Below are 576,716 nucleotides of genomic sequence, written 5' to 3' on the forward strand. Positions count from 1 at the left end.
AGCATGAAGACTAATTGCTTGAAAGAAAAAAAATTGCAAAACACTTTACTCAAGGTTGGCCTAGACACATGTAGGTTTGAGCTGTTTTAGAAAAAGAAGTTTATCAGGGTTGCTCAAATTTGCACCGTAAGATGAATTCCTTTGGGTTAAGGCAAAGATTTCTGATAGAGAGCGAATATATCACGAAAAAGGAAAAGATAGTAAAAATGTCAGATTAGGCTCCATAAACCACAGCTCTGATCTCATCCCTTCCCTGTTTATCAACTCCCAGTGGCTTTCCATTCTCCAAAGCATGACTTCAGCTATCTTAGCCTGACATTCAAAACTCTACTGTTTTGCATCTTCTATTTTCAACATTTGTCACCTGCCACCTTCCTGCCCACATCTTTATAACACAATCTAACTGAACCTCTGCAATTCCTGGAGCCTCCTTTTATTTTCCTGACTTCATTAAAAAAAAATCTTTTTGTTGAAATTATTACATATGCCCCCTTTCCCCTCATTGACCCCTTCTAGCCTGCCCCTGCCCTAGGCCTTCATTTCCTTATTGTCTGTGTCCATGGGTTATGCATATATGCATACAAGTTCTTTGGTTGATCTCTTCCCACCCACCCACCCTCCCCTGCCTTTCCTCTGAGATTTCTCAGTCTGTTCTATGTTTCTGTGTCTCTGGATCTATTTTGTTCATCAGTTTATTTAGTTCATTAAATTCCACATATGAGTGAGATCATGTGATACTTGTCTTTCTCTGACTGGCTTATTTCACTTAGCACAATACTCTCCAGATCCCAGAGACATAGAAGCAATGAACAGATTGTCGAATCTCAGAGAGAAGGTGGGGTGGGTGGGTGGGTGGGTAGGAAGAGATCAGCCAAAGAATTTGTATGCATATATGCATAACCAGTGGACACAATAGGGTGGTGAAGGCCTGGGGTGGGGGTGGCCTAAGAAGGAGTCAATGGGGGGAAAAGGGGAACATATGCAATACCTTCAATGATAAAGATTTTTTAAAAAAATATATACCTTGCCCTTAATTGGTGCTGCTGGACAGAATAATTGTGTAGTTAAGTTTAAAGGAAACAGTAAAATGTTTTCCAAAGTAGCTGTACCATTTTGTCTTCCCACCAGCGTTTTGGAGGCTGCTCTTTGCCATCTGTGCTGGCGAGCTGAGAGGAATTGTAGCAGGTGCCATGTCTGGCCCCCACCTTGATGAAGACTGTGACAGATGTGGGCATTTGAGCAGCCAGTAATTTCCTGACTTGGTGAGGAACAGATGTTTTATTGGTGGCCTGATTCTGATGAGGCTTTGGGAGGTGTTCCTGGAAACTCAGCCTAGATTCTGTTTTGTTCACTTTCCAGTGAATCTGGTATAGTACTTAATATCTAGAATGACTCTCCTGTGCTAGGCAGATGGGTTTTGTTTCCCGAAAATGAGCCCTGACACAATATATCTGCCATCGTATTTATTCTTTACTGGTTGGGAGGTAGTGGTGGAAGAAAGACAATTAACGTATGCTCTTTTGTCTTTTCTGTCTTCTGTACCAACATATATACCGGTAGTACCTATTCTAATAGTGATGATGTTGGTGGTGATGGTGGTGGTGGTAGTCATAAGAAAATCCAGGTCCACAAAGCATTGGTGAGTGATGCAAACGTTATCGTAGATTTTGTAGGGAGATGGATTCGACTAGTATTTGCATTCCTCTTGGTAAAACTTAAGACAAATCTTTCATAGAGGCTTCATTTCTCCTCCCAAAGTTCTTGTCACTTGTCATTTCCCAATTCTTTCTCCACAGGCCTCTTTTACCTTCTGAATCCCTCACTTTCTTCTCCTCTCCCCATGTCATTCTAGTAAATTTACTGTAATATTAAAACTCTTCAGAATAAACAAACTCATAGAGAGATGCTTCCTTGGAAAAAATAAAGGAAAGCATACAGGTGCACGCTGTTTTGAGTAGTTGGTGTTTTGCGATAGGAGGTTTAGAATTCTAAGCAGTATTCGGTAAGTGATCTTCCCAAATTTGCACAGGAAGACTAAGGCCCACTAACCTTGCCAAGTGATTGGCTTCCTGGGGATGTATTTATGTTAGTTGTTAAGATACTGTCTTTAAGATCCAGACCTACCCTTGATACTTTGCTTTGTGATGTTGAGGCTGGAATTGCAAACTGCCTTTCTGCTTTGCTAGCTGGATCTTGGTTAGACTCTGTCAATAGGGGGCGCTTACCGTTGGAGGAGCGGGGAGGACTTGCTTCCGATGTGCCTTCGATTCCGTGTCATCCCAGGAATGGTCTCAACAGTAGTTCATTTCTCTAATACCAGTTGAGTCCAGTTGGCAGTTTTTCTAACACATGTAAAAGCAGCTTCATTGTGTGTCCCGTCAGGGCTACCAGCTCCTGCTGGATGACGCCCCAGGGTATCGTCCATCCAGTTCACTATTGTATCTCTAGCATCTAGAACAATGTTTGGCTATAGAAGGTGCCTAATAAATATTTTTTGAATGAATGAATGAAATTCACACAGGCCAGAAATATGGTGGATTTCAAATGCCAAAAGGAATTCTCTCCTCAACACTGCCTCTGCCCTCCTGCCCCCCAAATCCAGACACTATATCAGGGGCTCTGCATTAATCTTAATAAAGTAGGCATTAATTGTTCTATTTTAGATGAGGAAATTGGGGCTCAAATCCTTTAGTACCGTGGTCGGCAAACTGCGGCTCGCGAGCCACATGCGGCTCTTTGGCCCCTTGAGTGTGGCTCTTCCACAAAATACCACGGCCTGGGCGAGTCTATTTTGAAGAAGTGGCATTAGAAGAAGTTTAAGTTTAAAAAACTTGGCTCTCAAAAGAAATTTCAATCGTTGTACTGTTGATATTTGGCTCTGTTGACTAATGAGTTTGCTGACCACTGCTTTAGTAGATTAAATAACCAACTTCACTATCTTTATTCACAACAGACTGGATTCAAATTCTATTCCATCTGAGTCCTAAACCTGAACTCTTTTCCCCACTGCTTTGCAAAAACTGTGATATTTTAAGGGCCAATGAGGAGAATCATTAACAAAACATAAATATTCTGATGCTACACATGCAGACACTAAGAGAGTGTAACTTAGGAGCAAGCATTTATTAGAAATAGTACTATTATAATTTTCATTTATCTAATAAAACTTGGAAATTGGTGTTAAAAGATGCTTTATAAACTTTGTGAGTCATCAGCAGCATACATTCTGGGGAGTCAAGAGACATAGATTCTATTTCTGGCTCTGACGCTAATTAGCTCTATGACCTTGACCTCCCTGCATCTCACTTTTCTCATCAGCATACCATTTAGCCTTGTAATTTGACAATTTCATATATGATATAAAAATCTATATATGAATAAAAATGAACCAGCTCATCCCATGCAGACAATAGGAACCATCCAAATGTAATTCAGATAATAAACTAATGGAAGCATAGATCCATTGTTCTTCCATTAAAATGTTTGCATTGCCACACATGAAAATCTGTTCTTACAATTTATGATTTGTGCATTAAAGGAACTTGCAAAAGCATTAAATTATCTTTTTCTCTTTAAAGCTAGCTTTAGGCTACAATGATTTCTTAAGGTCTGTTTTGTTTAGAAACTGTTTATTCTTCCCACTGAAAATTAAATAGAGGATTCTGTTTTCTGTTACTGGGATAATGGAAGAATTTATTGAGAGGTTTATCCAATTAGGGAACTGAAGTAAGACTTCCTATTTATTTGTCCTTGAATTATTTCTAAAAGGAGGCACTAAAATATTTTGATTAGATTCTCTCTTTCTTGTGGCTTTGTGTTCAGTTATCATTTGGGGGATGCATCAGAAAGATTTTTAGAAATGACTCAGCCAATGAAATAGAATAGTTGCATCATAAATTAAATTCATTGAAATCTCTGTCCATTAGTTGAATGCCTGGGGATTCTCTCGGACTTAGGGATCCATGAGTGCTGTGACCACTGTAGTGTACAGGTAAAAAGGATGCTGCCCTTTTCCCCCCAAGGTTGCCACTTCTCTCCCCACCCTCCAAGGGAGACAGTGAAAGAGGGACGGGCAGAATGTCAGTATAAAGAACCCTGGACTGGCACGTGGCAGCCTCGGGTTCTAATTCTCCCTGGGCCAGTGCTTTGCTGTTACTTTGGGCAAGTAACCCTCTTTCTCTGGGCTTCACCTATAAAAGAAAGATTGAAGCAAAATATCCCTGAGACTCTTTCTGGATTTACTAGTCTACGACTTTAGAGCTGAACTTTTGGGGGCATTTGTGGTCCAGAGGAGACTAGTTGAAGAAATTGCCTTAACAGAGGGCTGTGATGAGTAAGCACTGCTGGAAACTGAAAGACCGAGACACTGCACCCCCCCACCCCCCCGCCCCCCCCATGACGGAATCCTCCCAGGGGCTGTTTTTATAGCCCCTGGCAGACAGGCCCACCACATGGAGTTACCTTCAGTTAGTGTGGCAGATAGACAAGGCTGACTGGGGGATTCTAAGGAGGCCTAACGAGGCATTTACACAGGAGTCAAGAGAGGGTTTTACTCTGGCCCAGGCTGTTTGACTAATAGGCTTTGTGTAGGCTGGCCTGGGAGTAGCGGAGCAAGAACCAGTTCCACAGAAGTACTATTTGTTCGAGCAGTTATATTTAATAACCCAAGACCTCCTGGGACAGAGACTGAAACAAGAAAATGTTATTTATTTTTCCTTCACAACCCAAAGAGTCACATTCTTCTAGGTCAAAGCTGTATCTTGCTTTTCCACCTGGTTTTAATATAGATAATGTCTATTTTAGTGAGCTCCAAGAATCCTACCTACCAAGGAGAGAAAGACAAAAAAAATAAAAAAAATAAATAAATAGGATTATAGAAAAAAAAGTTCCTTAGGCTACGTGTTTCCAATTTACATTTTTATTTGGGTGTTGATGCAATAAAACTAAGTGACTAGATAATGGTCCCATTCATTTTCGACTTTTAATCTATTTGCTGTATCATAGTTAGTCATGTTGAAGAGTCCTGGGCCTAGGGGGCCTTCAGAGACAGTCTAGTCTGTTTAATGCTGATAAACTGCCTCTCTGAAAACAAGGGTCCAGAGGTGTGGCTTTTGCTGGTTTCTGTGGTATAAATTCTCTCACTGTGGTCAATTTCAAAGTATCCATGTGACATCACTCAATGCGGAGACCGGAAGAGATACATATATCGGCTCTCTTAATCTGTAAGAGCCGTTTCAGCACATCCCTGAACATTCCCAACGAATAGCTATGTTGAGGAATGCAGAGGTGACATTGTGTATTATTGGAGGGAGCTAAAGGACGAATATGATTTAAGGGGTGGGCAGCTTCCTAGGAGAGGACGGCAGGAAAATAAATGATCTGAATACAATTGAAATGAAAGCTGCAAATCTAAGCATGAGTTCCTGGGCCCAACTCTTATATATCATCTTAGGCTAGAAAGCAGGTGAATGGAACCAAACTGTCCAGAAACAGATGTCAGTACACATAATATGTGTATATGGATATATCATATGATGAAGGCGGTATTTCAATGAGTGAGAAAGGAGATATCCTATTTAATAAAAGGTTAATATGCAAATTGTCTCCTTGACTGGGAGTTCGACCAGGAGTTCAACCAGGAATTCGACCACGGGGTGGGGCCAGCCGGCCAACCACCCGCGTCTCCTACCCACGGCTGGCCCTGCCCTTGATCTGCTCTGATGGGGGCGGGCTGGCCGGACCCCACCCATGCACGAATTTGTGCACCGGGTCTCTAGTATCTATCTATCTATCTATCTATCTATCTATCTATCTATCATCTATCTATCTTTACATATTACATATATTTATAATATATATCTATTTTTTTCTGCTTAATTGTTGTCTATCCTGAAAAATGTTCCATGTGCACTATTCTGCTGCTTTTGGGTAAAATGTCCTAAAAATATCAATTAAGTCCATCTGGTTTAATGTGTCATTTAAGGTCACCGTTTCTGCATTGATTTTTTTGTCTCAATGATCTATCCATTGATGTCAATCGGGTAGGTTCAAAATGATCACATATTGAGTTTATAATTAGGGGGAAAAGGGATTCTTAGAATAAATGCAGGCAATCACACTTTCCTTTGGGTAATCTTGAAAAAGGTTTCTATAAAGTGCCATTTTCTTTCAACATCCCAGCCATCTGGCTATTTGCTTAGTCCCCTGTTTGTAAGAGAAGCATAAAATAATATAGCATATAAGCAGCAGCATTTAAAATTACATGGATGAGAAGATTCTCAAAAATGTTAAAAATGGACACCTTTTAGAAGACAGATGTCTTTGACATTTCAAAAATAAAGCTAACATTTTCTGTAAACTATCAAGTGACAGACGCTATTTGTCAAATGAAGCGGCATTTGTGTTGTGCTTTACCCTTTACAACGCACAGTCATTGTCTCACTTTTTTGTCAGTCCTCACAACACTCCAGGGCAGGAATCCTTATGAGCATCTCTAATTTACCACCTCGGGGCTAAATAGAGCCAACTCAGGGCCCTTGGGTGGTAGAAACATGTTTCACACTTAGATCTTGTCTTGAGAACTCCCAAGCTCTGCACACCACTGCACCACACAGTTTCTCCACAGTTTTCAAATAAGCCAGTGGAATCCTGACAACAAGGATACATTTTTTTTTTTTTTGGTCACAAGGCTTTTGAGATTTGAAGCTGTTTTAATTTTTGAGAATGGGACGCCATCTGGAAGTGGGATCCCATTTTGAAGCTGAGACTGTGACTCATCATTTCCTGACCATACATACTGTTTACTAGTTTTAGCCTTTTTCCTTCCTTAGATTCTCTGTACCAGACAGGAGGTAGGTGGCTGAAACATTGTGATATCCAGGGCCCATGCATCGCACAACTCCCGGAAGCACCGTCCACATCATCGTCTATGTGAATGGCATCTTCTGGAACTGTGCTGTGCCCCTGGGCAGTGGTACCTGGCCAAACCCAGTGGTTCCAGAGTTTTCCTGGAAGGATCCTGCCTCTCACTGTGGTTCTCAGTTCAGGTAATGTTAGCTCTGAGGTTCAAAAACCAAGTGTCCAGCAGAGGTGTCTAAATCCTTGCATCCTGAATTTGGCCCCACCTACTATGGCCATAGCACCTCCCCCCGCCGGCCCATCCTGAGTCCTAGGTGGTATATGAAGCACAGAGGCTGCTACAAGAAAACAAGTGTTCTGCTATTAGTTAAGCTAACGTTCCTTTATCCCAACTCAGTGGTTCTTAACCCTGGGCATATTGGCAACATCTGGAGACATTTTTGGTTGTGACAACTGGGTATCTGGTTCTATGGGTATCTAGTGGGTGGAGTCCAGGGATATACATCCCAAGAGTGCCCTCACAACAAAGACTTGACTACTCAAATGTCAACAGTGCAGATCCCTAAATGTATATTCTTGATGAGTTGGGCTAATGAATTTGTAAACCATGAGTATTTTCTTGGTTTGTTCTTGGCTCTTTTCAGGCCTCTAATGAAAGAAGGCAAGGGGGCTCCTTTCCCCTAAATCCACACCCTGTGGCTTCCTCCTGGGAATTTTATATTTTCTCTGTGTGTGAGAGAAACACAAGTCTTTCCTGTGGGGAGTTTTCCTGAGCCATTCACCCAATGTCCTTTTCCCCCTATAAATTTTGGTGCAGCAAGTGGTGTGAAATATTTCTTAGGGCAGGAGGAAGTGCACGGATGGAATTCCCCAGAGTACAAGAGGGCATGAGAAGCATTTACATGTATGGATATTACCATTTTATGACATTGCTGCCCACCTAAGCATATCAGAAAGGCTTCTTAATCTATAAAAATATAGAAAAATAAAAAATATACTATAGGGATGGAGAGAGATTTTGTTCACAAACTTAGAGCAGATCTGATTCAGCTAAAAAGCTGTTGCCCACAGAAAGACAAATACTGTGTGATATCACTTACATGTGGAACCTAAAAAGTCAAACTCAGGGAAGCAGAGATTAGAGTGATGGTAGCCAGGGGTAGGGGCAGGGAAAATGGGGAATGTTAGTCAAAGGTTGCAAAGTTTTAATTATGCAGGAGGAATAAGTTATGCAGCATGGTGGCTATAGTTAACAATCCTGTATTGTATACTAGACATGTGCTGAGAGTAGATCTTTAGTGTTCTCAACACACACACAGTAACTATGTAAGAAGATGGATATATTGATTAGCTTGATTGAGGGATTCATTTCACAATGTATACACATATCAAAACATCACCTTAAACATATACAATTTTAATTCGTCAATTATACCTCAATAAAACTAGAATAAAATAAAAAAAAACATTAAAAAAAGCTTTGCATAGAGGAACTGGGTCTTCCCAGTATACCGGAGTCTGTGTAAAGGTGCCCCTCCCCTCGCAGAGCTATGCCACCCTGTTGTCCTCATTGTGGGTATGTGAGCTGAGAAGTAGCTTAAAAAACCAAGTAGTTTCTGAATCACATGAACCACAAACTCTGCAATCTGCCCAGCCCTGCAACTTTCTAGGATGTAAAGTGATTCTTAAGACATCTCTCCCTATGATTTGGGAGTAATGCTTCTCAGATCTTCTCTTGGACATCTCACTTGGAGACCAACATTTTGATGATGTATGTTGGGTAGGCCCACTGCTGTCATTTAAGAAAATGCCTCTCTTTGAATCCAGATGACTAGATCTGTTTTCCCAAAACATCTGCTTGGCTTATGTAAAGGGGGTTGCATGGTGTTCATAATGAAAGCTCAACCACCAAACCATGCTGTGTGGAGCCCCACCAGCATGGTTTGGTGGTTGAGCATCGATCTGTGAGCTGGGAGGTTGTGGTTCGATTCCTGATCGGGGCACATACCTGGGTTGTGGGCTCGATCCCCAGTGTGGGGTGTGGGGGAGGTGGCCGATCGATGGTTCTCTCTCATCATTGATGTTTCTATCTCTCTCTCCCTCGCCCTTCCCCTCTGAAATCAATTTAATATATATATAATCTGTATGGACCGGCAGGCTTCTTTCTTCCTGTAAGAGTTAAAGAGGAAATGAATTCAGACTTGTGTTAAATTTTAAATCAATCTGTTCTCATTATAGTGTTGGGTTATAGGTGAGTCATGGCTTTCCAACAGATCACCAAGCAATTACTTGTCTGTAAACTTCCCCATTGTTCTTACAAATGGACAAGCTCTTCTGTTTGAACACCTATCTCTCTTCTAAATACTCAGGATACAGGCTATCTTACATCCTTTAATCAGTAACATGTTCTCTGAGGTTAGTGGTTATATAGAATGATGTTTCATTGTACCAGGTGTCAAACCTGGAACAGAGATCATGAAGTCAATACAAAGTCACATCAGCATTCGATTTAGTTCTTTTCACTAAAATTAAGTTTTAGAATGAACAAAAGGAGCTTATCTGAAATTATAAATGACTATGAATACATGAAAGGGGTAAAACCAGCCAGTTCTGGAAAAGAGCAAAAGATAAATTAGTCAAGAATTATATTAAAATATCAATGAAGAGATTAAAAAATTATTATGCTTCTCATTTCCTTTGCTCTTTTTTCAAGTTTTGTGATCTTTAATGTCTTCTTACTTTAGATGCTCATGCTTAAAAAAATAATTTCCTTTGACAATTTTTAAAAATATGTTTTTATTGATTTTTTTTTTTTTTAGAGAGGGATAGAAACATCAGAGATGAGAGAGAATCATCTATTGGCTGCCTCCTGAACACTTCCTACTGGGGATCGAGCCCCAAACCTGGGCATGTACCCTGACTCAGAATTGAACTGGTGACCTTCTGGTTGATAGGTGGATGCTAAACCACTGAGCCATACTGGTAGAGCTTCTCTGATTTTTTCTATAGGTCTTTAAATACTCAGCTTAGTATTTTTCTAAACATAATCTTTCTCTAAAGATAACCTTCTGTTAAATTGGGCCTCCAAAATCTAATACTAGTCTAGGAAATATTAAGCTTATAAGAATTGTGTAAACTTCACATGTATAGACATTTTGTTTTAAGAGTCTTTTCTCTGGAAAGGATCCACATCAACTTTCCAAGAGTAGCCAGCAGCAGTTACTCAGCTGCTAGAGCACCATCGAGGCCAGCTTATTATCACCTTCCTTCTTCATTTCCAAGTTCTTCCTTCTCTTTCTTTAGACCTGTCTAAGCCATCACTGTCTGCCCCATGTTTTAGGCTTTCAACCCTGTAATTGGAAACTTAGGCTTCTCTTTCTTCTCTCTCCATCCAATCCAGTTAGTCCCATCTCAATTCGCTTCCTATTTCTTCTTTTTACAGCAGACCCTTTAGCATTTCTTGCATTGCTGGTTTGGTGGTGATAAACTCCCTTAGTCCTTTTTTTGTCTGTGAAGCTCCGGATTTCACCCTCAATTTTAATTGATAGCATTGCTGGGTACAGTATTCTTGGATTCAGACCCTTCCTTTTCATGACTTTGTATATTTTATTCCATTCCCTTCTTGCCTGATGTGTTTTTGTTGAGAAATCAGTTGCTAGTCTGATGGGGGATCCTTTGTAGGTAACTTTCTGTCTCTCTCTGGTTGCTTTTAAGAATCTTACTTTGTCGTTGGTGTTTGCCAATTAAATTATAATGTGCCTTGGCATTGGTCTTTTGAAGTTCATTTTGTTTGGTACTCTGTGAGCTTCTTGGACTTGTGTGAGTTTTTTCTTCCCTATATCAGGGAAATTTCCTGTCATTATTTCTTCAAACAGGTTTCCTCTCCTTCTGGCACCCCTATTATGCAGCTGTTATTTTGTTTCATGTTGTCCCCAAATTCCCTTAGGCTCTCATCCTGTTTTTTAAGTTTTTTTTTCTAGATGCTGTTCTGCTTGGGTATTTTTTCCTACCTTGTCTTCTGTCTCACTGATGTGGTCCTCTGCTTCTTCTAGTATACAGTTGATGCTTTCTATTGAGTTCTTTATTTCAGTGATGTCATTTGTCATTTCTTCTTGGTTCTTCTTCATTTGGTTCTTACACATATTGTCGAATTTGTCTTCCAACCTTTTCAGTGACCTTCTGACCATTTTGCTGAATTCTTTCTCTGACATATTGCTTGCTTCCATTTCATTTACTTCCTTTTTTCCCCGTATGTGGGCTGTTTCTTTGTCTCCCGATGATCGCTCCTCTCTGGGTGTCTGGTTATATAACTCCTGTGTTGACTTAAAGGCACAAAATACAACACAACAAGGCACAATGCACAAGGCACTGAACACAAATGTATTCATGATACTAATAACCCCAAATAAAGGTGACCACCAGAAAAAAGAGAATTAGGTGATAAAAAAAAAAGAGTGCAAAAATGATATTGAGAAAAGGAACAAAAGTAAGAGAGAAAAGAAGGAGAATAAAAAAGAAGAGGAATAAAACTATTTATATGGGGAGAAAACTTCAATAGAAAACAACTAATCCAAAAACATGCAAACAACTAACACCCAGATATGAATGCAAACTACAAACAGCAACTAATAACAAGTGAGGAGAGAAAAAACAGAAGCAAAAAAAATAAAAAAGAGAAACAATCACACAAACAAAACCAATCTAATCAACAATCAATCAATCAACAACAATAGGACAGAGAGAAAGAAGGGCAAAACAAAACAAAATAAAACAAAAAACATAAAACAACAACAAAGAAGAAACCAAAAAAAAAAAAAGAGAGAGAAAAAATTTGGATAGTGAAGAAAGAGAAGAGAGAAGTGTGTATGGACCTGGAACAGGGGATCTGAAATTAGATATATAAGTAGGATGAATTTTTAACACGGAGTAAAAAGAAGGAATAGAGAAAATATAAAGCATGAATAGGGTAAGAGAAATAGGACACCAAAAGGGGAAAAATGAGGAAGAGAATGTTGGCATAAAGGTAAAGTTGAGATAGAGTAAAATGATGCTAGAGGAAAAATGAAAATAGAATGTAGAACACTAATCCAAAAATAAAATAAAATAAAGACAAAATAAAATGAAACTTTATAAAAAGGTAAAATAGTAGTAGTAATACTGATTAAAAATAAAAATATAATAATTAAAAAGGTAAAATCAAGTGAGAAAAAAATATAGTTTCTTAAGTAAAAGATAAAAAATAAAAATGTACAGTAGTGAAGGTCATTCACTTCCTCTACTGCTCTGTTTGGCATTCCTGTTTCCTGTCAGGTAGTCAGGACTGAATTGAAGTTTCCTGCGTTCCACTGCTCCTCTGTGTCATAAACCACGATCCTGTTTTAAGCAGGCAGTTTTCTTTGTTTCTCAGCCTGCCTGTAGTTGTATTTACACAAGAGTCAATTTGTGATTCAACCCCTGGGTGGCAGTGTTTCTGTATTGACATCCAGAGCTATAAGTCCTCCCTACCCAGTATTTAGATTTTGTTTTCCCTGTCACACTTAATACTGATTTGGAGGAGTGGGCTGCCCCAAAGCTAGTTTTCTGATCGTTAAGTTGCACAAAAACAACTTTACCCTGCAGTCGCTGAGAGTGTTTTTAATTGGGTAATCCTATGTACTGGGCTTAGTAATCAAAAGCAAGGATTTAAAGAGAAAAAAGAGCCAGAGTAAGTGTGCGAACTTGTGACTTTTTTGTCCAAGTACTGCGGGCAACTCTGCACGTCTTTTCCCCCTGGCACAGCGCAGCTGGTGTACTGGTAAAACTTCAGGCTGCCTTTCTGTGCCCAGCCCAGCTATAGGTTGATTTATAGAGTTCCCTTCTGTCAGCAGCCCTGTGGACCCCCTTCCACATTCGTGGACTATGCTGGTCCCAACAGCCTCAGATTTTGTGGGGCGTATACTTCCTTTAAACCTCTAGAACCTGCTGCATGTATTTCTCCCTCCAGCCTGGATCGCAGACCGCACCTTTCTCTGGGCGATATCTGACCTTTCTGTGAGAAGGTGCAGAGCTTGTCTGAGTCCACATATTCGCGTTGCTTGGGACCCGGTGATTGTGGGTTCAAAGCTGTTCCTTGGGTGTTGTGGTTGTAGGGTCCCAGTAGGTATCCAATTCTTCCCAGTTGAAGATAACCCTAGGCTTCCAATCACAGCCACTCTCCCCTTCAAGATAGCATGGTCTCTGCGTATGCTAACTATTGATAATAATGATAGAAAAGGGAGCATTCAAATGTCTAGGGCAGGGGGTCCTCAAACTTTTTAAACAGGGGGCCAGTTCACTGTTCCTCAGACCGTTGGAGGGCTAGACTATAGTTTAAAAAAAAACTGTGAACAAATTCCTATGCACACTGCACATATCTTATTTTGAAGTAAAAATCCAAAACGGCAAAAACACCCGCATGTGGCCCGCGGGCCGTAGTTTGAGGACGCCTGGTCTAGGGTGTTGGCATCAGAGGAACGCTGAGCACTGTGCCTGTTTGTCATGGTCTCTGGACCTGGCACACCCTTTGAAGCTGAGCTGGAGAAGGCTGAGGACCTAGAGGAAGGCCTGGAGGCCCCAGGAGCAAATTGGGGCCATTTGAGTCATCGTATTTTATTTACTCTGCATGCTACACAGCTCTTGCCAAGGAGATGGCAGGATCTTCTTTCAAATAAAACTGAATTTTGCACAGTCCTCAGAAGAAGGTTTATTTTCCTCTGTTGCTGAATTAGTTTCCAATGGGCTTCTTGCCAGCATGAAGAGAATGAAATGCTTGACTTTTCGACAACAGCCTCTGGCTTAATAATTAGAGATTCCAGGAATAACTGCTTTGGCAGGAGTCAGCTACATTTTATTTTGACAGTGAAGGAATCTTAAAAAAAATTTTTTTCTTCCTATTCCATTGTAATGATGGGAGGAGCTATTTGGAAGCCTGGAGTTTTTGTAACACATTTTACTGTTTAAGGCCATGATGTGTGTTAAGATTTTCCCTGAAGGTCACAAGTAGAAATATTTTATGGTTGAGAGATCATGGGGAAGGCCAATCTCCTATATATCCCGGCCAATATCTACTTGAGAAGTGTTCTAATTAAAGCTATAGTACAACTTCTTTCCGATTTTATTCTCTCTTTGCAATAGGAAGTTGGCACTGTGGGATTTAAAGAAGACTGGGAGGTTTGGGGCAGAGAGACCAAAGCATGGTACTAGGTGACTTATATAGAGTTTTGACCATGGGAAGGGGGTTTGCTGTGGGACCATCCTTGGTCCTCATTGGCTTCAGGGCTGCTTGTCTACCTGACACGAGATTTCCTACTTTCACAATAAGGTCCACATCAGGGACTTGGCAGCTCCTTTGTCTTGACCCCAGCGTTCATGACTGCTGGTGCCTTCCTATAGTTCCTCTTTTGATGGGAGGGGCCGCTGCTATAGAAACGTTTTGGATGCTGTTCTACATCAGGCTTAGGGGTATGCGTAGAATGAATACACCTTTTGGTGTGGGGGATGTTGCCAGTTTTCACCTATTGTTTCTCTGTAATTTTTAAAAATTAATTAATTTTTGTCTATTTCATGTAGAGGAAAGGAGAGGGAGAGATAGAAACATCAATGATGAGACTCACTGATCGGCTGCCCCTGGCACGCCCCCTACTGGGGATCGAGCCTGCAACCTGGGAATGTTGCCTGACCAGGAATCAAACCGTGTCCTCCTGGTTCATGGGTCAATGCTCAACCACTAAACTACACCGGCCGGGATGTCATTATTATTAATAGCACACACTTCCCTCTTGAAAGTGTCCCCGTTTCACAATACATTCTGTAGCCACCTTGGTGCGCAGGGAGGCCCTCTCAGGCCCATTGCTTCCCTCCCACTGATGCCCTCTTGGATTCAGAGTAGATGGGGCCCAGGAGCATCTCAACCCGAATCAAGTCCACTCCAAGCCCTCTCATCTTGCTTCAAGTTTCTTTTTTCCCCGAGGGATGGGAGAGGAGGAAAATAATACTGATGTGATCAAATATCCTCCTCCACTTCATGTGTTTATGCTGTAAGCTTTCTCTCTTACTATTTAAACAGAAGAAGTTTCTAGAAATAAAGAAACACAAAACGTTTCTTTTTCAGGTTCCTGGCCCTGTCATTGACCTTCAAGAACCTATACTGGCGGTGAAGGGGAGACTCAGTGAGTAGGATGATGAAGGTGTGTATAAAAGGGAACACCTCAAAAGGGATTGCAAAGGAGAGGGACTAAGGGCAGGTGGAAGAGGACAGGACATACCCTGAAATAGTCCAAGACAGCCCTAACTGGTTTGGCTCAGTGGATAGAGCGTCGGCTTGCAGACTGAAGGGTCCCAGGTTCCATTCTGGTCAAGGGCAGATACCTTGGTTACAGGCACATACCCAGTGAGAGTGTGCAGGAGGCAGCTGATTGATGTTTCTCATCAATGTTTCTTACTCTCTATCCCTCTCCCTTCCTCTCTGTAAAAAATCAATTAAATATATTTAAAACAAAATAGTCCAAGACAGCAGTAAAGAAGTTGTCACAAAGCTGTGTGTAATCCAGGTACCCTAATTAGTTCAGACAGTAAGTGTGAGAAGGGCAGTGGCCCCTTCAGGCGGTAAGGAGTCAGAGGAGGCCTACGACAGCCTGGAATTTCAATGAGGAAACTGGAAAATGTGTAGGTAGAAGCATACGGAGTAGGGGGTGGGGATGAGGGGAAGGTGTGATAAAAATGTGGTGGTGTGAAACAGCAGGCACTTTAGGGGAACAGTGAGCAACCAGGGGTAAAGCAATTTAGTCAGAACACACTTTGTGCAAAGAGGCAGCAGGATAGAAGCTGAATGAGTAGACTGCAGACAGGTAGCAATTGGCCTTTAAAAGCAATTTGATGAGTTTCAACATTATTCTCTGGTATAAAGGAAACATTGGATAATTTTGAGCCAAGGAGAGATATAATTAGAGCAGTTTTTTTTCTCCCTTCTCCCTCCATTTTTTTTTGTTTGTTTGTTTGTTCAAGAGAAATTTATCTGTCAAGGATGTTGACTGTATAAAACTTTGGAATGGTTAGAAAGAGAAAGATCAGATAAGGATTTAAATCCTTAAAATCAGCTATTATAGCTATGATCACTGAGATAAAGAAGATGCTTACAGTGAAAGAAAATATAAGAAATATTGGAGTAATAAAAATATAGAAAATAACTAAATGAAAATTCTAAAACTGAATAAAAAAATTACTGGATGCACTTAGCAGAAGAGAGATGACAAAGTGAGCTTCAAGAGAGATCAATACAATTATCCAGTCTAAAGAAGAGAGAAATTAGAATTAAAAAAAGAATGAACAAAGCCTCAAGGACATGAATAACATCAAAAGATCTAATATATGTGTTATCAGGGTCCCAGAGGAGAAAGAGTCTGTAAAAGTAATAAATAAAACTTATCAAAATCTGGTGAAAGACAGTACTTTACAGATTCAAGAAGTTCAGCAAACTCTGAGCAGGATAAATACATAAAGAGAAAAGGTTGAACACATCCAGCAACATCTAACACATTGCATACAAGGGAAAACGACTCAACTGATCACCAACTTCTCATCAGAAAATATGGAGGCCAAAAGACAATGAAAACACATCTTGAAGGTGATGGGGAAAAAAAAAACAAACCCGGGGGGGGGCGGGGGGGAGGGAACTCTTTAAGGATGAAGGTGAAATAAAGTTATATTCAGGTAAAAGAGAATTTGTTGCTAGTAGACCTACGTAAATATTCAGCTAAGTTCTTCAGACTACAGCAAATGATAATGGATGAAACCATGGGTTAGGAAGATAGCAAGAGCATCAGCAATGGTGAGTATGTGAGTAAGTACAAAGGCAATCCTCTGGGTACATCTTCGCCCCCCCAGCAAACTTCATCTTTCTGCATCTTCCCAGTCTCAACAAATGGCTCAGGCCAAAATTCTTTGGGTCATTTTTAACACCTGTCATTCTTTTATACTGCTTTCCTGGTACCAATCCACCAGGAATTCTGTCCTTTCTTTCAAAATATGTACACAAAGTTTGACTACTTTATTTATTTTTTTTACCTCCCTTGGTCTAAGTACCAATATCTCTCCTAGGTTATTGTTGCAGCCTCCAGGCTGCCCTCCCCTCTGCTTCCTTGACCCTTACAGGTTGTTCCAGCCCAGTAGCCAGAGTGACCTTTTTAAACATAAACCTGATCATATCACTCCCCTGTCACCACCTTCTAAAAGCTCCCCATCTCAGAGTTGTGGGTAGATAAATTATTACATTTTTAATGACACATCATTGCGACTTTTTATACCTATCTGTGTAGACAGTTAAAGAACTGAATAATTTTACTATGATAAAAAAGACTTCCTCTTCCATGAACTTATCTATATGAACAAGGTTTCTCAGAACATGTATCTGTAAAAATGTAAAAAACACAAAAGGGAATACAATTGATGCCGAATCTTGTCTCAGTCTATTAATAAATATCACTCTATGGATACGTAACTTAATTCAGGAAAAAGAAATCCCAGCTCCATCCATGTCATTAAGAGATACATTTTTAATAATATTTTACTTATCATGTTAAGCAATAATTTTTCCAAATTTAGAAAATCTAATTTTGATCAATTATGTCCAATAATAATTGTCATGGTAACCCAATTCCTGAGATGTTTTATAACATTTCGAGTTTTGTGGGCATAGAAAATAAAAATTTAGCATTTTTTTATGTTCATATTTTTGTTGCAGAGAATTATTTGATAGGGTCATCTGTAAAATATTTTCAAACATACAAATATTTAATATCAGTATAAAATTCTGGCTGTAAAATGGACTGGAAAAACAAGTTCAGGGAGAAAAAGGAAGAATGTAAAATTTCCAACTGCTAAAAGGCATGCTCATGAATTTTTTAAATGGATGATGATAGATATCAAATAGCTATGGGATTTAAATTCCATTGGATACATTTAAGATAGTGATGTAACAACTTTATTTTAAAAACACTAACACTTAAATATGCTGGGCCTGGCATCTTTTGTGATTTTTAAAAATGTATGATGAAAATATTTTATATTTTAAAAATGTTTAAGTTGATACTTAGTTTACCAATTTTTTAAAAAGGAAAACGTAAGCAGAAAGTTTGAATGCTAGTGCTGCAACAGTATCTAACCTGGAGGATAAGTATTAATACTTATTAAATGTTAATATATGCTAGACACTGTTCTAAGTATTTCTCACATCTTCTGTTAAATATTTATAATAACGATATGAGTAGTGTTCTGGTTACTACTGCTGCAAAACAACCCCCAAACTTAATGGTGGTCATAAGGCAACCATTTTATTTGGCTCAAAATTTTGTGGGGTAGGAATTTGGGAGGGGCCGTTCTAACTTGGGCTGTCTCATGCAGTTACCATCAGAGGTTGGCTGGGACTTCTGCCATCTGAAGGATAGACCGTGCCCAGATGCTCACGCTGGCTTCCTCACAGAGTTGGCAGTTGCCTGGGAACTCAGCTGGGGCTACTGATCAGAGCGATTACATGTGACTCCCAACCATGGCAATCCCAAGGTAGTGAGATTCCTTACATAGCAGCTGTCTTCCCCCAGAATGCACATCCCAAGAGCAGCAGGTGAAAGGTAGATGGCCTTCCTTCCACCACAGAACAGCTTCACTTCCACCAGATTTTACTGACCAGGAGCCCAGCTGCCGGGGAAGGGAAGTACACCTCAACCGTCAATGAAAGGCGTGTCAAGGAATTTGGGAGCCATGTTTTAAAACTGCCACAGGTAGACGATTATCCCTATTTTTATAGCTGAGGAAACTAAAGCTTAGTGGGGTAAAGTAATTTGCCTAAGATCACAGAGCAGGTACATGATGGAGTTAGGATTCTAACCCAAGGAGTCTGACTCCAGAGCAAAGCTCTCAAACACAACAACACTGCCTCCTGAGGAAGGCAGCCCAAAGGGAATGTGAAGGCCCCTGGGCTGAATGAGCATAGACCCCCCCCCAACTCCCCAGTTCCTCTGCAAAGTCCTCCATTGACACATCCCCAAGAATATCAAACTGGGAAACTGTTTCCAGAGTCTATACTTTGGGGAGCCTATTGCTATTGGATACCATGTTGCTGAAGCTCTTTGACTCAAGGGGTGGTGGGTAGAGAGGAGTTGGAGAGGCTGCTGGTGATGTTAACGATTCCTAAGACCACACAGCTTCAGGTGGGGCAGACCTGGTGCTTGGTAGCAGCTGCCTTCTTGCCCACGGATAAACGTCTCAGATTGCACATTGTTTGGTGGTCCTGGTTCAAGTCCTAGACTACCCTGGAAGCTAATATGAAACAGCTTTTACCTGAATATGGACGAGTCCACATAGTGTGACTTGCTGTCCTCTCATTCTTGGCTTGGACTAATTAGCAGCCATAGGGATTTGCGAAGTCATTTAGATACTTTCCAAAAGGGCCACCTCTTTAACCAGAGCCTCCTTTTTTCCTCTTTTCTCTCCTGCCCTTCTCAGAGTCTATAGGACCTCACTATACTTCTATGATTTTTAATTTATGGGTTTGAATGGACAAGGAAATTCACACACCGTCCCAAGTCCTTCACATGCAGCCGACACAGAGCAGTTGATACCGGAGGCACTGGGGTTGATTAGGGGGACCCCTGGGGCTTAGAGGGTCACCAAACACTTAGGTGGGCACTGACATTAATGTGTCCTGAGCTAAGACAGAGGTCACATGTCACATGGGTGGGCATGTGTGTGGGTCAATCCAATTCATCTTAACTGAACGTTCTTTCCATCTTCGGAGCTAGTTGTCATGTTGCAGTCGGCATACCTGCCTCATTCATATCCACACACACTCAGGCTCTTACCACTTCCTCTCATTCTACTTGCCCCCTGCTCCAACGTCAGCCTCAGCCCCCTGGATTATAAGATGATTCTCATGCTTCCAACCATCAGAATCATCAAGAGGGTCAGTTATGGTGGGCTTATCATGTTTTCATTCAGAATGAAAGACTGTTTGACATAGTGGGTCGCTGACATTCAAAAAGCTCCCCCCCCCTCCCAAAGGATTATAAAATCAATTAAAAATTTCATTTTAAAGCTTACACAAAAGGACTATTACCCTCCCCTTTGCATTGATGTTAGACTTATTTGAGGAAATTCACATTAAAACTTTTAAAACTCTAAAGGGGCTCTAATAAAGAATGGCTAACGAGCCTCTACATGTCCCTTGTTAAAAATAACTCTAACGAGATGATCAAATATAATTTACCACGCCTAATGAGCTAAGGTTGAGAGTTGTTGTTAGATGAAGCCGAGGTCCACACTTTGCAGAAGCAAGAGCACAGCAACACTTGCGTCTTACCAAGTTGTCGGAGGTTGTTTAGACAATTTCCACGTTCCGTGCTATCACCGGTGCCTAGCTCTTCCTCAGGAAAATTAGAGATACCCTTTCATGCCCAGTCACAGACCCGGCTCAGTTACAGCTTCGTGGCAGGATAAGGTTAAAGGGATGGGCAAAGAGAGTGAAGACGAGAGGGAGGCAGAGCAGAAAAACCCATTCCAACTGCTTCGATGACAGGCACTTGGAGTCTTTCCTGACAGACAGACAGGCCGCTCCAGGATGCTGTCAGCCCGGGTCGTAGAAGAGAGCAGCACCGCCAAGGTAAGGAAACAGTCGGGGCCCTCCGGAGGGGGCAAGGACAAGCCTCCCAAGAAAGCCTCGGAGAATGGGAAGGACGGCAGCCTCAGCCCCGCGGGGCAAAGCCAGCTCAGGGCGCAGCAACTGGCGCTGGTGCGCGAAGTGGAGATGAACTGGTACCTAAAACTCTGCGGCCTGTCCAGCGAGGGCACCACCGCCTGCATCACCGGCATGCCCCACAGGTAAGCCTCCTCCCAGGGCGCTTTGATTTCTTGCCTCCGGGCTGCTGGAGACCTGAAGGGCTCTCATTGCCTTACGGATGGATGATTGACACCAGAATGTGTAGCCGCCAAGAGGAGGGACTTGGTGAAAATGGCACATGATGGTCCCTGGGTAGTTATTCAGAAACCGCCCCTTGGAAGGAGGCAGTAGACACTCACGAGCTGACAGGAAAAAGGAGGATGGCATGAAGATTTGTCGTTCAGTAACAACCAGTTCCCAAGATTGCAGGAAAGTGCCCCCCTCCTAAAACAACAACAAGAAAGGCCCTGTGGTCTTCCTGCACGTCTGTTACCCTGAGAACTTGGGGATGAGGGAGGGCAGTGCACTTTGCCTGTTGGAAAATATCCTGATTACCTGGTGTGAACTTGCTGAATGGGGCTTAGGTCTGACAATGGGTGCAGAGTAGAACACGCTGTCCACCAAGATGAGGGTCTGAGCATCCCTCTAAGACAGTCAACATCAGGAAAAAAAGGCACTTAAAAAAAAGAGGTAATATAAAGACAAATTTCTATAGATTTTTGTCTCTTGCTCTTTCTTGTTTCCCCAGCGTCAGATTCAAATAATGCAGAGGAGGAAACATCTCACAAATCTCTTTGTTGTAAGGCAAAATGTACTGAGCAAAAGTGTCTGTAGTCCTGAAATTTAAGAATGCCTATTCCCTGTAATTGCCATAAAAATCTCGTAGGCGCTGTTCAATCCAGTATATATTCTGTTCCGGATTGGCTTATGCCCAGATGCAAGAAAAATTATTATGAAAATAAAGCCTAAAATAACTATTTTTATTAAACCATTAATAAAAACCATGAGAAATGAAAAATGGTTTCAATGAAACGGCTGAAGTATGGAAAAGTAATTCCGTAGAGACTGTGTGGAAGTATAGAAATCCTGGCTGTATTCCATTCATCAAAGCGTCCCCGTGTGCTCTGAGCTGCCCTGCTTTTATATTTCTGATTCCAAAAGGGCACGATAGAGAAACTTATCTAGCAATTGAGTTAACTGATGTCTAGGTACTGAAAACTTGTTGTTGCACTATGAACCTCAGAATGCCTGAGCTTCTCTTTTTCCTTTTCCAAAGCAGGAATAAAAGAGGTATTTCCAAATCTAAGCCACTGTTTAAAAATCAACATGTAAAAGATAGAACGAGATAAAAGTGTCTGGAAATGTTTTGCGAAATACATTGACTATTTATGGCCAGAGAGATTTGTCTGAAGCTCTTGTAAATTGTTATTTAATGTACATGGAGGAAGGGCCAAAGCAGAATGGTCTCAGTCAAAAAGAACTTGAATGAGCTGTCAGTGTTGGGAATGTACCTCCTATCTGTACATCTTAAAGCTACCATTAATGAGCTCCTGGACAAAGAATTAAGTGGCACAGAAAGCCTCTATAATGATTTCCTTCCATAACGTATTCTTTTAGTACTGTAGGCCAGAAACTGTCCTTAAAGGAGTCTAACACAGGACCATACAATTCCTGCTCTATTATCTGACATTGGAATGACATCTTTCAAGTTAGAGGGGGATATTCATTAAGGTAACCAGGTTTAGCCAGCAACTTTTGGAAAAAAACCAGATGCTACTCTTTTCTGCTTTACTCAAACAATAACAACATGTCCAGTAACCAGAATGAATGGTTTCCATGGTAATCTACAGGGTAATGTTATTAATCATTGCTTTGCAGTAGCCTTGTGAATCCCTTGTTTAATGAGTGTGCTAAAGAACAGTGAAAGTCATGTCTATCTTACATGATCCAAAATTAAAAATGTCTCTCCCCTTTATTTTTATAGCATGGTTGTTTCAGGAGGAGACTAGTGTGTGCAGTTGAAACGAAGTCCATTTACAAATTAGATTTACTGCAGAGCTCCATGTGCATATCTCAGAAAAAAGGCAATTTTTCTCATCGCCTGCTCCTTTCCTTTTTTCACCTAGTACTGGAATTACCTACCTCAGTTGAATCATTGAATTTACTGGAACAATGACAAGGATGAATGGTGCAATTCCTTCAAATTATAATGTAAGCAATAGACCGAGCATCCTCATGCCACAGCCTTTCTTTCATTTGTAGATGTTGTCTGTGAAGAAGTTACAGAAAGTTTTTCCAGACTTCCAATTGTCCTTTCTTCCAACAACATGGCCAAGAGGGAGATCTTTATTAGAGACCTGTATGTAGAAGATAGATATGATTGATACAAAATAGGGACATACGTATCCATCTGTGAAACCTTACTTCCAGAACAGAATATAAACCAGATTGAACAGGCCTTGAAGACATTACACATTTGCTATGGGAAAGAATTCTATGGGTCCTTGCTTTATGGCCATAAATAGGGAATTGCTAGAGGACTCTAATTCCAAATTCCAATGAAAACATTTCACATTAGGTTAATTCCAGATTTTGAGGGATTTGAGGATTGGCTTATGCCCAATGATAATCTATATTTGAAATGAAGGGTATTCTTAACTGATTGGAAGAAGGTATTAGAGCTGGAGAGGGGTCCAGCAGTCCTGGTATATCTACACTAATAAAAAAGAAAGATGCAAATTGACCGTAACTTCACGACGCCCACCAGCTAATCAGGAGTGAGTATGCAAATTAACCTAACAAAGATGGTGGGTTAATTTGCATATGCAGGCACCAAGCAGCCGGGGGCGACAACGCAGGCATTCCGCACCACCCCAGCTGCTCCGGGCCTCTGGGTAGCATGGGAAGGCAGAAAAGTGGCTCTGGGCTGGAGCAAAGGCAGAAAGGTGGCTCCAGTCCAGAGTGAAGTTGGTGCTGGCAGCCAGGGGAAGGAAGGCCCATTCTTGCATGAATCTTCGTGCGTTGGGCCTCTAGTTTAAGAAATAAAATTGCAGGAAGAGGGAAGAGAATGCACATCAGTCTTGTGATAAGTGGTTCTGACCTTCTTTATGGGTCTATGTTTGCATAGGTCTACATGTGAAAACATCTGATTGGCTTTATACTGATTGGCTGGCCATTTCACAGAGTTGTCTGATGAATCTGTGAGGCTGATGCATTTTACAGGATGGCTCATTCCCCTGCACAGCAAGGGAGGGTGGTGCAGGGGCCAGAGTCCTGGAGTTGGAGGCAATGGGTTGGCTTTTAGTTCCTGTGTAACTGTGGATATGATTTTAAAACATTATTTGTTGTTTTAAATAACTATTTTTTTAAGGTTAAAAAAGTGGCATCTGAACTTGGTAGAAAAATTTAAAAATAGACATACATATAAAGAAGAAAAGGTGACTACTGCTAATATCTTGGGGTGCTTCCCCCAGCCTTGTGAATTTGAATTATACTAGATATTTTGTTTTTTACCTTATTTTTATGGCAGTCTATACTATTATTTTTGAAAACCACTTTAAAAATGTAAAGGACTGCATCTTATAAGTATACTAGAGGCCTGGTGCATGAAATTCGTGCACTTGGGGGGTCCCTCAGCCTGGCCTGTGCCCTCTCGCAGTCTGGGAGGCCTTGGGGGATGTCTGACTGATGGCTTAGGCCCGCTGCCCTCACCAGCCATGAGCCTGGCTTCTGGCTGAGTGGCGCTCCCCCTGTGGGAATGCACTGACCACCAGGGGGCAGCTCCTGTGTTAAGTGTCTGCCCCCTGGTGGTCAGTGCACGTCATAGTGACCAGTTGTTTCGTTGTTGGGCCAAAACCAGCTCTCTGACATCCCCTGAGGAGTCCTGGATTGCAAGAGGGTGCAGGCCAGGCCGAGGGACCCCACCAGTGCATGATCAGGGCCTGGGAGGGTTCTGGGAGGTTGGTCAGCTGGGGAGGGACCGCAGGAGGGCTCCAGGGTGTGTCTGGCCCATCTTGCTCAGTCCTGATCAGTCAGATCCCAGCAGCAAGCTAACCTACTATTTGGAGCATCTGCCCCCTGGTGGTCAGTGCACATCATAGCAACTGGTTGACTGCCCTCTGGTGGTCAGTGTACCTTATAGCGAGTGATTGAGCTGCCTTAGCATATCATTAGCATACTAGAGGCCCAGTGCATGAAATTCATGCACAGGGATGTGTGTGTCCCTCAATCCCAGCCTGCACCTTCTCCAATCTGGGACATCCCTCTCCCAATCCAGGATTGCTGGCTCCCAACTGCTCGCCTGCCTGCCTGCCTGATTGCCCCTAACAGCTTCTGCCTGCCAGTCTGATCACCCCCTAACCACTCCCCTGCCAGCCTGATTGGCACCTAACTGCTCCCCTGCCAGCCCGATTGCCTCTAACTGCCCTCCCCTGCAGGCCTTGTCTCCCCCCAACTGCCCTCCCCTACAGGCCTGGTCACCCCTAACTGCCCTCCCTTGCTAGCCCGGTTGTCCCTAACTGCCCTCCTCTGCTATCCTGATTGCCCCTAACTGCCCTCCCCTGCTGGCCTGGTCACCCCCAACTTCTCTCCCCTCCAGGCATCGTTTCCCCCAACTGTTCTCCCCTGCAGGCCTGGTGCCCCCCAACTGTCCTCCCTTGCAGGCCTGGTCCTTCCTAACTGCCCTCCCCTGCTGGCCTGATTGCCCACAACTGCCCTCCCCTGCTGGCCATCTTGTGGCAGCCATATTGTGTCCACATGGGGACGGCCATCTTGTGTGTTGGAGTGACAGTCCATTTGCATATTACCTCTTTATTAGATAGGATTATGCTTTGATTGGTTGAACAGCTGATTGTATGACTGGACACTTAGCATATTAGGCTTTTATTATATATGATTATTGCTTAGCTGGTCTTGTCTTGTTTACTATTTATCATGATTATAAATAACTAGAGTCCCAGTGCACGAAATTTGTGCATAGGGGGTGGGGGTGTCCCTCAGCCCAGCCTGCACCCTCTCCAATCTGGGACCCCTCGAGAGATGTCTGACTGCCCGTTTAGGCCTGATCCCTCTTACAATCCAGGACTGCTGGCTTCCAACTGCTTGCCTGCCTGCCTTCCTTCCTGATTGCCCCTAACTGCTTCTGCCTGTCAGCCTGATAACCTCCTAACCACTCCCCTGCCAGCCTGATTGATGCCTAACTGCTCCCCTGTCAGCCTGGTCACCCCTAGCTGCTCTCCCCTGCAGGCCTGGTCACCCCCAACTACTCTCCCCTGCAGGCCTGGTCCCTCCCAATTGCTCTCCCCTGCAGGCCTGGTCCCTCCCAACTGCCCTTCCCTGCAGGCCCGGTCACCCCCAACTTCCCTCCTCTGCCAGCATGGTCACCCCTAACTGCCCTACACTGTAGGCCTGATTGCTCACAACTGCCCTCCCTTGCAGGCCTGGTCCCTCCCAACTGTCCTCCCCTGTTGGCCATCTTATGGTGGCCAGCTTGTGTATGGGGGCAGCCATCTTTGACCACATGGGGGCAGCCATCTTGTGTGTTGGAGTGATGGTCAACTTGCATATTACCCTTTTATTAGATAGGCTAGAGGCCTGGTGCATGGGTGGGGGCCAGCTGGTTTGCCCTGAAGGGTGTCCTGGATCAGGGTGGGAGTTCCCTTGGGGCATGGGGTGGTCTGGGCGAGGGGCCTGTGGTGGTTTGCAGGCCAGCCATGCCCCCTGGCGACCCAAGCAGAGGCCCTGGTATCTGGGACTTATTTATCTTCTATAATTGAAACTTTGTAGCCTTGAGCGGAGGCCAGGGCAGGCTAGAGCAGGCAGAAAGCTTGGCTTCCTTCATCACCAGGGACAACCCAAGCCTCTGGGTAGCTCCAGCTCTGTGGCTGCTGCCATTTTTGTTGGGATTTATTTATCTTCTATAATTGAAACTTTGTAGCCTTGAGTGGAGGCCAGGACAGGCTAGAGCGGGCAGAAAGCTTGGCTTCCTCCATCGCTGGGGGCAACCCAAGCCTCTTGCTCTCTCCAGCTCTGTGGCCACCACCATATTTGTTGGGTTAATTTGCATACTCGCTCCTGATTGGCTAGTGGGCATGGCTTGTGGGCATAGTGAAGGTACGGTCAATTTGCATGTTTCTCTTTTATTAGATAGGATTCTAGAGGCCCGGTGCATGAAATTCGTGCACTGGGGCGGGGGGTGGTCCCTCAGCCTGGCCTGCACCCTCTCGCAATCCGGGACTTATCGGGGGACATCCCTCTCACAATCCGGGACCACTGGCTCCTAACTGCTCACCTGCTTGCCTGATTGCCCCTAACCGCTCTGCCATCCTGCCTGATCATCCCTAACCACTCACCTGCCTGCTTGATTTCGCCCTTAATACTCAAGCTTCTTCTTTTTTTATTTTTAATATCTATATTTCTTCTTTATTTTTTATTTTAAAAGTCAAGCTTCTTGAGAACATGAGGTGTTTAACATTATTCCATATTCCTTAGAGAGCTAAGCATGGTAAACACAGCAGATACTAAATACTTATGGGCTTCTATATAAACACTTTCCAACCAGTAATGTTTTATTAGGCAGTCTCCAAAAACTTGAACTGGAAAACCTAAAAGTAGAGTGCTCAGATTTCAGGCATCAGGTGCTATTAGCAGGATTTCCATCCCAATTGAACTCTAATTCATAGCTCTCAAAAGTCTGGACAAACTGCCCTTCACTATCCCCAACGTGTCTTATTCATCACTATCCCATTTTCCTTTTTTTTTTTTTTTTTTGAGTTTAGTGTTTTATATCCACATCAGTGTCAATGTACTATACAAAACCCCCCTGCCAAGCTTAGCTGGGCAGGCAGGAGGGCGTCCATGGGAGCATAGAAAACCAGGGTTCTTGTCTCAAAAGAGGAGAAAATGGGTTTACAGTCAAGGAAACAAAATCAGAACCCAACATGATCAAGGAGAAGCCTTGAAACTGCATGGAGCGGAGGTGCTGCAGACAGCGGTGCATCTCGGCTGGCCCAGCAGTACCTGCAGCAGCCTCAGTTCCTGGGAAGCCTGGGGTCAGATAGGGACCAACTCTGGAGGTTATTTTTAATAATTTTGATTTTGGGGGAGGAGGACTTCTGGGCAGCAGCTCCATGTGGGGGTAACCGGTACGGGTTTCACTTCAGGGTTTGGACGGGAAGTTGGGTCTGTGGGTGGGACCCGGCCACGCCTGATCCCAAATGTCACAGCTGAGGTTCTTGGAAGTGGCCCAGAAAAGTTCCTTCTTGCCTTCTTCCTGCCCTGACCCCAGGTCTATGGCTTGAAAATCAGGGCATCAGGCTTGGGGTGAGCCCCAAGGGCCTTTGTAAACATGGCAGGTACAGGCAGGGGGAGCTTGGGGGAACTGTAGGAACTGGTGGGGGCAGCCAGAGCCAGGGGAGGGCAGTGCCCATGGGGGAAGGGGCATGGGTTGGAGGAGGTATGCTCCTCAAACAGAGACTTAGAGGCACAGAGACTAAGAGAGACAGAGGGGACAGAAATGGGGATAGAAAGAGTGACAGGAAGAGAAAGACTCAGAGAAAGCAAGAGAGAGATTGAGACAAAGATTCACAAAGAAGAGAGACAGACAGACAGAAAGATGGAGTCCTGCTCTGTATGAGTCAGTGGGCTTGGGGCAGGAGGGTTCGCACAGGATGTGCCAGTGTGATTGTAAGTGCATCGTTGTGTTGCACAAGGGAAGTGTGCTGGTCATGCAGCACCAGCTCCTTCAGAGACCCGGGCAGGTTGTAGGGCTCCCCAATACCCAAGCCAGTGGCCATGCGGTAGATGACACAGTGTTTGGTATCGTCGTCCACCACCACAGAGCAGGCATTGCAGCCCTGCTGGCTGCTCTCACGGATGAGGAAGGTACCATCCCGCTTGCCGTTCAGCATTTCCTCAGCCTGTGTGCGGCTGATCTTGCCCACATACCAGGTTCGTTCCTCATGGTGGGGGAGGTCACCCGCATCCTCCATCAGTGCAGACTGGTCTTCAGTCTCATTTTTGATTCCCAACCACTCATTGATTTTCTTCTGCCGGGCGCCTTTCTGGGTGAGCCATACCAGGTGCTGGTCTCAGATCTTGCGCAGCTGCATGAGGTCTGGCTTCAGGCTGTTCATGCGCTTATTGATCTCCCGGTTGTCCAAGGCCTGTGTCCGCAGCTCCTGTTCCAGCTTCATGTGGCTCTCTTGGATCTCTGCGATGCGAGACTTAGTTCCGCAGGATCCTCTGCATCTCCTTTTCATCGCCCTCACGCCGGAAGCGCTCCAGATACTCCTTGCTGCACTTCTCTTGAGTCTGGCCCTGCTCTTCTAAGATCTTGATGGTTTCATTGAAGGCTTCGATTGCGGTGCACTTCACCTGCAGTTCCTGGGAGGTGCATGTGTACTCCTCCTAGAGCTGGTCATACTCGCGGCTTTTGTCCTCCGCTTCAAACCAAGGTAACAAACGAAACCTTTAATTCTGATCTTCCTCCCACAAGGGAACAGCAAACCTCAACAGAAATAATTTCCCGCCAGAAGTCAGGTCCAAATACTGCGAGAGGGAGGACTATAGGGCGGACTATGTACATGCACAATAACAGGCTCACGGTCAAGCCGTAGGCGCCCAGGCGTCCTCCACAATCCCACAATCCTCTGGTCGCCTACTTCCGGTTTTTCTAGCTCCGCCTTAAGTGGTGTTTCCTTCAGTCGGGTTGCAAGTCCAGGGCCTCTCGTTGGAGAGGATTTTTCTGTTTTGGCGTTGGTAGCTGTTTGCTATTTGGAATCAGTGAAGTTTCGGGAGTACTGCTGCTGCCATGAACATGTCGGTCCCAAGCGCACTCATGAAACAACTGCCCATTCAGTCCTCGGCTGGCGCTATCCCGGTTCGCAATGAGAAAGGTACTGTGCTGAGCCTTTTCCAATCGGATCTTCCTCTTCCTTCCCCAGCACACTCCAAACCTACTCGGGGCTGACCACCCCAACCCCGCAGACCCTTAAGACCTTCCCCTCTATTTCTTCGACTTTCCCCAATCAAACTTGCACCCTATCGCATTGCCTAGGGGAGTCCCTAACTGCTCCCTGGGGGGCAGGGCCAGCCTGGGCGAGGGACTGTGATGTTCTGGTCTCTGGTCGTTATGGTAGCTGGCTTTTTATATATATAGATATATATATATATTGCATAGTTACAGAGCAATTTGGCACATTCATTCTAAGGTACTATTCTGGTTGGAATATAATTCCACAAAAGAGAAAAGAGAAGCCATTGCATTCAGTGTTTTTCATCTCTACATTTAGACTCTTCCCATGTTGCATTTTATTGCTACTAGGATCTCAATTTGAACCCCACACTTTTAGAAGCATCAGACAGGGCCCGGGATGACAAGAATTAAAGACACATGCTGGCTCTAGCACGTGATATGATTTGGCACTTAGGACAAACTCTCTTGCATTGTTTCTCATTTGTTTCCCAACTCTTGTTTAACTAAAGACATTAAAAACTTTATGAACCTGACTCATGAGTTAATTTCTTTAGTAGTTTCTAGAACAGGACTAGTTAGGCACAAAGTAGATACCCCCCAAATACTTATATTGAACATGACTTCCAAGAACATCAGTGCAACAGAAATAATATACTTTCCCCTAGTTCTAGCTTAAGGAGAGGATGCCTGGCACCTTCATAAGGGAAAAATACTTGAATGTCCTTTTTTTTGGTATTTTATAATAAGGAACTAGGCTGAATGAATATTTTCATGTATTAGCAGCTTTAACTGACAAAGAGAGTTCTTCCCTTGTTACAGGAATTTGAGTCATTACTATGATTATATGAGAACATTTATATAAGTAGCAATGTATGTATGTGATTATAAGTAAAATTCAAAGAGGTTGAGAATCACTGAGCAACATATAAAGTTTCTGAATTAGTGGCCCTCACCTTAAAATGATATGTATGTATGTTTATGTGCAAATTACATAAAAACATATATGTGTAAAGAAGTTTTCATAACACCCTTCAAATGACTGGAGATGGCTAGGCTTGGGAACAATAAAATTAGGTTGATAACTATAGAAATGCATGTTAAAGGCAATATGTTCTGAGGAATATTGCAGAATGGTGGTTCTGTGGGTTATTATTTGTGTGTATATGAAAAAGGGTTCTGGGATCAAATAGGTTTGCAAATCACTGAGCCAACAAAGGTGCTTTTTCTGCCATTACTGAAAGACCTGTCAGAGCTTCTCATATGCTGATGTACACTGTGAATTTAGAGAAGGGAAACAGCAGGCAGGGATTCCCAAACTTATTTGTGGAATATCTTAGAACTAAGTGTTCTATGACACACACTTAGGGACATCATAATTAAAGAATGAGTAACATTTAAAAAGCACTGAGCTGGTGTGCTCAGTGGTTGAGCGTCGACCTATGAACCAGGAGATCACGGTTTGATTCCTGGTCAGGGCACATGCCTGGATTGTGGGTTCGATCCCCTGTGTGGGGCTTGCAGGAAGCAGCCGATCAATGATTCTCTCTCATCATTGATGTTTCCATCTCTCTCTCCCTCTCCCTTCCTCTCAGAAATCAATACAAATATTTTTTTTAAAAAGCACTGAGATACATATGGTTGAATACCAAAGGAGAGTAAAAAGTAATGGACTCCTCAGTCAATCTAAATGAATTAGATTCTACTTATATGACTTCAACTGTCAAGTGGATTCTTCCACATGGGGTTTATTCATTATGAACAAAATAAATTATTAAATTAACAACTCTAAACAGCATCACCCCAGATGGCCAAATAAGCAGACTGGCAAACTCTCTGGTTATTTTCTTAGACTCTATTTGTAGAAGTGGAATGAAAGGGTAAATATTATGTACTAATATTACATATGCATGTATGCAATCATATTTATTATTAATGCATTTGCTGTCAGGAAATATTTTCTCACTTTACCTTCCCACTGGCAATATTTGAGAATGCCTATTTCATTGCTTTCTCTATACTACACAGTGTTATATGGAATATATGGCATTGAGTTATATAGTTAAACAAATCATTGGGTAAGTTGATTAACTTTTCTGAGTCTCAATTTCTTTGGCTGCAAAGAAGACTAATAGCATTAGAAAGGACCACTGTAAAAAAATAAATGAGGTACTACTGTACAAGTGATTTGAAAGAGCAATGCACTTTGTTTTCAAACTCTCTGAAATAAGGGTTGAGGTGTGACCCCTGACTGTGCATGGTGCATTTAAGTGTTATGAAGATAATTAAGGATAGGGTGACTCTTAAAATATCTGGGGGAAATGTGCACTTCACCTAATACCTGACTGCTGAGCTCAAGTAGTACTTACGGGAGATCTTTATGTTCTTACAGAGGCTTTTAAGGGATTTATACAATCACCAACCTCCCGGGAAAAAGTGACTTTCGGATAGAATACAAAGGGCTTTTAAAACCATCAGTGTCAACATTCCAAACCATAGCTGCCTGAACCTATTAATTTGAAATGACTGGGTACATTTAGTAGAACAAATCAACACATGAATAAACATTTAGCTATAGTCCTTTAAGAGTGATTTCTACCATCTTAATAAATGTTTCTTTTTAACTAGAGAGTAGGTACACTGAGCATCGTTGCTGATATTTCCTCTCTGCTATTAAAACTCCCTGACTTCCTAGAATCATTTACTTCAGCCACTTCCAGAGGATCAGCTGTGGTCCTGTGTGTGGACAGGCAGTTCTCCACATACAGTGAGTTTTGTTGCACTCGGTTCCTGCCAGCAGGGCAGCAGGTAATCCATGAGCTTAGCAACCTGGCTTGAGTTCCTGCAGGAAGATCTAGTGTTGAGAATCAACCTGAGGTGAGTGCAAGAACATTCAACAACCGTTGAGTGAGCAGCCGGAGATGAATTAGAGAAGAATCCTGCTCTGAGAGGATGTAAAGGTTCCATAGCAACAGCTGCCCTGGCCTTTCCGGTTTTAGCTTGTGGTTGTCACTAAATGGCCCGTGGTTGTATTATGTGCATTTGCTCAGTGGGAGGAGGAAACAGCATGGTTCCGAGGAGTACTGACTCACATCTCTCTGGAGCTGACAGTTGAGACCATGCTTCCCTTCCCCACGGCCTCCCGGGCGATGAGAAATGTCACCTTTCCAAGTCAAGAGAAATGGAGGTCTTGTGTGCATTGGTACACATATTGCAAACTAGTTACAGACAAAAACCTGCCAAATATTTCTTCAGTCACCAGGAAATTAAACTGGGCTCCAGACCAGATATCTAGTTCTGCCTCCCAATCCAGGAAGGGCTACTGAATGATCATTATGGGTAGGCGGTAGGCAAATGCCCTTTGCAACATAAAGGCCATGATTTCATGAAAGGTAACCCTTGCTGCTAAATCCTGAAACCTCAATGACTTGACATTATTTTCTACTCATGTAAGTCCATTCAAGGGGTAGGAAGCTCCAATCAGGTGAAAGGTGGGATCAGCCTATGTTTCCTAAGGTGGATAGTGGCTGAGTATTGATTGGCATTGATCAAACAGACAGGACAGAGACTGGGGAGGATTATGTGGAGGGTACTTTGTGGACCAGGCCTGAAAGTGGCACCTGTGGGCAGAAGTGACATTGGCTGGAATTCAATCACATGACACACTGAACTGCAAGGGAGACTGGGAGTTGTAGGCCAAATGTGTGCCTAGGAAGAGAGAGAAATGGGCATGGTGAACGGCTGGTAGGTCTCTGCCCCGGGGTGTGGTCAGAGCATGCAAAGGAACTGCCCAGGGAGAGTCCAGCTGTTTACTACAACAGGAAAGAAGTCAAGGCACAGCTTTCCCTTCAATTCTACTCTCCTCGTCCCAGGCCGGATGCAACAACCTAACCCACAGGATGGGCCAATCACTTTTTGCTTCTCTAGTTGGGATTCACTTTCCTGTTTCACTGAGAAAGCTGATGGCCTTTCAGGAACCTGTAGATAGTGATCTGACATTTACAGATGGCAGGGACTTGGAACACAGTCTGGCTTATGACACTCCATGAGGGCTCTCAGCTCTCGTTTTGAACAGCTCAGCATTTGTTTTTATTCCCTAAGAATCACTTAGGGGTGGGTGAGCCAGGAGTCCCCCTGCAGCTCGTTTTATTCCACCTGCATTTGGTTGTGGGATGTCATCCCTCCCCAAGGTAAGAGCCACAGGCTCTGGCGCCACGGACACAGGCTGATAGCGCATGAGGCAGGATCTGGCACATGGTCAGAGAGCACTTGTTGAGCCAACAGAGTTCACTACGGCAGCCTGATCTTCCAGAAATGGCCAGCTGTGTGTTTTTCAGAGGAACTTCCAGGACAGTGTGTTGATTCAGACAGTGTAATCATTACACGTTTCTCTAGAATGCACCTATGGGATTCTAGAAGCCAGAGAAGCCTTGCTCCCAGCAGCAGGATACAGCATGGTTTTGAATGTAATATTATTAAATAAAACTGCTGATCATGGATGATATCTTGGCATTCCTCCCCTGGCTCACTGTCCTCAAACAAAATACATGCATTGTGTGTGTGTGTGTGTGTGTGTGTGTGTGTGTGTGTGTGTGTGTAAAATGGTGAAACATTTGAGGAAAAATTAGTTAAGAAAATATGGGCTTGATTCAAGAGACCTTTTTAATGACAATACCTCCCATTTGATATACTTCACTAATAAAAGATGAAAGCCCAAGGTGCATTTTATAGCTTAATCTTCATATTTAATTGGATCAGAGCAATGAACATCAAGCATGAAACAAGCTGTCCTAAAGGGCTGTTGCGTTATTTAGTTTCCTCTGAGGTTAAGGGGGTGAAAGCATAATCAATTCCACAAGTGGGCACATTGGATAGATCAGCTCTTCCTGTCCAAGTTCAGTAATTTGAATGAGGTGACTATCCAAACACCAGTTGCTTGTTGAACAAAATATTAAACACTTAAATCTGCTTATATTATTTTAGGTTCCAAATGGTCATTTATTCAAAATAAATGACAAAGCAGTATTATGTTTAAATGTGTTTTTAAGGTACTTTCAGTTAAATGAATTCCCAATAATGCCAATATTCAGAATTCAAGGACACTCAGTATTGAATGTGTAATATTAAAAAAAGTTAAAGTCAAACTAGAAAATGGAATAGAAATCCATTCAAGAGGTTTGATCATCTCTTATGTCCCAGTTCCAGAGATATGAGGATACATAAAGACAAGCTTCTTGCCGTGAATAATCTTGGAGTTTTTTTTCCGGGAATACAAGACTACAGTATTGTTTTATTGGTGTAATGTAAGAAGTGTGAAATTCTCTGGAAATAGAGGTAAAGGACAGGATCAGACAGGGATGTGTCAGAAAAAAAAAAAAAAACAACGCACAAAATACACCATTTCTGCTGGAGTTTTACAAGGATGCGAGGAAGTTTGTGGGAATGAGAACCAGCAGGGAGGCAGGGAGGAAAGCGCAGGGAAGACATGTGTGGTCTGTGACTCAAGAACAAAGTTGACCTTTTTTAGGCTGGGAATCCACTAAACCACCAAGTTCCTAGGAATGGGAAAAAAGTGCGTGACATGAGCAAGTAGTATAACTAAATGCAGAAATTCGTCACAGTTAGGCCTTGTTCATCTGATATTGTCAGAGAATGAAACTCTGACTCAAGTGATTTTCCCCTGAAACTTTGTAATTGTGTCAAGGATTTTTTTAAAAAACTTTTTAAACCTGAAGAAACAACTTGACAATCCTACTTTATCTTTTTAAAAAAGATATATGTTTTTATTGATTTCTAGAGAGCGAAGAAGGGAGAGGGGGAGAGAGAAACATTACGTGAGAAAGAAATGTGGATTGGTTGCCTCCTGTCAACCAGGGATCGAACCCACAACCTGGATATGTGCCCTGACAGGGAATCAACCTGCAACCTTCTGGTGCATGGGACAACACTCAACCAATTGAGCCACACTGGCCAGGGCTCTAGTTTATCTTAATAAATGTCAACTGTTGTGCTGTGTTAAAATGTCCTCAGGGACTTATGGCATGTAGGACTATTTGCCTTGAAAATTAGAGGCCTTCTTTTGGTATTTTATTTTTAAAGTTTGGCTTCTGTATTTTTTCTCCCTCCATTACTTTTTCTGTATCCTTACCTTGCTGTAAATTTTTCTTGCTGCTGTCAGTAGATCTGCCTCTAATGGGCTCTTTCATCTAATTTGCTGTCTTTACTCTGCTGAGGAATGGGGAGCAAGAACATCCACCTTGCTTGAATTATGTGCACGAAAGAGTAAATGGTTTATGAATTGAGGTCCTTTTCCAGGAAGCCTAAAATTTTTTGTTTATTCTTGCTTGTGTTCCATTGAGCAAGGTTGCAAAAAAGGTGACCTCTAAAAAAAATCAGTTGTGACTTTATTTGAACTAACATTTTAATCTGTTTGGGAAAATGGCAAATCTTGAAATGGCTTCAAGTTAAAGTTTATCTTGGAATAGTCCTTAGAGATGTTAGAAAAGCAAAGCCTGTAGAACACTATTTCTCAAAATGTTGATGGGACACTTGTGCTTCAGGTTTTATAATTTTCCCAGCTGAAAAGAACATTCTAGCACAAAGTAAGGGAAGTGAGTTTGTCTTCCATGGCAGAAACATACTTTTTCAATAATATTGAACTTTAGTCAATGATTAAACATATACAATGATTATACAGAGGAATGGCATTTCAAGAGGCAGTGTGGTATGTTTGGGGATTTAAAATATACAACCTGACTTTGCTTCTCTAACTCTGAGGAGGTAGTATTGTTTTACTCATTTTTCTGAGGAAGAAACTAACAACTCAGAGAGTACTCACATCACACAGTACTGTACTGATGGGCAAGGATTTAAAACCCTGTCAGTCTGACCTCTAAGCCCAAGCTCTTGGGAATTTGTACTTTATCCCAGTCCTCCCAATAACTGAATCTTTAACAATTATTTTCAATCATGAGTATTTTTATTTGAAAATTTAAATTGCCTTTTAAAAATTAAATGTATTGGGATAACTTTGGTTAATAAAATTATATAGGTTTCAAGTGTACAATTCTATGGTTCCTCATATAACCGATAGCATTGATGTCCCCTGAAAATTGTTGCTTGCTAAGTCTGTCAAGGTTTGCCCATCCAGCTATGCCAGCCAGGTATTGCAACACTAGGGGGCGCCATCCACATGGACTGCAATGTCATGGCAGTCCTTAGAGTTGTGCCATGCAGGAGATATTGTAACGATAACCATCACGTAGAGGGCTATTTATTCTGTGCCAGGTACATCAAATACCATATTTCCTTTATTCTTTAAACAGTACTGTAAGGAAATATGATGAGGTATATTTTCCAGAGGAGGAAATTGGGACTCAAAAAGTGCCCCCAGTCAATTCATTAGTGTGTTGTAGGGGTAGAATTCAAACCCAAGTCTTCCTGATTTCACAGCCCATGCTAAGTTATTTCCACCTTACTTCATCCACCCCCATTCCATGGAATTTCTTATCAGCCAGATAAGTGCAGACTGGGATAAAGGGGAATGTGTTCTCAACATCCTGGAAGCATTACTTCAGTGATGACTCATCAGCACATGACCACAATACTATCCTGATCTCAAACCTTCCATGGCCCAACATTACTTAAGAAGAGAGGGCAAAGCCTATATAAGAGGATCAAAGCCCCATCGCCAACCTTCCTTCCTCCTCATCTACCCCTTCTCCAAGGCACTCTGTGCCCACAACAGCCACCTTTCAAGGCATTTTTGGCCACAGAGTGCACATTTGCATATTGGAGTCCCATTGGTCATTTCCTTTGCTTTAGCTTTAGACTGAAGGCCACATGTTGTTTCCCTATCCAGAGAGCAGAAAAAAACAGTGATGCATTGAAAGCCAGTGATGCATGGAAGAAGGCTCCTGTCTCATTCTTCATTATTGCTTTCCCAGCTCACCTCTGTTTCTTCTTGGCTATTACCAATTAACCTGCTATGAACATTTGTATGTAGATATTTGTGTGAACATAGATTTAATTTCTCTGGGATAAATACCCAAGAGTACAATTGCTGTGTCATGTGATAAGTTTGGTATATGTAGTTTTAGAAGAAACTGCCATACTTTTCTGGGGAGAGGCTGTACCTTTATACTATATGCCCACCAGCAATTTATGAGTGATCCAGTTTCTCTGAATCCTTGCCAGCATTTGGTGTCAATGCCATGTTTATTTTAGCTATTCTGATGGGTGTGTGGAGATATCTCAATGTGGATTTAATTTGCATTCCCCTAGTGGCTAGTGATGTTGACCACCTTTTCACATGTTTGTTTGCCATCTGTATCTCCTCTTCAGTAAAATGTTTGTCCATATCTTTTGTCCATTTGCTAACTGGATGGTTTATATGTTTTTTATTGTTGAGTCTTGAGACTTCTTTATATGTTCTAGTTATAAGTTTTTTGTTGGATGTGTGACTCGCAAATAGTTTTTCTCGGTCTGTAATTTGTTTTTTTCATCCTATTTACAGGGTCTTTCACAGAGCAGAAGTGTTGAATGTTTATGAGATCCAATTTATAATCTTTCCTTTTACGAACCTTATTTTTGGTGTCAAGTCTAAGAACTCTTTATTTAGCCCCAGATCCTGAAGATTTTCTCTTAAGTTTTTACCTAAGAGTTGTATCATTTTACATTGAAGTCTGTGATCCATTTTGAGTTAATTTTTGTACAAATATGAGGTGTCAAAGGTCATTTATTTTTGTTTGTTTGTCTTTGCTTATCAGTGTCCAGCTGTTCCAGCACCAATTGTGGAAAGGCCTGTCCTTCTGTTGAATAGCTCTTGCACCTTCATCAAAAATCAGTGGGGCATATTGGTGGGGCCCTTTGCTTTTTACAACCTTATTGATATGTCCTATCATTTGACAGCAGCATCTGAAGAAGAAAAGGATTCGTGGGCCTATTGCCCACATGAATCATGCCACTAGCTTAGTAAATTTTGAAGTATTTGAAAATTTAGAGAGGTCTCATTACACACTCCTGAATCATGCTCAAGGCCTTATGGTCCTTATGAGAACAGAACACTTGGCCCATATCCCACCAAAATATTCCCTTTACCTAAATAGAAAGACATGGGAAAGAATGCCTGTATTTTTCTTCCCAGGGTCAATACTTGGTTGCTTACGTTTGACTTTGTGAACTTCACGGGGACGGGAAAAGTGATTGGCCTCTGTCAGGCTTCTTTTTGTTGAGCCAAAGCCATTCAGCCGAGACATGTAGCCAGCAGCTCTGCCAGGTCCTCAGGAGCCCGCTCACAGACAGAAACCATAAGGGGCATCTGAGGAAAACAATCCGATCCCTTTTAGGGACACACCAAAGCCGGGTAACTCAAGTTAAACGTAGCAAGATACAGCCAGTCTTAGAGCTGAGTCCCGCGCCATTAGCACTGCTTCCCTGCGTTTTTGAAACATGCATCTGTATAAACCTGCCTGTGCAGACATCCCCAGCCCCACGCTGGGTCTGCCCAAATCCAGCGACTCTGCTCTGAAATGTAGGCGGCACATCGTGGTGACCAAGCCTCCGCCTGGGGAAGCCTGCTGGCCGGCCAGGCCCAGTGGAGCAGCGGAACGGAAACACCTGGAGAAGTTTTTACGTGTCCATGGAATTTCGTTGCGGGAAACCACCAGGGCAGAGACGGGCATGGCTTACAGGTACTTGCTGGTTGTAATGTCATCCAACCAGGGCACTGCACTGAAGTCAGAGGCTGCTGTTATCAGAAGAAATAAGGATTTCAATAGCAAAACAAACAGAGAGAAAAAGGAGTAGGACTGGGAATGCAATGAACCCTCTTCTTGGGCTCCTTTTTTTTCCAAGCTTTAAATTGTCTATTTCCTCTCTGCTCAAAAGGTAACGTAAAATATAGGCAAGCTCATCTGGGAAGCTCCTAACCATGAGCTGCCAGTAGAAGTATTTTTGACATTGAGCAGGCAGGTGGTTTTGTGGGTCATAATGAAGAATGGGACCCTGTTCTTCTTAAGGGAATTTATAAATTAAGAGAAGGATTTTTTCGCTGCCTGGGCTTTAGGACTGTTATTTCCTTCTAAGCCTGAATCATGTGGTCTGTGCTAATGGCTAATAAAGTAGTTCATGAAACTGAGGTAGTTATTGAAATGACAGGACTTTTTATCAATGTAGCCCAAGATAAATTACTGGTTATTCTCTCAACTTCCAATCTCATCATTTATTCTGTGAAAGATTAACAAAAGGGAGAAATTTTTTTTCCCCCTGGTGTGGGGTGGGATGTGTAATATTTATAAATTGCTCTGAGATGGGAGGCAGCCTTCTTTTTCAGAACAATTATTAGTCAAACCTCTATAAGAGGTGCTTGTGCTTAGCTAAACCGCACAGCAGAAATGCTTTCTTGACCAACGCCTGGAGTTCTAAACATCTGGGAAGCTGAGCCAAAGCCATTCAGAAGGACAAGGGTGCTTGCTGAATGCTTTAAAAAAGAAAAAGGAAAAGGAAATATACTGTTTTTAGAGACCAGTTGTTGTAGCTCAGCTCAAAACTTCTGCTTCACAGAATAAGATTGTTTTGCATGGACAGGCTGTCCCCAGTGATTTCAATTTTCTATAACCTAAAGGTCAGTTTTAATGTAGTAGCTAGTACTCTTGTTTATCAGCTAATGTGATTAATAAAGCAATTTGCAATGAGATAGCTTCTCTCTGGAGAACAGAGTGCAGACTTTTTATGCAACAAAGGGCTCATGCAGAAGGGGAATGAACTTTTCTAGGTTTCTAGGACATAGAAACGTAGGACAGCCCACCCCATCATGCTTTAGAAGTGGAGCCTAAGAAGAATCTAATCACCCTTTCAAGAGAACCTGTGTCTCCCTATACCCCCTGTCCTGAATCCGCCCCCCACAAAAAGGAGCTGCCTTCTCTCTCTGCCTCTCCACAGTCTCTCACCATCTTCTCCATGTTTTCCTTGCCCCTCGGTGATAGAATATAGACCAGTGAGGAGGGACAGTCTCTCTTTCCACCTTTATCATAGGAAGCGTGGTGCTGGCATGAACTCGGACAAACCTTCGGAGGGCAGGCCTCTTTCCCTCAGAAGTCCTGGTGTGAATATCAGTTACACATCTTGTGATGTTTTCCAACATTCAAATATATGTTCTAGGACAGTGTTTTTCTAACAGTTATGAAGCAGAGGAATACTTTCTCCAAACTGCAAAGGTGCCCTAGTTGACACTGGGGGCCAGGAGCCCACCTGCTTGAGGGGAGCAGTCAGTCATCCCCAGCCTGGTCTCTGAGGCACCATACTATTCATGGAGTGAGAGTCCAGTTGTGATGTGACTCTTCATAATGACCTGGAGAGCAGGGCTCTGTGACCTTGAGGATACCAGGTCCTACACAGAGGGACAAACTCTTGGGCAAGCGTGCATACCACTAGATCATCCTCTAATAAGAAATGGGCGTAGGAGATTGTTGGCCCCCGATCAGAAATTCAGGAAAGAAAAGTGCAGTTAAATTGGGCCTGGGAAAGCCAAGGCTGTGAATTATGATGACCTTCCTGTGCTCTGCCACTTCTCCCTGATGCATTCCTCCATCCCCGTCCTCTCCACCCCCCCAACTTGAAGCACGTCTCCTTTCTTTAAATTCCATAGTACTTTGTCTGTTCTTCTTTCAAGGCACTTATTAATGAACACTATTTAAAACATCCTCCTTTAAGCATTAGGAAGGGATTGTTGGGGAAGAGAATCCTGGTTCTTTTGGTTCCTTCATAACTTAGCGTTTGACCTTGACTTCTCATAAACATAGTTGGGATTTAGGAGAGAAAGTAACTTTCATAGTCTAACATCTTTATGTTTATTTACATCTTCCCTCAGGACCATTGGTTTGGTTCAAAGACCTGGTTCAAACTGTATGTCCCATATGCTGCTTCTTTGCAAGGGTATTATCCCACGTGTAGTGGAAAGAGAGTGGACGTTGGCAAGACCAGGGTTCAAATCCCAGCTTTTCTGGTTTCCCAACTTTGTGACATTGGGCCAGCTGCAACATCTAAGGGCCTAACACACAGTAGGTGCTCACTGAATGTAGGTTCCCTTTCTACTTATTCTGTAGACTCTGTCACTCATTCTAGGAGCAGGGGCTGAACACCCCCTATAGATGAAACATAGAAATAGACAGGAGAATATTCACAGAAGGAAAAAGAAAGAATAAAAAAACTCCCAGCAGTTCACAATCTGTGTAGGTTTCCATGCTGAGCGTTAGAATTCTGAGAGGCCTGGGAGAGCTGGGTAAGCTGCTTTCTCTTCCTAATTTGGTCCGAAGCCATTGCAGCCTTCAGCCCAATACCAGCTGCTCAGGTCCTTCGATCATCTGTGATAGAGCATTATGCTGTGTTTCCATGGAGACGTGGTTATATTTCTAACTGAGGGTGACCAGGAGAGGAAAAAAAATCAGTAAATATGCAAACACATGTATCAACTGAAAAGAAACTGGAGGAAATTGTTTGAACGTGTTGTGAAAAGTGCCAAGTTGCTGTGTAGATTCTTCTGTTGGCTTAGAATTTTCAGCAAAAATAGAAGTTTTTGTGGACTCATTTTATTAGTGTCTATAAAATAGTCACTGAAGAGGGTCCTTCAGTTATTTCTAAGTGGCTGCAAGTTAATTGTCTTTATTACATCGTACCGAACTCTGAGCCAGACAGTATGCTGGTGCTTGGGTCAAGGTTAAAGTGCACTGAGAAGTAAATTTATAGACAAAGCACACAAAATAAAATAGCTACGCTGAGTAAGGAAGGATGCATCTGAAGCAATTTCATAAAACTAACATGAGCCAAGAGGAACTCAAACATGTGTAAAATGAAGGTCTCATCCAGGAGTCAGCAAGCTCTTCTTGTAAAAGGCCAGAGAGTAAATATTTTAGGCTCATGGGCCACCTCCGCCTTTGTGAGAACTACTGAACTCTGCTGTGGCAGGGTGAGAGCAGCATTGACAATGAGGAAACGAGTGGGCACAGCTGTGTGCCAATAAACTTTATTTACAGATAAGGAAATTTGAGATTTATATAATTTTCTCATATCACAAATATTCCTTTCCCCCCCCTCCCAAACCATTAAAAAATATAAAAGCCAATCTTATCTTGGGCACCATACAGAAATAAGTGGCAGGCTGGATTTGGCCAGCATGCTGAAGTATGCTCACTCCTGGTATAAAAACAAAGCTTTCGGTTGTATAGGTCCGTGGTCCGCAAACTGCGGCTCGCGAGCCACATGCTGCTCTTTGGCCCCTTGAGTGTGGCTCTTCCACAAAATACCAGGGCCTGGGCGAGTCTATTTTGAAGAAGTGGCGTTAGAAGAAGTTTAAGTTTAAAAAATTTGGGTCTCAAAAGAAATTTCAATCGTTGTACTGTTGATATTTGGCTCTGTTGACTAATGAGTTTGCCGACCACTGGTATAGGTTATTTCTTTATTTGATTGTTTATTTTCTTACACCTCCTTGTGTCTAGAGGTATTTAAGGGGCCCAAGTGCATATAATTCAGAAAAGATAAAAATAAATGTAGAAGAAGGAAAAAAAATGAAGAATATATTATTAGGATCTATAAGAATATATTATTAGGATCTATAAGAAAGATTAGGAGCAGGAAGGGAAGACTGCCCAGGTGAGGGAGCATGCCAGGTTCGGGCCATGCACTCGGGCCTGGATTTGGCTCTGTACTTTCCAGCAGCACCAAACTGAGTAAAGGGAAATGGATCTCCTTACAGCAGTCACGGAGTTCTTGAGGTAGAGGCGAGCCAGGTGTGCTCAGTAATATGCTCTGCTCTGGAGATCAGAGAGAAATTTCTCTCTTGATTCTTCTTCTTGGTGTAATCAACAACATCCTCAAAAATATCCTTATACTGTAGTAAACACAGCAGTGGGGTTCCTAGAGCTCTTTCCTATGGAGTCTCTAATATTATCCAATGGCAGGACATCAAATAGCAATTCATCAAAAGCAAGTGGGTGGATGACAGATGAAATGACACTAGTTGATAGAAACCACATCAATCAGTTTGAGGTTATTTATGCTTAAAACATTTCCCAGTAATGATGGCACAGATATTGTTATATATTATAGTGACAGGATTTGTCCAGGTTCACGGAATAAAACAATCGTTTCTCAAAAGTTAAAACAAAAAATAGCCAGTTATGCTATTTGCCAACCAAAAAGAAATTTTTTATAGCCTTGAGTTGAAGGTGGAGAGGGAATAATAAAAGAAGGAAAGGAGAGGCGGGGGAAGTATCAGAATTATTATATGGGAGAGACCTCAGAGAAAATCTGCTCCAATTTCTGGTTTAATACCTGAGGGAAATTGAAGCTCAGAGATGTTGGGTGACTAACCTGAAGGTGCAAAGCAGGGAACCCCTGTCTCTTGGGTCCCAGCTCATTGCTTTCTGTAGACTCTCCATTTTTATTCCCAGTCCCCCAATCATTCCATCCCATCCCATCCCACACAACACACACACACACACACACACACACACACACACACACACACACACTCACTCACCCTCCTCCTGGGGATGCTGTCGCATTCACCATCCTGCTCTGATCCACTTTTCCAGGTGCTGCTCTTTGTGCTCTGGTCTGGAGCCTGCTTCAGTCTTGTGCTCTACACACTGACCCTCCATCCCTGCCCCAAACATCGAGTCTCACTCATTATCACTGTCCCTATCTAGAATATTTTTTCACAGCCCCCTTGCCTAGGAAAATCCAACCCAGAGTCTTTCCCTTCTCTCTTACAGCATGACCTGTATTTGCTCTAGATAGAATTTGGATTATTAGTTGTATGTGTGTGTGTCTTATTCTCAAAATTATGCCATTGTCACCTTGAGGATAAGGAGTAGAGTTTATAATATTTTGTAATCCTTCCATGCTTTGCTCTTAGAAAGTGCTCAATGCATGTGTATTGCTTGATTGGGGTACATCCATTCACATGTTGGGGAACAGAAAGAAAGACACCGAAGTGCAAATAGGAACCTCCCTTTCCCCATTTAATAGTGCTCTAGCCTCATATTTTCTTCTGTTAGTTGACCTTGGCTGAACCTTAGTTTCTTCTCTGTAAAATGGTCCTAATTCAACTGACCTCACCAGGGTGTTGTAAGAATTAAATGAAGCCACACATGTGAAAGTCCTTAGCTCGCTGCCTACCAGAGTGGGAGCCTAACAAACTGAGTTCCCTTGCTTCAAACTCCGTCTTAACCCTAGGAATCCATCATTTTGTCCTCTTTCAGAGGGTGAAAGGAAATGTATAATGATTTAGAAAGAGGGGCAGATTGAATCTTGCATAATTCTGAGCATATCACCTTTCCTTACTTTCTTTTAGAATTTTTTTTGCTTTTCCTATCAGAATATATTATTAGGAACTATAGAGAAAAAGTTTTTTCTTCTTTTTACCTTGTACATGTCCTTCTATTTAATTAAAATGGCCTCATGAAGCATTGTTATAAATTACTCTCTATATGCGGTAATATGAAGATGAATTCATGTATTTCTAGTGGCTAGCTTTGGGTCTAGAACATAAATATCTGAAACAGAATGAAATGAAAGGGCTAAGACTCCCACTTGCATCTGCAATACTTCTCCCATAGGCTGGCTGGTCACTGTGTCTGAGAATTTCTTTGACTAGAGGCATCAGTTCTCCTGTTAAAACGGAATCTAAGCTCTGGCCAGTTGTTCAGTGGTTAGAGCATTGGCCTGTGGACAGAGGGTCTCAGGTTCGATTCCTGGTCAAAGAAACATGCTTTGGTTGTAAGAATTCCCAGCCCCTATAGGGGTGCTTGCAGGAGGCAACCAATCGATGTGTCTCTCTCATGTCGATGTTTCTTCCCCGCCCCCACCTCACTCCACTTCCATTCTTTCTAGAAATCAATGGGGAAAACAAGGGAATCTAAGCTAATCAGCGGCCTGACCTGAAAACAGAGAGGGTGGGAGAAGATTCTAGACTAAATCAACGGGAAAGCTTGGGTGTCAGAGCCAGCTCAGAGCTGCAGGCTAATTGTGCAGGACCACAGGAGGGATGGAGTGAAGAAGAGGACAGGAAAGCTAGAGAGAGACCTCACTCATCCACCAGCTTTTCTCAAAGATGGCCATGCAAGCATTAGGATGCATTCACGGACTAATGGAGTTTTCACTGGTCTCCAAGTGAAGATTCTAAAGATAAACAGAAACTTTTTCATGCTGAAAACCGTTCCCTGAGTTCTGTCACAGTGAGAATGTGGAGTCCTGGCTGGAGGATTGGAAGGTCAGCTTCCTCCCTCCCTCTTTCCCTGACCCTCCACTCCCTTTCCGATAAAATGAAAGTAAAGCGCCCTTCCTCCCAGGATGAAACTGTTCCTGCAAAGGGGCCTGGAGCGACTCAGGAGAGACGCCCCTCCTCTGCCCTTTCTGCTTTTCACCTTTCCCGTGCTATAGCGTGGAAGTTGCAACTTATTTTTGTTCCTAAGTTCAATATATGCTCCTCCTCGAAGTATCCCCTCCCCAAAACCTCTCCCCCCAAATCTTTTTTCACTGCCTTCCCATGACCTACTTTTATCATGGAACACTTGGCGCACTCAGACCCGCTTGAAAAGTAGCTATGGCCGTGACCATGAAAATCAAAGCCTAGAACAAAATGCTACCCGTGCAGGGAGTTGTATTTTCTACATTAAAGAGAAAAGCCTACATGGTTTATTTTAGACTGGCCTCATTTTGGTCAGTCTCAGGGCCTGTGCTAATTTGCTCTGAGCCCTCTGGCTGTGGCTCTCCCGGCATGGACATTTCTGGGGGAACATGGGTGACACCCAGATGGTTCAGGCTCAAAACCCATGTGATCGATCACTTGAAACCTGAATAGGCTGAAGGTGAAGGGCCCAGGAGGCTTAGGGAAAGAGGCCCATTCAGAACAGGGCAGAATGCTTTTTCCTGTTGACTGGAACAGAAGTTTTAAAACAAGTACATTTAAAAAATGTCAGTTTAGATAGAAAGTGCTCTGAAATCTAAGTGGAGGTGAGAGATGAGTGCCACTTGGAATTGAAATATTATTTCGTTTAGTTTTGAAATTTCCACTTGTGATTTTTCCAGAGGGAAAGTTGCTTTGTTTACATGGCATAATAAAAACACTGAAAATTCAAGGTCCGAAAACAACACTGGATTAAATGAATCTGCATTTTCTCATGTGAAAATTGTGGATAGCAGTTTCATATGAAAAAATAGGCATTTTGAGACCTGTGTTTTTCTGACTAAGGAGCATAGGTCAAATATATCTTTACTCAAGAAAAAAAACAACCCACACCTCTTCCTGCATTTCCCTGCAGTGCCTGTGAGTGCCACTAGAATGCGCTATTTCATAAAGAACATGAAACGCTTCAGTACCCTAAACCCAAGAAATCTACCCAGGCAATGCTAGAGCAGAACTTAAATTTGAATATATATATTTACCTTGATTATGAAAATTAAGAAGTGTCTCTTTTGATACCTCATGGAATATTTTCTATAGTGAGAATAAAAAAAGAAATTATGGCCAGTATACTCAGGATTCTGAGAAGCCCTGGCCCTATAGCAGGCATCTATCTATATAAAAGCCTAAGTGACCGTCTGACCGTTTGACTGTTCGCCTGGTAGCTATGACATGCAATGACTACTAGGGGGCAGATGCTTAGACCAGTAAAGGAGGGAGCCTGATTACTCGTGGAATTGGCTGTGGGTTAGGTTGCTGCTGGGGCACTGTCGGCCCCGAATCTGCTTCACCCGCACCCTGGACCCAGAGAGGAGGGAGCCCGATTCTGAGTGCATCACCCGAGAACTGCCCTCTTGCAATCCAGGACCCCTTGGGGGATGTCGGAGAGCTGGTTTCGGCCCGATCCCCACAGACCAGGCCGAGGGATTCCCATTGGTGCACAAATCTGTGCACCGGGCCCTTAGTGCTATTATAACCTAATCTAGTTAGATATTTGGTAGAGAAAAGTTTCTATGTCCCTGAGTTTCTGAGCACGGGATTCTGAACCACATTGCAGACCTCTGGCGATGGCTGGTGGAGAAAGGAAAGGCAGATGTGTCCCACACGTGGTCTTCCTTGAGGGAATGTCTGTTAATGCCTTTGCACAGTTAAGATGGAGCAGATTTGGTGAATCTGGAAGGTGTGTGTTGTCAGGATGGCCTTGCAGAAAGCCGACTCAGAATCCAGGAATGTTCTTAGGACCATCATCTTGCCGGTCTGGCTCAGCACCAAATTAGGAGGTGGACGATTGACGGTGCCCTTCCTCCTCTGTACCCAGGGCTGATTTTCACTTCTCATGGGACATCTCTCCACACCTAGCACTTCAGCCTCTCATCCAGCGGTTCCTTTGCCAGACCTTAGCTAGTTATCAACTAATGTTCCCTAAGATACCAATTACACATCTTGTGATGTGTCAGTGTTCAGATAAAATATGTTCTTTCAAACAACTATGAAGCAGAAGAACACTTCCTTCAAACAGATGAAAGCAAAGCTGTCCCAGTTGAAGTTGGGGCCTGAGGGTATCTTCAAACTCTGTCATGTCCAAAGAAATGAACCTCTAATGGTGGGAGTCCAGGTTAGAGAAGAGCTATTTTTAGACAACATATGTGCCTCCCAGTACAATTACCAACTTCAGTTAAATTTACATAATATACTTTCATCTCATCTACCGTCTGTATTCCAATTTAATCAGCCAACACAATAATGCCCTTTATAGAAAATTTCTTACTCCACTAATACTGGAACCAGTTTAGAATCATGTATTTTGTTGTTGTAGTCATGTCTTTTAGTTTTCTTCAATCTTGAACAGTTCAGGCCAGAGTGTTATCCTGGGAGGGTGGTGGGAAAGAGGGCTGTGACTAATTGCAATGTCAGCTTTGAGTTGGGAGGTGGCGCTGTAGTGCCGCACAATTGCAATGCTTGTCCTGAGGTCTCCCAGTTCCAGTTACCAATTCTGTGTCAAAGACTGCGTTATCCAGCAAGGACCATCACGTTTTCATCCTGTACTTTAGGTCCAAAGCTGAAGTGTACCTCAAAGAATTACTGAGAAAATTGACCTGCATAAATTCATCATCTGTGGGCTGTTGAGAATCACCAGGAACTGGAGTAAAGCATTGACAGGCAGGGCCAAGCACGCAGTTTCCTCAGACTGTCCAGCCTCAAAGTGAGGTACCCATGGAGCTGGGCCAGGGAACCATCCCAAGAGGCTGGAGCAGCAACCAAAGGAAGAGGCCTATTCCAAACAGGTGTCAGCACAGAAGAGGGTGGATTCCGGCAGTGGGTTTTGGTGAGCCCACTGTGTGAGCGGTGGGAGTAGCTGAGCTGCCCCAGGAGTCAGGGAAACACAGGTTCTGAGCGGGTTAGATGTAATATTTTTAGACCCAGCTGCCTTTAATCTATTTTTTCTTCCATGATATTCCTTTTAACTTGTTAAGGCAGGATGAGATAGAAGCTCTGAAAGTTGTGGAGAATGGGTGTAGAATGTGCAACTCATTAGGTGTCTGAGCTCCTGCTTTAGCATCGGAAGGATCTGTAACAGGTCACTGATTCACCCTCCTTTTGAAATTTTACAGCACTCTTTAACTCAGCACATGGTGACAACACATACGTTTAGAAGCCTGTTATGGCTTATAAAGGAGCTATGATTGCTTCCTGAGAGGATCATTGTGTAAGATGGCACCTCTATGAATGATTTCTGAAAAGGTTAATACTCACTGGAACTTCTTTGTAAGATTCAGCAAACTAGCACCTCTCTCCTTTACCCCTATTTTTCTTCTTAGCACTCTTGTTTATTCCTGTATTGTCTGTCCCTCCCCCTGGAGTGAACTCCAGGAGGGCAATGATTTTTATCTGTAGGGTTAATTGCTGAATCCCCAGAACCTGATGTCTAGTGCAGGACTCAACAAACATTTGCTGAATAAGTGAATTATTAAGCAGGGGTAGGACAAGTAAGCCTTCACGGTTCCCTGGCTGACAGCATGCTGGGTTATCAGACACAGGGAGGGAGTGTTCAACCAGGCTCTCCATCCAGAGTTTCTCTGCCATGTCCTTCTAACTTTCTCTGTTTACTAAAAGCATCCAAAGTGTCCTTATTTGCGACAGTGATACTTAGAGACAGCATTGTTCCCACAGGACACAGGTCCTTAAATCTTGGATATTAAGATCCCTTGTAAGTGCCATCATACTTATCATATTGTCATGTGCTCAGTTTATTTTTGTTTCTCTGCAGACATTCATCTTGTTCGCTTCTCATTCACTCATGTGCTTCACTCTAATCCCAGAGTTTTCACTGTACTTTCCTCCATAGTGGGGTCCTGAGTTACAATGACCAGTACAAGACACTCGGGGCTTTCACTCATATTCTCACTTCTTGGAGATGGTGCTTATATACCCACATATGGAGCCATGGGCCTCTCCTTCCCCACCTCTTCCCACCACAAGCTCTTCCCCTCCGACCCTTTGTGCTTCAATCCCATTGGCCAGCCCTCTTTAGTTTACTCTTTCCCTGATCATCTTCTATTTCCATTTCATTACAGGAGGAGCACCATCTCATTATATCACCTAGGTGTCATTCTGGGACAAGTCTGGAGAGTCAGCCCTCCTGTTGGGATTCCTGGATGACCCATCATCCTAAATACACTAGAAGATTTTTCTGTTTACTCAGTAATTATAAATGGTTATGATTGGAGCTTCTTGTTCTTAGTGTGATCAGACTGTTCCGGGAACAATCTGGCCGACAACAAAGGATCTCTAGCTGGTGATGAGCAGTTGCAGGATGGTACCTTGCTGGTATCATTAGGTCATTGTGGGGCTTCTCACTTGAGTCTGGCTCCACTCTACTTCCTGGGAAAGATGCTGACTTGTTCAACTCAGTGTTAGTGGAATTGGGCAATGGCAATAGTAGGTTTTCCTACTCAGTGGGTTTAATTGCCTAAAGGAGCCTGAGTGAGACTCAATGACAGTGGACAGAGTCCAACTATCTGCTTTATGATCCTTCCTCACAACCATTTCCTCTCCAAAGACCTTCCATTTCTGACTTCACGTTCACCAATTCTTGGTTTCTGGATGTCCTGTATGGGTTATTTAACTAATTATTTCCATAATTAGTCCCATGCCCCCTTTAAACTGTTGGGTGATCCAAAACACATTCTCTTAGAAGTTGGAAAATCAGGTCCATGTGGCCAAATCTACTAACTCACATTTTATAATGGAACTCTTTTTATGAAGTTATTTTGTATGCCTACTAATCAGTCTTTGTTGTTAGGGTAAAGTATCTATTTTTATTGTTGTTCTTGAACCACTTAGCTTATTTCTTCCCTGACATACACAGATTTTATCTTTCATTCAAGAGCTATTACTGGAGGTTAACCTGTGTTATACACTAGTCCAAGAATTTGGGACATAGCAGTGAACAGAACAGACTAAGTTCCCTGCTTTGTTGAAGATTTCATTCTAGTTGGGGTAAGGTAGACAATAAATTCACTAACTAAATAAAGTTTGTAGCATCTCAGAACGAGTAAGTTCTTTATAGAAACAAAAAGTATGGAAGGAGGATGAGGATACGTGTCAGAGGATAGTTGCAATTTTAAGTATTATAACCAGAGAATATGGCTATAATACTTCTCACTGAGAAGGTGACATTTGCATAAACATCTGAAGGAAATGAAAAGGACAATAAGTTTTCCTGGGGTGGGAGGAGCATACTGCAGACAGAGGATACAGCATGTGTAAAGGCTTAGAGTGAGAGTATATAAGGGAGAAACATCACAGAAGCCAAGAGGAAAGGATGAGTGGAAGAGTAGCAAGAAATAATGTCATGAAGGTAAAGGAGAATACTGCAAGTTCAGATGTTTCCCAAGACCTCCCTCAGGTTCAGTGATTCATTAGAACTCAGCAAAGCCATTATACTCACAGTTAAGGTTTATTACAAGAAAAAAAAAAAGACACAGATTAAAATCAGCATCAGGAAGAAGTGCCTAGAGGTACAGTCCAGGAGAACCAGAACTTCTGGTTGTCCTCTCCAATGGAATCATGTGGAAAGCAGTTTTAGCTCAGCAAAAATGTGGGACAATATGCATGGAATGTTGCCAACCAGGGAAGCTTATCAGAGATTTGGTATTCATTGCTTTCATTGGAGATTGGCTACATAGACACATGAACCACCTCTATGGTTGACCTTGGTCTCCAGCCTGTGTGGAGGTTGAGTTGGTTCTGTGTAGCCCAAGGCCTCCAGGTAAACATAGACACTCCTGTTGGGTAGAATAATTCCAAGGGCTTAGAGTTTACCTCCCAGGAGCTGGGGCAAAGGGCCAAACCTTTCTTTGGTCACCCCCTACCCAGCTACTTGGCTGAGAATGGAGAGGCAGAATATTGTTGGTATGAGAAGAGGGGAGTAGATTATGGTGAGGCAACCTGCATATGTCAACCACATTCTCTAATGATCACATCTGGAGGAGACAGATGTATCATAAGCTGGTATGACAATAAACTCACGGAAATAAGATTCCAGTTGGTCAATCATCTGGAAATTGGGAATGAGGCTACCCTGCCATTAACCAGCAGTGTGCTATCTCCATTGCTGGAGCTTTGTTCTCCTATTGCTCTAAAATCCTCTGACTTTTTATGTGTAGAGGGATATTTTCCTCTATCTACATCCCCAACAGCTTATGCTACTTAATCACATGACTAAAATAAGCATAAATCTCATTTAACTAAAGGTAAGAAGGAAAACACTGGCTTTAAATGATATTTAATTTAGCATGGAAAGTAATGCATTTTTAATAAGAAGCACATTAAAAACTCATAAAGTGGTTTATTTATAAGGTGATTATTCCCCCCCCCCCCATTACCCCAATAACTACAGTTAAGTTCCAGCAACTATTCAGGAAGTGCAATTACACAAATGCCATGTTTCATTTTGCATCTGATTATAGTAGTTCTCCCTCTGCATACAGACTGTGTGTGTAGAGTAAATGCTTAACATTTTAGACTCTGTGAGGACACGTGGATAATCAGATATCTCTTCCCCACCTCCCAATAATGTTACAAATACATTTCCTGAGGCTTGAAGAGTTTAAGCAATCCGCTAACAGTCACATAGATGGTTTGCTAAGTTCTAGTTAAAAACTTAACCAAAGACTTTTGATCTACTAGTTTACTCGTTGCACAACAGAATTGTTCAAATCAACGAAGATTAACAGTTATGCCTGGGCATTATGCCAATCACTGACTCATAACAAGGGAGTACACGGTTCCTGGATTTAAGCAACTTCAAGAGCAGTCCAATTAGTGAGAGAACCATGTCAACCAGATAATTAGAGTCTAGTTAGATACATGCAATATTGCTGTTCTAAACACAGTCATAATAGCAGAGCAAGTGATGAATGCTTACTTGAGAGTCAGAGATGACTTTGAAGAATTGTCAATTTCATGCACAAGGTTTTGAAGGATGAATAAGAGTTTTACAATTGTTCCAAAACTGGGAGAGCATTTGGTGTAGAGACAATAGTATGTTTGAAGGCCTAGGGGTGATGATTATATAAACAAGTTTTGGAGACAGCCAGATCTGGATTGAATGCTGTTTCTAAGGCTCACTAAGTGAGTGACTTTCACAATTTATTTATCCCTTCTGCACATTCACTTTTGTTCATCAGTAAAATGAAAATAATACCTACCCCATAGAATAATGGAAAAAATTAAATAAAGTTACAACAATAAAGCACATACATAGTAGGAACTCAGGAGCAGGTAGCTACTCTTCTTTTCTTCCTTCTTACTTCCCTGCGACGTTCTTGATGAGGATAGTGCTGGAAGAGGAGATTAAGAGGCAGGGAAGAAATATGTTGATCATTGGAAAAGCTTGCAATGAGAAACTGTTGCTGGATACTTAGGTAAGAAAGGACAAGATCAAATTTGCATCCTAAAGAGGTAGTTTTGGAAGAGCTGTGCATAGAAACGGATAGAAGGCCATTTCATGATCTAGGTGAGAGGGTTTGAAGACACGAGTAAGGGTAGTGGAATGGAAGGGAGAAGAGAGCACAGACTCAACGATTTGGGGAGGTACAAGGAGCAGGATGTATTCTGGTGCAGCTCTGTGCACTGCATTTTGGTTTTCATTTCCACATGTACTTGAGAGATTGTGTAGAAGGGAAAATGCTAACTGGGCCCTAAGGTATGGCACTCTGGCATCAGGAAGGAGGCAGAGGGGCAGAACTCTGCAGCAGCTGCTGTTGCTTTAGGCTCTTGTGTCCCTAAAGTGCTTGCACAGAATAACTTAAATCGTCCACATTCCCATTCACATGAAAATAAACCTCAGAGAGAGCCACTGCACAGTCAAATCTTTTCTCCCTTGTCTGACTTTAAAGCAACTCCTAAACTGCTACATTCCTGAGGCAATGATCTCTTCACTATAATTTGTTAACTCTGAGTAACCTCACATACATCACTTTTAAGCAGCTCAAGACTTTTCTCTGAGGCTGCCTGTGTCTCCTCTTTAACAGACTTCGAACGGCCCAGTTGGGCATAGGGCTGGCTCCCCGGGGAGTGCTCACCAAATCCCTTGGGTTGACTGCACAATCTCAATCACCTCCATCACTTACCTTATACTTTCCTTTAAAAGCCATGCAACCTTTACTACCTTTGACTTTTTGTTTCAAATTAGTCTTTTTTAAAAAATTTCTTTATTGATTAAGTTATTACATAGGTGTCCTTATCCCCCCTTTACTCCCTATCCCCCCACTCATGCCCTCACCCTCCTGTTGTCTGTGTCCATTGGTTAGGCCTATATGCATGCATACAAGTCCTTTGGTTGATCTCTCCCCATTACCCCCTCCCTCCCCTGCCTTCCCTCTGAGGTTTGATGGTCTGATCGATGTTTCTCTGTCTCTGGATCTGTTTTTGTCCATCAGTTTATGTTGTTCATTATATTACATAAATGAGTGAGAGCATGTGATATTTATCTTTCTCTGACTGGCTTATTTCACTTAGCATAATGCTCTCCAGTTCCATCCATGCTGTTGCAAATAGTAAGAACTCCTTCTTTTTTACCACAGCGTAGTATTCCATTGTGTAGATGTACCAGAGTTTTCTAATCCACTCATCTGCTGATGGGCACTTAGGCTGTTTCCAAATCTTAGCTATGGTGAATTGTGCTGCTATGAATATAGGGGTGCATATATCCTTTCTGATTGGTATTTCTAGTTTCTTGGGATATTTTCCTAGAAGTGGGATCACTGGGTCAAATGGGAGTTCTATTTTTAGTTTTTTGAGGAAACTCCATACTGTTCTCCACAGTGGCTGCACCAGTCTGCATTCCCACCAGCTGTGCACCAGGGTTCCTTTTTCTCCGCATCCTCGCCAGCACTTGTCCTTTGTTGATTTGTTGATGATAGCCATTTTGACAGCTGTGAGATGATACCAAATTAGTCTTAACAGCCCTTTTACTGATGGCAAAACTGAAAGTTAACATAACACACACGCACACACCACCACCACCACCACCACCACCACCAACAACAACAACAACAACTTCCCCCTGACCTCCCAGAGGACTGATATAAAAAAAAGAATATCTGACTTCCAACCTCCTAACATGGGTGTGCTAGGATCCAGTCAGAGAGAGGATTTTTCCATTTCATGCCTCTTTTAGCTCTAACCAGCATTTTGGTATTTATTCATATTTTCGTTTTGAATATAAATAGCCATCTATACACTTTGACAATGTTTTAATTCTACCCACTTAGGGGTTTCTGCACCATCTATGAAAGCTGGTTCACATACAAAAGCATCATGGCTCCACACTGTTCATAAAATGATTGGTCTTTGACTTCATTATCTACAAAAGATCTATACGTGGGAGCCCAGATTAAATTACGTACAAAATTATTGGCAAGGTATTTCTACATTTATCTGTAAAAATAACCATGACTGCCTATTTTAAAAAAGAACTACTCACAGAATTTTCTTAGATCAGACATAATTTAGGTATTGAAATCATTCTAAGAATTTACAAAAGCTCAGGGCACACAGTTAGAACACTGTTTGGGCGAAGCTGACTTTCAGGATTGGGCACATAAAAGAAGCCTTTGAAAAACTCACATCTGAAGTGCTTTCATTACTTGAAATCATAAAGTGGTTTTCTAAACATTGCTTGAAGCCAAATGAATAGATCGCATACTTAGCATGTATTTATACTGGATGTTGTTAAGCAAGAAAGACGGAACAAATAGTAGCAATAGTACTATACCTATTTACTTTTTGCTTTAGGTAAATTTGCTATTTATTCCAATTTTAGAACTAGCAATTATGCAGCCAATCTCCTAATAATTTTGACCACCTGCTACATGCAACACATTATGCTGGACACTAACAAGGCTCTAACGACTCTCAAACCAAAACATCCCGGCAGCTGCCTTTAATCTCCTCCCTCCTGACTGTCTGGAGAAGATAGTTATCTTGTTTTCATTGGGCATTCATCTGCCTTCAGCCTTCAGTCAGGTTGGAGAGGACCACACATGATAAGACGTGGAGTCTCTCACTTGAATAGGTGGCCACTACCATCTTTTATTGATGTGTGGTGTCTAAAATTCTTTCAGATCATTCCTGCTGGGGACTCTAAGTGAGGCCATTTGCCAGCCATCATTTTGACATCTTCAGTAACTATTACCCCTACGTTAAAAAAACAAAACAAAACAAAACAAAAAACTCACCAAACAGCTTGACCTTGGATCAGCCGAGGCTTCTGCCCATTCTGTGGCTCCAAATGAATAAAAACTCCTCATCTCATTCATGTGATTGGCTGCTTCAAGCTTAAGCCGAAGGAAGCTAAAGTCCCCACTGACACCTGTTCAAGACAACAACAAGATCCACAAAACAAGGAAAAACATTCTATAAGGTCAATTATGGAATTCACAAAATTTGGGTGCTCTGAAGTTAGCAACACATTGCAGAAGAATTACACTTAGTTAGTTTATAAAACTGTTTTTAATACTGAAATCTAGCTGTATTTGAAAACAGGACTCATACTCTGCTATCTTCTATGGTAGCCACTAGTAATATGTGGTTAAGTGAAAGTTAACGTTAAATTAAAATAAAATTTAGATCCTCAGTAGCATTAACATATTGCAAGTACTCAATATCCGCATGAGGCCGGTGGCTACTGTGTTAGATAGTGAAGCTATAGATCATCTCCATCATCAATGGAGTAGTCCTGTATTAAGATATCAGCTCAAGGCAAGAATTTCAGACTCAGCAGCCATAGGATTGTCTTTGCTTTCATGTATTTTTTTCCGGGTTTTCAAATGAATTATGGCACTTAAAAATTTCTACATAGTCCCCTTATCTTGAGACAAGTCAAATAGTGGGAAGGTCTGACCACCCACCATGCTGTCCTCATGGTGAAAGTGTAGGAATAATAATCGTTAAGTATCCAATTACTACCTGCCAGTGGTGTTGATTTAGTAACTTGTAAATAAAACTCTGTTATGGAGAAGGTGTCAAAATGAACCTCACCGAAGAGCGTTTTGATGTATGCTATTCTGCATGCCCACTTATTTTTTAAGGCAGTGAGAACCATTATTTGGTCTCAGTGATGAAATTACCACAATGAACAGATTCCTGGCACCAGCTGAACCCTGTGATTCGGGAAAGAGAAATATGAATTTTGTCTTTATTCACGTTGGTTCAAATCCATCCATAACTTTTGATGGGTGTAGACATTTAGATGAAAAAGCACTTATAAATTAAACTTTATCTTGTTATTTCATTGCCCTTTTGCAATAATGGCAAACTTTGTACAGAATTATAAATCAAGGCCAAATGTTTCCTGGATGCCATAGTACAAAGATTCATTTAGTGTGCATACAACCTTATGATCTACAAGGTGATTCATCACTTATTATCCTGTCTTCTGACGGAGGAGTTGGATGCTGATGCATACTAATGTGCAAAGTCAATGCTGGGTGTCGATCCTTCTCAGATCTAACTGTTTCTTAACCCATTGGCTGCAGGAAGGGTTGCCTTTCAGAATCAATGACCTAAATACAGTGAATTAATCTGGGAAAGTGGTGAAATATGAAGCATGGCTTACCCTACCTCTGCTGGGCTGTTGACAGTTTGCTGAACATTACAGTTTAGATGTGACCAGATAAGAAAGACAGGAGATGAGTGCCCCAGAAGAGAACTGTGTACTTTTCAAAGTGCTTTGCCATATAATATCCCATTTGATCCTCACGTCATTCTGTACCCAAGCAGGGAAGGTTTAGGTGCCACGAATGAGGCAGCTCTCTGGAGAAGAATTGATCACGTCCCCACCTGTGTCCCATTGGCTCTGTTCCCCCGAATATGCCTCTGTTGTAATTATCTGTATGCCTGGCCACCTCTTTCACTAGACTTGAAGGCGGGGATGGGACAAACATGTTCCTATTTATCTCGTTTTCATGGCATCTAGCATGATGCCTCAGATATAAGTTGTTTATCTGCCCAGAAAAAGAAGGGTGAATGTAACACAAAAGATCTGTAAAGGAGGTAGGATTTTTTTTTTTTTTAAGGGAGGAAAACATTATGCTGGGTTTTGTTTGCTCTACTGAAATTCAGGAAGATGATGTTTAGCATGATCTGGGTCACTCAGTCCCCAGTGTTGGAGTTAGATCTAAGACTTGGGTCTCCTTTCACAATACATTTCCCACTAAAACATTCTATTCTTTTCATACCGCTGAATATTTATTTTAAGACATTCTATTTCTCTTTGTAGCTAGTTCAGCAAAAGGGAACATGAATTTTACCTGAATTTTGAGTAGTAAGAGATTACAAATGCTTAAGTAGGAAGAATTGAAAAGCTGCACTGCTGTTTATACTTTTGTTCCTGGATATGATGTCTAAAACCTCTTTGATGTGAAAGGAGATCGCAATGAAAGCAAACATGTGACTACAGTGTTTTATTGTAGCCCGGGCTCTAAGCACAGACAGAGGAATGGATTTTCTGGTCACGGACGAACACAGGTACATGATACTGTGAGTGGTCAGTGGTATGTGTAGGTCGTGGGCCTGCTCCAGAAGTCTAGTTCTGTGCTCAGGCTAGAGATTCAAGAGGAGAGACAGAGTTCGGATGAGCAGAATGACAGAAAATTGGAGAGGTAGCAATCTCCGCAATCAGAGGACTCCATGTTTCACCTAATGAGTGGACACTCCTAACTAACAAAACCGAGCACTAGCTTTACTCTATTGACAAACATCGTAACTCCTTTACTGATCTTTTATGTTGCATTTGCTTTTTCTCTTCTGAGCAAATGTTTTGTTATATTGAATACTTTTACTTATACTTGTCTTTAGCATTACTTTTTATATCTATGGTTTAACTCCCTTTTATATCCCTGAACTCTCCCTGTTTTAGTTTTCAAACGTAAATGATTGGCACTTGCCTTTGACTACAGTAGTTTCCCCTTTATCTTTGCATGTTTCAGTTACCATTGGTCAATCGTGGTCTGAAAATGTTGAATGGAAAATTCCAGAAATAAATAATTCATAAGTTTTAAATTGCACATCATTCTGAGTAGTGTGATAAAATCTCATTCCACTCCATTCTGTCCTTTTTGGACATGAATCATCCCTTTGTATAGCCTGTACATACAATGCAGTAAGGTATTTTGAGAGAGAAAGACCACATTTACTAGTATATAACTTTTATTACCGTATATTGTTTTAACTTTATATTTTATATTAGTTATTATTCCACTGGAATAAAAAGTGTATAATTTTCAAAGGTGCTTACTTTGAAGAAAATTCATTGAAATGTATAAGATCTGATATGTATGGTAAAAACAACAGTCAAATTGAAACCAAATAGCTTTTTAACCAAAAGAAAAAAATGTCAGTGCCTATTGGTGTTACTCATGGAATTTTTATGGTGTAACGTGATGTGTGAAATATTCAGCCAAAAGTCAGGAAAATGGCACTCTAGTTCTAGCATTTCTGTGGAACAGCTGAATTATTTGGGTCTTGACCTCTTAGGATCTCAGATTTTATGTCTATTAAATGAGGAAGAATAGACAAGATGCCCTCTAAGGTTTCTTCTATATTCGAAAGTCCAGGAGTTTTGTATAAGCCATGTTCTCTTGGTTAGATATGTGACATAAAAGATATTCATCAAATCAAAGATACCTTCAGTTGTAAGATACACCATTAATTTGTGTACTATTAAGAATGAGACACACTGCCTTTCATAATTTTAAAACTATTGACTCTAAGAAGCATTCCAGTTTTGAGATGTGAAAAATATTTTTAAAAGTGTATCTTAGAGTCTCTAATAAATGGTGATTCTTTTCTTATTCATCCTAACATCCTTCAAAGAGTCTTGCAAAGTACCTACTATATCTAGTTATTCATTTATTCATTCAATAAATAAATATAAACTTAGTGCCTACTGTATTTCAGGCAAAACAACATGCATATGTCAAAACATATTGAATAATGGAATTTTAGAAGTATGCCCGCCTTCCATAGCATCAACATGTACACCAAGCTAGTGATGCGGATGAGAATTCAGTTCAAGAAAACAGCAAGATCTTCTCTTTTGAGGACAGCAGAATCACCAGAAACTTGACCTCTAATGTGGACATTGCTCCATAGAAATTTGTGCTGAGAAATGGAAGGCAGGTAAACAAGAATCCCCAGACCCGTCTCTTAGTAATCAAGGGAGCCTGGTTACTTTTCCAGATTTCTATGAAAATCTTGTTGAAACAAGCACCACCTAATTCCATGACTCCCATGTAGGTGCTCCTTTATCTGTCATTTCTTTTCCCGTAGAAACAAGGCAAGAAGTGAGTGTTCTATGAAACATTTTTATACTATACCACATGAAGCAATTTTAGATGATGTATTATTATTCTACATTATTAAAGTTATTCATATACATGTAAATCTTCATATTATCCATTTGTGTCACATAGTACCCCAAGACTAAGTAAGTCCTTAAAGCAACACTCTGTAGGGAATGATACTTCCCCTAGTGAGCTCATTCTCAGAGTCAGTGTCTTGAGTGCATCAGGCAAGTAACAAAGTTCATTCAGCCCCAATATCTTCATCTATGGGGGTTGTGCTGGGACCTTAGGAAGATGGCAAAAGAATTAGCTAAAAATGCTCAAACCCACTATAATAAAAACCATGTGCAGTGATTTTTAAGCCTAATTCTATACAACAAACAATGATCTGCCCCTCTTCAAGAAGGAACTGTCAAAACCCCTAAGTCAAGGATGACTAAGAGAACAGTTTATGTTCTTGTTTGGCTTGGATTTTCCTTCTTGACTGTTTGGGTCACATGGAATATTTGAATATTTCGAATTGGCCTTTTCTGCCTTTCTCTGTTCAAAGTTGGTTTAAGGCACAGGGTCCTGATCAGTCACATTTCCCTCTGCTACTGAAGGCTGCTCATCCTGAGAGCAGCTTCCTTCTGGGTCCCCAGGTCCCAGCGTCCTGTTCCTCTGGGATCTGAGCACACTAGGCTTTCTGATCAGCTAAATCTCTTCTCCAAATTGGGATGAAGAGAGGAGTTCCACACACTGCTCTCTGGGGATGAATTGGGCAAAACATGGCGACCAGGATACTTTGAATCATGGTTCAAAGTTTTATGGCAGGTTATCTGCATGAGTTTCGATACTACCTAATTATGTTTTCTTTGCTGTTGCATAATCTACATTAGGAAAAAATTTATAGCTGTTTAAATATGTTACTTAGGGCCATATCATAATCAAAAATTTAATACGAACACACACAGACACTTAAATCAGTTTCCACTTACATCATTTTGACCTATGATACCCCTTCCAGGAGCATTATTGTAAGAGTAAGAATGGTTCATACTGATTTCTTTCTCTTATAAATGTCATTGAAGAGTAGCTTTCCAGAAGAATCCTAATCCTTATGAGTACGTTTTAAATTTAAATGTCTCCCCAGTGGTCCTTTGGCTATGGAGAAATTAGCACAGACTATAAAGCAGAGTGCTTGGAGGACTCTCCTTGAGGGAAATGGGAGAGCAAGAGGGAGATTTATGCCTTTCATTTAGTGGTAATACTTATTGTATGCAATTTTATACCATTAGAATCATTAGAGGACAAGAATATTAAATATGTCCTCCCTGTAGGCAGTCTTTCGTAACATTTTCCTCTGAACAATCCAATCACAAGGAAGAGTCCAATGTGGATGTATTCTGCTGCTCTGTTTATTTCGAGGGCTCTCCAACCCCCCTTTCCACTCCCTCCCCCACCCCCACTCCCCAGAGCTGGAACACCACAGAGCCTGCAGTCCTTAAGGGCATAATAAACTGTCTTCTCTGACCATCTGTTTCTGAAAACACCTTTTGAAATCAACAGCAAAAATGCCCAGTCTATTGGTGGGTTCCAGTTTGTAAGCTTCTCTTACAAACCACAGCCTGCTCAGGGATCTATGAATGTATTCATTCTGACTAAGTCACAGATTTCTGGGAGTAGAATGTATTTGAGAATGTGAATGCATGCCAGGCAAGGTTTTTTTTCCCCCCGTAAGACATCTTATCACAGACACTTTTCAAATGCATTTCAGCAAAACCTGGACACGGTAGACTGGATTTCCCATTTCCTGGCAATGTCTGGCACATGTAATTTAAAAAAGTATATACAAAATTCAAATACATTTTGAGATAATCCTTGAACTTGAAACAAGATGAGCAATTGATGCCCAGTAGATTCACACCTAAACCTGGCAATTTTCTTCATATCTTCACTCATCAGAAAGTGTTACTAAACCAGACCCTGTGAGCAAACACACCATAATTCCCTTTGATTGCTCTGTTTCATAATTCAAATGCCATTTTAAAAAAAAAGGAATTAAAAGTGGTGACATGGCTGGTCACTTATATCTAGCCCAGTGGCAAGTGGTACTAAGGAAAGATAGAGGCCTTTCTAGGCAAACTGAGGCAGTCATTGTGAAAGTCATAGGAAGATGAGACAAGGAGATAAGACCTTTAGGCCAAAGGACTGAGGTAGGGTATGGAAAGTCCTCAGGATGGTATCAGAGACTGGATTTTACCAGCCATGGGAGGAACTGATACCTTTTAAGGTGGAGTGGTTCCATACTACCTTTGTAGCCCCACATTTTCCTTGCTGCAACTCCACACCAACTTTGCTGTCATTGGGCAAATTCTTTCAGAGACTGGTTTGGGCATTTTATGCACTGATGGGCCTTAAACATTTTGCTGCTGGGGAAAGCCATGTAAGGTTCATCAAAAGCACCTGACGGGTGTTGTCTAGCAAAGGCTTCTTCTCTGAAGTGGGGAAATAGCCTGGAAGAAACTCTGAATGTCAGATGCCTCAACCCACGCCGTCAACTTCTAAGAGAAGTAGTAACCTGGTTATAAGATCCTGCCCAAAAAACCTGTCTGTTCAGTAGAAACGGACTCAGCACTTTTCTTATAGCACATCTACTATATCTTAAGAAGTGCACTGCTGATTCCTCAGTAGGAGCAATAGGACTTTTATCAAGATGGCCGATGAGCTGACCACAGTGTTTCTGAGGTGAAAGAATGATGGGGGACATAGTAAGTTATGAGAAGAATAGGAGAAAAAATAAGTAGAAAATTTATCCTCTGAATGTGGGGCTCTTTCTAGTTTTAACCAGTTATTAACCAGAAGTGAGTGATGAACTATTTGGATAATAAGAACAATTATTATCCACTTGTTGATAAGAAAGAAAATGGCATTGTCCATCTGGGCTTGATTCCCAACTATATTATCACTGTCTCTGAGTCAAATCCCTTAACCTCTCGAGGGACCTCAGCTTCTCCATCTTTAAATGAGAACATTAATTGAAGTCTCTTCCAGCATTAATGCTCTAGGTAACAAGAAAAAGTGCAACAAGTTGTACGTGAAGGTTAATTTTATGTGTCATCTTCACAGAGTCCAGGCATGCCCAGATATTTGGTTAAACATTATTTCTGGGCGTGTCTCTGTGTTTCCAGAAGAGTTTAGCATTTGGTTGGTAGACTGAGAATGCAAACTGTCCTCCCCAAAGTTAGTGGACATATCTAATCAGTTGAGGTCTTGCATCAAATAAAAAGGCACAAGAAGGGAGAATTTGCTGTCTGTCTAACTGCTTGAAATGAGACATCACGCTTCTGTCCTCAGGCTGGGGACTAGCTCTCCTGGTTCTCAGGCCTTCAGCCTTGGACTAGAACTGTACCACCAACTCTCCTGGGTCCCCAGCTTTCAAATGATACATTGTGGAACTTCTCAGCCTCCATAATCACATGAATCAATTCCTTATAAGTATCTCTCTCCCTCTTTCTATATATATCTATCCTGTTTTGTTTCTCTGGAGAATCCTAACTAACAACACATTGTCCACTTGGGTATGAAAATACTGCTCAAGTCTAAGAGCCTTCTTGTCTCCAGTTTCACGAAAAGTAGTTTTAGAAACTAAACACTTGCTCCCTTTAAGTAATAATTGATTTTTATTAGTTTGTTCCCAGGTAGGAATTAGAAACATTATGTGGCCGACAGTGCACTGCATGCAGGCCTTATAAGAAGATGCTTTTTTGCAGCTGGTTCCTTGATGAGAATTCAGCAGGAGGAGCTCTTTAGCTGTGCCAACAGCTGTCAGAGGGTAACTAGTCAATAGGATCTATGGTACTCAAGAAAAGAAATTTCTCCCAGCACAGAGTGGCCTGCTTCATAAGAAATGTGATGGGCTCATTCCCGACACCCTGATTGTTTCAGTGTATAGTCAAGGTATCACCATTGTACAGTATCAGTATATGGTAAAAGAAAACCAGGAATCCCCATATATGCCAAGTCCTTCTTTAGGTCTATGCCTTTAAGGAGGTGAGCTGCCCCTAAATGTCAGGTGCAGGTGAGGTCCAGAAGGGCTGAAAGAGCTGGTATTTAGCAAATATGGTTGCTTCCACTGGCTTTCTGAGCCTCACAGCAGCCCAGTGACAGCAGAAGGCAGGGAGCCACCGATGCAAGGGTGTAAAGAGGAAGTAGGAAGCCACATGGCTTGGGCTTCCAATGAGGGGGGCATCTGTCAGTGAACTCTCATTTCTAGAAAACGTACCAGCTTTCAGCTAACTCTACCAGATGCTAGTTGTCCAAGTGTCCTCAAACTGTGGGTAGAATTCTTTAGGGCAGCATGATGCTTCTCTGGCTTTCATGAGATTTATTATTACTTTTAAATTACCTATTTATTTATTTGATGGAGGATGCTGCAGAGCTTAGACTGGTCTCAGCCAAAAGATCAGCCTGCTCATGAGACTTCTGATTTGCTGCAGTGGGTTTGGATTTAAACCCTTCAGGACTGTGGTTAAAAGAAAATGAGATGGTTTGGGTTTTGAGGGGGTTTTCATACCCCCTTTTCTGTGGAGCTGTCCCCATTCCTTGGTGTTTGGGGTCCCTGCGGTCCTGCTGCCTTCACTCTTGCAGCTCCTCCACAGCACTTTGGAAGCAAGATGATGACTCTGTCTCCTTTGTGTGAGATGATGACTTCTTTTGTTTCTCCAAGGGCATCTGTACTTGAATAGGGCAAAATCCATGAACACTCAAGTGATTTGAGGCAAACATCCAGCAGCACTTGAAGGGCTATTATAGAAAGAGGCTTGTACTGCTGTCTTCACTCATATGATGTGAGAGTCTAAACATGAGTCAAACGTGGCTGGTTCTGCCTCACACCCAGGCATTTTGTAGAATTGCCTGAAAAAATAGCTAATGCAAGTTTGAACTTATGATTCTTAATTTGGTGGTGATGGTGGTGGTGATGAATCCTTTTGAGAATATGTTAAGAGCTATGGATCACCTCCACATAGTTAAATATATATCCAAGCATACCCACATTTATTTACCAGTCTAAGAGGGTCACCAGACTTCCCACAGCTCATCTTGGGATTTCAGGGTTAGAGAAAGCCTGATATTTGGAGTAAAGAGACCTGGAATTTAGGTCCCATTGTGATCTTAGGCAAGGTCTGTGTGTTCCTATAGCCTATATCAAAACCTTGGACTAATCAGTGGTTTTCAAGTAAGGACAGCCCTGCAGGCATATTTTACTCCTCACACCCATCCAGAATATATCTAATCTGGGGGACAGGCAAATGTTGTTTTGAAAAACATACTCAGGTGAGCTCATATGCCTCCAATGAGGTTGAGAAACTCGAGGCAAGGGAACCTCTAAGATGACCTCTGGCTCCAGGGTTCTATGACTCAGGTTTTGCTCCAGAAATTCTACTCCACAAAGTTGAGAGGCTGCTCTACCCAGCACTAGTGGGAGAGTAGGGGATGTGTAGCATGACAGAGAAGGCTGGAGGCCTGGTTTTCCTCTCCTCACAACTCTGTCCCATTGTTTAATGGGGGTGGGGGAAATGGTGGGAAGAGAGTAGAACCCTTCTAGAATTCTCTTTCCTTGAGAGCCTACTGAATTGGAGAGAATTTATTTATTCAGTCTTGAGAGGATATACAAACTAATTTATCTTTATTTTTTGAAAACCTATATACTTTCATATTATAGCTACAGAATAAATGTTTTTTGACTAAATACATTTTTTTCTCATTAGTTGCTTTTTAAAACCAAATTATGTGATGAACTGCTATTCCATTCTGGTTGAGCATCACCAATATTGTGTAAGGTTTTGTTTTACTCAAGTCATTAAATAGATATTAATTTATTGATTAATTGAAATTCAAGGAATATTTACTAAGCTCTTATTATGTGCTTGACACAGTAGAGTTTTATATTTAAGAAGAGAGTTCATAGTCCTATGCTAATAACAAATCCATATGTAAATACTAAGTACTGAAAAACATTACAGTCTATTTATGCTTTCCCCCATTTCAGAAAGGGGGATACAAACCTTTATAAAATAAAAGACAGTTGAAAAATGTCCTTTATTATTCCCTGGTTTGGACCCCCTTGGAGTTTTCTTCTGGCTGACTGCTCTTGTGGCTTCTTGTCGAAGGGCTCAGACACATACATGGGCTTCAGGCTGGGAAAGCAGCCCATTTTGGGTTCCCTCAGAAAGTGTGTGTCAGGTAGCTGAGCCAGTCTCACCAAGAGCTTTATTTCTCTGCCCACCATTGCATGAAATAATCAATCATGTAGCGTTCTGGAGGCTTAAACAGGGCAGTAGCCACAGACACCAAAGACATGAATACAATGGATAAAAACTGATGAGGTTACATACCTCTTTGTTAATGGTCCAGCTCAAAATTAGTTTCATTCAGGAGAGGATTAAATTGCTTCAAATTCTGCGTGTAATAAAAGACTACTCTTCCCTCATGACAGTAGTTCTAGCTTTGATGTCAATCTTCCTGGAACAAGTAATAATAATAAAAATACTGCATACTGGATAGTCTCTATGTGGGAGGCTCTGCATTAGGCACTTTATTATTATACTACTTAACATATTCTGAACATTTACTGTTTCCGATACCCAAGCAATCAGCCTCATTAGCTTAAAGCTATCATTATTACCCTCCTTCCATAGCTCCTAACATATTCTCAAATTCAGACTTAGAGTGATTAAGTAACTTATCAGAGGTCACTCAGCTGATAAATGGTGGAAAGCTGGGATTCCAATGTTGATTCTTGAATCTTATTTCTAATGCAATCCTCACAGCTGAGTGACCTCTGATAAGTTACTTAATCACTCTAAGTCTGAATTTGAGAATATGTTAGGAGCTCTGGAAGTTATGGGCATTTCTGTTGTACAGATAAGGAGACAGAGTTGGGGAGGTGGCTACTCTGATAACAGTCCCATAGCCAATAAATGGCAGAGCCAGGTGTGGAACCAGGTTAGTCTGATTCATAAACTGGTGATTGTTTCATTATGCCACACCAACGAGCCCTGGGCCTAAAGCATGCTGCAGTGTGAAAAGGGGGGTATTTACCTATTTAAACTTTCAAAACAATAGGCATTTATTTTGGTTTGCCTCATAACTTTCTTTCCTTGGATTTTCAGTGTCAGAGGAAAATGCTGAATTAACCATTGAAAACTGGCGGGTCATTTGTGTTTACCAGCAGAAAATCCCTTAGCATTGAACTCCACTTGGCTGAGCTTGGTTGGGCTCAGCTGCTCTGGGGGCCTCATCTAATAGCCAGTCTGACTTTGTGCCCTTCCTGGATCCTGCTGTTTGCCCATCACAGCCTCAGATGCCAGCTTCTCTCACCTCCTCTCTGTTTGCCCTGTGGCAGAGATTTGGAGTAGAGAATCTGGCTCCTGACTCTACCATCTCCTAACCGTGATTATCTCCAGACTCAGTTTTCTTATCTGTTAAGTGATAATGAACAGAATTAGACATGCACTTGGACCTTTCAGGGTTTATATGAGGTTAAAATGAGAAAAATGAGAAAAAGTATAGGTTTAAATGCTCTATAATATGCTATTGACCCAGACTCCCTGGGTTTGGCTACCATATCCATCTCTTACTTACTTACTAACTAGAGGCCCGGTGCATGAAAATTCCTGCACTGGAAGGGGGGGTCCCTCATCCCGGCCTGCCCCCTCTCACAGTCTGGGGGCCCTTAGGGGCGGGAGGTGACCCGGTGATCAGGGGAAGGCAACTCCCCATTACATCTCTGCTGTTGCCACTGCCAGCAGCACAAGCCTCAGCTGGCCCTGGTTACCTGAACCTCAGGTGGCCCTGGGTGGCTGGGCAGCCACCATCCAAGGCTTGCCTGTGCCTCAGGCTGGCCCTGGCCAGCTGGGGGGCTGAGGGGACTGGGGGACTCTGGAGGCAGGCACACAAATCAGCCGGGCCTGCCTTGCAGGTGGGCTGGGCCTTGCTTCGTGCCTGCCACCCTGGTAGGGCTGAGGGGACTTGGCGCTGCCATCTTGTGGCTGGGGGTGCTGCCATCTTTGAGGGTGGGGCAGCCAGTTAGCATATTCCCTCCTTATTGGCTGTGGGCGCCGCCATCTTTGCGACGGCATCTTTGTGATGGCGTGAGGGTCAATTAGCATATTCCCTCTTTATTAGATAGGATTATATGACTTCGAGCAAGTTACTTAACTTTTGTGCCCTTCAGTTTCCTCATAGTAACATGGGGACAATGATTATACCTACTTTATGGGATAGTTATGTGCTTTAAAGAAGGTAGTATATGTAATGAACATAGAACAAATCATGGTGCTTAGTGAATGCTATGTATGTGTTAGCTATTATACAGGTGGTAGTGAGTTCATTTATATATAACATGTCTTGTCACCCAAAGAAATCAAGTCAATTGAAGGTTTATACAATACAGACAGATGACTTAAATTGGAAGTAGGTGAGATAGATAGTTATTTCTTCTGCCTTCTCCCTGAAATCTCCCATTCTGACTTCCTTTCCTGACAGTTTGATTCTACTCCTGCCGGACCCAGCTGGGATCAGTTTGTGCTTCTTCTACCCAGAAAGAATCTTATGTTCTGCCCAGCTCTGTTCTAGTCCCGAGTGTGGTTCATGGAGAGAGATACTCTAGAACTGCAGTGTGTTTGGAGACCAGAGAGAAGTGGCCAGTGGAGGAGAGATGGGAGGTGCTGGCAGGAAGCGATGATTAATGGAATGAGTGCCTGGAGCGGGCAGGCGGGGGAGGGTTCAAGAACATGGGTCTCTGAGAACAAAGTTGGCTGGGCTTTTAAAAAAAGTCTTCATCTATCAAGTGAAATAAAAGCTGTCTGCCTTTGCAGACTAGCATGACAAAAGTATTTCTCAGGGCAGTGCCTTTTAGCCTTCACCTGAAGGTACTAAGGTCAGCCTGAAGCAAAACTGGGAAGTCTGTCAAAACGTCTTTGCTCTCCAAGCCCACTTCTCCTCTCCTTTCTCATACTGGTCAGGCCATCCTCCCTCATGTCACTGGCTCTGATGCCCGCCTTCCTGCTCATGCCTGACACACCAGCCTCCAGATGCAATCAATACTGAAGGAGGCCGGCCATGTGCCAGGAGCTCTCATGCACGTTATTTAATATTTATGGTGCCTCATAAGAGGAAACAAAAACTCAGGGAGTGTGAGGGTAAAGCTCAAGGTCACACAGACAGACAGTGGCAGGGATCAAATGGAATCCCAAGACTCCTAGCTACAGGTCTGTGGGTCTTCATACTGTCACTCCCCAAACAGTCCCCACTGATTATCTTCAGGGACCTTCCTTGACACTCCACCCACTTTGACAGGTCTTTTCCTTGACTCGCATGACATTCCCAGCTCTCAGGGCTCAGTGCCTTCTGATCTTCTAGGGCTCTGAGGTGCTTTCCCCCTCACAGCCTCCTTTCTCATTAGTATTATAGGTTCATGGTAGGCCCGTGCCCCTACCACCTCCACAACCACCCTGCCCCCTCACCACCTCCATCTAGCAACAATGTCTTAAGCATCTTTCTCCCCTAGTCATCCAAGCACATCTGGAAATCTGTGGGCTGATAATCTTCTCTATTTCCCTAGCCTGTGGTCTGACCTTGCAAATCCTAAGTTCTAGATTCCCAGTAATATCTAAATAGTCTCTTCTGAGCATCCACACACACAGCAGTTGAACATCATGGTGGAAAAAATCATGTCATCGTGCCAATCGCAGGCCTCAAGTTTCCAATGACCAGCCACTACTTGGTGAACTTTCCCTCGACCCTGCCAGTTCAGTTTCACTTGCTACCTCAGTGTTTCAGTCCACATTTCAAGCTTCCTTCTTGTGCACAACTCCCTGACTTCTATCTGATGATCTTGCCTTTTTCTCCATAAAGAAATTGGAGACTATCTGTCAATAGCTCCCTTAAAATCTAGCCTTTTTAATCCATCACATTATCTGTATCAATTCCTACCTCAACTCTTCTCTCTCCCCTATCCCCAATGTATTAGTAGTGTCTCTCCCTGTTCCTGTGAATGCCCCTCTCCCAGGCTGTGCTGTGGACCAATCCCTGGTGCCATTGCCACCTATTATATTCTTTGTTCCACGTTCCTTTCCTCTATCTCTGCCCCCCTCAGAATACAAACCTGTTAAAAAACAAAATGAAAACCCTCTCCTCTGCACTATAGTCCTTCTAACTGCTGCCCTGCCTCATTCCCACCTGTCCTACCTGCTTTCACCTTCTCATGGCCATTCGGCCTCTCACCTCCTTGCCCTCTGGCTTCCAACCTCCATCAATCCAGCAACACTGCCCTGGACAAGGTGATGGGCACTTTCCCTAAGGCCCAAAGGGAGGTCTTAGGCCTTGTATTTCTTGGCCTTTAAACTCTCCCTCCATTTTGTACACCTCTCTTGATTTTGGATATTGCTTTCCTGACTCGTCTCAGTATCTTTGACTCCATCTGTGTACAATTTAGAAAAGCCCTTCATAATCTGGTCATAATTTTAAAATAGTTCGTGGTATATTCTCTCAAACTTTCCCTCATGCGTCTATTACCTTAAACTTTTAAGTTTGCTTTCACACTGTTCTGAAACTTTCTTTAAAAATATTTAATAATGTATGCTTGAAAATGTATAAACAAACTTTAATGATGTCTCAATTGTAATTATCATTTTGTGTTTTTCTCTTCTACTACACCCCGAGGCCCTGGAAGCCAAGCTGTTTCCCTGCAGGCGAACTTGATTTCTTATTTTCCAAGTGATTTGAGAGAATAGCAGACAGGCAGATGTGACCACTTCTCTCCAGAAAACTCCCTGCCCACTAGGGGAGGATGAGTCCTCATGAGCACCAGGAACTGGCTGAGCTTTGGCAGGTGGAGGCATATTTACTCTCAAATTCAGCAATTTTTGTTTTTAATCTGAAAGTATTTTTCTAACCCAGATTCTTTATTTTTATTAACTAAAATACTTTTTAAAGGCTACTGTAATTTTAAATGAAAGATTTCTCAAGTTTGCCCTCTGAGTTTTAAGTATGTCTCTTTCATAGGAAAACATTAGCTTTAATTCTTCAGATCCTCTCTTTTTAAATTTCTCTAATTCCTCATATATGCAGTGATTGTTTTCTACTTAGGCTTTCAGGGGGATCTTTTTTCACTCATTGCTGGGATTGCAAATAGGTCCAAACTGAGCTTATGTGGGTCTTTCTCTAATATATAGGGTCAAGGCAAATGGTGAAAAGAAGAATTTAGAGCAGAAACCAAGATGTCAGTGGGACCGCCAGTGTTGCTGAGTTCAGCTTTAAAGCTGAAAGCTTCACCCTTCCAAACAAGTTCATTTTCTATGATTATTGTTGCATTCATGTGTTAGCTGAGCACTGTCCTCTTTCCAACCACCACATCTATTGTATTATTAGGAGCCACACATGCCTGGCCAGTATAGGACTGAAATTTGCTCTCCTACTGGTTGCTGTGTGGCTTCTCCTCTTCTCTAAGACCTGCCACTTGTAGAGATGGTTCAGGGTACCATCCACTTACTTTCCAGGTGGGCAATTCCTTTTTAGCTCGTGGCTAGGGGTTTTGCAAATTCTTTTTAAAGTCTGCTCTTCTATGTATTATATCTTATGGATATTCTCAACATTATTGACATACAGAAGACACACTTCCTCCGAAACTGATGTAAATTCTCCACTCTTCCACTTGAGTAGAAATAATTGGACAGCTAGGTTGCTAACCTTGAAACAGATGTCAATTGATGTTTTTAGGTTTTTAAATTGTGTATTTATATAAAAGAGAAAACATTTCAATGAAATAATATGTATAAACCAAAATTAGATGTCTCTTATATGCCCAGGAAATTGATAATTACATGTTTAATGATTTTTGTAAATCACTTGAAAAGGTAATTTTTAAAGACTTCTTATTCTTCTCTTTGCTGACTCTTGGGTTGACAAGGAATTCTTAGAACATTTTCAAGAAGGCAAAATTACAAAGCTTATTTCTTGAGCTTTATTGATTTTACATCTGCATCCATCATTCAGTTACTCAGATGATAAAAAAAAAATACATCTAAAATTGATCATGTTCTGAATTTTTTGTTATTTTCATTTTAAGCCAAGGTATTTTGTAAATGGAATTTCACCTGTGATTTATTCCACTTTAGTACTTTGCTTTGCATGTTAAACCACTGGAAGCTTCAACTGTAATAGAAGTTGATGGTGTTAATAAATATAAAAATGAATTTGCATGAAACATATGAGAGTGAATAATAAGAACACCTGGAATGGGATAAAGCATCCTTGTCAGTACCCAGGTAAACTCAAAGAGTCATTCTCATTTTCTCTCCCCCTTATTTGTTGTCAAGTCCAATTGGTCATCAAGTCTAATTGATTCTAATACCCAACTTTCTCTCCAAACTACCCTCTCATTCCTCTCCACTTAGACACCATCTCTTGCCTCTGAATTCAATGGCTCCTGACTTGGCTCCCCTCTAAGCTCCACCTCCTTCGTAGCCTGTTATATATTGTCTTTCTAAAATATGAATCTGACTGTCATTCCCCTGACTAAATGTGTTAATGCCTTAAGGACAAGGCTGAGAAACCTTACCATTACATAAACTGGTGCCAAACACCTCTGCGGTCTAGAACTGTTGCGAGGCCCTGTGACCCAGCCACACTGGGTGTCCCATTGCTTCTAGTACCTACCATACTTTTTCATGCCTCTGTGCATTTGCACAGGTTGTTTTATTTCCAGGATCACCTCTCCCTTCAGTGCATTACCACGTGCCATCCCATCCTATTCCTCTTTCAAGAATCAGATAAAATGTTAACCAGCCCATTTGGGGAGTTTGTTACTCCCCCCTCCCCTTTTTGGTTAGCTTCTGGAACATTTTTGCATGTGTCTTTATTTTGTGGTGGTTGCTTCCCTGGCATTCATTCCCCCTTTCATTCACCAATAGCACTCAGATTGTTCCTTGGGGATCTACCCCTCCTCCATTGTCAGGATGTTGGGTTGGATTGATTGGTTCCACACTCAACCTAAATGATGGGCTGTCCTTGACTTAAGTGAATCAGAGTATTCCTTTTCCGGCCCCAGTGATTGGTTTCAGGGGGATTTAAGCCTGTCCATTCAAAGCAAACCCAGAACTTGACTGTGTTTATGACACATGGATATTGCTTCTTTTCTGGGTGTCATGGTGCAAAAGTACAAGGTTTGGATTTCTACCACAAAGAGAATCCTCCTGAGGATCTAAATAAACACTATGAGGAGGAAGAGAAGACAGAAGGAGCCTGGAAACATCAGTGAATCCCAAATCAGACCAACATTGAAGCCAATCCTGTCTTCTGAACTACTCTTTATATGTGAGTCCAGACAAACAAAGAAACAAAGAAACAACAATAACAAAAAAAAAACAGTACCGACCTATGTACCTGCCATTTTTTTATTATTAAACTAACATAGATAAGGTTTATTAACATTTATCTTTGCATCTCAGTGTATTTCAGGGCACTTGGGGCATGGTAGTTGCTCAATAAATGTTTGTGAAAAGAGGAGAAGGAAGGAGAATTATAATTTTATCTAAGTATTTTCTGCTTAGTTATGTGAACAGCAAAGCTGATAGCCTTAGATTTCAATCCTTTATATTTTTTTCTTGGTCAAAGAATGTGAATAAAAACAAAGTACGTACACAAGGAAAATCCTCAGGGATTTCTATTTCTCGTTGATTTTTCAAGGAGCATATTAAAAGAAGTTTGCAGGAAATGATATTGTCCCTAGAAGGGGTTGGAAATTAAGAAATTCAAACATCTAAATTTATAGATGTTTTAGTTGAAAGAAAATATTAAATTTTAATATTTAAAAAGAAAGCTTCTATTTTGTGCCTTTTTATCTTCTGTTTGCTTCTTTGGGTCCACACTCTCCACTTTTCCACCCAGCTTGCTGCCCCCGGAAGCACACTTACATGGCTTATGTGTGACCCTCTACCGTCTGGTTTGGCCAATGAAGGCCCCAGCTGCAGGGAGAGAAGTGAGGTTGGGTATGAATCTTTGAGGAAAGCCTTAGGCTGACTGCATCCCTTGACTAGAGGCTGTGAATCCTTGACAATGAACTCATGACAGCCTTCTCTACATGACTTTCTCCAACCAGATTCTGGCAACCATGCCCTTCTCTGTGGCTGTTCACCCCGGGTTACTGCAGTGTCCCTTGTGATTCTTCTACACCCATGCAAATAAACCTGGTTTAAACCAACTAATCTGAGTGTGCCATCTGTGTTCTGTTGGGACCCCAAGTGATACATATTCATTTCAGAAATAAAAATATTAAACATAACAGTGCAAATCTAATGCATTCCGATGCTGCCACATGAAACACTATCTTTTAAGACTGGTGGAAGAATAGAGCATGTGTTAGCTGGGCCCATGTGAAATGGCTAAAAGACAAAATCAGGGAAATGAATTACTTAGAGGGTTTTCTTGATTTTATTCAAGTAAGCCTTCCCATCACACAACCTCAAGGATGCCATTCACAAGATGATTTGGGGTAACTTTAGGAATGTTTGATAACCAGAATCATTTCTGCTTTGAAAAAGAGAATGAGAGCAGGCCAAACAATTTTTTTGAGGGTGAAATGAGGTTGAAACTGGTACCAAGAAGAGCCACAAAGAGAAAAGAAATCACCAAACTTGTTAACTTCTTTTGGCCTTGAAAATTGCTCCTTTAGTTCTGAGGGTTTGAAATAACACAAATCGAGATTTATGTATCTAAGTAAGGAGGGATTGTTAGCTTTGCATTGGAGGTTTGATTTAGTTTAGAATACATTTAACTCCAGGTGGCAAATTTCCCAGTTTCCTTAGACCTGACATCCTAAATCCTTGCCCAGTTCTTTGTCAAGCTGGAGTGTCCCCAAGTTTGGGAAGTGGGATCACGATGTCCCATTCCTTAGGGTTGCCTCTGGTCCTGATACAGTTGTAATTAGCTAGTTATTAATAACAGGAAAGGAGCAAAAGGAAAGCATGTCATTTGGGCAGGTTCGCCAGGAAGCTACAACTTTACACTGCCTTGGGATCCAACAAAGGAGAGAGAAAATTGGGATGACATAGGGAAAATAGTTGCTTGCCAGTCACACCTGGGGACAGAGATGATTGGCCAGAATGGGCATGGCTACTGCAAGAGCATGGAAATTTGGAATATATAATCTCTTATACAAAGATGCTCACTCTCTTTTGCTCTTGGGACTCTGGTTGTTCTGGGTGTGCTCTCTTGGTTCTCTTGTTTTATCTGCATGGCCCATGGCCATGGTGACCCCACACACAATGGACTGCAGTGGGAAACAGAAGCTAAGCTGACCTGATGCTGGACTGGGCCCGGCTCCACCGTGGAAAAGAAACTCTGGACGTTGGCTCTGATTTTAGCTCTACCAGCTCTACTGAAATCCCAAGTACACTTCTTCTATGACTGGACTAAGGGAAATGGGACTTTGGACATCCAGGGGTGTCATTCCATGGAAATAAAGCTTTCTACCATATCACACCCTCCTCTAAGTCTCAGAAAATTCCTTTTCTTGAGATACCGCAAAAACTCCATCCACAGCAGCAACCGCAACCGCTCTTCTTGGGTAACTGTCTCACTTGACCTTTGTAACAGCTCTGTTTCGATGGGGGTGTGGGGGGGACTCTAGCTCATCCCTCCATGCCTACCCTTTGGATGTTCTCTCTTTTCCGCAGCCTTGTTTCTCATGACTTGCTTCCCAATCCTGTGACAGGGCTGCGCCTCTGTCACAGCCTGGCTTTCTCTGAAGTGCAGCTGTAGCAGTGTGGAGTTAAAAATAACAACGTCTTGAGAGACTAGCAGTGGGGCGGGGGTGGGTGTGCGGAGCAGAAAGCAGGTTCATTAAGAGCTTTTAAATTTCCAAATGCCCCTTCTGAGTCATTAACTTGCTTGATTAAGAAAATCTCTGACAACTGAGAGAGAGAGGTATCCCTGTGTTGTACTCTGAGTATGTTTTGAGTGTTTATGCTCAGAAGGAGGGGAAGAATACTTACCCATGCTGACAATGAGCTGAATTCCATGCTGTGAGCAAACAGAACAAAATGTTAATTCTGGGTAAGTAAGCTGTCCTAGGAGTCTCATCTTGACCACCTGCCCTCTTACCACAATGGGCACTAATTAGCCAGCGCTCTTACTACTTAGGAACATGCTATATACACAAGGCAAGCCAAAGGTTCTATAGTGAAACCTCACTATTTATATTGATTGGAAGGACAACTAATGAGACAACAAGAATTATAAGCTTTGGAATGTTTATTTCAGGTGTATAGTTTTCAAAAATATACAGTGACAAAAATGCTTGACAGGCAGGTATTCTTCTGGCCCTGCCTTCATGAACAAGTATCCACTGTCATTCATCTGGTATTTGGTACTAAAAAAGGAATAGATTCTATGTTCTGTATACTTTAAGAAAGTCAAGCAGAGAAATAAATTGGCATATAATTACATTTAGAAGTGGTGTGTCATAATCAAAGTGTAAGGTATTAATGGTACATGGAGAAGACATATTTTAGCTTGTAGAAAGAGAGGCAAGAGCCAAGGAAGGTGTCTGGAGGGAATGTGGAAGCTTAATTAGAGTTGGATTGGGATGGGCATTCTAGGCAGAGCAAATAGCATATGCAAAGGTACTGTAGCAGGGGAATAGATTGCAGTTATGTTAATGGACATCTTGTTTAGAGTTTATTCAGAATGATGAAGAATGCTCTCCTTTGGGGAGCAGATACTGTGGGGCTACTGCATATGTCAATGTTTATACTAATTAATAAGCCAACATCCATATTGACAAACCTTAGTATAAGAGCAGACCTGTTGAGGATTAAAAGGATTGTGCAAATATTCTCTAAATATCAATGATAGATTTTATGATTTTGATATTTTAGACAAAATAGAGCTGCATGCATTTCAGTTCACGCTGCCACAGATGCTTTTGGGAATGTGGGTGTACAGACATTCCATACCAGGTCACATATGCAAACAGAACACAAAAGCTCTGGAAAATTCCATCACAACACAAAGGCATAAGGAAGCACATTGTGCGGGAAACTGACAAACATGCTCGTTATCAATGTGTCAGCAAGCCTGCCAAATTCATTCCCAAGAGTTTATTCTCTTGTCAAGGTTAAATGCATCCAGCATCTTGTCATGCCATTTGTTTCCTGGTAAACCTATTCAAAATGGCAGAAAAGAAGATAAGTTGTCATTTAGAGCAGGTGATGGAAATAAAAAGGAGCTAGTTTCACACCAGTGGACTCTGTATTCCACATTATAGAAAATGTCTTGAGGAAGGATCTTAAAAACGTTATCTCGCTCTTATTTCTTGAAAACTACCAATGCATCAGGAGACTGTGCCGATTTCCCCTTCCCCCCCGCAGGACGTCTGCAATGGTCTGAACTCATTGCTGACGCTCACTAAGCAACTGTCAGGTCGTATTGGATTATTGACTTGGAAGGCAACAGCACGCTGAGCCCTGTTGGTGAGCTGAGGGCTGCTGCTCAGGAGAGCAGCTCGCTGACCAGCAATGCCTGTGCTTTGTTACAGAACTTGGTCCTGCTCTACGAAGCCAGCAGTTCTTACACTTTACTTTGTGTACATTTCATTTTGTTTGCATGGATGCAGATTGGATGTTAAGTTTTCCTACTGTCCTGGGATATAACCCTCCTTCCCCTCCCTCTCCTAGGCAATGAGCTTTGCATTTGTAGTACAGAAAATTTGTACAATTCCCCCCCAGTTTCTGTGTTTCCTGGAGGTTGGAGGGCTAGGGGAGTTGGAAGTTGTTTCTCCAGCCTATACTAGACAAACAAGAAGCTCTAATATTCATTGTTTACTAAACACTTACATCACTTATTCATCCACTCGTCTGACAGTTATGGATCGCATTATGTACCAGGCACCATCCTAGAAGCGCCAGGCATCCCACCCACTACTAGCCCAGAGACCATCCCAAAATTGCTGAAGTAAGTGTCAGTACTCAGACCCAAAGCCATGTCTTTAGAGCCCAGACCCTGTGCTTTCTCTACTCCCCACTGTGCCCCAGGGCCAGGTGCCTGCCTCTCTTGGCTGTCTGCTGCCCTTCTGGAAACTTCCCTTCCATTTTCAAGTCCCCTTTATTTTTCACCTGCTTAAAGAGGAATGGGGTGGAGAATGAGTGGGTAGGTGCCTCAAAGTGAAACTTCCCATAAGATTTGGCCCAGGAAGCAGGGTTGAACAATGCAAAGCTGAGATTTCAACTAATTTTTAAAAAGAAAATAAAAATCCCCCTGTGACGATAATGGAATCTGAGCTGTCAGGCTGTTTTTGATGTCAAACAAGGGAAGAGTTAAGACAGTCTTCAGTGTGAATGTGGGAAGGGGGTGCCATCAGGGGCTGAGGACAATAGTGTAAATTAGTTAGGGATAAGAATAAAATGACAGTGACTGAAGTGTACTTTTAAACACCTTATTCTGAGGATTACAAATCCAAGGGAAGAATGATGAGAAGAGTCACAAGATGAATCACTGATTAGAAATTGTCTTCAAGGTTTGCTTACTGTCCTATACTTTCCAGAAATTTATTCCTTTCTGATATATTGAGTAATTATCTGCAGTGATTATAATTTGGAATATACAAACATGCATTATCTGTAGACATATGGTCAATGCAATGGGTCAGATTTCTGGGTAATCAGCAATTGATTCTTTTTGATATTGTCAGAAGGTGCAAATAGATGTTTTTCAGGCCTAATGTAATTGACTCACTTCTGCAATCACCCCTTCAGCTTTATTACCTCAGGTCCCTGTACACATACAGGGTGATCACTTGAACACTACTGTGGAAAAAGCATTCAAAGGACAGTTTCTCTCTGCTATCATCTTATCCCCCATGAAGATCACAACAGATGATGCAGTAATGGAAAAATAAGTTAGTTTACTTACTCAGGCCAACAGACTTGCTTACCTCAGTGCTTCTCATAATTCTATGGTAATTCTTCAAAGGAAATGAATGACTCCAGAAAACTCAGGGATACATTTGTGGCCGTGTGACAATCCCAGATGGTGTCCCAGCACCTGGCAGGCTGCCCAGTGGAGTAACAGAGGAGATGTAGCAGGCTCAGCGAAAGACGCTCACAGGAAGATGCCCTCAGGAGGGGCTGGGCTGGAACCTGAGGGAGAGACTGGGCTCTCGGGAGGAAATCTGTGTGGGCGAGGGAAACCAGACCTGAGAGGGGTACAGATGAGTGTAGCCACACAGCGAGCTCTGCCCTCCAGATTCCCAGGATCCAGCAATACTGTGGGGGCTTTTTTCAGGGGTGAAAGGACAACTTGTAAGGAAACTTCTTACCCCCAACCAACCATGTAAGTTTTGAAGGAGAATGAAGTATCTTCCTGGTTCTAAATCCTGAAGATAATTTATCCCACAAATGCAAATATAGGAGAAGGAGTGATGGAAAGAGCAGAATAGAAGCCATTACAGTGCCATGGAAGAGGTGAAACATTCTTCACCTGGACCACTGCCGTGTGAGCAGGGGAAAATGTTCTCTTTCCCAGGGATAATTTAATTTTGTTGATTGCTCTGGAAGACTTGAAAATGAAAGACGGTGGGGTAGAATATTTTTATGAATAAAAAAGAAAATTCTTTTTCGCCTTCAGGCATTCAACAATCAACAGCTAATTATGAAGCCCCTACTATGCTCAGATCAAGCTTTAGATATAGCTACAGTGCAGCAGAAATAGACCACTATCTAGTTGCCGGGGGAAGTCGGGGAGCAGGGGGTGTCAATGAGAGACAGAATAAGACAAATGATGGTAAATTTGCACCCACCACCAGGTGGCCAAGGATGATCCTCATTACTCACAGAGTTTATTGCAAAGCGGTTTGAGCTCATCAGGAAGGACCTGGACGCACTGATTGGGCTGAGATCCAAAGGGTTTTCACAGAGGGAGGGGAGCACTCCAGGCTGAGGGAACAGTAGGGGTGCAGGCCTGGGATGGAGTTTGGGGATGGCAAGGCTCTGAAAGAGTAGGTCACATGGAGAGGGCAGAGGGAAGGTGATGAGAGGTGCCCCGCAGAGGTAGACAGGAGCTAGACCACGGGGCCTTGCAGAGTTGTGCCTGTGTTAGAGCAGTGGGGAAGCCACGGAAGGCTTTTAGGAAATGGCCTATGATGTTTCAAAATTAAAACCACTCTGACTGCCATTTGGAGAATGGGTTTCGTGGGTAAGTGATGAAGCAGGGAGATTAGGGCCAGATTTCAAAGTTACTTAGCAACTAAAACCAGTGGGATTTGGTGATGGGCTCACAGTATGGGGTAAGGAAGAGGGAACTCTCTTCCTGCAATCCTGTGCCTGTGTTCTGTTAGCACCCCAATACAACAGCTTGGCGGCATATAAGCCTCATAGACATGAGGCTCGGTAGACCCTGCCAAGGTTACCACATCCCCACATCCCTGCACAGTCTCTGGGGGGATTGGGAGGCTGGGGCACATTGGGGAAAATTCTTGCCATCTGTGTCATTTGCCTTTGTCGTGGGGGAATCTGGCAAGAGGTAATAAGCAACATCCCTTGTCTATTCCCACCAAAGAAAAAAAATGAAAGCCTAATGAAAACTCAAAGTTCCCCAACTCCCTATCTTTCCTCCCATTGTTAGAAGATAAGAGATTTTTGTCAACTCAAAGTCAGTGGCTACCTGATGCAGTGGCCTCAGGTCAGGGCATTCATCCATCTAGCAGATACCAGGCTCACCTAACCACAGGCAGAAGAGACTCAGGGAACCACCCTGCCCTATGGGGAATGGCAGCACAATGGAATGATTTAATAAGCACTCACAGCTCCATTGAAGCCAAACTCTAATTTCTCAAAAGCTCAGATCTAGTCATATCATCCCAGTGGATGTGAAAAATAAAGGCTGAAACATTTATTCTTGTCACGTGGGGAGAGGGATTGGTGTGCTCGTACCAAACATACAGGCTGTTGCCCATCATTAGCAGGAGCTCAAGGCTCCAGTCTTTCAGGGTGTAAAGGCTTCTTTGAAAATGTCTATTTCTCTACCTGCCTCTGACATTACTCTTTATTTAAATCCATCACCTGTCAGTTAATTGTTTAAGAAGCAATTGTAAAAGTGACGAAATCATACTTGTTCTCATTTCGGAGGGCTTACTCTATGACAGGCACTACACTAAGCATGCTTCATACATTACCTGATTTAATCTTTATAACAATTCTGAGAAGTAGGGGTGGTTAGCCTGTCCTTGAGATGAGAAAAGGGAGGCTGTAGAAGTTAGGTAACTTGAAGAATGTAGCTCAGATATTAAATGACAGAAGTAAGGGTTTTAAAAAAACCATGTCCTTGACCTTGATACGGAGCAAGGCATACCCTGTGGAAAGTTGGGCTGTGGCCCACAATCCACACTCAATCAACATTTAATGACCACCTGCTATGTGCCAGGTACTGTGCTTAGTAAAGGAATACAAAATGGATAAATTAAGTTTCTTCTTTGATAGGGCTTAAAGTCTTTTGGGAAAATTAAACCTAGATATCCACATAACACAAGACACTATATTAAGTGCTAAAGTAGAGGTTAGGTAGAGGTTATGGGAACACCGAGGTGACAGATAAATTCTGATGGGGTATAGGTGGTGGGGTGGGAAGTAACTAGGAACAATTTAGGAGACGTGCTGTCTTTTCAGTTTCATATTGAAAGACCAGCATTTGACAGGTAGTAGAGTCTGTTGTTGGAGTTCATATAGAACACCTGACCGCCCATTTAGCTGTGAACTTGACTGGGGCAATTGGAACTTCCTCATTCCTCCCCTGTTCTTAGAATACTAGTATAGGTTTTGCCCAGCACTCCTACACTAGAAGCTGTTTCAAGGATGCAGCCCTGAGAGACTAATATATTGTTAAGACCATCTGGACGTGACAGAACCCAGTTAAGTCCTCTACATAGACTTTTAAGATTCTAGCAGATGGGTGTAGAGAGCTACTCATCTTGTAGCTGCCCAAGATAAGCCTTGTACGTAAATTCCCTTGCTGTTTTTTTTTCCTTTTTAAAAATTCTTTATTGTTTAAAGTATTATATATGAATCCTTTTCCCTTGCTTCTTTGTGAGGGCAAAACACTCATGGTTTGTTTGCTGGTGCTCAATGAAGTACTAGATTAAACTATATTAAAATGCTGATATTTGACCATTTTGACCTACAAAGATGATAATTTCATATGATAAAACTTAAAACATTTTGAGATTTTGATTCTGGTTCTGGAAAAGCTTTTGCATATAGCGTGTGGCTATAAATTTGGGGACATCCTGTCCGTTGAATGTCCCCAGAAATACCTCTGGGGTCTAATGATTCTTTGGAGCAGCTTAGCTTAGCCAATAAGGCAGTGAAATAAAATTTTATTTATTTTAGGCTGAAACTTGATTAACTCAGGATGATTGCATGTCTACTGGATGGAGATCACAGGCTCTGATGGGTTGTTGAAACAATCAAAGAAATTTCTAGTATTTATGGGGAAGAGGGTGGATAGAGCATGAAGAACAAAGAAGGTTATTGATGGTAAGCACTCCTGGCTGATGTAGACTGCTACTGAGAGCCAGCATAGACAAACAGACCATGTTTCTAAGCAACCTTGGGTGTCCTGGGGCTGTGCTTACTTTTCTTCATCCACCAAATGTTTTCTGAGTGTCTAAATATTTCCTGAACGGTTCTAGGCACTGGGGATATGGTTGGTTTAAACCGGATATATTTGTGTAATCTGGTTCTTGGGTTTGAGGGTAAAACTAGACTGAATAACAGACTATTAAACTTGTTCAGAAAGATTAATTTGTGCCGAGCCTGTTGGTGAATATGGCAGCGTAGTCTCTCTGTGTGCAGAAGGGGCAGCATGTGTGAGAGAGAAACATTTGATGTGATATACCTAGTACCAGACACTGGGCTTTTGTCTGATTGTCTCCTTTTCATCTTCCTCATCTTTGGACAAATTGGACAGATGAGGGAATGGACTCTCAGAGAACCTGAGAACGTTGCTGGGGGTCACCCATCTGGGAGGTGGTGGGACAGGGGTTTAAGCCCAGATCTGTGTATGTTCAAAGCCTGAGCTCTTTCCATCAGCATCCCCTACACAAAACAATTTTAGGTTTTGCATGACAAACCTTGAGGTTCACATGCTTATTTGATTAGGGGCTTATTTTCTTTTCATCCAGAATGGAACCAGAGTAGTGTAATCATAACCATTTGTTGACAATGACAATGCAGGCTATAGGGATAGAATTAGAATTCAGTGTCAAGGCCAGGTGGTTGATATCTGCCAAAGGCATGAAAAGGCATTTCAAACCCAAGGTAATGATGCAGCAGCATCCTTGCAAGTTAAACAGATTCCACAGCGATTTCTATGTTAAGTAACCCCAATGCAAAGATAAATCTTAGAGTCAGCAAGCATAACAAGAATTCGGTTCCAATTTTGATAAATTTGTAGATGTTGCAACCCAGAGGTTGTGCTATTCATTTGGGTGACGTGATCATCATTACCTTGGCTTTTCTATCCCTAATATGTTAATACAACAACAACAACAACAGAAAGTCTGTAAGCCTTAAAGCTTCATGTTGCATTATGTTTGGAGATATGCAATCAGGAAACAGGAATAAAATAGGCAACGGATTCCATTTTCTTAGTTTAAAAAATGACTTTCTGCAGACTTGAAAACAAACTTGCCTCGATGTGTCCATTCATCCTGAAAAGATTTTTGTTCTTTTTAAAAATCACTTGAATTACTGGGGGAATCACTTCATAAATTATATAATTATCTAACCACTATGTTGTACACCTGAAACTAATACCAAATGTCAGCTGCAATCAAAGAATAAAAATTTTAAAAAGTCATTGAATTTCCACCATAGTTGGGTGTGAACAAAGAAAAATAGCAACTCTTTCCTAAGTTGGGTGCCAGGGATGTAGAGCGTATAGAGCTGATATTCTTATCATTTAAAAAAAATGCACTGAGTCCCAGAGCTGCTTTAGTACTTATTATTGACACAAAAAGGGGGCTGCTCATTGACTATGCCTGCTCCTCCCTCCAGGGGATGACAAGTCCCTGTTAGTGGTCATAATGTCCCAGGGACTGTGTGCCAACACAGTTGCCTGGAACAGGGAATCCAGGGCCGCCTGGTGGGAGGCATTATCTTCAAAGCTTGCAAACAACTTGCATGTTTTGGGGGTGATTCTTTTCATCCCAGAATCAGAAAACACCCTGACTCCTGGTGCCCTTGCTCCCTCTCATGTGAGTGATAAGCACCAATAACAGTCATGTTCATCTTGATTAATTCTGTGCACAGTGATCAAGAGAGCATTTTGACTTAGGGGCAAATCAAACCGTCATGGACGTTGTGACACAGACATAGGGTTAAACATTTATTAGAAGAGAAAAAACCAGAGCCTGAAGCTGGCAGGCTCTGAATAAAAATAAAGGCACATAAATAATGAATTCCAACTATAGATAAAAACAGCTATAGGAATGATCAAAAACTTTTGGGTTATTCTGGTCTGTAAATTTTTTTTTAAAATATATTTTATTGATTTTTTACAGAGTGGAAGGGAGAGGGATAGAGAGTTAGAAACATTGATGAGAGAGAAACATGGATCAGCTGCCTCCTGCACACCCCCTACTGGGGATGTGCCCGCAACCAAGGTACATGCCCTTGACCGGAATTGAACCCGGGACCCTTCAGTCCCCAGGCCGACGCTCTATCCGCTGAGCCAAACCAGTTAGGGCTGTAAATTTTAATGGTTTCCAAAATCTGAGTGCTGCTTGGTAACAATGTTGTTTCAAAAATTATTCAGTCTTTGTGTGAACAAGTATAGACCCTTAATCCACTACTCAGCAGCTCTAGCAAAAAGAAAAGGTCTTTTTTATTACTTTTTACAACATAAGTTGCTTTGATTTAATGCTGAAATGACTGATCATTTACAAAAATATAACAAATTCTAAGAAAAATGGCAAAGTACATTACTCTCAAGGGTATTTACTAGGTCCTACAAGTCTGATGTAGAGCGGGGGAATCGGTACTTGGAATATAGCCATACCAAGCATGCAGTAAACTGTGACAATTCTGAGAGAGTGGAAAAGACTTTCTGATTTCAGAAAGAATTACCTTTTCTCATGATACTCTTGGCCAGGAATACATATTCCATACCACTTAGCACATGGTTTTTGTTTCATTTGACAATAGGTGATATAGGTAAGATGGGCGTTATCATCCAATTTTAGGAAAGGAGGAAAATTGGGACCCAGAGAAATTAGGAGGTTTGTTCCTGGTCATGCAGTTGGTACACAGAAATGCTTGAACATGAAGCTTGGTCACTCTGACACCAAATGAGTCTTCTCTCTATGTCATGAGAGCAGGGCCCCCATTAGCAGGCATGAGGCCAGTTCCCACCTCGAACCCCTTTCAGGCTGCCATCCCCTTTTGGAGCTTTTCCAGAAAGTTGTGCTGAAAGAGGGACCTCCTTGAATAGAGCCTTTGGCCCAGACATGGAGTATCCCTCCAGCCCCTTCTGTCATGCCCATGGTTCAAGGTCTGAAAGAGACACCAAGTCACCAACTGGTGTGGAAACCAACTACACACCTAGCATTGGCAACATGGAGACATCTGAGAGGGGGCAGGTAACTGGCAGGACACAATTTTAAACATATCTTCTTGTAACATAAATGGAAACCCAACATCATAAATGTCCTCTCTCTTAGGACTTTTGCACAGTTTCCAGTACCAAAGTGATTTGATTCTGCTCCTCTGTTCACTTTTTTTTTTTCTATCCCTCACATCTTTATTGAGCACCAGCCCCATGGCAGTCTCTGTGTTGGTGAGAAGGTAGACACTACACAGGCCTCAGGGTACAAGGGATGGGGCAAAAGGAAGGCAGTGCTGGATGGGAGGTGGTAGGTAGCTAAAACTTTGAACCTTGTGAATCACAGAAAGCTACACATAGCTTTTTCCACAGTCCTACCATGTGCTTTGAAAATGACAGATGCATCTCATGGTTTTGCCTCCATTGGTCTCCAGCCTCGGTGATATTCTCCTTAAGCATTTCTAGAAGCCCCTGGATGTGTGTCATGTGCGGTCATAAACATGCCTTCACACAGCGTCTGCTGTTTCTTCCCTCTCTCTCTAGCCTGCCTCTACTAGGTTCTATTTTGTCCCACTGGAAACCAGTGCTGATGTGCAGGAATTGGGACAGCACCTGTCTCCTCTTGTTGTTGCCCTCTGCTGGAGGGCCTCCCATGGCTTATCAGATCTTTAGTGGAAGATGTGGTTGGGTGCCAGGCCTTTCTTCCCCCAGACCCAGGCAGGAATCCATGTGGGATGGGTCAGAGAAGAATCTCGGTGACTTCATTCATGCAGCCAGCATAGTCACACCCTTGGACTTGTCCTCCACTTCTGACCACCACCCTTTCTCCTTCCACTTGGACAAGTTGTATGTATTCTTTATTCAACCTCAAATACTCCTCCAGTTGTCCAAAGATCCATTCACATCAGGTGTGCCTTCAATTTCATATTCCTGAAGAAGGCTGTCTTGGATTCTTCCCACCTGGTCCATCCAGGGCCAGCCTCTATGCCTACAGCCTGGCTGCCATCCTTTACCTCACTCCCCGTGGGACTAATGTCCTTGATCCCATGTCTTCCCTATTGTTGGTTTAATCCCTCATGTTGAAGATATTGACACATTACCCCTTAGTTTCCTGAGAAGGGGTTCATGGGAGGTTAAGTTATTGAAAAATTACCTGTCCAAATATATCTTCACGCCCACTGCTCTTAATAAATGCTGCTGTTACTGTTTTTCGCCAGGTAATGCCGTGTATTACAATAAGATTTGAGTTTTAATGTAGGAGCTAATCTAAGAAGTCACAGCATCTAAAGATATTCTTTCTGGCTTTAGGAGTCTTAAAAATCCTTAATTATGCGTTTAACATTCTCACAACAGTTTTTAATATCATTTGACTTGACTTTATTTCTTTTATTGACTTAAGAGCAAAAGAACTTGCTTATTTAATCCAACAAATAACCAATATTATGAAAAATTAATTAAAGTGGTTATATTCATTTGATATTCAAAGTAGGTAATTTGGTAATAATTCTGTAATCTATGAGCTAACTTATTTTTTGGAATTAGGTAGTGATATATAAATAGTTATACAGATCAACACATAAGCCAGTCAGGGAAAGACAAGTATCACATGATCTCACTTTTATGTGGAATCTAATGAACAAAATAAACTGACAAAATAGATCCAAAGACATGGAAGCATGGAACAGACTGACGAATCTCAGAAGGAAGGAGGGAATGTGGGAAGAGATTAACCAAAGAATTTATATGCATATATGCATAACCTGTGGGCACAGACAATAGTGTGGTGAAGGCCTGGGGGTAGGAGAGGGAGGGGAGTCAATGGGTGCAAAAAAGGGAACATGTGTAATATTTTTAACAATAAAGATACATTTTTTTAAAAAGAAAAGAACATCCAAACCTGTGTTCTTTACCTATTTGTCTTATTATAGTGGCAATCTTAATGAACTCTTTGATTCAAAGTTCAGTTCAGCAAATCACTTAAGGAGCTAGTTAAACGTTATTATGTGTCCATTGGCTGTTTCATTGGGTTATATACTTATACAGAAGTAGAGAAATTACATATTGAAAGCTCTGTTCTGAAGAATTCAGAAGCAATTTTCCTGCTGGAATCTGGTAAGCTTATGACCACTATAGTCATGTATAGGTTGTTTAGAAGATGTGTTCCTTATTAAGGAAAATATTTTTTTCCCTACAATTAACTAATGAAGAGAATTTGTCCCTAAGATGGAATACGAATATGAAAAGCCATTTGCTGAAGAAGGGAGTAAAAAAGAAAGGAAGTGCAGGATATCCAACATAAGATCATAGCTATTTACTTGTGCTATCATGTGGGGGAAAAAAGAAAAGGAAAAAAGGCAAGGAAGGAAATGATTTCTAACCAATAGTTATAAGTACTAGGTTACAGCATGTTGAACCCTGTCAATGGTATTATTTAAACATTAATAGTAAATAAAAGTTATCTGCAACTGTGACATTAGATGGATAATTTACCCCCTAGCTCCTCTCCTTGTCCAAACTCTCACCCCCATTGGTTACATGCAAATATAAATTTGATTTACATGGGTGATGAACTATTCTCAATTCTGGTAAAAATTAATTTACCTTTCCACAAAGAAATACTGAATACTTACTAGTGCTTCTACTTTGGATCTCAAAGTCCAGGGAAGCTAGACCTTGAGACTGGCTTTTAGACACCTCTGTCCTGATGCTTTTGTGCAAGGAGGCCAATGGTTTCTTGTTTCTTATTCTACAAAAATAAACACAACTTCCCAATAGGGCCTGTACTCCTCCTAGGCCTCAGGCTTGGTTAAGAGGGCAAGGACATGGCCAAGAACTTCTACAACCAACTAACAAACAGAAGCCCACCTGGGGAAAAGGCATAAAATTATTCCTCCTGTCTTTGTGAGTGCCCCAGGAGGCAGAAATGCAAAGCTGATTTTTCATTTTGAAGTGAGACTGTAATGGCTTTCCAAAGTGTATAGAGATTTTAATCTGAAACTATGATTTAAAAAAATAAAATCTAACAATTACCAAACTTTTATAAACCATTTGGGGAGAAAGAAGGGCAGGTAAGAATAAAGAAGTGCTGAAATATTTAAGTCATGGTTCAAAAAATAATATCACATTATAAAAGTACTTGATTTTCAGAAAATATTTACTTTCTGAATACATACACTGAAATCTACACAGTAGAGAAAATATTTTCTTTCACTCCCCCCTACCACCCTCCGGCTTACTTCCTGTCTGACTCCGTTCCTTGAGCTAAGATCCTCATGGGCTGTTAAACCTGGGAGGATCATTCATCGCTTTGAGCTCTGCAGAGTCTGAAATCTCAAGGTTCAACTCTTAACATTCATTCAAACAATAATGGTTCTGCACTAAAATCTGTCAGGTAATTTTTTAGGCACCATTTGGGGCACAGACAGAAGTGAACAAAACAGATTTTTGCATCTGTGGAGCTTATGTGGGTGGCAAAGAGTACAGGTAACAACAACAACAATCTATAATAATAAAAGGGTAATATGCTAATTAGACCGGACATCTTGTGGACGTCATTCCGGATGTCCTTCCTGACAAAGCCAGGGCTGGAGGGAAACCGGCCCTGGTCCTGGGTGCCTGCGGGTGGGCCGAAGGAAGCCAGCCTGGGTCCTGGGTGCCTGCGGGCAGCTGGAAGAGGGAAGCAGCCTGGATCCTGGAGGGAAGGAAGGCCTACTCTTGCATGAATTTTCATGCATCGGGCCTCTAGTAATAATAATAATAATAATAAATAATAATAACCTAAACATATAATATATTACATAATGGTGAGTGCTAAGGAGGAAACTGAGACCAGGGCGGAAGGTATGGAAAACCAGGGGCTGCAGTAGTCACAAGGGTGTCAGGGAAGGTCTCACTGAGAAAATGCTACCTAAATCAAGACCTGAAGAAGACAGGGAGCTTGCCACACCAAGATCTGGGCAGAGAGAACAGCAAGCACAGAGCCCTAAGCAGGAATGGGACTGATGAACTGAAAGACTAAGAAATAAGCAGGAGAGGCTAAAAGGAGAAGGCAGGTAGGGAGAAACACTAAGTGGTGGTAGAGATGAAATTGTGTAGGGCCCCTTGTAGATCATTATAAGGACTTTTGCTTTCTCTCAGAGTGAGATGGAAAGGCATGCATAGAGAGAGGATTGTCTTAGGGTTCTGGGCTAAATATCAAATGAGGACTGGTAAGGGCAAAAGCAAGGAAAGTCAGAAGCTTTTTCTGTAATCCAGGTAAAGAAATAGCCCTAACTGGTTTGGCTCAGTGGATAGAGCATCAGCCTATGGACTGAAGGGTCCCGTGTTTGATTCAGATCAAGAGCACATACCCGGCTCCATCCCTAGTAGGGGGCATGCAGGAGGCAGCTGACTAATAAGTCTCGTCATTGATGTTTCTCTCTCTCTTCCTCTCCCTTCCTCTCTGAAATCAGTATATATTAGAAACAAGAAAAGAAAGAGGTGGCCTGGGCAGGAAAAGTAGAGGTGGTTAGGAGTGGGCAGACTCATATCTCCTTTGAAGAAAGAGTTGGAGGATTTGCTGATTGAAAGGATGTGAGGAATGAGCAAAAGAGAGGCCTCGAGGATGACTATGGTTTCAAGCCTGCGACGCTGGAAGAGTAGCATTATTTTTCCCTGAGAAAGGAAGGCTGAGAAGGAGCAGGAGCTCAATTTGGACTTGTAATATGGGAAATGACTATTTGACATCCAAGCAGAGATGCCAATTAGCACTGGGTATGTAAGTCTGGAGTTTAGGGGAGAAAACTGGACTAGAGATATAAGTTAGGGAGGTGTCAGTTTACAGGTAATATTGACAATCACTAGAGAGTGAGTGTGAACAGAGAAGCAAATTGATATAAGCATGAGACCTGGGGTTGGGGGGAGGAGGAAGAATCAGCAAAGGAGAATGAGAAGGAACAGTCAGTGAGGTAGGAGGAAAACCAGAAGAGGGGGGTGTTCTGGAAGCCAGATGAGAAACGTGCTTGAAGAAGGAGAGCATGATCAACTCTGGCAAAATGTTTAGGCATGCTTATGGGAAAGATCCAGCAGAGAAGGGAAAAATTGACACTGAAGGGGAGAGAAGGGAGAACTGTTGGGGTGATCTCTTTAAGTACACAAGAGGAAGCGGGATGCAGAATGTAAGTGGAGAGATGACCTTAACCAGGAGCAGGACAGTTCATCGACAGTAAGAGGGAAAAGGGAGAGGAAATGGGCACCTGTGCAGGATATAAGGCTATATGGCACATGAAGCCTCCTGTGCCTTCTGTTTCTTGGTGAAATAAGAAATGAGGTCAATGGCTAAGAGTGGGATGAGTTGAGGAGTATCTTGAAGGTTTGAAGAGAGAAGACAAGGTGGGGAGAAAGGAAGAGTTAAAGGACTAGGGAAGCAGACTAGGGTGCCATTTCTGGGCTCATTAAAGGCCCCTTAAGGTCTGTGTCATGAACTTAAAGTAAGACTAGTCAACATGGTTGTGTTTTGCTTCAGTCCCATTTCGCTACATGGGTGCAAGTGTAGAGTAGGATTCAGATTCAAAGATGATGCTTTTCTTGGGAAGTAGACTCACAATATCCAGACTCACACGAGATGCCAACATCTACCAGACTTTGCTAACATATAAGGAGAAACGTAACTAGTACTGTCTTTGGTCTCTTTCTCACCCTGTATGTCAGCACCACTGGATATTGCTTTTCTAGTTTTTAATTTCTTCATGTGAATACTTGCCATGTCAGCAATGAGTAAGAACAGCAACCGTATATTCCAATGTGTCTGTCTGCAGGTAACTGGGCTCACGCTAGCTAAGTGCCTCCCTCTGACCCACCAGCCTTGAATGCAGGATTTGAAGTCACGCCTCAGAAAAGCCCATTTGCTGATGGGAAGTGAAGCTGCTAAGTTCATAAGTACCACCATTCTGTCTACTCTGATTCATCTTTGTCATTCGCCTTCTTTAGCCAGGCTGCTTGGCCTGTATGCCACTTGGCCTGGTTACATCAGCAGCCCAGTTTGTTCACATGTATCCGGTGTCCACAATGGTAGCTCTTCAGCCCCCCTCATAGTTTGCATCCTGCCTTCTTCTGTTCTCAAATCCTCAACCTAATCTTTGTTTCGTGCCTACAGTCTATGTTGTTCTAATAAGTGGTACCTGACACAGTGCCCTAACCTTGGCTCACGTATTTCATCTTTTTGAAAGGTCTGCCTGAAGCCTGTGAAAAGCAGTAAGGCCATAGCAAATGCCTACCAGGACATACACAAAAAATATTTGTAAAGTTTTTTACTTCTCTACTTTTGGATGAAAGGTTCCTGAAAAGTACAGATCATCATCAGCTTGGTGGCAGGAGGCAGAGGAGATGGGGAGCCCGGTCGTTCAGTATTGGGGTTTCTGAAAGGGTGGAACTTGGATTCTCTGCAGGATAGTTGCTTGTCAAAACTAGCAATTCCTGGGTCCCAGACTGCTGAATTGGAATCTCTGGCAGTGGGGCCAGGATGTTGCTTATTTAATTAGTGCATAAGAGGTACACATGCGCTAAAGCTTTAGGACTACTAGCTGAGAGCAATGGTTCCTAAACCACTCTCTCAGGATGGTTAATATACAGATTTGTGAACTTCATCCCAGACATGTTGAATAAGACTCTGGTTGGGTCCTGGTGCTCTGAATTAAAATAATAATGATGATAAACAACAACAATAATGAAAACAACACTTCTGAAGTGATTCTGGTGATCAGCCAGGTTGAAAATGTCAAGTGTTCCTTATTCCAAGTCCTTTAGAGCTCATCTGAAAAGAATGCAGTGTGCTGGAGAAGGTTCTCACTCGGTAAGAGAGCAGCAGCTCTGGGCGCTGGCTGCCCTTCAGCTCCTACAAAGTCCTTCCTCTGGGGTGCATCTCGAAACGGAGGGTCTGCCAGCTCTGCTCTTCTAAAGCTCAGGCTACCAAACCTGGTGTGTCACTGCAGGGGGTTTGGGAGAACAGATTCTGAAGCTCCAACCCAGACCTGCTGAGTCATGGTCTCTGGGAGCAGAGCACAGGAATCCTTATTTTTCAGAAACACCCCAGCTGACTGCAAGGACAAGGCAAGTTGGGAGCCACAAGTCTGTGACCAAGGTGGGACCATTCCAACATGTAGGCATCATAACAGCCCTTTAGAGGTGCTCCAGGAACTGCCAGGTTGATTAAAATGTAAACACGCCTTCTAGCTGCACATTTCCTGATCCCATCCCACTTTTTCTGCCTCTTACCTAAAATTCTCTGCATGAAAATGTGTTTCAGACTTCCTATTCTCTTACTTCAGGTCCCAGCACCTATCTAATTTGTTTGTCCACCCATTGCTGCCACTGCCTGCCTTCTCATGTGGCCACTCCAGGACTCCTCTGGTTACTGACACAGACCTGTTTGAAACAGCAATCGTTTATTTGCTGGAATTACATATGTAGTCTATGACTGTATGAATGTAGATTAAAAAAATATATTTTTTTATTGATTTCAGAGAGGAAGGGACAGGGAGACAGAGAGAGAAACATCAATGATGAGAGAATCATAGATAGGCTGCCTCCTGCACGCTCCCTACAGGGATCAAGCCCGCAACCTGGACATGTGCCCTTGACTGGAATCAAACCTGGGACCCTTCAGTCCACAGGCCAACACTCTATCCACTAAGCCAAACTGGCTAGGGCTGAATGTAGCGTTTACAATAAGGCATGCATGATTTCTTAGTTGTTTCCATATTAAATTTACTAAACGCAGCACAACTCCTCCAGGCCCCTTACTGGGGGGAAGACTGAAATAGGACCTGGTAAAAGGCTGAGTTAGAAGATCGTTTTTATGGAATTACACTGCCATTGTTCTTGAATGTAGGTGATGATTTGCACAGCGACTGAGCCGGGCTATTTGTAAGGAATAAATGTAGACAGCTATTTGTTGTCAGTGCAAATGGTGTTTGAATAAGAAGCCTAGAAGAGAAAAGGTTGAAAACAGTTTAGTGATGTTAGACCTTCATTGGAGTAATCATTTATTTGGATTGCTTCCAAATAATTCATTTTCATAGATGATTTATTTCACAGGAATCCTTATTTTTTCAGAAACACCCCAGCTGACTGCAAGGACAAGGCAAGTTGGGAGCCCAATTTCAGTCCAATGTGACTGGAATTATCCCAGATTTTAAATTTAAAAAGTCTAAGTAAGCCAGGTTTAATAAATGAATAAAAATGAAACTTGTCAGAATAGTTGCTTTTTTATTACACAGGTAATTATTGCTAATTGTAGAATAATTAGAAGTGGTAAGAAATACAAAGAAGAGAATAAACATTACCCATATTTTTACCAGCCACAAAATGACTGTTGAAATTTTGGGGAACAGTTTTCCAGACTTCACACACACACACACACGCACGCACGCACGCACACACACACACACACACATCATGTTGTTTTGTAAAAACAGTGAGTTTGGAGATTTTGCATTTAGCTCTGCCTGCAATGCTTTGCCTACCTTCTCTACATGGATATTTTTTTCTCATCAGTGTCTCAGATCAAATGTCACCTCAGCAAGGCCTTCCATGACTACTTGATCTAAAGATGCAACCCATTCTTCAGTTATTCCAGCCCCATTACCTCTTCTGGCACCTTCTGCAGTTAGTTTTCCTGCCTGTCTTCTCCACTACAGTGTGAGCACTGACTGAGCCAGGACACTTTCTGTGCTAGTCCACTGTGTTTCCATTTCCTAAAGCAATGCCTAGCCCAGGGTAGGTGAGCTGAAGATCCCAGATGGGCAAACAAAGGCAGGATTTGGGAGGCTGTTCTGAGGACAACGGACCACTTGTCCATAGTTCCAGAAGGATCTTAAATGGCACTACCTGGCCCCTAACAAATGGCAAATAACAAACTGTGAAGTTTTTTAAGTTTGAGACCCTGACTGAGAGTTTGGTAGAATTCAAACAATTCTATAGTAACTTTAGACCTTTCAGAGGAATAACTTCATTTCTAGTTACACCTTGCCTCTTTCAGATTGTTTAGACAGAAAATTTGAGGTTACTCATCATTTACCAGTGGTTGACTCTAGAAAAACATGGGTAATTTTTCCAAGTGGCATTGCTTTTTGTGTCATCGATTTGGCTCACTGGTACATCCTTGCCTGGGATCTAGAATTATGAAATATGAGTAATATTTTGAGATATAAAATAACATACGAATGCTCAAGCTATAAACTAGCTAGTTGACAAAGGGATTACTGTGAAAAATGTCTACAATAATATTAATATTCAGCTCTCTCTAGCCAGCAAAGGTACACACTGTAGTGTAATGTATGTGAAATGCATAATGAGTTTATACATCAATATGCAGCCATTCTGCTCATTTCATGGGTATTTTGTGCTTGTTGAGAAAATGCTTCTTTTTCTTGCCTTTTCTTTTAAGCTTAATGTAAAGATAAAAGGATGACTTTAAAGGTAGTAGTTTGCACTTCTAAGTGAATATTTAAAAAATTCTGTTGCTTTTGTTATCAGGGGCTTCTCAGCAGTCAGCTAGCAGTCAGTCAGTCCTTAGTGAAACTGAAAAGCCAGTTAACCTTGCCCCCATCCCTTTCCTTCCCAGGTTGCTTTTCTCTCCCCCTCACCTGGGTTTCCTTCCCCGACCACCTTTCCTCCTCTGGAATGTTCTCCACAGGCATTGGCAATGCTCAGAGAGGCCTGGCTCAGCACCCTATTTAAGAGTTCTTTTGCATTTTCTCTCAGTCATCCCATTATTTATCCCTTTTATGGCATTTATCATAGTTAGTAAGTACATATCTTTATAAAAGTTTGTTCATTTACCAGTTTACTCCATACAATGTAGGTTTTATAAAAACAAAGAGTGTGCCTTGTTCACCTTCGTATCCTTTGCACTTACATCTGTCCCCTTATGTTGGGTGTTGGTTTAGAAAGGGGATAAAAATGCCTTTGAAGGGATGGGAGAAAACAAAGCTCTCTCCCTTGAGGATGGCAAGTTCTTATCCCAACCTCTTCATTCACAAGAAACATCGATGATGTAAGATCAAAACATCAATCAGCTGCCTCCCTGCATGCTCCCTACCCGACTGAGCCCACAACCCAGGCATGTGTCCTGACCTGGAATAGAGCCGGCACCCTTTTGGTGCCCAGGACAACACCCAACCAACTGAACCAAACTGTCCAGGGCATCAGAGGTACTTTTTAAATCCCAATAGCTGCAGGGAAAATGAGTTGGAGGAAGGGGGAGAGAGAATGAGAAACACACAGACTAATGAGGTCATTTATAACTTAAGTGAGTAATGGCCGACGTATTTTATTGTCTAAAAATATTTCCTACAATAGGCATGTTTTATGACTTCATGGTTCTCGAAAATAAATTTGCCCAGCTTTGGATTTAACACAAGCCTTGGGGTTAAGGAGTTAGAGTCCAGCTGACAAAAGGCAGTTTTAATTGTAAAACATGTTGACATTTCTGAGAGAGCTAGCCTCTATATTTCTCCTTTTAAACTTCCTCTTTTTAGCTCTCCTTTTTCTTTCTTTCCTTTTTTACTTTCTTTTCTTCTATTTCCCTTTTCTTAATTATATTATATAAAAACAGTGCATGCTAGTACTAATGCTATTAAAATAGTAAGTACTATTAAAAAGTCAAATACTATTAAAGGGTTTAGGTATCAAAAGATGGCAAGTTCTTGTCCTTTTCATTCTCCTGGCTCCCTCTTCCCAGAAACAGACACTTTGGACTTTCAGCTGTTCCTCTGGCATTTATGGATCTTCATGCTAAATAATATTTGAATACTGTTCTCTTTTGATTCATCCATTTGAGAAATATTTTTGGGTTTCTTCTATGACAGATGAATGCGTCACTCTCTGTGATTCTCATGTAATTATACTACAATATTGGTTAAATATATATTCAATGTTAACATTTTTATGCCTGTGCAAATTTTATTCCCTGAAATTTGTGATATCTGGGTTCCCCAGAAGCAGACACTAAGACAAAGATTCTGATACAAGGAGTTTACTTGAAGGGTACAGGAAACACTAATAGGGAAGTAGGCAGTGATCAAAGGAAGGGGAGGCAGTAATAAAGGGTGCATTGCCAAGTGGTTACCACGGTGGGTAATTAGAGCTTACCCAGTGAGAGGCACTCTGGGAAATGGTGCAGAACACACTACTCATGTGGTCCACAGGGAGGGTGAGGGAGCTGGGGTATTTATTTACCAGCTCCTATCAGAAATTTGTTGAAAGCTGCTCTCAAGGACTGTTAATTCCTCAACACCTGCAGCCTGCTGTGTGCAAATGCTGGCAGTTAGAAGCTGGCCAAGAACACCAACGATTAGTGCATTATGGTTATGCTTTCATATTTTTTGTGTTTTTCCTAAAATTAATAAGAGCCTCTTAAAAGTTGCTTAGTTTTCCTGATACCTATTGCAAATTCTTCCCATGCCTTCCAACAGTTTCTCAATATATTATTTTATAAAATTAATCACATCGGTTAATCTGTCAGCTCCATTGTTTTCCTTGGAGACATGCCATGCTCTCAGGGTCTTGTACACAGAAGTTGACTTTCTGGAACTGCCTGTGCTTCCATCCTAGGAAGATGCTTTGCCTTCTGAGGTGGATTTCCTTGCTTCCTGGTTCGCATGTGTTTCTCTTTCTTGGTTTACTTCTTGGTGGAACACACTGTTCAGAGCATAGTTGGAAGAGTATTTGAGAGAGAATGTGTGTCTCCTGAGTCATGCTGCTCCCATCGGGCTGGGTGTCCCCCTTGCCTCTTCTTTACCACCATCCAGCATCTCCTTCGATACACTCCATTCCCTTCGGTAGCTCCCAGTGTCTTAGAAAAGGTCCCTGGGGGAATTAATGTTTGAAACCTTTTGTGTCTGAAAATGTCTTTATTTTCTTCTTGATTGATGGCTTGTCTGGATAAAGAGTTATATGTTGGAAATAATTTACCTTCAAAATTGTGAAGACATTCTTCTCTAGTCTTCTACCTTCCAATGTTGCCATGAAGTACGAGGCAATTCTGCTATATAAACCCTTGCATTTGGCCTGTTGTTGATGTGAACTCTAAAGCTCTGGATGCTTATAGAATCTTTTCTTTAGCTCCAATATTCTGAAAGTTTGATGAAGTCACTTGGTGTGGTTTGAATTGTATATTGTGTGCTCCATGGTCTTTCAATTTGGAAACTCATGTCCTCAGTTCTGGGAAATGTTCTTAAATTACTTTATTCCCCCCCCAGCCCGCCCCCCATGTTTTCTCTGTTCTCTAACAGGTGCTCCTGTTATTCTGATGATGGGCTGTCTACTCTGGTTCTCTCATCACCTTATGATTTCTCTCCTACTTTCCATTTTAATCTGTTCTTTCTGAAAAGTTTCCCCAAACTTACCCTTCAATTATTTCATTATTTTTTTCACTAATGTTTTAACTTTCTAAGATTTCTTTTTAGTTTTCTGGATGTTTATTTTTTAAAGCATCCTATCAATACTTTTTCATGTATGCACTTTTTTTTTCTAAACCCTCCAAATAAACCAGTGATTTTTTTTTTTAGATTTTCTTTTCTGTTTCCTTGAGGTTGACTTTTTCTTTTTTGATATCGATTTTCATGTTTTAATTATGTCTTTTATGTTCAAGGCTTTCCCAGATGTTTGATAATCCTTGATTGTTTGCATATTTTTAAGAGTGAGAAACTAAAACTTTGATTGGAAGCTCCAAACATATGGGTGGGGCTTGGAGACTTTAAATTTTGCTGAGGGATGAGCTATCTGGACCCTTTGTAAGGAAAACTACACTTGGGGTGTTTTTTGTCAGTTGCATGACTGCTCCTATTTAAGACTAGGAATTACCTTTTCCAGATTCTACTTTCTTTACTTGGCTAAGAGGAAAACTTGCATATGATCTGGAAAGTGGAGGTGAAGTAGGAGCCTTACTCTCAGATGTCATAGTGATCAGAGACAATGACATAGACACAAACAGACAGACAGTCCATGGGCTCCAGCCTCTCATCCCAACTATTGACCCCACTGACTAAGAGTGGCCCCAAGTCACCAACTACTTGACTGCAGTTCCATTAGAGGTCATAGAGTCTACAGACCTGCCATGGGCTCCCCATTCATTGTTCCATTTGGGTGGCCAAACATGTACTCTTCCTGAAAATTTCCTATGTGCTCTGCTTATATCTATTCCTTAAGCTGTAGTTAGTGTATTCATTTCCTGTGGCTACTGTAACAAATTACAACAAATGTAATGGTTTAAAATAATGCAAATTTATTCTGTCACAGTTCTAGATGTCAGAAGTCTACCATAAAGGTGTCTTTTTCTGGAGGCTTGAGGGGAGAAATCTATTTCCTTGCCTTTTCCAGCTTCTGAGGCCAACTACATTCCTTGGCTCTGATCCATCCCCAAAGCACACCATTACAATCTCTGTCTTCAAATCTCCTTTTGATCCTCCTGACTCCCTCTTATAAGGACTGTTATGATAACATTGGGCCCATCCAGATAATCCATCTCAAGACCCTTTGCTTAATAAACTCTATAAACTTCCCATTGCCATGTATGGTAAAATTCTGGGGAGTAGGATGTGGATGTCTTTGGGGGTTACTGTTTTGTCTAACACAATGGGTAGTGACTGTCTCTGATCTTCTGACTTCCATTTTTTTTCACAGCTCCTCCAGATTTGTATAAGCTCAAATTTCTAGAGTAAACCCCATGGTTCCCCAATACTTTTAGTGGCTCTGATTTCCTGACTGAACTCTAATGGATACATTCCCAATGTCATTATCTCTGTCTATGTCCTCTAGGGCTAATCGGATTTCCCTAACTTATTCTTCTAGCTTCCAGCTTGGAGAATAAATACTTGTCTGCCAACAGTCTAGGAGTCAAGAAGGTGAAAATGGTAGAGGACTCTTCTCTGGTTATATCCATTCATTCATTGACTGTTTTGCTATTTTTCAGTTTGGTTCTCCCTCACTCACCTGCTGTAGGAGTCCCAGTACAGAGGTTCTTTGCCTTCCAGTCTCTGGCCATGTGTATGAGGAGGAGCAGAATTTCAGGGGCAGGGAAGGGGAGGAGCTCTAGCAAACTAGCTGTTTTTAAAAGGTCTTTTTAAAAAAATCCTGCTTTCATTCATCTTTACCCCTCCACTCCATTTTTGGGCTGGGGGTGGAAGGAGAGGGCTGTTGCCACCAGTTCCCAAAACTTTTGGAGATTCTGTTGAAGGTTGCTTCTCAACTTTCTTCACTGCTGTTTTAGGATTTAGCTTCTGGAGTCAGCTAAGACAGTTATTTCATATCCATCTGCTTAACTGCTTCCAAATTTTTATTGATGTTATTTATTCTTTTTCTTAGTATTTTGGCAGGTTTAAATGACACATTATATTGAGACCATTCTAGATTCCCATGTAATTATAAGAAATGCAGAAAAATCCCATATACCCTTCACCTGTCTTTCCCAAAATATAACACCTTGCATAACTATGGTACAATATCAGAATCAGGGAATTGACATTGATATTATCCATTGACCTTATTCAGATTTCACCAGTTTTACATGCGCTTGCATTTGGTTCTATGCAACATTATAATTAAAAAAACAATTTAAAAATAAAAGTACACTTAATATAGTTTAGTGAAGTTTTGGAGGAAGCAAAATTAGATGCTGTGCCCCATGTACCATCTTTATCTGGAAGTTGAATGACAGGAACAATAGCAGAAGGTATTTTGAGCTTGTGAACAAGAGCAGAGTATGGTCAAATTTTATCTTCTTTATAACCTTGTCCACAGACTGACAGGTCAGCTAACAAGGCTCTCCACTTAGCTGGCTGGGTTGTAAATATTCTTTGTTTACCTTCACCTAGAGAACTTAACACTTTTTAGGATCATGAAGTTATATTCTCTCTTTGTTGGGCTCCTTGTCAATACTAAATTATAACTGATGGAGTATATTAATCAAGCTTGGGCAAAAAGAGATTTACAATATTATTTTTTACATTTTACATTCTCTTCTTAAAGATGAAAATGGTATTTTCTGATTTGTACAGGAACAAAAGAATTAGAAAAAAGAATTAAGGATCCAATAGGATGCATAAATAGAGACCGTGGTGCTCTATCTTTGAATACGTAGCTGTACCTGAATCCCCTAAAATCACCCTTAGTATTTGGGCATTCAAATGATTAAATTGTCTCAATGGGCCATTTGGACTCAGTTTAATGCAGTCATGGAAAACTTATAATGTGTATTTGTACTCAAAGTCAGAAAATAGAAATGGAGGCTGTATGAGACCATCAAACCTGGCCATATCTAAACTACAAGTCAACGTAGACAGTTAAATACACCCAACAATTTATGTTTAGTCTTAGGTATTATGCCTTATTACAGATGTATTTAGATAAGAAAAAGGAATGCTATTTTTCTACATTTTCTTATCAGGCTCTTCTGGCAGGTTGCATTTCTTAGATAACTGTTGTTTTATTCCTTGTGTTTTATCAGGCAGAGGAGGTAATGAACCTGGTAGGCATTGATGAACAGAAGTGATAACAAGAAAATTTTTTTTTAAACTCTGCAGTCTTTTGTTTCAGCCTCTCTGTGATGCTGATTTAGGGCATGAGAACTGCATTATGTGAAACTGTTATGGTTTAGAAGAATTAATGAAAACTGTAGGAGGAGGATTACTACATTAAGTTAGAACTTAATTCACTTTTTCTTAACCCTGTTTAATAAAATTGTAAACTCAAGTTGGAAGTAAAATGGACACAAATCGGGTCCGGGCCGCCTATCACTACTTGAGCCAAATTAAGCAGAGACAAGGTTAAATCATATATAAGCGTTTATTCCAATAATGCCAGCAGTATAAAGGGAGCAGCAGGTCATCCCGTAGATTCTGCTCTAGTATCCTCTACTAGCTGGCTGATTATAATGAATAAGGAAGAAAGGCTACATGCAGTGGGTCAGGGGGGAGCATGATAAGGGCTGCAGGATCTGTGATCTGTGTGTCTCCTTTCAAGATCTTGATGCCCTATAACAAGGTATTTATTTTTTTTATGGTGTTAAAAACAGCTTGGTCAGCATTTGTGAGGCAAACTCCCAGAGGGGGGTCAGGGTCCAGACACAGCAACCAAATCAAAGTGTGTTCTACCCTTTGTCTGTTCTCAAAATTCGTTTTCTTTTCTGAGTAATGGACCCATCCAGGCTCTGAGGTACCTCTTATCTTTTCACAGCCCAGTTTTTCTCTTTGCAACACATCCCCCAGTTTCCCAGGGTCTGTAAGAAAACCTCTTATGTATAGTTAGTAAAGTGAATGATTATTAAACCATGGTCGTCCTATTCTTACTGTGTGTCCTTCCCCTCTCAAAAGGAGCTTTTCCGGTTACACATAGATGCATAAGAAACCATTTGAAAATGTAGCAGCTTAACCACCATTTATTAATGAGACTATAGTTGACCAAGAGGAAAACTAGTGATCTTGACCAAGCCACTCTGATTCTTGGCTGCACTCGGTTTTGCATCTGTGGTCAGTTGGCAGATTGGCTGAGGCTGGCTGGTTTAGGATGATTCTCTTCCACGTGGTTGTTTGTCCTTCAGAAAGCTAGCCTGGATTTGTTCACATGGTCGTCCCAGGGGTCTGAGATAGTGATGAAAGTGTGCAAAGACTCATGAGGGCTAAGCTTGGGACTGACACACCATCACTTCTCTTGCATTCTATTGACCAAAGGAAGTCATAAAGCCAGTCCGTATTTAGGGCTGATCTCAATGGCTAAGAGAAAAATGCTAATATAGTAACATGATTAATATTTTCCTGTGTTATGTTCTACACCTGGTAGGTATTTTTTTCTCTTCTACTCCTGACTCACTTTTACTCATTATTCAAGGTCTAGTTCAAGCACCACCTCCTCTGGGAAGCTGCTGTTGCCCTACCCCAGTAGACTGGACTGCGGGGTGGGGGGTGGGGGGGCTCCCTTGTGTCACCACTAACTGGATTGCTATTGTCTGTCTACAGTTCTCAGTGCCTTGAGGCCAGAAACTATTTGTCTAACCATCCTTGTATCCCCAGTTCCTAGCACAGTACTTAGCCCAACAAATATTTTCTGGTTAGGTGAGGTAATGGCCATTCCTCAGTTCTTTTATTTTGCCCACTCACATCATCATGACCCTATCATCTTGAGGAGACTCTTTCTCTCCTCCTGTTAATTTCTCTCCCTCAAATGCCTTAACAAAAAATTGCACTATTTGACAAGTTGTAGTCAAAGGAACAATGCTGTCAGTTCCTCTGTGCTTTGCAGCTAGAGTTCTGAGCATTAGTGAAGCTTACTAGTTGCAAGACAGCATTTTGACTTTAAGTCTTCGGTTGGGAATGCCCTCTTCCGTATCCTTTTAGTGGTGCAGTTGCAAGTGCCCAGGTCTTAGCACTTGCAAGTCCAGAAATGTCTATGGTCAAATGTTCAGAACTCCCTGGCAGTTGTGCAAGACACCTCTTGAAAGTACTTTTCTTTAACTGTCAGTTTCATTCCATGGGAAGTTGTTACAGAGTCCTTGGGGCCTGTAATGGCATTTTCCTTTTGTAACAAACCCCTCTGTTCTCAGCATTTGCCTCTTACTGCATGCTATTGCTTAAGGGCATAAGCACCATAGAATGAACACCTATAGTTAAGACTCCCTGGGCCTGAGAGGGATAAAAGAGAACACTTAGTTCAATACAATCTTACTTTATAAAAGTGACAACAGAGGCCGGGAGAGGTAAAGTGACATACTCAAAGCTACACAGTGACTTTAGGGTTTAGGCTAGGATTTGTGCAGTTAGAATACTTCAGAGACGTTCTGGAGCAATAAGCTGCCCAGCCAGATGGCTCTTTTCCTCTAGATAAGCCAGGCAAGTCCCTCGTAATAAGAATTACCTATCTGTGGATCAGAGTCACCTGTTTAAATGCAAATTACCAGGCACCTTCCCAGACCTCTTGGATTTCTGGGGATTTGGGACAGAAATCTGCATTTTTAGCAAGTGCCCAGGTGATTCTGAGGTACTTTGAAGTCTGAGAACAAGTGAATATGATATAATGTCAGGCAATAACTAAGTGCTTTGGGGAAAAATAAATTAGAGAAAGGGTTGATGGAAGGGATGCTATATGAATGAGTAAGTTAGTGGAGATTTTTTTTTTTTTTTTTGACCAGAGACCTAGAAAGATAAGTAGCTGGCCATGCACTGATTTACGGTAAGAGGAAATAAGTAAGAGTAAATGCAGAGGACCTGCCCAGGAATGAGCTTTGCAGGCTCAAGCAGAAAGAAGACCTTGCTGAAAATGGTCCAATGATTTCCTATCAATCTTAGAATAAAATCCAAACTCCTTACGATGCTCTATAAGACCTTATTGATCTGGTCCCTGCCCATTGACAAGAATGGTTCCATGGCTTCATGTGATTGTGGGGCCAGTAAGGGTCTCTGGGCAATGTAATCTCTAGTTCAGCAGGCACCCCTCACCTCTGGCTCCATGCTCTGGAATGGGTAGCACAAAACTTAAGATGCTCTGAAAATTGACCACTGGATTTGGCAAGGTGAAGATCATATGATTCTGATAGAAGCTGCTTGAGTGGAGCCAGGGGGAATTTTTATCAGGAACGATTGCCAACTTTTAGAGGAGTTATATACCAGAGGCCCGGTGCATGACATTCGTGCACTGGGGTGGGTCCCTCAGCCCAGCCTGCACACTCTCGCAGTCTGGGACCCCTTGGGGAGTGGGCCTAAGCCAGCAGTAGGACATCACCTGAGGGGTCCTTAGCACTGCTGCGGAGGTGGGAGCTGCCACCGCTGCTACACTTGCCAGCCATGAGCCCAGCTTCTGGCTGAGCAGTGCTCCCGCTGTGGTAGCGCACTGACCACCAGGGGTCAGCTCCTGCACTGAGCGTCTGCCCCCTGGTGGTCAGTGTGCATTGTAACGACCATTTGTTCTACTGTTTGGTCGATTTGCATATTAGCCTTTTATTATATACTCGAGGCCTGGTGCATGAAATTTGTGCACTGGGGGTGGTACCTCAGCTTGGCCTGCACCCTCTCGCAGTTTGGGATCCCTTGTTCCTTACTGCCTGCCTGCTCACTCCTTGCTGCTTGGCTCGCTGTGCCTTAGCACTACCGCGGAGGCGGGAGAGGCTCCCGCCACTGCCATTGTGCTCACCAGCCATGAGCTTGGCTTCTGGCTGAGCGGTGCTCCCCCTGTGGAAGCTCACTGACCATGAGGGGGAAGCTCCTACATGGAGCGTCTGCCCCCTGGTGGTCAGTGTGCATCATAGTGACTGGTCATTTCGGTTGTTTTGCCGTAATGGTCGCTTAGGCTTTTATTATATAGATGGAACTACCTGACAGTCAATGTGCCCCCCTAAGGGGTCCCGGATTGTGAGAGGGCGCAGGCCAGGCCGAGGGACCCCACTGGTGTATGATCGGGGCCGGGGAGGTATGCAGGAGGTTGATCAGCTGGAGAGAGACCACAGGAAGGCTCCAGGGCGTGTCCGGCCGGTATCACTCAGTCCTCATTGGCAGTCAGAGCGTCTGCCCCCTGGTGGTCAGTGCACATCATAGTGACTGGTTGGACAGTCGACTGTCTATCCCCTGGTGGTCAGTGTACATCATAGCGCGTGGTTGAGCGGCCTTAGTATATCATTAGCATATTACTCTTTGATTGGTTGAACAGACGACCAGATGACCAGAAACTTAGCATATTAGGCTTTTATTATATAGGAGGATAGTGACTAGCATGATGGCTAGAGGAATGTGGGGTCTGGAAGGATCTTTCTTAAGGTTGGAGGTTCTATAGCATCTCTTTTTTTTAATTTTTATTTTATTGTTTAAAGTATTATAAATAGTAGTACATATGTCTCCTTTTTTTTTCCCCATTGACCTTCCCCGGCCTCCCCTACATGCCCTCACACCCCCCGACCCCTAGTGTCTTACGTCCATTGGTTATGCTTATATGCATGCATATAAGTCCTTCGTTGATCTCTTACCTCCCCTCTCACCCCTCCCCAGCCTTCCCACTGTAATTTGACAGTCTGTTCGATGTTTCTCTGCCTCTGTATCTATCTTTTTGTTGATCAGGTTATAATGTTCTTTATTATCCATAAATAAGTGAGATCATGTGGTATTTTTCTTTCACTGACTGGCTTATTTCACTTAGCATAATGCTCTCCAGTTCCATCCATGCTGCTGCAAATGGTAAGAATTCCTTCTCTCTTTCTCTCTCTTTTTTTATAGCAGCATAGTATTCCATTGTGTAGATGTACCATAGTTTTCTAATCCACTCATCTGCTGATGGGCACTTAGGCTGTTTCCAAATCTTAGCTATTGTAAATTGTGCTGCTATGAACATAGGGGTGCATTTACCCTTTCTGATTGGTGTTTCTGTTTTCTTGGGATATATTCCTAGAAGTGGGATCACTGGGTCAAATGGGTGTTCCATTTTTAAATTTTTGAGGAAATGCCATACTGTTTTCCACAATGGCTGCACCAGTCTTCATTCCCACCAACAGTGAAGGAGGGTTCCTTTTCTCCAGCACTTGTCGTTTGTTGATTTGTTAATGATAGCCATTCTGACAGGTGTGAGGTGGTACCTCATTGTTTTGATTTGCATCTCTCGAATGATTAGTGACTTTGAGCATGTTTTCATATGTCTCTTGGCTTTTGGAATGTCCTCTTTCAAAAAGTGTCTATTTTAGGTCCTTTGCCCATTTTTTGATTGGTTGTTTATCTTCCTTTTGTTAAGTTGTATGAGTTCCCTATAAATGTTGGAGATTAAACCCTTATGGGAGATAACATTGGCAAATATGTTCTCCCATGCAGTGGGCTTTCTTGTTGTTTTGTTAATGGTTTCTTTTGCTGTGCAGAAATTTTTATTTTGATGCAGTCCCATTTGTTTATTTTCTCCTTAGTATCTCTTGCCCTAGGATCTGTGTCTGTAAAAATATTGCTATGACATATATCTGCAATTTTGCTGCCTATTGAGTCTTGTAGTATTTTTATGGTTTCCCGTCTTACATTAAAGTCCTTTAGCCATTTTGAGTTTGTTTTTGTGTAGGTGTAAGTTGGTGATCTAGTTTCATTTTTTTTGCATGTATCTCACCAAATTTCCCAGCATCATTTATTAAAGAGACTGTTTTGACTCCATTGTATGCTCTTGCCTCCTCTGTCAAATATTAATTGAGTATAATGGCTTGGGTCAACTTCTGGGTTCTCTATTCTGTTCCTTTGTCTATATGTCTGTTCTTGTGCCAGTACCAGGCAGTTTTGAGAACAGTGGCTTGGTAATATAGCTTGATGTCTGGTGTTGTGATCCCTCCAACTTTGTTCTTTTTTCTCAGAATAGCTGTGGCTATCAGGGTCTTTTTTAAATTCCAGATGAATTTTTGGAGAGTTTGTTCTAGATCTTTGAAATATGTCATTGGTATTTTAATGGGGATTGCATTGAATCTATAGATTGCTTTAGGTAGTATGGACATTTTAATGATGTAGATTCTACCAATTCATGAACATGGTATGTTCTTCCATTTGTTTATGTCTTCCTCTCTCTCTTTTTTCAATGTCCTGCAGTTTTCCAAGTACAGGTATTTTATGTCCTTAGTTAAGTTTATTCCGAGGTATCTTAATTTTTTTAGTGCAATGGTAAATGGGGTTTTTTTTTTCATTTCTCTTTCTGTGAGTTCATTATTGGTGTATAAAAAGGTCATCGATTTCTGGATGTTAATTTTGTATCCTGCTACATTGCCAAATTCATTTATTAGGTCTAGTAGTTTTTTTGATGGAGTCTTTGGGGTTTTCTATGTATAATATAGGACAGTTTTACTTCTTCTTTTCCAATTTGCGAATAAGGACAGTTTTACTTCTTCTTTTCCAATTTGGATGCCTTTTATTTCTTCTTCTTGTCTGATCGCTATGGCTTCTAGTACTATGTCAGACAGGAGTGGTGAAAGTGGGCATCCTTGTCTTGTTCCTGTTCTTAGGGGAAATGGGTTTAGTTTTTGCCCATTGAGTATGATGTTGGCTGCGGGTTTATTATACAGGCTTTTTATTATGTTGAGGTATGATCCCTCTATTATCACTTTGCTGAAAGTTTTTATCAAGAAAGGGTGTTGGATATTGTCAAATGCTTTTTCTGCATCAATTGGTACGATTATATAATTTTTGTCTCTCAGTTTATTTACATGATGTTGATGCTTTCTATTGAGTTCTTTATTGCAGTGATGTCATTTTTTATTTCTTCTTTGTTCTTCTTCATTTCCTCTTTGTTCTTACACATATTGTTGAATTTGTCTTCCAACCTTTTCAGCGACCTTATGACCATTTCTCTGAATTCTTTCTCTGACATTTTACTTGCCTCCATTTCATTTACTTCCTTTTCTGGTGATGCCTCATTTTCTTTCGTATGTGGGCTGTTTCTTTGTCTCCCCATGATCTCTCCTCTTCAGGTGTCTGGTTATGTAGCTCTCTCTCTCCTGCATTGACTTAAAGGCACAAAATACAACACAACAAGGCACAACGCACAAGGCACTGAACACAAATGTATTCCTAATACTAATAACCCCAAATAAAGGTGACCATCAGAGAAAAGAGAATTAGGGGATTAAAAAAAAAGAGTGCAAAAATGATATTGAGAAAAGGAAAAAGAGTAAGAGAGAAAAGAAAGAGAATAAAAACAAAGGGGGAAAAACTATTTATATGGGGAGAAAACTCCAATATAACAACAACTAATCCAAAAAAATGCACACAACTAACACCCAGATATGAATGCAAACTACAAACAACAACTAATAACAAGTGAGGAGTGGAAAAAGAGAAGCAAAACAAAACAAAACAAAACAAAAGAGAAACAATCACACAAACAAAAAACCAATCTAATCAACAATCAACTAACAACATTAGGACAGAGAGAAAGAAGGGCAAAAAAAATCAAAACAAAAAGCAAATAAAAACAACCAACAACAACACCAACAAAAAAAAAAAGGAAGAGAGAAAAAAATTTGGATAGTGAAGAAAGAGAAGAGGAAGTGTGTATGGACTTGGAGCAGGGGATTGGAAATTAGATATATAAGTAGGATGAATTTTTAACGGGGTTAAAAGAAGGAATAGGGAAAATCTAAAGCAGGAATAGGATAAGAGAAATAGGACAACAAAAGGGAAAAGTGAGGAAGAGAGTGTTGGCATAAAGGTAAAGTTGAGATAGAGTAAAATGATGCTAAAGGAAAAATGAAAATAGAATGTAGAACACTAATTCCAAAATAAAATAATATAAAATAAAAGAATGAGAAAATAAAATGAAACTTTAAAAAGGTAAAATAATAGTAATTATAATACTGATTAAAAATAAAAATAAATAATTAAAAAGGTAAAATCATGTGAGAGGAAAAAAGAAAAAATTTAGTTTCTTAAGTAAATGATAAAAAATAAAAATGTGCAGTAGTGAAGGTCATTCACTTCCTCTACTATTCTGTTTGGCATGCCTGTTTCCTGTCAGGTAGAAAGGACAGTATTGAAGTTCCCAGCGTTCCACAGCTCCTCTGTGTCATAAGCCACAATCTTGTTTTCAAGCAGGCATTATTTCTTTGTTTCTCAGCCTGCCTGTGGTTGTATTTACAGAAGAGTCAATTTGTGATTCAATCACTGGGCGGCAGTGTTTCTGTATTGACATCCAGGGCTATAAGTCCACTTACCCAGTATTTAGATTTTGTTTTCCCTGCTGCACTTAATACTGGTTTGGGGTTATAGACTGTCCCAGAACTGGTTTTCTGATAGTTTCTTCCCGCTCTGATCCCCAGGTACCACAAAAACAATTTTCCCCTGCAGTCGCTGAGAATGTTTTTAATTGGATGATCCTATGTACTGGGATTAGTAATCAAAAGTAAGGATTTAAAGAGAAAAAAGAGCCAGAGTAAGTGCACGAACTCGAGACTTTTTTGCCCTGACTCTGCTCAAATCCCAGCTATGGGTTGATTTCTAGAGTTCCCTTCTGTCAGCAGCCTTGTGGACCATCTTCCACATTCGAGGACTCTGCTGGCCCCAACGGTCATGGATTTTTTGGGGTGCAGATTTGCTCTGAACCTCTAGATCCTGCTGCGCACGTTTCTCCCTCCAGCCTGGATTGCAGACCTCACCTTTCTCTGGGTGAAATCTGACCTTTCTGTGAGAAGGTGCAGAACTCCTCTGAGTCCATGTATTCGCGCTGCTTGAGACCTGGTGATTGTGGGTGGCAGCTGGTCCCTGGGTTTTGTGGTTGTAGGGTCCCGGGAGGTATCAGATTCTTCCAGATTGAAAGTAAGGCTAGGCTTCTGATCACAGTCACTCTCCCCTTCAAGATGGTGTGGTCTCTGCGGCAGAGCCAGTTGCTCCGGGAGATATTTCAGCAGCAGTGGAGGCTGCCTGGTCAGATGAGCCCAGTCTGGCAGTCCCCAATAGTCCCTTGGAACATAGCTGTCCCTCACTCACGAATAGACACTCCCTGTACATCCACACACTCTCCTTTCGTTCTTCCACTCACACACTATCTTGCAGCCTGCCTTCTCATCGGCAGCCATCTTTGATCTCTCTCTATAGCATCTTTGAATGCTGTCAGGAATAATCCAGTTTTGAGGGAGAGACTGACAATGTAGGGGAGAAGCAAGATCAAAACCTTTGAGAAGGAGTGGAAGGAATCCAGTGTACCAAGGAAGTCATTGGCCCTAGAATGAAACAGGGACAATTCTCCTTTTTAACAGGGAAAAAAGCAACTTCAAAGAGCCGGGAAGGAATGGCATCAGGATCCAAATCAGTGCTGTCCCATTCTATAAGTTTGCCCATGGCCAGCTTGTGTTGGAGGGTGTGGGGGAGATTTCATTGTTTTTCTTCTGCTCCTTTTTTTCTTGCTCCTCCTCCTCGTCCTCGTCCTCCTCCTCCTCTTCTTTTTCTTCTCTTCCTCCTCCTTCTTCTCTTGTGTGCCATATGGTCATTTGCTCCAGATCCCATAGCTCCAACTGATAACATTTATTCTTGCAACAAGCTTTTTGTGCACCACCCTGCAACATGTAGTGCCCCTGAGTGCATGCTGGGATACTTACCATCGGTGAGAAGCCAATCTCTTTTTCACCCCTTGGTAGAGTAGCTGTCACCTTTCAGGAGAACTGATGCCTTTGACTATCTGGCCACATTTCTGGGTCTGCACCTGGGAAGGTACCTTCTCAGTGAATGGGTGGTCTTAGGGGATAATGTCAAAAGGGAATTTCAATCTTCTCAGCTAGATCAGCCAAAATACCTTACAGATGAATTGGTGATAAATGTCACAATCAGACCCTTAATATCTGAGCCATCTTTAGGTTAATACCTTCGTGCCATTTAACTAGACTGTGCTATAAGCATGAGTATCTTGTTAGAAATTGACAAGTGATATTTCGAATGCATGAGAAGCTCTGTTTACTTTAATCTATTTTTTTAATCTGCACACGTTTTTTTCTTGAGTCTGCTGCGTTTCACATCATTCTTTGATGCATAACTAAGAAGTTGGAAGCCACGCAGAGGGGGATCTTCACAAAAAATGAAAATTCAGAATTAGATGTCTAGCTCATTGAAGAGTTTGACTTACTGATGAATAACTTACTAGGCACCAGGTCAAAACCCGATGCTAGGAGACATGCTCAGCAAAGAGAATACTTGAGTGTGTTTGCAATATAAATTTAAAAGGCTGTGTAAGACAGAGGCTTTAGGTAATTTTTACTGTAAAATATGTTCTGAGTTCCAAACAATGGACTGAAGCCAAAGTTCTGAAATACAAATCACTTGCAAGTAGGTATGCTTAATTGCCTAATTGTCCTTATTACTAACATTTAAGGCAATCAGAAAAAATAGATTAGGGATTCTGAGTGGGATGAAGATAATAAGATTTGGACAGATTAACACCAGAGAAATGTATGGTAAGAAGTTCTTTGTATTCGCAAGGGGGCCGTGAGCCTTGAGCTTCTTAGTGACCAAAGGAAAGTGAGAAAGACAATTAATTCTAAGATTCACAGTGTCTATAAAATGCAACCTCTTTGTAAATTAGGGCTTTAAGTCATGTTAGGGGAGGAACTTCTGCTCTTGAGATAGGCCGAAGCAGCCTGGGTAGAGGCACAGGACGATCCATACAGGCCCCAGGGCCACTCTGGACACTGTCTGTGCCTCCCTGTTTCTTGGCTCACATTTCTCTGCTCTGATTGGCTTCCTGGTGCTCTGTTCTCTGTCTCTTTTTGGAGGCACAGCAGCTGCCTCTTGGTTTTAATCTGTGTGGTTCTGGGCTTTCTCTTCAACACCTACACACAGCTGCTGTCTTGTTCTGACTCCCCGACATCACGCAGCCTTTTGACCTGCTCAAAGCTGAGGCTTGTCTCTCCCTTCAAACCCAGTCTCATTCGTTAGGCTCAAGCCTCCCACGTGGGCAGGTGCACACAGGGAACTGTAGCCAGCTCTAAAATGGAGGCACCTAAAATAAACATTACTCAACCTTTTCCTTCTGGATGTATTTGAATAAACTATTCTTAATGAAAAGTGATGCATTTCCTAATGTTTTCTTTGATAATGTTTGTGCATGTTTGTATGTTTGTCATTTCTGCCTCCCAACTATAAGTTATTAAATTTATGTGCTGGAAAACAATAGAGTGAAGGCTGGGCAGGGAGATGGCAGACCCTCTAATTTGCATTTGTGATTTGCCATATCTAAGTTAAGGTGGTGATATGTTCTGCTCCACCCTTACATGTCTTAGAAGAGAAAGGAAAGAAGGAAGGAGGTTCTAAAAGTATAGCAATTGTATTGAATATTTAGACACATATTCTAATACTAGCAGAAATATGGAAACATATTTACCCCTGGGTAGAATAATCCTCTGCCTTCCCAGGACAGCTAGTGGCTTTTGCCTATCTGACCACATTCCTGAGTCTGCTCCTAGGATGGGTGTCCTCTCCCATGAATGGGTGGTCTCAGAGGATGATGTAGTAAAGGGAATTCCCACCCACTCAGTGGGTGGATTTATATGTACAGAAAAAAAAATCCATTCATATGTTCTAAAACATCAAAGTATAGTCAGACAGCAAGAAGCTTTTTTCTATAGGTGTGCTCCTCAAGATTAGATAGTCTATGAAATTTAAATTTAGGCTGCTAACTTTTAAATCTGTCTGCAAAGATTTATAAAATTTGCCTAATGTAATATATTGTAGGTAAAAACCTGTTGAGTGTCTGTCAAAATCCTTGTTAGTCCAAACTGTGTTGGAGACAGAGAGCTTGTATTTTTCATGCAGCCCCTACAAAGGAAGCTGTAATTTCTGGTCTCAATTGCTCCAGGTACCAGTGCCCTGGCCCACTCTGGTGACAGCTCTAGCTTCTTCATTGCTGGTGAGTAGAGCCTTTTTCCTGGGCTGGGATGACCGCCGTCCTCCCCCACCTCCCCAGGACATGAGAAGATCTTACATTCTGGGCATGGCAGATGAGAAGGACCTAGTTCCCCCTGTGGAGGGCATCATTGAGCCATGTAGCCAAGGACACTGACCTTGGGACATTGCCTCAGCATCCTCTATGCAGGAAATGTGTCCACGCATGAAACAGCACACATGTGAATTTATCCCTTGGCAAAATGCTTCATATTATTCAGACCAAAACTGACTGAAAGCGGTATCTTTTCTTTTACCTCTTATCAGTATGTTTCCACCTATTTTCCCGCTGACTGGGAAGTAGAGCAGTACTGTGTATGGTTGACAAGCCAATACGTTGTTTATTCTTTTGTTGTTTCAAATTCTGCCCAAATTGACAAAAGAAAGGCATGGCTAATGGATTGTCTTTGACAGCACTCTATTTCAAGTAGCTGATGTGCTTCTGTGGGTAGACAGTACTGAATGATATGGAATATATTTTCTCTTCCTTCAAAACCTGGTGTGACTGAGGCTGTCTTCAAAGTAACTGTTCTCCAGAATTGGCACATGGATTAGAAGTGCTTCTTGGTTTACCAGGGCCTGGAAAATACCCAGGGCCCTGATGATAAGATGGCTGTGGACGGCTGAGTGCCCACGATGTATAGTATAACTTAAAACGCTCCCCATCCTCACCCCCAAAGTACTCAGGAAAGGCTCCTGTTTCAGTGTGGGAGCTTGGATGGGGACTTATGGTAGGAGAGAATAAACAGTTTTCTACAAACATTGTTTTATAAGCTTTTATGTCCTTCCTATTGGGTTATCTGAATAAGAAAACTCACCCATCAGTCACTTCACTCTGAACTCTCTCAAATCCCTATGTCTCAATTCCTAACACCCTAAAGTTAATGAAAATCAAAACTGTGCAGGGAGCAGAGCTTATCCAGGGAGTAGCCAAGGCAAGGCCAAATTAACAGATTATTGAATGGCTCATATTCTCACAGAGCACTGATGGAGCACTAATATTTGGCCCAGCTCATAGCATAATTATAACTAAATTAGAGGCCCAGTGCACAAAATTCGTGCACTGGCGGTGGGGGGGGGGGTCCCTCAGCCCAGCCTGCTCCCTCTCACAGTCTGGGAGTCCTCAGGGGATGTCCTACTAAGCTGCAGTCTGGCCTCTCTCTGCGGGAGGTGACCAGGCTGATCAGGGGAAGGCACCACCCCCATCACCCCGCTGCTGCTGCCACTGCCACACCCGCCACAGCCACCAAGGTGTTTTCATCAACATGGACTACAGTCCCTTCACCACAAAAAATGACAACTTTCTTTAGGCATTTTCAAGATGTCTCTTTCATAGGATATGACATTTCTTTCTTTTTTTTTTTTTTTTTTATCCTCACCTGAGGATATTTTTCCATTGATTTTTAGAGAGTGTGGAAGAGAGAGGGAAAGACAGAGAGAAACATCAATGTGAGAGGCACACTTCAATTGGTTGCCTCCTGCATGAGCCCTGACCTGGACCCCGGCCAGGGAGGAGCCTGCAACCTAGATACATGCCCTTGATCAGAATCGAACCCGGACCCTGTGGTAGGCAGGCCGAGGCTCTATCCACTGAGCCAAACCAGCTAGGGCAGGATATGACATTTCTTAGCCCCTCCAGCAGCAGGCTTTGGTTTTTTCCTCCAGGAGTGAGGTGGAAAAACCCTAGATCACCTTCTTGGATTCTTATTACCCACGTTACCAAGAACACTGACAGTGGTGTACAGGGAGCTTAGCCAATGAGCGATCAGAAAAGGTGTTTCCTCTGCAGCTCCCGCAGAGAGGTGGGATTGCTGGCGTGCTGCAGCCATGGGTCTGCTGGGGGCCGGCCCCCCTGCAGATTTGTGTCTGTCTCTGCTCTGGCCCCCAGCAGCTCAGTGCCACGGCCGCCCCTCTGCATGTTGTTCTCTTAGGCTCCAGACTGCGCCTGTGTGTTGTTCTCTCAGGCTCTGGGCTGTGCCCAGCCCCTCCTCATGAGCTGGTTATGACCATTACAGTGTCCCGGCCTAATTTGCGTTACACACACACACACACACACACACACACACACACACACACACACATACTTGGGATATTGCACACACAGGAGACACATAAAAGGCAGGTTGCTGCACCAGACTTGTATTTAAAAAGTCTGGATTATTTCATTTTAAAGGGGCAGTTCAAGATCATGGATTGATTGTTGTGTGTTTCATAATTTATCTCAGAAAACAGAGATACTTCCCCCAGGACATTGCACTGAAGTGGGATGCATAGCTGGTGCTTCTTGCTGGAGTGCATTGGCAACTATGCCTTCCCACGGGGTCTTCTATGCCTTCCCACAGGGTCTTCTATGCTTCCCCACAGGGTCTTCTCTGCCTTCCTAACGGGTCTGCTGATGGCCACTGACCATCTCCAACATAAGTTCATCTTAGAGCTCATGCTGGGCTTGTTGGGAGCAGCAGAGTTGAGTGCTGTTAACCAAGTGAGCAAGAAGCCAGAAGCAATACAGACCACAAAAGATGGCCTTTTTTGTGAAGAAGTTCAGGTTTTAGTGGCTTCCAACCCAGAAGACTTTGGTGTTTGCCATTCAAGAGCCACACACCTACCCTTTCTCTCACCAAGAGATTCTTGATTTGGTTCCCTTTCCTCCAAGCAGCCACGTGTTTAAGGGATGTTAGCTTCTTCCCTGTACCTAAGGGTGAACCTTGATTTGTCTAAGCCATGTTCTCAATGTGAGGACCCACAGCATCAACCCAGGAACTTGTTAGAAATGTGAATTCTTAGGCCCCACTCCAGACCTACTAAATCAGAGTTTCTGGGAGAGAGGGCCTCAATCTGTTTTAACAAGCCTTCTAGGTGAGAACCATGGTGTAAGCCAGCCTTGGAGGCTCACGCCCCTGGCTTGGTGACAGTTTAGGGGTGGGTGTGTGATCCAGTCCCAGTGAAAGAGATGTGAGGGGAAACTGAGGCTTCTTAAGGAGATGGGAAAGGCATATATATTCCCCTTTTTCTTTGCCTCTAGGTGTTTATAAAGAGGTTTGACAAATAACTGTCATTTCTTTGAAAAGCATAAAATGTAAAACATAACAAGCAAGGTGGAGCTAAATGTAGTTTATGTGAAGGATTTATTTGAAATATACTGGCCATGAGACCTTATTCTGCTGCCTCCCCAGCAGGACCACACCTCATCCAGCCCAGAACTGGACACAATGATGTCACCTCAAGGTCAGGCTGTTAGGCACTGAATGGGCGGGAGGTGGGGGGGGGGTGAGAAGCCCTAGGGTGGCAGAGGATGGCTGTTTGGATGTCACTGGGCTCACCCACACTAAGAGAAGCAGAGAGGGTCTCCAGACGTGTCTTTGCAGCTGCTCAGTGGCCGCTGCTCAGGCCAAGAGCAGTGTTTGCACAGCTCAACCACCTCTCATCAAGGACTGTTTGCAGTTCTTCCCAGGCTTACGTGAAGTCTCCGTGTGAACTCCGCACAAGGCTGTCCCAATATTTGATATTTAATTACAAAGGCTCACTGCTGACAATGCGACTCACTGGGCTCTATTTTCCTAACTGAGCCCTAAAGCAGATGAAGTATTAGTTGCTAAGGGCTGGGCTGGAGACTTTCACTTCCTTTCCATGTCAGTTAGAGAGTGAACTTCGCAACCATAGATGTGATTTCCCACAACCTCCTTGCCATCTTCCAGTCTTCTTTAACATCAAAATCTAAAAGCATTTGGCCTTTGTTAGGTAATAAACACTATAAAGGGAGCAGAATTATTTTTTTCTTTTCATTGTTAACACCAATTGCCCTGATGGAAAGGAAAACTGCAGTGAATTACAATGGCAGAACTGGAGATTAATTAGCAGGCTCCCTCTCTTCTCCTCCCCCCTCCCCAGTGGACTGTGTGGGAGACACACCAGCCCCTCTCGGTAGTCACACTGATTTATGGAACATTCAGCTGATTAGTGGGAGGGCCTTTTAGCAACGCAGCCTACCTGTCCCAGCGTGACTATTTATAGGCTACTTTGTTCCAACAAACCACTTTCATTCCAAGCTCCTTCGTCCGGTTGGTATTGAACTATTTCTATCATCCATGAGGGAGCTGTGAGCCAGATCTTACTTACAGTTTGAAACCATTAATATCATTTAGTTGAAGTGATTTAATGTGGAACATTAGGGATGACTGCACTACAGATTTTACTGTCACAAAAACGAATTGGGCACAGACATGAGGCAGTAAGATAGAGCGGCTATAAACCACGTGCTCAAAATTAAACCGCGAAGAATATATGTAACATACATCCCAACAAGACACGCTACTCATCAGTCTCTATTGCCTCCTGAATAAGGTTAAGTAGGCTGATATTTAAATCCTTCATGATAGGATTCAACACCTTTTTCCTGCTCCATCTCCCTCTAACATCCTCTTTCACAACCTCATCCAACTGTACCACTTGACTCCTTTGGTCTGCATTTGCCCAGCACTTCTTGCATCCATGTCTCTGTGCATACTCGACCCTGACTTGAGGTGTCCTTGTCTATCTGTCTAACAATGGGCTCCTATGACCTAAAACAAAATCCTGTTCATTTTTTAAAGCCCAAAGCAAACATCACCTCCTCCATGCAGCCTTCTCTGATTGTCACAGAGTCCAAATGAATGTCTGCTTGGCTCTCCCCACCACCCCAAAATTACCTGAGCTGCTGATGTTTCTCCTCCTCCTCCTCCTCTTCCTCCTTCTCCTTCTCCTCCTTCTCTGATTTATTATTTATTTATTTTAATTTTTAAATTACAGTTGACATTCAATATGTACAGCATAGTGATTAGACATATACATAACTTACAAAGTGATCCCCCCTTATAAGTCTAGTCCCCACCTGGCACCATACATAGTTATTACAATATAATTGACTGTATTCCCTATGCTGTTCTTCACATCTCCATGACAATTTGGTAACTGCCAATCTGTACTCCTTAATCCCTTCACCTTTTTTTCACACAGACCCCCAACACCCTTCCCATCTGGCAACCATCAGTTTGTTTTCTGTATCTATGGGTTTGTTTCTGTTCTACTTGTTCGTTTATTTTGTTTTTCAGATTCCACATCTAAGTGAAATCATATGGCATTTGTCCTTCTCTGTCTGACTTAGTTCTTTAGCATGTACTTCATTCTGTTCTGTATTGGTCTTAGCCATTTTAATGTCTGTCTCTTTTATTAGACTAAGATGCTTGAGAAAAGATGGGTCTTGTTTATCTTGGAATGTTCCTTCCCAGCACCCAGAACACTGCCCACTGTGTGGAAAATATTTATTTAATAAATGGAAGAGCAATGTGATTTCTCTGCAATATTAGCTTCTCCCTAGAAAAAGGCAGGAAAAAAAACAACAGCTTTTGTTGGACTGCTGAGTTTGAATAATTTTAGTAAATTTGTTTGTGTCATAGGCTTTAGTGGATTAATTTTAAACTAAAAAAATGAAAAACATTATGTTTCCAAATTATCTTCCTCTTTTAATCTTAAATGCAAAGCAGTGCTCCCCAAAACCCACTTTTCTTCTCTGTAATATTTTTCACTTCCTGCATTTCAAACATAATACTTCTTCACAGTTTGATTAAAATTAGGCATTTTACTAAAAAATTGAAAGTATTGGGTTCAATGATCTCTTTGGAGATGCCTGAAGGATGTGGCCCAGCATTTATGGCTAGTGCCACTTTAAACGGATCACTCCAGATCATCTCTAAAGGTCACTGCGCATTTCATAAAGGCAGCAGCTTCTCATTTTATGATATCCTCAGGCAGGGCAAACTAGCCCCACCAATATGAGTGGATGCTTACTGTCTGGGTGGGTGTCATCTTCTGTTTTCAATGTCCCAAAAGCTGCACTGGATCAGCCTGTTACAGCAAAGGTTTATCAGTCAGCTGTGTTGTACTGAGCTATTCTTGCCTATTTGAAGAAAAATGTAGCTTAAGTATTCCCCTCCCAATGTATGTTGAATCATTCCCATTTACCTGCCCAGACCCATGCCCTACCCTTTCTACTCTGCTTTATACCCCATGTGGCTGCTGTATGCTCCTGTGACTTTTGGCTTCTTGTTGGGTTAAGCCAGTTGGCAGGATAGAAGAGTAATTGGGATATTTATTTCTTGAACTCTTTCCCTGTGGGCTGGTCCTATCCCTCCATTAAGGGTCACAATTTCTATCAGATGGTCCTCACTACTCACCCCCATCTACCTTCCAATTGTCCTTCAGGCTTAGGGCTGGTAATAGATCCAGCTATTACTAGGCCTGAGGCTCTGTGGCCTCAGGGACAGTCCCTTGTCAGTGGTCTCTGTATCACTCTCCTCAGATGTCCCATGAGTATACCATCCTTTTCCTGTCATGGCCTTACTGAACTACCATATCATATCAGACAAGTCTCAGGTATCCCAGATTTGGTTTTGTTTTTAAATCTCGTTCCCCTTGTGAAAAACTGGTGACCAAGTCCTTAGTGGGACAGGTGTTGGGTAGTGGGTGAGAGAAGAAAAATGAATGAAGTTGTCTCCTTGGCAACTTCCTTTATTAATATTTGTGGGAAACATCTCAACACTAATAAAAATCTAAACAAAACAATTAAAAGAGAATTAAAAAGGAAAAAGGGAATTGTAGAAACTTAAACTTGGAAATGACCTTGGAAATTGTTTGGGAAGGGATCTAGTCCATGCCCAGGGCCACAATCTGAGGACAGCTTCTATGTTTACAACATCCTTACCTAAAAAGAAAAATTTGAAAGTCTAGTCTCTTTCTCTTCTTGTAAGGACACTAATACCATCATGGGGGCCCCACTCTCAGGACCTCATCTAAACCTAATTACCTCCCAAAGGCCCTGCCTCCAAATACCATCACATTGGCAGTTAGTGCTTCAATATATGAATTTGGGGGAGACAAAAATATTCAGTCCATAACAGTGCCTGACATAAAGATAGCCTCCTAGGGTGGCCAGCATGAGCTCCAGAGTTTACTTGTGTGTATCACATGAATGGTGACTGGATGGTGTGGTCAGGTTCTTTCTCTTGGGGATTTAAATAGGAAGTTTGCAATTAGGCAATCTATAGTCCAGGAAGCCATGGAAGCAGAGACCAAGTAGCTGAGTCACAGTGACACGGTGAATAAAACACCAGAGTAGGAAAGAGCAGACACCACCTGCTGAGGGAGGCCAGGAGAAGATGGGAACACTAGAGAATATGGTCTCCTAATGACCTTCCAGTTCACTCTCAAGCAGGTCCTTTCCTAGGCTTACCTAGCTAATAGTTAAAAAATAAAAACTTTTCTAATAAAAGTCCTCTTTTCTAATAAAACTTTTCTAATAAAAGCCCCAGGATTTAGTATTATTGAATTGAATTGAGTCATATGACCTAACATTTTGTCAAATCACTGTGACCCATACCAGGAGCTTGAGAGTAGGGGTCTGAAACTTTAAATATCACTTATGAGATAAACGTAGGATGCTCTTATTAGAAGAAGGGAGAAGAGATGTTGGATATGCAAAAGAACAAACCCATTTCAGTTTCTTAACACCTGAAAGAGTCCATCGAACACAACTACCATCCAGACAAGTAAATCCTCTCTTTCTCTGTCATGTACTGCATCTGGTCCTGTGGCCACAATTTGAGGATTCCAGCAGCAACAAGCTTACCAGATCTCCAGCAGTGTGCAGAACGGCCCCCATTGCCAGCAGGTCCTGCTGCCAGCTCCCCTTGGTCCTGTTTCTATCCTCTGTAGCAACACTCCCAAATGTCCTCCCTCCTCCACATGACTGCCTTTTGAATTTCAGAAGACAGTTAACAATTAAGAATGATTACGGGGAAATTAAAAGCAGGCAATCATTTGTTGGAAGGAACATATTTTCTCATCTACCTACATGTAACATTAAATAACTCATTTCTAATCAATTAAAAGGTAAAGCCCCAAGCCAAAAATGCTAGGTGTCCAAAAATTCTCTCTCCTCTTCCCCCACATGAAAGCTTTTATAATCAACAGCCATATTCCTATAAATGCTGTGCAGTGCTGTTGAGTGAGTGAGCACTGAGCCTAAATAACGATGTTAGCTACCCCCTCCCCCACCAGATGTGGAACATAACAGCGGTTTGTACAGAAAATGCATTCTGACTAGCAGGGAAATGGGATGACTCTGCTTCCTACTGGCTTTTGTTTAATGAAACCTCCATTTAAAATGTCACTTAATGAGTTATAAATGGGCGAATTGATCTGTAAATGAACCTAGAAACAACTGGGGTATAAGCCAAAGGAAGCTCTTGGGACCTAGAGACTCAGTGAGCTCACTGCAGCAGCAAATCCTGGGAGGGCCTCCTGCATCTAGGGGTTTTGCCCGAGACTCAAAGTGAGATCAGTGACAGGAAGAAAGTTCCCCAGTCATAATCTTTGTGCATCTTGTCTGTCTGCTCAAACCCCTTAAGAAGACCTGAGTCATCCTCTGATAGAGGCAAGCAGACATAATCTGATAAAGTGAGGCCCCTTAAACCCAGAATTGGCTATTGGGGGACATAGAAGGTTCTTCCTGGAAAATCAACCTGGAGGTCTGAGGTCAAAAGTGACAGCATTAGACCCTCAGATCACTGGGAGCCTTCCACATCAACAGGTTTTACCTAATGGCCAGCTGATTCTAGCAGTTTCCAACTGTTCTTCCTGCATCGAATCTCTTACACCTCCAGGCCATCCTATTGGCTTCCAAATGGGTCTTCCAAAAATACCGCTTACATTCCTCCAGTCCAGTCCAGAATCCTTGCTGAACTTTCTTACTTCAACCCCCTCCCCACAACTGCCCAGGAGGGGAGTCTTAACTGCTCCCCTGCCAGCCTGATTACCCCTAACTGCCTTCCCCTGCGGGCCTGGTCACCCCAACTGCCCTCCCCTGCTGGCCTGGTCGCCCCAACTGCCCTCCCCTGCTGGCCTGGTTGCCCCCAACTGTCCTCCCCTGCAGGCCTGGTCACCCCCAACTGCCCTCCCCTGCTGGCCTGGTCGCCCCCAACTGTCCTCCCCTGCAGGCCTGGTCGCCCCCAACTGCCCTCCTCTGCAGGCCCGGTCACCCCTAACTGCCCTTCCTTGCAGGCCTGATTGCTCACAACTGCCCTCCCCTACAGGCCTGGTTCCCCCCAACTGCCCTCCACTGCTGGCCTGATCACCCACAACTGCCCTCCCCTACTGGCCATCTTGTGGCAGCCATCTTGTGTCCACAGACTTTTATTCCAGGCTGCACACAATAGATTCCAGTTGATGTATGTACATTTGTTTTGCATTATTTGTTAGCTACACTCTTTTTCAAATAAGGTTCCATCTAAAGTGTTTTGCTCATTATTTCCCAATAGGCCTCTCAACCTCCCTGCCTCGGCTAAAGCTGCTTCCTTTGCTGGTGTCTCCTCCTTCCCATGTTCTCTTTCCTTGCCTGGGTTCTTCTCTGTCCCTAATGCTCAGATCTTTTCTGATGCCACCATAGTTTCTCCATCTGCCCCAACCCTCAGTGAGCTCTCCCTCTTTCTCCATATTGTGTATCAGCTATACCACTTGTCCTGACATTTAGAGTAGGCAACTAGTTATCAGGGAAGGTCTGCGCCGTTCCCAGCCAGGAAGAAAACCCTTTGAGGAGGGGCTGAGTTTCCTATCTCTTTGCCACATTAGGGTATAGAACTTGTCAACTCAACAATGAAAAGTGCAGATTGATGTGGTGATCAATGAATGGTGAAAACAAATAATTGAGTTAAGGATATATAATATGCAAAAATGAAAAGACAAATGAACAAGTGCAAAATGATAGTATGTGGCAACTGATTCACGCCTTGAAAAATATTCAATTGCATAAGACAACAACAGCAATATCAACAACAACCTCTATATTATGCACAGAAAATGAAAAATATAAAAACCAAGAAGATCAGTTGTTTCCGTAGTGTAGTGGTTAAAAACCAAGAAGATATTGACAACAATGTTAAACATTGAAAGTCTGGATCGGTGAATACTTGACATTTTTTTTTTTTTTTTTTGGTCTTGCTTCCATGTATCCTGTTTCTTCTTAGATAAATCTGTGGTAAGTTTATAATAAGAAAAATAACTTTAAAAAGTATTTTATTTTATTTTACTTCTAAGAGTAATACATGTGCATTATAAAAAAACTTTAGACAATACAGTACTTGACAGGGCATAGGTGAGAGCTTGATCCTTCTATCTCCCAAGTGAGTTTTGCTTTAAAGGAGATGAAAGTCTAGGGGTCTCCTATGTTAACTTCCTGTGATGTGCCAAAGGAAAGAAATTAAATAGAAGAAATCTCATAGGATCTGAGATATGTTCTTTTTATAACACCTTTCCTTTGAAAATGAATGGAATAAAGAGAGAATACATCTTTTAGAAAAATATGTTAGATAGTATGAGGTAAAGTGACATGTATAATACAGCTTCTCTTACCCTAAGATGACCAATAAATTTGAACTCAAATAAGTAAATATTAATCCATTAATATAGTTTTGGAAAGATCTTCAGTTGCTTTATTTTTCTCAACCTGACCAGGCAAGGGTGACTTTGTGCAGAAAGCAATTCCAGAGTCTGATTCATTTCTCAGTTTTTCAAGGGTGAAGATGAAGGCTTATGAAACTCCACCTGTAGATTACTTAGTTGAGATCCCAATTAATTTAGATGTTTAACAAAGGCAGATTTTTTCTGCCTCCTTTTCCTCAGTAATGATATAATGTTGTAGAAGACTTTGACACAATGCCCAGTACACAGTGGGTGCTCAAAAATCTTTCTTTCCTTCCCTCCCTCCCTTTCTTCCTTCCCTCCTTCCACAATATTTTAGTTGGCATGAAATAAGAGCTTATAATATACTATCTTAGAAATCATCGTAGTTCATCAATTCCTTGAAGCAAATATTTTTCCTTTGCTGAAATTGTGACATAATTCCTAGTTGCTTCTGGCTCATGCATCACAACTTTCAGAGGGGATGTCAGCTGCTTGGAAAACATCCCAGAGACATCAGTAGAGCTTTTTTTTTTTTTCAGAGATGCATTACCAACACAAAGAATGATAGTGTGGACATTGATGACTCTTAGTAAAACATCCAGAAGCTTCAACTTCTAAATGAGAACACACTTGGGGAATACTTTAACCAATTTATTCCCCTTATATTTTCCTTTTTAAATATGTACAAGAGTGAAAATTTGGACTGAAAAGTCTACCTAAGTCTAAAAAGACTCAATAATTTTTAAATAAAAAGTTTAAGGTAGAAAAAAAACATTGTGTCATAATTAATTGGCCATAATTTTTTATTTTGGTGGTATACAAAATATTGATATGTCTTATGGCTTATGGAATCTTAAGTTGGATGAAATATAATATTTCTAATTACCTTGGAAAACAAATTCTCTGTGATATTAGTTATTTAGAAAAATCTTTTGTCTGAAGACATGGCAAATGTTTCTGACCAGCTTTTTCCATTAGAAGCAACAGCAGAAATTATATTAATGGCTAATAATTTAGGAAGAACTAATAAAATTTATAAAAAATACACAGCCCACATGTCCCTGTTTTCTCCCAGTTTTATAACCAGGTTCCTGACAAGTTTATGAGAAATTACCAACCATGAAGAGGCCTGAACAAAATAATGAATTGTGAATTTCCTACTTTCCACAATATAGCATTATGAAACTTTTCCTTGAATCTATAAAATAATGCACAAATATTGGAGATCTGGCTGATACATATGATTTGTCAGAAGTTTTGAATTAAGGACGTGTTTATCAGTGGCTGTGGATATATTTTCAATGTTAATTGAAAAGCTTAACTATCCTTTAATTATGTTTTGGTTTTTGAACATGTGGCTGATACTGTGCGAATCCTTGTATTGGCTTGATCTCAGAGAATCCAGGTAAGGATTCTCTGGTGACACTTTTCTTCCAGGGAAGCAGAAGAGTATACATTTGGAAGTCTCTTTAATTCAGTAGAGTCTTGGATATTTCCAATTTTTCCTCTCAATTTTACTTTCTCTGTTATTTCAAACCTATATTCATGCAAATCTAAGCCCAGGCTAATTTTCATGACTGATTCAATTTGTCAGAGTATAATCAATTGTTCTCCAAACCGACATGTTAAGAATTTCTAATAAATAGCAAGCTCCCACCCTCATAATTCCTCTTCTAATAGCAAATAATAGGCACACAAACTGGCTTGCCATCTGTACACTTTCATGTTTAAAATTCTTTGGATATTAGCAGATCTTTTCTGTGTTGAATGAGTCCAATTTTTCCTGGCTGCATAATTGAATGTTTCCTGGCCCTGGCTGGCTGTGGCTTCCAATGGAAATAAACCATAAATTCTAAGTAGACTCACCAAAAGCATTTGACTTTACTTGTAAGAAACTGAATCAATCAAAAATTTTCCAGGTAATAGGAAAACATTTTTTTTTCTTGAGTAATGGGAATAAAGTATTATGAAGTATTTAAAAGGTTGATAAAAGGCATACTCAAAAAGCTACCAAGAATGAATGATTTAATTGTTCTGAAATTTTTAGACTTTTAATATTGAATTTCCCCCCCTCATTCATAATAAGAATATGATTTTTCTTAAATGATATTAATGAAATGACACTATTCAAAGCCCTTCTCACAAGGAAATTCTTGCAGTGAGGAGCAGCATGTGCAATGTTGAGAAGGCAGGCTACCCCCAGGGAAATCCCAGATTTGCAGCTTCCTGGCTGTGTCACCTTGGGCAACTTATTTACTTCTCTGTGTTCCATGTTTTCTAAACTATAGAATGGCGTTGATAACATAGCACCTCCACATGGGGTTTTATAAAGAGTAAATGAGTTAATACATGTGAAGTGTTCTTAAGAGTTCCTAGGCTATAGGAAGTGCTGTGTAAGGGTTACTGTTACTAGTAATTGCTGAAGTCTCCTGGTGTGCTTGTTTGAGAGATTAAAGAGTTCCCAATAGCTCCACATTTAATAAATTGAGTTGGATACTTAACAGTTATTAAGTGCCTTCTATGAGCCAAGCACTATTTTCATGCAATTCCCACTATTATCCAGAGAGGTATGTTCTTTTTTTTAATTTTTAAATTATCTTTATTGATTAAGGTATTACATGTGTCTTTATCTCCCCATTGCCTCTTCCTCCCCACCCCCCCGTTCAGGCCGTCAATCCCCTGGTGTCTGTGTTCATTGGTTATGCTTATAAGCATGCATACAAGTCATTTGGTTGATCTCTCCCCCATACCCTCATACCCTCATACCCCCACCCTCCCCTACCTTTCCTCTGAGGTTTGACGGTCTGATCAATGCTTCTCAGTCTCTGGATTTGTTTTTGTTCATCAGTTTATGTTGTTCATTATATTCCACAAATGAGTGAGATCATGTGATATTTATCTTTCCCTGGCTGACTTATTTCACTTAGCATAATGCTCTCCAGGTCCATCCATGCTGATGCAAATGGTAGGAGTTTCTTCCTTTTTACAGCCATTTAGTATTCCATTGTATAGAGGTACCACAGTTTTTTAATGCACTCATCTGCTGATGGGCACTTAGGCTGTTTCCAAATCTTAGCTATTGTAAAGTGTGCTGCTCTGAACATAGTGGTGCATATATTCTTTCTGACCGGTGTTTTAGTTTCTTGGGATATATTCCTAGAAGTGGGATCACTGGGTCAAACAGGAGTTCCATTTTTAGTTTTTTGGGAAACTCCATACTGTTCTCCACAGTGGCTGCACCAGTCTGCATTCCCACCAGCAATGCACAAGGGTTTCTTTTTCTCCGCATCCTCGCCAGCACTTGTCGTTTGTTGATTTGTTGATGATAGCCATTATGACAGGTGTGAGATGGTACCTCATTGTCGTTTTGATTTGCATCTCTCAAATGATTAGTGACTTTGAGCATGTTTTCATATGTCTCTTGGCCTTCTTTATGTCCTCTTTAGAAAAGTATCTATTTAGGTCCATTGCTCATTTTTTGATTGGATTGTTTATCTTCCTTTTGTTAAGTTGTATGAGTTCCCTGTAAATGTTGGAGATTAAACCCTTATCAGAGATAACATTGGCAAATATGTTCTTCCATGCAGTGGGCTTTCTTGTTGTTTTGTTGATGGTGTTTTTTTTTTGTTTTTTTTTTTTTGTTTTTTTGCTGTACAGAAGCTTTTAATTTTGATGTAGCCCCATTTATTTATTTTCTCCTTAGTTTCCATTTCCCCAGGAGCTGTATTGGTGAAGATATTTCTTCGGCATATGACTGAGATTTTGCTGCCTGTGGATTCCTCTAGTGAACTTACAAAAAGAGAGATTAAAGAAACAATCCCATTTACCATTGCACAAAAAATAGAATTAAGATACCTAGGAATAAACTTAACTAAGGAGGTAAAAGACCTGTCCTCGAAAAACTACAGGACACTGAAAAAAGAGATAGAGGAAGACATAAACAGATGGAAGAACATACGGTGTTCATGGATTGGTAGAATCAACATCATTAAAATGTCCATACTACCTAAAGCAATCTATAGATTCAATGCACTCCCCATTAAAATACCAATGGCATATTTCACAGACCTAGAACGAACTCTCCAAAAATTCATCTGGAATGAAAAAAGACCCTGAATAGCTGCAGCAATCCTGAGAAAGAAGAACAAAGTAGGAGGGATCTCAATACCAGATATCAAGCTGTATTGCAAAATCACTGTTCTCAAAACTGCCTGGTACTGGCACAAGAACAGACATATAGACCAATGGAATAGAATAGAGAACCCAAAAATCGACCCAAACCACTATGCTCAATTAATATTTGACAAAGGAGGCAAGAACATTCAATGGAGTCAGACAGTCTCTTCAAAAAATGGTGTTGGGAAAATTGGACAGATACATGCAAAAAAAATGAAACTAGACCACCAACTTATACCATACACAAAAATAAACTCAAAATGGCTAAAGGACTTAAACGTAAGACAGAAAAACCATAAAAATCTTAAAGGAATCCACAGGCAGCAGAGAGGTATGTTCTTACACCATTTTTCCTCAGAGGATGCTGAGGTGCAGGGAGGTTGAGAATACTGTTCAGTGGCTCATGGGAAGGTAGGGGAGAGCAGAGCTGGGATTCACATCAGCACCAACTGAACCCACACCCCAGAGCCCTCCCAGGTTACCATGAAGACTCCATGATGAGAAGGAGAAGACTGGGTGCTCGTTAAGTAGGCTGTGGTCTGTTCCTTATCAGCTCTGTCTCCATGACCCAATGATGACCCTTTGACATTATTTCCAAAGAATTTCAAATATCAGGTAATAAATAGAGACCAGCTCAGACCATGATGAAATTGCAGTTAGTGGTAATGAGGCTTTACTAGTATGTAATCCTGTACTCCATATCTCTCTGAAGCACTTCATGGGATCTGTAGAAAAAGAGGGTCTTAGAAATAAAAATGTGTCACCCTCATATTTCAAGTGAGAGAGAAGGGGCAGAGAGAACTATAATGACACCCGAGGTCACAAGAAAGTGACATCGCTGGGTTGGGAACCCAGGCCTTTGGCTGCTGTTGCAGGTCTCTCTCCACAGCGTTTTTCTCCCTCTGTATATGTCTTTGTCCTAATCTCCTCTTCTGATATGGATGCCAGTAATGTGGGATCTAGGGCCCACCCTAATGACCTCATTTTACCTCAATTACCTTTTTAAAGATCTAATCTCCAATACAGTCACATTCTGAGATACTTACTGGGAGTCAGGACTTCAACATATGAATTGGGGAAGACCCATAGCTATATATCTATTTCTGTCTATATATCTATGTCTGTGTCTATGTCCCTGTCTATATCTATGCATATATACAAATTATCATTTGTGGGGCTAATTTGAACCTGAAATAATAATAGTGAGAACTCCTCCAAATCCTATTGTGTGACAGTGAAAGCATACATATTCCAAATCCAATTTCCCCAGCTTAATTAGCACGTGGCCTGTTAGCACAAACCCATTAGGGATGAGCATTCTCACAGTCAACTAATATCTAATTTCCGGGCTCCTGAGACTTACTGCTCCATTAATGTTGGAAGAGTGAGCACAGCTGGGGTAAGTCACCACGCTGCTGGCTGGCTGTCAGAAAGCCCATGTGGAGTCAGATCTGAAAAGGTGCACTGTGGGCAGCAAGAAAGGGGCATGCGCTGCGAGCATTCCTCGGGCCTCCATTACTGGACTCTCTTTGAGACACATCCTAGAGGCTGGAACACTTGTCTGTACACAAGAGGCGCGGACGTGAATGTGGGACAGTTACTCCTTTTAAGTGTTCAGGCTGTGTGAAACTAGAAAGGGCAGGCTTTTCTTTTTTTTTTAAGGAATCACATTTATCCAAGAATTTGGCATATTCCCACACTCTTCCCTCCTTCCTTCCTTTCTTTTTTCCCCTTATCTCCCTTTCTCAATTATTTATTGAGTGAGGGCCTGCTGTGCACTAGGCACTCCGCTAGGTCCTGTGGGAGATAAAGAGATGACTCAGTAGGGCTGCGCCATGCATGTTTTTATTCTGATAACCTGTTCCCTGTTCTGCTTTTGGTTATGTGTCCAGCCCTTGCTCTGCTAATTCTTGGCAAACCTGAAAGCCACTTCGGTGAACAGTGTCAGATCTTCCGTACCCTCGACATTCCCCTCCTCCCTGCAGAATTGGTAGCACCTCCTGTCCCCCAGCCACGGGCTCCTGACCCCTCTGCTCCTGTGATGATCATTGTGCTCAACTTGCCTCCCAGGATGCTTTATTTTTTCCCTTTTTATGAGCTGTTCCTTCTGATTCCTCCCACTTCTTCCTCTTCTCACTGTGACTCTTTTCCTGATTCACACTGATCATTTCCGACGAGCCAGCTTAGTGTGAAAAAAGAAAGGATCTAGTGACCTGCTTCCTCTTTGCCCACTGTTACTTATTCTAGGGAACAAAGATACTGCTTGAAGAACTCCTTCCTTAGAGTTGAGGGTAAAAACCAGGCCTCCTAGGTTCACTTGTCCCTTGCTACAGCCCTCACCCCATCCTAAGGTTACTTCCCGGCCACTGGACATGGGGCAGTTGTTTCATTTTTTTTCAAAGTAAGGAGTGGGAAGGGCATGGAGTGTAAAGAATGAGATTTCACAATGAGATTTAAACCTTATCTGCAGGTTATAAAATGTTAAAATTCATACCTGAAATAGAATTCAAAGCAGGCACAGGTTCCACTTGAAAATTCAATTCTTGCAACTTAATTTGGCTGGGAAGAACTGGTCAGGCTTGCTGTTTTTTATCATATAGACACTGCCAGAGTGTGTGTTCTCCCTACAGCTGCCAACCCCTGGGAGACAGCCTCCCTCCTCCCCTGCTAGTCAAATTCACGCCCCAGGCAAAGTCCTACCCGTCTCTGAGGGCTGCCTGGGCATCCATGAACTCCCTGAGGTCCAGCCTCTGTAAATCATCTTTGCACCTCAGTAGCAAAGTCAGATACTTGCTAGATTCCCAATAGACGTGTGGGAAATCAAGAAATGAGACTTTCTCCAGCTCCCTATAACCATTCCCCTGCTAAACCCCAGGGTGTTTAGTGCCTGCACAACTCATTCAAAAACTAACCTGCCTCCGACATCGTTAATGAGCCCCTTTGAGAGGTCAAGGGGGAAAAGGGGGAAATATGTAATACTTCAAACAATAAAGAATTTAAATTTTTAAAAAGATGGAATGCTTTGTCCTTCCCACCCAGATTGCCAGTTCCTTGGGGAGAAGGGCAGTGTTTCATTTTTCTCTCCATATTTCTCTTGTCCGCCTAGTGCAGAGATGGGGCTCACAAATATTGTTGATGTGAACCCTGTTCCCTTTTGCGTGACAGCAGTGTCTGTTGGGAACCATGCTTAGAAAACCGATTTTGCAGAAGCCACAATTTTGTTGTAAATACATCTACACAAGGAGCCTGGCTTCCATGCACTTTGAATGGAGAGACAAACGGTTATTGGCCCGTTGGTGCTTAGTTTGATGCAACCGCATTTATTGAGCAGTTGCTCTGCACCTGACACTGCCCCAGGCGATGCTCCTGCCTCACCTCTCGCTGCTCACCCCTGATTTGGGGATAGTGCTGGTTCAGCTGGCCACAGATGACCAGGGGGTAGTGCACGTGCTTCCAGACACCAGGCCTGGGCCCTTCTGGGTGGTCATGTGGACCTGCTGCTTGCCCAGTGCAGGCCCCTTGGGGGGAGGGGGGAGGGGGGAGGAGGTGCCAGCTTGCTGCCTCCTCCCCCATCGTTGGCCCTCCCTTGGGAGCCAGAATAGATTTTGCAGCGAGTTCGATGTCTTGACTCCAAAAAGTCTGCACTGTGGCTTTTCAGGAAACTTCAAACTTACCTGCTTAAGAAATAATGCAAAGGGGAAATGAATGCTGGCAAGGCTAATAGGGATTTTCAGCTGTGTTTTCCCAAGCCAGCCAGCCAGCCAGCCGGTCAGAGTATTCCCGTGTTAATTCACTGGCATGATCTTGGCGGAAGCACCCCCCCCACTCTGCCTTCCCCCAGTTCCAACTGTTGTGCGGCAGCAGGATTTGGGTTGAATCTGGGCAGAGTCCCCCTTCCCCCCTTGTAGGAGCAGCCCTCGGGATTCTGTTACCGCACGAGCCTGTGAAAGTGATCCTCGCCTTCCCGTGGCACACAAAGGCAGGAGCTCTTTAAGGGAGCCAACTGCCTGCTCCTCCGCACAGCTGCAAACCAGGGCTCCTGTGGGCTCAGCCACCCAAGCTTTTGCCCGAACATGAGTGGGGAGGGGTCTTGAGGAGCCCCCAGGACATCCCGGAGCGGGACAGGGAGGGAGCAGACCGTCTGCGTGGATGGAGACCACCGGCCCCCGGGGATCGGATTAGGATTAGCTGCTGCTCGGGGATGCTCAGCGCGCCGCTCGAGCATCCTGCCTGTGGTCCAGGGAGTGCGGGCAGCGCACGCTGCGGAATGCCTGCGTGGATCTGACCCAGCGCCCAGAGGCGAGCCCGCATTCGGACACGGCGGATGGGCTTCCGGCCGGGCTGCGTGCAGGCAGCAGGAACGCTCAGCTCCAGGCGGCTGCGAAAGCCTCCCGGCTGCATGGATTTGGCCGTTTAAGCAGCGGAGATTCCTCCCCGGGAGGATCCCAGAGCTCGATCCGCGCTCCAGCTGTGACAACTTCGGGGCTGGCTGTTTACTTCTGTGGGCTCCGGGCTCCGTCCTGCACTGCAGCCGCTCCCGCCGCTCCCGGCTCCCAAGTCTGCCGCCAGGACTCCCCAGACGGCATCCCCAGGAAGGGGGCCAAGGAGGGGTTAAAAGACGAGCAGAAACCCTCCCAACTACTCAACCTCTCGTGACTGCCTGGGTTCGGGGGTTCTGAGAGGGACCGTGCGCTGCCCGGGGGAGCGATGCAAGTCTCCATAGCCTGCACAGAGCACAATCTGAAGAGCCGGAATGGTGAGGACCGACTTCTGAGCAAGCAGAGCTCCAACGCCCCCAATGTGAACGCAGCCCGGGCCAAATTCCGCACGGTCGCTATCATCGCGCGCAGCCTGGGGACCTTCACCCCTCAGCATCACATTTCTCTCAAAGAGTCCACCGCCAAGCAGACTGGCATGAAATATAGGTATGGATGTGAGCTTTCCTCTTCCCGGGGGGGGGGGGTGGGGGGGGTGCCGTGGTCTGTACAGGTGCAGTGGAGACAGTTCATCAGGTTTGCAAAGTGACTTCCTTATTGGTGGGTCACCTAATTTAGAACTCTCAGGTGTCCCTGATATAGCTCCGTAGGAGGGTAGAAAACCCAAATTGTGGTGTGTGTGCGCATAGGATTTTTTTAAAAAATGCAGCCCATTTTGTATATTCTGAAGTGTTAGGTACACCTTAGGAGCTGTATGCAACCTAGTCTTCAGAGAATAACACAGCTGCTGGGAACTGGTTTTGAGATCAGGGTAGCTTTTCAGCAGCATGTGGTTGTCCTAGTTTAGGCTACAGACTGTGGTTTCTGTGATTATACGATTAAAAATAGTTTCCCATCTAGTACTCATTTATCTCTGGAAGGATCCCGGTAACAAATGCTACACAAGCTTTTGAGGAAGTTTTGTTGCAAATTAGATTGAACACTGACATTTAAATCTAAATTACTGCTTGAAGTAAAATGTAGACGCTATTGTGAAGTCTGGAGAAAAAGTCAGTTGTTGTAATACTGGTTTCCTCATAAAATTTTAAGGTCACTCTTCCTCTGTAGTTTTCCGTAGTTGAAAATCGTCATGGTGATAGTTGATGCTCTCTTAAAAAGGGAATGACTTAAATTTGAGAAGTAGAAAATTGCATTATTCAATTATATATGTCTCCTGCCTCTGATTTGCACTGAACTTTCCTGACTTTATTGCTCTAAAACTACTGAGTTTCTAATCTCGAAGGATGTTTGCAAACGTTGAGGAGGAAAGCTAATTGATGCATGTTCCAAAGGCTTTGGTTACCCTCACATGCAAATATGATTTTGTCGATGATTTACGTTTAACTGTCCACCCTCTTTCTTAGGAACCAGGTTTTAGGATAGAAGGAATGTGATGCAAGTAAAATAGTGCACACCCAAGATTGTTTCCCAGGTGGGATTTTTGAAATAAACACTTATACCAATTTCTATAAAACTTGTCCTTGAAAAAGTTTCTTTGCAGAGTTACAGGAAAGCTTCTTATTGCAAAACAACAACAACAACAAAACTTCAGGTGCTGTTGGTTTTTATATTTTTGAGGCATTAAGGAAGCAAGCTGTGGGTGGGGGTAGGGGTCAGGGCACTATAAACCATGGCTAAAACCGGACCTCAGCGTAATGCAAGCAGCCTGACTCCAGGCAGCTCCTTATGTGTCAGCAGTGTATCTCTGCTTTCCTGATATTCCATGATGGAGCGTGGAGCCCACAGGGACGGTCTGCTAACGGAGACTGCAGTCTTGAGTGCACTGGCACTTTCTATTGCTGCTTCTGTGGCACACACCCAACCCCTGCCACGAGGACACAGCGCTGCTCTGCACCGGATTCAGCGGCTGAGATGAGGATGGGCTGCTTGCTGCTTCCCTCTGCAGGGCCCCTAGGACGGGACACTCAGGGTTAAGGCAGATCAGAGAGGTGATTTGAATTGTGGTCTCCAGCATGTCAGCAGCACTGTGAGCTTCCTTTTTGTAAACCAGAAGAAATAAAAACCCTTCCTTTCTGGTGGCAGAATGTCCAAGTTGCTTGGGGATCACTGTATTGGAAGAGGTTGGTCTTATGATGGCTTTCAGACACAGGAGATTTCTATTAAGGGTTTTCTGGTACTAGTTGCTCAGCTCAGATGGGATGATAATTGCCTCTCTTTACCAGAAGGTGTGCAAGTAAGATTCACGTGGGCATCTCTCATTACTGGTAACTAAAACCTGCTCTTTTCTGACACAAAGGTAGCCACCTGTGGTCTTCAGTATACTCTGAATTCAATATGCTATTTGTTGTTTATGGTGACTGAATAAGATACCTGGTCTCCACGCCCCCTCTTATTCTGAACCTTCCTATCTATGACAGGCAGGTGGTTTTGTGTGTGAGTATGACTTAACCCCTCTCTTTTTCAAATTCTACTCAGAGTGACCTTAGGGAAAGAATCATGAGATTGTGCCAAATGTACACTAAGATTTTCTTAGTGTTGGAGAGACAGAGGTGCGAGGAGAAAGAGGCTAACTGTACACTTTAAAAACAATGAAAGGAATCGTTTTGTTAGCCCAGTTAACTTTTTACTTTGACATTGATGTCACTAAAATATAATATCCATGTGTGGACTATTGATTGATGATAACAAATAGCAAAACATAAAATATAATGCCATAGATTTGGGGAGGGAATTGGCTTACGTAAGTGATCAGGAAAATGTCTGAAGGAACTAGAATGGAAAGTCAGTGTCTAATTGTGTTTATAATAATACTTTTATCCTTGCCCTGGCCAGGTGACTCAATTGGTTGGAGTGTCATCCCGTACACCAAAAGGTCTAAGGTTCGATTCCTGATCAGGGCACATACCCAGGATGCAAGTTCGATTGATTCTCTTTTGGGGCACACATGAAGGAAACTGATCAATGTTTCTCCTTCTCTTTCTTTCTCTCTCTCTAAACATATCCTTGGGTGAGGATTAAATAACAATAATAATATTTTTATCCTTGAAAATTATTGCATTAGGCATAGTTTAATCTGGATCCACAAACCCTAGAAGATAAAAACTATTATCTTTTTGTGTATTTTTTGAGGAGAACGTTCTTAGCTTTCATCAGAAGTTAAAAAATGCCTACCACTCAAAAATTATCAAAAAGCAGTGTTATAGAGTAAAGAGATATTCATTTAGTCAACAAATATTTAATGCGCACCTATTCTTCACCAGGAACCTTACTGGAACTGGATGCACAAAGGAATAGAAACCAGGCAAGGTTTGGGGCTTACATTCATTGGGAAAACAAACGAACAATAATAATCTATTGTAAGACATTCCCATGAAGGATATGTTTTGGAGGGTGATAGTCATGCCTGGGCCAACTTAGTTTATCCATTTTGAGGCTATCAGCTCTGCTTTAGTTTCAGGACTATGACTCCATCTTGGGGCACAGGTAATTGTGTCCATATCTGCCACCTGTTTTTGCCACCCCAGGGACTTCTTTTAGGTTCCCATCATGCTGTAAGGTGCTGCCTGGCCATTGAGGACTTATCTATAACCCTGATAAAGAAATAGAATGCCTTCTGCTCATATAATGCATTAGGATTTTTAAAGCCCAACTCATATCATTGTCTGTGATTACCACTCATTAATCAAGAACTCATGAACTTGGATTTTAGAAATAATATACACTTGTGTGAAGCATCTGAATTCTGAAGGAATAAAATGCTCAAAGCCACTATTAGACCCCACACTACCCTTGTGCAAGAATCTTGCATAAAATTAGCTATTGTTTCAAGGATAAGGATGGAAAAATAATCCATGAGAACAATTTGCTACTCAAATAGTACTGTCAGCCCAAAGAACAAGATTCCACATAATGTTTATCCTGGGGACTATCCTATATGCAAATAACAGAACTATTTATTACATTACTTAGAGTGTTTACACTTGTGCTTTGTTAATGCATGAGCATTTCTTTATGTTAATTTTGTGTGTTTTTAATCTCAGACTTCATTAGACCATGCTAGAGTTTGATGTACAATCTGCAACCATATGTGATAGATGTAGACACACACATGAGCCTTTCATCCTAAGAAAGCCAAATCACTCAGAACCGAAGTTAAGCCAGATTGGTTTGATTATTTTTGCTTGTTTGGTTGTTGGTATCATTTCTGTAAGATTTTAGAATGATTCAGCTACTAGATTTGACATCGTCTCAGTGCTTTTGTCATTCAGAATTGAGCACATTTGTACTGATGAGCTAGCTCCAATTCTATCATTTCTATCATTGTTACTTTAGCTCTAGAGCAATTTGAATATTGATGGATGCATTTTCATTGAGAAAAATTTTCTCTGTAACACATGCATTCACGTCAATATAGTCTTGTGCTGTATAGTTACATAAGACATGTTAAAATTCTTAAGAGGATTCTTTACCAGAAGAAGTATTGCCTGAGCAATAATCTAAATTCCACTAAAAAACTTCTGTTACCAGTTTTTTAGGTCAATCACATGACCACTTTAGTCATTTAAAAGTTTTTAAAATAATTATAGATTCATAGGAATTCTCTCTCTCTCTCTCACACACACACACACGCACACACACACACACACGCACAATTTCCTTGTACCTTTAATCCAGTTTTTTCTAGGGGTCATATCTTATGTAACTACAGTACAACATCAAAACTAGTAAGTTGACATTAGTACAGTCCACAGAATTTGTTCAGATTATACCAGTTACATATATACTCATGTGTGAGTGTGTTTATATGTCTACAGTTTCATCACCTGTGGAAGTTGTGTAACTACGACCACCATGAAGAAGCAGAATTGTTCCATTATCACAAGGCTCCTTCAAACTACCCCTTTATAGCCATAGCCATGTACTCCTCCCCAGTCCCTAATCCTTGGCAACCACTAATTCGTGATCCATCTCTATAATTTTGTTGTTTCAAAAACATTATATAAATGGAATCATACAGTTTTTTAATATTTTGGAATTAGCTTTTTTCCCCACTTAGCATAACACTTTTGAGACCCATCCAAATTGTTCTGTGTATCAATAATTCATGTCTTTTCATTGCTAAGTGGTCTTCTATGGTGTGGATGTTCCACAGTGTTTTTTAAAAATTCATCCACTGAGGGACAATCAGGTTGGTGTCATTGTTACTTTGAGGATGCATTAGAAACCATGAGATTATAACATTATTTCCAAATTCTTTCCATGTCATTTAGTAGCTCAGAAGATAACTTCAAACTACTTAACAGGCACCTGAGGTCCTTCATGGTCTGATTTCCATCATGCTTTCCAGTTGCTATTCTTTGTTTTCTCATTTTACCTCCAACTTCATGCTTGAGGTAAAGACTGCTCACGGTACCCTGAACCTTCTTGTGTGTGTGTGTTTATGTGTCTGTATAATTTTTCACACTAGTCCTTCTGTCCTGGAATGCTCCTACCCCTATTGACAAGTCAGGCAAACTCCCATGCATCCTTCAAGACCCAACTCTAGCATAATCTTCTATGTGAAACCCTTGGCTCCCTCCCATATAGCATTACTCTTTACTGCCTTCACTGCATTTGGTTCTTACTTCTGTTATTGAAGTGATGGATTGCATGGTGCTGGTATCATATATCTGCATCTGTGTCTTCCCCATTAGTCCGTGAGCAGCATGAGGTCTGGATTTTATTCACCTCTGTAACCTGGCACCTAGCACATAGTAGCTACTTGGAAAATGACTACACATGTGGGACACTCTGCTAAGTGCTGAAGATACAGAGAATCAGAGTCCTTTCTGGAATATTTATAGTTTAGCCTGACTAGTTTTCTACACAAAGGGCTGCTGATGTTAAGTGATACAAAGAATAAATCTTGCTGTAGTTTGAGGAGACCTCATTCACCAGGGCTACTGGAGTCAGGGAGAGTAAAAGGTGAATAATGGAGCTTGGTATTGAGGAAGGAGAAATACCAAGATGAACAGAGAGGAGGAGGACAACAGATTTCATCAGGGGAAACAGCATGTCCCAAAGACGGCATGGAGCGGTGAGAAGTCATGGAATAGGGTAGAGCGTTTGTGCAGGCAAGTGGTGATAGAGCATATTGTAGAGTGAAAGAGGGATTAGATGATGGTGCCTTGGAGATCAGGGTAAGCAATTTAGACAGAAGGTAAAGATCAGCAATGGTGGAACCTCTTATCGATTTTTGATCAGGGTGTCTGGTTATACAATTCTGTTAAGAGAGGCTTAAACTGGCAGTTGCTCCCAAAAGGAAATTCATGGTCTCACCTCCTACTCCATATTTCACATTTGAAATAAGAGAATTTATGTTGAATTCTGTAGCACTCCCTATATTTCTATATAGAATCAAGACCACCTAGAAAAGACACAGAACAGGTGCCTTTCCCATGCCATTCCTTCCCCTGCCTCTTTATTAAAGCACACGTCTCATCCACTGTTCTTTACCTCCCACGAATGGTGGGCAGACTTTGAATCAAAGCAATTGAAGTGAGATCAGTCTTGCCAGCCCATTACGTAAAAGGCACCGTGTGTGTGTGTGTGTGTGTGTGTGTGTGTGTGTGCATGCGAGCCTCCGTATAGGGAAAAGTGGGAGGATATAGGTGGGCTGAAGTGGAAGAAGAGAAGAGCCAGCTCTGTGGCTGTGTTTCAAATAGAAATATTTGATTTTAGTCCAGAGAAGAGAGCAGCTTGGTTACTTAAAATGCCATTTTTTTTCTCTTTTTTGGTAAAGAGTACAGTTGTCATTCCTACTGACTCCCATCATGGGTGTGGGCTTTCCTCTCTTCCTCAAAGCAAAATGCTGAGAATGGGGAGGAACCTTCCTGAAAATTAGTTGCTGACTCAATCTCGTGGAGTTTATTCCACCTCTGCAAAGCACCAGTCAGAAGTCTGGCATCCATGGGATGGTGAGAAAATGGTAGGAGGGAGGGAGCCTCCTGGAAGTTGTCAGGCAAAAGCAGTTCCAGTTCCATGGCTGCATGTGTGCGTGTGTGTGTGTGTGTATACATGTGCAAGGGAAGGCATCCATCCAGTGTTTACAGAAGCAGTGCCTCTTCTAGCTGCAATCTTTAATTGGGTTGTTTCAGATAGAGTCCTTGATCCCAAATCTACCTAATAACCCCCTTTAGAAGTGCCCTCATTTTAATGGGTGTCCTTCTTAAAAATTTTCTGCAAACATTTCAACTTAAGGTAATTTGAGAAATGTTCTGCGAGGAGAAGAAAATAGCATTAGATTCAAAAGGAAAATCAGATGAATAAATTTGACTGATTTTTCAAATTCATTTTATCAAATTCGTTATCTATTATTAGTATATTAATTCATGAATAGTATGAGGTTTGAGACCAGCAAATCTGATTAAAATATATGACTCTTGGTTTCCTTGAGTATTACTCAAAACTCCTTTTAGGAGAGAAACCCCTTTGTGAGAAGAATTGAATTCACAAGCATCAATTCATACTTTTCCTACAAGAATTTCACAGTCATTACGATAGTTATAGACATAAAAAAAATGGTTTGATGTTGCAAATTAATCATGTGTGCTTAATAAACATCACTGTCACCAGTTTTCCACTCTTTTCAGTATTAGGAAATAGAGTGATAGAGACTGAGGAATTTAAGGCAAAAGTCTTCAAAATTTCCATTTCAGTATTGAGAATGATTGACTAATTCTGTGCAATCACTAGTAATGAATGAGTTAGCAGTGGTGTCCACAGGGAGGGAACTCCAGTTCAGTCACCTTGGTTTACAGAGAATGGCCAGTTCCTTGGCCAGAGCTACTCAGGGAGCAGATGGGAGGGTCAATGCCAAACTCAGTTCTCCTGATATCATGAGCAGGATTCGCTGTACTCCTTTAGTTTCTACATTGCAACTTCTTGGTTATGCCTTATTTTTTAACACAGGAAAGAAGCACTGTGTGTTAATGCTTCTAGAAGGGACAATTCCCATCCGATACATATGCACAGTTTGCAATTTAGCTTTTATCTCTAGAAGCAGCAAAGCCATGCTGTGCACTGAGAGAGCCAGACCAGTTTTCTTCACCTCCTGCAGAGCTGTGAGGACCCCGAAGTATCCCCCCGATAGCTTTTTACTTGTACACGTTCTGAAGCTGGCCGTAAATTAATTTCCAGATGATGGTGTGCTTAGCATCACAATTGGTAAGGAGGGGGTTGATGACAAATATGTGATACCTTAATCAATAAAGTAATTTAAAAAAAACAACAAAAAAAACTGGTTTCTCAGAAAGAGATCTATGAAACCATGGGCACAGTGATCGGAGAGTGCAACACGTCAATCCTGGATCAGAAATGCTCATTTGGGCATTCAGCACCGAGCATGTTTTACTCTCCTTCATGCTTTCAGAGATTACTTGGAAACCTTGCTCCTGAGACTCAGAATCAAAGTACATTTAAAAATCCTCCTTGCAGGTTGATTTTCAGTTACTCAGATTGGAAACCAAAACAGAAGCCCAGCAGTGATTTTTCTGTTTCCCTTAGAATCGACAGCGAGGGAGGTCTCTGAGAGCGCTCGCACGGGCCATCTGGTCCAGCCCTCATGAGAAATCTGCACAGTTTTTCCAATTTACACTGTGCAGCAAGTACTTGTAAAGGCCCCTGAAGAAATATTGTGTAATCTCCTTTCACAGCAGTCATGAAAAAATTTGGCTCTTCTTTCTAAGAATCGGAATCATTCATTAAGCTCTGAAATGCTCAGAGGAAGCAATAAGGTGAGGGTGTTTAGATGTCTCGTCTGTTGTCTGGATCCTAACAGTTTAGAAAGTGGAAATAGAAGATTGAGGGGCAAGAAAGCAAGGACACAGCAGTGGGGCAAGGGGGGAACTCAGTGGCATGTGGAGGACCCCCCACCCCGGGGACACCAGGGAGGGGACTCCTTCCCATTCTGATTCCAGCACCCGCTCACCTGGCCCGACTGTTCTGCTGCTGAACCATCCAAGAGTGAAAAAAAAAAAAAAAAGCATTTCACGAGGTCAAAGTCCTTCTTGCAATTGACTCAGCTCGTTCCGAGCTGTATGGGAAGCTTCTTGGTCTGTCCTTGATTGAAATAGAAAATGAGCTAGCTATAATTTCCTGCCTCGTAAGGCTTCTGGTACTTGAAAACCATCACCACGACTCAGCCTCCTAATTCCAGGATGGTTCTCATCCTTTCCTCCTAGTTTTCGTTTTCTGATTCCCAATTGTAATTATGGCTGGCATTTAAACCCTCTACAGCATGACTACATCTCCTTGAAGCCCTCCAGAGGGCTTCGATATAGTTCGAAGTAAAAGTCTAGACTTTTTGTACAGAACAGCAGGATTGCCTAATAATAGAAGCCAACTCTGTCTCCTTGTTTGCATTTCATGGTCACGCTTACTGTATTTGGAGAAAAATCCTTTTTAATATTTTGAGTCAATCTTTGAGAAATTTGCTGTGAAACATTTTTTTAAAAATTCTAACCTATTTACTAGAATCGTAAAGGATGACTGTGCTGATACATAGTAATTCTTGTAGGATCGTCAGCTCTAAATATTATAGTGGTGACAACTGATGTCTCTTGAGTTGAAGAAGCATGAAAAGGTCAACTTTAATCTGTAAGTTTCAATGCTGGTTGAGTATCCACATAAAAACTAACAAGGTATAGTACAGTTAATTGGACTTTTTATGGACTCTTATGGAGAAGTGTTTTTCAATCTAACAGGTTTAAATGTAAAGGCAAGTGTGCATGGCTAGTCTTATTAACAAGAGAAGTTTTTTGCATTTGTAATTACCACCTTCCAGGAGAGTATCCCAGAAGGGACTCCGTTGCAGTGTTCTTCATGATGAGTTTGTACTAGTATGTACTGGAAGGACCATTTGGTTTAAAAGAGCTCTTATGTAAGAAAAGCAAGCTTTTCCCTGAAGAACATATGCTAATAAAATACCCTCTTTCCCATTTCTTTGAAATTAGTTTCCACTTTAAAGTTGGTTTTTATGCCACTGGGTTTTGTTGGTAGTGTCTTTGGCCTGAGACCAGAGCAGCAAGCTTATTATAAAAATCAATCATGTAAATAATCTGACTTTAATGCATGTGCCTTCTCTCTCTCAACTCAAGAACCAGCAATGCATTCTCCTGAGGCATTTGATGAACATAAACCTTTTGACTCGCCATTACTCCGTTTCCTACCTCTTCATGCACCAGCGCTTCTGTATCACCTTGTATTTACTGAAAAGGCTGAAAATCCAGAAGTCTTAGTCCAATTCCAGAGGGTGTTCATCTTGATGGAAAGCATATAGGATTAGTTTTAATGAGGAGAAAATAAATGAAGTGTAAAGGGACTCAAACAGAAAGTGGGTGTTGGAGAATTCATGGTCTCACTTCCCACTCAATAATGGCTTATCTTTTGTTTCCAAGGAAGAAGGTTAAGGTTTCGATTTCACTCAAATATAATTTCTCCAAAAGGTCTAAACTTTTCAATACAGAATAGCAAGTTTCATGAATTAGGACATGAACAATTCTGCAAATCAGGAGGCCTGGGTCTCTCAGTCCAGAAAAGCACAGGATTATTCCTAACCACAAAAACCAGCGCACACTTGCCTGGGACTCCAGCCTCCACCAGATGTTTCCTGTGGGCTTCAGCAGGACCTTCTGTGGTCCTATTTCAAAACAAGAGGTGATTTAAAAGGGGTCCAGCAAGAACCCTTAGTTTCTTATCTTGCAACAAACTGCCATGAAATTAGTGACTTAAAAACAACACGAATTTATTCTCTTACAGTTCCCGAGTCTGAAGCCTAAAATCAATGTATTGGCAGGGCCGTGTTCCCCCTGAAGGCTGCAGGATAGGAATTAATTTCCCTCCCTTTTCCCAGTTCCAGAGGCCACTTACATTCCTTAGCTCCTGGCTCCTTCCTCCACTTTCAAAGCGCATCTCTTCAACTTCTGATTTTGTTTTCACCTTTTTTTCTCGGTTTGATCCCCTGGTCTTCCCTTGACAAGGCCTGCTGTGATAGCCCTGGGCCCAATGGGTAATCCAGGATGACCTCTCCATCTTGAAACCTTTAACTTAATCACCCCTGCAATGTCCCATTTACTATGTAAGGTAATATTCTTCACAAGTTCCACGAATTAGGACATGAACAACTTTCAGGGGCTATTATACAGGCTACCCAACATATCCAGCAAATATGTGACAAATGAGAGGAGAGAGTGAAAGGAACCCCCAAAGTATCAGACATTACATCCTCATCACTTTCTGTAGCATCCAAGACTTACTCAGGTGAGGTGAGACAGCTAAAGGAATAATGAGGTCCTTGAAAAAGCAGGGCACTGGGACTTCAGTGTGTCAGGCTGCAGCCTAGGTTTTGAATCAGAATAAGAATTCCCCTTTCCAGTGTGTAGCTCCAGTGTGAAAAGTTTAAACAGTTTTATCTTGGCCTTGGCAACTACTACAACGGCGGCTACGTATCGCCTGAATCTGCTCGGCTCCTTAGCTCTCCTCAATGCAGCACCTACTAGAATTACCCCTTTTTCCTTTTCCTGTTTTCCTTTCAAGACCAAAGAACAAATGAGAAGATTTGACATGAGTAGAAAAATCAGTAAGTAACCATAAAGATCAGCTGTAATTAAAATTCTGGTGGTTCAACAAGTCATACCCACCTCCCACCTCAGAGCGATGACCAGTGAGATATGGACTCACCCACCTTCCCAGCACCTGGGATGGTGGGAGCCGCAGCGGCAGCACACTTTTCATCCTGATGGGATGCATCTGTGAGGCTCTGTGCACATCTCATAACAGAATTCTACCTTTCTGCCTACTTCCTACTGTCCCTGCCTCATAGCAGTTGTCATGGCAGTATTGTGGGGGAGGAAATAAGGTGTTTTTTGCAAGGATGTAAAAAGTTTTTTCTGAACTCTTTATTAAATATTATTCACTTGAAGCCATTAGGTTGGCTCATCATTTTATTTTAATCACAAAAGGTTTTATTCTTAGTCATAAAATCTGTACATATCCTGACACAGATTTTCAGATGTTTTAAATCTCATGCAGTTTTCCTCTGTGGAGCTTGGTCTCACCTACCAATAGAGGAAGCTGGTTGTTGCTCAGTTTTTCCATCTCCTTCCAAAGACCCACAGCTCCTCAACCACCGCTTAGACTAGTGGGCTTTGAAGATTACATGTTCTTGATGCCAAATCGTTTAAATCTACACCCTCGCTTGGCATGCAAGCAATAAGTACCAGATTGCATCAAATTTGGGGCAAAATAGTGGATCAAAGTAAGTTAGAAAAGAGACTCACTGGAGATTCATAAATCAGAGGAGTTGAGAGTTAAAACTCAACCTTGGCCTATAATTCATTTTCTTGTGGCCAGATACTGTTTCCTGGAGGCTGTAAGGAAGGCAGTGCTTGAAGGAACCGAGGAAATGATGCCCTGGGGACCCTGCTGACTGTGGACTGTGCTACCGCCCTCAACGATGAAGTTGGGTGCAATGCATGGGCTGGGATGCAATGGTGCGGGAAGTCATTGTAAAGCAGAAATGGGCAGGTGCTGGGGTAGAATCCTGCACAGGGCCAGGCAGCTCCACATGCATTTTCAGCTCAGTGTCATCTTTGTATGGACAGGGCAGTGAATTTAGAGCCAACAGGAAGCACTAAGCCTCTCATGTAGGGCAGGAGGTGGAAGAGCCGGACCTACCCTTGCTGCCCACCGAAGTATTACCAACCGGGTCTGCATTCTAACTCAGAGAAGACGGTTTCCTTAGGCCTACTGCAAATCCAGCAAGGACAACACTGGTTAATGTTGACAGCAGAACAGAAAAATGAGCAAATTGAAGTCGGTATGTTTATTCTGCTAATGAACTCTGCCTGATTACAGGTTGTTGGTAGCCACTAATGAAGCAAATATGTGAACTTCAATTTCACTTCTTAGCAGGAAGGCAGTGCTGTCACGTGACAATAGCCTTGGTCAAAATATTTGACCTTACTTTAGCAGTGATTCATTTTAGGAATGGAAACATTCATAAAATGTTAGTGTATAATTTTTCTTGTTGATTATTCCTGAGATGGAGATACCTTGGGGACAGTGTTTTTTGACGAGACAAATGCTAATTATCAGCATGTGTGAATAACATACTGTGCCACTAAAAAGCATACTTTATGTTGATTGCCTATGTAAACATTTAAAGCAAGGGATTAAAAGAGCTTAATATTATTTTTATCCTTGAGAAAAACTCTGTAAGGAGGTAGCAAGTAGTGTTAATGCCCATTTTCAGCTACAGCAAATGAGACACAAAACAGAACCTAATGGCATATTGTACAATCTAAAATATCAAACTTTTGGTTTCGATTTTAAATTCTGACAGCTTCTAGCTTGGTTTTTCTTATAGTGATCAGCATATTGTTTATGCCAATAGTGAATCAGGGTGAAAACAAATCTAACTTTGGCAAATGACATTTTTGGGCAAGGTGCTATTTTCTCCTGTTGGAGTGAGGCAGTGGAATGGTCCAGGTGCTCAGTGCCCAGAAAATCAGGGTAGAGATAGGACCAGAGCAGCATAATGTGCGTTCAGGAGCTCAGAGCTGATCCCAGAATCCACAGGCTGATGTAATGTTAAGGAATCATATGTTTATTTTTGGTAGTTTAAGCTACTAGAAATCTGTATTGTGGGGGGAGGTTAGTGCATCTTCATGGGGTTGATAGGTAAATTAATATGTAGCTTAAGGAGCTAACATATTTTGAAGGTGAATATTTTGGACAAGTATTTGTCATACATATTATGTAAGGTTGTGTGTGTGTGTGTGTGTGTGTGTGTGTGTGTGTGTGTTTAAGGTACAAACACAAAACATGGAGTGATAGTGGTGAATGGCTCTGTGGGAGCATGGCATAGTAGCCAAGGGAACTATAGTGTTTGTTTACCCCACTTTATCTTCACTGGCAAATATCTCTGTGCCCCAGTATCTGTAGGATGGACCTAGTAATCAATCCTTTATGGGGTGACTTGGAAGATTGCATGAGATAATTTATGTCAAGTACCAGTTGTTATCTATTATACTTGTCATTAGCGTCAATACCAAGGGCAAGAATAAATGAGGCTCTGTGAGCATATGGTATGGTCATTGAAATAAGTCTTTTTGCAGGAGGCAGCCGATCCATGATTCTCTCATCATGGAAGTTTCTCTCCCTCTCCCTCTCTGAAATCAGTAAAAAATATTTTTTTTAAAAAAAAAGAAGAAATAAGTCTTTTTGTAAACTGTTTGTTTGTTTGTTTAGAATATTCATATTTTAATCATCCCTAGTCCTAGCACAAGTCTGGCATGTTGTAGGTAATCAGTAAAGGTTTGTTGGATGGATGAATGGGTCCATGAAGGTCTGTTTTTCATACTTTCAAAGGCTACCACAAAAATTTTTTACACTATAACTCTCACAGCTTCAGTGCAGGCTTCATTCTCTACCAGACTTGTCTGGTTCACATTCATGATGGGTCCTCTTTCCTTTGGAAGCAGGAATCCTGTCTGCTTTTGACCTTGGCTGCTGAAGAGCCTGACCTATCTTTGCTGTCTCCCATGGTTTCTGTTGTATCTACTTACCCCCAGCTTTGTACCAGAAAAGAATGTGAGGAGGTTCCCAAAGTCGAATGGATTACAGAAAAAAGGGGAAACTCAAACAACAGGGTAAAGACAGAGATCAGGATGCTTGTGACATTTGTCTCATTCAGACTGTAAAGCACACACACATTCTTGGAAACCATATGCTGGCCACACACTGTGTGCAGGGTCTGGGGGCAATGATGGGGGGCGGGGACTGCTCGGGTCCTTGTTTTTGTTGGTTTTCTGCTAAGAATGAGGGTCTGCATGAGATGGTGATTCCCAAGTTACCATTTACAAAAAACAACAACAATAAAAGCAAGGTGGTTTATAAAACTATATTTATATATATAGATACCTATATTACTATATATAATAAACAGATTAGTCTTACAAAGAGAATACATTATGAAAAATATACTTTGGAGGCAAATTATTTATACTGATAAACAATATTCACATGTTCTTATTGGTCAATTAAAAATGATATAATAATTCCGAGGCTCCTTCAGTGACTTGGATTTTGAACAGAATGTGATGTGCAGATAGAGCTGGCTGAGTCTTCTCCCTATGGCACCTCCAGTCACCCTGGCCTTCTCTCAGTGGCTGCAGCAGATGGGGGTCTGAATTCCCCAAGGGTAAGGCAGCAGGGCCACTTTAGACACCAAGTCCAGGCCTACTCTCTCCAGCCCACACTGAACTACAACATTTTCTTCTGAGATCCATGAACAGAAACTGATTTGTTTGTACTGGGGGCGAGGTGTGGTGGGACCAGTTAAAGATACATATTGACATGTATGGCCTCTCACTCCATCTCTCCAGGTTTTTTGTTTGTTTGTTTGCTTTTTTCATTCAAACAAGTAGCTGATGCTTTCTTATTTGCAGAAAATGTGTTTTTGCGTTTCCAAAATTCTAAATCCATTGAAGAGGGTCAGGTTTGGGAGAAGAGGCACTTTCCAGATTCTATTGAGATTCTTCTTAGAAGATCCCATGAGCCTTGCTCTCTGGCAGCACCTGAAGAACATAATAGAATCTCAGAGGCAATGGCCCTGTGCTACTGGGGAGACTGGGTCCCCAGCCTGGGGTGTCCAAACCCTCCCAAGATCTATGAAGCTCCCTGAGTGTCTTCAAAGAAGCAGAGCTGAGGACCATGTGGTCTGGGACAAAGGCCAAGTGGACAGATGACTGGTGATGGGAGGGATTTTCTAAAACCCTGGACCCTCAGACCTTGGCCCAATGCCAGCAGCATGGAGGGAGCCATTATTGTTTGAAAGTTAAATTTCCTGTCAGCTTGGCGGGGGGTAGGGGAAGGGAGCTGAGTTAAAATTAAGTTAATTTTGTAGAAATATTTTAACATGCTTTATTTTTGCACACCTGAGTTTGTGGCCTGAGATTCTCACTTGATTCATATGCATTTGGAAGGTGGACAAGGCAGGTAGGAAGGACAATCCAGGCATCGTTTCAAGAAAGAAAGTAAGAAAGAAAGAGCGATGAGGAAGAGAAAAAGCGCTGTATGCTGCAGACACACGAGTCCCCAGGCTTAGCCATGCAGAGACTCTAGGGATTTGTTTTAAGAACAGCAGAAGTTATTTTTATGGAAATAGGGAACATTTTTATTTGAAATGTTTTCAACATTTTTTTATTCTGCCTTTACAAAAATAGCAATTATTTATTTGGTTAAAAAGTTCCTTCTACTGGCATGCTTATTTCTCAAAAGAACAATTCAACCGTCTCCAGTTTAGAAGAAGAGAATGTTATTAAAATCGCAGCAGAGCTGAGGACACAGAGAAAATGAAAGACTCTGAAGTTGTCCTGGTGCTGTGATGGCCCCTCTGAGGGAGAAGAGCCAGGAAAGTGCAGACGTGTCAATAAGGCAGAGCAATACCATCTCATGGAGGCCACTGATGGACCACATCATTACTAAAATATCATGCACTGTTCTAACCATGATATAGCAGGAGTTAGAGGACAGATGTCTGTTATTACTAAACGATGATTCTTAAAGCTTTTAAATATTTAATTGTGATTATTCGGAATGGAGTAGGATTGTACAGAGTAAATAGCGCCTAGTAGAGCATCCTGCTCATATAGTATATGGATTCTTAATGATTAGGGCCGATACGATTTTGATTGGATGGATTTACTCAACAAACACTGCCTTGAGCTCCACTCTGTGCCAGGCTCTGTTCTGGGTGTTGAGAATAAGGGAATGAGCAAAATAGTCTTTGCCTTTTAAAAGATTACATTTTAGATCAGGGAGAAAGAGAAGCAAACAAATACTTGGCACATCAGGAGGTAAGGCCTGCTATGAAGTAAGCAGAGTCCTGAAGTACACTATTTAAGAGGGTAGACAGGGATTTTTTCCATAACTTTTGATCATGAGCTGGAGGAAGGTGAGAGAAGGAGAGCCATTTGAGTATCTGGGGGAAGATCAATTCCAGGAGATGAAATAGCAAGTGCAAAGGCCCTGAGGGCACTTGCCACACACGAGAACAGTTAAGAGTCCAGTGAGGTTGGAGTGGGACAGGGAGAGAGAGGGGAGGCCAAGAGTCAGATCAGGTGGGCCTCGTGGACCACGGTGAAGACTTTGGATTTGCTTCGGAGTAGGATGGAGCCATTGCAAGGTTTTGAGCTGAGGAGTGACAAGGCTTTGTAAGGATTGCTCAGGGATCTCAGTGGACAGTGGACTATAGGGGTGCAAGTGCAAGTCACAAGGCCAATCATAAGGATGCTACAGTCATCTTCATGAAAATAACTTGAAATAGGAGATAGGGATGGAAGTGATGAGAAATGGTCAGAACTCAGGTAGACCATCCACGATGATAATGATGAGGTCCTCTTACATATGGAGCTTCTGATCTGGGGCTGTTTACTGTAGTGGTTAGACTTGAGCTTGAATTCAACTCTGTCACATATACTGCCTTTGATGCTGAGCTAGCTTTTCTTCAGTTAAATGTAGATGGTGACAGTATCTGTCTTACAGGTTGTTAGGAGGGTTAAATAAAGGGCTTACTTAGCACAGCATTGGTCTTAACATTTCTAGTTTTAATTCTGCCATGTTAATGTTAGAAAGTATCTGATGATGAACATCAAGAATTATTGTAGTCATGTTTCTTTGTTTTGAATAGCTATTATTAAATGGATGGTACATTTGCAATTGCTGGAACAGTAGAATTTAGGAAATACAGGGTTAAAATGGGAATACAACTGTCATGAGGACTTTTTAGCATTAGCTTTCATATTTTTACTAAGAGTTGTTTTTCTCTTTTTATTAGGAATCCTTCCTTATTTTTCTTAGTTTTTCCCTCCTAAAAAGAAGAGAGAAAAAATCCACCTCTCCTCTGTCAAACTTCAAACCTGGAAAACAAACATTTCTTCAGGACAGCTAACAATGTCCTTTTTTCTTGCCTTACTTGACTTTCTCTGCCACTATACTGAGTTTAAAATGATAAGCATTTTTTAAAAATAAAATGCAAGCACTCATTCATATAGATGTTTATTTCCCTGATACTGGGAATCTGGATTTTAACTCTGTATTGTTGGAGTATTTGATGAACAAAATTTATCTTGAGTATCATGTAGACACAGCCTTACAGGCAGAATGAGGCTGCAGACCTCTTTACCACAGAGGCCTTAGCCCTCTCCAGTTCCATGTGGCCGTCCTCCTCAGCACCGAATCCTGGATCTGTAGCTCCTGTTGTACCCCAGCCAAGTCAACATATCGTTATCTAGTCCTTATGTATTATGTGCATAGCTCTCCGGGAGGGTCTTGCATAAAACAAAAGAAATACTAAATTCTACTTATCAAGGAGCATCTCAGTTTTTACCTTATAGGGGGGACAAGATTCACCTGCTTAAAAGACTTGAGAATACTGTAAGTAATATAAAATAGGTTGCACAGTAGAATTATAACAGTATATCAAGTTGAGTGTTATAAACCATGGATCCCAACTCACCCCATCCTTGTGACCCCAGAGAAAGAGGAGATAGTGGACCTGTGATCACAGAAGGAGGAGCAGGAAGAAGGCTGCAGCCCCCAGTCTTCCTGCGATCTTTGTGACCATCCTGACTGTCAAGTGTCAAAAGCCAGAGAATACAGGGGCAGAAGACTAGGGCTTCACAATTCTAGGATCTAGACAGAAAGCTAGGTGCCTAGTACAGTGTGTCCCCACTGCTCAGGGAATGAGACTAGTCCTGTACAGATAGCGGCCAGATACAGTGGCAACCATCTCCCACAGGGCTTGCTGAGAGGTGGGATTTCAGCAGAGCCAGCCCTGGCACCATCTCTACCACCCACTCCCCAAAGTAATGTAGAGAGGCTGACTGGGGAAAGAATAAGAGGTCTCCTTATGGAGTAGTGCAATGTTCTTCCTCCTCTCACTAAGCCCCTAAAGGGAAATAGGGTCTTTCTCCTCCCACCCAGAGCCAAGAAGGAGACTCCGGAAGAATCACTCATAAATCTTTCATAACCACCCACCATCCTCAAAATGAGAGATGATAGATGCCATCCTGAGAGTTATCAAGCCCCTGGGGCATGGAGGAGGGGTCAGGAGGGAGATGGCTGGTGTGATACGGGGTAAGGGCATGAAGAAGTATAAAAAGGTATGAAGGCATGATCCCTGTGGGCCCTGGAAACTGAGGCCAAAGAGAGGAGATTACAGCTTCAGATTCCTGGGTGTTGCAGGGGAGTACACATCAGAGGAGTTGGTAAGAAGCCATCGGCTGAGCATTCATAGGCTAATCTCATGAAGACCCCCTAAGAGCTCCAAAAAACAAAGCAGGGAAGCAGTTAGGCCCTGGACATGGAGAGAACCGAACTCTCCACACACAGAGCAGCAAGGAGATCTCTCTCTCTCTCTCTCTCTCTCTCTCTCTCTCTCTCTCTCTCTCTCTCCCCCCTCCCCCTCCTTTGTTGTCCTGGAGCAACACCAGAAACAGCATGCAAGGAAAAGAGGGGAGAGGTGTCGGTAAGAGCAAAAGGCTCCATTCTTCCCCACTCTCATGTGCCAATGCATCTTGACTAAAGTAGGGTCAGGAATGGGAAGAGAAGAGAGATGTGGATTAAATTCAAGGTTGACATTTTAAAACGAGCAGGGCTGAGTCTTTGAAAGTGTTTTAAGAGAAGTGACTGAAAGGGATGGAATTGAGCCAGCATGCCTCAGTGAAAGCCATTACCCAGCGGAAAAGGGGTGGGGAGTGTTCAAGGAGTAGAGTTGAAAACAGTGAGAAAAATAAAATGGACTGATGTTTATAATCCAATGAGTTAAGGCAGTAGTATGTGCTGTGAGAAGGTTGGGGAGGCAGAGGTCAGTTTTGACTAGAGGGTTATCAGGAAGGCTTCAAGGAGAAGGTGGGGCTTGAGTCCTCCTATTGAAAGATAGGCAGTGAATGAGCAGAGCTGGGAGAACAGGTGAGCCACGCGGGTCAGTGAGGGGCCCAGACTGGATGGAGTACAGCCACAAGGACTGACAAGGCTGCACACACCAGAGGTGCCCAGATGAGGAATTGGGGCTTAGCCAGAAAGATGCAAGCATATCCTTCAGAGCCAAGTGATGTGACAGGAAGGGTGCTACGAAGAGGACTGGTCTGTGAAAGAGAGAAAGGAAAAGATGCTTCTTAAGAAGCTATTCCATCCCTGTGCGGGCATGGGGTTCAGAAGCACCACTGTGACTTGTTAAACCCACACCTTCGCTCAACCCCATTTATTGACTATAAATAGTGTATGTGTGCTCTTGAGTCCCATCCTTTTAGGCATTTAAAGGGCTCATTGAGTAGAGATATGGGGACCGGAAGCTCTGCAGCCTGGTCATAGTTATCCTTTCAGGAGCCAAGGCGCCCTGTCCTCACATATGCAGCAATCAACTTCGGAGCACCCCACCCATCGCACATTTTGCTTTTGCTACTTGCTTGCTCCTGTTATCTGTAATTTCAGATTTCTCTATGCTTCCCCCGACCCCTTGCAGTGCATTAGTAACTATGGAGACCTGTTAGAATGGCCAGAGCTCAGTGACATGCACAGCCGCAGTATTAGGCGGTTTTGTGTGACAGCTGGCAGGCACTGTGAGTGTCTTCACTGAGTAAAGTAGGTGACAGGTGTTGTGACCACATTTATGGTACAGGAGATGTGGATATTAAACTTAAAACAGAAAATAAGGCTACATCTTTGCTTTGAAGACAAGTTTCCAGAGGCTTTAAATAGCATGAAAAGTGAACTATGGGGAGTACCAGAAAGGAGACTTTTCATGTGTTAAAAAAAAAAAAATCAAATTTCCCAAAGTATGTGCTTACAAAAACCAGTTGTGGAAAGGTCAAATGTTTCATAATAATGAGCATAGCTCTTGTTTTTTAATAGCCCAAACTCCACTGGGAAGAAATAGGATTATTATTGCAGTTCCAAAGGTGCGGGTTGACTGCTCACTCGGCCGTCTCCGCATGGTTTATGGAAAGTTCTCTCAGGGAAGTGGGGGTGTCAGCTGCTTTTGTCAGAAGTGGCCACAAGCCTGGCTCAGCCAGAATGAGCCCTGAAGCCTTCGATCACTTACTGAGCGTTGCTCTCCTGACCCCTGTGTCTCCTTAACCCCTCACCCCACCCAACATCTCCGACTGTGTCTTTTCTGCTTCACGCTTCTGTTTCTTTTGGAAATATTGATGATTTTGTACTTTCACAGCATCAGTAGCAAACATTAGTTCAGACCTGTACATTCAAATGATACTCATTGGAAGAACTTAAGCAAAATCTGATTAATGGTAGACACAGAATGACAAGGGTATGTGTCTTAATTCACTGACACATTTGCTGGATTCGGTATTAAGATGGACTAGAAAAAATAAGTGTTTGGTAGGCACTTCTTCAGTCCCCTGTTTTATTGGCTACTGAGGTAGGCCGAATAATGGCCCCAGAGATATCCAAGTCTGTATTCCTAGAGCTGTGAATGTTACCTGACATGGCAAACAGGACTTTGTAGATGTGACTATGGTAAGGATCTGAAGATGGAGAGATTATCTTTGATTATCAAGTGGGCCTTTTAAAAAAATATATTTTTATTGATTTCAGAGAGGGAGAGGGAGAGAGAGAGATAGAAACACCAATGATGAGAGAGAATCATTGATTGGCTGCCTCCTCCACACCCCCTACTGAGGATTGAGCCTGCAACCTGGGCATGTGCCCTTGACAGGAATTGAACCTGAGACCTTTCAGTCCACAGGCCGATGCTCTATCCACTGAGCCAAACCGGCTAGGGCTCAAGTGGGTCTTAAATGTAATCACAAGTATCCTTGCAAGAGGGCAGCAGGAAGATTTGACCACCAAAGAGCCAGGCAGGGCAAAGTGATGACAAGGAATGAGAGATTTGAAGATGTTATGCACGTTGCTGGCTTTGGAGATGAAGAATGAGGCCAAAAGCCAAAGAATGAAAAAGCTATAGAGATTGAAAATGGTGACGACTTGGCTTCTCTCCTGGGGCCTCCAGAGGAACCAGCCCTGTATGTGTCTTGACTTTAGTTCAGTGAAACTGATTGGGGACTCCCGACCTCCAGAACTAAAAGAAAATGAGTTTGTGTTGTTTTAAGGCACTAAGTTTGTGGAAACTTGTTCCAGCACCAGTAGAAAATTAATACAGCTACTTACTAAGCTAAAACCAGGAAAATGGAAGAGAAACATTCAGCGCATGAGTGACCAGAGTGTGGAGTGACATTTTTATTTTTCAATTACAGTTTATTTTGTATTAGTTTCAGGTGTACAGTATAGTGGTTAGATAACCATGTACTTTACAAATTGTTCCTCCCAATATTTTTTCAGTACTCATCTGACACCATACATAGTTATCACAATATTGTTGACTGTTCTCTGTGCTGTTCTTTAGATCCCATGACTATTTTGAAACTAACAATTTGTACTTTTTACTCCCTTCACCGTTTGCAGCCAGTCCTCCAGCCCCTCTCCCCTCAGGCTACCATCACATCAGTCTATTCTCTGTGTCTATGAATCTGTTTCAATTTTGTTTGTTTGTTTATTTTATTCTTCAGATTTCACATATAAGTGAAATCATTTGGTATTTGCCTTTCTCTGACTGACTTATTTCATGTGGCATAATATCCTCTAGGTCCATCCATGCTGTTGCAAGTGGTAAGATTTCATTCTTTTTTATGGCCAAGTAATACTCTATTGTATATATGTACCACTTGGATTGTGTCCATAGATTGGCTATTGTAAATAATGCTGCAATGAACACAGGAGTGAATATATTCTTTTGAATTAGGGTTTTGGGTTTCTACAGACATATACCAGAAGTGGAATTGTGGGTCATAAGGCAGTTCCATTTTAATTTTTTGAGGAACCTCCATACTGTTCTCCACATTGACTATACCAATCTGCATTCCCACCACAGTGCACAAGGGTTCCCTTTTCTCCACATCCTTACCAATACTTGATTGCTGATTTATTGTTGATAGCCATTCTGATAGGTATAAGGTGATATCTCATTGTGGTTTTAATCTTCATTTCTCTAACACTTAGTGACATTGAGCATCTTTTCATATGTCTTATTGGCCATTTGTATGTCCTCTTTGAAGAAATGTCTATTCAGGTCCTCTTCCCATTTTTTTTAATCCTCACCTGAGGATATTTTTCCAAGAGAGAATGGAAGAGAGAGAGAGAGAGAGAGAGAGAGAGAGAGAGAGACAGACAGAGAGACAGAGACAGACATCAATGTGAGAGAGACACGTTGATTGGTTGTCTTCACACACACCCTGATCAGGGCCGGGGATGGAGCCTGCAACTGAGGTACATGCCCTTGACCGAAATCGAACCTGGGACCCTTCAGTCCACAAACCAACACTCTCTCCACTAAGCCAAACTGGCTAGGGCCCTCTGCCCATTTTTTAAATTGGTTTGTTTGTGTTTTGGGTATTGAGTTATATGACTTCTTTATAAATTTTGGATATTAATCTTTCATAGGATGTAACATTGGCAAATATCTTCTCCCATTCAGTAAGTTGTCTTATCTTTTGTCGATGGGTTTTTTTAGTTGTACAAAAACTTTTTGGTTTGATGTAATCCTATTTGTTTTTTTCTTTTGTTTCCCTTGTCTGAGGAAATATATCAGGAAAAAATTGGAGTGGCATTCTTTTTCAGCATTGCCCAACTGGAGGGATAATGATTTAAGGTCCAAGCTCCTTTCTGCATGTAGCCTTTCTTGCCAATCTGGTCAGAAGGGTTCTCTCTTTCTCTCTTACCTCCATATATATAACTCACATGTCACTTCGTTTCTGCCAGACATAATTACTAATTATCTGGTGGGTAAATGCCTTATCTATCAACTTGATAGCAAACTTCTGGAGGGCAGGGACCCCATGTTATACTTTTCATTGATTCATTCATTCAACGTTTACTGAACACCTGCTATTTACTAGGCACAGTTCAGAGCACTGGAGAGGCAGAGTGAGGGAGGGGGATTAAAAAAGCAAAAAATGTAAGTGAATTTATATAATATGCTAAGTGTGTAAAAAATTTACAGTGGGGAGTTAACATTCATTGGGTTCTTACTATGTACAGGCACATTGCTAAGTGCTTATATTTATTCTGTTTAAAACTCTCAGCATCTCTTTGAAGTTGGTATCTTCATTTTACTCAATGAGTAAACTGAGTCTTAGAGAGGAAATCAATCCAAGGTCACACAACCTTCCTGACTCTTGAGGCCAGCTTCTTAACCTTTTGCTTTATTGCCTCAGTGGGCCTGCCTAGCCATATAGCAATGTTAGCAGGGTCTTCAAGAAGGAGCAGCCCCAGGGCCCTGAGCCAGAATCTTGCATATCAAGGACATTAAATGACAAATGCCTATTATCTAAGGAGACCTGGTCATTTATTAAGAGCATGTGACAAGCACATAGATAACACCAACCCAAGATGCAAAGAATTAGTTATCTTTCTCTCTCTATGGCAGCATTTTCTTGGGTCTCTTAAAAAATCTTCAGGAATCTTTTGAGCAAGAGGCAGGAAGCTGGTACATACTTTGTTGATGGCACAATTGAGTCATCAAGCAACTAAATGGTATTCCCAATATCAGAGAATAAGACAGAATGACGGTGCAAGGAAGTGAGGCTTATCTCAGTGGTGCTGTATGAATGCTCATTTTTACCTCCCAGTGCTGTGGCCAGCCAGCCTGTCAATGGGGAGGAGGTCACCATCAACATATCTATAGGCAGAGTGGGCTGGGGACCAGGGCGCACCAGACAGTGCCACATCAGCCAAATTACCGAGGTTCTCATGGAGCCTACCTGGCCACCACTTCCAGGTCAGGGAACACCTTGCTCCCTGAGGTGTCCTGGAACTCCTCACAACTTGAGGCTTTATGGATTCCAAGCTAGTGTCCCAGAATATGGTCAAATATCTACCCACCTCCCAGCTGATGTAAAGGAGTGGGATCCATCTTTTCACTACTTCTTACAGAAGGTTTTATTTTATTTTATCTCAACCACAATATGTGTCTTGTATCTCAAATATAGCATAAATGGACCCAATTGAAGAAAAAAGTTTCTCTTTACCTATTTATGTGGGGAAAAAAGCCATTTTTTAATATATATATATTTTATTGATTTTTTACAGAGAGGAAGGGAGAGAGATAGAGAGTTAGAAACATCGATGAGAGAGACATCGATTCAGCTGCCTCCTGCACACCCCCCCCTTGGGGATGTGCCCGCAACCAAGGTACGTGCCCTTGACCGGAATCGAACCTGGGACCTTTCAGTCTGCAGGCGGACGCTCTATCCACTGAGCCAAATCGGTTTCGGTGAAAAAAGCCATTTTGAAAAAATGTATCTTCATGTCTATATTATCCTTTTCCCTAAGGATTTAGATATGTCTTGTTACATAATGAATTATCCATAGTGAATGAAATTTTCTTACTTTTTAAAATGGTAAAATATAAATGTGGGATCCTAATAGGACATATGCAAGTAGTAGTAGATACCTTAACAAAGGTTTTTTATCATGGAAGAATAGTGACATTTATAGAATAAATAGGATGTACTATTCCACATGTGCATGCATGTGTGCACACACACATACACACACACACACACACACACACACACATAAATACATACAGAGATCTACATTTTATACTGTTACCAGTTGTATAACCCAAGGAAAAAATAGCTTACATTTTCATAGCACTTACATCCTAAGGTCCTTTCACACCTACCATGTCACTTTTGTTCTTACAAGAATCTTGAGCAATAAAGGGAATAAGTGTATTTCTCTCACTTTATAGATGTTGAAATCGAGGCTCAGAGAAGCCACGTGGCTTTAGAAAAACCAGCTCAACAGTGGTAGAGTGAACCCAGCTCCTCCTCTTGGGCTGGAAATCCCAATCCTTTTCTTGATGTCTTTGTAGGAAACCAGCACAATGGGGACTCTGTTAGAGACCATGTACTGGATTGGGTAGGAGCCTGGGCTGAGAGCTCAGTTCAAAACTTGACTCTAGTATTTACTCACTGTGCTATCTTGGACAAGTCACATGACATGTCAAAGACTCCATTTGTTTTTTCAACCTATAAAAGGAAAATGATAGCACTGTTCTATTCAGAGTCCATAAAGGTCAGCACCCAGGGCATAGACCAGGGTAAAGGGAGATGGAGAGTGGTCCTGAAGGGGCAAATGAAGGTTAACCTGCAGAAGGACTATGACATAGGTGAGTCATGGTGATTATATGAGACAACACGCTTAACACAGGACCATCACGAGTCCTCAATAACTGTTAGTTGTTGGAATTATTTCTATTATTATTCCCATTAATATTTATTTTTCACCTTCAGGGAGATATTTCTAGAAACTAGACTGAAAAGAAACTACTTTGATATGGAACCTAGAATCATTATTCTACTCAGAGATGGAATAGGTATGTCAGACATTCAAAATGTAATTCTAGACACATCTATAGGACTAATTCATAAGATGAAAAAGGAACATTTACATGTACATTTTACACTGTCATCGGGTCTGGTGACAGTATAATTAAGATTGTGTTAGAGTTACCATGTGTCTTGCTGTTTTCAAGCTTTTATAACTTGATTGTAAAATGTTGCTCTGGCAGAAACTCAGCGTACTACATCTCAGCCTTTAGATAAAAATTTTTACAGAGAAAAATTACCTTTTAATTGTCTTTCATCTGGGTAACGGAATATATATGTGTGCACCGTGGGTATGGTTAAGTGTTTATCTACCCATTAATACGTGAGGTAATAGCTCTGGTGTTCTGTGTTACCTCTTCTCTATCGTGATACTATTAACCCTGCTACTTAACAAGAAAATGACTCAAAAAGATGACTCATCTACAATCTCACCTAACAAACAGAGAAGAAAGAGCAAAAGATCAAGAAAAGAAAGGCTAAAGGACAAAGGGCTTACAATAACCTTGCAAGTAATTTTTCAGTATCTTAACAACCCACATATTTTTCACAAAGCCCGTTCCCCTTGGAGCTGAAACATATCACTTGGCACCCACGTGCTTTCTTGGATTCACTGCAAAGGAGAACAATGATGCAGTTAGTAACTAACATTGCAGAGTGAGCAGAGGACTTTCCAGAATGTTGTTAGAGTGAAATGCTCATTTCCATCCAACTGCAGCACTAAAATTTTAGACAAGTAGTTAAATATTGAAGATGCCTAAGGTATCTGCACCCCTGCTTATTTCCAAAGCAAACCTGCATCTCCACAATGAAGGGCCTACAGGAGAGCAGCAACGGGAGGAGGGAGCTGGGTGGAAGGTGCGTGCTGGGTGTACACTCTTCCTGGGAGAGGTCAGTCAAGTGAGACATAGTGGGGCTAAGAGGGTCAGAGGGCAGAGGGTAAGAGGGTCAGAGGGCAGAGGCCATGTCATTTTTTTTTTAACCTATTTTACCTATATGCCCAGCTCAGCTTATACAATTTGTCACAGTATTAAGATGTTGATTTACTGTAACAGTTGAAAATACTCAGTTTCATTTTATATTGCTTATACTTTTAGAATCATGACTGTTAGGAATGAAGGTCTCTGAGAGGTCACTTAGTCCAAGCATCTCAATCATAGGTGCCCATAGGGGCCAGGCGGGAACAGCGAGCACCTGGCTGGGCCTTGTTCAACCCTGCAGAGGCGGGACCCAATGCCCAGTCCAAAGGTATCGGTGCTGCTCAGCTTCCCAGGAACCCTTGCTATGTTGAAATATGGGCCCTGTGCTGCCAAAAGTATGTCAATTCCAGGAGGGCACGAGTTTTTTGCTTGTTTTGTGTATAACTTTAAACCCAGTGCTCAGTATCGATGGCGCACAGTAAGCACTCAATAAATGTTTGTGGAATGAATGCTTGTAGAAAAGCAAACATGCAAGTAGCAAGTGGTATTTTTACGTGAATTCTTTATTCAATTTCCTAATGTTGACAGATTTTTATGTTGTCGTGGTTTCATTAAAAGGGGGAAAACCCACCCCTTTGTGGACTGCACAAAACTTATCAGGGCTAGATATAATTCATCACGGGTGCTCCTTTGCCTCCCGGCGTCTAATCCAAGTTCTCTTTGCTACAGGCAAGGAGTCTGAGGCCCCAAAACATTATTGCCTTGTTCGAGGGTCACACAGATGATTGATGACAGAGCCAGTGAATCAGTAAAACAATTGCCCATCTAGAGCTTTCTCCTCCTTTGTATCTCGCTGGGGCTTCAAAAACAAATACAACAGCAGCAAAAACAAAATATTGAGAACTGTTTCTTTATGAAAGGTCAAAGGATGGGCAAGAGCTTTGAAATTAAAAGATAAATTGCAAGGGGGCAGTGGAGCGATTTAGAAAGATACAAGGGCAACCTGCACAGCCAGCCAGGCCATGGAAAACGCTCTCCAGTCCCACATTTGTCTGTCCGAACCCAAAGTCCATGTTAAGCTGCAGCAGCCCAGTCTTCAGATCTCAGTGGCCTCCAGCACAGGGCTTATTTCTCACTCACACTGCATTTCCTCATGGGTCAGCTGGGGGCTCTTACTCGGGACCCATGCTGACAAGCGGCCTCCTCCGGGACATTGCCCATTGCTATGTCAGACTAACTAAGAGAGGGTGGCAAGTGGTACACAGGCCGTAGAGCTACGGCCCAGAAGTGAGGCCTGTCACCGCTGCTCACAGGACATTGGCCTTGGAAGTCAGGTGGCCACCCCTGTCTTAGGACAACAAGAGCAATTCTGCCGCGTGCTTGGAATGCAGGGGCCAGAACTGCGGGTGGACAGACACACAACTCGGTTCAGCAAGTTCAAGGGCCCAGAAGAAAAGACGTGCCCTTGAGCAGCACCGACTTACGTCTACACATTTAATTCTTAGACTTAGGCTAGTAAAGGAAAACTAAATATTCCTCTTGTCAACATTTCCTATTGAAGATTCTCTCTGGTGCTCTCTCTTTTTTCAAATTGTTCCAAATACCCTGCTAATGAAGTGCTTAACCAGATGGAAGGAAACCAAGAGCTCAGAAATACGGCTTGTTAGTACCATGGGAATACTCTGGGTTTCCAGACAGATAAGTGTGCATTCTTTGATGAAGTCTATGTTTAATGTTGATCATAGTTCTCCCCGCCTCCATGAGTGTCCTGCACACACACATGACCAGCATTCTCACTCTGGGCAGGGCAGAGTGGGGTCTGCTCCAGAAAATAAAAAGTGTGTTCAGAGATGCTGCATGTCCTTTCTCTACACCCTGAGGATCTCCAGGCCCCACACGGTGCTGCGCACAGAGGGCCGGGAGCACTGCAAACACAGGCGTAGCTGCTGTGCCCCAGTGCACTGAAAAGCAAAGCTCTGGTTTGTGAATAACTGAAGATAAATAGGCCTGCCCTAAGCAAAGCTGGCCATTTCCTCTCCCTGCTCCACCCTGAAAGCTTTCCAAAGGCAGAAAAGTTTCCTTAAACAAAGACAACAAACAAAAAGTTTATCTCTTTTTTGGAATATTAGAAACTATAACAGCCTTATGATGACCTTGACTTCACATATAACATTAGAATAGAGATTCTACTTACGATGAACTCCTTAAACTGGTTAAATATAATATTATAGATAGGCACGGTCTGAAATTCCAGAAGGTATCCTCAGAATCTAACAAAAGATTGATTGAGTAAATGAATGAATGCATGTTGCAAGCAATTGGTATGTGCTTAATTGCATTGAAAGAGGCCAGGAACTAGGGTTTTCTTACCCTGAATATGCTTAATTTGAGGATTCCTTTCTTGAGATTGAGAAAACAGTGAGGGCTCACCGAGGATTCTGGGTATTATCACTTGGGTACAATCCGCAATCTTCTGCCACTGTCCACTGAGCACATTTGGGAGATCACGAAGAAGGTCTAGCAGGTGAAAGGGCATCCAGTGGTGAACAGCTGGATGCCCGGAGGCAGGGCCGGGGAGGAACACCAGAGAGGCTCTAAGTTGTCCTACTGTCCCTCCTGCTCAGGGCTGCTCTATAAGGACACCTCCAAGAGCTTTGCTCCCCATCACCACCTCATGTCCTTATCTCCCTTTTGCTGTAGACACCCCCAGACTGGAGGGGAGCATAATAGGGTCAGCAGTGATCAGTCAAGGAAAGAAGCAGGTGTAGGAGCACAGTGAGAGGGACTGTTCCCAGCTCCCTTCCCTTCAATACTCATCTCTCCTTTCCTTCCTTTGAAATTAGATCAGATACTCATTAGAGAGAATGTTTTTGGACTAGGCGTGGATTCCCCCTCTCAAGGATGGTTGGTGTTTGCAGAAGCACAGGTGATGGAAATGCTGTCGTGTCTGAGCAGTTCACACCACAGGAACAATTGTCAGAGCAAACACAGAGCCCTTCCTATGTGCAACGTGCATTGTAGAGGCTGGTTGTATCCTCACACACACTCCTGAGGAAAATACTCTTTTAGCCCCATTTTACTGATGAGCAAACTGAGACAGGAAGAGTAACTTAGTCAAGGCCCAAAGCTAGTGATTGGTGGTATTTGAACAAAGAGAGCCTAGCTTGAGCACTCTTAGTCACTATACTTCCTTCTCTGTACCCATTTTCCCCCTTTTAAAAAAATGTATTTGCAAATGTATAAATTTCAGAACAAAGATGTATGTGGGCTATACATACATTTCACATCCTTTAAAACATTGTTTTTGTAGCACAATGGGAACCCACATACATTTCACATCCTTTAAAACATTGTTTTTATAGCAAAATGCATTCTGAGTTCCAAACAGCCAACTTTTAAGCCTCACTCTATTTATAAGCTGGATATATATTTTTAATTTTATGTTAAAGTTCAGGTAGAAAACAGCATTTTAGAGAAACCAGAAATTCTGGTTCCAGAAAGCCAAAGTCCTCAGAAATATCCTAGAATTAAAAATAGTGGAGACATATCTTATATGTCAGTTATGTTCCAAAGTCAGTGATAAGGAAAAAACCAGGTGTAGGCAAAATTAGCCTTGAAAATCCTTTTGGAAGGCTCCCCCGGGGAGGCCAGTGTACCAGCTCCCAGCCTGCTGTTTCCCCCAGTGCTGCTGAACACCAGGTGCTGTAGGACCATGAACTTCAGGATCACTTCAGCACAGTAAGGTGCGCACTCGTGTGGGCCAGGAGGCACGGGGCTTCACTGAGGAAATGGCAGGTTCTCTCACCTCTGGTTATCCCAAATAGTCCTTAGATGAAAGAAATCCCCAGCAGAATGTCTTGAATTATTTCTTCTCTCGCTTTTCTGACACTGTGCTTTTTGTTGAATTTGAGTATGTTGAATGAGTGTTTGAAGTGACTGAACTCAAAGTACATCTACAGTGAGGCAGAACGCTGAAAACTTAGGGCCTCCGAATGGTCTCAAAAGATGTGCACGAGCATTCTCTTCCTCACTCCTGCACCCGCCTCTATAGAGCACTTTAATATGTAACAGATCCACAGATTTCCAGGAGAATTTCCAGTAGGGACATGACCTTAAGGAGCAGAGGAATTATGTGCCTGCTCGAATGGCTTACTGAGCTTGCTTTCTTAGCTCACATCTGGCCTCAGGTTTTTTTTAAAGTTGACATCTCTGAGGAGACTTTATGCTGTAAACTGCATGGATTATGAGATACAACTCTCTTTTTATTAAAAGACTAGAGGCCTGGTGCATGGATTCGTGCACTGGTGGGGTCCCTCGGCCTGGCCTGCGTCCTCTTGCAATCCGGGACCCATTGGGGGATGTCGGAGAGCCGGGTTCAGTCTGATCCCTGCAGACCAGGTCGAGGGACCTTCTAGTACAGCGGTTGCCAACCGGTGGTCTGTGGACCACTGGTGGTCTGTGAGGTCCAAAAAGTTGACAACTGCTGCTCTAGTATGCATATAAGATCTTTGGTTAATCTCTTCCTGCCCTCCCCCCTCCCCTCTTTCCTCTGAGATTCATCAGTCTGTTCCATGTTTCCATGTCTGTGGTTTCCGCTCCTGTGTTGAGAGTCTGTCCCCTGGTGGTCAGTGCATGTCATAGCTACCAGCTGGCCAGGTGGCCAGACACTTAGGCTTTTATATATATAGATGATGCCACTGATGTGCCAAGAGGAAGCCCACATGTTTTGTTATTTTTCTGAGGGGTTGAATCTGACCAGCCAGTCTCACCTTTTCACCAGCCTGGATTTGGTGCTGGAATATCAACAGGGCCCTCTACTCTTTGGAGGATTTACCCTCCATTGTTTGACTCCTAAATCCTTCTTAATTTTTCAGGATTTGGGACTCACATAGGAAATGAATTCTCCACCTGCCCCCCACCCTCCACATTGCTGTATACATATTAGTGACTGGTCCATAAAAAGAGTCTTTAGGTAAAATGACTAGAGCAGGTAGGAAGTGCTTTTCAAAGCAGCATGGACTCGAATCACTTCTATTCCATTGGTATTGGGTTGAGGCGTGGAGAAATGACCTCTGCATTCATTAAACTTCTCTAACCAAGGCACACAAATTTCTTATTTATTTACATCATTACAGTAGAACGCCAAGCCTTTTTAAACTATAAAAATAGGTAACAATCATTTGTGTACTTGGCTCATCATCAATCTGTCTGTACATTGCCCATCCACACCCCAATTCCTAAATCTATCTTTCAGCCATTAAAAATAATCTTGGAGAAGTATTTTTTAAACAAATCCCTTAATCCTGTGTAAGATCGGTGTCACTCTGAAGAAAGGGTTTGAGGTGTTTCTTCTGTGTGCTTGAAGGTTAAGTTGCCATGGTAATGGCTTATTGAGAAATATTGGGAAAAGTGCATGAGGAACATTACATGTGGCAACTCCACATTGGGTTCTTGTTATGATAGCCTGGGCAGAACTTGACTTTCCTTGGTCCCAAACAATCTTTCCATACTTTTTAAATAACAGGAATTTGTATTTCTAGCACAAGGCTGCCTTTTTCCTACCTCATGCTGCTTTTAAAACAACCAAAAAGAGAATCATTATGGAAATGGCTTTGTATTGGGTATGACAGAGAAACAAAGTTCTCATAATTTTTACAGCAATTCAAACATGTAGAGTGCTTTCTTCTTCTTCTTCTTTTTTTTTTTTTACTCTGCATTATTACTACGTCTTAAAGCCAAGAAACATCACATAGAGCAACTGGCAAGAACTGAAACCATTTATTTTGCATTTTATAACATTTGCTTTCATTTCCTTGGGACAACACATATATTTATGAATATATATATATATATATATATATATATATATATATAGTCTGCTTTCAGGGCCTGATCAGAAATGTAACTTAGAAATAATAATTAAAAAATAGAAACCATAATCTAGATGCTGCCGTGTCAGCATTTTTTTGAGCTGAATGGATAGACAAGTATTTTCATTTAAATAATTCAAGTTCATCCTGTCCTTGGCAATGGTTTAACTCACTCAAGCTCTTGGTAGGCCAAGATGTATTTTCTAAACTGGTCTATATTGCAATGCATTTTAATTAGGAAACCTAATAGATAAGTACAGAGTGATTTCGTGAAGACCTTGTTGTATAATTTCCATTTCCAAGAAAATGTTGCCCATATGTTTCCCATGAATCAGTGACATTCTAATGATTTTGGTGAGCAGGTTTTTCAGAGGATGCTTCATTTATTCATTCAATGTATAATATTGAGCACCTACTTTGTGTCAAGGATGATACCTCGGTGACACACCCTGACCTGGCTGACAGAGTTCCCAAGTTCAGAACTGGTTCCTAGGGGGAGCCAGTGGTCAGAGGCCACCCCTGTTTCCTAGGACTTTGCTAATTTTGGTACTTTCTTTTTTTTTTTTTTAATATATTTTATTGATTTTTTACAGAGAGGAAGGGAGAGGGATAGAGAGTTAGAAACATCGATGAGAGAGAAACACTGATCAGCTGCCTCCTGCACACCCCCCACTGGGGATGTGCCCGCAACCAAGGTACATGCCCTTGACCGGAATCGAACCCGGGACCCTTCAGTCCGCAGGCCGACGCTCCATCCACTGAGCCAAACCGGTTTCGGCTAATTTTGGTACTTTCTCCCAAACCATCATAGTCATAGCCATTTTGCAATGGGTCTTCATCTCAATATCATTCATTCATTCATTCATTCATTCAACTGGCCTTTATTGGGCCAGGCTCTCTACCACGCTCAAAGAATATAAAGGCAACCCTAAGAGGATTGGTCCCGACCTTTCTGGAATCCTGCCCTTGAGAGTGTGAACCCAGAGGAGCTTGTTTTCTTCCTGACCCCACTGCAATCATATGTAGGCTTTCTTCAAACTCTTACATCTCTTCATTTCTTCTTTCCCTTTTCTCCTCCAAGCAAGGGTTTATAAAGGTGCAATTCCTAAAATAATGGCACTGAGCTTCATTTCCTGGGTGTTCCCAATAGCACAGGAGACAACAACTTTCATTTATTGAGAATTTGTCATGTGCTAGATGTGATGTGAAGCACTTGACATATATTATTTCATTTCATCCTCACAAAAACTATATAAGATAGATAGTATTATTATTCCTGTCTTACAAATGAGGAAACAGAGGCTCAGAGTAACTGTCTTGATACTCTTAAGTGGTTAAGTGCAAAATCAGTTTTATCTAACTCTAGTGCCCAAGCTCTTAAACATTGCAGTGCAACCATAATTATTCAATAGAAACTTATGGGTCTAGTTGTAGTTAGTGTCCATTCTCATTTATGAACTACTAGTGGCCTGGTGCACAAATTCATGCACATTGAAAGGAAATTTATTAGAAGAAGTATTTTAATATCTCTATTCACCCTTTCTCTATAATAGAAGTGTCAACCAAATTCACAATCGACAATGACAGATTGAAGCACACATGTGCAATTGGTGCTAGCAATATATATATTTGCTTAATTAGACTTGCTTTCTGATTTAGCTAAACTTTTTCCAGCCCAGTGAAGCACTCCAACTTCTCTTTCAGGTAATTGTCAGCAGCACAGCAGTAAATATCAACATGAAGCAGATTATTATTGTAGATCATGCAGGGAGAACAAAGGGTAAAATATTTAACTGTAACAGTGTTTGACTATATTCTGTGCAGTGAGAAAACCTGAAGTCATTTTCAAGGTCCACCATTTCTTACTTCTTTTCAGTTGGGTCAATTTTCTAAGCTTTCTAAATCTCTGTTTTCTGGCTAATGAAAAGAAAATAGGATTCTACCGAGTCTCCTATCTACCTACTCCAGGACTTCTGTGAGGATCAAATGAGATGAGGCATGGGAAAATGCTTCACATCAAATGTGGTTAAAGTGTAAAATATTTCCACCTGGCTATAAAGCAAGTCGTGTTCCTGGGCTGAAGAAACTGCAAGGAGGCTAATCGCTAGGGAGAGGAAGCTGGGTGTTGCTACGTGACATCATTACCCAGCGCCTACAGGTACTGTTCCATGGAGTCTCAACAGCATTGGTTGCGATTTGGTGGGGTGTCGCTCTGGAGTGGTTCTGGGGCCTGTGTTCCACTTGGGGGGAGCTGAGTGTTGCTTTGTCAGAGCCAGGTTTGGGGTGCCGTTTCTCTGTAAATGGCCAGTGCACATCATGGCAGCTTCTGAATTGAGCGTCTGCCTCCTGTGGTCAGTGTGTGTCATAGCAACCAGTTGGATGGTCAGACACTTAGCATATTAGCCTTTTATAAATATAGATGACATCCATATCTCTATTTTTATCATTATACTTTATTGATAAACCTATGTATCTTATAAGTATCTTTCAAAATAAATGTAACTCATAGACCTAGAAAAAGTAGATACTATTATTTAGTGCATTTCAGAAAGATTTAAGAGTTAAATAAAGAAAATAACTTATCTTGCTTTCCTTTGAATACTTATTCCACATTTAAAAAATAAATTTTTTAAATTTCTTTATTGATTAAGGTATCACATATTTGTCCTCATCCCCCCATTCCCATCCCACCCCCCTCCCCACACATGTTCCCACCCCCCTATTATCCTTAACCGCTGGTTAGGCTCATATGCTTGCACACAAGTCCTTTGGTTGATCTCTCCCAATTTTATATATTAAGAAATGCAAAGGTTGTTTTTTTTAAAATGTGATGTTTCCACATTAAGGAATGTAAGGTTTACGTATAACATGAAAGTCTAAAATACATGTTATATATCTGTAGCTCATTCAAAATTTTCTCTATACTACATTTGGTTTTTAGCAGTTTGATATAATGTGTGCATGGATGGCTTCCTTCTTATTTATCATGCTTGGGTTTGCTTCTTGAATCTGTAAATTAAGGTTTTTACCAAATTAAAATTACAACACCAACCACTAAAGCTGGTAAGCACCAAGCAGAGCCTGATTTTTATTAATAACATTTGCCCAATTAGCTTTTTCCACTTTTTAAATATTTTATTTTTCAATTACAGTTTACATTCAGTGTTATTTTGTATTAGTTTCAGGTGTGCAGTATAGTGGTAGACAGTCATCTTCACAATGTGATCTCCCTGATATTTCAAGGCAATAACATTGTAATAACTATGTATGGTGCTGGGTAGGTGCTAATTAAGTTTTTTAATTGCACAAAACAAAGCCCCTCCCCGCCCCCTTCAAGTAAGATGGAGTTTACTAAAGGTTCCCGTAATGTAATAGACCTTGAATGATAAGAATCTCATGGGACGCCAAGGAAAATGATTATCGAACAGCCACTTCTTTCCTGAGCTGGATACCAGGTTTTTAATGGATTTTTTTTTTTTGTCTCATTGTTCTATTAGTTACTGAAAGTGGAATTGTTTATTTCTCTCTTTGATGTCTTCAATTGTTCTTTCATACATTTTGGAGCTCTATTATTAAGATGTATATATTCATGATTGTTCTATCATCCTGATTAATTAACCTTTATATCATTATGAAATGTGTCACTTTATTCTGAAATGCTCTGTCTTAAAGTCTGCTTTATCTGATATTAACATAGCCACTCCCGCCTTCTTTTTATTGCTGGCATGGTATAACTTTTCCCATCCACTTACTTTCAACCTACCTTTATATATAAAGTGTATCTCTTGAAGACAGCATATATTTTGATCTTGCTTTTCTATCCATTCGTTAGAGCCAGGTTTGACATTATATCTCTGGCTTTTAGTTGCAGTGTTTAGTCTATTGACATTGAATGTAATTGTTGACAATGTTGGATTTATGTTTGGGTTATATTTTGTTTGCCTTTCTGTTTTTTTAAATCTTTTTTCTTCCTCACTATCTTATTTTGGCATTTAAAAATTGCATTTAAAATGCATTTTGGTTTATCTGTTGCCTTTTTAGCTAGACCATTTTGCATTATTTTTTAAGTGGTTGCTCTAGTCTAGGGAGTACAATATACATTCTTACCTTTTTCAGTCTACTTTGAGTTGGTATTTTAACACTGTATATACAATGTAAAAATTTGCAAACATAGAAATCTGTTTACAGATGCCCCTCACCCTTTAGATTATAGATTTTTTTAAACCCTCAAGACAGTGTTATAATTTTTACTGTATAGATTCAAGGTATTTTTAAGAAACTAAGGGAAAAATCATCTTTTGTATTTACTCAAATATTTATCTTTTTCAATGCTCTTTATTCCTTTCTAAAGGTTTTCTAGCTGGTATTATTTTCTCTCTACCTGCAGACCCTCCTTTAGTATTTCTTATACAAGAAAATCTACTAGTGGCAAATTTTCTTAGTTTTCTTAATCTGAAAAAAAAGTTGTTTTTTGTTTTTGTTTTTGCAGGATATAGAATTCTAGATTGAATCTACCACCCCTGTAATTTGCAAATTTTGTTCTACATCTGGCCTCTACAGTTTCTACTAAAAATTAGCTGATTTAAATCATTGTTACCAGGTCGATAATGTGTCAGTGTCTTTAGCTATATTTAAGTTTTTCTCTACAACTTTGGTTGTTTTTTTTTCAGTTTGACTATAATATGCCTAGAGATGGTTTTCTTTTTATTTATCCTGCTTAGGGTTTGCTGACCTCCTTGGATCTATAAATGAATGTCTTCATCAAATTTGGAAAAATTTTCGTCATTACATTTTAAAGTATATTTTTTCTCATCTTCAATTACATATATATATATATATATATATATATATATATATATATATATATGTTAGACCTTTGAATATTATCCCTAAGTTCTCGAGGATCTGATAATTTCTTAAATTTTTTTTCTCTCTAATTGTAATTTGGTAATTTTTATTCATCTAGCTCCAAGTTTGAGTTGTTCCTCTATTATCTCCATTCTGATGTTAAGTCCCTCTAGTGAATGTTTTCCCAAACATTGTATTATTTAATTTGGCAACTTGCATCTTTTAAAATATACCTAGTTTCTATTTATTGGCTAAAATTTCCTTTTATTCATTACGAGACTATTTTCCTTTCCATCCTTGAGCAGAGTTATAATTACCACTTTAAATTTTTTTTGTCTGCAAATTTCAATATCTTGGTTATCTCAGCAATATTCTCTGTTGGTTGTATTTTTATCTTGAGAATGGGTCATATTTTCCTGTTTCTTGGTATGCTGAGTAATTTTGGATTATATTCTGGACCTTGTACTAGTAAATGTTGTGTTCTAAAGATTTTGAATGCTATTATATTCTCCGAAGAGTTTTTGTTATCACAGGCAATTAAATCAATTGAACTCAGAGTGCAAATTCTGTCTCTTAGGCAACAAGTGCAATCTCACTTTGGAAATTTTAGTCTCTTCTTGGCCATTTAGGGTCCTGCCTTGTAACTTTGGTTCAGAGGTCAGCTCGAGAGTTGGACAGAATTTATAGTTCCTTCCTCTGGCTCTCTCATTTCTGTGATTTATTTCTCACTTTGCAGTGGCTGTGCTAGTCCCGAACTCTGCCCTCTAATCCTTTAAGCCAGAAAGACTGAATGCTTTCTATCAGAGCCTTAGCTACTCCACAGGACATACTGTAGACTGAGAATTGCTGTCAGACCAGAAGTCATGAAAATGGGAAATCCATCCAGCACCATTCCCTTCATTCACATGTCAGTTCCCCTCTATCAGGTCTGGAATTTGATTGTACCCTACTTACAAGCCAATAAATAAATCTGTCAATATTTCATGGGTCATAAACATGGGCTCTACTATTCATGGCACAGCAAGCATCATGAATATAAACATGCTAACATTCATTTATCTTGTGTCCAAGTCCCACAAGGATTGTTCCATGGCCCAGATGGATACCCATGTACACAATGGATTGCACTACAGGAGAGGGGCACTGAGCTTAGGGAATCTACCTCTCTCTTACATTAAGCAGTTAACCACACTGCTCCTTGTTCTTTATGGAAACCTTATATGATCCCGAAAGATTGTTTACTGCAAATTGAACCCTGAGTAACGGCCCAGCTTATAAGCAGTCAGGTTCTCACATCCTAAGCATACCCAGAAAGAACATGCAGGGACATGCAGCAGATTGCTTCTCCCAGCACTCTCTAGAATGTATCTTCTTTTGATGGCTCTTCATTGCCTTTAGGTAGTTGTTTTTTATATATTATCCATCAATTATCGTTGTTGTCCTCAGGAGGATCACTCTGATAGAAGCTTATTTAGCCATTATAGGAAGTAAAATTGACCACTTCACCAGTATAGACCACATTGTGAATGATTTGGGAAGAGCCCTACCCAGCACTGATCAGAGACATACTGCCTTGTGGGGGACAGCACCCTAACCATGCAGTCAGTGGATCTTGTTTATGCATAAAGTCAGTCATGTGTGAAAGGTCAGATAGGGGACAGGGCCCTGAAGTCCACAGACACGGCCTTTCTGGCCCCTTCCTTTCACGATGCAGTGCAATCAGCAGATCTGACACTCTCATTTTAGATTTTGGTTTAATAAACTGAAAATGTTAGACAACTAAGGTTCTCATAAGTTATATGAACAGGAAAGCTCTGGGCCTGTATTGACTCAAGTCGATACAACAGAAGTGTCAGCTCCTCGAGGAAATCCCAGACCAGAACGCAAAGTGAGAGAAGACAGATGGATCTGGGTCTGCCTTATTTGCTGACACCAGCAGATGAGGACTTGCTGTCATCATGGGGCTGCTCACAGGGCAGCCCTTCCAGAGGGCAGGAACTTGGGCTGGCACATTTTCTGACCAAGAGTCTCTTTCTACTGCAAACAATGTGAAGAAAGAATCAGATGCCTATTGGATTCATCATTCCTACCATATTTTTTACCATCTACAAGCATTGGGCTTTACACTGCTCTCCCTTCCTTACTTTGTTCATTTGTTTCTTTTAGTTTTGCACTTGCTATTTCCTCTACCAGGAATGCTCTCAACCCAGCAATTAACATGCCTCCCTCCCTCACTTCATTCAGTTCTCTACTCATATACTGCCTCCTCCAGGTGGTCTTGTCTGGGATCACTATCTCAAATAGTAGTCTTTGTCATTCTCCAGTCCCTGCCCCCCTTCATTTTTCTTTGTAGCATTTGTCACTACTTGGTATATTATATGTTTATTTCATTGTTTGTTTTTCTCTCCTTCCACTGGAACATAAGGCTCTTAAAGGCAGGATGTTGTCCGTTCCGTTACTTGATGCCTAACACATAGTGGGCACTTGACGATAAGTACATGTAGAATAAATGAATGACTAAAGCTTATTAGCTTTAAAAGTAGAAAGAACATTTATAATGTTGCAGCTCAGACTCCATGCTCTGAAAAGCAAAGTAGATAAGAAACCATTGACAACAATGCTGGCCCATGAACATCTCTGTATCTAAGTTAGCTCTAACACTTTTCAAAGCTTACTCTACTCATATTTTTAAAAATCTGGTAAAGGCAAATGTAAGAGCAATAATAAAATAGCATGTTTCCATGGTAGGGATTCAGCCCACTCACATATTCAAGACTTGAAAGGCAGTGGAAGGGTTTTGTGTTAAAATCAGGTCTTTTATTTCCTTCTCAGTAGAAGACATACAGTTCACCCACAGCAGCTCTCAGTAGGCAGGAGTGCACATGGTGACACCATATGATCCAAATTCCTTTTCTTTGGGCAGATACAACTAACTCAGACTATGGATTGAAAAGCATTTTCCACTTAATAATGTATTTTTTAAATGATTTTCTCAAAATGAGATCGATAAGGAATCATTGATTCCTATATGTTAATATTAGCATGATACCTTGAGAAATAAAATTTTCACTAAGATTTAACGAGTTAGAAACACCATTAATTTATTAACATATACACACATGTGTGTATGTATATAAGTATATATGTACTCTGTATTATGTAGAGACTGTGGTACTGACACAGATGCCGTACTATGAACCAGACCCTGGGATTACACAGGTAAATCATGACCGCATCATCAAGCAAGTATTCAGTCTAGTATGAGAATTGAAAATATAAACAAATAATTGAAAATCGGGGCCATATGGAATCTAGTAGAGAAATATTCAGGGTAGAGTTGCATAGAGAAGAGAGTGCTGAGGCTCTATCTAAGAGTCATGAGAGACAGAGAAAACGAAGATCAAAAAGGTTTGGGGAGATGATTACAATAAAGAAGGCAAGCATCTCAGGTAGGTGGCTTCTTCTTTCCCACTTAACCTCTCTTGCTTCAAATTTTTGACTATCATAGCTTTGATGTCTGCCTTCGGCACCCTCCCAACATTTGGGCTTCCTCAATTCTGCACACTTCTTATCTTTGCCTGTCACTTTCATCTGTGTTCTCATGCTGTCTAGCTCCTGACTCCATGGAATTCTTTTGCCTACACCTAACACCACCCCAAATCCTTCCCATCCACACTTTCCCAGACCTCATAGCAGAGTTGAAAATTTAGACAAGGATGACCTGTACAAAGAAACAAAGGCACAACAGAGCATGTAGAGGAAATAGGCTGTGGTTTGGAATGGGCCATTGGGCAGGAAACACAAGCAGTGGTAAATGAGGCTGGGTAGTTGGAGTAGATCATGAAGGGCATAGTACACTGTAAAAAAGGAGTTAGTTTGAGCTTTGTTCTGGAGGCAGTGAAGAGCTATGACATGCTTTTAAAGAGGAGCTTTAACACTTGAAAGTTGAATAGAAGGAAGATGAGTTTTCTAGGACAAACTATAATACGATAAATACTTCTTATGGATGCTGATCTTCTATCAACACAGTCTCAAAGCCACTAGATTTCCCAACTCTCATCTCTCATTCTTGGTATACTACATTACTAGTATGGTTAAATATTCAAGGATATGAATTTTAGTATTTAGCTGGGTCACCTCTACCTTGTAGTTATGACATTGTTATATTACATGACTGCAAGATATAATTATTATTGAGTTGAGTTTCAAGTTAGTCTCTGCCCATTGTTACAGCCAGTGTGTCCTTCCTAGCTATGGGCCAACTACAAATTCAGTACGCCCATCTTCTGTTCTTAGCAACAATCATTGATGGAGTTGTTGAACAGAATGCAGTACGGTATGAAACTGTGTCACACAGCATTAAAAATCTCCTCCCAGGGAGAAATCGATCTATAATTCAATAAGCTTGCAGCAAGTTGTTTAGTCACCTACAAAATCACTAGACGCCACAGTCCATCTGGTGAGTTTTTGCCTCATTGGAATGGAAGTGTTTGATATTTTTGTCATTTCTCTAATCTACCAATTTAGTCCTAAGTAAACTGAGAATATAGCTGAGAAAGTGAAAGAGAGCTGAAGGGTGAAGCAATCCGACCTTTGCAAATGGGGGGACACAGGAGAAGAGAGTGCATGGACCATCCAGGCCCAGACCAGAGACTCTTAGTAGATAAGGTTAGAGAGGCAACTCTCTTTTGATTATCTTCTGCCACATTTCCATAATAAAACAATGGAAAGTGAGAAACTAGAAGTAGTTTTGTATGGCTTGTTCATGCTGGTGGCTAATTATGAATTATCACCTTTTTCTCTGCTAGGCCCATTTCATTGGTCTAGGAGTCAGCATCTGACTTATCAATGGAAAGTTTCCAGGGCCCATTTTTTCCCCATTTAAAAAAGACAGGGCAGCATTTGCCTGTGTCTGCCCCTCAGGCACTTCCGTTCACCAAGATTTCTCCCAGACCTTTGACAGGTTCTAGAGTCTGGATCTCTAAGCTTGCAGATGATGACTCAGAAGTCCTCCAACAGAGCTTTCACATACAGCCCCAAGGGCTGTTTTATTCCTGCACCCAATGCTGGGTCTCAGTTCTATGCTGATCCATTGCCTCTGACATTTGCTCCTTGAGAACAATGTCCTTAATGGAGAAAGATGGGGCTCAAAAGGAGAGCTGAGAAGTTTTACTCCTGGTTGTCACCTGCCACATTATATCACCTGCCCCAAGCAGAGGCCATTCTTTTATCTCTCCCCTAAGACTATGCCCGACAGGGAGAAAATCTCTGCTGAGTGAATGAGTGTTCACAGTATCATCTGTGGTTCCAGAGCCTTTTTATTGGTCCTTTATCACTTTTGGTAAACCTCAGCTCACCTACTTTTATTTTCCCAGGACATACTGCAAGCCTCCTCAAAGCTTCCAGGCCTGTCAGGTTGGGGAGCAAATCCCCTGACATCCCTGCCTCTAGCTTACTGTTTCAGTGACCCTCCTTTAGAGTGTGTCCCTTATCTCCTATTAAGCTGTTTTTAAAGAAAAGACCCAGGAGACTGAACCTCCTTCTCCTTTTCCTGAGTACAGCCATCACCTTAGTCCAGGAAGCGTTCTTGCTGGTGACATGTGGCTCTGGCCCCAGGGTGCTGCTGGAGAGGGGTTCTTCATGCACGAAGACTCGGCACTGGAGACCTGTTCCTAGGAGCCCTGAGGTGATTGACTTGGCTTTGCAAGCAAGTATTTCCCAGCCTGTTCTTTAAAACTATCCTGAGACTTTTTCTGAACACATAGCCCCATTTGTCCACTAGACAGTCTATTAATGGGAATGCAGTGCTATGTGGGTGTGGTATTCAGAGGTAGCTTGAGAAAAGTCAAGGACAGGGAAGAGACGGGGAGTCTACTGTGCAGATTAGTGGGGACCTAACCATCCAACAGAGGTCCCTACTGGTGCAGGAAGACGCCTTCAGCAGCACATGGCAGAATGAGAAAAATTAGAACAACAAAGTTAGTGTTTTAGAATTCAGTGTAAAAGAATACTCCTTTATCCTTCTTAGGATAATGTTTTTAAATGTTTTCACATACAGACACACACCCAATTTTACATAAATGAGAGCATATCGTTTCTAAAATAAAAATTTGAGACTATTTTCTTTCACCATTTTGTAGCATTAAAAAGATTTTTTAAATTTATGAAACCCTGGTGATAGCAGATGGTGGTGGGCATTTTGTTTGCATGTTTGTCATGTCCTAACATGACAAAATGAAAGTTAGCAACTTTATGTCCAGTCCTCAAATTCTTTTAGAATATTTACTTGCACTTAAAATCTCAACATCTGGAAACCCCTAGTGTTGGTAAATTCCCCGTGAACCAAGTTTTGGCAGCAGATGGCCAAATTTTCTGGGTCTTATATTCTGAGCCCTGCTGAGATAAGCCAGACAATCGCCAAAAGAAAGGGGATCAATAGTATCTACACAGAAGTCAGCAGTGATCTGGAATTTCCCCTGCTCCTGTTAAAATGTGCCTGAGCTCAGGGGTTGAGGCTGAACGCAAGAGGACTTCCTACAGCCTTTCTCTAATTCACCACATGTAAATATGCACTCTAACTCGACATAATCCAGATCTGTTGTATCTCATAACAAATTTTATTGTTTTTAAAAGCTATAAAGAGTATATGGGTCTTGTAATGAAAATTAGATGGTTTTAAAAAGGCTGTTCTGGGGGCTTTATGTGTTTGTATTCTTAATTAGAGATTGTGGATATTCATTTCTTTGAATGGTATATTTTAAAATATGAAATACTAATGGGACTTGTTGTATATGAGTAAAAAGGTCAAGCATAGTTTGATGCCAAGTTTTTCTTGCTCTCACATAAGGATCCCACTCCTTCACCAGTTTTCCCCAAGTTTAGTCATCCAATTTCTTTTTAGTAAGTGGAATCGTTTCTATCCTGTCCTTTTAATTAGCTCAATTGTACCTTATTAATCCATGTAACTGTGCCCTACATTTACTATTGGGAACTGGTCTGTGGTAGGATAGTGCGCCCCCTAGTGTGTGGGTTAGTTCCAACCAGTAGTGTCTGCGATGGTCCACTGAGAATGTCCCTGCATCTCCACTGGAGAATGTGGCTGGGGCCTTTAGGCTCAGTAAGCTTCTACACACACATACCCTGGAATTGCAGTGATTTCCATCTGGCACTCAGACCATGGTCAGAGCAAAAGGCTTGATTTTTCTTTTGGAAAATATGACCATTGTGATACCAACCCATTTAGTAAGATTCAAAAGCGATAATGAATTTGAGTTTGATTATTCTGAAAACTGCTTTAACCTTAGGTTAAGGCAAGTAACAGCACAATAGTGCATGTGATTTATGACTTCCCCTTGAAAGACCAGTTTTGCCCCTGGATTTTATAATTAATTGTTCATTTCCAAGTTTCCAGAACCAAGTTTGGTCAGAATCCTAAGTGTAAAATAGTTCTCAAATTTTCTTCTTATCTTTTCCTTGGTCCCCTAGCCAACCTTTTGTGGGGTTGATCTTATCAGTGTAAAGCCTCCAGGAGCCTTGATGCAGGCCTGAAATAAAATGGAAACAGATCCGAAAGCTGTTTGGGTCGTGTTCCTGAACTCCTACCCCTCAATGCATCACTTCTCACTCCCTTTGCCCTTCTTTACCCTACTCCTTTTCTTCTGGGAGAGAAAATAAATGTATGCAGTGAAAAGAATTTCAAACAGTGAAGAAGGGTACAGAGTGACAAGTGAATCTCACTCCCTTACCTGTCTTTAGTTCTTTCACTTTGGACAGTTAGCAGTTTTCTGTGCATATACAAGTATACCCATAAGGGTGTATTACCTTTTACCCTTATAAATAGTAATATATATGTGCTCTTCATATTGCTTTTCCTCTTTAAAAATATATCTTGGAAATCAGGTCCCATCAGTCTGCATCTGCCTCATTCATTTTAGTAGAAGAATCTTTGTTTGCCTATATTGGACTCTCGTTGACTTAGGGGGTCCCTATCAATGAATATTTAAATTGGACCTGGTTCTTTTCTGCACACATACACATGCACACACAATAGCTGCACTGAACACCATGATATACACAGTTTTATATGTTGGGACCCTCAGCACTACTCACCAGAACTCACTGTGATCATATGCAATTGCACGTGAGCTTAGCAGGAACCTCCATTCTGTCTGCATTCTCCCCACTTCTAGACTTTTTATCTCTGGGAGCATACGCTTTTCTCCTGATCATTTCCCCGACTCCAGCCTTGCCCTTCCTCAAACCATACGAGAGACTGCTGCTAAATTGCAGAATTGCTAAATCCTGCTTCCAGAAAAAAATTCCAATCACGTTACTTCCCTACTTAAAGGACAAAACCCCAGTGGCTCTGTGCGGCAGACAAAGCACTGCGCAGCTCACCGCTGCTGCTGTCTGGAGCCTCTGCTGCAGGTGCGGTAGATTCCTCGACACACACTTCTTTCCCACAGCGCTGTGGCTTTTCCTTCGCTGCTCCTTCATCTCATCCCAGAACACCCTCTCCCTTATGCTTTCCCCCCAAAGAAAACTCTGCCCTATACCTTGAGACCCTGTTCCTGCTTCCTCCTTCTCTCTGTGAGTTTACACACCTCTCCTTCTTACCTCCGTCATGATTTGCCTTTACCTCTGCCTCTATCCAAGGTCAGTGGCTTTGAATCACTGTTTTATTTTATACACACATCAATTACAACACTTACTGCCTCCATTATCCTCCCACTGTGTTTAATTATTCACATACGTGTCTGGTTTTCCCTCGACTGTGAGTTCCTTGAAGTTGAGGCTACAGCTCTATTTACTTCTAGCACATTGCCTAGTACATAGCACAGCCTCAAAATTATTTGTTAAATATCCAGACATTTTCTGGGCCTCCAGGGAAGGGATAATTGAGTTAGGATTTCCAGGCTTTGGAACATGTCACTTTCAACTAATACCAAGATACCTCAAGGAAGAGCCACTGTTTCTTTTTTATTTGTTTGTTTGTTTTCCACTGTCAGCATTTCATCTGTTATTTGAAATTTTATAACCTGAACCTTTCATGAAACACTAGGGGCCCAGTGCATGAATTCATGCACCTTGAAAGGAACTGTGGGCCGGGAGGCTGTGGTGAGCACAGGGGTAGGTCTTGGCCCATCCTGCACACCTCTCCCTGACCCCTCCCACTGTGGCCCCCTGTCCCCTGTCTGCTGGCAGACTGGCTCCCACCACCGCCACTCCCACAGGCTGAAGGCGTGGAGCTATTGGGACCGGCACCAGCAGCAGGTGCCAGTGGTTGCTGCTGCCCTGATCGCCCCTTAGGAGCAAGGGTAGGTGGAGAAGCCCTCAGGGGCGTTCGGGGCTAGCAGCTGCTGCTCGCACCCACTGATGGCGCCGAGCGATCGGGGCCAGCACCTGGTGCCCAGCAGCGGGTGCGAGTGCCAGCAGCAGGTGCGAGCGCTGGGTGGGACCGTGGCGCATGGGAGCAAAAAAATTTCAGTAACCACCAGAGGCTTGCCCCAACGACAGCGACCAGTGCCCTGCCTTGGTCTGGCACCCCCCACTCACCTGAACCTTTCATGAAACACCATCCCACCACAGCTGACACCCTCCATGTTCCATGCGTGCCCCTTGGTGGTCAGTGCACATCATAGCGACCAGTTGTTTGGTTGTTCTGCCATTCGGTCTATTTGCATATTAGGGTTATATATAGTAGCCTTGCGCACGAATTCGTGCGCCAGTAGCTCTCTGCGGGGCCTGGCTGCTCTGCGCCTGCTGCCCAGAGGCTCTCTGCAGCACAGAGGCCCATCCGTGACTGGGTGCGGAATGCTTGCCTTGTCACCGCAATGACAAAGCAAGCATTTCGCCAGGCTGCTCATGCTGCCCACTCTCAGCCCCCCCCCCCCCCGGGACTGGGGGACTCCAGCAGGGCTGAGAGTCGCCATCTTGTGGCTATGGGTGCCACCATCTTTGTGACGGAGTGACAGTTCATTTGCATATTACCCTTTTATTAGATAGGGTATAGATTAGCTAATGAATCAGAATTATACTTAGATAAGAGCACAAATGCTTTAAAAAAAACAGTATAGATTCTTTCTGATTGGTCTTTCAGGATTCTTAAGGTATATTCCTAAAAGTGTGATCACTGGGTATTGGAGTTTTTGAGAGCTCCCAGGTGTTTCTGATGAATAGCCAGGGCTGGGCTGATGCTACTGGGGACTTTAAGAGGGAAGTCCAGAGCTCTGGGTTCAGTTTTCTTCCAGATGTTCCTGAGGTGCACATGGAGAATTCTCCCTGATCACATGGATGGCCACCATGAGACACAGAGAGACTTCTCCCAAAGACAAACCATGAGTTATCAGAGTTGGTGCAGTTTGCATGCACATTAAGGAAGAAAACTCATACCTGCAACATAATCTGCACAGACCCCTTCATTATGATAAAGAATTGTATTAGCCTCCATACCTCCACTCCCTCACTCAACTCTCCCTTCGAGGCTGTGAACTTAGATCTTCCTGCATAACGTGAGCTTCAAATGCAGAGCTCCCAGCTGGCACAGCTTTGAAACATCTTCTTTAAACTTTAACATGCACACAAATCACCTGAGGATTTTATTAAAATGCAGGTGGATCTGGAAAGAGGCCCAGATTCTGAATTTCTAACTAACTCCCAGATGATGTAGATGCTGCTAGCCTATCATCTATAGGTCTTAGATCAGACTAGCTTCTGGCCACAGATCCCCTATGTGATGGCTAAAAGCAGCCGAGGAGCCACGTGGGAGTTTAAGATGACCCCATGAAGTCTACCCAGAGACCTGGGGTCAGAGGAGAGGGTGCAGCCAGCTTTCCTCAAAGAGAAGCTTCGTCCAGCACATTGGCCTCCCAGGGCAGGGTCCTTTTGGCATCCTCAGTTTGCAGTAGGGCGTGGGGCTTGCTCGGCAGGCACCAGTTGGTTTTTGCTCTAGTTGAGAACTTCCCTTCTTGGTTCCCTGTGGCTGATTGACTTTGATGCTGGTTCTTTTTTTAAAAAATTTCTTTATTGATTAAGGTATCACATATTTGTCCTCATCCCCCCATTCCCATCCCACACCCCTCCCCACGGATGCCCCCACCCCCCTGTTGTCCTTAACCATTGGTTAGGCTCGTATGCATGCACACAAGTCCTTTGGTTGATCTCTCCACCCTACCCCCACCTTCACCTACCCTCCCTCTGAGGCCTGACAGTCCGATCGATGCCTCCTTGTTTCTGGGTCTGTTCTTGTTCATCAGTCTATGTTGTTCATCATTTCCCCTAGATGAGTGAGATCATGTGTTACTAGAAATATACTTATAAAAACCGAATGTGAGAAGAACAATAATAGTTATGCTGACAGGCAAATGAATCAGTCTGTAGTGAGTTTCTTTCTGGACCAACAGTTCTTTTGAGACCCAATTTTAATGTCCACCAGTTCCTTATGTGTACATCTCGGCACTGACTTTTCAGTTCTGGATGGTGGACTCGATGCTGGTTCTGATGGCATCAAAAGCACTGTGGTTTTGGCACAAGCATCTTTAGAATAGGAGGATTTAATAAGCTCAGGAAACTATCACCAGGGAACATACAAAAAGGCTACTTATTTGTAGTAACATGATAACAGCTAATTTACTTAAATATATGAATCAAGAAATACCAAGAAGTCAAAGAAAACAAATAACTTCTAAGTGGAAAAATGTACACTGCCACTTCTTCCTGGAGTATAAAGATCTGTTTTGATATATTCAGCTTCTTCTTGATTTTTTTTAAACAGTTGATGCCCTTGCTGTGATACTACATTATTACTTTCCTACTCAATAATTTGCTAGCACTGTTATGTCTTGAATCCATCTGATCTTTGATAGACAATCAGACTCCTATTCCTAGAATGGCCTGAAGATACCCATCTAAAACTCCTGTTTATTAAAGAGATCTATATCATTGTTACTTGAGTTTAGCTCTTTCTGGTTAACTTCTTAAAGGGGCTATTTATTTGAACCACAAATAACATTAGGATTGTAAAGAAAAGGGCCCTTTCCCTTGATCACATCAAACTCTGTACTCTAAGGTTGGAAAAGGAGGGGAATTTCACCTTGTAGAAAAGGACTGCTTGACTTCCCAGCCCTAATTCTTCTCTGTTCTCTACTTCCCTGCCAAGACAAGACCCACTTTCTCTTTCTGGAAGCTATCACTAGCTGCCATTGAGTGCTTAGCCCTACAGGCAGGTCTTTGATACTAGGTTCTCCCTCTTAACATTCTTGCCTTGTAAAGAACCACAGGTATACCTACAAATGGCTTAGCAGCATAATTAAGAAGATGGGAATATTTAAGCAAACCTTTACTAAGACTGGGACCGTGAATCTAAACTGGAGGGCCCATTTAATACTAGATAATAGGGTCCTAATCCCAAAGATTTTGCTTTAGTACATGTGGGATGATTCTGGGTGATTCTAAGCTGTTCATGGACTATACTTTGAGAAATACTAGCTTACAGATAAAAATAAAGATAAAAGAGGCCCAGTTGGTTAGAGTGTTGTCCCGATACTACAAGATTGCAGATTCAATCACTGGTCAGAGCACATACAAGAAGCAACCAATGAATGCATAAATAAGTGGAACAGCAAATCAATGTATCTCTCTCTTCCTCTCTCCCCTCTTCCTCTCTAAAAATCAATCAGTAAATAAAAATTAAAGATAAAGATAAAAGAAATAAATTGAGAGAATAGTATAAAAAAACAGTATCAGGTTGCACATTCATGCTCTGAGGCTTTGAGAGCCCATCACATCCTATTTCCAGGTCGGGCTCTCTATTCTCTTCTAATTCTAGACTCAGATGGTGAGACTCAGGAACAGAAAGGTGTGCTATAGGTCATTAAATGATAAATAAAACTTACAAGTTCACACAACTATTGGATATTAAACAAGAAGTTTTTTTGGTCTGAATTTTTGCTTTTCCTGCCTTATTTTGCTGGTTACCACCAAATATTCTCCATTCTCCATGATGAAATGGAAACTCTACCTCTTGAGCATGCACTAGAACCGTGGTTGGCAAACTGCGGCTCGCAAGCCACATGCGGCTCTTTGGCCCCTTGAGTGTGGCTCTTCCACAAAATACCACAGCCTGGGCAAGTCTGTTTTGAAGAAGTGGTGTTAGAAGAAGTTTAAGTTTAAAAAATTTGGCTCTCGAAAGAAATTTCAATCGTTGTACTGTTGATATTTGGCTCTGTTGACTAATGAGTTTCCGACCACTGCCCTAGTGTATGCATGGTTCCCCAGAAGTATTAATATGGCCCCTTCTTCCTAGAGGTCACATTCTAAGCAGGCTAGACCAACTAAAATTAAGTTGTTTCTAGGCATTCTCCCCCCTAATAAAAAACAAACTACCTAAAATATTTTCTGGAATGAGAAGTATAAATAAATAAATAAATAAACCCTATATAATACAGAGGTGATATGCAAATTGACCTTCACACCCTCGTAAAGATGGCTTCCTTCGACCATGCTGGCAGGGGGGTTAGTTTGGGACAACCAAACGACTGAACAGCAGGCATGTTGGGCAACCAGGCCGGCAGGGGGGTTAGTGAGGGACAACCAAACGACTGAACAAGCAAGCTGTGTGGGGCGACTAGGTCAGCAGGGGAGGGCAGTTAGGGGCTACCAGGCCGGCAAGGGGGACAGTAAGAGGCGACCAGGCTGGTGGGGGGGGGGCATTTAGGGGCAACAAGGCTGGCATGGGGGTGCAGTTGGGGGCAACCAGGCCAGCAGAGGGGGCAGTTGGGGTGACCAGGCTATCGGGGGGGGCAGTAAGGGGTGACCAGGCTGGCGAGGGGGCAGTTAGGAGTGACCAGGCCAGCAGGGAGGGGGCTGTTGGGGGTGACCTGGCCGGCAGCTGGGGGCAGTAAGGGGTGACCAGGCTGGCCGGGGGGGGGCAGTTAGGGGCAACCAGGCAGGCAGGCAGGTGAGCGATTAGGAGCCAGTGGTCCCAGATTGTGAGAGGGATGTCCAACTGCCGGTATAAGGATTGGGCCTAAACCCACAGTCGGACATCCCCCAAGGGGTTGGACATTCTCCAAGGGGTCAGACATCCCCCAAGGGGTCCCAGATTGGAGAGGGTGTAGGCTGGGCTGAGGGAACCCCCCCTCCCAATGGGCATGAATTTCGTGCACCGTGCCTCTAGTAGGTAGGTAGGTAGGTAAGTAGGTAGATAGATAGTTAGATAGCAGAATGTATTTTATCCATTTGTACTTGAATTGCATGCTGTGTTCAGTGGACAGTGGATCAGATACTGAAGGCTTTGCAATTCTTTTCCTAGTGACAAAAGGGAAAAACAGTTTAATTGCTACACTAATGAAGTTTGTTTGGAAGGTAAAGAAATAGATTGATGTTTTAAAAATAAGTGTACCAGTTTTAAAGTCACTTTCTAATTTGATTACTTTTTTAAGTTTATCATATTATTTGAAATGAAATATTCTTTTTTCAAGTGTAATCTTAACACAAGGGAAAAAATGCAAGTTTACTAAAACTAAGGAATCCTGGGACTTGAAATTATGAAACTTGAATCGAAAGCAGGATTTGTGGCATGGTGTTGCTTTTGCTCAAACATTTATCATGACTTAACAAATAAAAATATTTTAGTCTGAGCATGTTCTGTTTGAGATCCCTGGACTCAGGTGATGGGAATGTGAAAAGTTGTATTGTGACATATTGCTGGAACAAACTCACAACAGCGTTGAGAAGCTGGCTCTCCTGAATCAAGGCTTTAACTGTTAATTGCTGAATAGTGGGAACAGATAGAGGGACAGGTTAGTGTTTGGGACTGTGGTGGTTGGGGCACTTGGGGAGAGCTGGAGGCAGGAACTCTTTACTAACTGATTTATAAGTACATTGTAGGAATATTCTTTACCAACCCTAATTTGAACTAGAAACAAAGAGAAGAATAATGATCAATTCCAGCCGCTACATGAAAGAATTAAAGGAAAAAAGACAGAGGAAGGAAAATAAATTTATGAGGATATATGCTCCTCTGCATCTGAACAGAATCTCTCCGTAGTGCTACCTCAATTTAAACAAATCAAATTGGGTTAAGCTTAATTTTTGGAGCCATCTAATTGTTCTGAAGGAACAAATGGCTGGGTGTGATCTTAAATTAAATGAACGATAAGCACTTAGCCTACCTGAAATAACAGCAATGAATTTGGACCTGTCATGGTCTGGTACATTCATTTTCCACGTTGATGTAGTTAATTATATGCTCTGGAGGAGTTCCTAGCAAAAAGCTCTGAAAGCAGAAGGGAAATAACAGATCAACTACAGTTTAAGCTCTAATTTCGTTATTTTTGAACTGGTAGGAAAGAGACTTGGAGGAAGTAATTTAATAGGTAGTGTATGAAGCACTGATATATATGGTCCATGATGAGTTATGGTCACATGAAAGTCCATGAAGAAATCAATGAGCAGGAACATCACCTCTCCAAACAAACGCAGAACAGCTACACTTCACTAAGAAGAGTGGGCCTGGTGTAAAAAGGCAAAGAATTTGTCCTTGACCAAGATTTCACTCCCAATCATGACATTGTCTCTTCAATGCTTTATAATGAGGAAAAATCTCACTAAGCATCAATTTTTCTTTCTAAAAAACAGATACAATAAGCCTCAGGGTTGGTGTGAGGATTCAATGAAATGTGTACAAGTTATCTTATTTATAAGTGATCATTCAATGCTAGCAATGATGATCACCAAAAAGTAAGTAGTCAAATATGAAGATGTATAGGAAAATTACAGAAGTTGATCAATGTTATGAAATGTTATTTTTTCAGTTATATACCTTATATTAATTCAGATGGTGATTTTCAGACATTTTGCCTACCCAGTTCTGTTCTTGTCATCATGCCACTGTCTAAAAACTTATGAGTGATAGAATAAACTAAGCCCTCTTACTAAGATATTCAAAGGACAGAAGGAGGGAGGGAGGAAAGAAGGGACAGAGAGAGAGAGAACCTAAATCAGTGATGGACAACCTTTTGAGCTTGGTGTGTCAAACTTCGCCAAAAAACTGAGCATAACTCGGGTAGTGTGTCACTTTGAGGAAAAAACTAACTCCAAGACTCAAGTCGCAAATGTTTCATCCTCAGGAGCAGCAAATGTTTCATCCTCGGCATGCGGCCGCGTGTCATCAGAAATGGCTACGCGTGTCAGTGGTGACACACGTGTCATAGGTTCGCCATCACTGACCTAAATGGTATTTTCTTTTCAGAGTCTATGTGGCATAAATATTTAAAGAAAAATAATCCTGAAGTAGGAAACATGTATTAGTTAATGTTTAACTCATAAGGTTAAAAAAAAAAGTAACACAAATTTTGTTAAGTTTAAAAGACAAAGAAAATTATTTTATAGTTTAGCTTCAAGTACCAGGTAAAATGTATGACTTAATATTTCGAATGCAACAAAGGAAATGGTAGCTACAAGAAGACCAGGGCACCCAGCACTGAAATAGTCCCCGGGGAAATGAGATCACAGGTCACACTGAACTCAGCTGCAAATGCAGTTTTCCGCCCCTGGGAGTCAGCTCTGACAGGTGCATGGGGCACTGTGGCTTGCTGTTTGAAGAAAAGGTCACAGTTCTGGGCCTGAGCTCTCTGCAGGCTTCTTAAGACTCTGAAAAGACACCTCTGTCTTCCACTGATCTGTCATCAATGAGAACCTGATTCGTTGGAAGGAGCTAGAGAATCAGTAGGATTGGGCTTGTTGGGTTTTCTTATTATAAGAAACTCATTCACCAGTGAACTCATTATATATAGAAATGTATCCATTACAGCATTTTATTGCCTCAGTAAGGTTAGTCAAAACAAACCTTAAAGAATCTGGATTCACATAACAACTAATGAGAGAGCTTCTCCATCATTTCTGAGTGGTATTTTTCTTCCAAACACAATTTTCTAGCTCTTCAAAATTGTGACCTTTAAGTTTTCTCACAAGTCACATCTTTGTTACTTTAAACTACCTTGGTACTTCTGTGAGATTTCCATGGGAAATTCTCAAAAAGTGTGCGGCATGGATCAAACAGGGCAGAGTCATTGAAATAGGAAACAGACGGATCAGTTAGGAGAATTCTGTCCCTTCTTCATTCATTTTTTATTTAAGTAGCATATATGGACTTTTCACCTACCAAGCATCAGACATTGTTCTAGACATTGGGGAGACAGGGAGAGTGGGACATTAAAAAAAGAATGTAAGAATTGATAAGAGCTATAAAAGAAAAAAACAGGTGTCAAGATAAAAAGTCACAAGAGGAGACCTGTTTTATAAGATAGAGTGATCAGGGTGGGCTCTTTGAAGTTGTGACATTTCAGCTGAGAAATAAAACTGAGGAGATAGTTAAGGGTGGGTAGAAAAGCATTGAGAGAGAGGGAACAGCATTTGCAAAGGCCATGAGTTGGAAAAGAACTTAGCTTGGGAGAATGGCTTAGAGGGGTGCAGGCCAAGAATCATAAGGTGTTATTGTGGCAGTCCAGTGGTCAGATTAGGGTGGCGGCAGCAGAGATTCGGGGCAGTTAGACTTCAGATATACATTAGAGATGGAACTAATATTTCTTGCTCGTGAATTGGGCATAGGAAACTGAGAAACAATCTCTCTGCTTTCTGGTTTGAGTCATTGGAGGGATGGTGGTATCATTTACTGAGTTGAGGAACAGGTTTTTTGGGGGAAATTAACACTTCCATTTTGGATGTGTAAGGTTTGCAAAATCTCCAAAGACAGTTATATACTTGTGTCTGAACTCCGAGGAGTGCTCTGATCACCCAGAAGAAATAACGTTGGGAGCCATTAACATGCTTTCGGTATTACGACTGAATCCATGGAAGTGGACGTGATTCCCTACGATGCCTGTATCTAGGATGGAGCCTCCTCTGAGGCTTAAAAATTAGTATTTATGAAGAGTCTTGCCATATTCTGGATCTTCCAAACTCTCCTCTGGACTAAGCCAGGACTCTGACTCTATTATGATGTCCTGACCTGAAGGCAGAATGGCTCTTATTAGATGATACCATCAGTCTACAGTGAAGCACATTATGAAAAACCATCCAAGGAACTCATCCTGGTGTTTACAATAAAGATGTTGTTGAGGATATTGTCAATTATATCACACCACAGGTCATAAACTGGCATCTGATAAAAAGGAACCCAGACTTAAGATCTGATTTGTTTTGGGGCCAGCATAGTGATTTTGAATTTTTTAATTATATTATTTATACTACACAAGCCTGCATTTTGTAAATAGCCCCAATCTCCATCACTCTTTATTGCATACCTGGCTGCCTTTCTCATTTCTGTTACCTTCCTGGCCCCATGAAGGCAGCATTGAGTTTTCAGCCCCTACATAAGCACGGTATTGTGATAATGATAATGATGGCAATAGTGATGACAGTATGGTGAAAAATGATGGTGATAATGACACTGCTGACATGTATTAAGCACTCTGTAGGTCAGACATTGCTCTGAGCACTTATCTACTTACTCATTTAAACCTCACAATAACCCAGCAACTCTATGAGGTAGATGATACTTTCCCCATTCACAGATGAGGAAACTGAGGCACAGAAAGGTAAGAAGCTACTGCTTGGTCATGCAACTCCTGAACTCTTTATTTCATTACTAGAGGCCCGATGCATGAAATTCCTGCAAGAGTAGGCCTTCTTTCCCCTGGCTGCCAGCACCGGCTTCCCTCAGGAACCCAAGACCCAAGCTTCCCTTGCAGCCCCAGCTTAGTCCGGAAGGTGGTCCAGAAGGACATCTGGTCTAATTAGCATATTACGCTTTTATTATTATAGATACTACATTGACTAATGGAAATGGTAATCAGTTCTAGCGGCTCTAATTTGTTTTTGTGAGGCTATTTGGGGGCAAGTAGAAGGAAGACCAAAGTAGAGAAACTTTGAGTGAGCACATTCATGTCATGTCCCAGCCACTGGCAGGACTGCAATAGAAAGGACCCATCCTGCCGAAGCCAGTTTGGCTCAGTGGATAGAGCATCGGTCTGCGGACTGAAAGGTCCCAGGTTCGATTCCGGTCAAGGGCATGTACATTGGTTGTGGGCACATCCCCAGTAGGGGGTGTGCAGGAGGCAGCTGGTCGATGTTTCTCTCTCATTGATGTTTCTAGCTCTCTATCCCTCTCCCTTCCTCTCTGTAAAAAATCAATAAGATATATTAAAAAAAAAGAAAGAAAGAAAGAAAGAAAGAAAGAAAGAAAGAAAGAAGAAAGAAAGAAAGAAAGAAAGAAAGGACCCATCCTATACCTGGTCCAGCACTATATTAGAGGCCAACCCATTAAAAGTCCTATTACAATTCCACTGGAGGTCAGAGCCAAGTTCCCTGTTTGAACACTTGTTTGTTTCGTTCTAATGAAGAAAAGATAGTAGCATTGAGGCAATTATTGGTGACCTTGTACGCCACGACACCCACTTCAAATTCTTCAGCTTTTTGTCTTTGCTTTTCTTCAATTTTCATTTTCCACGAAGTTATTTTCTCCTCTCTGTAATTTCTTTGTCTCCCTGTTATAGACGGAGGCCTATTGGTGTTGGCTGAAACAATTTCTAAATATTTTTCTTAGCTCAAGACCGGGATCATTTGGAATTTTGTTCATCTTTTTCAATTTTTTTTTCAAAATGCCAAGCTCAATGTTCTGTTTTACATGTACTGGCATTTGGATGCTTATCTTGTTATTTTTATGTCATTGTTACCTGTGTCTGCCATCATTTTATTCTGAAAACCCTTAGTGGACAATAATTAAACTTTGGATCAGTGCTGAGCACACCTGAGTACAAGTGGTTTTGTTTTATTTTAATTTCTAAATAAGTGAGGTCAAAAGCTGAATTCATCAAATAAGTCAGTTAGGAAAGGTGATTTTCTTCATGGGAAAAATTCTTCTTGGGAAAGAAGTGTTCTTAATGCATTTAGATTTTTGTTTATAGAGCATTTACGTGAGAAGGTGGAATGAGGAAAACTGGAATTCTGAATTGCATTGTAGTCATTGCCTCCTGAAGAAGAACAGGAAATGAAAATAAAGCCTTTCAGAAGTTAAGATGCCCATGAAGATATATGTTTATCAAAATTTCCAGGAAAACATTATGTATGTAGTACTAGAGCCCTTATATGACAAATTCCACTAAAAAATACCATGAGGGAGGCTGGGGGAAGGTCAGTGGCGGGGGGGGGGGGGGGGGGCGAAGGAGATATATGTACTACTACATGTAATACTAAAAAAATTTTTTTAAAATTCCATGAGACCTGGTTGGATGAGAGAATTCCTCGTGCTTGCCTGTCCCTGGCCCTGGGGGAGGCGCAGCGGGAGGTGTTGACAGAGGAGCCTCTGCCCTCCGGAGCTGGGGAGCCGGGGCAGGGACTCCGCAGCTGGGATGCTGTGTGTTGAAGGTTCTGCGAGAGATATGCCCAGGTGCCAAAGAAGGCTCGGAGTGAATGCACGGGATCCGATAAACAGGTCAACAGGTCTTGGGTAGGGGGAATACCATACTTTTAATCATCCAGAATGGAAAGGAAATAAAAACCGGAGCTAATCTGGAAGCTCTCATAGGAAAAGTCTCCGACGTTCTTCACGAGATCTCAGAGCAGACACAACCATGCTCTTGTTATTCTCCGAGTTGGCAACACTGAGCTTACCTTGTGAGTTGGGGAAGGTAAGCCAAGAAAGAAACAGAATCCTTCCAAAAAGAAGAGTCAGGGCTATGCAGACAGCTCTGCGATAAAGGAAGGCTCTACATCACGGGAGTGCGTGGGCTTCTGAGGAAGAGGCAGGTGATGGGGACGCAGGAGCAGATGCCGGCTTTCCCTGCCGCCTGCCTGTGCTGGGCGCGATCCAATCTCTCAGCAGCCACCTGACGTTAATCAAACCCCAGTTTATCTCCAATTTAGCCCTTAATGTGTCCTATTGTTCACTGCCACCTGGTTTCCTCTTACTTTTTAATCCTCATTTGGGGTTCAGCTGGTAGGACAAACATCTGGACTCACAGAGTTTCTTCCAGGCGGTTTTAGCCGGGGGGGGGGGGGGGGGGGGGGGGCGGGTCAGTGGGTTGTGGCAGGGCTCCCCTTACTCCGTAACTCCTCTAATCTGCCCTGCTGACCTGGGAGGCTCTGAGGTGGGTAAGACTGTCCCCCCATCTCCCGAGCTGTACATAATCTGATCCATTCTTTTCCTCTCTGGATCTGAGATTAATTGTATTTGTTTTGCTCTTCATTCCCGTGGGTGTGGAAAAAAATCTCAAACAATTCAGTGTCTCTCCCTGCACTTCTTCTGGTCCCGGGCTTCTGTCCTGGGGGACTGGCTCAGTGCCAGGGCCGTGTGGGCTGGGCTGTCCCCCTCCCCTTCAGCCTAGAGTCCCCATCCATGCAGGTCCCCCCGCAGCCTGACCCACCACAGGGTCCTGCTTAGGCTGCCTGCTGCTCTCTGCAGCCCAGGGCAAGTCGTGCGGCTCCTTGCACTGCACCAGGCCCCAAGGAACTCTGTGAAGCTGGCTCGGGCTCATCTGCACAGGCGTCCTACTCAGCCACTTCAGCTCAAACCCACAGTGAGGCTCAGGGAACTGGGGCTGGGAGCTGGGGGGACATTGCTGCCCCCCTGGGCCACCTTCTGCCCTCAGACTCACTGTCCCCCGACCTAGCCAGGGTATCTGCCATCAACGCCTCTCGGGGGACTCCCATCCGTGTCTGGCTCTCCTCCTTCCCTTTCAGAGGCTGTGGTTGTCCGCAGGCTGGGAGGATGTGGGCTATGCCTGATCACAGACTCTTCCAGAGCTGTCACTTATGCTCAGACTCCTTTCTCTTCTCCTCTGAAGTTGAGCATCTGCATTTCATGGTGTCACAGTCACTCCGAGACGATGAATACTGCGGCTTCTCAAAGGGATGGCCATGGGGGGCGGGAGGGGTTGAGGGAACAGGGAATATGAGAGAAAGATGCTTCCCTGAATATGTCATAATCTCGTGTCCACGCAGAGTTCATCCACCCCGAGTCCTCACCCGGCTCAGACCTTTCTACAGCATCAGACACTTTAGTGGCAGGAGCCGCCCAGACCCTGGTACACGCCTTTATTTGCTGGCAGTCTCCCCTCTACCAAGTTTCCCGGTGGTAATATCCACGAGTCAGTCAGGTTCTGCCCTCCGGGTCACACTCAACAGGTCAGTTTATTCCATGTTCCTTTGACGCTCCTGGCTGCCAGGCCCCAGGTGAGCAGCCTGAAAAGGGGGGAAAAAACACCCTGAGGAGTAAGACTTTGGCCAGTCCTGAGCAGGGAGAGGCGCAGCCCCCAGGGCTCCCACTGGCCCCTTCCTGCTGCTGCTGGGTCTCTGCTTCTGTCCAGGGCTTCCCCACAGGCACCTCACAGCCGTGGCAGTGGGTTTGGCTACAGGCCATCAAGCCCGGCTGTGGACCGCCTTTGTGCCAATGGTCAGGCCAGGCTGCTCAGCCAGGGCAGCACAGATGCCTGGGCTCGGCCCCCAGGGCTGAGATGTAGTGGGTCTGGCATCCCACACTCACATGTTTGACAGAAGCTCCTGAGACGATTTCAGTGCATCCCCCAGGGGAGAACTCTGCTGGGAGCAGGTAAGCTGTTCACCAAATATAAAGCTCATTAGAGATGGAGGTAGAATTTATCAAATGAGTGACTATTCTTCAGGCAGTCAGCTGTCGATCCTCAGCTTTCCGTCAGTTTGAGTTGCTCTTCTTTCACAGATGCCTACTTTTCTCCCTTCCCCTTTCCCGTTCTCTGTCCCTTTCTCTTCTTTTCTTTCTCAAACATTTTTTGAGCTTCTGCTATATGCCAGGCACCAGGCTGGGTGCCTATCATACAAGGATGAATCAGACCCAGACCCTGGTTATTATTATCATGTGTTATAGGCTATCTTAGTGTCTATTGCTGTGTAGCAAATTACTACAACATTTAGTGGCTTACAACCATATTTATTTTCTCAAAGTTTCTGGGGATCTTACAACTACCAAGTTTCCCGGTGGTAATATCCACGAGTCAGTCAGGTTCTGCCCTCCGGGTCACACTCAACAGGTCAGTTTATTCCATGTTCCTTTGACGCTCCTGGCTGCCAGGCCCCAGGTGAGCAGCCTGAAAAGGGGGGGAAAAACACCCTGAGGAGTAAGACTTTGGCCAGTCCTGAGCAGGAAGAGGCGCAGCCCCCAGGGCTCCCACTGGCCCCTTCCTGCTGCTGCTGGGTCTCTGCTTCTGTGGCTCATCTGGGTCCTCTGGCTCAGGGCGTCTTGTGAGCTGACTGACAAGTGTTGGGCTGGGCAGCAGTCATCTGAAGGCTCAACTGGGGGAAGTTTCACTTCCAAACTCACTCATCTTACTCCTGGCAGGCTCCAGCACATGATGGCTTCTTCCTGGCTGTGGCCGGAGACCTCCCTCGGCTCCCTGCCACATGGGCCTCTCGGTGAGCAGCTCAGTATGGAGGCTGGCTCCCATTAGAAACAGCAAGCAAGAGAGGGAAGAAGGAGGCCATGGTTGTTTTGTAGCCTAAGCTTGGAAGTGATATCCCATCACTTTTGTCATATTCTATTTGTTAGAAGTGAGCCGCTGAGTCCAGCCCACAAAGGTAGGAGATTATACAAGGTGTAAATACTGGGAAGTAGGGATCACTGGGGGATATGAGAGGATGCCTACCATGGAGATGTTGCCATCATAGCTTTTTTTTTTTAAATATATATTTTATTGAGTTTTTTACAGAGAGGAAGGGATAGGGACAGAGAGCCAGAAACATCGATGAGAGAGAAACATCCATCAGCTGCCTCCTGCTCACCCCCCACCGGGGATGTGCCGCAGCCAAGGCACATGCCCTTGACCGGAATCGAACCCGGGGCCCTCCAGTCCACAGGCCGACGCTCTATCCACTGAGCCACACCGGCCGGGGCACCATCATAGCTTTTAAAACATTTAAGCCTCAAATCACCTGGCCCAAGCACAGTAAGTTTTTAAAAAACAATTACTCTTAAGATGCAGTGAAGAAGGCAGGGGAGGAAACTTAAGGAACATTGGAATGAAATCCCAAAGATAGAATAAAGATGGTCCATTATTCCTACTCCCTGACTTTGCCAAATGTTACATCTCAGTTTCTGTCTCCGTGGGAGAGTTGAGATAACCTCACCAATTCTGTTTGACTAAGCATATCCTTCCCACGTACCATCCAAAAATGACCACTGTCAGTGAGGCACGTAGAGATTATTCAACCGAATATTTAATATTTGGTTCAATATCCATCTTATTTAGCTCCAGAAAAATAAAAGCACTACAACTTGTGATGTGCCTACTTTGACTCAACATCATTTTTAAGTTTATCTTTATTGTTGAAAGTATTACAGATGCCCCCTTCCCCAACCCCACCTTAGGCCTTCACCACACTATTATTGTCTGCGTCCATGAGTTATGCATATATGTTCTTTGGTTAATCTCTACCCCACCACCCCCCCCCACCTTCCCTCTGAGATTCATCAGTCTGTTCCATGCTTCTATATCTCTTGATCTGTTTTGTTCATCAGTTTATTTTATTAATTAGATTCCACATATAAGTGAGATCATGGGATACTTGTCCTTCTCTGACTGGCTTATTTCACTTTGTATAATACTCTCCAGGTCCCTCCATGCTATCTCAAAGGGTAAGCGATCCTTCTTTTTTTACAGCTGCATAGTATTCCATGGTGTAAATGTACTACATCTTTTTAATGAACTCATCTACTGGTGGGCACTTGGGCTATTTACAGATTTTAGCTATTATAAATAGTGCTGCTATGAACATAGGGGTGCATGTATTCTTTCTGATTGGTGTTTCAAGATTCTTAGAATATATTCCTAGAAGTGAGATCATTGGGTCAAGTCGCAGTTCCATATTTAATTTTTTAGGAAACTCCATACTGTTTTCCACAGTGGCTGCACCAGTCTGCATTCCCACCAGCAGTGTACTAGGGTTCGCTTTTCTCCACATACCTTGCCAGCACTTGTCAGTTGTTGATGGTAGCCAAAGAGGTGATACCTCATTATTGTTTTAACTTGCATCTCTCTAATGATTAGTGACTTTGAGCATTTTTTTTCATCTGTCTCTTGGCCATCTGTATGTCCACTTTGGAGAAGTATCTATTTAGGTCCTCTGCCCATTTTTTAATGGGATTGTTTGTCTTTCTTCTGTTAAGGTGTATGAGTTCTTTATAGATTTTGGAAATTAACCCCTTATCAGATGTATCATTGGCAAATACGTTCTCCTATACGGTTTCATTTTGTTGATGGTTGGTTTTTTTTTGACTCGACATCTTTTGTATTCAAATTTCCAACCAGCAAAATCTGAGAGAGACCTGAAGAAGAATATTAGCTCACACACAATTTCCAAATGAAAGATTTCTATTCAAGAACCTAGCCTAGCCGAAACCGGTTTGGCTCAGTGGATAGAGCGTCGGTCTGCGGACTGAAAGGTCCCAGGTTCGATTCCAGTCAAGGGCATGTACATTGGTTGCGGGCACATCCCCGGTGGTGGGTGTGCAGGAGGCAGCTGTTCGATGTTTCTCTCTCATCGATGTTTCTAGCTCACTATCCCTCTCCCTTCCTCTCTGTGGAAAATCAATAAAATATATTTAAGAAAAAAAAGAACCTAGCCTATAAGTCTGGTTATTATCCATTTATAGTGTCAGAGGAAGGGAGGATTGAAAGCATTCCTAATTGGCTGCCTTGTAATAACGCATTTGAAAGGAAATCAATTGCTATCTCAGTGTCAGTTAGATGTTAGACCTATTTATAGGGGACTTATGTTTCATTCTAAAAGATTAAAAATGGATCACATAAATGGATTCTGCAGTACAATTTAAGATTTTTAAGAGTAGAGTCCCACTTGTTTTAAAGAAACACATGCAGAATGGAAAAACTAAATATTTTATACAGAAAGCATTATTTATCACAGAGGAATCTAGTATTTTTATTCGTATAAGTTGCCAGCATTGAAATGAGTTCTTAGATTCTAACTCAGTCTCACAGCAATAATGCAGTGTCCCTTGAAAACCCTCTGTGAGGTAAAGGAGATGTCCACCCTGCCTCGCCAGCCTCCTCCTTCACGGCCAATGCCTCACTTGCCTTCTTGCAAAACAATTAGCCCTGCATATGTTGACCTCCCTTAAAGCTCCTTGTTCATTGAAATGCTATAGCAAACTAGATTTTTTTTTAGTACAAATATAAAATCAAATCAGATTCACTCTATAACTCAAAACTTAGAATATCATTGAGTAAATTTATGTCCATAATCAAAATTTTGTTTGGGAATATTCCATGTGTCTTTTGATATTCGCCTACAGTCGTATTTGGGGGATTTGGTTTTGAACCCTCAGAGCCTCAATTATTATATTTAAAATGAGATAGTATTTAGAGCACCTCTCAGGGAATCTGGTAGGTGAAAAGACCTCAAAAAAGAGTAGAATTTATTATTGTTTAGAGTACAGATTCAAAGTTTATCAACAAAAAACTACACACCCCGATGCATGACATGTGAGTATTTAAGGGCAGCACATCCTGCAATGCTCAAAAGAGAAAATGTCTTGTATAATTTGTCAAAAAATATTTATTTTGAAATACATAAATCTTGGACTCATTTCATATGAATGTGCCTAGCAGCAGTACCATTCCAGTTATTCTGAAGAGGAATGAATATATATTTCCTGCCGATCTCCTTTCAAATTGGATTGTTTGAATCATGGGGCATTAAAAATGAATGCCCCATCTCCCACCCACTGCAGAAGAAAAATATAAATTCTGCCAGTGGTCACTCAACCTGCTTTTCTTTATGATCTCATGACTTTTTCCATAGTCTTTGCTTGTTTCTCCTCTCCTCAGCTCCCTCGCCAACACCCTATAGTATCGCAGGCCTCAGGCTATGGCTTAGAAAGGACATCAGAAGCCAAGCTTCCTTACTCTAAGAGAATTTTTAATAACCTTGCACTTTGTCCACCCTCTCCCATAACCTATTGCCATTGGTTTTTAAGGGATTTCAAAAGGTGAGTCCCCATGAATAAGCAATGATTTTCTTCCAGCTCATCAATTTAGATCAGTGGGCTCTTATTGCTTCGGATACGACAGGTCAGTGACCTTCAACCAGGATCCAAGAGAACAAAAATAGCAAGGACACCAGAAAAAGAACAAATGATTTTCTTATGTGACACTGAGGAAATGATCACCATGGTGTGTATACATCATTCTATAAATTTGTGTTATCTGCAAATTATCAGATTAGATAGAAATTGCACATCACCATGTTATGCAATACACAGATTGGGTCATAGATTCTATTTTTGTGCAACATCCTGAGATATTTAAACAATATTTTACTGTAATAAATGTTCCATAGATTTGTCACAGTTCGAGAAAATTGAAAATGGAAATGTTACCTTAGAGGAAATGGTGGTGCGATACCAAAAGCTCTGAGAAATCCAAGTTTGTATCCTATCGTCCCATGAGCTGGTGGTGACCTTGGATCTCAAACTATGCATATCCTAAACTGAATTCCTGATATCCCCCACCTCCACCCAACCAGCCCCTCTCCAGCATCCCCCGTCTCCTCAATTAATAACTGTTAACTTCCTCCATCCTTCAGGTCATGAAGGCAAAACTTTGGAGTCATTATTGACTCTTATTTTTCTCTCCTGCCCGACATCTAATCTGTCAGCAAATCCTATTGGCTCTTCCTTTAAATCAAACCCAAATTTCAACTGTTTCTCACCTCCTCCCCTGCTACCATCCAACCGAGGCCTTCTTTCCTCTCCTAGTCATTGCCATGGCCTCCTACCTGGTCTCACTGCTGCCTGCTGCCCTTGAATAGCCTACAGGCAACCCAGCAGCCAGAGGAATCCTTTGAAACCCTAAGCCATTTCATGTCACTGCTCTGTGCAGAACCTTCCAGTGACTCTGACTCTCCATCCACTCAGAGTCAAAACCAAAGCCCTCACAATGGTCCAACAAAGTCCTACATGATCTGGCCCTCATCATTCTTGCCACCTCTATTCACTCTGTTCTTGCCACAGGGGGCTCCTGGATGTTCCTCAAACAGACCAAGCCCACTGATGCTCCAGAGCCTTTGCACTTGAATCTTCCTGCCTGCTCCTCCCCAGACATCCACTTGGCTCCCCTTTGACCAATTTCAGGTCTCATCTCAAATGGCACCTTCTCAGTGATACCCTCACTAGCTCCCTATTTCACATAGCCCCCCACCCCACCCCACACTCCTCATCCCCCTCTCCTGCTTTATTTTCCTTTGTGAAGCTTATCAGCATCTAACATTACCACTATTTGATATGTATGTTTGTATGTATGAGTATGCATGATATGTATACATGTAAACACAAATATATATAATTTGCTTGTTTGTTGTCAGCCACTCACTACTGGCATATAAACTCCATGAGAACAGGGATCTCTATTTATCCCTGTTATAGCTCCACTGCCCAGAGCAGTGGCTGGCACAGAGGAGCCTCTCAATAAATACTTTTTGGAGTAAGTAAGTGAATTATTTACCTATGTTCATTCAACAAATATTATTGAGGCCCCTCCCTGTGCTAAGCATTGTACTAGGACCTTGAAATACCACAGTAAATAAACTAGACAAAGATACTATTCTTATAGAGCCTTGTTTATACCTCTATTGATTTATCTCTGTATCTCTAGTGTATTTACATATATCTCTCTATTTACCTATCTATCTACCTACCTATCTGAAACTGAAATAGTGATGGATGAATGGGTGATTTTCCATGTTTGTGTTCTTCTGTACTTTCTAAGTTGACCTGTGATTGCTATTGTAATCAGAAACAACTAGGTAGTAGAAAAGAAGAATGAAGGAACAGTTAATTGCAAAGGGAAACTTTATCATCTATCCTGTGCTCATGTGAATTCAAACATCTGATTAAGTATCAAACCATTATATTTCTGCGGTTATTGAGGCAGTGTGGCACTGAATTTAAGAGCAAGATTTCTGGAGACAGATTGCCTGGTTTTAATCTTTACTAGTTACATGACCTTAATTAAGCCTTCTCTGTAGCCAAGTGTCTTCATCTAAACACCGGAGATAATAATAGTATCTACTTCAAAGATTGATGTGAGGATTGAGTTAATATATATAAAGTGCTTGGAACGGTGCAGGATACAACTAATACTCAGTGATAAGTACTATTATTGTTTTTGTTGGCATTATAGTTATTTTTCTTATTATTTAATGAAAGGGGGATTTATTCTCCAGAACATTGCATTTAACTATGTATCTACTGGCTCCTAGAAAAAAAAAATACTCTTTAGAATTTTACTCTCACACACAAATTTTAATACCTTTATAGTAAGGTCTTCTGTTGTCAATTTATCATGAATTAAAGCACAATTCTGCAAATAGCAGCAGATTTCCCTGACAGCCCAGCTCAGTTCTCAGAATTGTCTCAGATGTGGTCTGTGGAAGCTGACTTCCTGGCCACATGAGTAGGGAGTCCAGATATTGCTTCCTGGGCTGCCACAGAAAGAGCAGTGAAAATGAAGTTGTGTAATTGGTTCTCCAATGTGAATGCCTGGATGCCTGATGTGAAGTTAATTGTATTAACTAGAGAAGCAATTACATTGTCTCAGAAGAAATAATTAATTTAGCCCCAGATCACATTTAAAATTAATAACACTCTTGTGTATCAGGTAAATATACATAATTCTTTTAAAACGTATTTAAGTGTCATTGTTTGACAAGTGGTTATGCTTTATGAAGTTCAACCTAAAAGGTTTTAGTACTTTGGCTTGGTTATTTATTTGTTCAGTTATTTTTGCTTCTCCATATGTCCATCCAAAACCAACTACATTATTAATTTAAAATGTTTTCATTTAGCATTTTATCATATCCATTGACAAATAGTCCAATTAAATCCAAGTAAGCTTATTTCTTAATACTGGAATGTATTAAGACATCTGTGAATTCTATACTTCAGCAGTCATATTTATTATAATTAGGAACTTTTACAAGGTATTTGCATAGAATGGTGCAGAATCTCAACATTAACCCATGTTCTCCAAGACTGAAGACTAGAATGCTCAAAGGCAAGGCTCCACAGCTCCATTTCCATTTCAATAGCTAAATAGAAGTGACAAAACACAAATCTGGTGTGGTAGCTTAGGAGCTCTTTGCTTATATATTTAACATTTGAATACTTCTAATTTTCTCTCTGTTCCACACAATGCATAGCATTCTCTCAAATTCTTTCAATTCTGTCATTCCAAGAGAGATACCAGGGTACCATGCCAAAGAGGCCACAGAGTTATCAACCTGAAGGAAGTATCAGAGTCAGTCCACTCTATTTATCTGTCTTCTGGCTAAATCACACAATTAAAGAGTCCAAACGTGCACAGTCTCTCCCCGCTCTGAGCAGTTGAGATGTATGTGTGATAAATGAGGCGGATTTGAACACTGGGGTGAAGTGCTTAGTTCTAGTTAAATCAGTCCATTTTCCATGTCAGGAACTCTCCCCTCAGACGTCAGTTTAGAATGAAACCAAGTCCTTTGATGAATATAAAATGATCCTCAGCTCATGACAACACATAGGAGGAATTAGTCTGGAACTGGTGCCCCTCAGCACAGCAACGAGATGCCTCTCTGTGGGTTAAAGCTGTGGCACAAATGAATACAGCCATCTGAATGGAGAGAGGCAATATTCAAAAATCTATTTCATTGAAAACACCTTTATACTTATGGTCAGGGACGGGGTGTCCAAGGAGAGATCTTAGGAGAGATGGTGTCCAGGAAGGAAGTAGAATCAAAGCTAAATATTAAACACACTCTATAAGTGGTGAAGATGGGATCGTCCTCTCCTAAAACAGTTACAGAGGAAGTTCAAGAGTTTTCTGTTGTTGTTGTCCCAGAGACAGAAAGCTTGTCCCAAACCTAGGCTGCATAGTAGAAGAGTTAAGAGCAGGGCTTTGACTAACACGACGTGGGTTCCAATCTGGCCACAGCACTTATTTATTGTGTGGCCCCAGGCAGTGTGCAGAACCTCTTGGTTTCCCATTTATAAAATGGTCATTGAGACAGACCGTGTGTTGCCTGGTACTAGGTAGTGTCAATATAACTATTAGTGTCTATTCTTTGTAGAGAGTAGGAGACCAATGAGTGCAAGAGACTCATCTCCTGACCCAAGGAAAATGCTAATTGCCACTAAATTTCCCTTAACCCTGCATAATATTAGCAACATTATTGAAGCACTAGAGGCCCGATGCACGAAAATTCATGCAAGAGCAAGCCTTCCTTCCCCCAGCTGCCTGCACCGGCTTCCCTACGGCACCCGGGACCCGGGCTTCCCTCCTCCAGCTGCTGGCAGGCACCCAGGACCAGGCTGCTTTCTTTTGGCCTCCCACAGGCACCCGGGACCCAGGCTGGCTTCCTTCGGGCCCGGCTTCATCAGGAAGGATGTCCGGAAGATGTCCCGTCTAATTAGCATATCACCCTTTTATTTTATAGATTTTTACAGCCCCACCTCCTGTTTTCCCTTTGCAATAATACGCAACACAGCTTTGTACCCATTTCCAGTCTTCTCTCTCTCATGCAACTGTATTTTTCATAGTTATAACCACAGTGACTACATGCTTTCATATCTCAATATTTTCATTTTCCTTTGAGTCTAGGCTTCTGGAGGGCCATACACTGTGCTCTTTTGTCTGCTCTGATTTGGGGAGGGCCTTGGACAAGGGACAATCAAATCATTTGGACCAGGACAAATCAAGCCATTTTTGTCAGGAAGGGCTTGAGACTTTTCATCTTGAATTTTCACTCCAATCACTCATTTTGTTGTAAAGCAGTTGGTCCCAGCTTCACTCTTTCCAAAATGAATGAAAATAGACAAGGTCTCAACCTCCAAGGGTTCACAATCTCATACAATCAAAATGGACGCAGACAAGACATAACCTAGGCAAACAAGTTTTGAAAATTGCAGAAATTAAATTGTGCAGACTGGGAAAGCATAAGGGGTGAACACTCTTTATGGTTTGGCAGGGTGGGTTCACTGTTCATAAATGCAAGGATCAGAGGGAAAAAAAATGTTCCTTATCTCAGCTTTTCTCTTGTTTCTCTATTGAACATTTAGTATTTTATTCTATACTTGACCCTCAGACATAAAAGGTAATAAAAGCCCTAAGGGTTTGGCTCAGTGGATAGAGCGTCGGCCTGCAGACTGAAAGGTCCCAGGTTCGATTCCGGTCAAGGGCATGTACCTTGGTTGCGGGCACATCCCCAGTAGGAGGTGTGCAGGAAGCAGCTGATCGATGTTTCTAACTCTCTATCCCTCTCCCTTCCTCTCTGTAAAAAAAAATCAATAAAAAAAATATATTTTTAAAAAGGTAATAAAAGAAAGTAGAAGTTCTTGGCCCTCAAACAGTTGATAAAAATTATTATAACTGATGCACAGTATGTGAAATATGTATGCAATATGACATTTTTATGAGTGCTGAAGATGGAAGAGAATAAACATTTGTGGTTTACCATTTCTATTTTGAGATAATATGTCCCTTGTCTCCCATCATGTTTAAAACAAATGACAGACAAAAAGAGAACAAACTTTGAATAACAGAGCAGAAACTGAAAGTGTGGGACGATACTGGAGGAAGGTGAAGGGAGAAGATCTGAAATCGTGTACTTAGTAACTGATTTGGTTTCTGTCTCCTTTGCTGAAACATGAGCTTCCTTAACCATAGGAATGCTGGTGACATTGTTCACATTTACTGCAGTACCCCTAAGTATCTATAAAAGGGTTGGTCCACAGAAGGTGCTCAATAGACATCTGTTAAAAAATAAGAAAATAGAGAACAGAATTTCAACCTCCTGAGGTTGCAGGGTCGGTAAAGCTGGGCATGACGGCCCCCACTGGAATAGCAACCAAAGCCATGGAGCATTCCGGCTCTCAGCAGCTGTGATGTCCTCTCAGGTCATTTTAGGGAGAACTCCAACTGAGGAATTGAGATTTCCCAGCATCTCATTTCTTAAATTCACAAAGACTGCTGCATTGCCACCCGATTCCACCGTTAGAGCTACAATTTGGAGTCATAACCTGGTTAGAAGGGGAATCCAGTACCAATGCATCTTAATTTTGTTTTAATAACATTCAAATAGGAAAACGACTTTGCCCACTGTGACCTCTCATGCGGTGTATGCTATATCTCATTTTAAAGTCTTGTGCATTTACATTTAAACCACATAGCTCACAAAAATAATGTATTTTAGCTCCTGAGAATAAGCACATAGTTGCAGAAGGAAAGGACCTTGTCGCTGGAGTATTGCAGGAAACCTGCAAGAGAAGCAGAAAGTCATAACTGTGTTGTGGGTCATCCCATACCTGGGCAGGTTGGTTGTATTCTTGAAATTAAATGGAAAATTTTCAGAAATCTCTGTGGTTAATAAAAGCCTTTGGCTTTAGTGATTAGTGACTTTAACAACTCCCGCCTCCAGTAAGTGGCATCTTAGAGTCATCTGACTACCTTAATGCAAATCCTTTATAGAAGAAGCTGGTTGGAGAATATGAAAGAACAATTCCACCCTCAAAAATCAATAATTCAAAAATTGTAGCTGGTGCTATTTTAGTGGCCGATGATTTTGAGCAGATTTTCCTTTTTTTTTTTAACAAATTGCCTAGTGGAAATGGCCATAGCAACGACATTGGGAAGGCACCAGAGATGCTCACTGTTTAATCCCTTCTCCTCCCAGCCTCACACGCTGCAGGCGGTTAAACCAGAAATGCAAAAGAGCCCTGTTGTAATTCATTTACAGAGTTGAAATCTTTTTTTACCCCTGTTCTTGACAGTGGAAGATCTTTTAGCAAAAAGAAATGAGACAAAATTTTTGGTGGCAGATTTTCCCTACAGGGTCCCGTTTCCTACCCCGAACCCCAAGCCCAATGGTTCTCCCTTCCTCGTCAAAGCTCCTCCCAGGGTTGTGTTTGCATGTGTTTGCCTTTTTGCAGTTACACCTGAGCCCTGGTTGTGACATGAAAGGCTCTAGGACTTGCAAGTTTCATGAAAAAGATGGCATGGGAGACGGGGAGAGTTGCCGAATTTAAAACACAATTGCCCAGTTAAACTTGAACCTCAGATAAATAATGGATAATTTTTTCAGTGTAAGTATCTTCTGTGCAGTATTCTAGACATAATTTATATTAAAATATGTATTCATTGCTTGTCTGAAATTCAAATTTAACTGGCATCCTGTATTTTACCCTGCAATCCTGGGAGGGATTTCCTGGGTACAGAGCAGTTCCCTAGAACAGTGGTAGGCAAACTCATTAGTCAACAGAGCCAAATATCAATAGTACAATGATTGAAATTTCTTTCGAGAGCCAAATTTTTTAAACTTAAACTTCTTCTAACGTCACTTCTTCAAAATAGACTCACCCAGGTCGTGGTATTTTGTGGAAGAGCCACACTCAAGGAGCCAAAGAGTCGCATGTGGCTCACGAGCCGTGGTTTGCCGACCACTGCCCTAGAAGGTTCCCTCCTACCTCTTCCCATCAATACCAACGCTCCAGAAGTAGCCATTATTCTGACTTCTATTACCATCAATTAGTTTTTCCTGTTCTTAAAGTTCATATAAATGAAATCATACAGAGTGTTTACTTCTGGGTCTGGCTTCTTTCACATACTATTGTATGTCTTAGATTCATCCATACTACTGTGTGTATCAATAGTTTAATTTTTTTTCATTCCAGTATAATCCATTGAGTGAATAGACTGCAGTTTATTTATCCATTTTGTTGTTGAAGGGCACTGGGGTTGTTTCCAGTTTTGAGTTATTCTAGTACCTATCTTTTTGTAATGATTATAGTTATTCCTCTTAGATGTGTAGGAGTAGAATGGCTGGGTCATGGGATGTCCATGTTCTCACTCTCTCTAACTCCAGGTGCATAGCTTGCATTGCAAATTTGAAAATATGTGGGGTTTTTTTTTTTGTTTTTTGAAGACGGAATGAGGAACAAAGTATATAAGAAAGGAAAAAAGGAAGAAACTGTTAGACTGGTTCCTTCACCAGACTTCACCAGACTTAGATGCATGCTCTAAATTTACATTTCTCTGTAGGAGAGGGCCCTGAGTTTAAGGGAGAGCTCCTTTTACACAGCTCAGGAAACAGAATTCACAGAAAATCTTAGGCCATGAGTGATACAGTTAATTTTTTAAACAAATGTCATTTAATTTAAGGGAAAAGTGGTTGTTTCATCTTACATAAAATGTATGCTTAAACCTTCAATTCATTTGTCTTATATCAATCATAATATTTTTGTCAATTCTCGAGTTGCTCCAACTGTCACATCATCGCAGATTAACACTTAGACCTTAAGCCTAACGTGTAAGCTTTACAAACAAGTCGTGTTGTAAAGGTCAAAGACATACTAAATGTCAATAAAATTGTTTCCATTTTGCAAAGAAATAAAATATATTGAATCTTATGAAAAATAAAGTTCTCATAAACAAGGACAATATAATGCAAACTTCAACTCCCATGGGAAGTTTGTGCCTCTTGCTGCAGTTTCCCAGAATAGGGTTCAAATCCTCCCTCCTGTTTTAGGACGGTGAGTGTTGCTGCACTGCGGCACTAGCAAAAGGGGACTTGACCTTGAGCTGGATCACTACTGCACTCATCCTCCCTTGATTTTAGTGCTATCCCACACATTCTGGGGTTCCCACTGTTGAAGCTACTCAGGGAAGGATACCTATGGGACAAGGTCAGGGAGCAGTAGAGGCCACCAAAACCAGAGGTTTTTAAATGAAACCCCAAGAAGTTAAGGATGCAGTTGCAAAGTACAGTTATATGTAAATTGTTGTGAAATGAGTTATTCTGCCTGAAAATATTTTTTGTACTGAAATAATAATAATACCAAAAGCCCAGTGCCAGGATTATAAGATTAAGCACTCGGAGGGCATATTTATAATGCCACAGGGCATCGAAGAGATGAGGGCTCTGGTATGGTACTTGTTCATTCAAAACCCATGTAGTGGCAACTGGCATACAGGACTGAACCAGGTCACTAGAAAGGGAGGGAGACGCGATACAAAAGAAATCAAAGGGTTGGTCTGGACTCTAGAACTGAGGAATTAAAGCCCTTCCTGAATTGTGCCTCTCCCACCGCCCCCTCTCAAGGGGTCACAGAAATTAGTTAGAGGACAGCATGGACTTGGAAGGCAGCAGGCTTGGGTTCAAGTCCCAGACTTGCCACTTACCAGCTCTGTGACTTTGCAAATATTAACCTCCTGAGCCGTAGCTTCCTTCTCTGAAAAAAAGGGGGATCAACAGCGGCCACCACAGGATCATTGTGAGGGAAGTTCAACGAGCATTGACGGCCTCCTCCCCCACCACTGCCCTCCCCCAGTCTGTTTTTCTGCTCAGATACCCTGAGCAGGTCAGTACATCATTTCTTTCTCTCCAAATCATCTTGCATGCTGACTGATGTTTCACTTCCTGAGACATGATTCTATTTAGAGAAAAATGGGATACTTCAGAATAGGGTCTACAACAGTTTTGAAATATTATAGAAATACAATTTGAAAGGGGATTTCTCAAGGTAGATTTTTCCCATGTGAAAAAGAAACCAGGTAAATTGGGGCTTAAATTAATTACAATGTTGATCAATTTTAGTAAAAAAAAACAAAACCCAAACAATTAAATCTGCCCCCCAGTTTTCACACTATTTTGCAGAAAAATACTCCGTATAGCCAATAGGTGTTGAAATCAATTATAATGGTCAGTCTAACTCTGAATGCAGTATAAGAGCCCAAGCCCCTTTTTCTGCACAGAAGCTATCCTTAACAACCAGAAGGCAATAAAACAAGGATGGTGAATCTATAAATCTTTGCTCCTTGGAGAATGCTGAAAATGGTTTCAAACTGATTTGAGTGCAGCAAAGTGTTGATAAAACCCTGTGATTTATTTTTTTCATTCTCTAAACAAATGTCCATTGATCATCTACCCCAGACCAGGCATGAAGTTTAGCATAAATTACTTGCAGCGTCCCTGTCCTGGAGGACCTCACTGGTCTCCAGAAAACCAGAGACTCACAGTTATTTATTATAATAATAGAATGTGAAAAGAGAGATTACGGATTTGATACAAGACACTGGGGAACACCGAAACGAGGGCATTTTGGAGGAAAGGACTTTCTCCATAGAGGAAATAAATGTCTGAAAAAGTAACACACTGAATACATAGTAGGCTATTTGGGTGGGTAAGAGTGTGGCCTTCGCTAAGTTATTTAACTTCCCTATGCCTCAATGGACTCAGCTGTAAAATGAGAATAAAATTATTTAACCTCAAGATTGTTAGCAGGATTAAATGAGTTAAAACAGTGGTTCTCAGACTTGAGCGCACATCAGAATAACCTGCCGTTAAAGCTTAGGACAGGGTTTCTGATTTAGTAGTTCCAGGGTGAGAATCTGGAATTTACCTTTCTAACAAACTTCCAGGTGAAGCTGAGGATGGCAGACAGGATGCAACACTTTGAGAACCAGAGTGAATACAATCGAGGGCCTGGCACATGGCAGACACTCAATCCATGTGAACCCCTATTTATGGGCTTTGAGCAGGGTTTAAAAGCATGAGCAAGAGTTTGCCAGGTGGAGAAAGACACTCCAAGAACAGGGACTCTGTAATCTAGGAACATTCTAGCCCAGTGGTCGGCAAACTCATTAGTCAACAGAGCCAAATATCAACAGCACAACGATTGAAATTTCTTTGGAGAGCCGAAAACCGACTTCTGCGCATGGGCCACGAAGTTTCAATCGCACTGTACGTGTGCGCGCCTGCACGTGGTATTTTGTGGAAGAGCCACACTCAAGGGGCCAAAGAGCCGCATGTGGCTCTCGAGCCACAGTTTGCCGACCCCTGCTCTAGCCAAAAGAAACTGCACGATGTTTCAGGGATAGAGATTTGATGTAGCTGGAATGTGGGTTAGGGAGTGCCAAGATGAGACTGTGAAAGGATATTCGAGAACAATTGTGAATGCCTGGGAGTGCCACAGAGACTAAATCGTGACTTGATAAGCCCCTTTCATTATAAAATTTTCTCTCTCAGATCTTATGTCTTTTACAAGACTTCGGCTGCTGGAGGGCAGGCACGAGACCATACAGTGAGCTTTTAACAAATGCTTATGGCTGGATGCATATTAGCAGAAAAGATAAAATTTGTGCCAATTATAAAGAGCAATAGCCGAGCAGTTAGCAACTTTCTAACTTGAAAAACACAAGCAGCCCCGAGCTGCTTAGGTCAAACACAAGATTTCAAGACAGCTGAGCAGCTGAACACTGTCTCCTTTCATTACTTCATCCCAACAGAACAGGGAAAATCCACAAAGCAATTATATCTACTGAAAAACAATTATAGCTGGATGGGGGAAGAACACAAAAGCCTTGGAAATTTCCCGAGAGCCAGGGTATATGAAATCCAGACAGAATAAATCGCCTTTGTTGCAGGTGACCCTTAAACGAAGAGCTTAATCTCATTTCATTTTCCATAAAGAATAATTTGGAGAGGCTTTGGGAAGCGGGAGTCAAAGCCTCTTGGAGTTTGAGGGAAATCGTACAAGGCTACCAAAGTTAACGTGCTTTTAAATGTTTAATTCTTATAAATTCACCCTTTAACATAAAATGTAAAGTGTAAAACGTTTTCACGGAACAATAGAAGAATTTGTGTTTAGAAAACACACACTAAGTTTTGAAGATATGTTGCCAGGCTGTGTGATGAAAATAGGTTATTTCCATCTCCTCTGTCTCCCAGAGACTATGTGTATGGCCTCAGAAGAGGGGGTCTTAAGGGCTTCTGTCTGCTCTGTACAGGCCAGACAAGGAAGGGCTTCCCGGCTGTGTCTGTCCTGTGTGAAAACAGAGTGGGTTATTGAAGATGCTGAAGTTAAGAGGAGCCAAATGTCTTGGGTTAGACTCTTGGCTCTGCCATCACTGGGCAAGTCACCCAACCTCTTTATATCTCAGTGTCTTCATCTGTAAAATGGGTGTGATGATAATAGCTACCTAATATAGTTGTTGAACATTAGATGGGTTAGGTCTTAGTTGTCACCACCCAACCAGCAGTAATCAGATGCCTACCAGCTGTGTGGCCTTAGAAAACTCACTTAACCTCTCTGAGCCTCAGTTTTCTCAGGAAATGAGGGGGCAAGATGAGTTTATTGTCAAGAACCTTCTGGGTCTTACACTTTTTGATTCCTTCAAGCAGGCAAAGAAATAAAGGAATGGGCAGGAGCAAGAGACTAACTTTTGTCTCCTTCTCACACTAATTCTGGTCACAAACTCCTCAGCTACTTCAGAGTTTGAACGACATTCAACTGTTTATGTGCCTTGGGAAACTTGATTGTTCATAACAATTTGCACATAGTGAGTATTTGTCAAACAACATTTTTTAGAAGGTACACCAATATTGAAGTTTAATTCTTAGCACTAGATAGTTCCAGTCCAAAAGCTTTACGTAGAAGAAATTGCAGAGAAATAACAGCTTTTATGGTCAAGTAGGCAGAGAATTTAAAGGCAGGATCCATCCTCAGCAAGCCCTTCGCAGAGATGTCAGTGTCCTTTGCCCTCCCCACTGAAGACAGGCAGTAGGCAGAGTGCAGGGGTGGATGGCATGAATGTTGGTCCCATTGAGATAGATATGGGTGTCATGCCCATCTCTGCAACTTATGGCTTTTTGGCCTTGGCCATGTTACTCAACTTTTTAAAGCCCCACTTTTCTTATGTAAAAAGTAGGAGTATTAACAACAACACCTACTTCTAAGTTGTAAAGGTATATATATATATATATATATATATGTATTATATATATATATATATATACATATATACATACATACACATATATATGTATATATACATACATATATACACACATACATATACATATACATATACATATACATATATATATATATATTGTTGTTGATTTCAGAGAGGAAGGTAGAAGGAGAGAGAGAGAGATAGAAACACCAATAATGAGAGAGAATCATTGATTGACTGCCTCCTGCATGCTCCACACTGGGGATTGAGCCCACAACCTGTGCATATATGCATAACCTATGGACACAGATAGTAAGGTGGTGGCCTGAGGGGGGATTCACGGGAGGAGAGGTCAATGGGGGGAAAGGGGACATATGTAATACTTTCAACAATAAAGATTTTTTTAAAAAGCAAAGGTCAAAGACTTCAGAGGACAATCCCAAAAGAGAGGACGAAAATGAGTGTGAGGCCAACACTATAACATCTCATAGAGGAGTTAAAAAAGATGGAGACTGAAAGACAACCACAGGGGAAAACTGTTGAAAGGCCACCTTTGGTTTCAGTGAACAAGTCTTAATGGCTCGCAGGGGAAAGAAGCTAGACAGTTGTTAGTTGAAGAGAAATGAGAGGTAAAGAAGGAAACCCTCTGAGAGCAGATGACCTCAGTAAGCTTGGATGGGAAGGAAAGGGAGACTCTGGGGGGTAGCCAAGGGCAGTCAGAGAGCTGAGGATATAACTGAGGAAGGGATTTTTACTTTTTTTTAAGAATGTAAGAGGCTTGAGGGAAACACCAGGCACTGATAATAGAATAAGGGCCCAAGAAGACAGGAGGAGATGTGATCAAGGACGTTGGTGGATAGAAGAAAGGACTCATTTTCTTCAGGTGGGGGTAGGAATCTTATTCTGTTGCAGATAACAACAGGAGTTAATCACTGGTTTGCAGAATGAAGCAACCTGCTGAAATAAATAAGAGAAGTTAATTGGCTCAGAAAAGGTTAAGACTGGAGCTAGTTTTAAGAACAGCTGGATCCAGGGAACTAGGACTTAATCTCCCTTCATTTCTTAGCTCTGCATTTTTTTTTCAGTTTAGCTTTAACCTCTGGCACAGCCACTCTCAGGAGGCATTCTCTTCTCATTGGAGTAAAATTTTCAGAACAAGTTCTTGTTGGCCAAACTGAGTCACGTGCCCATTTCTGCCCAATGATTCCAGTTAGATGGAAAGAAGATTTGATTGGCTCGGGCAAGGTCACATGCCCATGTCTTGATTTAGAGGTGGGATGAGCCCCTCCTAAGCCATGTGAACTGAGAATGAGGGACTTTTCCAGAAAAACCAGGATGCTGTTAGGAGAAAAGTGGGGAAGGATGCTGGGTCAGCTTAAGTAGATAGATAGATAGATAGATAGATAGATAGATAGATAGATAGATATTAAAATAAACAAATCAGATGTCCACTACCACTTGTGACCGGAAGATGAGGACACTGTGGAGGAGGCACACTGGAAGTCCAGGCTCAGGCTGGTGGCCTGTGTTTTGTGTATGAGGAAGGAGGCCTGACTTAGCAGTGCTGTGCAAGCTTAGCAGCAGCCTCCACACACCTCGCCACCTAACCACCCCTAACTCCCCTTTCTCTATCCCTTCAGAAGCAAGGGAGAATGAAAGTTGATAAGGTGAATTGAAAGGAGATGGAAAGAGGTCCCATGCAGAGGTGGAAATACCTGCAAGTGGTAGGAAGGAAAGAAGCAAAGAAAACTCAAACCATGTCAATCTGGGAAAATAGCTCTTCAAGTTTACTACTGATGGAAAGAAAGGCCCAATAAAGATTCAAGAAGAACAAGCTAAGCTCAGAGAAAGTGCTGAGAACAGCTGGTTTATTCTCAGTGTGTCTTCCTATTTTTATAACTTACCTCAATTCTTCTTCAGACAAGAGTGACTGGTCCCAGCAGTGTTGCATGGAGAGAGACACTGTCAGGATAAATATTGATGACAACGTGTCCAGGGAGGTGCTACAGGCAGTGCTGGTAAGCAAAGGAAGGTGGACTCCTTGTCCAGGGAGGTGCTACAGACAGTGCTGATAAGCAAGGGAAGGTGGACTCCTTGTCCAGGGAGGTGCTACAGACAGTGCTGATAAGCAAGGGAAGGTGGACTCCCTGGCTTCCTGAACTAAGATGATTAATGTGCATGTGGACATTCAGAAAGGCTTTGTCCTCAGAGCACATTTCAGAAATGAAAAAGCAAGCAAAGCTGATTATGAGGAAAATGAGTTTGCTGGAACCAAACTGTAGGAACAAACCCTCGGCAGAAGTAAAGGCTATGAGCTCTTCAGAATCCAAATGCCCCAGAGCTCAGAAGTGGATTCTGCGTATGTTTATGTCAGCCAGCTAGGGCACCCGCATGGCTCCCGAGCAAAGGGCTGAGGAGGTGGGAGTGGGAGCCACTGTCCTGGGGAGCTGCTCCCAACTTTTGAGTCTACACAGAGAGAAGGCAGATACCTCCAGCTCAGAGTCTGGAGGAGGGCCCTGACCTCACTCACCCAGAATTTTGCCCCTTAAATTTGGGCATTGAACCATGGATGTCTGGATGTTTCCAGAAAAACTGCATCTTCAAGTTGACATGCCTATCTTCTCTCAGCCCTTCTGGGTTAGTTTAAACCCAACCCTCTCCATGAACCCTTGCCCCTCCTCTGAACTCTAGTGGTGCATCATCCATTTAACATTTAAATCGGGTCCTGCTTCACTGTTTTCCATGTGCATCCACTTCTTCTCTGGGGCAGAGGCAGGGTTTAGGTCCTAGAGGGCACCATCCTTGACTGGTTCATTTTGGGGACCCTAGAACCCAGTACAGTGCCTAGCAGATAGTTGATGGTCAAAACCTGTTTATTGGTTAAATACTCGCTTGCCTTAAGGTGGCTCCAAGCCCAGGAACCAGGAGGGCCAAGAGCTAAGGCAGTCTCAACCGAAGCCAGGAGTAGAGGGCCAGGAGAGAAAGCAGACTATCTCCAACCCCTTGAGCGAGCTGCCGTGGGAGCCATCCAAAAGTCATAGGCTGTCTCTTCGAAAGTTTCTGCTGAAAATCCCAGAACTATGGGAGCTCCTGTTTGCAGGGATCATGTTTCCTGTGGGATTTCTAGCCACACACTCATTAGAAAGGGTTTGAGGGCACTTGCTGAATTACTTCTTTAAACCCCACCTGAGAAGATCACATAAGCATTCCATGGCAGTGTTGAGGAGGTGACACCCCCTCTGGGAGGTCAGGTCTTGTTTACTTCTGAGTTGGGTTCTAGAGGCCCCTGTCAATTCTGTGAGCTGTCCTCTAGCCATTCATTCATTTGTTCATTCATTCAACAAATATTTACTGGGCCCCTATTACACCTGCCAGCTCTGCTCTAGGCACTGGGGATGTAGCAAAAAACAAATCCAACAAAAATCCCTGCCCTCATAGGGCTTGCATTTTAGTTGGGAGAGGACAGATAATAAACAAGATGAGGAAAATGTATACTATATTATGTGTTAGTTAAGTGCATAAAAATAAAGGAAGGTAGATGGGGGTGTTGGTGTGGGAACTGTATTTTAATCAGGGAAATCAGGAAAGACAGCCTCGAGAAGGTGACATATGAGCTGAAGGAGGTGAGGGAGTCAGCCTGTGATGATCTGGGAAGAGCACCTCTATAGAAAATGGCCTGTGAAGGTGCTCACAGCAGGAGTGTGCCCATCATGTTAAAGAAAAGCAAGGAGGTCGGGGAGGTGGCAGGCAGCGGGGAGGGCCAGATCCTGGAGAGCTCTGTAGGCTTTTGCGTGGGCATGGGAATTCTCAGAGTCCTGAGCAGAGCAGTGATAGGATCTGACTTGTGTTTTAACAATATCCCTCTGGCCTCTAAGGAAGGGACAAGGTTAGAGGCAGGGAAACTCTCATGAGGCTATTGTAATGATTGAGGAGATGGGTGGTGGCAGTGGAGGTACTGAGAAACAAGACAGCCCTGGGTGTATTTTGAAGGTAAGCAGGCAAGATTTACTTCCTGATGGGTTGGGTGTGAGGTGTGAGATGAAAAGATGAGTCAGGACTGGCACTGCCTTAGTCAGCTCAGTCTGTTATAACAAAATACCACAGACTGGGTGGCTTGTAAACAACAAAAATGTACTTTTCATAGATCTGGAGGCTGGAGGTTCAAAATCATGGCACCGGCATGGTGAGGTGAGAGCTCTCCTCTGAGTCTCAGTCTTTACATTTTGTTCTGACGTAGAAGGGGCAAGGAGATCTCTGGGGTTTGTTTTATAAGAGCACTAATTTCATTAGGCCATGAGAACACTCATAAACTAATCACCTCCCAAAGGTCCACCTAGCAATGCCATCGCATGGAGGGGACACAAACACTCAGACCATAGCAGATGCCAAGGTGTTAGCTTGAGCACATGGAAAGGTTTGATTTCTCCAGGTCATCTTTCCAGTTCCCTTTCTATGCTTCGTGATTCTAGATATGGGGGTTGCCACTGCAAGCATGTCAGCCACCAAACAGTCACATTGCAACAAGGTGACTTTCTGCTTCCTGACACCTTCCCATCAGCTGAGGTCTCTAAACACGTGTAGTTCTTCTCCAGCATCTTCTGTCTCCTCCATCGCCAGGGAAGACAGCAGGAAACCAAGGCAACCAACGTGGAGCAGGTTCGCTTTGTTGGCTGGTTTGGATTACAGAGAAATGCCATCCTTCTCCTTCAGAGTGCCTTGATTTGGCTTGTGAATCATGTATTCTCCACGTGGCCAATATTTATATTTAGAGCTGATAGGCATTCCTTTTGGTACTGAGCATTCATTTGGGAAGCCCTGAATGATACTTGAATCTTTTGATTTAGATTTAAGAAAAATAAGACCTGAGTTTCAAAATGACACAACTGGTTCACTGAAAACCAGATTTTAATCCCAGTCTCCAGGTCAAACAAAATCCTAAAGCGTTTATATGAAATCATTGGTAAATTGAGTGGGATTGGGGATAAGGTATAAATTCAAAGATAAATACAATATAGCCTTAGAGTTATTGGAATCAGGGAGAACAGTGAAATAACCTCTATTCTTTCCTTCTTTTTCTTCTCCTTTTCTTTCTTTCCTTCCTTCCTTCCTTCCTTCCTTCCTTCCTTCCTTCCTTCCTTCCTTCCTTCCTTCTTTCCTTCCTTCCAGAAACATGCATTCAACCTCAAATATTACAGGAATTTTGCAAGATGCTAGGAATACAAACATACAAAATAGATCTGATCCCTGCTCTTAAGGGACATAGTCTACTGAGGGACACATTGACCTCCAAGTTAACTTATACGAGGTGGGGGAAAAATCAATTTTAGAAAAGAACCAAAAATGAAGAGCCATTAGCCCCTAGGAGAAAGGAGTATTTAATACTGAGTTTAGGGACTGGGGAATTTTGCAGTGAGGTGGTGATACCTGAGCTGGTTGCTTAAAGATTGGAAATTTCAGCCAAAGGGGGAAGAACACTTTAGACTGAGGGGACAGGGTAAGATCTACTAAAGTGCATGGTAGTTTTAGAGAACAGCTCTGGTAGCCTACACGGAGGGGGTTTTAGTGACACTGAGGAGAGGCAGAGGTGGGCCAGGATCCTGTGTTGAAAGGTGTGACACCTCTAGCATCCGAGAGAACAAGAGTATTCACTGGCTCCCACAGCTGTGGTCCCGTCTCTCACACACAGGCGTTCTGAGTAGGTGCCCTCCAAGGAGAGATACGTGCAGGGAGAGATTTGTGGCAGGGTTCCCTAATTAGGCTCCTCAGGGGAATTTACAGACTGTCTCATCTAACTCGATCAGTACACACTGAGAGATAGAAGGCAATTACCAGCGTGGCCAGAAACACAAAGTGAGGGAAGGACCTAGAGGGGGAATGTGGAGCAGCTTCAGCAGGCAGGAAGCGCAGGGAAGTGGCCTGGACAGATTCTCCCACCCTGTTCCTTCCCTGCTCACCCCCGTACCCTTTTGCTTCTGGAAAAGATGGGGCCTAGGCAAAATTGGGAAGGCCCATTCACTCATTTGACATGTGAAGAGGTCCGAGGAATCGCCCCATTAGCCTCAAACAGATGTTTACTATTTTATTAAACATTCACTCTTTTAGCCCAGCCAGTGTGGCTCAGTGATTGAGCTTCAACCCAAGAACCAAGAGGTCATTGGTTCGATTCCCGGTTAGGGCACATGCTTGGATTGCAGGCTCCATATCCAGTTGAGGCTGTGCAAGAGGCAGCTAGCTGATCAATGATATTTCTCTATCAGTGTTTCTATATCTCTATCCCTCTCCCTTCTTCTCTCTCTAAAAATCAATAATAATATATATATTTTTTAAAAGATTCACTTTTTGCCCAAACGATTTTCCTTTGGCTTGTTTTGACACCATGTATGTTTTACATGGGTGTCTTGCTGTTAGCATTACAAATGAAAGTTAATTTGCTAAAGTAAAAATTTTCTAGATGTAATTTACTTACAGGATATTTTTCCTTACATGATATTCTTCTACTATCCCCCCTTTTTTTATTTAAATATTAGGAGGCTTTTGGAAATTTTATAATGTAGTCTTGATAGCTTTTAAATTTTAATTTTTTGCACTAAAATATGACTGCTTTAGGTTCATTACACATTACCACCATTTGTCCACCATCCAGAACTGAAATATCATTGCTGACATGTACACATAAGGAACTGTTTGACATTGAAATTGGGACTCAAAAGAACTGTTGGCCCAGAAAGAAACTCACTACAGACTGATTCATTTGCCTCTCAGCATAACCATTATTGCTTGTCTCATTTTCGGTTCTTATAAGTGTATTTCTAATAGCACATGATCTCACTCATCTAGGGGAAATCATGAACAACATAGACTGATGAACAAGAACAGACCAGCAGACAAGGAAGCATATAGATCAGACTGTCGAACCAGAGAGGGAAGGTAGGGGAGGGTGGGGATAAGGGGGAGAGATCAACCAAAGGACTTGTGTGCATGCATGTGAGCCTAACCAGTGGTCACGGACAACAGGGGGGTGGGGACATGTGTGGGGAGGGGTTTGGGATGGGAATGGGGGGATGAGGACAAATATGTGATACCTTAATCAATAAAGAAATTTTTTTAAAGAAGATTCACTCCTTTAGCTGAAGAAAAACAAAAGATAAAATACAAACTCTTTTGAGGAAGCAGGATCGCCATGTTGAAAGAGCATTGGGTCAAAAGTCAAGAGACCTGACCTCATTTGACTCTGCACCCGAGAGGCTGTGTGACCTCATCTGCAGTTTGCTAACATGCTGCCCGTTCCAAAATTCTGGAGAGCTTTTAAATCTCTTGATTTCCAGGTTCCACCCAGATTCACTGAATTGGGAACTCCAGAAGCTGGACCCCAAACCTGGAATGTATAGGTGTTTGTGTGTGCTTGTGTGTATCTGTGGTACTCATTGGTGCTATTCACCAACTACTTCCTGTTCAGTTCACTCCTGGGAACCAGGTCAGGTTGCATTTTGTGGTCCTCTTATGGTTGGGTGGGGCTGTGGGACTAGTTCCAGCCCCTGAGTTGTGAGTGGAAGGGGCCAGGGTCTGCTCCTGGCTGGAGCATTGAATGGCCAGAGTGAGACAGTCCCCGTTTCTCTTTTCCTTCTGGCACTGTGATCAGCCCTTTGGGATCCCTGAGTGACCCCAGTGAGCAGAGCATCCTGCCTACCTGCCGTGGACATGGAGCCTGAGTGAGAAGTAACCTTTGTCCTTATAAGCCACAAAGATGGGAAGCTTGTTAGTTAGCGTGGCATAACATAGCTGAGACCAACTTAGATCATCCTCGGGGGATTCTCACACAGCCAGCCCGATGCTGGCCAGGCAGGCCTCTGAGAACCCTTGGCTAGGTGACCTTTCGGGTTGGTGAAAGGGGTACCTAGGGTGGGGGCAGTAGAGCTCTCAGAGGGAGCAGCCATACGTGGGAGCAAGGGGATGACACATTCCCAATTTTCATATCATCATTAGGCTTAGAGCCAACCCAGCAGCTGGAATTTCTACTTTATCATTTCAATTTTTCCTTGGACTAGCCTTTTTAAACGAATGGATGGATAGTCTTTTGGGGGGTTTTCCTCATGGATGAAGATGGTCCCTTAAAATTCTGCTGCCTGGAAACTCTCGTGATTTGGAGGCCTAAGCTCCTTAGCACCACAATTTGGGTCACCTTGACCCATTTTTAGGGTGAAGAACCATCCTGGAACTGTCCTGCTGTTAGCACTGGGAGTCCCAACTTTGGGAAATTTCTCCATCCTGGGCAGACAGACAGTTGGTCACCCGACGGGCCACTTTGTTTCTTTCCCATAACGTCACCATGACGATAAGCTCTCACCACCCCACCGGATGGTTGGCAAAGTTAGATTTCAAGCTCTTTCCGTGTGCTCTAGCTCAAGTCAGGAAAAAAATAAACCCCCAACAGCTTCTGTTCTACAGAAAGAGTTTACAGATTTCAATATGCCAGCCAAAAAGAAAAAAAAAAGTCTCAGCAGGATTCCTTTGCCAGCTTGATAGGCAATGGCGGAGCTGGGTGTCTTCCAGCAGAGTTTTCTGTCCCTGAGCTGGTTCTGAACCTCACAGCTCTGCCACTTGACGGCATCCAGGTTTCCAGACGCTGGCAGGGCTGCCACAGTCTGTCACCATCAGGCTGCTTTTGATTTTCCTGTTCTAACTATTAGACAAGATGTCTTTGGGAGGATGTTTAGTGCTTGGGTGGCTTGTTTTCCAGGCAGTTGGGCCCCAGAGTAGATTTGCTTCAGAAAATATTATTAAATGTTGGAGACTCGTCTGTCCTCTACTTGAAGAGTCTGATTAAAGAGTTATAAGGTTAGACTCTGTGCTGTAATTAAATAAATTCATTGACCTTTTGTTGAAAATGGTAATCAGGAACTGGGTGATGAAGAACTGAACGGGAACTTGTTGGGGAATGGCTGAAACCCTGAGCAATTAAAGCTGGTACCGCATTTTCTTCTCCTCTGGCTTATACAAGGTATTATGAAGTGGCTAAGACACTTATATTTAACTTTAAGAAAAAACCTCTGAAGTGAGCTATTTGCCTGAATGTCCTTCTACTCTGCAGCCCAATAGAAAGGATTTGAGGAAAGGCCAGATTGCCTCTAACTCGATCACCCTTCTCTGTCCTCTTTCTTTCTTTCTTTCTCTCTTTCTTTCTTTCTCTCTCTCTTTCTTTCTTTCTTTCTTTCTTTCTTTCTTTCTTTCTTTCTTTCTTTCTTTCTCTTTCTTTCTTTCTTTCTTTCTTTCTTTCTTTCTTTCTTTCTTTCTTTCTTTCTTTCTTTCTCTCTCTCTCTTTCCTTCCTTCCTTCCTTCCTTCCTTCCTTCCTTCCTTCCTTCCTTCCTTCCTTCCTTCCTTCCTTCTTTCTTTCTTTCTTTCCTTCTTTCTTTCCTTCCTTCCTTCCTTCCTTCCTTCCTTCCTTCCTTCCTTCCTTCCTTCCTCCCTCCCTCCCTCCCTCCCTCCCTCCCTCCCTCCCTCCCTCCTTCCCTCCCTTCCTCCCTTCCTTCCTTCTGTCCTTCTTTCCTTCTTTCCTTCCTTCCTTCTTTCCTTCCTTCCTTCCTTCCTTCCTTATTGATTTTCAGAGAGAGAAGAAGGGAGAGGGAGAGAGAGAAGAAACATCAATGTGAGAGCAGAACATTGATCGGCTGCCTCCAAGGACCAAACCCACAACCAGGCATGTGCCCTAGCTAGGAATCAAACCAGCAACCTCTCAGTGCATGGGATGATGCTCAACCAACTGAGCCACACCAGCCAGGGGATCCTCCCTCTTTTAACTCCCAGTGTGCATGGGTCCCAAAGCAAAGGTTGTTGTTGAAACAATTTGCCCTTAGAGCCGTGGTCGGCAAACTGCGGCTCGCGAGCCACATGCGGCTCTTTGGCCCCTTGAGTGTGGCTCTTTCACAAAATACCTCGGCCTGGGCAAGTCTATTTTGAAGAAGTGGCGTTAGAAGAAGTTTAAGTTTAAAAAATTTGGCTCTCAAAAGAAATTTCAATCGTTGTACTGTTGATATTTGGCTCTGTTGACTAATGAGTTTGCCAACCACTGCCTTAGAGCAATGCACAAAAGGAAAAGAGGGTTGCAAAAGTCAAAATCCACTTCCAGGGAAACAGAATTAGGAAGAAAGGAGAAAATGAGATGTCAAATACAATGAGTGGAAAGGGAGGTCATTTCTGAAGACTGGGATGGCCCAGGTGGGAGGCAGAGTCCTGGGTGCCAGGGAATAAGGCTTGAGCAATGCTGGGAAAAGCTTCTTGTTTCATATATTCACTCTGGCATAGGAACCACAACATAAGAAATTCTACTATTTCTTCTTTTAGATTAAGTTTGGTTCTTCCCACAAAACTTTGATTATATTGAAATCTCCCTTGGAATGGGATAACATGTACATATGAGTAGATTTATCACCTAGATTTTATTCTGCCAGCAGCAAAGCATGGCATCTGAGGGGTAGGAGCACCTAGAGGCGAAAAGGTATAGAAAAGAGTGTGACATGCAACAAACACTGTTTGACTTCCTAGCCTCATCCCAACAAGGAGTAGATTAGAGGAACAGGCAGGTCTGAATCTCCCAGCTATTCCTGTCGCTCTAGCCCTGGCCACCACTGCATTCTTATGACCACATGCCTTTGTCCCCAGATCCCATGTATAGGAAGACATGTATTTATCACAGTGGGTTCTCAAAGTGTGACCTTGGACCTGGATCATCCATACCTTCTGGGAACTTCTGAGAAAAGCAAATTCTCAGGCCCCACCAAAGACCTTCTGAATCCGAAATACTGGGATTGGAGCCTGACATTCTGTGTAGAAAGCCTACTAGATGATTTTGTTAAAAAGTTTGATCATTTGTATTCCTAACAGGGGATAAGATGATACAGTTGATCTGAGGGCCACAAATTGAGAACCAGTTTATAAGCTTGGGGAAATTATCATTCCCTACCAGAGTTTAGCAAACTATAGCCAGTGGTCTAAAACCAGGCCATCATCCCCTTTGCAAATGAAGTTTTATTGGAACATAGCCATGCCCATCGATTTACATATTGTCTATGGTTGCTTTCATGCTACAAGGACAGAGTTAAATAGTTGTGACAGAGACCATATGGCCCTCAGAGCCTAAAACATTTATAGAAAAAGATTGTTGACTCCTGGTCTACACAGACAAATCCTCTTTGGGACCAACTACATGGCTCCTGGCCAAATCAAATGTAAGCAAAGACAACAATAATAACACAATGGGGAGTGGGCATTTGCATTTTTTTTTTCTGCCTAAAAATGAAAGGGCTTTCTCCACCGCTGTGAAAGCAGCTCTGGTTGAGATCAGAAGTCTCTGGTAGAGGCTGTTGCTGGCACTGTGCCCCAGGCCACCCTAAGACTGATGGCTAGACCAGTGGCGGGATTGCAGGTGCACAAAAATGGAGAGGCAGGAATGCTGGGCTGTCAGCTGTGTACAGAAGAGGCCACATTTTAGCAGTCCAAGCATCTCTTGACTTAAAAAAGAAACAAACAACGGCAGATTTTTTTAAGGCAGCATGCTCATGATTCTTTCAGATGAACATGTCTATAAAATGAAAGCTTTTATATCAGGGACTATTTGATTATCTTGGACTCTTTAAAAAAGGGGGGTGGTGTTTGAACTCTTTCCCTTAGCAGATAAGAAACTCCATTTTTCTTTCTATGGTATCAAAAATGCTTTCTCCACACTCCGCAGTTGCCAGGTTTTCCAGAACAAGAGCAATCTGTAAATGTCTGACACTGGAGAATGGCATTAGGTCAGACCTCCAATTTGGATTTGTGGTTCAGTCTCCAATACTCATGGGAGGGGCCTTGGAGGCTCTGTCTTGAAAATAAGATATTTTCACCTTTTCTTAAGAAATACAGAAAATGGGAATAGCCATTTGGAGACAGCAATTACGGAAGGTCAAAAAGACAATGTAGTAGAGTGGTAAGAAATAACCACCCAAATTCGACTAGAACCTGAGTACCCACTTTGAAATCTCGGTCCTGTAATTTTCTTCTGCTGCTGCCTTGGGCAGGTTACTTAACCTTCACCTCTCTGGACCCATTTCCTAATTATATATATATATATATCATATCCACATCATGTCTACATGATATCATATCTACATCATATCTACATCAAAGATTCAATTAAATTTGATGTGATCATTCCTAACCCAGTATAGGGATAATTAATGTTACCTTCATTCACTTCCCTAGCCAGTTGATAGAATTTTTCCTTTTATATTTTATAATTTCTTTGTTCTATAATTTTGGAAAATTTAACAGAACTGAGAAAAGAGAAGCTTTTGGGGAACAAATTTTGTTGCTTTAAGAAAACTAACAGAACAGTACTGGGTTAATAGCTTTACAAGATGCTGGAGAAGAATTGCCAGCCAAAGAACAAGGATTCTAGGCACATCCTAACACCTTTGGAGTGGGGAGGGGATGGAGGGTGGAACTAAGTATAAAGATGATTCATTCTAATAGAACAGGGTTCTAGCCCTGCCTAGGATATTGACCAACCAAGTCACTTTTACTCCTGAGCTCCTCAAGAGTGAAGTAGCTCCAACAGCATTTTCCTTTTTCTAAAAGGCATGTGACTGAGATGGGAGGATGGCACATGGAAAAAAAGAAAGAGCTCCACATCCTATATAATAAAAGCCTAATATGCAAATCGACCAAACAGGGAAACGATGGATCGGTGGGGAGCAGGGCTGGTGAGTGGGTGGCGCCAAACCAGCCAAGGCGGGTGCCAGTGGGCAGAGGGAGGGGATGATGATTGGGAGAGCAGCAGCAACCAGTGGCTGCTGAGGGGCGATGGGGGGGTGGGGCCAGGGCTGGTGCTGTCCCCCCATCAGCCCACCATCCCCCCATTAGCCCGCCTGTCGCCTCCCACAGAGGGAGGCCAGACTGCGGCTTAGGCATCAGTTGGACATCCCCCGAAGGCTCCCGGACAACGAGAGGGCACTGGGCTGAGGGGCCCCCCCTGAGGGCACAAATTTTCGTGCACTAGGCCTCTAGTTGATAATAATTATTAATAGTATCTCAGCCTTTGTAGGTGGCATGTGCGCAATAACTTACAAATCATTAGAAGGAGAATCTTTGTGATCTTCATAAATAAATATAGCTTGTCAACGTGTGTTTTGTTATTAAAGGCCGTTCACATTAATCTTATAAGGAATAAATTAACTAGTTTAGAGGAAAGGCCTGTAGTGTTCTTGCTATTCAATGTGAATTCCCATTCAGGTCACTGCTCATTTTTACCTCCTCAGAGAGGATTGCCCATCCACCAGTCCATCTAGCCTCTCTCCTGCCCCTAGCCCACTTCACTGTCTTGTTATTTGAAACTAGAGGCCCAGTGCATGATTAAATCATGCACGTGTAGGGTCCCCTAGGCCTAACCTGCCATCCAGGCCATATCCACTGCCCCGCAAAGCCTAGCACGCTCCGCGGACACTGCTAGCAGCCTGCTCCCCGCTTTTGATGGCAGGGGGTCCGCTGGTGCTGGAGTGGACACACAGCTCCCCGCTTTCGATCGCAGGGGAGCTGGCTGGCTGTCCGCTGGTGCACCAGGCCTTTCGAAAGCCTCCGGTGCGGTGGAGGCTTTCGAAAGGCCTGGTGCCAGATAATATAAACACAGAATTATGAAGGGGATGGTAAAGTATAGGAAAAACAGACCGCATTATTTTTAGCTTCCTATTTAAAAAAATAAATAAAACTCTGTTGGAAATATTCGGAGATTTATGTCAGGGTTGGAAAGACATGGAAAGGAATTGGAAGAACCCTCCCCACCCCTCTGTCACACATACACAAACACAAAAGAGTTCTGGGACCAGCCCACAACAGGCAGGATTGTGGGAATTAGTGTTTTAGACTCCCAAGGAGACTGCTTCAAAATAGATGGCACTCATCTGAATGGACAAGACTGAACTTTTTAAAAAAATTTTTAATAAAATGTTTTATGTAACCCAGTATATCCAAAACAGCATTTCAACATGGAAACTGTATAAAATTATTAAGAATATATATATATTTTATATGCGGCCTTTGAAATTTGATACATATTTTATCATTTTGGAGTAGCCACATGGTAAGTGGTCGATAGCCACATGTGGCTGGTGGCTGTTGTATTGAACTATGCAGATCTTGGACATATTGCCTATGTTCCAGTCAACCTACTTAACATTGTCCCACTACTCTTAAGCTCAAGTGATGATTAAAGGATAAGCCTGGGTTGCACATAGCATTCTGTAGGCCACATGATGACATCTTTTCCCCCATGTAACCAGCGTGGGCGAGTCGTGGCGATTGTTAATAGTGGTTCTCTTGGGGGGCCCCACAGTTACCTCAGAATAGTTCATCTGCCAAAACTACTTGAACTTGTTTTGAATAAGACGTAACTCTGTAGTCTCTCTGGAGTATCTGTCCCTTAGGTACATCCCATTCCTCAGACAACCCCACGCCCTGTTCATCTTCACTTCCACACCTTTGCTGCCTCATCCTCTCTCCAGGGATGCCCTCCTTCTCGCCCCATAGCAGCTCAAATCGCACCTTACTGCCAGGTCCCTTCTCTTCTGTGGACCTTCCTCTTCCTAATCCAGCCTCCACTACTTTCCTCGTTGTCCCCGGCAATCACACAGCACCCCTAAGCATTTCATCCCCTCCTTTTCTGTAATAATTAATTGCTTTTCTGTAATAATCATTCCAAGTCCCTATGCATGTCTGCCCCTTCGGGGCCACCTTTTAAATGTAAGGAGTAAGCTTCCTAACCTCTCGTGGTACAGCAGAGGACACTAACTCCCTCAATAAATACTCATGAGTTAAATAATAACAACCAATGTGGGACAATAAGTGGTGAGGTCTTATTTCTCCCTCCATTTGCCTCATTCTAGGGAGGGTTGAAGGGATGTTCAAAAGAAGATAGCTTGATCTAGTTAAGGAATATGTGGTTAATCTATTCATCTGCACAAACTGGAACCTTCAGTTGCCAAGCTGAACGTGGTTACCACAGTAGCACCGGGAAGAGGATGCTAACGAGAAAAGGCTTTTTCGTACCTTTAATACCTTTCTGTCACCAGCTGAGAGTGAGTGACACCAAAGCTTAGGGAGAGAACACAAGCCCAGGAACTGGATGACTCGTGCTGGAGGCCGGATCCATCCCTCGTAGTAGTGAGGGAGCTAGAATAAGACAAATGCTGACTTTGCCGTGTTCTAAAAATGAGCCCACAGCAGTGCAGTCTATTTTCAAAGGGAAGGACCAGAAGTGGCGGAGGAAGTTGGACTGAGGAACAGAAAGCTGCGGAGGAGTTTGGCCCTCCGGGATATCACACCGTGTTGATTCCGGGCAGAGGAGGGGTGAAGAGAAACTTCTTTCTCCGCTGACTTGTGCAAGGGAGGAAGCTGCCTCCACAACCATTTGTCACCTTCTCTCCTTTTCTGAACATGGTGAAGGCAAGCCCTGTGAGGCTAGAAAGGAAAGAAAAACAATGTTTGTTGCCAGACCTCAAAGGGATTCCACACGTTTGCCTCATGTAGATACCATGAAGCTGTTCAGCACCGCCTTTGCACTAATCCTTGCAACTACCAATTAATTTCCAGTTTTGCATATTTTTGTGTACCAGCTTTATTCTGTTCTCTTCAAGTCCCAGAAAGAACGCAGTGGGAGCTCCTGTTCCAGGGTTCAGTGAAACTTGGAAATGGCCCAGGATATAAATGAACTTAATAATTATATGTCAGACACCGAGTGTTATTGAGTGCTGCTCACTGCAGACGTTGAAATACTCTTAAATAAGCGAAGACAACAATTTGTGAGCTGTTTTACATGCAAGCTCTTGTTAGTATTCTGCCATTCTGTTCATATGATATAAAGTAAAACTTCCCTGAATTAGTCTTCTTAAGCTTCTTTGTTCAAAATGTTGCAGTAATGGGCTTGCACTCTTTAATCCTGAGAGCGCTAATTCTTTCTGGATACAAATGCTCGCCCAGCCCAGTTTTCATTTATCAAGACAAATGCCTGGTGTTTCTCTCTGTGTCTTTAATCGATAGGTTTCCAGACGCACTTGACTTGTAGTTGCAAAGCTGGGCATTTTCATTTGTGAAGGCCAAGGGTTTCAAGCATTTGCAAAAGGAAGCTGGTGTTGCAATTCTTTTTTCTTTTGCCTAAGAAAACAATAGGTTGTGGATTTAAGGTAAACGTTCCCAAAGCAGAATGTATCATTTTAGGAAGCTCTCTCTTTCCAGGTTTGAATACATAGGTATACTGCCAATGGTGTGCATGGGCGTCTGCGAGAGCAGGCAGACTAGTGACTGTGAAAAGACTGAGACCTCACATCCTCCTTCCTTCCTACTTTATACCTTGTTACCATATATGGAAAACACCTGCTCAGTCCTGCCCAAGGTTGGTGCTTTTAAAGGATGGTCAAACTCAGCCAACGGAAAGGCTGAAATACTGCCATTTGTGACAACGTGGATGGATCTTAGGAGTATTATGCTAAATGAAATAAGTCAGATGGAAAAGGGCAAGAACCATCGGATTTTGCTCATGTATGGGACATAAAATAGCAACAAATGAACAAAACAAACAGACAAACTCAAAGACACAACAGAAGGGTGGTTACCAGAGGGGAAAGGGATTAGGAGAAGAATGAAGAGGGGAAAGGGAGTCCAATTTATGGTGAAGGGGTGAGATTAGACTCTGGGTGGTAAACACAAAATGCAGTGTCCAGATGATGTGTTATAGAATTGTACACTTGAAACTTAATTACATAATGTCATTAACCATTGTCGCCCCAATAAACTTACTAAATAGAGAAGTTTTTTTAAAAAAAAGATAGTGAAACCAAGCTAAAATATTATTACCTCAAAAATTAGGGGCAGTGTGCTGATGACTAGTATTGAGAAGGTTTAACAACACAGTGAGCCCAGAAGGTTCTGGTGAAACTACCTGGCTAGGTAAACCTTGTTTTAATGACTTTGAAGGGCTGAGGAACATTTCCCATTTGAACAGGGCTTGTTTTGTGTTTCTCTAAAGAGAGAGCTAATCATTCTAATGCATATATTGGCCCGATGTAATTTTTCATGCCTAGTTAGCACTAACCTTGCTGTTTGCAGGCAGGTGGAGCTAACTCAGATGGACCTATTTCAACATGTAGATTATGCAAGTTGTAAAAAGAAGTTAGAAATGTTCTTTTGCTTAATTTTGTTTAAAAACCACAAAACTGGAAAATTAAAATTCAAAATATAGATATTGAGAGCAGGACAGCCACTCTCATTCTTTGATACTTAAAATGCATCTTTTCCATCAGAGCGAGACAGACATTTCTCACCAATATTTGCTTAGATGTGGCCCCAAAGAGCTCAGTCCACGACACATCTAAATCAATCAACCAGATACAGTATTCAATATTTCTACTTATTCCTCTCTGCAACCCTGACCCCCAAACCCTCCCAACAGCTACAGGACCAAAAGAACATTATAGGGGGGTCTAAAGCTTTCTGGCAAATACTCAATTTAATAAAACATACGATTTCTACTGCCCCAGGTTTTCTGGGTAAGCCTTATCTGCCTGGGTATATATTTAATAGCAATATTCATTTTCCAACATTTTCAGTGACAATTATTCTAAACGTGGGGATGGACAGTAGCCATGTAATCACTCAGGAAATTTATATGAGCAGCACTGGGGCTGGGAAGCCTGAGGTCCCTGGGGATTCTATTTTAGTGGCTCTGGCATTCACATAACCAGTTACTTCAATTCAGATTTCTTTCATCTTAATTAGGACAGGCGACGTAATGACACAGTCAAACACATATGGTAGAATTAACAAACATTTGGGATGACTCCTGGATGCTGATCTGGTGGTATTTACTAGAATATATTGATTTGCACATGTAAAAATATTGGGCTTCGGAGTAGGACTTGACACTGTGCCTTGAGGCAAGAGAATTAATATACTTTGGCTACCAGAACCCCGTGGATAATCAGAAGCTAGGCCTTGTTTTACAAAGCACTGGAAAGCTGTGTGGCCTGGCAGAGTGGAGCAGGGTTAGCTGGAACTCCCACTTGAACACTGCTAGCTGAGAGACCATGCATTAGTCACCGAAACTCTCTGTGACTCAGTGTACTCCTCTGATAAATGGGAAAGAGACCAACTCACACTTGTTATTTATGGGAAGTAAATGAAATAGAGTATGCAAAGAGTTGGGCACAAATTCTCTGTAGAGAGAACCATGAGTACCTGGAGACCTACTGGACATATTTGACTTTCTCTACTCTGCACACTCCTGAGTTGTCTATGTGTTTTAGATTACACTAACTTCAAGAAAGTTCTGGCAACAGTTCACATGGGAAGCCAAGCTGCCTTTGTGAAAAAATGAAATTATAAATACTCCTGCTTTAGAATGATGCTCCCCACCTCCTGGGGAGCAGTAATGGCTTGGCTCCTGGCAGCCTGTGTGAAGATGTCTGTGTGTCCTTCCCATTTCCTTCCATAGGAACGTTAGAAACTCCTTTTCTCTGGTATATTAAGAACCCCATATTCACGAGAATAACAGTCTCAACCCCCAAAGACCATCTGGGGAAGAGGGTTGCTCTTTGTTCTTTACTTCCATTCTACTCACTCTTTCTTCTACGTCTGATCTTGAGAACCGTTACCCTGTGTGTGTGTGTGTGTGTGTGTGTGTGTGTGTGTGTGTACGTGTACCTGGGGAAAAACAGCTACTGAGTGTATGTTTATGTATAGATGTATTTTCAGCTCCCTAACTAGAATGTAAGCCTTTGAAAACAAGACCTTTAATGTAAAGCTGGTTTTTTTCCATAGCTTTCATTGAGTGCCTACCTCCAATAAACAAGTATTTATTTTTAAAGCATGCACTGCTGTGCTAATATCATCCTACCTAATAATAGACAAATATGCAAATTGACCGCACCTTTGCTATGCCCAAGCCATGCCCACCAGCCAAGCCATGCCCACCAACCAATCAGGACGAGTATGCAAATTACCCCAACAAAGATGACAGCTAATTTGCATATCAAGACAGCGTAGAAAGAAGCCAAGAGCTGCAGAAGGGAGCAAAGCTGCGGAGAAGCAAGCAAGCGGGGGGGGGGGGGGGGGGGGAGAGGAGAAGGGAGGAGCAGAGGCGGGGCCGGGGGAGAAGGGAGAAAAGCAGGCGGGCTGGCGGAGAAGGCGGGCCAGGGGACAAGGGAGGAGCAGAGGCGGGGCCGGGGGAGAAGGGAAAAGCAGGAAACCCTATTGCAGGATTTTTCCTGCAACGGGAACACTAGTAGTAATTATAAAATATACAAAAAGTAGACACTTTCAAAAGAAAGGAATTAAAAATGCAAATATAAATACTTCTAATGTTTCATCCCACACCGCCGTGGGCTGTCTTATGGGCACAAACACGCATTTTGGAGACTACTGCCCCACAACACTGAGGAAGCCACCCTGGCCACCCATGACCCACATGTGTGTTCAGGGTTGCTTTTTTTTTTTAATTTAGCATAGATTCTTTTTTTAAAAATTGTTGACAGTATTATAGATGTTCACCACCCCTCTTTCCCCCTGCCACTCAGCCCCCACCCCACCCAAGGCCCTTTTATTTCCCACCAGCCTCCTGCCCACCATGCTGTCTCTCTTCAGTGCCTCTCTCCCCGTGCACGTTGACTCTGTAGGGATCTAAGGGGACACCTGGGAGATGAATTTCTTACTTCACTTACACTCATGCCCTCCATAATTATTTTCTTGGATGTAAAGAGGGCACTAGAGTCCCGAATTTCCCCTCTTGCTAATAAATGCAAGAAGCCCTCAGAGGCTGCTGGCTTACAAGGAGCTCACAGTCTGCCCTGCCAGGGTTCTTGTTCCGACATTAAGAAGGGTTCAGCAATCTGGAGAAAGGCTGTGTGTAACTTAAGTAGGAGTCCAGAGACGAAAGATAATTTTGAAAGGCACTGGGGGTCAGAGGAGCCTAGCTAAAGGAGCTAAGTTCTCCTTGCCTCAGGACCCCTTGCTTTTTATTAACACAAATTGTCATAAGGCAAGGTGGAGATATACACTTCAAAGGGTAGGGTTTTGTCTACAGAGTCCATTGTCAGATTGGGGAATAGCCTACGGCTGTACAGGTGTTTGGCCAGTAGGAGGCAATAACATGTAGATTAAGATGCCCTGAGCTGTCTGGCAGTAAACAATCATCCTTTTCAGGTTTGGGGAAATGCCTTTCAGCCATTCCAGCAGGCGATAACAAGTGACTCAGCCCTTATTGAGTCCCCAAGTTCCATCAACCTTTCGATGAAACTCTTGCAATTATGACATGCTGGAATTGGCTTCCGGCACTGCCCAGTGTTTAATGTTAGGTGTCCTATATGGAATGGCTGCCCATGAAAGTCATGGGAAAAGTTCTTTGCAGAACCAATCTGGCTTTTCATTCCAGGATGCAGCTGAAGGTTTGGTAAAGAGGTGGTGGGGATAGGATGAGGTATGTGGAACCTGGCCTATCTTGAGGATTTTCAGGGAGCCTACACAACAGTTCTCTCACCAAACATGTGGGGAGGCCCTACTAGTTTAGAACTCTAAGATAGGATTGTTCTTTTCAGGGAGTTTTCAGTCTTCCTATGAGGACAAAATATGGACTGGAGAAACTAAATTACACTACAAGCAGCTAATAATGATAGGACACAGCAACGTCATGCAGAGGAAGATCTGTCTCTGCTATCTGAGTCCTGCCAACCCACATATGAGTCCATGGCTGCCCCAAAGAAATGCCTGGATTGCCTAGAGTTGGTCATGCATACTGAACAGGGTGCTGGGCACAACCGTGGCAGGGGGCCAGAGCCACTCTCAGTGAATAGGATCTACCTGGAAAGGGCAGACCACAGAGCAAAATTTAGCAAGTGGGCAGGTCTTATCAATGGAAGATTTTTCATCACAAAAAGCTAAAACATAAAAATCATTCAATTGTAAAACAGTCTGCAACCATCCATTTCAGCAGCCATATCATATTACTGCACCACGTTCTCAACCATAACTCTTCCTTCAGGCTCTTGGCCTCCATCATCCTGCCCCATTACCGGCACTGTTACTCTCTATACCCCACAGAGGCCACACCACACTCCTCAGGAGCCTACGTCATAAGGAGAGCCCCTCTGTGGCAGCCACAGTTCCAAGCACCTGAGAGTCAAGGCCAGCCATAATTAATTCTTCACATGGTTCCCAAATGTGATCTTTTCATTTGCTTCCAATGCCCCCTAGGGAGGAAAATATGTTAACTGTCAGTGACCTAGAAAGAAGGAGAAAAGATTTATAAAGGTTTGATGTGAATGCTGAAAAATGTTTAAATTTCCTGAGGTTGTTTCCTGGTCTGGTCTCCCTTCATTCGCAAAGAACACCAGCAATGCATTTAGAGACTATAAAACTGCCATCTGCAAAGTTAACAGCTGTTGTACCCCAGGTCCCTTATAAGCCTCTTGTCAATCAAAGACAGCTGCTCTAATTTAGACTGATACGTTTTTCTTTAGACTACTGAAATCCCCTCCTGATTGATCTCCCCGCCTCCAATCACTGCCTCCTCAATCCATCCTCCACACTGCTGCCAGTATCTTTCTGCAATGCAGATTGGATGATATTTTATCCTTGCTTAAATACTCCGATAGCTTTACATTACACACAGGTTACATTTCAAATTCATGAAACGTGGCGTTCAAGTCTTTCTTACACTAGTCCCAATCGATCTTTCTGTCTCAAGATCCCTAGCTGTAAATTGACCCACTGTCCATCTGTTAACCATACCATGTGCCTTCTTGTTTAGGTGTGTCTCCTCACTCAAACTGGTTCCTCTGTTTGGAACACCTTCCCCCACTTTTTTACCTGATGAACACCTCCTCTCCCTTCAAGTCTTAGCTCAGATCCTTCTTTCCTGGGAAGCCTCTTTCAAACACAAGCAAGCAGAGGTCCTCACTCACCTCTCTGCTCCCACGCACCTCCTACTTAGTCTTGTTGTGCACTCACCATTGGTATAGACGGATCCTTGTCTAATTATTGTCATTCCTCCCTCTGTTCCTCTAGACACAGTGATACCCCAGGGCTACTCAATAGACCCTCCATGAATGACTGGACAGGAGGAACTTATTGATCTTCAAGGTTTCCTAATACGGATATTCCCTTTCTGTGGGGTTTATATAATTCTTCTTTGCAGGTGGCCCAATCCCCAGGTCTGAACACGGAGGACTCCAGATTCATTCACCACTTCTCTAAAAATATCTTGCATTAAATTACAGGACATCCTGTAAATAAATGGAAAACCTCAAGCTGAAATAGAATGTCAAACAGAGTGTCCTTCATTGCTAACTCTTCTTTCCTACTACATATATTGGCCACTATTTAGATGTTAATTCTACTTTCTATTTGCCACTTTTTAGATGTAAGTTCTACTTTATGAATACATGTATGTGCCAACCAGATAAATCCTGGGTGAACCAGCTGCAAATTGGATTTACCAGCAGCACTGCATCTGATGTTCTATGATTGAACCAGCCTTAGACATTGAAAATGCACTTAATGAGTCACTGAATTGGGTCTTGATTGCCTACCCACCCCCCTATTTTTATAGGGACACAGTGAAATCCAAGTTAAGGGTACTTAGCTGAAGGATGCATCTTGGAATTGAAATGAGGCTGTTTTAACCCATCTATGTCCAAGTTTATTCGTTTAATCCACAGAAAGCTACCAGGAAGGTCTGAGTCCAGATTTCCATGATTTAATTATTAGAACTCACTTTCCCTTCAGCTAATAATTCATCATACCAGGGCCACATACACCCAATGGCATCGGCCTGTTTTACAGAATAGCAACAAAGGCATACAGCCAGTTTTTTAAAATACTCTCTCCAAAATGAGCCAAATTACATTTGAAGCTCATTCCAAAACATGTTCCTTTCGACGTTTGTAAAATAATGACTACTTGGCAAGGCACTATTAAGAGAAAAGGGCAAAGTCTCCCCAAAGATTTTCAACTTTATTCTTTACATTAGTTAGAAAAGTGTTTGGCAAAGCAAATTGCAGTTTGACTTTAAAAAAGAAAAGAAAAAGTATTGTGGGTGGGAACAGCTAAAGAAATGTAATAATCATAGTGTCTCATAATCCCTTGAGACCAATATTAAATACTACCAGACTTTAATATCTCTAAAAATAGAAATAATGTATTTACAAGTTAATCTAAGAGATATATTTTTCTGTTTACTTAGAAAAAAAAAAACTTCACACAAGCTCTCTACATAAACATATACTTTTGGCTTACCAGTATTTTCATTGAAAATATTTATTTTAGGGATTTTTATGTAATTATCAAACTGCCCCGAGTTAAATAGGGTCTCAATAGTTGAATTTGCATTCCTTCAACATCTGCTATTTTAATGATAAATCTAGAGTTTATTTTTCTCTCCCTTTGCAGACAAAAGAGGCAATGATCCATAATTATTCAAAATGTGTTCAGTTCAACTGGTAAAGGTTGGGACACTGGAGATTCCTTAACTGAGTTAGATCAATGGAGGCTATGATCCTTTAGCTTGCTTCTGGCAATTGCCCATATGGAGTGCCATAAAGGAAGGCTAAATCCTTGTAATATTAGAGACTGGATTATAGTATGTTACCATGGGGAGATGCAACACTATCTAAGACACAGTAGTTGACAGAGATTACTTTCTAAATTCCTTGGTTTTATTCCCTTCCTGTTGTGGTAATTATAGCTATGAATATTATTTCAGAAAGTGTTTTAATATTTCTTCAGGATTATACTACACTAGTCCATGTTTGATTACAATTTTTCATGATTTGAAGTTAAAGTCTTCATTTAACAAATGTTTGTTGAGGATCTACCCTGCCCCTGGCCCTGTGCTGAGCTCTGAGGATATGAGTATAGATGGAATGATATTAAGCCCCTACTACTTACATGTGGATGGAGGGGAAGACATTTCTTGGTTTCCTATAACTGATCTTATTTTTCTCTAAAGTCTCCATTATTGCTGATGGCAGGTGAGGGGGGCACCTAAAACATCCCATTCAAAGCAAATTCTATCTCTTCTGATTTCAAGGATCAAACTCGCCTCGGGGAATCTCTCTCCCTTTTCCTTCTTTCTTCCCCGAATGGTGTCAGTGACTGGCAGGAAGCTTAGGAAACTTCCAGGCCACCACCAGCCACATGAGGTTAGTGTGAAGCTTCTCCTTGGAGCTTGGAATCCTCCTGGGTACCCTGGGCCTAAGGAGTGAGTGTTTGTCCTGAGAGTCCCGCAGACATCTCTGGTTACTGCTAATCTCTCCTTATCCTCTGGACAGTTTTACCACAGTGGGCAGGTTGGGGGGAAAGTGGAAATGGGTGAGCCTAGACACTCACTTCTGACTTATTTTTTTCCTCTCTTCCTGTCTCCTGCAGAAAGGGAATCTATTTTCCCTCCAGTCTAAGGCTCAAGGTCACACTGGATTAGATTAGGGAGACCACATAATTTATCATCCCAAATAGGATACTTTTGAAAGTAAAAAGGACAGATGGTCCCATGAATAATTAATTGTGCACCAAGCAACAGGTATAATCAGGCTCCAACCTGGGAAACCAACACGTGTGATCTCAAGAAGGATCGAAATTCACCTATCCCACTTCCAGATTTAGGATTTTTTTTTTCTTTGCTCTGTGCTACAATGGTTCTTCCTAAGTAACCATGCACAGTGAGATAGCAAGAGATCCCTCAGGAAAATCTTTGTGTATCCTGGAGTTCTTAAAAGAATGACTACCTGGCCCTGACCAGTGTTGCTCAGTTGGTTGAGTAGCATCCCATGCACTGAAAGGTTGCTGGCTTCATTCTTTTCAGGGCACATGCCCAGGTTGTGGGCTCAGTCCCTGGTACGGGGCATGCAGAAGGCAGCCAATCGATGTTCCATTCTCACTTCAGTGTTTCTCTCTCTCCAGCTCCTTTCTTCTCTCTCTAAAAATTCAATTAGAAGTCAAGAGAGAGATTGAGAGAGAGAGAGAGAGAGAGAGAAAGAGAGAGAGAGAGAGAGAGAGAGAGAGAGAGAGAGAGAGAGAGAGAGAGAGAGAGAAAGGAAGGAAGGAAGGAAGAAGGGAAGAAAGAAAAAAGAAAGAAAGGAAAGAAAGAAAAGAAAAAAGAAAAGACAAGGAAAGAAAAGGAAAGGAAAGGAAAGGAAAGGAAAGGAAAGGAAAGGAAAGGAAAGGAAAGGAAAGGGAAAAGAAAGAAAGAAAGAGAGAAAGAAAGAAAGAAAGAAAGAAAGAAAGAAAGAAAGAAAGAAAGAAAGAAAGAAAGAAAGAAGAAAGAAAGAAAGAAAGAAAGAAAGACTTCTTGTGTGTACTAATATGTATACACAAGAGTCTGGTAATATCAGTAGCCATTGGCTGAACCCAATAATGCAATCAGTGGAAGAAGTAAGTAGCTCTTTGCGGGGGCGCTTCCGGGTCTTGAGTAAAATGTGTAAGAAAAACATTCCCAGCAGATGCACACGCAAAGAGCCATTCTCCTTAATCCCTGGGAGTCATAGCATGCTAATCCCTCCTCCACCTCAGACAACACTTGGTCATGTTGGCCATCTCCACCTTAGTGAGAATGAGTTGTTCTGACTTTCCTGAGAACAGAATTTGATTAAGGGAAAAGAGATGGAGCCTGAACACTAGAGCCACTTGAGACCAGAGGGAGCAAGAGAGAATACCATTAGAAAAGGAAAGGCATACAGAAAGGGAAAACAGGAACACTGAGACAGTTGGGAAAGAGACTTTTGTGCCCCCCAGGTTGTACAACTCTGCCTAGGAAAAGAGCAGTTGAGCTGGTTGTCAGCAGCCTTGTAAATCCTGGCTCCCATCTCTCTGTCTCACCTCATCTTGTACTGTTCCCCTCCTCACAGTGGCCTCCAGCACACTCACCTTTCTGCTCCTCAAGCTTGTCTCACCTCCAGGCCTTGCTTACCTCTCTGCCTAAAGCTTTCTTCCGAAAGATCTTTCCAAGGCTGCTCCTTCCCACCTTCAGGTCCCTGCTCAGATGTCACCTCTTCGGAGGGGCTGTTGCTGATCACCTCATCTGTACCATCTTCCAGCTTCATACTTTCAGAGCACCTCGCATTGGTTGAAGCTATTTCTGTGCCTACTTGTTTACTGTGAGCCAGCCCACTACAATGTAAGCTTTCCGAGGTCAGGAATTTGATGTAGTCCTAGAATCTAAAACAGTGCCTGCCTCAACAGTTGGTGCTCAATAAACATGAACTGAGTGAATCTGTAATCCACTTTGTAGAATGATTTATTTATGTCCTTAGCTCCTTGCCCACAGTAGCGCCAAAGTGTTTGTTGGATTGAATTACTCCAAAAATCCCTCTTGACCCAACCTTCTTTTCCAGGGAAGGCTACCTAAGCTCTTTCAAACTTTCCTTTCCATTCCCCTTTCCAAACCCTTAGCCCCACACCCCTGTGGCATGCAGTGAACATGGTCCGTCAAGGCCCCATTGGTCATTCAATCAGCAGATCACACAAATTACTTCATTTTTTTCCCTTTTCTCAAAAGAGCAAAAAACGATGAAATCAGTTCTGTGTATTTTAAACAATGTGAACTGTACATTTCCTTCTGCCTGCTTTCCCCCCTGTGGTTTCTGTAAGAAGGCTGCTTGGGAGAGGAGTGAGATGAGTGGCAGTTCACCACCTCCCACTGCTGCCATGGCATCAATCACAGAGAGACTGTGGAAAGCTACAGCTAGGGGTGGGCGTGGAGGGGGAAGTCCATAAAAGACATCTAGAGGATTTGGATGCCTAGCAAGAGCCACAGAAACTCGTTTTCTTTCATCTCTAGGCCTCCAAAGTGTGCCCAAGCCAGGCAGAGACCCTCTCCCTGCCCGTTTCTCTTGAAATAGCTAACCATTGGCTCATTTCAGATAGGCAGGACGCGTGAAGGCAGCATGGGACAGTGGAAGGAGCACATACTTCCACAGCAGAAAGAATTCCACTTCTGCCTGCCATGTGCTAGATGAGTGGGATCTTGGCCTGTTATTTAACCTCTCTCAGCCTCCACTTTCTCATGAATAAAATGAGCACAAAAGTGTCTACTTCGAAAGACTGTTGGCCTTTATATGCATGAATTACGTTTGAAAGCACCTAGAATAATGCGGGCATCTAGGTGGTTTCCAGTTTTTTGGTGATTACAAGTAAAGCTGCCTATAATGGTATGTGTGAACATAACTTTTCAGTTCACTTGGGTAAATACCTAGAAGTGGAATTGTTGAGTCATGTGGTATGGGTATGTTTAACTTTACAAGAAATTGTCAAAATGTTTTCTAAAGTGGGCTGTACCATTTTGCATTTCCACCAGCAATATATGAAATCTCATTTGCTCTTCATCTTTGCCAGGACTTGGCATTGTGTTTGGTTGTGGTTTTGTCTTTAATCTTATCCATTCTAATAAGTGTGTAGTGCTATCTCATTATAGTTTTAATTTGTTTTTCCCTATTGTCTAATGATGTTGAGCATTTTTTCATATGGCTCATTTGCCCTCCAACTATTTTCTTTGGTGAAGTGTCTGTTCAGTACCTTGGCCATCTTTTACTGTTTTGTTTTGTTTTTTTTTGCAGGTATTTTCTTCCAATCTGTAGCTTGTCTTTTCATTCTCCTAACAGTATCTTTCACGGAACAAAGTTTTAAATTTTTATGAAGTCCAATTTTTTAATTTTTTATGGATCAGCTTTTTGGTACTATTTCTAAAGCTTCCTGTTAAACCTAAAGTCTCACAGATTTTCTCCTATTTTTTCCCATAAGTTTTAAAGTTTAAAATTTTACATTTAGATCTATGATCCATTTGAGTTAATTTACATATGAAGTAGGAGATTTTTAATCAAGGTTTATTTTTTATATAGAGAGAGACAATTGTCCCATTTGTTCCAGCATCATTTCTTAAAAAGACTATTTTTTTCTTGATTGGATTGTCTTTGCACCTTTATAAAAAATGGGTTGACTACACTTGTGTGGGGGCATTATTTCTGGCTTGTCTGTTTTGTTCCACTTAGTGTCTATTCTGTTCCACTTAGTTTCTAGTCTGTTCTATTTATATGCGATTCATTCCTTTTGACAACACCACACTGACTTGATTACTTCAACTTTATATTAAATCTTGAAATCAGGTAGTGGGATTCATCAGGTAGGGTCATTCTAATTTTGTTCTTCTTTCTGAAATTGTTTTGGATATTCCAGTTCCTACATCTTGCCATGTAAATTTGAGAATCACCCTGATATTTATGAAACGTTGCTAGGATTTGAATTGGGATTATATTTACTCCACAGATCAAATCGAAAGGAATTGACATCTTAACAATGTTGAGTCTTACAATCCATAAACACGGTATGTCTCTCCATTTATTAGGTCCTCTTTCATTTTTTTCTTCAATGTTTTGTAACTTCTAGCATACAAACAGTGCCCAGATTTGGATAAAATTTTAAATAAACATTTTATTGTTAGGGTGCTACTATAAATAACATTATTCTTTTGAATTCCAAATGCCAGTTGTTCATTGCTAGAAATACAATTAACTTATATATCTTGACCTTATATCATTCAACTGGACTTAAATTAGCTTATTAGTTCTAGGAGCTTTTTCATAAATCTTTGGAATTTTTCTATATACACAATCATGCTGTCTGCAGTAAGAGACCGTTTTATTTGTTCCTTTTTAAAATCTGCATGCCTTTGATTTTTTAATGCCTTATTGTACTATGATATTGAATAGGAGAGTTGAATCTTAATAGTCAATCTAAACACAAAAGAATTAAGAGTAAAATAATATCTAACTCTGGAAGTTTACATCAAGAAGGTAAGAAAGGCTTTTAGACTTACTCATTTGAGCATTTATTTAGTCAATGAAATGTTTATTTGTACCTCATGGTGCAGATTGTTATGCGGAAGTCAAATATAAACCAGGCTTGGATCCTACCATCAAGTACTTTGCAGTTGTGGAAAGGCAGTAAAACATGAACAATAGTTATTACATACAATTAAGAAGGTGATAAGGTGGGTTAGATCAACAGAGAAAGAACAGGAGATAATCTAGAAGCAGAAGAACAGGTAAAAAGCCATTCGTCATAAAAGTATGACCTGGTAATGGCTGTGAAGAAGCCAGGATGGGGGTCAGGGATGTACAGAAGTAGGCTCTTCAGGATTTGCTGATTGTAGAGACCAAAGAAGAGGGGGAAACAAAGAAATCTTTGGGAATTAAAATGTATTTTTGGAGGGAGAGGAGGGGGGAGCCACATATTGGTATTCCAAATTTGAGGGGTGTGTGCACTGAAGATTCAGATGGGGTGACCTGAAGGTGGGCTGGCTGGAACTAAAGGGTAAGATCTAAACATAGAAGTAGACCTTGGTCATGATTCCCCCTCTCACCCCTGCCCAAGGCTCTGAGTCTGTAAATACTAGAGGGCTGGCATTGGCCCTCCCATTGAAACAGGAACACAGTTAGCTGGAAAGGCAGGGACGAAGAGGAAGGGTATGAGTAGGGTTAGGATGCATCCTGCCAAGCAGGTTCCCAAGTCCCAGTCCCTTGTAAAATTAGAAGAAGGAGCCGTCCTAACACCTCCATTGTTTGAGAGAAGAGTGAAAGGCCACAATGTTTCCTGTGTTCCTTCTCTCAGGGGGAGTGTAGAAACTCATTTTGCAGAAGAGGGAACCTGTATGCGGTGAATGAGATTCCCACGGCAACCAGGAGCTCGCAAAGCTTGGATCCAAACCTGTGTCTGTCTGATAACAGCTTGCGCTTAGAGAGTATTTACCATGTGCCAAGTACTATCTTACATGCATTTTTCCTCACAATCACCCTCTGAGGTAGTTGCTATTATTACCCCAGTAACAGATGGGGCACAGAGAGGTTTGTTAACTTTCCCCAGGTTTCACTGATAGTGAGGGAGAGAGGCATTTCTGCACTATTTGTACTTCAGCACTGCACTGTGCTGGCCTGTGATTTCCAACAAACCATACAGCCTTCCGAGCCACAGGAGGGGAACAAGTGAGGGGCAATGTGGTCTTGATCCACAGCAAGATGATAGCATTAGAGCACCCACTGTGAGCGTCATGGAACACCTACTATGCACCTCACACTGTGCTAAGCAGACATCTCAGTCCCTGCCCTCGCAGATCTCAGTCTGAAAGGAGAAAACCTCGTACACAATGTGTGTAACCTGCACCATGATGTATGGCACTCTGACAGCAGATCTAAAGGCTATGGACACACAGAGGAAATAGGCATGAATTTTCTGCTCCTCTGTCAAGGAAAGTGGAAGGCAAACTAATGTATTACGGCTGAAAGCATTTGCTTTTGATTAAGTGGCTACGTAAATACCAACCTGCCTTTCACTCAGGCTCATGCCTCAGTCTGCATTGCGCTGCTGACTTTGCTTTCTAAAGAGAAAGAAACTCCCCCACAGTAAGTGGAATTGAAAAGATGTGGAGCATGGAACTCCTCCTTCCAATGCTTTTTTGTTTGTTTAGATTGCCTTTGAAAACTGCACATCTCATTACAGTGGAAACTAATCATAGTTCTCATTACAGTGTGGATGCCAGGGAAGGCTCGACCTTTGCTTCAGCAGGTGTGTGTATGATATTTGTGTAGGAAGGTGATCATTCTGTTGTGAAGAGAGAGGTGACCCTGAGCAAAATTAGGAAGGGGACAAAGTGTATTCTTTCCTTTGGGGACTTGCTTCCTCTACCCCATCTTTATTCCCCCATCCATTTCTATGTTTCAGTGCTTTCTCTCTTGATTATACCTTCAAATCCCTCCAAACTGATGTAAGAATAAAGGTCTGAAATGCTTTCCCACTAAGGTGTAAATGACAGGTAATCAATGATAGGCAGGCCTCTCAAATGGGGGCACTAGAGGGTGCCCAGGGGCACCCGGTTAAGCCATGGAGCCAAATGGCACTTCTCTAAGATAACAAACCTGCTTGAAGATTTAAGAAGGAAACATTATTTTCTATTCAAACAAACACAAATATATTCCATGGAATATGAAATGGTTGAATGGATGAATTACATTAAAGTGAAATGTTATAAAATATTGTACATGAGGCCAGCCACTTCTTGCTAAGACCCCAGGGCCTTGGGGTGGGCAAATGCTGTGCTCTCGCCTCTGCCCCAGAGGGCAAGCAGGCAGCCCCCGCTGCAGGTGGGTGGATGAGGCCCTGTAATGGGTGAACTTAGAGTCAAGGGCTTATATACAAGAAGAGATAACACAAGCACTGGGCCTAAGTTTGGAATTAAATCCAGCAGGGCTTAAGAAATATTTTTTATTTACTAAAATTAAATAAATAAGTTGGGGATATTAAGCACCAACACTATAATTTACATTATACACATTTTAAATAGTAGGAATGGGGGATTGCATATTTAATATTGCTTTCAAATATGTTTTAGGATCGTCTCCCCTCCCATTTGAAAAAGATCTTGTAAACTCACGTTGCTTTGTGGCAGATGGATGCCCCAAGAGGCATTTTAAAAACAACCTTTATCTTTCATCTGCATCCGAGATTCTTCATGCATAGATCCCTCTAGCAGTTCATTGAAGCCTACAGACTAGTCAGAAAAAGAGCTTTTAAATACACAACAAAATACACAGGAGTCCATTCAATTGAAATACAGTTCAAAGTATTTATAATCCAAATTTGCAACCCCATAAAACATGCACTTTTTATTAATATATTAAATAATAAGCTCTAGGAGCAAGTAGAATACCATGGCTTCCAAATGGTAATGAGGCTGAATGGTGAGTGCTAATAACTTTCTGATTTCTGAAGCAACTGGGACAGAAAACTATCTGTAATTGATTGGTAGCAAAATCATGGGTAATGTAAATACTTCTTGCCTATGGTCATACTTGAAGGAAATGCTAAATTTTAGTTAAGTTGGTGAAAAATAAAAATGTATTTTTTTTCTATCCCAAGTTCATGACCCATCCCCCCCAAATTATATGCCCCTGAGTTAGAGGTTCTAGATTCTTCTGATTTAAGACTGAGTTATTGATTTCCAGCTATTCTGATGCTTTGGATACTTGAGACAGAAAAAGCAGAATCAATAACTAGACCTGGACGAGTATTTCTCAATCCCCACCTCACCCATGCAGAACTCACAAGTTTGGATAACGCCACCCACACAGCATCATGTCCCATCTCCATTTCCCCCTCCTGGTGACTCCGAAAGAACTATTCTAAATTCCTCAAACCCACACGACTTCTCCGAACTTTGCCAACAAATTGCCACCTTCTCCTTTACCTCTCTTACCTATCTTTATCTCCTAGCTCCCACTTTTCTAATGATTCCCGCAAAATGACTCACAGTGCGCATTTAATAGATTCAGGACGGTTGCGATGTCTAAGCACGAATCCACAAAGTAAAAGGATCATGAGATCGGGGAGTGTGGGCCTCCTATCAGCTTCCGTACCTGAATTCAATGTTTGAGATATTACTTTTCGTAGGAAATAAGAAAGGCCAAAAGCAAGGAGCATTTATTGAACAGTGAAATGTGCTGGGACTGGTGCTGCATTTATATTTTCTCAATCTCAAAAAAAAAAATGTGGGCTATTAATATTTCCATTTATGAATGAGTAAAGAGGCTTACCAAAGTTAAGTAACTTGCCCAAGGTCACACACAGGCATTGTTTCTGTACCTCCGCTCTCCTCAGTCAACCCAGCTGCACTCCCATCCACAGCTGGGTTGACTGAGGAGAGTGACTGCCACAGAAGTGACTGCCACAGAAGTCGACAGCAGGCCCATGCTGCTGAACAGTAAGGGCATTTCTCTGCCCTCCCAGTACTGTACCTCTCCACCCTGTTGAAACCATCTCCACCTTGGCTTCTACACTGACACTTTCCTGGTGTCCTTCTGCATCTCTACCACTCCTTCCTTTGCAGCTGCCCGCTGCCACCTAGGATGTTGGAGCTCCTCAAGGCTAGGTTTGTGACTTTCTTCTCCAGCTGAGCATGGTCTCCTTTGGCAGTTGACCCCAGCCCATGGCACCTGTTACCCTAGATACCTAGAAAATGCCTCTCCCCACTCTGAGCTCAATGCATGTTTGCCCACGTGCCCAAAGATGAGTCAAAACCCTCTGTTTCACAAATGAACCCTAATCTAGTGAAATGTACCCCTCTTCATCCAGCTGCCCAAGTCAAAAATCTGAGAATGACCCCATTACTCCACCTTCTTTTTCAGCCTCATTTTCAACCAAACACAAAGTCTTATAGATTTTACTGGGATGTTGGGGAAGCTGACATTGGCTGGATGGTTATAAAAAGCTTCTCTAGCAGCATGTAATCTGAGAACCAATGAAGGAGTAGGAGGTTACTTAATGAAAGGAGTAGGGATCAGCATGATGAGCCGAGCGGACAGCATGTGCAAAGGCTCAGAGTTTGGAAGAAGCATGAGTAATTGAAGAAGTGAAAGAGTATAGGGCAGTGGAAGAGAAGAGTGCAGAGTGACTCCAAATGAATCTGGGGGAGTGACAGGAAGTGAATCAAACAGGGCCTTACTGATTAGTTTATGCTCCCAATTTTGGTCTTACTATGAAGGAGTAATGGAAAACCACTGGAAAAAAACCCACAGCAAAAATAGGTTAAAGGGATGCAAGAAGAGGAGATAGGAGGTTGCTTTGGAAATCCTGATGAGAAATAATGGTACCCTAAAATCAGATTTAGTGGACATAGAAGATTGGGGAAGATTCCAGATATTCTGACCCCCAATTTTACACTTAGGGGCTCATTGTCCTTTTAATTAGGATTACAATGTAACGTGATGTCATTCCCCTTTCTTTGGTGTAAGCTCCATGAGAGCAGCAACTATCTGCTACTTAGCCCACTCCAATACCCTAATACGAGGCTTTGTATGTAGTTGAAACTTGGTACATCTCTACTGAATTAATTAATTAAGTGGAAGTCTCTTTTTTGCCATACTTCTCCAGACTTTTCTAGAATGATACAGATCAACAGGTGATTTTATATGTTCAAAAAAATAAGAATTTACATCATTTGTTGGAATATACAACTGACAAATGACTTAAACCTATAACTCAAAGAATCTAAAAGAATCACATTCTACTGTGTTCCTACTTCAATAAAAGTTAAGAATGAAATAAAGATCCATTGTGCTATTTGTCAGTGCCTGTCATCAAAATGCTTGGCTTTTTGGTTTCCAAATGAGTCATTATTCACTTATCAACGGTGATGAATGGTGCCTTCATAAGAAAGCATATTACAGGTTGAAATCACCTTCATGGCAATCAAAATGTATGTTCCTGGGCAACCATCAAAAGCATCTGACTAACAAATGAATATTTCTTGTGCTCTGGATTTTTAAGGAAAGCTTAGATGTACATTTCTTGTTTTTTAAAAATTTTCCATACCTCAGATTTGACTAGTAACTTCCAAGTGAGGCACCCCATGACAGCAGAGTGTGAGTTAGAGGGATAGAAAGGTGTTTAAATAGAGTGAGACAGCAGATGATGTAATGATCTGAGCACATGAAAGCAGGTCAAATCGAAACTTATTTCTGCCAGCCTGGCATGGCCACCGGAACCCCTTACATGGGCTTTCAGTTGTCCCTGTTGTGTCAACCTTAAATCAAATGCAAGGTACCTATTTTAGCTAGCTACACTTCTTTCTCGAGCCACTTACAACTGTGAATAATGTCTAAAAGTATTCAGAAGCAGTCAATTTAAAACAACACATTTGGGCTGCTAATCTGCTGTTAGAATCTGTGATTTGTAAAGGAATGGCGAGCATAAGAATGGCTCGCGATGCTGGGCCTAAGTGATGCTTTATTTCAGTTCTCAATGCTCCATTATTGCCTCAAAATCAAAGAAAGCCTGATGGATGCTCCACAAAACAACACCAGGAATTATAGTTAATGCCTGTGCCATTGTCCTAAAATAAGTTCAGCCAAGCATTCACTAAGTGATAGTCCTGGCTCCAGAAAGAAAGGAGAAATACCACCGCTGAGTTCTCAGAAGCGATATCCCTTCTCCAGGTAACTCTTTCCTGAAGTTTTGACTTAAGACTGAGGATTTTCAAAATTTGACTCACAAAGCTCAATGTCCCATGTCCCCACACTGATGTCATCCATTTCTAATATTAGCAGCAGAGCAGCTCAGGTTCACCTGGGAAAGATGAGCTTTTATTTTGAGTTAAACAGGAACAGATACTAAAAATGAACATGCTGAGGCTTCCTTCTGATATATCTGACACGGTTAAAATAGTTAAGCCCATGCGCTGAAACTAGTATTTTGAATCAAGTGAGAAAGGAATTCAATCTAGTTGGAAATTTGATGTGCATTTTTATGCACCCTCAATTGTGCAAATGCTGAGGAATTAAGAAATAAAATGAAAACCTATAAAGCTATTTGTTGTGCAGTGTCACACCAAGACCAAAAAGTGTTCACAAAAATTCCATATGGGTGAGATAATGAAGGTTCCCGGGCATCTGTTATAGCCCAGCATGATGTGTAAACTTGGCCGTTATGGGTAGTATAGCCACACAAACAAGCTTTGGGATGATATACGTTGTGCTCATTAGCTCAAATGCATCCAGTAGGTGCGTCCTGTTGTCCAGCAGAGCTTAAGTAGATCAGCATAGCTGGACAATCGCCACATCTCCAGTTAGTACTGCACAGACCTAAACCCAGGCAGGAGGATGCAGATGCGCCATTTGGAACTGTGGAAATCGTGTTGGAATTCCATGCCATGAATTGGAGGGAGCTAATTCCTCCTACCCTGTGGAGTGAGAGGCATCGTCATGTGCTGAGAGTGCTTTATGAGATAAGAGTCTCAGAAAGATACGCAGCCCTGGACAAACTCAGGGCGATGGACTAAGAGGTATGGCTTGTACACAGAAAATGCCTTTCATTTTAAAAGCAACCACCTGAACATGGTAACCATTCCCTCTAGAGGGTGAAGATATTTTTAAAAAGACAGACTTAAAGGAAATAAAAACATCGTGGCTCAGTGCAGAACCTATCACCACCACACCTGAACTTTTCTTACGGTGCAAAATCTGCTAAGACTTTCATTCCAGAAAAGCTGGCCTGGGAGTTTAAGCAGCAGTGGCAAAAAATGGGCCACGTTTAGTACTTGCTACTTTGCAGTTTGTTTTTGCTGACGATTCTCAACTTTCTCAATTTGGTCCTTCAAACCCATAGCAGAGTGATCATTATCTTCCTAAGTCACTGTCATAGGGCAGGTCTCCCCACCTTCTGTGCCCAGTGACATAACCTTGCCCTATTTGAGTTTGTGATAAAAATGTCGTGCTCTGCATAATTTTCTCTACCGCGTCCCTCCTTCCTGTTGTTCTCAGAATCATTGAATGATCTTAAAACGAAATAAAAATCCTTACTTAGATTCCTCCCTCCCCCATTACATGCACATAGGTATGCAAATACAAGCCTGAGATAGTAGTCTCCTTCCCATGTACTCCCAAAGACCCTGGGCCTGCTTTCTCCCTGTATCCCCATGACCTGGACGCTACCTGGAATGTGCCCACCTCTCCATAAATCTTTGCTGACTCATCAGTGTTGAATAAGTCTGCCTGGAAGACTCTTAATCACATTTATGTATATGCCTTTGTTGTTGTCTTTTTTTATTCTCCCCACTATATAGCTTTTGCTCTTAATTCCCATTCTTAAAATCAGTAGACTTTTAGACTAAAAGAAAGATCTTCTGGTTGCACAGCCTGTAGTTTTCTGAGAAACTCCTAAAAGAATAATATTTTTGATGTATAAATGTAGTTTAAAAATAAATAAAATAGATAAAATAACAATTTCTTATACAAATTATTTTCATGGAGAGGTCTGATTACTTTTAGTACAGTAATTCAAAATATTTTTCACACACCCCCTTTATGCAAGAATTTCCTTCCAGGTGGACATATCCAATTCATACTGGAAAACTCAGCACTATGTCTGTGAAGGGTGAGCAGAGGCAGAAAGCACCAAAACTAACTGTGGCTTGCTGTTGTTTACTGTACAACACTTTAGCAGATATTGTCATGTCACAGGCCCATAACAGTGATGCTGGATGAATGACACAGTCTTAATGTCCCATCCTTCTTATGAAGAACTTGAACCCCGTAGGAAGGAAGTGACTTCTTCATAATTATCTAGCTAGTTGGGGAGTTGAGATAGAAACCAGGGTCTTTCAACTCTGTAATACAATGCACTTTGGACTCTGCTATCAAATTAAATGTGTTACTTAGGTGATTTTGTAAACAATAATAACAAGTAGAGGAAAGAAAGCGATGCAAAAATGAGAGCACAAAGTACTAACTCTGATCCCGCGAGGACCTGGAGGAGCTGAGCAGTGCTGCTGTTGGATAAGTTTGTGGGTGCTGTTTTGTTTGGGGTGGGGAGGAAAGTTGTGTTCTCATAAGGGCATCCGATCAGAACATAAGGGATGTGGGTACTTGAAATATCAGGGGGATTACTTTGTAAATTATGTGATTGTCTAACCACTATGTTGTATACCTGAAACTGATAACAAAATAATACTGAATATAAACTGTAATTGGAAAATGAAATTTAAACAACAAAAAGGGGTGCAATTTCCTGCCAAGTTTCAATTATTTAAGCCTCACCTCCTCACATTGGACTCCTACAAAATTCTATGAGGCATCCTCTCTCTGAGAATTTGGTTTCTGCTCTGACAGCAGTTAGATGATGGGTTCGGTCTGGGACTCCATGGACACACCTTCCAATAAAGACTAGAGTCTCTGCTTAGAGAGAGTGGAAATATATTTCCTTTCCCTGGTAAATTTTCAGGGTTGAAAAGCAAAGGTGTTAATGAGGGAAAAAACAATCATTTACAAAAGGACTGTCTTGCCTTCTTATACCCATTTTATGTAGCACTTTATAAAAAATAATGTAATTTATTTTAAGTCGCCTGAAGGATTTTGTATTTGTTCTTTTAATAATCTCTATCCATTAGTGATAATACTCTGCTTTAGAGATTAGGTTGTCAGTTACTCAGCCAACAAATGTATATTAAGGGTCCACTGGCATCAGGCTCTGCTGATGAATTACTAATAAATAATGAATGACTGGTTGGTTAATGAATAAGATATAGATCTTGTCCTCAAGGATCTCAGATTCTAGAATGAGAGAGAAAGACAATTTGTAAGCAAAGTAATAAAAACTATCATTCGGGGCTGCAAAGCTGTGTTTGCTGGGGACATTTGTTCTTGTGCTGAGCTTGAGCAACTTCTGAGCTCCTAGTGCCCAAATAGAGATGAACAAGAGCGTCTCCCCAAGGCCACAGCCTGTGCCTGGGGCTCTGTCTCTACCACAACTCTAGTCAAGCACCATGTCATCGAAGTGAGATAGAATCCTCATGGTTAAATGTACACAGTGCCCCTGAGGAAACAATGACCACATGTTGCTTTGTTTTTATTCCAGGAATCTTGGAAAATCAGGACTCAGAGTTTCTTGCTTGGGTCTTGGTAAGTACTCACGGTATCATGTAGGGTGGGCTGGGAGGTGGAAGACTGGGGAGGATACTAGGAAGTGATTGGGGTACAAGTCAGGACCCCATCTAAGGTGAGAAGGGACTTTGTGACCAGCCTTGTCCCATTCCTCCTTCTGATCCTTTCCTGCCCAACACAGCCCTTTGCCTCTCAGGCCCAAGGAGCCATGGTGCCCAAGATGCCTTAGGGGGGGGCCCATCCAACAGAAAGAAATCTGATACTAATGCGCACCCTAGAAGAAGACTCAAGTGTTACTTCCAATTAGCAAATGGGAAGGACCTCATAGCATTTGTGTGCTCAGTTTACCTGCAGCTTATCTGAACTTTTTCTATCCTTATTTTCTCTTTGCCTAATTTCTTCATGGATTTTTCTGTATTGATATGTATTTTAGATACTTTTATAATCTACCTTAAATACTGTGAGGACAAGGTGATATACATGTGAAAGTTCAGAGGAAGATTTCTTGATTCCTATTGAATGGAAGTGTGGCGACCAGGGAAGGGATGACAGTGAATAAATAAGAGATAGTGGCAACTAATTCTGCCTCCTCTCACTGTATTTCGAAGATATTAAGATGATTGAGGCCTAAGTTTTTCTGATTCTTTCTGACGATCTGATTTGGAACCTAAGGGTGGACTTTGTTCACTCTAAGTCTAAGGGAACTTGACATTTGCTTAATTTATAGCTCTGATCTTGTTACCTTTCACTTCTATTTGAAAGGAGACTCACTATCAGGGATCATCTAGCCTTAGTTTTATGAGAATGTGCTTATTGGTAAATAATTATTCACTATCCATTATTGAAAGAAACTCCCTATATATACAAATTATGAAATATGATAATTTAAGAAAATACAAATTTAGAAATATAGTAAAAGATCATTGACCAATTATCTCATAGAGTCAGTTTCTAGGGCAGAAAATAATTTAGTCAAAAGTACATAGAAAATTCCACCAAAGACCCTTAAGACTATAAAAAATTGCAGGTGTCCATGAAGTGCTACATGTAAATGAATGTCTGGAGGGCAGAGAGCAGTGTTTTAAAACCCCATGTGTGTGAGTGGAGGGGTGAGCTTTGGAACAGACGATTCAGGAGCAGAAGTCCTGACTTGAGCTTCGAGCTTCTCTGAGAGCCTGAACACTTGTGATAAGACACTGCATGAAAAACAGGAGGAAACAAGGAAGTTCAGGGGCTGACTGGCTTCATTCAGAACAGGTTAACAAAGCTTGACAGCTTGAATAAGCATTCTTTAAGAACTGCTCTGAGCTACCTCTGTAAGCCAGAGGAGACAAAAAAATTCAGAGAAAGGAAAAATGCACCTGCCTTAGATAATTAGTCAAGCTCTGCAGACCCCAGCTGTCCAATCCAGAGGAAGCCGGGTTTACTGCTGTGGACTTGGGATGTCAGCAAAATCACAGCCCATGTTCAACCGAGGCTTTGGAAATTAAGCATCATAGTTCCAAGTAATCACACAATTATATTGGAATACTCTAAAGGCCATAGTTTAAGCTAACAATTCTGACTTTCTTCTCTATCAGAGGACAGGATGGGAACTTCTAGCTCTGACAAACTTTCTTTCAATGAACTAGGAGCATGTGTAAATGAGAGCGGGCAGGTGAAGTAACTCGAGGATGAACTGAAAATAAATCTGAAGGAATAAACTCTGCCAGTAAGTGAAATGGGTAAAAAGAATTAAATGGCCAAACCCACCTGTGGGTTGCTGTGGCTGGCCTGTTTTATAGTACACTGATGGGAAAGAATAAATCCACAAAAGAGTGACTGAAAATCACCCCGGTCTAGTGGGAGGTGGGATCATCTTCTCAGAGAGGAAGAATAGAATTATGTACTCATTCATTCATTCATTCTGAGCAAACATGTAGGAAACCAGGCATTGTGCTAGTTATGGGGGATATGTAGATGAAAGCAGCAAGGCCCCTGCTTCAGATTGCTCCCAGTTTAGTAGGATCAGGCATGCAAACACAGACAGTGCATCTGACAGTGCCAGAGTGGAGAGTCTGGGATGAATCGAGCACAGGGAATTTGGGACAGCTTCACAGGGAAGGTGCTACAGAGCTGAGACTTGAAGGGAGTTATTAAGGAGAGAAGGAAGTGGAAAAAGTGGGCAAATAATTCAAGACAGAGGGATCAATGCAAGCAAGTACCAGAGCAGGAGGTAGTTGGGGAAACGCTAGAATATTATGAGTGCACGGTGCTCAGGAACCTTAAGAAATGAGCCTGGAAGGAAAGCTGGGCCTGATGGAGAGAGCCCTTGTTTGCCTTGCTAAAGCATTCAGCTCTTGTCTTCCAAGTTCCTCCAAGTCCTAGGGCCCCAAGGTCTCAGGGACGCTTGGAGGAAGAGAGACAGACAAGGCTCCACCTCTCTCTGCCCTCCTCCTTCTATCACCACAGCCTCCATCAAAGTGGCTCTTTTTTAAAAATGTAAACTAACTTTTTTAAATGTAAATTTTTAATGTAATAAGTAATAAATTACCATTTTTAGAGCAAAACTGAACAAAAAGTACAGAAAGTCCCCCTTCTCCCACATACACATAGCTTCCCCCACTATCGACATCCCACACCAGAGTGGTTGGTACATTGGTTACCATTTTACATTGACACATCATTAGCACCTAAAGATTGTAGTTTACATTAGTTATATGTATAACTCTTGGTGTTGTACTATGGGTTTGGTAAATGTATAGTGCATATATCCACCATTATATTATCATACAAAATATTCCCTGCCCTAAAAATCCTCTGTGCTCTGCCTATTCATCTCTCCCTGCCTCCTAACCTCCGGCAACCACTGATCCATTTACTGTCTTCATCGTTTTGCATTTTGCAGAGTGTCTGATAGTTGGAATCATTTAGTATGTGGCCTTTACATATTGGCTTCTTTCACTTAGAAATATGCATTTAAGTTTCCTCCATATCTTTTCATGGCTTGATAGCTCATTTCTTTTTAGTGCTTCACATTCCATTTTGAAGGGAGTTTGGGAAGCATCCTTCTGCCAAACAAAAGTTTAAAACTCTGCTCTAGCGTGTGAAAAACCATTCTAAAACTTGGATCAGGAGTAGGACGTGATCAAATGTATTAGAATTGTTTTCTGGCAGCGATATAAAGGCTACATTAGAGGGGGAAGGGTTGAGACTGGAGACAAGGCAGACGATGAGGCAGTGGTATTAAAGGTGGACCAGAAGGAGATGATTATTCAGATTATTCAGGAGGAAGAATAAACAGAACCCAGTGACCTCAGGATGCAGAATAAGAAGTCTCCCTGAGCAAGGAAGGATGCTTGGGTTCCTGGATTGGGCATGTGGTGGATGAGCTGAAACCTCAGGAGGAAGGGCAGAAGGGGGCAGTAAGAGGAGGGAGGATTCAGTGAAGTGGGAGCATTGTTGGGGAGTGGTGATCAGAGAGCCTGTGACCTGCTTTGGAAACCCAGAGGGAGCTCTGGGCTGGGAATAAAGACCTGGGAACTTCTAACAGTGATGAACCCAAGGATGTCCTTAAGGCCACCTGCATATTCAGAGTGTTGAGATATTTGCCCAGGTTTAGGACACCCGCCTGTGGAGTTTGCCACACGGCATGCTCCCTGAGAGCAGAGACGGCCTCTGCATTTTCTACACTCCTATTGTACCTTTAGCAGATCACAGTATCTGGCAAGTATAGGTGCTCAAAAATATTTACTGAATGAATATCTGCATAGATGGATCAATTGCTACAGAATGACAAAAAGTGCACTAAGTAATAATGAAGATCCAGCAGAGGTCAGAAATCATGAACTGCTGAGGTCCAGCCAACCCAGTTCTTTGGTTTTCTTCAGCAGGACTTCAATTCAGAAACAGAGAAGGCCACGTGAAGGGAGGTGAGGAGAGGAGATAGGGGTCAGCCCAGCAATGAGAATTGCCCCCAAAGCAGGTCATGGACAAGGGGGTCTACCATGCCATGGAGTCCAGGCTGGGTCAGCTCAGAGCCTTCTCAGCAGGGCTCTCACTCCTGTCATTACAAAGAGGCATCTGCCTACATTCTGAGTTGCTCCATATAGTCTCTCATGAAGAGAAGGAGGCCCGTCTGATTCATGCCATGGGAGGTGACACACCACTGTGGGCAGCTACTCCTATAGGTGCTTGAAAGGGGCTGAATTTACCCGGCACCACTCACTCTCAGGTGTGTGTGCTTCCTGCCAGATGAAATGCTCACAAGGAAAAGGTCATGTGATGATTAATTTTATGTGTCAACTTGACTGGGCTATGGTGTGCCTGGATATTTGGTCAAATGTTATTCTAGGTGTGTCCTGAGGGTGTTTTTGGATGAGATTAACATTTGGATGAGTGGACTGAGTAAAGTAGCCCTCCCCAGTGTGGGTGGGTGGCCCTTATTCAATCAGTGGAAGGCACGAATGCCTAGTACAAAAAGGGGGACCCTCCCTCCAAAAAGAGGGGACTCCTCCTGCCTGACCGCTTTGAGCTGGAATGTCAGACTCGTCTGGCCTTTGGAATTGAACTGAAATATCCCCTCTTATCAGGCCTTAAGCCTCCTTGCTTTTGGATTAGAATTTATACCATCAGCTCTGCATGGACTGAATCTACTACAGTTTATGGATGGCAGATGTTGGGACTTCTCAACCTTCATAACCATCTTAGCCAATTCCTTATAATAAATCTCTTTGTATATGTACATGCATATTTAAATATCATATATATTTATATAAATACATTTGTATGTTTTATAATATACTAGGGGCCCGTTGCAGGAAGATTCCTGCAAGTGGCCACTGCAGCCACCACTGCCGCCTGCCCCACCCCGCCCGCCGCCAACACCCACCCTGCCCCGCCCGCCGCCACCGCCATTGCGGCCGCCGCAGCCACGCTTTCCCTCTGGCAGCCGCCTTGCTTTCCACTTTCCCTCCCTCTTCCTTCTATGCTGTCTTCAGTCTTCACTCCTCCCTCCCTCAGCGTATGCAAATTAACTGCCATCTTTGTTGGGTTAATTTGCATACTCGCTCTGATTGACTGTGGGTGTATCGAAGGTACGGTCAATTAGCATTTTTCTCTTTTATTAGTGTAGACTACATATTATAATTATATAGAAATGTATGAATATATCAATAAGGAATTCTATAAAAATTGTAAGTTTCTATTTCTTTGGAGAACCCTAACTAATAAAATTGTTTTGCTAGTTTTTAAAAACATCACACAGGCATATGTGCCAAGCTGACAGGTACTTCTAGGAGTGCTGTAGAATATAGGGATACAGGGAGAGCTCAGATAAGGGGATATGTGGTCATGTACTCATTTGAGCGTATATTGAACCTCAGGTAGAATACCATCATCCCAAAAGGAATTCTGTGCTGTTCACTGGTCAGGAAGGACACTTCGTGCAGTCCTACAAGACAGGGTTAGGTCTGGATCTAAGGAATAAAGAAGAGAAGGAACACTCCACGCCTTTGGGGCCCTGTTTTACACAAACCTCCAGGCTGTGATTCCTAGGTAGTGCCAACTGACTCCATGAATATGGAACACCTTGGCGAACCTACACTGAACCTCTCAAGAGATGTTTCTTCTCAATTCCAGCTGCATATTGACATTACCTGTGGTGCTTTTAAACATGCAAATAACTAGTCTCCACCCAGCCTAGGGCAAGTGTTTTTAAATGTCTGCACTGATGATTCTGAGGCAGTGGCAGGGTGGGAACCCATTGCCCTTACCAGATGGAAGCGGATGGAGACAGGTGTGAGCTGGTATCTGGTGAGCTAGGTGCCAGCAGCTATGATTTCTGTCCACTCGATAGCTGCTGTCCTCAGTCCCAGACCCTGGATCTGAGCTGCGGCCTCCAAGAGGAAAATCTGCCCAGGGTTGGCCTGGGGCTCTCTGGAGCTGAAGTCTGGGGAAGGTTCCTGGGGCAGGCAGATCCAGCTCAATCCCCTTCCATTCAGCACCTGCCACCTGGGCTCATCCTGCCTTATTCCCTTCCCTAACCAAGGGAACCTTCTAGAGCAAAAGCAGGGAATCATGAAAATAAGCTGGTGGCTTCTTTCTAATGTGCAGAATGTACTGGTGGCTCATCTCCCTCTGTTTCAGAGATGCTGTCACTGCACTAAATATTTTGACAACAGGAGAACGTGACTTTAAATATTTAGCATGGATGGCATTATTTTTGTGACACTGAGGCCAATGCAAACTAGGCACCTCACCTATCATTCTAACAACATAACAACAACAATAGTATTTATAAAGTGCCCCCCGAGACTCTTGAGAAACAATTTAAAAAGTGCAATTTCTTCCCTCAGAGAATTTACCAATTTTCCTGCATAGCCCAGAGTAAACTATCTGAAGACCAAAATACCCACAGAATTTAAATGGTGCATGAATATTAAACATGTAACGGGAGAGTTTTAGGCTTGTCACTTCTCCTGGAACGTCTATCTTGAGTAAATGCCATGGTGCATACACATTAAAAATGAATCCGCATTTGTGTTTTTACAAAATAGTTTTAAAATGTGGCTTCTTCATTTTTTATACCTTCACGGATAAAATCCTTCTTAAGAATTGCTGACAACCTGTCAGCCTGTGCTGTCCCTCGTGGAGTGTATTAGATAGGGGAGGGGGGAGGGCACGGCAGCCTGAGGTTCATGGTCAGAGTTGGGGCTTGGAGAAGAGCTTGAGAGGGAAAAGCAGAGGAGGCTACAACAACCCCAATGTGTGTGCGCACACACACACCCTTCCTGGCCCTCAGTGTAGTGGTAAAGGGACAAACGGCCCTCTAATGCTAACCTGGGATTCAAAAATGAAACAAACAGTTGCGTCGAATACGGGGTGAGAAGGTCCTCCATAGACCCAGAGGTGGGCAACTTGCTGGAAATGATAACAATTTAGAAGCATGGTCTCACAGTTATGAGAGTGAAAATAAGTCCTTGCAGTCGCCACCCCCTTTACAGACAAGAAAAACAGAGGCAGGAAGAGGGGAAATGTCGCAGCCAGTGGTAAAGACAGCAGAGCCCCATCTCCTGCCCCTGGCCCCTCCACCAGCTACCTGGTTCCTGCCGCCCATCACCTCCAGCTCCCAAGTCCCCACAGTCACTGTCATCATCTGCGGCTCTTCACTTCCTCAGCCTCCTCTGCCCAGGCTGGATTAGATCCTTGGGCTAAGTGTCCCCAGAGGACACCCTGCGTTTATGTTTGCTGGGGATAGCTCTTTAAGTCTGACTTATTTCCTGCTGGGTTATCAGCTCAGCACACATGCCTATGCCCATGCCCATTTATGAAATGAATGACTGACGGAATGAATGAATCACAACGTGACCAGTGCTCTGGGAGAAATATGAGATGCTATGGGAACACACACAAGGGCTGCCTAGGTTTGAGTGGGGGAGGCCATGGAAGGCTTCCTGAATGAAAAGACATCTGAGCTGATTTCTAAGAGGAAGGAGCTATCTCAAAGAGTAAACAAGCAAAAAAGCAGTTTAGCAAGACCATGATAGAGGTAGAGAGACAGAGAGGCAGAGGTAAAAGACAGAAATAACACAGATCAGGAAGTGGCCACCTTTCCCGGGGGGCAGGGTGGGAGCACCTGGAGGCAGCAGGATTTTGAAGGATCATAGGAATCTGCCAGGCTGATGAGAGAGAGAAAGACACAGGCGGCTCTTTTTGCTGAATTTTCCTACTCTCTCCTCACTCAGATCCAGGCTTGATTGTTGCTTTCCTGACCATCCAAGTCCAGCTAGAGGCTTTCTATTAGTTCCCATCTGTCATCTCTTACTAGTATGTAGCCCTTGGGGCCATGTACTGTAATTGTTTGAACATTTATCCATCTTCCCTGCTAGACTGGGAGCTCCATGATCATCATCTGCCATTTTGACCTTACCATCTGGTATGGTTCTGGGGGAATGATGGGAGCTCAATAAATATTTTATAAATGAATTGATACATACATTTTAGGAAGGGAAGCATGAAGACTAGACTAGCATGGCCTGGAGAAGGAACTGCCTGGGAAATAAAATGATTAAAGAGGGTTTTAGAAAGGTTATGAAGAGCATTGAGGCCAGGCCATGAAGCTTAGAATTTATTGGTTTTGTGCTTGGGAGTACGGAATATTTAACTCCAGGAGTCACTTGGTCAGATGCGTGTAAGGAAGCTCATTTTGGTCACAGTGGTCACCAGCGCATATGGCAAGTTGGAGAAGACTGGGGATAGAGGCAAAGAGACAGGGTACATATGACTCAAATACGGTCCCTTTGGCAGAAGATTAAATGTGACAATCCGTTGCCCACTAACTGTGAGACCAGTTCATCATACTGTGAACATATAGAGAGAGCCTGTACAGAATCCATCAGGGGGCTGTGAGCTAGATGAGGCTTGATCAAATTAAAGACAGGTAAAGAAAATGTTCTAAAAGAATGAAATAAAATTTCAGAAAAAAAGATCTAACATAGGTATCATTGTAGTAAATTACAAAGTTTTAGAATTGGGTAAAAAGAAAGTGCAAGTTCCTAGGTATGCTCTTTAAGGAAAGGGACAAAGATAAATGGAACATAAAGAAATGGGCAAATACAAATCAGACAAGTATAAACAAAAAGGAATGGAAGTGGGGGTGTGAAATTAAGAGTAAATAAATAAAGTAGAACCAGACAAAGAAAAGATACAGCAATGAGAGGTGCTAATCCATGGAGTTTCCTTAACTCCGGAGCCAGTGCACACTCACCAAAAGATTAGGAAAGAGGAGTGTTTGCACACCAGTGGGAGTTCTCAGGCAGCTGTACACTCATGGGGAGTGGGCAGGGCATCAATCTTATCTGCTATGGGGAGGCTGGTAGATTTGGTAGCAGGAGGTGGAGGGGGTTACAGTTTGTTTGCTTTTATGTTCTTTGCTGAATTGCTCTGTGAAGCAGGAGGCATGATTATCTGCCGATGATGAAGGAAGAGGAGGTGGGATCTAAGGTTGAGAGAAATAGGACAGGTTTGAAATCTAAACAGTGGACAAAAATGATGAGAAGCAGAAGCCTAGTGGGCTCTATGCACAGTTAGTGTAAACCAAGGAAGTACAATGCATGGGGCTCAGCGGCCTGTGATTTCCTCCAGCACCGCTCAGCATCTTGGTTATAGGTGATGAGCACAGAGAGTCAAATTCATTCAGGTGTGAAATTTTGCCAGGCAGATGCAATGAAGGAAGAGTGAAGCAATGGAGTTGAGAATAGGGCAAGAGAGTCTTCTAAATGGTAAACCATATTATCCAGCCACCCTAACCTTTCTGGTTAAGGAAGGTATTGAAGACAGAGACTAGGTGAACTGAAAGAAGGTAAAGGGTTAGAATACAGAGTGTGAGAGAAGGTAACTGCACAAGATAAGCCAGAGTGAGAGATTATAGCCCTTGAGAGCTAATGACCAGATCATTTTTTTAAATTGATTTTTAGAGAGAGAGGAAGGGGGAGAGAGGGAGAGAGAGAGAGAGAGAGAGAGAGAGAGAGAGAGAGAGAGAGAGAAAATCAGCAGTCTCCCACATGCCCCCTACTGGGCATTGAGCCTGCAACTGGGGCATGTGCCCTGATCTCAAATCAAACCAGCAACCTTTTGGTACACAGGATGACACCCAACCAATTGAGCCACACCGGCCAGAGCTGATGACCAGATCTTTAATACATATATTGGAATATGAATGAGGCACACCTCCATTCAAGTTTTCTTGTGTGCAATCAACACACCTGTGGTCTTCTAGCTCCACCCCATCAACATTTTTCACTGTCCCATCTGTCATTGCCTGTCTTACAAACATGTTTTAAATTGAGGTTTATACTTGGGAGTTTGCACCATCCAGGGTGTGCTAAATATATGTAATTTCTTTATCATTGTAACTTTAAGAAGAGTTGGCATTTTATTCAGATGAATTGGTGGCTGCTGTGTCACTCCTTCAATCAACCCACCAGAATTATATGAGGGAGATAGCAGATCCTCAATTACCTCTGCTAAGAGAGGGAACAGTGACACAGTAAATAAAAAATGCACATATGTTTGTCTTTAAAATGAAATTTGCATTTCTATTTCTGAATGCTATAGACATGAAAACCTGTTAGTGAAAAATCAAGAGTTGCTCCAAGGTAATAAATGATGTAGGAATGATATAATGACCTAGCAGCCCATCTCCAACTAGACTTTGGTTAAGCTTTTAAGTCTCTCTATTGAATTAATCATTCTACACGGCACCAGTGGGAGAAATCCTGTCCTTACCCCATAAGTCTGATGTGTCTCATTTGTACCCTATTCTATCAGGATTGGTGGCCCTTATAATCTTGTCCCAGAAAATGAGACTGCTGATGCTCTTCTTTATTCTACCCATTTTTAATTATGTCCACTAAGCTATTTTTTTTGCTACAGTCATTTACTGCCACTGGGATTTTTGTGGAAGTTTAATAGTAGTAATAAAATGAAGGGCAAAGCACCAAAGAGAGAGTTTTGAAAGAATAGTCTGTAATCCTTCATTTGGCCAGGGCTAAAGACCCTACAAGGCATCACAATGTCCAGTTTGGAGTCAAAGCCATGTTCAGTCTTCTTTGCTGAGTTGCTTTTCTATGTTTGGCCCTATATCTACTGTGTCTCTTCCTCCCACTCTGAGCTTCCCGTCATTCTGGGACCTTGTAGGGGGATTGAATCCATTTCAACAATGTTTTAACCACTGCCTAAACCAGTTTCCAACTCTGGTTGCCAATACCATCACATGGGGGCTTTCAAAACACACCTGTGCCGGGGCCCTTCCTCATACCAGGATCCCATATGGGACAGGGCATCAGCTCCTCAGTGATCATACCCACGGGGCCAGAGTTGAGGATCACTGGCCTGGACAAGGAGCTCTCCACCTCTGTTACTTGCTCATCAGATGGCTGAGTCCAGTCATGGAAGCTTTGTGCACCTGAGGGATTTTGTTTCCCATGCAGCATGCAGAAGACACAGGCAGTGACCAGGGAAATGCCACCTTTGGTGCCTGGTGCAAGAAGCAAGTGCCAGGTGGGGTCTTTCTTTTTTATTTACCTTGGTTTTTAATTGGTATTCAATTAAAATTCAGAATCTTGCAGCATTTTTAATGTTAATGTTTTAGTCTATTCACTACTGTCCATATATCACTTCAGAACAATTCATAATAAATAATAACTTCTCGCTCTAGCTGGTTTGGCTCAGTGGATAGAGCATCGGCCTGCATACTGAAGGGTCCCAGGTTCATTTCCAGTCAAGGGCACATGCCTGGGTTGCGGGCTTGATCCCCAGTAGGGGACATTCAGTAGGCAGTCGATCAATGATTCTCTCTCATCATTGATGTTTCTATTTCTCTCTCCCTCTCCCTTCCTCTCTGAAATCAATATATATATATATATATATATATATATATATATATATATACACACATATATATATATATTTTTTTATTTTTTAAATAATAAATTATCCTGTGCTTTAAGATGGTTATACTGTTAGAATTGATGCATTCTCATGTTGATTATGGCTTTCCCTGTGGTTGCTGGAAAAGTTATTTGTGTTCCTATAGAATTTCTGCTGCCTCAAATATCATCTCTTTGGAAAATAAAAAGGAAAGTATCATCTAGTGAGTACCTGTTGTATGCTTACTACTATACTGGACACTTGACATATGCTATTAAAATCATTAAGAGCATGGTTGTGGAGTCAGACTGCCTGGGCTCAGATCCCTGGTTAGTCATTCTCTAGCAAATAAACTCAAATCACAGAGCGGTCATGAGTTTCAAATGAGATAATGCCTGTAAAGTGTGTAGCACTGTCCCTGGCATAATGTAAATTCTCACAAAAGGGTTGGCTGGCATCATCATTGCCTCATTCTGTTCTCACAACAACATTGGAGCAGTTGACATTATCCATTTTAGAGGTGAGCAAAGTCTCAAAGATGAATCTATTTATCCAGGGACATAATATCAGATGTATCTGAAAGAAAATGAAAATGCCTACCATTCAGGGTTGTTGCAAAATATGAGAAATAAGTTCAGAGTGTGTTGCCTAGGACCTGAGAGATGGTTGACCTGCAAAACTGTGCTCTGTTCTGGGTCTTGGAGGAACAGAGATGAACAAGACAGTCAGATTCCCCATCCTTGTGGAGAACAGGCCGACGTCTCCACCCAGCCTTCAGGAACCATGAGGTGTGCTAAAGATCTTTTGGAGGCACATCCTGTGTTAGTTAACAGAAAGTTCTAATCCTTTGTAGCGAGTGGCCCCTGAGGTTCTTGACTAATCGAAAAATGATCAAAGATGGAGAGTCACCAGGCGAGTATCCTTGCTCCCCAGAGTTCCTTCTGGGAACATTCTCCCTTGTTTCCTGAAACGAGGGTCCCCCCTGATGTTAGCAGGAGTAACAAGACTCTATTCCTGCTTAACTTACTGCTTTAAGATGGCAGATGCAAGTGTTATTCTACCATAATGACTTCCTGGATCCAGGCCAGCCTCCCAGCTGTCCTCTGTGCACACTGCTGTGGTAGCTGGTGGATACCCAGACCATTAACTCAGATAAAAGCCACAGATGGATTCATTCAGATCAACTCTTTTCCAAGCAATAAATTAATGAAATGATCGGCAGGTAATAAAAGAGTTTATTGAACATTACTTCTATGCGAATAATTCCCTCTCTGCAGTTCTTGAATTTATTCATTCATAAAACACTTAACAAGCCCCTCCTCTCTGCCTAGTTTTATTTAGTCTCTGGGAACACAGAGATTATCCCAAGATTTTAGTAGTTTTGAAAATGTCTTAGGAAGGCCTATCTTCTGTGTTTGAGAATAATCCAAAATATTGTTGGCATAGAAATATAATTTTTATATTCTTTGATGCCCCTGGTTATCTAAATTTCTGGATATCTTTCCATACATGATGTTTGGAAATTCCATTCCAAACATAGAACTCTGTGGTTATATTGCCATCTCCTTGATGCCAAAGCCTGGCTGGGAACAGCAGTGTCCAGATTGGGCCGCCAGGAGCTGTTCCGGGCTTCTCCCATGCCATAATTAGTTTTTCAGTATAGTGTAAAGTATCATTTCAAAGGAGAATGGCTCTATGTAAAGTTTTAATTAAGTGGGATCTCCTTAGATTGAAGATATACCAACACAGTTTTATGATTTAGTATCGCTCCATTTTCTTCTTTAACATGATACATTCCTACATGTAATCATTGAAAAGGGAAGGTCTCTGTCTGTTAGTTAGAAATAGAGAAAGAATCAGTTCATTAAAAAAAGTCTCATGCATAGTTCTATGGGAGATGCAAAAATAACCCATTTGTTTCATCTGTTTGCTACAACTATGAATTTTCTATTAGGAACAGGATGTTGTAAATTTAAAAAGCTAAAATAATGAATAGTTCATACCCATCAGGCACAGATAAAATAAGCTAATCTTTACAAGTAAATTTATAAATCTACAGGGGAACATGGGGACTGGGGTAATTTGGGAACTTTTAAAATCTTTAAATCTAAATGATCCCTTACATAGTTTCTCAGTTTTAATTTCTCTACATTTCAAAAAGCTTCTTAGTCAACAAGTATGTGAATTATTTTGTATTCTTATTTTGAGTTATTAGTGATATTTAATACTATAGACATTATAAAGCTCATAGCCCAAAAGGAAGGAACTGTTGTAAAATATTTTTCATTCTTTTTTATAGTATACTAGAGGCCCGGTGCACGAAATTCGTGCTCTGCGGGCCTGATTGCCCCCAAAATACCCTCCCCTGCTGGCCTGATCACCCCCAAGGCTTTTATTAGTATAGATATGACCCTGCACAGAAAATTTTACTAACCCTGCTTTACAATAAGGGCTTGACGATTGAATCATTAGGACCAGACACCAAGATTTCCTTTCTTTAAATAGTGGAGGGAATACTTATCTTGTATTTAAGTTGCCCGGAAATTAAAATGAGATAATGACTTAGAAAAGCATAAAAGCACCACATAAAGACAACTGTCTTTTTAATGAAGTGGCAAAATGAAAAACACTTTTTATTCTCCCCTTCCTTCCTTTACAGCTTTTATTTAATCTTTGAAATTCATAAAAATTTCACTCCAATTTTCATTTCTTTACATTCAACATTATTTTGTATTGGTTTCAGGTTTTATATTAGTTACAGAATAGTGGTTAGACAATCATATACTTTACAAAGTGTTCCCCGATATTTCTAGTACCCATCTGGCATCATACCATCATTACAACACTACTGACTATATTCCCTATTTAAGTGACAATGGGTTTACAGGTTCCTTTCAATCTTTCTTTTGTGTTTTTTTGTCCTTCCTTTTCTTTCTCACTTCTTCCCTCATTTTCTTTATATAGTATCTCAATTGGCCATCAAAGATCAGTGAAGGCACTGGGACACGCTTCATCCATTTTACAGACCAGGAAACTGAGGCCAATTCCAGTTGGCTGTGGAACTTGACTCAGGAAGCCCTCAGAGCACACAGGAAGCCCTCAGAGCCATGCTCTTTGCGCTTCCTAAGGGGCAGCGGCCCAGCAAACAGAACAAACCTTCCAGTCAGGCGTCCCAGCCTCTTTCTCAAGCACCTCTTCATTGCGGATGCTCCACATTCTTTCCTCTCCCCCCATTCTTTACTGCCCCCCCCTTCTCCGAAGCAGGTGGAAGGCTTCCCACTCACTGCCTAGGCATGCTCTGCTATGGGGCAGGGTGTAGCGAGCTTGCTTTTGGGTGAAGGCAGGAGCAGGAGTCACTGCCTCTAAAGTGTGAAGGCCACCTGAGCGAGGCCCATTAGCACTGGGAGCTTCTCTGAATCACGTCAGTCAGTCCAGTACCCTGCAGTGCAGCACCCCTTCACTGAGGTGGCTCCACCCCTCAACCCCCGCCTCAGGGGTGAGGGTCCTTGCCCCTCTGCCAGGAGTCCTTCCATGCCCCTTGATCCCTGGCTGGGCCCACCCACGTCTTGGGGGCACTGCAGAACCTCTGTCTCTCTGCAGATAAAGCAGATCCCTGCCCTAGGTCTCTGCAAAGCTATGAATCTGTGGCCAGAGGCCTGGTCTGGGTCTCAGCAACCACATGCCTGCAATGTTCCCAGGGACCCTGGGAGCGGCTGGGCAAGTCCTGCCACGCCCCCCGTGGCGATCGCGGCCTGGATCAATGCGGGAGCGCCCAGCCGGGCCCGGCCACGCCCCCCCCCCCCGTGGCGATCGCTGCCTGGATCACCGCGGGAGCGCCCTGCTGGGCCCGGCCACGCCCCCCCGGTGGCGATCGCCGCCTGGATCACCCGCAGAGCGCCTGGCTGGGCCCGGCCATGCCCCCCCCCGGGTGGCGATCGCCACCTGGATCACCCGCGGAGCGCCTGGCTGGGCCCGGCCACGCCCCCCCCCGGGTGGCGATCGCCGCCTGGATCACCCGCGGAGAGCCCGGCTGGGCCCGGCCACGCCCCCCCGGTGGCGATCGCTGCCTGGATTACCGCGGGAGCGCCATGCTGGGACCGGGCACGCCCCCCCGGGTGGCGATCGCCACCTGGATCACCCGCGGAGCGCCTGGCTGGGCCCGGCCACGCCCCCCCCGGGGGGCGATCGCCGCCTGGATCACCCGCGGAGAGCCCGGCTGGGCCCGGCCACGCCCCCCCCGGTGGCGATCGCTGCCTGGATCACCCGCGGAGAGCCCGGCTGGGACCGGGCACGCCCCCCCGGGTGGCGATCGCTGCCTGGATCACCGCGGGAGCGCCATGCTGGGCCCGGCCACGCCCCCCCGGGTCTTGTTTTCACTAAAAGTTTGCCTCACCATGGAAAATACACTTATTTCCTTGCATATCCTGAGCATCCTGTGAGCACGTACTGTGGTTTTAACATACGGATACACCACAGTTATTCAAAATTATTACTGTTTGGAGAGAATAACTCCATGAACCATCAAAAAATATATCCCTGCAAAAAGGTAAAGATTTGACATGAACTTTTCAGAGATTAAAAAAAAAAGTGTAAAGGAAATTATGTTGACTTAAAACTTTTTGACATCTCTGTTTTGCCAGAGAGTTCTTATTCACAGTAACTTCCTGTGGAAAGATAAAAGATAAATCCAAAAAAGAAATAAAAACATATATTTGAGCACATGCTATTTTCCTGGCCCTGTGCTCGGCATTCACAGAAAACAACAACAACACTGTCAATCTTAGTAATATATCCCATTTTAGAAGATATTGAAAATAGTTGAATGTTTTTGAAAACAACAACAGAAATTGCCATTTGGCCCTAGTGTCTGACAGTAGGTGTCTGGTTTTGTTCTAACACTGTGTACATTTCTTATATGAGTTTTTCCAAAGAATGAAGTGAACCAGGCACATTAATGAAACATGCTAGTTGTAACTGCTCTGTAAACTTCACTGTAAGAATTTTCAACATATAAATGTCAGTAGAAAGAAAGTGTGAGGTATTTTAACCAAGAAACTTAGGACAAGATACTAACAAAACACAAACACCATCTCTTTTTCATGTTTGAGAAGTAGGAACAGCTATGCTTTGTTGAAACCCTTGTTTATTAAATGGATTTCCCTGTGAAGTAATAAAGATTAAAAAACTTTGCTTCTTATTATAAAAGTAATAATATTAATTTCATTTGTGTGAGCAAAAATGTAAAGAGAAGAAATATTCATCTAAGAATCTTTTGGCCTTATTTTATGTTAAATTTCTACAAAAGGCTCAGGTGCTAAATAAATCAATTCAGGAGTCATACCTACATAAGGAAATATAAGGCGCTTAAGCCATGGATTTAAATTACTATGTATTATTAACTCTGATGTCTAAATGTGAGGAGTGGAAAGATTTATTTTCTGGGGGAAGATTTAGGGCATTGAAATTTCATTCCTATCCTATGCTCACAACAGCCTCTATAGAGGAATATCCAACCTCGAAATACCACCTCTTCTAAGCTCCTCCCCACCTCTCATTCTCCTTCCTTGTCCCTAAACTTTACTGATCAGATTAAATGGGAAACAGAACAAAATGATTCCAAGAAGATTTGCCCAGAAACAAATCTTAGAACAAAATAGAGCTGGCAGCATCCCTTGGCACTCAACGAGATAAAATCTTAAATCAAAGGAAAGTATTAAAAATTCATTACCCTTAAAACCTCAAGCCTGCACATGGGTGTTAGAAGTTCAGGGTCCAACTCTCCTCTGGTTTTTCTGGGAGACACAGCCAGCTCGCCACCCCCACCCCAGCCTTGCCTAATCTAAGACCAGGCTCCTTTGCCACTGCTTGTCCATTGGCTCACCCTGCCCAGATTACTTCAGTGACAGGCACATCTCATTATTGCCCAGCTCTTAGCCTTGGCTCTGGGGTTCTTAAGGGTGTGAGAGCTTAATAGCCAGGATGGCTCTGTGCATGAGCTCTCTCGGGAAGATAAGATAAAACCTGTCCTCAGATTAAATTGGGAGACCCTGGGAACAGGGAAGTGGCCCAGAGGACTGGGGGCAAGTGTGTGCCATTCTGCATCCACAGATGGGGCACTCTGAGGACAGATAGAGATGTGAAGCTTCTCAGAAGAAAGCTTCTTTGGTGGGAGAGGCATTTGGCAGAGGGAAAATCATAGGAGAGTAGGATATTGTTACAAGCACGTAGAACAAACACTAGGCTGCATCATCTGGCACAAGGGGTGGGGAAGGGAGGTAGGCATCATTCCCAGAAAGCAGCATGGGGCTGGGAGAGACCATGGCCATGGAGGCCCCACTTCTAACCAGCTGTGGAAAGTTATTTCTCTACCACTCGCTCCCTCACCTGTAAAATGTGTAGAATTCCTTACCATTTGCAACAGCATGGATGGATCTGGAGAGCATTATGCTAAGTGAAATAAGCCAGTCAGTGAAAGATAAATACCCCATGATCTCACTCATTTATGGCTAATAAAGAACATTACAAACTGTTGAACAAAAATAGACAGAGGCAAAGAAGCATTGAACAGACTGTCAAACTACAGCGGGAAGGTAGGGGAGGGTTGGAGGGCGGGGGGTAAGAGATCAACCGAAGGACTTGTGTGCATGCATATAAGCACAACCAACAGATGCAAGACACTGGGGGCGGGGGGAGAGGGGGCGAGGGCAAGTGCCAGGGGGTAGGGGAGGCCGGGGGGAGGTCAGTGGGGGGAAAAAAGAGAGAGACATATGTATTACTATTTGTAATACCTTAAACAATAAAATTTAAAAATTTTAAAATTAAAACAAAAAAACAAACAAAAATAAATAAATAAAATGTGTAGAGTTCTTCAGACCGTGCAAAGTTGCCTGCAAATGGGAACACTGCTTGCACTTCACCTGCCTGAGAGCCCACGTTGATGCCACATGGCCTTTAGCGCTTCCATACCTGGCTCCATGGTGATTTCAAGCTCTTTTGTAAAGTGCAGTTGTGAAAGCCCCCTCTGAACCCCGGAACTTGAGTGGTATCATTGGTTCTTGCCAGAAAAGGTAATCAAAGTAAAAAAAAAAAATTTTTAAAGGCTAACTTATTATTACATTTGTTAACTCAGGCCAGATGCTCATTAGTAATACACTGGCAGCCAACAATGAAATACCAGCTGGCAGCTTGAACCCTAAAACAAGGGCTCGGCTCTGTAGAAAACATCAGCAGGTGCAAGCCAGAGCAAGGAAGAGATCTTTGCCTGCACCTTTTATAAAAGACAGAGCCTTGAACTGGGTCCCAGGTGCCCGGACAGAGGTGCACATCTTGTTTATCTGTCTGGACACAACTGGGTTGCTCAGTGTTTTTTTTCCCAATCACTTGGGCTGCTTGTTACATATAAAGACTCCCACATTCTACCTTAGATCTGCAGAACCAGAATCTCAGAGTGGGGCTCCTTTCAGAAGGTTGTTAATGTACCCTGAGGTGTAGGAACCATTGATCTGAAACTGGACATTAATGCTCACGTGTGGCAGAGGCTGTTAAACGCCCACCAAATTTCACAGCATCCTCCTAACAACCCTGTAAACCAGTTATTGTTGTTACCCTTCCTCCCTGTGCTAGTGAGTGATGGAGTCAGAATTCCAGTCCAGAGCTGCCTGATTCCCCCTGCTTGCTCAACAACTCACTCTACTGCCTCCCCAGCAGGAGGGTAGATCCATTTCATGCTCTTCAACTGGTAGACAGTGCCAAGGGCAAGAAGCCCGATTCTTCACCTCTGTCACCTGTCTGGACGTCCCAGCCCTGTCATCTGAGACTTCCCTTCAGGCCAGATTCCCTGGTATCTGCTTTCTGTTTGTTTGGTTTGGATCTTGCATCAATATGAACGTCAAGGTACTTGTGCAAGTTATGTATCTTATTGAAAGAGCAGTGCTGGCTCCACATCATCCTGTCATTAAGAGGGGAAAGTTGGTTGGGGGTTGAGGGGTGGGAGAGTCCAAGGAGACATGAACACAAAATGTCACATTGGGTCCTGCCTAGGATCCTGGAATAGAAAAGAGGACAATGAAAATCAAAAAAGGTCCGTAGTTTAGTTCCTAATATTGTACAATGTTAATTTCCTGGTTTGATAACTGCACTATGATGAGATAAAATGTTAAAGGTTATATCTAAATGTCTAAATTAGCTCTTCATACTCAAGCAAGGAGGTCATTTAAATGATAAGCATGTTTCCCGAATGAATGGCAAGAAGTAAACCACCAGCAAGGTAACTACGTATCCAAGATAGGGGTGTGTGTGTGTGTGTGTGTGTGGGTGTGTGTGTGTGTGTAAGAGAGAGAGAGAGAGAGAGAGAGAGAGAGAGAGAGAGAGAGAGAGAGAGAAGGTATTTTTTCTTTTTCTTTTTTCCATTTCGCCAATCATTTTTCTATGCCGTGGTAGATGTGCAAGGGACCCAAACAGAGGTTTTCAAAGCATCTAGTTCTTGGTACATAAAGGAGTTTCACCAGAAAATACAATAACAATCCAAAGTTCTCTTTATACTCCCCCTGCTGTTAAAAAATTAGAAATAACAAATGTCAGTTTAGTAAATTTATCATCTAAATAACATCCCACTAATTTGAGATTTCACAGTGAAATAATCACTCGCCATCCTAAGTCTCAAGAAGGCATGTTCTCATTAGAGGCAGAAAAATGATTAAGAAAACTGTCACAGAGGGTTTTGACAATCATATGAATTAATAAACCACCTTAGACCTTGTGGAGGCGGGCAGTAGAGAATAAAATCATACCAACAGAATCCCCTGTCTGGAAGGCTGCCACTCTACCCCCTCCATCAGGAGGGAATATGTCCTATTTGGAAGTGGCACCTCTTCCTCGGGGTGGCTGATGGACCCTGCCTACACTGTGCCATACACACACCCTCCCCCTGCCAGGCCTTGCTGCCAAGGAGAACCCCCCTCTGGGGTAAGGTACCAAAACACGTTAATCACCTCGGGCCTAGGACTGTTGATGAGCATTGCTCATGTTTCTTGAAATTGAAAGAAGCAAGCTGGTTTGCTAAGAAATTTATCCAGTATTTTGTAAATTAATGACAGTCCAAAGGCAATTTAATTTAACCAACAATTATCGACCATCTACCAAGGACACACTTCTATTTTAGGGCTGTGGAGATAAGATGATAAATGAAAAAAAAAAACTAACCTTCAGACAGTTCATTGCTTAGTAAAAGATATAAAGTTGGTAAACAAATAACTATAAACAAATGAGTAAGGAATGTCTAAAGGGCCAAAGTAAGCTGAGTGTAAATGTAACAGGGTCCCAGAATGGAATCATGTATATATTTAGGGTAAACGTATATGCTATCCCTGTTCTATTTTATCCTAAACGTTTTTAAATAACTAAAAAAGAAAACATTTAATTATTACTATTTCTTTCATAATTCATTACTGCTTTTATTTGGAATAAAAAACCTGACATCTTTATTCTATACCACGATGTCAGTCAGGTCCTGTATATTTTCACTGTGATATATGTTTTACAGCCTTAAAAACTTATGATAAGGTTGGTAGGTAGCTTTATGCAGATTGATTTTTCAGATTCATATTTCTAAAAATAAGCTTTTCCCAACATGGATAGAATTATTGTAAATGGTTCTTATAAGTAGAATAATCTCCTCCAAGATCTGTGTGTAATGTTGCCATCATTAGTCTGGCTATCAATGTTGTCATATTTAGTCTTCAATGCCATTTCGTACTACATTTTGAGAACTTCCAATCATAGCACTTCATTTGTGCTATCAAAAATTAATTAAGCAAAATAAGCCAGTTAGAGAAAGCCAAATATCACATGATCTCACTTATATGTAGAATCTAATTAACAAAATAAACTGATGAACAAAATAGGGCCAGAGGTATAGATGCATGGAACAGATCTCAGGGGTGGGAGTACAGGAAGAGATTAACCAAAGAACATCCTATCTAATAAGAGAGTAATATGCAAATTGACTGTCACTCCAACACACAAGATGGCTGCCCCCTATGTGGTCAAAGATCCCACCCCCATGTGGACACAAGATGGCCACCACAAGGTGGCCAGCAGGGGAGGGCAGTTGGGAGGGACCAGGCCTGCAAGGGAGGGCAGTTGGGGGCAATCAAGCCTGCAGGGGAGGGCAGTTATGGGTGACCAGGCCGGCAGAGGAGGGAAGTTGGGGGCAACTGGGCCTGCAGGGAAGGGCAGTTGGGGGGGACCCAGGCCTGCAGGGGAGAGCAGTTGGGGGGGACCAGGCCTGCAGGGGAGGTCAGTTAGGGGCAAACAGGCTGGCAGGGGAGCAGTTAGGCATCAATCAGGCTGACAGGGGAGTGGTTAGGGGGTGATCAGGCTGGCAGGCAGAAGCAGTTAGGGGCAATCAGGAAGGCAGGCAGGTGAGCAGTTGGGAGCCAGCAGTCCTGGATTGTAAGAGGGATGTCCGACTGCCCGTTTAGGCCTAATCCTGTCCCAGATTGGAGAGGGTGCAAGCTGGGCTGAGGGGACACCCCCCCCATGCACAGATTTTGTGCACCAGGCCTCTAGTATATGCATAAATGCATAACTCGTGGACACAGACAATAGTGTGGGAGAGGCCTGGGGAGCAGTGGGGTCTGGGTGGAGGGGGGCAAAAAGGGAAAAAATGGGAGATGTCTGTAATACTATAACAACAAAACATTTTTAATTAAGAAAGCTAAAGCAAATAATTCTGGTTTATTTTCATGAAGTTTGAAATCCAGTATTTAATGAATGGCCCAGTTTCAAAGAATAAATTTCAGGCTATCAATTTCATTTCTGGAAACTGATTGCAATATAGGAAAGTGGACTAAATTATTCTTTAACAACTGAAATTTCCCAAAGACTCTATTTTGTCAGAACTGAGAGAAGCAAATGAGATATTTATGCAAATACTTGTAAATGCACCTATAGAAAAATTCAAAAGGTGTAGATGAGTTGTAATGTCAGCAAGAAACTTGGAACTTCGAGACAGTCTTTGGAGATAGGACTGATCCCTTTGATGACATGAACAGTTAAAAAAATCTCTGTCATCTCAGTATAAGTAAACCAGCAAATTCATCAAGCAGACACTGGCCTGATTTTGCTCCAAGATGCAAAAGAATGGCCAGTCCATGGCATTAATTATTGAATTCATGGCCTGTCTCATTTTAGCTTTTCAGCCCAAAGCAAACTCCTGATGAATGAGAAAATTAACAGTTATGGACTTCAATATTTAGTGCCCCTACAAAATACTGCTGCCTGGGGATCTGGTGTTTGACAGGTTCAATGTTAGCCCCATCCTTTGTGAGAGCCCCATCTGTAGTCAACACATAACTCGGAACAGAGCATCCTACATCCACTGGTCTGAGATCTTTGTCATCACAAAGTAAACCATTCCCTGATGTTATGCTTTGCAGAAATTCTTGTTCAAAAGCTCTTTGACCCTTCCAAAATTCTCAAAATATCACAAATAAGCATAGCTAATAGCATGTTATTATTTATATCTGTGTTCTCATTTGCTGCAATAGGAAATGCTACCAATAATTTAACTTATTCTGAAAGTTTTCAATCATATTTTTAACATGCTGAGCACAATGATTCTGATTATACTAAAATTTGCAAGTGCTGGTTTATTCTCTGGACACATGATTTCTGCTGCATTCAAAAGAGACTCTTTTATAATAGTACTAGTGGCCTGGTGCACAAAATTCATACATGGGGGGGTGTCCCTCAGACTGGCCTGAACCCTCTCCAATCTGGGACCACTAGGGGGATGTCCAACTGCCAGTTTAGGCCTGATCCTGGCAGTCGGACATCCTTCTCACAATCCAGGACCACTGGCTCCTAACCGCTCACCTGCCTGCCTGCCTGCCTGATCACCACTAACCACTCAGCCTGCCAGCCTGCTCGCCCCCAACTGCCCCTCCGCCAGCCTGCTCACCCCCAACTGTCCTCCCCCTGCTGGCCTGATCACCCCCAACTGGTCCCCCTCCCCCGCTGGCCTGCTTGGCCCCAACTGCCCTCCCTGCCCCCCGCTGGCCTGATCACCCCCAACTGCCCTCCCCTGCCGGCCTGATTGCCCCTAACCACTTCTGCCTTGGCCCCGCCACCATGGCTTTGTCCAGAAGGACGTCCGAAAGGTCTCCCAGAAGGTCTCCCGGTCTAATTTGCATATTACCCTTTTATTAGTATAGATTGTCTGTAAAAAGGTTTTGATGCCATAGCTATTTTTTCACCTAAGAGAACTGCATTTCACAGCAATCACTTATTTTGCTTTCATTCAGAAACAAACACACCCATCTTTTTTGTATACCAGTCATGGCTGGTTTTATTATGGTGCCTTAAGTTATAATTTTTCTGTGCAAACAGTCTTTGTTTTTATGTTCTTCACATGCACCCAAAAAAAAGTACACTCCTATTTTTTTCTTGAATCCTCCACTCTGTTTTTTAGGAGATGCACAAGCTTATTTTTCTCTTAATTTTACAATTTAAAAAAGAGCAATAAACATGTGGTAGGAAATAACAACTGCATTTGATTTCAGTGTTGGAAATGCAAAGGAAGGTATGTGGACTTTGACATTGCCCCTCAATTCAGGAGTGTCTGCCTTGTGGGAACACCCAGCCTTCTGTTGTTAAGAGAAACTGGAAATCAGACATTTTAAAGAAAAATGTCCTAATTATTTAAATGTTGCTACCTTATTCAAATTTCATTAAAATAGCAAGCTGGTCAGCATTGTTTTAGCCAGGCAAAACAACTCTGCAAGTAAGTGCAAGGTGGTACGTGTCACCTTCTGGGGCTTGGAAGTGAGCATTGGAAAGACATTTGAGAGGTAAGAGGGAATACAAAACAGAGTCGATTGTTGGAGACAATGAAGGAAAGAACCACAACCCAAGACCTTACCTTCACTTTCAGCTAAGGGTAGCTCCTTAGCTAAGTGAGAGCAAGAATGGGTGTGTATCCAGAGCAGGCATGGTACCGTTGCCTTCTTGCACATTAGCATTCATGGTCCTCAGTCAGAAGAGAAAGCATTGTGTAAGACTGGGATGTCCTTAGCATGTATGGTACCTATGAATGAGGAAAGGGCCTTCTCTCCTCCAGGGGGATGCAGACTCCTGCTGGATGACTTAGTGAGAGGAGGAGGATGGGCTGGACTTCAGCCCCCAGGTGTCCCTCATCCAGTTACCTTCAGGAACAACCTGTTGAAGTAGTCTTGTTGTGAGAAAAATTGTTTCCTCTTATTATACACAATATTATAAAATGATTATGTTGTAAGTAATGTACAAATATTTATTCTTTTCTAGGAACATGGGTGACATTTGGAGGTCAAATTTCAGATGAGGTAAGTTACTTCTGTCTTCCATTATGCTGATCAAAGAAAACGCAGAGAGAGCTATGTGGTAGGAGTATTCTGCCTGAGTTTCTGGCATTTTACAAGGATTGCTTTAGTCATGGGAAATGGCTAAGATTGACTCAAGTATTATTTTCAATTTTATCTTGCTTCTTGTATTTTTCACATTTAGACTATTAATCCTTGAGACTGTCAATGCATTACATGTGCAAGCTCAGTAGATAGGGAGAAGGAACCAGTTTGGAATGAATATTAGTCACTTTATAGAAAGATTAGAAAGATGGTATTGCTGTTGTTTGTTTTAGCCCCATCTAGGGTGACCAAACTGGTCCCAATTGGCATAGACTTTCTCATTTTAGCAGGGGGTTTCTCAGACCAGAGCAAACCAGGACAGTTGGTCATCCTGGCTTGGACAAGTTAATCCAATTGCTCTGAGTCTTAGTTTCTCCTATGTAAAATGGGATAATAATATGGTCCTTCAAGATCTGTAGAAAGAATTAACCATGTTATGCATGTAAGATATTTATGTAGCCCTTTGACTAGTAGGTAGTAGACACTCAGTAAATGGCAGACACTCATTACATTCCTTTAAATTTTTGTTTACAATTCAAAAACAGTGCTTATCATGGTTATATGCTTATCATTGCATTTAAGGAATACTTTCATATGAAACCTTACCATTGTAACAGCATGGGTGGACCTAGAGAAAATTATGGTAACTCAATTAGAGAAAGCTCATTACCATATAACTTCATTCATATGTGGAATCTAAAGAACAACAACAACAATAACAATAAACACATTGAAACAGACTCATAGGTACAGAGAATAGATTGATAGTTGCCAGAGGAGAGGGAGGGTGGAGAACTGGGTGAAAAAGGTGAAGGGATTAAGAATCTATACTAATAAAAGGCCTGTGGCTATCAGGACCAAAGGAGCAGCGGCTCTCACAGTGGGTGGGGTGCGAGCTACTAGCGGCAATGGGCGGGGCAGCCAGCTGAGGCAAGCGGAAGTAAGCTACTCATGAACAATTTCGTGCGCATTGGGCCTCTAATTACCTATAATGTGCTGAGCCCGGTACTTGTCCCAGAACAAGTCATTTATAAAGGTAGTTCTTACTATCATTCCTAAACAGAAGCTTGGGGGGCCTGGGGATCTTTACCCAGCTCCCAAGGTCACTAGCATTCATTTATAGATCCAGGGGGAGGAATCTTATCCACATATTCTTATCTGTCTGAATGCCTGTTCCCAGTATTGGGCATAGGTCACCATAGAAAGCTTGTCACATAGGGGATTCCTTAAGAAGCAGACTCTGAGATGGAGATTAGCATGCAGAACAGTATTAGGAAGTGATCTTAGAATCAACACGTGGCAGAGAAGGAAGCAGAATTGGGTAGACAGTGAAACTGAGGCATTATGCAGTCTCAACAGTGACCTCAGTTGAGCCCACTGGGAGCTCCAAAGCTGAGATGGCCATGTAGGATTGTCCCAAGTTGGGGCAAAAGGACTGAGCATTTACATCTCTTATACGACCAACCATTGGATAGAGGCTGCTCTAGGAAGTAGGTTTGGTGTTGGGCTAGGCCAGTGGTCGGCAAACTCATTAGTCAACAGAGCCAAATATCAACAGTACAACGATTGAAATTTCTTTTGAGAGCCAAATTTTTTAAACTTAAACTTCTTCTAACGCCACTTCTTCAAAGTAGACTCACCCAGGCCGTGGTATTTTGTGGAAGAGCCACACTCAAGGGGCCAAAGAGCCACATGTGGCTCGCAAGTCGCGGTTTGCCGACCACTGGGCTAGGCAATTCTCTTTAGCCAAGTGCAATTTCCAGAGCAGGCTGATAACTTGAAGGCCAGGATTCCTAAGCAGCTACAGGAATAAGCCCTTCAATTCTGAAGGAGGATCTGGGTGGCCATCACAGGGCCCTCTGACTGGTATCAGGTAGGATGTGTGGAGGAGGCCCAGCTTGCATAGGTCAGAATGTGCATGGCTGACCTCTGAAATGAATCATTTCAAAATTATGACTCTAAAAACTGCACAATAAAGTCATGAGTGGCTGGAGCAGCTCTCACATCAGATGCAAATCAGACAAATATCTACTCTCCTTCCAGAGAGAGCTGTGGCTTCCCTCCAGGTCCCTGCAGAGAGAGTGCCAGCAAGGAAAAGGAAGGGAGGCACAGATAGACCAGTCACACCAGTGGCTGAATTGCTAGAGCTCAAATATTTCCACATGGCAAAAATGTAAGCCAATAGCAATAAATTCACCTCCCTAGATTTTCCAACTTTCTCTCTGGCTTTGGATGAGCTCAGCACAAAGCAAATACAACATGGATCCTGGGATGACCACACCATTATGTGCTGGGTGACGCAATCATCAGTGTTGCCTCTGGAAGGGATGATGTCCCCGTTACTGGGATAGTTCAACCATATATTAAGTAGCCACTGGACAAGGATCTCATCAAAATTTTTCAAACATGAAACTAAATAACCCTGTGAGGTGCCTCCCAAAGATGATTTGGCTTCATTATAAAACCAAAATAGATGTTATTCATATGAATAGTATTTTTAAGTAATGGTAAGAGTGTATTATCATCTTATAGCATTTAATTTTTAGAGTTTTACTTACATTTTCTCATCAGTAAAGTAGTTAGGATTCTTTCAACTGCAGGTACCAATAAACTCAACTCAAATGGGCTTAACCAATAAAGGAAAAAATGATTTTGACTTTCACCATGGAAGTATAGACCTAGAGCAAGCTACAGGGTTGACTCAATCAGTGGGCCTCACTCCATTTCCTAGGGATTCTCTTGGTCCTGTATTCCTTTGGTAGTAAGAGAGCTATAGGAATCCTAGGCCTCAATGAGGATAATACCTGCAGGGTAAGAAAAGGCAAAGTGAGCCTCCTTGGGGCCTCTGGGCTCCCTGGGGGACCTGAACAGAATCACCCTTGTTTTTCAGATGAAGAAACTGAAATACAGAGAGGTCAAATGAATTGACCAAATGTATTTATCCAGTACATGGTACACTCAGGACCAGAATTTGGTCTTCTGACTTAGTTCAGTGATTTCATTGCTTCACATTGAGGTCTTCAAATGCTGTGGCTGGGAAACATCTCAGCAATCATTTAGTCCAACTCTCCATCTAGGAGTCTTCATCTTATCTTAAAATTTTTCTCTCTATAAGATTTATTATGAACTAAAGGCCTGATGCATGAAAATTCATGCACTGGAGGAGGGTACCTCAGCCCGGCCTGCCCCCTCTCACAGTCTGGGAGCCCTCAGGGGCAGGAGGTGACCCGGTGATCAGGGGAAGGCGATGCCCCCATCACACCTCTGCTGCTGCCACTGCCGGCAGCTTAAGCCTCGGCTGGCCCTGGTTACCTGAGCCTCAGGCAGCCCTGGGTGGCTGGGCAGCCGCCATCCGAGGCTTGCCTGTGCCTTGGGCCGGCCCTAGGCAGCTGGGAAGCTGCCATCTGAGGCTTGCCTGCACCTCAGACAAGTCCTGGGCGGCTGGGGGACTAAGGGGACTGGGGGACTCCCGACATCTTGTGGCTGTGGGTGCTGCCATCTTTGAGAGTGGGGCAGTCAGTTAGCATATTCCCTCCTTATTGGCTGTGGGCACCACCATCCTTGAGGGTGGGGCAGTCAATTAGCATATTCCCTCCTTATTGGCTGTGGGCGCTACCATCTTTGAGGGTGGGGCAGTCAATTAGCATATTCCCTCCTTTTTTCTTTTTTTGCATATTCCCTCCTTATTGGCTGTGGGCACCACCATCTTTTGTGATGGTGTGAGGGTCAATTAGCATATTCCCTCTTTATTAGATAGGATGTTTTCCAATAACAATCTATCAGCATGTCATGTGACATAGCACAAGGTTAATATTATAATACAAGCACAGTAACTTCTTAAACACAGAACAGTCATGATGGGAAAAACTATGCTTGTCCTAACTTTTAATCTCTACTTGGGGTACATTAAAAGTAGTAATAGTACTTTTGCTGTTTTTTTCCTAAAGGATTTGCAGGGACTCCATTGTGCTAGCCTAATAATTTTCTTGGTTGGCCAATTTTAAAAACAGGAAAGTAGTTTATCTTGGAAATGCTGATGAAGCACTTCAGCCCACAATCAAAAGCATAAATGGAAAAATCAATTTTAATTATTTGTGAGGTGTGTAATTTCCCAATTGACTAATAAGTCTAAATGAAAAAATGGCCCCTTTCCACCTCTCTTTATCGCTATTCCTCAATGGCTGTCCCTCAAGCTGTCATTTATAGCTACCCCCACTCTCTTGTCACACTTGCCACTTGCATCAGCAGCACAAAGGAGAGGACCAGAACTGACAGTGAGGAGCTGGGTCCCCGTGCCCCACTCCCTCCTCTGCTTGTCCTGTGGATTCGGCTGGCTGGCCACTCTGATGGTGCCTGGGGTTTTGCTGAGTTAAAACAGTCACAGTTCTGTCTAACCTTTCATTCATCAAAACAGTCTGCTAAGTTTTGAGGAAAACAGGTCCAAACTTTTAACTCACAAGTCACCCAGGTGCCACAATCCATTGGCTTGGAGAAAGGAGAAGAAATGGAGTCAGCTGCAAAACAAATGACCCTCTGTGTCAGAGACATTTACGGTGCCAAAGAGAATGTCAAACCCGGCCTTCCAAGCAGAGTGAGCAACGATCTATCCACCTCACTGAGCTCCCTAGGGCTCCTGGATCCCAGCGCTGAGGGAAGTTCCTCAGTGCCCGGCTATGTCTCAGGGGAAGATGCATCCACCCTCGATAGGCTAGCTGAAATTCTGGTTTTCTTTCTTTACTACAACTGAGAAAAACAAGCAGTGGTTAGGGAAATTTCCATGTTCTTAAAGACCATTTAAAGGATTCAAAATTGCTTCCCAGGTTTGAAAAGCATTTGGCTTTTCTGACTGACTGCATCCTCTTGCAGGTTGCTGAACGGCTGATGACGATCGCCTACGAAAGCGGAGTTAATCTCTTTGATACTGCCGAGGTCTACGCTGCTGGAAAGTAAGTCGGCACCTGTTTGTGTCCCTCACGTGACATTTCTAGAGCCATGGGACTCTGCCCTAACCATTGTTGACATGCGGGTGAGAAGGATCTGTCCTTGCCACACCTGTTATGGCACCACTTTACCCCCTCCCTCCACCACCATCACCACCAGGGCATCTCTGGCCCCTTCTGCCCACCCAAACCTTCCCACCTCTGGCCCCTGTATGAAAAACGGGCTGGAAGCAATTGCTTTGGTCTACATGAGGGGCAGAGGTGGCTGGGCCCAGAGAGGTGGCAGTGGAGATCAATAAATATTAGTTCAAAATATGAGTGAGCAAATAAAGGAGCAGATTCCAATGTGGTTGTTACTTCATAACCACATTTCATAGTTCCTCGACCCTCGACCCTCGACCCTCGAGGGAAACTGGGCCATCCTCTTTGGAGGGAAGCAGGAACTGATTCTCCTGTTTGCAGGCTTGTTCCTCCACATAGCATTACAGGTAGATCAGAGATTAAAGGAGGATCCTTAAAGATACCAAGAAATCCAATATCTATACATACAGAAGCCTAAGCGATCGTTAGGGCCAGTTGACAGGTCACTGTGACGCACACTGACCACCAGGGGGCAGACACTCAATGCAGGAGCTGCCCCCTGGTGGTCAGTGCGCTCTCACAGCCAACCTCCCAAGGCCTGGGCCGGCCAACCTCCTGTGGTTCCTCCCCCAAGCCAGCCAATCTCCCATGGTCCCTCCCCCTGGGACTGGGCAAGATGGCCTAGTCTTTTATAAGAGGGTATTTCAGACCCCACTCTGAGGACAGAGGGGCCTGCAAAGAGGCCTCACTTCTTTTGCTGGAGAAGTCCCATCTAGCTACAACCTTCCCATGGACCCCAGAGAAGGTTTGGGCTCTAGGACAGGGCTCACTGCTAAGTCAGAACACCTGGGTAATGTGGCCTCATGTGAGCCCCAAGGTCCATGTCCTCCAGGTTCCAGCACAACAAGCACATTTTAGAACAGAACGGGAACACCTTGGCCTCCTACTGTGAACATGGATGCAGCTCCAAGAACTGAAAGGCACTAAGTAGCTTGAGCAGCTCTGCAATTTTCTAACAGGATTGCGGTGCATGGTCACCTGCAGGCCTAATTCCCACCCCACTCTGGGTGAGAATGACAATCAAAATGCTAGACTTGCTGAATCAGGTTCATCATTGCCTGGTCCAAGTGTATTTTCCTTGCGTGGGTTTCCTCCTTCTCAAGGTCAGGTGTAAATGTTTAAGGACCCTCTAGGACAGTGGTCGGCAAACCGCGGCTCGCGAGCCACATGCCTCAGTCAGATTGAGGATGTTTTTAGCAAAGGCCAGCTTAGGAGTACCCTAATTAAGTTAATAACAATGTACCTACCTATATAGTTTAAGTTTAAAAAATTTGGCTCTCAAAAGAAATTTCAGTCGTTGTACTGTTGATATTTGGCTTTATTGACTAATGAGTTTGCCGACCACTGAGCTACGAGGTTCAGAGCCCACATTCCTGACGTTTTCTGTTGAGTCCAAGGAGAGAAAATGAAATTGATAAGGCCATGCTCCTTTCAACATCATACCCTTTCTCCGTGTTTTCTTCTTTTGTTGAATCCTGCTTAATACCAAATGGGGCTAAGGTTGAAAAGGGGGAAGAGTGGCAAACAAGTGTGTAAAGAGTTCTGTTTGTATTCCTACTGTGAAGAAGAATCAGTTCTGGTTAATTACTGTTTGATTTGTCAGTGTGTAACTGACATCGGTTCCCACTGTGAAAAGCAAGATTGCAAAAGGCAACCATCAGAGAGACAGAAGGGGAGGAAGAAAAGAACACTGTGCAACATTCAGCACATGCCTCTTTGGGGTGCGCTCCATAGCTAACTGCATCGTGGCCTATTGCCAGGCTCCCAAGTACACTCCAACAGAGACGGAACTTTCAGTCAAGACGCACAGTGATTAGTAATGACTCCCATCTATAGGACCCTAGTGGACAAAGTGCTAATTCCATTGATGTCCCCACTCACAAAGCCTCACAGAGCAGAATTGGTCTTACTGGGAGGGGCCTAGAAGATAGTTTTAGCCTCCTCAAGCTTGGCTCTCAGCTGGGCTAGGAAGATGGGGATAGGACAGTGGGTATGTCCTCAATATACCGCTCCACAACCCAGCCTTAGGTGCAGGGAGAACACTTCTCTACACCTCCTTATGTCCTGCGTCTATGACAATGCTTGTCACTGGAACCCAGGACATTCTCTATGTGGGCCACTGCATCTGCAGCCCCTACATCTGGGTCTTCTAAACCCACACATGGGTACTTTTATCCTGCAAGACCTCCTGGGAGTCGATATTGTCGGTCTAAACAGTGTGAGCTCTCGTTGTCCTCCCAGGTCCTAATTGGAAGTCATAGCAAATAGAAGCAAAATCTTGACTCCCCTTTGGGACACAGCCAAGCAGGACATTTAGAGATGAGATCAGTGGTTTAAAAACACCAAACTGCCAAATGACTGCACTGTTCCTTAGTGTCAGGACCACAGGTGGTCCCCTGCCAGCGTGAAAGGATTTGGCAGGTGCCTCTGCGATGCTCTGGAGCGGGATTCTGCAGGCACAAGCAGAAACAGTGGAAACTGTGCTGCCAGCCGAGAGCAGCTTCTATTTTTAGGGACATGGAGGCCCTGAGAGTTCAAACAAGGGATGGCTCTGGTGTTTTGCATTGACTCTTGCATTTCCAGGCCACTGTACCCTAAGACACTGTCTGTGTTCCCCTCCAGGGCTGAAGTGATTCTGGGGAGCATCATCAAGAAGAAAGGCTGGAGGTAATGCATTCACCACCATAATTTACTTGCCTTTAAAAAGACTGACATTATTTTATAACCAGAGAAGGGAAAATAAAATTGGATGGCAACTGACCAAAAGGTTGTCCAAAAAGAAGTCAACTCTTCATTGATTTACAGAGTTTTGAAAATAAATACCAGCAAGTTCATTACTTGTGCTTCAAAACTTATTGACTAGTCTTTAATCACAAAGAATTACCATGGGGTTAAGCCAAGAGGGAGGGAATGTTTAGGAGGTATTTGTCAATAAAAGAAAGGGACATTTTCATGGCTTCTGATTGCCATTTAGGGTAATTTGGTAAAGGAAGCCAGATGACAGGAGGCTGATTGTATATACATATGTATTTATGTTCATTGTTCATTTTATTACCAAGTCTGAATGCAAAGAGATGATGAAATAAGAAGTCCTTGGGATAAATACCCCAAAGCTTTCTTTATCTGCCAGTATCTCTCCTGTGTCAGGGGGCCCTATTGTCTGGGGGGTCACATCCCATTTCATCACCTTCTGTATTCAAAGCCAGTGGTAACAATGGATGCCATAACATCCGGGGACAGGGGAACAATCCCCCTACATTTCACTATGTGTGTCAGCCCCGATACCCCCTTCTCCCCAGCATGAGTACAGAATCAGGCAAAGCCCAACAAAGACCATTGGACAAGTTTGGGTTTCTCTTCTGCTCTGGTATAATCTCTGCTGATGGCCAAATGGATAACAATTCAATAGTATCAGTCAGATAGTGCAAAGAACACTGCACCCATGCATGTACACAGATTGTATAAAATTTAGTCTAGGAAAAAGGGACATTCTCACAGAGTATAGCTGAAGACTGATTTCATTATGCCTTTCCACAAAGCATTTAAACTCCCTCTGGAGGGGAAGCTAGAAGGATGGAGGAGAGCTCCATGTATTCTTAGGGCTGCTTAATCCTCACTCTTAGAGAAATGTTTGGTAGGGATAGAGGGCCTTGTGAAATAGAAAACCAGAAATTTATGGAGTTGTCAATAAATATAGTTTGGTGACCTACTTTCTCCTTCTCACTTCTCTTTCTCCCCAACTCCAGGGATTGTGAGTCTGTTAAGAATGAACCATATTCAACCTTAAATATGGAAACATATTCATGTTCCCACCCAGTCCTCCATCTTGCCTGAGTTACCTGCCCACTCAGCGTGCTGGTCCATCCACCACTACCCAAACAGGGACTGTATCCATTTCCTAGAGCTGCCATAACAAAGTGCCACAACCTGGATGGCTTAAACCAGCAGAAATGTATTCTCTCACACTTCTGAAGGCCAGAAATCCAAAATCAAGGTTTGGGCAGAGTCACGTTCCTCTGAAGCTCTGGGTAAAATCATTCCTTGCCTCTTCCCAGCTTCTGGTGTTCTTGATGGCAAATGTTGGTGTCTCTTGGTGCACATACAGCTCTTCAACATCTGCCTCTATCACCACCTGGCATTCTCCCTTCCTATGTGTCTGTGTGTCTTCTTATGAGCACACACTTAATTTAACTAACTACATGTTTTCAAGTCAGCTGACATTATGAGACACTGGGGGTTAGGACTTTAATAACATATATTTTTGAGGGACACAATTCAACCTATGACAGAGACCTTGGGGATGAGTCCACTAGCAGTCCGGTGAGATCTGCAGCAGGGATAGGCTGACAGAGTCCACCTGAGGAAGGAGGGGAGGAGTCAGTGCCATGGCTCTTTCCCCCTGGACACCCAGAGGACATTTAGCCATCAAGCTCCATAGTGTGCAGAGCCTATTATATACCTAAAGGAAGTAGATTAACATGCACTTTCACATACTGCCTTTCAGTCTTGCAAATAAAAGCTTAAGCTATCACCAGGCCACAGAATATTGATATCCATTCACCACTATCCCCAGAAAACTGGTGAAAAGATAAACTGTATCATAGAAGCACACAAGCAATTTCAACTAGAGCATACTTGGCTTCTGCCCCCAGTGCCACCACTTGCTAACTGTGCTGTCCAGGACAGGTTACTTCACTTCTTTGAGTCTCAATTTCTCCACCCCTAAAATGGATGTCATACCTGCCCCTAAATGTCATGCTGATAAAGTGACATAAGGTGAGCAAATGTCTTCTGAAACCTGTGCTTTATCAAAGTAAAACATTCATGTTATCATTCTCCACCCACTCTAAATGCCTCCATGAGGCCAGTGAAAATTTGCCAGGTTGCTGTCTGCTCATGCTGTTTGAACATTAACGTTAGTGTGCGCACCCACGTAGGCCAAACATTTTACAGAAAGCCTAATTTTGGAAGAATAAGTGAGTCTATGGGGGTAGTATTTGAGTAGAATGTGCAGCTTTTGCAGGTCCACATGCTTTGAATAATCAAGAGGGCTGTATTCATTTTTTATACTATTCCATCCAGCCTTTTGTTGAAGCTCTGAAAATGTTTGCTAAAGGAGACCTGGCTCCCCCAGCAGATCACTACTACACTAGGTATCATGAGGTTGATGGATCAACCTGGAAAGTGCATCAGCTCTTCTGGAGTGTGTAATCTTTAGATGCTTACATCTGTAGACCTTCCATTACAGTGATTCACATTACTTTTCCGGGAATTAACTTCAGTGGGATGCGGTTGCTGACATTTTCTACGAATTTTTCTTGTTGCAGCTAAGTTGTCAGACTTGTTACCATCATCTCTCATTGGTTATCATTCATCAGGCTAGGCTTTTATACCTGAGGGCCCTGAGGTGTTGCCGCTATAGCTGATGAAATTATAAATGCCTTACTTCAACTATTCCCAAAGTTTGGTCTTAACCTTTGAATCACAATTTTTTTTCTAGGCGAGTTCAATTGAATTACATACCTGGAGAAATTAAATTACACTGAGATCTACCTCTGAATTTTAAATTACATGACTGTAGTTCTCAAGACATATTTCCTTTTCCATGATCATAATGGCATTTCCTCCCTTTGAGTGTGATTTTGAAAAAGTAATACATTTGCTAACAAGATTTCCACATTATATTCCCTTAAGAATAAGGTGGTAAAACTTTGAGTTAAGGATTTTTTAACTGTTTTCCTAAAATAACATTTCCATTAAAATGACACCCATAGACATTTCATTCCTACTTATTGACTATTATAATTTATTTCATTATTCATATTTCCATGTAGTCAAATCCTGCCTGTGAATGTGATGATTAGAAAGGGTAGTAACTCAGAGACATTAGGTCCATGGTCCTTGGAGGGTGGACTTACCCCCCAGGAAAGTTCACACTCAATCAAGGTTATATTATATGCTAAGTAAGTGTTAGTGGGTGGCTGTTTGTTTGAGATCCTACAGCAATCCATCAGTTAGTCCTTTCACTTACCCTTCTCATTTACTATTTCTGACCCTCCATGCCACCCTTCCCTTTGCTTTGCCACTACCCACTCACCTATTTGCTGTCATAGCCCTCAGCCTCCCCAGCCCCTCCAGGTAAAGATCACTTCCATTCAACCTCTTCTTCTGTGATCTGACTTCAAGTCCCCACTCACTAGCTTCTTTGTTCTCACATTTTAGTGATGTGAATTAACAAATTTATCTCTTTACCAATTTTTTAAAAATGTGTGGTACAATAAATTCTTTGGGTGTTATAATAATAATATGACAGTATGATTTATTTAATATTTCTCTGTGTGTGTTTGTCTGTTTAACATACAGGAGGTCCAGCCTGGTCATAACAACCAAACTCTACTGGGGTGGAAAGTAAGTTAAATAACTTTTATTTTCCCTACTTGATAGGAAACAATTAGTAGTTTTATATTTTTAGGCCACCATTTCACATCTAATATGCCAAAATCAATTGGTTTAAAGTGAAAGATGATTATCTCTCACTTGAAGGAAATAGCAATTAGCCTAGGATTCAATTTTAACAAGATGCTTCCAAAGAAATTTAGTAGCATGAGGTCACTTGCTACTAAGTGATTCACGGAGAGTTTTCAAATATCAACCTCATACTTAGAACCAAAATAGAGTCCAAATTTTGGGAAAAGGAAATGAGCACGTAGCATCACCAAAGAAAAGCTATTCAACTCTGCCAACACTCAGAGACTTCTCCGGAATACGAATATAAAAATATCTTGTCTGGTCCCAATGTACTAGTAAGTCTCTGATCATTTCCTCAGAGGGTTCTGAAAGTGCTGATCAAAGCGGGCATCTCACTGGAGAATAACGTAGAGCTTCCTGGATTACTCGCTGCCAGGCCACATGAAAAAGAAGTCCTCTCTCTGGTGTGGGGTTCAGAACAAATGTCACAGGATGAATGGCTTCTGATGGGCCTACTGGTGTTTGAACTGGTACTTACATTATCCAGCAGGCCTTAGAAGTTCTGGTCTTTAAGACAAACATGTAAGAATACAGCAAGCTATTCCATAAGGCTTTGCACGGAAATCTCAAAGATTTCTTAACAAAATGTAAACACAAACAAAAGTAACCTTATTTACCACCCTATAATTGATAGGAAATAGTTAAAAACAAAATTGGAGGGAGAGACCAGATTTTTAGAAATCTTCTAACCAAAATGTATGTGTACCCCCTCCCACACACACTCATATTTTATTGCTGTTTTTGAGCCTGCATGTGATGAATATGAAAACAAAAATGGAATTTAGATCTTTACTACCATTGTAGTCTATATAAAAATAAGGCAACATGGCGCCTATGAGAAATGCAAATTTACATCGTCTATGCTCTGATTCATGGTGCCATGGCTTGGTGCTTTTTCAGAGGTACTCAAAACCTTGTGTATGGTTTAGAAATAATCAGGAAGTAAGACAATCTGCAAGAACCAGAATGTATAGAGAATTACATATAATATTATCTAATATACTTATAAAAGGTACAAAATCACCAAAGGCGAATAGTGAACTACTAAGGTTGACAAAGGTATTGATGTTGAAGAAACATTTCAGCAATGCTTTAAAAACCAAGCACCACATTCCTTTGCAATTGGCCAGAGTTTGAGAATGATCTGAAATGGCAAAAGTCCTGGTTGAATGTTGGTCTTTGTAAGATTTAAGGAAAAATTGTTTGGTCACATTTTATAAAAAGACAATAATTGTTCATTTCTTTTAAAAATCAAAAGGCACTTTCCAATTTGCTTCCTTTCTCGGAAAAGCTAATGCCATCAGCAGCCTGGCAAGCTAATAGTAAGCTCACACATTTCTAGCAAGCCTTTTATTTCACTTGCTTGGGATTGGTAAGAACAAGGTGGGGAGATTGAGCCCTGTGTCAAGTTATATATGGACAGGGTGTGGGTGGCCAAGTTGTTATTACTGTGGGGTGGTGACAGTCATGTTAATTCATCTCCTGGGGTCTCCGAAGAAAAGGGGCTCAGTGTGCTGCCCACCAGCCTTCCTCCTCAGCCTGCAGTGGTGCAGAATTTGCTAAGAACAGGGTATAAAATTAGCAATTCCATCCAGAACGACCATTCTTCTGTACTTTTGAAGCAGCGATAAAAGAAAGCACACCCCACTCATAGTCATTTGCTTCTTTTTCTTGTTAGAGCTGAAACGGAAAGAGGGTTGTCAAGAAAACATATAATCGAAGGTAGGTTCTGCTACTTCATTTTACCTTTATCTGTGGGCTGCTGATTCAAGAAAGGTATCAGCCAAATGCATTCAAAACACATTGGGAGGGGAAAGATAATCTCTACAAAACGAATCACAAGCAACCAAGTTTCTTCCTGGGGCTGTGTGTTGGGAGTGTACAGAGGGAAACTCAGCAAAAGGCCAAAATTTCTAGAACTGTTATCATGTACAGCTATGCTCACATTAATAAAACACTTGCATAAGGCTTTTTAAAAAAGTTTTATTGAGCTATAATAGATATACCATAAAAATGTATCCACTTAAAGTATACAATTCATTGGTTCTTAGTATAATTACAGTTGACCAATCACCGCCATAATTTGATTTTAAAACATTTTCATTTCCCCCAAAAAGAAACCTTGTACCCACTAGTAGTCACTTCCCAACCCTTCCTTACCTTCTCTCACACATCCCCAGGCAACCGCTAATCTGCTTTTGTTTATAGATCTGCCAATTCTGGACATTTCATATAAATGAGATCGTATGATATGTGATATTTTGTGACTGGCTGCTTTCACTTAATGTTCATCCATGCTGTAGCATGTGTCAGTACTTCATTCCTTTTTATTGCCAAGTAAAATTTCATTGTATGACTATTCCACATTTTTTTTATCCATTCATCAGTTGATGGACATTTGGGTTGTTTCCACTTTTTGATTATTATATAAATAACCCTGTTATAAACATTTGTGTTCAAGTTTTTGTGTAGACATATGTTAAGATCCCTATACTTTAAAAAAAAGTATATATGCATAGAAAAAATTTGTAGAAAATTGTGTGATTGATTGAAAACTTGCTACAGCTCAGAAATAAACAGAAACTAAAATAGTTGCAAGAACCATTACACAGTAGAGTACTACTACTGTAATTCAATGTAAGGATTATGAGAATTGGTAGGAATTTTTACTTATTTCTCCATTGTCTATATATTATAAAATTTTACACTTATACCTTTTGAAATAAAGAAAAAAATGTTAAAGGGTGGTGCTATATATTTCCAACATCTTTATACGAGTTCATGAACTATTTCAGAAAAATCCAAGATTTTATACTTTAGATTCATAATTAATCATTGAGACAGATGATTTTTGTCTCTTTTATTATGAAATACAAAAGTCACCTAAACTATAAAGTATACTCTAATCCCACCACTTCGAAAATAAAAATAGATGAAGAAATAAAGTCCTTCTTTCGCTCACCTAATTTCATTCCACAGTTTGACTATCTGGTGCATATCCTGCCCAACTTTTCCCTGTAGTTACATTGACTTCTCTATCTATACAACCTACTAATAAACACAAAAGCATATGTATTGAATCAATTGAAGTAAGCCATTTATTTTAATTTAACAGTAATAATTATATTTGTTTGTTGTTTCCAAAGTTTTTGTTTGAGTTTGGTAATTCTTACTAATTAATTTTTCATATATTTATAGGCATTTTGGGCTTTGAAATCAAATGAACATTGGTTTGAGTTCCACCTCTGTCATTTACGAGCTGGGGGACTTTGTATAAATGATTTAACCTCATTAAGCCTGCATTTCCTCGACTATAAAACGGGCTATAAATATTCCGACCCTATGGTGTTACTGTACCTAGATTGAAATTAGGTACTTCGCATTGAGCGCAGTGTCTGTCACATAATAAACACTTAATAAATTATTTGTCATCTTCAGCATGATACTTTCTAGTGCAACTTCTCGTCACCATTCTGTGGATAAGGACACCCTTTACTAAGTAAGGAACACCCTAAAGCTGCCAATAAACGACCACATTCCAGCACTAGAGAAAGCTTCCAAACTCTTCACCCAACTAAATGCCTTCTCACGCTTTGGTGTCTAATGTAACCTGTCTCTCAACACTGTTATCATTCCTGCTCTAGCATTTGACCCCATAACTTGTGTCTTCTAACAACGTTTATCAATAAGAAGTAAACCTGTCGGCTCGTAGCAACAAGTTGAGCAAACATAGCAGAGGGTGCTGCCTAGAGACATCTTGTTTTCCTTTCCTTTTCTTTTTACTCTCACTGATTAAAAAAGAGCTTCAGAAAGTGGTTCAAACTGGCAATCAACAAAGAAATATAATATTAAAGAAAAAAGAACAGCATGCCACTGGGCTTTTTACCAAATCTCCATTGCTTTAATATTTACCTGTGGCTGTTCATGATTTCAGGATTCTCTTTTTAAAAACCAGTTTTCTTCAGCTTAACATTCCATAGATGGGGGCAGTTTTATATCCTATATTACAAAGCATACTAAATGGCAATTTGGAGTCAGTCATGCATTTGCTATGTCTTGAACATCTTAAATTACGTCTATTCACATGTTTTTGATAGAATTGTTTCCTAAAGAAAACCACCCCTTGATCTTGGTTCTTCCTTACAGAATTTTGTGCATAGTTGATGTGGTAGTCATTTTCCTAGTAATTTTGTTAATTTGCTGTGAAAGATTGAAAATTTTATAATGTAGTATATATGATATTAAATTGTGAATTAGTGGGACTTCGATGTAAGAGCGTATCAACATTTAAAGATATTGGTACTTGATACTCTACTAAGGAAAATTAGCCTCCGAATTTTAAGCTGGGAAGTCACAAATAACTGTTTAGAAAAAATAGCTCAAATGACTTTATAATTTTGGTACATATGTTAAGAATTGTGTACAAATTGAAATGTCTGTGTACTGATCCTCAAAACAAACAATAAAATCTCAATTATGAAAAAAAAAAGAAAAATCTAAAAATCTGTTTTCTTGAAGCTGCATATAACCTAATAGAAATATCTTAAATTCTCCTTTTAAATAAGTCAGGAATTCTCTTAGGAACTAATCTCTCAGGATGCATAAACTAGTTCAGCTGAAATTCCAATCAACCCAGAATCAAACTTTAACACAAAATTTCAAACTTTCGAAATTAAAAAAGAATTGGGATCTATTATTATTATGTTGTTATTGTTGCTGTTATTTTACAGTTTATAGTTTCAGCCAAAGACAAAAAATAATCATGAGTGCAAAAGAGAGTCAGCAAAAAGGACTGAAATTAGGGAATTGAGTGAGTTTTGCAGGAAAAAAGGGGGGACATGGTATTTCTAGACCCAAAATAAAGTTTGAATGATTTACAAAATTTAGGTTTCATTGGTACTTGTTCTGTGGTGAAGGTGACCTTATTCAACTATTCGACATTGGAAATGTATACACACATTAAATTTGAGAATTGCTCTTAAAGAATAAGACAGAAGCCTGACTTATGTAGAGTTCAGGCCATTGTGTGCTGGGTAACTTTGGCCCACTGAGTTAGTTTATAAAATGTAAAATGAGCTTGACTTGTGAATAATGTAGTTTTGAAAAAAATTCATATGAAAGACCTTTTCAATGAGTCCAAAGTCCTTGCTTAGATCCAGTTAGGAATAACATTCTCCTTATAGTCACAAGGAAGGGGTAGAAATCTCATTAACAGCTTTATTATATCCATTTAGAATCCCAAGGTCCTCTCAGGTTCTGAAAGTCGATTTGTTCATTTAGTCATTCCACAAACATTTATTAAGCTCAAATATATACCAGTTTTAAAATTCGGCAGATCCAATTTCTTGGTATCTAACGTGAAAGAATAGAGAAGGTTTGGTAAGCCAAAGTATAAGAATAAGTAAATTGTTTGTGTGCTTTTATAGGCAAAACCTGTAGCTAAGTCTATAGTTGCCTTTCAGGTAAACAACAGTTTTCTGATGTGATTCAAAACACAAACCCACTGTCATAGTATTAGGAATAGAAAAAGAAAATAAACTGAGAAAGCTCTGCTTAAACATTTTTAATGAATGGCAAATGGTTAATCCTACTATCTGAACTTTTTTTAAAAAAACGATAATTTATTATTTTTTAATTTAAAAATAAATTTCATAACAAATGGATTCACCCCAGGATTCCTTCTCAGTGTATCATGTTCATAGTAATAGAAATTATCCACCAGAATAACCAAGTTTCATAATGGGAGAGGCTGGCACATATATTATTCTAATACAGTGCAGTCTTTATTTAAACAAAAAAAGCAAGTGTGTCCTACATCATGATTGAGAGGTCTGCCGAGAAGAACCTGGAAAATTACATAGGGACACTGTGTACATTACTGACGGCAACTTTTTTTCAAGCTAGATAGGAAATCAAATGTGTGGTAGGTATAAAAAAATGACGACAGGGCATATATGAATAGAACCCTTGCAGAATCTCCAAACTACTGATCTCCTTGTTTCTACACAGTTAGACCTGCAACACTGAGCACCTGACCCACACGCATGCCAACCTGCTTAATGTCTGGAATGAGCACCTGTCTTCAGGTAGATGCCTGTACAACAGGCTTAAACTGAATTAAGGATCACCTTATAAACAATACAGTTCCTGTTCAACTTCAGAGCCTAAAAGAAAAATGAACTTAGATTTCTCTTTCCTACAGTCACTTGAGAGCCATTTTCTTTGTATAACATAATTTATCATCCTGTGGACTTTTGAGGAATTGCCAGTTAATTTCTAGACATTCCTCAAGGGCAGGGAGCATTTCCCCGGCTTCTCTTGTATTCATTCCAGCAGATAGATACTGCATTGGTGTCCAGGGACAGGTTAAGGTCAAAGTGCCTTCAGCCAGTGCACTCACTGCCCTGGAGCACTTAGCTCCTTAGGTTAGGATTAGCTGTCAGGATGCCCCTCTGGAGCCGAGGTTAATGCACATTTGTATGTCTACTTAAACTTAAAACAATGCCTGGCTCCAAGCCAGTGCTCAACAAACATTTGCTAAGTGGACATGGATCTTGACTATTTGTTTATTGGAAATAACCCTACATGGCTTTTAAGGAGACATTGGTGAGCATGTCTTTATGTTGCTATGCGTTAGCTACTTCTAAAGATTAAAGTATCCCAAGTAGGAAAATGAAGGACTACCTGACTTGGTTTGCAATCACACGAAAGGTCAAAGAAGAAAGTTCATCTAGCTCCATGTTGTCTTTGACGGATGAAGAATGACCAAGTACAATGACCTTTCTATCAAGTCCACGCCATTATTTTGGGGTATACATTATTACCTTGAATAATGAGCCGATGCCAATAGATGCTCTCGATATGCACTGTTAGCTCCTTGGGGATGAATGCAGTGTCCATACATCTTTATACTCCCAGAGCCCAGCACAGTTTCAGAATCAAATTGGGATTCAGAACATGCTTATGGCATGGGAGAGTGAATGACTTAAGTCGTGACTGATCATGTAGCAATCACAACAGGGCCAAGTCAGTCGTAGCTTCTTCTCCTGCTTATTCTCAGCCCACCCTGAGCTGCTGAGAAGAGACACAGGAGGAGTGAACCGTCATCCGGAAGGAGGACCTTGTTCCCAGGGCCAGGCACGGGCCAGAATGTCACTAAATGCCTCCAAAACCAGAGGGTCTAGTGAAAACCTCTGGCATTTAGTCGTTGGCACCTCTCATTCTGAGATGTGAATACCACCATTTTAATTACCACATTACTAGACTATTGCATCTACAAAGTACTCACAATTGATTTTATTTGCTCTCTGGAGCAGCAATTCCGAAGGTAGCAAGTACCGTTATCCCCACTGCAGATCAGAGAATTGAATCACGAAAAAAGGTGAAATAAGCCAAGTGAGATCACACAGCATGCTAGGGTAGATTTCCAACCTTTCAAACCTTGTAACACCCTATTTATTTGTTTGCTTCGTTATCCGGTCCTCCCCTTAACTCCTTCATACAATTGCTTCCAAAAAGTGGCTCATGTCATAGAGCTTTTTAAGTTAAATTTAATTGCAAGCTGCCCCTTGAGATAGCTGGTAATGCCCTGAGCCTGGAAGTCACTGCAGTTTTTCAAGAGCAGGCATTGGACCTTGTAACACCTGTCTGCCCTAATCTGCTCATCAATGCTTCTTTCAACAAGCTGTCACCATAGACAGTCCTTTCTTAATGAGTGAAAAATACTTCAGGAACTGTATTCCAGCACTCCATTTTCCTGTCAGAAAGGTAATTGGGGCTGGCCGATAAACTAGTTTGAAAAATCAAATTTAAATGAGCCAAATTTAAATTTTTAAGAGACTCATTTAACATGCAATTAATTTTATGCCTGTAATAAAAAGAGAAAACCCTCCGGTCTTCCTGAAGAATTAAATAAGCTGATAAGGAAATGCTGTGCCTCATGGAAATGACATAAAATGACTCGTGAACACTGTCCTTTTGGTTACCTAATATTATGTACAATACATTCTATTTCAGGGAAGCATTGATTTTACTGAAATTAAATATTTTTTTCTGAATAGTCATAGGAATGTGACAAAATGGTTAGGGTTGAAACAGACTATGGGTTCTAGATTTTATTGTAAGCTCTCACTCTGTCCTTTACATTACCTCTTCAGTCTTTATAGCTTCTAGTATTTTTGTTTTTCCCCAAAAGAATAGGGAGTAATAGAAATAATAGAGCTCAGCTATATTTAAGATTCTTCGAACTTTGTTCCAATCAATGAGATGAGTAACGCCTTCACTGGCCAACCCTTTTATTCCTATTATCACCCATTGTGGCATTGGTTGTCATTTATGATATGTACTATTTTTATGTTTTGCTATGCAATAAATATACCTCCATTCTATTAGAAGTCCATTAAGTAATTCAATACATGACATTAGTTGAATTTTTCAAGAAGAAATTCTTAGGCTGCTTTTTATTTTAAACTTTGCTTCCGGACAGTGCCACACACGAGTCACTGCAAGATGATCACTAAGTCTGTATTTTCCAGTGTGGTGGGAGTACTAATGCCATAGAGAAAAGAATTTTCTTTTTTTAATATATATTTTTTTTATTTCAGAGAGAGAGAGAGAGAGAGAGAGAGAGAGAAACATCAATGATGAGAGAGGATCACTGGTCGGCTGCCTCCTGCAGGTTCCCTATTGGGGATAGAGCCTACAACCCAGGCATGTGCCCTGACCTGGAATCAAACTGTGACCTCCTGGTTCATGGGTCGATGCTCAACTACTAAGCCACTGAGGCCAGGCTAAGACTTTTCTTTCTGGGGACAAAATCAGACTTTGACATAGTTTTACAAGGATTTAGGGGTCAGTTAACACATCATTGTATTTAGTGCCTCCTTGAAGCTAATCCAATGCTTTTTAATTTTAAAAAAGTAAATTCTTAACCAAACTTCAACTCTTTCTAATAGTGCTCATTTTGGGCTTTCTCCATTTGCCCTGCTTCTGCTCCCAGGACTGAAGGGCTCCCTCCAGAGGCTGCAGCTGGAGTATGTGGATGTCGTCTTCGCAAATCGACCAGACAGTAACACCCCCATGGAAGGTTAGTAAAGAAATTTAATAAAAGACTCTGGAGTTACTGATTCTAGCTCGATGACTATTCCACTCACAGTAGGAAATGAGATACATTCAGACTGATTTGACTGAATATGAAAAATAACCACCTTTCCAGTTGCTATCTTTCAGCCCCAATATTTACCTTCAAAGCCAACGCTCAACATCCTGCATCTTCATTCCTTTTTAAAGTAGTTGGAGGCATTGGAATTGTGGCTTCTGCTGGGTACAGTGCTCACTTACTTTTTCCAGGTTCTTTTCACTTCTGTGGTTTCATCAACTAAAACAATAAAATTAATTAGAAGGGGAATTTATAACCCAGCCATCTTATTTTACATCTTATTTTGAAGTAAGTCATCTGAGTGGCGTCCTATTTTATAATGACTCTAGGTCTGATTAGTTCCCAGTCCGTGGAGCCACTATTTAAAATGAGAGCCTTCATTGCAATTTGGTTTTTGGTTCTCAAGGAGCTTCAACATTTTATTTCCCTTCTGTTACAACTGTTTGGAGACAATATTTTGAGCATCTCCTGTGAAAACTTTCAGGACATTCCTAAAAACAGATTTTCTTCAATTTACATTTATTTATGGAACCTACCTAGTATTATTGAGAAAGACGATAGTTTGGGAGGACAAATTAAAAAGAATGTTCTAGTTAATTGAGGTTTACAATCATGGATTATCACCCAAGGTTAATGAGAATGAAAATATTTGGAAAGAAGAAGGGAAAAAGAATGTTCTTGTTATTTGAGGCTTACAGTATGACATAGATTTATAAATTTTCAAAGAATGAGGATAAAGTAATCAACATAAAATTATACTGAAGGTACTTTGTCCTTGATGATTCAAAGGGTAGTTCACGATCTTGTAATACAACAGGTTCTATAAAGATTTATTCTTGCTATTGGGCTATAAAAGTTATAAAAGTTATAAATAATCAAAGTACATATGAGTTTTTCTGTAGGTTTTTCTGACAAATATAATGTTCTCCTAGAGTTTTCTGCTTTCTTGATTCTGAGTAAATTAGGAGTTTACTATGAAGCAATATCAATGTTGGAAATTCATGATAATAAATTATCCATGGAAATGACATAAAATGCATATTTTTATCAAAGCAAAGAATAAATGTTTGATAAGGCAAATTATAAATGTTTTTAGTCTAAGAAGGGCTTTTTGCAGGGATAATATGGTATCCCACTATTCTCAATGAAATATCAAAACAGAGCACTAAAGTGATTGAGTGAGTGAAACAGTGTGCAAGTGCTGTTTAGGCTGTGAAAGCCTGAAATTGCTTCCCATTTAAGTCCAGTGACTATTTTACTTTGGAAAAGTATCCTTTGCAATTACACCATGTACAGAATAGAACAGCGATTTTCAACCAATGTGCCACAAGAATTTTTAAAACGTACACCGACCTCTTTTCCCCTTAGATTGTCAAATTTAAAAAATGACAACAATAGCCATCCAGTGTGAATGAATCAAAAGTAAACTTATTTTTTGTCAAACCTGCAAAAAATAATGTTTTGGTGTGCCACAGAATTTTAGTAATTCATTTAGGTGTGCTGTGTTTTGTGCTTTTTTAGAAAGTCATCGATCCCAACCTCATTCCATAAAGTCCTGATCTGAAGGAAGGGGGAGGATCCTGGAGAAGAATATGTTTATACTCTATACCAGTGGTCGGCAAACCACAGCTCGCGAGCCACATGCAGCTCTTTGGCCTCTTGAGTGTGGCTCTTCCACAAAATACCACGGCCTGGGCGAGTCTATTTTGAAGAAGTGGCATTAGAAGAAGTTTAAAAAATTTGGCTCTCAAAAGAAATTTCAATCGTTGTAGTGTTGATATTTGGCTCTGTTGACTAATGAGTTTGCCGACCACTGCTCGATACAATTTAGCTACTTGCTCTATTCTCCCCACCACACACACACACACACACACACACACACACACACACACACACACACCGGCTTTGTCCTTTCTTCACATCTTCAGTCAACAGTGAAGGCAGAAGCGATTCAACCCCTATCATTAATGCGACACAAAAGGAGGGAAAATGTGGACACATGCCTGGGCCCTGTGGGGCCCCTTCACCACAAATCTGTGGCTCTCACCGAGTTCAGAAAGGGCATGTTTCCCCCCTAAGTTACTTTTAGTTAAGAAAAACGTAGGCAGAGGGAGAATGAAGATGGCCCTGCTCACCCCAGCTGTCAGGTGGAAGCAGAGCTGTTAGTATTTCCGGGGCTATGGGTTTGTGACGCACGTGAACATCCTTCTGTGGGAGTTGTCATCTCCCCGGAAGATCGCTGGAGCTGTGACAAGATTTACCTCCATATTCGGAGGAGATGTTGAATCGGTCTCGGGAGAATTCATTTTTATACTCATCTCTATAAGTTCCTCATTGTGCTGCAGCTGATCTGCAATGACATGGGTAGGACTCCGAGACTAACATTACTCAGCTCTCTAGTCCGGGCAGGTGGGGTTACAGACTGGAGCAGCTGTCACTTAGCAGCATCTCATTTAAACTCAGGGTTGAACGAGCATGCTGATTCCATGGGGTGAGCAGAGCCACCTGTACCATTGCTAATCTGGAATTCCCAGGTGAATGAAGACCCTTCAGTCTCTCTTACTTTCTGTACAAAATGAAATAACAAAAACAGTAAATGGTTTTGTTAAACCCCTCCTGGGTATGGGTATTTAATATGTGTAATGAAAAAAAAAATGGGAGTCTTCATTCAGAGGGTGAGGGCACTAGTTTTAGGTGTGTATACTTGGTTGAGTTGCTCAGACGTTCTGTTGCTCAGTTTTTCATTTGGAAAATGGGAAGAATAAAAATATTACCTTCTCTAGCTATTTCCAAGATTGTTGTAAAGATCATATGAGACAATATAAGTGAAAATGTTTTTATACATTTCAATGCCCTGCACATACATTCTGAGGTTGAAATTGTCATTATATATGTTTATACTTTTAGGAATTGATATTCATAATAAGATGTAATAATCGAAGTTTCATCCAGGCACCAAGACACAACTGAAATAAAAGAGAGGTGCCCAATCTCCATTTTGTGTACTTGCAAAGGAAATGGGTGAGGGCTGGTTCCATGTCTCTTTCTGCCCCCAACCTTTTATTCTGAGAAATTAAAACCTACAGAAAAGTTGAAAAGGTAAACATACAATACTCTCCACGTAGATTTACCAAATTATGCTGTATTTGCTTCTATTTCTCCCTTCCTTGTTCTCTCTCTCTCTCTCTCTCTCTCTCTCTCTCATGATATTTCACCCACACTTGCTCCTATCTCCTGAGAACAAGGCACCCTTTTATATAACCACAACACAATCCTCACACCCCAGAGCTTCAACATTGATGCACCACTATTATGTAATAAGCAAGCCATATTCAAATCTCCTAAAATGTGCTTCAAAGTATTTGTTTAGATTTTTTTTTTTTGGGGGGGAGGGGTGGATGGGGAGGCAAGCCCAGGATTTAATTAAGAATCCACAGTGCATTTAGTTGTCATGGCTTTTTCTTCTCTTAGTCTAAAACAGTTCTTCCACCTTCTTTCCTCTTTAATAACATTATATTTTCTTTTTTTTAATCCAAGCCAGTTGCTTTAGAGAATGTCTCTCAGTCTAGATCTGTCTAGTTGTTTTCCCTACGATTAAACTAATATTAAGCCTTTTTGGCAAGAAGACTTTTTGGGTCCTTCTCAGTGTGTCCCATTGCTGGTCATGTTAAGTTGACCACTCAGTTAAGATGATGTCTGCCAGCTTTCTCCACCATGATGGTACCTCTTTGACTTGGTAATTAATAACATGAGGTGTGTTTCTTTGAAACCAGGTGAATAGCCTGTGTCCCCCACAAACTGATTTTTAGCATCCATTGAGGATCCCTGTCCACGTCCATTATTACAATGGGGGGCCACAAGCCTTCTCCATTCATGAGTGAGCATTCTTCTGTAAAGACGAGCTTTCCTTTCTCCTCCTCCCCCACTCTCAGTTCTGGGACTCTGCAGCCCCTCACTTGCTTGAAGAATATAAAGGTTGAGACAGAGGAGAGGGGATCTAGTTGAGAAGGACATATCCAAATAAAACTGTGCTCTGAGCACCATCCACCCCAGCAGGGTGAGAGGGCTGCCCCTTCACTTCAACCCTGGTTGGGGGTGGGGAGTTTCAAGGCTACTCATACTGTTTAAAACATGATCCCCATGGTTGGGGAGTAGAGTGGCTTGGGAGCTGACTCGTGTCTGGCAAATCCAGAGGTGGAAAGTGGGCTGAGTCTCTACTTTAGTGGTATAGCCAGGAGAGTGCTGGGTCACAGGGAGGGCCTCTGTGTTTGTTTCCCCAGGTGGTGTCATCTTGGGTCCTGTCCTCTAGGTTGTGTTTGAGAAAAGAATGAACACAGAGCCAATAGGAGAAGGGCCTGGAGGAGAAGCAGAAAGTAGAGGAATGAAAACACCAGCCATGCCCCATGTCACTACCCTTTACTGCTGGCTTCTAGTCTGAGCAGGTTCCAGCTAGGAAAGGGAAAGGAATTTGAGTTTGAAATTTTGATTGACATCTATGGAGGCTGTGTTTATAATTTAAAATTATGTCAGGACTGTCTATGGCCCAGAGTGGGCAGAAAACCCATGGGGCCAGTCTGAGTTTTCATCAGGGCCAAGGGACACTTTTTCCCAGCGAATATAATGAGCCAATGGAAGACTGGAAAAAATTAAGTTGTGTTATGATTACATTATCATGAGTCATGCTTGATCCACATTCTAGTTACACATGTTTAATTACCTAATTTAAATATATCTGACTTAAATTACATGTGAAGAAAATGAACTCTTCCATTAGTTTCAGAAAACAAATTGGTATACTTCATAAGAAAATATCATTATGTCCAAAATAATTGGAAGTTTAGGAAAACCTTGTGTGCTTAAGATCCAAGTCTCCACAAATTATAAAATAATTTGGCCACCTGCATAAAATGTATACATTACACATACACGTAGACATCCCTTATATCCCACCACTGCTCCTCCCACAAACCCGCCCTAGAAATCTGAAGACTTTTAAGTGTCACTTCTCCTTAGGGAGTAATTGTTTGTCAATGTTCAAATACTGGAAAAGATTAGAAACCACAAAACCTTACCCCCTGCAGTTTGGAATTTTCCATCCTTTCTAAATATGTTCCATTTTTAGCTTTTGCTAATTTGTTTTTAATTCTGAAAGGTGAGCTTGTGTTGTGACTTGCTTCAGTGAAGAGAATCATACAAAATTAATGAGAATTAGAGAACATACTTTTAGATGACTTTTTGAAACCCTACTACAGTCAACCCCAAATTTACTTATGTAAGAAAATTATTTTTTCTTTAAGAACAAGTGGATAGAAGGGTACAGGGAAACAATAGAAAAGGAAAGAAAGTTTTGTGTTATCCATAACTTGGGGAAGGAAGGAAAGTGTTGTATCATTATCATAGAAACTGGAAGTATATATGATAATGGAATGAACCCAATTACCACCTAGAAATAGGTGCTTTATATATATATATGTGTGTGTGTGTGTGTGTGTGTGTGAGTGTTTGGGGTTGTGATATAAACATGCTATTAAGTTGTGATATAAACACACACACACACACACACACACACACATATGTAAAAAACAACAACAAAAACTTAACAGCAAGGAAAAAAGGGAGCTATAGAGATCAGAAAGAAAATTTTGGGAGGTAGAAAAGGATGAAATTCCATCCATTTCCCCTACTCTCTTCCCAAGCACTGGTCAAAAGCCCCTTTCTCAAAAAAACCTACAGAATGTATTTTACATGTCACCTTATAGCACTTAGCATGGCCCAGAGAAGAACATGGCATAGTAAAAATACTCAAGTCTAAAACCTGGCTCATTCATTTATTCATATTCAACTGATATTTAGTGAGTGCCTACTATACACTAAGCATTGTTCTCAACCCTAGAGAACAACATAAGCAAAGATCCCCATTCTTGAAGGACACATTTATTCTAGCAGGAGAGATAAGAAATAGACAGTAAAGCAATAATAAATTAAATTATATAGAATATTAAAAGGTAATTAAGTGTTACAGAAAAAAATAAAAAGTAGAGCAGGATAATGAGCTTGGGAACACTCAAGGTGTCAGGAGTGGTCATTGAGAAGACAAGATTTGAGCAAAGACTTGAAGGGGTAAAGCAAGTAACTAGGAAGGAGATAAGGAGGTTGTTTCTGGCTGTAGAAACAGTGCAACGGTCCTGAGATGGGAGGAGCCTGTTGTGCTTGAGAAATATCAAAGATATTAATATGGCTGCAGAGAGGAAGGGAGGAGCGGGGTAGAAAGAGATGAGTATAGAGCGATTACAGGAGCCCTCTGGATTTTGGACAAGAAGTGATGTGATTTGACTTAAATTTCTAAAGGATCCCTCTGGCGTGAAATTGGAATAAATTATAATGGGACAAATGCAGGAGCAGGAAGACATGTTAAGAAAGAATTGTAGCAATCTAGATGATGATGGCTCAGAGAATGTTAGCTGTGGATGTGTAAAAGTGGTTGAGTTTGAATAAATATTGAAAGTAGAGCCAGCAGAAATTCCTATGAGTTGAATGTGGGAGTAACAGAAAGAGAAGAGTAAAGAATGACTCCCAAGGATTTAGGCCTGAGTCACCAGAAGGATGGAGCTGCCATCAACCGATATGGGAATACCATAGGTGGAGCTGGTTTATGGGGGAGATCAGAGGTCTGAGTTTAGTCGTGATGAGTTGGAAATGTTCATTACACATCCAAGTAAGCAGTAGGCAGTTGGACACTGATCCTAAAACTCAAAAAGATAGACAGAAACATAAATTTGGGGTCATTTACATGTAAATGATATTTAAAGTATTACAGAATTAATAAAATCACACAGGGAGTAAAAGGAAGGAAGATAGATAGATGATAGGAGGAAGGAAGGAAGGAAGGAAGGAAGGAAGGAAGGAAGGAAGGAAGGAAGGAAGGAAGGAAGGAAGGAAGGAAGGAAGGAAGAAGGAAAGAAGGAAGGAAAGGAAAGGAAGGGGACAAAAGGACCAAGGACTGAGGCTCCCCAACATTAGGAGGATGGGAGGAGGGAGAGAAGAGAAGGTAAAGAAAACACATCCAGGAGGAAGAAGTGATCAACCATATCAAAGGCTATGACGGGTCAAGCAAGTTGAAGACTATGAATCATTGGTGTTAGTGCCAGGATCATCAATAACGTCGACAAGAGCACTTTTGATGAAATAGGGAGTGAGGAAGTAAAAGCCACTAATCTCTGAGTCTCAGTTTTCTCATTTGGAAAACAGCAAGGAAACCTGTTGATTTAGGATGACAACGTAAAATATTTCTGCCGCTTTCTTTCAAAATAAAAAATCACCCAATAAATAGCATCCAGGGCAAAGAACTAATATAAAAACTTCCTTTCTAATGAAAGTGGCTGACAACTCAAAACTTGGACCAAAATATATGAAAATAGAAAAGGAATGGAGAAATTGTAAATGACTTAGCAGAACTGAAAAGATTTATTGAAAGTGCCCACAAGTGCATCTCTCGGGGGGTGAGGTGGGGGGCCGCGCTTGAGTCGGCTCCTCTGGACAAGTCCACTTCCAGCATTCCACCTGGCGGCTTTCCCAGTACACGTGTTGGGGTGTCGCACCCGTGGGAACATTGATCTAGGGTGTTCCTTAAGCAGCTGCCGGTCTTGAAATTTCTGGAGCTACTATGGTCACAGGGAGTCTTGGCTGTAAGAGTCACCCGAGAGAGATGTCCTTTATCTAAAAGCTACATGTCCAAGTCAACTCCTAGTCTTACATCTGCAGTCCCTGTGTCACTATCTTCTGGTCCTGGTGTAGTCCCCCGTTTCCAGAACTCTCTTTAAAGCATTTTTGAAAGAAACTATTTTTTATAGATGAATACTCAGGCTAACCTAGTGGATATAATCTTGGAAGTTCCACGTTTACCCACTTCAAGATCAAAGTATTATATGCTTTTCAGTTGTTAGTGCCACAAATGTGTATGCTCTCTGTGGGCGCCCCACGCGTGTGCTTACGTGTGTGCTTCCGCTGGAAGCAGATCAAGGTCTCCTTTGCTCAGCATGTGGAGTGTTGGTGCAGGCTCGCTCCAACTTTCTCTGAATAAATCAGTTGGTTAGGTTTTCTGTTGGAATGGAGGGTCTGCAATGCCGGCTTCCTGTCAAAATCTTCCTACCAAGGCAGTGTTCTGCTGGCTAGCTCAGTTCCCAGTGTGTACCTTAGATTTTTTTTTTTACGTAAAAATAAGAATCTATACTGACTTTATGTGGCTGTTCTGGTTTTAAAGGATGAGCTATATATAGGCTGTGTGTTTTCTGTACTGATGTGGCGCTTATTAAATACTTTTGTATCGTAAGTAAAATTTGAGGTGTTTAGGGAGGAAAAAAAAAAGTGCCCACAAGTGAGAAGCAGGTTAATTTGCACCACACAACCTGAAATGGTTAAGGCATTAGAGGCACCAGGGTTACAGAACATGGGGCTGAGGTGGGAATTAGAAACAAGGTAGTTATTTAAAAGACTGTACAGAGCTATTAAAGCTCATGTCCCCATATCTGTAGGCAGGGTCCTGCCTTTCTCCTCCAATGAAGGAGGCAAGAGATACATCAATGGAAGAAATTCATTGAGAAGCTCTAGTCTAAGGGATACCAGACACAGAGGAAGATGGGACCAGGCTAAAAAAAAAAAAAAAAGTTATGAGACCCCAGACCTTCCCTCTCACTTACCTTCAGGTCACTAACCTTGCACTTTCCCCAGGCAAAGTTAAGAGAACATTTCTCTGGAGAAAATTAACTATCTCAGAAAAAAATAATATAATAGATACTGACATTGTTGTGAAAGAAAACCCCAGTGGGACAAAGTGGCAAGTCTCCTAATTGTTCTAGCTGAGAAGTGCCATCTAAGCACAATTTTCGTGCTTTACTCTTAAACAGGAATGGAAACCCAAGGATCACCTGACATTCAAAGAAAACCTCCAATATGGAAAAAAAAAAATGTTAATAGCTCAGTAGAAAACAAAACAAAACACAGAACAATGCAGAGAGATACAGAAAACTTCAAAGAAGCTATAATTAATATACATGGTGAGATAAGAAAATATATTGCATCAGTGGAATAAGAACAGGATAGAAGAGAGAACAAGAGCAACATAGAACTAGAAAAAATAATAGAGATTATAAACTATATAGTTAATTTAAAAAAACAATAAAGATGTTGAACTTTAAAGTTGAGGGGAATTTTTAAAAGTAGGAAATGGACAATAGGAGTGAAAAGATAAGAAAATGAAGGTTCTTTCCAAGAAGTCCAATATTAATTCAACTAAAAGATTTCTAGAGAGTACAGGTAAAATGGAAGAGAGGTAGTTAGTGAAAAAAACAATACAAGAAAGTCTGATTTGAAGAGTATGAGCTTCCTGACTGAAAGTGCCCACCCAGTATATCCAGGACAATGAATGAAGACCCACACTAAGGAACTTTAACATGAAATTTCATAGCTGAAAGAAATAAAGAAAAGCGTCGTAAAATATTCCAGAGACTTCATAGAGTATGCACATGAAGGTTAGAGAATAAAGATTGCTCAGGGGTTTTCAGCAACAAAACTGAAATCCAGAAGACCATGGAGCAAACCTTCAGAATCCTAAGCAAAAAAAAAAAATTCCTCACTCTTGGTTGGTGGGCAAGCTATCAAACAAGTGTAAGGAAATAATATTTTGACTTTTCTATCTCCCAAACAATTGCTCGGAAGCTACTGGAAAAATGTGCTCCACCAAAATGAGAGGATAATGCCACAAAGGGGAAGCCATGGGATCCAACCCATTAAAGGAAAGGAGAGAATCTCCAGGGTGACGGGGATGTAGGGTGTGGCAGGAGGATGGTGGACTCTACATGGGATGTTACCAAGGGAAGAAAATACAAAGAAACTGAGTTCCCCACAAGCATGACCATGTGGAAAACTATACTGAGAGATATTTGTTTAAACACAAAAAATTTAGCTATAGCTCTAAATAGAACTAAGTTAATGAAAGGATTGTCAACTAAAAGAAAAATGAAAAATAATAGAAGAAAGGAAATCGTAAATCATCATAAACGGCTCTGCTCGGTAGTGGACACTAACTGCACAGTCATTATAATGAAAACACAGAATATTAGTTCAATCCTAAACTGAGATGTGAATATATTGGAAAAATAGTGAAGGTAGAAGAATGTATGCATGGAAGCTAAAACCCTCACTTCCACAGGCCAATAGATAACGTCTGAAAAAATCTGGACCATGATAGTAATGCATAAATGATGAAAAATGTAGAGACGGATACCAGAATATGTTGTGTGTGTTGCAAACGGTATCCTCTGGCGTGCAGGCAAAGCATGGAAGGACTATTACTGCTCTTTGTTACAGGCCTTTTCATTTTGACCTAAACTATCTATATGTGTTACTTTGACAAAATTAAAGATTAAAACAATAACCACACACATATACACGCAAATGAGATAAAATGCCAGTAGTACTGAGCTGTTAGTAGTAATGAGGGCCTCATGGCTGTTGAAGTCCAGGCACAGTCCCTGGGGTTTAGAAATACACAATCAATGCTAGTTTTTCTCCCTGAGACTCCACCTTCAGAAGCCAACCCACTTCTCACACATCCCTCCAGGAGGATGCCTGCACCAGGTATCCACTGTCATTTCCCAAACAGGCTGTGCTGAGCTGGACCCTTCCCTCAGTGGCCGCCAAAGCAGGCTGTGACAGAGAATCCATGGCAAGGTGAGAGAAAACATAATGTCCATTTATTTTATAGTTTACTGTTTTTAAAGAGTAATAACAGAGGAGCAGCATGCGGTCACACACACTAACTGGGCAGCCACCTGTGTGAAGTGTGTGATCTCAGGAAACAGAAAATGGTTCCTGCTGGTGCCCAGGGGAGCTCCACAGTGAGTATCTGGTTCCTTTCACTACCTGCCATGCTTCAGGGCCTCCCGGGCCATGTGGCTGGGCACAAGTCTGCCTATTTCTAACTTGCTGAATGTTCTCTATGGCTAAGAGCAGCTAGAGCTAGACTGCTTGCTTTCAAACCCCAGCTCCAACACTTACTAGCCACCTTAGCTGTGCCTCAATTTCCTCATGTGCAAAAAAATCCTAATATATAAAAACCCTGGGTCGTAACAACCAGTAAGGACCAAGGCTCAATCAACCAGAATTCAGTCCTGCAGTCAGTGCCGGATTGCCATGGAAACCCAGTGCTGACTGCTTCCATTGCAGGCACGGTGCCCCAGCACTGACTGCTGAGGGGGCTGCGAATCAGGACCAGAGAGATGCCTGAAGAGAGAAGCAGGGACTGATCCGTTGCCTCTGTGGCAGCTTTTGATCAGCACTTGCCTCTCTCTTTCTCTCCCAGTCTGGCCAGCAGCCACACCTCCATTTCTCTCATGGCATAGAAACTGACCAATCAGAACCAAATCTGGGTCAACTGTGAGGAGCCAATGGCTGCCTAGGAGGCTGAGCTTTTGATGCTGACTGGCATAGAAACTGACCAATCAGAACCAAATTGGCCAGCAGAGGAGGGCAGTTGGGGGTGAGATCAGGCAGGCAGGAGAGGGCAGTTGGGGGCAAGATCAGGCAGGCAGGCAGAGGCAGTTAGGGGTGATCAGGAAGGCAGGCAGAGGGGTTAGGGGCGATCAGGCAGGTGAGCTGTTAGGAGCCAGCGGTCCCAAATTGCGAGAGGGATGTCTGACTGCTGGTTTAGGCCTGTGGGATCGGGCCTAAACCGGCAGTTGGACATCCCCCAAGGGGTCCTCAATTGGAGAGGGTGCAGGCTGCGCTGAGAGAAGCCCCCCTCCATGCACAAATTTCATGCACCAGGCCACTAGTCTCTATAATAAAAGCCTAAGTGACCATTATGGCAGAACGACCAGTTGCTATGATGTGCATTGACCACTAGGGAGCAGACGCTCAATGCAGGAGCTGCCCCCCTGGTGGTCAGTGCGCTCCCACAGGGGTAGCGCAACTCAGCCAGAAGCCGGGCTTACGGCTGGCAAGAGCAGCTGCCATGGCGGGAGCCTCTCCCAACTCCACAGCAGCACTACCAAGTGGTGGCAGCAGGCACAGTGGGCCAGGATGAGCATGAGCAGTGTGGTGCCTGGCCCCAATTTGGGCTCCTTCCTGGCCGCCTGCCACTTGGCACACTGCTACATCCCCTAAGGGGTCCCGGGCTACAAGAGGAATGTCTGACTGCCAGCTTAGGCCCGATCCTGGTGCTGTTCTCTGTAGAAGGCAATCAGTCTGAACAACTCAGTGACTCAGGGAAGCGCAGGGCACTCAAGGTGAGCCTGCCTCCATGCTTGACTCACCCACTCGATGGTGTTTGCAGGACATATTATGGTGGCCCAGCCCGTGCACGTGTAGCAGTTGCTGAAGCTCAAGCAGCAGGCCATGCAGCAGCAGAAGGCCATCCAGCAACAAGCCGGCAGTCGGACATTCCCCGAGGGGTCCCGAACTGTGAAAGGGCACAGGCTGGGCTGAGGGGAAGCCCCCTCAGTGCACAAATTTCGTGCACCAGGCCTCTAGTGATAATAATAATAAACCTATTCAATAAGATTGTTGTGAGGAGTAAATGAGTTACAATATATAAAGTGTTTAGAACAAGGCCAAGTATATTATAAGTGCTAAATTAGTGTTATTATAAATATTCCAGAAGACCCTTATGTATGTGAGGGAGCTCCATAAAATGGGCATGAAAATATACAAAAGTTCAGGACATAAAGGATGAGGTCAAACTAGGGTTCTGTGTGTAATTTAAGACCAGTCCAAGAGAGGGACTATTCATTACATCTCTTAGGTCGCTCAGCCCTTCTGGTTGCTCTTTATCTCACAACTAGGCACACATTTCTCCGGAAACACAGGGAAGTGTGTTGTGTGTGGAAAAGGCGGCTGTGGGAGGGTGAAGGGAGTTGGACAAGCCACAGAGTAAATATGAGGCATTTTCCTGCCAGGTCAGTTTTACTCAAAGATTTGTCAAGGAAAATACTATTATTGTTTTAAAGTAAATGCTTTATTATGGTATAGAGATGAAATTTGCATAAATTGTTATGCAAAGTCAAAGTTGTCTAATAACATTTTCTTTTGTGGCGCTGTAGTGGATCATGTGGTAGACATAATTAAGACACACTATCTTTGCTCAGCTGGTGTGGCTCAGGGTTGAGCATCGACCTATAAACCAGGAGGTCATGGTTCGATTCTGGTCAGGGCACATGCCTGGGTCCCCAGTAGGGGGCTTGTAGGAGGCAGCCAATCAGTGATTCTCTTTCATTATTGATATGTTTCTATCTCTCTCTCCCTTTCCCTTCCTTGCTGAAATCAATAAAAAAAAATTTTTTTTAAGAAACACTATCTTATATTAAAAAGAAAAAATACTTGCTAAATCCTCCCTTAGCAGAAGATTCTAATGGAAAAAATAAGGGAAAACAGACATCTTTGGGTGAGGGATGGAGGAGAACCTCAGAAATGGGAAAGAAAGCCCCAAAGAAAGTGATCAAAGGTTCTAGATACAAACACACAAAGCATGGAGCGGAAACTAGATACGAGGAAAAGAATGCTGAGCATCCCAGGGTAGACCTGGACAGGACAGCCTCCTCCACAATGGCTCTTTCGATGAATGTTGCTCGGCCACTCCTGGGCCTGCCTTACATATTAACATACAGAGCAACAGGTGCCTCGTTGTAGTTCCTCTTTACCAGGCAGTTCGCTGCTGAACAGCATCCATTCCACCATGCCAAGTTTTGAAAATGCCTTTTGGTTAGTTACCAGGTTCCTCCCAAACATAGACAAGCTCTGCAGAGCCAGATGGATCTGAGGCTGCCAGGAAGCCACATCTGCGGAAGGGTAGAGTTTTTGATATCATTAAGATGAGGATAGTGTCTCCTTCCAGACGTCTCCTACGGCAGGACCAGGAACTAAGGCCAGCTCTTCACTTTGCAAGAAGCAATATCAATTGCTTCCTGTTACAGCATGAAGTTAGATTTGCCAGTAGAAAAATCTCATTAGGATAAATATTTTTCCCTCGTATCAATCCTCTGCCAAGTTGCCTTCTTTAATCTTTCATCCACAAGATAGAATTCCTTTTAAAATAAACTTAAAAGCCTGTCCCAAGAAGCTGATACACAGACAGTTGTATAAATGTTAAAAGCTGCAGACAGGATAATAAAGTAAGAAGTTACAAATCAAGATTCTACATCCGCCTGTCTAACCAATGATGGTGACCTTCACACAATTGGAAAGATCAGAAATGTGAGGCTTGAGTCAGATATCTGCAACGCAATGACAGATGTTCCCAAGTATAAAAATAATTGTTCCATTAATAATGGATGTAGAAATATTAGGTGCCACATAGAACTTGTGGGATTTGGTTAAATTAAATTTTTAGTATCTCAATGAACATTTGGAAAACCATTCCTTAATGAGTGTTTTACATAATACATTTCCTTTTGACATGCCCAAAGGTTTACTTCCTCACTTGATAGAGATATTTTAAACCTCTACATGTGGGCATGAAATGCATAAATACAGATGAAGAGAAATGGGAAAAGATAAGTTTAATTTTGTTTGAGCATGGGCATTGTGGGTGAGGCTGATTTTAGAGGAGGAGTGAAAACCTGGTTTCATCAAGTTTTTAATTTCTCTGAGCCTCAATCTCTTCAAATGTAAAATAAAAATGTAATAATAGCACCTTATTGTTCTGTAGTAAAAGCTTAAATATAATCATGTTGATAAAACTCCCAGCACATAGTAGACACTCGTAGAGTTCGCTCTCTCCCTGTCCCTCTGTTGTGGGCGTGACCAACCAGACCCAGTCTGAGCAGAGGAAATTGTTGGTTGTCAGCCCAGAAGTCACCCCTCCCTCTCAGGTACCCAGATTTTCATGTAAGTGACTATGCTTTTCCCAAACTGCCCACTGGCCCAGAGGAAGGCCACTCCCCTCTCCCCTTGCTGGACCTCAGTTCCAAGGTGAGTTCTGGGTTGTGTTAAGCCAATCAGCTCAGAGTCACTGGTTCATGTAACCAAAACAGTCCAATCAGAGTGAATGTCAGGAGTCTTGGATTGCTGAGGCACACAGCCCTGGACAGAGATGGATAAGGAAGCAGGTGGCCACAGATGCTACTGTCAGCCACCCTCATGCCACAAGGAATCCAGCTCTGGATAGCAGAGCACAGAGCCAGGAAAAAGTGACTTGGAATAACCAACTCTGAAGCACATATTATGATCTCTGCCAATAAATCTCTTTTATAATTTAAGCATTTTCCATTAAACAAATCCAAAACACCACTGATATATCAAGAAGTTTGAGACATCCTCATTTCTAAGTAAGAAAAACGGCAGCCCAAATCGCAAGAGGATCACAAAATAAAAAGCTAATAATTCTCAAAAATATCATCTTTTGATTTTTTTATATATTATGACTAAATGAGGGATCTTTATAACTAATATCATATCTTTCTATGTATTACTGATAGGTTTTATTGCCCTATATCAGAATACCTTCCACCATAATTGTTTCATCAACAAATTTGTTCTATCAAATAAACCTACACGGCAGGTGAATTTTCTCATTTATTTCTGCATACGTTCTGTAAGATTACTCATCCTGAAACATTCACTAAGAAACATTAGGTTATTGAAAATCAGGTGTTCATGGGAATGTTATCTATGGCAAAGACGAACAATTGTTATCACCTGCTTTGAGAATTTTCTAGGTCACTGCTGTAGACTGAATGTTTGTGTTCCCTCCGCCCCCAACCCCAAAAATTCCCATGTTGAAACCTAATCCCCAGTGTGATGCTATTAGGAGGTGAGGCCTTTGGTAAGTGCTGAGGACATGAGGGTAGGGCCCTCATGAATGACATTAATGTGCTTATAAAAGAGACCCCAGAGAGCTCCCTTGCCCCTTCCACCATGTGAGGACACAATGAGAAGCTGTCTACAAACTAGGAAGAGGGCTCTCACCAGACCCTGAATCTGCCAGCACCTTGATCTTAAACTTCCCAGCCTCCAAACTGGGAGAAATTAATGTTTGCTGTTTAAGTCACCTACGGTGGTATTTTTGTTATAGCATCCCAAACAAATGAAAACAGCCATATTCTACAATGAAATTTGTGGCTTAATTGACAAGAGCAAAACTTCAAAAACTTGAGAAGGAAGGAGAATCCTTTTCCAAATATTAATTTTTTCATTTATGTCAGAGAGAGAGCCCATATCCGGAGAAGACCCATGTTCGAACTTTAAAAAATTGACCAGTGGCATTGTCAAAGGAAACCCCAGGACACTAACATAGATTCCTACAACCCACCAATGATACAACTTCAAGCTTCACAGATGAAGACGTAAGTCAGGTATCTAGGAAATGTGCACAACCCTGGAATTTTAGTTCACTTAGATTTGTTTATTTATTTATATTTGTTCATTTGTTGCCTTGCTTCAGACAAAATTTAAGGCAATGGGGTTTACTTACTCACATTGTGAGTATCTCTAAATAAGTTAGAATTCACTCCACTGTTCATAAATCTTAAAGAATTTGGTATATGGAATAGCACTGTACTCTATATTCACCGTGAATGCTACCTCCTTTTAACCGGGACAGAAATGGTCTGATTAAATAATTTAATTACTACCATTTAGTATTAACCAAACATAGCAATTGCAAACTGATATTTTGGAATCACCAGGTTCTAATAAGAAATAGTGGGGACCATGTTTAGATTATGTTGGAGGACGAGGCGCGATTTCATGATACATATTTGAAGTAATTATTTCTTGGAGTGTCAGCAGGCACTAGTTGGTTCTAGGTGAGCTGCTGGAAAGACTGGGTGTAGAGATAAGAAGATTACAAAGAAATAATAGAGATAGAGTGGAATTGAAAGATAAGAAAATTGTGTCATTGCCTTAGGCAATTCGCTTGGCCATTCTTATCTAAATGTGTAATGGACAGTTGCTCTCTTGCTAGGATTAAAGGTACCTATCTGGTGGAGGAAGAAATAGCATAGTGGCCCCCCTCCCCCCCCCCCCCCGGCCCCCGCCCCCCCTCCCCCCCCCCCCCCCCACTAGGGAGAGTTGAACAAGAATTGAGCTGAGTCCCCAGGACAGCCTGTGCCTGTCTGTGCAGAAGTCACAGCAAGTTCAGGCTCTTACTACGGGGAACTGTTCTTATTTGCATGTTCTGCAAATGGAATTTTCTGGAGTTTTATTCAGTTTGAGATAAGGTAAAAGATGGAGGGGAAAGGAGGCATGACAGGGGGAGGTAGGGATATGCCACAAACTCAAACAAGTTCAATTAAATTGTCCCTCAACCTTAACTTTCACCCACTTCTTCTTTCAAGACAAGGGTTGGACTAAAGATGGCCAAACCTTTTTTACCAGTCCTACATGGATGATCTAACCTCACTTTGAAACTTATGGGTACTTACCAACTACTGGTGTTGTTCAGGGCCTTTCAACTTTGGGTAAAAGTGAGACTAAAAGGATTCCATTTTAATAACCTATTCCACATTCCTGAATAAGGTTTGGAAGTCACATCTGAGCAATATCAAAGGCTCAGCTCAAACTGTTTAGGGTCAGGGAAAACCCGTGTGTGGCAGAGCAGAGGTAGAGGGCCCTGTGCCCTTTAGGGAGGGTTCTCTCGGGGGAGCAGCAGGGTGAGGACAGTGTGTTGTCCTTGGAGATATAAAGCTCCACATGTAACTCTTCCTAGTCTCTTGAATCTGGGCTGTTCTGATCCAGAATCATTTTGGCCGACCTCCTGATCTTGTGAAGGAATATCTTGTGAAGATCACTTCTTCTCTAAGCTTCAACAAGTCAGACGCAGACACAAGCCCTCTGAAAGCGCTCTTTTTCAAAGGGCCATCAGATTTGAAGTCTTTCTTCAAGGAAGCAAAAAGATAGCCCACGTTTCTTGCCATTCAACCGCATCATGAACTATAGTCAGCGGCACATTAAAGGCAAAGGGATGGATATAACCACACACAAGGCATCACACATTCACAAAAACACAGTGGGATCAATGTTACTTTTCTGTCCCCATCCCACCTTCTCCCACAGTGTACTATGCGCAAAGCCTTCAAAGTGACAATCGCCAGACTTCAGAGCTAGAAGTGGCCATATAGACTATCTCCTGAGAACTTGCCCAAATGACTATCTTTCTGAGCCTCAGCTTCTTCATCAATAAAATGGGGGTTAAAATATAACCCACCTGAACAGTTAGCATAAAGATTTCCTATGTGCTCAATTAATATCAATCTGCTCATTTGTTGTGGAAAACACTGAGACCCAGGGAGGCTGAGCAATGTGCCCAAGTTAGAGACAATGACGGGACATAAGTGTCTCCTCAGTCCTGGTGTGTGCTCTGCAGGATACACGAAGCCCGGCTTTCCTCAGCCAGTCAGCAAGCCTTAAGGCTAGGCATGGCGCTGCTTCACTGATGGGTCTGAGTTTCCATTCCTGTGAGGGAGGACAGTCCTCTCTCTCCAGACCCTCAGCTGAGCACCGAGGGAGGATTAGGACTGATAAAGAACCAAGAAGGAACCTCTAAGCCACCAAGAGGCAGGATCGTAAACCAGCACCACCACAAGCTTTGGAAGTTAAATAAGTACAGAAACAAGTTGAGTTAGATAAATAAAAAACAAACAGCTGGTTTGGAGTAAAAATTGTGCCCAGGTCCAGACCTGGTTTTTCTTAGTGTTCACAACTACTCCTCTGATGAAACCAAGTCTCTGCGTTCTCCCAGGGCCCCAGCGGCCACCACCTCCTCTCCTCTCAGGAAAGAAAGGATCTGAGAGCAGGGAGATTGAACCACATGAAGGACACTGCCAATAGGCAGCCACCTTTCATCTCTAAAGATGGCAATTTCATTTAGTTAAACCTAATATTTATGAATTAACCTATGGCATGTTAGTGCTTGAAAGTGGTGCCTCTGCTTGTTAGGGAACCTTTTTTCTTTTTTAGATTGTAAAAGTATAACACACATTTACAGAAACTTGGAAAATACAGAGCAAAATCACAAAATTCCACTCTATAGTACAATTATTATTTTGTGTATTCACTCTCAGCATTTTGTAGGCATATTTGAAATATCTGTAAGATTCATGCTTTGGTTGTGCCTTAAAACAATCAACTCCTAGCCTCTGTTTCCTCTTCTCAAGTGAGAGGAAACTGCACTGGAATATCTCTGAGGTTTCTTTTGTTTTTATTATGCCGTGTCCCTTTGGCCAGATGAACTTGAGTACATTGTATTTGATCAAAACATTAATTTCTGCCTATTTGTATCTTCAGTCCTTATGGTTTATTGTTCACGCAGTATATCTATTTGCTTACAACTTTCTTTTTTATGATTTTATTTTTTTGTTTTGTTTTGCTTATTTTATTTTTGTTCCTTATGTTTTCTTTTTTTTTAATTTCTTTATTGAAATTAAGGTATTACATATGTTTGCTTACAACTTTCAAAGTTCTAGGGAACATTTCCCATGAACAAAGGTTTCATGTAAGCAATCTATTTTTGTATGAGGGCCATTTAAAAAAAAATGTTTATCAACAATTTTTTTTCACTCAAAATAAATAGTTATATTAGGGCCTTTAGCATAAAATACACATTTTAAAATGTGAATGACCTACATTACTGACAGAAGAATGTCAACATTATTTTTCTATAACTAAAATGTTAAGAATCTGAGCCTATTGGAGAAGAAACAATCAGGGCCACATCCTGCTTCTTGTTACCCAGTTTGTGTTACTCTTTTAGATTCACAAATTGGTCTACACACATTATCTCATGTTAAGCTTTGAAAGGATCAATATCATCCTCGCCTTACAGATGGGAAATGGAATCCTCGGGGAAGCAAAATGGACTGGTGGCATTTATAGCAGGCCAGTGTGTGCTAGGGTTCAGGGAATAAGAGAGAGCTGCCTGTGGCCTGTGGGTTAAAGAACAGTCAACAATTATTTCAACTTGGAAAGAAGCACACAGGGAAGATTTAACAGAGTTTTTCAATAGTTTAGACAGTATTTCTCAAACTGTGAGATTTGAGAGCTGATGAAAATATTACAAAGGCCCAGGCTCATTGAAGTAGGATAAGACACACACCTCTGCATGTTCATCGGATTTCTCAGGTGATTCTGATTCATATAAAAGTATCAAAGTGTGTGTGTGTGTGTGTGTGTGTGTGTGTGTATGTGTGAGAGAGAGAGAGAGAGAGAGAGAGAGAGAGAGAGAGAGAGAGAGAGAGAGAGAATGCATGCATGTCATGGTGACTATCTGTTTACGTATCTACTAAAGCAAATAACTAAACTAAAGGTTAAATTATAGCATGACCCATTCAGATTACATGAAAGCTGAAAGGAAATGTGGGAGGAAGTTTACAGCCACTGAAATGGCTTACTTGGGAATGGTATGAAGCAGTGGTTCTCAAACTTGGTTCTGCACCAGAATTGCTTTGGAGGGCTGGTTAAAACTCCGACTGCTAGGCCCTACCCACCCCCAGATTTTATAATTCAGTAGGTCTGGGGTAAGACCCTAGGAACGCCTCTCTAACAAGTTCCCAGGGGCTGCCGATGCTGCCACACTTTGGTAGCATTGTAGACCCGCAGAGGGTTCCAAGCCCAGCCTGCACACCAGAATCCTCCGGGAGGGGTTTTTAAAGTGTTGATGCCAGGCCTCACCCAGAGATCTGATATAATAGGACTTCGGTGGAGCCCGGATAGTGTCATTTTGAGCCCAGATAGGGCAGTCAGGGTTGAGAACCACGGAGCTAAGGATTCCTGGGAGAGCAAAGTGATCACATTCAGTCCTGGATTGCCAGATTGAGTCAGTCTGTCTGTGTTCTTTGCAAGAAGCGGGTGAATGCAATGCACTAAATGATCTTCCTAATGTCTTTCTCCCCACTCAGAATCCATGCTCTGACCAGATGCTTTTAAAATGCATTTCCATAATACACAAGTAAAACAGCAGACTCAATTTTTTTTCTTAACAATGCTGCCCTCTAGTGTTCTTAAGTAGTCAAATAACGTAAAAACCCACCTCAGCCATCAGTATGGCGATCCCTGTTAGCTCAACACTTGGGGGATTTTTCTCTGACATTAAAAAGAAATTTTAATGTATATTAAGTTAAATTTTATTTTCTGGTAACATGAATCTCCACCTGCAGCCTGTCGGTTCTCCCATAATTCCTCCCTGCAGCCTCCTCCAGGATAAGAACTCCTGGATTAAAGCTTTTACTACAAATACAGTTCAACGGAAAAGTAGAGCCCTGGTCCTTCTCTCTTTCTATACATTTTATTGTTATATAATTTGTAGGGACAATTACAGGAGCAATTGGTGCTATTATTATCAGTCCATGTGGTTCTAAAGACATCCTTTTTCTCCGAACTTGGTGAGAAGTGCCTTCATCCAATAAAGGCAAAATGGGAAGAAAAGAGAAAGCTAGCTCTGTTCATGTGGTCCATTTTTACAATTTTTGTTGTCCTTCGGCTCTTTTTCAAGTTGTAATGCTGCAATAAGTCCAACTCAACTACACACCTTGCAATACTGTTTCCATTATAGTCTGTTCTCAAAGATAAGGATTTTGCTTCTGACAAAGAAAAAAGGACTCCCGGAGTTCTCCTTTCAATATTCCACCGACCTCGTCTCTGTGGGGTCAGAGGCAAAACGAATCAGGGAAAGCGAAATTACCAGCAACTTTAGTGCTGGGGCATTGGAGTGTCTTCATAAGCTCTTCCACACTCAGAACTATTTGTTCTCTCCTTTCCCTCACTTCTCACACCCACCTCATTTTCTCTTGACTGATAATTCATTGAGAATAGAATTCATCAAACAGGAGCTCCCATGTCTTCCATGTCGAGTTCTACAAACCTCCTGGGTCCCACTGTGTTGATGGACATGTCCTTCCCACCCGACGTTGCCCCGCTCCATCTCACTTTAATACGTCTCCCTCTCCCTTCTTTTTCCCCCAACCCCCATCCCATATCATCCATAACTCCTCTTTCTAGATCACTTCCAGCATCATACAAGCTTACTCTTATATCTTCCATCTTTAAAATAAACCTTTCATCTGGCGCACGTGGCTCAGTGGTTGAGCATGAACCTATGAACCAGAAGGTCCCAGTTCAATTCCTGGTCAGGGCACATGCCCTGGTTGCGGGCTTGATCCCCAGTAGGGGGTGAGCAGGAGGCAGCCAATCAATGATTCTCTCTCATCATTGATGTTTCTCTCTCTCTCTTTCCTTCTCCCTTCCTCTCTGAAATCAATAAACATATTTTTTAAATAAAAATAAAACTCTCCTTTGACCTTAAGGGCCCCTTCAGCTACTGCCCTCTTTGTTCCACTCACTTCCAAACTCAGCCTACCCAGGTTGCCTCGCAAGTCCTCCCTTTCCCACGCCCATGCTTCCCATCGGCTGCAGCTTGGCCTTGGTCTTATCACACCACCGACAATGAAGCTGCTCTTCTCATGCTCCACGATGACCTCCCTGTCATGTGGCCAAATCCAATGGACACTGTCAGGGGCCCTTTGGACTCATATGCTCACGGCGTTCCAGTGTGTTGGCACAGCTCCTTCTTGGAGCACTCCCTGCTCCTGATTCTGAAACAGTTCCCCCTCTGGCTTCCTTCCTGCCCCTCTGGTTGCTGATGACCCTGACACCATAGTGTCCTATCTCCAACCTCTGGGCTGGCTCTTAAAACGTCTTCTCTCTTCCCTCTGCAGATTCCCCTCACATAGTCTCACCTAATTCCATGAATCTAAGTACGAGTAATAGACAGGTAACTAATAAATATATCACCTCCAGCCCACGTTGCTTACTGTGTCATTCATTCAATTATCTCTATACGACATCTCTCTTTAATATGTCACAGGCATTTCCATTTTTTGCATGTCCAACGAGGAACCATTGATTTCCCAAAACAAACAAAAAAAACACCTGTTCCTCCCTCAGTCTCCTTCACTGTAAGTGGCCAGATATCTGTGACATTGCCTTCATTCCTACCTTTCCCTTACTGCCGCATTCAGTCCATCTGCAAGTCTTATGGATTCTTCCTCTAAAATATATTTGAATCCATCCATTTCTCTATCCCACCACCCTATTCTGAGCCATCCTCATCTCCTGTCTGGAATACTGTAATATCTTCCTAAAGATCTTCCTGCTTCCTGCAATCCTCCCCCTGGGATACTCCATGCGCAGTCAGGGATAGCATTATGAAACAGAAACACATCCTGTTATTCCCTTACCTAAAAAATGTTAATGATTTCCCATTAAGCTTTGAATAACATACAAATAACATAGTTTTCCCTTTGCCAACTTCATCTTGTATCTCTGTCCTCCTTCCTTACTAGACCCTGCTGCAATGGCTTCCTTCTGATTGCTGGAACTCACTAAGTTGTGCCTCAGGGCCTTTGCACATGCTGTTCCAATTGCTGAGAGATTGTGCTTTCCCTGTTCTTACCAAAGCTGGCTCCTTTTTATTTTTCAGGCCTACACATTACTCCTCAGGAAGACCTTCCTTGCCTAACCAAATAGGTCTTTCCTCTCATTCTCTATATCCGCCTGCTATTTGTTTACTTCATAACACTTCAAATTTTGTAATTACTTATTTGTTTACATCTCCATCTTCCCCACTGGACTCTAAACTCACTGAGTACAGGAGGTGTGTATGTTGTACTCATAGATTAATCCAGCAATTGGCACAGTACCTGGCAACTATTAGGCTTTTAATCCTGTGTGTTAAGTAAGTGAATAAAGGTACTCACAGCCTCCTCTCCACCTTAACTGCTCTGGTCAAGGCCTCAATGATGGCCATGTGGCCAAGCCACGCAGTGTTCTGTGCTCATTTCACTGATTACAGACTAGAGACAAGAGAGCGTCTTGGGTTCATTTTATTCTCTGTGAACCTCATCAGTGTTTACCTATATGTGTGTTTCACCACAGTATCCCCAGCACCCAGCTCAGCAGACACTTAATAAATACTGTTGATTGAATGAACTCCTAAACTCTGAATGAAACAGGATGGGGAAGGAAAGGGAGTGGTACGCTGATGGTGTTGTCAAAACTGTGAATACTTCTGGGGCAGAAATTTTAAAAATGGCTTCAACCTTCAGAAATGTTTATCATTCCATTTGCATAATAAAAGAAAAATGTTTTGTATAACTTTTGCTTTATAAAGGAAGAATAAACTTCCTAGTTTCCATTGCTGAGTTAGTTTAGCTTATAAGCCAAATTCTACCTCCATTGGTTAGAAATGGTGAATAAAAGCTTTCCCATCTTCCAAAGAAAGACACCAAGGGCAATTTAAAATGGTTTACATAAACCAAGCAAGGAAGCTAAGACCCTAATCCTGCTGCCTCATTCAAAATCCTGTTCCCTACCAATTTAGACAGTGCTGTTTATGAGAAATAAAGTAAGAATACATCCACCTCAACTCGACTTCGATTCTTTTGAAGGACATTTAACCTACAGGTATCAGTGGGACACATAGAAGCTAAAGTCTGCAACCCCTTGAAAATGCCAGTTGATGTAGCATCCTGGGTGTTTGGCTGACCTGCTTTGTAGAAGAAATCCAACCGCGATTGTGACTTTTCACTCAGTTGAACTCGAGGCTCTGCATGCTCCCTGGTTCTGCATCCCATCTGGCTGGTGCCAAGAGGATTAACTTGGCTCCTCCTCTCTGGCAAAGTGATTCATTGTCCAGTTCAGGCAATGTAGTGTCAGGCTGAGAGAGGCTGATGAGCAAACTGGGTGGGGCCACAAACAGCTCCCCGCCCCCGCCCCCCCCCTCCCGTCACCCCCAGGGAAATTCATTACTCGGGTGTCTTAGAATAAAGTTTGGTTCAAAGTAATTAAGAACAAGGAGTGCCATTGTGGGCTAGGAGCCACTGTGGCTTCAGCTGTTTGCTCAGCATTTAATATGTTTATCTTTCTGCTAAATACATTGCTGTTGAGTCATCTCTATTATACTGCCACCCTGTGTGAGGCCCAGCTCTGCAAATCCAGCACACAGAGGCAGGCCTTCTCTCCTCAGTGACCTTACAATCTACAAAGTCAAAACAAATGCTTTCTCTTCTCACTTTGGTGAGCAGAGTACCCAGGTTCTGAAGGAGGTGAATCATGTGTTCTTTCATTAGGCCAGGAACCATGAAGCAATAAAAGTCAAGGAAGAACTTAAAGTGCTCATTATGTTTTTAATATCATTTAGCGTGATGGCTGCAAATGGAAATGGAAAGTCAATTTACCCAAAAGTACCATCAGCCTCCACATCATCAATATTTCATGGTAGACTATTATGTTGTCACCAGTGTCAAAGCAATTATATTAATCAAACAAATACTTGGATTAAACTTCTAAGCTTTGGGCAGGGGGGAAAAAACCCCAAAGACCATATAACTTTGAAAAATAGAAAAACTCATGAAATGCTCTGTTTGGCCTTCCACAGAAATTGTTCGAGCCATGACACATGTGATAAACCAAGGCATGGCGATGTACTGGGGAACCTCGAGGTGGAGCGCTATGGAGATCATGGTAATTTCATTTCTGTTTTTAAATGGCCATTGAGCACCTTATGACAGGTATTATTGCACTTCGCTTTATTGTTCTTCACACATACTGCATTTTGTACAAATTGAAGGTTTGTGGCAACCCTCCATGGAGCAAGTCTCTTAGTGCCAGTTTTGCAATAGCATTTGCTCATTTTCTGTCTCTGTGTCACATTTTGGTAATTCTCACAATATTTCAAACTTTTTCATCATTGTTATACTAGAGGCCCGGTGCATGAAATTCATGCATGTGTAGGGTCCCTAGGCCTGGCCAGCGATCAGGGCCAATCTGTGGGGCCTGAGGCCTGCAGGCTGGGGGCAGCTCCTAAATTGAGTGTCTGCCTCCTGGTGGTCAGTGCGCATCATTGCGACCGGTCATTCTGCTGGTCGTTCCACCAGTTGGCATATTTGCATAGTCAGCTTTTATTATATAGGATTTATTATGGTGATCTGTGATCAGCGATCTCTGATGTTACCCTCCACCGGCAAAAAAGTTACCTCTTGCAAGCTGAAGGCTCAGATGATGGTCAGCATTTTTAGCAATAAAGTATTTTTTAATTAAGATATGTACATTGATTTTTTTTTAGACATAAGGCTATTGCACACTTAATAGACTACAGAAGTGATTTTCAACCAGTATGCCACAAGAATGTTTAAAATATGCAATACCTGACTATTTAGTCAGCAGCACTGACCTCTTTTCCCTTAGGTTGTAAAAAAAAAAATAAATAAAGACAATAGCCAGCATAATAATAGCCATCCAGTGTGACTGAATCAAAATTACATCTATTTTTTAGTCAGAGTGACAAAAATATATTTTTTGACGTGCAGCAAAATTTTAGTAATTAGTTTGTATGTGCCATGAGATGAAAAAAGTTAAAAATTGCAGGACTACATTATAGTATGACCATAACTTTTATATGCACTGGGAAGCCAAAAAATTCGTGTGACTCGCCTTATTGCGATATTCACTTTATTGCAGTGGTCTGGAACTAAGCCTGCAATATCTCTGAGGTATGCATGTGCTGTTTCTCAGATACCATGTGTAAACTGCAAGACCTCTTGCAATCTTTCCTCACAATCGCTGTGGCACTAGAATTCTCTGGTCAATTCCCTCATTACAGAGAGGGATGTGGGGGCTGGAGCTCATCACAGCTCAGAACACATCAGGGAGGGTGCAAGTCTCCTAATAGGAAACGCGTTTTAGCATGTCTTTGGCAGCAAGAGAGTAAACTGAATTTCTTAGCTAATGAGAACACAATATTCCAGTTTTCTTTTAAAAACTCTATTAAATGACTATACTGTTTATCACATGCTAATTAAAGATCACCTGTAGATACTGTCTGTTTCATTTCTTTAGACTCTAAAAATAGTCAAACTACATTTTCTTTATTGTCGTCCATAATTCCCACTGGGACTAATTTGCCCTGGGCTTTACTCAGCCCAAACCCTCCCGAAGAATAATAAGGATTTCTTGCGTTTGGTATTGCTCTTAGTGAAACTGATGGTCATAACTGTGCCTATTGTATGTCATCCTCCATGCTTCTTGGTTTGTATTGATTTTACTAAAATGAAAATTTCTCATGCATAGAATCACAGGGCAGTCTTATTTCTCATCAGCATAAATCCAGTTGCAATCTTATTTCTCTCTAGGAAGCCTACTCTGTGGCAAGACAGTTCAATATGATCCCTCCTGTCTGTGAACAAGCCGAGTACCATCTTTTCCAGAGAGAGAAAGTGGAGGTTCAGCTACCAGAGCTCTACCATAAAATAGGTAATCTCCACGATCAAATTTGCTGATTATTTTTAACAACAGTAGGCCCCGTGATCTGGGGGTGGGGGTGGGGGTGGGGGGAGAATTATTAAAATGCTTCCCTAAATGTCCCTTATTAACATAATAAGAGCTATGCATTCCAGAGACTATAGAAGAATCAAGTGTGCCTTTATGTAGTTTGCGGGGTAGCTATAGCAGAGGTGCAAACTGTGACTGGCATATAAACTGTACTCAGTAGGTGTTCAAAAAATGCATACAGAATGCAGGGAAGAAACCCATGAATAAACTCATTTTTCATGGGGTGCTTGCTGTGGCCAAAGCGTGCATCCTTGAGAAGATTATGACTGCTTTTCCAGAAGATTATGGACATATACATATATATCTCCCACTCTGTGCCTGGAACTGAGTCAGACATGGAATTCAAGGACAACTCACAAACCAGGCACTACATGTAGGTAGACATAATGATGTCAATGAGAGGGGGGAACTATATACACACCATATACACAAAAATTGTAGACATCAGAAAAAGATGAATAAGTCACATTTTCAGGGTTATTTACGTATTTAAAAAAAACAGTTTCCAGAGATAACTTTCTTCCTAAGGAGCAGAGGTTCATGTGAGCAGGAAAATGCTGGGTAGGGGAAGAAGGATTTTAAAAAAAGTCAACAAAAACAATTGTTATTATTGCTGTCACCCATTGTGTGTTTACCATGCACTAGGAATTGTGCGTCTGGTACGTACCAGCCACTATCTAGTCACTGAGTGGACAAGCAAAGCACTGAATTTCCGTGCAAGTGAAAGTGTTTGTGTCTGAGTAAAAAGAAGTGAGACATTTGGACAAGAATAAACCACAATTTCAGGCTTGTTTATATGGTCCGCTCCCTATGACTGTGCACGTTTAATTGGCTTGTAAAAATGAAGTGCAACTTGTAAATGCCTGCATTTTAATAGAAAGATGTATGCTGGTGTGAACTCCTTTCATGTGTCCAGCTTTTTCCCGTTACAAACCAATCCTGCTTAAAACACCCCCACACTTTTGGTCCCCATTCACCACAAGCAGCTTTTCAAGTTGTTTTTCTTCTGCAGGAGTTGGGGCAATGACCTGGTCTCCACTGGCCTGTGGAATCATCTCGGGGAAATACGGAAACGGGGTACCTGAAAGCTCCAGGGCTTCTCTGAAGGTATTTCCCTCCGCCTCTGGAAGAGGGTCTGGGCCTGGGTAAGAGGGATGCAGAGAGGGAGAGACAATGTGGACCAGAACAGATCTGCAGCAGCCCGTGTCCTCCGGCTCAGGCAGAGTGTGGCCTTGGCGGGGAGGTGTCCTCTGGCAGGCTCCCCTGAGCCCGGAGCCCAGAGCCTGCCAGAGGTCTCTGCTCTTGGCCAAGCATCAGTCAGCCCTTCGAAATCGGCCGGCACAGAAAATTCTCCTCTTTTCTGGGGGCTAGGGGAAATGCCCAGTGACCTGGTTGGACTCCTCCCGGAGCTCAAATCCCTACAGTTATTTATTCTTGTTACAAAGGCATTTCATTCCTCTTTTGAAACTGAGGAAAGAAAATCCCTTTTCTATATAAGAAGATCTGATTTTACTTTCCTTGACAGAACAAAATGTAAGCCAGTTACCGGTTGTACCTGAGTGTGGTTGGATGTTGGTTGATGTTTTCTTACTGTGTGGGGGCGGAGGGTCAGGAGGGAGGATTCCGAAAGCAGGAGCACTGCCAAGCCTTTGTCAGTGGGGCTCAAGGCTGATGTTCAGAGGTCAACTCTGGTTGCTAAGTCTTTGAGCTTAAATTATTTTCTGAAGCGTAAAGATATTCAAGATCATTGACATAAAATTATCTCCATTCAGAACATCTCGATGATTAATTTTTTGGCGAGTACTCCAAACATCTCTCCTTATTAATAATAACAGCATGCCTGTTTGTTTGTTTTTAAAACAGAATGTGTAATAACATTAGAATCACAAATTACTCTATAGTATCAGGGGAGAGAGAATATAGGCATTTTCAAAATTCAGACAAGCCAAAGCCTCTTGCTCCATGAGCACAAAGTTAGTGGGAGGTCAGCTTAAGTTAGGCCCAAACCACCGCCCCTTTAATCAGTGTGGCTGGGACCACCATGTGCTTCCCTAATCAGAGCCTTCTCAAGGTCTGTCTCGTTCCTTTCTGCCAGTAACAGCTGACCTATTAGCTTGTTTGTTTTCTAAAATAATACAGTGTAAGCATGGTGACATTGTCCTGTTTCTAGTTTTGCATGATCACAAATATAAATATTCTAGAATATTAAATATGGCCGTGCTTCTGTAAATTAAAGATTGTTCTGAGCCAAGTCTGAATAAGTCAGCAAAGAAAAACTAAAAGCATTTTAGTGAAAAGGCAAGAAGAGCGTGAAAAAGGAAGGGAAGCATTGAAAATTGCAATTTTATTGAGCATCTACTATGTGCCAAGCACTGGGCTAGGAGTTTTTATTCATCTCCTTTTACAATGATAAATGGATACAGATGGCTTTTAGTCAGTTATGGCTAAGCATGATGTCTTGCATTCTTTCAGAGGCTTTCTTTAAAGCTCAAAATACTTCCACATGAATGTCAGGTATTTGTTCTCAGACTCTCCTTATGAGACCTTTTCCAGAGGTAGAAACTGAGCACAAAGACGTTAGCTACCAATCCAAGAGCAAAAACTCCTAATAGAGAAAGTTGTTATGAGAACCCAGGGCTCCTGACGCTCGCTTTATCTCCCCCAAAGCCAGTTTTTTAAAGAAGGAAGAAGTAGCTACCCTGTATTTGAATTGTATGATGGGTTAACCTCCATCATTGTTTGGGAAAAGCTTACAGAGACCTGAAAAACCTTTCACAAATACACTAACAAAAGGAGGAAAAAAAAGGAGGGGGAGTAGATACAATATATTTGAAGGTGGCTAAACCCAAAAAATAACTCAGAAAAGATTTCTATTTTTGACCTTTATAAAAACAACTCAACATCTAATTTGAAACATCCTTAACAATAAACATTAAGGGCTCTCAACAGGTGAAAGGCAGCCAATCACAAAGCAGACGTGTTTAGTTCTGAAGACTGTTGACGCCTCCTTAAATCATCAGTCTGGGTTTTTCCGGACTGATACATGTGCACTTAGGAAAGCCACTTGAGTACAGTGACTAAAGAAAGAAAAGGAAAAAGAAAAAGGAAGCATCAGGACAATCTTAGGAGTGAATGAGAATGCTAATAGTAAAAACAATAATAAAAAAATTAGAGAAAGCTAGGCAACTTGATAAATGAGTTGGCAACTTTCACATACCCACCCCTCCCCTTCAAAAATAGAGTAAATAATGGCGTTTCACACTGGCTGTTGTAAGATATACCAATAAAATAAAAATGCTAATATTCTGTGTCTGTTGTAAATATTGAACTGTGTTTGAGGAATAAATTAACCCTGTATGAAAAATACCTATCTTTTAGAAAGTAATACTAGCCAGGGGGGTTCTGGGAGGCTGCAGTAATCCTAATGGAATCTATCCTCACTCCCCAGAACCTGCCCTTCCTTCTTGATTAACAGCGCCTCCACCCAGCCACCTGGTCATCTTAGTCAGAAACCAAGGCTTTTTCTCAGGCTGCCTCCTCTCCTCCCTCACTTTTGTCCAAAGGGGCAGCCACTCCTCTAGTCCACACCTTGACCTTCTATAGTCCATCCCCTGCACAGCCCTTGTTCAGATTGTTGCATACCTGGTTTGCTGTAGTAACCTGTCTGGATTCTCTGATTTCCCCCCCTCTTCTCAACTACCCACCACTCTGACCAATTACCTTTCAAAAAAATTAATCTGGCCATGTGATAACCCTGCTTAAAATCCTTTCAAGATTTTCCAATCATTGCTTATGGGACAAAACCCAAACCCGACAGAAAAGCATTGAAGGAAATCCTCTCGGGATCTAAGTTGGGCTCATTTTTCTGTTCTTGCCCCTCCCCAGATCACATTAGTTCATTTTCTACCCAAAGGCACTGGACTCTTGCCTCCCAGAAATGCCCTTCCTTTTATCCTGCTGTGAAAGCTCTCCTCATCTCGAAGGACAAAGCTCGGTTGTCTGTCTTCACCTGTGAAGCCTGTCCTCACTTTATAAAACTGAGTTATATGCATCTTCCTCCTTGTTTATTATCCCACTAAACACTTCTTACAGAGGCTTAGAATTCTCTGGTTGCAAGCAATAGGATGAAATTCAAACTAATTTAATCAAAGAAGGGCAACACATAGACACTCCTTGGGAAGGAAGAGGGGAGACGGCCTCAGGGGTGACTCCATCCCTAGACTTGCACAGTGTCAGGACTCTCTTCTCTATTTCTCTCTGCATAGGGGTGTCATTTTCTTCTACTGCAAATAGGTCTTCTCCATGTGGCCAGGGGGAGGAAAGCTAGTGATTGCAGGTTTACATCCTTAAAGCCATGTAACCCGAGAGAAAAGAGATCTTTTCTTTTATCAGCTTCAGTCAAGAAAAGGCTTGTGAAGCTTGGGTCATGTGCCAACCTGTTAGTCCAATGACAGTGACAAAATAGATAAGGTGCTGTGAGGAGCTCACATCCTCCTCCCTTGTTGGGTATTATCAAGGCAATACAAACATAGCCCTGAGGGGGACACCCCAACTACAAAACACTTCTCAACTTACCAGTAATTTGTAAATACTTCTAGGAAAGACACAGAGATTTACTTGTGTAACTCATCACAGAGCCTGGCACACAGTAGGTACTCAAAAAATGCTGGTTGAGTGAATGCAATAGAAGGTCAACAAAGTCAGAGCAAGAGACCGGGTGTGTAGCTCTTAAATAGAAAGTTTAAATAGAAGTGAAAAGTGCAACAAAACTTACAGGCAGCTCTTCCCTGTTGTTATCAAAATGCCTTATAGAAAAACTAGTAGCCCATTTGCAGAAAGAATCCTGCAAGTGGCCACTGCGGCTGCGTGCACTGCTGCTACCGCCGCCTTTGTGGCCGCCGTGCCTGCACCCATGCGCTGCTGCCGCCCGCCCTGCTCTGCCCCCGCTCCGCCCTGCTCCGCCCCGCCTGGGCTTTCCCTCTGGCAGCCACCTTGCTTTCCACTTTTCCTCCCTCTTCCTTCTAGTTGTCTTCAGTCTTCACTCCTCCCTCCCTCAGCGTATGCAAATTAACCGCCATCTTTGTTGGGTAATTTGCATACTCACCCTGATTGGATGGTGGGCATGGCTTTGGCTGGTAGGCTTGGGCGTAGCGAGGGTGCGGTCAATTTGCATATTACTATTTTATTAGGTAGGATCATAAAAATATGTCCCCCTCTGTCAAAGGGAAATAGAAAACATGCAAAGCTAGGTGACTAGGGGCAGGGGAGGGGGCAGGGAGACAGTCCAAATACTATAAGTGTTCACATTAAGAAACAAAGGGTATTGCACATTATGGTCTAATTTCAGAAGGAAATATTTTAGCTCCAGCATTTTACCTCGAGATTTCAACCTCACTAGTAAAGACTTTGCTGCTCTAAACACAAAGACTTTAATGCTTAGATAGAAATAGTCAACGATCTTGGATGGTAAATTACTGTAAACAAAGTCCAGAGATGAAATGTGACTGGTTCTGTGCATGGCTCTATGGTTGCTGCCTGAATTCCAACCCGAGATTATTAACAGGGAATTGGGGGCTCCATGGGGCCAGTCTTACAGACTGTTCCCACTCCAGTACCATCCTATCTAATAAAAGAGTAATATGCAAACTGACCATCACTCCAACACACAAGATGGCCGTCCCCATGTGGTCAAAGATGGCCGCCCCCATGTGGACACAAGATGGCCACCACGGGAGGGCAGTTAGGTGTGACTGGGCCAGCAGGGGAGGGCAGTTGCGGGGGACCAGGCCTGAAGGGGAGAACAGTTAGGGGTGACCAGGGCAGCAGGGGAGGGCAGTTAGGGGTGACCAGGCTGGCAGGGGAGCAGTTAGGCGTCGATTAGGCTGGCAGGGGAGTGGTTAGGGGGTGATCAGGCTGGCAAGCAGAAGCAGTTAGGGGCAATCAGGCAGGCAGGCAGGTGAGCAGTTGGGGCCAGCAGTCCTGGATTGTGAGAGGGATGTCTGACTGCCCGTTTACAGGCAGTCAGGCATCCCTCAAGGGGTCCCAGATTGGAGACGGTGCAGGCTGGGCTGAGGGACACACTCCCCCTTGGCCCCCCATGCACGAATTTCGTGCACCAGGCCTCTAGTCTATAATAATAAAAGCATAATATACTAATTAGACTGAACAGCCGAATGACCTTCCGGACGAAGCCAGGGCTGGGAGGGCTGAGGCAAGCCGCTGTGGCTGCGAGGGCCCAGCCCCTTGCACGAATTTCGTGCATCGGGCCTCTAGTTACCTATAAAGTGGAGATACACAGATAACAGTCATAGCATTGGGAGGCAGCCAAGTAATGGGCTTTAGGAAAACTTTAGAGAATATTGTGACTTATGTAGAAAAGCAATAGCCCACTAATCTGTGGAGAAAAGCTCTTTCAGTGGCTCCTTTGCCAAATATCTCCTGAGTGTCTATTCCGTGTCCAGCTCTGTGCTGAGTGCTGAGGATGCAGGGATGAACGGGACAGCTGCGACCCTCAGAGTAACTTGGGGACTTGTTCAAGAGACAGACATGTGAAGGGGCGAATTATGAAAGAAGTGGAATCTACAAGCACTGTGGACTCAGGCAGAACTGCCAGCAAAGTCCTACTGTGTGAAGGTGGGATGCTCAATCTGAAGAGTGGAAGAGGTCTAGTGTACCTATAGGGCCCTGGTTCTCAGATTCCTTTCTCTGCCATATTGGCTGAGCCCCTCCTCTGTGCCAACCAGTGTCAGGACTGGAGACATTGAGATGAACAAGAAGCCATCCCTGCCCTTCTCTTAATTAGAACGAAATATCAACATGTTATCAAACCACTGCAGCAATGGGGAAAACGACACGATAGAATTGGAAGAGGAAACTTCATCTTTGGATCCGTAGATTATGACCCACGGTCAACAAGCTAGTTTATTATTGCGCACAACCACACCCACCACCAACCTTCTTACCTAAAACACTTGTTTATTTCCATAATTAACTAATAATTTAATTAAGCCTCATCTCCTCCCTATGCTAAGATTTTCCCACTTATAAAGCAGTTAAAGCGCTTTATTTCCAAAACACTTTGGTTTCCTTTGGTATGAGAAAAGCAATATAAATCCTATGCATCTACTTTTTTTTTTTTTCTTTATACAACGTTATTTTTGAAAATCTTGTTAATGTACAGGCATTGGCACATTTTTAAAAACAAACGACATAAACAGCCCTCTCCTATAATCCAGGAAAGTGGAATGTCAGAAGTCAGCAAACGTGGTGAACTTAAAAGTGCTAGAACGAAGGCACTTCACAAACTCTTCACGGGAAGTGACGTAGCCTCCCGGACACCTTCACTTCATACGTGGCAGTGACTGTCTGTCAGGATTGGAGCAGAGAAATACGACAGTTTCGTGGCAGTAAAAGCGGAACACAAATAAGTGATGAGCCCTTGGCCATTTTGGTTTTTGATGACCTTTAACCTACTTTTAACTTGCCTCGCATAAGAGCAAAAACAGGAGTTAGAATTGGAAGGGAAGTTGAAGTCCCAGAATGCACTCACTCCAGGGGCTTCGGGGCCCTTTGTTTTCACAGTGGATGTTTTGCGAAGTCAGAGAGCAAGTTAAGGAAATTATAAATGCTCAGGTTATTAGCAAGTCTACAAGGTTTCAGTTAGAGGTAGATAACTGTCCCAGGTTTCCAAGGAGTCTAATAATTTAGTATCTGGACATCAAACAGGTCACACACTCCTTCACTGTCATCTCAATTAAAGTTGTAGTCGTCCGCAGGGGTGGGGGAGAGCCGCAGGAGAGGAAACATCAGAAGACATCAGCTCATCAATGATTTCTCCAGTAATAGATCCTGAAGCTGAGTCTGTGGCCCAGAGGTGCTGGTGGCCAGGGCTCTCTCAGAGGCAGGCTGCCCTGGGGGGCTCGGCGGGGCGGGGCTGGGCTTGTGCAGAGTCTGAGGAGGAGGGGAGGAGTCGAAGGCTAAGGGGGAGGGAGGGGGGACGTGTGCGTGAGGTCGTCTGGTGGGGGAACAGGAAAAACCACAGGCTGAGACCAACTGGACTCTTTATTTATAAGCAGCACATGGATGGGGCCTGAGTGAGTCTTTAGGTTGACCTGGTCCTTCTTCTGTCCATTCTGACCCATCTCTGGAAGAGGGACCTCCAGCTGCGTGCCAGCAGGTGCCTGGATGGCCAACAGTGTGTCGCCGTGGAAGCAATTGCGGGTGTCCTCGTGAGTCACGTAGGAACACCTGCTGTTGATGGCGTCATCCATCACATTTCCGATGCTCTGCTGCAGCCAGGACTTCTGCTGATCCAGTTCCCTTTCCTTCAGGTCCAGGTCCTCGACCTGGGCTCTGAGGTCTCACTGTCTCTCTAGGACTTCCTTAGTGTTGCAGCCAGAGCCCACACCTCTCCACTGGATGTTGTTTTTGGACTTTTTCTCAGTCAGGTCGATCCTTTCCAAGACGTTGGCGATATCATAAATTCTTCTTTTCTGCCTCACAGCCAAAGTATCTGCAGCTGCCTTGAGGTCCAGCACGCCATCCTGCGCCTGCTACTGCAGCCACACGAACTTGGCCGTGAGCAGCCCCAGGCTCTTTTTGAGCAGGCTGCTCCAGAGCTGTGACAGCAGCACAGGGGAAGCAGGAGGCGCCCACTGACCCTGGGCCTGGCCCTGCAGCGCCCGAGCCCTGCTGACACGGAGTTTAAATGCCTATGCATCTACTTTTTAAAAAAATTTAACCTGCTTGTTTTCCAATGATTAAGACAACAATGAGAGTATAGTTGAAGGTGGAGAGAGTGACTCGATAAATGAATATCTGATATTGTTACTTTTAGAAGTCTGCTTCTCCCCATGGTGTGTATGCCCATATACTCATGTAGTGTATAACTTGTAACCCAAACCTAGGAGTCAAAATGCATTGCACATATGATCTTAAAAATGGATTTCCATAGATTGATAAATAAACCAACCATTCTTTGTGTGTAGGATATATTGAAACCTCAGGAACTCTCTTAGTTATAATAAACAGTAATTGTTCAAAAAAACATTTGGCCATTGGTCTTCAACCTTTCCTAAATGTGAATAATATTTGGGGATATCTACTGGTCCCCTGAAAGGTGTTATGGAAGTGAGGAATGGTGATGGTTTTCCAGTGAGGACAGCAAAAGCAAGCTGTGCTCTCTGAAGTACCCAGCACGCTGCTCAGGGAAGGCTGCTGGGCTCCAGGCGCATGTTCATTGTCGTAACTGCCCACGTCACCACCGCCGGCACCAGCTGTGGTCGCCAGGCCACCCTTCCTCCTGGAAGAAGCTGAGGTTTCCCAGAGCTGAGGCTGCGAAAACTCTTGGCCATCTTCCCGAGCAAAGTCTCAAGTGAGGAGCCAGACCATACGCCTTAGAGATGTAGGAGGCGAACAGAATGGGAGATGGCTTGCCCTTTCTCTCTTTCACATCTGCAAAATCATTCCCCAGAGTCATAACTTTCATTCTAGAAGCATAATGTGGTTACTCTTTTCTTTGGAAATACTGTCTCAGAATGATAAAAAAAAAATAAAACAACTTAAAAAACAAACGCCAGCTGCCCATGGAAATCATGTGGGTGGAGTGTCTGTGACAATTGCAGAGCTTCCTGCTGCTGCCTTTGGGAAGGCAACGGTCTGTGGTGGTAACTGTGTCACAAATAACACGCGATGGAGAAAGTCCACATGGCCACACAGTGGGATGGTTTTTATTATTTTCACTAAAACAGACTCTTACAAATATTCTTTTCCTTCGGTGTTGCAACGTAGCAGCTTTGTACGGAAGAGTCTATTGTTCCCTATGTCATAGTAAGCAGAACCCTCTGGGAAGTAGGCCATTGAGAAGTTCCGAAGGATTTTTCCCCTTATAGAGGAAACTAGAGGCCCAGTGCATGAAATTCATGCACAGGTAGGGTCCCTAGGCCTGGCCGATGATCAGGGACAATTGGGGCCTTCTTGCTGCTGGCTGGGGCCTTCCTTCGTTCTGCATCATCCCCTGGTGGTCAGCGCACATCATAGCGAGTGATCGAACTCCCGGTCTCCTGGTCAAACTCCCAAGGGGACACTTTGCATATTAGCCTTTTATATATATATAGATTAGGCTCGCTTTATAATCTACAGATCAGAGTCAGTCACATCTCATAGGTTTTACAGAACAGTTTCCCATTTTGAGTTTCCTTACCTTTCTAAGTTTCATTACAGAAAAAGTACTAGACATTTGGGAAGTATTTATCCACTTGACAATTTTCTAAATGTGCTTGGTTCCTGTCAGTTATACCATGTCTACTTCTGGGAAGGAGCGAGCAAGTGAACAATAGAGCCCCATTATAAGAATACAAAACTGGGAGTAAATAGAAGGCAAGAGGAAGGAAGATAGTTATTACAAGAATGTGAGCTAATGGCTTTCTTTGAGCAGAAAGCTTGGCGCCCAGCTTTCTTGACAAAAAGGAAGCATAATAGACATTGGTGAAATGTAAATGCTTTTTTTTTCTTTTGCTGCATTATAAAATTGGGCTACCTCAATAAGAAACATCATTTCCCCCACTTAGCAAATTAGATGTCATTGATTAGATCAAGATTTTAACAACTTTTGTGCATGTTGATGGATTTCAGTGGTGACTTAGTCAAAAGTAATCTGTTTTGGCCAGCCGGTATGGCTCAGTGGTTGATCGTTGACCCATGAACCAAGAGGTCCCCAGTTGATTCCCTGTTGGACACATGCCCAGGTTTCAGTTCAATTCCCAGTAGAGGGCGCGCAGGAGGCAGCCAATTGATGTTTCTCTCATCGATGCTTCTATCTCTCTATCCACTTCCTTCCTCTCTCTCTGAAATCCATGAAAACATATATTTTTTTTAAGTAATTTGTTTTAAACCAATAAGGAGTGAGACCATGAGGAACATTTCTTTGCAAGAACTCGTAAGCATCCTGTCACCACAAAACATAAAGTTCAGAGTGAAGGAGATGCAGGAATTCATGATGAGGTTCTTATATTTCATTGAATTAGCAATCTTGGACATGAAACCCTTGCCGGACATTGCCATTTATATGTTCTTTTTATTCCTAGTGCTACCAGTGGTTGAAGGAAAGAATTGTGAGTGAAGAAGGGAGAAAACAGCAGAACAAGTTAAAAGACCTCTCTCCAATCGCTGAGCGGCTGGGCTGCACTCTCCCTCAGCTCGCTGTCGGTAAGACAATTACTGGGGAGGGGGCCCTGCCAGAGCCCAGAAAATATCGTTCTCTGCTTGATCCACATCCCTATGGTGATAAAATATCTATTGAGGGCAGACTGATGTCAGGAACATAAATTCCTGGTTAGCACTATCTAAAATGAGGTTTTCAGAGTACCCCAGAATTTTCTACATGCTAAAAAACTGTTCTTCCTTCCTTTTCCTCTCCCTTATAACCCAGCTCAAATGAGAACAGGTGAGTGAAAATGTATAATCCTCAGTGCTGGGGGTGAGAGCCCTCTGAGCTGTGCAGGGACATCTGTTTCTTCTGGCTCACTTTGCAATCCCTGCCAAAGCTTAGGCGAGGGGGTGAGCGGCTGAGAAAGGGCTGCCACAGAGCCCAAGGCCACTGCCACATGGAAGGCCCACCCTAGGGCAGCAGCTTCCCCCTGAACCTCCTGAGGGTCCAGGAAAACTGCTCTTCTAAACTGTGAAGTGGGTGAAAGGTCATGGTCACTGGTAACAACTGAAAACCACACCCACCATCCACGTCCAATAGCATTTCAATATGTACCACTCACTTAAATTTTCAATGTTCTAGTGAACATGTTCAAAAAGGAAAATGGGAACAAGTGAATTAATTATACTACAAGATTTTCTTTAACCCGATATAGACAAAATATGACCATTTTAACATGTAATAAATATAAAAGTTATTGAGATCTTTTACACACTTTTCATAGTAAGTCTTCAAAAATCCAGAGTGTATTTTACACCTACAGGACATCTCAACTCAGGCAAACCACATCTCATGTGTTCAACAGGCCCATGTGGCTGGGTGTTGGACAGAAAAGCATTTAGACTTCCAGTTCCCTTGCTGGGGATATTTGCCAGGCTCTGTGATAAGCAGTTGCTGCCACTGACTTGTCCCCTTAATGGTCGAAACAATCCTATGAAGTACATGCTATTACAAGCCCTATCTCACAGGCGTTAGTGGAGTATTTGCTATTATCTCCACTTTACAAATGAAGAAACTGAAGATAAAAGAATTCATGTGGTAGCTGTTACTACCAAACTCAAAGAGTTCACCACTTGGGGTGCTCTATTCAAGAATGAGACATGGTTGTCACAAGATAGTTTTATTTACTTGCAGCAAGTAAAGGAGACAGGAGTCATATCCAAAGCTCTGTCTCCCCGAAGGGAGGCTTAGCCATGGCTTATATACACCATGTGGTCAATCGTATTGATTGCAGTTGGCTACACTTTTTGGGGTGGGGTCCTATCAAACCCATCCTGTTTACAACTGGTCTGCAAGAATAGCGTTTAGTAAGAATGGCCCAGACCTTTGAGGCCCTTGTCCTATCTACCATTGTGGGAAAAGAATAAAATAGGTGTATAATCTAGAAAAAAAAATCCGAAGGATTAAGAAATAGCAGGAACTGGGACAAATCAGATACAATGACCCAATGAGATAAAAAGCTCCAGATAAATTCTAGGCAAATAAAATAATGTGATAGAATGTTTATTAGAGGGTTGACCCTTCTGAGGTTGGAAGGCAGGAAAATGGCATTTGCAGTTAACAGTCATAGAAAGTGAAAATGGAAGGTGGTCTGGGCAGGGGGGAGCGGGAGGAATACCCTTTACCTAAGTATAAGTAAGACTGTTGCTTTAATCTTTTCAAACTACAACAACAAAACAAAAAATATATTTAATGGGATTAGTTAGCACCCGGCAGCTTTAATGGACATAGTAAAAAGTATTAGCTATTTGATCATCATCGAGTTAAGTAAAAAGTATTAGCTATTTGATCATCATCGAGTTATTTAACCTGCAATCAATTTTTTCATCTGTAAAATGGGCATAAAATACATATCTTACAAACTGCTTGAGTAAAGGATAATTACATATGCAAAGCAAAGAGTAAGTGCTCTTTGTAGTAGTAGTAATGATGATGACGATGATGATTTTTATTTTTTTTTGCAAAGAATTAGACACCCTGGACCTGAAACTCTGTCTACCCTCAGCCATGGCCTATGGGCAAAGTAACAGGCACAAAGAGAAACACCCATTCTTGAAACAGTCATAAATGTGGTTTTTAGGTAGTAATAACGTGAAGATGAGTATTAAATTTAGCTCTGAAAGAGATGGAACATTGTCTTTCTCAAGAGATTTTTACAAGATTTAGACTTTCACTGGATGTTAGATGCACACCAAAAATCCTCTACAGTCTACATTTTTATTAAAACATGCTTTGATTTTCCTTTTCCTCCCTCTCTGTGCCCCCAGCTATCTATCTTGCCTGTCCTTTTTTATTTTTTTTTTTTTTCATTCTTTATAAGCAGTAGTTTTGTTTTTAACCACGGAACTCTCAAACCAAGAGAGGAATTATTTCCAGGCATATTACCTTTCATCTGCTAGAAGGGTGTGGGGAGGGGAAATCCTCGAGCAGGAAACAAACTACTTGAACCCAACTGTGGGCGCTGCCATGTCATTTGCCTGCACAAGAGCTGCGCCCACAGCTTGCTGGTAAAGAGGCACTAGGATTGCCTGCTCAGGGGCATTTGCTTAGATGCTAAATCATTAGCATCATCTGCTTGTGTTACCTCTGCTGCGAGGCAGTCCTGCCCAGTGGGCTCTCCTGCACCCTGCTCCCCGGAGTGGAGAGTTGGCTGTTGCTGACACCAAGTAGTTTATGGGCAATGATTTTCCCTGGGCCCTGCTTTGCCCTCAGACCTTTCAAAAAGAGTTATAAGTGCAAAGCAGGAAATAATACTGCCAAAAAAAAAAAAAAAAAGAAAGAAAAGAAAAAGAAAGCCCTGAATCACTTGGCTTGTTGCCTTTATAGAACATTATTTTGCCCATGTGGTAAGATTTAGCGATTGCCTTAAAAGGCCTGAGCATGGTAACAGCTTAAGATTATTAGTTGACAGCAGGCCTTGAGCAAAAGGGGCAGAAGAGGTGCTTGGACCTTCTTCCATCCATCAATCATTCATGTCTGTTTACTCAACAAACATTTATGAAGCACTACTATGTGAAGGTCCTGGGCTGAATGCTGAGCATCCAACCACAAATAAAACACATTTCACAGGCTGATGGGCAAGTCAGAAAATAAACAGCTTACTGTAATACAGTGTTGTAAAATAATTGGGAAGGGCCCAGGGGTTTAAGTAACGTAGAGGCTCCCAACCGAACCTTGGACTCAGGGAAGGACTCTGAGAGAAGGTAGTTCCCATGGGGAATCTCAAGTGATGAGTAGATATTCGTGAGGCAAAGGAAGGGAGGAGGCAAAGGGACATTCCAGGCTAAGGAGCAGTCAGAGCCAAGGGGATGGAGCGGATTTACAAACAGCTCTGTGCTCCTGAAGCACAAAGTTCAAGGCAGGGAATGAGGGGACAGGAGCTGGAGCTGGGCTAGAAAGCAGGGTTTGCCAGGTGAGAAATGAGAATTCATCGTGTAGGACAAGGATCACGTCAGGCAAGAACGTTTAGCCAGGCAAGTGACACGGTCAGATCTGTATCTGGAGAAACTGTGCCAAAGGAGTGGGGGAAGGGATGGAGGTGGGGGTTAGGGGAGGTGGGAGACAGGGGTCAATCCAAGCAAGAGGAGCAAAAGGCCCTTGCAGAAGATGGTGAGGGCCTGAGGACAGCAGACAGCTGGACCAGAGCAGTGATTCTCCGCTGCGGTCCCTGCATCCACACAATGCGATGCTGTTCAGCGAGAAAAAGAAATGATACACTGAGAGCATGCTGTGACACGGATGAACCTCCCAAACCTGCTAAGTGAGAAAATCAGACACAGCCTACATTGCGTAGTTCTGTTTAGATGAAATGTCCAGAAACAATAAATCTGCAGGGTGCAGAGCAGATTAGTGGTTTCCTAGGGTTGGCCGTAGGAGTGGGATTAATTTCGTAAATGGGCATGAAGGAGCTTATTGGGGTCATGGAAATGTTCGAAATCTGGATCTAAAATGGTGATGGGTGCACACTTGATACATTTACCAAAAATTACTTAATTGTACACAAAATAGGTAAAATTTTTGGAGTGTAGAAATCACCCCAATGAAGTTTAAAATAAAGATAACATGGTCTCTGGATCAGTAGCATCAGCATCGCATGGGAGCTTGTCAGAAATGCAGATTCTCAAAAAAAGAAAAAGAAAAATGCAGATCCTCACACCCACCCAGACCTTCTGAGTTAGAAACACCCAATAACTGGTGTTTCACAAGCCCTAGGAGGTTCTGCTGCACACTAAACTTTGAGAACCGTTGGATTAGAGAAATATTTAAATTACAACCAGACTTGGCAATTAAAGGGGAATGTGAAATCAGAAAAGGACAGTCCCTAAGCGTAAGTCCCAGGTTCTTAGATTGGGAGCTAAGTTGCTGATGATGAATGAGATTGGGAACACAGCAGAGGCAGGCTTGGTAAGTAGCAAGCAGTTTGCAGTGCCTATGGGACACCTAGCAGGGACGTCAGCAGACACTGCATCTGTGGGCCTATACAATCATCTAGTTCCAGGCAGCTACAAACTCAGAAGTCTACTGTAACCACACGGAGGATCCTGGGGACCTTGGCTTCTGACATGGCAAGAAGGGGACCAGAGATGAGGAAGGGGGATCGGGGAGCTTAAAATGCCCTTTCAGCATGGCTGGTGTGGCTCAGTGGTTGAGCATCGACCTATGAACCAGAAGGTCATGGTTTGGTTCTTAGTCAGGGCACATGCCCAGGTTGTGGCCTCGATCCCCAGTGTGGGGTGGGCGGGAGGTGGCCGATAAAGGTTCTCTCTCATCATTGCTGTTTTTCTCTCTCCCTCCTTCTCCCTTCCTCTCTAAAATCAATAAAAAATATATATATTTTTAAATATTGCCTTTCAGAAATTTAAAGGGAGAGGATGGGGCAGTAGCTAGGCAAGTATGAAGGGTTGGAGGAAGTTTATTTTAGAACGGGAGAAATTTGAGCACATTTTGCTGAGAGAAAAGAAATCAGTATGAAATAAGAAATCCAGGAGAAAGAGAGGGAGAGGGAGAGTGAGAGGGAGACGGGGAGGGAGAGGGAGAGGGAGAGGGAGAGGGAGAGGGAGAGGGAGAAAATGAATGAAGTCCAAGAAAGGGCAAAAAGAGACGGATCCAGGACAGAGTCTGGCTTCAGAGTTATTAAGAACAGCATATGGCATCCTCTGAACTGGAGGATGCAGATGTGTACCGTGTCCAAGGGAGAGTGGGGAATTAAGAAATATCCCACCTGATGGACTTATTGTTTTCCATAAAGCCAGAGGCCAGGTCATCTGCTGAGAGGGATAGACAGGGGTTGAGAAGGTTTGAGGGTAGAGGTAGCCAGAGAGGTAGAGGAAGGAGAGGAGCGAGGGATTTGGGGATTGGTGAGATAAGGAACACAGGATGAACATGGTGTTAGGAAGAAAGGTTGCAGAGAGGGTTGACAGTAGGTGGAAATAAAGGAACCAGACACTCAAAGTCTACAAGGACTCTAGTCACAGAGGGAAAAAGAGAGCCTGAAAAGGTGGAAAGGCAGGAGGCTGTGGGCCAATGTGGAAACAGGAACCCAGACGTCGGCCAGTGAGCAAGCCAGGTACTTTCAGGAACAAGAGTGTGTAGCTGGGTGAGTAGCTGGATTGGGCGCCCCAGTCGTTAGGGCAAAGCTCATGTGCCAAATCCTCTCCACAGCCGGGGTGCTGCTGACGATTGTAATCCTGAAGCAAGAGCACCGTCTATCCTCCCCACAAAAGTTAGTCCGTTTTTGTGCAGCAATGGTGGCTGCAGGGGGTGTGTACAAGGTCATCAGAAGGGCTTTGATGTCCTGACGGTGTTCTCTCTTCCCAGCATGGTGCCTGAGGAACGAGGGTGTGAGTTCCGTGCTCCTGGGGTCATCCACTCCCGAACAGCTCATTGAGAACCTCGGTGCCATTCAGGCAAGTGCCACAGCCCTTTCCGACAAACTCTGGGGATTTCACGGTGTCAGTGATGATGTCCCCAGGCAGTGTCCCGTCTCTCCCACCTCTGTCCTTCATGTCACCGCTTCCCAGTTGCATGGAAGTCCCTAACAGGCTACTTATTTCTAGATTGGGGTGTGGGGGGAGGGTGGGGATGGGAGGGGGACCTACTTACAAAGGTACAAGAGGTAAGAGAACGGTTATAGACACGAATCCAGGGGTGTCCTCTTCTGTTAGCGGGCAATGTTCTCAGACCTCATTTCTCAGGATGGCTGGTTTCTGTGAGACAAGGCATTCCAAGATCCAAGCCATGTGACACCTGGGTTCCCAGGTCTGGCCATAAACGCAGCCTAATAACCTGCTTGAAATGTAGTAGCCCCAGGACATGTCCTCATTTGTTCTTCCTGCACACTTACTGCCAACCTAGTGTGCCAAGCCCTCGCAGCGGCCTGTATTCCCGCTCCCATCTCGGCACCTGTGATGATGTAGTGTAATTGCTGGTCCTCCCTATAGACTGTGAACTCCTGAGGTCAGGGACCTGTCGGCGTCCTTCTCGCTTCTCATGGATTTCCGGTTCCTAGGAACACTCAAGAAACACCTATCGAGCGAATGTTCACCCCCTTTCAAAAGAAACAAGATCAGCATTCTAGTCTGGACTTCCAGGATCACACCTCCCTGGCAGCAAATTCAGGGGTGCCCATCCCCCCTCCCTCCCCGGGTGGATTGCCTGAGGCCCAAGGCACTGGATGGAGCCTGAGGGTGTACTCTGGGGAGCCTGCTGGGACAGTAGGAGGGGGTGGCAGAGGTGTTCCTGGGAGTTCTCTCTGAGGAGAGGGGTGGGGCTTAGTGGCTGGTGGGACCACTCTCCTCCCCCAAAGGGCACATCTCAGTCCGTGGCCTCCTCCCCTCTCAGCCCTGCTGAGACCCCAGGAAGGAGCCTGCCCATGACTTGCCATGGCCACCACCTGCCAAACAGGTGTCTGCCTCTTGCTCACTGGGGAACAGATCACAGCTTCTTCCCCATCCATCAGTCCCTGAAGCAAGCACTTATCACCCCGTTACCTCTCCCAAAAGAAACAGGTGGAGGTGGGGACCAACCTGATTAAACTTAAAATGTTTAAAAAAACACACAAAACTTCCGAAAAGCCCAGAATACGCTGGGGATAAAGGTTGTGGACTTCCTTCCCCACCGGCACCTTTCTTGGGGCTGTGCAGCCTGGTCATCATCCCGCCTCTGCTTCCCAGAACCCTCTGAGCCCCACAACTCCTCCCGGATTCTGGGGGTTCTCCATCATTGCAAGGGGAAGCCTTCCTCTTGTGAAAGCCGCCCCACCGTCTCTTCTTTACACTTGTGCTGGGGCTGGGGGGGAGATAAAGGCTACACATCGATGAGGAAATAGGGAACAGTCTGTACACAGAGAAGTGGAATTCCGTCCAGTGAGTTCAATTCCACTAATAGGTATCGAGCACCACGCCCGGCAGAGTCCTGAGCGAAGAACAAGACTCTGTCCTTCGGGGCCCAGGGGCTGGCTGAGCATGAACAAGGCAATCTATCCCTTATTCATTCAGCAGACCTCTGGAAGCCTGCATGGCACTGATACTGCCCAGCTTCCAGGGAGCTTACATTCTAGTGGGAGAGGCACGTAACAAAAGCATAATTGCAACTGTGAGGAGGGCTAGTGAGTGAGGAGGGTGTTGTAACAGAGACTACGTGAGAAGTGGGTGGACCTACTTTAACTACTGTCCTTGCCAAGGCCCTCTGGGTTCCGTGCGTTCTGAAGCCTGGAAGATGAAGACACAGCATGTGAAAACCCAGGAAGGAGCATTCCAGACAGGGAGGAGCATTCCAGACACAAGGAGGAACATTCCAGACACAGGGAGGAGCCTCCAGACACAGGGAGGAACTGCCAGCCTAGGCCGTGTGGCCAACATGCAGTGAGCAAAAGGACAGAGGGTGCACTGAAGTGGCGAGTCAGGCAGAGGTCCGATCACAGGACACTGGAGTTTTGTTCTACATGGAATGGGTCATTTGGAGGGTTTTAAGAGGAGGGACATGCTGTTATTTGAATGTTTACAGGCTGCCCTGCTGCTGTGTGGGAAGTAACATGAACAAAGGGCAGTTGTCCCGGTGACAGGTGATGGGGCCTGGACTAGCTAGGATGGTGGCCATGGAGGTAAAGTGGATGGATTCTATAGGATTTGGAAGTAGAGATAGGACTTGCAGACAGCCTGGCAAGAAGAGAGAGGGCCCCGAGGATTCCTGTAATGCTACCACATTGTAAACACTGCCACCAAGGGGAGTCAGCATGCCCGGGATGGTAGGGACGCCATGCCTGGGCTGCGGGAGTGCTCCAGGTAGAAGAGGGTGCATTTCAGAGGAAAACAGTCAGTCATCTTCCCAAAGCACCTCCTCCCCAGCAAGGCTCTGGCTGGTAGCAAGATGGATCACCCATGCTCAAAGGGTAAGAGAAAAGGGAGGCTACCCAAGCAGGGAGGCTGCCCCCTGGGGTTCACCATCCGCCCCCTACTACTCCCGCCAGCCCAGCAGCTAAGAATTTGCCCCAGGCGAGCTGTGATTGGGCCCCTCCATGGGGTGGGAAGTAAGCTGGGTGGCTGGGGGTTCCCAGCAGTGGAGGGATTGGGTGCTTGACAGAAAGCTGCAGTGCAAGCAGTTGTAAGGCAAGGAAATTTCCAGTGGGCCCAGCAAGGCAGCTGCTCCAAGGGATAAGATGTACGTACTGTTAAATTGTGCATAAACTAGAGGGCACATATAAATCAGAGCCTCAACAGATGGGAGCCTGGAGAGGAGAAACCACAGCTGCAGGCAGCCACCATCTTCTGCACAGGCCCCCATCCCCCCCAATTCTACCTAAAAAGTGGAGTTGCCTCTCCCCCTCCACCGCACCAGCCTTAAAGCCCTTGAGGCCCCTGTCACCTAATCTGAGCAGTTCAGGCTCCGCAGCGGCCCTTCACATCCAGGGCTCATCTTCCCTGGAATCCAAATCTCCAGCCACCATGAGCCACTGGGATCCCCAGAAGTAACACTGTTCCTCTGCCTGCCAGTGTCCACCACCCACCAGCCCAAATCCCCCAGGTCTCACTCAACAGTGACCCAGCCCTGGGAGGAATTCCCTAATATCCCACGGGGCCCAGCAACACTAACCAGACCGCCCCTCACCCACCAATTATCCCAGTCAGTATAAAACCAAGGTTGCAAAATTGGGTAGGCTGTGGGATGTTTGTGTAATTGTAGATGGAAATGTTTTAAAATAGCTGTCAACGTTTTTAAAAACTGAGCAGTTTCACATAAAACTCTGGATGTATGGTTCCTCTTGCAAATTTAGACCTTGCAACATATATATTTTTTCATGTTTTATTCAAGTACTTTTATGGTTTTGGGGTTTTAAATCTCTTATCTGAAATTTATTTTGGTGTAATGAATGAAGCATTTTTTTCTCACATGGCTAACCCACTATATTTTAGCACAAAACTTCCAACAAACGCAGCTTCTAGATTTGGGTCTCATTGTTGCAATCTCACTTTGAAGAACACATTAGTTTAGATCCTCTGAGATGCCAGAACTGGTGGGAAATCAAACTCTTCCTTTAGATCTGAGAAAAGCATTAATGAAACCAGTTTCCCAGGTTGAGTAGCTCTGCTCTTCTGCCAGACCCTACGGGTCCTGAGGAAGCTTCTGAGTGAAGACAAGGTCACCCTGGCCAACAGGCTTGCAGCCGAGGAAGGGCGAGGCTGAACCCTCCCTCAGAACTGGCTGTCACAATTGTATTTCATCAGTCTCCACACAGGGTCAGGCTATTCCTGTGAAAAAGTCAGCCTTTGTCCCTGGTCTTGTGGTGTAATGTGTGCCCTTGGCCCACTTCTCACAATGAATGCGGGCCCTGGATGACGTCATCCTTTCCCGGGGCTTTAATTAGCATATCCATGGAGATGACTCACAAATCCTCAACTCCGGTCCCTCTACCCACAAGCAAGCTCCACAGCTGCCCTTCCGCTGCCTACAAATCATTTCCACATGGGTCTCCCACAGGCACCCTGAACTCAACACATCCTACTGCAAACGTCTCCTCCCCTGAACGCCAATCTCAGTAATTCACATCATATGTTTCTCTTCATGCAGTCCGGAAACCACCACCATCCTCCAAAATGCCCCAGATCCACACCCCTTTTCTCCTCCACTGCCCCTGTCCCAGTTAAGGTTCTGTGTCACTGCGCAGGACAATAAATTTCTAACATCTATGTCCCCTTTCCATCTCCTCCAACTCATCCTTCAAACTACCACTAGGTGTCTCTTAGGTTCACTCCCAGCTGAAAAGTCCTGAGAGGTTCCCCAATGTCTACTGAATAAAGTCCCCCCCCCCCCAAAAAAAAAAAAAGATATGCAAGGCCTTCTGCCCCCTTTATCTCAATGTCTGTTTCTCCTGTTCCTACCATCCCCATACCTCCACCACTCACTCACACTTGTATCACTCCGTTTCTCGGACTTTTCACTTTTTCATGCTATGCCATCCACCCAGGATGCCTGCTAATCCCTGGCCATCCTTCACCAGGGTGCTGACCACCAGTGGTAAAGAATCTCTCCTAGTCTCTAAACTGTGCTGCCCAGTGCCATAGCCTCTAGCCACATGTCGTTCTTTGGCGTATGCAAGGTGACTAGTCCAAATGCAGAGTAAGTATAAAATGTAGATTAGAAAAACGTAGTACTTTAAAAATATGCAATGCGTCTTAAGAATTTTCTATACTGACTACATACTGAAATGATGTTTTGGCTATAATGGAGTAAAACCGGGTATTAATTTCACATGTTTCTTTTCACTTTTATTAATGTGGCCACTGGAAAATCTAAAGTCACATTATGTGGCTCGCATTATATTTCTACTGGGCAGAACTACTGTGGGAATTATACATTCATTTATGTCTTCATTTATCCACCCGACTAATAATTATGAGCACTAACTATGGGCCAAGCACTCTTAGGGACACTGGAGATACAGTGGTGAACAAAACAAGGTCCCTGACCTCAAGGAGCTTAGGGTCTGGTGAGGAGGATTTTCCAGTGGTGGTTTTGAAACGTACACCAGTCTAGACAACTTTGCCTAGTAGTGAGCAGAAAGGACAAATTTCAAGTACTAACTACATCCTTTGTACTTCTCATGCTCTCAGGTTCTCCCAAAGATGACATCACACGTGGTAAATGAGATTGATAACATATTACGCAACAAGCCCTACAGCAAAAAGGACTACAGATCATAAGGCAATGAATGCATGAGCCACAGGAGCTGCACGGTTCCAATATCGGTCTATGCCGGTACAGAAAGGTGTTCCTAGCCAGTCTTTTAAATCACTTAGCAGCCGCTGCTCAACCTCTAGTGTCCCCGGATTCTGAGGTGTCTGCTGTCGCTACCACTGTGCACCTGAATTATGAGCACATCTGAAAACTCACAACTAAGAAAATCCATTCTATTTTCTTATCTTGGACTGGAGTCACCTATTCTTGCATTGCTCTGTACACTTCATGCTAATGCAATGGAAAGCATATGGCGGGGAAAGGTGTATTACCTTCAGGCATATTACTTAAAGAAGGCTACACAGATAGATCTGTTTTTTCAAATGAACAAAATCCAGATACAATGTGGATTGTGTCAGAAAGAAGAGGCTATGTTAATTCAGAAGTCCTGCTTGGGAAAATAAGCAAAAACAATTTTACATTTTCTTATTTTCACATTCCAGTGGTTAGTAAGCTGTTTCCCTTATCATTTTCAACACAATATAATTCCTAGGTATTTGCTTTTGTTACCTTTTAAATATTCAGTGTTGCTTGGCCCCAAAAATGACCCTGTGTAGCAATTTATCCAAAGTGTCTTAGAATTCTAATAATGCTCTACTCATTTACACGTAAAGATAGTAAAAGGATGAACACCCCAGTCTCTAATTAGAGACATTACGGTAAATGTATGCAAGTGAGGATTGCACTATTACACTATTATGGAAGCTTAGCTTTGGATAAAATGTAATGCACCTGCATTACATTTTACAAAGTGTTCATTTTTTACTACATTTTATGAAAACCTGCTTTATATTTTTGACTGCTTGTAGGCACAACTTCTGCAAGTTTAAATATTTGAGCTTTAAAAATAAATATACACATGCTTGATTTTTTAAGTAAACCTGTAAAATATCCACAAAGGCAAATGTTTGCTGTTTAATTAGCACTGGGATTTTACAATATAATGCTTGTGTTTTTGAGGAGTTAGTAACATGAAAGTAAATCATGGGCTTTGTGAAAAATGTTACTACTCAGCATATGCTGGGTGAATTAACTTGCCCAATGAAAAACAAATGTTAAAGAATTTCCTGAATCTATAATCACATAATGTGCACTCAACTATATGCATGAAAGCTCACTGCATGAATTAAAGGGGCCTCGCTTTAATGTACCCGGAAGCTGAGGCCTATCTAGCCCTGCCACTATTGGCTACCTACCCTCATGAGTACTCCACTTGAGAACAATTTTGAGAATATATTGTGTGTACCTGTAAGAAAGACATTTTCCCCCTCTTTTTTGGGGTGTGTGTTGGGGGCGAGGGTCCTATAACTCTACTTGAACACCTGAGCATGCACAAAATTCTAATTTAATTTTCTGGCCAGCTGGTCCCAATATATACTAGAAATCATTGAGACTTACAGGACAAATATACTATCATCTTCAAATGCTATTTTCTGCCATCATTTCCAGGTAATTTCAAGGTTAAGTTCTAAATCTCAAAATGTTAATGTGAAATACCAAGAAATTTCCTTTTTGATTACTACTACCTGTATTCAATTAAGGAAATAGTTTGGGTTTTTGCCCCAGAATATCAAAGATGGAAATGGATCATTTTTTATTGTTCATTGTACATTCAATCAATCCAGTGAATACTTACTGTATGTATAAATGTGCCGAAGTTGTCTAATTCAAACTGCAATTCAACTTAATTTGCGTAGAGTAATAAAAGCATTTTGTGCATTTAATCTCACAATTAGTTTTTATCTGAACTTTCTTTCACTATAAGGAGATATATATATATATATATCCAGCTCCAAAAAACAGGCATTAAGACTCATTTAATAAAAATGATGTTGGCAGATAAGCTGCATTGAATGATACCTAACAGAAATAGCAGTGATTAAGATTTGAATTGCAATTCATACTTTTCTTATTAATGGAGCAAATGATTAGCTACTAAAGATATCATTTCTCATTTAGTTTTAGAAATACTCCACACTAAAGGTTAAATCTTCTCAAACTCATTTAAAAGAGCCTGTATATTAAGTGAAATAAGCTTGTCAGAGAAAGACAAGTATCACATGATCTCACTCATATGTGGAATCTAATGAACAAAATAAACTGAACAAAACAGATCCAGAGACATAGAAGCATGGAACAGACTGTCAAATCTCAAAAGGGAAGGTGGGGCTGGGGGCAGTGTGGGGAAGAGATTAACCAGGGAACTTATAGGCATACATGCATAACCCATGGACACAGACAATAGTGTGGTGAAGGCCAGAAGTGGGGTGCAGATACAGGGTAAAGGGGGTCAATGGGAAAAAAGGGGGATATCTGTAATACTTTCAACAATAAAGATGAATTAAAAAACCCAACAACAAATATAAACATTATTGCCTGTGGGAACAGCTAACTGTTTTTTATATACGAGCCATCTGCCATGGTAAATATACTAGATAAGAAATATATTTCATAATTATATCCTCAAGAAAAATTTCCATGCACTCTCATTTTATTTTCTATTTTGGAAAGAATTCCTTGGGAAGAGAACATACCATTCCTAAGAGTAACCTGGGTAGCAGCCATACTACAATCTCAGCCAAGGGAAATGAAAACTAGAAACCCTGTGCCTGACTTCTCACTTTAAGAACTGTCACTTCATCTTCATTAAGCTGCCAAGGGTATTCAGATAGATAGCAGAGCTATCGTTAAGATAGATAGCAGGCCATCTTCAAGACCATCCCTCCTTGGCAAATGAGGAAACCAAGCCTGGAAAGATAGAAGGGTTTGCCCAAACTCACACTGCTGGTTGATGGCAGAACCAGGCAAGTTATTTTGTTCAGTGTTGTTTTAGGTACAGTTTTCTTTTTTTAGCTTTAAAGCTTTGTAAAAAAGTAACTGTGTGTGAATTTTTAAGGTAAAAACAAAACAAAACTTGGGTATGAATCCAAATTCAGTTAAGATGGAGAAAGGTCAAAGAAGTGACACAATTAAAACTCATGAAGGCCAATAAGTAGTCTTTAACCACCTCCATGAAAATTTAAACCAACCACTCAAAAACCACTCCTAATCTTCAATTAATTTCCCTGCTTGGGAGTCCAAGCAGGCAAAAGATAATCCCTTCCAGCCCAAAACATGTATCAATACATTGGTTCTCTCAATCTATGCACATGCCTATGTGTATCCTTCCACTGTGTCTCCTGAAACAGCAAAACTGGCACAAACACTGCAAACACAGAAACAAGGTGGGCAGGCAGCACAGCAGGCACATGCTGGCAGAGGCCTGACACTCTGCTCTGTAACAGAACTGCACTGTGCCAGTCACTGCCACGCAAACACCTGAACAGTGACTACACAAATGCATTGACAAGTGTAGGACATTTAAATGATGGGTAACGTAAGATAATGTACTAAAGATGATGTGCTTAGCCACATGGTTCTTTTAAGAGTCTAGGGAAAATATAAATTTTAAAAAGCAAAGCTTAATGACCCTTAATTAGCGGGATCTTTTACAAGAATTTTAGATATGAGTCCAACCTCCATATTTCAGTTAACTTTAAAACTTGTTTCAAATTATTCTTTCCAAATTAGAATAATTTATCAAATAGAACAACCAGTATATTTTTACTGGCTAAGAATAATTTAAAGTCAAGATTTTTATTAAGTTGTAAATGAAGAAACTAAAAATAGGGAAATGTAAAATGTCCCAACAGTTTAAGCCTCTAGTTATCACAAGGGGTGTGAAAAAAGGGACTTAATCACTATATATCCCAATTACAACAGAACACTTTATTTTACTGGATCTAAGGGTCTTTTGAGATAAAAATTCTACAGCAAGTTTTTACTAACCCAGATTTATTAGCTCATTGTAACTCTATGTGTCACATAGCCATTTCAGATGATGGGGACAGGACTGGGGAATTTGCAAGAGCAGAGTATTGATAACCTGCATAAAACGGTGGAACTGTAAGTACATCTATAAACTCGTGCACAAAAACTTATCTAATATAGGAAGTTCGAAATCATCAGGATGAAAAACAGGGTGCTGTAGGAAATAGTCCGAACCAAAATCAAATTTTGCTTACTTACATTTCTACAAATTATTCAGTTTATTAATTCAAGAGCAACTCTTTAAAGAACACTAAGCTGATGCCCCTATTTCACCACCCCATTTCAATAGATTGCCTTATTCCACTAGTGGCAATTCTTCCCCCATCAATACAGGCACTGCCATCTAGTGGCAATTTCTTACCTGCAATTTAAAAAGATACTTGGACCAGCTCTGGTAACAAATAGATGCTGATGGTTTGTCAAAGAGGCATTTTTGTCAAGTAAGTAAATGCACTTGGCACATAAACTCCATGCCACTTGTCAAACTACTTACGGGTTATTTATCAACAGGGAAAAAAAACAAACCAGGTTAAAACATAAAAATAAAACTAACCACTTGGCAGTGAATCTCTTCTGGCATCCCCATTCACTATGTATTATCCAGTGACGACACATGAGTAACACATCAAAGGAAAGAACTGCAAACTTCAGAAGCAATGATGAACTGTAATCCTCAACTGAAGGTAATGATGGTCTGGGTCACTGCGCAAGTGTCCTCCTCCCTGTGTTCCTTCCAAGTCCTTGGATGTGGCCTACTGAAACACCCAACAGCATGAAAGTGAAAAATGAACTCCCAATGAATACCCTTCTATAGAGTTATAAATAAAACAAGTACTATTTGCAACATTCATCTTAATTTACAAGTGAAAACTAAAGATTAAAGTTAGGATTAGGAATTAGGAATGTATTTCCTTTGAGGTACTATGGTAAGAAATTATTGGATGTGGTCAAAGCTAATAGGAGTATGAAACCACTATCTCCTGGGATTCCACAACCTTTCAGTGATATAGGTTCGAGCTTCCCAAACTTTTTTCAAATCATGGCACACACATAAAATTATACTATCTGTACGCACACTGGTTAAAAAATGCAAGAGACTGCTCTCAGCTCGACCCCCAAGGGCTGAAGAGAGCAATATTTTATTCCCAATCAATGGGAACCTGTGGTCTAAAGGTCAAATTTATTAATGTACGAATGGGAAAATGCTGATAAGCACTAACATCACTTTAATTCCTTAGAATGCTCTTAAAATTCTGGAGCTAAGATCACAAAAATTACTTTGGTCTTTTACGTCCATATTCAGGAGAGGTTCTCTCTCACTCAACACTCCTCCAGTGGCAGACTCCACTCTAGGAAAACAATGATGCCAGTCTCTCAGCAAGTCAGACTAACATGGAGGGTCAAATTAGCATCTGCGGCTACCCAAGGCCAAGCTGTACAGCTGAGCAGTGTGCTTTCACCCCACAGGACAACTCTCTAATGCCTGAGCACTATTTTTATTTTTTTCTTTATGTTTTCCCATCACCATGTATGCCCCCATCCCCTCGTCCATCTCCATCCTCCCACCCTCCCTCCCGGGCACTATTTTTAGGTTATTACCTTGGCTGCCTTTCTTCTTTAAAAAAAAAAAAAAAAAAGACGAAAAGAACTTTTCCACAAGTTTCTTTTCCCCAAATTGGAGAAACCATGTTTTCAACTTTAATTGAGTTATTTCAAATCACATAATCAGAGATTTGTAAACATGCAATTCAATCCCACCCCCCAGGCAGGGGGAAGGGGAGGAAAGAGGATTCACTCTGATATTTATGGTTCCAAAAAAGCTGTAATACTGTGCTTGGAACACACAGAACCAGCTATTAACTTCTTGCTACTATAACAAATACTAACAGTTCAGTCCAGGTTACTGTGACCCCTGACAGATCAAGGAAACAAGTTATTTTCTCCTCTTGTGATTATAGCACATTGCCAGACACATTTGCCTTTTTAATAAACGTCCTGGTACTCTGAGTTTCCCTTTCAATTCATGTAATTTCAACAGTTTGTCAAAAAAGAGCCAATAAACAAATATTGAATTACACTTTGTTGGGTCTTTCAAACCCTCAAGCTCCAGACTATAAAAACATCTTATGTGTCTCCCACCCCGACCACCCAGCCACTTTTCCATACACCGCAGACCACCCATAGATACAAAGCCAAGGGTGAAGCTGACACGGTCTATTTGGAGCCAGTAGACAGGAGGGCGATGAGACCCGATGAAGCACTTATGGACAGAATATAGTTCCTGTAAGAATGTAATGTTAAGGAAAAATTAAGAACCCAAAATTAATTTTCAACAAAACAAAACAAGCCCATCTCTTTGGAATATACTGCTTCCCTCCTGACACTCTGGCTAATGACAATGCTATGTGGTCCCATTGTCTGTAAACACAATTTACAAGACTATAAAGAATATTCACAGATTTAAAAACACTTGAGACAGAAACCTAGAATACATGACCACAAAGAAAACACCCAAATTCCATTTAACCTTCAGAAGAGCTGCTCAACGACTATGGGGAGGAAGGAGACGGCTTGTCCTTTCTCCCCTCGCCGTCAGTGTACCGGCCACAGTGGGCCTATAAAAGTAAGGAGGTTCTGAAAGTCTGCAGCTACTCTTGGCCTCAGGACTGGTCTGTTCTCCAGAAGATACAAGTTGAAGGGTGTCACATTTTATTACATCAAAATCTCCAACTGTTAAAAATTTGGCTGCACATTCCTGGATAACAGCTTTAATAAATTACCTTAGCACCTTTAATAAATTAAGAAGGTTGATTCTTGCCCAAAAGCTCAATTTAAGAGCAGCTTGAAACACTGTTAAAATATTATGAAATGTACCTATTTAAACTGGCTATCCACCCAATTCCAAAGCCCAAAATATCAGAAGACACATGGCTTACACATCAAGAGCGATCAAAGCAAGTTTGCTTTTCCTCCTGGGAACTCTTTTTTTAAATAGGCGGGTATACTAGTACATAATCATATATGTGAGACTATTTTTTTTTAAGTATTTTTTTTTTAATATATTTTTATTGACTTCAGAGAGGAAAGAAGAGGGAGAGAGAGAAACATCCATGATGAGAGAGAATCATAGATTGGCTGCCTCCTGCAAGTCCCCCACTGGGGATGGAGCCCACAACCTGGGCATGTGCCCTTGACCAGAATCGAACCTGGGACCTTTCAGTTAGCAGGTCAATGCTCTATCCACTGAGATAAACCGGCTAGGGCTATGTGAGACTATTTATAGTTACTTGCCATGAAGTCATAATTTATAAACTTGAAAGAATTTTACATCAAACCAAAAGCCCTTATTTTACATGTCCAGAAACGTGCCTAAGGTCACAGTGCTATTTAATAAACTAACTCCCTATATGAAACCAAAACCAACTACTTCTAGACTTCTGAAAAACATAATCAACCTTTAAAAGGATACACGGTGGGGTTGAAGTTCTTCAATATAAAGAAGGATGCAACAATGACCAAGACCAGGAATAGGGTGTTGTTATAGAAGATGGAAAATGTTGTAGCTTCATAATCAGCAACTTCATTCTTCTTCCACAAGATTCTGTAGACACAGAAACAAGTCAACTGAGTTTATAAATATGTCTTAAAAATTTTAAATACCACATGGCTCTAGTTCATTGTAAAGTAAGTTTTTCCGCCCAACTGGTGTGGCTCAGTGGTTGAGCTTTGATCTATGTATGAACCAGGAGGTCACAATTTAATTCCCGGTCAGATACCTTCCACGGATCCTATGGACAACACTATGGCTAATGTCACTGGAAGCTGCCATGTTCTGTTCACTAAATGTTCTAATGCAAATTCAACAAGCATGAAGGAGCTAAATGAAGAGTATTAGCACCTTATCTCCATCATAAGAAATTTGCAACCTCTAACATACCAGTATATGCCATGTTTTCTTAATTCTATGGATACCATTAACATAATAGATCTCCAACTTACTGTAAGTTTGGAAGCAGTGACGGGTATTATATTCAATGCAGCCATCCTATATAATAAAAGGCTAATATGCAATTATCCCCTCAGTCGGGAGTTGGACCAGAGGATGGGGCCGGACCACCAACACTAGAGTACACTAGAGGCCCCAGGCCCTACCCCCAATCGGCCCCCCCCAACTATAAAATAGCTCCTGATTTCAAAGAAGTTTAAATGTAAATGTAAAAAATATATGACTTGGAATGGGAGGAGATACATTATACCATTCTAGCACTAATTGATCAAAGAAAACACCAGCTCAGAAAGATGCATAGACCCAACATGGTTTAATGCTCAGAACAACTGCCTCTGGTTTTAAGACTGGCACAAGACCCAATAAAGACAGGTTCCTTAAAAAGGCTACTAAACATGCCTTTACTATGGATGATTAATTATCCCCCCTCCATCACAGCACTTATTCCTAACTCCCTGAATCAGAAACATCTTCAAAACAGCCTTGATGAAAGAAGTAGCTCAATCCTTCTGGTTACCCCAGCTCCCACAATCAGTGTGCATTACATCAGTGTATATAGTCAGGACTGTGTGACAGCTTTTAGAACATTTTCTAGTCTACACATATCCTGGTTCATTTTGAAAAAATTTAGGGACTCCCAAGTGGCCTCACTAGCAATGGTTCTGCCAAAGCTTCCCTGTTGGGAAATCTAGTTTGGGAAAGCACTTTCCAAGGAGTCTTTTTTCTAAGGAGCACTTCCTACAACAAGAGAAAAGCTGATACCAAACTCAACTATTACAATCAGACCATGGTAAATGACAGATCATTGGTTCATTGGTAAGTCAGGGAGAAATAACACTCACACCCTGGGGCAAATATTAATAAATCTGATCACCTCTGCTAATTTCATCCTTGAGTGGATGGCAGTGCAGTTTCAAAGTGCCAAGTAGTACATACTCCAAATGACTATAGAGGGAGTTTTGACAGATATGCATCACTGCAAAGAGGGGCTGATAAGCCTTCTCTTAAATCAAATCTCTCCTTTGAAGAAGAAAAATATTAGATTATAAATGGTCCTACTTATCAGAGTGAGTCATGAATACAGACCTGGGTACAACTCAGGAATACAAAACAAATAACAGCACAAATTTCTACTGATAACAGGAATAGAAATTTTACTCTTCTGACACTCTGCATTTTATGTCTCAATTAAACTTCCACTTCATCTTCCTTTGAAATATCTGGTACAGCCAATGGCACTGAGGTTTCATTTCCAATTCCAACTCTGACTCATTATTAGTGATTAACTGAATAGCACTTGCTGAGAAAAATTCTGAGACACATCCCAAGATCAAGTGCAGACCAAATCAGCCAAGTCTGCTGTGGGCATATGAGACTCACTTACTATCTGATATAACAATATATCTACAAAGTGGTTTGTGAAATCACCTGAAATCTACAAGAGCTATAGCAAGCATTTTGAAACTGGGTATAAGCGCTCAGTTTAATAACTGTCTAACCCTATATAATAAAAGGGTAATATGCAAATTGACCCTAATGGCAGAACAGCCAGACCAACCGCTCGACCAGTCACTATGAGGCACACTGACCACCTCTTGGTCCCTTTTCCTGGCCGGCAGGCTCCAATCACACGATGATGAATGGGGAACCGGGGGTGGGTGGTCGGGGACACGGGTGGCACCAGGCCAAGGCCCCTGCCTCGTGGGTTGCCCCATACACAGAGGGCAACCTGCGGCGGGGGTGGGGCCAGTGACTGGGCGGGAATGGCTGACCTCTTGGTCCCTCCCCCCCGCTGGCAGGCTCCGATCACCCGATGGTGAATAGGGAACCAGGGGGGTTGTGGTAGTGGGGGGCGGGGCCGGCTGCTGGCAGCTGGGGAAGATGGCCCTGATCACAGGCCAGGCCTAGGGACCATACCTGCTCACAAATTTTGTGCACCGGGCCTCTAGTAAATACCACAATTCAATAAAAGGGTTTTTTAAAAAAGTGTTCTAAATTCTCTAACCTCCATCCCTATGCAAAAATTGCTTTCAGAAAGCTATGCAGCTAGTCCAGCCGGTATGGCTCAGTGATTGAGTGTTAACCCATGAACCAAGAGATCATCGGTTCAATTTCCAGTCAGGGCATTGGGTTTCAGGCTCGATCCCCAGCAGGGGGTGTGCAGGAGGCAGCCTATTGATGTTTCTCTCTCATTGATGTTTCTAACTCTATCCCTCTCCCTTGCTCTCTCTTTAAAAATCAATAAAAACATTTTTAAAAAAGCTATGCAGCTAGACCTCATTAAAGCTATTCTCTGGGGAAAAAAAAAAAAAAAAAGGCCATCATTGTCATGATTTTAGTACTGTGCCTTCAGTTTTATAAAGGATCCACAGGAGATAACCACTTCAATATTTGGTGCCTTTCCAAAACCACTGTAGAAAACACTGTTCATTAAGTTATTCAATGTCCCTTAAATAAGGATCCACTTGATAAAGTCCTTCCAGATTCAGTGCCAGGAAAGTTTCTTTTCAGGAGGACTGGCACTCTGCTTCTCATCGGACAATGAAAGCAGCATGACCTCAGATGCTTCCCCTGACACTTGGACACTCAGAGCTAAGTTTAGTGCTCAACTGCTCTAACTAACTCTGAGGTCCTTGTTTATCCACCTTTTCTTACTTTTAAATGGTTTCTGATCTTTTAAAATTGCATTGCTTTGTTTTACACACACTTTAATATTCCAAGTCCCACAAAGTCTTCCTGGAGCAAAGTGGGATAAAAATTCCATTTCACAAACCACTTTGTAGATACTAAAATTTAAGATCCATGAAAACAACCTCAATTCACGACTCTATTCAACCATCTGGCAGCTCAGAAACTTCTGCTACTCAGATGTTAGAATGTCTATTAACCCCTTTCAGAGCAGTTGATAGGAAAAGTTGGGGATGGGAGCCAGGACCAACAAATGTGGCACAGGACTGTGCAACAGGAGACAAACTGATTTTTCTTTTTCCCAAAGCAGATAACCCAGACTGGAAGCTCAGTAACAGAAATACCACCACCTAAAAATGCTAACACATAACACAATGTAAACTTTTCAGACCCAGAGGGGTTAGGCGATAAGTTCGAGGTCACACAGCTATCAAGTGGCACCAGACAAAGCTCTGCAGCAGAGCAGGTATGAGTACAAGCCAGACTGCCTGTGGTCTTATCATGGCTTTACCACCCACTAATGTAAGGCCTTGATCAAGTTACTGAAGCTTTCTCTGCCTGTTTCCTGAGGTGTACAATGGAGAAAACAACAGTACCTACCTTCTTAGGGCTCTTTGGAGAAATAAATGACCTGTGTACAGCTCAAAGGCAGTAATAAAAACTCAAAGTCAGTTATTCCCATTACTATCTTTTCTACAATACCAATGTTTGCCTCAGACAGTTCCAACACCCCCATTCTCTAAGCAGAAATCAAAAACATCTACAAAGTATCCCCTCCTTTTTTGATTACCACAAACACGTTAAACAAGGAGTCAAACCTTTCATCTTTTTCCTTCCGAGACATCTTCCTATTATCAGCTTCAGAAAGTTTTCGAGTCACTTCTTTGGAAACAGCATCTTCCCTCTTCTGGGCTACTCTGGAAGGAAAAGAAAGAAGTTTCCACATGCTCCAGGAGTGGACATTCCTCTCAGAAACACTCCGTACTCAGACTTTGTATTGGCAACTGTGTAATACTTTACATTTCCAGAAAATAAACTGTACAGAAAGTTCCAGGGTTATTACACTGTAGTATTAGTTAAAAGAGAGGGAGGAGTTCAAGAAACTTTCAAGATGTGGTTTATTAGTTATGAGTCTGATTTCTGCTTAAAAGAGAGAATTTCCCAAAGTTTATGTATTTATTATGTATTTATTATGGAAACAGAAGTCAAATGCTACTAACACAATTTAGTTATAAGTCATTATAAATCCATTTTGTTTTAGCCTATAATTTAACAGTTCAATAAATAAATTTGACAAGGCATTAGCAAATGATACATGACTTTAATTCCAGTAAATAACAGGAGAGAAAACTAGGCTTAAAAACAAAACAAAAAAGAATTAACAACTATAAGTAATGCTTTTAACTCTACTCCAAAGGACAATTTCAATAGAAAGAAATAATACCACATGGTCAGGGACTGACCACACAACCTCTAGTTAAATGAACCACTGGTAAGAGGTTTGCACAAAAAGATCATATGAAATCAGCCAGAAAAGGCTGGAAGTGATATTCATGCTATCAGATCAGAATCTTCAGTGACAAGTCAGATAAAGAAAAAAATTAAATGTATACTCATCAAAAAATATACATGGTGAATTTTATCAGATGAAATACAAAAAGTCTCCCAAAAATTATGACATTTAGATTCAACATATATTTTTCACAAAATAGGAGAAACTTATTAGCCATAAATATAGAAGAAAAAGTAAGAACTGATCACAAGCAACATATAACAATTACCTATACAGTGCCACTATGAAAACATTTAACATGATACGGAGATGTATCAAAGGCAACAGGATGTGGAACAGAGATAGAAATCTGTTCACTCTATGTTCAATTAATGAATCCCCGGTGACTATGCTATTTAGTTCTGGTTAGTGTACCAAGGAAAACTGGGGAAATATCAGGATGGCTTCCTGAAAAAAAAAAAAAAGCTGAAGATCATTCAAGGCAATAGTTTTCAACCTTTCTTTAACCACAAGAGCTTCTGGAATACAAATTAAGCACAAATTCTATCTGGTTTCACCTATGCCTCCGTCTCTATATCTCACCCAGAACCAAGTTAGAGCCTACATTGTTAAAAAGAAAACCCTGCCCAGCCAGTGTTGCTCAGTGGTTACGAGTCAACCCACGCACAGGGAAGGTCGCAGATTCGATTCCAGACAGGAGGCACTCCTGGTTTCGGGCTCGATCCCCAATTGGGGGACAGGGGGGTTTGGGAGACAGGGGGACATGTAGGAGGCAGCTGACCAATGTTGATGTTTCTCTCTCATCAATGTTTCTCTCTCTCTAAAATCAATAAAAACATATTTTTAAAAAAGAAAAAACTTTGGTCAGTTTCAACTAATGTATTTTTCCACAAATTGATAACTGGGGAGGAGGGAGGAAGAAAATCAATTTGTTTAAGAAAAATAGATAAGTTTTGAAACCTAAAAAAAAAAAAAAAAAAAAGAGCTAAGAGGGCAGACAGCTATCTTAACAGATAGTTTAGACAGACACTATAGTGTACTTTTTCCTCCAAAAATCCAACTTCACCTGACTCATTGGGTAAAAGTTCTGCTCAGAAGGTATCCCTCCCTGACCCTCTTTAGCAGACCAAGCACTCAGTAAGTGTTTCTGAACTTCACAGAAGACCACTCTTTTCTAAGAAAGACCAATTGGAAAGAAATGTACCAGCAGAAACCATTGTTAGCTTAACAGGAGAAAAATATCTACCTACAAATGCATACACACCAACTGTCAGGACACAGGAAAAAACTATTTTCAACAATTGGTTATCTCCAAGCATCTTTAGGATAAATAGTCAAATATCTGTTCACATAACAAATCTTCCTGAAGAGACTGAACCAGAAAAATAGTTAATTTCTCTTCTAGATCTAAAATTCTATATTCAACAACCACACTGTAGGTTTATTAGAATTCAAAAAGCCCTACCCTCCTTCTTAAGAATCTTAGAAAATAAACCCCACTCAGCACTGAATACTGTGAAATACAGAGGTCACTCCAGGGGCCCAGCACTCAGCCAACTGAGGATAACCCACAAATTCAACTGTTTTGCTACTATTTTTTTACACCAATATGTAAAAAATAAAAAATAAAAATACTACCTATTTAATTTCTTAACACAAACACAATTTGCAAACATTTTTTAAGTCATCCCCACTTAAAAAATAATCCCTAAGGGCTCCCTCACCCACAACCTCTCCAACACTGCATATAAACACTTATTATGTGCCAGACACTATGCTTATCATGCCACACACAGTACAGTGTTTAATCCCCACCATCCTATGAAATACCATTAGTATCCCCATTTCACAGCTCAGGAATCTGAAGTCTAGAAAGGTTATGGCCTAGGTTTGTGGTCGGCAAACTGCGGCTCACGAGCCACATGCGGCTCTTTGGCCCCTTGAGTGTGGCTCTTCCACAAAATACCACGGCCTGGGCGAGTCTATTTTGAAGAAGTGGCGTTAGAAGAAGTTTAAGTTTAAAAAATTTGGCTCTCAAAAGAAATTTCAATCGTTGTACTGTTGATATTTGGCTCTGTTGACTAATGAGTTTGCCGACCACTGCCCTAGGTTATACATTTAAGAGCAACAAAGCTGGGACCGAAATCCAGACTGTCAATTCTGAGCCATCTCCCCTCTACTACTAATACCTGTCCAATACTAATGGACATTTAATACTAATACCTGTCCAATACTAATACTCAGCATCTCCCTTTGAGCTTCCTTAACCTTCTTGCTTATCTATAGGAGTTTCAATAGCAATGACAATATTTAATATTAAAGCAAAACTGTAACTAAAAAATAATTCCACTGAAAGAATCTGTTAAAAAAAAAAAAGAATCTGTTAAATCAGTAATCCACTGAAATTTTTACTGAACTAAATGTACCATGAACTGTTGTAACAGATATAAAAGAAGTAGCAGTTGCCCTCAAGAAATCCAAAGTAGAATGAGAAGGTAAAAAGAACATGATTTTGATTCCAAAGAAGTAAATGAAAAATGATATGCAGAACAAGAAAAACACTAAGTCTCAGAAGGACTGAGTTCCAAAGGATGGGCTGTGCAAGATGCCCACTGCTAAGCTTCACCATCCACAATGGCCATGCCTCACAAGCAAGCCCAGAACAGCAGAGGCTGAGGTGGTTGAATCCTGGAATGGCAGCTGGTGACAAGGGGTTAACAACAGAAAGATGACAAGGGTGGCTTGATCACTATTGTCTAGCTGCGACTGCGGCCACCCACAACCTGAGCTCCCCCTGGTCCAGAAGAGCAGTAGAGAAGCTGCTGAGGCCACTTTCAGCTGCTGAGGCTGTTCTGTCCTCCTTACAATAAACAAATCCGTTAACTGAGATCACTTCTGTTCCTTGTCACCAGAAAGACGCTAAGCAGGGACAACAAACTTAGGAAGGGTTTCTCTGGAAAAGATTCCCACGTCTTCAAATAAGACATGTAAGGATGGAAAGGAAGAAAGACAATCTTAAATGAGGGCGGGCACAAGACACTTTCAAAGGATGACATGAAGGGCTGATGAGAAGAGCTAAGAACCAATGCTACAAGATGAAACCACACTGGGAGGAGGTAGGTGAGTTGCATTCCAGGGAACTGGAAGAATTTGGTTTTCATACACTTAGAAAAGAGTGTATGGTGCTCATGGGAAGCAGGTATAAATGGTGAGTTTTAAGTAAGAGGATGACAGGGTAAAAATGATGGCCGATAAGGATGAATACATGTTCTTTTATCCCATAAAGCAGTACTACCACCTGCAGTTCACACGTGTAACATACTGATTACGTAGAGTAAGATGCTTTATATTGTTTATGGCAGTCTTCTGTTAAAAGACTAGATGGAGACTGCTACAACAACCCAAGCAAAAACAGCATCTAAACTAGAGTGGGAACTATGGAAATGAAAAGAAAAAGCGCACATAAAGCACACTGGTACTTCAAGTCTCATCAAAATTACAACTGCCTTTAAGAAAGTACTTCCAAAGAAATATAGCACCAAGAAGGTTCCTTTAAGTAAAGAGAGAAATATCCTGCTATCCTGAATCAAGTATCAAAGTGTGCATAAATTTCCAATTAAACCTTAATGTATACCCACTTCCCATGAGGACCACAGCACTCTGAATAAAAAATGTTATCACCTTTCCTTAAATTTTGACTGTTCCCAACACTTTAACCTTTATGAAACCAGAGTATATAACTGCTTACAATTAATGTGTAAATTTATAGTTGTGTGGCTTGGGTTTTCTCCAAAAGCTATAATTAAAATGATATATTTTGTAGTATGTGTGATCATAAAATATTAGTTTTCATATACAGAAAAAAATGTAATTAGCATTAAAAATGTTAGTTTAATAACAACAACAAAGCCACTTTGTTCACATCCAAAAATAGGTCATGGAGAGCCCAAAACAATTCTTTCCAGAAAGAATTCCAGCTGCTTTGGAAATGTTAAATTACTTGGTGGGTTTTGTTTTTCTGATTAAACTCCATGATTACAGACTAATTCCACCCTCAAAACCTACTTTCATAGCAATATCAGAAGCACTGTCTCTGCTTCAAGTAAGTTAATAATTCTTCATAGCATTAAGGTGCCATCCCCCAAAACAGATACATATATATATCTCAAATTAATGCTTACTGAAACCAACACAAACACAAATGGTCTTTAAGACACTCTAGTATATAAAAATGCATCACACTTTCACTTAAGAAATATACTTACTTGTGCTTGAGTACAAACTTCACATTTTTGTAGGCAAAGGCTACCAGATAGGTGCTTACAAGGGTCATCACGCTATACAGAACAGCAGACTGAATAAGATCCATATGCCAAATTCGCCAGTATAACCCTGAAGATAAAAAAAAAAGGGGGGGGGGGCGGTTTACAAAAAGAAACAAAACTTTACCACCCAGTTGTAAAGATCTGCTGATTTAACTATAGGTAAGGCTGGTAAAATACAGTCTGGGTTAGGGGATCCAGTAGATGCAAACTTCAGACGTGGGGCACCCAGGAAAAAGTTACAGCTTCAAGCCTGCCTCAATTCAGGACACTCGAAAAACATAACCTTCCATATGAGGTGTCTTGCTTCTTCTAGAATGAGAACTCCAGCTCAAACAAAATCACAATTCTGACTTCAAATGTCATTCGTCGGGGTGCTATTAAGCTAAATGCAGGCCATCCCCAAAGGCCACGTGCAGTCCTCAGCCACAGTTAACCTGCTGACGTGGCTGTCTGTCTGAAGCCACGGCCTGCTCAGGGCAGCCAGGGAGCCACACGGGCTCCACACCCCGTTCGCTGCACACGCTGGGTTTTACGAGGCTGAAAGAGAAAACAAATCTAGATTTGACGGCCCAGCAACAGTGCAGCAGTGGGAGCGACAGGAAATGCAAATTCGGGGAACCAGAGCCCTAAAAACAACGTTGGCCGAGTCTGCAAAGTTTTTCCTTCCACGTGAGAATAGCCCTAAATAGGATGGTTTAAAAATAAAAAAATGTAAACAAGGGAAATCGCTGGCCCTTGGCACTGGACCTACCTAGCTCATCCAATGAGGGAAAACACGATGCTCAGGCCTGTGTGAAGCGCTTCACCGAAAGCTACACTTTCAATCCAGTGCGAGAGTTCACAGGAACCTCTCTCTCCCTTGAATGCATCAGTTTCTCCAAAATAAGTCATGATGTAAGTTTAAGATCTCGTAATGGCAAAGGAGAGAAAGGGGGGGCGGTATATGCGGGGAAGTCAGCATCAGATCTTAACTGGGGTGATCGTTTAAGTCCAGATTCGGGGCTGCCAGCCCAGCACCGGTGAATCCAGCGTCCGCGCCTGGGGCCCGGGAACCGGCGCGCGTCTGCAAAGCGCCCCAAGTAACTTTCCTGGGAGGCCGCCCCCCACCACCCCAGCCGGGAACACGGAGGCCCACGGGGCTACGCGATTCCCCGAGCTCACGGCGAGCTGGGCAGAGCGGGAGCCGAGGGGCCAAGCGCTCCCCCGCCGTCCGCCGGCCCCTGCCACGTCCCCGCCCAGCCCGGCCCGCAGGCCGCCTCCCCTGCCCGCCCGCCTGCTCCCGGCGCTCACAGATGGGGATGGCGGACACGATGAAGGCGTTCCCGAAGAAGAGTGCGGAGGACTTGGCGGAGAGGTTGCGACTGAAATCCTGAAGGAGCAGGTCCTCTTCGGACTGCTGCTTGGAGGCGCCTTTGGGAGCCATGGTGGAGCCGGAGCCGGGAGCAAGGAGGGCCAACGCTGCGCGAGGCCCGGCCGCGGGGCCTCTGGCTCCGCCCCCGCGGCCGCCTAATCCGCTAACGACTCGTCAGCCCTGCGCGCGGAGGCGGGACCTGTGCCGCGCGCCGAGCAAGCTGGGCCAGGATTGGCCATCCTGGAGCCGCTGCCCAGGCGTGATTGGGCGAGTCGGCTAGACTTCCGCCTTCCTGGCAAGTCTTTTGACTCCTAGGCTTCCAGATGACGGCTGGGATTTGTAGTTTAGTAGGTGCTTTTAAAAAAAAAAAAAAGTAAAAAACCTTGTTGACAGGCCACATCACAGCTTCTGATAGACTGGTGCTTTCCAAGGCTGGAATTCCAAAGGAAGATCTTTAGCCCGCGTCATGCACTCATTCATTCGACCAGCGAACAGTTCGTACCCTCTCTGTGTACCCAGTATTGGAAGAAGAGGAGAGAGATTAAGGATAGCTAACAAGTGTCGAGTCCCTTCTCCTTTACACATCCATTATGTCATTAAACATCCTCAAAAGTTCTATGCTCTGCAAAGCATTGACCCGTTTTGCCGGAGAAGAACCTGAGAGTGGGGGACCAGCAGGGTTGGTCTCCCTGTCCGTGGGCTCTTTTAATCATAATAAAGGGCTACCTTTGTACAAAAAAAGAAGGCACTTTTAATTTTGGGAAAGTCATGGTCTCATTAAGATAATATTTAACATGTGTCTAATACATTTACAAATTACTACTATTTGCTTACTCTTATTTAAACTAAGTATTTAAAGTAGTGTGGTCTCCAGAGCCATGCTCAATTAAACATAATACTAAGTAAAGGCAACATATTGTCTAGGCAGGCTTCCTCTGAAGCTCAGAAGATTGAATATGCCTATTAAAACAACTAGGTACCATTTTTAACTCATCAAATTCTCACTTTTTCCTCAAAAAATGATGCTGAACCATTGCACTCTGAGCAAACGCTTCTTTCTTCTACATGATGGACATCAGATAAAACTTCCTCAACCTGCAGCTTCCCTATTAGATTTGTATATTGTTCTCCCTCACCTTATCAAATTGTGGCCTACCTCTCCTCGTTTCATTCTAATAGCATTGTCTTTGACCTTTTCAATCTATTCTCTATATAGGTACCACAGTGAGTTTTCCTGGACTATAAATCCTTCTATTATCTACAGCAAGTATTCCCAAATGCCAGAAGTCACCAATTAACTGAAAAATGAGATAGAAAAAAATAGTTAGTGAATTTTTTTGAAAACTAAAAGTATTCATTTTTAAATATCTGCACTTGTGCCCCTTTGTGATATTAAAATTATTTTTTCTTTATTATGTAGTGATGGTGATAGTGGAAGAAACTCTTATTTTTCTCTTCCATCATACTCCTCTCCCAGTTTTTTCTGTTTTAATAAGCCCATTTGCTCTGGCTTAAATGCTAGGTTTCAACACTAATTCTGTTCTTTTCCTCTCCAGCTGTGACCAATGCATCAACAAAATTGCTTGGCCTGTCTCTATAACTAGATTTCCTGATTGCTATTTGTAAAGTAAGTATATAAAAAAAGAAAATGTGCGGTAAAATCAGAAAACTGTAAGATCAAAAGGGACAAAAACCATCAGAATATTTAAAAAGAGAAGAGGAAGGAAATAAGAAGTAATAATGGTTAAAAAGAATTATATCTGAGAAAAATGTTTAAACAATTAAATGTTAAGTAGATAAAAATGTTAAAATTAAAATGATCAAAAGGAACTAGATGAGAATTGTGGCCTACCTCTCCTCGTTTCATTCTAATGGCATTGTCTTTGACCTTTTTCAATCTATTCTCTATATAGGTACCACAGTTTACCAAGTATAATTAATATACTTGGTAAACCAAGAATAAAAATCTAAAATAATAGATATAAACAGAAGAGAATCAAAAATAGTAGAAACTTGAATTTTTTTATAAGGGTACGTTAAAGAACTATGGTAAGCAATGATGCTCATGACAAAGAAGGTTTCATGGTGATGGTTACACTGAAGGTTGCAAAGGTAGCACACTTGAAGTACTGGAGCAGTGTTTTCTTATACCAAACTAGAGACCCAGTGCATGAAATTCATGCACGGGGGAGGTCCCCTCAGCCCAGCCTGCACTCTCTCCAATCCGGGATCCCTCAGAGATGTCCCGGGGATCAGGCCTAAACCAGCAGTCAGACATCCCTCTCACAATCCTGGACTGCTGGCTCCTAATCGCTCACCTGCCTGCCTGCCTGGTTGCCCCCAACTGCCCCACTGCTGGCCAGGTCACCCCCAACTGCCCCCCTGCTGGCCTAGTCACTCCTTTGCCCCCAACTGCCCCCACTGCTGTCCTGGTCTCCCCCAACTGCACCCCCCCACACTGGCCTGGTCACCGCTAACTGTCTCCCCCGCCGGCCTGGTCGCCCCTCACGGCCCCGCCGCCAGCCTGGTCACCCCATGCAGCCTGCTGTTCAGTCGTTTGGTTGTCCCTCACTAACCCCCCTGCCGGCCTGGTCATAGGCAGCTATCTTGTGAGGGTGTGACGGTCAATTTTCATATTACCTCTTTATAATAAAGGATGTTATCTAGTCCCTTTTGAAGAGCAGCAAGATCTAAGGACAATTTTTATATAGTACTAGAGGCCCAGTGCATGAAACTCGTGTGCGGGTGCAGTCCTAAGGCCTGGCCTGCGATCAAGGCCATCTTTCCCAGCTGCCCACAGCCAGCCCTGCCCTCTGCTGCCACCCATCCCCGGTTACCCATTCGCCATTGGGTGATCAGTGCCTGACGGTCTGGGAAGGGACCAAGAGGTCAGCTGTTCCCGCCCGTTCACTGGCTCCGCCCCTGCTGCGGGTGGCCATCAGGCGATTGGATCCCCGGGAAAGGGACCAAGAGGTGGTCAGTGTGCCTCATAGTGACTGGTCCAACGGTTGTTCTGGTCGTTCTGCTATTAGGGTCAATTTGCATGTTACCCTTTTATTATATAGGATACTAGAGGCTGGGTGCACGAAATTCGTGCACTGGAGGGGGGTTCCCTCAGCCCAGCCTGCACTTTCTCACAATCCAGGACCCCTCAGGGGATGTCCGACTGCCTGTTTAGGCCCAATAGTGCAGGGATCCCTAAATGGGCAGTCGGACATCCCTCTCGCAATCCGGGACGGCTGGCTCCTAACCACTGGCCTGCCTGCCTGCCTGCTTGATTGCCCCTAACCACTCTGCCTGCCTGCCTCATTGCCCCTAACCACTCTGCGTGCCTCATCACCCCTAACCACTCTGCCAGATGGCCCCTAACCACTCTGCCTGCCTGCCTGATGCCCCTAACTGCTCGCCTGCCTGCCTGATTGTCCTATGTCTGGATGACATAGGGAAGGTACTTGACATAGGGAAGGTACCTGGGAACAGGCCATGGGGCAGAGTAGTTGTGGCCACTGCAATCTTGGGAAGATTTGAGATGAATAAGCTCCTAAACAAAGGAGTTCTCTCTCTTTCTTGGTTGGTTTGTGCTCCTGGCCTGCAACTCTCATGCTCCTGCATTTGCCCACATAGCCCACAGCCATGTGGACCCCACACAATGGACTAATGGACTACAACTAGCCTGATGCTACACTGGACCCATCTCCACCATGGAACGGAGGCTCTGGACCTGGCTTCATTTCTAGCCCTGTTGAATCCCCAGTTGCACCTCTTCTAGGACTGGATTAAGGGACTTGGGACTTTTGAAGCCCAAGGATGTAATTCCATGTAAATAAAAATCACTCATCCTCCCATGGGAGTCTCATAAAATTCTTTTTATCAAGAAATCATAAGGACCCTACCCTGAGCACCCAGTGGGGAAGGGGATCCCCCACTGGTCGACACCCCACTTTCACTGATAACAGAACAGGATGGACTTGGTTCTATATCAGCCTCTTTCAAATGTGTTAATTTAAGGCATAAGGTTTCCACTATATCACTTTACACTGATCAGGTTGGAGAGAGAGAGAGAGAGAGAGAATGAGAATTTAAAGCACTGTTTATTGCTGTCAGGGTTATGGATAACAAATTTCTCTCCTCCACTGCTGATGGCTTTGTGGAAGAAAATCTGGCAGGTTAAAAATTAATATATCTTTCTGTAGCAGACACTGTAAGTTGTCTAGCCAATAAAGAAAGAAAAACAAAACAACACTGCTAGCTTTTCACTGAGTCCTTATGAAGGGTAACAAATAAATCACCCAGGGCTCCAGGGCCAGAGGGGGAGCTTCTGTTGTAAGCCCAGTTGAGCTGCAAATCTCATTATGGAAAGAAATTTTGTAAGAAAAGATAAAACACGTATATTAGTCTCTAGGTATAATATTTTAAAGTCCTATCTGAAAGACAATTTACTCTGTCAAACTATATATTTCAGGCACTGGTGTATGATTAATTCATTGGTTCACAATTCGTACAAATATTTATTGAGGCGTTACTACCTAAAAGGTACTATGCTAGACCCTTGGAAGTATCCAAATAACAATCATGATCATTGTGTTTATAATAACTAACATTTATTGAGTCTTTGTTATATGTTTAACTCTATGCTTGGCCCTTCACATACATCAACTAATTTAATCCTTACAGCAACACTGTTATTATTATCCCCATTTGTTAGATGCAGAAACTGAGGAAACTGAGGATTAATAAAGTGTCAATGATAGAAAGTCCAAACCTATAGAAAAATTTTACAAGAGTTTATTAGAGTTTATTTGAATCACACCGAGAAAAGCCCTGGAAGCAAGATCTCAAAGTCTTGAGACAATGCTCCAGAGAATGGCAGTTTTGCACTTCTCTTTATACATTTAGAGTCAAAGGATAAAATGTAAGGAAAGCTACATGAAATCCATTGGTGGGAAATTAAGGTGGCAGGAGAAAGCAAGGCAGGGGAAATTTCTAGGATTGGATTAAAAGTAAAATGGAAAGGTACACACTTATTTTATACTAGAGGCCTGGTGCATGAAAATTCATGCACTGGAGGGGAGTGGTCCCTCAGCCCAGCCTGCCCCCTCTCACAATCCGGGAGCCCTCAGGGGTGGGAGGGGACCCAATGATCAGGAGAAGGCGACGCCCCATCACACCTCTGCTGCTACCACTACCGGCAGTGCAAGCCTTGGACGGCCCTGGTTACCTGAGCCTCGGGCGGCTCTAGGCAGCTAGACAGCCACCATCCAAGGCTTGCCTGTGCACCGTCATCTTGTGGCTGTGGGCACCGCCATCTCTGAGGGCGTGGCAGTCAACTAGCATATTCCCTCCTTATTGGCTGTGGGTGCCACCATCTTTGAGGGCAGGGCAGTCAATTAGCATATTCCCTCTTTATTAGATAGGATTGGTGGGTATAGGATAGTTAACATTTAACATTTATAGTAAATCAAGATAGTATTCTGGAAACAAGACAACAGTAAGGAATTTCAGGATCATGGTGCTCTGGTTTTGTCTACAAGGGATTTGGAAAATTACTCTAGTATTTCCTAGATGCATAAGAAAAATGGACAGAGCTGGCTTACGGTAAAGATTAACCTTTTCTAGGTAAACTATATGCCTCAGATGTGACTACCCACCATGACCTGCCTAATCAGACTAGAGGCCTAGTGGGGTCCCTCGGCCTGATCTGCAGGATCGGGTTGAAACTGGCTCTCCAACATCCCCCAAGGGGTCCTGGATTGCAAGAGGGTGCAGGCCAAGCCGAGGGACCCCATTGGTGCACGATCGGCGCCAGGAGAGACACGGGAGGTTGGACAGCCGGGGAGGGATCACAGGAGGGCTCCAGGGCATGTCCGGCCTGTCTCACTCAGTCCCGATTGGCCGAACCCCACAGCAAGCTAACATACCGGTCAGAGCATCCGCACCCTGGTGGTTAGTGCATGTCATAGCAAGCAGTTGAGTGGCCTTAGCATATCATTAGCATATTACACTTTGATTGGTTGAACGGACGACCAGACTACTGGACACTTAGCAGATTAGGCTTTTATTATATAGGACTAGAGGCCCAGTGCACGAAATTCATGCACAGAGGGGGGTGTTCCTCAGCCCAGCCTGCACTCTCTCCAATCTGGGACCCCTCGGGGGATGTCCGACTGCCCATGGGATCGGGCCTAAATGGGCAATCGGACATCCCTCTCACAATTCACGACTGCTGGCTCCCAACTGCTCTCCTGCCTGCCTTCCTGATTGCCCCTAACTGCTTCTGCCTGCCAGCCTGATCACCCCCTAACCACTCCCCTACCAGCCTGATTGATGCCTAACTGCTCCCCTGCCAGCCTTTTTGCCCCTAACTGCCCTCCCCTGCAGACCTGGTCACCCCTAACTGCCCTCCCCTGCAGGCCTGCCCCCCCCCTCAATTGCTCTCCCCTGCAGGCCTGGTCGCCCCCAACTTCCCTCCTCTGCCAGCCTGGTCACCCCTAACTGCCCTCCCCTGCAGGCTTGGTCCCTCCCAAGTGCCCTCTCCTACTGGCCTGATCACCCACAACTGCCCTCCCTTGCAGACCTGATCCCTCCCAACTGCCTTCCCCTGCTGGCCATCTTGTGGTGGCCATCTTGTGTTCACATGGGGGCAGTCATCTTTGACCACATGGGAGCAGCCATCTTTTGTGTTGGAGTGACAGTCAATTTACATATTATTCTTTGATTAGATAGGATTAGATAGGATAGAGGCCTGGTGCACAGGTGGGGGCCAGCTGGTTTGCCCTGATCACCCCCTAAGCAGGGTGTCCTGGATCAGGGTTGGGGTTCCCTTGGGACATGGGGCAGCCTGGGCAAGGGGCCTGTGGTGGTTTGCAGGCTGGCCACGCCCCCTCCCCCCCCCCCCCCCCCGCTACCCAAGCGGAGGCCCTGGTACTGGGATTTATTTATCTTCTATAATTGAAACTTTGTAGCCTTGAGTGGAGCCAAGCCTTCTGCTCACTCCATGGCCACAGCCATTTTTGTTAGGATTTATATATCTTCCATAATTGAAACTTTGTAGCCTTGAGTGGAGGCCTGGGCCAGCCAGAGCAGGCAGAAAGCTTGGCTTCCTCCATTGCCAGGGGACACCCAAGCCTCCTGCTCTCTCCGTGGCTGCAGCCATCTTGGTTGGGTTAATTTGCATACTCACTCCTGATTGGCTGGTGGGCGTGGCTTGTGGATGTAGCAGAGATACGGTCAATTTGCATATTACTCTTTTATTAGATAGGATTACCCTGAGTGGTTACTTTTGGTCACTGGGCTTGTTAGGTCTGCCATGTAGCCAGCCCCTTTTTCATTCACAATAGTAACTCATCTAAGATCCCACAGCCAATAAGTAATAGAGTCAAGTTTGAACTAGAGGCAATATGACTGGGATATAAGCTCTTAACTATGAGTGAGTTCTGATCTCCTCTGGGGAGGGGAGAGGTGATGGGCTAAAGATTGACTTAATCACCAATGACCAATGATTTCACCAATTATACCATCTACACTGCCCCTACTTCAGATGCCAAACCCAAGTTGTTACCAACTGACTGTAAATTGGAGATTCCATGGCCCCACTCATTGGGTTGGATTAATTTGCTAGAAACAGCTCACAGAACTGAGGAAACCAGTCTACTCACTAGATTACCAGTTTATTACAAAGGATATTCAAGGATCTGAATGAAGGACCAGGTGAAGAGATATATAGGTTGAGGTCCCAAACAAAGGAGCCTCTGTCCCCTAGGACTTTGGGGCCCAGCTCATGGATGTGTTTTGGTTCAACAACCTGGAAGCACTCTGAACCCCCTCCTTTAGATTTTTATAGAGGCTCAATTACCCATGCATGACTGATTAAATCATTGGCCACTGGAAATTCATTCAACCTCCAGCCCCTCTCTTCTGGGCGGCTAGGGGTGGAACTGAAATTCTGATTGGTTCCCTTGGCAAATAGCCCCATCTGGCTGCTTTCCAAAGTCACCTCATTAACATAACAAAAGACGCCTTTGTGTTCTTAACACTTAGGAAATCCCATGGGTTGTAGGAGCTCAGGGCAGGAAAAGTGGACTCAGACCAAATCTATATTTCTTATTATAAATCCCAATACCACAAGTGTAATGAAAAAAAGTCTTACCATTTCAGAAAAGAAAAAAAAAAGGCCCCTTTGCAGAGAATTCTGCAGAATCTTAGGCTCTTAGACATGGTCAGGCCCTCTCTCTCACCGAACACATACCACACCTTTTTTTAAATAAAGATAAGGTCTTGAGAATTCTACATGCCAACTTTATTGTGGGATTGATTTTTAAACTAAATGAGGCATTAAAACATTTGAGAGACAAGCATTTGTCTTCGAGCTTGAAGCTTAGGTGTTCCAAGGTAAATATTGTTTTCCTTTTTAGGAAATAATGATTTAACTCACGTTAACTGGGTACTGCTTCTGAAACAGTCAGAAAAGCCTGCTTCTTTTCTGCCTAAGGCTATTTATAAAATCACTTACTTTTTAAAGAAAATGATACACATCTAGAGAAAATATATTATCTTAATAACCACTGATAGAGGCAATAATACTTTAATTCTCAAAACTCCCCCTGGAATCGTCTAAATATGAGACTTATCACACATGCATCATCCATGCAGCACTGCAGGGCACAATAAAAATTAAGATTTGCACTGGAAATCAATCTTCTTTAGTTTCACAGTTAACCTAAGCACTATGGCAACAGACTGTAAAATAAAGTAGGTCATGGATTTCAACCAGAATGGCTTAGAAGATACAAAAGCTCAATGGTAATTTGTTGCTCATCCTTTAGAAGTCTTTATTTAAATTTTCTTTTATTTAAAAATTCTTCTATTTCACATGCCCCAACAATAACTAAGTAGATAAAAATCAGAAGACCCAAATTATTAAATGAAATTTATTCAATCTCAGTCTTCATTTCATTTGGTTTGCCAATTAATTAGTAGTGTCCATCACCGTATATCTCACATATGGACAAGGAAGGAAATTCTAGGTAAAAGGAATAGCTTTATGGGTGCAGTCATGCAAAGGTACAGTATATGATTTTTTCTTTGTTGTATTTTTTAAAAAAATATTTTTATTGATTTCAGAGATGAAAGGAGAGAGAGAGAGAGAGAGAGAGAGAGAGAGAGAGAGAGAGATCAATGATGAGAGAGAATCATTGGTTGGCTGCCTCCTGTACGCCCCAAACCAGGAATCAAGCCTGCAACCCAGGCATGTGCCCTGACCAGGAATCAAACTGTGACCTCCTGGTTCATAGGTCAACGCTCAACCACTGAGCCACACCAGCCGGGTGACAGTATATGATTTGAGATAATTTTGGGGAGCAATCAAAACCAGACCCAATAAAAGGATAAAAAATAGAAAGTTGTGCTTTTGTCACTGTAAGGTCAGTGAAATCATCAGTGATCTCCTAGGAATTTAGTTGGACACCTACCCAGCTACGGAGGCTATTTTTATCCAAATAAAATAAAATTAAGTCATAATCCCTTCTGATTCCATCTTCCTTTGCCTTTGGGGTAGATATGTCCCTCTGCCTTACTAATCCACATTTTTTATTCCAACTCCAATGACTTCCTCTAGGACCTTTGTGTACTAAATACACTTTCCTCCTTTTCCTCTGTTTTATACAGAGAGCTTATGGGTCTTCCGAGTCAGAAAGATATGTCTGTTTTATTTGCCAGAGTAACAGCTGTGTGATCTTGGGAAAATTACCTTCTTTGAGCCTTGCTGTGCCATTAAATGAAACAAATAATGTGAGGCCCTAGCACCGTGTCTGGAACAAAGTAAGCTTTCAACCATGGTAGTTATTCTATCCTCTTGTCTCTTGGTGTGTTGTCTCCTGCTCAGTTTATAAACCTGCTCAGCTTTCTTATTTCTGGTGCATGCACGCGTGCGCGCGCGCACACACACACATACACACACACACACACGAGTGCACACTTTTCCTTAACTCTGTTACATGCCTAAACTTCCCACTACCCTTCACTGCCAAAGAAAGAAGAGACTGCTGGGCTCACTCAACGTCTCACTGCCTACTCACTGCTGACCACCAGGCACCGTGAATTCTACTCTTGCTTCTCTTCTGAATCTGTTCCAGAAAGGGTTTACTGAATTGCCAAATCCAACTTTTTCCCCTCAGTTTTTAATACTTAACCTGTATTCGGCTTTTAGCACCATTGACCATCTGATGCCCTGGAAAGTTTCTCTTCTCTGGTCTCCAGTGCAACTGGAGGAACCCCTAGTCCTCCTTCTACCTTCTCCGGCCCTGCAATGACCACTGCCCCTCCCTGCTTCTGCCTAGGAGTAGCTTTGCCCACTCAAGTGCATATGAAAGAGTCAAGGGATAAAACTATAGTGGCTCCAACTGGAGGCCTCAAGAAGTAGTGCCACATTGGCAGGGATTAGCTTCTTCAGATAAGGCTTAAGCTCCCTAACCAACAAAAACTGAGGTGATCTTCAACTGCTTCACACCCCAGCAACACAGAACAAAGTGAGGGGAGGCTAGAAAATGTACCCAGAGTTTTACAGTGAGCACTTTAGAGAATAGCCTTCCTTGTCTTCTTTTCCTACCCAGATCTATGCGGAAGCTGGCAGGAACAGAAATATCTAAAACGACACACATAACTGCTCAGCACTGTGTATGTCAAGTCTGAGCTCCAATCAGTTACATGTAATGAGCTTTTTCTACAATTATTTTTAAAAAAATATATTTCTTTATTGATTTCAGAGAGGAAGGGAGAAGGAAAGAGAGAGAGAGAGAGAGAGAGAGAGAGAGAGAGAGAGACATCAATGATGAGAGAGAGTCATTGATTGGCTGCCTCTTGCATGCCCCCTACTGGGGATTGAGCCTGAAACCCAGGCATGTGCCCTTGGCCAGAATTGAACCTGGGACCCTTCAGTCCACAGGCTGATGCTCTATCCACTGAGCCAAGCCGGCTAGGGCTCTACAATTATTTGTAAAATCCTTAATCCCAACAACAAACCTAAAGAAATGGTGCAGAATCAGATCATGATACTTTTCTGAAACTTTCCCTTTACCACCTTTTGCAAGAAGAATTAAAAAAAAATCATGGTATATATTACCATGGTTTGTCATATACATTTTGGTTAACAGCATATGCCCACAGTAAAATTGCCTTGGTTCAAATTCCACTTCGACCACTTATTGGCTGTATGAAGCTTGGAAAGGTGTTTCATCTCTCTTTAAGATTCTGTTTTGCTAATCCATTAATCAGGGGAAATAATGATACTTTTTTTTCATAGGGATTTTGAAAAGTTTAAATGAGAAAATAAACATATATGTTATGTAAATATTTATTTTTATTTTGCGATATTTCCAGATTTACCTCTTCCATTTTTGAGAAATTCTGCTTTAATTATTTGTAAATAAACAAGTGTGTGTGTGTGTGTGTGTGTGTGTGTGTGTGTGTGTGTGTGTAAAGCTAAATTGGGAGCTAGAGAAGGGGAACTTGGCTGTCAGAAGACAGATTCACACTTGGTGATGGTTTTTATAAGGCTTCATTCTCTGCCCATTCACTACCTCCTCCAGAAAAGACAGAGAGAGGATTTCAGCGCCTGACCTGGGGAAGGAGGAAAAGTGTCAAGTATCTTATTTCAAATGGGTGGGAGTGAGGTAGAGTTGCTATTTCAAAAGTTTTTTCCACCAGAGTAACATTTTACTGTTGTACCAGAGGCCCGGTGCATGAAATTCATGCACGGGGTGAAGGGTCTCCTCAGCCCAGCCTGCAACTTTTCCAATCGGGGACCCCTTGGGGGATGTCTGACTGCTGATTTCAGTTGGACATCCCTCTCACAATCCTGGACCGCTGGCTCCTAATCACTCACCTGCCTGCCTGCCTGGTCACTCCTAACTGTTCCCCCCTCACCGGCCTGGTCACTCCTAATGCCCCCCCTGCCAACCTGATCGCCCCTCACAGCCCTCCCCCCCATCGGCCTGGCCACCCCACGCAGCCTGATGTTCAGTCATTTGGTCGTCCCTCACTCCCCTGCTGGCCTGGTCGCCCCACGCAGCCTGCTTGTCCAGTCGTTTGGTCGTCCCTCACTAACCCCCCTGCCAGCCTGGTCACCCCATGCAGCCTCCTTGTTCAGTTGTTGGTCGTCCCTCACTAACCCCCCCTGCCAGCCTGGTCACCCCATGCAGCCTGCTTGTTCAGTTGTTTGGTTGTTCCTCCAGCTGGTCCTGTGTGGCTGGGGGGCTGAGGAGACTGGGGGACTCTAGAGGCAGGAGCGTGGAGCAACTGGACCCATCTGGGGGTGGGCCCAGCCATGCCAAGTGCTTGCCACCCCAGTGGGGCTGAGGGGACTGGGCGCTGCCATTGAGTGGCTGTGGGTGCCACCATCTTTGAGGGCATGACAGTCAATTAGCATATTCCCTCCTTATTGGCTGTGGGCGCTGCCATCTTTGCGACAGTGTGAGGGTCAATTAGAATATCCCTTCTTAATTAGATAGGCTTATGATTATAAAAGAATAATTCTGATTCTTAAAGTTGGAAAAATACAAACACATATAAAGAAGAGAACAAAATTAACCACGATCTCACAACTCAGAGGTAACTTCCATTAATATTTCAAAGCAATTGCTTTACTCATTTTCTCTGCATCTATTTGCACATCTATAATTAACATAATATATATAGTTTTGTCTACCTTCCCAATTGTTCTATTATGAGCATTTTTCAAAGTCACTGAAATGTCTTCAAAACATTCTTTCTAATGACTACAAAATTGTCCTCTGGATGAATGTACTACAATTTATATATTATATTAATAACTCCTATTATTTTCTAATCACAAAATAATTGAATGTCCATTTATAAAGTTGGAAAATATAATATATAAATCACTCATAATCTTATCCTCAGATTATTACCACTGTTTATATTTTGATATATTTCCTTCTATGGCTAGCTATTCCATACTTAAAATAATTAAGATCATATATTACAAGTATTTTGCTATGTCATTAAAAAATGCTTTCAAAACAATTTTTAGTGCCTGTAAAATGTTAAGTGATATATGTGTGATCTCACTCTCTTACTGGTAGGGAGGAAAGAAATTTTTAGCGAATAAGGACAGAAAATGTCCAGAAAGAGAGGGAAAGGTTTGCATCAAGCCATGCCCCTAAGTCAAGAGGTTCTTTAGAAACAGCCCAGGCTTGCTTGGCAAGCAAATCCACGGGGTTCTTTACAAAAGCCAGATCACCAAACTCAGGGAGGGGAACTGTTTGAGTTAGAACTCCTTCAGTTACAAGTGACAGAGCCCTTTCTCAAACAAGCTTAAGGAAAACTCAACAACGGGGGAAAAATTACAAATAGAGATAAGAAGGAAAGAAGGGAAGGAGGGAGAGAAGAAAGGGAGACATTTATTAACTAAGATTTAAAAAAAAAAGTTTCATCATTACAGGATTCAGAGGCTCAAACAATGCCTTTAGGGTTTTCTTATTGGTCATCTCTCACATCCCTATTCATCTGTGTTGGCATCTTTCTCTCCAATATGGACAATATGGACATTTTCTTGAAAGAAAGGAGGTTATATGACTCCAGCTTAAAGTTTGTAAATAAGCTAGTGTTTTGTGTGTGTGTGTGTGTGTGTGTGTGTGTGTGTGCGTGTGCGTGTGTGTGTGTGTGAACTGGGATATAAAGTGGGAACTTGGCTATAAGAAAGCAGAGTCACCCCTGGTGAAGGTTTTGCCCAGATTAGAAATAGACACCCATTCACTACCTGGTGAAAGTTTTGACAATGCATCTGTCTCTGCCCAGAAAAGAAATGGATCCCCATTCACTACCTCCTCCAGAAAAGACAGTGGGGACTTCAGCCCCAGATCTGAGGAAAGAAGGAAAGGTGTCAAGTATCCTATATCAAAGTGGTGGGAGTGAGGTAGAGTAGTCTTCCCCCCCACCCCCCGCCCTGCACACACAAGTCAGAGGGAAGGAATAACACAACCCAGAGGACCCTACAAACTCTGCTCTGTGGGAAGGAGGGCTGGGATTGGGGATGGGCAGAGAGTTCTCCAGAACCCTAGGGCACCCTGGCAGAGTTGGCAGTTAGGGGTGGGTGTCCTGATGGTCCCCTACAGCTGGAAAAGGAGGGGAAAGGAGAAAAGGAGGAGGTGAAGAGGGACCACTGCATGGACCAAAGTGAGTAGGAGAGATTTTCAGGGCCACCATGAATACAGAGCTTTGACTGAAAGAACGATGGCCCAGGAGGATTTCTGGGATGCTTTCTGTAAGGTGCCATGAGTCTAGTCTGGCTCTTTAGAAACACCAAGAACAAAGATATGAATTAATCTTCAAGGCTTCCAAAGACAGACTTATGTTTCTTTTCAACGTGACTCTGTACAGAGACTGGGTCACATGAAACCTGGAAATAACTTTTAAAAGTAACCAAAATGTGAACCACCATATTCTCCTTAGAAAGATGCACTCAATCTCTTTCACACAGGATCTATAGAATTTATCCACTCCAATTCTCCCCCTCTGATCCTCCACCCAAATGTTTAATATTTTTCTATTTTATGATTGGATTAACCCAGCATGTAGTTGTGAAGAAGGTCTTCTTAATGTTCTTATGGTTTCCCTCTGCTCTGAAATGTTCCTTCCTCATCTTACCATGTTTTCCTAACTGATTATAGGTTACTAGAGGCCCAGTGCATGAAGATTCGTGCACTCTGGAGGGGGAGGGGCATGTTCCTCAGCCCGGCCTGCACCCTCTCACAGTCTGGAAGCCCTCAGGGGATGTCCTACTGACACCTTCATGGGAGGTGACTGGGCAGGAGATCAGGGGACAGCGCCCCCCCCTCCCCATCACCCTACTGTTGCCGCCACCACCATGCTCCCTCTGCAGGAGACAACTGGGCAGCCGATCAGGGGACGGCGCAGGCCAGTGTGGCCTTGCTCCCCCATCATCCCTCCTCCAGCGGCTGCTGGTCGCTGTCACCTCCCCCTCCCACTCATTGCTGTCCCTTCCCTCTGCCCACTGGCATGTGCCTTGGTTGGCCTAGGGCCACCTGCTTGCTGGCCCTGCCCTCCTGCTGACTGGTCGTTCTACCATTCAGTCGATTTGCATATTACACTTTTATTATATAGGATTATTGTGGCGAGTTCTTGCTTTACTTGTACAGCCAGGATTGAGAAACACTGACCTAATCTACCTATCCCTCCAGCTACCGCCATTTGTCTTCATTCACTGTCAAACTTGACTTGCTGCCTCCTTTCTCTGATCCCCCCCCCCCACTATTCATACCTTTACCAGTGTAATCTGTCTCTTGCACCCTTCAATCCCCCCTGCCCTCCAATGCATCAAGGTCACTGAAGATCTCATTGCTAAATCCCACTTTCTTGACTTGGCAGTGTTGACCCTGTTGACCATCCCTTCTTTCTTGAAGCCTTCTGTTCCCTTGGCTCCCCACACTGCCCTCTCCTAGATTTCTTCTTATCCCCCTCACCCTCACCTTTCCCTAGGCCTCCTCTCCTTGGTTCCATCCTATTCTTCTCTCTTCCCAATCTTGTTGGGAAATCTTATTTACCCTCTTGCCTTCCATTGCCATCCAAATGCTGAATTTGTACAAAGAGCCTAGACAGCTTTCCTAGACACCTCTATATCCCACTGCCTCCTGCACAGCTCCTGTCAGATCTCTCAATAGCACCCTCAAATTCATTGCTAAGGTTCAACTCCTTATCTTACTCACTGTCCCAAACATGTTTTTTCTTCATTGTTTCCTATTTCAATTTATATCCAGTTGCCCGAGTAAGTTGGGCATTATTATCTTTGCTCTCGCAAACCTTTCATTCAGTCAATCAAGTCCAATTTGTCTTATCTCCTAAGTAATTTTAATTTAGTTTTTCTTTCAAATGTTACCCCTCTAAGGGTCCTTCCATGAACCCTAGAGGAGGTATGGCTTCCTGCTGCATGCTTTGAGAGCAATGCTTGTCCTAGCACACTCATCACAACTTGTAGTAATTGCTTAATGTCTTACTTCCCCTGAAAGTAAGGTGCTAGGAACTTGGAGCAACACAGTCTTTATCCTTAAGGATCTTAAAGTCTAGAGAAGAATATTGGTCATTGTAATAGACACAGAAAAATGCACAAGGATGAGTAAAGCTCTCACCATTCTGTGAAAGGATTGCTTGAGCAGTGACTAATTGTAGATGGCATGAGGGGACAAGCTGAAGAAGTGTTGTGGAGTAGGTGGATTCTCCCTATGTTAGTCTTATCCCTTATAAATGAGTAGGTCTGCTGAGCTGACTCCATGTGAATTCTTTTGGGGAGAATATAAGAAGCTTCCTGTATCTTCACTTATAAATACTGACTCTATTAGTTGACAATACTTTATTGTATATTTGAAAGTTGTTGAGAGAGTCGATCTTAAAAGTTCCACCACAAGAAAAAAAAAAAAGAAACTATATGTGGTGATGGATGTTAACTAGACTTATTGTGGTGATCATTTTACAATATATACATATAGTAAATCATTATGTTGTATGACTAAAATTAATATGCCTAACAATATTACATGTTGACTAGTGGCCCAGTGCATGAAATTCATGCACGGGGTGGGGAGGTCCCCTCAGTCCAGCCTGCACCCTCTCCAATCTGGGACTTCTTGGGGGATTGGGCCTAAACCGGCAGTTGGACATCCCTCTCACAATCCGGGACCACTGGTTCCTAACTGCTCACCTGCCTGCCTGCCTGATTGCCCCTAACTACCCCTCCTACTGGCCTGGTCACCCCCAACTACCCCCCTCTGCCAGCCTGGTCACCCCTTACTGCCCCCCTGCCGGCCTGGTTGCCCCTTACTGCCCCTCCTGCTGGCCTGGTCACCCCCAACTGCCCTCCCTTGCCAGCCTGGTCATCCCCAACTGTCCCCCCTGCTGGCCTGGTTGCCCCACGCAGCCTGCTGTTCGTAGTCCATCTGGTTGTTTCAATCATGACAGCCCCTGGTTTTTTATATATTAGGATTATATCTAAATTTTTAAAAAAGAAATAGAAGAAAAAAAGAAATGCCTACTCTTAATTCTGGAAGCCCTTAGACCTAAATATGGTCTATAAACTAGTCTGAAATAAAAAATATTATAAGGAGGCTTTGCACTTCTGGTGCAAGATCCATTATGTGTTTATGAATACTATTTGCATATTAAATATTTGAAAATGTATTATCATTTATTGTATAGTACTTGCCCCCAAATTCTACTCTTTCCCTTCTTATAGAGAATCATACAGCTGTTAGTTAAGGAAGCCTACTCTTTGGTCTCTTGCACAGGACATCATGGTCCCTACTCATGGAGAGAAGATCAGCTTTGGTGATGATGATGCTGGTTGAAATTCTGTGGCTTTTCAGAGGCTTGTTTTCAAAGGAGAAAAAAATGTAAAGTTCTAAAAGCTGTTTTTCTTACACTTTTATTAAACTACAGTTTTCAAAATTTAAGATAAGTTCCATTACCAGTTCTAAGAAAGGCTATTTTTCCATGAAACTCCTATGTTGGCTTTTAGGAATTGCTGGGGTTAATAATTTGTCTCCGCACCAAACCCCTCGCTTCATTTTCCTTTGCCCATCTGCACACTTTGCATGCATAAGGCTGTTGGTGTGCATATGTATCTAGGCCTTTGCATATGGAATGAGGGCGCTTTCAAAAGCAGGCCCATAAAAGTTTTAAAGGAGTCAGTGAGTACTTGGAGGGGGTCCAGGCGCACACTGCAGATGCGTTGCTGCGATGGGGGTGGAGGAGGTCACAGCCCTGATCAGGCTTCCTTTGCTCAGATCCCCTGCACTCTTGAATGGATGGCACTGGCTCTGTGCATTTACTATTTATTAGGGGCTTTCACACAGCACTAAGTATGAAATTCATGGAGGAAAATGCAAAGCTATTTTAAATGAATACAGAATAATGCCTGCCCTCCTTTGTTTGCAACTTGGAGAGAAAAAAAAAAAAAAAAGGTCTAAAGGGTAAACCAGTGTCAGTATTTAATCATAATGAAGAATAAGAATAGTGATCATCAAACTCTCTAACTTGCTATGAAAGAGGAATCAAATAATAACAGGCTAGCTATGATCTTGGGGATGTCTTAATCTTTTTCACTTAGTGCCACAGAAAGCCAATTGTCTAGTGAAAGTAATGGTTTATGTGGATTTCAGTCATGATGCTGCCTGAGGAGGCTGCTAGATGAGAAGGGGGAATGGAAGGAAGTGCTTGATCTGATCTGAGAAAGAAGAATATTTAAAACGTTAGGTTGGGACAACTGGGGGACATTTGGAATGTGTAATTTTGAAATAGGGTTTTTTTTTTACACTTAAGTTTGCATTGATAAGTCAAAGTTGGCAATAAAAGTTGTGATAAAGAACCAAATAACCAGCACCAGCCCCTGATTGGTTTAACCCTGAGCTGCAGCCACAAGCAGTTGTATTTGGGAAAAGTGGCTGACAGCACAGGTCAGGCCTGAGAGCTAGAGGAAGGGGACAGAACAGTAATTTACTTTTGAAGATTTTTGTTCCATTCATCATGCACTCCACTGTGCCTGGCACAGCTCCTCGTATACAGTTGGAACTCAAAAATGTTTTTTGAGCTGAAACAATTGGCTACCAATTTGACAAACACAATAAGGGCAGGGGGTTAGGGAAGTGACAATACTTAAGTTAGCCTGTGCAGTTGAGAGAGAATGGCCTCAAAGAGTTTAGACTGACCCCTGAGGGAGCCTTGTAACGTATCTTTATGTATCTTTATATGGGATGAAAACACAAACGCCTTGATTCTCACACAATGCAATGAGAAACAAACATGATCTAAACCAGTGGTTGGCAAACTCATTAGTCAACAGAGCCAAATATCAACAGTACAACGATTGAAATTTCTTTTGAGAGCCAAATTTTTTAAACTTAAACTTCTTCTAATGCCACTTCTTCAAAATAGACTCGCCCAGGCCGTGGTATTTTGTGGAAGAGCCACACTCAAGGGGCCAAAGAGCCACATGTGGCTTGCGAGCTGCAGTTTGCTGACCACAGATCTAAACCATTTACCGGGAAAGGTGGAGTTTTCTTAGGAAGAACAATTGGGGATTGTCATGTTATCCATTTATGCACAAAGTTGTTCCAGGAGTGGACATTCTCCTTAGAACATGTCTCTTTGGACCCTCACTGAGGCATGGCCAGCTGGGAAGCCAGGGAGTGGCTGTACTGCCTCAGTGCTTTCTTTAGTATGTGGATTTCTCAAATAAATGTACTATAGATTTTTCATAAAGTACTAACTATGTTGACTTGACAGTTGTTAAGACTATGGTGAAACAACTTTAGAGGAAGCACATTGAAAACAAGAGTTGTGAGTATGCGAAACAGAGTTTATTCTTGTATTGTTACTTATTAATTATTGTGTTATTTTCCATATGAACAACTAAACTTACTTTTGCCCACCCCTGTATATCCTAACACTGGGACATCAGCAATCAGAGAGTCAGGTTGGTGGAAAAGGGAATCAAAGGATAACACATTGGTTTATACACTTGTTCCTTGATTAGCATTTCTGAGACTCATCTGTTATCTATATATATATATAAAAGCCCAAGCAACCATGTGCCTGGTAGCTATGACACACAATGACCACCAGGGGGTAGACACTCTAGCCAGTAGAGGAGGGAGCCCAATTCCTCGTGGAATCGGCCATGGATTAGGTTGCTGCTGGGGAAGAGATTAGCCAAAGATCTTGTATGCATACTAGAGGATTCGTGCACCTGTCGGGTCCCTTCACCTGGCCTGTTGGGATCGAGTTGAAACCCTCCCATACACAGATTTGTGTACTGGTGGGGTCCCTAGACCTGGCCTGTAGGGATAAGGCCGAAACTGGCTCTCTGACATCCCCTGAGGGGTCCCAGATAGCAAGAGGGTGTAGGCCAGGCCGAGGGACCCCACCCGTGCCATGCACCGGGCCTCTAGTTTAAAAAATAAAGGCTAATAAAACCTTTTATATTGAACCTAAGTCTAGGGGCTGTTGGAAGATGACTACTATCCAGAGGGTAGGTAGCAGGAGCTAATAGAGTAGATGAGGCTGTCCAGGCAAGAGTAGAGACAAGAGTAGAGGGTCTGGGACAGACAAGGTGAGCGTGTAGATTTTAGAGAAGGGCATAGTGGAGAGCCTAAGAGGAGACAGAAGTAACAATCAGAGATGAGCAGAGACAGACCAGGGAGATCATCAGATGATATCAGCACCAAGTAAAGGGAGTGTTTCCAAATTAAAAAGGGCGTTTTAGTAAATTACAATAATGAACTTTGCAGATTTACTGTATGATAATATTTTCTTTTGCTTTTTAACTCCTTCAGGCTTCAGAGAGTTCTGCACCTACCTGGATTTGTGGAGTTAGTGATCTAGAAACATAGGTAAACCACCCAGATGTTTCATAAGGATACATGTTTTAAATAAGTCTACCATTGCGGGGGCCTGAATGCGGCGGGGGCCAGACATGGCGGGGATCTCCCTTTTCCGCGTCCCGTGCGGAAAGAGAGATGAATGAACCGGTTCTAAGTGGTGGCGGCCAGGGATTGAGAAATATTAGAAATAAAGAAAACAAGGCGCAGAAATAGATTCATAAAGCTGGGAGCTGGGTGGATCTTTCTGTGCCTGGCTGAAGCCACAGAACAGATCCAGACTGCAAAGCTGGTGCTTTATTTATCATCAGGGACAAACAAAGTAATCTACAATGTTGTTGTAAGTTTCACTTGTTTTGGCAGCACTTGCTGCCCCTCCCACAGCCCACTAGCTACCCAGGAAAGATCTAGGGAGCAGTCACAAGATCAAGCTTAATTATGCTTCCGAGGACAGAGCCCTCCAAGCTGGGACTTGTTTGCGACTTTGCCAGCAGGTCAGTCCAAGGCTTAACCCTATAACTGCTTCCTACATACCATGACCATTTTTTCTGAAGCAAATATTGACTCACGTGAGCTGACAGTGGGGCAAAATATTTGACATCAGGTTGTGTGGGAACACTGCGGGTATAGGATAGTCATGGCGTTTCCTCCGTCCGAGCCTTTGTTCTGAACACTGAGGAATCACAATTACAATATCTTCATGTGCAGCCTCTCCATCCCTCCGTAATGTTTACTATATGAATAAAGATGCTTGTGCCTTTTGGAAAATAAAGTCTATTGAGATTATTTCTATTCTAAAAGTAATATTCATTAGAGAACATTCTCAGTATAGAATATACAAGGAATTGAAGAAAATCACCCATTATACCAACATTTAGTCTCTGTGACATGTTTAGTATGTTTCTTTTCTTTTTTCTACACATTAAATATTTTTTTTACAGTTATGACTACTTTTTGTAAATACTTTTACCTGTTTTTTTCTCCATTAGACAGGAATATAACATAATCAGTTTCCCACTTTATTTTCGAGTCCTTATAAAGGTTATTTTTAATGGTTGCATTACACAACTTAATTAATGAGGCCCCTACCGTCGAACATTTGTATTAATTTCTAATTTTCTATGATTATCAGGAACTCTGCCTCTAACACATTTACCTTTCATGCCTTTACATTTTTCACAACATTTAATTTAATAGATTAAGCAATATGAATGTTTTTGAGGCTATTGATTTAATTTGCTAAATTGCTTTCTAAGTTGGGTCCCAGTCGTCTTTGTGATAAGCATAGGCTTTGTTATAAGCACAGGCCATGCATCCTGGCTCCATGGGCTGGAGTAAGACCCTTAAGGGTCCTCACCAAAGATAAGGGAGCCACCTGCTCTCCTCAACAGGTAGCTCAAATACAACATTTAGCCGAAAACATGTTGCAAGGAAGGCTAATGAATAGATATTTCCCTGTGATAACTACTTTAATGCTTTTTGTTTCATATCAAATTTCAAACTCTATTTTCTTCTGTTTGTTGGTGCTCCTATTTCACTAGTCTTGACACTTGCTTGGTTCACTTGCAGAGTGGTAGGATCGCAGAGAATCACCCTTCGTGCCTGCAAGAACTCAGCAAGTTCCATGGGTCTCTGTAAACTTTCTCTTTAAACTGGAGACGGCAGTATCTATTTAGCTGGCTTGTCTTAAGGGTTAAGTCAGTTTGTTTGCTCTGCGTAGTGTTTGTCATGTCGTAAGCATGCAATAAGCGATGGCTGCTGCTGTTATTTTTAAAGAGCTATGATAGTTTGCATTCTTAAATACCAGCAAAATATGACAGTGCTTACCATTAACAAGTCTTCAACCACGTAGTCGTTTTAAAAAAATGGGGCCTCAATCTTGTTTAATCTTTACTTGGCTTGCTAATGAGTTTGAACTTTTTTTTCATGTGTGTGTTAATAGGTTACATTCTCATTTAGAATTATGTGTAGGGGTTCAAATCTTAGTTCTTTCACTCATTTTCTCTGTGACAAGGCCTTTGGTGCCAAGCCAGGGAACACCCAGACTCAATGGGATCAAATAATAAGGAAATGTGCCGTCTCCCATAAGATGGAGCTCCAACTAGAGCCACTCCAGCAGGGGCAAGTATGATTAGGATTTGGCCTTCCCCACCCCTTCCCCAGAAGACTTGTTTCTGTCCCACCTCTAATGATCATGAGATGAACATAGCATTTTTAAGTATCTCATTCACACATGACTCCCAAAACACAGCTGAATTAGCTTCTGACTTCTCATTGGGAAAGAACTTTCTCGTCTATAAAACAGTGGCAATTAATAAAAAGATCGATACATTTAGCCCTAGCTAGTTTGGCTCAGTGGATAGAGCATCGACCCTTGGAGTGAAGGTTCCCAAGTTCTACTCCAGTCAAGGGCACAGACCTCAGTGGCAGGCTTGATCCCTGGCCCTGGTTGGGATGCATTAGAAGGGAATCAGTTGATGTGTCTCTCTCACATCAATGTTACTCTCTCTCTCTTTGTCTCTCCCCCTCCCTTTCACTCTCTATCAAAATCAATGAAAAAATATCCTCGGGTGAGGATTTTCTTAAAAAAAGAAGATCAATACATTTAAATTCACTAACATTGTTAATTTCTTTAGGTTTTTTATTGCATTAGGTATTGTGTGTTTAAATGCAAATTAAGAGCATCACAGCAAATTATCACTGCACATCTAATAGAATGGCTAAAATACAAAAAGCAAACAAACAAAACGGCAGTACAAAGGGTCAACAAAGATGTGGAGCAGATGATTAAATATTCATGAAATCCTGGTAGGAATATAAAACAGCAGAGCAGAAAAACAAAAAAAAGAACTGTCTGTTATGAGAGGGAAAAATTATTTCCCCACATTCATGGGGGTGATTTCTCCCTTCCTTCTGATCAGCCAGAATGTGGCACATGTCCATTTCCAAAGCTAATCACTGGCAAGAGGGATGAGACCATACCTTCAATAACTGAGACCCTTGAGGACCCATCTTCTGGACCTGGGGTGGGAGCCAGGCTCCCCTAGGCACTGGGCTGTGAAGGATGGGTGAGTGGTTACCTGAAGGAAATCAAGGTGATTATGAACTTGGAGGATGGGGCTGGAAGGGAACAGATGTCTGAGAGCAAAAATAACACTTGCCCATCAGGTGAGTGACTAGGCAAGACCCTTCATACCTCTGATTCTCAGTTTCTCCCTGTGCCAACTGGGGATGTCTACCTTAAATGAACGTTTGCAAAGTATCTGGCATAGATCTGGCTTGGGCGCTCAGAAATTGTATTTCTGCTGATTTCAATTTATCTGCATGTGCATTTTATAAAATACGTTGTCTTTCACAATGAGGCAATCACTTTGTAATTACATTGGGGATATATTCATTGGGGGAGTAAGACACCTATAGAAATTTGCATTGATTATCTGGTCAAGTACACTTAACCTTTTCTTTTTAAAAATTTCCTTCTAACACTTCTAAGCTTAGAAAGTACCCCCACTTTACTATCAAATACGAAGTCTCATTTTTCCTTCTAGACTTTTTTTGACGGGATTTGTTGCATTGGGCTCTCTTTAATCCCTGTTAGATTTGGTATGGTGTTGAATGTAAGAAGAGGATCTATATTGATTTCTTTCCTAAACCAATTGTTTCACTATCATTTATTAAATAATGCTTCCCACCTCGATTGTGATGCCTCTGTTACAACAGATTATATTCTTATAAAATTGGAAGAGACAAGGAATACCTCTCCTCATGTAACACAGAGGAGTAGGAAAGAAGCACCCCAACACCGACCCCCCTACACACACTGCATGCATGAGTTTAAGAACTGACAGTGGCATAACATTCAGTCTTTCCACCTGGCTAACTGCCCTTCCTCTCAAATCTTCATTTAGCACATTCAATTGACTTTCTCTAGTTTCACTCAGATAAAGTCCTCACATTTATCTGAGACAAAAGAGGAGACTGAATCACACCATAACAAACTGTGCCACCCCCAAACTAAAAAAAAATGTTAAAAAATTCTGGTCACAAACTGTGCTCCAAGCAACATCTGGGCAATGACAGAACCGTGGTGGACTTTGGATTTTGTTTTCCTGCCTTGCAAATGAGCTCTGCAGGACTATGCAACATGGGCTTGCCAGCAAAACTCACACAACTTCATTCACCACTGATGCTGTTGTTGTTTTTTTCTTTCAAGACTAAGTATGTCTCTACAAGATGAAGTAAGAAAATCTGGAAATTTAAAATTAGATTAGTTTGCAATTACTGGCATTTTTCTTCTGGTGTAAGGTCGCTCTGCCCTTGCGGGCCTGTGCTAGGGAAGTGACACATTTCTTTCTCCATCCCACACTTCTGCTTTTTTTTCATGCAATAAAAAGCAAATCTTCAACATTTCCAGTGCTCAGTGCATGTGGCAAATGTTTTTATCCTCATTTTAACTTTGAATTTGAAGTAACGCAATGTAAAAGGTAGACTGCCAGACCACTGGTGTGCCAGGCCGTTTCTATGTGGAAAACAAAATCCTGTCCTTGCAGAAATAATTAGCTGACTCCTCAAGTCTCCGCAGCGTTAGGCTGCCTGCTGCTTTGGTTTGTGTCATGCTTTTCAGTTTTTAAACCGGTGACAATACTACACAAAAGAAGGCTCTCATAGCTAGTAAGGGCTTACTGTAGAGACTCTGCGTGCTGAACACCAATACCATTATTATTTCCACTTAACCTATGAGCAAAACCAACCGCAGTAACTTGACTGATAAGTGGCAAAGCCAAGATCAGAAGCCAGGTTTATCTAAGTCTAAAACAAGCTGTTAACGGTTCCCAACCCAGGACAGTGTAGACTGGAAGTATAAATATATGTCTCTGGGGACCATCATGGTATCTGTCTCATGGGTCATTGTAAGAATTAAATAGTTAACTTATACATGACACTTAGAACTTTGCCTAGATTATGCTATGAGAGAGTTAGCTATTACTCGTTTTAAAAATAATAGTTTATTAAAACAGTAGAGCCCAGTGCATGAATTCGTGCATGGGTGGGGTTCCTCAGCCTGGCCAGCAATCAGGGTGATCGAGGCATCTCGCCCAGTCTCTATGGGATCCAGCCAGCCAGGAGGAGGGACTGTAGGAGGTTGTCTGGCCGTGGGAGGTTGGCTGTGGGAGTGCACTGACCAGCAGGGGGCAGCTCCTGTGTTCAGTGTCTGCCTCCTGGTGGTCAGTGCACGTCATAGTGACGGTTAACAGGTCATTAGGTTGACCGGTCCTAATGGTTGCTTAGGCTTTTATATATATAGATAATTCACATACTACAATCCAAACATTTAAAGTGAATCATTTCATGGTTTTTAGTGTATTCAGAGTCATATAACCATCTCTACAATCACTTTTAGAACACTTCATCACTTCAAAAGAAATCCAGCACCCATTAGCAATCACATGCCAATCTCACCCCATCTCCAGCCATAGGCAACTCCTGGTTTACTTTCTGATCCTATAGATTGATAAGAATCTATTAAATAGCTCTAGCCGGTTTGGCTCAGTGGATAGAGCCGACGCTGAAAGGTCCCGGGTTTGATTCCGGTCAAGGGCACATGCTTGGGTTTCGGGCTCAATCCCCAGTGAGGGGAATGCAGGAGGCAGCCAATCAATGATTCTCTCTCATCATTGATGTTTCTATCTCTCTCTCCCTTTCCCTTCCTCTCTGAAATCAATAAAAATATATTTTAAAAAAAGAATCTAGTGCTTACAGCTCTTTTTGAATTTGTCCATCAGGTCTTCCGGCTCGCACCGGAAGGCCCACCCCAAAAAAAAAAAAAAAAAAAGAATCTATTAAATATATATCAACTATTCTGGAGATTTCATGTAAATGGAATAATAGAATATATGCCCTTTTGTTTTCTGCTTCTTTCACTTACTGTAGTGATTCAATGTTCCTACATGTTGTAGCACACATCAATATTTCATTTCTTTTTATTGCCAAATAATATTGCATTGTATAGATATACCACATTTTATTTAGCCATCGATCAATTGATGGGTATTTGGGATGTTTCTACTTTTTGGCTGTTATGAATAACAATGCAATGAATACCTGTGTACACATTTTTTGTGGACATATGTTTCTATCTCTCTTGGGAATTTAACTAGGAGTGGAATTGTAGCTATCACTTGGCACTGCCTCTCTTAATGTGCATAAATCTCTGAATATTCAGGCACCTTCTCACAGATAAACACATACCTTAGTGTTTTTGTTCGAAATGACCTAATGAAGTAAGTATCCTTCCTAATTCACATCACAAATGAAGAAACTGAGACTGGGAGATTTGCCTTATTGCTTCTTGGTCTGCGGCTCTGGCCATGATACATTCCAGTTTTTAGCCAGCTCTCCCCTCCCCTCTGCCTCTTGCCAAGACTTTGGATTTGGGCTTCTTGCCAGGAAGCCTTTCTTGGACCCTATGCTGGGCCAGGTGCCATGCTCTGTGCTTCTGTGATGTCCTGGGTGTTGCTTTATCATTGCCCTGGTCACAGTTCTATACACTATACTCATCACAACCTAGGGGAAGGGTACTGCCTTTCTCAACTTTGTCTTCCATGCCAAACACAAGGCCTGGCACATAACTGTTGCTGTATAGATGTTGATGGACATTAAAAAGGAAGGGAGGGCCCAGCCAGCGTGGTTCAGTGGTTGAGCGTCGACACGTGCGTGAACCAGGAGGTCACGTTTCGATTCCATGTCAGGGCACATGCCCAGGTTTTGGGCTGGATCCCTGTTGGGGACATTGCAGGAGGTAGATGAACAATGATTCTCTCTCACTGATGTTTCGATCTCTCTCTCCCTCCCTATTCCTCTCTCTGAAATTAATGAAAAAAATTTTTTTAAAGAAGGGAGGCCGGAAGAAATTTGGCCCAGATACCTGCTAGAAAGTGGTCTATCAAACTAGTAAAATCTTTTTCATCACATCACACAGCCTCAGTTTGAATTGAAAAAACAGAATAAAAACAGAGAGTGATTATTCAGATCAGAAAAAGAATTTTCACTTTATTAAATCACTTAGCACAACTTTATTATAGTGAGTCACCTGGAGAGTGTTGCCCAAAAGATATTGTGTGTGCCATAAGGATTCTCAGGATGCTGTTAGAGGTGCATGAAGAACATTTTATTTTATTTATTATTATTATTTTTAAATATATTTTATTGATTTTTTACAGAGAGGAAGGGAGAGGGATAGAGAGTTAGAAATATTGAGAGAGAAACATTGATCAGCTGCCTCCTGCACACCCGCTACTGGGGATGTGCCCGCAACCAAGGTACATGCCCTTGACCAGAATCGAACCTGGGACCCTTCAGTCTGCAGGCCGACGCTCTATCCACTGAGCCAAACCGGTTAAGGCCATGAAGAACATTTTAAACATAATACTTCAGAATTTATTTCTAAGTGTATTAGAAATAAATAAAACTAGGATATCAAACCCATTACATCATTGTTTAGGAGTAGACCGCCTCCCCAAATTTTTTTTAATTAAGATTGTTCAAAATATGTATTAAGTAATTAATGGTGGAGATTGAAAATAGATATAGCAAATATAGTTTAAATGGTACCAAAAATAATTCAAGTTTCTGAATACTAACTAATGATATTTAAAATATGGAAAGTTTAAAGTACAAAGCTCACTTTTTAAAGCCATGCTTAAGCCACCCGCTCTATGGTGATTTGTTAGAGCAGCCTGAATGGACTAAGCCAGTAGATCCGGGGAGGGGTCTGAGGTCCCGCCTTTCTGATAAGCACCCAGGGGTGCTGACACTGCCGACCGCAGGCCACACTCGGAGCAGCAAGGTTACAGAGCATAAATGAAAGGCTAAAGTTAACAGCAATAATGCTACCTACCACCTCTTCATTCTGCTATGCACCGGGTACTCTTCTAGGTGTTTTATAGATGTTAAACTTATTCACACTAACAAAAATCCTACCAAGTAGTTACTGACATCTCCACCTTACAAGTGAAAATTTAAAAATCAGAATTGCCTCAACTTTTCATCACAACTCTTTCTCCTCCCAAAGTAAGAACATGGGCAGAATGGAAGTAATAATATCATTGTCTGTATTTTCATCCTATCTAATAAAAGAGTAATATGCAAATTGACCATCACTTTAACACACAAGATGGCTGCCCCCATGTGGTCAAAGATGACTGCTCTCATGTGGACACAAGATGGCCACTACAAGATGGCCAGCAGGGGAGGACAGTTGGGAGGGACCAGGCCTGCAGGGGAGGGCAGTTAGGGGTGACCAGGCCTGTAGAGGAGGGCAGTTAGGGGTGACCAGGCCAACAGAGGAGGGCAGTTGGGGGCGACTAGGCCTGCAGGGAAAGGCAGTTAGGGGTGACCAGGCCTGCAGGGGAGGGCAGTTAGGGGTGACCAGGCTGGCAGGAGAGGGCAGTTAGGCATCAATCAGGCTGACAGGAGAGTGGTTAGGGGGTGATCAGGCTGGCAGGCAGAAGCGGTTAGGGGCAATCAGGAAGGCAGGCAGGCGAGCAATTGGGAGCCAGCAGTCCTGGATTGTGAGAGGGATGTCCGACTGCCCATTTAGGCCGGATCCTACCGGGATCGGGCCTAAACGGGCAGTTGGACATCCCTCGAGGGGTCCCAGATTGGAGAGGGTGCAGGCTGGGCTGAGGGACACCCCCCCTGGCAGAAATTTCGTGCACCAGGCCTCTAGTTATTACTATAAAATAAAAGAAATCAAGCTAGGAGGGCTTAAATCATTGCGTTGGCTTTGGCCAGTGTGGGTTTTTAGCATGTGTTCCATTCACTTATCCTCCCTATGGCTTCATTGTGGGTCGGAAAGTAATCTGGTCCAGGGATCAAAGCCCCACATTCAAAACAAAACAGCTCTGGGCAAGGGATGCATTTCCCTCTGATGGTTCTTGATGGAGGGGGAAAAATCACCTACTAAAACCTGATTTGGAGCTTTAAAAAAATTCTTAAATATCAATTACTTATGATTAGAAAAAGACACACATACATACACACACATGTACACACATACACATATGCGTGCTAATGTGTCCAACAGTTTCAGCTGTTTGTAGGGGAGTTATGCTGTCTCTAGTTAACTACTAATTCATTTTCATGTAGGTGCTTTGGGAGTTAAATACTTGACACTCATATAATTTATTTATTTTTTTGTAAAGATTGCAAAGTGCTTCATTAAGAATAAATCCAAGAAAAAAATAAAACCTAGTTTCTTTTCAGAGGGTCCTAGGGCTCTTGGTAGTTGAGGGGAAGGGAAGATAGTCTACTGCCAGTCACAGGCCATTAAGGTATCTTTTTACAAAAGCCTTCACAAGGGAACTTTATTCCCTACCTGGCTAAACAGCAGAGTCCAAAAACATGAGGGTCGGGGCTCAATCTGGCCTGCTCTATTGGCACTGTCTCTGTAAGTCCAGCTACCAGGCTTCTCTTGAAAAATGGGAAACCTGGCCACACAGGACCCAGATTCCTGCATTAGCTTTAGCTGCTTGTAGCAGAGGAGTGTATGTTCCTCTTGACTGTCCCAGCAAATTTCACTCACATCTGTTATCTGCCTGACCCTGTCTGTAGGCTCCTGAATTTGGAAACCCCGTTTATAAACAGCTAACATTTGCTCATCATTATCCTGGGGAAATTCTGGCCAAGTATGCTGGAACACTGAAAACAGTGTCCTTTTAGCAAGTGAAAGCAGCTGGTTCACACAAGAATTACTGATTGAGTTTGTGGTGTGCCCTGCTTCATATTGCTCAGGTATGCAAGGGACAGATCCCCCCGTGTTCCTCCCTGTAACGCAGCTGGTCTTTAGCCGGAATACTCTTGGCTCATTTCCTGTGAGGCTCATATGAAGAGCTAGAAGGGAGTCTAGAGGTGACCCAGTAATTTTCCCATCCAGGCTGCTGGTTAGTAGGAGGTGAATTTCCTGAGGGTCATAAGACACAGGAGGATGAATGAAGATTTTCATGTATGGTGGGGAGAGATGATATCCAGATAACTGAATTACTCTTTTTTTTTTAAAAAAAAGAATATACTTTCTCATGCTCAATATAGAGGGTGGAGAACATTGCAGTCATCTGAGCTTTTAGTTACCTACTAGGTATTTATTAAGCACCAACTGTGTGCTGCACACTGTGCTAAACTGGAGACATGATGAATGAGACCGGGTGCCCTGCCCTGGAGAAGTTTAGTCAAGAGATAGAATCTAAATATTTATCCCCCAAATAGCTACCTGAGAACTGATGGGTGTAGAGGAGCAGCCACTTACTCAGGTGCTGCCCACTGTTGGTAGGAGGAACCCTGGCCCAGTGTTGGTGGAACATCCCAGGGTTTGTGAGAGAAGCCAGAAATTGGGATTTTTTAAAAAAGTAATACTTTCTTTTTTGAGAGTTAGGGTTCACAAATATTTTTAAACTCAGTGTAGATCATCAAAAATGGGTTTGCAGGCAGATTTCAAGTAGGGGTCCCCAGACTGTGACCTCTGAAGCCAGGGGACCTGACACCCCATGCCTCATTGTGTTTCACAGGGAAGCTTACCAAGAACTGGCAACCTGGAATTTGCCTTTTCCAGGAAGTCTCTTTGAGTCCTTCATGTTTTTGAAAATCTGACACAATAATAGTATTCAGACTTCCTACATATTCTCTCTTTCTCTCCCCTTCCCTTTCTCTATGTAAAAATAATTATTTTCATTAAGAGAGCGGAACTTGAACACATTCATCAACACAAGTTACTCTTATAAAATAACCTTTGAAAGATATAAATGGTTACAATATCACTTAGTTCTTCTGATGCTAATCCTGTACTAACTTTCCATATCCGCATCTTTCTGGCTTGGAATCACACCCTTTTCTGAGCCCTTGCCCTTCACTTCTGGGCTGGTCTTGAGCTAAAGAGCCCTTGAGTGGCTTAATCATTCAATGGCTACAAAGACTTCATTCTCTGCCATTCACAGGTGTTCTTATTTGCCCTGCTAGATTGTGTAGGCTAATTACATGAACGATTTTGTTTTGATTTTCCATCTCTCTCTGTCCTCAGAGCTGCTTTTTTTTTTTTTTTTATCCAACTGCAGCTAAAAAGAAACAAGATAAAATTGAGAGTGTAAAGAGCCCCTTGTTTTGCTTTTATTCATGGAAGATATTTTCATTCTATAATTATTTTACTGCAGCTTCTCTCCTCATTAAGACCTAATTTATGCACAATAAGTAGAATTAATTTTAATTAGTAGTCTTGGATTGTGAAATTTCCTTAGCAACGTCCCAGAAGAGGCCTCGGCTTTCATAATGTTTCAGATTTCCTGCTTTTCTAGAACAGTATTCCAAACAGCACAAACAAACCAGATATACAAACCAGTTACCCTAACACAATATATTTATTTAAAACATTTTAACCACCTTGGAATATTTATTTATAACATTTAAATTACCTTAGGATGCTTTGACTTATATGTGGGGTTTTTCCTTAACCTTTTTATAGTTTCCATCAAAAGAATATGAGTTGAGTATCACCAACACGGATTCTTCTCTAGAAATACCTGTCCCTCAGGAACTTAACAGTGATTGTTTTGTCATCATGAATTCAGGTCAAGGCCTTAGCAATTAGTAATTACTAAATGTGATCTAATTTTCTGAGAATGAGAAAAGTGACACTTTATGCCCAAACAATAATATCACTAGCATTCTTTAACATTTTTAAATTGCTTGCTACATGCTAACATTGTCCGAATCACTCTGTCTCTGGCAGCTCATTGACTCCTATTAGAAGCAACCCATTCTTCTTGGTGGCATAGCTGAGGCAGGGAGAGGCAGTGTAACTTGCCCAAGGTCAAAGCGGTGGGAGCACAGCATATACTTAAACACACAACCCTCTGGCCCCAGAGCCTGCAACCTTAATCACTTGGCCGCCCTGCTTCTGGGCTTGAGTTGAGAAAAAGCAGAAATATGGTTAAAGCTGATGTTTTTTTTTCCTTACCAGTTTGCCATTGGTAGGCTTAGTTCTTCGTTTTGTCCCGAATTCTTCATTTGTAAATTCCAACAATTTATTTATCAGAATGCTGTGGCAGCTCATTATTTAAATGTATTCATAGTTTTTTTTGGAAGAAATGCTACATAAATATTATAGAACCATTTTTAAAAATATATAAATGTAGTCACCTAAATATGGGACAGTTGTATTTCTCATTATAAATAAATAAGTTGCTGCTGACATTCTAACTAAGGCCTGAAGACACGGTTGTTCTGGGTCCCTCTGCCTAACTTCACAATTCAGGCTACTGAGGCTACCAGGTTCAAGGTCAGACAATATACTAGGAGTGAGTCTCTCTGAGGCCACAGGAAACTGCCTCCCAGGCAGTCGCTAAGCCTCCATGTGCCTTTTCATTCAAACCTTTTACTATGCTATGTAATATAGGAGAACTATGAATGGTTATATAAATTGGGATTGATATATTCATACAGTGAAATACTACTCAACAAGAAAAAATGAACTGAACATATATACAACATAGATGAATCTCACAAGCATTTATGTTGAAAAGAGACAGACAAAATAACACATTTATATACTTTCCTTCATATAAGGTTTAAGAACAGGCCAAACCTGGGGTGTGCATAGACTGAGAAGGGGCACAAGGGAAACACTCAAAGTGAGAAAAATGTTTTATGTATTGATCTTGCTGTGGTTACCTCTGGGCACAAAAACATGTTAAAATCATAAAGCTGTACACTGGGGATAAATGCACTTATACCTCAATAAAAAATAAAATGACATAAAAAGTAAGTAGGTTGAAGACTATTGAGCTGCGCTCTGCATGGTAGGATCTGCAGCCAGAGCTGCAGGCAGGGACCAGCTCACAATGGGGCTTGTATGTCCAGCTCAGAGGTTGCCCTTTATCCAGTAAGCCCAGGGGCCTCCTGCAGAAGCCACGTGACCAGATGGGAGCAGTGACAGCTCACTCAGCGTCTTTCTGTACCGAGGGAAGACTGGAGCTGGGAAACTCGGAAAGCAGGAGACAAGATTACCTTACATAGTCCTTGTCTGACAAAAAAAGGCTAATTATATTCCTATCAACTTGGTCAATGCACACTTTCTGTAAATACAGCATGCCCACCCATGAAGTTGGAGGAGGAGGTAATAGCTACGTGGGCTCACACTGCCACCCATGGCATGCGGACAATTTAAAAACTGCTTTTCTTCTGCCACTGTGGGTTCAGGAAGCCTGGAGCTCTCCAGCTCGGGCCTTCCTGGCTCTCTGCCCTTCTCTGCTTCTCATATTTCCCCACCTCCAACTCCCATCCAGGTTGCATAGTCTTCCTTTCTTCATAGTATTTGTATAGAGGAGGAGGAGGTGGTCACTGCTGGCCATGCTGACCTACATAAAATGCAGGGGTCACAAGGTCATTTCCATGGGGATGGTGTGTAATTTTCACATTCTCACTCAGGCATGCTGTCAAAATTCAAGGAATTCTATTAAAATTAAATATTGATGGCTTAAAATAAGCAATTTAAAAAAAAAACTGAATTGAACACAGATGAGTTTTACTGTATCTGAATTATAGCTGCAGGTCCTTTAACTTTTTAGTGTTGTTTTGAGCTGTTTCTACTTATTTAATAAACAATTTTAATAAAAACTGTTTAAAGTGTATCTGTTTATGGGCTTTAAATACATACACACAGGATAATGCTGTGTCAATAGTTGGGGCTCTTTTCTGATGTAAGCTTCTTCAGGTTATGATCCTGTATTTGTCAATAGTCACACTGAAGTAGCCAATTACATGCCATTAAATAAACAAGATTTCTAAAAAAATGCATTCCAGCAAATGTAACACTCTAATTTAAAAAAAAAAAATGATGTGTGTGTGTATGTGTGTGTGTTAGCGTACATGTATGTTGTTAATTTACAAACGGATTACCTGAAACTTCAGGTACTCTCAAGACCTTTAGCAGTTCAGGTGTATAACCTATGATCTAGAAATTGTACAGCTTGGAGGAAATTTAAAGATCAGTCATCTTAACCCACCTGCTTTACAAATGGAGACAGCAGCTCCACCAAGGCTAAGGAACTTGCCCAAGGTCACTCTATTGTACGCAGGTTCTTTACGATGCTTTCTTTCATCTCCAAATCAGTTTAAAGAAATATCCTACGTGAAAATTCATCCTGACAATTTGAAGAGAGGAAGAAAAAGGATATTAAAAAGTAACTATGGCACTGGCCAGGTAGCTCAGTTGGTTAGAGCATCATCCCAATACGCCAAGGTTGTGGGTTTGATCCCCTGTCAGGGTACATCCAAGAGTCAACCAATGAATGCATAAATGAGTGGAACAACAAATCTCTCTCTCTCTCTCTCTCTCTCTCTCTCTCTCTCTCTCTCTTCTCTCTCTCTCTCCTTTCTAAAAAGAAATCAATTAAGAAAAAAAAGAAAAATAACTATGTATGGATATAATAAATTGACCACCTGTGGTGGGATTAACTTAACTCTGAGCTGGAAAAGACAGGAATATAGGGGAACAAGGCGTGAGATTGATCACACCCCTAAGAAGGATGTAAGCACCAATGAGTGGCAGGGAGGGAGGCAGGGCAGGGTCAGCTTTGGGCACTAGACACCCGTCAATGTTGTTAATCTAGGATAACTTGGTAACTGCCAAAATTGATGGGAGTGAGAAGAAGGTAAGAAGGCAATTTAGATATATGAGATATTTTTTAAAGCCAAAATTAATACCAAAAAAAATCCATGATAAACAATAAAAATATAAACACAGAACAGGATCTGTTGCTGTACTTGCACAATCCTGCCTCACTGACCTTGCTCAAATCCTGGCCCTGGTTCTAAAAAAATTTATTTACAAAAACTCATTTACCAAAATTTCTTTACAAAAAACCATGACCTGTGAGTCATGGTTTGTCAATTTGGTTTTTAAAACACTGCATTAAAAATATCACTTAACCTGATTGCTGAGTTTGTGTCCAAGGTAAGTACCTCCCTCACCTCACCTTAGTCCTGGCGCTGAGGCGGCCCTTACAAACAGTGGACAGTGGCTAAGTTAGGCTGATAAGGCAGCCTGAGTATAAAACAGAAAGTTACGCAAAATAAATAATGTCAAACAAATGAAGTTTCGTGTGCATTTGCTCATGTAATTATTCTTCCATATAGCTACTTTAGACAGTACATTTTTATAAATGAGAGAGAAGACAGACACCATGGTACTTGCTGGGCCTCGGTGGAGTGCGCCAAGGCACCAGGACCTCCCTGCTCCAAAGCTCGTTGAGCTGATCAGGAGCAAAGCTACAGCACTAATAGATCCAGGGCTGGAACTAGTGTTTTAGCAATCCCCACATTACTTCAGTGCCCAGTATCCTCTAATCTTACATTTATATCTCCCCAAGCTTCATGTGAGAGCCCCTGCGGTCGGTTTTAAGCATGCATTATGATTCAACAGCAGCTCAGGGTTCCAAAGAAAACCACAGTGCAAAGATGAAGTCAGAATTTCTTCAGGATGTGAGCGGTGATTTGTCTGTCTTATTATTCTTATGCACTCATTTCCCAAAAAACCTCCAGCCTGAAAGAACACATCTGAAATGTTACACCTCCTGCAAGAATGTACAGTACAATGACTTTCCGTTCCAGTACATTATAAGCTTTAGTGACTCCAACAGACTTTGTATATTTTGTTTTCCCATTAAGGTGTCAACTGAACTCATAATCGCATTTAGGGTCAGTTTGGCTTTCTTCTCACTGATCAAGTACATACTTAAAGATTTCCTGATGTCCAGATCTGAGAACATCATTACCCACGGGGTCATTGTGAAGGTAGTACAGTTGTCATTAAAACTCTGCAAGCAGTTCTCAGAATGGCTAATGTGATGTTTACATACATCTACCCTGTCTGCTCCCCAAACCAAACCTACTATTTTGATTGTGCCAGAACTCTTTGGACTCATCGGTACAGCCATTTATTTTGGGACAAGTTCAGTTCTTGCCATGAGAATCCTAGCCATTTTCTATTCGAACTTTTGGACTTCATTGCTGCCAACTGAGATAATTGTATCCATGAATCGTTTTTTTTCTTCTCTCTCTTTTTAAGTTTTTGTTGTTGTTGTTGTTGTCATTGTTGATTCCTGAAGATATGGTGAGGTTTCTTTCTCTTTACATCTTACTAGCTAAACTATTTGTTGGGTCACAAATAAGTAACACAGAGCACATAGTTATTCATTAAGGAAGAAAAAGTTAAATCATAATGAATTTCCTGGAGCTCAAGAACACCCCGATATCTTTTCTCTCAGAGCATATTTGGGACATAAAATTAGAACAAACCTAAGGACATGTTGGTATGCATGCTTTCATTGCCAAGTACAAGAGGTGAAATAAGTTTCCGATAAATATCTTAGGGGGTACACATTTGTCCTGGACAACCCCAAATTGACTGTCCTGTACTGGAAGGAACATCATGCTCCCTTCAGTAATTTACAGGCGTCCTTTTCTTTCTGTGCCTGCCAGTACATGCTGGGTAGACCAGTTGGCTGGAGCATTAAGCACCAACTACTCCACAGGAGGGAACAAGCCCAGAGTGCACTGGGGGCACTGACATGAAAACACTCAGCAGGGACAAAGATGAGGCCATCTAGGGGTGATCCCTGAAGAGCCAACCTGATGTGGCCGGATGGTGGCCACGTGAAGCAATCTGGCTAGCAGGGCATTCCTGAAGTTGGGGGACACCAGGGCTACTTCCATTTTTTTAAGGTCCTAGCATATTAAAAACTAAATGCTAAAAAATGTATTGAAATTGTGGTATATTTTAAGTGTCTACAACAATTTAAAAATTGAGCATCTTTTTCTTCTGTGGGTTTATTTCTGTGGTGGCTTTACCTCATTGGAGATTATGTCCAAAGTCCACATTTGAGGCCCTTGGTGAATGGTAGACCCCAGTCAAATGCCTTCTGGGGACTTCACTGCCCCATAGTTCACCCTCAACTTGGACCACAGTCCAACCATCAAGGCCTGCTTCTTTTTTTCTTTTTTAATTTAATAAATCTTTATTGTTCAGATTATTACAATTGTTCCTCTTTTTCCCCCCCCATAGCTCCCCTCCACCCGGTTCCAACCCCACCCTCTGCCCTTACCTCCCCCCCACTGTCCTCATCCATATGTGTACGATTTTTGTCCAGTCTCTTCCCGCACCCCCACACGCCTTTCCCCCCGAGAATTGTCAGTCCACTCCCTTTCTATGCCCCTGATTCTATTATATTCACCAGTTTATTCTGTTCATCAGATTTTTTATTCACTTGATTTTTAGAGTCACTTGTTGATAGACATGTATTTGTTGCTCATAATTTTTATCTTTACCTTTTTCTTCTTCTTCTCTTCTTAAAGAATACCTTTCAGCATTTCATATAATACTGGTTTGGTGGTGATGAACTCCTTTAGCTTTTTCTTATCTGTGAAGCTCTTTATCTGCCCTTCAATTCTGAATGATAGCTTTGCTGGGTAGAGTAATCTTGGTTGTAGGTTCTTGCTATTCATCACTTTGAATATTTCTTGCCACTCTCATCTGGCCTGCATAGTTTCGGTTGAGAAATCAGCTGACAATTGTATGGGTGCTCCCTTGTAGGTAACTAACTGTTTTTCTCTTGCTGCTTTTAATATTCTCTCTTTGTCTTTTGCTCTTGGCATTTTAATTATGTTGTGTCTTGGTGTGGTCCTCTTTGGATTCCTCTTGTTTGGGGTTCTGTGCGCTTTCTGGACTTGTAAGTCTATTTCTTTCACCAGGTGGGGGAAGTTTTTGGTCATTATTTCTTCAAATAGGTTTTCAGTATCTTGCTCTCTCTCTTCTTCTGGCACCCCCATAATTCGGATGTTGGTATGCTTGAGGTTGTCCCAGAGGCTCCTTACACTATCTTCAAATTTTTGGATTCTTTTTTCTTTTTGCTTTTCTGGTTGAGTGTTTTTTGCTTCTTTGTATTTCAAATCTTTGACTTGATTCTTGCGGTCCTCAAGTCTGCTGTTAGGTCTCTGTATAATATTTTTTATTTCAGTCAGTGTATGTTTAATTTCTAGTTGGTCCTTTTTCATATACTCAAGGGTCTCACTAAATTTATCCGCCTTTTCTAGGAAATTCTTGAAAAACCTTATAACCGTGGTTTTGAACTCTATATCCAGTCGTTTGCTTTCCTCCATTTCTTTCATTTGTGATCTGTTTCTTTGTCTCCACATTTTCACTGCTTCCCTGAGTTGGTAGAGCAGCTTTGTGTCCTATAGGGTAGGTGTCCTATAGGGCCCAGTGGCTCAGCCTCCCCAGTTACCTGAGGTGGACACTCTTGGTGCACCCCTTTGTGGACTGTGTGCACAGCCTTGTTGTAGTTAAGTCTTGATTGTTGTTGGTATAACTGGGAGGAATTGATCTCCAGGCCAATTGGCTGTGAGGATCAGCTGTGTTTATGCTGGGAGAACTTCTGTGCTGGAGACACCCTTATGAGACAAGCCTTGCAAAATTGCAAAAGCCTCTGTGCTCAGTTTGGATGGGGCGGAGTCTCAGGGCGGAGCAGACAGCCTTGGCTTCCCATCAGCCCTGCCCTATGAGGCCCCTGAGTCTTAGTGTCCCTTGGTAATTGCTGCAAGCACCTCTGAGAGAAAGCCACCCTCGAGTTTCGCCCACTGCCAGACAGTCCAGTTTCTCCCCGAATAAGTCTGGGTTCCCAGAAACTCACCCGGAACTGGAGTTCAGTGTAGTCAGGAGCTTTCGTCTCCCTCCCACTTTAGAAAGCCAGCCGTGCACTCAGCTGCCCGTGTACTCAGCAGTCAATCCTCTCTGCATGCGCGCATGCGCGCGCCTCCGGATCTCTGCCTTCCGCAGCTCCCCTGAGTCTCAGTGTGCTTTCTCTTTTCCTGACAGTACAGATTCCCCCAAAATGAGTCTGGTTTCCCAGAGTCTTGCCCAGGACTGGAGTTCAGCGCAGTCTGGAGCTTCCGTCTCCCTCCCGCTTTAGAAAGCCACCCGCGCACTCAGCCGCCCGTGCACTCAGCCGCCCGTCTTCTCCATGTGTGAGTCTCTGTACCTCAGCCTTTTGCAGCTCCTCTGAGTCTCAATGTGCTTTCCTCTTTCCTTCTAGTTGTAGAATTTCCACTCAGCCAGCTTTCCTGTGGTTCTGGATGGTGTCCATTTTGTCTTTTAGTTGTAGTTTTGATATTGTTGTGCGAGGTAGCAGTTTAGGTGTTTACCTATGCCGCCATCTTGGTTTCTCAGGCCTGCTTCTTTTTTACCCTACACCCTGGATTGTCTGTGCCCTGAACAGACCCTCAATAAGTATCTACCAAGGCTAATATGCTAAGTGTCCTTCCTACTGTTCGACCGGTCGCTATGACGTGCACTGACCACCAGGGGGCAGACGCTCAACACAGGAGCTGCTGAGATGCACACAGAGAAACAGCACCACAGACCTGGCGCTGACAAAGCAACACTCAGCTTCCCCCAAGTGGGATATAGGCCCTGCCACCACCCCGGAGTGACAGCCTACCAAATTGCAGCTGATGCTGCCATGGTGCAAAATGCAGCCCACAGCCAAGCCAAGCCTGCAAACAATGGCTGTGGGCACCGGTAATGATGTCACATTTTTGTTGACATTCCGAAGCCAAAATTGTCGACAGAATATGTCTGAAGACCAACTATTGGCACAATGTATCTCTGAGGCTGAAAGAAAGCAATGTAGTCGACAGAATATCTCTGAAAAACAGTCATCGACAATTACTATCAATACTGGTAGGAACTGCCTTCTTAGTGAAAATGAGGTAAATGAGGATGCAATTATCGAACACAGTTCTGGTGGAATGACTGTTACATGCCAATTTTGCCTATCCCTAAATTTCTCCAATGAAAAACCATCTGATGGAAAATTTACTCGATGTTGTAGCAAAGGCAAAGTTTAATCCAAATGATATAAATTTTCCAGAATACCTGGCATATTTTTAAAAATTAATGATAAACAAAGATCCTGACAATAAAAATTTCATGGAAAATAATCATCGTTATATCATGTTGTCATTGCTTATTTATTAATCAACTGATATATTATTTTCATGTACATTTTACTAATTTTCTTTCATCTCTGACACTTCTATTATAGAGAAAGGGTGAATAGTGTTATTAAAATATTTCTTCTAATTAATTTCCTTTCAATGTGCACAAATTCATGCACTGGGCCACTAGTGTTGAATAAATACATATAATGTTCTTTAAACATAAGCAAAAGCTTTCTCACCTCATTCCTCTTCTGAAATAACACCCCCACCCCACCCACACACACACACACACACACTTCCCTCTAACCACACATCCTTCCTACCTTTGAGGTTCTAGGCAAGCACCATGTTTTTTATGAAGTTTATCTATCCCAGTTACTGTCAAATTTCCTCAGAAGTTCTCCTGTGCTTGCAGTCAGAACCATTTATAATAGTTTGACACTCCCAGACCCCCAACCCCCACTTCCATCCCAGCCCAGAAAATTCAAGCTCTTTACAGTTAGGAACGTTGTTTTACCCTTCTTTTGTACCTATAGTTTAAGGGGCCTAGCTATGAGCTCTCCTGCTTTTGCCAGATAGTTCCAACCAATGGGAAAGTTTCCCCACTTGGCTGGTTCCCCCATTAGCCAGAACAGCTACACTCCACCTGTTCCTCAACCTAATAGATATTACTTCCCCGCCAACCTGTAAAATTACTTAAACAACCAGTCACATCCTCCCATGGGAATCAGGGGTCACCCTACCTCCTGTTGCTATAAAGCCTGCCTCCTGCAGCCCCTGCTTGTTCACTCAATTCCCAGATAACTTCCAGTTTGTGATATCTTCCCACTGGCTGTGGGTGTGTGTGACTGATATACTGCTGTCATTCTCATCTATCCAATGTCAGGTGTGGTATGCTTGGCCATCTTGTACAATTAGGCTGGGAAATCCCTCCTTCAATAATGGGGTGAATACGAGGTGATCAGAATGGTATCCCACACAGAGCTGTCACTTAAATTTGTGTTGATTGCAAAATGTGAGGTTCCTAGTCAGGTAGAAAGCTGGAAATTAAATAGATATTTTATGTAAATGATGACAGATTCATTTTCCTACAAAGAATCCATTTGAATCATATAGCAATGGCTTACATTTGCATAATTCTTTTTCAAGCATTTTTTCTTTACTACTCATCAAGCTGTTGACCAATAAAAGTAATATTGTCTTAGAGGAAATCTGTATTTATGTTACCTATCTGGCATTTACATTGTATTCCTAATTGCTAACAGAAATACATTATAATGTCCACTTATAAAAACAAGATGCTAGTATCATTTCATATAACCAAGAGACCAAAAACAACTGAAAGCATATAAGAACTCAGACTTTTCGCACATGAGAATTTACTTAATCTGTTTCACTGCCTCCGTTTATCTCACTTCTTTGTAAGCAAAAATGGCAACACTGAAGGCACTGGAAGTCAAAGAGCATCATCCTGGAACCTGCAACTCGTATTGAATTTATTAGTGCTTCAGAGAGAGCTTCATTGGCGTTACTCTGCTATTTTATCACTTGTTTCCCAAGGAGAAAAAAAAAATAGCCACTTGTTTTTGCTTCTGAGGGTTCCTGCCCATCCCAAAGCAGTGGGTGAAAATACACAATAGCAAGCAGCTCTCCTGCCCAGTTTCCAAGTCACACTCCTTCTTTGGACCCCCCTCTCCTTCCAGGTCCCTGCCACTTCCCTCTTCTGGTTTGTGCTGCTGAGCTGGGGACAGGCTCTGAGAGGGAAGAGGAGACGGGGAGCGCGGATGAAACCTCAGGCCCATTCTGGTACTACTCTTCCTCCACACTGGGAGTGTAATGACTCCTTTCTAGCCTCAGCCCTCCAAGAGGAAAATTCCAGGGGGCAAAAGTTAGTGGAAAATGATCACTCAGCAATTCAGCAAGCTTCATACCAGGAAGTCAAGAACAGGGCCATTCTTTGAATACCTGGCCAGTGCCTGAAATTAAGCGGCCACTCTGCTGTGCCTTCTCCCATAATGGATGGTGTGGGTGAAACAATTGGCTCACTGTGATTACTGACCATGTGATAACTATAAGGCTATTGCCAGAAGCAAGGGTACCAACGGTGCTCAGGGTGAGGAGCAGGCAAGGAAAAGAGATATTTCCAAGTAACTCAGACAGCTTGCTACTGGGGACTAATAATTTCATCAGGAGCGGGAGGAGTGAGACAGGCCTGTGTGAGTGCTGCAGGCTCCCTGCACAGACGGCGTGGCTATGCACCACGCATGCTCACGTTCATGTTTCAAAGCTGTGTTGTCTGTGCTCTGGCAGGTCAGGGCCTCTGCCTTCAAAATAGGCACCGGAAGACAGGCTTTGCTTCCCACGGTGGCTGGAAAAAGAGAAAGAAAAGACAAAATAAAAAACTTTCCCATCACAGTGCTAAAGGAAGGGGCCAGGTAGGACGCCAAGCTCCCGAGGAAAAGCAGGAATGATTCATCTTAAAATAAGAATTCTGTGTTAAATGGAGGCAAGCCACCAGGGTAGCAGCTGGCCTGCAATTTTTGTGCCCAAAGTGTGCCCACTTTGCTACCGGCTGCTGCCGGCTTGATCAGCAAAAAAAAAAAAAAAAAAAAAGCCCTCACATTTGACCCCTTAGAAATGGAGACCTTTTTCAGTATTCAATACACAAACTTTCCAGATTTAGTTGCAACTTTTAGGAAAAAAATAATCAAAGAGGAAAAATTATTTTCCACAACCTAATTATCTAGTACTAATAGTTTTATGTGTATGCTGCCAGTTATTGCATATATACACAAATGTATGTAAAATCAGAGCATACCATATAGCTATGAAATGTATTTTTTAAAATTTTATCATGCTTATATTTTAAGAAATGTATATCTACTTCATAATTTTTAAGGCTAGATAGTATTCCAAGTGGATGGTTATACCATGGTTTACCCATCTAATCCTCTATTATTGGAGTGTGTAAATATCTCATTTTTCTAGAACAATGGGTCTATAGTACAATAAAGTGTTTTGAGAGAAACCACATTGACATAATTTTCATATGCTATAGTTATAGTTGTTCTATTATTAGTTATTGTTGTCAATTTCTTACCATGCCTAATTTATAAATTAAACTTTATCATGGGTATGTATGTATAGGAAAAGGGTTTGGTACTATCTGCGGGTTCAGGCATTCACTGGGGGTCTTGGAATGTATTCCTGCAGACAAGATGGGGAGGGCTATTGTACTGTAAAAGGCTTGGAGCAAAATCTGGCTGGAAAAGATGTGGGGAGGCAATTGTTATGTCCACTAAAGCTAAAAGAAAATAATTTAATTTCTGGTTGGGTATGATTACTATGTATACTCAGGAGAATGAGACTATAATCTGCAAATATATTTCAAACATAACATTTTTGTGAATACTAAATTTAACAATTAATGTATTGAATATAACTATATATTTCATAGACATTTAACTAAATATTTAATGATTTTCATCTTACTATTTTCTTTGTGCATTTGGAAAACAATACATTGTTTTTCAGGTCTCAGATATTTGAGTCCCTGAAAAGCTCTTAGACTCTAGGCATTGTGCACAATGAATGAAAAGGCTCCAGAGGCAATACTGGAATGTGATGGTAATTAAGAAAATCCAAAATGTGATAAACTATTGTGTTCTTTGCTTGAAGAAAAACTATGTTTATGGGGAAACAAAATCCCTCTGGAAGCTAGAAAGAGGGAAGCAAAAACAATATAACAATTTTCAGTGTGTATCCAGCACCACCCAAGGAAATAAATTTTGACCAGTAAAATCAAAGATGGGGGCAGGCACTATGAGAATCCCCTTTTCCTTACTAATTTTTCTTTGCAGCAATTTTTTCAGCAAAACGAATTCAACAACAAGAATTAAACAACAGCAAAACCAAAAAGAACCATATTTTTCTCTCTGTCATGCAAAATGGGTATCTATTTAACACAATACCAGCCAATGAGATACAAGTGAAAGTCTGCTGAAGATTGCTGGGAACGTTTGCTTTCCTGTTATACTGGTAGATGTCTCTTTTTTTCTCCTTCTTGCTTTTCCTTTTCCCTACCCTGGAAGGCAGACTTAGGGCTGGAGGTAGATCCGCTGTCTTGTGACTATAAAGTAAGCATGACTAGAGAAGCCCCACACCAAGGATGTTCTGAAACTAGAAGGCAGAAAGAGCCTGGACGCTGATGATGCCAGGAAGCTGCTGTACCAGGCCTAGACTAACCCACCTCTGGACACACGAGGAGGAGAAACACCTCTTTGATTGAGGTATCTCACCATGGTTTCTGTTGTATGCAGCTGAATAGGATCCCTATGAATACAGAAAGCATTTTAGCTGGGGCCTAAAGATCAATAGAATTTAAACATGAATTAAAGGGGAGAAATGTACTGCAGCCCAAGGAAAGGGCAGCAGAAAAGGGCAGCAGAAAATGACACTATCTTACAATGTGAATGAGGGAGGGGTCTGTATTGTTCATTCGTGCACGGACATGAGGGAGGATATGAGTCTTAAAGCTAGATTGAGAACAGATTTTAAAGCAGACATATACTGTGAGCCATATATATGTAACTTAAATTTTTCTAGTAACCACATTGAGAAAGTAAAAGGAAACAGGTAACAGTAATGGGACCAATTACTCTAAAAAAAAAAAAAAGGTAAATTAATTTTAATATACATTTTATTTAATTTACATATACATGTTATTTTAACATGTAATCAATATAAAAATTACTAACAATATATATATATATTAATTAACAGTCTTCAAAATCTGGTTTGTATTTTACATTTTCAGCACCTCTCAGGACTGGCCACAGTCCACAGGTGGCTAGTGGCTACCGTATTGGACACTGAAGTCTTAAGAGTCTTGAATCTCATATTTAAAAGGGTGAACCTTAACAAGTATAAACAGAGCCATACTTAAATTTGTAAGAAAACCTCTAATATATTCCAATATTACAGTATTGTATTTTGTTTCAAAATGTTTTGGAGACAAAACCCACAAATGTAGATTTTCATAGACATTTATCTAAATATTTAGTGATTTTTATATTGACTTTTTTTTTTTGTACATTTAGAAACCAATACGTGGTTGTTGTTTTTTTCAGGTTTTAAATATTTGAGCCCCTGAAAAGTTCTTAAAATCCAGGCATTGTGCACAATGAATGTAGATTTTCAAGATAGTATGCTTCTATGGAACAATAACACCAGTGATCTGAAATCCAAGGTCAGGATTATCTGCTGAGTACCCTTTAAAAAAAAAAAAAATTTTATTGATTTTTCACAGAGAGAAAGGGAGAGGGATAGAGAGCTAGAAACATCTATGAGAGAGATACATCGACCAGCTGCCTCCTGCACACCCCCCACCGGGGATGTGCCCGCAACCAATGTACATGCCCTTGACCGGAATCGAACCTGGGACCTTTCAGTCCGCAGACCGACGCTCTATCCACTGAGCCAAACCGGTTTCGGCCTGCTGAGTACCCTTAACCTTAGAATGTTTCTTTCACAATTACAATTTTAGAGTATTTTAAAGAAAAAACAGAAGCCAATAATAGTTGGCCAATACACAGTTGAGATTATACTATTCTCTATTTTTAACATTATTTCAGTCTGCTTTCTGAATGGCTCTACCATTTGTTAGTCCTAGCAGGATTGTATGAAAATTTCAGTTGCTCCACATCTTCACCAGACCTTGGGATTGCAGTTTTTTGTTGTTGTTTTTGTTTGTTTGTTTGAAGTGAGGCAAATTAGAACAGCTTACTTTTCACAGACTCTTTTATACTTTCTAAATGTTCATGGATTTTTAAATTGTGTATGTATTAATTTTTCAATTAAAACAAATTAATTAAAAACAATAAAAATATGGCACCTGTTTCTATCACTCAAGTGAGGAGTCCTGGAAACTCTCACTGGCAGAGGCATTTATCCAGGGAATCTCAATTTTTCGAACAAATCGCTTCTCCAACAGCCTTCCAGAATGAATTAAGTTTGAGAACTGAGGTTCCACTGTATTTTTTTTTTTAAGCTGCTAGTTTTCACAGCTCTGTTATTCACAGCCAGACTTAATCCTGACACACATCTTATATATCCTATTGTCCCAACTTCCTCAATATCAGAACCCTGCAATATTAGCTAGAAAACCAAGAATGTCACGTATGTTAGATACATGGACACAGATTTTTTAAAATACATATTTTGAATTGTTGCCACGTTAGGGTCAGAGGCTTCTAAATATTTTTTAAAAATTTTGTTATTAGACTATATGCTAATTCATCTTTCATGAAGTCAAATTATTTATTTAAAGAATATCCACAATGTCTCCAGAGAGCATTAAGAAGAAAAGGAAATAACATGAATCAATGCTGCCTGTCCCATGCCAGGGTCTTTGTAAGATGTGGGCTCCTCCAGGGTGCATGAGGCAAGCCCTAGGCTCTCAGCCAAGTTAATTGGAGTCTTATGGGTACTAGCCTGTTACTCCTTAACCTAGGGGACCTCCTAGCCTTTGGCTCAACCTCCCCCACACCTAACATTGCCAGAATGGCTTTCATCATCTATTGTTCCCAAAGAAGCTTGGCAGCAATACAACAAGTTGGAGTTTTTCTTTTACTTAGCACTTCAGATATTTGAAATTGCAGGGGATGACTCAATTCCAGGAAACTTCAGGTATCCTGTGACACTTGTTCAGCAAAGTGTTGAAAAAAGGCCTACTGTAGCGTTTTAATGAAAGATGGTGAGCAAGCCAATTCGTGGGAGGCAAGGACAAAATGTAACTTCAGAAGAGTGTCCCTCTCATTCCCTTGTGGTTTGCAACAGTGGTCTTCTCTGCCCCACTCCTACATTGTTTCCTTGAGCCCTGCCTCTGTGTGCTTGGCTCCAGAAAAGCCCTACCACTGATTTCCCATAGCAACGGGCTCATACCTTCCTCCAAGTTCTATTTATGAATGTGTGTGTTTAATTATAAGCTCTTGTAAATCCTTTGAAGCGAATATTTATTTGATGTTTATTAAATCTTTGATATTAAATACTATCTCTTTTACTTCTCTTTTCTTCAAGCTATGCACTGTGAGGTCCATTTTACAGATGAGAAAATAAACTTAGAGGTTAAGAAACTTGCCCAGGGTTGCAAAGCAAGTATGTATTGGAGCTATTCATTAATCGCAAATTAATGCAGTTATTTTTTTCATGACCTCCTTCAACCATGCCAGAAAGAAACTTGCTACTAGCAAAATAGAAAGATCACAGGCTTTGGAATAAGACAGACCTAAGTTTAATTCCATTTGGATATTTCTGAGCGATGTGACCATAGGCAATATATTTAAACTAGGTTCTCTCATCTGTAAAATGGGAATAATCATAGTACCTACCTAATGGGGTGGTCAAGAGAATGTGAAAAAGAACTTGGCACAAGCTAGGTACTGCATGACTAGTAGCAATGATGGCTTTTAAAAATCAACTTAATAATAATAATAATAGTACCTACCTATTATGGGGTGGTCAAGAGAATGTAAAAAAGAACTTGGTACATGGTAGATATTGGATGACTAATAGCAATGATGACTTTTAAAAATTAACTTAATCTATAAGATCATGGCTAACTGAGTAGCTAACATATGCCAGGCCTAGGTGTTCCAATTGCCCCTAAAATGTCATTGAAGAAATAGAAATTCATTCCTTCTACAAATGTTTATTGAACATCTACACCATGTCAATACTGTTCCAGGGACTGGGGATCCTGAAGCTTACATTCTAGCGTGGTGGTGGGGAAGAAGCAGTAAATATAATAAGTTAATTATATAGTATATTAAATGATAATAAATGCTATGGGGGAGGAAAAAAGTAGAGGAGTGGAGGAATAAGTTGCAGCATTATACCGAGACGTCATGGCAGGCCTCATAGAGAAGGTAAGATTAGAACAAAGCTTTGAAGGAGGTGAGGTTATCAGCCAAGAAGACACCTGAGGAAAGGAAAGAGGTAGATTTACTCTAAAGCTAGAGAAATGAATATTTTAAATCCCTAACTTTCAGGGGCTCCTTCAAGGACTTGTATATAATTTTGTATTTGTAATTACTTAGCCCAAGTCTGAGAACCTGCATACAGTTTAGTATTTACCCCTGTAAAAAAGTATCTACAACAGAAGAATCAGAGCAAAGACTCGGAGGTGAGTACATCTGCCTTGCTCAGGGAATAGCAAGGAGACCCCTCCATGGTAGAAGCAGAATGAACAGAAGAGGTAGGAGCAAGTGGGCAGGGCCTTGGAGGCCACTGTAAGGACTTGGACTAAGTCCTTACAGTGGACTTACAGATTTATGGGAAGCTACTGGGGGTCTTGAGCAGAGCTGTGATGTAATTTGACTTCGTTTCTTTCAAAGCGTTGTTTTGCCTGGTATATTGAACAGAAACTAGGGAATGGTTGGGAGGCTGTCACAGTAATTCACTTGGACCAGTGTGGAAGCAATGATAATGTGGCTGGATCCTGGATATATTTTGAAGGTCAAGTCAATAGGATTTCCTGATCGATTGGTTGTCAGTTATGAAGAAGAGAGTGGCACATTTATAATGAGATAGCAGGAGAGCACTAACTAAGAGAAAGAAAGATAGCCGAGTTCTGAGGCAGGAGACATACCAAATTTTCAACAAAAGTGTTTGGAAACACTGGCCTTCTGTTTGATTGCAGCGATTCTTTCAGAGAAAAGCTCAGGTTTAATTTCTTCAACACTGACTTGCAATTTAATTGGATGTTTAGTCACTTAAAAATCAAATGAAGCTAAGGTATGCATGAGGCTAAATCTTCCCTCTCCCACTCTGTGAACTTCAACTGAAAAGATGTATTGTATTAGGTCAAAGGAAAAGGCATCAGAATTGGAGTCAACAGTCAAGGATTCCAATCCCTATTCAACAGATAATGGGACCCTGAGCAAATCATTCAAACTTCCAGTCATTGATTTCTGCATCACTGAGGTGAAAGGATTGAAACAAATGTCCCTTCCCTTTCCACATTTACATTATTCTTTTTAGATGAGTCTGTAATTGGGCAAAATTTCTTGTTTTATTTGTTTTGTTCTTGATATAGTACAAGGAAGATAATTTGAGCAGAGACTACTTGAAGAGTGCTTTTATTCTCTCCCTCACATCCCTCCGTCTGCTAGGGAAGGGCATAGCCTGAACCAAATGCTTCCATCAAAACTGAGAAGAGCCCTCTCTCTGCAGGATTCCTAGGGGGATATACTATGCAGTCCCTGCTGAGGAAGGGCTGTTTCATTGGCCTGGCAACCTGGGGATCTCCTGCAGGTATTTCATCAGATTTTTACCAGCAAGGAGAGTACAGAGCTGAAGCCAGAAGGCAGCAGCTCTTGCGTGTTTGGGATCATCAAGCCTCTTGAGAATCTGATGCAACGGCTGCTCTATCGGGTCAACAGGAAAGACATCATTGCCACCAATTATCATAAATGGAACCCTCATCCTTTAATGAATAAAGAGGCTGAAGATAGAAGTTAAGAGACTTGACCTAGGCCTTGCTGTTACTAAGTAGTGACTGCAGCCCTAGAATCTAGGTCTTGACGCTTGGCCAGTGTTTTTTCCATTACATGACGTTGCCTTGGCAAATTTCATATTTCCCCTATTTTCCTACAAAGTTAGTTTTTTTTATGTTTTATTTCAGGTGGTTCCATGTTTTGTTTTTAACAGCATTATTGAGCTTTAATATGCATACCGTAATATTCAATCATTTAAAGTGTAAAATTCAACAGTCTTTCGTACATTCACAGAGTTGTGCAACTATCACCACTATCTAATTTAGAACAGTTTTCACCCCAAAAGGAAACCTCGTACCTATTAACAGTCATTCTCATTCCTCCAATCCCCAGCCCTAGGCAATCACTTAACCTACTTTCTATCTCTATGGATTTGTTACAAGTGGAATTACACAGTGTGTGGTTTTGTGTGACTGACTTCCTTCATTTAGGATAACGTTTTCATGGTCCATCCATGTTGTAGCATGTCAATACTTCCTTTTTATTGCCAAATAACATTACACTGTATGGAATGTTTTGTTTACCCATTTGGTAGATGGACATTTGTGTGTGTTTTTCCACTTTTAGACTATTATGAATAATGGCACCATGAACACTCTAGTATAAGTTTTTGTGAGGACACATGTTTTCATTTATTTTGTCTATACCTAAGAGAATTGCTGGATCATGGGATAATTCTATGTTTAACATTTTGAGGAACTGCCAAACTGTTTTCCAAAGTAGTTGCATCATGTCACATTCCTACTAGCATTGTATACAGGTTCCAATTTCTCCATATTCTGGCAAACACTTTTTATTGTCCTTTTTCAATTATAGCCATCCCAGTATACGTGAAGTGGTGATGTATGGTGCATAGTGGCCACCACTGAACAGAGTGCTACTGAATAGTCAGGGACTAAAGTGAATTCAAAGTGAGATCATAAATTTTACCCTCATTTTCTTTTTCAAGTCAACATTTACTGAACCTTTACTACCTGGCAGTTACTATACTAAGCATGGTCTTAGATTATCTCATTTAATTCTCATTATACCACCAGCAGTAGGTACTGTTACTGGCCCATTTTATAAATGAGAAAACTGGTTAGAACAGTTAAGTACTAATGGCTGGTAAGTGGCAAGTCCAGGCTATTTATCTCCCAAACGGAAGTCTTTAACCACTATACCACACTGCTAAATATTTTATTCAGTCAATTCACTTTTCCAAAATGAGTCTAATCAACCATTACTTTTCAAACTTTTACCCTCATCATGCTTCCTTTCTAGTTCCCAGAGATATCTGTATAGTTATTCTCAAATTTAGGCATCAGAAATCACATACTTTAATATGCTTTATTAGCTTGGTGGGTATTTCTGCTATATACCACAATTTGAGAACCACTGAGTCTGTTAGAATTAAGTTCAGCTGCAGTAAACAGAAACAGTGCCATAAACAAGACAGAAATTTATTTTTTCTTAAGAATCCCAGAGATAGTCAGTCAGTCTAATGCTGGTTCCAAGCACTGTGGTATTGGGAACCAGGCTCCATCTACCCTGTTTCTTTGCTTCATGTGGCTTCTATTTTCCAAGTCATCTCATAGTCCAATTGGCTGTTGAACTTCATGGATTAAGTTTGCATTCAAGCTACCAAGAAGATGGAAAGAGATAAGAATACACACCTTTCCTTCAGGGACTGTCCAGAAATACGCACACACCACTTCCACTTAATCCCATTGGCCAGAATCGAGGCATAAGGCCATCCTCTGCTGCAACCGAGGCTGGAAAAAGTAGCCTTTATTCTGAGTGGCCATGTTGTCAGTGAACTACTAGAAGTTATCTTAGGATAGAGGACTTAGGTGGGATGAATATTTGGGACAATTAATCTCTGTCACACCTAGCAAGGGGAAAATTTTACCTAATTCCTACTTCAACTTTTGATATGAAATCTAAGAGAATTTTTTTTCTATAAATGATTTTAGATTCTGTGATGAAGGTGACCAAGGCAGTGGTTCTCAAACTTTGCCACACAATGAAATCACCGTGGAATCTTAAAAATTACTGATGCCTGAATTCCACACCCATGGCTTCCCATCTATATATATATAAAAAGCCACCGACCTTAATGGCCATAATGACCATAACGACCAGTCGCTATGACACCCACTGTGGCCAATGAACTGGCCGATCAGGGGGTGGGACCAGCCAGCCAACCTCACGGCCCCTCCCCACTGCTGGCCTGCCCCTGATCAGACTCTCCCACCCCGATCAAGGATCAAGAGCTGGCTGTGGGCCAAACGTCCCCTCCTTTCCCCCTGACCAGACCCGCTCCTGATGAGTCTGTCCCACCATGATAGGCCCGCAAGCCCCTCCCCCTGGCCGCCCCACCCCTGATCGCACCCCTTACCCCAATAGGGGGCAGGGCTGGCCAGCCAATCTCCTGTAGCCCCTGCCCCACCCAGCCCCACCCCAGATTGGTGCCCCCACCCCATCAGGGGCAGGGCCAGCTGGCCAACCACCCATGGCCCCTCCCCTAGGCTGCTGGCCCCCAAATGGCACCCCCACCCCATTCAGGGGTGGGGCCAGCCGGCCCACTGCCCACAGCCCCTCCCTATAGCTGGCCCCACCCCCAAACAGTCCCCCTACCCCAATCAGGGGCGGGGGCCCACCGGCCAATCGCCTGCAGCCTCTTCCCCCAGCCAGCCCAGCCCTGATCAGGCCCTGATTGTGGTGGGTCAGCCAGCCAACCTCCCGCCATCTCCTCCTCCCAACAGGCCAGCCCTGATCCACCCTGATTGGGGCTGGGCCAGCCAGACCCTACCCATGCACGAATTCATGCACTGGGCCTCTAGTAGTGATTATAATGTGCAGTAAAATTTGGGAACAACACTCCTAAAACTTTGAGATCTTCAGCCTAAAATTCATTGAGTGTGGATTTGCTCCATCAATGACTTCCTATTTTCTCCTCTGAATTGAAACCCTGATTGTACTGGTGCATGGTACAGGTAATAGGTTAGGTATGATTGGGCAAATCTATTACCAGCCCTGCAAAAGACAATTAAGAGGGCATGTCTTACTGACAATAGCCAGTGACGTTTTCATATACAGAGGAGAACACATTTTATTTGTAGCTGTATTTAAACACATGTATTATTTCTGGGTGGCATGAAAATAGCTATTGTGTGTGTGTGTGTGTGTGTGTGTGTGTGTGTGTGTAGCAGGACTCCGACATGATGATGTATCATCCTTGAGAACAACATTTACATTTCAAACACAAGAACCTATGCAAATCAAAAATTCGAATGGCCCTCTATATTTGGCAGTTTGCTTGTCATCTAGAAGCTCAAAATAGCCTTTTAGAGATCCAAACAGTTTGAGCTGTGGCATCTCAAACGGTTACTAGCTGTCATATATTTTATCCTTTCAAGCAGAGAGGTGGGCAAAGGTTATGTTTTCTTTGAATCGTTAATGCAGAGGTCTGTCTTTTAAATCGATGTGAAATGAGAGGAGAAATAAAATAGAAAAATTTCAAAGAAGAAGTCTAAACAGGTCATTTCAACCATCTTTGCACTTTCAGAAAGAATGACATTAAAAGATTCTAAACAGATAAGAATCTATACTATTTTTACAGCTCTTAAGTGACAGGATTGCAAAACCCCATTCTCACCACACCACATTTCCTTGTAACAATTTGCAGCTAGAAAATTTTTCTTTGCATCGAACCCAAGGGCTTTGACCAGGTTAATCTCATTTCCTCCTTGCTGGTGCTTCAGTTCAGATAGAAAACAGCGTTCTCTGTAAAAATTTCTCACACACTTGAACAATATAATTAAAAAAAAAAATCTTCAGGTTTCTTTTCCAATCCGAATAAACTCCATTCATACCTTCCTCTTACATTGTTTTCAAATGCAATTCTCTTCCTGGCAATCTTCTCTTATCCTGGGGTACCCAAATTTGCCCCCACATTGGAATCACCTGGGGAGCTTCAAAAACTACGGGTGTTCTATGTCGCGCTCCCTGAGATTGTGATTTAATTATCTGGGGTCTGACATGAATTTGGGGATTTTGAAATATTTCCAAGTGATTCAAAATTGCAGACAAGTTTGGGAACCACTACCTAAACCTACCGCAGGCCCATTACCCTCCACTCCTTCCTCCTCATTAGTAGAACTTTGATAACATCCCGATCATGGTTGGTCTAAAAAGTGATGTCCATCCTTGGCTACTATTAAAATAATCTGTAGAGCTTTGACAATAGGAATGCCTGAACCCCACCGACAAATTGAATCAGAACATTTAAAGGTGGAAGCCAGGAAACTTTTACCTTTAAAAATGCTCACCACATGTGCCTAATGCACCACCGTGGTTGGGAGCCATTGGTGGGAAGTCAGTGGTTCTCAAAGTGTTTTCCTAAGACCAGCAGCATCGGCATCAACTGGGAACTTTAATAAATACAAATCCTCAGATCCTAACCCAGGCTTACTGAATCAGAATCTCTGGGGGTGGGGCCCCCAGCAATCTGTGCTTTAACAAGCCCTCCAAGTGATCCCAATGCTTGCTAAAGTTTGAGAAGCACTAGTCCAGTGGTCGGCAAACTGCGGCTCGCGAGCCACATGCGGTTCTTTGGCCCCTTGAGTTTTTAGCAAAGGCCAGCTTAGGAGTACCCTAATTAAGTTAATAACAATGTACCTACCTATATAGTTTAAGTTTAAAAAATTTGGCTCTCAAAAGAAATTTCAATCGTTGTACTATTGATATTTGGCTCTGTTGACTAATGAGTTTGCCGACCACTGCACTAGTCTAAGCCCGTTACAATAAGCCTGTCCCTGGTTTCCTAGCCTCCTTTCCACCAGCAGGTGCCACGTGACACTGTTCTGACCAGTGAGACCGAGTAGAGGTCTGGAAGAGGTGATTTCCAGGAAGGCTTTCACTTTCTTGACACAAGGGAATAGACACGGCTGATAGTGCACTTCTTCCTCCCTCACCATCCTGAAGGCAGGTGATCCCTGAAGCTAGAGCTGCCATTTGGGGGCCACAAGGCAAATAAACCCATGAAAGTCCTAGAGAGTCAGAGATGTTGACCTGATGTTAGCACTCTGCTGACCAATCCCAGCAGTAACCTACCTCCAAGACTTCTAGTTATGGGGAAAATAAACCCCATTGAAGCTATTGTTAGTGGGACTTTACGTTGTTTGTAGCAGAACATAACCCTAACATACAAAGTCAGATATTTCAAGTACTTTTTTTTTTTTGATTGATTAAGGTATTACAAATGTGTGGTTACCCCCCATTGCCCCCCACCCCCCAATCCTGCCCTCACTCTCACCCTCTGTTGTCTGAGTCCATTAGTTATGCTTATAGGCATGCATAAAAGTCTCTTGGTTGATCTCTCCCCTTTACCCCCACCCTCCCCTACTTTTCCTCTGAGCTTTGAGCATCTGATCAATGTTTCCTTGTCTCTGGACCTGTTTTTGTTCATTGGTTTATGTTGTTCATTATAATCCACAAATGAGTGAGATCATGTGATATTTATCTTTCTCTGACTGACTTATTTCACAGCCTAAGTGCCTATCAACAGATGAGTGGATTAAAAAAACTTTGATACATCTACACAATGGAATAATATGCTGCTGTAAAAAAAAAAAAAAAAAAGGAAGGAAGGAACTCCTACCATTTGCAGCAGCATGGATGGAGCTGGAGAGCATTATGCTAAGTGAAATAAATCAGTCAAGTACTTTTTACATGGAGAAAACTCAGCATTAAACCCAGTATTTATACCTGGATTTAATTGTGCTAAATTTAATCGTGCTAAATTTAAGGGACTAACGCCTTCTACTGGTGGTATTCTAAATACTACACCAATGGATCCCAAATCTGGTTACATATCAGGATTACCTGAGGGAAGTTATTTAAAACTAGAGGCCTGGAGCACGAATTTGTGCACATTGAAAGGAAATTAATTAGAAGGTGGCCGGTGGGGCAAGACTGGGCAAGAGTGGCCGGACATGCCCTGGAGCCACCTGGAGCCAATCTCCCGCAGTCCCTCCCCATCCAGCCACACCTGGGGCAGCACCAAGGCTCAAAGGGCATCTGCAGAGCGAGCGGGGTCTCTCTGGCAGGTGGGGTTCCTCAGCCTGGCCTGCAGGGATTGGGCTGAAACCAGCAGTCTGACATCCCTTGAGGGCACTCTGCAAAATTGCTGTCACTCGGCAGCTCCTGCATTGAGCATCTGTCCCCTGGTGGTCAGTGCACGTCATAGCTACCAGTCAGATGGTCTGATGGTCAGACAGTTGCTTAGGCTTTTATATATATAGATGATTCCTGAACCTTACCCCAGATGTACTGAATCGGAATCTCCCATTTTTGGACTGGAATACTCTGTAACTTAACCAGGTAAGTATTCTCCCTGCCCCTCACTGGCCCCGGTCTACAGCACTGAGACTAGGGTAACACAAGTGTAGAGCTCAGGATACAAAATTTAAGGAAGAACTTACTCTCATGGTTGCACAAGTGTGTAGAACAAACATGTGCATGACTCTGAGAGGAAGTGCCTCCTTACATTTTGTTCCCTAGGCACTTTATTTGGCTTCACCCTTATCTCTACCCAGATCCAGATAAGGTAAATTTAGCAGGTGGTGCCTGTCATTACCGGAAACCCAGTCAAACAATCCTTTATACAAAACAATTAAGTCAACTGAACTGTTTAATTTTTCAGTGGTCTTTCCAGCATCATAAAGACACATTTACATACAAATGATGCCAATATAGTTTAATTTCAATTTGGGGTACGCATCTAGGTGTTAAATGACATCGATTCCCTTCCGAGTTAAAACATAACTATAGTACCAATTGTCTCAGTCCCTGCTCACCACAGGAAAACATTTAATTAGGTGAGTCGATGGGTGTCAGATAGCGTGGTGGTGGCAGAATCCAGGACTGAGGTCCTTCTGTAGCTACAAAGTCATCAAGTTTTGGTTACTCGAATTAAAAGTGGAAACTAGTAGGTGTTTGTAAAAACATGTGTCAAGCTTGGCTATTCCTGTTTCCTGAAAGCATTTTAGGACACATATATGCTGCCGTCTCCCAGAAATAGAAGTGTGGGCCACTTAACCCAAAGTTGCGGTTCCTGTGTCCAGTCAGTGCTGGATCGTACGTCAGCAGAATGAGTGGTGAAGAATCTCAGCGGAGGATATTCTGGAGTGTCCTAAGAATGCCCCATTAGGATCATCAGGGAGGCTGGGGTGCTGGCCAGGCTGGCTAAGGGAAGTCCACACCTGGCTCTGGTTGAGACAGTGCCTTTAGATGGATGTGTTTCACTCCACACTCCATGACTCTGGCTTTTGCTTTTATAGGTGTAGTGCTGGTGGGTACAGCTGGTGGTATGCAGCAGGAGGACAGCCTCAACCCAGTGAGCTATAAAAGGACCCTCTCCTCACACCCTCCCACCTGCTGCAGAGGTGACGTTAGAGTACCTTGCATGTTAGTGCAGCTGGTGGGCACACAGCATCGATTAGGCAGATATTTAACTAGTTGCTAGAAATAACTCCTCTTGCCTGCTGATGTGTGCTGGAGACTCTGACTGACTCCTTCTCAGAATGTGATTGTATCTCAGATTTATGGCAGCTAGACTGTACGTCCTTTATCTTACTGGACTGAGAGGGTTGGTTCCAGTCCTACCTGTGAACCGGAAATTGAGTAATTTGTCCTGAAACTGCTCCACTACTTCCTTTCCTGACAGTCTTTAAGTAGGCAAGGCAGCACTGAGCAGCAACTGGCAAACCAAGACCGGATGAAATCAATATCCGAATGTCAGAGGGTTTGGAGGGAGCCCAAAATGTGTGCCAGCCAGGGTGATTGAGAGCCCACACCTGGTTCCAGAGTGCAACAAGAACCTGCCAGCGCATCCAGGAAAGTTCACGGTGCTCATTGCAATCTATGCTCCTGGTACAGGGAGGTCCCAGGTGTGTCTGCCTGCAGTCACACTTCATACACAAGGTCAGGTGTTTTGCTAGATGCACCCTGAGGTATAAAGGGAAGAAATGGCATGATGTCTGGGATTAAAAAAAAAAATTAAATCTAAGGATTTCAGCCAAGAATAAAGAAGAAAATAATAAAGGGGCTAGATAGAGCAAGTGTAGCCCAATCATAATTATTGCCGAATCTGGACGTTGGTTAAATCAGATTTATTATTCTACTAGAGGCCCGGTGCACGAAATTCATGCACTGGGGTGGGGGGGGGGTGGGGGAGGGTCCCTCAGCCTAGCCTGCACCCTCTCCAATTTGGGACCCCTTTCACAATCCAGGACTGCTGGCTCCCAACCGCTTGCCTGGCTGCCAGCCTGATCACCCCCTAACCACTGCCCTGCCAGCCTGATCGACACCTAACTGCTCCTCGATTGCCCCCAACTGCCCTCCCCTGCCGGCCTGGTCACCCCTAACTGCCCTCCCCTGCAGGCCTGGTTGTCCCCAACTGCCCTCCCCTGCAGGCCTGGTTCCCCCCAACTGCCCTCCCCTACAGGCCTGGTCGCCCCCAACTACCTTACCCTGCCAGCCATCTTGTGGAGGCCATCTTTGACCACATGGGGGCGGCCATCTTGTGCGACAGTGTGAGGATCAATTTGCATATTACCTCTTTATTATATAGGACTAGAGGCCCAGTGCACAAAATTCACCCATGGGGGCAGGGTTGTCCCTTACCCCGGCCAGCACCCTCTCCAATCTGGGACTCCTCAGGGGATGTCTGATTGCTGATCCCACAGGGCTCGGGCCTAAACCAGCAGTAGGATATCCCTCTCACAATCCAGGACCGCTAGCTCCTAACTGCTCGCCTGCCTGCCTGCCTGATTGCCACCTAAACGCCTTCCCCTGCCAGCCTGATCACCCCCACTGCCCTCCCCTGATGGCCTGATCACCCCCTAACTGCTTGCTCCCTTGCTGGCCTGATCGCCCCTAACCATCTCTGCCTTGGCCCCCCGCAACATGACTTTGTCCAGAAGGAAGTCGGACGTCCAGAAGGAAGTCGGACGTCCGGAAGATGTCTGGTCGATCCGGTCTAATTAGCATATTACCCTTTTATTAGTATACTAGTAGATTCTTTCTAATGTATATTTGAATAGTTTCATAATTCAAAATCTGTTTGAAAGGTCAAATTGATCAGAATAAAGCTCATAAGTCTGATGGAAGTTGATGCGTGCCTTTTTATACTGCCCACTTCTTTTAGGTGGTGACAAGCAATAAGGAGCCAGACCAGTGTGGAATTTGGTTTAGAATGTCCTTCCTGCTCAGCCCCATCCATCACCACTTACTCAGGCTTAGGACCCTTATTTGTCAGTGAAAAGATGGCAAGACTAGGGCTGAAACCTGGGTGCAGGTTTATTCTGTTCACTAACAGTGAGACATTAGATAAGTCATTGGCCTGCTCCTCAGCTTCCTTCCTTCCTCTGTAAACTGGGTATGAGCCTGGAATAATGCCAGCCTTGTGGGTTATTGAGGGATCACGTGAAATAAGGAACCCGGTAAAGTGTTAAGGAAGTGTTGTTATTAACACCAGCAACATGACCTTGGACCAGGTGGCCAAGTACACTGGCCTCAAAGTCCTCATTTATAAGACGAGGGGAGAGATTACATCGCCATTTCTAAGGCTGTGTGAGAGTTTTATTAAAATTTCGATGCTTGCTCCCACCACAACCCACCAAATCCTACTGATTTAGGATGTCTAGGGGTGGGGCCCAGGAAAGCTATGCAGCTGATTCTGCATGGCAGCCTAGCTGGGGTCAACTGAATTAAGTAACGGTAGAGGTTCTTTTGTGCTCTAACAGCTGGGAAGGCTGTTTGGGGAACTGAGAGTCTATTATAGCAAGTTACTTTGATGGTTATGTGCAGGTCATAGATTTGGTGTGATTTCATGGTGATAAACAGTTCAAGAGAACCAGAATTAACGAGGAGAAGGGAGCGGGAACTGGTCTGGTGAACCAAGGCCTTTATAGCCACAAGTAGACACATAATTGCAGAGGGGAGGGAGTCTGCTGTTGGCTTAGTTACGTGAAATGACTGGTGGGAGGGCTCCCTCAAGCCGCCTGGAAGAGCTTATAGCAGGAAAGCAAACCATCTGGAGTGAGAGCAGCACCTATGACTTCTGCAATCTAGGGGACCCGAAGGCAGCTGATCCAGACAGCAGGGTCACATGTGGGAAGGTGACCTTGCAGTCCTGGCGCTTCCTCCTTCACTGCCGGGGGCACATGTGATTGGCTGTCCCCCAGGCCTGTGTCCATCTCATTGGCTGCCTGCCCTCTCTGCTTTCCCTTCAGCACCTTCCAACATTTGTGCAGACCGTCCTTGCTTTACGAGATGCTCTTCCCACATTCTCATGTCTTCCGGAATTCTTGTTTGTCTCACCTGAAAATCAACCCAATTGAGTATTTGTTGACTGCCTGTTAGGGTCACGACCTTGTGCTACCAACCTCAGATGGTCCAAACAAAAGCAAAAGGGAGCTTTTGCACTTAAAAGCACCAGACTCATGCAAAAGGGAGGAAAGTGCAGGAGCAAAGGCACAAAAGGAGAATAAGGTGATGCATGTTTAGAGAAAAGCAAGCAGTGCCGTCTGCCTGGGTCCTGGAATGAGAAGGAGACCAGGAGGACACTGAGAAAGGCTGGGATCCTTCAGAAGAGGTACTTACTTGAACTTGCTAAGTAAGAAGGGGCACCATGAAGGTTTTTGAGAAAAGGCCTGATGTGATCCATGCAGTACTTTGGAACATTGACTTAGTGCCAGTGTGCAGCCCGGAAGGTCACGTGGAGCAAGTTACCTAGCGTGGAGAGGATAAGAGAGTGGTGGTCCTCAGGATGGGCCATAGGGGCCACCACGTGTCAGCACCCAAAGTCCAGGAAACCATGGAATCAAACTAAACAGATGCCATAATAATTCTGATTAACCTGAGAAAAGAAGCCCTTTTTCTAGATCAATACTTGAGGTCTGGAAAGGTCAACATTTTCCTATCAAACACTGAAAACACAAGTTTCCTCCCCAAGTGAGCCTTCTTTCAACTTTGACAAATTCAACTCCCGTTTAATATCAACAGCCATTCTGCAGGGATCTGTAGGGGAAAAGACAAAAGTGGTTGACATGAAAGCCAGAGTTCCCTGCCTTCTTTGTGCCTCAGAACGTCTAAACAGCCCCTGAGTGTAGATGATTTTATTCTTTCATGTAACAGTTTTCCTCCTCTTCTCCCTTCCCCTCCTGTGCTCTCAGGTATATTTCTTCCCCATCTTAACAGCATCTGCAAGGTCTCCCTCTCTGATGGCTCCAACCCCCGAGCATCCATCTCATACTCCTGCTCCAAACCACCATTTCTCATTTCAGCTATTATTAGAGCCTCCTAACTGCCTGCCTGAGCTCTTGCCTCCTCCCTAGCCCCACCCCTCAGGCCACAGTCAGATATTCCAAGTGATCTTTCTCAGGATAAATTAATGCCATATCACTGTCTTGTTTCAACCTTCCCCTGGGGCCCCCCCACACAGGCTAACATCTATCGTCCTTCACATGACCTACATAGTCTTTAGTGACCTAGCTCCTGGCTCTCTTACCCACTCTGGCTTCCTGTTGTTTTCACTCCCAGACTCAGGCCTGGCCCTTGCTCTCCCCTCTGCCTAGAATGTTCTCCCTCAGATATGTGCATAGTCCATCCCCTCGCTTTAAGGTTCTATTTAAATGCCACCTCCACAGAGAGGCCTTTTTGGACCTGTCATTCTCTATCCACTTACTGTGCTTCATTTTTCACCATAGCATTGATCACGGTCAGTATTTGTTTAGTAAAGGTCTTCTCCAGTAGAATGTAAACTCCATGAAGATAGGTCTCTGTTTTGCTCACCTCGGTTTGTTCAGGGCCTGGATAAAGGCCAGTTTCTCAATAAATATTTGCCAAAGAAATGAATGAATATGGCCATCTTCTCTCTGGGGAAACACTTTCCTTTGCCTTCGCTTTTGTTTCTTGGTTCTCATTTGCTTTGGTCCTTGAAGGTTTTGACCTAAACTGAATACCACAGCCTTGCCTCTTGACCAACATGGAGCTAAATGTGTCTCCTTCATTTCAGACCATTCCTGATACTTCCATAGACTCTCGAAACATAGTCATTTCTGTCTCACAGTTCTGGAGCTGGCAGGCTAAGTCTCTGTTGGCAGGGTCGGTTCCTCCTAAGGACTTCCTCTCCTTTTCTCCCTCCCTCAGCCTCTTCTCCATCTGCATCTCCAATCTCTCTATACTAGTAGATGATATACTAATAATGTATTTACTCTCAGCCTAGACTCCTCTAAACTCCAGTCCTTTCAATGCCTGCTGGGCATCCTGATGGCACCTCATATTTCTTCTTCTTTCTCACTTTTCTATGTGTGTGAATAGCACCATTATTATTTTATGGCTCCCAAGTTAAAAGTCTTAAAGTTTTTCCCCCATTTTTTTTTCATATCCCCTTTCCTACTAGTCATCAATCCAACCGAATCTTCCTTGTAAATGGCTCTTACCTCTCTCCTCCTTTTTCCATTCCCACAGCCACCACCCTGATCTGGCCTTTACCTGCCTGGTCAGAATGAGCTTGACCACTTTTATGGTTCCCATCCTGCTTATAGGCCCTATTTAAGGCCCCCTCCCCTTGTATCTCTGCTTCCAGAGCTCCTTCTGGACTCTGAGCCAGCTGGCCTCACCTCTCTGATGACCATGTATGTGTTTCCAGCCCACATTTGGCATCCTGCTTGCCCCTGCACTGCCCAAGGCCCCCAACCCTGCTCTTAACTGAAAGTCTGGAAGCCATGTACGCCAGGCTCACTCATTTCACAGCGCAGGCCCCGCTCCTAGCTACTCAGTCCATCAGGAGGCCCCCCTTGCCATTTCCCTAGGCAATGAGGCTTAAAGTCACCTCTTCACCAGCCTCCTGCATCCTGTCTCCTTCTCTCATTCCCAGCTTCAAATAAAAGTCAGAATCACTTCTGAAAGGGTTGCTTCAAACCTTGGCTAACCTACTGAAAGTTATTAATGGCTTTCTATTTCCTATGGAATGAAGACCACATTCCTCAGGTTTGAACTCAGTTTGACTGTGATCTATCGTTTTACCCATAGAATTCCTACAATAGGCCTAAGACTCCAGTGCTTCTTAAGGGGTGGGAAGGTAATGGAAATGAATAATATGGGTCCTGCATTACACAGTCAGGAGTGGTGTGACGGTGGCAAACTGGAGAGCGTATGTACTACTTAAAGGGGCAAGCCAGCTGTTGCCATAAAAAAATTGGGGCCTAGAGTTGCCAGATGTTCAGATTATTCAACAGAAGCTAGAAATCTGGATTTTTAGGCAAAATTTTCTGCATTCTAAAATGCATGCAAATCATATCTGCAGGCTGCATCCAGCCGCAGAGCCACCAGTTTGGGATTCTGCCCTCTGTGTCAACAGAACCAGCCAAGAGCTCTGAGCCTATACCTGTTAAAATAGTAATAATAATAATAGCAATAAGCAAGTGTTGGAACCGTGTGACAGATCTTTGAGCTCCAAACTGAGACCTCCTACTTGCAAGCCAATGACTTTGGTGTACAATCTAAAACCATCCATAGCACCAGCAGCAAGGGCCCAATTTAGAAAGCACAGACACGGTTCTTCCCAACCTGGCATAAGGTACACGAGAAATGCTTGTCATGGTACATTGGCGGGGGCGGGGGGAGGCATTTCCAGAGGCTGTAAGGCCACATTCTTTAAAAGGTCTGTGTTCCAAGTGTTTGTTTATCAGGGTTTTGTCTTTTTCAAACATGGAAACAGGGAGCACACTTTCCCCAGAAACAATGAGATTTCTGGGGAAAGGCAACACTGCTGATGGGTCACTTCACATTTGCAATGTAAACAGAGAAGCAAAGGAAGCTGTTGCAAATGTATGGTGTGGCTGTTTCAACCCAACAAACGTCCTTTTGCCCTAATGACTCCTGGTTGCAAACAAACCTCTGGCAGGCAGGCCTCTGAGAGGAGTGTGGTAGGGTGGTGGAGGGGAATGTTTGACAGAGCATACAGTTTCTGAAGTCCCTAGAGGGAAAGGTATTGGTCTTTCAACCCCACTCGCTGGACGTGTCATTGGTACTGTCCCAGGAATGGCCCTTCTTTGAGGCTGATGGCCTTGGTGTTTGGCTGAAAGTGAGGAAGGTGAGAGCAAGACTGTGGGGAACATTCCTCCATCTGTCCCAGAGCTGGGGACCACAGGACAATGCAGTTTTCCTTCCTGCTAAGGTCACTGGTGCAGTGAGGTTGAGAGAATGAAAAAGGAACCACATGTGGAAACATCTCCAGCTGACTCAGGTCAGGCGTTCCTCTCACATCCCTGTTCCTTCTCCCAGTCCTGCTTCTGCCTGAGAGCTGGCTGGAGGCGCTTCCTTTATCCAGTATTTCACTCTTTCTCCGGAAGTTCAGTTAAGTGGAGCTGACAGCACCCCAGGGGACTCCTACCATCTCCTCAGTCTCCAGGGAGATGCCTCCTGAATGAAAGGATCTAAAAAGAGATACACACACATTTATATACACGCCTTCCTGTTCTCTCAGGCACCAGAGTATTTTCTGCTCTGGGCTCCCACACTCAACTGCCTCATTATCTTCCCTTCTCTGAGATTTTCCTCTCCTTCCTCTTACCACTGCCTCTGCCACCACCCCCACCTTACACACACACACACACACACACACACACACACACACAGTTTCTGGGCTAGGAGAGCTGCTGAACAGAGAGGAGCATCTCTGGAACTTCATTTACCTCCCAACTTTGCCTCAGCCTCACTGTGTGAATACTAAGGAAGCTGTCGGGGTATTGGAGGGCACACAGCTCTTCCCCCTCCCCTGTTCATTCCCCGCAATCTCACCCCATCCATCAGTGAGCCCATACTCATTTCAAGGCTTCTGTTCAAACCCAACTTTCCTCAGCCAAGAGAGCCACAAAAACTTACAGTGCCCTCTGCACTCCTCCCTCCCCACTTGCTCCATTCTCCCAGCCCTCTGTCGCCCCCCCCCCACCCCCTCACCCCCCACGTCTGGGAGACTGTGTCTGGCTTTTCTGTTTTTGCCAATAGACAAGATGCGACGCTAAGGGTAAGACACCACAGGGTGCTCAGAATGTCAGATTTTTTAAAAAAAAATTGCTTGTAAAGAGTATTTTAGTTACATTTCCAAAGAATATGCTGAATGTCTTTCTTCAACCTCCAAATTCCTTTTCAGGTGAAGCATTTCTAAATGTAATGTAGTGAGTCCAATTGTTAACCAGAAAAGTTCAATAAAAATAGTACAGGAGTACCCAAAAGCCTGGAAACATAGACAATATTGTGCATCTATTGTACTTTATTTAAGATTGATAATTAAAGCCACTGTTCTACCTGGAGAGAATCCTCATCTGAATATAGTTGAAAACAAAAACATTTGATTGAGTTTCTCCTATGCTTTCTTTACCAACACCCTGCATAATACCCTGTAATTTAAAAAACTTAAGTTTTTTAAATTACAGTAAGATTGGTGTACATTCTCCATTCAGTCTTCCAAGCTAATTAGTTTACTGTAAAAGCTATTTATCTACACACAAACCCTTCCATGAGGATGACCAATTCAAATTATGAGTAAGCTTATAATGTATTTGTCAGAATACACCAAAAATGAGGATGATTTTGAGTTTTGCACTTTAATGAAATCCTGGCGCCTCCAATGAGAAGCAGAGTACAAAGGGTCATAGTGTCCTATTTCTCCTTTTCTCTAAAAATAGAATTCTTATTATATAAATATTCTGTGTTACACAATAAATCTAAATAAGTAGGGGAGAACTTTTGCTCCCAATCTTGTCAGCTCAGCAGAGCTAACTTTTCATTAGACTCTGCTCCCTCTAGCCCTTGTGGATAATCACGAGTGCATTCTCCTGTTTTCAGTTAATAGCATCTCAGAAGCATGTTCCATGTTGCTGTGTAGTCTTTGTAATTTAAATTTTAATAACTACAACATATTTTTAATTATTCCCCTGCTGTAAGACATTTATTTGGTAATATTTTCTATGATAATTAATGTGGCAGCTAAGCTTTCTTTCTTTATGGATTATTTCTTCAGAATACATTCCAAGCCTGGCTGGCATGGCTCAGTGGTTGAGCATGAACCAGGAGGTAACAGTTGGATTCCAGGTTAGGGCACATCTCCGGGTTATGGGCTCAATCCCCAGTGGGGGCCGTGCAAGAGGCAGCCAATCAATGATTTTCTGTTATCATTGATGTTTCTGTCTTTCCTCTCTGAAATCAATAAAAATATCTTTAGAAAGAAAGTAAAAAAGAATCCATTCCAAGTGGTAGGATTGAAGGTAGAAAGCCTGGATGTAAAGAGGTTATTTTACCCAGTGACCAAGGAGCTCTGAGGCCCCACCCACAGCCTTCCCCCTTCGCCCTTTTCCCCACCCCACCTTTTCCTTCAGATATAGGCAATTCTGCCTCAGAGGTTTATCAAATACCGGCAGCCCCACAGAATGCTGGGACAAGCTCAGAGTCTATTTCAGGAAATTATAAGCTTAAATACTATGACCTTTAATCCATATGGACTTGTTATACGTTATTCTCAATAAGGACTAACACCAACACTTTAAGATTATAACAATTTCACTGAAAAAAAGAAAAAGAACAACATTTTTGTGGCCAAATAGTGACATTTAAAGAGTTGTATGCCCCTTTAATAAATGAAAAATGGTCCTCATTGTTTTAATTTGCATTTATTTTACATTAGTGAGATTGAACTCCTTTCCATGTATTTGTTTACTAGCTATTTCCTCTTGAATGAAGCATCTATTTATTTCCCCAGTGTATTTACTTATAAGGATCTAATATTTTTGTATGAGTATTTTATATAATATACATTTTAAGCCTTTTTAATATATGCTAATATTTTATAATTTATTTTTTTCTTTTTAATGTAATTCTAAGATTGTCTTAATAAGCTATATCCACCTTCAATTCTCATACTATTGCTTCAGAAAGCTTTGGATATTGATTTTTCTTCACACATGTTTCCAGATATAATACAAAGATGTCAAGTTTGGGGATTTTGACAACATGATAGGCATATTATGAAAATATCTTTGGTCAATGTCAAATTTATGTAGTAACTTGTTGGGTTTTGTGGTGTGTGTTGGGTTTTGTGGTTTTGTTGGGTTTTGTGGTTTTGTTTGTTTGTTTGCACTGTATAAACAAAATAGTCAATTAAAATAGATTGGGACTTTTGGGACCTCAGTGTGGATAATGGAGTTAGGGCCTTAGGGGATGGGGTTAGGGCCTTAGGAGCTGGGCTTTTTGGGGATGACATGAGATAAGGGTGTATGGACTGGGAAGAACTACGATAAAAGGGGTTTCTCCTTTTTTCTCTGGCCTTCCCCATTCTCTTTTCCTTTAATCCTTTCTGATTACTAGGTCAGATTTCCATAGGAAGTAGTTTGCTATTATTTTTAGTATCTCCCTTTATTTCTTTTCTCTCTGTTACACTCCTTTTTCTTTTTCTCTTATGGCATATAGCACAGTTACACTGGGGTCAGACAGGCTGAGACTAGGCCCTGCCATTTGATTACAGTATTCCCCCTTATCTGTGTTGGATACATTCCAAGACCCTCAGACCCCAGTGGATGGCCTGAAACCATGGACAGTGTATATACTAGTATTTTCTATTCATACATACTTTTCACTTAAAGGAAGCACTTTACAGGTTCTTTTTGGCATACTGAATCGCCAGCATCACTACTCTTGGGCTTTGGGGCCATTATTAAGTAAATTAAGAGTTACTTGAACTTGAGCACCAAAATACCTGGACAGTTGATCTGATAAGTGACTTAACAGGCCAGGAGTGTATACAGTGTGGATACGCTGGACAAAGGAATGATTCATGTCTGGGCAGAAATGAATGGGAAAGTGCAATATTTCATCATGCTACTCAGAATGACATGCAATTTAAAATGTATGTATTATTTATTTCTGGACTTTTTCATTTAATATTTTTGGACCATGCTTGACCATAGAAAACTGAAACTCTAGAAAGCAAAACTGCAAATAAGGGGAGACTACTGTATTGTTTGACTTTTGCCAGGTTACTCTCTGAGCCTCAGATTCTTCGTCTGTAAAATGGAGACAATAATAGTATCTATTTCTAGAAGGATATGATGAAGATTAAAGAAGAAACTGTTTGAGTGCTTAGCACAGTGTGGTAGACTATTTCATTCACAAATATTTGGTGCTCCTTCCTGGGGAAGGATTAGATTTCCCTATCCTATTGATATTAGCCTTGGCCATAAGATTTGATTTAGCCAATGAGATATGAATAGAAGTGATATCTGGCACTTTGAGGTAAAAGATTTAAGAGCCAGTACATTGTTTGCAATGTCCTTTCCCTCTGCCAGCAGGACAAGTAATGTTCCAACAGTGACTGCTCTATTTCTCTAAGTCTCAAAGTAAAGAAGATGCAGAATAGTCACAGCCAATATACAGTGGGCATACAGCATAAGCAAGAAAAAACAACTTTGTTAAGTCATAAGCCACTGAGTTTTAGGTATTGCTTGTTGTCACAGCACATACTAGTCTATACTGATTGATAAACATAGTATTGTAAGAGTTTATATACTGACTGGGGAGCAATAAGCCAATTTCCAGTGCTCACATTGGCTTCAAAATACATAAAGTGAAAAGTAGAACTGTAAGAAAGAATAGACAAATTCACAATTATAGCCAGAAATTTCAATACTTCTATCTCAATAAGTATTTAACAAAGCAGATTAAAAATTAATAAGGTCATAGAATATTTAAACAAGAACCAAGTTGATCTAATTTATAAACTATTCCAACCAACAATAGCAGGATACATATTCTTTTCAAGTGCACACAGAATATCATCAAGATAGACCATATTAAGGACCATCACATAAATCCCAATTGAAACCATTCAGAGGAGAGATGTTCTCATACTACAACTGAAATCAATAAAAGAAAATAATCTGGGAAATCCATAAATATTTGGAAATTACACTACACACTTCTAAACTGGTGCATCAAAGAAGAAACATGGAGAAATTAGAAAACATTTTGAATAGAATAAAAGTGAAAGCACAATGTGTCAAAATTTGTGGGATGCAGCAAAAGTAGTGCTTAGGGGGAGATTTATACCTTTAACAGCTTAGAAAAGAAGAAGGTACAAAGCAACAGTCAAAGCTTTCAACCTAAGAAGCTATACAGGTAAGAATTTATATCAAAATAAGCAGGAGGAAAAAAATAATAAGGATAAGAGCACAAATCAGTAAAATAGAACACAGACTAAAGAGAAAAATCAATATGTCCAAAGCTGTTTTTTTAAAAAACAACAATAAAATCAATAGATAAGAAACAAAAGAGGGAACAAACAAAACTACATATTCTATAAATATTGAAAGCATAATAAAATAATGTGAACACATTTGTTAATGAATTTAACAACTTAAATGAACAAATTCCTTAAAAGACATACACAATCAACATTGATTTAAGAAAAAAATAGAAGTGGTACATCTATACAATGGAATACTACGCTACTATAAAAAAGGAGAAATTCTTACCATTTGCAACAGCATGGATGGAACTGGAGAGCATTATGCTAAGTGAAATAAGCAAGTTAGAGAAAGAAATATCACATGATCTATCTCATTTGTGGAATATAATAAACAACATAAACTGATGAACAAAAACAGATCCAGAGACAGAGAAGCATCAATCAGAGCGTAAAAACCTCAGAGGGAAGGTAGGGGAGGGTGGGGTAAGGGGGAGAGATCAACCAAAGGACTTATATGCATGCATATAAGCCTAACCAATGGACACAGACACCAGGGAGGTGAGGGTATGAGTGGGGAGGGGTGAGGGAGCAATGTGGGGATAAGGACACATATGTAATACCTTAATCAATAAAGAAAAAAAAACCTATTTAGCTTCATATCTACTAAAGAAATTAAATTTTAAAAATTGAAATCCTAATCTAGGCCTAAATCTAGACCCAGATAGCTTCACTGGTGAATTTCATCAAACATTTAATTTAAAAAATATGTAAATTCTACAGAAACTTCTTTACAAGATCTAGGAAGGAGGCATATATCCCAACTCATTTATGAGGCCAGCATTTCTGACACCAAAACCTGTTAAATACATTATAAGAAGAGAAAACCATTGATCTATATCCTTCATGAATACAGATGCAAAGATCCTTAGCAAAACATTAGCAAATCAAGCATAGCAGTATTTGAAAGAACACTATATCATGATCCAATGAGGTTTATCTCAGGAAAATAACATTGATTTGAAATTCAAAAATTGATTAATATAATTCAGCATACTAACAGAACAAATGAAAATATAATATGATCATCTCAATAGATACGGAAAAAGCATTTGATAAATGTTTCTTTTATGATAAACTTTCTCAACATATCAACCTGTGCAAGGACATTTACAAAAGCCTGCAACTAGCACCATACTTAGTTGTAAAAAACTAGATGAGAAAACATGGAAGAAAATCTTTCTGAACTTGGATAGGCAAAGATTTCTTAAAACAAAAATAAGAGGAAATCACTTATTAATAAATTGAACTTCATAAAAATAAAAGACAAATAGACAAGTCACAAACTGAAAGAAAATATTTGCAAAATACACATTTAACAAAAAATTGGTATCCAGAATATATAAAGAACTTCTACAACTCAATGGTATGACGATAAAACAATCCAATAAAATAAGGGGCAAATGCTCTGAACAGACACTTCACTAAAGGAGATATATGAATAACCACTAAACACATGAAAAGATGCTTCAAATCATTAGTCTTTGGGGACAGTGCAAAGTAAAACCACAATGAGTCACCACTATATAACTACTGGAAAGTCTACAATGGAAAAGATTGCAATATCAACTGTTGGCAAGAATAAGAAGCAGCTAGAGCTGTCATACATTGCTAGTGGGAACATAAAATGTTACAACTGCTTTGAAAAATAATTGGGCAGTTTCTTACAAAGCTAAACATACACTTACCATACAACTCACCAATCCCATTCATAGATATTTACCCAATACAAATGGAAATATGATCAGTATCTATCTATGCATGAATGTTTGTAGTAATTTTATTCATAGTATCCAAAGCCAAAAACAACCCAGGTGTTCATCAACAGATGAATTGATAAACAAATTAGGGAATATCCACACAATGAAATATTACTGATCTATTAAAAGGAACTATCAATGTAAGCAATGTATCAATAATCTCCAACAGTATGCTGAGCAAAAGAAAATATGAATTTCATGCACTGGGCTCTAGTGTGTGTGTGTGTGTGTGTGTGTGTGTGTGTGTGTGTGTGTGTGTGTAGAAGAGTAGATGCTCTATGATTCTGCTTATATGAAAGAATTTTTTTCTAGAAAGAAAAAAATCTAATATATAGTTACAGAAAGCACATTAGTGATTGCCTAAGCCTAGTGGTTGTGGGTCAGGGAGCACGAACAGTAAAAGGATACAAGGGAACATTTTAGGGTGACAAAAAATGTGTTATTTCTTGACTGTGGTTGTAGCATGGTGGTAATCACTTGTTAAAACTCATGAAACTATAACTTAAATTGGGTGCATTTATTTTATGGAAATTATGCCTCAATAAATTGTATCTTAAAAATAGGTACAGGTAGTATTTTAAGGGCATACACTTTGAACCTGTCAGCCTGGGCTAGAAACCCAGCTCCAACTCTTTTTAGCCTTGGGACCTTGGACAGCTACTTAATCTCCCTTTGCCTCAGTTTCATTACCTGTAGCATCATGATAATAATAATAATAATAGTAATAATAATAATAATAATAATAGCTGCCTCAAAGGGTTGTTGTAGGGATTAAGTTATTTAACACTTTTAAAGCCCTTAGGTCAGATAGCAAGTATTAATATTATTACTGATATTTGCATTGGTCACCTGGCCACTCACAGAAAGCATAAATGTTCAAAAATGGGCCACTCTATTGTTCACTCTTGCTCCTCATGGTTGTTTGGTTGTTCATCTAGTTTTGAGCACAGGATGATACATACAGTGGGTACTTAATAATTATGTTTTTAGTGGGTGAACTATTTATTTAATGAATGAACAGTTACTCAACATGTTGCATAAAATATACCTAATGATACAGGAGTTTCTGTTTGGGGTGATGGGAAAGTTTTGGTAATAGTGCTGATGGTGGACAATATTGTGAATGAAGTTAATGCATATTTTTGTTAAATAGTAAAATGGCATATTTTATGTTATCTATCTATCTATCTATCTATCTATCTATCTATCTATCTAAAAAACCCTAATATGCAAATCGACCAAATGGCAGAACAAACGGTGGAATGACCAGTCACTATGATGCGCACTGACCACCAGGGGGCAGATACTCAATGTAGGAGCTTCCCCCAGCCCGCAGGCTCCGACCAGCAGCGGCAGGGGGGGAAGGGCTGGCGAGCAGGTGGCGCCAGGCCAGCCAAGGCAGGTGCAAGTAGGGCCCCCGATTGCCCCACCAGTCACCTTGTAGAAGGAGGCGACTGGCGGTAGTGACGGGGGGGGGGGGGGGGAAGGGGGAGTCAGTGAGCAGGTGGTGCCAGGCCAGCCAAGGTGGGTGCGAGTGGGGGCCCCGATCACCCCACCAGTTGCCCCACAGTTCAGCCCTGGTCACCGGCCAGGCCTAGGGAACCTACCTGTACACGAATTTTGTGCACCGGGCCTCTAGTAAATATATGTCCTAATATATAAAAAACCAGGGGACATCACAACTGAAACAACCGAATGGACAACCGAACACAGGCTCCATGGGGCGGCAAGGCTGGCAGGGGGGTTAGTGAGGGATGACCAAATGACTGAACAGTAGGCTGCCTGGGGTGACCAGGCCAGCGGGGGGGGGGGGCAGTTGGGGACAACCAGGCCAGTGGGAGGGGCAGTTGGGGTGACCAGGCCAGCAGGGGGTCAGTGAGGGGCGACCAGGCCAGCAGAGGGGGGCAGTTGGGGGGAAACCAGGCTAATGGGGGGGCAGTAAGGGGCAACCAAGCCAACAGGGGGAGCAGTTAGGGGCAACCAGGCTGGCGGGGGTGGGGGGGCAGTAAGGGGTGACCAGGCTGGTGGGGGGGCAGTTGGGGGCAATCAAGCAGGCAGGCAGAGGTGGTTAGGGGCGATCAGGCAGGCAAGCAGAGGCGGTTAGGGGCAATAAGGCAGGCAGGCAGGTGAGCAGTTAGGAGCCAGTGGTCTCAGATTGTGAGAGGGATTGTGATGGGGATCAGGCCTAAACCGGCAGTCGGACATTCCCTGAGGGGTCCCAGATTGGAGAGGGTGCAGGCTGGGCTGAGGGGACACCCCCCGACCCCCCCCCATGCACGAATTTCATGCACCGGGCTCTAGTGTGTGTGTGTGTGTGTGTGTGTGTATTACCACAATAAAAGAAAGTTCATACATATATAAATACATATATACATGTATGTATATACACATATAAAATGAAAAAAGAACCTGTAAACTTGTCTTTCAGCTTTGCAGAGGTAACTCAAAACAGTTACTACATCTGTTTTTTCTGTGGCTAAAATGTGGAGAAAAATGTTCATTTGTAGAGTCCTTTAAGGTGTTAAGATGGGGATATTTTTGCAACATCTTGACAGAAAAAGCTAAAATTTGGATCCATCATGGGGTACATTAAGAACCAAAAAATCTTGATCTATCAAACATTTGTCTAGTAAGATGAAATCTCCAGCTAAACCACAGCTTGCTTCCCACACAAAAGCTATTAAAATATAGAAGATTCAGCTCCTGTTAGCAAAATTATGAATTGAAATATCTTGACTTCCGGTGGTAAATTGCTCAATAACTATATGATTAACATTCTTCTTCCTTAGAACTTACATAACATGAGTTGCTTTTATACCTTGAACATCTCTAGAAACACTGTAGAAACACTGATTTTGTTGATAATGGTCAAATTTTAGAAAATGTCCTTGAAGCATGACAGCTTGAAAAGTATTAGTTTATTTCAGACATTTTTAAAGTACATGAGTGAGTGTTTGTTTTATGAATATAAAAAATTTACATCTTTTTCCTCCCCTTGATGGAAATTATTTAAGAACCAATGGTGTCTAAAATGATTAAAATCACTTAAGAAGTACAGAGGAAAATAGAGTTTTAGTGCTTGAATTAGTTTTGCCTAGTATGTAGTGTTACTTCCTATCATAAAGGCAGGATAAAAGGATACCCTCTAGTTCCATTAAAAAGGAAAGTTTTATTCACTTCTTTCCTCTCCATTTCTTTGACTACTGCTGCATGGCAACCATTGGAGAAAAGAGGAGGCGTGTTAGATTCCACAGTGGCATCTGCCATGAGTAGAGCAATGCTCTGCGTCTGTTAATGTATTTTGGTTTTCTGGTAGACTATCTAAACCTCAATTACCTTATTATCAAAATTCCATTGTGATAAGAGTTTCTCTCCCTGGGGGATCCCATTCACTTTACAGTTATTAATCTGTGAAGAACCACAGGGAGACTTTTATGAAGAAAAAGGATAAATGAACCATGCATATTATTTTCTTTACAAAACATATATGCTAAATCTTTGAATGGAATATCAGGTGGAAGTTTGCAAGATATTTTAAATGTTTCAAAAAGCCCAGTGAAAATTCTATCTATATTAAAACAAAGCTACCTGGCCCTACTTTTTTTTTTTTTGGCTTGTATTTTTCATAGCATGCTGATTAATTAAATGCTCTAACTAGGGGTTATATATTTCTAATTAGGAATTTCATCTGATTAATAATGAAAAAGTAAATTATTGCATGAGAAATGTAGTTTGTTTACTAGATAAATGTTTTTCTTAAATATGAGGTCACTGTGGGAAAAGCAAATGTCTTTTGAAAGCTAATGAAACAAATCCTTGGTGATGAAAATGTTGGGAAACATGAGTCTATAATAATCATTTGGCAATTAGTCGTCTTTCTATACTGTGCTGCCTAAGTGAGTATTTTTTATTTATGTATGAACTATACCCTACCTTTTTCTGGAAGCACTTATATTGTCTCACGCCAGCTAAATATTATTGTTCTTTCAATATTTTGGTTATTTTCTTACTTGCGCGATGAGATTGCAGAATCTTTATGGAAAAGGAGCACCAAGCATTTTCTGCACAGAGTGGGTGGTTTTCCCTTGTCCTAGTCACTGACCTGTGAGTTGTTGGTAAATTTTCTTGTCAAATCCATTTGGTGCCCTTATTTAGTAAGTACTTATTCAAAGCCTAGTATGAGTCAATCACTGTACCTAACGTAATTAGGCAAAGAGAATACACATAAAAGGAGTAGGCAGAGGATTCAAGGAAAAGGGAAGTTTATGCAAAAGCCCTGAGGTGGGAATCCAGGAACTGAAAGGACACCAGGTTTAAATTCTGTGAGCAAAGGAGAGAATGGAATGAGAAGAGCTTGGAGAGGCTAGCAAAAGCCAAATCATGCATGGACTTGGAGGCCACAGTAAGAAGTTCTTCAAAGTTTACTCTCTGTCCTGAGTCAAGAGATTGGGGTGGGGTGAATGTGGCAACAAGTGTATCAGGGAAATCGATTTAGAGGCCAGGCTTTGGCTTAGATCAAAGTAGTAGAAGGGGAATAAAGAGAAGTACATTTGAGATTTGCTGTGAAGGTAGAAACCATAGGGTTTACAGATGGGTTCGATGTGGGAGAGGAGGGGAAGGGAAAGGTTCCTGGCTTGAGCAATTGCATGAAATGTGATGCTGTTTACTAAGTTGGGAAGTTTGGACAAGGACAAGTTGACCTGAGAAGTTTTGAAAGAAAATCAAGACTGGTCAGGGCTGTTATGTTTGAGATGCCTGAGAGACACTGAGAGGGAGATATCAAGTTAGTAATGATGTTTACAAGTCTGGAGCCTACTGGGTACATGGGGGATCTGGAAAGGAAAATGGCAGGGCTTGTAACCTAGTTCAATATCTGGTTAAAACTGTAGTCTTTTTAAAAAAATAGTTTTATTGATTTCAGAGAGGAAGGGAAAGGGAGAGAGAGAGAGAAACATCAATGATGAGAGAGAATCATTGATCAGCTGCCCCCTTCACACCCCTTACTGAGGTTGAGCCCACAACCCAGGCATGTGCCCTTGACTGAAATTGAACCCTGGCCTCTTCAGCCCGAAGGTTGACGCTCTATCCACTGAGCCAAACCTGCTGGGGCAAAACAGTGGTCTTACTTCCCCACTCTGACTGACTTGGGCAGAGCTGCGGGGACCCTCAGGGGCCCTCCACAGGAGGAGATATATAGGTCAGAGCCTCCTCACAAGTTCAGTTCAGGCTTTGGATCCGGAATTCCCCTGGACTAGCAGATCTGCGAAATAAAAGTTAAACTTTCCTCCCTCAGAGGGCTGGCTGATTGTTTCCCCATGCATTCTGCCATAACATTTGGTGCATTTGGGCCAGGAAACATCAGTTGAGCTGGCTCTTAGGCCACTGCTGATGAGAGCAGACTTCAGGGCACTAGCTTCGGGCTCTGGGACCCAAGGCAGGCACGCCACCGGCACATTCGCCAGTTCCTGAACTCGCAGGGCCCAGAGGGACTGAGGCAACTCTGGCTCCAGTGGACCCAAAAGAGGCAGGAAACACCTTTCTGGGAGTTCCCAGGAGGGAAGTCAAAAATCAATCTTCTGAAACTGTAAGTTTTTCCCTGGGGAAATGGGTCTGAGTTCTGGCCTGTCCTATGGGGCAGAAGAGGTAGCTGGCCCCTACCTAGGTAATTATTTACGTCAGGATATCTCGGATCATCTGGAGGAATGGCTTCTAGATGGTATTCACCGTCTCTGGGACTTCCTGGGAGGGAAGTCAAAACTCCGACTGGCTAAGGGTCCGAGTTTGGCCTGCCTTTGAAAAAGGTAGAAGAGAAGCATTCCTAGGCAGTTTTCTACTGCCTCTGTTCAGGGACTTGTTCTGTATCTCTGCGCAATTTGAACTGATTTGGTGAGTGAAATGTGGTACACGCTGGTGTAAAAGTATTTATTTAATGTCTAGAGGCCCGGTGCACGAAATTTGTCCCAGAGCCCGGTGCATGTGGGGGAGTGTCCCTCAGCCCAGCCTTCACCCTCTCCAATCTGGGACCCCTTGAGGGATGTCCGACTGCCTGTTTAGGGATCGGGCTAAATGGGCAGTCGAACATCCCTCTCACAATCCAGGACTGCTGGCTCCCAACTGCTTGCCTGCCTGCCTTCCTGATTGCCCCTAACCGCTTCTGCCTGCCAGCCTGATCACCCCCTAACCATTCCCCTGCCAGCCTGATTGATGTCTAACTGCTCCCCTGCCAGCCTGTTTGCCCCCAACTTCCCTCCTCTGCCGGCCTGGTCACCCCTAACTGCCCTTCCCTGCAGGGTTGATCACCTCCAACTGCCCTCCCTTGCAGGCCTGGTCCCTCTCAACTGCCCTCCCTTGCAGGCCTGGTGCCTCCCAACTGCCCTCCCCTGCTTGCCTGATCGCCCACAACTGCCCTCCCTTGCAGGCCTGGTACCTCCCAACTGCCCTCCCCTGCTGGCCATCTTGTGGTGGCCATCTTGTGTCCACATGGGGGCAGGATCTTTGACCACATAGGGGCAGCCATCTTGTGTGTTGCAGTGATGATCAATCTGCATATTACTCTTTTATTAGATAGGATAGAGGCCTGGTGCACGGGTGGGGTCCAGCTGGTTTGCCTTGAAGGGTGTCCCAGATCAGGGTTGGGGTTCCCTTGGGACATGGGGTGGCCTGGGCGAGGGGCCAGTGGTGGTTTGCAGGCCAGCCACGACCCCCAGCAACCCAAGCGGAGGCCCTGGTATCTGGAATTTATTTATCTTCTACAATTGAAACTTTGTAGCCTGGAGCGGAACCAAACCTCCTGCTCACTCTGAGGCAGCAGCCATTTCTGTTGGAATTTATGTATCTTCTATAATTGAAACTTTGTAGCCTGGAGTGAAGGCCTGAGCCGGCCAGGGCTGCAGAAGCTTGGCTTCCTCCATTGCCTGGGGCAACCCTAGCCTCCTGCTCTTCCAGCTCAATGGCTGCCACCATTTCTGTTGGAATTTATTTACCTTCTATAATTGAAACTTTGTACTCTTGAATGGAGGCCTGGGCCCACAGGGTGTGTGGAAAGCTTGGTTTCCTCCATTGCCAGGGAAACCCAAGCCTCCCTCCTGCTCTCTGTGGCCACAGCCATCTTGGTTGGGGTTAATTTGCATACTCGCTCTGATTGGCTGGTGGTCGTGGTTGGTGGGTGTAGTGGAATGATGGGTAATTTGCATATTACTCTTTTATTAGATAGGATTTTTTGTGTGTTTTTTTTAAACCTTCTAAACCTCTCCTGCATTTCTGTGGTGATTCAAAGTTTTTAGTGGGGAATGTTATCTTGTCTTTATTGTTTAAATATGTCTCTCTATTGTTTGTTTAAATTGTTTAGATATCATGTCACCTAAAAATTAAGGCTAAGAGTTCTAATTAACTGGAAAGAGAGTATGACTTTGGTGTAATGGAGGAAGGTAAAGAGAAATGTTGAAAGAAAGTTGAATGGATGACAGGCCAGTAAGCTGGGACAAGTAGAATAGGGAAACTGAACAGAAATCCTGTCTTCTGTAAACCAAGGACACTTGGGAGTGAATTATTTGCATTTTGCCTCCCTAAACAGAGCTTATGTCAAGGTACTCAGGGAGACTGATAGCAGAAATCTGATTAGTGTCATTTGCAGTCCATACCCAAGGACAAATGATGTTAGAAAATAAGCCTTATTTTTATTAGATTTTTATTCAGTTTTTTTTTTTTTTTAAAGGAGGCAACCTGGTCCCTCCCTGCATCATGGGTAATATAGCTCCTCATCAAACTCTACTGTCTTAGAATGTATGTTAAGGAATTTTAAAAAGGGTTTATTGGGGACTACAGAGTAAATCTAGTCCCCTGGGAGTTAAAAAAAAAAGGATGTGTGAAACTCTGAGTTTGCCATCTCTGAGATTCTAGAGGATAAAATTAAATTTGTTAATAAATAACTCTAACTAATTAGAAGGAAAGTATGGCTTTGGTGAAATAGAGAAAGCATAGGCATAGAAATGCATTTTGAAGGAGAAAGAAGGTAATTTCTAAAGCGGGTTATTTCTGAAACTTATAAGAATGTTTGTGTCTAATACACTTTGATATATAATCATTTGGTAAAATCAAGTGTGACAATCCTTCAGGGGCTCTGGACTAGGGCCAACAAGCCCACTAATATGGCCAAGACCTGTGAGGTTTTCCAGAGGCCTGATGGAAGTCTGGCACCTTTTACAGACCTCATCGGACTGGCGGCAGCCGACTCCAACTAGAACAGACTGGGCTCTTTCCAACTGGGCCCCCATGAGCCCATGGCCAAAATGAAAATCGGGGTTCAGACTGTGAACTTTATGGTTGATTCAGGAGCAGAGCACACAGTAGTTACTCAGAAAGTAGCTCCCCTCTCAGGACAGAAAGTCACCATTATCAGAGCTACCGGGACCACACACCTGCAGACCATTTTGCTGACTCTGCCAATGTCAGTTAGGCGGCCACCAGGTGGTTCATGAATTCCTGTATTTGCCAGACTTTCTGGTCCCTCTAATGGGCAAAGACCTTTTGGCCAAGATAGGAGCAGAAATATACCCCCCAGTCAAAGGACTCACCATTAGAGCCTGAAATAGAGAAGGAATTACCTCTGGTCTGGGCAGAAGGCCTTTTTCTGTCTTCAGCTGACACCATCCAGTCAGCCCCTGTTTGCCTTTGGGTAGGAAAACCCAACCACAGGGGCTGAGGAACAGTTCACCTGGACCAGATTGCCACAAGGGTTTAAGAACTTCCAGGACTCTTTTAGTGGAGCACTAGCATCAGGTTTGTCCAAATTTCCAGGATAGGACTTGGGGTGCATTTAACTCAAATATATAAACAATCTCCTACTGTCTAGCTCCATGCGAGCTCAGTGTTGGGAAAGAACACAAGCCCTTCTAAGACTCTTAACTGAAACAGGTTACCGGATGTCCAAAAGGAAGGCTCAAATCTATCAGAGGGAAGTCAAATACCTAGGTTTTCAAGTCACCCAAGGGAAACGAAGACTAGGAACTGAAAGGAAGCAGGCAGTATGTGCCATACCAGTACCCAGCACCCGGCAACAAATTCAGGAATTCCTAGAGGGAGCAGGGTTCTGTCAAATTTGAATCCCAGGATTCTAAGATCTAGCTAAGCCCCTCTATGAAGCCTTAAAAGGAGAGGAAAAGGCACCCATTAACTGAGGTCTGGGACAGGAAAAAGCCATAAAGACAAAGCTCGCTGGCCCTAGGGCTCCCAGATGTGACACGGGACTTTAACCTTTTCATTCACGAGAACAACAGGGTAGCCCTAGGAGTTCTGACTCAGGAGTTGAGACCCTGGCAGAGACCAGTAGCCTACCTCTCCAAACAGATTGACCCAATTGCCTCCGGATGGTCCCCATGCCTCAGGGCCCTTGCAGCCAAAGCCTTATTAGTCAAAGACACAGACAAGCTCACTTTGGGACAGAGCTTAAATGTTAAAGTGCCTCATGCTGTTGCCATCCTTATGGAAGCTAAGGGGCAACATTGGCTGACTCATGCTTGGATGACTCAATACCAAGGGCTTCTATGTGAAAATCCACTAATAAGATTACAGGCAGTAAGAACTCTTAATCCTGCCACTTTCCTACCCCATCACATAGGGAACCTCTGAGCATGATTGTCTAGAAGTCCTAGAGGAGGTTTACTCCAGCCAAGCAGATATAACAGATAGGCCTCTACAGAACCCAGATTTAGTATTGTTCACTGATAGCAGTAGCTTCCTAGATGAAGGAAAAAGATGAGCTGGGTATACAGTAGTATCAAACTTTGAGATAATAGAGGCACAGGCCCTGCCTAAAGGATGGTCAGCACAGAGGGCAGAACTTTGGGCCATAGTCAGAGCCTTAAATCTCAGTAAAGATAAGCGTGCCAACATCTACACTGACTGGTGCTATGCCTTCGCTACCCTGCATATCCATGGGGCCATATACAAGGAAAGGGGACTCCTGATGGCTGGAGGAAAAGGAATCAAAAATCAGAATGAGATCTTGAAGTTACTAGAAGCAGTCTGGGAGCCCAATGAAGTAGCAGTGATCCATTGTAGAGGACACCAAAAAGGAAAAGACTCAGTGTCAGAAGGGAACCATCATGCAGATGCAGCGCAAGGCTAGCTGCTAAGGAGCACCATCACGGATCATGCTGGTTCCTGAATTACCTGAACCTCTGAAATACACTCCTCAAGAAGAAGAATGGGCCCAACGAGAAGGGGGTAAAAGGACAAAGGAAGGTTGGTGGATATTTCCAGAACAGTTAGCTCATAGAGTAGTGCTCCAGCAGCATGAACTTACCCATTTAGAGAAGATGGCTCTAGAAGCCTTGTTAAGCAGATACTATCTAATTGCCCATCTCCCCTCCTATGCACCTGTCCTCAGAGCTACCTCCTCTGTGTACAGAACAATGCAAGGCAGGGTCCTGAAGGGCTGATAGGAATTCAGCGCTGTGGGCAGGCTCCCTTTGAAGATCTAGAGGTAGACTTTACAGAAATAGAGCCTAATAGAGGAAATAAATATCTTTTAGTTTTTGTCTGCACCTTTTCAGGCTGGGTTGAGGCATATCCTACCCTCACAGAGAAGGTGAGAGAAGTCAATTGAAGGACAATTCTGCGGTATGGAATGCCATTAACCACAGGGTCAGTTGATGGCCCAGCCTTTATAGCTGAGGTAGCACAGCAGTTAGCTAAGGCCTTCAGAATTAAGTGGAAGTTGTATACAGCCTACAGGCCCCAGAGTTCAGGGAAAGTAGAATGCATGAACCGGCTATGGCTAAGCTATGCCAGGAGATGAACTTACCCTGGACAGATATCTTCCTGTGTGTGAGCTGTGCCCTGAGAGCCATTTGAAATTCTATATGGCAGACCCCCTCCCTTAATTTGGCCAAAGAGATATTTGGGGGAAATAGGGAACTTAGAAATTCAGAAACAGCAACAAGGACTTAGGAAAACTATCCTTAAAGTCCACATATGGGTTACTGATCAATTGCCCATCTCTCTAGGAACAGCTGTGCACCCTCACAAGCCTGGGGACCAGGTTTGGGTAAAAGATTGGAAAAAGGAACCTCTTAAGCCAACCTGAAAGGGACCTTATCCAGTCATACTAACCACCCCCTCAGCTCTCAAAGTTACAGGACTGAACACCTGGACCCACCACTCCTGGGTAAAAGCAGCCCACCAGCTGGACAATCAGCATCCAGAGTGGAAGGTGACCTCTGACCTGAACCATCCCATGCGGATCATCTTCAAGAAGATGGTGGATCTGGCTGACTGACCTGAATCTCCTTATTCCCTCCTATCTGGATAATTATTGTTTTTATTTTTTTTCTAACAGTTTTATTCTGTCTTCATACAAGTGTCGCTGGAACCCCAGACTGGTACTGGGAGGAGAACTTCTCTGCCCTTGCTACTCCAAAGACCCCCTTGGGGAAGATGGGGAAGACTCGGGATACTGAACTCCCTTTTTCATCGCCCTCCCCTCCCTCTTCAGCAGGAAGTAGCAAGAGTGGTCATCAACCTTATTGCCAATTCCTGAGTCTTTTGTAATCCCCAAGGCTGAGAATAGCTTGTGGGACAAGAGAGGGGAATGAAAAGGAAAATGGGGGGCGGGGGGAGCCTTGCAACCTAGTTCAGTATCTGGTTAAAACTGTAGTCTTACTTCCCCACACTGACTGACTTGGACAGAGTTGCGGAGACCCTCAGGGGCCCTCCACAGGAGGAGATATATAGGTCAGAGCTTCCTCATGAGTTCAGTTCAGGCTTTGGATCCGGAATTCCCCTGGACTAGCAGATCTGTGAAATGAAAGTTAAACTCTCCTCCCTCAGAGTGCTGGCTGATCGTTCTCCCATGCATTCTGCCATAACAGATCAACATATATTGATGATGTTTTAAGATATGTTAGAGGAACTCTGTATTTTAGAGTTTGAAGAGGAGAATGTTGAGAAATAGAGAGGAACAGGGAAAGGAAGCAGAAAGAAAATCAGGATGTGTAATGTACTTGTGGTCAAGAGAGGAGAATAGTCATCTGAGAAGTAGGCAGCTTGAATGCTGCTGAGAAGTAAGCATGAAGAGAATAAAGTGACTATTAGATTGGGCACCCCGGGGTCACTGGAGGCCTTAATCAGGCCGCTTAAGAAATGTGAAGGATACTGAAGACAGGCTGGAGATTCTGGGGGAGATGAGCAATTTGAAATAGTACAAGTAGATAACTCTTTTGGGGGGAGTTTAGGAGAGATATAAAAATTAAATTCAAGAGTAAGAGAGAGATTTGAGGGAAGGAGATGGGGCTGAAATGAAGGAAGTTTTCAGGTATGGTGAGCTTTGGGATTTGACAGCTGAAGAGCATCCAGGTAAAATTATCTTATAGAAGACTTGAGGGACAACTTTGGAACCATGTATGTGCAGCCAAAACTGGGACAAGAATCTCTGGTCCAGGTGCCCTTTTAGCATACCCTGTCTCTTCTACAGCACATACTCAAGGTCCTGATATAAAAGAGGGGCTGCAACATATAATGCCTTTTCTAGACATAAGTCTTGGACTACCCAGCTCAGCTAGTAACCACTGACTTCATCCTCGCTCTAGAATCTATAAGCCACTTTAGTCTTTTACTTGGCCCTTTGGTTTTCTCCTGGAAGAGAAATTTCTAGAAGTAGCATTTCTGGACCATAAGGTATATCTTAATTTGACATGTCAGAGGCAGCTTTGCATCCTCTTAGGGACTGTGGGAGGCTGGAAAAAGCTACATGAGATATGCTGTGTCTCTCTCTTCCTGCTCTGAGTAGCATTTTACGCTTGGTTTCTGTAGCCTTTGCTAAATAAACCAGGAACTTAATCTTTCCTGGAGTCAGTCAGTGCTGTCTCTTGGGCCATTCCATAGCCCACAACTTTCTTTCAGTATTGGGAAGAAGAGAATAGCTATGAAAATCAGAAGAGGTGGGAGGACTTTTGGAGGTGGAACCCATTATGTACGACTGCAAAGATGTTTTCTCAGCACTTTGATGAAGGCTGTTTTAAGATTTCTCATGGGAATGTTTTCTTATGAGAGTAGCAGGCAAGTGTATTTTACAGGCTTCTTTTCCTTTTTTCAAAATAACTTACACCTACTCAAATAAGCTACCAGTCTTGTATGAACTGACTCATTTGTCAATAATAAGTCCAAAAGCCAGTATGGGGGCTGACTACTCCATCAAGAACACAAAGTGTTACAGCTTAAGCGTGGCAAGAAGCAGTGAATTTTTTCTTCTTGTTCTAATGGCACCCATTGACTTACACATGTTTCTTTGTGTACTGAGATAAACTGTAAGTTTAATGCAAAGGGACGGGGACACAGCATGGGCAGCATGTAAGAGAGATGATTTATTGTACATCATGGAAGGAATATTTCATCATGAATATTTCATCATGAATATTTCATCATGAATATTTCATGAAAGGAATATTTCATCATATCAGTTATTTCATTGTACAGTATTAGTTTCCTAGAGCTGCCATAACCAAGTACCACAAACTGGGTTGTTTAAAGCAACAGAAATGTATTATCTCCTCATTCTAGAGGCTAGGAGCCCAGAATCAAAGGAAAGAGGGAATCCTTCTTTGCCTCTTTCTAGCTCCTGATGGTTGACCAGCAAGCTTTGCTGTTCCTGTGTTTGTAGCTGCATGACTCTAATCTCTGCCTTCATCATCACATTGTGTTTCCTGAGTGTGCACATTGCCATCTTCTTTAAGGACACAAATTATATTGGATTAGAGGCCCACCCTACTTCAGTATGCTCTCATCTTAATCACATCTATTTCCAAATTTTTGTAGCTCTATTTCCAAATAAGTTCACATTCTAAGGTACTAGGGGTTAAGATTTCAACATATCATTTTTGAGGAGCCATAATTCAATTCATAACACTCATTTTCACAAAAAGGAAAGAAGTAAAGGTGATAGTTATGGATAATGGGTTGAGAGGCTAGTTGTCCCTATTAGTTTCTAGACCCTATGATAGCAAAAAAATGCTTTCCAGAGGTCCCTTCTCTTTGGCTAACCTACCCTCTCTTCCTCTCTCCTGATAAATATTATTATGTACTGACTAATCAGTTACTTCCCTCCACTAAATATTGGACAGTGGTTCTAACACTTCATTGTAAATTCCAGATCACTTGGGAACTTGGTAAAATTATACAGAAGTCCAGGCCCTATTCTACTTCAACAAGCCTGACTCTGTATCTTCTAATGGGTTTCCAGGTGACTCTAATACCCTCCAAAGTTTGAGAACAATTGACCTTGGGCACATTGCTTGCAGTCTTTCTACTCAAACTTTGCAGGCATCATGGAAGACTTTATCATCCACAAAGATGTCAAAGCCAACACCATATCTCTCATATCTTGACCTCTTCACCCTCCATGACATTCTATTCCAGTACATCAGAGCCAACTGCTCCCTCATCCACACTCTGGAGCTTGTTATTATTATTATTTCACTAATTTGGAGTAACCAGTAGTACGGTGCGGAAATTCTACAGGGCAGAATTTTAAGGTGAGTTCTTTTTTTCTTTCAATTGCCCTTTTCAACTCCCAAGCTAGTTTTTCTTTTGTTTTCCTTGTTCCTAGGGTAGACCCCTAACTTTTCTGGCTACTTTTAGGTGATAAAAATTCTCCTGAGAACTCACAATCACAAGAATGTTCAGTAGAATTTGAGCCCCATTCAAAGCTAAAGCTCTTCTCCTCTCCCACCTGGTTACTGCTGCTGGCTGGAAAGGAGTACTGATGGCCGCTTCTCTCTGTCTTTCCCTTCTCACCCCCCAGTTTGGCTACTCTATTTGCATTAGGAAGAGAGAGAAGAGATTGTCAAGGTTTCCCTTGATCGGCACAGACACAGTCCAGCATGATAGCCTCTGGGATGTCGGAATCCTATTGACCACTCTTTCCTTAAGGAATTTTGAGGAGATACTCACTCCTTGATGGTGGCAATGTCTCTGGCCTCCTCCTGGTTTCCTATAATTTATTCCTCAGCCCCTGACCAGCTGGTAGCCACTCCCTCTAGCCAACCATGGGATCTGAGATAGCCCCAGACTGGCTTCTCCCAACCTTGCCCACTGCTGGTGGATAGGTAGCTTGCTCCCAATGTAACCTTATATCTCCACCATCACCCCATCCAATTTGGTCATTTTCTCTTACCAGTCCTTACACTCTTTAAACTCAGGGCGACACAGTTGAAGCTCCTCAAGTAGTTTCCTTGAAATATCTCTCTCACTTGGTGTAGAAAGAGAGAAACATCATTCCCTTCACCTAGAATAAAGGGGAAGAACAAGCCAAGGCACCCCAACAATTCTCCAAAGAAAACTTCCCTGTCAATTTTTCAACTCCAGTTCTTGTACAAACTCTAGGTGGGTGATGGATTAAGGGTCACAACACCAGTTGGACCCTCTCTTTGCAAGTCCTGTATTAGGTGATATAGCCTCTCATTACAGCACCTATTGTTTACTTCTTGCTCTGTAGGGCCTCAGCCACAAACAGAAAGAGCCCCAATTAAACATCCTCTTTACACAGAACACGGCTCCCTAATTTAGGAAATGGCTACTTTGCTAGTTAAATAATTCTCACTAGGACCACTATTTGACCTTAAGAGGACCCTTCCCTTTACTTTATCTCATCACTAATCTCCCTCCCAGGTTAGATTTCACCGTCCATACTTTCAGTAATCCTCTTGCCAATATCATACATTCTCTAGTCTATCTTTTCCTCACATCAATCTGGAAAAACCGCAATCTTAGGTGAATTCAACAGCCCATATCCTCCATGTCTGAACCCAGGCAGGTATGCACCACATCTGAGAAACACAAAAGGGCAAGCTGATATGACTATAATTTTAAGGTCACTATCTCTGGGCCCTCAACACTGCCAACAATCCAGTCACATTTATTTGGCCAACTGTCTCTCTTGTTCTCTACAAGGTTCATTTCAAGTCTTCCTCACTCTCCTGAATCTCTGATCCCCCTCCTGCTACTAATTCTTATAAAATACCTTGCCTTTGCCTGGCCAGTGTGGCTCAATGGTTGAGCATCAACCTATGAACCAGGAGGTCACAGTTTGATTCCAGGACAGGGCATATGGGTGGCTGTGGGCTTGATCCCCAGTAGGGGGACATGGAGGAGGCAGACAATCAATGATTCTCTTTCATCATTGATGTTTCTCACTTAAATCAATAAAAATATTTTTTTTTAAATAAAGAAAAAGAAAATACCTCCCCTTTTATTTCTTTGAGAATCCAGAAGTCATTACACCTTCTCCTTAGCAAAATTACCACCCATCTGACACCTGCACCCATTCTATTCTCTTTCCCTCCTGTTAAAATAGAAATGCTCCTCCTTTAGCCTCTGTTTCTTCCTTGGATCCCCTCCCCTCCCACCTTCTTAGGAACCATACACCATTAATTATCCCTTCTTCTAACTTCAACCTCTCTCTTTTGAATTCTTACCAGAATCTAAACATATTAAAGTCTACTCTATCTCAACAAACCTGTAACAGCTTACACTTATAATTACTATGTACCACTATTCTAAGTACTTCATATATGCAACTTATTTAATAATTATATAATCCTATAAAGTAGGTAGTATTTTTATCTCCTTTTTTTTTTCGAGAAAACAGATTCAGAGAGATTGTATAACTTGCTCAAGATGACACAGCTGATGAGTAAGGTGGGATTCCAACCCAGGTCATCTGATTCTATTCTCTGGATTTCCTATTGGTCTGTTTTTATTAGCTATTGTTTCTCTAGGTTTTGGCTTTTGTTATCTTATCTCTTCATGACTTGCTTCCCCACCCTAAATTTTATTACAATAATCTGAAATTTAAAGAAAAGCTGCAAGAATAGTACAGTGGACACCTATTATATATATATATATATATACCCTCTATCTAGAGTCACACACATATCTACACACACACACACACACACACACACACACACACACACACACAATGACATGATTCAAATTTTAATTCCCATGGTATATTAATTGTAATTGCATAAAGAACAAACTTCACTCCCAGAATTTCAATCTTCAAAGCACCACAAAATTAACAGATGCCCAACCTGATTAGTGACAGTGACCAATCACAACACTTCTTTCCAAATCTGTCAGTGATGGGTCACTGCACATCTGTTATTCAGTTCATGACAGACAGCAAAGCATGCTATTGTGTTGCCTCCTTGTCTCCCGGTGATAAACTTACATGACATTTTATAAAAATGGATATTTGAAAGAGGAGTTTGACCAAAAAGATGAAGGTACAGGAAAAAATTAAAAGTGATAATGCTGAAAGTGAAATTAGAATCAAACATAAATGGAGTTATAGAAGAGATAACCGGGAATATTAACACTGCCACCAGTAGAAACACTAGCTATGCTGCCAGAGGAACTTGGTGAAGGCAAATTTATGAAGATTAATGAGGAAAGTGGTTGTGATGAAAAGGATGAAGATGCCTTGGAGGCAGTGGCACTGACAAAAACTTCACATTAAGAGAAATTTTGGAGATGTTTCATGACATAAGTGCAAATGACAAAATGATTTAAGCTGATCAAGCTTAGAAAGGAGTAAGACAATTTGCAAAGGCATAGAGAAGATGCTTAATCCATATAACTAATTATACAATCAGAAGAGTTGTTCAAACTATCCTTTGAGTTTTTAACAAAGAAATGAAATGCTTTAATCCACAATGTTTCTAGTGTTTTAAATTATAGTGTACTAAAGAAAACATTGTTTTACTAGTTTTTCATTTTCATGCCTTCCTAACTAACCATAATGTTTTGAGAAAAATGTTTAAAGGTCATGGAACAGTGGTAGTTTTTTCCACTATTAAAATAATTTTGGTCGTGCTGGCATTGCTCAGTGGTTGAGTGTCAACCTATGAACTAGGAGGTCACAGTTCCATTTCCAGTCAGGGCACATGCCTGGGTTATGGGCTCAATCCCCACTAGGGAGCATGCAGGAGGTAGCCAATCAATGGTTCTCTCTCATCATTTATATTTCTATCTCTCCCTTTCTCTCTGAAACCAATAAAAATATATTTTTAAAAATCATTTTGCACACTTTTATGTAGTCCTACACTACCATGCAAAATGAGAACTACATATATGTATACATTTTTTTTTTCCTGAACCATTTGAAAGTACTCTACAGATATTATGATGTTTCACCTCCCAAATATTTCAACATGTATCTCTATATCTTAAGAACAGGGACATTCTCCTCCATGATCACAATACTTCTCTTATCACTCTCAAGAAATTCAACATTGATACTGAGAAGGCGAATAGGCTAATTCCAATGTAACCCTGATATTTGAGAGAGCTAGCAATCTGAATCTATGCCAACAAGCCCAGTGTACATTCTTGATAACCTATAATTAAGTCATTGCCTCTTTCTCAGAAACTGCTCTTGCAAGACCTATTACCTAAATATAGAGGCCATAAACTATGAATAGTGCACAGCCCTGGGGGAGGAGGGGTATTAGTGCTGGCGCCAGGCCAGACCATTAAATATGGTCTCAAGACCCCCAACACCTGGGGCCTTTTTTGCAAAGCCCACGAAAGGACTGGAAAGATAATCCATATTTGGGGGACAAAGACACCAGAAAAATATAAAGGAGAAGCTCCCTGCATGTTACTTTGCTCAGACTTGGGAAATTATTCTGTTGAGTCCGCTGGCGTAATCAAACTGTGTAACTCCATTTCTCTAAAGCGTTGCTTGGTTTTTCTCCGGTCTTCTACAACATTTGGTTCCCTGACCGAGAACTCCAACTGCACTAGTCTTTTGGCCTCCGGTGAATGGACCAGGTTTGAGGCCTGGGGGCACGGGTTAGGCCTCTGGGAGGCGTGCCCTGCTGATTTTAGTAGAATTGAACCAGAGGACTCCAGGCTCTCCCAGACCTCAGCCTAGGACCCGGCCGGCATCTGGAGAAAGTGGACAGACACCTCTGGACCTGTCGACAGAAATGGTAAGGTAGAGCCCACTACGTGGGACCCACTACAAGAGAGTGGAAGGGAAGCTTGATCACCTCCCGGGAAGTCATAAGACTTTGTCAGGTAAATTAGTCAGAAATTGGGTGAACTGTTTAACTTCTGAGTGAATGTCTGGTGAAAGTGTATGAGTGTGGAGGGAGAGGGCATGCACTCTCCTATCCATTTTGTGGCTCTATGACCTTGGTTACAGAGTCCGAGTGGGCCCTTACCTGCAGTTCCGTGATTTGTCATAAGGCATAATGGTGACTCACCCCCATGTGGAGGTGACCAGGCCCGGGGTTTATACGAGAGCACCTAGCTAAGACGAATCTAAGCTCCCACGGGACGAGGCCAGATGGGCATCTGAGTGGATCTCTGAAAACAGGTCACCCCCTTCCCTTGTCTGTCTCTCGCCATCGATCATCATGGGGTCAGGACAAAGTAAACCCACTGTCCTCAACTGCATGTTGAAAAATTTAAAAAAGGGTTTCAATGGGAATTATGGTATTAAAATGGATCCCCAAATACTGAGGAAATTCTGTGAATTAGAATGGCCAGCCTTCAGGGTTGGCTGGCCCTTGGAAGGCTCTTTAGATGAAGGACTGGTCAGGGCAGTCTGGAATGTAGTCACGGGAGACCCCGGACACCCAGATCAGGTTCCCTACATAGACAGCTGGTTAGAAATTGCTCAAACCTTGCCTCCTTGGGTCTGGTTCTGCATGTGTAAGAAGGGACAGAGTAAGGTTTTAGTAGTAGGAGAAAATAAGCTGGCAGGAGAAAACAAACAGATCCCTCAGAAGGAAGCTCAGCCCCCTATTCTACAGGAATCCCCTGAGGAAGCCCCACCAGTTTTACCACATCCATATGTGTCACAGACAGCACCAACTCCTCTCCCTGCTGGTCTGGAACATCCAGAAAGTCTAGAAACACCATCCCACTCCATCTCTCCTCAACCAGGCTCTCCAGAGCCAGTTGGGTGGTGCTTGCGTTCAGCTGACCAAGGGTCCAAACCACAACTGGCACGTCAGATGCCTCTCAGGGAGATTTGGGGTGCCAAAGTACTTGGTGAAGATGGGACCTTGCAGGAGGGAGGGCCAGTCTATTATTATCAGCCCTTTACCACAAATGACATCCTGAATTGGAAACATCACACCCCAGCTTATTCTGAAAAACCTCAGGCCATGGTAGACCTCCTAGAAATGATCTTCCAGGCCCAGAAGCCCACCTGGGTGGACTGCAAGCAGCTCCTTTTCAGGTTCTTTAACACTGAGGAGTGCATGAGAATAGTAACAGAGGCTCGGAAGTGGCTCCAGACCCAGGCCCCAGCAGGGATATTAGATACAGACAGATGGGTCAGGGAGGCCTTCCCAGATGAGGAACCCGATTGGACCCTGAACTCAGAAGACGGAAGGGCCAGGCTAGAAAGGTATCGGGACCAATATGGCTAAAATCTCCGAGGTCTTCCAGAAGCCTGATGGAAGTCCAGTGGCTTTCTATGAGAGACTATGTGACGCATACCAGGTCTACACCCCCTTTAACCCTGAGGCCCCAGAAAATCAAACTATGGTAAATGCAGCTTTTGTAGGTCAAGCCCAGACTGACATAAGGAGAAAGCTACAGAAGCTAGAAGGATTTGCAGGGGGAAAATGCTACTGAGCTGCTAGAGATAGCAAACAAGGTTTTCATCAACCGAGACAGTGCGGCAAGGAAGGAGGAAGAAAAGAGAATACAAAGAAGGGCCAATATAATAGCAGCGGCTTTTAGAGGCTCGGGCTCCCAGACAGATCAGAAAGGGAAGCAAGAATACAGATCAGGGGGGAAAGGAAGAGCAAGCCTGAGACGAGACCAGTGTGCCTATTGTAAGGAGACAGGACACTGGAAAAATGAATGTCCCAAACGGCAAAGTAAGAAAACTGGGCCCCCTTTTCCACCCAGTTGCTATCAACCAGAGCCACCTGAAGCAGATCTCATTGGGTTAGCAATGGCTGATTCCGACTAGGACAGACTGGGCTCTTTTCAGCTGGGCCCCCACAAAACCATGGTCACAATGAAAATAGGGGGCCAGACTGTGGACTTTATGGTTGATACAGGAGCTGAGCACTCAGTAGTCACACAGAAAGTAGTGCCTCTCTCAGGAAAGGAGGTCACCATTGTTGGAACTACTGGGAATCAGACCCGTAGACCATTCTGCCGTCTTCGCCAATGCCAACTTGGTGGCCACCAAGTAATTCAAGAATTCCTGTACTTTCCAGACTCTCCAGTGCCTCTAATGGGTAGAGACCATTTAGCCAAAATGGGGGCAGAAATCACTTTTGCTCCAAATGGCTCAGCACAGCTTCGCCTAGGTGAGGAGACCTCCCCAAGGATCCTGTCCTTAGCAGTGCCGAGGGATGAAGAATGGAGACTTTATACCCCCAGTCAAAGACCTCACCATTAGAACCTGAGAGGAAGAATTCACATTGATATGGGCAGAAGGGAATCCTCCAGGCCTGGCTAAGGACCAAGGCCCGGTGCTAATCGACTTAAAGCCTGGGGCACAGCCTGTTAAAATCCACCAATATCCAATTCCAAGGGAAGCACACCTAGGAATCCAGGTCTACTTAGACTGGCTGCTCCAGTGGGGACCTCTTAAACGATGCCATTCTCCATGGAACACACCTCTCTTGCCTGTCAAAAAGCCCGGGACTAATGACTACCGCCCGGTGCAGGGCCTGTGGGCTATTAATGAAGCTGTTATAACCCTGCATTCAGTGCTGCCAAATCTCTACACTTTTCTGGGACTCATTCCATCAGATATGGAATGGTTTACATGCTAGATCTGAAATATGCCTTTTTCTGCTTTCAGTTGGCACCCTCCAGCCAGCCCCTTTTTGCCTTTCAATGGGAAAACCCAACTACGGGGGCCAAGGAGCAGTACACCTGGACCAAACTGCCACAAGGGTTCAAGAACCCCCCTACTCTTTTTAGTGGAGCACTAGCATCTGATCTGTCTAAGTTCCCAGGACAGAACTTAGGTTGTGTTCTACTCCAATATGTAGATGACCTCCTACTGGCTAGCTCCACAGGAGCTCAGTGCTAGGAAGGAATGCGAGCCCTTCTGAGACTATTAATTAAAGAGGTTATCGGGTGTCTAAGAAAAAGGCACAGATTTGTCAGAAAGAAGTCAAGTATCTAGGCTTCTGAATCACCCAAGGGAAACAAAGGCTAGGGACTGAAAGAAAGCAGGCAGTATGTGCCATCCCAGTCCCTTGCACCTGGAGGCAGATTTGGGAATTCCTGGGAGTGGCAGGGTTCTGTTGAATTTGGATCCCAGGGTTTTCAGACCTGGCTAGGCCTCTCTATGAAGCTTTAAAAGGGGAAGAGAAGGCACCCATTGACTGGGGTCCCGAGCAGGAGAAAGCCTTCATAAAGGCAAAGCTCACTGAGACCCCAGCACTAGGGCTACCAGATGTGACATGGGACTTTAATCTCTTCATTCATGAGAACAGTGAGGTAACCCTAGGAGTTCTAACTCAGGAGTTTGGACCCTGGCGAAGACCAGTAGCCTACCTCTCCAAGCAGATTGACCTGGTTGCCTCCAGGTGGCCCCTGTGTCTCAGGGCCCTTGCAGCCATGGCATTATTAGTCCAAGAAGTGGATAAGCTTACCTTAGGACAAAATTTAAATGTAAAAGTACCTCATGCTATTGTCATCCTGATGGGAGCTAAGGGGCAACATTGGCTCACTCATGCTTGGATGACTCAGTATCAAGGGCTCTTATGTGAAAATCTTCAGGTACAATTAGAAGCAGTGAGAACTCTTAATCCTGCCACCTTTGTACCCATCGCTGAGGGAGCCCTTGAGCATGATTGCCTGGAAGTCCTAGAGGAGGTTTACTCCAGCTGGCCAGATCTAACAGACAAACCCCTGCAAAATCCAGATTTAGTATTGCTCACAAACAGCAGTAGCTTCTTAGATGAAGGAAAAAGATGAGCTGGATATGCAGTGGTATCAAACTTTGAGACAATTGAGGCATAGGCCCTGCCTGAAGGATGGTCAGCGCAGAGGGCAGAACTTTGGGCCCTAGTCAGAGCCCTAGAACTCAGTAAGGATAAGCGTGCCAACATCTACACTGACTAGCGCTATGCCTTCGCTACCCTGCATATCCATGGGGCCATATATAAGGAAAGGGGGCTCCTGACGGCCAGAGGAAAGGAATCAAAAATCAGAATGAAATTTTAAAGTTACTAGAAGCAGTCTGGGAGCCCAAGGAAATAGCTGTCATCCATTGCAAAGGTCACCAGAAAGGGAAAGACACAGTGTCAGAAGGAAACCAGTGTGCACCATCACGGATCATGTTGGCCCCAAAATTACTTGAATCTCCAAAGTGCGATCTCAGGAAGAGAAATGGGCCCAGCAAGAAGGAGGCATGAGAACGAAGGAAGGCTGGTGGATACTCCCAGATCATAGGGTCTATGTCCCAGAACAGTTACCCATAAGTTAGTCCTCCAGCAGCATGAACTTACTCATTTAGGGAAGACTGCCCTATAAGGTTTGTTAGGCAGATGGGTAACTGATCAGTAACTCATCTGTGGACCTCAAAGACAGTTTTTCCAAGTCCTTGTAGTTGCTTCTGGATTTCTAAGTTCCTTATTTCCCCCAAATCTCCCTTTGGCCAAATTAAGGGAGGGGGTCTGCCAGGACCTGGGCTGGCTTCCCTCCGCCCCAGCTTCATCAGGAAGGACGTCCAGAATGAGGTCCGGAAGACGTCCAGTCTAATTAGCATATTACCCTTTTATTATTATAGATCTTAAGGTCTTATTCTCCATAGCTCCAACACATGTCTTACCTCTATAGCTGAGGTTCAGTAGATGCTTGCTGAGTTTAAAAATATATTTTTATAAGAATATTACATCGATGATGGTTTGTCCTCTGTTAATCCTATCAGATGATATATAATATCTATTAGTGCTAATTTTAAGTTCAAATACTTGGTTAAGGTGATGTGTGCCCTATATTTGCCAGTAGGAGGACCTTTAATCTGTATGTCATTTGACATGTCCCATCAGTTTGTGAATGCTCACCTGTTTATTTTTAGTTGAGTACCATATACGGCATTTGGATAATTGTAAAAATAGTTTGAGTTCCAGAATAATATCATCTTTCTTCAAGGAGAATTTATATTTGCTTCTGGAAAGAGGTTAAGGCTACTAGCAATGATAGGTCTCCTTAATCCAACTGGAGGACCTCAGAGGATTTGAAGCTGGGAGGGCTGGCTTATTTCTGGTTTATCTTTACTCCCAATGTAGTCCTTTGGATCCCAAACCCAAAACCTGGAGTCACTCCCCTTGACCTTCCTCAAATTTTAATTTTATATTCCTATTCCTAGTAGTCTGTCAAAAGTTCTGTTTAGCTTCCTGTGCCACGCCAGCATGGCCAAGGGTGAACGGCTTAGAAAAGACAGACAAGAGAATGAAAGCTGGGTCTGGGGGGGGCGGGGCGGGGGGACGCTGCTCCCTGAGAGATAGCGCCGACGCCCGTAAGCCGTGTCTTTATTTTTTAGCAGATGCCTCGAGGCAAAGTAAGGGCGTGGTCAAGATGTTTACAACATTCTCGTGGGTTTCGATCCTACTCAATTACATGCACCCGAACTCTATCAAGCCTACATTACTCAGGCACATGAGGCAATGTGTCCGGATCATAGGTTCATGCTTACAACTACAACTGTTGGCTATAATTGTGCTGGGAGGGCCCTGCCCTCCAAGCTGGGACTCGCATGTGGCAATGAGAGGACTGTGCCCTCTCATCAGTCCAAGCCTTGAACCTGTCCAAACACTGTAGCAGCTCTCCACAGCGTCCCAGTCACCTCCTTGGAAAAAGCAGCTCTAAATGTTCTGCTCACCTCTCTGTGTTTTCTTCTCTTAGATCTTGTTATCCTACTTCATTGTCGAGCTAGCTCTTGGAGTGATTTAAAAAAGATTTTGTCCAACTTCTGTGGGTTTGTTTTTTTGTTTCGGTAAAAGTGTTAGCCTGAATTACCTAATCCATTACTGGAAGTGCAAGTTCTCCTTGCCCCAGAGTTGACTTTTAAAAATAAAAATATGGTTATATCATTTTCCTAATTAAAACACATCAATGACTGCCTATTTTTCTTCAGAATCTTTTATTAAGCTTAATGGTCTACATCCCCAAATCATCTCCAGCCATTCTCCATCTCGCTTTGTACTTTCCAGACACAGTGGCTCTCTTTCACAAAAATTATGATCTTCAATCATTCAACCTTTACAATTCTGGCATTGCACTGTGGTTTCCATCTCCTGACTACTGTTAACGGCTCCCACCCATCACCTCCCTCTGACCTAGTTAATGCTTACTAATTGCCAGAGCTCAGCCAAATGTTCCCTGACTGTCCTGGCCTACGTAGGTCAGTCACAGTACCCAGTTTCCTCTTCAAAGCACTTATTAAGGTTTGCAATTATATGTTGATTTGAATGATTAATTGAATAATCTCTGTCTTCTTCATATGCTATATGATGGCAGGGGTCATGTCTGTTTTGCTTACCATTGCATGCTCAGCAACTACTTGTAACAGGTGTTTAATAAAATGAAGGAAAGAATAAAAATGATTGTCAATCAAAAGTCCTTTTCTGGGTCAGTTATCTATGCAATTAGCCCATTAATTTGCACCAACAGTTCTGCACCTACGGTTTGTTGATGCAGCTGAAATTTCCTGGCTTTTACTTTGAAGTCTGATTAAAAATAAAACCACACACCAGTTTCGGTTTCCATTCCTCCTATAGTCACGCTGATTTCATGTCAATAGAGCGTTATTTTTAACCAAGGAAATGTTGCTTTCTTGGTGACTTTGTAAAACTTTGGAACAAACCGAGATTTACTTTGGTTTCAATGTAAACACTCTGATTCTTGAGAAAAAGCTATTCCGATGCTTAGTTTCCATTTTGGCTAACTCCTCAGAAAGTCAAAAATGAAAGACAGAGTCTCGGGCAGGTGATGGAAGTCAAAATAATACAGCAAATAATGTTGCAAATATGTTCTTTTGCTGACTATAGATTTCCCTGGTAGAGTGAATTTCCATCTGTTTTGCAGTTGAAAATAAAAGACAGCTGCTTCTTCAAAATTTGTAGGTAAGAAGTCAATAAATAATGGGAACTCTAATTAATATTATATGTTTTTGTTTTAAAACCAAATTTAGGCTTACATAATTGTATACACCTGTGCCAATTTTGTATTTTAATAGGCTTGTCTTGGAATTGGCTATTTTTTTTTCTCTGGGTCTCTAGACTACACAAACAATAACTATTTTACTTTTTTAGTTTCAAAGTGATTTCTTAGCTTTCCTGAATGGGGTCTTCACTGACACAGTTGGGTAATGGTAGCTGTAAATTAGCTTAAGTTTATAGGGATTACAGTTTGCTTCTGCGGGAGAAATATGAAAGGTGTCGACACACCACTGGGCAACACCTCACTTTCACGCTTTGTGAAACTAAATCTTCCTCTGCAAATGCAGTCCTCTTTTTAAAAGACACTCGTTTAGCCCTAGCCACTTTGGCTCATTGGATAGAGCGTTGGCATGTGGACTAAAGGGTCCTCAGTTTGATTCCTGTCAAGGGCACATGCCCGGATTGTGGGCTCGATCCCCAGTAGGGGGCGTGCAGGAGGTAGCTGATCAATGATTCTCTCTCATCATTGGTATTTCTACCTCTCTCTCCCTCTCCCTTCCTCTCTGAATAAAAATACATTAAAAATAAATGTATGTACCTCAATATGTTTTCTATGTAGGTTTAGAAAGGGGAATATTCTTAGATATGGCAGCAAACAGTCTCAACTTTCCCCCTAAACTTTTGCCTTCATTATCCAACTGCCTACTAACCATCTCCTCCTGGATATTTAATATATCTCAATCTTAACACATCTAAAACTACACTCTTGTTTCCCCTTGCTCCCAAAAGTCTAATTCCCATAGTCCTCATCATCTCAATAAATGAAACTTCATTCTTCTAATTGCTCAAGCAATTGAAGGGTCATCCCTGGCTCTTTAGTTTTCTTGATACGCCATTTCCAATTCACCAGCAAATCCTCTCAGTTCTACCCTCAGCACGTGTCCAGAATCTAATCACATCTCATCACTGCCACCATTACCCCCTTAGTCCAAATCCAAGCCACCATAATCTCTTGCCTGGACTATAAACTGATCTTCCCGGCTTTCACTCTTACTATTGTATAATGCTCCTTCACACACAGCAGCCAGAGCTATCCTTTCAAAATGTAAAGCATATAGATTTTTGTCTTAAGGTAGAATCCAAAGTCCTTACCATGGGCTCAAAAGATAAAATATGGCCTCTGGCCACTTCTTTGACCTCTTCACCAGAACTTCCTTTTGTTCATTCCACTCCGATCAAACTGGCTTCTGTAATTTTTCTCTACCATGCCAGTCTTGCTCCTACCTCGGAGACTTTGCATATGATATCCCATCTACCTGGATTGCCCCTCCCCTAATATCATCATGACTAGCCCCTTAATTTTCCTCAGGCTTGTGCTTAAATGTTTCCATTCAGAAAATGCCCTTCCTGAATAGCACATTAATTTTAAAAAGTACCTCATCCCCTACCCACAGGACTCGTTCATGCCTTTCCTAGAATAAGGTTTTCCAGGATAGTCCTGATTTCATCTGCTTTGTCTTGACATAGTAATTATAAGTAATTATTCTCAAAATGTCCTTGTTTGATTAATTATGTTGTTGCACACCCTTACAATGTTTCCTTCTTGTAGTTTTCATCACTACCTGATACCACCTGTCTATCTCTCCCCGTTTGAATGTTGGTGAAAGTTGACCATTTGTTTTATTTTCTGCTGTATCCCTATCACTAAGAAGTACCTACAACACAAAGACTCAATAAATATGTGTTGAATGAATGGGGTCATTAGCTACCTGATAATGTCAATTGCTCTCCTGGAAACCAGGGAGGAAAAGATAAATAAGAGACCCTATTCAATACACAAGCCCCACCTGAGAGATTGTGTTTTGATAGAAACTGGAGAAAAAGATTTTCAGGTTGAAAATCTATGGTCTGGGAGCTATCTGCCCAGTGGAGGAGTCAGAGATGAAAGGTAGATGGGCATCCGAACATCTCTCATCAGTGAATGGCTGGGATGTCCAATCTGGCAGAATCACCATATTGAGTTTACTATGTACATAGTCCTGCCCAGTGTGGCTAGTCAGGGCTAACGATAAATCAAATTGCTAAATTCTATTTTTGTCACTGGAAAAAGTTTTTACTACAGAGTATTGGCTTTGCAGAGCCTAAGCAGCAAAAATAGAAAGTATTTATAGCCCCAGATGTCTCATGACAGTATAAGAAGTGGGGACAGGGGAATTGTCTCACAGAGAACTGAGGTTGGGATTTGATCAAAATGAGCAGTTGGACACAAATTATTTGCTGCAGGGAACAGCTTTGTAACCAAACTTTTGCATATAACTCTAATTATATCCTTAGGATAAATCCACACAAGTTAGAAATGCTATTAACTCGGATGATCCTTGCATATGATTTTCAAGATTGTCTTGAAAACTACTTGGGAATTCATTTTTTTTTTAAAAAAGAAAACTTTCACCCTCTACTAAATGTAGGTGTACTCCCAGTAGAAACAGCTGAGTTTCTTAACATTCTAAGGTATAGTAATCCTAGATACTTCAAGAAATCTGCTGCATAAATTCTCTCTCCTGACAATATAGAGGTAGGCTTAATTCCTCCTCTCTATATTATATTCCTAGCATCTTGCAGGTACACCTCTATTATAGCACTTGCCACATTACTAGTATAGTGTATTTGTTTTCCTATTTGGTCACCATCCAAGTCTCCTTTCCCTCCTACCCAACTCCCAAGGGTTTTAAAAGCCTGCGAGTTCTTAATAGTAAAGCAGCAGTTCTTAGGGAACATCTTCAAAGTGCAGAATTCGCTGCCCTCTCAGAATTTTTTTTTAATACTCACTTGAGGGCATGTTCATTAATTTTAGAGAGATGGGAAAGGAGAGAGAGGGAGAGAGAGAGAGAGAAGGTAAACATGGATGTGAGAGAGGAACATCAATCAGTTGCCCCAGCTGGAATCAAACCCTTGACCTTTCAGTGCACTGAATGATGCTCAACTGAGCCACATCGGTCAGGTCATGCCCTCTCAGATTTTCACTCAGAAGTTCTAGGGTGGGGCTGGGGAATCTGTAGCAGACTTTCCCAAGTGACCTGGATAGTCAGTTCATAGACTTCACCATATGAAAATGACTGAGAGTAGGGACTATCTTAGTCATCATTGCATAACTAGTGCCTGGCACATACACACCCATAAATGTGTGCTGAATCAACTGAATGAATGGTCTGGAAAACATCTGGGGACTTCTCTAAGAGAATCCTTTCAAAAAAAAATCAAAACCAGTTAGATTAGACAGCACTTTGCTTATATGCTATGGGAATTATTCAACAAACAGGTCCAAAACTAAAGGGTATTAAAGAGCACAGTTAGCTAGCCTGTGGGAAGATAAGAATAGTCCAACAAGTGATTAGGCAGTTTACAGATGCAAGTCTTAGATAAACAGAATACAGCCCTGGCCAGTGTGGCTCAGTTGGTTGAGCGTCATCCCATGCACCAAAAAAAGGTCACCGGTTTGATTCCCAGTCTGAGTTGCAGGCTCAACCCTAGTAGGGGGTGTGCAAGAGACAGCCAATCAATGTTTCTCTTTCTCCCTCTCCCTTCCTCTCTCTCTAAAAAAATCAATAAAAACATATTTTTTAAAAAGTTAAACAAAAACAGAATATACATGGTCCTAATTTATGATGGTTTGATTTATTATTTTTCAACTTTCTGATGGTGCAAAAGCTATATGTATTCAGGCGAGACTGTACGTGGTACAATACTCTCTCATGGTGCTGGGCAGCAGCAATGAGATGATTTTGCCCTATAGTATGGTAATGTAAGTGTTTTGAACACTTTAAGTTAGGCCAGGATAAGTTATGATGTTTGGTAGGTTAGGTGTATTTAAGTGTACTTTTGACTTAACAAATTTTCAGCTTATGACAGGTTTATCAGGATATAACTCCATCATAAGTCAAGAAGCATCTTTAGTTTGTGAACTGGCATAAGCATTTTAGGACTCATCCTATTCATATTTTATCTGTTTATTTTCTAGTAGGCCTTGGACCCTCATCTTTTCCAGACAGAGGCACCTTGTTGCTTTACCGAGGCAGAGAGAAGTGAGTTTCAAGAGAGAAGTGCTTATAACTGAGAAGTATTTTTAAAACCCAGAAATGGTCTGCAAAGTGAATATTCTATCACTTTATGAAAGCATGAATCTGAAGTTTACATTTATCAAAGTATGTTCATGGCAGGCTCAAATCCAGCCCTGAGCATTTTATTAACTCACCATAAATTCATGCTGATTAAATAAATTCTCTACCTTTTGTTGCTCTGACATACTCTCCAGCAGCACTTTCCAATCTTCTCCCATAAATGCCATATTTAAAATCCACTTGATGTGAATACATTCAGCCAAATCTTTTATTGCCCTAGAATCCCAAAAGTACAGAACTCCCTCTCCAGGAAATAGGAAATCTTCCTTTAAGTAAGTCCCTAGAGTTGGCCCAATAGTAACAGCATCAAGACAGAATTTTCAATAGAATTTATATGTTTAAAAACAAGTCATTCAGTTGTTTAAATAATAACAGTTGGACTTTTCCTTTACTTTGGATATATTAGATATATGCACATTAAAGAATAAGTTGTTCTTAATACATCGTCAGGAAACATTATAGCTTGGACTTGGCACTCATAGATAAGGAATTGTCAGTCTGCCATTTATGCAACGTGGCTGCATTCTCCATGTAATCTCAGTACAGCATTGCTGAGAGCCAAGGCCTCTGTTTTCAAATCTCAGGTCTTTCACTGTGCTCTCTGAGTCACGTTAGTCACTGTTTCCTTCTTGGTGCAGTAACCAGAAATGATTTTCTTTCCACCAGAAGGTTGTTGGGGAAATAACTATTACTAATAATTATGAAAACAGAAAGCAACTGATATTGATACTTGTACATTATAGCATGTACTCTGTTAATGAGCAGGGAAACGGGAGGTTTTGAGTCACTTGAAATTTCAAGTATGTAGTTTTGGCATTTACATTAGTAAGTTGTTCATTGGGAGTACTCTACTGAACCGATCTTTGCTGAGGCAAGTCCAGCAGACAAGGAAAACAGAAAGTGATAAAAGAAATATGTGCAAAGGAAATTAGAATATTTCAATCCTATAAGCATATTTTAAAAATATTAAATGGCTTTGGGCCACATATAGAAAGTATACACATGCATATGCTATATATGTTGCATGTACATATTTGTACCTTTTGCAGTTTTGAAGAGCATTCAGAGAGGCGGCACTTATTCATGTATGAGTACTTACAATATTTAATCCAGTGGCTTAAATGTATTAGATACTCAGTGAAAAAATGATTTTTTAAAAAAGTGAATTGATAGCTCGGGCAGTGTGGCTCAGCAGTTGAGTGTCGACCCAGGAACCAAAAGGTCACCAGTTTGATTTCCAATCAGGGCACATGCCCAGGGTTGCGGGCTCAATTCCCAGTGAGGGGCATGCAGGAGGCAGTGTTTCTCTCTCATAATGTTTCTATCTCTCCTTCTCCCTTCCTCTCTCTCTAAAAATCAATACAAACATTTTTTAAAGTGAATTGATAATTTCAATGACAAGGAACCAGTTAAGTAAAACTTGTTTATGTTTATTTGGAATATTCAACAGCTATTTGTTTAAAAGACTGTGTTAACATGAAAAGCAAGTTACATATACTGTTAAGTTAAATATGAATATACAGTGATGTTATAATAGAAAAAAATCTTTAAATAAAACAAGATGGAACGTCACTATAGCAAAATGTTAAAATGGGACTTTATTTTATTTTTTAGCTTTTTTTCTTTATTAATTAAGGTATTACATATGTGTCCTTAGACCCCCATTGCCCCCCCATCCCTCCATTCATGCCCTCACCCCCCTGTTGTCTGTGACCATTGGTTAGGCTTATATGCATGCATACAAGTCCTCTGGTTGATCTCTCCCCCTTACCCCACCCTCCCCTACCTTCCCTCTTGAGGTTTGACACTCTGATCAATGCTTCTCTGTCTCTGGATCTGTTTTTGTTCATCAGTTTATGTTGTTCATTATATTCCATAAATGAGTGAGATCATGTGATGTTTATCTTTCTCAGACTGGCTTATTTCACTTAGCATAATGCTCTCCAGTTCCATCCATGCTGTTGCAAATGGTAAGAATTCCTTCCTTTTTACTGCAGCGTGGTATTCCATTGTGTAGATGTACCACAGTTTTTTAATCCACTCATCTGCTGATGAGCACTTAGGCTGTTTTAAAATGGGACTTTAGAAGTATTTTTTGGTCTCCTCTCTACTTTCTATTTTTTCTTTAATAAACATGGTTCTTAATCATATAATTTGGTATAGGTATAGAATTGCCCAAAAAAATGCTATAGGAGTTGATGTTTTGCTTTGTGACAGCTTTTATATCTCTGACATGCTATGTCATATTACTATCCAACTGGTAGAGCCTGCAAGCAGGAAGAATAGTTGGAAGATAACATGATAGTTTATGTATCAGCTGGGAAAATTTGTAGCTACACATAACAGAAAACCAAATTGGGGTTTCTGTTACTTACATAAAAGTAAGTCCAGTCTAGAACTGCTGCAGCAGCTTCAAGATGTCAAGAGTGACCCAAACTCATATCTTTCTGCTCAGCATCCCTATCTTGTAGATTCCATCTTCATATTTTCCACATCATGTTCATTTTTGTCATGAGGTCCACCTCCATCCTCATTCTAGAAGGGTAAAAAAAGGGAGAAAATGGAGTTTTGAGGTGGTTAGTAGACATATTAAGAAAAAACATTTTTTTCTAGAAATCTTCACCATTATGTCTAGAAATATATCCCCTGGCCACCCATAACAGTATGGGATCTAATGAAATGAGTTTTTTAGCTAAGCTCATTGCCATCCTTCCTCCCACCCCCCACAAAAGTATCAGGATAGCTCAGCTGGTGTGGTTCAGTGGTTGAGCATTGAGTCATGAACCAAGAGGTCACCAGTTCAATTCCCAGTTAGGGCGCATGCCTGAGTTCTGGCTCTATCCCCAGTAGGGGGCGTGCAGGAGGCAGCCAATCCATGTTCCTCTCTCATTGACATTTCTATCTCTATCCCTTTTCCTTCCTCTCTCTCTAAAATAATCAATAAAAACATTTTTTAAAAGTATCAGGATATTTTTAATAGATAGGGACAATAAGTAGTGTCTGCCCTTTCTTTTCTTATAAGGAATACACTCATCCCCTCCCTAAGAGAAACAATCTCAAATTCTCATCCAGTTACTGCAATGAGCTCAAGTCCAGAATCCAGAAGTTCTGATGATGTGGGGCACTTCCCATCAAGAGTGTGGATCTGGCAACCAATATTTAAAGAAAATTTATCTGCCTCAATACTCCTAATAAGCAATGGTGGATAGACAGAATGTTGGTAAAACTACTATTCAGGAAAGGGGAAAATGGGAAGCACAGTGGTCTCTGGCCCTTAGAAATATCAAATCCTGCTGGATAATTACTGGTATAGCAAGGAATCCATGCCCTTGGTCAGTTAATATGTCAGTCCCTGGTTCTGTTCTGTAAGAGGATCTTCCTATTCTATTGTCTTCCAGGAGTCACATCTGAGGTGGACATTGTGGAGGATACATTTTGGAGCATTAAAACTTTAGCAGTTTGAAGAGACTAGATCTAAGAGTGCTGAATGAGTCCAGAATCTGGTGCCATTTTACCTTCTGAGGCAACTGACATTCTGAAAGCAGTACTGGAGAGGTTTAAAGTTCTCAAGGGCAGTGGGTGGGGAGTGGAGGGTGAAAATTTTGAGTTCAGGACCCAGGAGGGAAAGATTTTAAGTTGTAATTCCAAAGAGTTACACCCTGGAAGAAACTTTTAATTAATCAGATTGGATTAAGTTGATCTGTCCTTAATCTAAATGGCCCCCAATGAACCACACCTCCAAATATTCATGACCTCTTGCCATAGACTCTGCTCTTGACTGTGTGACTTGCTTTGGCCAATGATACCTTAATAAGCAAAGGCCTGCACACTGAGGCTTGTTCTCTTGGAATGCTCCCTCTCGGAATCCTGGAATTACCATGCTGTGAGGGAGCCCAAGTTAGTCACATGGAGAAGCCATGTAGAGAAAAACCAGGGAATCTAGCCAACAGCCCAAGACACATGGGCCTACTTGAGCCAGCCCCAACCATCTGAGCCACCCCAGTTGAGGCCCAAGGGATCATGGAGCAGATGTGGCTCATGCACTATGGCCTAACTGAATTCTTGAGCCAAAGAATCTGGAATCTTGAGCAAATAAGAGTTAAGTCGTTAAGTTTTGAGGTGGTTAGTACACAGCAATAAATAACTGAAACACTACTAAAAGAATAAAGAATGTATAGCAAATAATGTAATTGTTGGGAAAAATACAATTAAAAGTAGGTAATCCAAAGGAAGGCAAGAAAAGAAAGAAAACAGAACAGATTAGATAAATAAAAGCAAACAGTAAAATCCATTTAAACTTGCTTCTAGGCAATTCTGTGTATGAGTAGACAAGTAGGCTTGTCTCAAATCAGTTTTTAAGCCCGAGAAATATTGTCTTTTCTGTATTAGCCTCTGTATCCTGTCCATATCATTTCCACCTTAGTTTAATGGCCCAGCCTTGATGCAATTCGAAATAAGCCTGCAGTGGCGATCCTACCTTTAATCTGTTCTTTGCTAAATAAATAAATAAATAAATAAATAAATAAATACATAAATAAATAAATAAATATTCTTTGTTGAATAGATTTAGAAGCGTTTGTCACCCGGTTTGGTTTAGAAGAGTTTAAGAAAAGCTTGGAACCATATTATCTATTACGACCCCCTCTCAGCTCCTATTTTTATAGGCTTCCATGTCTGGTAAGGTACTAGTTGGCTTCTTGAACGCAGAAAGTCTCCAAATTATGGAATTAAATTAGTTTATATTTCAGGCCACAGGCCGAGAGCATCTTTTCGCAAGCTGTAGTTTGTTCTCTCTCTGCCAGCTGTTGGGGATAAAGCCATAATTAACTTTCTTTCATTTTGATCAGGGCCTTTCCTTCCCATACAATAGTGATTATATGATTTTTCACGTGTTTCTTCCTCCACCACTGAAAAGCTATCCAATATATGGACTTACCATAAAGGCATTTTACAGTCCAGACCATACGGCAAAGTCCCATGGGGTACGTGTGTTAGAGGTGAGTATGTGGTGCCCCGCACGCTGCTTGGCGGGTGCCCGGGTGGATCAGAGCTGCAGCCTAAGCCGAGCACACGCCGAGCACGCAATAGGCGCTAGACAAGCATTGAGTCCATTAATTGCTACGGTGTCCGAGGGCTTTAAAACACATCTATAGGCGCTTTTTCGTCAAAAAAAAAAACAACACACACCCAAAGGTAGGTCACCTGAAAGAGGAATGAATTCGACCCCATAGAGGCCGGCGATACCTGGTGCGGCCGGGCCGGCCCGTTGGGTACGGAGCTGGCGACCCCGTCTGGCCGCAGCGGCCACTGCAGCCGTTTGCCGCCCCTGGGGGTTCGGTGGCGTCAGGGGCCGGAGGCGTCTTGTGAGGAGGCAAACAAACAAAGCCAACCGCACAGAAACGGGTCGTTCCGTTTCACATCCTCCTTCGGATGCCTGGGATTTCTCGGAACAAAGTGATCCTCCAGCTAACCGCAGGCAGGTGGAGCCCGCCCCACAGGGAGCGCCCTCTTCCTCCTCGCCGCCCGCTCCACGGAGCGAGCTGACGGGGACCCCTCCCGGCCCGAGCCGCCCGGAAGGGACACGCCCCCTCGAGGGAGCGCGCGGCCGCGGCAACCCCCGGCGCCTTCTCGGCGAGCGCGCACGCGGGAGGGGGCGGGGCTCCTTCCCGGCACCCAGTGAGCGCCCGGCCCCTAAGCCCCACCCCCGCCCAGGCCCCGCCCCTTCGGCCGGGCTGAAGCGAGCAGGCGACCGGAAGCCACTTTAAAGCAGAGCTCGAGGTGACAGGCGAGCCAGCCGGGTCGGTCGGGAGCGCCGTCGCCGCTTTCTGCGCTCGCGGCGGCGGAATGGCTCGGGCGCCGGTCACCGCGTCCCCAGCCTGCGACCCTTAGAAACCCGAGCCTGCTCTCCGCGCCGACCCCCCGTGCGGACGTTGTGTCCGCGAATCGGCAGCGCCGCAACTCGGCTCCTGTGGTCGGCGCTCTCTGGGTGCCGGTTCAGGTAAAGGACTCCGGCTGAGCTCTGAGGAGCCGGTGGGGGACCCTCGCGGGGGGCTGGCGGGCGAGGAAGGGGGGCGCCGGCCCCCGCAGCGACTCTCAAAGATCGAGGGCGATGGCTAACTTGGATTGTGCTCTTTTTTTTTTTTTTTTTTTTGGTACCGAGTTCACTCGGATCCCGTCCGCCTCGAGATGGAATTGGTTTCCACTTGGTAGTCCCTCAGGGCCTCTGGCAGGTGTATCTCTCGGAGTGAGACCCCCGAAGGGTTTAGTCAGGGGCGCGACGTCTCCCCCCGCCCGCCTTGGTCAGCGCGGGAGCGTCCGTGCGGCCTCCCCCGCGAGGGCACTCCGCAGACCGAGGGGGAGGCACGGTGGCGAAAGGGGAGCCTTCCGGCCGCCCCGCGTTCCGGCTGCAGCCCAGAAGTTAGCAGGCGGTTTTCGGAGGAACTTTGAAGGCGCGGGAGTCTCCGTCGCCCTTCCCGAGAAGCGGCGGCCACTTTTTTTCCCCCCGGCGCTTCGCGGGGCGGTCCTGCGACCCTCCGATTCTCGCGGAGCGATCCCCTTGGGAAGGTCGGTTGAGGGGTGAAGACTTTGACTGGAAGGCCCCCCGTGGAGTGGCTTCTGGGATGGAGGGAATCCCGGGCGGGGGAGGAGGCTAGACCGAGGGTGTGGGGGGCAGAGATGCTCGGAACTCTCGGACCCCAGTGGCCGAACCTGGCGGCGCCTCAGCCGCGCTGCGCCGAGTTGGCGCGGCCGGGGGTGCGGAGCTGCGCGAACCGCCGCGGCCCGAGGAGGCGTCGCTCGGACCCGGGGCTCGGCGCCGGGGTGTCGGGCAGCGGCGGGCCTTGGAGGTCCTGAGTTTGGAGCCGGCGATTCCCTTGGAGCGGGCTCTGGAGCCGAGCGTGCCGGAGAAATCGGGGGCGTCTAGAGGTGAGGGGAGGAGTGGTAGGTGGCCTGCTGAGGGGGACCCCAGGAAGTGCCCTCCTAGTCTTTATTTTTTTGGTACGCAAACCAATTGAGGAACTGGGTTCTGTTGACTTCCCCACTCCAGCCGCTCCTCCAGTTCTCTGCTGCTTCGGGTTTTGTTTCCGAGTGTGACCGAGGACAATAATGGGAAAAGTTGAAGTGTGTGACTCAAGATTGGGTTAAGGTCTGTTTTGCCTTGGTGGGGTGTGATAGGAGGGTGTGCGTGCGTGCGTGTGTGTGTGTGTGCGTGCGTGTGTGGAGGATGGCACAGGCCGGTTTGGTGTGGTGGAGAGGGAATACCACAATCTGTGCCAATTGTGCCTTGAGGCAAGAGCACTGAATGATGAATAATAACGCCTGGCTTGGCTGCTTTCCAGATGATTTATGTCTTCTGTCAAGTCCCTCCTTCTTCGTGAAGCTTTCCCTAACAATGGCAGCTCACACTGAACTCTTTCTACCTTTTCCTTTTGTACTTATCGTGGAGGCTAACACCTTGTGGGATGTGTTTTGTGTTTTTTTTTTAAATCATTTTTCTGAGTTTGATCATTATGCACTTTTTACACGCACAGATTCAAGAATCCAATTCGATCTTTAATATCCATTTTTCTGGGGACTCAATTTTATTATTTTGTGTTATTGTTGACCCATAAAACCCAATAGAACTAGGCACTTTAGGTTATTTTTCTTCAGTTATTCAGACAAAAAAATATCCTGAGTACCCAACTGTTTGCATTTGTGTTAGGCACTGTAATGGGCACCTGGGTTGCATACTTGATGAAGTCATGGGTCCTTGCATCAAATATCTCTTTCAGTCTATTGGATAAGAGAGAAGAGTATTAATTGCTCATCACCAATCCTTTTCCACTCGACACGATGCTTAATAAATATTTTCAGAATTAATTAATGAGTGCTAGATTATGGAGGAGATACCATTTGTCATTTTACAAAGTTTCCTTGGCTTTAGTCTTCGTTCCATTTTTTCCCCAAAGGGTCTGATTCCTTGAAGAAATAACTTTTATTCTCTTTCAGTAGTTCATAAGGAATCTGAAAATGTGGCTTGTGTTTTATATTATGTTATTTTCTACAATATTCCTTCATTTGCCTTTAAAAAATACATGTGTAACTTTTTTGAAGACAAGGACAAAGGGGTCTCTTTATGAAGTTGTGTTTGGTTTCTAAAACAGTGTGTGCCGTAGTTGTTGTTGATATACTTTCTGTTGCTAAACAAGCCCTGGTATTTATTCCTCCTCCAGCAGTGGTAATGTTTTGGAGATTGCAAAAGTAGACCCTTGATGTCTTTGGGGTTTATATTGAAACTTTCTGAATACAGCAGGTCATAAAAAATGTCATTTTGTTGTATGAACTTAACTCTTGTTTATAACGATTAGCCTATGGTAAAATTGGTTTCATTACTTGTTTTTCCTAAAGTCACAGGTGACCTTAAGTAAGGACTTAGTTGAATAAAAAGGCTTTAACAGGCTCCTGACTTTCTCCCATATAACATTTTGAGAGCCCCTATTTCCTGAGTATGTCCTCACACCCCAAATTCACTCACTATTTAACTTTGAAGTTTATCCTTCATTTGATGAACTTTTTTTTTTTTTTACAAAGAAACAGTTTTGTCACCTCATGAGAAAGGCGATAAATAAACAACTGTGAAAAGAACCACAAAGCAGTGAAGATATGGTTTCCCTGCTGTCATCAGTTAGACACACTTATTTCTACCCCTCATTCTCCCCCTCCCATTCTACCCTAGACTTAGAGTAAAAATTCATACCCCAGCAAAAGTACAAATCATTGTATATTAAGTCCACAAATAAATTTCAAGTGCCTAAAATACTCTTTCTCTTTTACCTTTACCTTCTGTGGGCATAGCCCTGGCTGTTCTGGAGCTTTAATTTCTCAATAAAATTTAAAAAGATGAAATACAATGTAAGAGGAGTGATTTCAGGAACTTACAGACTAAAACTAAACATTTTGATGAATGAATGGGTTCCAGTTGTTGTCAGCTTGTAAGTGATCATCTTCTTTTCTTTCCCGGTAGGATTTTAGACTCTGAGGAGCAATTGGAGCTAATCCACATTATGGAAATGGAAACCACCGAACCTGAGCCAGACTGTGTAGTGCAGCCTCCCTCTCATCCTGATGACTTTTCATGCCAAATGAGACTCTCTGAGAAGATCACTCCATTGAAGACTTGTTTTAAGAAAAAGGATCAGAAGAGATTGGGAACTGGAACCCTGAGGTCTTTGAGGCCAATATTAAACACTTTGCTAGAATCTGGCTCACTTGGTGGGGTTTTTAGATCCAGAAACCAGGATGCAGATGAGAGCAGCTTACATGAACCTATGGTGAAAAAACCCCTGGAAATCAACGCATCCTGTCCACCAGCAGAAAACAATATGTCTGTCCTGATTCCTGAGGGGACAAATGTCGGGGACCAAATACCAGAAACTCGCCCTTCTACTGATGCTCCAGAACAAGTGATTCCAATCCAGGATCACAACTTTCCATCAGAAACCATTAGTGGGACAGTGGCCGATTCTACAGCAGGGCACTTCCAGACTGCCCTTTTGCACCCAGTTTCAAGTGATGTTCCTGTTAGTCCTGACTGCATAGACAAAGTCATGGATTATGTTCCAGGGGTTTTCCAAGACAACAGTTTTACAATCCAGTACATTTTGGACACCAGTGATAAGTTGAGTACCGAGCTCTTTCAGGACAAAAGTGAGGAGGCTTCCCTTGATCTTGTATTTGAGTTGGTGAACCAGCTACAGTACCACACTCACCAAGAGAACGAAATTGAAATTTGCATGGACTTTTTGCAAGGCATGTGTATTTATGGCAGGGATTGTTTGAAACACCACACGGTCTTGCCCTATCATTGGCAGATCAAGAGGACAACTACCCAAAAGTGGCAGAGTGTATCCAATGATTCCCAGGAGCACTTGGAAAGATTTTACTGTAACCCAGAGAATGATAGGATGAGAATGAAGTATGGGTATGTATTTATAACTTCTTTAAAGCTGTTGTTAAATACTATCGAGAAGATAAAGAAGTTAAAAGCTTAGTAGGGTAGTTTCTTTTAAATAACCTAACAGGTTTTATTCTTTTTTCCACTGTTACTCTTCTGCCTGTGTGCTGTACTGATTTTTCATAGTGGTTGAATGAAGGCTATTTACCTAACCAGACAATAAAGTTTTTATGATTTGAACAATTCAGATGTTACTCTGTGCAATATGTATATGACTGAGAAGTTACCTGTACATTGAATGTTGTAAATCAAATACAATTTTAATCATACAGGAGAACTTGATTTTGAAAGAATAAGACTCATCCCTAATATATCTAATTTTCAAGTTTTGCATATTGAGTAGCTGCTACTTTTTAAAGGAAAATAGTATTGTTTGGAGATTTTTGTGGTCTCTTGATTTTGAATGGTACAAACTGTTTTTGTGAATGATTCAGAAGTTTCTTCCAAACTTATGAATCGTGCTTAAGCATATTAATTTTTTTTTAGTTTCCATAAAACTTTTTGCCATTAAGTTTATTATTTTAATTATCTTATAGGTAAAATAAATTCTACAATTCAGCGTACTTTTTAAAAAACAGCCTTTTAACAATGAGTAAAGGGTATGTTTATGTTAATGGGTATGTTTGTTTATCATTTACATAAAAACAGTTATCCTCATGTTTTCCTATGCAAGGCATATAAGTAAATAATTTGGTTCTTTTAGTATGGATATCTAAGCAATATTCACTGATAGGGAACTGAAATTTCCACATCTGAATTCTTCTTTAATTGAATTTAAAAGTGAAGAAGAAAATGATAGTTGCCACATGTAAAGTTACTAATGCAAAAATGGCTGCATAATAACATTAATCTTTATATTTCTAAGTTGTTTCTCCTGTAGTATGGAAGGAGTTAAAATGTGTGATGTTAATAGTTGTGTATGACCAAGAGTAAATATTCAAATTACTTAGGGGAAAAGAGCATGTCTATACATGCTACCTGATTTGGGAGACCATGAGGGCATCCTGACTGCTTCACAGGTAATGCATAGCCTGATGATGTGTGTAGTACTGAAAGGAATGACCGATAGGGACGAAAACTACCCTGAATATCCTAGACTAGAAGTCCAGGGGGAAAACTTTCTTGAGAGTAATCTTTGTTCACAGATAAGTTGGGTTACTCTCTTCAAGAGAGTCAGCAAGCAAATGGTGGCAGTAAACCATTTCCAAGTTGTTTAATTCTGTTAGTCTTGATGTTCATCTTCTGTGTTCTAACATAGTGCCAAAGCATTGTTGGCATTGCAGAAGCCTGGTCTTTTTTCTTTTTTTTTTTTTTTAACTTCTCTTGTTCCCATTTAGTATTGGGTAAGTGGTTTCTTTTTAATATTTCAGGCATATAGTACTCAGATCTGTGTCTTTTTAACATCTCAGCTATGAGACTAGAATTTTAAGATGCAAAGGGACATTTGAAGGGATGTATGGAACAAGATGGGAAACAATATGAGGCCCAGGTTTAAAGGCATTATTATATAGAAGACTCCTTGGGATAAAAGTAAGATTATATCAAGAATATAGTTTTCCTGATCATGAATGTATTATCTTTATTATAGAATGCATCCAAGATTCTATTTTGCATGGGTAGTGAAATCTAAATACTTTTAACTTCATATTTTAAAGCCGGCATTGGAAGACAATGTTTTCCATTCTCTTACAATCTTTTTAATAAGGCTTTGTCTAAAATCTCTGTTGCCCATGAGCTAGCAATTCTAATTGGTATGTAAAGGATAATTAATTTTATATACTCTCAAAGCCACTCTATCTTTCCCATCTCCAGATTGCAAAACTGCAGAATAGTAGCCTCCCACTTCACTCTTACGAAGCACATTTCCTGTCTGCTGAGTACTTCAGCATCTGGTACATTAAGTTTCTCTCTGTTTGAATTGGTCAGGATTATTGTCCAACACATTACGTTCTGTTATTATCAGCAAGGCAAGATGGGTATTTTGATGGATAGAATCCAGGAACTCTTAAGTCAGCAGCATATTGGGTATTTTGTCCTTCGGTAAAATTACTTTGCTGAAGAATAGACATGGATATTGTTGAATTAGTTATAAAGTAGTTGCAGTGAGTGCTTGATTTCCAAATCACTTTTACTAAAATAATGTTTATTTGACACTTGAGAGGAAAGGTATGAGTGAATTATTATTGTAATTATTATTGCTAATACATTGGTAATGGTAGTAAGTTGTCCTGCCCTGATAAAAATAGCAAAGTATTAAGTTAATTATTAGTAATGTGAAGAAGGTTCTCCATGGACTACAGTAAGAAATGTTATAAGATTGTAGATAGCTAAGTGTCAAAAATTGGACTTTTGGGAAGTTGACCTGTGGTCATTACAACCTGGTTTTCCTTGTATTCCAAAGCGATGTTGTGTTTCCTGGCAACAAGATGCAGATAACGGCATGTTGAGCCTTGCTGAGAGATTCACAAACAAGCTGGAGCAGCCCAGGTTCACATGGTTACCACATTATTTGGCTAAAGCTATTAATCTCTGTGGTCAGGCCTGTAAAGCTGGTCTATCTGTGCAGATTGCACATAACCAGGAAGTGTGTGTTCAGCTGTGTATATGTCCAAGTCAGACCCCAGCCGTCTTTGGATTCAGGAAAAATGAATGACAGTTGTTAATCTCACTTGGGTTCAGTATTTTATTTGACTTGATAAATCATTACATACTATATCTATAATACTTCATTGTGTGGAACTTGGGGAAAGTTCATAGTTCTGGGTCTGCTAAGCAGATAAAATTCTTTGTGTTTCAAATGTATTAGATTTAACAGCTAAATTAATCCAAATTAGATTTACAGGGTTCATTTTATTCTCAAGAATGAAATTGGAAAGGAAGTTGAGTTAGATAAATTCACAAGTCCATTCTGCCTCTTAATCAAGATGCCTAGATACTAAAAATACACTTAATAAAGAGAATTTCAATAATAAATGCTTACTTGGTTAGTTATAATGAAATTATTTTAATTATTTTCCAATTTTGCCTTCACCCCAAATTATGATATAATCCTACTTTTCCACCACACTCTGCTTTTGTACATCTGCAGATGTTCATTGCCAACATCAACTGGAAACTAGTTGTATGTGTGAACTCCCTGTATTTACATGCCGAGGCTTCTTTTACACACAGGATGGGCTTTGGAGAATTTCCAAATTCCAAATATGAAGTTAAGAAAACAACATTGAATGTTATGTTTTCAATTAAGAAAACATAGTCTCTGACAGTTTAGGCACTCATCCTTATTAGAAAATGATACTAAATGGCAAGTCTAAGTAGTTTTAAGAGAGCCTCACTAACAGTAGAATACTGTTGAGGATAATTGAAATTGTGGAGGATGTGTAAATCTCCCATTAGCAACTAAGATCGCCATTGGTTTTCACATTACATCAATTTTAAAGTGTGCCAGAAGTCTTATAGTTATTATTAACCATAAAAAAGAGGCATTCTGCAAACCTTAATTTGGGGTTAATCTGTAGATGAAAATATAACCTGTGATTATTTCTAATTCTGAAAGTTTTGAAGGAGAGTAGGAGGATGAAGTAGAAAGTTGCAAACCCCAACTCCAGGGTTAATTTTTCTCAGAGGACAGTGTTCTTTTCTCCTCTTTTGGAATTAAGGCATATTGATAAAAGAGGGAGTTTTACTTGATATGACTTATGCCTAGAGTGTTTGTCATAAGTTAGTTTTGAGTGATTTTGATTGCTAATTGCTTTTAGAAGTGTGTGTGTGTATGTTTTTAATCTGTGCAGAGGATAATAAAGATGACTTCACAGGGACTCTGTGAAAGAAGACAGGAGAATTGCATACTAATGATAATAAAGAGGATATGATGTTCTTTTCTATATGACTTGCAGAATGGATTATCTAAAATAGAGCCAACTCCTGACTGAACTCTGCTGGAATAGTTAAATTAGCCAAGTTAGCTCTGGCCTGCACAGCTGTGATGATGTATGAACTAACTCATTAATGTGCTATTGATAATACTGGAGAGATGAGAACAGCTGAATCTTACTATGCCTTGTGACTTTTTGGTATTTCTTAAATATACACAGCTGGATGAATTTGAATTTATTTTTAAAATTCCTGCCTAAGAGAGAGCTCCATAAGCAATAATTGTATTTGAAGTGACTTTCAAAATGTGTGCCGTGTGCTTGAAGATAAAGCAATCTAATGAATTATATTTTCTACCTCTTTATGATGCTATTTACATATGAAATAAAACTAATTGGCTTCTTTCTGTACTAATCCAGAGGAGTTACTGGGTCTGTTGAGCTATCATGAGAATCAGTAGCAATCATTCATTTATTTTCTGTGTGTGTGTTTTTTTTTAATCAATAAGCAGATTAGACTTTTGTTTCCCCATTGATTTTTTTTTGAGAGAGAGAAACATCGATGTGAGAGAGAGAGAGAAAGGGAGAGAGACACATCGGTTGGTTGCCTTCCACACAAGCCCCAAACCGGCAAACCAGGTTTGTGCCCTTGACCAGAAATCGAACCGGCGTTGGTCTGAGAGGCAATGCCCTAACCACTGAGCCAAGCCGGCCAGGGCTAGATTAGACTTTTTAAAGCACCTGTCACATAGTTTCAGGTTAGGTCAGTCTATTCCTAATGTATTTATGGTAATGAAAATGAACTTGGCAAGAAGCAAAGACAGTTGGAGTAAATAGCGTATAAGGTTATCTGGCAATCCCTAAAAATACATCAGATATTATGCATTTTCTTATTGAGTTGACTGTAAAGCTTTTACTTTTTGTTGTAAGTAAATGGGTAAAAGCAAGTAGTAACTCCTTATTCTGCATATGTGTACATGCAAAAAAAATGCAACTATTGATTAATTCTGTGTCCCTGTAAATCTATTTTCTATTGTTACACTAGAATTTCTAGATTTGCCATCTACCATAAAGCAAAGGTAAATTCATAAGTTCTTTCTATGCATCTCTGATCTTAGTGATTCTTAGTTTTGTATTGGATTTGGGGCTACTTCTAAAGGGTAAAGCAGTATGTAGCCCATACAAACCTTGACTACTCAAGGAATGCTACTAAAATACAGCCATTTGAGATTATAACTGTTTTCTCATGGCCTCCCTTCTTTCTTATTCCATGATTTGAGACAACCAGATTCTCATCCTTTGTCTGATGGTAATAATTTTGATCACATTTAAATAAGGTGCTCTTAACCTAGGTCAGCAACCTTTAATAATTACCAGTGTCCTGCTTGTGAGTTGCAGTTGCATTTTTTTAGAATATATTTTATTGATTTTTTACAGAGAGGAAGGAAGAGGGAGAGAGAGTTAAAAACACTGATGAGAGAGAAACATCGATCAGCCGCCTCTGGCACACCCCCCACTGGGGATGTGCCCGCAACCAAGGCACTTGCCCCTGACTGGAATCGAACCTGGGACCCCTCAGTCCACAGGCCGACGCTCTATCCACTGAGCCAAACCGGTTTCGGCGTGCAGTTGCATTTTTGTGGAAAGAAAACTTAAGTATATGTGTATATGTTATTTTTGCAGAGGAAAAAACAAATGTATTTTGAGTTACAAGGTAACTCTTGATTATTCTGGCCCAAGTTTCTATGAGGGTGGGTAGGTTTTGCCAGAAAATCTCTTTGTGTTAAAAGCAGGAGAGTTTCTCTTCTAAAATAAATCTGGGAGTCTTAAAGTGAATATGAATGATTTTGAATCATTGGAAGACACTAGAGTGCTGAGGGTTGAACCATTTTCTGTCTCATTTGGGTTTGATATCTAGCTATATAAAAGCCTAAGCAACCGTTATGACTGAGCGACCAGAATGAACCGGAATGACCAGTCGACCAGTCGCTATGATGTTCACTGACCACCAGAGGGCAGATACTCAACACAGGAGCTGCCCCCTGGTGGTCAGTGCATTCCCACAGCCAACCTTCCACGATCTCTCCCCCTGGCTGGTCCCTACCCCTGGCTGGCTGGCCCTGATCCGCCCCATGGGTCCGGCTAACCTCCTGCAATCCCTCCCTGCTGGCCAGCCAACCTCCCGCAGTCCCTCCCCCATCCCTCCCCCTGGCCAGCAGGCCCCGATCAGGACTGGACAAGATGGCCCTGATCAGCCCTGATCACCAGCCAGGCCTAGGGACCCCACCTGTGCACGAATTTGTGCACTGGGCCTCTAGTTGTTAGATAATAGCTTAAGGTTTTGGGTTGAACTGTACTTTGTACCATAAACACAAATTGTGCAAAGGAATAAAATAGTTCTATAGTTCACCATTTCTAGGAGCAAACAAGTCACATTTTAGATATGAAGGTAATTCTTTAACAAAAACAAAATTTTCTATTCATAGATTTATGGTAGTGCTTTCTAGGGACTAAGGATTATGCTATACAAACTCACCTCTATTTAAAAATCCTGTGTTAAAACTAATCCAGCCCAGTCCCTGACACATTAACTAAAAGCCTTGACTTTCCAGTGTAGATTAATTCCTTGTTAATAGGGAAATTTGAAATTGCAGGGGGTAGGTTGTGAAATATATTTTTTAATCCTTGAAAATAAAGGTTTTTATGTAAAATAAATAAATTCTACTTATTCAATTTGGTAGTTTGTAAAGATATATATGCTCTGTACGAAAGACAGTTTTGCAGTTTTGTGCTAAATATAACCAATTCTGTGATTAGGAACTCACATTTTAGAAGTTGATGATATTAATTAATTTCTGATTCTGAAATTTCCAATATTTCTTGCTGACCTGGTCAGTTACTGTTGCTAAGACAAGCATAGGAGGGAGTTAGCTAAGCATTCCTATTTGCAGTGTTCAGACAATAAAATGTGTCTGCCTCCTTGATCTTTCTCTGCTATATGCTATTTACTTATTGGTAACACCCACTTGACCAGTAGAGAACCTTTGCATGGTAATCACAATGAAAGGGTAAGCTCATATGAGAGCGAAAATGCCAGAATGACTGTTTCCTTTCACATGCTACAGAAACCAGTGATTTTCGAGTATGTGTGCCACAAAGTGTTGTGTAAAGAGTGTATTAGAATCCCCTATGACTAAATTGTCTGAGAAAGATTTGTTCAGGAAACTTGTATTCTTTATGCAAATGGTACTGTTGCTTCTTAGCATAAGGAAGGATTTGTGAATAGTCAGTGTTGAAACAGCACTTCTCACATGATTGGAAAAGATATTTTGTTTAGGCCACACTTACAGGAATTTGTTATATTAATTTTTATTTTCTTTTTGGATTAAGAAATTCTTAAACTGTCCCTTCTCATTTGACATATAGCCATAGAATTTGGGTGACCTTATTTGCTCTAAAATTTACCATCACTGAATAGTAAGTGAAGAATGAATGGCTGGGGTAGGGGCCCAAGAGTGAACTTTGCTTGCAGTAGTGCATGTGCTTTCAGAATCTTGCCTATACCCTGTGATCTTCACAGCTCCTGCAGCTGATCAGGGGACAGAAAGGGCAAATGGCAAAAAATACTCTAAATAATTTCCTGCTGTGATTGGTCTTTGGTTTTTGACAGTCACCTGGCTTCTCTCTTTCATTTCCAGGCATTGAGAGAATAAAAATAAGCACAGGAGAAATACTAGGTTTGCCTTCCAAGTTAATAATAATAAAAAATAGGACATCCTTGAATGGGGCTAGAGTATGTGAAACAGAAGAAACTTTGCTTTCTTGCTTTCTGAGGTTTGGATTGTCCAAATGTTGCTGCACCTCAGGAGTATTATGTAAAGTGTTCTACAGTTAATTACCTACTAAAAAATAATGTAGACTCTTAAATTTGATAAAATTAAATATATTAGAGAAGCTTGGTTTTGTAGAATCCCTTTCCTCTAGGAAAAGTTGACTGGTGTAAGACCCTGTTGAGAGATTTTGTAGACATAGTTTACAAAATATATAGACAAAAACAAACAACCTCTTGATAAGTTTTCTATAGGAAGTCTTATTTTTCCCTTTCAGAAAGTAGCCCAGAAATCAAATAAGCTAATAGGTTATATCTTACGGGGAGGGGAGTTAGAGTATATATTTTATGATAATTATTTATAATTAGTATTTCATTTATGTATAAGTGAGTTCTGAATTGTTTGAGCTTATTTGAAAACAGTTACTTTAAGCAATTTTAACACTTATACAGTATACACCTGATTTTATAATGTCTGTGTAGAAAAGTTTTATAAACAAATATATTTCAGCTCTCTCTAAATACTGTCAAATTCTATATCCACAAAATTGAATTAATCAGTTGTGTTTTGAGTACATGGCAGACATTTTGTATTGTCTATATTGAGGTAAAATAGAAATCCCTCAGTTTAAAAATATTTCATTTAACAAAGGGTATATTTACTCATCTTCACAAAAAGCAACATCTGCATAATTTAAGGTAGTACAAGGCATAGTACACATTATTTTAATCTGTTGTGTGCTTTCTATCTCAAATTCTTGCAGAAATTAAGTTTCACTTCATCAGGCCATGGTAGTCAGAGACATGTAGAAGTATTTCTCGATTAAGTTACCTTCTAGGAGTCTAAGGACATGTGATTAAACTTGGATAAAAGTTAAAGCTGCCCTGCAGGCATGGCTCAGTGGATGGGCGTTGAACTATGAACCAGGAAGTCTCGGTTTTCAATTCCAGTCAGGGCAAATGCCCAGATTTTGGACTATGATGTCTTCAGGGTGCAACATTAATCCCATGCCTCCATAAATAGATAGCAATGAGATCTTTTTTTTTTTTTTTCATGCCTATGTTTAACTTTGTTTTTTGTTTTTTTTTTAAAGTCTTTAATTTCTTTATTGATTAAGGTATCACATATTTGTCCCTGTCCCCCCATTTCCATCCCACCCCCCTCCCCACACATTCCCCCACCCCCCTGTTGTCCTCAACCGCAGGCTGGGCTCATATGTCTGCACACAAGTCCTTTGGTTGATCTCCCCCTTTACCCCCACCCTTCCCTACCCTCCCCCCGAGGCCCGACAGTCTGATCCATGCCTCCTTGTTTCTGGGTCTGTTCTTGTTCATGATAGCAATGAGATCTTCCGAACTCTTTAAGTATAATTTTTATTCACAAAAGATTATAGGCTTATCCACATCTTATTAGAAAGTTCTTTTGTATTTTTTGCTTTGGTCCATTAGTTTTGTAATAAAAACCAAGAAAGCCCAACAACAGTATTTTAGTAGATTATTTTTTTTTTCGAGTGGATATTGTAATTTGCTTTTAGTGGTTGCATGAAGGGAACTTCAATGTATGGTATTAAACTGTGTTATGAGTTTAGTTTCCCACATTCTTTTGGAGACTATAGAATTACAAAAGCTTAAAAACAGTCCTAGCTAGTTTAGTTCAGTGGATAGAGCGTTGGCCTGTGGACTGAAGGGTCCCCGGTTCGATTCCTGTCATGGGCACAACCTGATCCCTGGTAGGGGGCGTGCAGGAGGCAGCCAATCAATAATTCTCTCTCATCATTAATGTTTCTATCTCTCTCTCCCTCTTCCTGTTTCCCTCTCCCTTCCTCTCTAAATCAATAAAAAAAAGTATTTTAAAAAAAGACAACAACAAAACAATACAGGGTATCCTTTCATTTAGTAAAACTACCTGCCTTTCATTTTTCTTCTGTCTTATCCTCATTATTATTTCACTGTGTTCACTTCTAAAATGACTTTAAGACCATCGATTAGATGTCTAACAATTTGTAAATCAGACACAGATAAATGTGATTCTAGATTCCACTCACTAACTGACTGCATTCTCATTCACCTATTTCTAAGATGTCCCAGAAGTGACCAAAGGAGCAGCACACCACAGTCAGAATTTTGCTTTTTGATGATCCCTATATAAGAGTTGTTTCTTAAGTGGGGAATATTTTTACCTATCCAAAATCTTTTGAGGCATTTAGAACCATAATATAAATTTATGATTCAAGATGGATATTAATTATTTTACAGAGTGATCTAAGCCTCAGCAATCCTGCCTTGATTAGGTCAGGGTCTCCTTAAATATGGGCAGATTTAATTGAGAGTCAACATTTGATGTGTAGCCTACACATAATTACTGAGGGCCATATGCATAATAATAAACTCCCAATTTTGATTTATAGGTATATCTGTGTCTCCAGCTATTCTGGATACAAAGGGGAAAACCCAGTTGTTAACAAGACCCCATGTCATACTATAAAATTTAAGTATAGAATTTTAACTTCTGGTAAATATTGAAAGATACTGCTTTGTATGTAAGCATTTATAGGTAATTTTTATTGCCTCCTCCAATAGCTTTGTGCTATTTATTTGAGTCAGTGTTAGCAAAAAATCTTAATAACTGAATAAATGACCATTATTATGCTTCTAATACAGAAAATTAAAAGTACATAGGACTGATCCTCTGAAGTTTAATAATTATGCTGGTATTGTATATGCCATGGCTTTGATTCTCATCACCTTATAACATATTTGAAGGGTTATATAAGCTGCCAGATATTCCAGTGTTGCTAAATGAGTTCCTGAAAACATCAAAGCCAGGTATCAAAAGCCAGCTATATTTCGTGTGCCTGTGAAATTTCTTTAGCAGCAGCAAACATACCCCATCTGTCATGCCTGTCTCAAGTCTGTAGGAGAAGAGCCTTAACACTCTCTTCATATTGCATTTGATCTTTAGCCTTCTATCATGATGACCCTCAGTTTGGGGAGACATTTCATTTTATATCATAGTAATAAAATAAAAGGACCTATTAATTGTGTCAGGTTAGTCTAACTGAGTAGGGCAGGTGTTATTGAGGTCACAGGTTTGTCCTTGTAGAAACCAGTTAACTCTTATAGGCAGGAAGCCAAAGTGCCAAAGTTTAACCCATCCAGTTGAAACTGTACAGAGTAGGATCCAGAAACTTATACTTAATTGACCTCTGTTAAAGTCTGATTTCTATATTTTATTTACATCATCTTCCCTCTTAAATGTGTTCCACCTCCTACAATTCCTGTCTCATTTAATGGCACTGTTAACCAGTCACCCAGACCAGAAACATAGGACACATCTTGGACTCTTTCTACTCCCTTCAGCCCCACATGTAATCATCCTCCATGCAGTTAGGTTCTAATTCTTAAGTACCCCTCAAAGCATCCCTTGCCCCCTCCATTTTCTGTCATCATTTGTCTTAAGAGCAATGCTAATAGCTGCAGATGGCTAAGCATAGAATAATAAATATTAAAGCAAATAAGGGCCTTCTCCACCCTTCCTCCATCTTTCCCTCCCCTCCCCTTGCAAAAATAAACAAATCAGTCCATACCACTACTGCTGGAGTGACCTTTATAAAAGGCAATCTGAACCTTGTTGAAAATCCACCAGTGATTCTTATTGCCCATAGAATCAAATCCTAACCTCTTAACCCAGAATACAAAGCTCTTCATTATCTGGCCCCAGCCAACCTATCTAGTCCGGTTTTTTATCTTATCATCCCCCTCACACACACATACACCCTGACCTCCCACATGAACTGCAAGGGCTGCACGCTCTTGGGTCTCTCCTGCTTTGCTTGGTTAGAGTCTACACATGTCAGTCACTGTGCAAGTGGTGTCCTACCTCCCATTGTCTGCCTGGTGTCTGGCCAGATTTGGCTCTCATTTCATCCACTCTAGGATACCTCCCTTGACCATATTTCCTGACCCCCTTTTCAGCAGAGGTAGGCCCTCTCTATGAATTGTTCCCAAACCACCTTTGTGTCACATTTCATACTATGCCACAGGGTTTGTTTTTTCTGTCTCTTCTTCCACTGACTCTGGCATTTTGTTATTGTTGCTCTTCCACACAACCCGTTACTTGTAGTATTTCCTATTATTTAAATTGTTCTTAGCGTTCTTTTTCTTTTATAGAAAGTTATCTTGGATTGATAAAGTCTCTTACTTTTCCTGACCTTTTCCATTTTTGGATGCCAGTAACCACCTCCTCTCATAATGATGTATGCCTATTCTTTGTCCTCTTATTCCAGGATTGTACTTGCTGCTGATGAATATAAATAGGCAGATGTACTGCTTCTTTGGTTTTAACATTTGGTTTTTCATTTCTCTCAAAGCCATTGAAAGCCAGGGACTACATCTGTTTAATTCTTTGTGTGTTGCCTAAAACAGCCAACCACCGCTATTACCACACACATGACTTATAACTGCTTTCTGATAATAGAAAACAATGGTTTGATAAAGAAGAGTGGTAAATGTTGAACATTTACACATTTGTACTGATGCAGATTGAGGAGGAAAAAAACTCTTGGCTTTGGAGTTTTTAAGCATTGCTTGTTTATGGGAGAGCAGGTGGTAAAATTGATCTTATAAAAAGATAATTTAATGTTTTTCAGATTTGTGTTTTGTCTCTGTCAGGTCTAGAAAAGCATATTGAAAATCAAATAGAGCTAAAACATTACTTTGATACATCAATGCAAGGAACATTTGGTTATAGTAAATTAGGATTTGTCATAGAAATTTCACAATGGCCAAAGGACTGAAATGCACAGAGAATGTAGCAAAAGCTGCAGTTTTAGATGTCTTTCTCATGCAAATCATTATCTATGAAGTCTTAGTAATACAGGCTTAAACAAAAATTGCTAGAATGATGCCCAGAATAAAATCTGACACTTTAATAGCAAAAAGCATTGTATATTATACATGCATGTTAACATAATGACTGCTGTTCTAAGAACTCCTTAGAAAAATACTGAGGATTTATTAACTCATAATTGGGAAATAAACATACTAGTAAAGCAGGAAAACCTGCTTAGAAATTGGCAATGATCTTAAGAGGTGAGGTAAGTGTCTCTTGACTCTTCGATAACATCAAATTCTCCTAAAGTTAAGCCCTGGCCAGTGTGGCTCAGTCCCATACACTCAAAGATGACAGGTTCGATTCCTGGTAGGGGCACATACCCAGGTTGTTGGTTCGATCCCTGGTTGGGGTGCGTATAGGAGGCAACCAATTGATGTTTCTCTCTCACATCACTGTTTCTCTCCCCTCCCCCCCTTCTTCTCTCTAAAATCAGTAAAAACCATACCCTCAGGTGAGGATTTAAAAAAAAAAAATTATCCTAAAGTTAAGTGAAAATTGTTTACAGCAAGTTGATGTGGCATTTAGGCATAGGAATTTGTTTTCGGTGTTTTTTCTCTTTTTTTTCCAAGGATTTCCCAAAAGTAATTTTTCCTTTTTGATTGGATATTCCTATTTACCATAATCTTTTTTTAATAATCCTCATCCGAGGATATTTTTCCATTGATGTTTAGAGAGAGTGGAAGGGAGGGAGAGACAGAAACACCGATGTGAGAGAGACACATGGATTGGTTGCCTCCCACATGCCCCCAACCAGGGCTGGGAGCCTGCAACCAAGGTATGTGCCCATAACTGGAATCGAACCCAAGACGCTTCAGTCTCTGGACCAGTGCTCTATCCACTAAGCAACACCAGGGCTACCATAATCGTTTTTAAACAAAGCAGTGTACAAATGTCATTTTAAAATACACTTTATTGTCTTATTCTCATTTTATAATTAAAATTATATGTTCTTTTTAAGCCCTTGTCTTAACTAGTTTGTCTGTTTCTGAGCAAGAAATTAGGGATTTTGGAAACTTTGGGAATTTTTAAAGACCATACTGTTTTTTACAGGTTATGTGCTTCATGGCACTATCATTTGGGTTTATGACTTGAGTCTTTGTGTGTGTGGTTTGTTTGTTTTTAATATAAAAGCTGATTCACTAATTATGAACATTGGGATGGTGGATGGAAAATAGATTTTCTTTCCCTGACATTTGTCAGGGTGTTTATTGAGAGATGTTAACAGGTATTCACGAGGAAAAGGGAGAGCATTGTCATAGGTTTGGAAGAATACTTTATAGCCCTTATCATGGTACTTCAATGTCTGCCTTAGTATATTAAAGGGACTGAGGAGTGGCCACAGTATATAAATTGTTTAATTTTATATAACCACTTTTTTTCAAACATTTGACCGCAGAATGCTTTTTGCACAGAATACCTAGTAACAGTCCTTGAAACGTGTTTTCTAAGGGCAGAGTTTAAAAGTTTGCACTAACCAACAAAACCCATAGGTCAAAATTAATACCCTTTTCAAAATCCCAATTTACAACAAGGAAATAATTATTGGGCATATCTGTCCAGACATCTGGATTTCACATGAGCCAGTCTTCCTGAGTGCCACTGGATCTGGAGTATCCTGTGTGTTATAGACATCTGTTTAGAAATCTGTGGTGGAAAAGGGTGGAAGTACATCTCTGATGTTATTTTATGATATATTTAACACTTTGTTTTCTTAGGAAATTTTTGAAACATACAAAAAAAGAAAGAAGAGCAATGAACTGTTTATCAGTTACTGAAAATAATGGTTCAGATGTTTTAGACACTAGATGAAGTTCCATTTAAAAAGAAACACAAATGTTTTAATTGGACCACCCTTTATAAAATTAATTTCTTAAGTGATTTGAATTCATACAGTGAATATTTTCCCCAGCAGTATTAAGATGTTTTACAAAGTGCTGATTCAGCAGCAGCAGACCAGATAACAAAAATAATCTCATAGCTAAACCTCATAATCAAATCATTTTTCTCTTCATGTTTTGCCAACTCTTTTTTCACTATAAAAGGTAGTATTGATGGTGAGTAGATTAGCAGTACTGACCTCCTGGAGTCATTTTATTTTTCCCTTCTTTTGTTACCTCCCCCCCCCTTCTCATCAGACAGTATTGTGTATTCCTACTTAGCTTAGGTAAACTGATGTCTCTGAAAAAAGCAACAAACCAAAACAAGCTTCAAGAAAAGTTTCTTTTGTTTCTCTGTCTTCTTTGTCAGTGTCATCCTCAGGGTTTCGCTCATCCCACTGTAGTGGTGAGGGTGAGATGCTGTTGATTGGTTTTCAGTGGTCGGCAAACTCATTAGTCAACAGAGCCAACTATCAACAGTACAGTGATTGAAGTTTCTTTTGAGGGCCAAATTTTTTAAACTTAAACTTCTTCTAACGACACTTCTTCAAAATAGACTCGCCCAGGCCGTGGTATTTTGTGGAAGAGCCACACTCAAAGGGCCAAAGAGCCGCTTGGGGCTCGTGAGCCGCAGTTTGCCTACCACGGATTTAGGTCAATGATGGTGTGGGATATAATCAATTCTACCATAACTCCATGGCCTGGAGATTTTTGTGTAGGAAATGGGGAAACAATCAGTAATGCCCTTTACTCCAAATAAGACCACTTTTAAAAATCTACAACATATGCTATACTAGTTATTTTTAATATCCAATGAGATTTTTAAATATTTCTATTTTGTAAATGTATTAATGTTAACAAATCATTTTTTCTTGGGTCTTTTTAGAGGACAAGAATTTTGGGCAGATTTGAATGCAATGAATGTGTATGAAACAACTGAATTTGACCAACTACGAAGGCTGTCCACACCACCCTCTAGCAATGTCAATGCTATTTACCACACAGTCTGGAAATTCTTCTGTAGGGACCACTTTGGATGGAGAGAGTATCCTGAGGTATTTAAAGGATTTTTAAATCCACAAAAGTACATTAAAAATTTTTTTTTTGGTCTTTCATTGTTCTTTTGTTCTTCCTTTCCAACAATGACTACACAGAACTACAAATCAAAGAGCTTCTGGTTATAAATATAAAATTCAGTCTTGATATAAGTAACACTTTTCTCTCTTCTTTTTTCTAAAAATGTATTTTTTTCACATTAAATCCCTGGAATCCATAAGTAGAATACCTCTATTATTAGAGAGATAAAATGTTTCCCCAGTAACTTATATTATGGAGAGAAAGCCTTTAGAGTTGTAAGTACTCAGACTCAGAGCAGTTTTTGGAGTAATTTTAATGAGATGAGTACTGGTGTAACTTTTGGCTGTATCTGGTTCTTGGGACCATGGTGATTAGATCATGTGTTATGCTTAGCATTTCAGAAGTATAGTGGGAAACAGTCACTCTTAGGCCTCTGAAAGAAGTATTGAAAATGTTTATTGAGCTGTAGTCAGGCACATTCATTTAAAATTGTATCAAATGTGCACATGCATCCTTAGTTTAAGGTGGTAAGAATAGCTTATCACAAAGCAAAATCTTAAAATGGTGATGGTTTATTTGCCTCTAAATGAGAATTCCAAGATAAGTTTAACACCTTGAAATGGACTTTAGAGATTAATTTCGAGTTCCAAAGATCTGACTTCAATTTGATCAAATTTCCAACATTACGAAAAGGGGAAACTAACTTAACTACCTTAGGTTTTCTTTTAAGCCAATAACTAAAGAAAATGACATAGTATTTTAATTCCTAGAAAACACAATATTGAATTAAAATTTTGACTCTCTTTTAAGTAATCACTAGTATCTAGTACATTCCAAAGAGAACAAGAGGCTATTTAAAAAGTATTCTCAGAATACTTGGACTGTCCCTTCATTTGTCTTCTGAGAGATTTTTTAGGTTTGGAATTTATTTATTTGAACACTACTTTCTTTAATCCTCTTCTGAAAATTCCCTTAAGAAATATAAAAAATCTCTTTTCCTCTTCCGGGGATGGTGTCCTCAGGCATTCAGAATAGTTCAGTGTTTGACACACTGTCGGAGTCTGTCCTATAATGCAGCCTCTAACAAAACTAGACTGTCCTGAACCCTACTATTTGTTTACCTTTATACCAAGATGGTTGGGAAAGCACCAAAATCTGCATGTGGGCTGTGCCCTGGCCAACTTCACAGAGTTTGTGCTGTGAGACCTAAAGTTGTAATAAGGTTGTCTAAAATGAGAAAACATGCCCGAAGGATCACCAGTGTCCAGGAGCAAAAAAAAAAAAAAAAAATCATTGTGAAAGTGTTGAAAGCACTAGCACAGAGTGAGAAATCTAAATTTTTAAAAAATGAAGCTTTTTTTTGAGTAATTAAAACAATTAGAAGGCTAAATTAAAAAAGAAACAAATCGTATCTAGGACATTGCAAGGCCTCAAAATAGAAGAGAGCCCTAGGCCTCACAGGTTTCTTAAGGTGGAAATCTGTGCTCTTTTAAACAGGGAGCATCTTTCTACCCTGTATCTTTGCTCCAAAAGAAAGGGAAAAAATTTCTATGTATAAAGGGAATAATTTGACTCACTGTACTTTATTGAAACTCTTCTGATATTAACAGCAAGGTTAACTATGTGTGGCTTTAGTAACATTAACAGTTTTTATATTTCATAGAGATTGTATATTAAGTTGCTTTTTTTTTCCTTTACCTTCTGTTTACTACTCCATAGACTGTTATTCGATTGATTGAAGAAGCCAACTCTCGGGGTCTGAAAGAGGTTCGATTTATGATGTGGAACAACCACTACATTCTCCACAACTCATTTTTCAGGAGAGAAATAAAAAGGAGACCCCTCTTCCGCTCCTGTTTTATATTGCTTCCATATTTACAGTAAGTGTCCAGTGAAAACTCATTTTTACTCTGATTTTATGTTAATGTACAACTGAATGCCAAAGAGAAAAAAAATTAAATTAAAAAAACTAACTTGGTTATTACCTCTAGAATGTGAAATTCTAAGTTATTCTTTGGGCTTAATTTAAAAAAAAATAGAATTCAGGTAAGATATAGTTAACTGACACTAAAAGAGTGAATATTGTATTAGATTTTTTTAAATGAAAGCACAGTAGAATTAACATTTTTTTCACAACTAATAGTAATTATACCTGGAATAAGGCAAAATTTGCATATGCCTCCTTCATGCAAAATTGAGTTTTCTGTTGATACCCTTCTGTGTTATGGGACTACTTCTCAGTCCCAGAAAACTACCAGGTAAAGTAGGGAGAAACCTTAAAGGTGATGTTCTCCATTCTTCTTTGCATTTGCATGGGAAGAATTCACCTTTTCAAATAATTTACATTTTCATTTGCTAAGTAAGGCCCATCTTCCTATAATATTGACTAAAATTACTTGTGGCACTTTTAGGTTGAGACTGAACTCATCCTTCTGAATTATAGGTGAACTCTTTCATTTTCCCAAGTGCCATTTCTTCTTTCCCTCTCACCCATCTTTGTAGATGTGAAAAGGTGGGGCACATTGCCATTTGCATAGCCATCTGTGAAAGTTAGTGTCTCAAGGGAAATCTTTATATACTCTAGTCAGATATACTGTATTTAGAGCCTGATTTTTAAAATGATACTAGGTTTACTTGTTTTATGAACTTTGGAGGTTAGAGTAATATTGGTTGGTCCCTTCTGCTGATCTTTGAGGTGAAGATGCTCTTTCTATATTCTTAATAGTAGTTTTGCTTTTTTTCAAGCCCAAACTGTGTTTTTCCCAGATCAGTATGACAGAATCTTAATGATTCTAATTCTGAGATTGCAAAGGGAACACTCAAACAAAATAGAAACAAATAAAAATCCATGAAATTCTCAGGATCCAAAAGTACTGTGTATTAAGTCCAATTTTAGAAATATATATTTGCTTGGGTAAATATGTACTTCCTTTCTTGTCCAAGTGTGAAAAATTTTACCTTATGGTTTTTTAAATTAGAAATGAATAAAAATGCCAATTCTGTGATTTCATTAGCACAGTTGGAGATAGTGTGAGTGTCCAATAGTTAAGAACACATCGTCATCCTAGTGAGATGGTGGAACTCATTAATGGGAACAGCATCTTGGCATGCTGAGCCTGTCGAGTGAGATGTTGCTTCTTAGTGAGAGTAAGAATGCTCATTCAAGTGCTACATTGTTGAGGGACTTTCATAGAATGGTGAAAATTTGTTTTGATCCTAAGATAGTAATTATGAAATGCTACCTTCTTTTCCCCCTTTTAAAACCTAAGCTTGTTTTGTAAAAGTATAAACTATAATATAAGCAGTAGGAGAATTAATGTCACAAATATGGACTTACTATTTCTAACTTAGGCTTAATGAGAACAAAGTTCTTCCATTTTCTTTTTAAAATTTCCTATTTTAGTGTTGTCTGGAACAGTGGTAATCAGGTATTAAGTAAGAGCTTAGCAAATCAGAGATTGTGCAGACATGTCAGTGAGAAAGGAGTAGAGAAGCATCAAGTTCACCAGGGTAGAATTGGTAAATGCAGCCCTTCAATTCCCATCCAACTGAGTCTGGGTCTAAGGGGTACTTCAACTGGCCTATTGGGGAGAAAGAGGAGTGAGGTAGTTCTAAAAGCAGGTTTCAGAAAATCTATTTTTCAGTAGTAAACCTGTTTACTAGTCCATAGACTGTTACTTGATTGATTGCAGAAGCCAACTCTCAGAGTCTGAAAGATTATGATTTTGGCCAGAAAAAAAGTTTAAGTGTTAGTAAATACGAAAGGTCAACAAAAAACATAGGTGTCAAAAAAGCCACAATTATTAGGGAATCAGAGATGCCTAAGAATTGGGAAAGCCCTGAGTAGGGAGGTTGTAAGATGATTGGGGAGGGAGGCTGACTTAATTCATGAATTTCCTGCAAATTTAGCTCTTTAAGTAAGGGTTTCCCTGCCCCTTTTTTTTCTTCCAGTTTTATTTATAACTAGAGGCATGGTGCACAAAATTCATGCACGGGGGGCGGGGGAGTGATCCTTCAGCCCAGCCTGTACCCTCTCCAATCTGGGACCCCTCGATGGATGTCCGACTGCCCGTTTAGGCACGTGGGATCGGGCCTAAACGGGCAGTTGGACATCCCTCTCACAATCCAGGACTGCTGGCTCCCAACTGCTCGCCTGCCTGCCTTCCTGATTGCCCCTAACCGCTTCTGCCTGCCAGCCTGATCACCCCCTAACCACTCCCCTGCCAGCCTGATTGATGCCTAACTGCTCCCCTGCCAGCCTGTTTGCCCCTAACTGTCCTCCTCTGCAGGCCTGGTCACCCCTAACTGCCCTCCCCTGCAGGCCTGGTCCCCCCCCAACTGCTCTCCCCTGCAGGCCTGGTCCTCCCAACTGCCCTTCCCTGCAGGACTGGTCACCCCCAACTTCCCTCCTCTGCCCACCTGGTCACCCCTAACTGCCCTCCCCTGCAGGCTTGATCGCCCCCAACTGCCCTCCCTTGCAGGCCTGGTCCCTCCCAAATGCCCTCCCCTGCTGGCCATCTTGTGTCCACATGGGGGCAGGATCTTTGACCACATGGGGGCAGCCATCTTGTGTGTTGGAGTGATGGTCAATCTGCATATTACTCTTTTATTAGATAGGATAGAGGCCTGGTGCACGGGTGGGGGCCAGCTGGTTTGCCTTGAAGGATGTCCCCGATCAGGGTGGGGGTGCCCTTAGGGCGTGGGGCGGCCTGGGCGAGGGGCCTGTGGTGGTTTGCAGGCCGGCCACACCCCCTGGCAACCCAAGTGGAGGCCCTGGTATCTGGGGTTTATTTATCTTCTACAATTGAAACTTTGTAGCCTGGAGCAGAGCCAAGCCTTCTGCTTGCTCCATGACAGCAGCCATTTCTGTTAGAATTTTATATTTTATAATTGAAGCTTTGTAGCCTTAAGCAGAGGCCTGGGCCGGCCAGGGTGTGCAGAAAGCTTGGCTTCTTCCATCGCCGGGGGCAACCCTAGCCTCCTGCTCTTTCCAGCTCCGTGACTGCCGCCATTTCTGTATCATTGATACTTTGTAGCCTTGAGTGGAGTCCTAGGCCGGCAAGGGCAGGCGGAAAGCTTGGCTTCCTCCATTGCCGAGGAAATCCAAGCCTCCCTCCTGCTCTCTGTGGCTGTAGCCATCTTGGTTGGGTTTATTTGCATATTTGCTCCTGATTAGCTGGTGGGCATGGCTTGTGTGTGTAGTGGAGTGATGGTTAATTTGCATATTACTCTTATTAGGTAGGATTGACGAACAACACTGTAAGTTTTAAGGTATACAGCATAATGACTTGACATATGTATATATTACAAAATGATTACCACAGGAAGTTTAGTTAACATCCATCACCTCAAAGTTACAAAAAATTTTTTTCCCTTGTGCTTGCTCTTTTTTCATGGGGCTGATAAAAAGGAGCTTATTCTTTAATATTCTTAGAATACTTGTGCTGAGGTTGCATAAAAGCAAACAAATCTCAGGTTTAGAGGTTTGTGAGTTCATTTCAGCTGAAAAGACATCTATTCCATGCAATCACCTCATGGTTATGAGAAGGCCTGATACAGTATCTTTGGCTTCTCCTCCCAAAAAGATAAAATGAATTAGTTTTTGGTTCATTACTGAAGTTGGGTTAGGAAACCTCTTTCAAAATGACAAGGGAGGGGGAAAGTGAGTGATAAAAGGTGACCTTGGATTCTGAAAATCCATTCGTCAGAGGTCCTTGAGTACAAGTTCCTTACCCACCAGCTTTGCCTCCCTGAAGAGACTGGTGCAGCACTGTAAAGCACACAGTATGTCTTTGGAATATCTATGAGCTGACTACAACCTCAGCATTCTCAGAAAATAAAGCCACATTTCTAACTGTGCTTGGAATATACATATTTTTAACCCATGTCAACTAGATTGTATAACTCCATCAGACATGTCTATATGCATTTTTATGTTTAGCCCAATTAGGACGTTGGCTTGTTAAAAGTAAGCATCTATTGATGGGAATGGGTGCTGACTATATATGATCTAATTTAATATCTTAGGATGGATGAGACTTAGTTACACTGGCTCATCTTCAGGTATGTGTGAGTAAATAATAGACCCTATCCCCTCTGAAAAAGGAAAAGATAGGTTTGAAACTTCTATTTTTTGGAATTGTTGTGTTTTTGTTAAGAGAGGAATGCTATTAGAAGCAGAGTGTCCTCTATTGTTAGTGCCACGTTTTCAATAGAGTTGCAACAACCTAAAACCTGTTTTGGGCAGAGTGGTTGGGAAGAATCTTACTTTCCTCCTTCAACACAGAAACCTCTGTTGCTAACTTCAACCCCTGATAAAACTAGAAAACCTGGTGTGCTTGGATTTACCCTCTTTGCAGAGCAGGGATAGAGGGGACAGCTAAAAATAAGGAGCTTATTCTGTGTTTCCTGCCATCCTCCAGAATTGTGATGGCTTTTAAGGAGTTACAGACTTTTCAGAATCTGATTAAAACAGTGAGGCCTCTCTCCAGAAATATGTACCAGTGAATGCAGGTTCTGGAGGGATCTATCAGAGCTTGGTGAAAATGCTCCAGAAGCCAAGAACTGTTGTGCCTTCTGTCATAAAAGTTGGAGAAACCAGCACTCCTTTAAATCTGCCCCTGAACTTAAAAGTACCTGAGGGATACAGGGATTTCAAGGCAGGTTAAATCAAAGGCACAGTTTGAAGGGATGGGGATTAAAGAAGGGAGTTGTGTCTCTATCAATTGTTAGCTTCTTATCAAGTCATCTCTTAAAAGGCAAAAGACTATGCGAGGTGGTGGTAGTGGTGTTAGTGGGAGCCAAACAAACCCGAGTTCTAATCCTGATATCCATCACTTTTAAGCCTTGTTTGCATATATTGGGGGAAATGGAAAAATACATACTCTTTCCATTTCCACATATTTCACATATGCACTTAGAAACTAGGTAGACCTTGATTAAAATCCTGTCTCTGGTCTTTGCTGGCTCTGCTAGCAATTTTTTTAAATTTGAAAAGTAGGGATAAGCAAGCCATCTTGCAGAGTGGTTATGACAGGGATACTATATGTAAAATGCCTGGTTTGTAGTATGTGCTTAGTATAAGGTGGCTATGATTATTAGGAGGAGGAGGAGGAGGAGATATGTGCTGGAGATTAGATGCATGTTCACCCACAGTTGTAACCTCTGTGTCACAAAGCTCTTGGAAAATTTCACTTTCCTAATCTGTTTGGCAGACTTGTTGCTTCCTTGTGATCACTACATGCTGATGAATGTTACAGTACCCTAAACCTGAATCTGGGACTTAGGGTCAGGATTTCCTTTCTCTCTGCTTCTTCCTTTTTGCTCTGTTTTGAAAATGGTCAAGAAATATGATTTGAATTTAAGCATTTAATCAGGCAGGAATAAGTAACTGAGCAAGTTCTGCTTATCTAAATTCATCTTTCAAATTCATCTAAATTTAAAGGTTCAAGAATATGCATTCTGGTGTCTAGAGCTTAAAGTAATTAGAGCCATCACATCTAAAATTGTAAAATTTGAATAGTATTGGCGGGTTTTTGTTGTTGTATGTGATACTGAAAAATGAAGCGAATTCCAAATGTCAGCTTTCAATGCCTATGCTATGATTTTGTTTGTTTTTATAAAAATTATAAAGTTTAAGCTTTTTTATTTTTAATATTTTGTGTCTTCTCTCTGTAAGCTCCCTCTTTTCTGCCTGCCTCACTTTTTTCTCCCCCTTATTCTGCTCTCCTTACTCCACATAGACGTTAGTAATGATGTTTCCTATTTAGTACAGCAAAGTTTGAAGAACACATTTAAATTATCACTGCTCCCTTGAAACAAAGTTTCTTTAACTGTATAGGCAAAAGAGAAGTCCAGGATTCAAAGAGTAAAGATATTTATAAATTTGTTCTTGTTTGCTCACCTTGCAGCAGTATGTTCTATAGTTTTTCCCACAAAGAGGAGGCCAGGAGGAAGCAAATAATATCTGTATAAAGGCAGTTTTTGTTCTAAGATTTCTTTTGTCTTTAATCAATACCATTTTATTTATTGTTTTTTTAAACAAGCTTTTTAAGCTGTACAGATTAGATATTGCTATAGTACACTCTAATGTGAAATGTTCTGAGTGGTTTACAGTGACATTTCTTATTCTCCCTTCTAGGACACTTGGTGGTGTTCCCACGCAGGCTCCTTCACCTCTCGAAGCAACTTCATCATCACAAATCATCTGCCCAGATGGGGTTACCTCAGCAAACTTTTACCCTGAAACTTGGGTTTATATGCATCCATCTCAGGACTTTATCCAAGTGCCTGTTTCTTCAGAGGACAAAAGTTATCGAATTATTTACAATCTTTTTCATAAGACTGTGCCTGAGTTTAAATATAGAATTTTACAAATATTGAGAGTCCAAAACCAGTTTCTTTGGGAGAAATATAAAAGGTGAGTCAGTAATATGAAAAGTTTAAGAGAGCTTTTCTTAATATAGCTAAGGATAAGTGTGGAACCTAATAGTAAAGACTTGCATAGAAATTAATATGTTTGTGTTTTTTATATGTTAGCTCCCATATAATCCTTATAACAGACCTATAAGTATGAGTGGAGTATTGCAGTCTACATTTTACAGAGAGGAAACTGAGTATAGAAAAGGTTAGTAATTTGCCAAAGGACATACAGCTAATAAGATGCTGGAATTGGGATCCTAGCAGTCTAGCACCAGAAACCTTGCTCTTAATTACTCTACTAGGCTGCTTCTCAAGTCAACAAACCAATCAATGTAGTGCAAAAGGAATACATGTAGGTTTGAGGAATCTCATAATTAAGAGGCATTAGGTTGGTGGAATTAGACAAGGAAGGCATTCTGAAAAGGTAAAATGTGAGAACTAGTTTTAAAGTGGAAGAGAAAGCATGTGAACAGTTGGTAGAGAAAAAAAAGAAAAGGGCTTTTATCTGCAGTGGAAATGATAAGCTTAAACTTTTAATATGATCATTGATGGCATTTTGCTCTTGATAGCCACTTTAACATCTCTTCCCCATTGAAACCATAAGGAAGTTTATGACCACATCATGCCTTTTAAATTGATGCATACCTTCTTTCTTCTGAATTCCCTATCCACTCTTGCATTAGGAAAAAGGAATATATGAACAGGAAAATGTGTGGCCGTGACAGAATAATAAATGAGAGGCATTTATTTCATGGAACATCCCAGGATGTGGTAGATGGAATCTGCAAGCACAACTTTGACCCTCGAGTCTGTGGAAAGCATGCTACAATGTTTGGACAAGGCAGTTATTTTGCAAAGAAGGCAAGCTACTCTCATAACTTTTCTAAGAAGTCCTCCAAAGGAGTCCATTTCATGTTTCTGGCCAAAGTGCTAACTGGCAGATATACGATGGGTAGTCATGGCATGAGAAGACCTCCTCCCGTCAATCCCGGCAGTGTGACCAGTGACCTGTATGACTCTTGTGTGGATAATTTCTTTGAGCCTCAGATTTTTGTCATTTTTAATGATGACCAGAGTTATCCTTATTTTGTTATTCAATATGAAGAAGTCAGTAACACTGTTTCCATTTGAAAAATCTTGGTACTGCTAAATTATTTGATATGAACTCAATCCAGCATTTGTAGCAGGTTTTGGATGGGTGGGACAGAGTGGGAAACAGCATTGGACATTAATAGGGCACTTTTAAGACCCATTTTTTTAAGTGTTAGAAAGTAAAATAATTTTTAAAAAGACCACTTACTCTTTAATTATTTACTAATTGTTGTTAGTGTACTCAGTGTGGGAAAGACTACAGATTGCATACTCTTCATTCACACTTGTACATATAGGCAGCAATGTTATTAGAAGCATTAAAAAAACACACACAAAAAAACAGCCTAACTAATTGAATGTGACTTAAGCCTGGTAGAAGTTTGGCCAAATGAAATGGAAGCTGTGAACAAAGTGAGGATTTGGTATATTTACAGTGATAAAACTGATTGGAACTAGTATTATCATGTGTACTCCCTGTCCAAAGTGGAAAGAAATATTTCTATCAGCAGGACTGAAATGTATCACCGAACCAAAGCCTACCAATGACTTTAACTTTTGCAGAGTTTGCCTGAAAATTCAGAGTTCTGTTTAGAGGAAGTTTAAAAAAAGGAACTATTTGAAAAATTGTTGTCATCAGCAAAATTTTTCACTAGCCAGGTATATGTGATTCTTGTGTTGTTACACTTTAGCCTTGGAAAAAGTCTCTCCCATTATCCACTCAGTTTGAAGAAGTTGGGCAGCTAATTTGGTTAAAGCCAGTTTTGAAGATTAGGAGTATTACTTTATTTTAGGGTTCTAGAGCTAGGCCCTGACAGGGTTTTAGAGCAAGGAAGTACATCTGTAACCAAACTGATAGGGCTTATTACTGTGCTTTGCACAAAGTAGACTCTCAAAAGTATTTGCTGACTTGGAAATATTGTTAAAGGTGGTAATCCCACCCCTATGCCTGCTTTGCCAGATGCAGCTGGGTTCCCTGGCTGGCTCTGTATTTTACACTACTTAATAGAAACACAAACTTGGAAGTTGTGCTACTGGCCCAGCTGGAGCAGTGTTAGATGAATATGCTGACACCTCAGTTCAGAGAGGTAGCAGCTAGGTTTACTTTGCCTCAAGCAAAGCAAACACCTGGATTTACAAAAGTGGAAGTGGCTGTTCACAAAAGAATTCACAGAATTCCTTCATTTTCCAAGCTTTCTGAGTATTTTGTGGTCATTTCATTTACACAAAACTTTTCAGGAACTTCTGTGTTATTTAAAGCAAGATATATCTATATTGATGTCTCAGTGAATCAGTCTGTTTAAACACTTTTCAGGGCTTCCACACCGTTATTTATTTTGCTCTAGTTGATCTTGTTTGCTGCCATTGGCATGAAGCGGCCAACTGTGGCTGTTACAGTTGTTGTTTCAATTAGAACTTGTAAACCTGTGATTCCCAATCTTTTTCAAGTTAAGACACCTTACCATTGCTTATTTGATTTTATGAAACTTGTTCCTTTTTTCTCCCTAAAGGAAAAAAAAAGCTTTATGATATATTTATTTTTTTAATAAAAACTAAGCAAAAATAAAAGCTCTGGTAATTCTTTAAAACTTTTTGCTTTGGTTCCATTTAAAATAACTGAATTTAACACAGTAGATGATCTATAAATGATGGTTGGTTGGTTGGTTGGTTGGTTGGTTGAGTGACTAAATGAGCAGAACTAACCAGAACCTGCTGCTTAAAATGTGTGCTCTGGGAATCAGCAGAAAGGATATTATCTAACAATGGACTAAGTCAACAGAGAAGAGTGAATATTTTATTTTGCAGGTAAGTATTTGGGGCATCTTAAAAGGGGCATGTTTTATATCAGCAAATAGCTACCATAGTGCAAATATGAGCAGGGTTGTCCCTTCCAACAGGTGCTGAAGGAAATAGAAAAAGGAATTATAGAAATCTTGTCAGCTCTCAAGCACCTTAGCTTTCAGCCAATTTAGTCATCTGATTGGTAAATGTGAGCATCTGACAGTATTTAACCTCCAGTGTAATAATTTTGAAATTCCTATATAGTATTGTATGTTGCTTTAACTAAGCAAGAACTATGGAGTCAGCCCAGCCAGCATGGCTCAGTGGTTGAGCATTGACCTATGAACCAGGAGATCCCAGTTCGGTTCCCGATCAGGGCACATGTCCAGGTTGTGGGCTGTGGGCTCTATCCCCAGTGTGGGGTGTGTAGGAAGCAGCCAATCAATGAATATCATTGATGTTTCTATTTCTCTCTCCCTCTCCCTTCCTCTCTGGAATCAATACAAATATATTTAAAAAAAGAACTATGGAATCAGACTCAATTTTATAATGGTTCCATGGATTTAAAACATACTGAAAGGCATTCAGCAAATCTTTATCCCTACTGGCCCAGCTATAATTTATACCATTTCAGAAAGTTGAAACTTAATGAAACTGTGGTAAAGATTTCTGAGGAGAGTCTGCAAACTCCCCAAGATATTTCAGTGCCATACAATCCTATATACAGGACAAGTTTTTTTATGTGTTAAAAACTTACAAATATTGGATCCTATGTAATTATAAATTGTAAAACTGTGCTATTAGCCTGAAACCTGTTTATTTAGTAAATTATTTGGATATAAAAGTAAGTCCTGAAATGCTGATATTTATAGGAATTTTTATTATACTAAGTCTGAAAAAGAGAATATAGTCAACACCGAAACTGTACCTGTCAGTTTAAATCAGAGTCTTTTTTTCCTCTTAAGGAAGGTAAGATGACCACAAAATGTTTCCAGTTTTTCTTCATTGGGATCAAATAATCAAAATGCATAGAAAATTTGGTATGGCACTTTTCTAACATCTAATTCACATCACTTCAGTTGCTATTATGTGATTTTTTTTTTTTTAAATTGTAGCTTCCTCTTCTATGTTTTACAAGTCACTTAACCTTTCATGTGGTTTCTCATCTTTGAAATAGTGTGCATGTTTTTGTTTTCTTTTTCAAAAGACTACAAATGAGCCCAGCTGGCATGGCTCAGAGTTGAGCTTGGATCTATGAATCAGGAGGTCACAGTTTGATTCCTGGTCAGGGCACATGCCTAGATTGGGGGATTGATCCCCAATGGGGGGAGTGCAGAAGGCAGCTGATCAGTGATTCTCTGACATCATTGATCTTTCTGTCTATCCCACTCTGAAATAAAGAATGGGGGGAAAAAGTTGCTTGCTTTAAAAATAAGTAAATAAATAAAAAGACTACAAATGATAAGAATGTTCCCACTCTGGGACCCTATAACACAAACATTTCTTGTAAAGTGCTATACAACTGATAGCATTTATTTGCAAATTAAAAGCCAGACATTTTCTTAGAAAAGATAGTGTTGGGTTTTAAAAACAGACCCTCTCGTTTATTGATTTAGGCACTCCTTCAGGCAAGCTAAATAAAGGAAATGAAACTTTTTTTACCTTTATCTTGCTAAACTTACTCTTAAGCTATCATTGTAGAAAGAAAAAGATGCTATTGAAAGGTTTCATCAGCATTATTAGTCTTAATATATTGCTCAACTCCTCAGCATCTTTTGGGAGACTCACTTCTGATTGAACTTTCAGATGACAGCTTTTTTTAAAGCTTTAATCTTATATGAATGGAAATGTTGGTGTGTAAGAAGTATTTTGGGCCCACTGCTAAATTCAAGTTAGAGCAGAGGTGCCCAACCACTTTGAGGATATCAGAATTTCACACTTAATTGTACTGAAGTGCCTAATGATTAATAAAATGAAAATGACCAAAAGCTTCTATGAATTCAGTGATATTTTAAGCACATTCGTATTACTCATCACAACCATATCAACATTTGGTATGGAGGATATAATCTGCAGACAACATTTGGTACTCAAATGGATTAATGGACTCCTTACAATAACTTCCACATGTTGCTAGAGTTTATAGCCAACAGGCTGAAAATTATTGGTCTAGACTATTATCTATATTCGGGCTTTTATAACTATCATCTTAATTATATTCCATCTTAAAATAGCCTTAAATCAGACAGCTAAGAGGCTCAACAGTGTTCAAGAGCTTCTAACCCTCCTAATACTTAGGAAGTCTTAGGTGCCAAATTGTCATTTGGGCCCTATGTTTAGATACATCAGCTGCACTTCTAAGTGTTTCACCGTACATTAAGGACTGCCTCTAACAGATTTGAGTGGCAGGAGTACATTAAACAGATGCTACTCAATCCCAAGATAATGTGGGACTCTTTAATACTAACAAATTCTTGTGCAACCACTAGTTTATAAATTGGATTTGAGTAGCAGTGATGGGTTTTGTGCATAAACCCACACTTTTCTGACAAAGGTCCTACTTGAAGGTTTGCATTTCATAGCATCTTGGTCAAGGGTCTAAGACAGTTTCTTTTTTATTTTCAATTTATCTTTATTGTTGAAAGTATTACAGGTGTCCCCCTTTCCCCCCCATTGACCCCTTCCACCCTGTATCCATCCCCCTGCCCCCAGGCCTACCCCAATCTATGTCCATGGGTTACGCATATAGTCTCTTAAGCTAAGTGCAATGAACTGTTCCACTTGGGAGTAGCAATGATAAATCTAATTAGCATTGGTCTCAATGATCTAAGCTAACTGAACCCAGTAACTACAAGGTTTCCTACCAGCGACTCAAATGTAGCTGAATTTCTTCTAAATGCAAATTTCTATCCATATGACTACATTTTTCTAAAAATACAGTTTGTAATTTCATAATTAACTTGTAGGCATATACAAGTCAGCGCTCAATAGGAGTGGGAATGCAGATTTTTGTATCATTATTACTCAATTTTGTGATGAACTACTGTCATTATCAGCAATGGCTTAGTCACAAGCCTGTCCCAGAAAGTTATACAATCTTAGTATGTGATTTATGGACTAATTGAGACGAAGAATGTAAAGCAGTTAGCACAGTGCCTGGTAAATTTTTGCTAGTAGTAGTAATAATAGAATTAGTGGTATGGAAGGCTGAATAAAGACATCCTATTCCAAATAAAGATTTGGTATCTCCTTAAGATATCCAAGTCCTAATCCTAGGAATTTGTGAATATGTTGCCATAGAAGGCAAAAGAAGCTTTACATATGCAATTAAATTAAGGGTCTTGAGATGGGGAGTTTATCCTGGGGAGCCCAATGCAATCACAGAGTTCTTTTTTATAAGAGTGAGACAGAAGGTCAGAAAGAAATTGAAAGATGCTATGCTGCTGACTTTGAAGATGGAGGATGAGGCCATGAGCTAAGGAATGCAGGTGGCCTGATCTAGAAGCTAGAAAAAGTAAGCAAACATTCTACCCTAGAGACTCCAGAAGGAACACAGCCCTGCTGTCACATTGATTTGAAGACTTCTGACCTCCAGAACTGTAACTTAATGTGTATTGTTTTAAACCACTAAGTTTGTGGTGGTTTGTAATAGTAGCAATAGGAAGCTAATACAAGTAATAAGTAAAATAGAAATTATATTGAAGAATCTTTAGGAAGGTATCCTATACTAGAGGCCAGATGCACGAAGATTCGTGCAAGAATAGGCCTTCCTTCCCCTGGCTGCCAGCACCACCTTCGCTCTGGGCCAGAGCCACCTTTCCACCTTCACTCTGGCCAGAGCCGCCTCTCGCCTTGTCACGTCAATTTGCATATTCCCTCCTTATTGGCTGTGGGTGTCTCCATCTTGGTCGCAGAGTTACAGTCAATTTGCATATTCCATCTTTATTAGATAGGATAATAAAAGGGTAATATGCAAATTGACCAAATGGTGGAACGACCGGTTGCTATGATGTGCACTGACCACCAGGGGGCAGACGCTCAATGCAGGAGCTGCCCCCTGGTGGTCAGTGTGCTCCCACAGGGGGAGTGCTCCTCCGCCACAAGCCAGCTGACGGCTGGCGAGTGCAACTAGCCTTTCCCGCCTCCGTGGTAGCACTAAGGATGTCCAACTACACGGGCCTAAGCCATCAGTAGGACATCCCCCAAGGGCTCCTGAACTTCTAAAGGGCACAGGCCGGCCTGAAGGACCCCCCCCCCGCACATACACCCCTGAGTGCACAAATGTCATGCACTGGGCCTCTAGTTTTAATATAAATTAATAATTAAAAAGAGCACTCCAAATAAGAAAAATTCAAATGCTTATTGGAAATTTTAAAAGATTATATGAAATTCCAAGAGAGTAGATTACCAATAGCTTTCCAAGAGTGATATATATCTGTCTGTATATATTTATATGTGCATATATATGTATATATATATATGCACATATACATTTACATGTATATATGTGATATATATGTATATGTGTACATGCTAAGTACAAACCTCATTTAAAATAAAGCTTCTTGACCCAGTGATCCCACTTCTGAGAATATATCCTAAGAATCCAGAAACACCAATCAGAAAGAATATATGCACCCCTATGTTCATAGCAGCATTGTCTACAATAGCTAAGATCTGAAAACAGCCTAAGTACCCATCAGTAGATGAGTGGATAAAAAAGTTGTGGTACATTAACACAATGGAATACTATGCAACTCTAAAAAAAAAGGGGGGGGGGGGAATTCTTACCCTTTGAGACAGCATGGAGGGGCCTGGAGAGTATTATTGCTAAGCAAAATAAGCCAGTCAGAGAAAGACAAAATAAGCCAGTCAGATATTATTTCACTTATACGTAAAATCTAATGAATAAAATAAACTGACAAATAGGTCCAGAGACATGGAAGCATGGAACAGACACAGACTGACAGAACTTGGGGGGGGGGGGGGGCGAGTAGGGGAAGAGAGAAAGAATTTATATTCATATATGCATAGCCCAAGGACATAGATATTAGTGAGATGAAGGCTGGGGTTGGGGTGGGACTGGGTGGAGGAGGGTTCAGGGGAGGGGGAGGGAATGGGGGACACCTCAATAATAAAAATAAAATTAAAAAATAATAAGGCTTCTTTAAGGAAGTGCTTAAATACTGAATAAAGATAAGCACTATACTTAGATAGCCCAGTCCTCATGAAAGCAAATTGCTTTAGAGAGTTGATTGGTGAAAAGATGTAGGGATGGAAAATTTTAGCATTTGAAGCTGTTTAATAGTGGGTTTATTTTGCATATTCAAGTTTCCTTTGAGTGGTCTCTTGTTCTTACATAGGAAAGAGTACACAGCTAGTAGAAAAGAGAAAAAAAATAAACCCACCACACATCTGTTGATTAACTCATAGAACCCCCTACAATTCCCTCTTGAAAGGGCACTGTGGAGGGCGGGGTTTATAGGTTGCGGCAACTCAGAGAGCAGGTGATCCAGGATATAAAGTTAGTTCAGTTGGTAAGGAATATTAGAAACCCCTGTCTTTTGTAGAGACCTTGTTAAAGTCTCAAACCTTATTAAAAATAACTCCACTCTTAGCCAGCTTGTTATTTTTTTCATAATCAGGAACTTCTTAGCAGAAGACCTCATTTGAAATTTTGCTTGGAACAAAAGCAAATTTCAAATTTTGCTTTGACCATCCAATTAGCTTTGCTTTTCTCTATTGTAGGTTATTCCAAAGAGTCTTATAGAGAGGGTCACAATAATCAGATTGTTTTGGTAAATAAAGGTGTCGTTGTCATAATGAATATAATGAATTCTTTATCTCTCATAACAGAAATTGGGAACAGGCTATTCCAAAGGTGCAATATTCCCAAAGATTTTGAATGATTCTCTTGGTTCTCTCTTCATGATTACAAGATGACTGCTCTGGCCCCAAATTCTACATTGCATTTGCAACATTGAAAAGTAGGAAGAAATTATCTTAATCTAGTGCCTTTTTTTTTTTCCTTTCAAGACCTAGAAAGACTTTACAAAAGCACCCCAGTGGACTGCCATTTTTGTCTTGCTGTCCTGGTTGCATTACGTGCCCAAGCCTAGAGCAATCCCTGGCAAGGGAGACAGAATCACTAGGAATGATTTGGACTAATCAACATTCACCCTCTAGGGCAGGGGAGTGATCCATTAAGCAGGTAGTCAACTGGTTCAGTAGTCTAGTCACCTGAACAAGATTGGGGTTTGGTTAGGAAAAAGGAAAATGGCTGTTGGGGAGAAAAACCAGCAATTACCTGTCACACATGTTTTGCAAGATTAAGTCAAGAGATTGCATTAAAGGGCACTCCTTGGGAAACTTTTTCAGTCTATTTTCACAAAGACTCTAGGTATCCATTTACTTAAAGACCAAATAGTTATGGAAGCAAAAACGATGTTTCAGAAAGCCTATAAACAGACTTAAAACTGGATTTACCACTATCTGGTTTATGAAACTTCCAGATTCTAAATGAAGCTATTTTTTAATGTGAAACTTGGGTCTTCCTATGAACTGACATTTAGAAGACCTTTGCAGCATGGGGGGCAGGAACAAAGACTCTGGTTAGATTACTTTGGTTGGAATCCTAGCATCATTATTTCTATGTGGGGTAACTTGAGCAGATTAGCATCTCAAAGACTCCGTTTCTTTATAATAATAATAAAAAAACAAAAACCTCATGGGCCATAGAAGGATTAAAGGAGAATGTATGTAAAACTTTTAGCACAGTAAGAATGCTGACTTCTTATTACTTGAGTCCAAGGGCTTGAATGTGACCAAACTGAAGATTGATATTTTTATAAACTAAAAAAGATAATAAATACAGCTAACCACAATATAATGAAAACAAAAAATTAACTCTGTCTACCACATCTCTTATATCAAAGCCAACCTCCCACTTGCATGGAACTGCAATGAAAGACTAGTTCTCAATCAAAAATTTGGGGGGAGACCTGAGGTTGGCAATGAGCAGCATCAGAAATGGACTTTCATCCCTCAGAATTTGCTAGGACAGGCCTTGAGCTTGTGGCAGTGAGATAAGCCTACTTGAAGATGATAAAGTTAAATCATCTCATTCATTACCAGCAAGCAAACTCAGCTAACTTTCTCCATTGATACAAACCAACATCTAATGGAATGTTGGTGTTACCACGCAGGATTCTGACTGAGATACCCAATTCTGGGCAAACCCAATTCTGCCTTGGATCAGTCACTTCATCTTCCCTCAAGATCTTTGAGGAGATATTTGCACAAAGGAAACAGAACAAAGAGATTATTATTAGCTGGAGTCTTGGCTCTAATCTCAGATAAAGTAAACTTAACTGATAGTTGAAAGGCTACTTATATTATTGGTTAGGACCAAAAACTACTCCCTACTTCTAATGCCTTAACTGGGATATCAACCTTTACTTCTATGATATAAAGAAAGACCAGTACAATTCATGTTCCTGCCAGTTCCAGGAAGAGAAAAGTATTTATTATTTAGAGCAAGGGTTAACAAACTTTTTCTAAAAGAGCCTGAGAGTAAATATTTTAGACTTGGTAGGTCATACAGAATTTCACAGCTACTCAACCTTGCCATTGGAGCACAAAAGAAGCCATAGACAATGTGTGAGTGAATGAGCCTGGCTCTGTTTCAGCAAAATCTTACTTCTAGCCTGCTGCCACCTATGCTAAACACCATTTTCATTCAGTCTAATAATTGAACCAAAGTTAGTTTGATTTGTTACTCAAGATGTCCAGGTATTATATTAAAATTTTGCTTCTTTCTCTTACTATAGCTGTGCTCCTAATCACAGGGAAAGCATTATTATTATTAAAAATCTAATTTGTTTTCATTCCCTGTTCTATAATAGACCATATTCAATTCAAGAAGAAAATTAAAAGCCTTTAGGAAGACTATGCTTTGTGTCTGATGTTATTTGGGAAGGCATGATAAATGCTCATATTCTCCACTCTGGGGGAGTGGTGGATCAGGAAACTATGAGCTTCCACCATTGCTCTGATACATCCACCAGTTGAAAAGCCATCCCATCCCTGCTGTTTTGGTTCAACAGAAACCTCACGTTAGAGGGCAGAGTAGATGAGGAACCAACTGGCTCCAATAGTGGCAGATAGTCTCTTCCTGGGGTCCCATGTGGATGAAAAACTTTGGGGGGTTTTCTGTCATAGGATGACCAAAGGGCATACAGAAGCTTCTAAAGGCAAGGGGTCACATTACACTTCACAAACACCCCTTTTTCAAGAGTTGGTTGGATGGTGGAAGTATTCTCCAAGACCAGAAAATAGAGCAAGGAGCTTTCTCTAAAGACAAAGGGAGACAGCAGGGTGAAAAGAGTGGAAAACCATTACAGAAGCATGGCCATATGTTTGATGAGGCTCAGGATCAGATCCAGGTCTCAAGAGGCCAGTGTTAAAGCCTGCATTTGGGCTGTATGGAAGCAAGAGTTCAGGAATAGAACACGGGTTTTATTCTAGCTCTCTCTACAGAAACAGGGGATAAAGTTATGTAATGAGAAAAAAAAAAAGTTGGAAGCTGACAGCTGGAAGACATGCCTATAGAATTCCCAAAATAAAAACTCTAGAGAGCTTTGGCAGCTTTTCACAGAATTGCCACAGGGTCTCCAAAAAGCCAACAAGGAGGTAGAGATGGCTATGGTGATGGTGATCGTAACCATTGAGGTGATAACAGTGGTCCTTCATGATGGTGATGACTGTGATGTTAGTGATAGTAGCCATGGTGACATAGTGGTGATGGAGAAGATGATACGCTGATGGTGATGATGGTGAGGGTGATAGTGGGGACAGTGATGTCTTGACCCAGGCTGTTATGTGGGTTATAAGGGTCATAAAGGTGGTGATGGTGATGATAGTATTGTTATTTTTAGTGGTGGTGGTGGAAAGGGGAAGAAATCAAGACCCGTAGGACTTGATTACAGAGAAAGGAAAAGAAAAAAGATCTAGAAAGTAGGGATAATAAAATTTTTATTGCCCAGCTCCTCTATAAAGACTCATAGGAAAAAGGAAGTACAAAATTTTTTACCTTGAGCCCCTGCTTCAGAATTCAATCTGATAATTTTGGATTCAGGAAAGACTCCAGGTTTTTTATTTAGGAAGAGATATTAATGGCTTATTGAGTTTGAAAGTCAAGTGTTTCCATCCACCTCCACTCTGATGGAAAAGGTCAGGGTTTCCTTATTGAACAACATCAGGGAGCGTTATTCACTCATCAGTGTTAACGATGTCCCTAGAGGAGTTTAATGCCCAGACTGAAGCTGTGCTTAAGACCTTGGCATAACAGAGTAGGCTGTAGTGGTCTGAGAAATGGGCTGGACTCTGAGTTCAAGGAAGAACTAAGCAGGCAGAAAGTTCTCTGAAGTGAAAGAACTGTGCCAACAACAGGAAGACAGTCTGGGCCTAGGGCTGTACAGAATCAGCAAGACATCCCAGCAGTGGACAGTAGTCCATGAACTTAGAAAAGGGCACTGTGTGATATCTAAATTGTAAGTTGCTTACTGTTCTGAACTATATTTACCCTGTGTTATTCTGAAGTCATGTCTTACAACAGCCTTGAGTCTTAAGAAATGCTGGAAAGGAGGCTATGTCCGCTCTTGGGGACATGTGGAGAAGAAATAGAACAGAAGCCTGCAGGCGAGGGACAGCTGAGCCAGGAGAGAGGCATCAAGCAACCAGCAGGAAAATGAAACTCTCCCCGAATTTAAGCCCCCTCTGTAGAAATTCAGGGACATATGCTGGTCTTCCCATACATAAGTGAGATGAGAGGGATTGAGTTATTCTATTGGGATAATCAAGAAAAGGGTGACCCTAGAACCGTGGTCGGCAAACTGCGGCTCACGAGCCACATGCGGCTCTTTGGCCCCTTGAGTGTGGCTCTTCCACGAAATACCACGGCCTGGGCGAGTCTGTTTTGAAGAAGTGGCGTTAGAAGAAGTTTAAGCTTAAAAAATTTGGCTCTCAAAAGAAATTTCAATCGTTGTCCTGTTGATATTTGTCTCTGTTGACTAATGAGTTTGCCGACCACTGCCCTAGAAGACTGAAGAATGTGGAGATATTTAGGTACAATAATTTTGTTTATTGATATTTATCAAACAGTTATTAATATTTATTGAACATTTACTATGTGCTAGATTCTGTATTAAGTGTCTCACGGGAATTATCTCAATTTTACAGTTGAGAAAATAAGAGTTATAATAAATTATTTTGACCAAGAGAAGGTAGCCAGTGAGTGGCAGAGCTCTTTTTAAACTTGTCAACTAAATTCCAAATTCACACTCAGAATTAGTGGTCTCCAAACACTGTACTGATACATTCCTATTTTTTAAAATATTTTGGGGCCATACATCCCAATGTATACATATTTATTTATTCATAATTGTATATATTTTCTTCTCCATTAACAAATTATATACATTATAAAACTGACACAAAAATAGATATGAAATGAATAAGAAAAAGATGAAGTAAATAATATAAAATAAAAGATTTTAAAAATTTAAAAACAAGAAATGTAGTTTTTTATATTTATTAAATGTACACAAATATTTTTTGTTTTCACTAAAAATAAAATAATAATAGTAGCTGGAAAAAAGAGTATCACAAAGACACATGTCCAAATGGGAAAAAAAGTTCACCACTGACTGAGCTTACTAAATCACAATGTTCATTTTTTCATTCTTAACCTCCTTAAACACAGATTTCTGTTGAAATTCAGCTAGTAAATATTCATATTTCCAGATGCCAGTCATTTTTGAAAACCAGTAGAAAAGTGTTGTATTTGTGTAATTTTAACATATGGCTTCAAATTCTATTGAAACTCTTCATTTAGATGACTTTTAAACCGAAAAAATTCTGCTTCCCAGTGTCTAAGAATATACATATGAACAATTTTCTGTGATACACTTATTTTTTTAGAAGCACACTCACATAAAGTAGGAACACATCAAAGTATATTTTTTCAAAGTGTTCTCTCCACAGAAGGTTTCTTATGAAATACACAATCATTTCTCACACATTGCTCCAAAGTGAAAAGACAGTTCCACTTAAAACGATAGTTTAAATGTGTGTGGGTTTTTTTGTTTTGTGTTTGTTTTGTCTTTCTCACAAAAATCTTCTTGGTCACTGGAGTCAGCTACCTGTCACCAGAATAAAAGGCCAGCAACTTTGAAACATTCGTGTTTTCATAAAATAAAAATGCATAATTCATCTTTAATTCTCCTTTCCTTTTAAGAACTTTGTCATGAGATAACCAGTGAACCCTGGTGTGATATTAAGATTTTCATGGCCACTATCCTCTCTCCCCATCTTATAAAAATTTTCAAAAATTGAACAATTTTGGGAGTGGAACTTGGCCAATGTTATCTGTAAAGGGCCTGATAGCAAATGTTTCCAGTTTTTTCAGGCCATACAATCTCTGTGGCAACTACTGTCCCTTATCCCTTTAGTTTTTCTGGCTGGTTGAACACTAGTAATTTCAACAACATACAGCAGATTAACAGGAGAAAATCAAATTTTAATGCATGCATACAGGGAATTCACATAAGCATGAAAATTCCAAAGACAGTGAGGCTAAATGAGGTGTATATGTCACGTTAGACGGAGAGAGGGGAAAGCAGGCAATTCACAGGTAGGAGAGAACGAGCAAACGTTTGCTAAGCAAATTCTTGCAGGGCCACCAGAAACCAAGGGGCACTATGGGGAATCTAGCAGCCGGGTTTTGCTTGTCTCCTTCCTGTCTGCCATGCTTAATTTCATCTGTGCCTAAGTGAAAATACTAAGATAATTACTCTTTCCCGTCCTGAAGCAGGTTCTTCTATCTGAATCTCTTTAGGCAAGAAGAGGTGGGGTGGAAGTAAAAAAAGAACACAAAAAAAAACCCTCTCCTTGAGTTTGTTGGGTTTTAATTGTTTTCAGCTCGAAATAATCTTCATGCCAGGGTGGCACATGCCCAGGAGACTGACTCCTAACCCCCACCCTGCTCGACTCTGCCACTGCTATCTGAAAGCCGACACAGACAATATGCAAATCAATGAGCATGGCTGTGTAAATAAAACTTTCTTTACAAAAATAAGCATCACGCTGGATTTGACCATGGCCATAGTTTGGCAACCCTAGATTTTGGATACCATCATTCTTAAATCCACTCCACCAAGCACCAATAACCTGCAATATGTTCCAATACCTGACGGCAGATGCCCCCCTCTGCTCTGAGAACTCACTTTTTCCTGAGGGTACCCGCCTACTTGATATGTGCCCATCCAACAGACAGGCCTAATGAGGGTGCCAGTGTCATAAAAGTTAAAAGTTGGGGAAATTTATTATTTTTCTTTTAGATTAAAAAAAAACGCACACGTTATTGTTGGAGGTATTACATATGTTGAAATTTCTTAGATAAAAATGAATGTAAGTGATGTTCCAATACTTTTGTCCTTCATCTTAATTGATCCTTGTTTACACTCCCATCCCCCTCCCCCTTTATTGACTTAAAGCTTCCTCACATCTGCCTGTGAAAGCAGGGGATAGGTATGAAAATGGCCGGAGAGATGAAGGTGAGGCTGTGTGGGACCTTTCCAGTGTGTATAGCCAGCTTCCATATGGGTGTCAATGTGATGGCTGCCTTCAAGGATGAAGGTCAAGGAGTAAGAGACGAACTAATGGAAGAAGAAACAAGGCCTTGTGGCTCTTGGACAGACTCTCTAAGCACCACCCAGACACTATGTTGTAACCACACGACATTTTTATTATTTACTTAGACCTATGTTTTTACCACTAGACTGAGCTCCTCGAGGGAATCTTTGTATCTTCAGTACCTTTGTATGATGAACACTCAATCAGTAATGTTTGTTGAGTGTGTGCAGAGGTGCAGAAGATATGGGACCCATTCTTAAGGAATAAGGTGGAGATTAGCTAAGATAAGGCAGGCATATAAAAATATAAGGCAGCTTATGTCCCCAAACTGTCACTGTGCATCACAGACCCACCCTAAGTGATGGAGGGAGAAAATGACTATGACTCAACAGACTGGGATGTTTCACCACCATCAGATGTGTTACAGGAGGAGGTGGCAGGTAAGGCCCCAGGAACTGTAATTGTGTTTTTTTTTTCACAAATAACCAGAGTGGCAATACTTTAGTTGATTGGATCAACACAGACTGCAGGACTGAAAAAGTTTGATAAAACACAATCTACTTAATGCCAAATTATGTGGTTTGTTTGCATTTATTGAACTGGAAAATACCAAACCCCTTTTCACTTGGCAGTGCATGAATATTGCCTGCAATACTTAAGTGCAAAAGCCTAGGCCATATCAAGATATCAGCCAGCTGACGATGGATTGCCCTTAAGCAGGCATAGCCTCCCCTGAAGACAAAGGTTAATCCTATTTTCTGTATTTCATGTGTTTGTACGGGTGTCAGTTTATAATGTCTCAAGTGTTGTTAAATCTGGATAGTGTTCGTCGATTAACATTCTTTTGGTCACATTAAGCTTTGTAGGCTCTGATGTATAGGTTTGCATTCTTGCTCTCTCCCCCTCTGCTCCCCCTTTCTTTCTTTCTCTCTCTCCCTTTCTCAGCTCTGCTCTTGGAAAATTCCTGCTGAACCAACATATTCACTTCTCTTTGGGTCAGGGAAATGGACCACATAATTTGAAACACAGTGAATAAATAGAGGTGTGAGCAGAATGCAAAAGCAGGAAATTAATGTTACTTTTCAAATATCAAAGGACTCTGCTTGGTGGAGAAAACCTTGAATCCTAGCCCCAGCTTTTCTGATAGCTTCATCCAAGATCCTTAACCCTTCTAGCCCTCGGTTTCCTTATCTCTACAATGAGTGGGTCAGATATCTACTGCCCCTTCCAACTCTGATTCTAAGACAAATTATCTACACTAATAAAAGAGAAAGATGCAAATTGACCTTACCTTCGTGATGCCCACCAGCCAATCAGGAGTGAGTATGCAAATTAACCCAACAAAGATGGTGGGTTAATTTATATACACAGGCACTGAGCAGCCGGGGGACCGGACACTTGCGTCATTGCCATGACGACGACACAGGCGTTCTGCAACCCCCAGCCGCTCTGGGCCTCTGGGCAGCGTGGGAAGGCGGAAAGGTGGCTCCAGCCAGAGCGAAGGCGGTGCCGGCAGCCAGGGGAAGGAAGGCCCATTCTTGCACGAATCTTTGTGCATCGGGCCTCTAGTGGAATAATAAATCTATAGCTTGAACCATTGATACTAAAGACCTTGACCTTAGAGACAGAGTATGCTTCATACAGAGAGTCAACCAATTCTAGGCTGAGTGATTCCAAAGAGGGATCTCAAAAATAGAAGGTGGAAATACAAGTCCAACTCCAAGATTATTTACACTTGTCATACCGATCTCCACCGGACTGTCCGACGTATTTGCTGCCTGTACTAGAGCTGCCCCTCCCTGGGACAGAGTCATGTCCAGTTGTGATTTCCAGAATTCTGTCTGAATTATTCTGTCTCTCTCAGGTTCCTCTCTCTCCACCTCCACTAGCTAGGGCCCACACCACAACCCTCTCCCTCCCTTCTCCAAGAACAACAGAGGGTGTGTGACCTCAAGGGCCACAGAAGCCTTCCCTGAAACCTGATCTTGAGGACAAGGGACCCTGACCTGGAGTTGGCCCAGCCCTCTTCAGTGACCCACTTTTTTAAAAAATATTTTTTAATTATTATTTTTATTGATTTCAGAGAGGAAGAGAGAGGTAGAGAGAGATAGACACATCAATGATGAGAGAGAATCATTGATCGGCTGCTGCCTGCACGCCTCACACTGGGGATCAAGCCCACAACCCAGGCATATGCCCCAACTGGGAATCGAACCGTGACCTTCTGGTTCACAGGTCTTAATTACAGAGCCACGCTGGCCAGGCAATGACCTACTTTTTAATAACTTCCTCCCCTGTGATCAGGTGCTGTTGGCACAGATAACAGGCAGGCCTGCCGCCTGCTAAGGCTCCTGGGATCCTGACTCTGGCTTTCTCTGCTGCACTCACACTGCGGTGTCAGACCAACAGCCTAGCAAATGTCCAAAACACCTTTCACCTGAACCCGCTTCACGGAGGGGTAGACTCTGCCAAGAACTGATGACATTCACTTCTCAGATGATACGCTCAAAGCTGCTGTCCACACGCTGACTGCGAGCAGTTTCTCTCTGCTCCTCCTCCGTAGGGTTGTGCTCTCTGACTCAGCTTCACACACAGCTGTTCTCTGGGGTGTTGTTACCAAGGCTTCTTTCTAATGAGCCATTTGTCCTTCCTGCAGCCCCACTGGCATCAAACCGCAGGCCACTCCCCAGGCTCTGCCCCGGCGAGAGTCTCTCAGCCACCTTCATGCTGATGGAAATTTTGCCTCCAAGCGAATTAATTCCTCACGATTCCACTGGATACATATTTAATGCATTTTTAAAAAATAGATACGGAATGTCATTTCCACAGCTATTTCGGGTTATTGACAGCAATTTTTCTTTCAAATAAAACTTTTATATGCACAAATGATTTATGCATCGTGGGGCAGGTTTTATTCCCAGGAGGAGGAGTAAGTACTATTTGCTGTCCTTTTCTGGCACAGCGTTGTAGGAAACCACAGAGACTGGGCTTGGAATAAGAGACGTCTGAAAAACATCTTATTTTCATCGTATTTCTTAAAATTTTACTGGTAGCTGAAGACTCTTATCAGTCCATAATCATGAATGGACCAGAACATGAAATAGCTGTGAGAGTTTAGAAAAACATGCTTGCTGGAACAAGTTCATTCTTTAAAACCCAGGCCTGTTCTAACTTAGAAGGAAGCAAACTATAATGTTGTATATGCATCGGAAAGTATTTTTCAAGAAAAGTCGCCTTTTTTTCAATTCTCTATCTGAACATTGGTCGATGGTGAGTTGTTGAGATCTTCAAATGGATAGAAATGAGTGCATTGTTTTCCAAAAGTTATGTCCATCCTAAGAGAAAATGCCTTTTCTGAAACGATTCCTAAGCTCATCCTAGAGACCAGTGGTCGGCAAACCGTGGCTCGCGAGCCACATGTGGCTCTTTGGCCCCTTGAGTGTGGCTCTTCCACAAAATACCACGTGCGGGCACACACGTACAGTGCGATTGAAACTTCGTGGCCCATGTGCAGAAGTCCGTTTTCGGCTCTTAAAAGAAATTTCAATTGTTGTACTGTTGATATTTGGTTCTCTAAGGATAGTACATCTTTAATTTTGACGGATATTCAATGTTGACCTCCTTCGAGGCTGAACCAGTTTACCAGTTATCTTTGTATTCCTCCCCCAACTCAAAACAAAACAAAACAAAAAACAGTATGAGAAGACAATGCTCTCCTAATCAATCTCTTCTCTCTATTTGAGTTTCTGCCATTGTGGAATTGCTTTAAACAGAAGTGTATCTAACAGAACATGACACAGTTAGCATAACATCATCATTCAGGTCTCAAATCCAGGGTTATTCCCTCAACAATGTTTCTCTGACCATCCAGCACACACATCCCCAGTCACTCTCTAAGCCATTATTCTTTATATGGTCTTACTATAACTTGTCACTATTGGAAATTACTTTGCTTTCGTGTTTATTGTTTGCCACTACCCTGCACCGCACCCGCCCCCCGGAAATTGAGCCATGAGAGCGCAGAAAGCAGGATGGCCTGTGTTGTTCACCTTATGCCTGGACCAGTACCTGCCATGGAATCAGCACTCAGTACATGTGTGTTGAATAAAACTCTGGGTCCAAAGGTACCCTTGGTCTCCATGGATGTGAGTTTGCTCTGGAATAACTTTCCAGAGCCCCCCAAGAAAGCCAGGAGGGTGGAGGGCTCAAAGGAGTTTCTAACCCATTCTGGGAATATCTTACAGGCTTTGGAGGTAAAATAAGGCTCACACTAATTTCAAGAAAAAAAAATAAAACAAAACAAAAAAACAAGCCCTAGCTGGTTTTGCTCAGTGGATAGAGCATCAGCCTGCAGACAAAAGGGTCTTGGGTTTGATTCCTGTCAAGGGTACATGCCTGGGTTTCAGGCTCGATCCCCAGTAGGGGGTGTGCAGGAGGCAGCCAATCAATGTTCCTCTCTCATCATTGATGTTTCTATCTCTCTCTCCCTCCCTGAAATCAATAAAAAATTATTTGAAAAACAAACAAACACGGGGCTGGTAGAAACTATCCAGTCCTTTGATTTGGGCCTGAAGAAAAATAAATTCCATAATCCTTGGTCTGGACAAACTGTGGAGTAGAAATTAATATTTGTGAAGTGGTTTGAGTGTTAAGCACCATAGCTCTGATTATTAAGAGAATAGAGAGAGATTCTTTAATGAAAAATAAAGCAGAAGGCTTTGACTTTTAGTGTATAGAGCACCCTGTTTTGAGGAAGCTCTGTCAGATGGCATCTGCTGTAGAGGTGATTCAGTGAAGACAGGTCGTAATAAATGAGTGTTTGTCGAAGGAGTGTTTCTAAATCCTCTGAGGGTTATTGGGCTGGGTCCCGGGTGTGGCTGGCAAGTTCGGTTAGGCCTAATTAATTAGATTCAGCCATGTGGGAAAGTTTAATAATGACTGTTGGTGTAAACATTTCTTGCCAGCCATTCACTGGCTTGGCACCAGCAAGACCTGAAAATGTCATGTGAGCTTTCTAGACCTTCAACACGGTGGGCAAAAGTAGGTTTATAGTTGTGCGTATGAACACAGATATTCTTGTATTGTTATGTATTAATTATTGCATTATTTTCCACACGAACAACTGTAAACCTACTCTTTCCCCACCCTGCATATTCTGGAAGATACAGGGGCTACCATGTATCTTCCCACTGGAAAATATTTCTCAGTCTTGATTACTTAAATACATAAAGTAGGTCCTTATTAATTACCAAAGAATGTGCATTTCTCAGAATACTTAGACGTGTGCGACTTAGTTTCTTATAGAGAGATTGCATCTAGTCTTTCCTGCCTCCGTACCATCCAAGGGGTGGCTTTGGGGATTTAGACCCCCTTCATCCCTATTAGTCATCTTCCCCAGTTCTTTAAATGGACAATGAATGTTTCCTTGAGCTTCCAGTGCTATGAAAGTGCAGCTTCAAAGACAAGTCTTCTAGCCCTGACCGGTTTGGCTCAGTGGATAGAGCATCGGCCTGCGGACTGAAAGGTCCCAGGTTCGATTCCGGTCAAGGGCATGTACCTTGGCTGCGGGCACATCCCCAGTAGGAGGTGTGTAGGAGGCAGCTGATGGATGTTTCTCTCTCATCAATGTTTCTAACTCTCTATCCTTCTCCCTTCCGTAAAAAATCAATAATAATAATAAAAAAAAGACAAGTCTTCTAGCTGGCCCCCTCTTCCAGCTCGGTGTTTGTTCCTGAGTACCCCCATGGAGCACCCCTCAAGTCACCCCTTGGCAGGGTCCTCCAGATCTGAAGTCATTGGAGAAAACAGCCAGTGCAGAGTTGTCTGTCCAAAGAAAGCCTCATGGGTCCACTCTCTACTTCTTCCCTGCCGGACACGCCCCCTCCAGGGAAGTCATTCTTAGACGCCTTTCAGAGTGCCCTTCTCTGATCTCAGCAAAGCCAGGGAGGAACCAGCGGCACCAGATGCAGGAGAACTTTTCTGAGTTGCCAAGTGGTTTCTCCTCAGACTCGGGCTCTACAAGTGGAAGCTTCCAACTATAACGCTTCGCAAAAGAGCCCTCGCCCTAAGGGCTGTGCAAAGCCCTTACCCTCCGAGACTGGAGCATTTGGTTAGATGCCCTCTCCACGGCTGGGAGAGTACAATGCTGCATTGGGGGTGACGAGAGCATTCAAAGTTTGTTGGAATCACATGATTTCTAAAATGTAAAAGCCAGTCCTAACTGGTTTGGCTCAGTGGATAGAGTGTCGGCCTGTGGACTGAAAGGTGCCAGGTCCGATTCCAGTCAAGGGCATGTACCTTGGTTGCGGGCACATCCCCAGTAGGAGGTGTGCAGGAGGTGGCTGATTGACGTTTCTGACTCTCTGTCCCTCTCTCTTCCTCTCTGTAAAAAATCAATAAAATATATTTTAAAAAATTAAATAAAATGTAAAAGCCAATTTTGACTTGAGGGGCTCAAGACATTCCTTTTCACCGCATATATTTTCTAGACCTTTTTGTAAAATACCCTCAAAGAAAAATGAACTGCATATTTGTGTCCAAGAAATGTATAAGATTTTGAAAAGAAGTGATGCTAGAATTTGGTCCCACTTAAGATTCTCCAATATCTATTTTTCCTTATAGGTTATGAAACATCTATTTGCCTGCTTTAAATTTTGCCCAGGAAATAAGAGTTTTCCCACAAGTTAACTGAAGTTGCCTAGGGGAGGGAAGGTATAAAGAAACACATACTCCCTAGCAAGTGGAAGGAGGAGTGATGTTGTAATTCCCATTGAGACGATCCACTGAGATTGTTTCCGAAACAAAATGCCCTTTAATTAAGAGAGGCCTTAGGAAGGCTAAGAGTCTTTACAATGTTTGTCCTTCAGTTGAGCACCTAAGAAGAACCTGTGTATCAACTCAGTCTTCTGGAACCAAGGGAACAGTAGTGAGGACATGGCTTTCTCTGTAGTTACGGAACCCTCTACAGAACTGTTCTGTCAGGTCCTGTGGACAGGGTGACCAGTGTTGCTATGGCTGTAGCCTAACCCTGAGACAAAGCCAGTATTAGAAAAGCCAGTGTGAGGCATTGTCTTAGCTTGGGCTGTCACGGCAAAACACCATAGACTGGGTGGCTTAAACAACAGAAATGTGTTTTCTCCCTGTTCTGGAGGCTGGAGTCCAAGATCAGAGTGTCACTACGGCCCGCTTCTTGGTTTGCAGGTGGGCCATCTTCTCACTGTGTCAGAATGGGAGAGAGAGAGAACACGAGGTTTCCATCCAAAGGCCCCACTCCAAATAACATCACACGGGGGCTTCAACACATGAATTGGGGTGGGGGAACACAATTCAGTTCATAGCATTACATCAGGACAACTGAGGAAGCTTGAACCAATCATTTTACTTCCAAAGATGTGTGCTTCCTCATCTGTAGCATAGAGGCCATGTTGGATGCAATCTTCTGTGATTTCTTCAGAGACACGCAATCAAAAGCCTATTTCAATGGCCTTTATCAGTGAGTTGGGTAAGGAGTGCCGGGCTCACAAAGGCACCTGCCAGGCAAGGCCCAGCTGTTAGCACCGAAGGTTAACAATGCAGTTGAGATTCATTCACCGTTCACCAATCTTTATTGAGGCCCTACGATGAGCCAGGCACAGGCCTAGGCACTAGGGATACACTAGCCAAGAAAACATCAACTCTCCCTGCCCTTATGAAGCTCCCATTTACCTCTGCTCCAATAGGCTGGCCAGAGCTAGAGGCTTTGGAAGACTCGGGTGTGAGTGCTCAATCGGTCCTGCATTTTTAAAAGTGCTTTGTTTTAAAAATGAGCTACCCCATGAGTACCTGCTCTTCAGAGGAGGTAAAGCTGCCCAGGGTGGGACCCGAGGAACAGGAGCCTTGCCCACAAGTGCTGCCTGGCTGTGTGGCCAGCATGCTTGCTGTGTGGCCCTGGACTGCCTGCCAGATTCCACCTTGGGTCATGTCTTCATTGACAAAGCAGGGGTGATGCTATTGGCCTGCCTCCCAGGGATGTGTGGGAATCACCCACCAGTCAGCATTTGGAAAGTCCACGTAGATGTGAGGACAGGCAAACGAAGTGAGCTTTGCAACTTGCCTCCACCTGGCTACTCGCTGCCTGCCTTTCAGGAGAGCTGTGTGTAATCACCTGATGTCGACACCAGCTGTGCAAAGGTAAGGGCGCCAGGTGGCCCAGGAGAGAGACACTTGGGCAGGCTTGAGGCAAGAAGGAGCCCTTTTCTCTGGTTCCTTATTCAAATCTCTTCAAAAGAGGAATGACTTGCCCAACGTGGGCAAACAGTTTCCAGGACTGATGAGTTTCATTTACACAGAAGAGAACAAGAAGTTACCCCTGGGAGGCATTTATTTTCTGAGGAGCCATGGGCAGCCAGCGGCTGTGGGCACGTGGCCAGATACTCCAGGCGGAACCTGCCATTACCTGCATTACCCCCAGGAATTATCTGATATGGTGATGGTGTCCGTGGGGCTAAGTAGGGGGTGGAAGATGCACTGTGGTCCTGGGGCTGCTGACAGAGGTGGGGGAAAGGTGGAAATTAATGACTCAACTTCTACCCCCGCCCCATTCTGTCCAGTGTTTTTTCTTCGTTTAGGGAAGTAATATATATCGTGGTGAGATGATTTATAATCAATAAAGCAATGTTGAAATGGAAGGCATGAGAGAAAGCTATGTAGTCATTTGGGAACTAAAATTGCAAAGGTAAACTCGGTATGTAGTGAAGACACAGAGACCTTTGAAGATTGGCAGGGTGGCAAGATGTGGCATTGCTAGGGATTCTGCCACAGTTTAAAGGGAAACTCTCTTTTAGTCAACTTGTTACCCCTCCTCACCTCAGGTTGAATGGACTATTTTATCCCAAGGAAAATAAATTGTCCTAGCAAAGGAAATTTTTTTAAAACATAAACTTCTATTGATTTCAGAAAGGAAGGGAGAGGGAGAGAGAGATAGAAACATCAATGATGAGGGAGAATCATTGATTGGCTGCCTCCAGCACACCCGACACTGGGGATCGAGCCTGCAACCTGGGCATATGCCCTGACCGGGAATCAAACCATGACCTCCTGGTTCATAGGTCAATGCTCAACCACTGAGCCACACTGGCCAGGAACAAAGGAAATGTTTTTGCTTTGAACAACATAAATTGGGAGCTGGCCCTCTCGCTACTCTCTGACTAGTTGTTAAATGCCCACCCTTCTTTCCTTCCCTCCTCCTCTCCTTTCTTTTCACTTCTTCTTCCCCTTCCTGCTCTTAACCACGATGAACAGGTTTTAGTCCTTTAAGTAAAAAGTGATACCTTTCTGACCTCTCCTCTGAGGTGTTCCAAGTGCGTCACAGGCCCGCCTGGTGTGACTGAAAAGTAGAGTTCCATCTGGCTGGAGAGATAGGTCTCCCACTTTGTAGTCAGAGTGCATTGTTTCGGGTTATCAGCGCCCAGCGAGGAGGCCCGGCGGCAGGCCAGGGTCCAAGTGGGAATGCTAGTATGTGACAGGCACGCTCTGGGCTAAGTCCACAGTAAGCCAGGCTTCCACCGTGGGAAAGCCAGGGAGGCCTGTGCAATCGGTGATGGGGGAGGATGCCCTGCAGCCTTTTGAGGACAAGGTGTCTGACTGCATGTGGGCTATTTCCTCAGAGGGTTCCTGGCAAATTCCTGAGGCCAGCAGAGCGAGAACAAAACCACAAAACCACACAAGGTGGCCATTGCTTTGAGGCCCCATGCTCTCTCTCTTCCTGGGTCCCAGACTTTGCGACTCCGGTGGGCGCCTCAGAGCTGCATCTCCCTGGCAGCCCGAGTCCCGGGAGCTGCCTTCTCTCCGGGATTTGTAGAATAAGAGCTAGATGATGCTGAATTCTGATTTCTACTCTGATCAGTCAGCAGAGCTGAGTTCTAAACTATGCTGTTCCCTCCCCCCGCCCCCCCCCCCCATTTATATTTTGTTTGCTTGGACTAGGGTCCTTCTTTAATAGGCTGGTTTGCTTTCCACTCAATGATCAACTTATGAATAAAAAACACTGGGAGCTGTGGGTTCTCACCGGGGGTTTGGGGTCATCAGACTGATGATTCAAGAACAGTGACCTTAGATGCTGATGACTAGGACCGCAGGTCACCTTGCAAACCTGCTAACATCCCCAGCTCTGTGGGAAGGAAGGAGCCATCGATGGCCTTTGCGCTCTTGAATGGAAGACCTGTCACCCAGCCTCCGGCCCAGGGTTTCAGCCCCATCAGGGCTTTCTTCGCCCTGAGAAGAGCTGCTCCGACACAGTTTTCTGCACAGAACACGAAGTCGGGCTGGAGGGATGGGCTGGACATGAATCCACTTTGTGGTTATTCCAGTGTCACCCTCTTCCTGTGCTCAGACGGGCAAGTCCCTCTGCGGGTCTTGAAACACTTCTGTCTTGGCTGGAGTTAACTCTCCAATGGCACCGGCAGCCCTGACTTGTTTCTCCAAAGTGCCCCGCTCTTTAGAGGTTGTCTTTTAAAACATACTGTTTCGAAGCTGACATAAAACATTCCTAATTCTTTGAATTTATTAGTTTATAACATAGTTTTGTTTCTCCCCTGTTGGGAAAGGATGTCCTAACAGCAGGGAAATCTGGAGCCAGGGAATCACTAAAAGGTGGTAAAAATATTGCAAAATAGGAAGGTGGGGAAATCAACGTCCCTTCCCTCCCAATTTCCTCTGGCACCAGCCAACACCACACCCTTGTGGGTGTAGATTTGATCTTTATACAGAGTAAAGTCTGAAAATATCTTTGAAAGAGGACATCACGCCCTCAGTTCCTGTAGAGCAGGGGTCCTCAAACTTTTTAAACAGGGGGCCAGTTCACTGTCCCTCAGACCGTTGGAGGGCCGGACTATAGTTTAAAAAAAAACTATGAACAAATTCCTATGCACACTGCACATATCTTATTTTGAAGTAAAAAAACAAAATGGCAAAAACACCCGCATGTGGCCCGCGGGCCGTAGTTTGAGGGCACCTGCTGTAGAGGATTTGAATCTAGGAATCAATCTTATTTTTTCAAAGGCTTATTTTGATATCTGGACTTTCTTCCTCGATGCCTCTTCCTTGCCCAAGTGCAGTAAGTGTTTGCTGAATGGATGCAAGGGCCAGATCCAGGCTAGAAAGGACAATGGGCGTATTCGAACTGCCAAGGGTCAGAAACTGAATCATTTCATACCATAGGTCTGAGTTCCAGGAAACCAGCCATGTAATTCCTGAATCCTTTGGAGATACTAACATTCAAAGAGGCATGGATGATTTCAGCTTTATTTTAGGCCTGGGGGACTGCATTGGGTTGTGAATATGCGCACACACACCCCCTATCTATAAAAACCACAATCTCAGTGATTCCTGACATTGTTGACAAATGTTTATCCTTCTCAATAGCATGTCCACTCCCATTGAGAAGAATCCAGAAGGGCCTCTTAATATGCCCTGTGAGAGAAGAAAACACACTGGATCCCCCTCCCTTTTGTTTGTCAAGACTAAGAAAACATTCAAGCCCATGGCTTCTTTTCTCAACCAGCTGAACCAAGGGCAGGGGAGAGAATGAGAGCAGGACCCTCATTAATCCCTGCATCTGACCTCAAATCCAAAGACGACGACCTTCTTCAAAGAAAGAATTCTTTGACTGTGTCCGTATAATCTTGAGGCAGGGGATGAAGGCAGCTGAGGCCTGTGGGCACCCATTGTAGGAGTGGATCTGCCTACTTCCAGACAGACGTCAGGTGGGCCAGAGAAGTGCAGCTGGAGGAATCAGAGACACCATGAGGTGCCAGGGTCCATTATTAGCAATCATTCTGAGAAGAGACTGTATGGTCAACCGCTGGCCAGACTTCCTGTCCTGGACCCTGACAGGGGACTCTGAAGGCACACAATAGGGACATTGGTAGTTCTAACAGACAACCTCCTCAGAACCATTTATAAAGTTCTATGATCTTAGAGACCCAGGCCTCCAGGAATCTCAGGCCTAGAAAGCACCCCAGAGCCACCTCATGGTGCCTGGTCATAGGATAAGAGTGATCTTTGTAAGTGAACTTTCCACTTCTCCCTTGAAGCCCTAGGAAGTCTCTGGTGAGCAACTTTGGAAGGAAGCATTCTAAACGATGCTATCTACCCACCTGTTTTATTAAGCAGGTGTTAACAAACATAGAACCCTTTCTTAATAACTTGACGTCACCCTTAAGCTTCTGTTTTCCCAACTATAAAATAAGAAAAATAGCCCTGACTTTATAGGGTTGTCAGGATTGAATGAGACATGACATGGGAAATGTTTAGCACAGTGCCTGTCAGAGTAAAATAAACAACAGTGAGAACGAAGTCTTAGCAACTCAAACCATCAGGCACCACTTTCTTTGCTGACGACACGGTGACGGTCTCCAACAGCTCCATGCCACACCCCCTTCAATTTGTTGTTTATTATCTACTGTGAGCCTGGGAACTAGAAAAAAATCAAACATGTCCAGAACTATATGTTTATATGCTCAATTAAAATCAATAAATCTCCAACTGAGTGTTTATAAGCACAACTGTATGAGTGCTTTATCTAATCTGCAGAAACTGTCCCCCACCCAGGAACAGAGTCTGTGTTTTGAAGGGTTGGATATATTATAAATCAGCTTTCCAGTGTCTAGATGAATGAGTTGTTACTGTATTTACTATTCCCTACCCATATTAGGTCATATTTCTCTCTAATAAAGAAGTTTTAATCACACATCTTTAAGGTCTTGCTGGGAAGTTACTCTTTCCACCTCCTGGGAGAGACACACTAGAGAACATTGGAAGTGATGTATTGTGATCAGTGTAAACCAAAACTCGGTCCTTGGAGGACCATCCAGATTTAGAAGTATCAGATGTTTGTCAACCCAGGAGACATCTCTAGTCTTGGCTGTGCAAAACAAATCTCATGAGGAGTGTCTATCTCTGGCTCTGTAAGAAAGGTCATGGAAAAATAAAACAATGATGTGTTTCTGGGTTGTCAGTCTTTATCATCCTAATGCGGGGGGAGTGTGATATGATGTAATTTTTTGTTATAAAAACAGACAGATACAGATGTGTTTTTGTAGTGAACTGTAGTTGATTTTGCTAGTCCAACACCATTATTCTTCTTTTGATAACATCACTCCAATCCAGGAATGAGCAATGACAACTTAAGCCTGGCCAATCAGAGCACCATATCTGAAAGGGATCACAGTGACTGGTTCAGAGATAAGTGTTCTAGCCAATGGAAGCCCCACTGGGATTTTCATTGGTGTTAATAGGAAAGAGGCAGACTCTTTTAAACAGGGGGTGTTAGCCTAGAGCTATTGGTAGCCATCATGCTGCTATAAGAGGAAAGCTGATCTGAGAATGAGATCAAACCCCAGGGACATCATTTAAGCACCATATCAACACTTTTCAGTTATATGTGCTAGAAAATGTATTTTCTTTTATTTGATTTTTTTTTAGACAATTTTTTCAAAAATTTGTTTTATTGATTTTTAGAGCGAGAGGAAGGGAGAGGAATAGAGAAATAGAAACATCGATTAGAGAGAAACATCATTGATCTTTTGCCTCCTGCATGCCCCCTACAGGGGATTGAGTTCACAAATGCGCCCTGACTGGGAATCCAACAGGCGACCTATTGGTTCCTGGGTTGATGCTCAGCCACTGAGCCACACCCTATGGGCTCCTGAGACCATTTGAGTTGAATTTTTGTTGCTTGCGATGGTCAGATTTCTGATAATATGCAATTCTGGCTCTGTGTGACCTCATGGTGGCCAGCCTCTAAAATGAACTTTGCCTCCCAGTACCATGTACATCCATGAGTAGTATTAAAATACTGAGTTAGGGCAGGTCTGTGTGACTGCAGAATACAGCAGAAGTGTGCTCTGGCCTATGTGGCTCAGTTGGCTGGGCATCGTACCATACACCAAAAGGTTTTAGGTTTCATTCCCAGTCAGGGCACATACCTGGGCTGCGGGCTCCATCTCCGGTTGGGGGTGTGCAGGAGGCAACCAATTGATGTTTCGCTCTCACATTGATGTTTATTTCTCTCCCTCTCCCTTTCTCTCTTTCTAAAAGATCAATTAAAAATATAATAATACAGCAGAAGTAATGCTGCCCGACTTCAAATGCTAGGTCAAACAGTGCATTGCAGCTTCTGCATTGGCCCCTGGAAGCTCTCATTCTGGGGGAAGCCAGCCACAGCGTTGTAAGAACCCTCAGGGAGCCCATGGAAAGAAGTCCACGTCGAGAGCACTAAGACTTCCTACTCAGAGACAGCACCGTTTACCTAGGCGTGTGAGTGAGCCACCTTGAAAGTGGATCCTCTAGCCCCAGTCAAGCCTTCAGATGACTGCAGCCCAGCTGCCATCATTACTGCAGCTTCATGGGAGATCCCAAGCTAGAACCACCGTACCAAATCAATCCCAAATTTCTCACCCATGGTGGGAAACTGTGAGAGATAATAAATCATTGTTGTTGTGCTGGGCCACTAAGTTTTGGAGTAGTTAGTTACACAGCACTAAAAACTAATAGACCTCCTCTGCTTCGTCTAGCCCCGTGGTCAGCAAACTGCGGCTCGTGAGCCACATGCGGCTCTTTGGCCCCTTGAGTATGGCTCTTACACAAAATACCATGGCCTGGGCGAGTCTATTTTGAAGAAGTGGCGTTAGAAGAAGTTTAAGTTTAAAAAATTTGGCTCTCAAAAGAAATTTCAATCGTTGTACTGTTGATATTGGGCTCTGTTGACTAATGAGTTTGCCGACCACTGGTCTAGCCTCCTGTTCCTGGTGAGAACAATAGGATCCTATCATGTGTACATATCAGGCTCTTGTCCATCAAAGTCTCGCTCAGTTTCTGAGAGTTCTGGGAAGGAAAGTGATTGTCATAGTGGAATCCCTCCCACCATCACTCTCACCTCTCCTGAGTCCCACCATCACCTCGGCCAGGCACCGCCACCATGTCCCTGGGGGTCGGCGCCCCTGCCAAGTGACTGGGCTGTCCTGGTCCTGACGACTCCTTCATAGCAGCTCTTAAGTTCCCAAAGCAGAAGTCAGGCTGCAAGGACTTCTGTGAGCTCAGGGTTCACGGTGGCCCCTCTTATTATGTCACTTTAACCTTTGACTTTCCAAGAAAATTGGAATGCATTAATTTTTTACATGAGAGCTCAGAAGTCCAGTTTGGCCATTTTCTCTTCCATCATTGGGACAAATTGCTTTTTCTTTGAAGTAGAGCAGCCTAATGGATTTTTTCTTTTTTGCGAAGATGGAGATATTCTATATCTTCACTATTAAATACAGTAGCCACAAGCCATGTGTGATTACTGCGGACTTGACGTGTGACTAGTGTGAATAAGAAATGAATTTTTAATTATATTTAAGTCATCACATATGACTAGTGGCTTTTGTGTTGGACAGCATAGTTTTAGATACAATGGTTGCCAAGCAAAAAAAAAAAAAACACAAAAAAAACCAAAACACATACACACACACAAAACTCCCAAAACAACTTCTAATCTTGAGCACACAGTTTGCACTAAGATAAATGTGAGGTTAGAGCAATGCTTTAACTCCAATGTCTTACCCACTTTTAATGCAAGTGGCTTTCATGTTGTATTTTCAGCACCTCCTCCCACCTTCCCCTTAGGACTGAAACTGGAGCCCAGGACTGACTAATCCCCCCTCCCAACAGACACGTCCACACACAACTGAATCCCAGTGATGGGCGAGGCCCTCCCTGCTACAATCAAATCTGGCATCTCAGGCTGGGGAAGGATCTAGAGGCTTATCTAGTCCAAGCTTCCGTCTGCCCCTCACCCCTCACTGCTTATGATTACAAAACCGTTCACGGAGCAGCCCCAGCTCAGTGGGGTTTTACCATGAAATGGTTTTAATTTTTCCAATCACTACCTTCAAATTTCATTTGCTCCAAACGAAACAAACTAACGGATAAAAAAATGAAAGCGTTTCCCTTAGCAATCTCAGGCAGATTCCATTTCTCTCTTGTCACCTTCAGTCCCATTAAAAACCCCATTCTCCTGTCTAATTCCGAATTCTATGCCAGCACCCTTCTCTCACTTAGTATTAAGATCGTCCAGGCTGTTGGAGTGAGAAGGGGAGGGGAGCCGGGAACACAGCGTTCCCTGCTGTGGGAGATCCTGCTCCCTGAGGCCTCTTCTGCCTCCCCTCAGCTCTGCCCTGGTGGCACACGCACAGCCTCTCACCGCTGGGTCCCTTAGGCAGTGGGCAGTCCTCTGGGGTGGATCCTGCCAATACAGCTCGACGCCAGTATTTCTCAGGCACAGACCTCCTGCCACCTGCCTCCTGCTCAGGCAGGCAGAGGGGTAGAGCTGAAAGTCCACAGCTTAAGCAGAGGTCCCCCCGCAGGGGAGCGAAAGGCTGCCCTCCCTTCTGGCAGCCCCTCTCCCATTTCCTTCGCCCCGGGGCAGGAGTGGACAGTGGGGCACAGGCTGGGAGGGCATCACGTCTCCCTGAGAACCTTGCCCAAGGCTGCTGACCTAGATGCCCTCTTCCAGCTCCTCCCGCACAAAAGGAGCAGTGAGGTGGTGGTGGGTGTGGACAGGGGAAGACTGACCTGTTGCCTTTTAGAAGGTGGGGAGGGACTTCTGGTTTCTAATAACTCTCCTTTGAATGCGAAGCATTTAGCACCTCTTCTTTTCAGCTAGGGCTCTAAGGGCCAGTTGTAAAATAGCAGGAAAGCTCTCCTTCCACCCTCCCCATCCCCATCCCCGTTTTGTCTGGTTTAGGTCGCCCTGAGCAGGAAGTGTGGATCCGCATGGATCCTGTGAGCGTCTTGGTGGCCTTGGATGAGCCGCTGGCCTTTGGGGGTTGGGTCTGACACTCAGAAGCTGGACAGAGACCCCCGCAGTGGCAGGAGCTCCCTGGCTTTTCAGGTAATGTCGCCCTTTTCAGATGTCCTCACAATGGCAGGGCTGCCCCACCTCCAGCAAGGCCAGGCAGAAGGGCTGCCAGCACAGTGGTCCAGGCAGGAGGGGTAAGCTCTTCTCTAGTCTCTGTTGACGAACGGATGCACCATGGGGGAAGTTCTAGCCTCAGTGATTGAGTCTTTGGGGATCAAAATGCCACGTTCAGGGCCCGCCTGGCATGGTTCAGTGATTGAGCGTTGGCCTATGAACCAAGAGGTCAGGGTTCAATTCCCGGTCAGGGCATACGCCTGGGCTGTGGGCTTGATCCTCAGTGTAGGGTGTGCAAGAGGCAGCTGATCAATGATTCTCTCTCATCGTTGATGTTTCTATCTCTCTCTCCCTTCCTCTCTGAAATAGAGAGGCACGGAGTGGCCCAGGACCTGTGGCAGTTGAATCTCCCTGGTGAAGCAAACCCTGAAGGGCGGGTGGAGGCAGGGAGATCCGAGGCTGGAGCTAGTCAGTCAGTTTATCGTGTTTTTGGGGTGTGGACAATTCTCCAATATCACATGCAGTCTCCTGGCAACCCACGCACATCATCAGGCTGCAAACTAAGCGGTGGCCATTCTTAGGGACCTGCACACAGACACCTGCAGGGCTGGCTCAGGGCTGGTGCCAGCATCTCAACCCGAACCCCCGCCAGGTCCCAGAGAGTGAACCCTGCCCGCACCCTCCCCAGGCAGGCGGAGACAGTTCCTCATCCCTTCTTTCCATTTCTCTCTCTCCTTCCTCTTTTTCAAACACCGGACAGCAGGGATTCCACACCTCCCATTCTCAGGAAGGCTCTCTGCATTGGTTCCAAGGCTGTTTTCTGAGCTGGCCTGTATTTTGAAGTATCGGCACTTCTCTCACTAAAGAACAGAAAAGAGAAAACAACAACAACAACAACAATACACAAATTAAATTTCTAGGACATGGTGCTGACGGAGAACCTGCTCCCCACGCACACTTGAGTGAGAGAAAGGGAAAAACACCATCGCTCTGAAAGCATCACCATCGAGCGGCTTTTGGCAGTCTTGTTGCAGCCTGAACATGTCCCTGTTCCCAATACCATCTGTTCTCACACACCTGCGACCTTTAAATAGGCCAGAGGTTCCTGTGACAGGTAAGAGGAGGTTTCTCTAAGCAACACCCCCCCAAAGGAAGTGTGGTTTCTTTCAACTCACCGGATGCTGCAGCTTCTTTATAATGGACAGGGAACACATTCCAGAAGAATTCTTAGTAAAAGATATACAACACGATTGCCTTGTCTCGTTATTAAAAAGAGGACAGAGAGCTGACAGCTTGGTCAGCCATCTTTTTCCCTCTCTCTCTCCCCTCGTGGTTTGGCTAACTTAGGGAAAACTTTTCTTTTTCCCCCTAAAAAAATATTATACTGGTTCTTAAACACAAGAAGGTTTCACTCACTGTTTCAATTTGAATTATGATGGTGTTTTCGATGGGTTGTGTGCTCACAACACAGCCACTGTCCCATTCCATTTGCAAGAACCCCGAGGCTTGGAAATGTAGGGAAATTTCTCCCAGGTTCCATAATGACTGACTGTCCTAAGGTTTCCCGTCATCACGCTGTCCCAAGCATTGAGGCCCTTCTGCCAGGGCTGCCTTCTGGTGGGCTGAGGCCTTTTCCTTCAGTTCTTGATGCCAACTCCTTGACCAATGTTATCATTTTATTTTAACTTCTCTTGTGGTGGGGTTAGATGAATAAGTGCATTAACTGCTAGTGGCTTGACTTTTTTAAATAGCGGCTGAAGGAAATATATAAACAAAATGTGGTCAGAATTCTGTCTCAGTTATTAATATGTTGTTTCAGAGTTTATCTTACGGGCAAATTATATACCTAACTAGAGGCCCGGTGCACGAAATTCGTGCACGGAGGGGGGTTGTTCCTCAGCCCAGCCTGTACCCTCTCCAATATGGGACCCCTCGAGGAATGTCTGACTGTCCATTTAGGCCTGATCCCAGTGGGCAGTCGGATCCCTAAACGGGCAGTCAGACATCCCTCTCACAATCCAGGACTGCTGGCTCCCAACTGCTTGCCTGCCTGCCTTCCTGATTGCCCCTAACTGCTTCTGCCTGCCAGCCTGATCACCCTCTAACCACTCTGCTGCCAGCCTGTTTGCCCCCAACTTCCCTCCTCTGCCAGCCTGGTCACCCCTAACTGCCCTCTCCTGCAGGGTTGATCACCTCCAACTGCCCTCCCTTGCAGGCTTGGTCCCTCCCAACTGCCCTCCCTTGCAGGCTGGGTGCCTCCCAACTGCCCTCTCCTGCTGGCCATCTTGTGGTGGCCATCTTGTGTCCACACGGGGGCAGGATCTTTGACCACATGGGGGCAGCTATATTGTGTGTTGCAGTGATGATCAATCTGCATATTACTCTTTTATTAGATAGGATAGAGGCCTGGTACAGGGGTCGGGGCCAGCTGGTTTGCCCTGAAGGGTGTCCCAGATCAAGTGGGGGTTCCCTTGGGGCATGGGGTGGCCTGAGCAAGGGGCCTGTGGTGGTTTTCAGGCCGGCCACGCCCCCTGACAACCCAAGTGGAGGCCCTGGTATCTGGAATTTATTTTCCTTCTACAATTGAAACTTTGTAGCCTGGAGCGGAGCCAAGCCTGGGGCTCCCTCCAAGCCTGGCAGCCATTTGTGTTGGGATTATAATTGAAACTTTGTAGCCTTAAGCGGGTGGACCTGGCCAGGGTGTGCGGAAAGCTTTGCTTCCCCTGTTGCCGGCGGCAACCCTGGCCTGCTCTCTCAAGCTCCATCCTGCCGCCATTTGTTTGAATTTGTTTACCTTATATAATTGAAACTTTGTAGCTTGAGTGGAGGCTTAGGCCTGGCAAGGGCAGGTGGAAAGCTTGGCTTCCTCTGTTACCTAGGAAACCTTGCTCTCTGTGGCTGTAGCCATGTTGGTTTGGGTTAATTTGCATACTCACTCTGATTGGATGGTGGGCGTGGCTTGTGGGTGTGTTGGAGGTATGGTCAATTTGCATATTTGTCTATTATTAGATAGGATGCTTCTTTATATACCCAATGCTGTTTTAAATGAGAGATTTTTACTAGCCTCCTGGGGTAAACGTACGAGGGAATGATCATTTTGAGTTACCGCACAGAGTCTCTTTCTTACTGGTAATGTTTACCTTTATATGAATGGATCCGCTTTTATGTTGTGTTTTCATGTATTTTTATTCACACTTCTTCGTGTGTTCTTGAATTCTTTTCTATTTGGTTGTCTTTGTTTTCCCTAAAGCCACCCAGATTTTCCCTTTTCCCTCTTTTTCTACAGATGCATAGCCAACTGGCACGCACAGTATTTCTCTCTCTCTTTCTCTCTCTGGGTTTGCTTATTATTATATTTCTTTACTTCCTTTTCTCCCCTTTAACCCTATCACAGGATCAGGAGATGTAGGAAACCGAATTTTTGTCCTTGGTCACAGCGGCACCAACATTACACCTCCAGGGAGGAAATGTTTGCGCTCCTGACGCCTCCAAGTTCTCAGACATCCCGCCCTGTGTAGGTGGGAGCTCCTCATTCTTGGTCCCAGGAGTAGGGAGCTAAGTCGGTTCTCGGTGCCTGTGTGTGGGGGGCAGCTCCAAGCAGCGCTGCTGAGCCATCTGCTCCTCTGGAAACTGGCAGGAATCTCTTCTTCCAGAAGCCTCTTTGTGTGGCTGCCGGGACGCAGCACCTGAAGAGGGAAGGGCTTCTCCTCACCTGTTTGCTGTCCTTGGACTAAACCTGCCACCACCTGACTTTTATGAGACTCCACTTCACAACTCTAAATTAAGGAGAGAATTTAATCATCAGATTGTAGTCTCCTTTAAGCTGTGGAAGGTCCAGACTGCAGCCTAGAGAGATGGGCGTGGCCTGAAACCATGTGGACCACCCAGAAGGCACAGATGCTTTGGCAAGTTACAAGTGCAATCCAGTGGGGAGGGGGTTGGGAGGAGAGGCTTGACATTTGAGGGGAGAGAGAGAAAGAGGGAGAGACAGAGGAAACAACTATTAGGATGGGCAAGAGTCTAGAACCCATCAAGTCTAGTAGCCCCAATGCTTTTCTCAGCATAGGAGACACCGTAGAAGGAGGTGCTGGAATGAGGGCCTTGCTAACAATGTATTTCTGATCCGCAGGTTTATGAACCACTGGAAATGTAGCTCTCTCCCAACCCCCATTTCCAGGTGAAGCCCAAGGCTTGCGACTTGTCCAATATCTATCAGCATTTAGTGGTAGAACTAGAACACACATTTCCCCAACTGACCGGTCCATTCCTTCTTCTAGTACAAGACCGAAATAATGTACCAGAACTCTGCTTAGGGGGAAGGCATTCTGCCAACATAATAATAAGAGCTAAAGTAAAGCAAACGCTCACTGTAACAGTTACGGGGGTGGGGGATGGGCGGGGGGGGGGACCAAACATTTTTCTCCAACTTCTAAGTTCTTCTAGCTGGGCTAAAAATTAAATTCACAGAGACAGAGGAACAGGAGAAGATGTCCTAAGTTTATGATGTAAATGCGCGTTGGGGAGTGCCATTAGAATGAGACCCAAAATTCATTCCAAACACATGCCATTATGGACAAAGGGGAAAAGCTGGCAGGGTCTGGGATTCTGAAGGGGAAATGGGCAGTTTACAGGTAGTCAAGACAGAGCTGAACAGGCAGGAAACGGATTTCTGCGAGGGCCACTGGGGAAATCTAGCTAACTGGATCCTTCCTCTCTAATGCGAAGGTCAGTATGCTGAGACTCCCACAGGCCTTCCCTTCTTCAACTCTAGGCAGGAAAGGGGGAAGGTCAAAGGTTCTTTCGGAGTCTTTTGTTTCTGAACAACCAGCTTAAAAATCAATATCCCCAAAGGCACATTTTCACAGTCAAAGGGCAGTGGATGGGGGAGTGCAAGGAGGGTCACTTGGGATACCATTTGTACTCAAACTCTAGAGCACAGAGGTCAGGCATGTCACGCAGATAAGAGTAGCTAGATCCAGATCTGGGAAATTATTACCCTACGTATGTCAATAGGCCCGGCTTCCTCCTTCCTTCCAAGGCTTTGGGCTGGTCCTGACGCATGGAGGTGAGGTGGATTTGCTGGAGGATTTAAAGACCCAGAGCCAAGGAGATCTCCACAACGCTTGTGTTCCCAGCACATATGTAAGAAGAGGGATATATTGATGCAATTGTTTTTTTGTGTTGTGGGGGGTGGAGGTGAAGGTCTGGAAGACTCCAAAGGAGAGAACATTTTACGTCAAATGTTAGAAAAAACTTGCTAAAGCTCGGAGCCATTTGTCCGATGATGTGGGAGCTTCCTCCCTGCCATATCTTCTTCACAGCAGTGCAGCAAGGAGGAAAGGACCACTTTAAGACATTCTGCACTTTAAGACATTCATTCCGTGAGCACAGCAGGTCAGCAGCGTGACTGGCCTTTTCCCCAGGCTGAGTCAGCCCCAGACATCACTGCTCATAAGGAAGGGGATCCTTTTTTTAACCCTCCTGGCAGTAGCCAAGCCAATTCCGCAGTTACTCATGAGTGAAGGGACAGTATCTCTGGCATGAGATGCCTGGCAGGCTGGAATTTCTGGATGGCTTTTCCCACTGGAGGGATTCAAGCAAACCATTGTCAGCCTTGCCCCGTCAGTGGGAGAAAGGAAAATCCCAGCCCCTGGGGCATCAGTTCTGGCTCAAGGACATGGGGTTTCTTTTCTGGAAACAGGGACCGGCTCAGTGAGACGCCCCCAGAGTTGTGCTTTGTGTTGCCAAGCTGCCTGCCTCAGGCAAGCTGTGGGGGAAAGAGGCTGCTTGTGAGAGGGGAGTCCTGATGTCCCGCAGAATGACACAAAACTTTCATTATTTAACAGTTATTTGGCATCAGAGAAATTTCATCCCAAGAAAAGGGCTTAAACAACTTTACTAATAGGAGCATTTTAAGAATCATAAACAGAAATTAGATCTTGTTAAATAGTGCGTTCCTAAGCCCAGGACAAGTTAAATTGCCTAACGGGCTGAATAGAGAAACAAAGTAGGTGGTTGTATGCTTGTAACCAGCAGCACTTGGACTGGGGGAGCCAATTTCCTGTGCCCTCCGGCCAAGGCCTCACCAGCACCTCAGCACCTGGACCCCTCTGTCAATGACTCCATGCATTGGGAGCCACCAAGGCAATAGTGACATTGACCCACATGCAGAGGCCAGACCATGATGTGACACAGAACTTAGTCTCTTCCCGGCCCTTGCAATAATTATCTTGTATCCGTAACGTCTCTTAAGGGGTGTCATTACCAAATGATCACCTATTATCTCGGTTCTCCAAGTGTGGTCTCCGGACCCTTGGGGAGCCCCCAAACCGGTTCAGGAGGCCCATGACGTCAACACTATTTTCATGATAATATTAAGATGGCCTTCACCTTTTTCCATGCATGGACATTTACACCGATGATGCAAAAGCAATGGTCGAGAAAACCACTGGTGCCTTGGAACGAATCAAGACAGTGGTACCTAGTTGTTTCAGTCGACCCTCCATTCTTTACGACCACACACTCACAGAAGCAGAGAAGCCTGCCAGTCCCATTCAAGAAAGTCCTTGATGAAACCATTAAACTTATTCATTTTATTAACTCTCAACCTTTATGTACATGTCTTTTAATATTCTGTGTGATGACATGGGAAATATGCAGAAAGAATGTCCGCTGCATGAAGTACCATGTTTGTCGCCAAGGAAAAGTACCTGCACCATTGTTGACTCACGAGTTAAACTAATGGCTTTTATCATGAAACACTGCTTTTACTTGAAAGAATGGCTGAGAGACAAATTATACTTATTCAGACTTGGGTATTTGGCAGACATTTACTCAAAAGTAAACAAGTAAGACTGTCACTTCAAAGGAAATAGCTGACAGTATTTGTTGCCAATGGTAAAAATTGAGCATTCGAGAAAATATTAGAATTTTGGAAAACCTGTATCGTCTGCCAAGAGCTTCACAGCTTACCAATATTTAGAGACTTTAATGATGGTATCAATGGCAATATTGATAAATTCAATTTTTGGTACTGTCAAATATAATGTGTCAACATTTGGAAGATCTGCATAACTCAGTGGAAGCACTTCCCAAATGATCAGTGCCTGATGTTACAAAATTGTGCACCTGTAACATGGTTTCAGGTTCCACATTGCAACTAACCCTTAAGAAACTAACACTTGTGTAGTTTTGGTATAGCTTCAAAGCATAAAAACAATTACATGAAAAGGCTTGTAAAATACTCCTCTCTTTTCCAGTGACATATCCATGTGAAGTCAGATTTTTTTTTGTATACTTCAGCTAAAACAATACATCACAGCAGATTGAATGTAGAAGCAGATAGGACCCAGCAGCCTTCTATTAAGCCAGATGTTAAAAAGATTTGCAAAAATGTAAAACAATGTCACTCTTCTCACTATTTTGTTTTACTTTGGAAAATATAGTCATTTTTCATGAAAATATGTTACTTTCATTAGCATTACATGGGTTAATGCTATTTTTTAAAATAAATTAAATTTCTTAGTTTTAATGTTTAATGTGTTGAACATCAGTAGATAAAACCTAAATAAATGAAAACACTTTTCTCTTTTTTTTTAGAATGCAAAATACATTTCTTTTTTATTTTTATTTTTTTCAATTATAATTTATAGTCAATATTATAAATAAAAGCCGCTCAATCCTCAATACGTCTTAAGAATGTGGAGGAGTCCTGAGTCTATAAAGTTGAGAACTCAATCTATTGAGGCCTCATGTAATAACACTATCCAAACTAGGAAGCAAAGTAGAGTGGAAAAAAAAAACATGTGCTTTGGAGTCAGACAGGCCTGGTTCAAATTCTGGCTTTACCATGTACCAACTGTTTTACTTAATAATTCACTTAATTGCTCTAAGTTTCCATTTCCTTATTTATAAATGAGAATAATAATACCAAACTTATAGATTACTTGAGGATTTGAAATAATACATATAAGAAACTTAGCATAGTGCCTCATAATAGGTATTCAAATATTTATTGACTGAACAAACATAGTAAGATGGTTGAAAGGATCAGAAATGGCTTAAATGGTTTTAAAAAAAGAAAAACTTACCTTCCATAACAAGAATTCCAGAGACAGAAGAGCCTGGGATTGTGTTAAAATGCAAATTCTACATTTGTAACTTGCTTTCAAATAATGTAGCCACTGCTGGTCTATGACCCCCCACTTAGAGATGCAAAGATATAGATCTCCCACCCCCAAATTACTGATTCAGAGACTGTAAAGCAGACCCTGGTCTGAGAACTGGGTTCAATGTGGTGGAACATCAATAATGTACAATAATTGTACATTTTTCATTCATTCATTCAATAAATCACTCATAGAAACCTATACCCTGCTTATTGCTGAAACTATAGTACACATTCTGTTGGGGAGGGGGAGCAGGTATACCTACGCACAGATATCTTTCATGTAATGTGAGAAATACTGAAATAAAACTATGCAAAAAGTGTTCAGTGGTCACAGGGCAAGGAGGGATCTCACAGGTGAAGATGGGTTGACAGAGAAGGTGGCACAGAAGACATTTGATCTGGGCTTTTTTTGGTGCCCAGAGTGAGACAATGTGTGTGCACGAAGAAAGCCCGGAAATACGGATGAGCAAAGTACATGTAGGGCGCAGTGAGAAAGTCTGTGTGACTTACATTCATGCTGAGATGGAGGTGGAGTAAGAGAAGGTCAAAGAAGTTGCTGAGTCTGGATTACGTGAGGCCTTGAGTGCTGTATTCAACCACTCTACAGTTATTCTCAAGTTTGCACATTAGCATCACTTGGAGAGCTTTGTAAAATCCTGAAGCCCAGCCCAATGAAGGGTACCCAAACTTTTGCCACCCCAAACTGTGTCTTCTAAAACAAAAGACTCGGAAAGAACCTTTGACACTCCCCCTCCCCCTTTTCTTTTTCTGCCTAAGAGAATTCAGATAGAAAAACCTGCTTCAGGAGGGGAATCTTAGCATATTCACTTCACCATATTGGCTTTAGCACAGTCACTAAAAAATTGCTGGAGTGTTTTGAATGTGCAGCCAAGGCTTTTATAACCTTGTGTGGATTAAGCATGGCAGACTGGGAGGATACAAGGAAAAGTCTGCTAGCTTCCCCTCTGTGTCCCACCGTTTTGGGGTTGCCCAGAAGGAATTTGTTTATTACATGTTGTCCTCCTGTGAATTACCCACTTTCCCTTTGAAATCGAAAGTCCCTGCCCCACTTCTCCTCTGTCCAAAATGGCAGATATACCTCAACTGCCCAATGGGTCTTTGGGTCTCATACCTTATGGCACCCCCAAATGTACATCCGTAATACATCTTGGACATGTTAAAAAAATTCAGGTAAATGTGCAGATTTAATTGGCTTTATGAAGCGATTCATGAATTGGGCAGCATCCACCTAGCAATGAGAAGGGGAGCCAAAGGGTGGTACAAAATGGAAGGTTTGCATAGTAGCAGGGTGAGGGGGCAAGTGAGCTATTAGTGAAAGAAAAGAAAGGATGAGTATTAGGTCTGGACATCCTTTCTTGGGGGGAAGAGAAGAGAAAAGTGGTGTGTGTGTGTGTGTGTGTGTGTGTATGTGTTTTATCATGTAGATTGCCTTCTCTTTCTAGGCGGGGGGGGGGGGGGGGGGGGAGGGAATGGAGAGGGCTTACGTGACAGATTACCTTACTGCTGCTTGAGCAGAAATTCCAGACTAGTTAATTAAGACTGTGTTTCTGAGAGAGGTTGAAACTGCAATTAGATCAGGTATTAAATCTAGGTATGGTAATGTACACCCCGAGAAGAAAAATTCATTTAATGTGTACCCCGAGAAGTAATTTATCTACTGGGGTGGACTCCCCAGGGTCAACCAAGGGTCCAAATTTTATGAATAATAGGAGTCTAGCAGCTATTTGCTGACAGGGATTCCTCACACACTCTGTATACTGGGAGGAAGCTCAGACTGAACTCTTGGCTTCCTGTACTATGCCCTGCTTGTTTAAACCATCTGAGTCAACTACTGTAAGAAAGCCATGGCTTTGTCTTTCTACCAAAGAAATGAAAGAGAATTGCCCCGTCCAATCAGAACTGCACAGTTGGATGCCTCATTTACATAAAATGGACCTCACTGAGGACCTGGGTGGGAACTTTCTCTATTAAAAAGTGGTCTCCCCTTTGCCTCTGTGAAATGTAATTTACCTGAATCTGTGTCTCCTGGGCTGCAGCTCCTTTGGCTCAAATAAATGCTTATTACTTTTTAATATAGTCTACAATTAATTTTGGTTTACAGTAGTATCACGGACTTTTAGCATGAGTGACACCACTTTGGGCCTATATCTTTTTCGTTAACAATTCCTCCCTTTTGATCATACTCTTAGTTTAACTGAGAAAAGTGCTGAAAATGAAGGCATTCGTGTCACTCTCAGCTACCATTCTGTAGCTCTGTGGATCCTTGGTATGGCATGAAGTGTCTGCTTAACCTCTGTGACATCCACAGGTTACAGTTCCAGATTCCAGCTTTATAATTCATACATCGTTCATTCTCTTTGTTCCCTCTTTGACATTCCTGTTCCAGAGAGATCATTTCCTTGGCTGTTAGCAGCTGCGAATATGCATTTAAAGCTTTTGAGAGAATACAGTGTCGGGGAGATTATTATGATAACTACAAACAGGACAATTCCCAATGTTTGGAGCATCCTTCTAGCTGCCAGATGGGATGCTGCCCGGTTCATGGATTGCTTAATAAAGCCAATTGGATCTTCAAATGTACTCAGCTGAATTTTGTCTTTCAACAGACACTTTTCTCCTGTTCATCTGTCTCATGTTAATTTGATTATTAGCCCAGCGAGAAGAACTGCAAAGGTGAGAGGAAAGTCATTTTTTGTACCCCCACACCACACCCTGGGTCAATGAAAACATGCTCTTTGGGGAGGAGTGGGAGGGGGGCGGGGGGAGACGTCAGTACATTGTGAAGCAGGTGACACCATGTGCAGCCAAGTTGAGACCCACAGGTCTACAGGAGTCAGGGCCTGCCCAACCTGTTTGCATAGAACATGTTCTTCAATGTGGATGGAGCCCAACCTTCTGAAATACACTTTTCATCTCAATTTGATATTCAAAATCAGAATTATTAAAAGGCTTTTATGCCGCAGAGACCATGTGATGGGCACTGGAATGGAGCTCGCCCAGCACCGGGGCCTGTGGGGTACAGGCTGATAAAGCCTGCCCTTTGTTCTCCTGCCTGCATCTGTGAAAGCTGATCCCTGCTAAGCTGAGCTGGGTAGGGAGCACCCTTTTCCCTCACTGGGCCCAGACCACGGGGACCTTTGACTAGATGAGTCTGCAGAGTGTTTGCCGAAAGAGAACACATGTCCCCACCCTGACCCCCTTTTACTCACTGAATACCTATTCGGGAATTTGGGCATAATTTTACTTGATCAGATGAAAAGATGAACTCCCCACATTGTGAAAGCTGACAGAAGAATGTTTTTGTAGGCGTTTCACAAGATGAATTTAAAATGTCTGCTCTTGGTTTGGATCTCTGTATCCAGCTGCTAAAATGTTGTCCTTAATAAAAGTTGTCTCTTCTCATGTATCAGCATTCAAGTGCCTGAAATCATCTTTCAAGTGTCCAAATGTTGCTATGAAGCTTTTGTAGTTGTTGTCCCCTCAAGCTGCAGAATTGCTGGAGTGTTTTGAATTAAAAAAAAAAAATTAAAACTATTCCATGTATAAAACATAAGCATAAAATACAGCACTCTGAACTTGTTTACTATTTGGCTCAATCCCCCACCCCTAACTCCGTTTCTTCAGTCAATAAAACAGTCAGCAATCTTTCATGGGATGGAACCAGGTGTTGCTGTGGGAGAGAGTGGAGGCTGATATGCAAATGTCACAGCCCAGCAGGACCCTGGGAATGCACACCGGGCTTTGGGCTGACTTCTGTTTGGCCTTACAGACTATTTTTACATTTTTTTTTACAGTTCCCCGTTTTACAATTTCTGTGTTACTCCACCCAACACACTGAGGTGAAGTGCTGCTTCCTTTTCAAGAATTAAACTGTCTTCCCCCGAAGCCACCTTTGCCGTTGTGTTCCTTGGAGAGGTCCCCAGGAGAAAGGCCTGCTGTCCCTCCTCCACAGGGACCTGCAGGTCTTTGCTGCATAATTTTCAATCATAAACCCTCCTTGATAGCCCAGGCTTTTCCCACCACCAAATAATGTGCAATCACCTTGGAAAGGAAAATAAAACAAACATTCATCTGCAGCTCTGACTCAAAGAACTGGATTCTATGGAAATTACAGGCTTTCTTTCTGGCTGTGCAGATGTGACTAGGAATCCCTGCCTTAGCTAATGCCGAAAGGGAACTGGCCTCCATGTGCGCAGACCTGCCAGTGTGTGGGTGGCCTGGGCGCAGCCAGCCCTCCTGGGCACGCCTCAGCTGGGTTTGAATCCCTGAGCGGGAGGCCCCGGCTGATGCCTGACCGCTTACAGGGAGAATATGTAATTAGTAAACAAAACCCCAGCAGCCCCCACCCCTGACCCTGCATTCCCACAGCCTCCGCGGTGCAGTGGCCTCCCGTTCCTGAGCTGTGGCCACGCCCACCGACGGAGAATGCCTGGCTCGCCCAAGGCCCCACTTGGATACAAACAAGCTGGCCTTTGATGGCAAGAAGGGAGTGGAGTCTTAATCTTGGTTTCGGGGGTACATTACCTCCCTCTTTGTGGGCCAGCAATTGCTTTCAAAATACCAGGAATGATGATTTTTACCGTTCGGGGGTTGTTGTGTGCCAGGATTAATTTAGCTCAGGCTCTTAGAAACCAGTAGATGCTGAGTGGCCTTATTAGTCCCCGTTTTAAAAAGCACTTTAACATCTCCAGGCAGGAGGTCTGATGAGAAGGGCTACTTACTGCGACCCTCCCGCGCACACACATGGTCCTTCGGAACGGGTTCTCGCAGGGCCTCTTAGGGAGGAAAATGCACTGGCTCCAAAATGAATCAAATGCACATTGAACAGGGATGTGAATGCTATCTTTAAAGAAATCAATTCCGGTTTCCAATGAAGTAAAAAAAGAAGACATCATTTCATACTCACCAGAAAGGAGGCGTGTGTCCTGTATTTTGGAGAGAGGGGACAAAGGTTTGGGTTCAAAGTTTAATGAGCAAATCTCTGCCTGAAAGGAATACCCCATTCCATTTGAAGCTTGCTCACAGCCTGGGGCTCCTGATTCAAGCTTTCTTATCTCTTCTCTTCCATTCCCCCTTATTCCCTCATATTCTCTCTCTCTCTCTCTCTCTCTCTCTCTCTCTCTCTCTCTCTCTCTCTCTCTCTCTCTCTCTCTCTCCTCTCCCTCTTACGAGGAATAGCACAGGTGAAGGATGAGTCTTTACACGACCCATTAGTACATCTTGGGTGGTGAAAAAAGGCAGGGATTACAAATGGGTTTGCAGCCAGATGTGCCTTGCCCGGTTCTGGATTTCACACACCCCACCCCCTCCCACCCCGTGAGTGTGGGTTGCCTGCAGAGTTGGAGTCAGCAAGCGCCCTGGGAGCTGAAGGGCGTTCTGGAAGCCTGTCCAAGCTATACCTGTCACCGAGGGTGTTCCAGGATGTGCCAAACTCCTATTCCGTTCAACAATTTTAACTTTCGTTGAATAAAGGAATAAATGCTTTGTAATGAAAGACTAGTTGGTAATTAACACAAGTTTATTGATGGCTAACAAATGCAAGTAAAGGCTGATAGAAATCTTGATGAGCTCTGAGAGGCCCACAGCTGCTCGTCAATCCCTCCTTTTCCAAACATGTTTCCCTGAAACAGAATGTCTCTCACTCCCCGCCACCCCCCCCCCCCCCCCCACCCCCGGCTTTGTTTTGGCCTAGTAATTCTACCCTGCTGCCACAACTGCTCATCCTTTATCCCCCTGTTTTGGGTTACCAACCCGTGTTTATTTTAAATGTAGTTACTAGCCAATTAAATAGAAATGAACTACATTGAGAGACAGGGCTGCTGATGACTGGATTACTGCTTCTTCCTTTGGTGAATAGTCATTCTCTCTTTGGCTGTTCTGAGAGCAAAAATCCCAAAGGCAATGTCCAGCAGCCTTTGCCAAGGGCCCCTCAGGGCAACTACCTGCTACACCCAGCATTGCAGGAAGTAGGCCTGGGATGCTCTGTTCACTCATTAGAACGCGGAGCAAACTGGGCTGTAACCAGAGCTGCTTCCTGTTGTGATTCGGTTAAACCATTTCTGATTCAAGACAGACTCTCCTACCAGAAGGTCAGGTTGATTTCACTGAAGGAAGGGGAAAACCCCATCTCCTGCTTTCCTCTGTGCTTTGGGACAGCTGGAATGCATCTTCCTTTCCACCCCAACACTGAACACTGTTTGGGGGTCAGGAGCTGAGTCTCTCTGGGATGTGCCACCCTTGGCAGGCAGATAGATTATTTTTAGCTGACAACAATGAAAATCCAACAAACTCAGGAAGAGATGTTGTGTGTGTGTTTGTTTTTTTTACCTCCCCCTTTCCTGCCTAAAGAGATCCAGACATACAAACCTGCTTTAGCAAAAGAACCTTAGCAGAATCACCTTAGCATATTCACTTTAGCATACAGGAATGAAGTATGGTAGACGAGAAGAATCCATGCAAAAAATCTGTTCTCTAGATGCTCCTTTGTCCCGTTGTTTCTGAACTGGGAATTGGTTAATTTCCTCTTTGAAATCCCAGTCCCCATCCCCCCTTTTGTCGTTTGTCCAAAATAACATATATACCTCATTCTGCGTCCCGGTCTCTGGAATTTTTGTGCGTATACGAATTCCCCGTAGGCATGTATTCAGATTTTACTTTCTCCTGCTCATTTGCTGTACGGTGTTTGAAACGTTCCGCCAGCCGGAAGAACTAAAGGGGTAAGGCGATGGTCTCCCTGGCCCTGACACCTGTTTGGTGGGGTGAAGGAGAGGCTGGTTCGCGTCCAGGGCTGGGAGGAGCCCAGGGGCTCAATCAGTGAGCTTCAGGGAAGAGCCAAACTGCAGGCTTCCTACTTCCAAACCAAACCCTTTGTGCTAATCCCCTAGATAATCTGATTTGGCTGTCAGGTCTTCTAAAGAAGAACAAGAAACACATCTATGATGAAATTCATTGGTTCAAGCCCTTTTCGGTCTCAAGCCGTGCTTCTGTAGATTGCATGCATAGATATGTATTCTATGTGGGTGTCTCAGTGTCCATCACCTCCTCCTCAGGAAATGTCTTCTCCTGTTTTTGCCTCACATGAAGCTACTCATCCTTCAGGTCAGGTCCATCCTCCCTTATGAAGACTTTCCCTAAGATAGCAAGTCAAGTCCTAGCTCGATCACTTAATAGCTCTGCAGCCCTTGGTTAACCCTCTGAAGTCCTCTAGGGAGACAGTGTTCTCATATTCTTAATTGGGACAATGAGAAATTATTAAGATCAAAAGGCTTAATAAACTTGAAGAATATTGTTTACTTCTACACAAATGTGAGCCTTCATTATAATTCCATTGTGATTCCTTGTCATTATTGCATCCTCGAATGATATTTTGCGTATTAATTTTATGCTACCTTACATTTTTAACTGTTCCTGATATGCCAACTTGTTCTTGCTCACTAGGTTGTAAATGACTAGAAAGTAAATAATGAAAGATAGGTTTACCTATGAAGGTCATTCAACCTTGTTTATCATAGCAAAAAAAAAAAAATTGCCTCAAAGTACAACAATAAGGGATTGAGATTGGTTTTAAAAAATAGATTACATAGTCATCTAACAGAATACAGGTGTTTATTGTTGTTTTAATTTTTTTCATTAAAATTAAAAGGAAGGATGTAAAGAGCAAAAAGGAGCATCACTCTCAGCCTTATAATGAAAGTAACTAGATTAACTTCAAATTCACAAGGTTTTCTTTACACCAACTGGAGAACTGAAGTTGCATAACAAAAACGGGCCCCAAACCTAAGGAGGGATAATGTCTGCAGAGAGAAAGGGAATGCAAAGTACTCACTTGGGATAGATGCCACCAGACACCAAACAACATGGTGCGTTTTGTGAAGTGAAAGAATCCAGATCCAGAATTGTTTGATTCGATTCACATGACACTCTGGGAAGGGAAAATCATAGGGAAGAGAACAGATGAGTGGCTGAGGGACCAGGGGTTGGGGGTGGGTTGTCTATTAAGGAGCAGCAGGGAGAACTTTGGGGTGATGGAATTATTGTGTATAGAACTATGGTTCATAGCAATGCTTTGTGCATTTGTTGAAATTGATAGAACTGTATACCACAAAAAGTGAACTTTACTGCATGTGAAAAAATCTACAAGATGTGAAAGAAAAGATGGAGTGCAGATTGTGACAAATACATTCCCCTTATTATGAATTAATCACATAAGCACACTGAGGGCATGGAGAAGAAAAGAGCTGACCTCAGTGACTTTGGAAGACAGGGTTTTGATTTGATATAAGGCTAAAGTACTGAACACAAACACTGCGCTTCAGTTGTTTCTCACAGGGAGATGAGTTAGGAATTCTGACACTTCTTATTTTGTATACTTGGGTTAAACAAAAATCTAAATATATTGTAGAAAATGAGAGCCAGGTTTTTCACTGTTGGAGAAAGAAGTTACATATAAAATAACAGGGAAGGCTAGGATGACTTATCTGGTGCTTGTCTGTGTTCAGAGGTGTCAATGTGGACTCAGTTTTAAATATTAAATTTAAAAACTTTAAATATATACAGAAAAATGGTACAGAAATATAGATGTGTATATATGCATGAGTTAGTACACACACACACACACACACACACACACACACATCTTAGCTCTATCCACTGAGAGGCATTAGAAATGGTGACAAAAAGAACTCCTTACTCCCAATGGTTTTGGTTTCTAAATACCATCCTTCAATACAAAGAATTAGGGATTTTTGGAGAACTGTTTTATTCCAGGAACAGGAAAGTGAATTATTGAATTGAAGCATGGCCATCCTACTTCCTTTTGCAAAATAGATAACCATCCACTCTAGTTTATATTTGTATACAGCACCTTAGTGCTTTGCACAAAATACTCAGTAATAGTGAAATTATAAATATAGGTTCTGCTGTATTTAAATTAGCATAAAGTGAAATAAACCTGAAAAAAATAGACAACATATGTATCTGATCAGATAAATAGAAATAGCAGAAAACATTGAACCAAGTATGTAGTAGCATACTGTATGCCAGGCACCATTCCAAGTACTTTCCATGCATTAGCTTATGCAATCCTCACCACACCTCAAAGTGAGGGATAGTACTATTATCCCCATTTTACAGATAAAGAAACAGAGATTAAGTAATTTCCACAAAGTCCACAGCTAGCAAGTAGCAGGGCAGCAATATAAAGCACTGCTAGATTCATTACCATTTTACTTCTCATAGCAACTCATTGAGTTAGGTATCTTTACTACAAGAATCAGACGTAGAACCTGAAGCTCAGGGAAGTAAGGGACTACCCTCACTGAAAGTGACAGGACTGGGACACTTGACCTTGAAACCATGCTTTTACAGCTGTAGCATGCTGCCTCATGCATTAACATGAAGTGGGCAAACCCAAACAGGAAACTACCAGAGAATTGTCAAAACACATCTCCAGTGGAGAATTCCAAACGATTAGTTCTTTCCCAAGTCTGCTTAAATTACACACCATCCACCTGCAAGTTTTTTCTTCCTTACCAGCTGAGAATGGTGACATTTCTTGTTCTCTGGTTTAAATCAGAGAAGCTTACAGTACTATAATCACCAATGAAGCTATATATTAGCTTACAGAGATTTTTTTTTTTCCTCCTTGAAATTAAAGAGGCAGGGAAAGGTACAATCTGGCTTCTATTCCTAGGTCCCTGAGAAAGCCATTGTGGGCATTCTCAGGCAAAAAGAAAGTGACTTCATTTTTAGAGGGCAATACCCTATTGACAAGTTGGCAAGCCTGCCTGCTGGAAAAAGAATGTGCAGAAAACCTGAAAGATAATTAGTGTGCGGTAACCTAACAGCAGGCAGCAGGCCTGCAGCGTGCTTGGCAGAGGCAGATGTGGCCACACAGTTCATTAACACTGCACAGTGTGTTGAATTCCAGTCGGGGCAATTAGAGGAGGCTCTAGAACTTGGATAGAACTCCAAAATAGACTCTCTGACCTCAGCAGCAGTGGGGTTGATCTAAGCCACCACCTAGGGTTCTTTGGAGATTAGACTAGAATTCCTCACAAACCTATTTGCTTTTCTGTGGAAATCATCTCTACATTGCTCATCACGATGGGGGAGAGCAATAGCATAGATGGTCAAAATAGAGGAGCATTTTAAAACCGACTTTACATTGCACTACACAATAATCCTATTCTTAAGCTTACCTTTTTTTTTAACTTATATTTTGCTTAAGTGTCAATGAAAATCACAGGTGCTCCCAATTTTACAGCGTGAATACATTTTAGTAAAATTGTTTACGAAATGATCTTCTATTAATTAATTCTGTTCTGCTAATGATTTATTTTAATAAAGTTAAAGATAGGTTTCATTGGAGGAAAAAAGTAGCTATGGAGTATTGGTAACTTTGTGTTTTGAAATGTTTTCTAGCACTTTGAGAATGTTCATTCCTCTGCTGCTCTGAGATTTCTCCTACCCCCTACTTCTTTTCTCTCCCTTCCCTTCTAAGACCATGGAAATCCTCACCAGTGCCCGAAGATCTTCTGCCTTCACATTTGCAACTCCTTTTTTTTTTATCCTCACCTGAGGATATTTTTCCCATTGATTTTTAGAGAGAGTGGAAGAAAGAGGGGAAGACAGAGAGAAACATCGATGTGAGAGAAACACATCAACTGGTTGCCGCGGGCCGGCACTCTATCCACTGAGCCAAACTGGCTAGGGCACATTTGCAACTCTTGAAATCCATCTCTGGTACCTCTTTTTCTGCCCTGTGTATTTATAGTGTCCAACAGAGCTAGAATGCACTATCACACGCAGCCAATAGGTGTCGCTTCAAAAGATGAGAGGCCCCAACCTCCTATATTCACTTACTAATTCTCTCACGCACATTGGGGCTGCATTCAACAAGTTCATTAATCTTAAAAAGTCCATCAGGTGAATTTTACTTGTAATGCTACACGTGTAGTGTGTATTCTCTGATCCTAGCAGCCGATGGCAAGGTAAGCAATCCAGCATTATGCTGAGCAAACAGGGCCAGCCAAGCTGCCCCTAAACATTTTTCCAAAAGTCTTCCTCTGTGTGGAAGATAAACAAGTGACTTGGAGTCTTTTAAAAAAAATTAAATAAGAACAGAATTTTTTCTAGGCCACATGCATAGCCTGTCAGAGCAACCCAGAACCACTTGCCAAATGCCTCATCCCCCGTCTGTAGCAGGAGGAGAACACGTGCGGCTGTTGTTTACAGCTGCGGGTCAGTGTGGGGTGTTGCTGATCCGATCAATGCCACCAGGTGCTCTGGGCACAACTCCAGCGACCGAGTAAATGACTGTTGTGTCTTGCCAGGATTTTGTGTTGAGCTGTTATGTCTGCCCTCTTTTTCCCTTTCTACCTGCCTTCCCCTGATTGCCAGGAGCGGGTAAGCTGGCTTCAGCAACTCCTTTACATTCCCACAGCTATCTTTCTATGGAATAAGGCAAATAACGTGGTAAGACCTCTCTCCAAATCTCCCACATGAAGCTGACTGCTAGGACCATGCCCAACTTGGCTTCTTGTCCCTGGTGAACCTGAGTGGCTTTCTGAGAATGAGACATTACCCAAAGCCAACGGCATAGGCTTCCTGGCTTCATTTCCTCAGCTCTGCAGCGCATCACGCCATAAACACGGGGACTTTGTAGGCATGTTATTGTATTAGCACCACATGGAGAATACTCCTGGAACTCACATGCAGAAAGTGTGATGTCAGGCCGGTTTAACATGAGTCCAAATTTCGTGCAGCTGTTAGACTCAGATGTTTCATTTCATTTTTTATGTCAGCACCATCCCAATAAATCCACTGATGCTGAGACTGAGAAGTAAGGAGAGTTCCGTGTGACCACACGTGTTTCACAGCCGGGAAACTGTACCACATCTGTGTGGACCTGCTCTCACGAGCAGGGGTCACAGCAGAACCTCGGCCCTGGTACTCTTCACAGAAGGGCAAGCATGGCCGTAGCAATAAACAGAAAGGCAGTTTACAAAAGGACAGCAGCCCTCCCACAAATGAGAGCATATTCCCTAGGATCAGATGTGCTCTCACAAATAGATTTTTGCAAAGAAACATTTTAGGGAAGACATTGCAGTTTCTTTAGAGGGCGTTTGATTAAAAACCATGCATCAAACAAATTAGTCTCTGACAAGGAAAAGTGTTTGCTAACAAGTGCCCCTGACTCTCCCTCTGAGAGAATCAGCAAGCCTGCCCTGGGTCTGCCTGAGTCAGGGCAAGATGAATCACTGTCTCTGCAGTAAAGGGAAGCTTTCAACGATTGCCACCCAAATAATGCTGATTTTCAAAAATAAATAGTCCTCAACATTTCCTTAGAATTAAAGATAGAAGATGACATATATATATTTTTTTAAACCTGAATTTTTAGATTTATATATGCTATTTACGACTCTCTATAATATGACTACATGTGCTGAGAACTGTGGGTTTCCTATGATTCATTTTGGATGGGTTGTGGTTTTACATGGTTTGGTAAAAAAAAAAAACAGAACTTAAGAGGTTCTTTGTTTTTTTTTGTGTGTTTTTTTTTAAAGGAGGACAAGAATTCTCTGCTATTCTGGACTGGTACCGGCACAGTTCCTGGGACTAAGTTAAGACTTAGAATAAGATGTATTTCTCGCCAAAACCGGTTTGGCTCAGTGGATAGAGCGTCGGCTTGTGGACTGAAGGGTCCCAGGTTCGATTCCGGTCAAGGGCACGTACCTTGGTTGGGGGCACATCCCCAGTGGGAGGAGTGCAGGAGGCAGCTGATCAATGTTTCTCTCTCATCGAGGTTTCTAACTCTCTATCCCTCTCAATTCCTCTCTGTCAAAAATCAATCAAATATATTAAAAAATATATATGTATTTCTCCCCTTTGCCCACCTCATCACTCCGCCTGGGGGATCTTCACAGGCTCCATGCCTTGTGATGTGACAGAGTCAAGCTTTGCAAACACAGTGTGGCCTATTGGAAAGTGGCTCCTGCATTAGAAACATTGTGGAATTGCTTGCTTGCCTCGTCTCCCCCTCTCCATCATGTTTTATTGTATGGAATTTTGAAATTCAGAGAAAACAGATCGAAATTACTCTACTTCAGCTTCTGAAGAAGAGAGACAACGTTCAGCTGCGACACGCTGTGAACGTTTTAGGGCCCACTTCCGATTCCAGCTGCATGGCGTTCCCTAGCTAGACACGTGGAGCAGATTTCATGAAATCGTGGGTGTAGTTTAGACTCCTGCTCTTAATGCTCAGTCAGTAAAATTGCCATAGGAGTTGTAACTCTGTGGGTGTTATGTGGGAAGACCCCACTGAGTGGCATCTTCCCAAATAAGGTGGGGAGAAGGAATGGATCTCAACTGAGCAATGAGGAAAAGGTGTGCTTGGAATGAGGCTTAATCAGTTTGTTTGTTTGTTTGTTTATTTTAAAATATATTTTATTGATTTTTTTTACAGAGAAGAAGGGAGGGGGATAGAGAGCTAGAAACATCGATGAGAGAGAAACATCGATCAGCTGCCTCCTGCACACCCCCTACTGGGGATGTGCCCGCAACCAAGGTACATGCCCTTTGACCGGAATCGAACCTGGGACCCTTCAGCCCGCAGTCTATCCACTGAGCCAAACCGATCAGGGCAGTTTGTTTTGAAAGATGCTGCTCTTTGACCAGAAAGCTTTGCTCCATGACACCATCAGCTTCCAAGATTCCCGAAACTCTCTGGACCTGGGGAGAGAAGATGCTAAAGGGCTCACATCTTTCAGGTTGGGTAAGTCCTGTAGCCGCACATGGCTGAGAAGAAACTGACGGCGATTCTCATCTAGGAAAATCAGAGGATTTTCATAAAGCCCTGGTGGTAATCATAGCAATTATATAAACTGCTCAAGTGTGAAAGTTAAACCTTATAGAAGGTTCAGCTCTTGGTGCATGAGGCCCTTCTGAATTTTTTTCACTCTACTTTTTTTTTTTTTTATTGAGTCATCCCACTTAAGACTAAACTCTCATCATTCTCTTAACAGTCACATTGTTTTCCCTGTGACAAATATAAGTCCATTTAATGAAGACATGCAGGAATTCGCATCATACAATTAATCTTATAGTAAAAATATTCTGTACTGTGTGCCTGGTTTCTAGAGGTGTTTTTTTTCCCTTTTATTATTGCTGTTTTCTGTATTTCTTATTCTCAACCTCTCATGCCCTTAAAATATTATTCAACATTGAGTTGAATTAATCCCTTAATTCTTTCACTGCAGAATATCTTCCAGGCTATTCCTACTAAGGGAATGAGAAACTTAATGACCAGATATTAAAATACGTGTGATGAGAACACATATAACTTATAGGTGGACTAAACAAACCCCTTTTTGAAGCCACTCTTGACTATATGTACAGCTTGTATGTCTGGTAATGGAATTTATCACAACAATATTAATTTCAAATATTTGATATATTTTTCTTTAAAACTACACTCAATTGTCAGTTTTCAAGCACCAGTTTGGGGTTTGGGAAATATAGTCACTGAAGACATAGGATCTTCATATTTTGTTTATATTGGTTAAAAATTCACTGTGGGCCTGGCTGGCCTGGCTCAGTGGTTGAGTGTTGATCAATGAATCAGAAGGTCATGGTTTATTTCCTGGTCAGGGCACATGCCCAGGTTTTGGGCTCAATCCCTGGTGTGGGGCATGCAGGAAGCAGCTGATCAATGGTTCTCTCATCATTGATGTTTCTATCTCTCTCTCCCTCTCTCTTCCTCTCTGAAATCAATAAAAATATATATTTTAAAAAAAGATGGGAAGATTTTCAACATCGCTGACTAAATACTCTACCCAAAACCTCATGGAAATGACACAAGAAATATAAAAAAGTAAGAATAACCCACAACAGAGTTCAGAAACTAGAAAGGGTACCATTAGCAGGCTCAGAACAGTGAGAAATTGTTTAAAAGTATACAAGATAAAATTGGCAGGTAACCCCCAACCAAAAGACTTGTATGCATGCATATAAGCATAACCAATGGACAGAGACAGCAGGGGGGTGAAGGCATGTACAGGAATGGGGTGGGGGGTGGAATGGGGGATATGGACACATATCTAATACCTTAATCAATAAAAAATCAATAAAAAATAAATAAACACAAATTTACAAATTAAAAAAAACACATAAAGAAAACAGAAATGAAAGCCCATGGAGATGAAAAGAAGACATGTTTTAAAGTTGAGGTGTTTTTGTTTTTTTTTAGCAGAATTTCAGTAAAAGCACAAGATCAGATGTAGTAGATGCTCAGGAAAAGAGTGGACCTTGAGCAGGGACAGGTAATGATCCTACCTAATAAAATAGTAATATGCAAATTGACCATACCTTCGCTACGCCCAAGCCACGCCCACCAGCCAAAGCCACACCCACCAGCCAATCAGGGCGAGTATACAAATTACCCAACAAAGATGGTGGTTAATTTGCATATGCTGAGGGAGGGAGGAGTGAAGACTGAAGACAACTTAGAAGGAAGAGGGAGGAAAATCGGAAAGCAAGGTGGCTGCCAGAGGGAAAGCCCGGGCGGGGCGGGGCGGGGCGGAGCTGGGCGGGCAGCAGCGGCCCGCAGGTGCAGGCGCAGTGGCTGCAATGGCAGCAGCCGCTTGCAGGATTCTTCCTGAAAATGGGCTACTAGTTTAAATATAACAGAACAGCTACTCCTGAATCTCAGCCTCAGTGAAGTTGCTTGGTGTTTGTTACCAGGATCAAGCCATGCATAGAACTTTCTAGATGAAAGTGGAAGTCCTCACGTAGAAAACTCTCATTAAGCCCTAGGACCAGAGAAGTAGATGAGGGCTCTAGATAATAATTAAATCTTAAATGAAAGTCCACCTGGCTACACACCTACCTCCTTCTCAGCTATTACCCTTATAATCAGAATCTGCCTTTAAACTATTAGAGGAACAAGGATTCTACCATCAGTTGAGGAAAAAAACATCAATGAAACAGAAATTTTTGAGAAATAGATAATCATTGTAAGGTAAGCTGAATTAAGATTCTCAGAGAAATTAAAAAGATATTGCACTCATTAAACAAAGTAAACTATTACAAAAAAGAATTAGTTCTTAAAAATATTTGGAGATAGACTCAGATATTTTAAAAAACTGAAAATTAATATTATTTCAAGAATCTAAGAAAAAAACAAAATAAATATTTTGAAAAAGTAAAAAAAATAAATTATAAAAATAAAAGGAGAAATTAATTAAGAGGAAAATCAAGCAAAAACTAAGCTAACATGACAATTTAATAGTCAACTACAAAGCTGCTTCCTTATAAAGTAAAATGCAAGATATAGCTTTGGGTAATTTGAGTAAAATTAAATTAGAAAGCACAAATTACTAATATTAGGAATGAGAAAGGGGGACCAATTAGAAAATATAATACAAATGAGAATTGTAATTACAATAGCAACATGTAGATTATCTGCCCTTAAAAAGAATACACCTAATGTGAAACATACAAGCCTCATATAAAGAAAATTTATGAAAACTATAAAACTTAACTCAAGAGAACATAAAGTAAGATCTGAATAATGGCAAATCTGCCCATTTTTATTGGATGGAGAGACTCAAGATTATAATACTGTTGATTTCTTCCTAAATTAATATATAAATTTAATCAACTCCAATTAAAATTCCATTAGCATTTTTTAAGAGAAACTGACTTGCTCATTCTAAAAAAAAAAAAAAAAAAAAAAACTTAGAAGGGCAAAAGAGAAAGAATAGCTATGATAAAGTTAAAAAAGAACAACAAGAAAAGATAACTTACCTCACCAAACAGAGCATTCGAACATAATATAAAGCTATAGTGGTTACAAAAAGAAATTTTAACACAGAAATAAATCAGTAGTTTACTAAACTGGACTAGACGTCCCCAAAAATAGTTTGTCATAAAAAGATAGAAAAATAGTAAGTTTTTCAAAAAAATATAATTTAATAATAAAGGTGGCATTTTATGGAGAGAAAACTAAACTATTTGCTAATTGGTATTAGAAAATTGCTATTCAGAAGAAAAAAGTAAAGTATAAATTTACCTCATACCATATATAATAATGAATTCCATATACATTAAACATCCAAACATTAAATATAAAAAGTATTCACAGTAACAAAAAAAAAAGAATGTTTTTATAACTTGGGGAAATTGAAGAACATCTCTAAGTAACATATAAAAACTAGAAATCAGCCAAGACTGGTGTGCTCAGTGGTTAGAGCATCAGCTCATGGACTGAAGGGTCGAGGGTTCAATTCCTGGTCAAGGGCATGTATCTCAGTTGCAGGCTCCATTCCCAGCCCCATTTGGGGAACTGCAGGAGGGTACCAATCGATGTGTCTCTCTCACATCGATGTCTCTCTCTCTCTCTCTCTCTCTCTCTTGCCCTCCTCCCTCTCACTAAAAAAAAAAATCAATGGAAAAAATATCCTTGTGTAAGGCTAAAACAACAATAGAAATCAATAAAGGAAAAGGATAAAATTGATCACAAACATTTTTAATATTTCAGTATGGCTAAAGATACCATAGATAAAATTACGGAAGAAAATACCTGTCATGTGCATAATAAAGAATTACTATACATAATACATGAAGAATTCCTGTAAATCATGAAATATAAACAAATAATTTAGAGAAAAAACACAAATTGCCTGGATTCCAAGCTGCACTATAAATGAAACACATGCAAAGTAAAATGCCTACATATGGTTTTGAGTTTGTCCAACCTCCCATTCCCCCCTTCCCCCCCATATACACACAGACACACAGATACACACTTTGGTATTTATCTTGTTTGATGTTCTCTGGGTCGCATAGATTTGTGGGGAGTTGGTGCTTATAATTAATTTTGGGAAATTCTCAGACATTGTTATTTCAAATATTTTTTCTGCCTTCTTCTCTTCTACTTGTGGTATTCCAATAACATCATAGCCTTTTTTATATTGTCCCACAGTTCTTGAGTGTTCTGTTTTGTTTTTCACTTTTTTCCTCTTTGAATTTTAATTCTAGATGTTTCTATTGAACTACCTTTACCTTCAATAATTCCTTCCTCAGTGTCCAGTAGATGAACCCATTGAAGACATTCTTTATTTCCATTACAGTTTTTCATTTCTAGTATTTCTTTTGATTCTTACAGTTTCCAGCTCTCTGCTGACATTTCCCATTTGGCCTTGCATGCTATTTTTCTAGGAGAGCTTTTAATATATTAACTCTAGTTACTTTAAATTCCTTGTCTGATAATTCCAACATCTGTGTCATATCTGAATCTGGTTCTGATGCTTGCTTTGTCCCTTCAGGTTGTGTCTTGTCTTGTCTTTTAGTATGCCTTGCCATTTTCGGTTGAAAGCCAGATATGTTTTATCAGTAATTAGTACTGAAGTGAATAAACCCTTAGTGTGAGGATTTATATTAATCTGGCTTGGAGTTGGGCTAGGTTTAGTGTTTGTTGTAGTCCATCCCCAAACTCCATTTCCAGTGCTCTATTAACTCTGTTTTTTGGGTTTGTTTTAGTCATAGAGGAAGGCTAGGCCTGGAATGGGGTAGAAATCCCCCACTCCACGTGGGATAAGGTTTCAGTATGGTCCCTGGAGAATAGGCCTTTGTTATGGAGAAGAATCCAGGGGTTATATACCAGCTACTCTTCCCATCCCCCTGCCAGGGCCAAGAGGAGCTTTCTTTCTTAGACCTTCACCAAGAGAACCTGGTGGAGTTCCTTGGGGGGAAGGACCTAAAAATTGTGGGGGCCCCCTATGATTGAGGCCCAGGTGTTTCTCACTCTCACACTAGTCCACACCCAGTCTCCAGCAAACTGTTACAATTATTAGTGAATTTAAGTGGTTCCACCCTTATGGCTCAGTGGCTTCTGTGTATCTCTCTGGACACACCTGTCTCTAGATTTCAGGGTGTGGTTTGCCTGGAAACTTCAATTCTCTGATAGAGTCAAGAAAAGCCATTGATTTCCAGCTTTTCCAGCTTTTTCTTGTAAGGATGAGAATGGTGACTCAAGCTTTTCACACATCAAAGTGGAAACCAGAAGTGGCAAACTAAAAGAAAATCTCATTTTTTGCCTATCAGATTGGCACACTTAAGAATAACAATAGTCAGTATTAGGGAAAGAGGGAGGAAGTGAGCATTCTCATATGGTGTGACAGGAACCTAATTTGTGTGTCATCTTTCTTGAAGGCAGTTTTATGTTATGGAAGTTTAAAATCAACTTCCACAAATAAGCTCACATAAATGTGAAAATATCTGTGTAAGAAAATTTGCTAAATGATTATCTTTAATAGCAATAAATTGGAAATTACCTAGAGTTCTATCAATAGAAGAATGGTTTAAAAAAACGCACTATGATTTACTTACCCTGTTGCTTTTGTGTAGCCTACTAAAACATAGATAGATTTGGGAGAAAATGCTCACCTGTCCGAATTCAAAGGATGGAATCCAAGAGAGGAAATATGGCGAAAACGAGACTTTTAATAATTCAGTCTCAAAAGCAGATGTCTTTGGTCACAGGCACACCGGAATTAGCGAGCAAGGTGATATTTATCCTATTGTGAGACAGTCCCTCCTCCAGTTCCTCATTGGCTGAGTACTATGGAGTTTACAGACTATCCCAAATGTCACCTAGGTTTTATTATCTCCTAAGGGGTTACTTTAAAAAATGGGCTGAGGCCTTTTCTAGTTGCCTCCACCTCCCTTTGTCTAGGGGAATCTTACTGGAAAATGCACTACCCTCCACGTGCACAGCTCTCATGCCCTCTCCCCACCCCCCACATCCTGTTTGCTCTGGGGAAATTCAGTAACCGCCTGGCCACATGCTGTTTCTTTTCTATGAAGATGAATCAGAGGCATGTCTCACACAGATTAACATATGAAAATGATAATACAGCCATGATATATTGCTATGTGAAAAAAAAAATCACATTACAGGACAGCATGTAAGTATATTATCTTCGTAAAAACAAAAGAAGCAAAACGCTGTGTGTGCATGGGGCATGGGGGTGTGTGCATGGGGCATGGGGGTGGGTATGCACAGATTGGTATTTCTATCTACTCAGAAAAAAAGTCTGGACGTGTAGACACCAAATTCTCGCAGTTAATAGCTTTTCCTCCAGCAAGGAGGAGAAGCTTCCCTTCGTCGGGGAGATGAACACATCTTCAAGCAAGCATGTGTTATTTTTATAATTAAAAACACACATGCAAAGAAAGCAGATCCTATTTCTTCATCAAAGAGATAGCTGTCTGGGAGAAGAGGGTAATAACCTTTAGTTCATATTTCTAAGCAATTCCGGGAATCTTCGACAAGTTGCAGTTTCTGTCTAAGTAAGAGACCCCTTGGGACTGCCGCAGGGAAGGGAAGCCACTTCTGTGCCAGGCGAACAGTGGGTTAACCTGGGCCTGCGCAGGAGCAAGTGCAGGACCTGTGTCCATCTCACAAAAAAAAAGGCAATGATTGTGACAAATAACTGAACCGTGTACAATACGGAAATCTGGCAAGCCGTTGATCAGAAGTTTCTCTGTTCTTACTGAAATTGGATACTGGGCTCACATTCTAGCATTTAAATAGGAAGTTGCTAGCAGCATAGCAATGCTGAGAAAACGAACCAGACTGAGACAGAGTGCTTGCTCATTGACTGAGACGCTTTCTCACATTGAAATAGCAGGAGGAGTTGCCTAGGCGATTCTCTCTCTTCCAGCTCACCAAAGGGCTCTCTGACTCAGAGATGACCTAAAAACATAACATTTTTGTTTAACATTTTACATTCAAAAAAAAAGTAATGTAGCAAATGGGGCCAGGATCAAGATTACCTGGGGGTTTTCGTGGGTTAGAGGGTGTTACCACAATCTGCCAGGATGAAAAGAGAAAGGGAGCCCACGGTTTATTGAGCACCTCCTAAGTACTCACTGAGGCCCCGGATCGGTCACTTAGCAGCTGGTGCCTCATTAAATCTCACAACAAGCATGTGTGGTATTGTCATCATTTGTATAGTTGAGACACTGGGACTTGAAGTGAGCATTCTCAGATCGTGCTGGCAGGGGCCTAATTTGGGAGTCATCTTGGGTAACTTGTCTCGGGACATAAAGCCAGAAAGTGGCAGAGCTGGGGCTTGAACACAGATAGGCCTGGCTCCAAAGCCCCTGGTCACCTCTGGGGCCAGTGGACTCTGTCCTGGTGGGTGCTGGCATGCCTCACTTACCATATTAACGTGAGAGCAGTCCCTGTAGAGAACACCTATGGGCTTGCTTACTAAGAACTGACTCGATTGGACCATCACATCTGTAGAACCCGTCCAGAGATTTTTACACACCTACGTAAGATCCCCACCTCTCTCTGACTTCTAGAAGCTCGGGGAAACGATTCAGTATCACGGAACAGGACTGTCCAAGTCTTGAATAAATGCAGGTGTGCTATATATTCCCCCAAACTCATCCCAGGACGCGGGGCACCCCCATGCTGAGACAAATCTGTTTTTGAAGAACTGCTTACCAGGTGTCAGTGATGCGGAGACAGTCGCTTATTGTAAATACCCTCATGGAATAAAAAATCTTCATTTATTTTTCCATTACCTTTGCTAACTCAGATAGTTTTCATCTTTACTTCCAGCACAGCGGAACATTTACAGACAGCAGTGCTGCAGCCTTCAGCATTGGTATGGCACCTTTCATCCCTTTTCGAATGTGTGTTATGTCCAGTGTTTGGCCTCCATTTACCCACGCTACCTCCAGTACTGTACCTACTTCCTTGACTACTGTCCTGGACCTCGACTGCTAAGAGTGTGTCATGACCTGCTCCTAAGCGTCCTATGTCTCTGTCCTCCCATAGCTTTACATACTTTTTTTTGGGTAACAATTTTTTCCACCATGTTCCCCAGGACCTGAACCAGACTGCTAATAGGTCGCCTGGACTTGGGGTTGGGTCACTTGGAGCATTTACTTGAGATTTCATCTGTATTAACATAGGAGAGATAGTAGCAGGTTCATCTGGTATAATAAGCACAACGTTCAGTTGGGATGATGGCAGAGGTGCCGCCCTGTATCTGGATGCCACTGGAACAGTGGACGTCTGAGGTCAGAAAGACAAATATTTATAGGGACTTGAACTGGGAGATCGTAGCCTGATCTTTGGATTGGAATGTTAGCCGCAGCCTCGGGAATCTGGCCAGGCTGTGCAAACCATATGTGTTTCCGGGAAAGGTGATGCTTTCTGTTTTGAGGAGGTAAATAGGAGGGGGGATATGCCTGACCAGGACCCCCACCCCCTCCCCTCTTTCAATGGTGCATGTACCAGTCCACATATATTGTGTCTCCATGGGTCCTGGCTGCATTAGGGTGACAGGGTCCCACTGGGGACCGAGCTGTTCCTCCCTACCCAGGGGCATGAAGTAACTGCCTCAACCGGCAGAACTCCCCATTGCAGATTCCAGTAAATGGTCCCAGTTCCAGGGACCAGAGGGCTTGGTGCCCTCATTATCATGGCCAAGCCACAGAGTCAATCCTTTCGGAACGGCCCAGCTGTCAGTACACAGGGTCAGGCCAAGGTTCATGCGTGATTACCAACCAGACCGCTACTAACTCGGCCCACTGGCTGCGGTGATGTGTTCCTGTGTCCACCCAGAGAGTACCAGTGGACGGCCGAAGGCCAATGCCATCCAGGTGGGCAGGTTACCCCAGCGAGAGCCATCAGGGTACCAGGCTCCCATCGAACTTCCTGCTACTACTTTGCAGGCTGCAGGGCCCAATTCAGGGACAGGAGCAGGAGCATTCGGAGGTTGCTGGTCCTTAGAGGGCCTCACAGTGGCTGCATCTTTGGAGACAGAGCCATCCTCTGCTGTAGGTGGGCAGGCCATTTAGTCAGCGGAGGAGCCTGAGCCGCGGCAGAGGCCGGCCAGTGGAACACGTGGTCGATCCACCCCTGGATGGCAAGTTCTCACTCTGGCTGCTGTGTCCAGGAGTATCTGATCTCTGTCCCCTTCCAGAGTTGGGGCCAAAATCCCAGGGGCGCTCACTCCTTTTGCTGTTTTTGCCGTATGGCCTCACCCATGCCTTCTGGGGTTACCGAGACATCTCATTCCAACAGCAAAAATTCCTGTGAGATCCCAAGAGCTTCCATCTGTTTGACCCGTATTTTTGCTCTCAAAGGCGGCCTATTGTTGGGCTCCCCAGTCCCATGTGTCCCTTCTTAACTAAACGATATAATGGGTGAAGGCATTGTGCCAAACAGGGCATTAAAGTTTGCCAATATCCCAGAATTCCCACAAAAGCCTGTACTTATTTCACATTTTTTTAAAAACATGGGGTAGGTTTGTACTTTTTCTATGATAACATAGGCCTTCCCCGACCATTTGACTCCCTAAAACGTTTTACTGCAGTGCCCAGACCTTGGATTTTCTGCAGATTCCCTGTCCATCCTCTTGTAGGTGGTCCAGTCAAGCCAGCAGGGTTCTCTGTAACAGAAGCAAATGTTCACAGGACCAGTGTCAATCAAAACAGTGACTGTATTTCTGGGGGCCCAATTCATGGTGAGTTCAAGAGGCCTCTGACCTCCCGCTTAGGGCCTCACCTAGGGACCATCTTGGCCCTCATCCTGCACTTGGGAAGGCGGAGAGGCACCTCGCCCTTGTAGCATGAAACCGCAGATGGCTTCTCCTGCTCCTACAGTGTCTGCTGGGTTAGCTGAGGGCATAGGACAAAATTGCTATTCGGGCCTTAAAGCCTTCCATAATCTTTTCTTGTTTTCCAGTTGTACTTTACAATGGTCTATAGCCGTGGTCAGCAAACTGTGGCCCGCGAGCCACATGCGGCTCTTTGGCCCCTTGAGTGTGGCTCTTTCACAAAATACCCCGTGTGGGCGCGCACGTACAGTGCAATTGAAACTTCGTGGCCCATGTGCAGTAGTCGGTTTTCGGCTCTCAAAAGAAATTTCAATCATTGTACTGTTGATATTTGGCTCTGTTGACTAATGAGTTTGCCGACCACTGGCCTATAGGATTTGCAATATCTAGCCCCTATCTATCTCTATGACCTCATCTACATCTTGTTTAACTCCCAGCCCTACAGTCACTTTGTCCTTCTTCCTATTCCTTGAATGCACCAAGGTAAAGGTTTATCTTTTGGGTTTCTCTGAATGTTCCTCATTTTCCATGGCCGGGGTCTTTCTCATTATTCAGGTCTAAGCTCACATGTTCCTTGTTTGAATGGTTCTTCCATGATCACCTTAAAGTAGTTATCCCTTATTTTTCCAGTCTCTATCACAACATCCTGTTTTCGTGTTTTTTTCTAGCACTGATAATTATGCAAAATTATTTTTAAATTATTTATTTACCTGTTTATATTCTGCTCCCACTGGTAGAATGGCACAGCAAGGATATTTTCTCCCTTGTTCAGCTCTGAATTTGCAGAACTAAGACTCTTTCACTAAAATAGTAGTAGAAATTGCCTGGGCAATTTTCTCTCTGCCAGCTTACAAAATAATAGATCACTAACTTGGGAAATGACCTAAAAGTATAACATTTTAGTTTTAATTTTTGCATTTTAAAAAATGTAGTGAATGGGGCCTCAGTTAGGATTCTAAATCAGAATCAGCCTAGCACGTAGTAGGTGTTCAATAAAAGTTTGTTGAATATTGAATGCACAACTGCTTGATATCATGATTACAAAGGAGTGATATGCTACTCTGGACTAACCCGAGGCGATAATTATGATAAAAGAACATTGCACTCGTGTTACGCAGCATTCTAATTAAATGACAAATTCTGACTTGTATTTAAAATATACATTGCATTGTGTCATGGCTTTCTGGCCATTTATCACGTTAGGTGGACATTGTGAAACATTCGCCACTTCAATTCATCCCAAGAAGAAGAGTGTGGTGAAATCTGCTTTTCTAACAGTGCCAGCTGCCCTTACCGGACATTCCTGTTTGATTTTCAACACTTTGGAGGTCTAACATCACTTCAAAATGCCGAGATAGCCATATAAGGGCTTCCCTGATTGGTGACCTCCATCTCCCCTTGAAGCCAGTCCCTCCCAGTTAAACTGGACCGAGACAGCCCTGGCTGCCAGCCAATGAGCTGGCAGGAAAGAGGGCTGGATGCCTGGGAATACCACCTTTCCTAAGGAGCAGTCCCTGGGGGGGACTCTGCTCCCTCCTGGCAGGGGCAGTGGCATTGGTTTGACTCTTCCTTTTTCCCTTTACAAACAGTTATACACCATTTACTCTCATCACCACTCCATGAAGCATTATCTGAAAGCAAAGATGCAGACTGCCGACACACACGAGAAGCCTGAAGCTTCCTTTTGCCTCCTAAATAGGACTTCTAAATAGAGGCATTCTATAAACAGCTGCATGTTCTTTTGGAGAGGAAATAGGAGGAACTGGCTGGCTGAAAAAAAAAAGAAAAAAAGAAAGAAAGAAACGTGTAGCTTTATGAATGCCTTTTCTTCTGATAAATTGTGGGTAAATCTGAAGGAGCAGAGGGGACTGCGGTCCTTTTATTATCTACAAACTATGCCCAGGGCATGTAGTAGACTAGTAGCCCAGAGCAACTTCTCCAAATGGAAGCGGATATTCTTTAACTCTAGATGAAACAACAATGACAACCTAGAAATAAAAACAGTCTTGTTGAGTTGGAAGGGGGAGCCGTTTATTTCCATTAGATATCTCCGGGTTAGATTCTGTGGATCAGCTGAGTGGAGGAAAGCTGTCTTTTGCAGGTTGTAAGAGATTTATTTCAGGATTCTGTGTCAACGAAGAGTGCAAAGTGAGTTCAAGTCAGATTTGCATAGATTTGAAGGAGGGAGAACATACAAATCATAATGAATGTAGTAGAGAAAGATTTCCTGAGGAGTCACAGCGGTTAAATTCTTCAGGCTGTTTTTTCTTTACTTTTTTTTTTTAATCTGAAAAGGGGATGCAAGATGACTTACACCTGCAAGGGAGTTCGACTACTCTGTTTGTTCTTATGACTCAAGGAAGCCAAAAGTTAATTGGAGTTTAGTTGTGGTTTCTGCACACATTGAAACAGCACACAAATCACATTGATCAGCTTAAAACTGCTCCCTGAAAGCAGATTGGTGATTAATGCAATTTTTGAGTTATTTTACAGTGACAGCACTGCACATGTGCCACCCCTGTCCTCAAGATGACCCCAGAACCAAGAATCTTCAGGCTACGGAACTCAAGCAACGAAAATGTAGCCACCTGGAGCCTTTTAGGAAGAGAGAGCTCCTTCAATAAGGAAGATCCTGTGCCTAGATCAAATATGGACAAATTTAGAACTGACCAATCACACCCTGACAGATTAGAATTCTTTTGTGCTTTCTCTTGCCCCTTGACCCTATACCATAATTGTCCAAGTTTTAAAACTCTCCAATCAAACTCGCCCTGCCAGCATTACCTCATGCCGCTCTGTTCTCCCCAACCCTGAACATGTGTCCAGACCCCAAAGGAGGGAGACAGATTTGAGCGGTGCATCCTGTCTCCTGCTGGTCGACTCAGCATTAAGTACATCGCTCTTTCTTTTCTCAAAAACCAGTGTCATTGACTTCTCTGTGCATCAGGCAGCAGACCCTTGTTTGGTAGTAATATCAGGACTATAAGTCGTGGAAGTTCATTTAGAGAGGGCTTTGGGACTCTTCAGACATGAACAAGCATTTCAGGAAGAAAGCATGGTGAGGACATAGGCCTTGAGGTGTGTGCTGGGAGCTGTAAGCCATTCGGTAAGGCTGGGAAAACAGGTGGGAGAGGGATGGAGCTGGAGAGGCAGGCAGGGGCCAGATTGAGGGGAACTTGGGATTTGTTCTGTAGATAAAGAGGTGTCATGTTAAGGTTTAACAGATTAAAGCACAAGACTGTTATAGTTATGTTTTCATTCATTCATCTGTTAATTCAAAGATCACTTATAGAGTGTGTATAGCACTGTACAGGTACTATAAAGATGAATAAAACATGATGCCTGCTTCTGAGAGGTTAACAACATCATTGTTCGGACACTGTCATGTAAGAAAATAATTGTAGCACTGTGATAAGCACTTCAAAAGAGCCATCTATGAGGTGCTATGGAAACACAAAACCAAATAGGGGAGGAAGTAGATGAAATAGTTCAGATAGTCCTAGGTAGGAGAGAAAAATGGTTTTCTCTCTACCTATCTTAGGTTTATTGGCTGGGGCTCTGCAAATTAGACTGACAAAACACAGATTAACAAGATAAAAACAAGCAGAAGTTTATGAATGCACGTATAGTACATGGGAATAGGGAATACTCAGTGATGAGTAACTCAAAGAGGTGATTAGAACTTAGGCTTCATAGAATCTTAAAAGCACAATAAGTTTTTTTTAAGGAAGTGACAAGACAAAGAAAAGGGACTTTGAGTTTCTAAGGGCAGCAAAGTGTGGGAAGTTAAATATATGGGGGAACTAATGGAAGATAAGGGCTAGTTAGTAAAGTTTATTATGTAGATAACTTTTGTCCTTCTTAGTAGAGAGGGGAGGGGGGACACCTTAACAAATTTATGTTCTGCTTTTAGGCAAATAGGGGGAGGGCAGAGAGCTTTTCTTGTATCTGTTTCCTCTCAGTTGCCTTCAGCTGAAAATAATCCTTATATCAAAGTGGCATACTTCGGGGTGACATATTCTGCTACCCTTCACTTAACAGAGGACAACTATCAGTCTGGAAAACAAACACATTAAGAATTTCAACAGAGAAAATTTAATGTAGGGAACTCATTAACCAGGTTTGGAGAACTGAAAATGTGAAAAGGGAACATAGAGATAGTAACTTTAGGAAGCAACTCACACCTCCTAGGTCTGAGCAAGCAAAGCAAAGAGGTTGGGGTTATCAGGATTTAGGAGCTTGGAAAGATACCTCACAGAGAAGTGATTCAGACCTGTTGGCCGGCTGGTGCTGGTGTTTTTGAGGAAGGTGGGATGAAACTAGTCCTAGGAATGCCAAAAGAAACTGGAGACTAAAAACAACTGCCGTTGTCAGGATGAACAGTCATTGCTAGATGACACTGCAGGAAAAGGGAGCAAATCAAAAGGAACAAGTGCCTTCTACTTCCTCATGCCTCCTGGTTTCCCTTCAGCGCCTCCTGCGGACAGAAACCAAAAGGAATTCTGCTGACAAAAGAGAAAAATGGTTTCCCTAGTTCCAATCCCAGGGTCACAAAAGAGGGAAGAAAGGTGGGTTTGGAGCTGACAGAAAATAGCTTAATTTCCTGCTTAAGAGTTTAAATCTTATAAAGGGAAGAGGCTGACTTAAAGGGAGCCTCTTTCAGGCAGAAGGAAACAGCATGTGCAAAGGCATGATGCCATTATAAGCTTGGCTTTCTTGGGAATTAAAAGCACTGATGTCAGTTATAGCAGGAATGCAAAATGTGCAAAATGCATTTGGAAAGTATTGAGCAGTGAACTTGTTAGGTAGCAGGAGGCCATGTGCCATAAAAGGCAGGGAAGCTCAGGCTAACGAGCAAAGCAGGATAATATCTACACTAATAAAAGAGAAACATGCAAATTAACCATCACTCTGCTACACACAAGCCATGCCCACCAGCCAATCAGGAGCGGGTATGCAAATTAACCCAACCAAGATGGCGGCCAGCCACGGAGCTGGAGCAAGCAGGAGGCTTGGGTTGCCCTGGTGATGGAGGAAGCCAAGCTTCTGACCTGCCCTGGCCAGCCCTGGCCTACACTCAAGGCTACAAAGTTTCAATTATAGAAGATAAATAAATACCAACAAAAATGGCAGCAGCCACAGAGCTGGAGCAAGCTTGAGGCTTGGGTTGCCCTGACAATGGAGGAAGCCAAGCTTCCTGCCCCACCCTGGCCGGCCCTGGCCTCTGCTCAAGGCTACAAAGTTTTAATTATAGAAGATAAATAAATCCTAGATACTTGCTTCCAGCCAGCCCTGGCCTCCGCTCAAGGAGGCACTGAAAAAAAGAAAGAAAGAAAGAAAGAAAGAAAGAAAGAAAGAAAGAAAGAAAGAAAGAAAGAAAGAAAGAAAGAAAGGAGGGGCTGGGAGCTTGGGTCTTCGGTGGGTGATCAGGCCAGGATGGGATGGCAGGGGCCGTTGGGGGTAAGCAGACCAGCAGGGGGGAAGTTGGGGGTGAGTAGGCCAGTGGGGAGGGAAGGTGGGGGTGAGCAGACCAGCAGGGGGGGCAGTTGGGGGTGAGCAGGCTGACACAGGGGGCAGTTGGGGGCGAGCAGGCTGGCAGACAGAGTAGTTAGGGGCAATCAGGCAGGCATGCAGGCAGGTGAGCGGCTGGAGCCAGCAGTCTTGGATTGTGAGAGGGATGTCTGAATGCCGGTTTAGGCCCGATCCCTGTAAACCGGCAGTAGGACATCCTTCGAGGGGTTCCAGATTGGAGAGAGTGCAGGCTGGGCTGAGGAACACCCCTCCCCCCTCAGCACCAGGCCACTAGTTTTTAAATATCTCTAGTTGTGTTTTTCTCTTTCTGTATTTCAGGTTTTTGTTTTCTTTTTACATCCTCATACTCATTCCGAATAGACCTTGAGCCTGAGGCTTATCGTCCTAGGAAAGGGAATATTTGATATAGCATGGAACAAAGAGGTTATTGCCTAGATTTTTGGATTTCAAAATTGTTTTTTTTTTAACTCCCTAGAGAAACAAAATAGCCCGAGGCCAAGCCCTTTAGATTTGCACAAGTCTGGCATTTTGAGACAGAAAAAGATTGACTCAAAACTCGAAAAGCTTTATCAAGATCCAAGAAACTATAGTTTATTCTAATGAGCCATAAAGTAATAATACGCAGGCTAGGATATAAGGCAGGTTCCAATTCTACAGGAAAAAAGAAAAGCCTTTGTCAGCTGAGAAGGAATGTCAGATTCAAGCGTTCTCGCTATGTCCATTCCTCACCTCCCACCTTTGGGTCAGACCTGGGCAGGGTGGGAAGTGTGTGTGTCTATGAGTTTCCTGAGACCGCAAGCCAGAAGTTGCAGAACAAAAAGTTTATCCCTCAGTTCCCTAGCTGCGACCTGTTTAAACTGCCGGCCTCTCAGAGAAGCCCGGAGTTGGCATTGGGTCACAATGGTAATATCCCCAAACAGTGTAAATGTATGGGTTTTTTTTTTTTTTTCCTGAGCTTTACAAAAATGACATGCTGTATGTATAGAATATGATTTTTTCATATTGTTTCATGCAGCTGCAGTTCATTCATTTACAGTTAAATGTACTACATTGTAAGACTATTCTATAATTTATTAAGCTATTTTCTGCTCATTGGATATTTGTGTTGTTTCTCATTTTTACTTTTATGAACAGTGAGGCTGTGAACACAGCATCTATTTCATTAGGATGGAATTGCTAGGCTATAGGCTATATGATTGTTCAACTTTATAAGATAATGCTGTTTTCCAAGTTGATTATACCAATTTGAATTCTCAGCAGTATTCTTAAGAGTTTCTGTTGACTGTATTCTTTCCACCACCTGGTATTGTCTGCCTTCTTAATTTTGTCAGTCTAGTGAGTGTAAAATGTTATCCCATTATCATCTTAATTTTAATTTTCTTAGTTATTAAAAAGGTTAGACATCTTTTCCCATGTCTACTTGCCATTAGGGACTCCTCTTCCATATAATTCTTTTTGTATGTTCGTTGCCTTTTCTATCAAGTCACTTGTCTTTTGATATTGATTGGTAGGAAATCTCTAGATACTCTGGACTCTAATCCTTTGCTAGTTATAGTTCTTGCAAACATCTCCTCCTATCATAGCTGTGGTTTGAGTTTTTGCTTTCTTAATGATGTCTTTTGAGAAACAGATGTTCTTAATTTTAATGTAGTAAAATTTATTAGTCTTTTCTTTAATAGTTAGAATTTTGTGTGTCTTATATCAGAAATTCTTCTCTACTCTGAGGTCATAACATTTTCTCATAAAAGTTTTAAACATTTCTCCTTTATTTTATATTCTCAATCCATCTATAATTGATATTTTAGAATGGTGTGAGGTAGGGATTTAATTTTACTCTTTCTGTATGGATAACTAATCATTTCATTTATTGAACAATCTGCAAGCACTGTCCATATATAAATTTTCATAATTACTTTAGAATTTTAGCAAGTCTTGCTATCTGATATTTAAAAATCTCTCATCAGTTTTTAAGAGTGATTTGGCTATTCTTGGTCCTTTGCTTTTTTATATGCATTTTAGAATCAGTTTGTCAATTTTTAAGAATTATCCTATTTGTATTTTTACTGAAATTGCCTTGAATTCATTCAATTTCAACCCACTCCATTCTGGTTTTAATCCCTAGAGCTTCTCTAGAATGATCTTGTCAAAATCACTCAAAATCTTCATATTGCCCAAACCAATGGATTTTTCTTCATTCTCACTTTGCTTGACCTGTTAACAGCATTCAATACGGATAAGAATTCTCTACTTTTTGACTCAATTTATGCTCTGGTCTTTAGAAACATCACACTGTCCTGATTTTCTTCCCAAATAACAGAACTCTTCTAAATTTTCATGGCTGGCTCTTTTACCTTTGTCTGACATCTGAAAGTTGGAGGGGCCTGGTTTTCAATTCTTTCTCCTTACTTCTCTTCTGGTCCTATGGCTTTAAATGTTATTATGTGGTGCTGATGACTCCCAGATACATAACTGACCTAAGCTTTAGACTCATGTATCCCATCACATAACTTACATTTCCAGTTAAGCACCAAATTGGTATTGCAAACTAAATGTACATTAAAAAAACACTCTTGGGTACTGTCCTCAGCATGACCCTTTCCCAGTCTAAGTAAGGGTCAGATTAAGCTGAAGGGAAACCAGGAGGCATGAGGAAGTAGAAGGCACTTGTTCCTTTTGATTTGCTCCCTTTTCCTGTAGTGTCATCTAGCAATGACTGTTCATCCTGACAACGGCAGTTGTTTCTAGTCTCCAGTTTCTTTTGGCATTCCTAGGACTAGTTTCATCCCACCTTCCTCAAAAACACCAGCACCAGCCAGCCAGCAGGTCTGAGTCACTTCTCTGTGAGGTATCTTTCCAAGCTCCTAAATCCTGATAACCCCAACCTCTTTGCTTTGCTTGCTCAGACTTAGGAGGTGTGAGTTGCTTCCTAAAGTTACTATCTCTATGTTCCCTTTTCACATTTTCAGTTCTGCTACCCTTCACTTAACAGAGGACAACTATCAGTCTGGAAAACAAACACATTAAGAATTTCAACAGAGAAAATTTAATGTAGGGAATTCGTTAACCAGGTTTGGAATAGTTGCTTGTTCTGGAATATCATGAGAAGAGCGAGTAACACAGGCAGACAGCTGAAGTATTATTTAGCTCCCATGGTATTCTGAAAGATATCAATAATATTCCTATGGTCGGGGTCACAACGGACCATTCTGCAACTTGTTCAGCGTACAACTCCAAAGGGTACCACCCATATAGACTCAATGTGAATTGCACCTCCTAGAGTTATTTAGGTTATCACCATCTATTGTGAATCCTGCCAGGGGCCTACTGATTTATCTTAGAGTATGACTTCCAAATGGGAGACTCTTCTCTCTACATAGTCCATTTTTAGTTTTACATCCATCAGCTTTATTACCAAGAGAGTGTAGCAAATGCCATTGTGTGTATTGGATAACTGTCATGTCTCTTCCATTTTCATTTCACCAGAAAGAAAAAAAATGCTTAAATGTTTAAATGTCTCCATATATGGTGCACTATAGAGATACTTTTTCTTCTATGTGAAAAGTTATGATTTTAAATGCCTTTCTGGGTACTTTTGGAGATAACAACAAATCTAAGCCAAGATTCTGTGAAAGGCCAAATCCATTTCTTCGTTCACTTACCTTTAGATAGTTTTGAGAACATTCTATCTATTAAATTTTCAATTTAGTTGACTGTCAGTCAGTTGGTTTGGTACTCTTAGTCCCACTAGGCTTAACCCTAAAAAGTAGGTGCTGTCATTCAGAGCTAGAGGAGTCATGGGTATATGGGACCTGAGTGATCCTTTGGCCTAATTTTTCCTCAGACAGATATGATGAGCCTGGGGCCCAGAGAGGTAGTAGTAATCCAGGCACATACAGCTGGTTGGTGGCAGAAATGAGACTTAAATCTTAAACACTGTTTTGTTTTTTCCTTCTCTATCTCACTATATCCTGTATCCCTGTAGTAAACACAGAATTGATCTTGTGTGGATTTTTTTCAATCGCTATGTTCCAACTTTGTTATTTGTTCTTGTCCACATTCACTGGAACAATCAATCAATAGCATCCTTTGAGCATTCAATGTGATCTATTTAATCTTTAGATGGAGTTGGGTTGTGGCGGGGAGGGGAGATACTTTCAGAGCATGCAGCACTGCTGAAGGAAATTATGGTGACCATGTGGACAACATCAACCCTGGTTATTCTTTGTGAAGGGGAGAATGAAGGAAATAAAAGAGATGAGACCAGAAGACAGGACTCCACCAATCATTATGTGAATTAAGTAATTGGCCAATTAACCTCCATGGGCTTTCTTTAATTATGAAATGAGAGTGTTGGACAAGTGACTTACTAGGTACTTACAAGCTCTTATACTTCATGTTTCTACGAACTATCATTGTGATTCCCAATTACCTTGTGTTTATGGTGCATTTGGAACATAAAACTCTCCCTTTAGGTCTTAATTAAATGAGATCATACTTTTTAGTAGCCTAGGCAATTTTGTTACTCATTTTTCACATGTTGCTTTCAGTGTTTAGTACCCTAACCCTCTAATGCCCTGCCTGTTCTTCTCTTCCAAATTTTTACTAAATATACAGTGACCTGTCATACTGTTCTAGCTAGTCTAGTTTTACTTTTTGTAAAGAATTGGGAAAGCATTGTTAAAATGAGCAGAGAAAGAAATCTCCCAGGTGACTCCTCAGTGTCCCAGGGATCTGCCGAGGGTTGCATGCCTGGCCCACAGGAAACTCGTGGGGGGCTGATTATTTAATTCACATAATGATTTGTGGAGCCCTATCTCTTCACTAGAGATAGATATGCTAGTGATGAAGCTTTGGTTGCAAATTACAGAAAACCTGCATCAAGTTAGTTTAAACAATGTAGGTGATTTAATGGTTTATATTACTAAGTGGTCTAGAGATACAGTAATATAAGTTGCAAAGCTTGATCTAGCAATAAAATGATGATATATGTGACCTGGCTCATTTCACTCCCTCTATTCTGTTTTCCACAGTGTTTGCTAGTCCCCATCCTGATCCTAAGATGACTGCCAATTGCTTCAGTGTTCTTGTCCAGTGGGAAGAAGAGAATGAATTTTTTTTCCCCAGCAAAAACCTCAAGATTCACTTTGATTGGATGTGTTTGGTCACATGCCCCTTTGGACAAATCTCTATGGCCAGGGGAGAGAATGAATTGAATAGTTGAACCTAAGCCACAGCTGGAAGTAGATTCAGCTTTTCCAGAACCTCATGGATCCCCAAACAGGTTCTGGGTTGATAAGGAGGTGCATAGGGAGAAAAAAGGAAGCTGAGGAGGCCACGAAGCAAAGACCACGATAACAGGTGAGAAAGAGATGCTATCCTTATATGAAAGGCTGCTTGGGGCCAGATGCTCAAAGGCTTTTTCATTTGAGAACTAGAGCACATGCTGTGTAAACCGAATTTGATACGTCTAATGTGCTACAAATTGACTTTCATCAATAAGCATGAAAAGCAATCATTACCCTTGGAATTTTGTGATTTTTATAAAGCATTTAATGCTATACTTCAGTGCTCTCATGAGGGAAACTTTTTTGTTTATGCATTTTAGCCATTTTCAACATGCTCTAAATTGAAACAGAGAATGTATCTTTTTTTTCCTTCTAGTGTGAAATCGAATAAGCAACAGCCCGCTGCAGGAAGCCAGTCTAGCCACAGCAAATCTGTACTTGTTTTTGTGAGAGGGGATGGGAAGGACGAATACTTGCCCTGTGGCATCAATTTCCTGTTTAATGTTCTTCAAGAGGCATTTGGAAAATGCCCAGCAACACTGATGCACGAAAATACCATACGTAACTTGTTTTCGTGCGTGGAAAGAGGACTTTGAAAAATTATGACAAGGCTTGTTTCTCCTCACCGCCTGGTAGTTTGTGAGTCACACTACCTTTAACTTAATGATTTGGATGATGGGTCATTCCCCAGCGTGGCCTTGGAAGAACAAGCAGTGTAGGAATAGCATGGCATTTGGCTTCTTAGCCCAAGTTCTTACTCATTTAAGGCTTCTTTCATTTCAGAGCCGGCTTGTTGTCAGCTGGAGGTTCCTTCTGTTGCCTATAAGAAGTATATACATACAAAGTCAGTTTTCTAAAACAAACGAACAAACAACAACAAAAACTCACACACAAAAAAACAACCAAAACAAAACAAAAAACACTTCCTTCCCAAACAGAAACCCATCTGTAAATTTGCAGGCACAAATTTGTTTGCAAACCACAAGAAAACATTATGTACCCCCCACAGCATCTGTCAAGGTGTCGGCAGATGTGTTCTCAGTTCTGTAGTCACATGACTCCAGACGACTCACACACAACGTTGGTCGTCTTGTTTGACAGGTCATGGCTTGACCAGAGAACCAAACTCAAATTTTTGTTTCAGCAACTAACCTCTAGGGCTACTATGTAATTTAGGACTTGGACAGAGAAAGAAAGATTCAGACATAAAGGATCCATCTTTTAGCTTACCCTTTGGGCCACTTTCTCATATAAGGCAAGATGAGAAATCAAAATTATGACCTATTAAGCATCTGCTTAGGTGCTTAGGAAGGAATGTGCAAAAAAGACCTTTCTATGTCCCAAGGCTAATCCTCATACTACCCCACTATTTGTTCCATGTCTTATAGAATATAGGACTCACCTCAGCATTCAAATCCAGATCTGTCTGGCCCTAGAGCCATGCTCTTTTCTTAGGTTTAGAACTTGTACATGGATGCATTTCAGAAGATCCTCAAGAGCCTAAAATTGAATGCAAACCTGTATATGCATTTTTTTTTCCTAGGGAGAGGGTCTAAAATGTCATCAGGTTTATCAGCTGTATTTCCATAGCCTGGCACAGTTACAGTAGGCATATGATAAATACTTGTTTAAGGAACAAAGATGGTTCTATGATACAAAAAAAAAAGGATTAGTGCCACTTCTTTTATTACATGCCTCTGTAATGCTATAGCTGTCCAATGATCCGTCCTATGGTTTAATAGCTTTGAATTTCCAGTATAACTGACTTAGTTTTGCATACATAAATTCATTCTTTTAAAAAGTTAAAAATGCAGGATTTAGTTGATAACCCACTTGAAACTATTTGATATGTATGTAAAAAGATTAAACATTTTTAGATGCTATTGTCCAAAGAGATTTTTAAAATATATATACAGAGCATACAAATGCAAAGACTAGAGCAGACCACCATAGAATTAGAAATATCATGGGAGTTACAAATGCAAGCCACATTTGTCATATGAAACCTTCTAGCAGCCACATTAAAAAACAGTAAAAAGAATCAGGTAAAACCAATTCGAAGCCTATATTTTATTTAACTCAATATCCAAAATATTATCATTTTGACCTGCAGGCAATATTAACAATTATTAATGAGCTACTTTACATTCTTCTTTTCACACTCCAGAAGACACTCCAGTGTGCGTTTGACACTCATTTTAGACTGGCTTCGTTTCTCATGCTCAGTGGCCATGCTGGCTCAGTGGCCATGCTGGATTGGGCAGTGCTCATGGAGACTTAGTTGGTTGAATGAAGCGTGGAGGGAAGGAGGACGAGAATGTGGCAGGTCTGGGCACGTGGGGAGCACTCCGATAATCCAAGATACAGTAACGTTAGGTTAGGCTGCCAGCTCATATTGCCAAAATTGTAGCTTTGCAGGTGACTATTAAGACAGGCTGTAGGAAACAGTGTAAAATTTAGCATTTCAGCCGAAGTTTTTTTGTGTGTGTGTTTTTTTTTTTTTTTTTTTTCTTTTCCTATTCCCTCCATCACCTTCTTTTCTTGGCAATAGACGTGCAGAACCAGGGCTCACCTTTAGGGGAAGATGTGATGCAGAGTGACTAAAGTTACGCCCAATAATGATAATAATTTTGTTCTTTTAACCACACCTAAAGCAAAGGATCTGTGCGTTTTATGATGTGTCGTCTCCGGTCCCTTGGGGAAAAAGGCAGAGCAGAGTTCCTGGAGTGGCATTCCTCCATTTTACAGATGCAGGAAGGAGGCTGCACAGAGCCTGAGGTCATGGACTGCAAGACCAGACAAAGCCATGAGAACCCAGCAAATTTGGTTCTGCTCCCTGCTCAAACTTTATTCCCAGTCCTTCATGTGCTTTTGGAGCTGTTCTAAGGCTTTTCCACAGGGTGTGGTCCTCCTCACCTCCTGACCTGCCCCTCTTTAAGACCCGAGATTCAGCATGCTCAAAACATCTACATCCCTCTGGCCTGTGTGCCTCAGTTGGTTGAGTGTTGTCCTATGCACCAAAATATTGTTGGGGTTCAATTCCGGTCAGGGCACATACCCAGGTTGCAGGTTCAATCCTGAGTTGGGTGTGTACGTGAGGCAACCGATCTATGTTTCTCTCTCACATGGATGTTTCTCTCTCTCTCCCCTTCCTCTCTCTCTAAAATAAATGTAAAAATTTTCATTAAAAAAAGAATACACACACACCTACATCAAACTAAAAAGTCTTTCCACAGCAAAGGAAAACATTAACAAAACCAAAAGAACACCTACTAAAAACAGTCATCAATGATACATCTGATAAGGAGTTAATATCCAAAATATATAAGGAACTCATACAACTCAACACCCAAAGGGCAAACAATATAATAAAAATATGCGTGGAGGATGTAAATAGACATTTCTCCAAAGACAACATACAGATGACCAATAGATATATGAAGAAATGCTCATTACTACTCATCAGAGAAATGCAAATTAAAATCAGGAGATATCACCTCACACCTGTCAGAATGGCTATCATCAATAAATCAACAAACAGCAAGTATTGGTGGGGATGTGAAGAAAAGGGAACCCTCATACATTGTTGATGGGACTGCAAATTGGTATAGCCACTGTGGAAATAGTATGGAGGTTCCTAAAAAAATTAAAAATAGAACTACCTTATGATGCAGCAATTCTACTTCTGGGTATTTACCTAAAGAAATCCAAAATACTCATTAGAATATATATATGCACCCCTATGTTCATTGCAGCATTATTTACAATAGCCAAGATATGAAAGTAACTAATTGTTGATAGATGATTGGATAAAGAAGATGTGGCACATATATACAATGGACTACTACTCAACCATAAAAAGAATGAAATATTACAAGTTTTGACAATATGGATGGACCTAGAGGGTATTATGCTAAGTGAAATAAGCCAGGCAGAGGAAGATAATGCCATATGATTTCATTTATATGTGGAATTTCAAAAGCAAAATAAAGGAACAATAAGACAGAAACAAACTCATAGGTACAGA

At 42.2% G+C, this 576,716-nt stretch overlaps 3 protein-coding genes, 2 long non-coding RNA genes, 1 other non-coding gene and 2 pseudogenes across 9 annotated transcripts; 4 read left to right on the forward strand and 4 right to left on the reverse strand.

The window, feature by feature from the left end:
• Positions 1–28,218: 28,218 nt before the first annotated feature.
• On the reverse strand, positions 28,219–38,812 carry LOC103286781 (phosphatidylinositol 3-kinase regulatory subunit beta-like; annotated as a pseudogene).
• Positions 38,813–39,005: 193 nt separating this feature from the next.
• KCNAB1 (potassium voltage-gated channel subfamily A regulatory beta subunit 1) lies at positions 39,006–346,116 on the forward strand. Of its 3 annotated transcripts, none has more exons than XM_054713662.1 (14): positions 39,006–39,247; positions 248,929–248,972; positions 273,687–273,724; positions 278,672–278,751; positions 281,509–281,553; positions 285,250–285,294; positions 287,093–287,136; positions 294,413–294,499; positions 319,995–320,080; positions 321,748–321,868; positions 322,959–323,053; positions 333,031–333,151; positions 338,970–339,058; positions 344,261–346,116. In XM_054713662.1, the coding sequence occupies exons 1-14, from the start codon at positions 39,006–39,008 to the stop codon at positions 344,348–344,350; spliced, it is 1,227 nt and encodes a 408-aa protein (XP_054569637.1). In that variant the 3' UTR covers positions 344,351–346,116. The 3 variants fall into 3 exon arrangements, with proteins under 3 accessions (XP_054569637.1, XP_008140444.1, XP_054569638.1); XM_008142222.3 differs by lacking the exon at positions 39,006–39,247 and adding an exon at positions 132,779–132,996; XM_054713663.1 differs by lacking the exons at positions 39,006–39,247; positions 294,413–294,499 and adding an exon at positions 132,779–132,996.
• On the reverse strand, positions 286,472–294,780 carry LOC129148556 (uncharacterized). Its single transcript, XR_008555517.1, has 3 exons — positions 294,656–294,780; positions 292,703–292,763; positions 286,472–287,094 (listed from the first exon to the last, which is right to left on the reverse strand). It is a non-coding gene; the product is annotated as an uncharacterized LOC129148556 (long non-coding RNA).
• Positions 329,570–330,354, reverse strand: LOC103286770 (transcription factor E2F5-like; annotated as a pseudogene).
• A 3,798-nt stretch (positions 346,117–349,914) lies between the features above and the next one.
• SSR3 (signal sequence receptor subunit 3) lies at positions 349,915–362,277 on the reverse strand. Of its 2 annotated transcripts, XM_054713664.1 has the most exons (6): positions 362,077–362,144; positions 361,070–361,323; positions 360,727–360,853; positions 355,767–355,865; positions 351,724–351,855; positions 349,915–350,535 (listed from the first exon to the last, which is right to left on the reverse strand). In XM_054713664.1, the coding sequence occupies exons 2-6, from the start codon at positions 361,074–361,076 to the stop codon at positions 350,469–350,471; spliced, it is 432 nt and encodes a 143-aa protein (XP_054569639.1). In that variant the 5' UTR covers positions 361,077–361,323; positions 362,077–362,144; the 3' UTR covers positions 349,915–350,468. The 2 variants fall into 2 exon arrangements, with proteins under 2 accessions (XP_054569639.1, XP_008140446.1); XM_008142224.3 differs by lacking the exon at positions 361,070–361,323 and having other exon boundaries at positions 362,077–362,277.
• Positions 362,278–362,500: 223 nt separating this feature from the next.
• On the forward strand, positions 362,501–365,963 carry LOC129148555 (uncharacterized). Its single transcript, XR_008555516.1, has 3 exons — positions 362,501–362,631; positions 363,694–363,764; positions 365,762–365,963. It is a non-coding gene; the product is annotated as an uncharacterized LOC129148555 (long non-coding RNA).
• A 22,324-nt stretch (positions 365,964–388,287) lies between these two features.
• LOC129148627 (U7 small nuclear RNA) lies at positions 388,288–388,350 on the forward strand. The gene has a single exon (XR_008555629.1). It is a non-coding gene; the product is annotated as a U7 small nuclear RNA (small nuclear RNA).
• Positions 388,351–469,326: 80,976 nt separating this feature from the next.
• On the forward strand, positions 469,327–498,837 carry TIPARP (TCDD inducible poly(ADP-ribose) polymerase). Its single transcript, XM_028146494.2, has 6 exons — positions 469,327–469,579; positions 472,586–473,542; positions 488,934–489,102; positions 490,844–491,004; positions 497,265–497,543; positions 498,229–498,837. The coding sequence occupies exons 2-6, from the start codon at positions 472,626–472,628 to the stop codon at positions 498,674–498,676; spliced, it is 1,974 nt and encodes a 657-aa protein (XP_028002295.1). The 5' UTR covers positions 469,327–469,579; positions 472,586–472,625; the 3' UTR covers positions 498,677–498,837.
• The last annotated feature ends 77,879 nt before the right edge of the window (positions 498,838–576,716 follow it).

Source organism: Eptesicus fuscus, chromosome 3 (genome assembly GCF_027574615.1).
Source record: "Eptesicus fuscus isolate TK198812 chromosome 3, DD_ASM_mEF_20220401, whole genome shotgun sequence".
NCBI lineage: Eukaryota > Metazoa > Chordata > Mammalia > Chiroptera > Vespertilionidae > Eptesicus > Eptesicus fuscus.

Excerpts from the sequence above, each read along its gene's own strand:
- KCNAB1 (XM_054713662.1), top strand. The coding sequence starts at position 39,006 with ATGCATCTGTATAAACCTGCCTGTGCAGACATCCCCAGCCCCACGCTG. Across the intron at positions 287,137-294,412 it reads AAGAAAACATATAATCGAAG|GACTGAAGGGCTCCCTCCAG; the intron begins GTAGGTTCTGCT and ends TTCTGCTCCCAG. Across the intron at positions 294,500-319,994 it reads CAGTAACACCCCCATGGAAG|AAATTGTTCGAGCCATGACA; the intron begins GTTAGTAAAGAA and ends GGCCTTCCACAG.
- SSR3 (XM_008142224.3), bottom strand. The coding sequence starts at position 362,209 with ATGGCTCCCAAAGGCGCCTCCAAGCAGCAGTCCGAAGAGGACCTGCTC. Across the intron at positions 360,854-362,076 it reads CGTGTCCGCCATCCCCATCT|GGTTATACTGGCGAATTTGG; the intron begins GTGAGCGCCGGG and ends TTTTATCTTCAG. Across the intron at positions 350,536-351,723 it reads AAGAACTTCAACCCCACCGT|GAACTATATTCTGTCCATAA; the intron begins GTATCCTTTTAA and ends ACATTCTTACAG.
- TIPARP (XM_028146494.2), top strand. The coding sequence starts at position 472,626 with ATGGAAATGGAAACCACCGAACCTGAGCCAGACTGTGTAGTGCAGCCT. Across the intron at positions 473,543-488,933 it reads AGGATGAGAATGAAGTATGG|AGGACAAGAATTTTGGGCAG; the intron begins GTATGTATTTAT and ends GGGTCTTTTTAG. Across the intron at positions 497,544-498,228 it reads CTTTGGGAGAAATATAAAAG|GAAAAAGGAATATATGAACA; the intron begins GTGAGTCAGTAA and ends CTCTTGCATTAG.